The sequence below is a fragment of the Lathamus discolor genome, chromosome 4 (assembly GCF_037157495.1).
Source record: "Lathamus discolor isolate bLatDis1 chromosome 4, bLatDis1.hap1, whole genome shotgun sequence".
In the NCBI taxonomy this organism is placed as follows: domain Eukaryota; kingdom Metazoa; phylum Chordata; class Aves; order Psittaciformes; family Psittacidae; genus Lathamus; species Lathamus discolor.
In genome coordinates this window covers 50,740,506-51,317,221 of record NC_088887.1, presented here as the reverse complement: position 1 = coordinate 51,317,221, position 576,716 = coordinate 50,740,506, and the positions used below count along the sequence as shown (strand labels likewise).

The 576,716-nt window shown below is 39.7% G+C and overlaps 4 protein-coding genes, 3 long non-coding RNA genes and 1 other non-coding gene across 10 annotated transcripts; 6 read left to right on the top strand and 2 right to left on the bottom strand.

The window, feature by feature from the left end:
- Nucleotides 1-14,285: 14,285 nt before the first annotated feature.
- LOC136012661 (uncharacterized) lies at nucleotides 14,286-16,999 on the bottom strand. Its single transcript, XR_010611879.1, has 3 exons — nucleotides 16,960-16,999; nucleotides 14,766-14,836; nucleotides 14,286-14,378 (listed from the first exon to the last, which is right to left on the bottom strand). It is a non-coding gene; the product is annotated as an uncharacterized LOC136012661 (long non-coding RNA).
- Nucleotides 17,000-99,402: 82,403 nt separating this feature from the next.
- Nucleotides 99,403-407,155, top strand: FRMPD4 (FERM and PDZ domain containing 4). The gene is made up of 17 exons (XM_065677447.1): nucleotides 99,403-99,519; nucleotides 291,520-291,636; nucleotides 336,257-336,417; nucleotides 337,715-337,817; nucleotides 374,659-374,704; nucleotides 383,917-384,021; nucleotides 385,231-385,338; nucleotides 388,322-388,453; nucleotides 390,607-390,726; nucleotides 391,398-391,534; nucleotides 392,723-392,849; nucleotides 395,186-395,275; nucleotides 395,893-396,075; nucleotides 400,208-400,346; nucleotides 400,935-401,996; nucleotides 402,327-403,598; nucleotides 404,813-407,155. The coding sequence occupies exons 1-17, from the start codon at nucleotides 99,479-99,481 to the stop codon at nucleotides 406,162-406,164; spliced, it is 5,295 nt and encodes a 1,764-aa protein (XP_065533519.1). The 5' UTR covers nucleotides 99,403-99,478; the 3' UTR covers nucleotides 406,165-407,155.
- Nucleotides 203,597-203,703, top strand: LOC136014189 (U6 spliceosomal RNA). The gene has a single exon (XR_010612535.1). It is a non-coding gene; the product is annotated as a U6 spliceosomal RNA (small nuclear RNA).
- A 5,317-nt stretch (nucleotides 407,156-412,472) lies between the features above and the next one.
- On the bottom strand, nucleotides 412,473-417,715 carry LOC136012660 (uncharacterized). The gene is made up of 3 exons (XR_010611878.1): nucleotides 417,561-417,715; nucleotides 414,254-414,424; nucleotides 412,473-413,368 (listed from the first exon to the last, which is right to left on the bottom strand). It is a non-coding gene; the product is annotated as an uncharacterized LOC136012660 (long non-coding RNA).
- A 23,299-nt stretch (nucleotides 417,716-441,014) lies between these two features.
- On the top strand, nucleotides 441,015-464,065 carry PRPS2 (phosphoribosyl pyrophosphate synthetase 2). Of its 2 annotated transcripts, XM_065677445.1 has the most exons (8): nucleotides 441,015-441,274; nucleotides 450,663-450,846; nucleotides 453,540-453,560; nucleotides 457,242-457,340; nucleotides 457,820-457,944; nucleotides 460,831-461,004; nucleotides 462,165-462,324; nucleotides 463,354-464,065. In XM_065677445.1, exons 1-8 carry the CDS (start codon nucleotides 441,153-441,155, stop codon nucleotides 463,444-463,446), a joined length of 978 nt encoding a protein of 325 aa, XP_065533517.1. In that variant the 5' UTR covers nucleotides 441,015-441,152; the 3' UTR covers nucleotides 463,447-464,065. The 2 variants fall into 2 exon arrangements, with proteins under 2 accessions (XP_065533517.1, XP_065533518.1); XM_065677446.1 differs by lacking the exon at nucleotides 453,540-453,560 and having other exon boundaries at nucleotides 441,016-441,274.
- Nucleotides 464,066-470,088: 6,023 nt separating this feature from the next.
- Nucleotides 470,089-478,649, top strand: TLR7 (toll like receptor 7). Of its 2 annotated transcripts, XM_065677444.1 has the most exons (3): nucleotides 470,089-470,233; nucleotides 470,324-470,369; nucleotides 475,045-478,649. In XM_065677444.1, the coding sequence occupies exons 2-3, from the start codon at nucleotides 470,367-470,369 to the stop codon at nucleotides 478,183-478,185; spliced, it is 3,144 nt and encodes a 1,047-aa protein (XP_065533516.1). In that variant the 5' UTR covers nucleotides 470,089-470,233; nucleotides 470,324-470,366; the 3' UTR covers nucleotides 478,186-478,649. The 2 variants fall into 2 exon arrangements, with proteins under 2 accessions (XP_065533516.1, XP_065533515.1); XM_065677443.1 differs by having other exon boundaries at nucleotides 470,089-470,369.
- A 19,737-nt stretch (nucleotides 478,650-498,386) lies between these two features.
- Nucleotides 498,387-500,882, top strand: LOC136012658 (uncharacterized). The gene is made up of 3 exons (XR_010611877.1): nucleotides 498,387-498,671; nucleotides 499,002-499,047; nucleotides 499,801-500,882. It is a non-coding gene; the product is annotated as an uncharacterized LOC136012658 (long non-coding RNA).
- Nucleotides 500,883-536,655: 35,773 nt separating this feature from the next.
- On the top strand, nucleotides 536,656-538,231 carry TMSB4X (thymosin beta 4 X-linked). The gene is made up of 3 exons (XM_065677442.1): nucleotides 536,656-536,763; nucleotides 537,344-537,457; nucleotides 537,762-538,231. Exons 2-3 carry the CDS (start codon nucleotides 537,358-537,360, stop codon nucleotides 537,794-537,796), a joined length of 135 nt encoding a protein of 44 aa, XP_065533514.1. The 5' UTR covers nucleotides 536,656-536,763; nucleotides 537,344-537,357; the 3' UTR covers nucleotides 537,797-538,231.
- Nucleotides 538,232-576,716: the final 38,485 nt, after the last annotated feature.

Sequence of the window (576,716 nt, the reverse complement as noted above, 5' to 3'; positions counted from 1 at the left end):
ATTTTATTTAAGGAGGTTGAATATGCATTCCTGAACCCACCAGTAGTAATTAGCTACTTTGCAGCTGGCTTGAAGCAGTTTTACCTGTCTTATTGCATAAGGCCCTTGAGTTAAGTGGCAGTGCCTAGTGCTGGTGGGCAGCATGAGGTTGAGAAAGCATGGAGGGAGAGAGGGAGGTTTGGGGTGAGGTGGCTTGTGCCCTGCAAGGGGCTGTGGGGCTGTTTCTGCAGTGGCCAAAGGCCAGGCTCAGGTGAGAGAAATTTTGGCTCAGCTGCGGCTGGGTCTCGAGGCAAGAAGGCTGAGCGGCAGTATGGAGCATTCGACGTGTTGATGCACAGTACGTTGCTCTGTAATTTCTGCTATTCTAAAGCTGAAGGTCACCTTAGATTCATTGCTTTAGATTTGGGTCAATACAGGAATTGTCTCATCTTTCCTTAGAGCACTGGTGGTTACATTAACCAGCTGGGGTTTTATCTGAGAGGCTGCATTTTTCTTCAAGCCCCAGTTTGTTCCGCAGAGATATTGAGCTTGGTCTGGAAGCCACAGGAATGATGGTTACTCAGAAACCTGTGGCATTTGGGATTCTGGTACCACAGTTACTGTGCTGATGCCCACTTCAGTCCCATGCAGTAATATCTTCTTTTTTAATGGAGAGAGTGCTTGTGAGTTTATGTGGGAAGATGGCAGAAACAGGACCTGCCAGCCAGGTAGGTTGCTGTAGTGTTTAGGACTAAAATGAAACAGAGAAGGAGGAGCAGCTTTAAGGCTGCAAACTTTTATTGTTTAAAATCAGTTTAATAGCAAACCTAACTGTACACAAGCGCTGGTATTCATGACTGATTAGTTTTTACTACTGGATATTATTAGCTTTTCAGAAGACAAATGCCTGAGATGTCTCCTGGTAGCTTCTTCACAAATGTGTTTGAGCAAGAGAGTGTTTTACTCTTTTAGCAGAAGAAAAAAAAATCTAATTAATTTTACCTTTTAGCAAGCCAACTGTTAGTTCAGAATCCACTGAGAAGCTTTTGATTAACTAAAAATTGTCCTTTTGTTAAGCAAATTAAAGCCATTCAGGCAGCACAAGACATTTGTAAAGCCACTGTTAGAAGTAACTTACTGAATGATTTTACAATAAGAAGTTGATTTGCCAGGAAGAGGAGACCATTTTAGTTCGAGTAGGGCTGGGCATAGTCAGAGGTGTAGCATCACAATGTACAGTGAAGCTAAACAGCTGCATTGCTCAGGATGCTCCTAGTTATTTGTTTCCTGTATGAAAAAGCTGCTTCTTGTACATTAACACTCTGCAATGTTAAAATATGAGTTAAGAATAAATAAGATGAGCTGCATTTAGTCACTGTGCCAGCACTCTCAATAAGAGTTGACCTTAACTCAATTAAACAGAAATTATTTTCAAAGTGATATAAACTAAGTGGTGTAGTAGAGGCAGAAAGCTATTAGACTGCAAATTATTATGTATGAGGGATATGCTGTAATTGGCAGTGACTCTTAATATATAGCAAATGTGAATTCATTCAAGCTAGAGTGGTTCTAGGGCAACACTGATGCTTACGTAGGAGCTGGCATGCAATAACATGTTACCTCAAAACTTGCAGTCCAAGCACTAAATCACTCTAAGACCTTTTTAATTCTATATGGGAACATCTGCAAGATAATTTAATGAAGTTTACCTGCACTACCTTAAAAATGGATTTGGATCAACTCTGACGGCTGCTGTGCATAACCAGGCTGTAGCTAGTGGTATGAGTATGGAAGCAGCCAAGGGAGGGCTGATATCTGTTCTGCCAGTTGGCTTAGGGATGTGCTGCGGCACTAGGGATTACAGGTCCCCTAGGGAATTGAGCTGCAGATGTGACTGAGGAGGGAGCACCTTCCAGATAAAGAAATGGCACCATGATATGCCTCTACTGTTGAACTTGTGTGTGTGTGAGGGAGCTGGGGACTGCCATCACTGGTGCAAGCTGGCAGCTTGTAACATGTGTCGGTGCAAATTCTCAACACCCAAATCAGGCTCCAAATGTCTCCATTCCACATGTCATTGTAGTAGACAGTGCCACCATGTCCAGCTCCAGACCTAATCTGACAGCGCAGCTTTAACTTGTGTATTACATTTTCTGTGAGTAATGCAGAGGGCCTGGAAAACTTGTCTGAATCTCCCACTGACTCCTTGGTCTGTTTCCCACTTTCTCTGTCTAATTTGGCATTTCTGTGCTCGCTCATAATGAGCATTCACAGAACAACAATAAGGAGGAAATTTGGTGAAGAATAAAGGTAAATTTATTAAAGCTAGCAAGTGTGGAGAAAGCTGATGTGTGTTGTGTTTATAATTTTGCCAATACTGTGACAGAAATAGCAGTTTAGGGTTTGCATTCAGCTTATGCATCTGCATTTCTTCTCTGTTGCTTTGCAATCAGACTACCAGCCACTGTGGAGACCATCAATGACAGCGATTACATTATGACCTTTTAAAGCTTACTTTCAGAGTAAAGATTTTTATCCCATATTACCAATAATTGCTGACTGAGTTTAATACAATCCTCCCAGTGCACTGGAACTGCAGGGCTTGTGATTTCCATGATTTAATGATTTAATAGATCAGGTGTCTGGGCTGGGGGGAGACAAACTGTTGTAACAGGATCTTCGCTTACTGATGTGGTCCATATTTGCTGGATGCCTCTGCTGCCCCAGTCTTGCAAATGATATCCTGCTGTACAATATAGCCACATAAAGGGTGCAGTCAGAGCCAAATTTCAAGGGTTTTTCAAATCTTTGCACTAATGAGACTCTAATTTAGTTTTATCTCTAACCAATCCATGGGAGCGGAGAGCAAAAGGAGGTATGTTAATCCCATCTTTCAGCCCTCCGTGGCATGCCTTTTCCCAACAGGTGTATATTCCATGCAATGGAGGGGGAGGACACCTGTAAAAGCCATGATGCAGTGATCTGTGTCTCAGCAAAGATGCTTTTGTGTCTACCTTGACCAGTCTTGTGCCTGACTTCAGTCAGGTAGTGTGTTAGTTTAGAAATGTGATCCATGTATATGCCAGACAAAATATGTTGGGCACAAAATAAAAGCAGAATCTGGTAATCAACAATTAAGTCTCTAGAGAGACAGAATTGAGATGTAGACCTGTTTCTTCTATGTTTCTTAATTCTTATTATAAGGGACACTATTGTTAATACAGTCTTAAGAAACAATTTGCTTATAAACAATGACAGATGCCACAGCAACAGCTGGACCATTTTCCTTGGGGAAATCCTGCCAACTGGAGAAACACTTGGCAAGGCAGGCCCTCTACAGTCCCTCAAACATTTTGTGGCTACTACACTGGAGAAATGGACATTATGGCTCCTTCAGCAACGTTTTCTCCAAGGCTGCAGCTTAAACAATGTCTTCCAACATGTGCGCACATACATATGTGTGCATGCACAGGGTGTGCACATGTACCCCATTACACTTCCCCCTATCTCAGCCAGCTCTCCTTTTGTGACAGAGCAAAACTGGAGTATGATGGAGTGGTCATTCCTGGTCCATATGCCAGGGACAGGATGCCTTTGCCTGTACCATGTGCTGACACAGAGTAGGGCAGGGAGCAGACAAAGCCACTTGGAAAAGATGCTGTGGTCTTGCTAAGGCCTTGAGGACCCAGCATGAGCCAGTTTGTGTGAATTACAAAACAGACCTTCAGTGAAGACAAAGGATGACCCCAGTGATTTTGAAATTCAGGTAAAATTTGGAAAACTTGGTTTTGTTGCTTGAACACAGGCCAAGATGGGCTGACTGGAAATGACTGGTCTGCAACACCAATGCAGGGCGACTTTGAGTGCTCAGTGCACCAAAGACTTCTCTGAACCCTCGTCATGCTGTTTATCTTTTGGATAAAGCTGTCCATACTCACCTTATGGTTGATGGCAGTTTATTTCTACCATGAAGCAATTAGCATACAAAACCTTTGCCAGAATTACCACTTCTAGGGGGCCTGTGAGGATGAGGTTTTTCACCTACTTAGTTCTTGGTCTTGGTCGATGGGACAGCTGACACTTCGCCAATCATGCCAGTGGTTTACAGAGTGAGAACAGGTTCACTGGGCTCTGGATGAGACTCCTGAGCTGAACCACAGGGTCACTAATAGTAACAGCTCTTCACTGTAATTTCTGCTCTCGGCATCAGAGAAATAGCTCTGTATTAAGAACCTGAAAGAAAAAGCCTTTCGGCCTGAAAGAGAGCCCATTCATTCCTTACCAGTTTGCCAAACTAACCAGTTTCCTCAATGGTATTAATACCTGTACAATGTAATTTCCTCATTAAACAGAGAACCAAATATTTTTCCACACCTCCACTTGATAGAATCCTGTATAAACAACCTGGGAAGTCTCACCTCTTCAATTTTCGAATGCAAGAAACTTCTGTCACCTTCTGAAATGCTGAAACTGGGCTCTGACCATTAGCTAGAACAATTTGAATGCTTATATTGCACAGCTCTGGCATCCACCCCTTCCATGTATTGTCTAAAAGAGCATTAACTAGATGCATGGGAGTTATGAAACCAGTCAGCTAACATTCGAAGCAAACATTTCAGCAGCACACCCCCAGAGTTTTCAGAGACTGAACTTTTGTTTCAGCTGTGATGTTATACAATCCTATTTCCATGGCAAACTTACAGATACACACTTGTCAAAATTCATGGTTTATTTAGCAAAACTGTCGAGGCACATATGTGCCATATGCATTCTCTCATTCTTTACTGATATGCTTTTTAGAACAGTGATTTCCTGCTGCAATTAAGTCTGTTGCTTGGACTTCAATAGATGTATTTGGCATTGAAAGGGAATCTGGCTTCGATCCCTATCACAAAAAAGAGCACTGGTCAAAAAACCACACATGTTCTTTTACTGTTCCATCTCCTGCCTATTACAGCCTTTTAAACATCCTCTGTTTTCTTTGATATTTCTTTTTCCCATCCCAGTATTTACCATATATCGAGAAGGCACTCTTTCACTGAAGAAAAGTGTATCTAGTACTTGCATACACCTTAATATCAAGTATTTGAGCGCTGTCTGCCTGTGAGTCTCAAAGTTCTGTGTCTGTTAGCTGTCATGGCATCTCCTTCATATGATACAGCATAAGGACACGGGAAGTCTGAGGATGAATCAAAGGACATACCTGCTTCTTCCAGAACAGATGTGTTGCAAGCAGGCAGTGAGAGATGAGATTTTGTGGCCCCTGACCCTACCTCGCAAACAGACATGCTACCTCCTTGCTTGGTCTGGAGCAGTGAAAAACAGCAATAGGCAATAGAAACCATATGCTCAGGCCTTGGACTCCAGATAAGTAGGATCTGGGAATCTGGTCAGAACAGAAAACTTCATGGGACACTGATTTCTTTTTTTAATGATTTGTGTGTGTGTGTGTTTGTTAAACTATATATAGCTTGGAAATGTTTACAGTGTGAAGAAAAATCCCCCGTCTGCTTTTGTGTCACTCCTGCTTCTTTCCTCATCCCCAACAACCACAGCTAGCTCCTGGCTCTTTGCCCTGGTCTCACTTTCCTTGCCCAGCTAGGAGGCATCCCACTCCACCCCCTGTGCCCTGATCCCAGTGCACACCTTTGCTTTCAGTTGGCTGTCACACTGATGTCCCCCTACCACTGTGGTGCCATCCTTGTCCCTTACCCCTCTCCCATTCTGCTGTCCCAGCTCCTGACCTAGTACAAACCTCTCCTCATCCCATCTCGGTACATCTGCCCCTTTTTCTCCCAGGCTCCTCACACTCTTCACTACTAATTATATTTGCAACTGTCCCTGACCTCCAAGTTCAAATGTGTTTTGCTTCCTTTGCACATGGTGCCCTGAGACAAGCTGGTAGTTGACAAAATATGGCAAATGTAGGCAAAGCTCTGTGCTTCACGCTCATGTATCATCCTGTATCCATGGCACAAGGCAACTGTGCCATGGAGCCCCCAGAAGGCGTCCTTCACACTTATGCTGGGGTTTAGGTGCCTAGAAAGACAGCAGTGAGACAGTGCAAATAGAAACTAGGCTCTACCAAGAGAAAGCACATTCTTGTGAAGGATGATGTAAGAGTGCTATTTGGAGGATTATTATCAGACCTGCTTGTAACAAGAAAGCAAAAGCAACAAACAAGCAAAAAAGCAAGGCACAGAACTAAGGAGCCCCAGCAATAATTTTCCTTACTCTGATCACTAGGCTGACATAATCCTGTCTGATTGTGTAAAATGTCTTTAAGAATGAGCGGTGAGTCTTTTCTTTCTGTGCTGATTGCTCCTCCACCCCCATCATTAATGTGAAGCACTCTATCAAGTCATGACTTAACTCTGAGCCAGCTCAAAGCACAGCCACAGCAGAGCTGAAACGAATTTCCACACCCAAAGAACAGAAGCAAAATCTCTTCTCTGTCCTTGTCCATGGTGTGGGCAGGCAGTTTTGAACAGTGTCAAAGCCATTCCAGCTGGGAGAGGAACGGGAGAGAAGTAACATGAGGAGGGGGTTGTGCAGAAGGGCTTACTGGACAGAGCTGGGGGATGGCAGCTGAGAGCTTGCAGGGGGATGCGTAGCTCACTTGTTTGTTTCCCACCAAATCACCCTAGCACATCCTTCCCCTTCCCTTCTTCAACTTACTCAGTTGCCTCTCACTGGTGGTGAACTGCCTGTCTTCACAAGAAGTCCCTCTCTGTACAACAAGGACCACTCAGTCCTTCAGCTTTCCAATTTTGCCACGTGAGGGACACCTGAGATGGCATAGTGGAAGCAGAACAGGACTTCGATTATCTTTTTAAAGAAGGAATAAATATTAGCTACAGTGAGAATGTGCAGAAAACCACGTTAGGAAAGAATCCCCAGAGGGAGCATTTGAAGCCCTAGTGGATCAGCCCACATTATTCAACATAAACACCCCACCACATGTTGAAGCAATAAGTGACTTTGGGTATCACCAGACTGCTAGCTCAGGGTACTGAGGTTAGACTTCTGCACTAGGAAGCAAGAGAGAAGATGCTTAATTTGCTGGACTGATATACAAGAAATGAAAAGACCTACCTGAACTAGACAGATTGCAGCTTTTTGCTGCACTACAGGAAACAATCAAGGTAGGAGATATTTCAAAATAGTATATTTTAGGGCCAGCATTTCTGTCTGTAGTATCTTTGAACCTTCCATATGCCATTAGTAGCAATATACATAGCAACCTTCAAGCAATCTTAGTTTCACATCCTTTTCAAAGCTGTTTTTTTTGGTTTTTTTTTTCTAGTTAGTTTGTGCCGCTTTGTTTTTTGGAGAGAGTGGAGAGAAGGAAAGGAACCAAATGTTAGTAAGATCATTTGGAAGTGAAAGAAATGTGCAATTGCGAGAGCTGCTGGTGACAGAAAGTCTTCCTGAAAGGGCAAGCTGTTGTAGCACTTCAGTAATATGCCTGTTACATCAGGTTGTTAAATAACCAAATCCTTCAGCTGAAATTGCTCTGTCCCCAACTCTTCTGTTCCACCGTGCAAGGTAAATGTAGCTGTTGTGATAATTGGTAAATGAAGTTTCTTATTTGACACAGCTAGAGCTTGATCCACTTACTAGTCATAAATACTGAAGGATAAGTAGAAGCAATGTTGGATAGAAACCAGCAGTATTTGCCAAGTACAGTTCCTTAGTTTGTCCCAGAATAAATCAAAGGGCCTTCTGAGGTAGCTGTCAAAGGTTCAGAATTAGACCTATCCTTTCAGTGAAATGAACATAGATTGTTCCACAGCTTTCCCCTGGCTTTAGAAGGTACGATACCAGCACTGAGGACCCACGGGTGGTAACGATAGTCCCATTCTCCCATCACTGTTCTCGAGGGGAACAGGCAGGCACATTTATTATTCCATTTACACCTGTACCAGCACCCTCATATTTCATCCTCTTCCCTTGTTTCTGGAAGAGTTGTGTTGCCTATAGAAGTATATAACTCAAGCAAAGTGTCATCTCTCTGACTTGTTTTCTGCTTTGCCTGCCTACTTTTAAATGTCCAGAAATTTAGAGCTACATTAGTACCTAACAAGGCTTAGGCAGAATTTGCTTGAATTATTCATGCAAAATACTGTCTAATTCCTACTTGAATTGATTTAATTTATTCCTCCCCTTGCTAAATGTAGAAAAAATACATGTATTCTACAGCCACTATTATTAAGTAGCTCAAGCTATTCCCTCTAATTGTGATTGCTTGAATATCAGACTTATTTCTTTGGGAATTAGTAGTAAGTTACATGTATTTGGCCTGAGCATTCATTGCTCTGCTCTACACGCAGGACAAACAGCTACATGTAGAGATAATGGCCATATTTCCTGCTGTTTTAAGCACATGTGTGAATCCAGTCCCTGGAAGCATACTCTCAATTTGTGAGCAATCTGTTCATCCATTCTTTCAAATACAGTACTTTTCTTCCAATGCCAAAATCTGAAATAATAGAATTGTCGCCTCTGCCTCTTTTCTTACTCTTTTGTGCATGCAGCCACCTATGCAATTATTTCATTAATGAAACCCTCTTTCCAGATAATGCATTGTTCCTTTTCACCTAAAAATTACTTGGAATTTCCTTTATCCCTGTCACATGGACAGTAACTGGAAATGCAATCGTAAGTTTTAGCACTGAAATATGTACATGGGCAAGTTTTAATAGTCCTTCTCATGCTAAAGTTGTTGTGAGTGACCAACCTCCTCTGCTGCAGGGATTGGCAGATTTATGCGTGTGTTATGACAGATTTACAGTTTCTTTGCCAAATGAGCCCTTATACCTTACACGTCATCAAAACACCAGCAATCACTTTGTTAGTCATAAAAGACTCCATGAGTGCTTGCCATTTGCATACCCGAGACTAGGACAAAGAACTGTGACACAGTATGAGAGGTGAAGCCAGATTTGTTGCACGACTAAATACATATGAAACAATAACTGAATGCATGCTGAAATGAAAGCAGCTAACCTGCACAATAAACATGTGCCTTACCCTTTTTCTTTCCTTTTTGTCTCCTTTTTTCAAAGCAGCCATTATTTGTGTTAGAAGGACACAAGTATGTAGGTAAAGAAATGATGGAACTGTTGAAAATATATGATAGCATTTATAAAACCATGTAGCAAAAAATATCAGGATGCTGAAACAAATACGGATAACAGAGTTAATAGTTACCAACAGTTGCCATGGGTAGCTTTTGTATATATATATTTAACTAGTGTATATCTAACAATAAGTAAAATTGCTTATAAAATAAGAGGTTGAAGTAACTATTGCTCTAGAAACCGTAGGTAACATAGAATCACAGATTCTCAGAATGGTTTGTGTTGGAAGGAACCTCAAAGATTATCCAGTTCCAACCCCCCTGCCATGGGCGAGGACATCTTCCACTAGACCAGGTTGCTCAAAGCCCCATCCAGCCTGGCCTTGGACACTGCCAGGGATGGGGCAGCCGCTTCTCTGGGCAACCTGATTCAACTCCCCACCACCCTCACAGTAAAGAACATCTTCCTAATGTCTAATCTAAATCTACCCTCTTCCAGTTTAAAGCCATAAAACACCAGTGAGTCTTTTAACTAGAAGCCATTTAACATCAGTGAGTATTTTACAGTAATGCTGAATGTTTAAACATATGCAGTGATCAGTTTAATATTATCATACTCATGTAACCCTGCATACAATTAGCTTAAGATTTGTGGGGTTTTATTAGATGAATTTAGCAGAAATATTTATTTGATGCTCTTTTGTTTTCGTAGGTAAACTGGCTTTTTTATTTTTTGGTTCATTTTCCCTACCGCATGAATATTTCTTTTCCCAGAAAGCATTTTGGGAAAATGGGTTTCCTTTGTCTGCTATAGATATAAGAAATGCTTAAGTGCTTCTCAGGAAGTTTTTGCATTCTTCAAGGTAAGAAAGTCAGAGGAAAGAGTTAAAAAAACAGATGTGCCGTAAGCAGAAATAGATTTTACAACCCATCTACTGGAACACAATATCATCCCAGTGGAAGTCATTAGGAGTTTTTTCTCCATATATTATGAAGGACTGCAGTGACTCATTCCTGAATTGTAAATGAATTTTAAAAACCTTTCAGAGCCATGGTCAAGGACATCATAAAATCCAACATCTTGGGATATCATGCCAACCAGTAATTCCATAGCAAGGAGATCATACAAGTCAGCTGCTGAGTAAACCCTGTTTATGATCATTGAATTTTAGGTCAAATGTATTGCTAGGAAATTAATTTTCACTGGAAATGTAAGTGCTGATGAAGAAAAATAAAAAGCAATTATGACCAATTATACCTGTATAAAGCTAAACATGGTTTTTTTGTTTGTTTGTTTTTGACTAGAAATCATTGGCAATAAGTCAACAAAATAATTTCCACAAGTTTCTTGTCAAAGTGCCTGTTATCTCTCTTTTGCTCTCAACTCTGTTGGATGGAAAATGACACCATGTCAGTTTTTCTCACATAATTACATTACTGTATTATTGTCTTGCTAGAAGTGATAATAATCTTGTTTATAGACTATTGTCAAATATTGTCCTTTCTAGCCTATTCTCACTTAGCTTCTACCTTTCAAAGCAAATGTTACTTTTAATGAGATTTTATTACTTTTTTCCCATCATCTGGTCTGATAATGGCTTGGTAAACTGGAGAACAGTAGGCAGAAGACTGTCAGCTAAAGCATGGTATCACCTTCCCTGCATCCTGCCATAGCTTGATCTTTGTGTGTATGGTTCACAGGGATGTATCTCACCAGTGGCCTGAAATGTAGGTATTGCTTCTGAGAGGCGGGTGTCCTTTCTGTGGCTCTTGGAAAGTTACTTCAACATTGTACGCCTTAGTTTCTGCATCTGTAACAAGCACATGGCTTCTGATCTCACAGAACTGCTAAAACTTAGTTCATCAATAGCTGTAAAGAACCCTGTGCTCCCCAGATAGAAAATACAGATGCTTTAGAAGATTAAATTGAAATACTCATAGAACCCTTCAGAGATTTCAAATCCTCTACTGCATCCGTTCAGAACATCTACTCTAACCTGCACAAAACAGTCCCTAAAACACTACTCTGTCTTTTCGTGAAAACCGGGAGTTCAAGCACCTTAGATACCCTGTTCAGAAAATATTCAGTGTGAAATACTATCCTAGGGTTTTGTTTCCCATTTAGATTCCGAGTCTCCAGGCAATAGAACACAGCTCATGTCCTTCAGGAGCATAATCCAATGGCTTATTGCCCTCACAGCTAAAAGTCTTCAGTCTGGAAATGGCATTTCCCAGAGGAGTCTGCCCATCCTGAGATTTAAAGCCATCTCGTCTGCTTTGTAATTGAATACTAAATGTATTCAGAAATACATTTAATAACATCTTGTGGCTGTTGGTCTTTGCAAAAACAGTAACATAACTATTTTCTAATAATCTGAAAGCATATTGCCTTTCCAAACATCTCAGTTTTTACACAGGAAAGAGCTCAAAGTGATGGGGAAAAAAAAGGCCATTCTCATTCAAAGAACTATAAAATTGGTTTTCAAAGGCTGGTACTGAGAAAGTAAAGGCAATGGAAAAATAGAAAGTGTTTATTAGGGGGATATATATCCCTTCTGTGCAATATAATTCTTGAGTAGAAGAAAGTACACGGCTAATGTTTCACTCTTATTAGAAGAAAATGAAGTCTGGATGCATGCTTTTACTTCCAATAAGATAATACTGACCTTAGGTCAGCAAGGACTATAGGAATATAATTTTTTTCCCTTCCATACAATTGGATGTGATTTTAGCCATGGGGTGCGTGGAGGCAGGAGAAAGAAAGAAATCTTATGACACTTCAGACATTATCAGTTTCATCTCCTCAAATGATCCTGGATTTTAGTGACAACTGGTGATTGATGTTACAATGTTTTAGTTAAATGCCTGGGTTATTATGCTGAGAGAAGTCTGATCAGCCATAGCTGCAATGCTGCAGTAAGCAGAGCCTCATTCAATCTCTTTCCGCATTAACAAACTAAGCTAGATCAACGTATGTCTCCATGCAGTAGAAGTGAGCTTACAACAATAACATGGCACTAAAATCTGCTTTAAACCATTAAAATTCTACCCCAACCAGTCGGAGTGCTAGGTCAGATTTTCAGAGGATGTTGCTTCCTTTCATTGCTCTGTTGCATCTTTGGTGTATGAGCCACTTGTTTTTATCTTTTCAGAATGGGATGGAGTAGTGAACTTCTGCTCCTTAAAGAAGCAGAAAGGAAATTAGAGCTAGTAGTGCTTACATTGTGCAGGATGAAGACTGCCTAGAGTAACTTCCTTGTTAATCATGCAGCCTACGAATGAGGTTCTGAGGAACGAGGCTAGCAGCTAGTGAAAAAAGTCCAAGAAGTTTTGTGGCTTGCCTCAGGCCCAGAAGAGCAAAGTACGGGATAGATGGCTTGTCCTCATGGGGAGAAGGAAGCTTATGGTAAATGCAGAAAGGATGTCGCTCATGCCACTGAGAGGCAGTCTCAACAGGAAACCTCATCAGCTCTCATTTCTCTGCCTGCATCCCTGAGGCATTCTCAGGCCAAACTCTCCAAGTCATGTTTCATAGCTCAGTACAACTGTTCAAGTTGGTACAGTTTCATGTTTGATGATTTTCGTTTAACAGAAGTCAGGAAACATTAAATCTCTGGTTACAGTGGTGTACCCTGAAGAACTGAAAATAGCATGGACAATTTAGTTCAGCAAACCCTAAAACTTGCTGGATCCAGATGGCTCTTACTGGTATATTTTAAATCATTCAGCAGAAAATGCAGTCCTCATGACTAAATGCATGTCTCAGCCCCTTCACATCCAGTAATAGGTCTCAAAAAAGTTTTGCTGATGCTGATTTTGAAGCTGAGTGTGACTCTACCTCCTGCCCCAAATTGTCAGCCAGTTTCTTTAATAATTCAAAATCCCTGCTAAAATCCTGACCTTGGAGATTAATAAAATGATCCTTTATAGCTTTCCAAGTCAGGCCGATTAAACACACATTTGGCACAGACAACCTGAGAAACTTCGGTAACGTTATCCATTTAGCTAACAGAGTTACCTCCCCTGCTGACGCACTCCCAATTAATGCCAAGAAAGGCATCAGATCCGGCAGAAAGGAACGCTCATTCTGTGCTCTCTGTTGCCTTGGATTAGGTCCCAATTTAATGATAACATCACTGGTTTTTCTTGAGAATTTTAGTTATTTTATGGAAGCGGGAAGCAGTCTATCCAGCCCACAAGGCTTCCCTGGGCCCCAGACAACAGCAGGTGTTTTGGAGAAAGATGTTTGTTTGCTGCATTGAGAGCACCTGAAGGAAGAGAAGGCTTCTTTGGTACAGCAGCAGGTGATTGGTTTGTACCCTGCCGCAGGAAGATACCTGGGCTGAAGTATTTTATAATTACAGCTGAAGGTCTCACTCATATCAGCACATCAGCTTTTCCAGTCCTAGGCTCTTCTGCAACCAAGCAGAGCCAGCTTAGCTTAAATCTGCCTGCAAGCCGCTCTGGTTAAACTGATGTAACCATACACAAGGCAACAGATTTAAAATTAGTTTTTTGTTACGCTAGTGTTTATGAATGCCAGCTGAGTCACTGCAAGCTGAATTTAAAGCAGTTTACTTGAGTTCATACCTGAAATTCATGGGGTTTAGCCAAACTGGCTCAAAACTTTGCCATGAGGGCAACACCAGCTGAACGAGTCATGCTGAGAGGCCGCACCTGGGGCAAGGGGACACCTCTGGTGATGACCAGGCCACCTCTGCCCAGCTGCCCATTGCCTCCAACATGTCCCCAGGGGCAGAAATGGTGATGGCTGCGCCTGCTGCTGGGCAGGGGATGCAGGAGAAGAAAAGCAGGTGATCTAATCCCAGGGGATGGTGAAGGAGGGGTTGGAGGGGACCTGAGCTGAGCCCCAGGGGATGGCTGAGGCAGAGGCTGTGGGGCTTGCAACGGTTCCCTTTGCAGAGACGGCAGGAGGCTTCTGACTGCTGGCAATGTCAGGCAGTGTCCGGCAATGTCCTTCCACCCGCAGGCCTGCAAGGCTTTCGCAACCACAGAACCCACTTTTAGAAAAAAGGATAGCTTTGGGAGCACCTGAGCACCACCTGCCAGTACCTACAGGGAGGTCATAGAAGAGATGGTGTCAGGCCTCTCACAGCATTGCAGGGCAAGAGGCAGTGGGTACAAGCTGAATTGAGCTGAATATAGTTCCTGCCTATACCTGGTCTGAAACTCTCCCAGTTCTCAACTTCCGATGAGGGAGGCAGTGGAGCAGGTCACCTCCTGAGGCTGTGCCATCTTCATCCTTGGAGGGTTTCAAGTGTCTACTGAGCAGCCTGGTCTGTCCCCAGAGCTGCCCCTGTTTTGGGCAAGGAGGTCACTGGAGGTCTCCTGAGATCCCTCCAAGCCTGAATTATCCCATCTTCCTATGATAATCACCAAGTGTTTTCAAACCAACACAACTTTGCACATACAGCATGCTCTACTTGACCCTTGGGTTTTGTGGCAGCAAATTACAAAGATTAATCAGTGAACCATCATTTCAGTCAGCCTTATTGTCACTAACTTTGATTTAAGGAAACAAGATAGTTTCATCTTTGCACTCCCATGCACTTAAGGCAAACTTTCCAACAAGCATGCTTTAAGTAACCTCTTTCTAAAAGTGATGGGTTCTCATCAGCTGTCTCTTGAAGGGAAATTATTGCCAGCTGAGCACCTTGGAAAACTTGATCTTTTGTTTACTCACCTAAATAAGGCTTTTGGACCTTAATTTTTGGCATCTCTTCAGTGTCTTGGCCACAGCAGCTTCTACATGTTCTGAAAAGGCAAATGACTTCATTACAAGAAAGATGCATTATTATATTTATAGTGTTATCCCCCAAGATCAAAGAGAGTAGCTGGCCTATTAGAAGTCTGACAGTGAGTGGAAATTTTTACTTGCGAGCACGACCACTAGTCTGCTAACCATAGACCTCATTAGCAGAAGAGCCAAGGTCTGCCATCCTTATCTAATCAGGTATCAGTTTTGTTAAGATGTAAGGGAATATTGCATCTTAAATATAAGCCTTACTATGTTTATCTAAAATATTAAATTTTGCGTATGCTTTATTTTTAGTCATATGCTATCTGTAAAAGAAAAGATTTTTTTTCTTTTTCAACTCTCATTTATATGTCTGTTTTCTTATATTTTGCAGTAAATTAGTCACTAATTTAATCATCTTAAAGATCCATATGCTCGCCCACACCATCTTTCATATAAGTACAATGAGATAAAGGTTATTATTTGCTGAACTGGGCTATAATTAAACATTCTGAATTTCAATTATTTCAATTTATTACAGTGAGAGATCACATGGTCTCCTGCAATTCAGGGAGATCATTTTTTAATTTTAAGTGTTTCAGAATTTTCTACACCTGTCTTTTAATTTAACTTCCAGCCTTTGATAACAGGGCTTACATCAAACCAGTAATACATGCTGCTGAAATGCTGCTGAAATTGTTTCTTTTGTTTCTTTTTTTTAACTCCTATGGCCATATTGGCAACTTTCACAGCTGAGCAGTATGACAAATACCATATGTTCACCTTCAGGCCACTATGTTATTTGCTGGTAACTGCATTTCCTGCTGCTGTAGCTGCTCTGCAAAATTAAGAGTGACTATGACGCTTTTATTAATTTGTGTCTTCTTATGTATACAGGTAATATTCTAGAGTCACTGCTTCATGAAATGGATAAAAATGTGTGTAGGTTCATATTTTGGATTGGTAAAACACAAGCAGCATTTGAGTTCTTAACAGAAATGAAAAACATTCCAATCTGAAAGTTGCCTGCAAAAAATTCCATACCTTTCTGCCTTTATTCATTTATTTCAGCTTATATTGGTTATCAATCTAATGAAATGCTAAGCTAGAACTCCATTTCAGCATGAAATTACTCTAGAGAATAGAGTAAATGTCCAATTTCATGAACAATATATGACAAAACTACAGAGCAAGTCCTTTGATTAGCTTACCCAGTGGCTTGTAACCTCACTTCTGAATAAACAGGTTGTCAGGCTGAGGTAGCAGAAGAGTTTGCTATGAATATTCATGCAAACATGCCTGTCCTCAGTCTAGCACAATTTGATGAAGCTTTTACTCTGCCTTGCTTTAATTGACTTTCTTAATGAGTTTTTGCTCTTTTTTGTTTAAAGTTTCCAAGTAAGAAGACATGGAACAACTGACCAAATCCTCATTTCCTACAGACCAAAATAACTGTCAGCAGGAGCTTAGAGCTAAACAGAAAGGCAGGATTGAGCCTTATATTTGCTAGTCTTTTTGAGTCTTGCATTCCTCAAGACTGCAGAAGAAGGGCTAAGTAAAAATTGCACATTTTAAAGGATCCTTGCTACTTCAAATCTTTTAACAAGTGGTACAGTCCAGCCAAAATGAACTTTCTCTTACTTCTAGGCTAGCCCTCAGCCAAAGGGTTTCCTTCTTTGTTCCACAGCCGCTAGAGAAACTCCTCTTTCTCCTCCTGTGATTGGGAAATCTTCCTCTATACTTTAGGCTAGCTCTTCCTTCTCATGCTTATATCCTTCACCACCTGCAGCCACTCTCTGGGGTGCTCGCCTGTGGACATGAAGCAGCTTTTTAGTTAGCAGCTGCACTGGAAGTTTACAAATTTGACTTATTAGTCATGCACTCTTCCAAGTTAGCAGCAGATACAATGCTGCGAGGTGAAGGAAGAGGAAAAAAGGCCAGAAAATCAATTGCCAAGTTAACAAAGGTGTTATTGCCTTAAGCAAATAATAAGCAGGTTTAGTGTGGGGTCTTGTCAGGACTTTGCAGAAGTGAGGGGAGAGAGCTAAAGATACATAAATGGATATAGTTGGTATGCTTGAAGGTCTTTTCCAACCTAGTTGATTCTATAATAGTAATAAATAGTTCAGTCTGCACTCACAGGGAGTATTTACAGGGTGTTCTTCCACCCCATAGGAGTTTCTTTTAGAAGGTATGTCTGCTCTTCCTACAATGTGCGAGGAGATTTAACACCAGAAGAGAACCTGTAAAGGCCAAAACAAAAGCTGTTTAGGTAGCAACTAGCAATAGAGACACAGAGCTTTAGATCTGCTCCCCTCCAGTCAGTGTTATTTTGAGCTAAATAGAGATGCCTTCACACCTGTGAGTCCCCTCATGGAGCAAGCTTTGAGAGAAATCAGGACAACTCTTTCTCAAAAGAACGAGTAGGTGTTCTTTTGTGGAAATGTCCAAGAACAAAAATCGGTCACTCAGGAGTACTGGTGGCACCAACTGTTCCTTGGCTTTGTTTGCTTCTTCAGGTACTCCAGTTTCCAGTGAGATGCAGGATAATTGCAGATAGAGAGATTTCAGTTTTAGTGCAGATTTTGATGAAATTTAGTTATCTAAATTCACAGCTGTGGTCCTGAAAACCTCTGGTTTATCTGCTACATAGTAAGTAGAAAACTTTGTCAGAGGCCATGTATTGGGTCAGGAACTGTTACAAATCTGTCTATTTAAATGTGTAAGACTGCCTCAGTTTTAACAGAACCATCCTGGGCCCCCGATTCTGTTGCCAGACTCAGAAGCAATTTTCAGTGCTTGGTTACATGTGTTTGGTTACATAAAAATGTGCCTGAAGGAACAGGAGTGCTTATCCAGAGCGGGAAAATTGTGTTTGGTCCCTCTTTTGCCTCTCCATCTGCTCCACTCCCCAAGCTGCTTTTTTAAGTCTGAGGACCCTCAAGCCTACATCTCTCAGGAAAGCATCTTGATGAGAGCCTGAAGGTTACTCTAAAATAGGAGTATTTTTAGTTGTCAAGGAAAGTAATTAGCATTTAAGTATATAGAAATGAAGAAAATTAATAAGGGCTTGTCTGCATGCAGCGTTCTACAATGAGGATAATTAACATGTGTTAATTTTATTATGTGATGTTGTCAAAATCCAAAGACACTGCTTGATTTCTGCGCCTTGTGACCATCTGGTCCTTGGATCAAGGGCACAAATCAGGGATTTGAACCTATGCTTCTCCCTTTCCTCTCTCCTAGGCATGCCTATGAGTATTGGGTTAGGATCATACTTTCTCATGCTGCCTCTCTCATTCATGTGCCTTTAAAGTTGTAAAGGATGTAGGTGAAGTCTCCAAATGGAATTATTTTCTTGTGTGCATTTTTACGACATAAAACATTGGAAACCACTGTTTTCCAGATAACAAAACTGAAACTTTGTGAGACTGAGGTGTCAAAAGGAGATGTTAGAACAAGCTGCTATATTAGACAGTGGCGTATTTAAAAGAAAACTTGCCTGCTGCTCCACCAAGAATTCTGTGGAAAGACAAGAAGAAAATGGTTGTGTTAACACAAAGTTATTTCAACAGCAGACCTTAGGGTAGCAAATTTCAGTCTAACAAAGGCTCTGTGATAACTGTGGAGATTATAAGCAAGTTTATCTAGCATCAGTATTGAGTGAGAGGAAGAAACAATAATTAAAGGAAGTCATTAGAAATCAACAGGAAGATGGAAACGCAGATCAACATGGATGCTGCAAAAGAAAGTGGTCTTTTCAATCTACTGACAGTTTATTGTACATGCTAGCATAGTAATGTTGAAAGTAAAATAATTGGAAATAATTTATTTGGACTTAAAAACCCTATTTTTGCCAAATTTGTGAAGTGGAGGCTGTTAAGGAAATTCATTAATCATGAGGAAGTATGATTATAGAGTTGCAAGCTATAAAAAAGCAAGGAACAGAAGTAAATAGCTAGGTGCCAAGCTGGCAAAAGGCCAGCCAACCAATGATTGCAGAGCTGCACTATGAATGCTGTCAAATACATTTCAGATGACAGAAGAGCTCACCTGAAGTGCAACAGAGTGTGAAAAACCTAACAAAGGGACCTAACAAAGCCAGGTAAACTGTCAGTGAGGTGACAGATGGAATACATCAACAAAACAGTATCATGGACAATATTGCTGGTTTTAAAATGGAAAGAAAACACTTGTGGGTGGGAAGGACCTTTAAAAAAAAAAATCACCAATGTTCTGTACCTGCAGGGATGGTCCAAGTGTGACTGGATGTCTAAATGAGACGATAAGTAGTAATAAAAATAGTACTACATTGTATACATAACATATTTTATTAGACATGTACAAGATATCTTCAGACACAATGTGGGTGCATGGGTGAGAGTGTGTAAGTCCATCTGTGCACGTATATGTACTGACATAAAATATTCACCTACCTACAGTGCTGAATTTGTACAAGCGCTAATATTTAATCAGATAATAGTCCTATGATTCAAATGTTCTGTGCAGTGTTGTGATGTTGTACCTCTGAAATGCTGATACTTCAGATATTCTGCACGTTCACACAGAAACACATGCATGCATATTTCTGCTATACATAAAAAAAAATATTTTCCCCTATTTCACTGCCTTTTATAACATTTTACCTGTTTATGGACTCCTTACAAAAATTATTTGAAGCAATGAAAGCTTTCCATAGGAATATAAACTGAATTGACAGGGACACATTGTTTCAGAGAGATGTAGAAGGGTATGAAAGATGTGTGAAATCATGGTACAGAGGAAGGCAATCAGATTGTGTGTTTAAGGAGATATTTGATGCAGCTGAAATACAAAAACCCTGAAACATACAGAGGTACTCTTCCATTTAGCACTGAATTACCAACCCATAGAATCTAATACCATGGGATAACCAGTGAGCCTAGGAGTTTAGCAAGATACTCCAAGCAGCTAAACAGTTATATCAATAACAAAGGCATTGAACTATACATCAAGTAAAAAAGAATTTAGTAAGCAGATGGGGAAAATGAGGCTTAAAACTATGTTCCCTGTAGCAGCAGGGCTTTCTACAGTGTTTCTTGAGTGTTTTGAGGCACCTGAAAATACATCTGGTAAGCATGGGCTTGATAGGTAATGGTGTCAAGGCAGTGCCGCAGATCCCAATTTCTTATGTTCCTATAACTAAAGGCGAGCTGAGTAACTTTGATGACTGCATTTTCACTGCTCTTTGAGAGCAGCAGGATATGTTATGCTCCAAAGAGTGATCCTTTAGACTTCAGTAAACCTCAAAACCTATCGATCCAATAAAAATCAAAGTTTTTCAGTGTCCTGCGATAGCTGAGCTCTGTGCAGGATAGTGTTGTACATGACAGGTATCAGTTGGAAATGATGAACTAAATTCAGGGTAGGTATGAATCTCAAGTACTCTTTCCATTGGCTTAAAAATGAAAATCATTCAATTTGATGAAAGATAGGTTGCATTCTGGATTCCTGACATAGGTGTTGAGTTATATGATTTCTTTCAATGCAATTTTTTTATTTAGCATATCTGTTGTTTAGGCTCAATTTTAACAACATAAAAAATAAAATCATACGTTCTGAAGTGCAGAGGTGGTGAGGCTTTGGAATGGGTTGCCCAAGGAAGTTGTGAATGCTCCATCCCTGGCAGTGTTCAAGGCCAGATTGGGCAGAGCTTTGGATGACATGGTTTAGTGTGAGGCGTCCCTGCCCATGGCAGGGCTTTTGGAACTAGATGATCTTAAGGTCCTTTCCAACCCTAACTATTCTATGATTCTATGATTCTAAGTGTAATATTAAGTATAGACTGTTAGATTGGCACAAATCTACGAAGGTCATTTAAGTGTTGTATTTGCTGGTGATCCTATACCAGGCACAGATTTTTCCCCCCTAAATAAATAGAAAAATAATTTCTTTATTGTGACACATATTCTTTTGTCAAAATGCTTTTCAACACAATTGCATGTTTGCAAATGTTCAAAGTGGGCACTCACAAGCAGATGATCTTCACTTGAGTATGGAAATAAATCTCTTAGAGTCTAACATGCTTAGGAACTGATGCTGCAAAAACAGAGGAAAGGTCTACTCTGGCAGGACAGGCCTGTGTAAGCAATATTTTTTTTTTTGTCTGATTTTGCATGGTTAAACTGTAAGTGTAGCTGGCTGACCTAGGGATGCCTCCCTCTGCTCAGTGTGTCTTATTAAGTAACTAGATGCTCCTTTGGCTTGTCAGTATGGAGACTGACAGTGCCTGCTTTCTCCTATGCAGACAGTCCTTAGGATCGTACTTTCTCATGCTGCCTCTCTCATTCATGTGCCTTTAAAGATGTAAAGGATGTAGGTGAAGTCTCTAAATGAAATTATTTTCTTGGGTGCATTTTTACTACAAAAAACATTGGAAACCGCTGTTTTCCAGATAATAAAGCTGAAACGTTGTGAGACAGGATCAGTTACGTCTGCCAGTGATAGCTTTCATTCTGGTACCATGGGCTGGTGAGTAAAGTGCTTTGAAGAGGACTGGTGGCTTTGGCAATCCCATGGCCTATGTTTGTGTGTTGGGGATATCGGCTTTTCCTTTGCCTTCTGCTGTTGAATTTGCTGGGCAGTTCTGGCTGTAGCTGCCTAAAGGGATGAGCCCTGCAGCTGGTGAAAATCAGTAACCTGTTAGAAGAGAAAGAGCTTGCAAGAATCCTCATCTAACAACAACAAAAGAAAAAAGCCTGTAGTGTTTCTGGTTTTGGCTTTGTTTTCTGTTTTGGTAGGAAATAGGCAATCTGCTCAGGGAAAACTGAAATTGGAGCTTAAGTTTAGACACCAAAGTCATTTAACTACACATCATGGATCTGCAAGAAACTGGGCTGCATTTGTTCACTGATCATGGGACTGGTTTTTTTTCCTCTTAATTTTTCAATCCATGGCTTGAATAAAAGAGGCTAAAAGCAGCTTTATCTGATTCTACTCCAAACATTTTGAATAGATTGTTAGGAATGGGAGTCAGAATAACTTTATTTTCTCTGCACCCAGTTCCTTGGTGGGGTTTGTTTTTCCTTTTTTCCAACTGAAGTGAAGTATTTGTTATCAGGGGCACCCTCTCTACCAGCATCCTTGCCTTCCTCCTTCTGCTCCAATTACCCTACCCCTACCAGACGCTGCTGCCTTCTCAGGCTGCTGCCAAGAGCCAGAAGAGAAGCTCTGAAATGTCTTGGGCACATTTGTTTCCATTCAGTAGCATGTTCACCTACCTCCTCCCTACATCTCTGCTCAAGTTCCCTTTACAAATGACCCCATAAGAGTAACTGAGTAAATCCCACAGTGATCAAATGATTTGAGGCCGAGTTCTTGCAACCACAAGTGCTGACATATGCAAGGCTGGATTCAGGAGATCCTCACCTCCCACCTGTGTCCTCCTGGCCACAACAAGCAGAGCTGTTCCTGTGAACAGCTCCTGATTTTAAGAACTGGAATAGATGAGATCCTAATAGCAACCGTGAGGATCCTTCACACAATGTTTGGTTTTCTTTCTTAGCTGAAACAAAGCTGCTTCTGCATAGTGCAGGGTTTCCTTGTAAAACATTAATGTAATTCCTGAACTGTAGTTCCCAACATGTTCTGGAGCAGCTTTGCTGTGACTACTGGAGACTGCCCCAGAGGAGGAGCAGGATAAGCTCAGCCAGTGTGGTACATAGAAAACAGCACATTGATTTCTGCTTGTTCTTTTTGCCTTACTTATTTTGGGCCAGAACAGTAAGATCCAAGATCTTCAAAAACATGCCTGTAAAACCTGTTGTCAGATAAATTAAATCAACCACTCAATGGCTGCTCTATAAAGGTACATTATGGCACTGAAGTGGGAACCATGTTAATTTGCTCTCTATTTCTGTGAGGACTGCTTTATGTTCACTAGGGGATCCTTAATGTTGTGTTATTTTAGCTCTCTGCATTTGAAAGTACATCTTAATATTGCCTTAGAATTTTGTTCCTAATTCTGAAAGTGTGCTAATTGATATGCTACTTGCCTTTTTGGTGACTTATTATTATGAAGAATCAGCAATAGATGTCTATATTTACATATATATTTACATATATATTTTAGGTTGAAAGGGAGTTATAACTCTCTTTTTTACTGTAATTTTTTTTGCTTTTTTCTTTTCTCCCAGCAGCAGTAAGCTCATGAAAATGGCCCTTGTTGTTCGCCATCAAAATAACACACTGCTTACATTGGAGTTATTCATCAAAAGCTATCCCTTAAAATATTACCTGGAAGGTGAGCCAGGTCGTTTTATTTCATGTAGGTGTTCAGGTTTTTCCCTCTTGTATAAGTAAATACTCAGGTTCAGGAAAATGCTCTGGATTGTTAATTTCTGGTGCCAGTCTTAGAGAAGCTTTAGCAGCTTCTGAGTCGAGCAAGCGAGAGGTTGCTCTCCTCTTGGATCAGAATCCATTCCTAAAGGAACATGGCTCTCTGGCAGCCTGGTGTGTGTGCCCCTGGAGAGCTCTCCAGAGCATTTGACCTTTTTTTGAAAGTATGCTTATGGGCAAACAAATCAAGGGCCGTTTGTAATATCTGCAGATCTAGTGACACTGATTTCTTCTTCAGCTCTGCTGCAGTTGATACCTGGGGTTGCTACCATGCTGGTGTTAGTACTGGAAGCAAGGGTTATAGTGCCATAAGCCGAAAGGTAAAGAGACTGATTCTGGCTAATTTGGGTCTGTAAATGATCCAATTTGTTCCCTTCTTGCAACTTTGCCCAGTCTTTCTTAATGTGTGTGGTAATTACTGATGTATACCGAAGTATATATTATCTACTCTTCTTTCTCTCAGGGAGATTTGTAATTCGCAGAGGGTTGGGAACAGCAAGGCAGTGATCCTGAAATTTTCTGGGACTAAAGTCAATGATATTTTTATAGTCACCTAAGTTTCCTGGGAGTATTTTGTGTTACATTAAGTGGTTGTTATGCACTGATGAGCATGTCTAATGGTCATGGCTCCTTCCCTCTGACAAATTACGGGAACAAATTTGAATGCTCATTAACACATATAAATTAACCTTGTGTGAACATTGTAAAGAGTTCTAAATGGTACAAAAGTATCACTGTGGCTTACCCTCCTGTTTGGATCTGGGTTTATTTCTTGTCAGAAGGAGACCAGTATAAATGAAATTAAGTAAATAACTTATTTCTAATAAGGTAAACTGTATTAATATAAACTGATTCAAATGCCCATGCCCACGGGCAGTTTCTTTCCTGTCAGTAATACCATTGAGAAGATATGGAGAGAAATACCTGCATGAATCAGTATACTAGTGAGAAGAGAGGTCCCTCTGTGCCAGCAGCAAACTGAACCAAGTAGAAATGTCACCTTTCTTCATTTCAGAGGAGGCTCTGGTCCTTGGGAATGGCAAGCTGCTCCTGGCCTTTGTAAGGCCACTCCTTGTGTTTGCTTCTTTAATATAAACCCATTTTTCTATAGTGATCTGAACATTACACTATTGTAATATTCATTGTTGACAGAAAATGAGGTACAGTCTGTTCTGGGAAAATAATATTTTTCTTCTAGGAAAATTGGCAACTAAGAGTTTTTAAAACAAAATATGGAAAACAAGGCAAAAAAGATTAGTTTAGAAAGTAGCTTTGGATCCAGTTGGTTTGGTTCGCAGTAGGTTTGATCATATAACTGGTGGCATTAATTGGTACTTGGTGTAGGAAGAGATGCTAAATATCCCTGCCTGTCAATTCAGCCAGATGTACAGAATAATCCAAAAAGCACATGCAACAACTGACAGCAATGAATTCTGAAACAGCTGACAATCCTGAATAATGCAGTGGGGTAAAAAAAAAAAAACATCATGGTTGAGAGGTTGCTCACAGGTTGTTCTGTTGGAACATTCTTTAAAAGTAAAGTGTTACTCATAAATGGAACTTTTCATCTAAGTTTCACTAAATTAGACAGTAAACTACCAAGGTAAGCTTACAAAGCAGCAGTTTCACATCTGAAGCCTTTAAATACAAAAAACTGGGTCCTAGGAAGGAAGCTCTACCTAAATGGGATGTCTGTATTTGAAAAACAGGCATTATTCTTTTGCTGACTCTATGTATAATGGAGACAGATTTCCACAGATTGTGAAGTATTAAAAAAGATGCTCCTGCGCAGATGACTTTGATGCAAAACCAACTGAGGTCCAGTAGAGTGGGTACAAATGATTTTGATGGAAGTGGGTACAAATGACTTTGATGGATTCTCATTTAGGAATATTTTCTCATTCTCTATTTTAAGCATGTAATTTGGTAATTTAGGCAATGCCAGTATTCCCTTATACTTGATTATTCTCTCTTGTTTTGTTGTAGTTTTGGTAGAATTACTGCCTGCATACATTTCCTTTTCACCTTTGTCAGCTTAATGTAAGACTGTAAGAATAGCAGTACTGGCTGTTACCAAACCAAATGTTCTTCAACAATAACCAGAAGCAGAAAAATAAGGGTAGAAGGGTATTTCAAGCATCTTGTGCTATTTCCCCAGGGTAGTCTCTTAGCCTTTGACAATTTACAGCTCAGAGGCAGAACTCAGAGATGGTGGTCCTATATTCAGTTACACAAACTGGGTCTTTTCCATAACTTACCCACTTGTGCCAGGAATCCCTGCCACGCCTTGTCAGAATGATCCCCAGAGCTGACTGTGAAAACTGTCTTTTTATGTCTTTTTACCTCTACACTTTCGACTTGTTTTATTATCCTTTTTCCCTAATCCACATGGAGACTTTTCTTATCCTGTGGTTGCTTAGTTTTCCTTAGAACTGTCAATGACCGAGCTTGTCAGGAGCTGGTTGAAAGCCTAGTGACCTCTACTGAGTTGCTTTCTGTCTCTTTCAGCCATTTGTGAGGCAAGACTTGTTCACAAAGTCCATACCGACTCTTCCCTGATGCCTCAAAATTATGCACACTTCTTCTGTTCTTTATTATATATAGAATGTAAGTAGTTTCACAGTTTCACCATAAAAAGACTTTGGTTTTTTGCTCTGGGTGCCTTGGCCTCCTCCAGAATTGTTTTGGTTGGTTTGTTTGTCTAAATAGATGATACTTTTGCTACCCTCCGCTCCAGAAGATTATCAGGGAACTATGCTGGACTGTCACATAATACAATAGGCATTTCCCAGAATGTTGTCTTCACTGTATTAGAAAAGGAGAAGAAATGTCAGAATGCATGTCCCACCTGATACAGGAAGAAGGTGAATATGTTGATCAACTTTTAAAAAAGAAAGATAAGCCCACAGAAAAGTGAACTGAGCATAGTAGCATGGACCAAGGCACAATGATGCAGCAGCATTCATAAAGAGCAGCCCTCAGGAATGAGCCACCTTGGGTTTGATTTTTACTTGCACAAGCTGTGCTTAGAATCCTTGCACTGATTTCCAGAGCTATGTCTACCCTGCCAAATAAAAGAAGACCTGGTTTTCAAACCCAGTCCAAGCAACAGGGACACTGTTTGCATGTCTGCTGTGAAGCAACAACCTCTTGCAGATCATGGCTGGCTTGCAGAGAGCTGTTTGGAGGAATCCAGACTAGAGCAGGGAGCTCAGAAGACAGTTAAGCTCTGTGGACAATCATTAATCAAACTTGCTCTCTGGCCTTGTTTTACTTAGAAGTATAGAGGCACTCAGAGTGATCCTTCTAACAGCCACAAACAGCTCGTAAAAGGATAAGATGAAACAGAATGATTTCTGAGTAAATAATCCGATCTAGGGAATGATGTAAACCCCTAGCAGAGGCACTTTCATGCAGCATGAAATCATTAACCTTATGTAAGGGCTGAAAACATTCACGAAAGGCTTGTGTGCTTGTACTGGGATATGGATCATGCTCTTACTGACATTTAGCACCCTTTTACTCCTGGAGATGGGGCCACTTGAGAGCCTCCATGTAAGTAAATTGTATTTGGCTGTAATATTTTGATGTTAACTGAGCTGAAAAGGTCTCTCCTGATGAGCTCCTTAATGAAAAAGCAGACAAATCTTAATTGTGAAAGGAATGACTGCACATATTTTTTTGACCTGACTTCATGTCATGGAGTTAGATCTGAAATATGACCTAAGCAAAAGTAAAATGAGGATGGATGGGAATGTTTTTACTTAATCCACTGGTCTAAAAACCAGACCTTGCTTTTGGTGGATAAGAGCTGCAACCATGAGTGGTGCAGAGGAGGAAGCGGGTAGTGGTGTGAGTGCCCTTGAGGCCAACATTCCAGATGCTGAAATAAGATATAGTTAATGTTCACTGCTTTTCAGCCTGAGGTTTCTTTCCGCAGGTTTGTTTCCTGAAGGTTAATTAACAGAGATGTTCTCCTAATACAGTTCCTATTTCCTGATACAAAATCTTCACTGTTCCTGGTCTAAATGGTAAGCATTAGCTACTTAATACCAGCAAATTTGCCCATGAATTATATCTTTCAAAACCATACTAGACAAGCCTCGGTAACCAAATGAAGTATTTCCCAGAGATATAAAAGCACAAGATTGACACATAGCATGCAGTCAAGGGAAATATTATTCTGCAAAGCTTTCAGCAATGTGAAACCAAATGATGAACTGTGCGAAGTTCAGGTAACAGAAATAATGGGCTTCATTAGAAGAATCCAGAGTACACTGATCTGTCACTGATAAAAACCCAGCTCAAGGCTAGCTAGAACAAATGGTGGTTATTTTGTTTCTTTCCTAGTACCAAAGCATTTTGTCTTTTAAGCATAAGAGTACAGTCTCCACAACATGAGACAAATAAGGTGTCAGCTTGAAAATGCTGGGGTTTGCATCGCCACAGAAATTGATGTTGGATCTTGCCATCCCTTACAATCCTCGCAACAGACCTTTTCTCCATGCCACACTCCTGGTGCCCAGTGGCACTGTCACCCAGCAGGACACAGCCCATCATCCTGCAGCAGAAGAGCTGGGTAGGGAACTGAGCTAGAGAAAGATGCTGCCGACTCGACTAGAAATTAACACCCTTTTGATAGTGGTAGTCAGTATCATTATTTGTGCGCAGTTTTAATTTCTCCAGCATCTTGGTAACTGTGCACGTTATCCATATGTCCTTCAATTTATATATATATATATATATATATTTTTTTTTTTAGACCCCTAAGTCATAGAATCATAGGATCATTTAGGTTGGGAAAGACTTTTAAAATCATTGGGTCCAACCAAGCCTGAGAGTGGCAAGGATTTTTTTAATACACACTTGCAGTCCTTTCTGAACATACCTGAGTGAAAGCTGTGTAAGCCAAAACAGAATGCAGCCTGATAGGATATGTAGGGCAGTGTTTATCTCAATGTAATTTTCAATCAATGGAAATTACACTTTCATTTCAGGGAGACAGAGAAGCTGTTATTATAGATTGCAACAAATTTAGGCAAATAGAAACTGCAAATGCTCTTCTGCAGATTCAGACATCCTCAAGAGACCGGCTAAGATTTTTTTACATGAATATTATTCCCTTTTAAATCAGTTGCAGTGGTTTGCTGCAAAGTACCTCTTGGGTACTTTGATGTCATTTGTTTCAGAAGACAAATCAGGTATATTTAGTTAATACTCTAAAATTCAGCTGTATTATCTTCTTTCATTAGCCTCCCTAAAATGCATTTTTACTGTTCTATTTTAATGAGGATTAATCTTTCCTAATATAAATCACAACAGTCTCTTTAGTTACAGTACATCTTAAGGTTTTCACAGTTTAAACTATTTAAATGCTGATTTATGTTTATGCTGCATTATTCTATTAGAGCTGTTGAGAGAGTAAGACCAACATTAGGATTATTTTACTCCCTGATGTGCCGGATACAGATCTCGTTGAAGACCTAGTTCTTTCTCAATTATTGTCCAACATCTCAACCAGTCCTTATCTTTTTCTTAAAAGTTTGAGAACAGCTAGTGAAGGATGTAAAATAATAGGAAATCATTAAGTTGCTACAAAAATTAATTTGATAAAAACCCCCAGTAGGTGGGCTCTCTGTCACTGATACTTGGAAATGCTAGCAAGTCCTATTCTGCCATCTAAGAACATGAGCATGAGCTGTCACTCATGCGTATCTGAAATCCTCAGATTTCTTTCTTCCATGCTGATGTTCTGCTGCAGACATTCATTTACTATTTTTTCTCACCTGATCTGAAATAAATGGAACACTCTCACTTCCAGAAGCTGCCCTCTTCTGTGAAACTCTCAGCAGAGGTGTTCACTCTTTCACATGTGCCCTGTTTACTCTGAATCACAGCTTCCACTCTGAGGCTTGGCTTGGCTTTGGCAGAAAACAAGGAGACCAGTAAGCCAGTGTTGCTTGGGGCAAACTGAGGACATGCATGTTTTTCTTCGGATGGAGATTTTAAAGTCATTGCAAGTGGCTTATGTATAATTCCTTGGATTTATTAAGAGTCGGTTTTAATAGATGGGTGGGTTACTGCAAGAATGATGGAATCTAGTCACAGTTTAGCCACTGATTTTCTGGATGATGTCTTATAACTTATGTGCCAGGACTTTCAGAAAGGGCCAGGAATTTGGGGTTTCCCAGTTTAGTGTCCCACTCCTGATCTCCACTTATTTATCTATTTATTTATTGATTTACTTTTTATTTATTTAGGAGCAACATTTAAAAACACTGCCTGTGTATTTTAGTTGGAAACACAAACTGGTTCCTCTGAAACAAGTCAAGCACATCTTAGCCCTGGCTGTTGGTGTAAGAAGGTATTTTTAGAAATTTCCTTTTTGTTGTTTACTTGTCAGTACCACGGACACAGCAATGCTAATCATGTAAAGCTCTCGCGTCTCCTTTAATGACATCTAGCTCTGCTGCATCTGAAATTTCTATAAGGCTGTGAAAGCTGGAAATCAGGTGTTTCTATCTTTTGAGCCTACAGTCAAGTGTTTGTGCATCAGTTTGCATGTTGAACCCATGCATGTTGCAAACTTGGTTCACAGTGTACTGACAGTCGAGGCAGATATGGGAGGTATCTTAAGGACAGCTTCTCATTGTGCCATTTGGGTGCTTTTCCAATGCAGTTGCTCATGAGTACTCACTTGACTGCACTTTGCTGGCAGGAGCAAGAGAAAGGAAGAGCATCATAAACCTTCATCTCACGTACTAGGGCTGAGCATCCACAGACATGAATACAAAGGAGAGAAAGGGGTATGTAATCATTACACCTGTGACCCTCTGCCAGCTTCCCAATCCTACTGGCTCTCCAACGGAAATGATTCACTTCTGAACATGTTAGCACAGCTGGATCAGGGCCATATGACAGTAATACCTGAGGGCATGCCCCTTGAACCTCAGCAAATGGAAAACTTCAGTTTCATTGACCTTCTGGGTACATCCTGATCTTTATTAAAGAAACTGTGGTAGAGAGCTAAATCAAACAGGCAGTGGCTATATTTTTTTAAGCTGCAATGGAGAAAGGGAGAGCACCACTTCACCTAGATCTTCATGTAGGATTATTTATTGTAGCCGGCTTACCTATGAATTATACAAATAACCTCCTTGTGAATAATTGTATTCTAAGGAGGGGGGGGGGCTTCAGCATTTCAGAATGGGTGTGTTAATTCCCAGATTCAGAGAGCCTTTAGGTGGAGGTGTTTTGGGGAGGTGGGGAGCTGTTTTGGCGAGGAAGGACTTAACCTGCAAGGCCTGTGAAGGCAGTTAAGAAACAATGAAAGTGGAAACCTAAGACTGGGATTTGAGGTTTGAAGTAAAATTCAGAAAGTACCAAGGACTGTAAGCTATTTAGGATCCTTGTGGGATGTGGCTGAGGAAGACAGAGGCACATGAGGGCAAATGCAGGAAACACAAGTGGCCTGACAGATACGTAACTGTCCATGATAGGTGCTTTACACTTCCTTGTAATGTCTCCTACTACTTCCCATCAAAGAGGTGCTCCAGATTAACTGCCTATCTGCGAGCCAGCTCTGATGACTAGACAAGCAAATCTGCCCTGTCTCTAAGACTTTCTAGCAGTCCTTTCAGTAGATCTGATTTTGTGTAATTCAGGTTCTAGTTTAATGCAATTCATGTGTGAATATGTTTGTGTGGGGATGTAAAATCAGACACAAATTAGAGTTCTCTTGGTTTCCACCATAGAATCATAGAATAGTTAGGGTTGCAAAGGACCTCAAGATCATCTAGTTCCAACCCCCCTGCCATGGACAGGGACACCTCACACTAAACCATCCCACACAAGGCTTCATCCAACCTGGCCTTGAACACCGCCAGTGATGGAGCACTCACAACCTCCCTGGGCAACCTATTCCAGTGCCTCACCACCCTAACAGGAAAGAACTTCTTCCTTATATCCAATCTAAACTTCCCCTGTTTAAGTTTTAACCCGTTACCCCTTGTCCTGTCACTACAGTCCCTGACGAAGAGTCCCTCCCCAGCATCCCTATAGGCCCCCTTCAGGTACTGGAAGGTTGCTATTAGGTCCCCATGCAGCCTTCTCTTCTCCAGGCTGAACCGCCCCAACTTCCTCAGCCTATCTTCATACGGTAGGTGGTCCAGTCCCCTGATCATCCTCGTGGCCCTCCTCTGGACTTGTTCCAGCAGTTCCATGTCCTTTTCATGTTGAGGACACCAGAACTGCACACAATACTCCAGGTGAGGTCTCACAAGAGCAGAGTAGAGGGGCAGACACTTGAAAAGGCATGAGAAAAAGGAGCTGTATTTAGAGTACAGCACTACATCAATATATAGTCATTAATTAGAACAATTATGTTTTTTATATGACAAGCAGAAAACAAAAGAGAGGCGATGTGAGTTAACTGAATTAAAATCATATAATTGTAGAATCCTAGAATTTGGGTTTGGACAGGACCTTAAGGATAATCTAGTTCCAACCCCGTGCCATAGATAGGGACACTTTCCACTAAAACATGTTGCTCAAAGCCACATCCAACCTGACCTATATGAAATAGATCTTAAAAAGTCAATAGCAACCTATTTAAGTGTTACTGTAACTCTTGGTATTTAAACATGATCCTTATTGGACAGCTTTGTTCAGCCTTTAAGCAAACCAGAATTTTGTTTTAATGACAATTATAAAATGAAATGCTTATTTCACAGTTTGTTTTGTTGTTTTTTTGTGGGGTTTTTTCTTTGGTTTTAGGTTTTTTCTTTTTTTTTTTTTTTCTATATTAACAGTATGGCTTTATTTAGTTTATAAAAATTATAGGGCCACTCTTCGTCAGGGACTGCAGTGACAGGACAAGGGGTAACGGGTTAAAACTTAAACAGGGGAAGTTTAAATTGGGTATAAGGAGGAAGTTCTTTACTGTTAGGGTGGTGAGGCACTGGAATGGGTTGCCCAGGGAGGCTGTGAGTGCTCCATCCCTGGCAGTGTTCAAGGCCAGGTTGGATGAAGCCTTGTGTGGGATGGTTTAGTGTGAGGTGTCCCTGCCCATGGCAGGGGGGTTGGAACTAGATGATCTTGAGGTCCTTTCCAACCCTAACTATTCTATGATTCTACGATTCTATGTATCTTACGACAAGCAGGAATTACATCCATCTGAAAAATGTCTTTGTTTTCTTCTGCCCTTCCAGCATAAATGTATTTATTCAAATATTGATTAAACTGCCTGTTGTCTGAATGACAGCAAGATAAGTATTCCCATAAGGGCAATGAAGCTGTCACCCCCTTTCCAAGTAGGCAGCTATAAGCTGTTCACTTCATGTTCTTAAATCCATGCCATTTCTTCACTGAGGTGTGGAATACCACCAGGACCAACTCTTTATGCCTGCTTAACAAGCGAGGAGTCTGGACCTTGATGCCATCTCCCATCATGAACTTTCAGTGTATCCCTTGGAAAATCTAACATCACTGCAGTGCATTCCCTGTATTCCTGTTAACTCCTTTAGTTAGTTTTCTCCCATAACCTGTCTGTCATGGTTAATGATGTAGTAGATGTCAGGGAAAATGGATGTCTGTTCTCAGAAGACCATCAGTAATCCACTGAAGCATCTCTCCGTTCTGTGCTGAATCTATACTACACCAGGCTCAGGAAATGTATTGCAGCTGGGTAAACATGAAAATAGATTTTTCCTAGATTTTTGTCATTTCACTCAAAATTTTGTCCTTTTTTTTTTTTTTTATGTCATAATTTCGAGTTTAAGGAAAAGTGGAGGCAGGAAAAGGGGGCTGTGGATTTTCTTGGTGTGTGTTTTAGTAGAAATATTTTCAGCCCAGAAAGATCAGTGGATCACATTACTCTGTAAACAATCAAAATGGCCAAGGAGTAAAGTCTAGGACACCACTGTCAGAGCAGTTGTTATTTCCCAAAACCTTACTAGGTGTGAGTGAGAGGCGAAGCAGTTGTGTGTGTTGATTGGATCTGGAGGAATTCTTTACAATGAAGGTAAGTGTCACAGTAGGTTAAGTACAAGGAAATGTCATGACACATTCCCTTGCTCTTAATAAATAATCATTAATAACTGACTAGTTAATTCACATGTTATTATAGGAGTTAAGATGGTTCAGGCTAGTTATCATAAGTAGCAACAATTAATTTGCCATTATTTTTGCTACTTTGCATGCAGTCCACACATTTTTTAATTCCAGGTCATTAAAAGTGAAACATTTAACAGGAATGCCTTTACTGAACAAAGGTTTCAACATTTGATCTTTTGAGGCACCCTAAAATAGTTATTTCAGGGTTTGCAAATTTATTCCTTCCTCCCTCTCCCCCCCACTGTTGGATCACTTTTAGGCCTTCTATTTATTCTTACAGATTAGAAAATGATGCAAAGTTCAAGTGAAGATGTTAAGTGTTATGTTGCACTTGTTAAAATCTGCTGGATTTTGAGGAAAACAGAAATAATGAAAAGGCTGCTTTAGGCTTCTGCATCTTGTTTTTTTTTTTTAATCTTTTACAAAGAGTTTCAATTGGCTGACATTATTGCAGAGGGCTTTATTTATGAAATTTATTTATGACATATTTATTTATGACATTTATTTATGACATTATTTATGACATATTTATTTATGACATTATTGCTTTAGAGGGCTTATAGAGAACAGTGATGTTTCACAAGTTCTGACTGAAAATAATACAGGGTTTCACTTGTCTACTATTTTGTATCCTTGGCTTTTCTTGTTCTTCTCATAATTTGCACAGCATGGTAGGTTTTGGGAATTCAATTACGACACCAATTCTAGTAACAGCTTTCTTTCCTTGACTGGACATAATGATGGAAAAAGAGAAACATATTTTCCTTTTAACCTCAAGAAAATTAAGTTTCCTCTTTTTAGAAAGACATTAAATATACACGATGTATGTTTATGATTGAGAAAAAGACATACCTCAGCCCCATGCAATATTTAGGTGTTTGCATGTATTGCGATTTAAATAGGCAAATATTTGTGTATTATGTTAATAAGGAGAAGGCATCATTCCCCTGGATTATCTATCTAGTCTCAATAATGGAAGCCGTAGCACAGAAGTAAACATGTGCATGAAACAACTTCAAAGAAAACAGCTTTTTTTTTTTCACTTTTATCCCTACCAACCCTTCCTTTTATTTTTATTTTTCCTTTTTTAATATTGCTGCTGTATTTCAGTGAGCCCAGGGAAAGAGTTAATAGAAATTATTCAAAGAAAGCAGGCATAACCCTCCCTTTCCTCTGGAAACACAGAGCAAATCCAAAGCAATTATCCCAAACAAAGCATTGCTATTTAGCTTAATTTGTTCCTTTTCTGGTGGGATGTGGAAATTGAAGATTTCAGTTGGGTACAAGGTGGCCTCTTTGCGTTGAAGAGAGTTGCTGATCTGTCATTTTATAAATGTCAAAGAGGTCCTTTTAACATTTCACATGCATCTCTGTGTTGTCCAGTTAAAGCACAAAAAATAAAGATGTGGGTGCCAATGGCAGTAAGTCATAGGCGGTCTTCAGTTCCTCACTCCTGTTACAGTGGTTGTCCCAGAGGTGGTTATTTGCAGTAGAGGAAATTGTTGCAAACCCTGAAGCTGTGCTGACTCTTGTCACCCATGACAAGCTGTTATTGAATGGCAGGGGAACTTCAGACTCTAAGGTCCACACACTGTAAATTCAGCATCAGTTTAGATTTAAGACAGGACAGTTGTAACAAGTTGTCTTGTAATAAGTCCTTTCATACACAGCACTATGCTTGAGTAAGGATAAAAATTATAGTCAGCATTTATGAAGTACAGGTGAAAATTCAAGATGCCATGATAATTTCTGGCACTTCTTGTCACCTTAATGAAAAGATTGAACTCCACCCAACCTGTGAAGCTGGCTTTATTATCTTTTCTTGGTTAGAGCCAATATTTCTTTTCTATGCTTTTAGGAAATAAAACAATTAAGACTTCCTTCTGGCAGTTGTTGGCAATACGAAGCAACATCACCAGTGTTCCTTGAAAGCCATGCCTGAGGCTGCTCATTGGGGAGTGCCATCTACTGGCGCTTTGTCCTCCCAATTATACCAATAATGAATGCCCTGCAAGAGACAATATCATGGCAATTCTTAATCCTCACATTTCTAAAACACAGTTACAACAAGTCTGTCTGACCCTATTGTTCACATATAAAGCACTATTCTTTTTTTCATCTCTTCTTTAGACCTTTTGACCTATCTCTCCTGCAGGAAATTTTATAATCACCTTTTTAATATGCATAACAAATCTGTTATTAAATAGGCAATTATCAAATTGCAAATTATAAAATGATCATATTATGTTCTATTAGCAGTTACTAATGGAAATAAAAGCTACAACATAAAGCCAATGAAGGTCAGTTAGCACACCGAGTATGACAATTAAAACCATAATCAATCAGCAGCTCTTACAATTTGCAGTTTGCAGTTCCATTGTGATTAGCCCTACCTATTTATGCAATATTCTGGATTTATTTTTCCCGTTTTCACACCAAATAGGTCAGTAGAATATTTTAGTTTCTGGTTTCTGCTACCAGTCCAATTGTGTTTTTAATAAAACATTTAATGTTTTATGGAATCTGTAAGACCTCTTTGTTCTATAACTTTTCAGTTCCTAGTATTCATTTGCTTTGCAACAGAGTGATGATCTACTTTGTACTGAGTGCAAATGAAATGCTTGAGGAAATGGATGCCATCCAGTAGCATCTTGAAAGGCTTGACGAGTAGGCCTATTTGAACTTCATGAAGATCAAAAGGGCCAAGTGCAAAATCCTACACCTGTGTCAGGGCAATTCCTGGTATCAAAACAGGCTGGGAAATGAATGGATTGAGATGAGCCCTGAAGAGAAGGACTTGATGATACTGGTGAATAAGAAGCTGGACACGACACAGCAATGTGCGCTTGAAGCCCAAAAAGCCAACCAGATCCTGGACTTCGAAAGAAGTGTGACCAGCAGGTGGATGGAGGTGATTCTCCCACTGTACTCTGCTTTTGTGAGACCCCAGCTGGAGTACTGTGTTCAGGGCCAAAATGATCAGAGAGCTGGAACACTTCCGCTGTAAAGAAAGGCTGAAAGAATTGGGTTTGTTCAACATGGAGAAGGAAGGCTTCGTTCCAGCCTTCAATATATAAAGGGGTCTTATAAGAAAGATTGAGAGAGACTTTTTACTAGGGCCTGTAGTGACATGATAAGGTGCAATGGATTTAAACTAAGAAGATGGTAAGTTTAGATTGGACATAAGGAATATGTTTTTATGATGAAGGTGATGAGACACTGGAACAAGTTGCCCAGAGAAGCTGTGCATGCCCTGGAAGTGTTCTAGGCCAGGTCGAATGGTGCTTTGTGCAACCTGGTCTAGTGGGAGGTGTCATCTGCCCAGGATATGGGGTTGGAACTTGATGTTCATTAAGGTCCTTTCCAACCCAAACCACTGTATGTTTCTATGATTCTACACTTATCACTAAGGAGTATGTATCATTGTGATATTAAGGCAGCTGAATCAAAGGTATTCTGGGGCTGTGGTATAGCAATAAAAGCTATCTTAACAATATAGGCCTCTTTTATTTCCATGAAGGTTGAATGCTAGAGTAGTAAGGAAGACAGCTAAAAACTTTAAAGTTTAAAGGATGCATAAGATAACCGTGCCATTATTAAAGAAATGTATTCTCATTGATATTAGAAAAAATGTTGATTAAGCTAAAAGACAAAATATTTTTTCAAAACTTGGAAAGCCTTTCTCAGCTATGTTTGCTGACAGAGCATTACTCTGTGACTGCATGCCAGCAACACGATTAAGATTTATTCTTCCAGATGTAATGAAGCGGAATGAGTTTATTTTACTGTGTAGACAGCTTCAAAACTTCCAGGTTCAATGAACTTTGAATATTTCATGCTGCTGCATAAAAGCATGCCAAACTGCTACATATACGCTTCGTAAGTAAACTTGATGTGGCTTACAAAAGCCGTACAGAAACCCTGTATTTTGACATTGACAGCTCAATCCTTGGTCCTGAAAGTGTATCACATAGCCATCTGTACAGCACAGGTAGATGCTTCTGCGAGGCTTTCAGTGCCTCTGGGATGGTCATAAAGAGTAAATTCACTGAGAGAGTGATGGTCATAAGTTTACATAAGTAAACTTGATGTGGCTTACAAAAGCCGTACAGAAACCCTGTATTTTGACACTGACAGCTCAATCCTTGGTCCTGAAAGTGTATCACATAGCCATCTGCACAGCACAGGTAGATGCTTCTGCGAGGCTTTCAGTGCCTCTGGGATGGTCATAAAGAGTAATTCACTGAGAGAGTGAATTAATGATGTAAGAGCAAAGGTTATGTTTGAACCTGAGATCTAAAAGTAATGTAGATTGTGTCTAAAAAAGTGTACACAGAAAATAATCACTTCAGCTCAGTGCATCTTTACAACAAATACTTCTTGGGTTTTAGTTAAGTATGTATGATTTTTTGCATCACAAAGATATTTTCCATCCTAGAGGATATTTAGGATAGTTTGATCTAAGACAAACAGAGGATTATGGTGATCTACAATCTTGCTGTAAAATGATCAAAGAGAAGTTGCAAGCTGCTATAACTTGCTCTACTTGAGGAGAGACTGGCTTAACAGAAAATGTGTCTCAAGTGGAAGAAAGCATAAAAATACAGGCATGGAATAAATGTATAGGTTACTCGTTTGGGTTCTTTGTAGAGCTCTGTTAACAACTTTTAATAATAGCCACCTGCACATGTAAACTCTAGTGTTTGGAATGAACTTGTGTGAAAAGGCTTCACTTTCTTTCAGATAGAATTGTTCAGTGCTATTTGCACTTTCTCATGTCTAAAGATGTTTGCAGTTGAAGGTTTACAAAACTCCATGAAGCCTGAGGGTTTTTTTTGTTGTTTTTGTAGAACTTCTGAAACCACTATGCTACATGTGCAAAGGTACAACCAGCTGGTTCCCAGTGCTGGGCAGATATGAAGATAGCCCTACAAATGATTCTGCAGAGGCACTTGCAGCACTGTGCTTAGAAGTGATAAACTTGAAGGGCTGGAGGTTTCCATCAGGATTCAGTGTTGCTTGCTGTTCTGAAGCCTTATGGTGTCTTATTAATCTGTTAGCCTCAGGACGGCACAGTTAACCATACATAATTTCACTTACCTGTAGTTTGGGGAGGGATTAGAGCAGTGTCATTTGCTATGGGACCTCTCTGCAGAAGTCCTCAGTGTTGTATGCTGCACCTGTCCTGTCTGGCCATTCAGAGGTCCTGTTGAATGCCATCAATGTTGAATGTCATCCGCACCCTACATGTGAAATGCACGCTTACATGCTTTTTATGAGCAGGGATCTAGATGAGGCCTTTGTACACCTGCTTTTTAAGCAAGAAATGAAGCAGTGGGAGGATCTGTGCTGCAGCACACTGTGGCTGTAGCTACCTTCTATTTCTGAAGAAAGCAGAAAAAAAAACCCCAACAAAAGAAAGGTAGTGATTAATTATCTGTTGGCGGGTCTTTGTGAGGGTTTGGCGTGGGAGAGTATTCTGGGCACAAATGCATAAGGACAATCACATTGTTTTGGCCAAAATTTGTCCCCGTGGTTTCAGTCAGAATTTATATTGTTTGCTTTGAAATTGCTTTTTGCTGCTGTTGATGTGCACAGCTGAGCAGCTGCTCACTCTCAAGACAAAGCAGACTGCACTTCAGGACATGTTGAAGTGATTTCTGATTATAACGTATTTTGGGGTCCTTCAGACTAAAAGGCATTTTTACCACTTCTGCAGCTACTAATGTAAAGGGAACAGACAAAAAGTTCCCTCTAGCTGGTACAGATGAAACTTGACTTGAACTTCAGTAGTTCTAGAGAGTTTCCATTCTTCTTCTGTTTAATCTGTAGGCTGTAATGGCTGGGGTTTATACATAATTCTCTTTAGGGCATGATTCTAGTGTAATTAGAGACAAAACCTGACTTTCATTAATGAGTAGGATAAGGCTTTAAAGATGGTCATGCAACAAAACTCAGCCTAATAAACTGATTTCCACTGAATTGGCTATAAATATAATTAAGAATAAATTGGTTCATTGTAAGGATTCCAGTAGACACTAAAAATGGGCAGATATTACTTTTTTTTTGCCTCAGAGGCAAGCATGAATGGTTGTTTCCTCAGTCAGTTCTTTAATGATGTAGACAGAATTTGTAATTAGCAAAGTAGCAGGGTCTTGTACAGAAATAACTGAGTGATTTGTAGCTGTGATGCCTCCAGGTCCAGTTAAAGCAAAAAGCCTGCAAATGGAGCACCTGGTCATTCATCCCACAGAGGTAACAGCTGAAGAGTCCTAAAACTTTCTTTCAGGCACCATCTATTTAATCTTCCTGAAAATGATTACTGCATAGATAAGGGACAGGTAAATGATAAAAAGGTCATAAAAAGTAGCAGCAATATTAACAAAGCATAATGACAAAAATTAACATGATCGTAAGGCTGGAGCTGGCCACAGGCAGGTTAATTTCAAAGTTCCCATTTGCCCTGTGGACTTCACTTCTCCACAGTGGGAAAAGGGTTTCTGAAACACTACACTGTCACAAGTGGCGTACCCCTTTGAGAACTCAACATTCCTAATGCAGTGCTCATTCTTTACAGACTGTGATTTTTCATTCCTTATTTTTCTTACTTTATAGACTAGGTTCTTTCTAATCACATTTAGAAGTCTGTAGAAGATGTCTCCATTCACATCCAGACTTCTAATTAGGAACAGAAGAGATCCCAAAACAAGTGGATAGGAAAAATCAAAATTACCATAAACAGTATGCGAGCAATGCTTATTCAATGTGTATTCTCTTCCTAATGAGCTATGTTTGGAGAGCTTAAATCTTGAGAAGTTCAGAAGACTGAAGCTTCTCATTCTTAACATGGAGACAACAGAAACTTTATGTCTTGCATAGCTCAAGGAATGTTACAGATGAGAAGGATTCATGCAAGTCACTCTTATGAACTTTGTTTTCCAGATTAAGTGCAAACCAAAGTCACTTTACATATGTGCTGGCATACAGGTATTTGTATGTAAACTTATTTTTACAGGTATCAACAGCTAGTGTTGTGCTATCACACTGGAATGCACCCATTGCCACAGCAGTGTTCTCTTGCTTTGTTAGAAGTCTCAAAACAAATGCACTTAGACCTGCATATCTGCATTCTTGCTAACAAAATCTACCTTTTAAAGCCCAGATACAGTTTCTTATGTGGAAAAGGAGCAATTCTCTGAACTGCAGAAAAAATCACAATACCAGTGAATTCCACTGCATATGGTAAGTGACTAACATTCATGAAAATCAGGCCACTTTCATTCAGATGTTTGAAAAACAACCTAAATATCTACTATCTAAGCATGCTTGTTCCAAAATGTTGGTCATTTAAATGTGTCTCTTTATAGGCATTTCAAAAAAAGAAATGTGTGTTTATTTTTTCAAACATGGCTTTCATCTGAACCTACCTAAGCTGAACCTGCAGTTCTGCTCCAGAAAGAAAACACACAAAGACTTAGCACAGGTGAAAAACTATGCCTTCAAATATGAAGGTCCAGTTAAATTCCCTGGGTTCCAGTCACTATTAGCAATTGAAAATAATAAGGAAGAAAAATAGGTTAATTTTCGTGTATTTACTCAGATTTAGGGAAAAAATATAGACATCCATTCAAGGTTCTATGTTTCTATTATCATTAATCACATAATTAATATATTCTCACAACACTAAATACTCACTTTAGCAGGAACTAAGCCAACCAGCCAGCTACTAACAGGAAGTCCTGGGGGACAGATGAAGAAGTAAAATAAGTAAAACAAGTACCTGTGAATATTCTGGAAAACAGTAAATGTCCACATTCTAGTAGCACAGCACTCCCGTATCTAGCCAACATGAAGGGCAAAATGCTCAGCCAATTGCAAACTCATTTTGATACAAGATTGAAAATTACCTGTCCTGATTATTTTGTTATGGGCTATTTTGTTATGCTGTTAAGTGGCCAGCATTATTTTGGGTGGAAAAGAGAACCTTCTGCTTTGGAGGGAAGAATTGATCCTAGCTGACCATGCTAGCAGCGTCTGACTGAAGGTGAGGGATGTGCAGACTAACTTAGCAGTTTACTGTGGAAGTAAACCAGCATGAAGAAGAAAAGAGATTTAGTGGAGATCTGCTTCCAGACCTAAGAAGAGGATGTACACAAGTAATGGGTTGCATTTTTAATGTACTTTTTGCTTATGTGCATAGATTTTCAGGTATTACATCATGTACTGAATGCATTCATAATACCACACAAAACAATGCAAATGAAATATTTACCTTACCAAAACATACTAATGACCTACTGGTACAATATCATGTATCTAGAAATAATTAGTGCTGAATGCTGCAGCAGGAAGATATAAATGCCATGCACAGTCAGCTATACAACACTAAATATACACTGTGGGGGAAAACTCCACCTGACCCCAGAGAGTGATCAATACATGTCCAAAGCAGTAAGACTGATAATGTCTTGTACAGCTACATAACACATCCTCACATTCTTCAGCTGTTTTCCTACCAAGTTTAGCGTGCTGAGGTGTGTAGTTTCAGGGAAATGCACCCTCACTCTTCTGTGCAACAAAACCACAAATATACAGATTTGCTTTTTCTTTCTGGTCATGATATTTAAAAGTTGAAGTTATTTACAAATAAACCTCTTACTTTGGAAAGGAAATAGATGCAGCTATGAAATAATTACTACAGCTATAGTAAGAATTCTGAACCTTGTGGAGGAATTCTTCAAAGGTACTATAATAGCAAAAGAAAAAGAAATCTTTTCATATATTTCTCTTTGCTTTTGTAAGTTTTAGGAGAAGCTGATAGGGCTTCATTATGGGAAGCAGGTTTTGGATGTTAATTCTCTGTTCATCTGTCCCTCCAAGCCCCTCAGACATTAATTAAACTTTTGTAGCTATTCAAACTAACATCTAAACATTCCAATTCAGAACGGCTTAAGTACAGCCTCAGGCAGTATCTGGCCCAAATCCACCAGAATGGCTCTATGCCTAATCCTCTGTTCCAGCTATTGACTGTTCTTGACCCCTTTTTCTTTTACTTTTATCATCTATTACCTTAAGTGGGTTTATTCTTCCCTTGCCCAATTTTGTCCACTAGCATAACAAATTCTTACATTTTCTGTACTGCATGGTCCCGTGTCCAGCTAGTATTCTTCCCAGTAATACTTTCAGAGACTTGAAATATCTTAACATTTTGACTTCATGAAAGTTACACAACGGGTGATGGTAGCTATTTGAGCTTGTGCTTCCAGATGGCATGGGATCAATAGATGGGATGTGACTCACAGCTAGTAGATATTTGGCCTTTGAAGAGCTATGTTGCAGCTCCTTAGTAAGTGTTTCAAAGCCTTATTATTTTGAAGGGATCTGCATGCTAATATTTGTTGATGGAGGGATGCAAACCATCAAAGCTGAAGAACATTTGGGCTGAGGTCTGCTGTTTGAGTCTCAAGTTTGTCACTATCTCTCACTATGTTTTACACTACCAGTATCTAGATGTGCTATGACATATACACATGTCTCAGCTCCCATTAGTGTCAGTGACGTTTTAGAGAGTGATTCAGTGACTTCTGGGTAATACAAACAGTTATTCAGATACCACTGACCATGGGAACTACACCACCATTGCATATGTTTAGAACTTAGACAACCAACATGTACGTGGGTACACCTATATTGCAGATAGGTAAAATTAAGTCAGCTCTTTTGTACACAGGTAAAAAAAATCTACCTGCAGATGACAGCTGCATGAAAAATATTCTTTAATGGAGAATTGAGAAAATACTTTCCAGCACAGGGGGGATCCCTCAACTGTTTGGGTAATGGTGTTTAGACATATGGTTAGCGCTCATTTTTTTTGTCAGTTAAACATTATGGAGTTTTTCAGATGTAGTACCTCATTCACAAAAATATGAAGCAAGAAAATAATAGTAGTTTCTGGGACAAAGCCCTGTTTTAAGAGTAAGTCATTCAGGTTTGTGATAGCATACTGCTTCATGCGAAAAGAAGATGCCATCTCTGGCCACCAGTGGATTCCAAAAGGGATAGTTAGAGGGCATTAGTCTGAGAGCATTTTGGATTTTGGCAAGTATTAATGAAAGGATTTTCCCATTCACATTTCTTTATTTCTTTCTAATTTTCTAAATCATGTTTCCATGTGTGGCAGAAATATCCCTTGCTTATACTCTCCTCTTTTTTAAAAACCCCGACCCTCTGTTTCCCTTACTTGTCCAAGTGTTTCTTAAACTGTGAAGTAATAGATAACAGTATCCATGATGCTGCATTTCTGAGGAGGACATAAGCTTTTAGCAGTATTTAGCAGTCAGTGTTGGCAGTGGGACTTCAGGCAGCTGTACTACAAGGTCTGGCATCCCCAGACACTGGGATGAGGCCAGGCCAGTGAGAGGGAAGCCAAAGAAAGAATGAGTCCCTGTGCCTGTCATGGTCCATCTGCCTTAACTTCAACAGGAGAACAAGTTAAGATCTCACCTTGCATTGTAAAAATTATGTTTAAATAAATAATAATGATTGTATCATTAAATCATTTTAAGCAAAGTCTTAGATACTCAGCACTTCAGCAGAATTGAGAATTCTGACTGAAAATTTGAAAACAAAATTCAAATGTCTCAAATGGCATTTTAAATCAGCTAAAACACAGGCCAGCAGTTAACAAATACCTGGTACTCCATACTGCAGGAATGAAACTCTGTTATAGTTAACAATAGTAATAATGATTGCTCTTCCGGTGTATAACTATGCAATCATTACACTTCATTAATCACATTCAATAAGGAGGTAGTGCTATTTACTAGTACAGGCTGGGAAACCTTAACAGCTCTACTCTTCAGAGAATATTCGTGTCCCCAAAAGCACTATTACTCTTTTTACTCCGGGCTCTTAACAAAGCAGGAAACTTCAGGTTTAATGTTTTGTAGTTACGTTACCGATTACTAGATATGTCAAGCAAGTGCCCCAGTATTTTTTTAGTACCCAATATTGCAAACTGTTTATAAGTAAAGCTAATAGTTATGATTATGGTCATTGCTCATTCTACATTCAGCAAAAATCACAGAAATGAGGGGAGAATGACTTTGTATGAAACCCACAGGCCAAAAGCTAGAGGCAGCTCTATTTAAAAAGCTTGTTACCAAGTCCTATTTTCTAATCAAGAACAGGACATTAAATTTGCACAGTAAATGTACTGAAGCATAAAGAACTGATTATTTAGATCAGTCTTCTGTTTAGGAGGGGAGGGAAGTCAAAAGGTGTGTATCTATAAAATGTAATTTTTATAAGGGTTGAGCATTAATCCTGGATCCTGACACTTTGCAGTTTTGATATACTAAAAAGGCTGTTAGATAAGTCTGGCAGTTGCCAAAGCAAATTAATTTATAAAGGAAACTATAACATTTTGCTTGCTTCTGGTAAAATAGCATGAAGTTATAAAGGGAATGCTGAAAGAATTTCCCCTCCCTCCTAACCCTTATTCATTTTTGTCAAGATTAATGATGAAAGATCTAACAGAGCCTCATTAGGTGGCAAAAGAAATGGCATACATGTTAACATCCCTCTAGAAGCCATGGCTATGACTCCAGGAGATTAATTTATAATTCATTCTAATATGGCCGACTTCTTAGTTTTCCTTCCTGGATGCCACAAGACAGGCTCTAACTATCAGAACTTGCAAAAATTATACAATAAATAAGATCAAGCTGTTCCTTGCACCAGAGAACTAGTATAGAAGCTGGGGTTTTTATTCTGCTTTCTTCTGTCATCTTCATCTTGCTTAAAATACACAGTAAAAGCTCTGCCAATTGGGATGTAAAATGCCTTCTTGATTGTAGCATATAATTAAAACTTCCCTTTCTGCTTTTTTTCCACATAAAGGATCTACTTGAATTTGAGGAAAAAAAAAGAAAAAAAGACATCTGGCTTCATGTCTTTGTGTGGGCTGCTGCTAGTTATATTCCTTTTTTTAATATATATTTGTACTGAGTCAAGCCTAAAATAATGAACACTCCTTACTCACTAGAATACAGTCCTTCATGCTGAGAGGTGAAATAAATTCTGTCATGATCATGCAAACCATGCCAGAACCATTATTACACATTGTCCGTTACTGGAAAAATTATAGACTCACCCCACCCCCCCACCCCCCCCCCCCCGATTTTCAATATGAAAAAAAATAGAACCACCCCAAACCCTTTTTATTTTGTGGCTTTAATTAGAAAAATAAACCAGGTTACTACTACTGCTACTACTACAGCATGTTGTATGAGAGAGAGTTTGAAATAAGCCCCTGCCTGTTTTCCTAGAGCATGCCAGAACTACAGGTTTTAAAAGTGCTGAAAGCGTTTTTGCTGGATTAACATCATCACAACCATGCATTTATACAGTGTCTTTGCTAAGAGTCACAAGGGTGCTTTACAATGAGGCTCATTAAAAGTGATCAATATTTAAGAACTGTTAAAAGCAGCAGCAAGCATCTTTCGTTGGTGTAGTTTTTGATGCTGGAAGAGACCAGGCAATTTTAAACTGGTGTTGGAAAGTTTAAAAATCAAACGGTACAATTATTAAAATGCATGAGTTCCTAGTGTCTTAAGGTCATAAAGAGCCCAAACAAAGCAGCTGTCTGATCCTGGTGCAAAAGAAAGCCTTAAAATATGGAGGGATGGTGAGAGCTCACAAGGTAAACTGGTCACACAGCACACAGAGTATTTGTGAGAGATCTGGTGTATTGTAAATCCATCTCCCAGAGGAAAATAGAAGGAAATGAGAAGGCTTTGCAGACTGTTTCCAAGATGGTTGTGCGTTAAGTCTGTCAAGCATGGGACTGGACTGGGTGAATTTTGTTGCTTGGTAAAACCTGGATGTTTTGCCAAGTGATAAACTGGATCTTTCAACAGCCTTTCTAAACTGTTAGGATTCGGATTACAATATCTTAAAATATAAGGCTGGCTCCTCTGCCCCAACTGTGCTGTACCCACCTCCTCTGACACCTCTATGTTGCAGCAGCAGTTTATTCTGTACAGGAGTGGTTGGGGTTGAGACCCCCAAGGATTCAATCAAGAGTACCTTGTAGCTGTGAGAAAAGGCTTTGAGCTGCTTTTGAAAAAGAAACAGAAGAAAGGTCTATTGGGCAACATCACGTACAGCTCTCAAAGGAGGAACATGTCAGACCCTGAATGAGCTCTGAAAATGGCCAGGATGGGACACAGGCAGCACTACAGCACACAGCAGCTGCCAGTGGTCCTTAAGGGAGCATACACCCCAGAATGGGCTCAGGAGCTTCCCTGACACCCCACTGGCGCTGCAGCAGTAGCAGGGGAGAGGTTTAGGAGCCTGTTAATGAACCCATACACACCCCAGCAGCTCCCTTTTCACTGAGAGAAACTGCTTTTTTTAGAGAAAGGGTAACATTTCTGTTCCTTTGCCAACTTTATACACTTATGTAGAGTTGTTGGTAACAGCAGTGTTTCTAATTACTAAATGAGCACATGTATAACAGCCAGATTAATACTCACTTAAACTGGAGCGCTTGCAACAGCTACATGGTGTTGCCAGGCAGCTGCTGCGTGCCGGGCCATTCAAGGACATCAACCGCTAACGAGCAAAGTGATTTCACTTCTACCCTGTGCATTTTGTTCCCTGGCAATGCCAGATGACAACCCCGCTATGTAGGGAGCTTAGCCCCCTCAGTGGCAGAGCTTTCCCAGCTTTGGGACAAGCAGAGCTCGAGTCGCTTCTGCAGCTCCAGCCCCAGGGGAACAGGCATTCCTTTAGTGTCACAAAATGAAATGACAGTTAAAAGAAAAATTAGTTTGACATGTGGAGAGGCAAGGAATAAAGGATGAAGAGAGAGAAAAAGCTTACTCTTTTTCCCAAGCAGTAATGTAAGATAAATGACAGTAGATGTATCTCCCCAGAGTAGGGCCACTTGGAAGAGATTGCAGCTAGACTTCCCCGTTGTGGCATGCCATGCTGTGCAACGCCATTCCTCCTTTGGCCACACAGCAGGCAAGCTGCAACATGTGTTTCTGGGCCCCACGGCCAGATTTCCCTTGGACAGGAAGGGGATAAGTCTTAGGACTTCAGGGATAGGACCTTCCAAGATGTGGAGTTAGGTGATGGCCAGAGCATTTTGTAGGAAAGTCTCCCTGACTGACAGCACAAATACAGCAAATTAATCCCAGTGCATAGGGGACTGAGGTAACAACAAACACACCAGTCTTTATTTCAATCTGTGCGAGGAGGAGAGGTACATAAGTTATACTGCATGATTATCATTTTAAGCACCTCCTGAATTTTTTAGAACTCTGTCTTCTATCTTGAGGGACACGTTAAGTGGAGAGCTCTTCTGAGCTCTGTATAGATTGCCATATACTGTAGACCATGAAATAACCAAGCGTCTCAAGCACATGGAATATTTTTTTGAAAGGCTGTATTTTACAGAGTCTTGGGCCTTTCCCAAAGGTATTCCTCTGTCAGGTTGGGGGCCGTTTATTGAAGCTTTTAATAAAAAAGGTTTGAAGTGACAGTTTTTTTGCATGCCCATTATCCAAGAGGTCTGACTGCTCTCTCCTGTGGTGAGACTGACAGACTGCGTATGGCAGGGAGGAGAAAGAGCAGGGGAAGCTCACAAGAGCTTTATTACCTGTTCCTTTCTATGTGTACATACCTGTCTTTCCTCTGCAAAAAAATAGGGATGATTTCATTTTAATCTATCGCCACATTTTCAAAGGGTTTCTTTTCTACTCGAAATGTGACTGAAGAAAAATGTCAACTTTTGCTGAACAAATTCATTCCCTGTGTGGATCCAGTCGCATCTGCTAACCACAGTGATGAAGCATTAGCTAGTTCTCAGCTGAAATGTTCTGGCCTTCATCCAAAGTATTTTGGTTTTCTGCCTAAAAACAATAATGTTCAGTTCTAGTATGTAGTTTTGAAATAAAAAAGAAGACATCCCCTCCCCCCCCCCCCCTTTCTTTTTGGTAACCAAAGCAAACGGTTTTGGCCCTCCAGTTTTGTTCAGTAACAGGCACTGCTTTCTGTCAGATGGTGGGGTTTTTTAGGAAATGTTACCAAGCTTATCAAGTATCAGCTCCACTTACAGCCAGCAAAGCAGTGCAGGCTATTAAAGCTATTAAAAGGAATTTTTTTTTTGGCTGTTGGGAATTTTGGCATTAGTTACTGCTGCATGTAAGTAGTCTTTAGCTGAATAGCATGAGGTATGGGAGGAAGTGTTAGAGGCTGAGAGGAAGAGTTGGCACATATCTCAAGGAAGAGCTCTACTAGGGGATTGCCATCTTAGGCACCAGGATGATCATGTGAGGAGGCAGCATTTGTATTGCAGAAGCTGTTGCATGGCTGGCTACTTATCCAACAGAAATTCAGGCCTAGGGGGAATGGGAAAAGGGACGTTCAACAGCTAGTGTCTCTTTATTGTCCACCTGTCTGTCCACCTGTCTTTTAGAGTGTTACTGCCAATAATCAGTTGTTTCTGCACATTCATCCCATCTTGGGCAGCAAGGTTTTCCTGTAGGAATGATAAGGAGCCTTGAATGTTTCCCATAAAATTCACAATTTCAACCTTGGCATTTCAATATGCCTAAGAAGATTTTTCTCATCAACTCGGATGAGCATAAATTGGAGAGTTAACATTTTCCTTGGACACAGACACATCTCCTAATTGCCATAGTACTTGAAGAGCCTGAGGCAAGCAGAAGAGTTCCTCACATGACAACAGATCTTGGCACTGATGCTTAGAGGAAAATTTATATGTCTTCATGATACCTTTTAACAGCCTGCAGATTTGAAGAAGAGGAATAGAGGAGAGGACAGTGTCTTTTGTAGAGAAAGGAATATCTTCCTTGTGGCAGAATGATCTTGCGAACAACAGCCAACATAGCACGTTCTGCTTCAAATTCATATCTTATCAGCTTGGCAGATGCAGATTGCCCTCAGATACCCTGTCTGGACACACTAGAGAACATGGTAGTTGTCATATTGCATTCAAGCATGCAGCATCATGAAGTATGTGGCTCTGACCATACTGGGGATCGGGCTTAGAGGCTTGATGGCTGAACAGCAGGTAAGCTGAACAGCTCTATGACTGCCATATATGCACAGTGTGGGTGCACCCATTATTGCAAATTAGGAGATCCTGCATTCTCGCACTGAATCTTGGGAGGGCTAACAGGTATAGCTGCCATTTTTGGAAGGCACAAAACTCAGATAAAATGGCACCAAAAATACAGAAAAGATAACCAGTGAGAAGAAATTGATGTCAATCATTATGTTTTGGTTTCAATCATCAATTGGTTCTTTATTGTGAGAGTGGTAAGGCCCCGGAGCAGGCTGCCCAAAGAAGTTGTGAATGCTCCATCCCTGGCAGTGCTCAAGGCCAGGTTGGACAGGGCTTTGAGCAACCTGGTCTAGTGGAAGGTGTCCTTGCCCATGGCAGAGGGCTGGAACTAGATGATCTCTAAGGTCCTTTCCAGCCCTAACAATTCTATGATTCTATGAATATGAAATAAGGAACACAGGCAAATGAAATGCTATCTTGAAAACGAGATTTAGGCATCTTGGGGTTAGGCAAAAAAGACTGGTAGAGTCTGTAGGAGTTAATTTAGAGATACACTACATTGGACTCTACTTTTCTGCAGCAAGTTCTGGTTCTGTAACAAGTAGCAATTCCAGGAGGAAGAGAGTTCAGACACACCCTTTTTCAGATGGTGCCCTTGTGGGGCTCATGGCATTAGCACCCTGCCTCATGAAGAAACCTGGATCATGGCAGTACATGGGAGATAACAGATCTGGCTTTTGGGCACACTTCCTTTTCAAATCCTCTTTGGAAAGCTAAGGAAAAGTAGATTGGAACATCTGAAAAAAATGTTTCTAGTACAGCTTAACAATTTGAAGTTTTAAGACCACTGATGATGCAGACATAAAGTTTTATAAGCAATTCTCTGACATTTTTTTAAGCAATTTCATGTCATTGGAATAATACACTAGTAATTTATATAGTTTCCTCTAGCAAATCAGGCTCAAGAAAGGATTCCACAGGCTGATTTGTAAAATTGTCATTATGAAAATTGAGAACATTTTCATTCTTCTATCTAACATTTATTTCACACCATAAAAGTAGCTTATGTTCTTGTGATGTGTTTTGCATACTAGAGACATCATATTGCACGTGGATACTTTCTTAAAAATATGGATATAGCTCTAACTTCTGAAGTATTCTCAGCTCTGGGATACAAGCTTCCATCAAATTTCTAGCCATCTAGCAGTTTTGATTGGTTGTGTTCACAACCGAATGGGACCACAGATTTGTCACTGGTGTGAGCAGGAACATGGTCAGTCAGACGCTGGATTAACACAGAACAGAATGCTTATTTGTAAACCTATGCAGACCGACTTTGATTTCACTTTGGATCAGACCTCTGTGGAAAAATATATTCAGCGAGTAAAAGAAAACATTATAGTAAAATCGTTTGCTCACCAGCTGTTAAATAGCTATACAAATGATGTGCTATAAACTAAGACTACCCTTATGCATAAGAATGTGTCTCTTTCTTCGACAGTTTCTCTTTTTATCATGATAAGGTGGTGACTGTGCATGTCCTTAGGAAGGCCTTATCATTGCAGGTGACATTCATTAATTGTGCTTTTACGTGACACTACTGCCACCCAAAATGCTTTCAGGTCTTCAGTAAAGGGTAACTGTCATTCTTCTTCTAATACTTCTCCCAACTAGAACAAGTGGCAAGTAGTTGCCTCAGCACTCCCACCACCTCCCCGGGGAACAAAGAAGTTTATCACTGAGGCAGCAGTCACATTCCATGTGAAGCACACAAAACCTAATTGAAAATGTGAAATAAGCTGAATGACATGTAAGTGAAAAGGTACATTGTCTTATTTTGATGTGGAGAATTTTAAATAAGATTAAAATCATGGTCCTGACCACTTTTGTCTTTTGACAAAATTCCGTGAAAGAAGTCCTCATATATTTTACATTTGTAAGATATGACACGTAAGCATGTGTTTCCATTTTGTGAAGAAACAGACTGAAGTTGGGAGTTATTCAGCTATGTACTGAAGCAGAAGTGTGACTAAGGCAAGACTCCCTTTGCTCTGATTCAGTAAGCACTCTTCTCCTTCATCTCACCCAGTTTCCAGTAAGAAGTTGTTCAGTAAAATGACTTACAGAGCCTTCTGTTTGCTTTATTTGATAGTCATCTTTAAGGTGTGATATATAACTCTTCATGATTTTTATTCATATGCAAAATATAAAGTAGCACAGCTGAAAAAGAGAAATTTTAAAATAAAAACATCCCACTTGGTAATATTGATTTTTTTTCGTTAAATCTTTGACTGCAAAAAGTTTTCTATGTCAAGAGATGAAGGAAGATAGACAAGGAGGAATTCATCACTGAGCTTCATATACAGACCTGAATTTCAGAAAGATCCTTGATAAATGCTACTTGCAGGTTTCTGCCTATCTTACCATGTGTGCTAGGAGAAATGCAGAGCAACAAATTAAGTAGGAAGATGAACAATGTAGTGAATTGGAAGCATCCATATGAGAAGCTGTGTCATACTGTATAGAAATATTAAGTGGAATCCCACAAATTGCTGGTCAACCCTAGTACCTCTGAAACACACACTAGATAAGAGTGATCCCAGGGAAGAATGAACTGCTTCATCCTGAAAACAGCATAAACCCCAGAAAATTAATGAGCTTCAGGTGAAATGTGAAGGGATTTCGATCAGATGTGTAACTGGTTTGACATGACTACTGTCATTTCACTCTGTCAGATTGGAAGCAATAAAAAATTACTAGTGCAACATAAAAGGAGTTAAAATAGAAGCAGAACTCTTTGTGAAAAGCCCAGAAACAGAGTATGTACTTGGGGAAAAAACAAAGAAACTCAGATTTCTTCTCGCACTAGTTATTTGTGAAGCCAAAACAGAGAATCTTGGCTTCACAGCATTTGAGCTGATGCCAGGCTGTAATGATCTATGTTTACTGTATGTACATGCAGCATTAAGAGAAGGCAATGTTATTCAAATGAGCCTGTGGTTTACTAGATGAATTTAATTATTTCTGGTTTGGTTTTGCCCTTAGGGGCTAGTTTTTAATGGAAGAAATTCAATATTAGTACTTAGATGACTTGCAGTATACAAGCAACACTGCTGAGAGCATACCAAAAGCCATGTTCAATTATAGCTCAGTGAAGTCAGTAAGGACAATGAGGTTACATCTGTTATTCACAACCTTCAGTGGAGAAAACTAGGTTGCGCATAAAATGAATATGTAGGAAAAAAAGAAGATGCTGAGATCAAGAATGGGTACAATTTTCAGTGCAGACCTACAGTCTCAGAGTAGTTTTCCCCCAAAGTAATCCACAATGATTTAACACAATAATAATAAAGAGAGAAAGTTCACAATCTGAGCAGTCTGTAATTCCAAACTTCTCACCTATAAGGTGCCCACAGCTGGCTGTTTCAGTGGGAATGATTTTTGGAAGAAACCACTGCAAAAGCTTTGGAAAGGAGACTTCTCTCCTGCATCCCAGATGAAAGCTCCTCAAATTGCTAACTGCTTTTGAAAATCAACCATAACAGAGAAACCAGAGGGAGATACTTCATGGTTTAACAGAGTGATAGGCAGTGATTCAAAGATAAGTAACCGTTGTGAACTCAGGAATCCAAGGTCAAAAAAAAGTTAAAACATTTTCATGGTTAGTGGAAGGAAAAAACATTATTTATATAGGTGAGGTCTGGCAAATGAGCTCTACTTAGGCTAAAGAGTATTGAGGTCAGTGCTCACGTAGATCTATCTGTAGTGGTACACTCAGTTGTTTGTAATTGAAAAAAAGATTACATTTCAGCTGCTGCTTTGCCTGAATAGCTTCCCAAGCAAGCTTAGGAATGGTGGGAGAAGGAGGTGTGCAGCAGAGAGCTTTTAGTTTTGGGGGGAGGTGGCCTAGCTAGATGCAAGTGCACTTGTGCTGTTACCTAGAATAGTAACCCACCCAACTGAGCTAATGCAAAAATGCTTTACCGAAGGGTTAGATTGTTAGAGAGGAGAAACGTACAAAACCAGTCCCCTCCTTCTTCCACAGAAGGGGCTGCCACATACAGATGTGAGAAGGAAAATGCTGATGATGTCTCTCAGTTGCTGTGGGGTAGGAAAGAGATGAAGGAGATACAGTGAGAAACATATCTCTTATCCTCCACTGTGTTCTGTTATAATGGTGAATCTTCACTTTTGGAGGAGCTGTTGTGACTAAGGCGCTGATCAAAAAGCCACATGGAAGAAGAAGCATTGGCCAGTGAAGACCAGCTTGGGGCCAGTATGCATCCCCTGAGCCATGAGGTCACTGGGCACCTGTGTGTCCTGATGAAGAGAAGTGCTCTCTCAGACCTTGTAGATTGGTCTGAGAATGGTCATTGAGCCAGCCATCCATACCTAATATCACCTTCCTCATGAAAATGGGGTAGCATTTTCTGACATTGCCTTTATACTAAACCAAACATATTGCATATGAACAAGCAAAAAATGGTATTAAAATGAAAGACATGACAAATTAGCCATTCCATTAAAAGGCAGATACAGAGAAGTTAAATACTTGTCTAAGATGTATTTTGCTGCCGATGATTTCTGTCTAACTTTGTAGTGTTTTCTAGCTAGTAGATTGACCTATCAAACTGACTGCCACAATACCCTGCACAGCCTTCCAGCATGGGAAGCATCTCCATTCACAAATCTATCCTGAAATTAGCTTTTCCTGGAATGAAGACTGACTTGAAAGTGAAGTTTCTCCTTCACTTTACTCAGTTTTTGGTTACAAGTTTATTGATCTATGGGACTTTTCGCAAACCCTTATAAGTAATTTAATTAGTGTTATTGTTCAGCTCATCACTACCTTTTCTCATCTTTGTCTTTGTCTAATATGGTTTCCTTTTTGCTACTTAATGATGCTTTTGGAATCTCCCATCTAGCTGGGAGGACATCATTTGTGTATTTTAGTTGCTAGAAACCCCATCATACTTGCAAAACAGAAATATGCCTTTTCCTGGCAGACATCTGGACAGTGCTGAGTTACATCACCCTGAATATGCATGAGTTTGGGAACATAATTTTTAATGCCATATAGCTTCCACAGTAGTCATTATTCTGACATCTGATGAATATGGCTCATTGGAAGACCTTGATAGAAATTAGGTACAATCGTAAATAAATAAACTCAGGGTATTGCTCTGTCTGGATGTTTAATTATGGCTGTTAGGTTATTGAAACCCCAAAGAATAATTTCTGTGTCCATCACCTTTAGCCTGATTACTGTTGGTAAGAAGTGTTTGCAATCTGACTGGCTTGTTCATTAGCCATTTTCAAAAGAGGAATGTTGCTTATCGCCACTGATGTAACATTTCCGTGCTTGGGCTCCATGCACAACAGTCAGCAAGGTGTGAGCTTGTGCAGTGGTCCTGTAGCAAATGAGAACTGGGCATTTGCCCCTCAGTGTCACGGCTCTGGATACATATTTCAGGTGCCACAGCAGCTCAGTCAAAGGAAGGGGTTAGAAGCCACTGAAAAGCACAGTGACAGGCCCCCAGCTTTATTTTTTGAACAGATCTGCCTTGTCAGTCATGGGAAAACCATCTGTGAGCTGCTTAACCTTGATCATATTCTGCTTCTTCTGGTTGCTGAGGCAACTTTGTGCCAAAATGTGTTGAGGTGGATATAAATCTTTTGGTGGGACGCGACTTCTTGGGTCACAGTCCCAGCTTGCTTACAGTAGGGTGTCAGTTTCTGTTTGCTCAAGGCAGTAAGGAATGTGTCTAAGTTAATTATTACTTGGGATTTCTGTACATCTAAATGTCTGAAACAGAAAAACATTGTTAAGCACTTCCGGCAGCACTGGAAGAGTTTAACAATTTTCTTTTACATATCCCAGGTTGATTCTGCCATCCATATTCACAATGAGATATACCCAATTCTGTGCATGGGATTATATGTGCATGGGATCTTCTTTGGCAGGTGCAAGGTTGGAAAAATACAATTTAAATTTTCCTTCTGGTTTACATTTCCCAGTAACTAAGGAATGTGTATAGCAATAACACTTGTTGCAGCTCCATAGTGCACCTGAAAATCAGTTTGTTTGCTTGTTTTACTGATCTATTTACTGTTTTTAAGATAATAAATAACAGCATATGAAGAATTTTCATGAGGATGTCAAATGCTTTTTATAGCTTTGTTGATAAAATGTTAGTGCAGAAAAAAACTTGATTTAATGCAAACATCAACAAATACAAGTCAAACATAAGCTCAGTGTTAAACAAACACACTGTTATTCTGAACGATTCATAGATATGAGATGAGCTCCAACACTGCTCTCCTCCATCTCTGCCCACTCTTTTCAGTGAGCCTGGGACATGTCCGCAACACCAGCACTGTCAGTCTGCCTACAGTTACTCATCACTGTCTTTTCCACATCTCAGTTCCTTTCATGAATGGCCAGGGCAAGAGATGAGCTTGGAAGGAGAAGAACCCACTTTAAAACTGAGAAACACTGCATGAAAAGTTTTGATGGGAGCTGCAAATATGATAAGCAACTGCAAGAGGACTCTTGCTGAACACAAATCAACATTACTCTCTATGTGAAATATCAGATTATGTTCAAACTCAGTACACTGGTCTTAATGCATTGGGCTTAAAAAAAAAAACAACAAAACAACAGCAACAAAACAACAACAAAAAAACCCCCAGAAATTCTATTATCCTATTGTCAGAGCAGTTTTTTCACACAGTTGGTGGTAAGGCTATACTTTCTGACACGGGAAAGACTTTCATCAAAAGCCTCTTTCCAAACCTCTGAAAAGCCATTCAGTCACACTGGCAAGTGTAACTTTATGGAGTGCTGCACCAAGACAGCAAGCCTTGGTACTGAGAGTTCAGTAGACAAGTGCAACTCCAAAGACCAGTTTATATCTTCCTTTCGTGGAGTTTTAATATAGAGCCTCAGGGGAGGCTTTGAGACACAAACCTTTACTTGAGGTATGAAATTCAGAGTTCCTCCTCCAGCTCTGGCTCTACTGTACGCAAAGCGTTGCCATCTGCAGGACCATACACTGAATAGCTCAGATGATAGGTAGAAAATGGTAAAGACACCATATTGGGGTCCACTTGATTCAGTGCAGAAATCTGACTCCCAGCTTGTCACTGTGAGTTCATTCTGTAGTCATACAGAGAAATGGACACTTCTAGGTGTCATTCATCTTATCTGTAAAGCAGCCGGCTGAATTAGGTCAGGTGAATCACATCCTAGGAGCTGCTGTGGAAGCAAGTGGTGGGTGATTAGCATAGACATCTGATGTTAGCTGAGATGAGTCTTGTTTATGAGGATTGTTGCCAAGATCAAATGAAGCAATAGATCAAGAGCATGTCTAGGTTAGCTATTGTGTAGAGAAATGCACCCATTTCTTACCCTTAAATAGGGTTCTCAATATTTTTTTATTTATTTATTTTTTCCAAACTGAATTTGCCTTTCATGCTACTTATTAATTGTTTCATGGTATTGTCACCATACATGACCTACTGATTACTGAAATAGAAGCTTCTATGTATAGAAATGCCATCAGACCTGAGTCACTGGCACAACATGAAAAATCTCACATTTTAATAATTCCCATATAGCAGTAGTTAACCTTCTTTCTATCAGAACAGTCAAGTTGGCAACTTATCAGCAATAATCTATGCATTCATTTACTTAGTAAGCGTGCCTTTGGCTTTACAAAATGGTATTGACACCTTATCCTTAGTAACCATGTTGCAGCCAGTGGACTGATACTGATGCAGACCCTACTGCAATGTAACCAAGCCATAGGAACTGGGATGAGGCTTTACCTTGCCTCAGTTAAGATGGTTATCCTTACTCTTATGATGAGATTCACTGGACCCAAAATGTATCTCTATGAAGATGAGATGCATTACATCCTATAGGTGTATTATTCTGTTCTTTGATGATTTCAGAGCTCTGAGTGAGGGGGTTAAAAGTCTGCACTTGGTAAGATGGGTCCTATTCTTCCACTTTAAATGGAAAAATGTTGGACATGATGGTCAGGGAGGAATTAATTTTGTTGTGAGTTCTAAGAACACCGTTACTGTGGCTTTAGTTGAATTTGTCCTGGTTTTCCTTTGGTTTGTTGGGGTTTTTTTTTGTGGTTTTTTTTTTTTTTTTTTTTTCAAAATAGCATGGCATCTTTTCCAAGGTTAAGGTTCTAGACATGTTCATCTTGACAAAGTCAATCGTATTAAAAACAAATCCTGTACTGGAATTACCAGTTACATAACCTATGAAACACTTTATTAAGGACCAGTTGTTGTAACTTCTAGCGTATATAAATCATTGTTGCTCTACTGGTTTCAATGTGTGTGCATCAGTTTATGCCAGATGAGCATCTGGCCCCAAATGTTCAGTACATGCTTCTCAAGATGCTATTAAGAGTGTAGTGAGAGGAAAGGATTAAGAAAGGATTATGTTAAATGCTGATTTATTTCTGTATTGGTTCATTCACAAGAGAAGCACTCAGAAAAGCAAATAAATCAACATATGTCCTTTTATTTTTATTTTATTTTTCTCTTACTAGTTCTTCCAGTGTTCCTCTTGCTGGGATTTTAGAACAGGAAGTCCGGAATGGGGAAACTGCTTGTGTTGAAAGTTGGCTTCTGGGACTGTGGGATCTATCTCATTTTGTATCATGTTATTTCTAAAAGGATCTACTGAATTCCCTGAGTGATGGGTTTGAACTCAGTGTCTAATGGTACATTAATAACTTTAGCCACATGCCTTACATAGCGCGGAAGAATAAATAGCAAGGCTGATATGAAGAATAGTAGAGAATCTGAAATATGTGTAAGGAAAAGTTCCAGTAAAACCACAAGAAATGGGGAGAAAACATGAAAGTGTAAGAGATCAGATTATACAGCTTAGTTGCAGGTGTGAGGAGACCATATGGGGTAAACTAACATGTGAAAACTAACATCGCCTAAATAGCTGCTCTAAAACCTGTCAAATTAGTGGAAAAATCTCAAAAAAGCACTCACTGAGTTTGAGATGAAAACTTGTATTCTCAAAAGTGGCTGCTGATTACAGAAGCCTAATTAATGATAGCTTGTACCTGAGCTTTAGAGAAAATGGTCATTTGTAGCTAACCCTTCAGGACAATGCTCACTTTGAAAATACAGCCCTGCATGTCTAAGGCCTGTATATCAGTAGCTATGTTTGTCTCCCCAACATGTGCTATCAATTTGCCCATCACCAGAAATCAAATTAGTTCTGACTCTAGGATCTGAATTCAGGAAAGTTGCCCAACTCCATATTTATACCATACTGCACCTGGAGTTTTTTACTACCCTGGAATTTTTTGTTCATTTTTTTTGTTTAGCTGTTTGGTTTTTTTCTTCTCTTAGATCATTCATTCAAATCAACCTTGTGAAAATGGTAATTACGCTTGTGATAGGTCTGCTTATCCTTAGGAAACCTTACCTTAGGAAAAAGTCCTGTCTTTACACAAGTGGACATGTTCACCTCTCTTATGATCCCAAGAGAAAGGCCAATATATAAATTTGCAGATAGGCCATTGTATCCTGTTGGTGTGTAACAGGCTTTGCAGACACTGGCATTTCAACAAGGCTGGTGGTGGGTTGTGCTCAGCCTCTCTTGTGAAGGTTAAGACTGTGGGCTCTCCATTGGCAGTTTTCCATGGAAATATTCAGAATGGTCTCCATTTCTTTTCTTTACTGTATGAAAATATGGCTTGGGCAACACAGTAAGAAAACAGTAAGTTGTCAGCTTTGCATTCACAGTAAGGAACTGCAGTCCTGGCATGGGTTTTACAGGTGTGCCTTCCATCCACTGCAGCCACTGTGCAACTTTCTCTCTTCCAATGTCTTGGTCTTGGGCTGACATCACTGGTACTCAGCTCAATGACCAAATCTACCACTTTTCCCTCTTGTTTTGCCTGTTTTAATCTACTTGGACATAGTGGTTCCTGGACTGGACTGTTCCTTGGACAGAGATTCCTGGGCAGTTCAGTACTGGAAGGAGGAAGGAGAGGGAGTCTTTCTCACCACAGTTATGTTTAAAGTGCAGCGCAGACTGGTGATGAAATTGTCTCTTTACATAAAAAAATTATGTTTCTTACAGGTGTTTGAAAGATGCTTAAGTTTTGGAGGTGTAAGATCTTTAGAAAGACCTGCTTTCCAAAACCTGGAGCATCCTCCTCTGAAAATCAGAGAAAAATTGAGGCACTGAAAGTAATTAAACTATTGCTTTTGAACACCTCGTTGGATTCAGTGGACTGGTTTGCACTATTCATCCTGTGATATTTAGTTAACAGAGTCTTTTTCTTTCTGTCACTTATTTTTGCATAAGTAGAAAAAACCCTTTCTTTCATTACAAACCCAGAACTCATATTCAATAATATGAATACTAATGGAAGCAAAGGCAAAGGCAACGAAGCACAACTCTGCCAATCCCTTCTTACACCAGAAGACACTGACACATCATTAACATTAGGCTGAAAATTGTTATATTTTACAATTGGCTGCATAAAAATACTTTTTTGTATTTGTTAAAGTTAATCTCAAGGCTTGTTTCAAGGTGAAGCTACACAACAGTTTTAAATAGTGTTGTTAAATCATTACAGCCCAGGCCATGGGACTGCAATTTTCACATTGATCTTCCTGTCAGTGGCATTGACATGGGCTGACGTGTGACCATCACAGCAGCAAACCCCCCCCCCCCAGTTCCACCAGCTGCTGGCCAGTGCCTCTGGTAGCTCTTAACCAACAGCAGCATCAGTGGTTTAATAGTTGATTTGATGTGGAGAGTTGCACTAGTTGGAGCTGAGCAAGACATACAGAGGAGGGCTGTATGTCTGCATGTATGTGAAGGGCAGAGTGAGAGAAGAGCACAGATTCGCTGACCAAGACTGCTGAGTCCCAGGAGCAGTTCTCTTTGCCCACTGCTTCCATCAACTTTAAATACAATGGACATTTATGATAACCCATTGGGAATCTTTACTGTGATTCAGTGAGTAGTGTAATACATCTGTACTTCATATTTTAAGTTAATGGGAATATAAATATTTAAATATATGCATACTTTGCAAGGGCAATATGGTTTTAAATAGTCACACTTCTGTGCCCTTAATGATAAGACATGTTTTGAAATTACTTAGTTAAACATTGAAAATAGTTTGACCTTTGAATTAAACTAATCTAAGTAGCATTTCAACAAACGGTAACACAGACATCTTAGATAATTTATTGAAAATGCCATAGAACTGCAGTGAACTTCAGAAAGTGAAGAAAGGAATCAGGCATTTTCTTTCTCCAAAGAATGCTGACCCTTTGAGAAGTTTTAAGAATCCTTAGCTGTTTTAGCAAGCTTGTATTTATTTCTCAAATGCATTTGGAAGGTCCTGAAAGTTATGAAGCTAATTTCCCATTACACTGCATGGTATGCTTGTCTTTAAAGAATGAGTTCATATCTGAGATAAATTATTCAAGATTTCACTGTCTTGTATGTGTGTTGGGTCATAGCATAGGAAATGTTTGTTTAATGTGTGTCTCACTGCATTTATTTGCCAAAAGAGGCTGTCCAAAACTTAGGAGGGCTGGGAGTCGGTGTGCCTAGATTCTGCTTCCAGTTCCACCAAAGGCAGCTCTTCAGCCAAATACACATTAGGCAATTATTTTTTGAGTCTGTGTTTTTTCATCTTAAAATGAGTGTAAAACTACAACTTAGTCAATAATCCAGATCTTCAAGAATTGTAAAGCTTTGGACTCAGTTGATTCCAATCTACTTGAACAGAAGTGCTTCTCCCGTGGAACTGGACTGCAGCTGCAACAATTTTCTCTGGGTCTTTCAGTAATGTTTGTTTTTGTTTTGGGTTTTTTTTTCTGTGAATTATTTAACTTCCTTACCTTTATTTAATGTTCTACAAATGAGACAACATAAGATAAGCCCGAAGATATCTGTATGTTTTCATTAACCATATGATCATAAGGTTTGCATGTCTTTTCCTTCTGAATTGTTTCCTTTTCATTACTCTGTCATCTTCATTTATCAAGGTAAGTTTTAAATCTATGCTAGAAATCCTTTTGAATAGGGACCTTGTCTCTGCAGGTCTCCATTGAAAAGGCTACTCTGTTCTGGAGTGCATTAAAAGCAATGCCAGAATTCTGGATAGTTTCTTTATCTACATAAAGTCCATCCTTCCTCCTCTCCTTGCACTCAAAGGCAGATGGGGCACTGCTGTGGGGTCAGCTTACCCTCTCATTTTGGATACTGCAGGTGAATACAGGAACTGAAAAAAGAACAGAAACAGAGGCACAAAAAGGATAGCAAATACACAAACATATTTATAAATATTTCCCTTCCGCTACCTTTCCCTCTCCAAAGGCAAGAAGACTAGAACTGAGGCTGGGATAGAGAATGCAGCTGGAATCCAAATAAGCACATTTCCAGGAGAAGCAAAGGGGCAGCCCCTTCAGCTCTGTGGGGATCTGCTTGGTGTCCTGCTCTTGTCCTTGGTCTCTCTGAGGCTCTGAATACTTTGCCTTTGAGGCTTGTTGAGCTGCTATGTAAAGCAGGACAACTGCTGCCAGTTTAATGGGCCATACAAACTGAACCCCTGCAGGATGATTTTCCAAATAAATTGATGGAAAGACAGGACCATCTTACTATATGAGCCTTCACATCTCACCAGGGCTGAAGCGTGTTTGCAAATTCTTGGGTTTTTTTCAGTAAGGTCTAAGGGCACCATAGCCATAAAGACTGTGTACAATGGGTACAGTTATTAAGGTTCATATGCACCAGGGTTATGCTCAGCAGGCTTAGAACTGCTCATTAGATGGTTTTTTTTTCAAGTGCAATTCTTTGAGCGCATTACATCAGAATGAAAGATACTTGGAATGAGTGGGCAGTGTTTGTGCAGGCTCTACAACAGAGCCATGAGTAAGGGGGAGAACTCTATTATGCACAGTCTCCTTAAAACGTCAAGAAAGCAGGCAAGTCCTGGACAAGCATAAGTAATACTGATGAGGAATTTGGAAGCTTAAAAGGAAAAGATATATTCAGACACAAGTCATTACAGTCTTAGTTCTTTGATTATCTGGATGAGGAGTGCCAGGAATAAAAAAGAAGATACACAGTGAATTAAATGAGGACTCCTGTATAGTCATCAAACCCCTGCATTATTTGTTGCAGAACCAGAATTCAGTCCTTAGAGGGGTAGGCTGAGTTTTTTCTAGAGAACCCAGATATCCCCCTGGAAGCCTATAGCTCTCCAGCTGCTTGTGTAAAACCCGCGAAGCTTGATTAGGCATATGCTCCTTGATATAAATGCCTGAGTCTTCATCTCTGTGAAAGCCATTTGTCTTGATAAACAACTTTGCTTTGTTGTGTTCAGAATGGAGACAAGCATCCTGTCCCCAGCCTCCTCAAAAACCCAAACAAAAAACTGTCAAAGAGAGGAGTATATCATCTTCCTCACAACATTTGAGCAGTGAGGGTCATAGGTGTACCTTGGGGTGTTTTTCTGATTCTGTTTCTGTTTCTGACACACTCTGAATGCCTACCAAGCTGACTATGAAGTGAGCTTGCAGGAGTTTAAACAGAGGAGTCAGCTTTTTGGAAAACAGTGCTTGTGATTTGGCAGCAATAAACATCTCCCAGATGCAGCTGCACAGTGCTGTCCCCAGAGAACCATTCCTGACTCATGAAGCATCATAAGAACAGGTGTCCCTCCATGGACATGCTTGGAAGATGACAATCTCTGGCAGTGACAACCTGAGCCAAATATGCTTTAGGAGCCAGTTAGTATCAAAGTGTGACAGAAAAGGCTCACAGTGTTAAAGGACTTCAAAATCAGTGATTTGTACTACTCATTTTCAAACTTTCAAATTACAGAAAGGCAGGTATTTCCTAATTTGAATCTCTTTGAAAGACTTAACTATGTAACAGAAAATCAGGCTGTAGTTGTACCTTTTCCAGTAGAGAAGGGAAAAAATTCATTATCAGTCATAGTGGTTCGTCAAATTTAGCAGTCCTGTGTTTAACCTTGTATGAGACAGTGAGAACAGTGAATGATGCTTTCATTAACTCTACAGTCACAATCTTTTCTTATACAAAGGATTTCCCAGGACCAAGACCACTCCTAAGAGATCCAAAGACCTGTTTGCATTAGCAGTTTAGTTCAGATCAGGAGTGCACTTGGGAAGCAAGGGTCCTGTCTCATTTACTGTCCTTGCATTCTCAGTGTAGTCTTGGAGCATGGAAGCTGGATTCCCCTCTGATGAAACCAGGAGATGGGGTCCAGCAAGGCACCTGCTATACCACCAACCACTAGGCATTCTGTGTGGGGCCCAAACAAGAGCTAGTGTGAAGTAACATCCTTAAAAGTGCGGAGGGTGGTCCTCAGCTCTGCTGCACCCATTGTTTAGCTGTATAGATCCACTTCAATTATGCTGTGCTACTTGCTAATGCAGAGATGCCCTAGACTTCTAAAGGGGACAGTCAAAATGAGGCTGGCATTGAGCCAGATGAGCTATTAGCTTGCCAGCTTTTGCAGTAGTTTGCATTGAGATTATGGAGAGGTGCCATATGCCTATGGAGAAGAGCAGGAAATCTATGACTGCAGTGTGGGTGGTGTTTAAAGTAGTTTTTAGCTGTAGGTTAGATGAGAGTTTCCAAAACAGTGGTCTTAGTGACTTTCTTTGCTGCTAGATGTGTTCTCTTTCTTTTTGTTTTTAGACCGCGCTCATCATCGTTATGTGGAAGGTTGTGCCAGGATAAAGCAAAAAAAAAAAAAAAGAGTAAAAACCACTTGTACAAGCCATCCACCTTGAAACAAAGGCAAGGTAGAGCAAGTGTGGCAAAAGCTGTTAGAGAGATCATCTGTGTGATGTAACTGGATCTGTGACCTTCCTTAACCCACAGGGGATCTTTTCTGCTCAATAGGGCCCTGGAATAGCTGACTTCTGGCTAGATTTAAATAAGCCACTTGTAAATAATTTTGTCATGTGTACTGGGAGGGAAAAATTCTGGCTGCAATTGATTTTGTTCCTGTACTTTCACAGTATTTTGCCACAGGCCCTCAGTATTGACAGTCTTCCCAGACCTACAGTGAATTCACAGTGCCCTAAAAGTCTCATGTTTTCTCTTTTCATACATGTTCATGTTGAATAAACATTGAAACTATTTATGTCCCTGAAATACTTGCATACTGTGGTAAAGTGTCTGAAAAGGCAAAGAGATAAGATTGTTCTGTGATCAACTCTGTAAAAACCACTTTACTCAGAAGGTGCAGTTGGAAACAAAAACCAGCTCACTGTTAATCTGAGGTATGCTATGTTTGTATCTACTAGAAAGCTTATACTCATTTTAGATGAGACTATGGAATCTTTTGCTTCAGTCAGCAAAGGAAGGATTGAGTGACCTCAGACATAGGCCGCTGGACTCATTGGATAGGAACACAGTGGGAGTCTTTGGTGACCTACAACTGAAAGCCAAATAAGTCATGATGGCAAGTGCTACTTCTCTCATAAAAGGCCAAAGACTTTTGAAGAAGGCTACCTGGCAAGGTGTTCAGTGCTGCTCCTACTTTGAGCAGAAGGTTGGATGAGAAACCTTCTGAAATCCCTTCCACTCCAAATGACTTTGTGATGATATTGACAGGACAGCTGAGAGGATATATGCTAGAAGTAGCTTATGGAAAATGAGTTTATGTCCCTCTCAGAAGTCTTAGATGTGTCATTTAAATGTAAGCTAAATACTGGTTTATGATGTTGATGAAATCAAGAGAGCTGCAGGCAATTAGAGTACAAGCATGAAAGATTGTATTAGTACATCAGATAGATACATGATCGAACTGGCAATAACACATTTTGGCCCCTTCCTCTGTGCTGTCCTTACTTCCACCTTAATACCCAATACTTAACAATGGCAGAGTATGTAATGGCAACTTCAGTCTAGACAAAGCTGGTAAATAGAAAAGGCATTTTTCATTTCATATTGAAAGTGGCTGGCTATTTGTTTGTCCTTCAAATTAGGAGACCCAACTGAAACACAGCTTTTCAGTGCTTCTGAGTGTTTCAACCTGCTTAGTTGGCACAGCTGCAGAAGAATATCCTCAGATAGTTCAGCTTCAGTTTGTAATAAAATCTCAGTATGAAAGCTTGCCCCAAACAAGACCACTCTGGATGTGTCAGAATGGAGCTTAGAGTGGGCTGAGACATACTTGTCTTCTGTCTGCAATCCACTGTGTAAACATATTCTTGCTCCCCTTCAGGTCAATAGCATATATTTGTTTTGGTTTTCTTTTTAAAGAGTTGTCTGGCACCTACCTCCATCATGAGTCATCTTTGATAATGTGCCTCTTTGAGCCTAGTTTTTGGAGGTATTGATCACTTGTGTTTCCACTGACAGCGAGTCTGGAATGGAGGGCTCTTTTCTGCAGCTACGCAAACTGAGCATCAGACATTTCTAGTGTTTAACAGTAGAATCAGTGGTCATTTGAAACGGTTCTTGCATATACTTCTGTGATTTGATCATGGTTTTACTGCAGAGTTGCTGAGAAAGGAAAAGCATAGGCAAGCAGCCAGCTCTGTGTTATTACAATATCTGATCTCTGTAAGGCAACCGTCATTCTGAAAGCAGCTAATGCTTCTGTCTATTCAGTTCTGATTCACAGTTCAGCACTTTCTTCACTCAAACACCCTGGGGAAAATTGTTAACTGCATTTTTCTCTTCGTCTTTTATCCTTTTTTTCCTGGATTAAATGAAGAAATTATTGGTTCATATTACAGTGCTTTTTTCCCTTTGCAGTAAATCTTCTGCAATATTTTTTGCTATTGGTATGCTGCATGTCACGTATACCCCTGCTAATTTCAGGCTGAATTTGTGAATGGTTTGCATGAAGAACATTCACATTGCATGGTCTGAATTGTTTGGTACATGTTGTTAACTGATGCATATGTGTACATACCTTTAAAGGCATTAGAATGTGCTTTTCATCAAAACCAAAGAATTGCTCTAAAAATTGCATAACAAATGCACTTGATTTATTTTTTCCTTCTGTTTATGGACACACATTGTAATAGTTAATATAGTCATTAGTAGAATTTCAGGAGTAAATTTGTATCTGCTGTTCACTTGCTGCCTGTGCATCACAAACTATAAAAATCGAGATGGGTCACAAGTTGTGGTTTGTTCTTTCTGAAAAGATCTGAGTGACATTAAAAGGGGCTTTTTTCTGTGAATACATACTTGAAAGTTATTTTTCTATAAGTATCATGCAAAACACAATTCATATTTATCACTTGTATTCCTGCCAGGAAATCTAATTGCTGTTTAGAGAACACGTCTGGAGAAGCAATTTTATTTAAATATTTGAACTTTTTTAGTATATGGAGAGGAAAAAAAAACCCCATTAAAACTCTCATAATTGAAAGAAACTTTGCATTTATCAGCAGAAAGGCTAGTTATGTCTTTCTCATCAGCCAGCTTGCGTATGCTTTCTTTTAACACAGCAGGTACCTTCTACACCTGTAGTGTCCATATGGACCCCTTGCCTTTCCAGATGAACAGGCACAGGAGCTAATTACTCTTGCTATGATCCTCCAGGTAAAGTCCAGGGAGCATTTTGGATGCACAGCACAAGCCTCTCACTGCTGAACCAATATGCTTAGCATGCTGAAATGCTGAATAAATAACTTCCCTCCAAAATCAATGCATTTTATATATTACACCTGTACTTAAATAACATCCTGTTTACCTCAGACCTCCAGGGTTAGAGCTGTGTAATGTGAAGGCAAGTTATCCCTGTGTGGTTTTTCCCTGCTTCATCTGTAGCCCAGCTAGGGCAGCACAAGCTATTCAGCAATCTTTATCATCTCCTAAACACTTTGGCTTGGTCTCACTGTGGCTTTACTGGCAAATTCACTCCATTGTGAGTGACATTCCACAGCAACACCAGGTAGGAAACTCAAGGCCCTACTGGCCAGTTCTACCTTCTAAGTGGTTGTCAAAGCCCTTACAGCTGATCTAGAACTTTTCTACTGCAACCACCTCATGGAGCTACTGAAGTACAACCATGCTCAGGCTGGGGAGGATGAGGTTAAGGAAGTTCTGATCTCCTGGTTTGGGGCTGCTGCTGCAGATGTGGCTGCGCAAGCAAAGGCATGCGAATGTGTGCGTGGGTTTGTCTGTTCTCATCCCACCCTCAGTCATAGCTTTCAGCACTGCTGGAGGGGGCTTGTGCCTCACAAGCTCAGCTTCCCATGCTAGGAATTGCCAGATTAGAAGTTCAACAGTTGTCCTACAGTGGTACAGCAAGAGCCTTTTGCAGGAGGGACAGACACTTCTAAATACCCATGTTCCCACAGATATATTTTAGCAGGCATTTCAGAATTGCACAGCTTGCTAGGGTCTTACTAAAATTCTACCGTCAGTCCCTCCTATCCGGAGTGAGAGCAACAGGCTGCAGTTCGTTACGTTTGTATATCAAATGAGTTTTAGGTTTCTTTCACAGCAAAAATCCAGCATTAATATTTGTTAACGTCAATACATTGAAGCTGGAACAGCACAACTTAATGGATGCTAATGACCTTTATATAAGTGGAAAATATATATGGATGCTTGCCTGGTTTCAAACTTGCCCAGCTGCACCTGGTAGCATAAGGGAGCTATGCTTGTGGGATACAAACAAGTAGCATCATCCCTCTCCAGAAAAAGTGTTCAACATCCGTGCTTATACCGACACAGGAAAGCATCTCTCCAGCTGTCAATCCTTCAGCCTCCTACAAGAGGAAAAAAATGCTGCAGTTTATTGTGACTACATATCAGTTTAACTGGTGTTTATAACCAAGTATTTTACCCACATAGAAAATAAGTATCAACAGTCAAATTCAACATTGAATTGAACAAATACAAATGGCACTAGGAAAATTGTATCCTTTCCTGTGAAAAAGCAGCAGCAGCAGCAGGGAGAAAAACGCCTTATGTAATTTTTTATACTCAAAGTTGCTATTTACTTATGTCTAAACAGTTATGCTTTCTTTGAAAGGATACATTAAAACATGAGTAAGGAATGTATTCTTCTGCATGGAGACCTCCTAGCAGCCTTCCAGTATCTGAAAGGTGCCTACAAGGATGCTGGAAAGGTACTCTTCATCAGGGACTGAAGTGACAGGACAAGGGGTAACAGGTTCAAACTTAAACAAGGGAGGTTTACATGAGAGTGGTGAGATACTGAAACAGGCTGCCCAAAGAAGTTGTGAATGCTCCATCCCTGGCAGTGTTCAAGGCCAGGTTGGACACGGCTTTGAAGAACCTTGTCTAGTGGAAGGTGTCCCTGCCCGTGGTGGTTGGTGGTCCTTTCCAACCATAACCATTCTATGAGTCTGTGATTCTGTGATTCCTTTCAAGACTCACAGTTTCATTCCTTGCTGAAGGTCACAAATTTTGGCTCTACAGCTCATTGACCTTGTCAGGAAGAGACTTAAAACCAAACTAAAACAAAAGCAGTACTGAGCAGTCAGTGTATTCCTGAGCATCTGTATAGGAGGGAAGGTTTCTTAAAAATTAATTTCCCTTGTCTCTAAGAAGCTTTCTTTCTGATTCATATGGGTCAAAAAAGGTCCTTTCATGAAAACAATTTAGGAAATTCAAAGGTAATCCAATTCTGGGCTCTCTGCCATCCAGGTGCTTGTACCCAGCAGGAAAAATAACATCTCCTTAATCCTTTTTTGTTTGTATAATTACTTGTTTTTCTGCTTCCCAGCAGTTCTTCTGTTCAGTACAAAAGTTGCCATATCCAATTACATATATTTGTCCTTGCCTTTAAAATCTTCACATCTCCTCAGTTATCTATTAACACAAGATTAATCACTTGATTAATCTCAGAATTCTTTCTCATCTTACACAGTGACAGCCATCAGCCATTTAGTGGCATGTTCTTAGACATTTGTGCAGCCAATCTATATGGTGGGTAAGCTAGGGAGAAAGAAAGCAAAAATGAGAACGTTAGTATCACATGAGGCATGGTAAATGCTTTGGCATTTTGGAGACCAGCTTCCACGTGTGATCATCTAATACCTTCTGCTCTACATTGCTGTGTATTTCACTTTTATGTAACAGAGGCTGACAGGAAGGGCACTTCTTGGCAGTTAATGATCACTGTCATTGACCCAGCCAATCCGTCAGTAACTAGAAATATCTGACCTTTATGTCTTCCTTCCTTTGATGACTCTCTTTAATCGTGTATTTTTTTAACCTTTTCCATTGGATCTAAACCAATTTGCTTTGATAGTAATGCAATGTGCCACACCACAATGAAGAGATTTAGTCTTTTTTTCCCCAGACTGTTCCTGACAGTTACTGTAACCAAAAGGAAAAAAACAAAATAAAACAAGATTTAATTCTGAAAGCTCTGTCATATTTATACCACCTTCTAATGGTTTCTCTTTCACTCTCTTTCCTTTACTGGAGCTGCTATCATTTTGTACTGTCCACAGCATCTAATCTTCAGAGTTCAGTTCAGAAGAACTCCTGAATTTGTCAATAATTGTTTGCTTAGGTTCTGCTATGATATGGGTATTTTAATTTAGGAGATTTAAAGGTGTCCAAAATTGTCTTTCTCTAACAAAAACCAACCAATCAAGCAAAAAAAGCTGGTTGATGAATACTGTATCCTTTCATCAGGAAAAAAATATTAACAAAATTCTAGTTTTCAGATTATTTGGGTTTTATTTTTTAAAGCCATTATGATTTCAAATGTTGGCATGAGCAGAAATTGATTTACCAGAATGCATCCTATGGTGATGTTCATAAAAGAACTTTACTTTTTAATCCATTTTTTTAACAGTTGTATTTATTAGAGTAAATATACACTTCTGGTCAGGGAGAAATGTTCTGGTCTTTTTTAGGCACATATAAATACAAAATGGAATCTGAAATTTGCAAAGTGTGTTATCATCTAATCATTTTCTTAAAAATCATATCCGTATGTACAAATCAGTACAGTGGTGAAGGCCGTGCTTAACTTGGTAGCCCTCAGTACTGAAACACAGAGTTCAAGTCAAGCATGGGTGCTACTTCTCCAACCTGCCAGAGCCTCAAGAGCAGCAGCTGTGGTCCCCATGACAGAGGCTTGGAAACACATTAGCTATTCAGTCAAGCTCAGCAGACACAGGGCAAGTTCAGCTCAGTGACCAATTGATTTCCATGGTTATATTTTGTTTTCCCTTCTGGTTAAGCCTGTAATTCTATTTCATATGTAGTATAACATACAGTGCAATCCACAAGTAAAAACAGTCCAGTCCAAGGGCACTGCAACACACCCTTTGGAAATGAGAAGTAGCACAAGTTCAATGATTTTAACGGCCAGCAGCATCTGGTATTCCCATTAACAAAAGATGCAGGAAGGTTAATGTTTGTTAACATATTCTGGTCTTTTTTTGATGAAATAATAGAGAGCTATCCTTCTCAGCATGGAATCTCTGGGATTTGACTCAATCATTTCAGAAAATGTTAGAGTTGTTTATGAACTATACCTATAAGCATAGAATTTATGCATTTCAGCATTCAGGCAGGTTTGGACAATATTTCTAGTGTGATACAAAATTTAATTCTTGGTGCCTTTTGAATTATCGTCTGTGAAGTGCTGGTTGAAATTACTATGATTCAGCAAATCAGTGAAAAATCACCTTTCACTGACACACCTGAACACCTGAGATACTACAGTAGCTACAGAAAACAATATAATATTGGCATAGCACTCCACAAGCATTGTGCTTGATTATCTACAATAACATTTTGCCCTCTCCAAAGCATCACTAAGTCTGGCCATTAGCATTATGAAAAGAATGATTAACTCATTTGCATGACTTTTATTATTAATCTCTTCCCTCCTACGAAAAACTTTGCTAACAAACTCTACTTAATAAAATAGTCAAAAAAGCATCTGAAGTTGTATAATTCATATTTATTAAAGCTTATTATATTTTAATCTTATTTTCTGTTGTTGGCATTAGAGATCTGACTACCTATCATATTGGTTTCTGTGCTAGCCTATTTTTCCAGCTTTCTGATAAGTCGAGACCTCCTTGAGCACCATATCAAAATTTTGGATGTATTTTATATCTTGACACAAACAATTATCCAAGTATAGTAACACTAACTACTGCTTACATACAAAATCAGAACAGGAGTGAGAATTATATTCATGTATATGAAACCACATTTTTTGGAATGAATTAGGCAACAATATGCTGCCTAATTTATTGAAGAGTTTTGGTTTTTTTAACACTAACACTGGCTTTTTTATTTTCTTTTCTTTTTTTCCTACCTTGTTAGTTTTCTATAAATGAAACAGCATTTTTATTTTTTTTTTTTACCTCACACTTAACCAGCTGCTTGAGATTCTCCTGAAGTACTCACACTTAGACTGTGGTCATTGTCACTGTCTGTTATATAGATGACACCAGCAAATAAACTACTATCACAGCTGTGTTAATGCAGTATGCACTTACGTTTTATTGTCTAAGAAAGATATTCATTAATACCTGTACTCTATCAATATCATTATCTTTAATAAATATGTACTGCAGGCTGTACATCAGTACATTTAGAAAAAGAGGATTAAAATATATGGGGCAAATAAATATTACAATAGGCCTGCTTATATTCATACCACAATGCTGAAGTTATACCTGCTTTCTGGAAAGGTTGCCTCAGCCAGGCTTCCTCAAAGGTAACTCAGTTTAGAGAGGGAGACCATAGAATTTTTAGAGTGGGAGAAGATGGATAACTGAGAACAAGGATTTGCCGGGGGAGGATCATACCTGACATATAGAGTCTCTAAAGAATGATAGCACAGTAAACCAAAACCAAATGCAATTTACTGGAAATAAAGGTGGTGTATGAGAGGACTGTGTGGCTAGGAAACTCATGGTGGTTGTTTCTATATAACCTTTCAAGCTGAACTCAGCTTTGCACTGAGTACAATTCATGTATGCAAGGTGAGTTGGCCAGCCTGAGCTTTGCTCACTGTGTGGTGTTCTGACGGACCCTGGAAAGGCTCGCCCAGCACATCAGGCAGACATCTGAAGGAAGATGGTTCTCTGCTTCTTCCCTGCAGACCTTACTCAGATAAAACTCACTACAGAACAAAACCAGGCTTTCCAGACTAATTGATCCCGATGATAGTCGACCATTTTCTGCTTCTGTGCTAACAGTGGTGGGGAAAAATCCATAGGCACCCCAGAGAACATTTGGCTGGTGGGTTACATGACAGCTCGCTCTTCTTTCTGGCACCAAGCACTGAGCAAAATGAATTGATATTCCAAATGCCCTGCCTCCTCTCACCTCTACAAAATCCATGCGGTGAACAGAGCCTTGCTTTGATTTCCTTGGTAGTCTAAAGGAAGATGCCTATCCATCCCCTTGTCTTCTCTGGTGAAAATTACAACAATCAAATCATAGAATCATAGAATAGTTAGGGTTGCAAAGGACCTCAAGATCATCTAGTTCCAACCCCCCTGCCATGGGCAAGGACCCCTCACACTAAACCATCTCACCCAAGGCTCTGTTCAACCCAGCCTTGAACACTGCCCGGGTTGGAGCATTCACAACTTCCTTGGGCAACCCATTCCAGTACCTCACCACCCTCACAGTAAAGAACTTCCTCCTTATATCGAGGTTAAACTTCCCCTGTTTAAGTTTGAACCCGTTACCCCTTGTCCTGTCACTACAGTCCCTGACGAAGAGTCACTCTCCAGCATCCCTGTAGCCTCCCTTCAGATCCTGGAAGGCTGCTATGAGGTCTCCACGCAGCCTTCTCTTCTCCAGGCTAAACAGCCCCAACTTTCTCAGCCTGTCTTCATATGGGAGGTGCTCCAGTCCCCTGATCATCCTCGTGGCCCTCCTCTGGACTTGTTCCAACAGTTCCATGTCCTTTTTATGTTGAGGACACGAGAACTGCACACAATACTCCAGGTGAGGTCTCACGAGAGCAGAGTAGAGGGGCAGGATCACCTCCTTCGACCTGCTGGTCACGCTCCTTTTGATGCAGCCCAGGATACGGTTGGCTTTCTGGGCTGCGAGCGCACACTGAAGCTGGCTCATGTTCATTTTCTCATTGACCAACACCCCCAAGTCCTTTTCCACAGGGCTGCTCTGAATCTCTTCTCTGCCCAACCTGTAGCTGTGCCTGGAATTGCTCTGACCCAGGTGTAGGACCTTGCACTTGTCGTGGTTGAACTTCATAAGGTTGGCATCAGCCCACCTTACAAGCGTGTCAAGGTCCCTCTGGATGGCATCCCTTCCCTCCAGCATATCAACCAGACCACACAGCTTGGTGTCATCGGCAAACTTGCTGAGGGCGCACTCAATCCCACTGTCCATGTCACTGAAAAGATGTTGAACAAGATCGGTCCCAACACCGATCCCTGAGGGACACCACTCGTTTCTGGTCTCCAGCTGGACACTGAGCCATTGATCACAACTCTTTGGGTGAGGCCATCCAGCCAGTTCTTTATCCACTGAGTGGTCCATCTATCAAATTGATGTCTCTCCAATTTAGAGACAAGGATGGCGTTTGGGACAATGTCGAATGCTTTGCACAAGTCCAGGTAGATGACATCAACTGCTCTACCCTTGTCCATCAGTTCCGTATCCCCATCGTAGAAGGCCACCAAATGGGTCAGGCAGGATTTCCCCTTAGTGAAGCCATGCTGGCTGTCACCAAGCACCTTGCTGTTTTTCATGTGCCTTAGCATGCCTTCTAGGAGAATCTGCTCCAAGATTTTGCCAGTCACAGAGGTGAGACTGACTGGTCTGTAGTTCCCTGGATCATCCATTTTCCCCTTCTTGGAAATGGAGGTTATGGGGGACAATAACATCATGAAGTGCCTTGAGGCCGGCTGGTGAAAAATTCTACCCCTGAGCTGCCTCTAAATAACCACACCAAGGCCTGCCTCTCCACTTGTGCAGGAGAGCAATCCATGCTGCGTCTGGTTAAGGGGACACTGGGGAGTGGGCTCCAGTTGGCAACTCAGCTAATTAAACATTAACAAAATCCTTTCCAAAAGAGGGAGGTTTGCTTCACACTTTCCCATTTCAATCCAGTCTCTAAATGTTTGTTTTCCCCATTTTAGTTCTTTAATTTATTCCTCAATTTCCCAGCCTTCGAAATGATAATAAAAGGTACTAGATTTGAAATAGAAGTCTCCAAACAGTATTTTGGCAATCTGTTAGGAGTTGCAATACCTATGGATTACCCTGTAAATCTAAATTATTGGCACTCATGAGAGATTATTTCATTTTGTTTTGTTTTATTGTGTAATATTTTGCAGCTATAGCTACAATGCTCTTATTAACTTGTGATAGCTCTAAACCCTGGTAGATGATTAAATCATTTACTATGTAAAATTCCGGCCTCTGAAGGAAGATGGTGCTAAGCAGTGAAGCCATACTAGTCCTATCTGCTCATCCTCTCCAAGGATTTGACCCTTAGCTTATCAGATAAATCTCAGCAGATTTTAGTTTGCTACTGGAAAAAGTTGCTAGAATTTATTTTTTTCCTGATGAGCTCTAACAGAGATAAGGCACAGAAAGCATTGCCACAGCACAGGATGATTTCAATATATATAAAGAAGTTAATGACAGGAAAACAGTCATTCCAGTTACAAATATAGTTTACTCACTGTAAACATGCTTTCAATCATTTGGAATGAAAGTATTTTTCTCTGTTGAAGTTAATTAATTTTCATGTTATCATGAATCAACTATGCACCTTAAAAATAAGATACCTCTCTATATGAAAATGAAAACTGGTAATGGTGAAGGATAATCCTGCAACTCAGGCATTCAGGAGATAGATAGGGTCTTACCAGAAACTCACTGCTGATCCTCGGGCAATTCAGTGTATTACATTTCTCGCCTGTAAAATAAGTCATCCTTCATAGCTGAGGTAGGATTTTTCTTCCTTTTTTTTTTTTTCTTCTCTCTACACATTCTTGTGCATTAGATGGATTTTAACTTCTTCACTTAGTAAAAAAATTAAAACAATGTATTTGCTCACAAGGCAAAAGACTTCTTAATCCAAAAATCTTGAGAACTACAAAGTCCAGCACCAGTTTCTACAGGGAGGAGGAGAAGAGGACATAAAAACTCAGCCACCTGCTGCGGTTATGAAGATTATGGGAAAGGGCAGCTGGAACATGGCTGACATATGTCTTTCTAAGCCCATCTGCAGACACCACTAATGCAACTAGCACTTGCTGTTTGGAAAGCTTCAGTTGGTAGTAGCTTGAATTATAGATTCTTGTCTGTAAAGAGTTTTACAAATGCAGATTGCCTCTGTAACTACATGGACAATCAACACCAGCTTCTGCAGTTAATCCAGTGACAAAGATGGAAGAAGACCCCAGAATTGCTGGTTCTAAGTCCAGCATTTAACAGTTGATAAAACCTCTTCCCCTAGACACTCACAATATTTGATTAAAAAGTATAAAAATATATTACTCCTGCTGTGTTATGTCTATTTGGGGATCATTTAATGCATTTTTACTGTTGTAGCCCAATTGATCCAGAGATAACTGAAATAAAAAAGTTATATCAAGAAGTGGATAAATGCTGTGTAAAACCAGAAGCATGCCATTAAGAATTTCAGTTCCTACTACGTTACACAGAAATGCTGGAAGGAGTGTTCAGGGTTTTTTCGCCAGACTATAATTTCTGATTTCAGTTTCTGACCAGAAGTCAATGACAGTAGTTCATTCAAATAACAATCTGAAAAGAAATTTAGAGGAGATTATATTTTAACTCTTCACCACCCATAAATCTTATGCTGGCAGAATGTGCAATTGGAGGACCTTCTATCTTCAAGCAGCAAGTACTTTTATTTGGTGGATATGCTTACAGATTGATTTCAGTGGTTATCTCAGTATCTTTTTTTTCCACTGTTAAACTAAAACAATAAATAAAAGTGCCTATATGCTATACACATACTATTGCTGTGCTAGGAGCTGGAGAATAGAAACCAGTACAATGGCAAATAGAACAGCCTCAGGTTATCTCTCAGGTTATCGCAAGAAGAAGCGCAGGAGATCCCCATTTTCTTAATCACCATAAGAAATATCATGCAAACTCACAAGTGTAGATTTTGTACAATGCTTTTCTTTTTTTCTTTTTTTCAAACTTGCACCTCGTCAAGTAAAGTTTTGAGGATCTTTCAAAAACAAGTTTAAAAAGTCGCTCTTCCTATGTTTCTGTGAATTATCTCCAGTAATAACTAAAGGCACACCACTTAATAGCAGAATAAAAGCACAGTCTTCTTTTTTATTATTTAACACCCCTCCCTGCTTTTTGTCTTCTGAAAGCTGCCGCTGTAGAACATCTGCCTTGCTAAGTAACACTGTTTTCTTTAAATAGAAAACTATATAAATACAGTTAATTTCTGTCACCAGATTCACTGGTAGCAGTCAAATATTTCTAAAGTAAGTGATCATAGAGCTTAGTTTTCTGTATTTTAAGGAAGACAATTTAAGCTATGTTAAAATAAGGAATGTAACTTGAGGAGTTCAGCAAAAGATCCTTAAACCAGTACTCCTCTTGGAAACCTCATCTGATCTTTTGCGCCTTCTACATTTTAATGACCACTTGGCAGAAATTTAGACGATTGTCCCCCTCACTAGCTTTATGGCTTATTAAGAACTTTTTCATTCTTGTTTTAGTAGGGCAGTGAGGTTACTGGTCATCTATGTGAACACTCAATTTACCTACATACCCCATGATGGCTAACTATATGCAACTACCCTCACCAGGATTATCTCAAGGCTTTTAGGTCATCTGTGTAAATGAATGTCCTGAGGGAGCCAATGTCATCAAACGTTGACAGAGAAAAGCAACAGTAAGCATGAAAGAGACCCCTGGCGAAGTGACATTTCAGCTTCTGCTGCCACCAGAAGGGAAATGTGGGAAAACCAATTTGGGCTATTGAAGCTTCTGTTTTTTGTCCCCTCACAGTATCTGTAAGTCCACATGCCCTTTGCTGCCTTTGACAATCCTATGTTTTGCCTTGACCTACAGCTAGCATCACTCTTCAGACTTCTTTTAGAGACTGAATGTGTGAAGAAGTGTTTGTCTCTAAACCTCAGTTTTCCTTTTTCTATTAAGGAAGTCTTTGATACGAGTAGGTGTTCAGGAATAGATGAGAGGCAGGTTGTTAAAAATATTTATGGCTGGAGACATCGTGATTTATAAGCTATATGGCTAAAGGACTCTCTTCTTTGCATTCCTTTTTCATCTTGATAATGACCTTTGAATACATCCTATCCAGAAGGTCTATATCCTTTCTGCTGTTACTTGGGTGTCTGATCTACAGTCCCTGTTCTGCCCAAATTCACCAAATCAGGTCATGAGAGCAGTTGTTGCAGGGCCTTGAAACAGAACTTTCTGTATACTTGGACATGACATTGTCATTGATTTTTCTGTGTTAAAGAGAGAATCTTCTGGAACTATCATTTGGAAGTTTTTATTTGCCCAATAAAAAACACGTTTTCTCTTTGATTTCTCTAATATAGTGTCCTGCTAAACCCAGGACATATAGCAACACAGACTCAAGTATCTTGGAATTACTGTATTTTAATTTTTTTTCCAATGAGGGCTCTGGTTATGTTTCTCATTGGTTTTATTATTCAAATGAGTAATTTAAAGAAGTTTATTTCTGTATCACATGATGTGGTCTAACCATATCACTGGGCATATTGGGTTAAAAAAAGTTAAAATATCCAAAGAGCTAATTTCTCATTATGGGAAATTCACACCTTTATAAGAAAAAAGAGGAATATATGAAGAATATAACATGAATTGCAGCAGAAGAGTAACAGACCTTATAAAAATACAGGAGGTCAGCACGGAGACATACTTAGAGCAACAAAGCATTATGTCTGCTCTTCAAAATAAAATTCATATGATCAGACATCCATGCACATTATGGTAAGTGTCATTTGCATACTTCTGGCAGTCTCATCAACTGAGTAGCTTGCTCAATAAAGACCGATCAAAAAAGAAGAAAAAGAAAATTTCCTTGTGTTTCTGATAAGGGTGTTACATTACCAACATTTGCACCAGGTTGAGATCTCAACAGAGCTCACAAAACCAGCTGAGCCAGGTCTTATTGGCAGGGAGATGGCAAGCTTCCAGCAGCTCCCAGGTGCTGCAGAGTTCAGCAGTGATTAAAGATGTGCCACTCTACCCCTCCAAGACAAAGCCCCAGAACTAGGCTAGCAATAAAATGTCAGCTTTTGGACACATCATAAAACTGAAGTTCTGGCTACATGTGGTCATTAAAAGTCCTTCAAGCCCTTGAAGACAAAGTCTGATAACTCCTTTATCCTGGAAAGATGCCACTTTACTCCCTCATCTGAGAGCCGCTGTTTCCTCCTTAGCCTCCAGTGAGTGTGCTGGTCTGGTTTTGTGTACAGAGCTATCCTCTGCGTGCCCAGTGTAACTGTGTGTTCTTCAGCTTTCAGGCTTGCTAGAGAATCCCAGCAATGAGAGCATGTGGTGATAGTTTAACAAGGAAAACAGAAAAGCTCATTACTTGAGAAGCAGAGTCACACAGCTCTTTTGTGGATTATCCTAAACTTTTGCATACGAAACCTGTTTATTATTCCACTCACCCATTTCAGTACTGAATACCTCTTACAGTTAACTCTTCGTTTTGTTTCAGAGATTTTTTTAATAATATGTGAGGTTAGCTGTCCTATGAGCATGCTAAAGTTCCTGGACTTATATCAGTGCAAATCAAATGGCAGAAGGCCACACAGAGCTTGCATTGTTGTAAATAACTACTTGGTCTTAACAGTCATAGAAATGAAGTATTTTTTATCTCCTGACTACCAAATTATTCACTGAACAGCAGTACCTCGATCATTTCCTTTTCTCTGTACCACTCCTTTGTTGTGACCCTTTCTGACAGGGATATTAGTTTTAAAGCCAGCATGAGATTAACTACATAATGCTTCCCTTTCAAGCCTGCCTTCTCTATATCTCTATCCAGCCAAGCTCAACACCAGGATGTACCAAGTCTCCCCCAGGGACGACAGTGACTCCCAGTAACTTGTTTGCATATAGCTCACTTCTCTTACATGGCCACAGTAAGAAGAGGGGCCACATTGTTTCCAGAAATAAAACAGATTACTTTAATCCTAAACCTACTGCAGTGCCAGCATAATTCCCTTTTTTACAACATGTTTAACCATTTCTGAGGAGGCTAAAGTAGCTAAACATTTCTTTCTATGCTATTACTCTTTGAAGAACAGTTCTCAGCTGGGTTTATTAAGGGTTTGGATTCCCACCCCTCCAGTTTTAAAAAATGCATTAAAAGAAAAACACAACCAGAAATCAGAAGGCTACACAGCTATTCGCTCCGCCAAACACCCATGTTTAGTTTTCTTTTGGTCTGCCCACTGGTTCTCTAGACAACCATTACTCAAATGTATGTTCACCTCCTTTCAAGTAACTGCTATTGCTACATTTTCCCATGAAAGCCTACATCTGCTCTCTTTTGTGATTAACCAGCTAATTGACACCTTCTATGAGAAGACTTTTTTCCATTTTTTTCACTGTTTTTTACTCCCTGCGCAATACGTTGATTTACTCTTATTTCCACTATCCAATTCAGTTCTGATTTCTTTCCTTCAAGCTACACTGTAATAAACCAGGATAAATGCTGCAGTATTGTCTCCTTAAAACAGAATAAGACGAGTGTCATTTACAAATCAAATTCACTTCTCTTACCTTTTGGCCTATGCAAACTAAGTCTTTACTAAATGAAGTCTCTGTAAACTAATAATTTACATTTTCTATAGTCAACAGGAATAGGAATTTTTAGAGGGTAATGTATGTCCTGCTAAGACGGGTGCTTAAGGCAGGAACCTGCAGAAGATACTTGTTCTACCTCATTTACTGAGTAAATGCAGAACTTGATGAACTGGCTTAAACTTGACATTTAAGATTCAGCAGGTTCAAGTTGTAGGAGATGAGATTTACGCAGTGTCTGAATACTGTTAAGAACCTCTGGTCTCAAAAAAAAAAAAAAAAACCACCCAGCTGTTTTCAGATAATCTGAAAACATCTTCAAGTGAAATGAGGAGTGCTAGATCATTTATCACATTTTAAAATGAAAATGAAAGCAATCACTGAGGAATGAGTTTCCAGTGATTTCAGAATTTTGCTTCCATTTCTGTGTCCTTTTGGAAAGATAATTGCTCAGGCATTGGAACAATGATTTAGTCCTAGCTTCGATCGTGCTTCACTCAACAATACCCTGCTTATACACTCAAGAAATACATATTTTTATTATGGTGATGAGGAGTTGCTAAGTACTGCTCACACTTCATGTCTTGCTGAGGAGGAAGAAAAGAAGAAAAGGACAAGTAGTTTTATCTCACTCTTAAATCTATTTCTGTATAGAAATTTTACCCTTTCTTGTGTAAATGTCAACTTTCCTGAAGTTTTGCACTGCAAGCATTCTAAAGCAAAATTTCATACGATATATGTAGAGCTATCAAAATTAGTGATAAATATTGATTCACCTAAATATAGCATCCTGCTGAAGCATTAATGTAGCTATGTTGAACAAGAAAGTATCAGTAGATTTGGGAATTAAAACTCTGAATTAATTCCATAAGCCTGTTCTAAACATAAGCTTATTTGTACTTTTGCATAGTAACATAAACTTGTGCAGATGAGAAGTATGTGATGTGAGTTGAGTGATTTTTATTTGCCATATACATATACTGCACCAGATTTTCTTGATGGCTTCCTCCCTCTTCCTCTCACTCTAGACCTAGAGCAGGTGCTGTCAACCTAAATGCCTCCCAAACCAAAATTACTTTAATACTGGAGTCCCACTTTTGGCCTACACTTCCCATGCCTGCCTATGATGTTGGAACATTTCCTTATTTCCATCCCTGTTGCCTTTTGACACGTATGCAATACCAGAGCTGAGAGAAGGAAAATATCTTCTAAGTAATATTAGCATGTGTAAATTTTGGACCATTTGACCAAAGGAATATTCTTACTTTCAAGTTAGAAAGCAGAGAATATAGTGCTGCTAGGATGTAGTTTTCAAAATTCAACTCTTGCACTTGGCAATTGAAGTACACCATGGAAACACTGAGGGAGGTCTTGCTCCTTTAATGAAATATGCTGTGGCTCATGCCAGTGATTTGTATATAGAGTATAACATGAGACAAACTATTTTGGAATTAATCTGGTATTATAAGAGGAACCATCCAGGACTAAACAGGACAACAGGTGCTTCCAGTTATGTCCCCAAAATGGCTTCTGCATTTTTAACTAATTGTGAGCTCTTTTTTCAAGTACTTTTTCCCCAGGAAACCTGATTTCTGATGAACCAACCTAATATCATGAAGTCTCAGACCACTGTAACCGTGTTTATATCCATGAGTAGCAACTTAGGCTTTCTGCTACTCAGAGATAGAAGAGCATTTTTATCAGCTTGTGTGCAGAATTTGTGAAGCATAAGGGAAAAGTCCCGAGTCACAGCATTATTTAGTTAGTATTGCAAGTGGAGTTCCTGCTAGCAAAAAAGAACTGTGATATGACATGTTCCTAATATTCCTCTGTTCCCATCCTTGTTATGTCCCCTGCAGCACTGTGGGGGAAGCTGGAGTGTTGCAGTGAATGGATACAACCTTTTTGGAAAGGATGGTGACAAGGGTGAATTATGTTGTATGTGAGAGAGCAGCACAGATGCATGGAGCCATGCTGGATGGGTGACAAGATAGCTGAGAGCCTGTGGGTCAGGATCAGGGGGCAAACCCTGATGGGTGTCTGCTACAGGCTTCCTGGTCAGGAAGAAGTAGATGAGGCCTTCTTCAGGCAACTGGAAAAAGCTTCAGATTTACTAGCCCTGGTCCTCACAGAGGACTCGAGCCACTGTGATACCCTCTGGAGCTCCACAGTTGATTGAGAAACTGATAATTGGAGGTGCTTTTCTCATGTCATACTTACAAACAAAAAAGACCTACCTGGCAATGTGAAGGCTGGGAGCAACCTTGGCTGCAGCAGCTATGACACCCAGAGTTCAGGAGCTTGAGAGAAGGGAACAAGGCAAAATCCAGGAATAAAACCCCAGACTTGAGCAGAGCAGGCTTTGTCCTTTTCCAGAGATCTGCTTGAAGGAATGCCATGCAATATGTCCCTGGAGAGAAGAGAGGTCAAGGAGAATTAATTCTCAAGGATCACCCTCTCCATCCTCGAGTGGTCTGTACTTATAAGCAAGAGATCAAGCAAACGTAGTAGGAGGCCTGCATGGATAAATAAGGAGTTCCTGACTCAACTCAGACATAAAAAAGAAATGTACAGGAGGAAGAAGCAGGATCAGGTGACCCAGAGCATGCAGGGATGCAGGGATGCAGGGTTGTAGGGCTGAGGTTAGGAAAGCCAGGGCCCACCCGCTGTTGAATTTGGTAAGCGATGTAAAGAGCAACAGGAAAGGCTTCTACAAGTCCACTGGAAAAAAAAAAAAGGAAAATAAGCAAAAATGTGGTCCCACTACTGAACAGTGGCAGGGACATGGTGACAAAGAGGGTGGAAATGGCCAAGTCAGCCACTGCCTTCTTCCCTTTTGGGCACAAACTGAAACACAGGAAACTCTGGTTAAACATAGAAAAACACTTTTTTACCATGAGGATGGTCAAACACCAAGTCAGACAAGTTTTGGGAAGATACAGGTGCAGGTCAAGCTGAGGTTAAAACAGACTTCAATGACAATTAAAACTAAAACAAGTATCAACAATCCTTTAGAAAGCCTGGTGGGTGACAGGGGAAGGCATTTTAACTAAAGAGGGTAGAAAAACCCAAAAGCATCTATGCACTTCATGTGGCATTACCTATAGATCTGAAGAGGTTTCAGAGGGTATCATTCACAGAATAAGAGACTTGCCATCCATCGAGGCAGAAAGTCATCCATGTTGTTGGCATTTCAGATGATGTCTCATAATTTTCCCCAGGGCCTCTATATGGATATTGAAAATAAAGAGTAATTGATGTCAAATGTGGAGGGTCTTCATATCTTTTGGCAAATAAGACAAAGCAGGCCATCAGTCCTCTGATTGCATTTTGTACAGTGAATGTTTTCCAACTCAGTGCTTAACCATTAACTTCCTCAAGGTAAAATAACTACTCAGTGTGGTGAATATATTGAACGTTGTAGAAAGGCAGAGGAATCTGAGTGGGCAAGAGTAGACCATCCATCACTGCAGCCAATGAGTGATTTCTGGCCTGAAATGTGACTGGAAGGAGTCCACAAGCCAGGTGGTGAATAAGTTGGCTGTGTGCAAACACAAATCAAAAGTGGTGGGAGTGCAGAGGTGATAGAAAAATGGTAAATAGCATCTAAAAAAGATTTAAAAATTTGCATTACTATGTCTGCATTCTCAAAGTGCTCTTTTTTTCACCCAACTTTTTTTTATGAAGAATGTAATGTCTGCTACTGAACTGATGCCTGGGGCCAGCTAACAATGGAGAGAATCTGGCACTCAAAATATGAAAACTATATCTCCATTTTGCAAAGTTTCTGACTAGATAGAGTAGAAAGTAGAAAATATATTCAATAAAAAATACATATACTTTAGCACTTCCTTGACCTTCAAGGAAAAATCATGCGCTATACTATGAAAAGATAGTGTAGAAGACTTTCTTGGTTGATAAACTTTAAAAAGAAGATTATTATATGTTTAGTAGAGAGATAAACATTTCTATTTTATGTATATCCTCACATACATGCATACACACACACACCCCCACATGGTGTATGAAGGTGATATTATGGTTAGGTGATATTACAGTAAGGACCAATCATCTATGCACCACAAAGACATAAAAGTATTCATTAATGTTTTGGGTTTTTTTAAATTGCTTGAAAAGAAACAGAAATTATAATATTAGCCAAATTAATCAAAACATGAAATAAAAATAATAGTAATGAAAGTCAAAGTTTTGAAAAAAGAACATTACAGAGCTCTGGGACTCTCAAGGCCTCAACTGACTCTTGGGATGTTATCAGAAAGGACCACTCTTAGCCGTATTTGAGTATGCAAATGAATAAGCTAGCTTTGTTTCCTACATCCACAATGTTTTTTAAGGTCAGAATATGTTTTTTAGAGAATCAGAAAAAGTGAGGGGAGCAAAGAAACATACCCTCCAAAAGAAACTTAAGTGTATCCAGTTTTCAAAACTGTTATCAGCAGCTACATTCATCATGCTACAGATCACAATTACAACCACTGTATTCCTTCCTCTATGACTTACTGTGGCCAGAACTGGTAGGTAAATTAATCTCACAGCCATAGATATGTAGAGTTCCTGAAACTAATAAACTGATCTCCGTAGTATACATCTGATACACCGAATGCTCTTATCAGTTTTTTCAGCAGAAAATTCACATAATGCATCAACACCTTTCATACACTGTGATTAATTTCACACTACTATTAGATTATTAAATCTATAGAGTTTAACATCTGATACAAAATTAATTCCAGAGCTTACCAAAGGATAAACCAATGAAGGAACTAACTGAAATTGCTGGAGTAGCTACTTTGTTGTCTCCACACTAAAATTAATCCGAACCATAGCTCAAACCCATGACCTTAGGATAAAATGAAACAGTTGTATAGTGAATGCACTCTTATTCCTGTTACAGCAGCCTTATTACAGTGCTCCTTTAGGTGGCATTTTTTTAAATTATTTGACAGTAAATATAAAGAGGGATAATGGGTAGAAAGAATTCACAAAGTATTTTCTCATAATATTACTCTCTTTTGATGGCTGTCTTTGGTGAGTTTAGAATTTCACTTTAAATATTAACTAATTTAGAGAAAGCTTTTTGGTCTACTATAATATAGTTAAAATTCTCTCAATGTTACAATACTAAACTTAATTCTAAAGGGTATCATAGTTTCAGTGTTTTTAAATCACATTGGTCTAAAACATATCTGCAATGAAACATCTGTCTAATCATGCTCTTATAGCTACAGAGAGAAAATCCCCATGGCTCCAATTGGTTTTCTAACAGACTATCCTATACTTGAAAACGAATAATGAAACTTTACAGAGAGATAGCTTTAACAGGATTCTGAAAATTTTGATGTTCTTATTAAGACAATTGACTATCAAAGCCAACTACTGAAACTGCGCATTGTTCAGTAAATGTGTATTTTATTTACAATAGGATGGTGTGAAAAATAGCAGCCATGGAAAAAAACAGTCAATCTACAGAGATCTTATTATAATGTCAAAACAAAGCATCTTTCATGTAAATTATGCTAGCATCAAAATGTAAATTATGCTAGCATCAAAATGTAAATTATGACACAGGAGTGAATGGAGAAACTCTTTATCAACTGATATAGAAATCTGTATTTCTTTGTCTCTGTACTAGTGATATATAGCTTTAATAATAGCTACCTCTATCCTTAAATTGGTATGTAATTACCAGTTCACTGCTTCTGGAACCTGTGTTGTTTGAAATCCAGGCTGGGTGTTTCAGGATGCAAACTGATTTGGATCCTTCAGCTCAAAAGTGTTATTTTTATTCTTTCAAGTTACAGAGCAATTCAATAATCAGGGTGATAAAAGGAGGGAATTCTCATTTTCCTGAATGCTTTTACTTTTCTTATCTCACAAAGAAGGTGTATTTTGAAGTTAAATTGCAAATTGGAAGGTTTATATATAGATGCTAAGGGTGTCTGCATAGAACAATGGCAGCATATGTTCCTGTTGATGAACTCTGTATGCATCAGAAATGCAATTAATTTATACTGTGTATAAGTTCATAAAATCTGCAGACTGAATTACTGGAGTCCCAAAATAAATTATGGAATAATAGCATAATTTTTCTCTTTTTTTTTTTAAACTATACTGGATCACCTATACCCTTCCCATTGTGTTGAGATAGGTCTTACACTACAACATTCTCAGTACCTCAAAGACTACCATAACTAATAAAACAAATATGGGAATATGTTTCTTATTGCTTCCTTGAATTGCTGATTTTCTGTCCACCTCAGTTGCCTAAAATTTCTGACAGATTCCAAACCCTGCATAGTGATTGCTTATGAATCGATATGAATAATTTAGAATTAGAAACAGATACTGTATCTCAAATAGGGTGTAAATTTGTGTAAATTGTTTGTGTCTCGTTCCAGTAAATTGCGAGATATCAGACTACATGCCTGCATTACCCTGATTTTGGAGGTCTTTACACTTGTACAAATACTATTTTGTTTTCCCTGCCAAGGACTCTGTTGTAGCTAGGCAACCATGCTATAGAGAGCAGCATTATAGTATATATTTTTTAAAATTCTCTAAAAATATTATACATCTTTTCTCCACATTGTTCTCTGAATTTCTCGAAAATGCTGCATAAACAACAAAACTCCGTTATTTGTGCATTTGGATCACATTGTATTGACTGTATCTATCTGTATCATGGTTGAAATTCATACCTTACTTCTGCCTTAAATCCTTGTTAGCAAATACTAGTCATTCATTTTTCCACTTTGTGGGAGTAGATCCAAACCAAAAATATGATCAGTTGTTCTTCTGCCCCAGTGATTCTTTCTTGTAGGACACTGTGGAGCTCAGCTTGGTCATTACTCCTTTTCACCTAAGAGGTCATGAGTGTTTTGAGCTGTATTGGCACCACTGCCAATAATGATGAAGGGTTAATGACTCTTATATGAATGGTATTAAAGTCTTTCGTTTTTCCTACTGAGTGGGCCAAAATTGGGATTGCAGTGAGAATTTATGTATGCGTGTACCACATTTATTGCAAAAGATAGAGAAAAGATATTGGCAGGCTGCTAATAATAGAATTTGTATCTGTTTCTCTACCTTATGAATTTCATTATCCAGCAGTCAAACAAAAATTGCAGAAGATCAATCAGTAGCAGAGGATAGCAGAGTTTTGTAGATGACGTCTCAAGTGGATCTGGGTGTACAGCATGAAGTTGGATGTATGAAGTGAACATGGTATAAGTTCCTGTGTGATGTATTGTAGGTTACCCTGCTCTTGCAGGGGGGTTGGACTAGATGATCTTTTTAGGTCCCTTCCAACCCTTGGGATTCTGTGATTCTATGGTATGAAAGTAACATTAAAATTACCCCAGCTTTATTACCTCTTCATCAGATTAGACCAATATAAACATCTCACAGCTATTACTCTTGTTTACTACCTAGAAGCCTCCACTCAGGAAACAAGGTTATCCTCTTCTTTCTGTAGATGGACTTCGGTAGAGTGTGACTCCACCTTTGCATGTAAAAGTCTGTCCCTAAATTCAAAGTGTTATTTTTGACATAAAAAAAAAATTTAATGAACAATCCTTGCTGCCATTGATTCTTGTAATTAAAAGAGAACCAAGATTATACAGAATTACAATTAAATCCAATACATAATTGGCAATGGATATTAAGCCTTTTGCTTTAAGTTGTACAGGTACAGGGATGAGACTTGAATAAATGCTTTTTTTGTGTGTGTGCACAGACTATCTCCCACTTGTTGTTACGGTATTCCTTTGAAATGTAACATTAGAATGCCAGAGAGAGGAAACTGGATCTGTAGTCTGATCCAGCACACCAATTGCTAATTGGCCAGGGTCCCCCAGTTTCTCTGCTTTTGAAGTAGAGGTATTAGCAGTGCTACTACAAGAGTCTTCACTCCCTCCTCTCCCCCCACTCCCTGTTTCCTGATAAGATCAATGTAATGTGGTGATGAAATTTCTATTAGCGGCTTAAGATTAGTGCCTGATAAGCTTCTGCTGCTATTTCTATGGAGGAACTTTCTCACTTGTAGCACTGACAAAATATTAGTTTGCATAGAAGTATTGAATGGACAGTGCTTTAACCAACATGCAGTAGTAACATAATGAAGTAATGAAAGGACAGTTGTCCAAGAAGCCAATTTACTGTAGTAAAAAGAGATAGATGAGTGCACAGAAATTTGTACTAGATGCATAAGGTGCATTTAGTCGAGTTCATAATAGATATTTAAGCAATAAGTTATTTACTTCCTCACATTTTCTATGTATTCATCTAGAAGACTAGCTGGTAGATATTAGAAAACTAACCCACTTTGTTTCCTAAGTACTTAAAGGGAATAAGAGCAGTATTTCTTGAAACTGAAAGCGTTCTGAGAGTTATCATACATTTATAAAGTTGTTTAAAATACAGTTTCCCAAATTACTGTAACCAAGGCTGCCAGCTTTCTTGTTTATTTTTTATCTCATAATATTTTGTGGGTTTTTTTTCATTACAACTTTAGCTTCTTGATTAATGTAGTTGCCTAAAAGCTCTGGTATTACTAAATGTAAGTGTAGTGCCTTCAGCCTTGCAGATGAAACCCTGAAAGCATTAACTGAGGGCTCTCTAGTAGCTTAGAGACCAGAAGGGAAATAAATTAGAATGTACAACTTTTAAACCCTTTGTTTTAAAGTCGGTCTCATGATGTTTTTGGCTCTGATTCATCATTTCTGAAAGTTTGAACTGATAAGATCTGCATGCTGCGATGTACAGACAAAAATAATGCGAGTTAATGGTTTGTGCCTAGGTTTCCTTTATTGCAAGTTTTCAATCACACACATTTCTTATTTGATTTTGCTGGATATTTTGCCTGAGTCAGACCACTGGATCAGAAATTCTTCAAGTCAGAGATCTTGGCAATCTCTGCAGTCTTTTGACCACATACTCCTTCTATGCTCCGTAAGTTACAGTGTAATAACCTTAATAAACTTGCAGGAACTCCTTAGGAGCTCTTTCATCTGTATTTAGCTTTCAGTTTAAAACTTTATCTCCATTCAAACAAGGCAAGACACTTGGACTGGAATTCAGTGACAAGCATTCTATATCTAGACATCAAATGACTGCAGTCTTATTACTGCTGTACACTTTATCTCCTTTGCAAACCGGGTTGCAAATATTTTAATACTAAAAAGAAAGAATTAAGAAATGAAGGAAAATGCATCAATCCAAAGAGAACTGGACCCAAATGGATACAACATTGACAGAGGAAGCCAGAACAAAGTCCAATATTGAGCAAGTACCAAGAGATTTGGAATCAATCTGTACTGAGGAATGAGGGTAAAATTGCACAAGATGGCGTGCACCAACAGCTGAGTAGGAATTCAGCTGTGGAAGCGCCTGCATTTGGTATAACAGTACTTCTCTTAATACAGCTTAGAAGACCGCAGTCCTCTGTTCCTCAGCTTTTACTCTTCAGCTAACTCTTGCTGTCAGACTGATGAATGGTGCAAGCTTACCTGACCATAGACACTGCCTGAGATGCCCAACTTAGGAGCACTACCAGTGCTGAAGAGATGAAGGCCCGTAACTGTTCCACTCCCTTTCAAAATACCCCAACAACCCAAAACAACAAAACAACCCAAGCAAACAACCTCAACCCAAACAACCAGTCAGGCCTTAGATGAACAGAATTGACCTCAGGAAATGCTTGCAGTCTCCACTGAATTTGTAGGGACCTGGAGAGAACTATAGTTGTAAGGTGACTTTCAGGTAAGTAGAGTTTGTTCTGCACAAATAGGTGGCAAACATCTTAGGCAGGAAGTTGATGTGGGTTATGAGCCCTACTGTGTGATTCTAATACATCTTCACACTGCAATGGCTTTTTGACAATTTGGCCATTCATCTGGCAGAGACATAAGAGAAATGGGGCCTGATGGCCAGCAATACTGAGCTGGCATGACAGATAACCAGAATAATTACTCAAGTGGATGGTTCAATACAACTAAATATATCTTTTTAATTTTTGCATGTTTTAAACCCCCCAATCTTTGAACACATTTTCAAACTATACTATACCAAGTTAATCATGAGGCAGTGTTAAGCCAGGGGTTGCACATCTTTCTCATAGATGTGTTTCTTTAGGCAGTCTTAAACTATGACACTGGGTACTCAAAGCCTGTGGTAGACTTAGCATGGAATTTCACAGGCATCTGATTTATTTCTCCCAAGCATGTGTTGTGCTCTTTATAAGAAAAAGGACCTCTTGGAGGAAGGGGAGATGTTCACTTCCTTAGGGGTAAAATAGAAGGCTTGGGAGACAGCAGGATGGAATGAGCAAGAAAGTTATAGCAGGGGGCTGGAGCTCATGCATGGTTTGAAAGATTACAGTGAGGACGAGAGAGCAGCCCAGCAGGCTTTGGAGGTAAAGGGAACTCTCCCCTTCTAGTTCCTGAGAACTAGAGCAGACAAAGCAGAATTTGCTGCTATTCAGCAAGCTGTTAAGTTAGCTGCAATTAGGGACTACCCTTCAAAACACACCAGACTTGGAAGAACTCTGTAGAAAATTTAATTTCTCTTTATGTCTTCTTTTGTCTCCCTTTTAAAAACCAAAGTTTTTAGGCTTTAGTTTCCATTCAGGCAAAACTTTTGTTTCTGAGCCTAGTGCAGACATGCACTGACCTAACTTTGAAAGACTCATCCAGGAAATAAAAAAAAAAAAAAAAGCTGTATTGTATTGTAAACATATAGTTGCAATGATCTCAGCAGAAAAACACAAGAAGCCTTTAATAGGACATTTATGTAATCTTAAAACACTCATTGGATTGATTCAAAACTACAGCCACATGTATTTCAGGGAAAATAAAGTTAGCAGCCTCTTTCCGCACCTCCTTCTTTATGGCTCCTCTGCAAGAAAAAGGAAAAATCTCATTTAGATCTGTGTTCCTTGCTGCATGAAGCAGCAAGCTTCTTGGCAGTTTCACTGATACTTTTCTGACTGCTAAGCTTCAAAACAGTTCTGAACCTCAGCCATTTTATGAGGCCAGCAGTGATTTGAAAATACCAGTCCTTGCCATTTACACGGAGCACGTCCTGATGTCTTGGACCCTACTGAAAACCCATTCACCTGTTAACTACTGAAAATAAGGAGATAAGGCAGGCAGGGGGAACGTGTATTGATGTACTAGCATTTTTCCGTAGCTTTGTGGAACCTGTGCTAGGTTTCTTTTTGAAAGAGCAAGGAATATCTGGTAAGTATGTCACTGCTATTTCATGAAACAGAATAACTTTTAATTCCGTTATTACTGCATTCGGATGTAAAATGCTTATCAGTAGAAGATCTGTGTGCACATCACAAAATATAGATTAGAATTAGGCAACCATTTCTGTGACAACCCCCACATAGCACCAAAATAGCTACTCTGAAAAGGAGTGATATGAGGCGGATGATTAAATGTCAGTGGATTCTAAAGACTGTTTCTACTAGGGAGCACAAAGAAAGTGATCTTGCATTGTGCTCTAGCATGCCTCTACCCTGTAAGCTGATCTGCACAGGCTGATGATTCTTATGCTGTGCATTGGCTCTTCGACTCCCTTTTGACTCCAGAAGGTGTGCATGTCCACTTGTGTGATTAAAGTGCATGATGTAGACTGAAATGTCCTTCTCAGGGGAATGTTCTGCAGCTGACCTCCTTGCTTCCAGCTTCAGGATGCGGTGTGCTGCAAAGGGGTAAGGGCAAGACAGGTCTGAGATAATGAGCATGAAGACAACACAGGTCCTTAAATTTCATTTAGATTGGAACTGGCAGCTGAAGAAGAGAGTACAGGTGTGAAACACTCTAGTCAATGTGTCTTAATGATCCAGGCAAACTGATTCTGTTAACAGAAAACATGGCATAATCTTCACATGCAGGTTACTCAGCCATGCAGTAGGCCACTTGCCTTCATGGGTATTAAAAGACTAGTTTTCTGTTTCCTCCTAACCAAAAGCATTAGGCTTGTACCATGCGGACATAAATAGTTTCCTAATTGCATTGTGTGTACAGAATACCTCTTATTGACTGCAGTGTGTTTCTAAAAATTGCACGCACTTTCCTATGAAAATTCTGTGAACTTTATGGCATCTTACTGTCCCTTTCAGCTTTGCAGCTCCCACCGGTCTTCCCATATACCAGATGCCCATGATAATTCTTTTCCAGTATTTATTGTCAAGCCACATCATGAACGTATTTCTGTTCTAGAAACACTACATGGCCTGAACAAAATCAAGCCCCCCAAAGATTGTCACCAGTGGTCACTTGAATAAACAGAAGTGCCTTGAGCATGCAAGACTTCTTATCATGTTACTCAGTATGCTCAACAAGTAACTACCTTACTATATTTTACTCTACATACAGATTTGCCATCTTTTCTTCTATCTGGAATGAAACAGCATTCTTAATGCAAGCCATGTGATGTACTTGCCTGTACACACCCTGAATGCACAGTTACACCGGGAGCAAACCCTGATCCACACAGACAGGAAGTTCTGTTGGCACTATGGTCAAGAATAGCTGCTTCGGAGAGCTATAACCCACCTAAACTAGCAGTAATTAGTGCTTGAAACCTCACATAAAATTCACGAGCCTAGATTTATTAAGCTTGCAATTAAGATCAAAAGAACACATTTTAGTGGATAAAATATGGTGTGATCTTTAAAAACACAGGCTGAAAATTTCAAAACTAAGTACTGAAATTTGTCTTTCAGGATACTCAGGCAACTTTGTATAAGCTGCTTGTTTTTTAGAAGTAACTAGCAATTCCTTTTTCATTTGTGAATGTTTAGTGTTACTGAGAAGTAGGCCACCTATCTGCAAATGCCTAAATATGGACTGAGAAAACTAGGTTTTGACACCCAGATAAAAACACTGTGTCTGTGAAGTTTCTAGTCATTGTGAAAATTTGCCTTTTTTTCCTCCTCTGAGTGTAAGCTATTTTGCTCTTATGAAGTTTCTTTTTTTTCCCCATCAGCTCAGATGGTTGCAGATATTTCCCAGGAAAATTCATGCAGAACAAAAGATTACAATGTTTCTTGAGTTTCACAGTAATGTCCTATGTTGACAGGGGGAAAAAAAAGAAATACTTTGTGTTCTTAGCCAGACACGCTGGCAAATTTACAAGCTATAGCTGAAATCATACTCTGGTACTGGCAAATAATAATAATTAAAACAAATTTATGTAGATTTTAAACTTCACACTACAAATGGAAATAAAAGCTTTCCATCCCAGTATGTTTCTCATATATCCATAATGTCCTTGGTTTGTTTCAATTGTGTTTTAATAAAAATAGATCATGCTTCTGATTTTTCAGATTCACCACAAATCTGATCATTATAATCACAACTGAGTAACACAGTACGTAATAGTTGGAAGACTTCAGCATTAGTCCTGAGGGTTTTGTATTTTATTAATTTTAGAATGCATACTTTGGCAATTTTCTTTAAATTTGCTACTAAATTTTCAATCTGCAGACTATTTCAGTTGAAGTAAAAAAAAAAAAAAAAAAAGACAATGGCACAATTTATATTTGCCTTGAGAAAGAATGGATGAGGTTTTATTTTTTCTTCATTTTTTTCTTTACTGTAAATAAATTTCAAGTACACTTACTTGCATGCTACCATTTCACTTTTTTTATTGATCCTTATATCTTTTCTTATGATTTGGGAAATCATATTTATTCAAACAACACTTAAACACATACTTAACTTTGCAGTTGTCTCAAGTTACATTTTAGACCAAGTGGTGCCATGAATAGGGCTGCTCTTATAAACATGTTTTAAAGATTTTATTGAATTGGGTCTTTTGCCATTAAAAGAGACACTGTAGATAATTCTGCTCTTTCCATATATTGCTTTGAATATTTTATACATATCCATTATAGAAAAGTGAATCCTTTTTTATAAAGACCAGTTTATTTTAAAATAAATAATGTGTTAGTATTGTCTTATTCATCGAAGCAGAAAATGATGTCTTTATGCTGCCTAAGGTCCTGTTCCTTACTTTGACTTCATCTGCGTACTGCAACATACGTAAACATTCTTTTTAATGCTTTTTAATGTTGGAGGTTTAATGTGCTGCAAGGCTTCAGTTCGTTATAGCAAGCAGTAGTTTTTGTTAACTGTCTTTAACCAACCTGCTTGTACAGGTTTGACTGTATGTCTGGCTTCAGCAGAATTGTTGTGTCAGTTGTAATATCCTTGTTTATTCTGTTCCATGCAATTCAGAAGCCTTTAGGCCTCTAGATTTATTTGTTTCTTAACTGGCAAGAAATCTGATCTGCTATTTAAATTTTCAACCATCTACGATTTAATTTTGCATTTGTATGTGACATATCATATCTATCCCACTAAATTATACAGGAAAAATGAAAACATTGAGTGTTTAACAGTCTGCATGGGTCAACAAAAAAAAATTATGACTGATAAAACAATTTGATAAAAGCGCCAAAAATGAGGTGTAGAAGCTTGTGTGTAGATTCAAAGTAAGCAGAGGGATTTCTTGAGAATGCTATAAATGTGGACATAGAGTAAATCTGTAATGGCGACAATGCTCATATATGGACTTGTATATGGGTAGTAAGCACCAAAGAAATGGATTCTAGAAAATGTGTTTTTTGAAGCTTCAAGGCTGAAAAAGGAATGCAACAGTTCAAAATACAAGTAGCCCAGAGTACTACAGAACTAACCACATGACTTAGGCATAACTATCTTTAGAAACAGCATTCAGTAACCTTTGAAACTTCACATCACCAGTTACGCATTAACACCTCATTACTGAATGGATTTTATTATCACATTCCTGTAAACATTGTTGCCATTTGGATATGAGTAATATTATCAAGCACTGCAGAAAAATCATGGTACCTTCAGCTATTTTATTGGGAGGTGAATTCAAAACCATTTTGAAAGTGAGATCTTTTAAGTATCTTTTTAAGATCCTAAATCATTAAATCAATTGACCAGCCTTAAAAAAAAAAAAAAAAAAGCGTATAGAGATGGGTTTAAAACTTATGTTGAGAGGAAAATTTGTGAGACCTCCAAATGTATTAAAATGAAAACCTTGGCCATTTCCAGGGGTTTCACGTTATGTCTTTGGTTTAGGATTCTACCTGTCCTCATTTAAATTATCTAGGGTCATATCCTACTCATCTTGTAAGTGACAAAACAGATATTATACTGGTTGAAGTAAAAGTTTGTACTGTGTGGTCTCCAGGAAACCCCAAAGCATATTCTTCCAGTGAGTATTTGGAGACTTAGAAGGAAAAATGAAAGACCCTAAAACCCAGGAATAAAAATAAGTGTTTCTTCATTCATAAATATATTTAAATTGCATCTTCACAGCAGTTTTCCTGGGACCAAAACAATTAGGGTATTCAAAAAATTAAGTCCTTACAGTGACTTAATTGTTTTTAAAATTAAGATGGCATAACATTCCTACATGCATTCCATATGTGCCATTTCCTTTAGAACAAGGAGCGTCACAAAACAAGACAAAGATTCCCTTCTCCATAAATGCATATGAAACTGCCATACTATATGAAATTAAGGCTTTTACTGTCACACAGTCTACGCTAGGATATCTATGATTGCATGAAACATTAGTATTAAGTGTTGTAATTGGATTACTTTGGACAAAATATAACAGTACATGGTAACAAAGCATCCTCAAAAAGCTGTATTTACCATGCCATTCTAAAAAAACAACCAGCAAAGAATTCAGCCAGGAATTGATGTCAGATTCCTGCTTTAAGATTAAGAACTACATGTTCAATTATTGTTTGTTACTGAGATACTAAATACATGTTGTTTTCCTGTCTTTGGCTGTCTGACCTTATTCAGCATTTACATGTACCTTTGTCACCTTCAAACGGGCTTTCTTTCACCTAACTTTAGACATCTGGAAGACAGTTCTCTAGTGAAAGGCAGGCATCTGGGCTTCCTCTCAACTAGGATGGACAGAGAAAATAAAGCACCTGCAGAAGGCAAGTTACGTCACTTTTTCTAGGAGGACGTATTTTGAAGCGGTAAGTGCCTGTCCACCACAAACTTAGGGTATGACTAGCTGAGGCTGGATCCCTAACTTTTGCTAATTAGTGAGAAGAATTCACTGTAGTAACTAAAAGGTATAAATGTATGCGCAAGAGTTCAGTCATGACACTGTATAGTTGATGCTCCTGCAAATGAAAATATAATACCAAAATATGATTTTAGAGTGTAGGTGACAGATTCAAAGCCAGTCCTAACTATGCATATCAACATTTACTCTTGAAATAGAGCAATGCCTACTGCCTTGCTGCTTTGGGTAGGCAAATCTTAATCTTCTCCTATGGCCCTGGTGTAGTTTTATATCCAGTTGCTATGACACCAAAACCCAGAGAACCATGAACTGATAGCACTCAGTCTCATACCCCAGTCTCCTCCCCATAGCAGAGCTGCAAAATGATATCAGGACTCAGCACAGTTGGAAGAAGCACACTTGTCCAGGTTCTCTGTCCATGTCTGCACATCTGGAAATACGACTACCGTGATACTAATGTTAACGGACCTACAAGATGTCAGCTATTCCAACAGTGTCTTCACAGTCTTTCTGGAAAATATGTACTGTTGCAATAGCTTTTGCCTAGGAAAACAAAAATACAAAAGTAGCTATAGATATAGCAATGCTACATGTACCTGTTTGGAATGTCAAAAAAAGAGAAGATAATTTAATCTTCATTTCAAATTTTAAAGACTTTCCGTAAAGCCTTAACATTTTGGATACACCCTGTGTTTACCATAATGATGTATTTAAAAACAGTCTTTTTTACCTCTTAGTCTTTGTTTTGCTAGCGAGAACAAATCGCCACTCATAAGATCAGCTCTTCATTACCTTTAATACTCTTTCAGCATCCTCCTGCACCTGCTCTCCTTTTTCTCAAATGTACTTTTTGAACAAGCTGAGTACGGCACTTCTGATCAGATCTTATGCTTTCTGCTTTTCTACCTGTCTCTATTGGAAATGCTCCAGTCAATGTACCACAGGATCCCATTTGCTTTTCCACCTAAAGACCCTGAAACCAGAGAAATTCTAGTGACCCCTCAGAACTTCTTCACTTCTCTGCCTCTCCCCACTTTAAGGTACCTTGATGTGACAAGCCTTGGAGCATGAAGTGCTCAAGACAGGAACTTCATTTGATACAGAGCATATGTGTTTTATAGACGGTATATCATTCCATCAGCTTCACTTAGCTTTGTAGGATCTTGGCCTATCTCCTCAGTCGCTAAATAAATAATGACAGTTTTATAAATAAATCAGTTTCTAACCAGCTGAAACTGTGTTATCTTTGTAACTTTTACCAATCAATAGAGCAGCGTGAATGACAGGCACAGGTTCTGACTTTTACGAAAATCTGGTATAACAATAAATAAATATAGTTACATGGGAGAACCACACAAGTATTTTTGATGCACTAGCATAAAATACTTCATATAACATTTCAGAATATGCCCAAACCAGTTACTTCCATTGTGTGCCAGCAAGTGTTTTTTAGTTGGCAGTTCAATGTTCTTCCAGTGTAAATAGATGATCAATCATTTTCCGTTGTTATTGTTTTAAAGAATAGTTTGAAACCCAATTCACAGTGGCTGTTCATACTGTCTGCTCTTTTTGTTCTCTTATCAACACAAGTTTTAATATTAAAAATGTACATTGTTTTCATCTGGCTGCTGGAACCCGCATGTTGGGCTCTACTGTAACTTCTGAAGTTCTTGGTTGGTAGGAGAGTGCAGGTGCAAGCTTGCAGAAGAGGCCAAAACTCTGTAAAGGCAGGAAGTAAAGAGTGTACCAGTCTATTCAGGGAACAAATGTAAACAATGAAGTGAAGAAAAGCCATTCCCATGCTGAGAATTATTGTATTGCAATGTAGAGCTTGTGGGAAGATGTATTTGAATTTTACTTACCTTTCTCACTTACAGGAAGCTCACAGAGAGCTAAACTCCAGTGTCTTTTTTGAAGCCTAATGCAGGGCAAAAGGATAAGACAGCGTGTGTCTACTGTTCTTGCATCAAGACATCCGGACGTGTCATTTTCCTACAAGACGTGATATGAACAATGCTTGATTTTAACTGGTTGCCACAAACCAGCCTTACCATGTTTCCATCACAAAGAGGGGTCCGCTCCTCCAAGTCTTTTTTCTGGCGCAGGTAGAGAGGTCCCAGGGTGGACTCGAGCTCTGTCCATCAGCTGCCCACCGTTGGTGAGTGGTGAGCACACAGGGCAAGGCCTGAAGGCCAACGTCCCCTTCCCACCCGGGAGGGAAGCACGGCCAAGTGCGATCGTGGAAGGGAGACCACCGACAGCGGTGCGAAGAGGCCTTTGCTTTCTCCAGTTTTGCTTCGGAGGACCCTGGGCTGCAGTCTTCCTGCAATGCCCAGGGGGCTGCTCCCCTGCTGGGGAGTAGCCGCGTCTCCCTCATCTGGGCTGCCCGTCCCCTCTCCCAGCCGTGCCTCTCCCTGCCCGGCAAGCCAGGAGAGGGCACCCCCTCAGTGCCCGACCCCCTGCCCTCTGCTCCCGGCGCCTCCGCTGCGGAGGCCCTGCGGAGAGTCCCGCAACGGCGGGAGGGCAGCCAGACCCTTTGGGCCCCCCGACCCGCTCTTTGCGGTCTCGGGCTGGATCCAGCGGGCGGCGCTCGCCAGGTCCGCCGCCGCCTGCGCCCTGCGCTCCCCCTCAGGAGGGGGAGACATTGCCGGCGAGAGGAGAAACTCTCCCTGCTGCACCCTCCGCCTTCCTCAGCACCCCCATCCCCGCCGCCTTCCTTCTCTGGGGATACTGCAACGAGGCAGCGGGCGGCGGAGCGCTGCCGCCTCCCGCTCAGCAGCTTCCCGGAGCGCGGCGGGCCCCGGGCGGAGAGCAGCCCTCCTGACCGGCAGCCTCCCTCGCCCTCCTGGCTCCTTGAGTTACACCAGGGAGGGGGCAAGGCTGCGGAGAGCGGGGCGGCAGGGAGGGGGGAGCAGAGGGGGAGGGCTGCGCGCTGATGAGTGCTGCTCCTGCGAGATGCTGCACGCCCAGCTCCCAGCCGGAGGGGGGTAGCAGCCTCTGCCTCCGCTGGCTCCTGTCGTTGCAAGGGCTGTTGCTGCCGCTGGACGCAGCCTTCTCCCGGCATGGAACTGCTTCTGTCGTCGCCGCTGCTGGAGTGAGTGTGACGGGCAGAGCTAGCCGGCTGCATGGATGGATGTGTTTAGCTTTGTGAAGATTGGGAAGCTCTCCGGGTAGGTGCTTGCCGCCGCCGCTGCTGCTGCTGCTGCTGCTGCTGCTCCGCGGCCGGCGGGCGTCCCGCGGCTCCGGGCGCTGCCCCTGCCCGGCGGGAAGGGGGTGGGTTGCCCGGTGTGGGGAGCGACCGAACCGCGCTCAACTTCATGGGCAACGGGGCTCGGGCTTGGGGTGGGGCACCGGGATCTCGCTGCCCTGGTACCGCCGGGGCCGTGCTGAGTGGTTGCTTGCCCTCTCCCTTCCTATCGGATAAACGTGCGGGTCCCGCGGCCGTCGCTTCTTGCCGCGGTGCGGCCGCAGTTGGGTGAGAGCCGTGCCCGCCTTGAAACAAGGGCGTAAAGGGGTGACGGGAGCGGTTCTGCGAGTGCAAAAGAGGCAACGGGAGCAGGAACCGGGGCGGCATGGGGGGAATGGTGGTGATTTGAAGTGGGGTGGTAGCGTCGCCTCCGCCGGTGCGGAGCGGATAACTGTCATTTGCCGGGGAGGGGGGTCGAACTTCTGAGGCACCGGCTGACAGCGCCTTGCCGCTGGTGAAGGGGCTCGTCCGCCCCCTCCGCTTCCCTGCCGAGGTACGCGCTGCCTCGGACGGTGGAATCGTACCCATAATCTGAGCGGTGCCCCTCTGCCGTTCCACGCAGTGATGGGCGCTGGGGCGCGAGTGTATTTGGCTTCCCTTATGCCCTGCTTGTAAGGCATGTACTTCTCGTTGTGTAAATGAGCGGTTGGTTAGGATTGCTTCTGCTTTCCGAATGAATATTCCCTTTAATGGTCTCGGAGTTGAGGTCTCTATCCGTAGACTGTTGCATTTGCAGCTGGTGGCCAGGCCTGAAGCTGCATAGATGGATCAAGAGGCACAGTAGCCCTCGTTTAACGTGTGCTCACCATAGTTAAATACGACCGGAGGAAGCCCCTCTCAGTAATGGGGAAATCGTGCTTTATCTCGAAGGTGTGCAGTATAAAAGTATTCGAGTCTCAGGATTTTTTTTCAGGGTTCTGGTGCGGGTAATCTTCCTAAAGGATTTAGCTTTGATCACAGTAACTAGGAGTGTTTCAAATTCTTATGATTCAGTGGTTCCTACACCATAGTTACCATATCCTTTTCTGTTCACGAAGCAGATATGAATCTCAAATTGGGTGCTGTACATAAGGGAGAGAGGCCTTGTTAAGGAAATACAAAAGCTGGCTTGCTCCAGTGGTGCTCAGGTAGGGAGCTTGTCAAAATGACAGATGATGTTTAAAAAACAAATACAGCATTTGTTACAGAACTTACAGAGCGCCACAGGTGCAGGCGTGGCCTTTATCCCCGCAAATTCCCACCATTGCACCTGGCTGTGATTACAGCTCTGCTCATGGCGATGCCAGTGCAGAACAGCTGCTATCATTCAAGCACATCATTGTCTCATCCTGCTCACAGCAATTTTACACCATGTGACAGCTACAACACTAGCAGCTTGCTTGGTTTCCTTGGGTCGTCTTACCGGCCGATACCACTAGAGCTGCAGCAGCAGTAGTAAGTACAGGGGAAACTTTGACAAGAAGGAAAATACGCTCATACAGATAAGGAATGGGTCATGTAGAATGATACTTATTTCCAGGTAACTGAATTGCTTGGCTTCTTCTATTTGTTTGGAAACAGTGTTTTAGGGAAGGTCCCAGATCTTTGTGTCTTCTTTGAGCTAGACTCAAAGGTAGAGAAAGGGATGTGATGCTTAGAAATGTTACTATGTAAGGTACATGGCAGTTTTTACACACATGTATATATTGTAAGTTTTGGTCTTTGTTAGTGTGTATAAATTCTGTAGCTTTCTGCATACTTGAAGACACTGTTGTTGCCAATGATGAGATTTCTACTTAACTAGAGGCAGATCATAGTATTTCTCCAGACGAACCTGGAAGTTCTTTCTGAAATCTCAAGTTTCAAAGCTTGTATTTGGCTTTACTTGATTAAAGGATGTGAAGTACTTAGGGACCGAGTTTGTCTTGTAGATGGCAGTAAATAATTTCTGTACTGAACCCTCTTTTTGTTCCTAATTTTCTGGTTAAAAGACCTAATAGTTTACACAGGACTTTACTTGCTGTTTCCTTGGTAACAGCCAGGTATCTGTTCCAATTTTGAGAGCTTCATGGAGCAGGCAGGTTCCAATGTATGTCCCATTTTCAATCACTATGTGTTTGGGTTGAAAACTAGTTTGTCTGAAAATGCCGGTTCCTTCTCTGCTGTCAGAAAGAAGGCCTTCCTGAAAGAAAGGAGCGAGGTGGTAAGCAGTATTTAAGTGGGAGTGTGATCTCACAGGCACGTTATCTACAGAAAGATGTTTTGAACTTGGCTGGTGCTGAACTTTTTATGACTTTTTGTTATGTTTTTCCTTTCTTTTTTTTTTTTTTTTCTTCTAATTTTACTTTGCTGTGCATTCAGATCTCATTTTAGGTTGCAAGTTGCTATTACATTTGTAGTCTGCAGCCTTGATTCTGCAGGCAGTGGCACAGATAAACTCTGTTATGCATGGCTACTTAAAAGGATACTTCTTAAAGTCACTGTATCATTTTAACTGATATGGTGCAAATTTAAATTTTGCCTTGATCAATTGATGTATAAGAGCTTTTATCTAGGATAAACTTAAAATGCGGTATAAACTTTCAGAAGGTGGCTACTGGATATAAAATTCTACATAGCATATGTAAAATATTCTTATGCTTTAATTATCTGTGCAGCTTCTTCATGTGATCCCTGTGTGTAGGGTCTTTTAGAGACTCATTTATGCAGCAGTTTTCCACAGTTGCTGGGTGAGCGAGGAATATGGGCATAATCTGGAAACGGGATGTGTGCAGAAATGAGAGAAAACACTATACTAGTTTTGTGACAGATGTGATCTCTGGTAATCTTTTTCTTTCTTTGCCTTTGTAGGTCACTATGCATCAGATATAAATGCTTCATGGTAAGGGTTCTGTTGATTTCTAAAGATGGGAGATACCCTTCTGACACTGAAAACAAAAATATTGTATAGTAATACAGGTTGCACTTTCACTGGTGTAGCCTCTGTCCCAACCCCCTTTTGGAAATTCACCAACCTAGTAATGGTCTGGTATAATTCTTTTGGTATAAATATTGTGGCCTCATTCTTTGGGGAAGTTAAAAACAACAAACAACCCTTTTCTTGTAGTGAATTTCCAAGTATAGGAATGATTGTCAAGCCATGCTTAACCAACCAGTACTCCGATGTGAAGCTGTAAAAGGCAGGTGAATATTTTTGTAGTGTGGGCTGCATAAGCATGTGTGGCATGTGGTAGTGTCTGTAATTTGGAAGGGAGGATTAGTACGATAGATAAGGTGCACATGAAGCCTGCCAGATTAGGTTGGATCAGAAGTCTCTCTTGCCTGATATTCTCTCTTAACTGCTTTTAGCAGCTGCTTGGAAAAAAAGTAGAACGAGCACAGGTATGAAGTGGTGATATGAGCATAGATATCGAGAGTGGAGGAAGTGCTGAATATGAGATGGAGTGTTTTCAGATCAAGGTAAATCTGTGTAAAGGGCACAGTGCCAAGTTTCTAGGCTGTACTGGACAGATGAACTATGAAACAGTAGGTCAGAATAAAGAATGGAGGTTAGCAAGAGTTTAAGCCTGTTTTCATAGAATATATCTTTAGTTAGAAAATCTGTTTATTGGGAATGACTGTTCTCATGATTTCTGTAGATGTCAGTCCTATTTCAAAGCTTTCATAGCAGGATATAAAACTTTAATATGGAAAGATGCTTTGTCTAGATACCACCTGAATGTGACTGAGTAGGGTAGCGACCCTTCAGAGTTGGGATGCTGCCGTAACTGTGCCAAATAACGTTAGATAGAAAATAACATGACTGTCCACATGAGTGGCCATCAGTCTGTAAGCTGCAGCAATACTGGTAAAGGTAGGTTGGACATCTCTGTCATGCAGTTAACTTTGCGGGAGAAGTTCTGAGTTCATGCAAACCATTTGGCATCACAAAGGAATCCTACCCAAAACCAGGGCTGCAGTATGGTGTTGGAAAGTAGAAATCTGCACTACCTCGTTGCAATTAATGGAGAGTTAGCCCTGTATAACAAACAGAAGGATACCAGCAGGACTTGGACCTGTCCTTATCAATGATGCTAATTTGTGGAATGTGGTAGGTAAATTTCTCATACCTGGATTATACCTTTACTTTTCTGCTTGTGTTTTGCTTTGCCATCATTATTGTTGTTTTTCAAATGTATTCCTTTAAAAACTGGATGTGAATAGCCGTATCTGTACCTTTTGGAATTAGCTTTAAAATAACAACAGAACAATTCCATAATCCTGCAAGCTCTTCTATTCAGAGAGCATTAAAATATGTTTGTTTGTTTTTTTCCTGTGATTATGCTAAATCTGAGGCTGAGTTTCTCACTGAGGAGGAACCTCTTGCAAAGTTCTTTTTCATTGGACTGGATAAATCTTCCATTTTCACCTCTTATCTTTCCATAGCTGGACATCTCTAATCTGGTAGATTGACTTGATACCTGCAGAAACATTCGGGCTTTTGGGTTCTTACTGCTTATTAAAGTGAAGCATGTCTAAACAGACTCCAAATCTTGAAGTCTTGTTGTGTTTTTCAGCCTTTGTAGCCCTGTACTCATCTTGTTCTCTCCAGATACTCTTTACGTGTCCTGCCAAACTGGTGTGAAAGGTTCTCTCCTAGATCTGTCTTCAAATCTAACAAACCAGAAGCTGTGTTTGTAGATTCTGAATATTTGGTTATGCTTTTTGCAGGAAATAAGGTTGTTTGGCTCCATGGTTTAGTTATTTTTATGTGGCCAAGCAGATGCACATTTCCAGATTTAAGGTTCTGAGATTAGTCAATCAGTCTGTTTGATTTTTTTGGGGTTTTTTTTGTTTGTTTGTTTCTTTTTTTAGGACTTTGAGAACATTTTGGGATGCTTATCTCTCTTTAGTTTATCAGGATAGCATCTTTCTTTCCCTGCGATCTTCCTTGTCATGTTTTTATTTCACTGTGATGTTTAAGAAGCCACCCTAATGCAGAGACAATAAAAAATGTGCTGAAGTTACTGATGCTATTTTACATATGACTTTTAGAACAATTTTTATGACTACCCTTTGAAATGACAATATCATAGTTGGTAAGACATTTTCAGTATTTACAAAAGACTGTGTCAGTAAGAAAGCCTATGATTATCCTTTTTTATGCCTAGAGGAGGTAATTTAATTCTAAAAAGGATTTTATTACACTGGATGATAATTCAAATAACCATGAATTAAATTCACCTTTTTTTTTTTTTCTTGAGGACTGCATTACATTTAGTGAAATATTTGTCTATTCACATTAATATGAGATTTACCTTGTATTATTTGTCTGTTAGCTGGCACGTAGCACAATAGACACGTGCTTTAACGTCTGTAATGTTAGTAATGTTGTATGTCATAACACAGCAGTTTAGAGATTTATTAAAAGGACTCCTTATATTATGAACTATTCTAAACTTGTCAAGTGGCCAGTGAATGATGATGCAACTCTGCTAAATATGTATGTTCTCTAAATACTGTCTGCCTAGTGATACAGTGCTTGAAAGATGTAACCAGAAATAACCTTGTCTCTGGAAATTTTTGAGAAAGTATGAAAAACGATTCCACAATTAACGCTTTTCTTTCTCCCTCTTGTATTAATTCCAAAGATGGAATGCAGACTTTAAGAATGGGTGCTCTGATTTAAGAACAATCATAACGTGCAGGTTCAGTATAATAGTTTCATTTCTAGAAGGATTGGTCTTTGACTTGCTTTTGTTTTCAGTCTGTAATGTCAAATCCCTGGTGATATGGCTGTATCAAGAATCTTGGTGTAGTTTCTTTTTTCATCGCAGCTTGCATCAGTGTTCTTGTCTGTTCACATTTAAGTCAATCTGTTAATATTCTCATATGGTTCGAGACAATAGATAGAAAAGGTGGGATTTCTTTCTGTCTTCTATATTTGCAGGTACCAGGAAGAGCCTGAGGTGTTTTATAGTTTTTCTTTAGAGTGGTTTTTTTTTTTTGGGGGGGGGCTTGTTTGTGGTTTTTTTTGGTGGGTTGGTTATGGTTTCTTTAAGAAGCCTGCCTATCTTTTCAGTCTGAAGATTCATGTGCAAAATTTCAGTTAAATTGAAAAAAATTCCTTAACCATAAAAGTAATACAAAATGAGGGTGTGTTTCCATATTTTACAACATTCTAGGTCATTATGGAAGTGGACCAAGCTGTTCATAGAAACTACAAACTGTAACCTGAAGTAATGAGTGGATAGTGCTCTTAGCTCTTCTGGTAATGTGGCAGAGAAGGGGTATTTTACTGCTCTTGACTGCTTTTTCAAGTAGTTATGTCACTATGAAAACTTAGTATCTGTCTGATGTGATGAAGAACTGAGTAAAGTCATCTAAAAGCTACCATCTCTTGTAAAATGAGCCATCATCTGGGAAGGATCTGTAACAGCTGAAGACAAATAATGCAAAAAATCAAATGTGAGGAAGGGAAAAGTAATTCTGGTTTCCATTCCTACGTACTGTGTCATGTACAAGTAGCTCTATTAAACCAGATGAGACCATCCAAGTACAAGAATTACTCATTTTCAAGAATGTTTGCACATAGCCTATTTAGGTCTACTACATTATGGAAAATTTAGTGCTGATAAGGTATCTGTTTAAATATTGTAAGGACATGCCTTGAACAGGAAGGGACTTCTGATAATAAGAAATTGCACTTAAAGCTGCTTTTTATATTCATGAGTTATTGTGATAAAAGTTTTCCGAAGTACCTTGAAGAAAGTTGTGAACTCAAAAGGTTGTATGTTTATTGATGTCACGTTTGAAGACTTTTAAAAGACTCTGTGAGACCCAGTTTCTGATAATTATTCTATTGGCTAGAAATGAAACAAATAACAATGCCAATAGTATAAATTTCAGCATTTAATTGCATGTTAAGATTCTAGGAAATTCAACACTACTTAAAATCTAAAGATGTGAAAGTACATTGGAACTAGGAATGTGAAGTACTCCAGGACTCCTTTCCGACCTAAATCAGGACCTGGTGTTGTGGAAGTCTCTACGGTTATTCCTGTAGTGCAGTCTATAGAAACTATAGAACCAGGAATTTATTTTCAGTATTTTAAATTTCTGGTGTTATAGAAATTATTTTCATTGGTTTTAATGGCCAATGAAGAAGAACTTAAAGATGTTTTGAGTGACTAAGAACACCCTGAAGAAGTAGAATGAGTCTGGTAGTGGGTAATGCCAGGCTGCATCCTATTAAATATTTTCACTGATGAGTTAAAATAGGAAAAGGATGTGATTAAAAAGGTGATTAGTATATTTGAAGTGAAGTCCTTTGTGAGATTTATTGCTTGGGCAAAAATAACTTCCTTTGATGTTAAGGAAAACAGTGATTGACTTGGGTGTTTTCACAACTGGTTTGAGAGTTAATAGCATGTTGTGGTTTAACCCCAGCCAGCAGCTAAGCACCACACAGGCTCTTGCTCACTCACTCCCTAGCGGGATGTGGGAAAGAGAACTGGAAGCGTAAAAGTAAGGAAATTTGTGTATTAAGAGCAGTTTAATAATTGAAATAGAAGAATAATAGCAACAATAATAGTAACAATTTGTAATGAAAAGGAAAGAGTAACAGAGAGAGAAATAACACCCAAGAAAGGCAAGTGATGCTTACTATGACTGACTGATGCCCAGCCGGTCCCCAAGGAAGAGCCTCCAGGCCCACCTTCCCCCCAGCTTTATATGCTGACCATGATGCCATATGATGTGGAATATCCCTCTGGTCAGCTGGGGTCAGCTGTTTTGGCTGTGCCCCCTCCCAGCTCCTTGTGCACCCACAGCCTCCTTGCTGGTGGGGTGGGGTGAGGAGCAGAAAAGGCCTTGGCTCTGTGTAAACACTGCTCAACAAAAGCTAAAACATCCCTGTGTTATCAACACAGTGTTTCCAGCAGAAATCCAAAACACATCTCCATACTGGCTACAATCCCAGCACGTAGCTTTAGATGAAACACTTGAAATTGTCAGTGGGGATTGAATGCAAGCCTTTTCATTTTAATTATTATAAAGCTAGTGAGGGGAGTTGCTGGGTATCAGTTTTAGCAATGAGAATTTGTAGAGATAAGGTTCTGGAGAACAGATGGATAGCTTGCAAGATTTTGAGAACCATTGGTAAGAAGATTTGCATGGAGAATAAAAGTAAGATGGCAAAGACAAAGAAGGACTATCTGTATGCTAAACTCAAGTATTGGGAATGAATCCTTTTATGATCTGGTTGTTAAAATCCATTTTTGGATTCTGCTTGAGATTTTTGAAGCTTTAAGGGAAAGAGACTTGGGATATTGGAATGTATTATGACTTTTTTTTTTAAGATACAGAAAGTGTGTATGTGTGCATTGGTGAAAATTACTTCAGTGATTTACATGAACAATCAAAAAGGCTAATAAAGTGTCCCTTCTGTTCTTCAGAATTTATTTCCGTATGTTGTTCTTTTTTGTTTGTTTCGGCGAAGTGGGGGAGAGAAGACATAGTTCTTGAAAATAACTTTATTTAGGAAGAAAATGTCAGATTAGTATTTATAAAATTTTGTAGTACTGATTGTATCCTATTTAGGATGAAGATTTTCCGGAGGTTTTTGCATGACTTAGTTTTTATCATTCAGTTGAACTGTCAGCCTTTCCTGTGTAAGTGTTTATACATTTATATAAAATACTCTTCTGGCGTTACGCAGCCTGTAAGTTTTTGCTTACCTTGCCTATAGATTTTGCAGTTTCACTGTTTGTTTTTAATCTTGAATTTGTGGTTTTATTGTTCTTGATTTGGCAGTACTCATAGGTTTAGAGAGCAAAATGCCCATTATTCTATGGCAGTAAATGCTACCAGAAGCACTAACAGTTGCATCAGCTGTGTAGAACAAGCTAGACATGTGTTACATGTCCGAGCTGCATGCATTCCACTTGTGTGGAGTATTTGACTGAAATAGAGCAGTAGAGAACTGGAGAAATAGTCCCTATCTAAGATTAATAGTGCCAGGGTGCTTCATATCAAGAACCTGAATCCCTCAACAATGTCACTGACTTTGGCTTGCTTTTCATGCAGCTATCACAAGTCTGATTTCTTGAAGCATCAATAAAAGGAACATAAGAGAGCGGAGATTGCGGATGCACAAAACAGCTCACCCCAATGATGCTAAAGTTAAAGTTTTTCTTTGCTTATGACGTTAGGCCTTTATCCCACAGAGAATGGATAGTTACTCTAGCATTAGCTTTAAGGCCTTGACTACTCTAGAAAGAAGTAGGCTGTTTATTTGACTGCAATACATAAAAGTTGCACAACTTCAGCACAGAAAAGACAAGTGTCACTTGTTCTGACTGTACGATGTGACTAATCAAGTAAAACTGTGGCTTATGTTCAGGTAGAAATGATAAAAATTCTTTTTGTTTTTTTTTTTTTTTACTGCTGGTAGCCTGTGGATCGTATGAAAATTGTAATTTCAAAGCATCTGCTTTTCTTTATTTTTTACTTGTTGAAACCTCAGATGTTGTTAACCAAAATGTTAATTTTTATGTTTGCAGAAAAATTATTTTTTTCCGTGGAGAGAGGCATATAGCTTTCTCATGAAGTTGGCTGCCTGCCTAGGTTTTTACTTTGCATTATGTATTGTAGGTTACCTGTCATGTTTTACAAGGACTGCATTCTCTTCTGCCAGGGCATACAGAAGAGGGACAGAGAAGAACTGGGGATGGGTAACAATCTGTACTTAAGTATTCTGCTGTGAGGGCAGGGTGAATAGGGGCTACAGCATGTAACAGGGGAAGCGGGGCAGAGGTAGGAAGAGAGAAGAAACTGAAAAAGAAAGTTAATGAATGTCCTGTTTAATGAGGGCTTGTTTACTTTGAGTGAATTGAAGTAATTGTTCAAGATTAGCTGATCTTTATGTGAGGTTGAACTTGCATTGTTGCCTGGGTAGGAGTTTATTTGCTTCATAAAGCTGGTTGAATTAATTGGTTAGATGTGCTGTAATTTGAAAAATAAAAATAAAAAAAAAATGAAGGAATCACTCCAGCATTGCGATAGGAAAACTATCTTTTTTTTTTCTTTTTTTTTCTTTAAGCTCTTGAGTTTGTTATTGAGACTTTCTTTCTCCAAGAGGTTTCTGGGCTGAGCTTGCCCAAGCTCAACACAAGAAGTAAGGTGGTCCTTGTTTCCCTGTCTATCTGGTGCTTGAGAAACACTGTGATTAGGATGGTGGGTTTTTTCAGAGTGAAGCTCATCCCTTGCACTTGATGATTGGTGAGCCCTGTTTCCCCCCCCCCCCCCCCCCCCCTTAAATGCAAATAGCTTCAAAATCTATAGTAATTTGGGAGTGTGCTTATATTTTATGATGTCATAAAAATACCCCCCCAAACCAGAAACAATTCAGTTTGTGTGGGTTTTTTTCCTTTTCCTATTGGTATGGGAAAGAATTAGGAGTGGGCCCTGGCACTCTGAAGCACTTGAATGGGACACTGCTGTACTATGGTTGACTTCATGTAACTGTTGATGGCTGGAGGCCTCATGAGACTGTGGGGTCTGATCTCTGCTTTCTTCTGTCTTTTTCCCCCTCATCTTGTTCCCTGCAGGTTTTTATGTACATCTTACACCATGGTGAGTTACTTCAGGGACTAAAACACTATAAAACTGGTTTTGGTATGTTTCTTTTTTGCTGATATAGATATCTAAACTGGTCTGGCAGAAGCAATTGAAGCATTTTGTCTTGGGCAGCAAGGTGGAAAGGGAGGAAGGAAAGTGGGGCTTCTGGCATCTGAGCAGCTCAGATACATTGCACCATGTTTGGTGGTGCGAAGCTGTGCCTAGAGACTTCCAATCTGGGAACCGAGAAGTGGGGAGGCTATGTTAGAACCCCACAGCCAAGTGAATCTGGGGAGAGAGGGGTATCCTGGAAATGATCCATTGGAATGGGGATAAAGTGCTTCAGCCACTCTGAAATTTCTCAAGTCTTTCATGGCTCCTCTGGCTTCCCTATCTCTACCTTCTCCTGCCTTTCGATCCTGGTCTGCTGACTTCAAATGGCTTGGTTTTGCCTGGGCACCTGTGAAAAGTGCAGGTTCTGCATGGTAAATGCAGCTTTCATGTATCATTCACATGCTGGTGTATCAAGGAATTCTACCCCTGCTCCTATGCCTTACAGTCTAAAGAAACTGTCTTCTTATTAGCATGAATAATTTTAAAAAAACAGATTTCTTTTCCTATCTTTACCTTACTAGGAAGGAGAAAAGAGCAGTTGTCCAAGGGATTGATTTTCCTACATTGCTGCAGGTGAACTGTCCAGGGCAAAGGGAAGGTTGTTTATTTTGTTTTATTTTGTTTTGTTTTGCTTTGTTTTATTTTGTTTCTTCATAGCAGTAAGTTTTTGGTTATATCTTTTCCATGTACATGTTTTCCAGATTCTGGAAGCTGTCTGAAGAGATAAAAGGTTTCTTTTCAAATGCTCTATTTCTGAATTTTGAAAGAACATCTTACAGAAACTAGTGTAGTGTGTACGTCTTTGCTGCTTCTGGAACCACAAAAAAACAACTGGAGACTATTAATGGCTTGCTTTTCAAATGCTCTTAATTTCTAAGCTGGAAATAGAAGTTTTATAGATGCATTAATTAACCCAATTCAAACAATATGGCTTTCTTTTTTAAACACAGGAGTAAACTTTGAGTTTTCACAGAGCGATTTTTCAGTTCCTGCTTTATCTTCTGTCATTCCTTATGCATATAGGGCACTTTAGTAGAGCCTTCTTTGTCTGTCATTTTCAAGCTTTGAGGTGTTTGCCTATCAACTCTATCACATCGTTGAAAATGTGGGCTAAGGAAGGTAGTGGTTATGGTGATCTTGAAGGCTACATCTAGAGGATCACTCTAAAAACTCCCCAACTAATTATTCCATTGGAAAATTTGAATTAAGAGCTACTCAATTTCTTTTGGCTTATTTTTTTAATTATTTACCAGTGCAGAGTATTGAAGGAAGTACCGTCAGGATGCACAGTTATAAATACTGTAGGGTTTTTTTTTTGTTTTTTTGTTTTTTTCTGGATGTCTAATATGATGAATCTGGGTAACTAATATTTAGTATGTCTTAAAGATGATCACTTTAATGTTCTTGGAAAATGAACAGTGGAATACAAGCTTGTTTTGTCTTTGTTGACATGCTTAGATAAAAAACTTCCTGTATCTTTATTTTCCATGCTGAATATATTGCATATTTGTTTATTGAAAATAAAGTAGATTTGTTTTTGTTTGTTTGTTTGGTTTTTTTTTTTCCCCAAAGAAAAACATTCATTATTATTCTTCTCTTTTGATACCTTTAGCAGGTATTAAGCACCTTAATATCTACAGGTATCATTGAGATCTTGTGCAGGCCTTGTTGAGAAGGGGATATTCCAAAAAGGAAGTGGCAGTGGCAGTGTGGGAAGTTGGCAGATGCTTTGCCCCTGAAAATTGTTACCACACGTGTCCTGTTGGATTCATGATGTCCATGGGTCCTGGATGTGCTGCCTGTCATGGTGATTGTTTGATAGGTTTAATAGTAGATGGCTATTTAAGGGAGAAACCTTCACTCTTCCAGTTGTCAGTGCAAGCTTTCTGCTTCATCTCAACAGAAGTACCTTGTATTTATATAATGGTAGAATGTTCATCTGCTTTTTGTTGTGTTTTCTAAAGCTTATTTCCACCTATTGTGTTCTGTGGCCTTGAAATGAATAGGCAAGTGTATGCTTGTGGAAGTGTTTCCCTTTCATTTGTGTTCATCAGCCATTAATGTCAAAGCTTATCCCATTTTCTCATGTTAGGTGCTGCTTCTCAAAAAGAGAAATTCTGTTTTCAGGCAAAATGTGTTTCTTTCATAGGACAAGATAAAGCAGTGTTAGTTGATTTTTTTATTTTTTTACAAATGGTTCCTAGTTCAGTGCTGCAATAAAGCAGCTTTCTAATTAGAGGACATAATACCTGTCCTACTGGCCATTATCTCAAAATGGCTGAAATTTATTTTAGCTGCATAAAATATTATTGGATCAACATGTGTTTGTCAAGCTATAATGATAACAACTGACATTTATGCTCTCCAGTGTTCGAAATACTCATTTTGCATCTCTAAATGTGGTGGTTAACAGAAACCAGTTTGTCTCTTAAGTTCTGTGATATGATATGCTGCTTTATTTCCTTTCCCCCTTCCTCTCATTCCTCTCTAATCAGTTTTCCACTTGAGCAGCTTTCTTATGCTAGAACCTCTGCTTTCACAATGGGTTCTTAATGGTGCCTCACAACTTGTCGTGATTGCTTGGCAGTATTGGCAGGGATGGAGGGGAGTGTGTGTGTGTGTGTGTGTGTGTTACTTTGACCACAAGAAGATACCTTCTTGCATCAGATTTCTTGGTATTATTTAGTTCAGTATTCTGGCTCTTAAGGGTGTTATGACGGGTTATAGGTAGTTTCTACTTTCCTTTATACTTTGCTTAAAGTTTGTGTAGTGTTATGGTAAATGATAAAAGGAAACTTCAGGATTTGTGTGATCTTTGCAAAAGTTTGGTAGAGTTTGGTAGAGTAAGGAGAGCATGGCTGTTTTGTTTTTCAAATACATACAGTCATTTTATTCCCTTTTCACTTGCTCATTTTTTACTTTTTGAATAGAACAATACAGCCCTTATAACTAAAATGTGTTTTGTTTTTTTTTCCCCCTTCCAGTCAAACTGCATAGGCCAAAAAACCCCGTGTATAGTGTCTCTTTACTAAGTAAATAACAATGAAGCTTGAATCGCAGCCAAAACTTTCTTTGTAACCTTAACTGTTGCTCTGATTTCATCTGGTAGGACCTGATTGTCCCAGATGCTGGTTCTTTTTGACTAGTCAACCACAACTGCCCCACATGCCCTGACTGGAATTAATGAAGCACCTTCAACACAGTGCTGCAGTAGCTACAGCTGTCAGGTTGGTTGAGGGAAGGAAACCTGCTATACATTATTAAGGTCTACTTCCCTATGCTGATGAAGTGCTTCTGAATGTGACAGTTCCCAGACTTGGGAGATTCTTCAGCTGGGATGAAAAGTTTGCATTACCTTTTCTGGGTGACATGATCTATTCTCCAAACTGGCAAGCTCGGTCCAGCAACTGTTTTGAATAATTTGCTGAGTAACTGGCATTAATAATGACAAAAGAGTTGCATGTGTGGGGATATAAGGGTGTGTAAATGCACCAGTGCTCATACATGCCCACTCGGGTTACAGTACAGTTCCTAGAAAATGTGTACTGAAAGTCTTTGCTATATAAGTGTTAGAGTCATTTGGGAGGCAAAGACCATGACTTTCCACCCTAAAGTTAGACTTCCACAACTCCTACCTATTGAGTTGAAAGTTATGGTGGTTTCACAGTAGAAGAAAAAAGTACTACATCTCTGCAGGAAGGTGTTTTTACAGTTTAGTGCATGGTGACTTGTTTAGTATTCTTTGACATTTATTAACACATACAGAAAATGCAAATACTCAAACAGTGATAATGATGGTGGTCAACTGGATGGAAAACTCTAATCATTAGGCACTGACTGTGCCTGGGCTTGATGTAAAGGTCAAATCACAGAATTAATCTGCCACCTGGTAAAATATGGGAGAGAACTGTTATTCCAGAAGAAACCACTGATTCTGATTACCTAATTGTGTATTTCTTTTGATGTCCTGATTATGGGGAGGGAAAAAAAACCCAAACAATTTTTTCTTTATTTTTTCCTCTTAGAAAGAACTTCTTGTTGATTCTCTATGAGCTAATGAAAGCTGACTTCCAAATGAGGATGCCAAATCATCAGCAATTTTTTGAAATTTAAGACTGCCTTTGGCATTACTTTCTATCAGTTAGGTATTGGGCCTTATTTAAGAATGTTCTAAAGGACACCCTATTTCAATGTGGAATTGTCTTAAAACATGCTTTTTCTTGGTTTTTTTTTTCTTTTTTTTTTTTTTTTTTTTTACCAAAAGCTATAAAGTATGTCTGCTTTCTTCTGCTTTCCTCTGTCCCATGTCCCTGTAGTGATTCTGAGTGATTACAGTGGCACTTGGTGGTGACAGAAGAATGGATCACCTGCAGTCTGCTCAGCTTGCTTCTGGATTTAGCCAAGAGTCTGGTCTGAGATGTGAACTGCATAAGCACTGCTGATACCTTCTCTCCCCCCACCCCTCCTTCCATCATTTTTATCTTAGATCAGAAAATCTGGGGAAATGCTTTTACTGAGAATGTTTAGTGTGACCCTGTCTGTTAGCAATTTGGAACTTTTTATGCATTTTGCTAGGTTATGACTTCTTAACCATTTGCAAAATAAACCCGTGTATTTTCCTGTGTTACTTGTGGAAAAACCCGTCAGCATTCAATGGCAAGATCTAAAAAACAGAGTGTTCTGTTCATTGACTAGGTAGGAAATGGACTTGGCAGCATTTTTTAAAGAACTGCTTTGTTTCTATTGTTATGGGGAGTATATTGTAAGATCCAGTGAGATAATCCACTCTCACCTGGAACATTGTGCTTAGTTTCAGGTGCTGTTCACAGAATCACAGAATCACAGAATCCCAAGGGTTGGAAGGGACCTAAAAAGATCATCTAGTCCAACCCCCCTGCAAGAGCAGGGTAACCTACAGTACATCACACAGGAACTTGTCCAGGCGGGCCTTGAATATGTTCTTAAAAAAACAAAACTGGAGGGCAGGAAGAATTTCCACATGCTGGTGAAGTATAGTATTTGGGGACTGATGAAAAGAAGGGTGTTTTCTTAAGTATATACAAACCTAAAATTTTAGGTGAGGTAAAGTGTGGAATTTGATTTTTATCGTTTTTCTATCAAAATCTTTGGACCTCCAGAGCACTTAAAAATAAGCAAAAGATAAAACAGACTTAAGAAGGAGAAGTTATCTGCCGTTTATGTGCGTTATCCTTGGGTCCTGAAGGAGCTGCAAATGAATTTGCTAAGCCACTGTCCATCATATTTGAAAAATCGTGGCAGTCAGGTGAAGTTTCTGATGACTGGAAAAAGGGAACTATAACCCCCATTTTCAAGAAGGAGAAAATGGAAGACCCAGGGAACTACAGACCAGTCAGTCTCACCTCTGTGCCTGGTAAAATCTTGGAGCACATTCTCCTGGAGGGCATGCATCCTGGCACATGAAAAACAACAAGGTGCTTGGTGACAGCCAGCATGGCTTCACTAAGGGGAAATCCTGCCTGACCCATTTGGTGGCCTTCTATGACGGGGCTATGCAAATGATGGAGAGGGGCAAAGCAGCAGACATCATCTACTTGGACTTGTGCAAAGCGTTCGACACTGTCCCACACAACATCCTTCTCTCTAAATTGGAGAGACATCAGTTTGATAGGTGGACCACTCAGTGGATAAAGAACTGGCTGGATGGCCTTGCCCAAAGTGTTGTGATCAACAGCTCAATGTCCAGCTGGAGACCAGTAGCGAGTGGTGTCCCTCAGGGATCGGTGTTGGGACCGATCTTGTTCAACATCTTTGTCGGTGACATGGACAGTGGGATTGAGTGCGCCCTTAGCAAGTTTGCCGATGACACCAAGCTGTGTGGTCCGGTTGATACGCTGGAGGGAAGGAATGCCATCCAGAAGGACCTTGACATGCTTGTGAGGTGGGCTGATACCAACCTTATGAAGTTTAACCATGCCAAGTGCAAGGTCCTACACCCGGGCTGGAGCAATTCCAGGCACAGCTACAGGTTGGGCAGAGAAGAAATTCAGAGCAGCCCTGTGGAGGACTTGGGGGTGTTGGCTGATGAGAAAATGAACATGAGCGCACAGTGAAGCTGGCTTGCAGCCCAGAAAGCCAACCGTATCCTGGGCCGCATCAAAAGAAGCGAGACCAGCAGGTCGAAGGAGGTGATCCTGCTTCTCTCTTCTGCTCTTGTGAGACCTCACTTGGAGTATTGTGTGCAGTTCTGGTGTCCTCAACATAAAAAGGACATGGAAGTGTTGGAACAAGTCCAGAGGAGGGCCACGAGGATGATCAGGGGACTGGAGCACCTCCCGTATGAAGACAGGCTGAGAAAGTTGGGGCTGTTTCAGCCAGGAGAAGAGAAGTCTGTGTGGAGACTCCATGTCAGCCTTCCAGTATCTGAAGGGGGGCTATTGGGATGCTGGAGAGGGACTCTTCATCAGGGACTGTAGTGATAGGACAAGGGGTAACGGGTTAAAACTTAAACAGGGGAAGTTTAGTTTGGATATAAGGAAGAAGTTCTTTCCTGTTAGGGTGGTAAGGCACTGGAATGGGTTGCCCAAGGAACTTATGAATGCTCCATTCCTGGCAGTGTTCAAGGCCAGGTTGGACAGAGCCTTGGGTGAGATGGTTTGGTGTGAAGTGTCCTTGCCTATGGTAGGGGTGTTGGAACTAGATGATCTTAAGGTCCTTTCCAACCCTAACTATTCTATGATTCTAAGTTTTATAGAACAATGTATGCATCATAAATGAACCCTGGTTAAGTAGTTGTGCTCCTTTAAAGCTTTAGATATAATCAGGAGTCAAATCCTTCTGGAACTTGATAGTCTGATCTAGCATAAAATGTATTAGAATAGCCATTTTTGTGGCTTGATGAAACTGGGCGAAATGTTTGAGAAGTTAGTCTACTACAGATTTCAGCCATGTTTGGCCTTAGTATGCATGTGTGGAAGAAGGGACATGAGGAAAATATTTAAAACGCTTGCATTTTTTTCAAGCATTCTGTTCTGTTTGGGAATGCAACGTTATTAGAAAGAAAACGTAAGCCTTACAGATTTCATATGCTTCACTGGGAAAAGTATCTTCCCATCCATTTTCCACAGACTGCAGCGCATAACAATTGTTAATAGAAACTGTAATTTAGAAGGGTATACCGACTGCAGCAGTCTGTATATGTTGGTAAAAACAAAATTGAATTTTATCACCATTTTTCCATTCAGAGAAGATAAACAGTAAATAAAGTGCTGAGAATCTGGAAGACATGCTGTTGGTCATCTGATAAATATTTCTTGGTAAATTGTATTATGATGACTTACATTTAGATTTCTCCAGGATTTTTTCAGCAGTTTAAATGTTTGTTTATCTATGTGAACTGCAGAATAAACCAAAAAGCATGGAGGGCAAGAGGTAAGCCGCCTACTCTGGAGTGTCCCTACATTTGCTATTCGGTATATGAAAAGAGAGCTGCTCTTAACCTAGTGTCATGTATGTTAACTTGCCTTCTGTGCAAGTTTATAAGCACCACTTCTGGAGTTGTCAACAGACCATGAAGAATTGTCTGCTTTTGAACAAGTCTTTCCATAAATTAAAACGGCTGTATGCCAATTAAGATTTTATAGGTGGTAAGGCAAGCTTGTAGGTGAACTCTAGATCACAAGTCATTGCAGATGGGCTATCTTGTAAAATTTAAGTGACCTCTCAAGCTTCAGAAGAGTCAAGTAACTTTGTTACCACAAGAAAACCCCAACCAAACCCCCATCTTTAATTATGAGAATTTACACCTTGTTCCTGAGGCTATTGAGTGTTCCAGACCAGTTCATGTTGGCTAATGCAGAATACCAGATGTCCCTGATAAGCAGATCTGGGAAACCGTTTGGCAGTAGCTAGTAGAAAATATCAGGCACAATGGTGTTGTAGAATTTCTGCCCTTCTTTGGAGCTTGCGTATTTCACATCCCTTCTGAAAGCTGGAGGTCTGGGCCAACATCTGTCGCTCCTGACTACCAGGCATTTGGGTATTTCAGGGAAAAAGAATTTAGTCACAAATACAAAAATGAAATTGGAGCTGTGAAGAATATAATGTCTGATTGTTGAGTAGTTTTAATTAGCTGGGGCATCTGCCTACGAAAGGGAATCCTTGGTTTCCAGCCCCTTTTCCTACATTTAGCCATGGCTTTTATTCTGTGACATTCTAACACAGTCATGCACAGCAGAGCCAAGGCTTAGGGCTCCCAACAGCCAGCAGCGTCTGCAGCTTCTCTCTAACATTGCCTCGTTCTGTTAACAATTTCCAAGTCATTCTTACGGACAAAGGCGCCTAAATTATGCTCCTCCCTCACTTTCTCAGCTTCTGCCTCTTTCTAATCTCATTTTTTTTAGCATATACCCCACCTGTTCCAAAGAAAAACAGGCGAATTTATTTGCTCTTTTCCAACCAAGATTTAAGGTTTTCCCAAATACTTTTAATAGAGGATAGTCACAAATTTCCATTTTGTGTAAAATAAAGCCAAATAAAGTGTTCCAAATCCAGCAAGGCTCCAAAAAAAAACATATATTTTGACATCTTCTATCAAAATAACTTAAGAAGGCTATGCTACTGTCAACTGTAGCTTTCTCAAAATAGACGTTCTCTGCAATACAACATTACGCTAGAAAAGTAAGCTACTGTGCAGTTGGCTTTTTCCCCCCTTCCTTTTTCTCTTATTCTTTGATGCCAAAGTCAATACAGGTAAATAACCTAAATTCTTGCTTTTATTATAAAAATAAATATAAAAATGATTAAAATGCATTCTAAGCTTGAAAATGAATACCTCTTGTGCGAGACTTCTGCAAATATGAACCCTTAATGTTACTCCTTTTTTCCCTTACTGAAGGTGCTGGGCTATTTGTTCTGTTACACGTGATGGTTTTCCAGAGCTAAAATTAACATTAGGATGGGCTTAAAAAATTAGCTGGAAGCTATATTTGGACCGTCCTTGGAAACTGAGTACTTGGTCTTTTGTGTTGAGCAATGAAATAAGATAAATCACTCTCATGAATACTGATCTGGGTTATTTCTATAGCGTGTTTCACCAGAGCGAGCAATAATGTTCAGGTTGCAAATGCTTTCTTTACAGCTCTGTGTAGTTTTTTGGGAAGGGGAGGCTGCAAACAGTGCTTGGGTGGTTGAGTTTGGGTGGTCTTCATGTCACCCTACTGTGGTTGTACTATATGCTCATAAAGCCAGAAGAGGGAGCAGAAATGAAGACCTTTTTTTCTAAGGTGCAAGTAAATCCATGAGGCTGATCTGGAGACATGGAAATACTGAGGTTGCATGTGTTAAGTCAGGGTGCCTTACTCTTTAGACAGGTATGCATGAAGAAATAACAAGCCTGCTGTTGAGAAGAGAGGAAAGGGGTGCAGTGGAAGAAGCAAAAAGGCTAGGAAAACCAGGTCGGCATAAGGACTTCTAAAGTAAAACCGAATTATTATGTCTTAAATGGTTTACTAAGCCTGTTATTTGAAGTTAAATTTAGTGTATTTGGTTTGTAAGATCAGCAGTGCTTCACATGAATAAAGAAAAATTTTCACGTCATTGTGCAGACCAGATACATTGGACATGCAAGACCTTTATACTTGCTAGGGCTTATTCAAATGTGGTTTATTAATGTGGTTGGGTCTTATTGGAGGTCTTACAGCATGTTTGTAAGGCCTTTTTTTGGTTTTTATAAGCATGCTGATTTTTAGAGTTGCTAGTTTTGGCTTTTTTTAATATATCTACTTTTAAAAACTATTATTTTCTTACAATAAGATGCAAACATTGTGTGGGGATCATAGTATTGAAACTAATCATTAATGACAAATATGTGAGGACACTGAGCTATTGATTAAACTTTGTAAATTGATCTCGATGTAGGCAGTTGGTATTTTGGTAGCAAAGACCCATTGGCGGGTGCACAAACTGCTTCCTAATCAAATTAGGAGACTGTTAAAGAGTATAATCTTCTCCTGAATGTTTTCTGAAGCTTTTAACTTTGGCTGCATTAGCTTATTCAAGGAGTCTAATACAGCTGATTAATATTTTGAAAAGAATAATTATAAAAGCAAAGCTGCAATCTTATTAGCCCTTTTCATTCTTTGGGTTTTTTTGTTTTGTTTTGCTGTTTATCATTGGGATAGAACTCCAAATCTCGTGTCTGCAGCTATTTGCTTTATTACCTTAGATGTGCCATTTCCAATGTTATGCTCGTAGACTTAACAAGCTAATCCAGGAGACTAAATCAGAACTGTCATTTTGAAGCCACTTGGCTGAAGGCTCTTTGAAATCAGTTTAGAAAGCTCAAAGACTATTTTTGTTCGCCTTTTAATTTTTAGAGATGTGTTGATGTGTTATGCTGTTAGTGGTCCCTGGAAGGGATTATGGAAAGGTTGCCTTTCTCAAGTCCATTGGAGGATAGACAGCAAATGGACATGATTTATATTTAGGAACTGTGCCAGTCTGAAGGCAGACTGGGAATGACTTAAGGATGTCCCTTTTCCTGGCACAAATTTTTCTTAAACTGTACAATACTAAATTTGGTGAAAGTATGTTTTAGTGCTTAAATGAGGAAAGATGATCCTTTAGAATGCAATCCATGCTGACTTTGCATAATATAACATAAAGGCACCATTAAATTAGGAGTGCTAGAATAATTCTTGTCTCTTCATACAGTTTGCTTACTGTCACTCACAGAAGCTCTCAGGACTGTGGAGTATTTACATGTGCTGTGCTCTAGAAAAGCTGCGTTCCTACAGTGTAACTATCCCTGTCTACTTGGGTTGCTCTGTTAGAGATTAAGGAGGAGGTGATTGAAGCATAAGTGTGAAACCATTTCTGCTTGTTTGTTTTCCCCTTTTCCCTTGATGAGGACTGAGGCTATGAAAGATCTATGGTGAGCTGCCAAGTGATGTATCAGTGGCCCAAGGAGGTATGAGATTTTCCCTCAGTATTCCTATATCCCATGGCCCTCATCCCATAAGAACTTTGAGGTCATATGTCAGGAAGGGTTTGATCATCCATATATCAAGGTAGTGTTGGGCTAATGACAGCAAATGGTGGTGACACAGGTTAATTTCACAGTCTTTAACAAGCAAATGAAATAAGTTATAAACCAGATTATTGCCACACTGGCTGCGCTCATGTTATATGTTATGTTTTAGAATCATAGAATTACAGAATAGTTTGGGTTAGAAGGGACCTTTAAAGGTCATTTAGTCCAACCCCCCTGCAGTGAGTGGGGATATCTTCAACCAGACCAGGTTTCTTAGAACCCCGTCCAGCCTGACCTTGAATGTTTCCTTGAATTTTGTCTTAGAAGATCCAGAAGACAGCTTTCAAGTTTGCGCAACATGATACCTTCAAAGTACTAACTTACAAGTAACTGTAGTTAGTTCATAAAATGTTTGGTTAATGGGAATCTATAGCTGTCAAGGTTGATTGGATTAGAAAGGGTAAATGATGGGTTGCCAGCTTTAGAGCGAGCTTTGGCTCCTATCAAGCCACAATGCAGTTGCAATTCCAAGTGCTTCTTGAGAGATCTTGGAGAAAAATCCTGGGGTTTCTCAAGACAAAAGGTACGAATGATGCATGACAGAGGGATTAGATCTTCCACACTCTTTTCCCTTGTTTTCCCCAGCATTTTCTGAGAGAAGAGAGTTACCAGTCATGTTGTTCTTGAAGTATCTGAGTGAGGATTCTCTGAGGAGTAGTAGGTTGTGTGGAAAATGCAGCTCTGTTGTCTCTGCTGGAATATATATTGATTTGAAGCAGTGTGGAAGATGACTAAACCGTAAACAGGGAATGCACTACCTGAGCAGGAAAAAAGGTGTGCAGTTTAATATCTGAGTAATGTGTTCATGCTTTCTTGTCTTGATTTAGAATCACAGAATCATAGAATAGTTAGGGTTGGAAAGGACCTCAAGATCATCTAGTTCCAACCCCCCTGCCATGGGCAGGGACACCTCTGACTAAACCATCCAACACAAGGCTTCATCCAACCTGGCCTTGAACACCGCCAGGGACGGAGCACTCACAACCTCCCTGGGCAACCGATTCCAGTGTCTCACCACCCTAACAGGAAAGAATTTCCTCCTTATATCCAATCTAAACTTCCCCTGTTTAAGTTTTAACCTGTTTCCCCTTGTCCTGTCACTACAGTCCCTGACGAAGAGTCCCTCCCCAGCATCCCTTTAGGCACCCTTCAGATACTGGAAGGCTGCTATGAGGTCTGCACTCAGACTTCTCTTCTCCTGGCTGAACAGCCCCAACTTCCTCAGCCTGTCTTCATACGGGAGGTGCTCCAGTCCCCTGATCATCCTCGTGGCCCTCCTCTGGACTTGTTCCAGCAGTTCCATGTCCTTTTTATGTTGAGGACACCAGAACTGCACACAATACTCCAAGTGAGGTCTCACGAGAGCAGAGGAGAGGGGCAGGATCACCTCCTTCGACCTGCTGGTCACGCTCCTTTTGATGCAGCCCAGGATACGGTTGGCTTTCTGGGCTGCGAGCGCACACTGAAGCCGGCTCATGTTCATTTTCTCATCGACCAGCACCCCCAAGTCCTTCTCTGCAGGGCTGCTCTGAATTTCTTCTTTGCCCAACCTGTAGCTGTGCCTGGGATTGCTCCGACTCAGGTGCAGGACCTTGCACTTGTCGTGGTTGAACTTCATAGGGTTGGCATCAGCCCACCTCACAAGCGTGTCAAGGTCCCTCTGGATGGCAATTTTATTCTGTTAGTCTGCTGGCAACCTTGTACCTTTTTGTTTCGATGGACTTTATTGATCACCTCACTTTTTTAAATGGCAGGTTTTTGAATTTTGTAAAGGTCAGCATGTAGGTAAGTTCAGCTCTTCTGGAGTTACTGCTTTTATGTTATGCTGTATATTCAATAAAAGAGGGTGATATGTTCTTGGAGCAAGTTAACACAAAGTTGTTAAGTGGTTGCTGAACACCATCTTCCAGTTGCAGCTGAAACCACTGATGCTTGTATGGCCCCAAAGTGCTCGAGCCTGCCCTCTGTAGGTCAAAATGACCTGGGTCATTTTACACCATTTCAAAGTAAGTCTTACTTAATTACCAACAGTGAACCAGCAGACTTGAAGGGATTTTCTAGAGAATTAGGATGCAGAAAGATGTGGTAAGATTTCCTGTAGATCTCTTTTGCAGAGGCAGATCTGATAGGATCTTGCCGGGAAGGAATAAGCGGCTTTCCTCCTCATCTGGTGCAACTTGAATCTGAAGAAAAGTTTTTATCTGCAGTCCTGCTGTAGGCTAGTAAAGCAGCACTGTTATTTTAATAAAATGTTTGCCTGAGAATTTCCAGCATTGCTTTACTTTCATTCTCATCTTCACACAAGAATAGCCAAGATTATGTGCTCTCCATTTAAATTCTGTGTTTTCTTCGGCTCTGAGTTGGAAGTAGAATGTGCGCTTTAAGCATCCATTCGTTGCTTCTCAATCTTTTTTTTTTTTTTTTTTTTCAGAATTAATACCACTCAGTTAAAAATATTTCAGACCATACCTGGAAAAATAGCTTTATGTTCTGAAAAAGGCCAGGAGTCTGCTGGAGTCCTCGATGAAAGAGCAATAGGGAAAGAGTACTGAAGACAATAGGAAAGGTATTAATTTTATGCACACAGAAAATCCTGGGGTTTATATGGATTAGTATTCAAGGCACAACTTGCAGTGTCTTTTTTTTTTTATTTTTTTATCCTGAATACTTAGTAGCAACATCAGCTATAAGCAGGTAGAAATTGGAATTTAAGACTGAATTAGTAAGATAGCTTAGAAGGAAATGGCAAAGCAAGTGGAGATGATGAGGAGATAGAGGAAAATGACCAGTGGGAAGAAAAATGTAATCAGTTATCCTTAGAGTACACCTGTTCTTGTCCTGCTTGTACTCACTGGTAGCAGCCTTTTAAAAGTAACTGCTATAAATCACCTGAACTACAATAGGTTATGCTAAATTGTTCCAGCTTTTACAAACCTTTCTTGCAGGATCTTGCCTCAGAAGCCTTCCTAGGCAGAGTGCTGGTGAGATGTGCTTGTTTGTACACATTTTTACTACCACTTTAAAAAGAAATGTTGGCAAGCCCTGAAAGAAGACTAATTACAGCTTTGCAGTGGAGATCTTATTACGATTGTAGATGACATTGCCTTTTGTTTTTGGAGTAAAAAATAGAAATTAGTGGGGAACTGTTAAGTAGGAAGCAGGGACTGCATTGTGACAATGGCTCTTAAATTATTACTTCAAGAATGTCACTTGCTGGTGATTCAGGGTAGTGATGACAGGGGAGGGTTATTCCAGATGGATGCAAAAGATTAAACAGCATGCAGAAGAAATGAGAGAAATAAATGCATGTTGGGGAGAGAAATAGCATGGACAGAATGAGAGTTTAAAGAGAATGAGATAAAAATCAACCCATTTCTTAGTACTGAGGCCAAGTTGGCACCCTCTTGACTCATTAAACTGTTCTTTTGAATCCAGAAATTGGCTCTATAAAGTGTCACATCATCAAACAGCAAAAGGACCTTAAGACAGGGGGTCAAGGCTAACAAATTATAAGCAAAAGCTCTAGCTATTTTAGTTCTGCGCATTCAGTATAGCTCTAAGTTGGAAACTTAATTAACCATCTTTCTGTTTTGCTGATGTTTGTATATATGCTGTATTTCCATTCTTATGTGGCATCAAGCAGGATGATTGTTTAATCTTAATGTATACAGAATCACAGAATGGTTGAGGTTGGAAGGGTATTTGTGGAGTTCATGAAGTCCAACCCCTTTCTCAGAGAGAGGTGAGCACACGGTTCCTCACGACCATGTCCAGTTGGGATTAAAATGCCTCTAGGGGTAGACTCCACCACATTTGTGGGCAACCTGTGTCAGTGTTCAACCAACCTCATTGCAAGAAAATATTTTTCTCAAGTGAAATTTGCTGTATCTAAATTTGTGTCCATTGCCCCTTGTCCTCTAACTGGGTGCCACTGAGGAGAGTCTGGCTCTGTCATCTTTACTCTCCCCATCAGGTATTTATATACATGGATACACTACTTTAAGCCTTCTCCTCACCAGACTGAGCAGTCCCAGCTCTGTTAGCTTCTCCTTGTTTCTCAGATGTGCTTAATCATCTTTGTGACCCTTTGCTGGACTTGCTCCAGTATCCCTATATCTTCCTTGTGTTGGGGAGTCAAGACACTTGACCTAGCACTCCAGGTGTGTCTCACCAGGGCCAAATGTTGCAGCAGGATCTGCTGCCTTGACCTGCTGGTGTCACTATTCCTAATTTAGCTTGAATGTAGACATGTCTGTAAACTGAAGCACTTCAGTGCTTCTTGAGAACTTTCACCTCAGGGCGGTTATGCCATAAACCAGGCAGTGCTGTGTGAGCTGGTAGTTTTCCCGCTGCTTACATGCCATGTGTTGACTCTTCAGGTATCTGAAAGAAAGAGGCAAATTGTGGTTTCAGCTTCTGCATGTGCTCAGCTTCCTACACAGAAACTTAAGTACCTGGATCTGTTCAGAACAGATCTGGGTACCAAAGAGCGTGAAGTGTCAGGATGTCAGGGATTGGGGGAGGAGAAGCATGGCCACAGCTCCACACAGGTGACAGTGCTGTAGAAGGAAGGGTTTTCCTGACATTAACATTTAAAATTCTAATGGCCTGTGAACTTATACTGAGCAGTGCTGACCAGCCCGTGAGCAATTTTTTCCTTATCTTGAAGTTCTCAAAGGAAAAAGACGTGGAAAATGCTTATTCATTTGGGATTTACTGCAGTATTGAGGCTTGCATCCTAAGAGTGTCCCTCTGGTCCAGATCAGTCCATTAGCTCATAGTACATTTCCTATGAGCTTCTGTATTACCTTTTTAAATTTTTATTTATTATTATTTTTATCTTTTTAATATCTTTTTAATGTTATTTTTTATTTTTATTCATAGCTGGTATGCCTTCTCTTTTAACTTCCATTTTCATTGGGATTTAACAATATATTCTTGTCTTTTTTTTTATGTTTCTTTTTATCAATTGGAGTTCTATTCCTTTGCTTTAAGTCCATCCCAGCAAAAAAATCCCCCATGGAAATAGCTGAGGGATTTACAGAACTTATTACTCAGGTTTGCTTTGAACTGGGAGTTGGGTAAGAAATTTGTTCAAAGCCTTTGTTTTTACATCTGAAAGAGAAAGATGCTTCTGTCACTCTCTTCCTGGTTTTCTGAAGGATCTGTGTGTTTGATAGCTGCCAAATGCTTAGATTATAATGTTGGTGATATACAACAGGGGAAAAAATATTATTATTACTGAATTAACAAAGATTAATATTGGAAGGAAGAGGTGGATTATTATTATTTTTTTTTTTAACCTGTATAAATTCTGTAGGAACTAATAAACTTGTAAAATGTTGGCTCACTAACTTTTTGATACCACCCTTCAAATGATGCTAGCTAGGAATTCCAACATATTTTGGTGGAAATTTAAGAAAAAAAAGTTTATTGAGGTACGTGATAAATAGACCTTACTTTTCTGACTGTAGTCTGTCTCTGTTTTTCTTACACTGGTATTGGCAATTTGAGAACTAACTAGGAGTTTCTGCAGAAAGACTGTGATATTTAAGATCCATCATATAGTACTTAAAAAACAGTGCCAGGCTGAATGAATCAGTTGTAGGATTTGTTCTCTGGCTCACAGCTAAAATGAGTTATCAAAATATGAATATTTTGTTTTGCTGTTGTTGAGGTTCTTGTAAATTATATCAGCATCTTAAAGCATTACTGTTGGTTTTACAACTAAAATGAAGGTGTCACCTTAGCATAATAAAACCCTGACAGAAAACTTGTTAAAGTGGCATGAGATCTAATAGCCTTGTTGGAGGTCGGTAGAAAACTGCAGGTTTGTCTGCGTTAACCAAGTCTTGGTTGAAATGAACACAAATGCATTACGAATATGATATGATAAACCATTTCTGCAAAAGGAACTGTCTTATAATGTTAACAACACTTGTATTTAGCACAAGAAACCCAAACTGATGGAAAATACTGGTACCTAATGAAGCCTTAACCTCTTCTTTTATCCAAAGATAGGAAGCAATTGGCGAAGGAGTTTAAAATACTTAACACTTTTAATTTCACTTTGTTATGTCCTCACATCTTCGCTTTTAGACTCCTTAAGTTTGAAATAGTACGTTGGGTTTTTTTAAACTTCTTAAATATTATTTGTTTTTCAATAGCAAAAAAAAAAAAAAAAAAGATTAAAAAGATTTGTTGGGGTAACCTGGAAGTGCTGTATGATAAGAATGTCCAATTTTTTTTTCTGTTAAGAACATTTTCTGCATTGCTCAGTGAAAATAAATTACTCCAAGCAATTTCTGCTTATGTTATGTCAAAACTAGTGAATCGCAATACAGAACAAAATGTTGACAGAGCATCTTTGTCTTTATGTGCACAGTCATTTTTTTTCATGGCATTCCTGTATTTCTGTCTGTGCGGGTGGGATAGTTCTCCGACAAAGATTAGCTGCTCAGTATTGCATTTTGCCCACACCACCTCTGCTTCAGATTACCTGTGTCCATATTCTGCAGTGTGTGCAGAATTGCTTGTTTCCTCAAAGCTGCTCTGGGGCGCTCCTATCATTGTATCTGCATACTTAAAACTATAATGAATTTATTCTACACTGCTGCTGTAAGATTAGACAGCTTTTTATTGTCTGCTTACAGAAGGAGAATTGAGGTATGGAATGATTAAGGCTAAGTCTGTTGAACTTCCAGGTCTTTGTGTGCACTGTGGAACACATAGACCTGATTTTTCATGGCACTTGATATTTTTGTAGCCCTCTCCAAATAATGAGGACAAACTTGGTAGTTGTTGTGTCATTTCCTATACCCCCCTTCAAGTCTGGTCTAAAATATGTTTTTAAAATACTTATTTTCCATTATCTTAGGCAAATGCCAGAATCCTTTCTGCCAAGAGAAGCCTTTGTGCCAATGCTTGGCCATCTTTCTTTTATATGATAAGTGTTGTTACCTCTGTGGGAGTTGCAACTGCTTAGCACTTCTGCAAGAAAAAGCCTCCATTCAGCATCTGCCAAGGACAAGCCCCACGGCTGTAGTTTGTAGACACTTTGGCTCAAATGATATGGGAGATCCTGTATAATTGTCCTGATTATTCTGTGGACACAGATTTACCTGCTTTCTGTCCATCCTTCCTTCTGTGAATTCTTCTGACCTTTTATTAAATACATCATCCACTGTATCTTTTTATTAATAATTTCTTAACCTTTATAACTTATCATTAATAATTATTGCTATAATTTATTATCCTTTTATTAAACATTTCATCCAGTAATCTTTTCATATGTCATATATTGAATCTTAAGATCCAAAATTTGAGTAGTTGACTGTTACCTTCTATGTTTGTGATGGAGATAGAAAATGTAGGAACCTTTTAGACTTCACAACTGTTCACAATTGCATCTTTTGACTCCAGGCTACTTCCCACTTTCTTTTTTTTCCAGCTTCTAGCACTACTAGAGATCGCAGGTAAGGGAACAGCAAGATACAAAGTATTGACAGGTACCTGATGTCAGAAGATACCTGTTTCCTTGGCACTTCCATACTACTTTTCTCTAACCCTCATTTGTGTCTGCTGCCTCTGCCACCTTGTCTCATCCCTGCATGCCAGTGAGTCGCTGTTGCAGCACTGTGTGCACAGTTCTTGTGCCATTTGCTGCAATGGCTCCTGGTCAAGAGGATGAGCAACCATTAAGTGAAATCCAGCTCAGCTGCTCCAGCTTAGAAGTGGAACACCCTCGGTGGCTTCCTGGGACTAGTGTATGCCTTATTCAAAGGATGTGTGGATGGCAGGTAAAGAAGTGTATGATAGTCTTCTTCATTTGCAGTCAGAAGAAAAGAGTGCTTCAAGCCTCCCCAAAAGGATGTCCATCAGTAAGATTCTCTCCTGCCACCTATTCTTCCATTTAAAAAAGGCTGCTAACTTAATTTCATTTTCAGGACAATAGCAGCCATGCTGCTTCAGATCAAGGAGTCTGGTTAGCCTAGTTAGCAAAACTGTATTTACCTTGCATAGAATTAAGTCTATAAGCTGTGTGCAGTGAAATGCTGAAGTACTTAATGGGAAGGGGGAGGAATATGGAAAAAGCACAAAAATATTTCTTGCTTCCAGAAATCAACCCTGGGAGAAGGGATATGATAAGGATGGAGAAAAGCCCGTTATATTTTGATGTATGTATGATGAAACTGTGCAATAAAATACAGACTGTGTTACGTATAAAAAAAGCTGTGTGGACCCTCCCTGCTTGCATTGTTGGTTTTTGTGTGATCCTTTCTGAGGAACAAATATTTTAATATTGCTGGGGGGTGGCAGTTACTGGCTCAACCATAGTGATATGGCTAATGACAGAAGTAAGATTATTCTGCTGCACTTTCAATCCATATCTTGTTTTCTGTTTCCATGGATATCTCAGATTCAGGAAGAAGGCTAATGTAGAATTAGCATTTCCCAATGTATAAATAACTTTACAAGAGAATTTCTGTTGGGCTTAATAACTGATTCCTCCTTTTCAAATAATCTGCATTTGTAGCTTCAATACTATATTATTAGAGGTATGATGATAGTGATTTATTATCACTAATATTTTTGTGGTGTAAAGTAATATGATTTAATAGCACAATATTCTGAATTACCTGGAGCTATAAATCCAATACAAAAGCTACGAGCAAAACTTACTGAAGGCGTTTGGCTTTGAGTTCAGTTGGTCACTGTACTTAATTGTGGCTATCACTGTACTCCCTCTCACTGGAGCAGAAAAACTTTACCATTATTGAAAAAACATTGCAGTACACAGAATAATTATTCTGGTGTTACACATGTTTAAAAATCTTGTTGAAATAAAGTACTATAATTATTCAGTTTTATTCACAGAAGCAGGTTTTATCTTCTATTACATAAGTACCCGCAGATCTCGGAGTTTGTTCTGTGACCTTATGGGGTTATTTATTTTGTTTCTTGTATGCACTAGAGCTTGTGTCCTTTAATCTGTATTTGCTGAGAAGCTGCCAAATTGCCTCTTCTATGCCAAACTTTCTTTTTTTTTGGTGTGTAATCCATGTTCTGATTGATGTATTAAAGGTTTTGTAGAAAAAAAATTAAGCCATCTCTATCAGTATTTGCTTATGAATCATATTTTATGCTATAGTCATTAAATATGTGTTACAGCCTTATAAACATTCAGCTGCTGTATGTAAGAACATATACTTAACTGAGTGTTTAAATGTGTTTTAGCATGTTAGGATGGGCTAAATGAGATGCTTTTTTCATCTATGTCTTTCCTCTGTTGAACTGAGGCTTTGAGATCCAGCTACGTAAAGCATTGACAAATTGATGGAGATTAAGTAAATCTGATTTATTTAATTTTCTTGTGTGTGTAAGTAGGTCTGAAGGACTGAGAACAAGGAAGCTGCTTACAATACAGAAAGTCTTCTGAAACACTGCAATAACTGTTGCTGATATGTGATCTGATTCTGCACCAGAGGATTGATTAAAAAAATTGACTTCAGCATCACTAGAGCTTGCGTGAATGAAGTCAGTGCTAAGCCTTGATGACAGAAGAATGCACCTAAATTGCCCTTTTAGATCTTAAGTGCTAATGTAAAACTAGAGGTTCACAATTTAAAAATTCAATGGGAGACAGACTTCTTTCCACAATTAACGTTGGTAACTGTTTTGAAACTGCTTTGCTGCTTAAGGTTGCACTCTCTCCTGTCTCTCTCATGAGAACATTAGTGACAAAAATAGGCAATTTTATCCTGAGTTTGTAAAATATTTGCTTAGGCAAATTTGAGGCCAGTATTGCTGGAATATAACTGTCTAAGTCCGGAAGGAAAGATGCCAAAACAGACCAAGTGGAAGACATCACGTAGAGGAATGATACATTAGATTACACTGAAGTATTTCAAAGTACAGTCTGGTTATTCATTAAGACTTTGCTTCAAACTTTTCTAAGAGGCAAAATGTTTTATTCTTTGTTAAAATATCAGGAAAAATATATGTTTTAAGAAGTCTTGAAATTAGCCAAATATTTGCTGTGCATGTACACATATGTATATGATTTCCACTTTCTTCCTTATTTATAATGGATTTATGGAGTCTTCCTTATTGCTGTAATTTGTTATGCTATAAGCCTCAGGTAGAATCACAACCCCCTTTTTATTATGTTGTCTAAATAAATTAATATTTACAAGGAGTCAAAAGTAACTCTGTAGACTAAAACATTGATATAGAATCCTTCATGTAGTTGAGAACCATATTACTTTTTCCCTAAAATCTTGGTATTGCTGATCTCGTGTAATGTGCTCCCTTTTCTGTTTCACACTGCTTTCTCAGCCTCTGATTTTGTGCAGGTTGAGTGAGGATGTACTCCGGATAAGTGCATTCTGTTCATGAAAATATGACAGTGTTGCAGCCCCATATACTGCTGTGGGCAAGGCACTGGGATTCAAGAAAGATGTAGACCAAGAAAGATGGTTTAGAGAAAAGAAACAGATAACAAGACATCTAAGAATAATGATCTTCTGAGAAGTCTGAACAAATTGTGCTTATTTATCGATTGGCGGCAGATGACAGGAGAGAGGCAATAATGTGCTTCCTGTTCATAGTGCACAGGATAGTAAGCTCAAAATGCAACTAAAAGAATGTGGGTCAGATATTAAACAAAAAAAGGTGTGTGGGGGGCAAACAGGAAATAAACAAAGGCAGAGGACTTCCACGAGGTAGTAATAGCGAGTGCTGAAATAGATTGCCTGAAGACTGAGGAATAGATTGGAAAAGTCTCTGTCTGGATCGCCTTGGAACAGGGCTTGAGTTACCCCACCTCTTCACATCCTTCTCTGTGCCTTTATTTTATTTTTATCTTTTATACTTTTCAGATTAGTACTTGCATTCCTGAAGAATCCATACCTTCTGTAAGTCCAAATTTTATATGAATATATGGTACTCTGAAGTTCCCAGTTCTTTATTTGCATTAAAATTTTGCAGGCTAGTGAGTCCCACTGTCTGATTCTTGTTTGTATTTTGGCATTGATGCTCTCCAAACTGAGATAATTTTTGTGCTGTTTCTACTTCTGTGTGCTGGAGGAGCAGCTCTTTACCTAATGGTTTGGTTCCTACAAAGCAACCAAGAAACAATTCTATTTCAGATGTCCGTTCTCTTTCTTCACTTAATCTCTTTCCAGATGAACCCTTGAAGGACAGGTGGTGTTAAGGAGGAGATGAATGGCTGGAAAATGCTAATTTAGGGGCATAAGATGCATTTACATTCAGACTGGGAATATACTTGCCGCCCGTGAGTCAGCAGTGTCTACTATGCAGGAGAAGAGAAAATGATAAAAAAAAAGGGGGGCAGAAATGACAAAATGAGTGCAAATTATGTAATCAATGTTTCTTCTTTTATCAAGATAGTTATTTCAAACCTTTAATGAGCTTTGCCAGCCAGAAGTAACATTTTGAAGTATTTATAATAATGAGCATTCATTGATTTTTTTTTTTTTTTTTTTTTTTTTTTTTAGTTTTAATATAGCATTAATTTTCGGTAATGCTGTATTAATGTCTAGATGACATTTGTCAAAGCTACGAAGTAGTAGAAGTACTGAAAAAGGTTAAATATGCCTTTTAAGATACACGTGAAAAGAAAAGCCTTTTATGTTATGCAAAATCAGGTCATATCAGGGAAATACAGTGTTGTTAAAAGATGGAGATCCCTTGGTCCTGTGTAGAAAGGCTGGGTGACTTACCGAAAATGGGGTATCTGTTTGTAATTGAGCTCTATGATCCAATGTGATTTATTACTGCTAATTTATTTATCTTGGCGTTGATTCATATGCCCTAGCAATTTTAAGGTCTTGCAGGACCATTACATCATATGGGTTAAACTCTAATAACTAAACTATCTAACCCATAATATAGGATTTTTCTGACTTTATGCAGCTACCTTTGTATTAAGCTAGTACTTGCCATAGAGTGCAGCTTCTAGAAGTGTTTGGTCTTCATTGCAAACGTGGAAGGACAAAGAAGCTACATTTCACTCTTAACTTCATCAGTAGTTAATGACCCTCATTGCTGAAAAATGTAATTAAGCTCTATTTCTAATATGAATTTGTCTGGCTTCAGTTTCCAGGCATTGCTTCTGGTTTCTGCTTCAGAGCTCCGATACTTTATTCTTAGTGAGGTGTTTATACTCTCTAATGAAGTCACCTTTCAATTCTCTTGTTCTAAACTAATCAGGCAGCTCTTTAACTCTTGCTGTAAGGCATATTCTCTAGCCCTTTGTTATTACTGTATCTATATGGATTGTTTTGGTGGTATTTTTATAAAAAGGCTTAAAAGAAGAACTGTACATGCACTGTTAACATCCACCTCCCCAGTGCAATGCAACATACTAAAATCAATACTCTCGCTGTTTTCGTGTTGATTTAACAAAGGATTGCTTTATGCTTTTTCATTTCTGTGTCATCATCCTAGGAGCTCAGATTCGCGTGCTAGCTCACTAGGAATTTTTTGGAGATGTTCCTTTTCAGGACATGAGTAGAGTTCTACAGAATAGGTTAGAATATTTTATGTCCAGCTATAAACTTTGTATTATTTCCCTGGTCCCTCTGCCAGCTGTGGCTTGTATCAGCAGCAACTGTTTGTCTTCTGGGTCACTGTTATACTGCTAAATGGAAAAGGGCCAAGAACTGTCCTCAGTGGGTCCTTCTTAGTTGCTATTTTATGTTAAATAAAGTTGGTGTTTTTTGGTAATAATTTTATTATATTTTTAAATGATTTTTTTAAAAATTAAAATAATGAGAAGATAAATCATTTGTCTTTGAAAATGCCAGATATATTGTGTCAACTTTCATCTTGCATTTTGTATTACATTCTTCTTTTTTAGCTGTGGATTTCCTGTATACGTACATACATTTAATGCTGCCAGTCGTATATTTGGATTTATTAACGTAAATAATTATTTTAAAATTTAATAATATCTGAAACAACTGTCCCTAAACTAAGATTAATGAGGAAATCCTCATTCCAGTGATGCTCAGAGCAAAATTCCCATTGACTTCTCTGGGGCCTGTATTTTACAGACCTTGGTCTATGTATGTGAAGCCTCCATATCCAGAGACTTTAACTAGCATATATATGTAGTTTTGATTCCATACTTAATAATTTAATGTATTTAACAATTTAATATTAATGTAGGAAAACAATAGGTCTCTGCTTTTCATGCTGGCCAATTAACAAATAATGTCTTAAGAAATATCTTGCTTTCTTAAGTATTTGAGTGTATCTGAAATTGGGAGACTTGGGGAAAAATATTTGCCTTTCCTTTCTGTGCTGAAAATTACCTTATCACTCCTCTTGTGGTTGCAGAGCACAAGCATGTAAGTGCAGATGAGCAAAGTGGGATGTTTAACAGCCCACAAGTGTTTAACCCCACTTAAGTGGGGTCTGTAACTTACTTTCAGTGCCTAATTGGGTGTTACAGTCCCTAAGAAGTTGGACTTGGCAGGCTGATTCAGGGCAAAGCTGTGCCAGTATGACCACTGGGGTTCAGTACTTGTGAAGGGTAGTCTGATGTTCCCAGGGGAGCTGCCTGGAGCTGTTAGGAAGATCGGTGATGCCAGGGATGTGTTTGCTGCCCGCCCGTCACGGCAGGTGGATGGAGGAGGAACTATGCTTGATGTAGCTGTAAAAAGTGGGGGGCCAACACCTTGATGGGCAGTTAGTTATTGGAGACCTTTTCTTGGAGGTGAGTACATCGGTTGTGTGGTGGTTTGGTCTTTTAAAGAAGTGTGAAGGATGGTTTTCTGTAATTGCATGACAGTGAGCAAATTGAGACGCCAGGGTTTCAGCTCTCCTCCAGCACAAATGGATTCAAACCCACATATCCTTATCGCAGGGGAGACCCTGCTGTTGTTTAAGGGCAGATGGAGGAGGGAGAGAGGGAAGCAGGGAAGGAGGAAGGGAAGAAGGATGCCTTCTGTTCTTTCCTTTAACTGTTAAATCACTTGAGGTTTTCATTGTGTTGTAGAGTTCTGCTTTATTGCAGTAGTTGCTATTTGACAATTTCTTGTAAAAGCATTTCCCTGTTTTACAGCATTTTATCATGGTCCTGCTTTTTTTTTTTTTTTTGCCTCATGTGTGAGTAGAATGCTTTCTAGATTTTAGAGTTATTTTCGTCTTTTCATTCAGCATCCCTGTGGATAATCATCACTCTTAGGATACAGAATTATATTAAATCCAGAATACTGTTTCTTCCTATGCTTTTTAAAAAAGAATTTAGAAATGTTTATAGTAATTCCTATAGATTTGTTACTGATACAATTCATCACTTTTTTGTAATTGCTAGTTTGTAAGTTACTGCCATTAATTTTCTAGTTATGTTTGAAAAAATCTTACCTTCTTACACTTAAAGCAATAGATACAAAATGACTGAAGAAGTTTCACATGCCTTTTGCTTCTCACATATTTTTTTTTTACTTGCTTTACAGTTTACTTATAATTATACTCCACATTCATACTTCACTACTAATTGCTTTAGTAGTGGGAGTCAGGTGCTTTCATTTGGATCGATGTTGCCTGCTGCAATGGGTTTATTGTACAGGAAGTAGATGTTTAAGTTGTGCCACTCTCCCTTAAGTGCCCCTGCCTGCAGGAAAGAGGTACAATAGGAAAACACATTTCATTCAATTAAACCTCATTTTTTTTCCCCTTGGCATAGTGAATTTGGCCATACCTGTCTTCGGGATGCTGTCGGTTTCATTTGCACCTACAGCTCAGCTTGCATACTCGTGTACTTTGTGCTCTTCCCTAACATTTGGAATGTTAAGGATGTAATCCATTATCAACATGCAGCAGCACATGATTAAGAAGAAGCTGAAAGCATGAGTGAATGTTAGTGTAAAATGAAAGCCATAAGAAACATTTGGCTTGCTAGTTTTCATTTTCTTTATTTTTTTTTTCACTTGGCCCCATCATTAAGCATATTGAAATGTGTTACCAAATTTAGCATTTGATTTATGTGAAAGACTGCCTCAGGATTCAGCTGCAGCTTGCAGAGATGTAGGCTCTAGATTTGGGTCATAAGTACACTGGAAAAGCCCAGGGAATGAGAAAAGTTTGCTGTTGTCTCAGAATGATTTTTACTCCATAGGTCCTCCTCCCACCCTATGGTTAGTACGAATGTTTCTGTCACCCTGTGGGGTATTTTTTGTTGCTGTTGTGGTGGTGGTGGTGGTGTGGGTTTCTTTTTGGCTTTGTTGTTGTTTTGTTTTAAACTTTTGTGCTATCATACCTGGTGGATGAAAAAATCCCTTCCATTTAGGAGCAAGAAGTCCTGATGCATGCAATGAGATATAATTCATAAACGTTCTTTTAGCCAACTGTTTATAAATTCTAGTCTTAGAATTGTGTTTAAAGGAACAGTGTTTAAATTCTTGTTTCTCAGGTACTAGACATACTTCTAACGCTTAGGCTTTATGTATAATACGCACACAGTATTAGAACATAATATTTATTACGTTTTTGTAGGTCCAGAGGGGGAAGAAAGGTGCCAAATATATGCAGTGAAGGCTGTCTTAAATTAATTCAGTTGTGGAGGGGTGAGGGAACATTTTCATCTTAGACCTGTGGGTTGAGTTTGTGAGGAATGTTTCTGGGAGGAGAGTAAGTACAGACTGAAATGCATAGTGGCTCAAAGTTTGTTAGTAAAAGCCATGTGGAGAAATTGCTAATTTGGGTCTGATAGGTCAGCTCTGGCAGTTCTTTACAACCTGACAAACTTGTTTCCTGGTAATTGTACATGTTCCAATTATGTTGGAGGAAAATTTAATTGGAATCATTCTAGAAGTTGCATCCAGTAAGGAAGAGTTAGGGAATACAGAGCTTTAAAATTTGTGTATAGCAGCAAAAGATAAAGCAGGGAATGTGACTCTGGGGCAATTTTAAGTGATATGCCAAGGTGGGTAATCCAGGCATGGGCATGGTGACTTCTCTCTAGGGTCTGCTGGACTTCTGTAAACTTCATGTATTATTTCTGGGTGTCAGGAAAGTTGTGCGTGTGGTTTTGTTTGTCTGTTTGTCTTTCCCCAATTTGCAAATCCTTCCTGAGTTGTTCTGACAAAATTGGTTATGCTGCCACAGTGCAGGAAGGCTCGCAGGGTTATACAGGTATAGATGAGGCTGTGTTTTGCCTTGCAGTTCTAGGGGGAAGGAGAGGAGCCAGGCTGACTTTCTTATTACTTATGTGTTTGTGGGAGGAAATTTTTAGAGGAAAGAAGATATTATTTGCAGCAAGTCTCTTTATGAACTTTGGGTTAGTGAGGCAGAAGAGCCTGCAATACCATTAAATCTTCTAAAAAAAATTTATCAGAAAGACAATTGTCTTTCTATCTCTTATGGTTTCAGTGGTCTTGGCGCTAAAAAACAGCTTTGTAGATGTGTGATAGAGGTGCAGGATACCAATCCTATTCTAAGTAGATGATGATTTAATTTTATTAATGTAAGGGAAAGCATTTTTAAACATACCATTTGAATTCTTTGTCTTGGTTTTTGATTTTTATAGGTGTGGTTAAAAATTGACAGTAGATAACTCAAGCTCTTTTCAGTTAAAGGCTTTCTCAGAAATTATCACACATTAGCTAAGGAGACATAGGAGTGTGACCATGCTTACCTACTATGGTGCTGAAGATGAGCTCACTTAAATCAAAGGTGAGCAACCTAAGTGCTATGATAAACTGGCTCTTGGTGTAGGAGTTTGTGTGCCCCTACAGGGCAGCGAGAGGGTGGTTCTTCAGTCTGGGCAGTGATGCATTTTGGAGAAGGCAAGTGTCACCAGCGGGCTCATCTGTACACCTCACAAACTCTAGGAAACTGGTAGCAGGTTGCTCTCAAGCTATGGTTCAGTTTTTCCCTCTGAATGGCAGCCGGTGGGGACTGGAAACAGTTTATTACAATATGCTGTTTGGAATACATGTTTGAAATTACTGAACCATAATTTAAATCTCCCTGAAGCCAAGTGCAGGAATTCATAGTTATGCAATTTTCTCTTTATGTAAGTTCTTTGGTTTATCCTTTCCCCATCTTCCTTACAAACAGAACAGAGAATAATGAACACAATGGAAAGAAATGTGCTTTCAGAAATGGAAAAGCAGGAGAAGTAGAGAGGAACCTGTTTAAAAAAAATAAAAATCAGTGTTACAACTGAAACATTGGAAGGAAATGTTAAAACATTGTCTTAAAGTTGGCCGCTTCTCCAAGAACAGAATAAGGAACTAACATTTTTAGACATTAAGTCATCTGATAAGACAGATTTATATGATGTACTGCTTTTAACTGATAAATTGAATAATTAGTTGTAGTTTATCTCAAGATTTAAATAAGATTTATATTGCATATGTTATCACTAGCATAAACACAATGAGACATTTGTTTTGATGCTATGTAACGCAGTGATATTCATGGTATGCTTCCTCTATCAAGGCTTCTTTTACCCATTCTTTTACTGAGTTACAATCCATCAGGTTTTGCTACTTCTATTTATTCAGGATCATGAAACTCATTAAAAAATATAGGTGTATACATCACAGTTAAGAGTGGAGGCTCATATACTTGTATTCCTTATACCATTTTTGTCTTATGATTTGAAGGAACAAGCAGGAGAAAAAAGATGAAATTTGGAAAGCAATCAGCTAAAATTCTTTTAATGAGAAACTTTGAATTAAGAAATATACAGTTTAACTGAATTTCTTGCTTAACACCAATCTCTAAATGCAGTTAAAATGTTAAGAATATGTTAAAAATCGAAAAGGGAGTGTTTCATAGATGTTGATGAGAATATAGTGAATATATTAAGTGTGGAAAAGATAAATGAAAATTTAATATTTTTTTTGTACAAGAAAACTCAAGTAAATATTTGAAGCAAATAATAAAATTTGAACTCTAAAAGAAAAAAGGAACAGTTCAACTGCTGGAAGTCTTTGAGTGTAAGAGCACTAATATACTCAAGGGAAGGCAAAACAGGAGAGGCCATTTAAAAGAAATGAATTACTAAACTAATGTTGATTCAGATATATGTGATGATGGGAGTGTAACAACAGAAGTTAACACTAGAAAGCTTGTTTGCTAGAGAAAGTCTTCACTACTGAAGGCAGTAACAAGGAGAACTTGAGAAAGTACATTAAAGATGAGATAGAGAATGTCCAAATCAAGCCAGTTGCATCTCAATGCAAGGACTGTGTAAAGAAGATACCTTTGTCTCTTAGCTGAGGGGAACCAAATCTTTACCTCAAAATGCTCTTGCAAAGCTGATAGTATTTTTTTTCCTTCCTTCTCATTTCACTTGCAGCCAATGTCAGTACTTGGAGCATTTTACTGTAAGCAAGATATTCTTAACTTTTTACCACCTTCTATTCTAAAACTTAAATTTTGTGCACGTTTTAGCTCTACTTGGTGCAGCTGCATTTTATGGTAAGTAATACATTCAAGAGCTTTGAAAGCTTGGCCCTAGCAAATTTGTTCTTGTCTTTGACAAGCTTAGAAGTTTGAATGCCTTACCTGTTTGTGGTTGAGGTGTGTTAGGTGTTTCTTGTATATTCATCTGTGTGCAGCTGTGAATTCTTTGACCTCAGTAATGCTCTCCTGCTAACTGGCTGCCCATTAAATTACAGAAGGCTGTGTGGCATGTTTCTCTGAGGAAATGCATCACCTCACTTCTGACTGTATTGATTCTTTTTTTATATGAATAACACCAGAAGTTTAGTAATAAATAGCCAATTTAATTTTCTCATTGATGCACCTCTAGACAGATGGCATTGCTCTTCTTACAGTTCCTGTAATGTATTGGTCAAAAGACATAGTGATTAATTTACTATGAGAAGAAATTTAGTCTGGTTATCTAGAGATAAATCCTGAAATATTTGGCCTCTGCATGTGAACTTTCTTCCTGGTACTTACATTATGTTGTGGCAGTGGTGGATATTTTTTCTTGTGCCGAAGTAGCTTTCTGTCTTGACTCCTGTTTGATAATAGATATTTGGATCTATTTTGTATTTTTTTTTTTTCAGCTATTCAAACTGTTGCCAAGATACTAATTATATGTACCTGATACTTCTGAGTAGCTTTGTTTCTGTAGTGTTGGGAACATAATTAAAAAAGTCTCATATAGTGGGGCTTTTGTTGTGCTCCTATGCTGTCATGTTTCTAAATGAATAGTGAACTTAGAGAATTTATTAAAAAAATTGTTCTACATTTCTATAAAAAAGAAAAAAAAGGCCAACATGAAGTTTATCGACACTGATTATTGCAAGATGACAGTGACTGATCAGCTTTTGTTGTGTTTTTCCTTAGTATAAATGAAAAATTAGATGTCTTAATTTTGCAAGGGAATGCTAACAGTATTATAATCCCCAGTAAGTACTGGTGCAAAACCATAGGAAAAGGAAAATCCTGGTTCACGCAGCTAATGTAGGTAGATTGGTAGAAATTATTGTCTTCTATGGCATGTGTGCATGAAATAAAAAATAAATCATTCTGTCTTATGTGAAGTATTACATAGAATTAGAGATTAGAATCATAGAACAGTTTGTGTTGGAAGGTACCTTCAAAAGTCATTTACTTCAACCCCTCTGCAATGAGCAGGGACATCTTCAACTAGACCAGATTGCTCAGAGCCACATCCAGCCTGGCCTTGAATGTCTCCAGGGATGGTGCATCCACCGTCTCTCTGGACAGCCTGTGCCAGTATTTTACCACCCTCATTGTAAAGAAGTTTTTCTTCACGTGCAGACTGAATCTCCCCTCTTTTAGTTTAAAACCACTACCTCTCATCCCATCACAACAGGACCTGCTATAAAGTCTCTCCCCATCTTTCTTATAGACCCCTTTTAAGTACTGTTACGTCTTAAGTTGGAGGAATAAGGAGACGAGTGCATTCACTGACAGAAGTGAGCTATATAAATGGCAGATCACTAATGCTTTTATTAAAGATAACATAAGGCTGTCGTGACAGTTTTTGTCTTGTTACTTCCTGTATATTCCCAAATACAAAAGTGAAGTATGATTTTGTTTTGCTCCTATAAGCTTGTGTAAGCTATATCAGGAGAAATATTTCAGATAAGTTGTTACTGGTTTTGTTTGCATGAAGTTAATATTTACAGATGTTGCCTTAATTGCTTTAGAAATGTGTATCAGAAATAGGGCCGTAAACTTCTTTTGATATATAAATACATGTAAATTATCTATGTACAATTTCACAGAAAATCAAAGTAGAATTTGCTGAGCTGAGATAAAGTTTCAAGTATTTTTAATAATGCAGTTACTAAGCATTTTGCAAAACTAGATGGAATTTAGATATCAATTGCCAGAAGATGACCAGACCATGAAGTTGCCAGATGTTATGGGGAATTAGAATAAAATAAACCTTCCGTACCTGCCAAGCAGTCAGACCATCTTGACATACGGATGCAGTTATCTTTAGGAGATAGTTGCATTGACTTATGCTGGGTTACTGGGCTTGAAAGGAAGAGTATTGGGTAGAACCCTGCACCTTGTCTTGTTTCAGATCAGAAGAGCTCTCTGCCATTGTCTACCTTTTTTTTTTTAAATTTTATTTTTCCCCTACCATTTCACATCTACTGAAATCTCCCCTTGCTTCTAAAATAAAGATTCTAAACTGACTGGAGAATTTTGAGTGCCCAACTTGCATTAAGATCTGATTTTCGAGAGGGAGCAGCTGCTCCTTATTTTCTGAAAATTTATCTTGTTTAAAGTGATGTAAGTTCAGTACTTGGAATTATTTCTTTTTTTACAAGTCTTTTGCCTTGACCATCCACATATAGAAACCCCCCCAAACATCTGTATACCAAGATTTAGTCCTTCCAAATAAATAAATTTCTTATAAAGGGCAAGCCAGGTATTCTTACTGTCTGTTCAGGAGTGGATGAATTGTGAAGGAAATGTGAGCAAGGTCATCATAAAGTAAGCACTCAGGCATGTTCAGCGTGAACAGTTCTCCTTACTCAGTTGTGCTTGGAGTGTGGACATGCAGGTGTATGTGTGACAGTGCCCTTCGCTCTGTGGTCTGATTGCCTGGTGAAGAGCAAAACCACCTTGTTTCATCTCTAACAACGCTCAGCATAGCACCAATTGTGTGAGAACAAGGCGTATACCATTCAGTTTGCCTATACCTGTGAGTGCTTCCTCAGCCCAAAAGAATGTTGTGTTGCTGTGTGAGCCTCTTGCCTTGGAGTCAGAGCAGCCCTGCAGAGAAGGACTTGGGGGTGCTGGTCGATGAGAAAATGAACATGAGCGGGCTTCAGTGTGCGCTTGCAGCCCAGAAAGCCATCCGTATCCTGGGCTGCATCAAAAGGAGCGTGACCAGCAGGTCGAAGGAGGTGATCCTGCCCCTCTACTCTGCTCTCATGAGACCTCACCTGGAGTATTGTGTGCAGTTCTGGTGTCCTCAACATAAAAAGGACATGGAACTGCTGGAACAAGTCCAGAGGAGGGCCACGAGGATGATCAGGGGACTGGAGCACCTCCCGTATGAAGACAGGCTGAGGAAGTTGGGGCTGTTCAGCCTGGAGAAGAGAAGGCTGCGTGGGGACCTCATAGCAGCCTTCCAGTATCTGAAGGGGGCCTATAGGGATGCTGTGGAGGGACTCTTCGTCAGGGACTGTAGTGACAGGACAAGGGGTAATGGGTTAAAACTTAAACAGGGGAAGTTTAGATTGGATATACGGAGGAAATTCTTTCCTGTGAGGGTGGTGAGGCACTGGAATGGGTTGCCCAGGGAGGTTGTGAGTGCTCCATCCCTGGCGGTGTTCAAGGCCAGGTTGGATGAAGCCTTGTGAGGGATAGTTTAGTGTGAGGTGTCCCTGTCCATGGCAGGGGGGTTGGAACTAGATGATCTTGAGGTCCTTTCCAACCCTAACTATTCTATGATTCATTAGGCATCTCAAGAGCCAGACTGGGACAGTGTTTAGGAACTCTTTTAAAAACCATAAAGAAAGTCCAGAAGTCATCTGGAAACATGTAGTCCTAGCCCTTATGTAACAGATACTGTCCTGACTTGTGCCATTTGAGGGCTTTTGAAAGCCCTGGAGAGTAAGAGATTGTTGATAGCCTTTCAGCGGAAAAATAGCGTGGACCTTTGGTCAGCGTAATTGCATCTGCTTAGCAAAACATTAAATACTGAGTGAAGGCCAGCTCTGTAGTGTTCTCTTCCCCCATCCATGTATTTTGGTGGCAGACTCAAGGAGGTGTCAGGGACATGGGGATGAGCTGGTTTAGGGAGAGGGTCATGCTGCCAAATCACACCTCGCTCATCAGTCGGAGGTAGTCGGTCTTTTGCTGCCCAGAGCTGTTGTGTGAAGTTGTTCTGCTGTCTCTGTCCCAGCTCTCCTACCCTCACCACATCAGCTTCCTATGGCAAGAGGTCCAATACAGGCAGCCAACATCCCTCACAGGGTCTGGAGGCTTGGGGAAGAAAGCAGAGACAGGCATGGGAACAAACCACAGCTCGTGTTTTGGGAGCTGATGTCAGTGGCAGTTACCAGCCTTTCCTGTTACCTGCCTTCTCCAGGAACCTGCCTGCAACTGCCTCTTCTTCCTCTGCAGCTTTCTGTGCCTATGCCATGCCTTACCAACACACAGCCCAAGTGTGATCCTGCACAACTTAAAAAATGTGCATGGGTTGTTGTGGGCTGACTTTGCCAGGTAGGTAACTTAATAGAGATGCTAATTCCCATTCACCATTAGATGGAGCAAAAAGTTGTTCTCCCCCTCTAAACTGAAGAGCTGAGAGGTCTTTGCTTAAGCCCCTCTTGGGAATGAATGAAGCCTCATGACTTCCAAGTACTGCGTGTTTATTTCAGCTCAGAAAAATAGAGTGCTCAGTGCACAATCCCAGCATGTTTTACCACCTACTTAAAGTTGCAAAACTATGTGGTAAATGAATATCATCTCTAGTGAAACAGCTTTTATGCATAAGCTCAATCTTTCATGCATGGTTTCAACTTTAACCCTCTCAACTTGCCTGAAGAATTCAGTCAAAATGATCATAGGGATAAATAATTAAATACTTCTTTTTAAGAAGTGGCTTGTTGCCATCAGGAGGTGAGTAGAACTGGTGCCCAATATTTAAGCCTACTACATTGAGAAATGTAGTTCTTGTGATTTGCAAATAATTTTCCATTGGAGCACCTTTACGTGCTGCGAAGCTTTCTTTGATATCTTGTTTTGTGTGATAGCTGCTTTTAGAAATGTACTTATTTTTTCCGTTAAATCTTGCTATTCTTCATCTGGGTGTTTGTAAAGGGGGAGAGAAATGAACATGGAAAGGATCAGGATGTGCCTGGCTTGTGGTTGATTTAGTCTGTTTTTCCGTATGTGTATACATGTCTCAGTGCATTGTATTAATTTTGCAAGGATTGAAATAGTATTTTTACTTGATCAAAATAGTATTTCTTTCTGGATATTCTTGCCCCCGCCCCCGATGTTTGAGTTGCATCTGGTAGGCACAGAGTTGTTCGTGCTTTTGGTTTGGGACTGAGAGCCAAGTTTGGGACCTGGCTCCTGGATGAGCTTTTCCACTCTTGCTACATGTCAGTGTGCAGTTCTTTCCAGTGCTTATTTTTTATCTTAGCGTGTTTATTGGGGTTTGGTTTCGGTTTTGTTGTTTGAGGTTTTTTTTCCATCTTTTCCTCCCCACATCCACTTCTCTGAGCAAGTCATTGAATATTTGATGCTGCAAAAAATATTTGATGATGCAAAAATACAGTGAATATTTGATGCTGCAGTTATTCATTTGCAAAGCCACTGGAGCCTCAGACCTACAGCACATCCTTGCAGAAGGCGATTGCTGTAAAACTGACTTGAGGTATTCAGTGTATGAATAATGGTTGAAAGTAAATCTTGCTGCATTCAACTTGTCATACCTTAGATACAGCTGCATAGTTGCACTCTATTGTAACAATTTGCTAGCGTATTTTTTTTATTCAAATTATGCAGGATTTATTGAGATGGTATTACGTCGGGTGTTTTATATTTTTTTATGATGTAAAAGGGTTATGCATTTTAACAAGGCCTTAGATACAATTTTAAGATGACCTGCATTAATTTATAAGTCCCTGTTCTTGGCTATCTAGTTAATTCAGTAAAAAGCGCATAATTACTCAGATTTTTGTTTGAGTGGAAAGGATGAGTTGTCTGTTCTTTGTAGCCTTAATGGTGGTTTGGCCTCTTTAAGGTTGTCAGATGTCTGTGGTAAGGTGAGATTTTACTCTGTGGAGGAGACAGAGCTGCTCGATGAGCTTGTCACTAATGTACAAAGTTCTGCAAATTTGTACAAAGCAATTGCAGGAGAAAGGTTTTTTTTGAGAATGAAACGAAGATACGGTTAGATTTTGTGCGTAGTTCAGTGCTTGGACATAATCTAGTTCATTAATGTATTGACTAAGAACTGTAGAAAGATGATTTCAGCCCTCCAAAATTAATGTGATCTGTGGATAGCTCTTTAAAAAAGGGGCTTCCATTGCAAACTCTGGTTTTAAGTTATTTATCCTCCTGCTGAGATTATTAGAGCTGCAACTCTTACAGCTTTTAACAGTACCAAGCATTTAAAGAACATTCAGGTTATTTGCTTATTCATAGGAAAGAGTCAGTTGCCTATGATTCACTGTAGTGAGTATTCAGTCTAGTCTTTCGCTCTCTTTCTTTGCCTTCTCTTGTAGTCTGTGTGGTTTATTTAATTTCTAAGTCTTTGTGGATGACCTCTAGATGCGTAGCTGGCATCTCATAAGTAGCACAAACACCTACTTGCAAACAGGTTATGGTACAGTTATGTTATGTGAAACAGATAATAGAAAATTACTGAATGTGTTTTTGATCTTGTTTTTTAGAAAGAGAAAGTATTATCCACAGCTAAAACCTGAAAGAAATAAAATGTTAGATTAGCTAACACCAGTAATGCAGTGAACTTTCCCTAGTAAGAGCTGTGCAGGAATTCTTTTGGTTTGGCAGGTGAACTGAAAAATCTGATCTTTATGCAGTTTAAAGACAGGTTTTTATTATTTTTTTTTTAAATACTATAGACTGTGAATATTTCAGGCATTTCATGCTGTGGAAACAATGGAACCTTCTTCCAGGCACAGTATAGTGCTGTGGCCAAGGCACTCATTTAATAGCTCCAAATGCACATCTGTTCTCTAACATATTTTGAGCAGAAATTCAATAAATAGTTATCTGTTTGTTTTTTTGGGTTACTCCACCCTCATTCCCCTTTTTGTTTGGGTTTTGTTTTGTTTGGTTTTGGGATTATGCTTTGGTGGGGGAGGGGAGGAGGAGGAGGAGCAACAGAGGAAGGGAATAATGATGAAGGCCTTTAGACAACTTGATTTGGATTCATGGAAGTTTTTAGAGTAACTGAAACTGCGTATTTCTTACAATGCATTTTTCAAGTAATAAAACAACCTTTCTATCATTAAAAGTATTTATTCACTATGAGGGTTGTGAGACACTGAACATGTTGTCCAGGGAGGCTATGGCTACTCCATCCCTGGAAGTGTTCAAGGTGAAGTTGGATGGGGCTTTGAGCAACCTGTTCTAGTGGAAGATGTCCTTGCTGTGGAAAGGGATTTGAACTAGATGATCGTTAAGGTCCCTTCCAACCCAAACCATTCTCGGATTCTATAAAAAATAACTATGTTCCCAAGATAGGTGGTAACTCTTTACCCTATGGGAATAAGCTCGAGAATGCCAAAATGACTTGGCAAAGTATCTGCATTTAAAATACAAGCAGTCTTTTTAAAACATGTGCGTTTTACTTACAGAGGCATTCCATTAATATTTTTGTTTATATGTCATTATTTATATAATATGTAATAAAAGCAATACTATTTCCACAACTTGTCTATGCTGTTGAACTGAAAGAAGCAGAAGTTTTAAAGACTTAGACACTTACGGCAGTGTAACGGGACTCTTATGAAAGGAATAACCTGCTATGAAAGATTATTAGACCATTTGTGATAATTGATGGTGGGCCGGGGAGCTGTGTTACTGTGGAAGGAAAGGCTTCTGACATGCTGGTTTTTTTTGCTGAAGGCTCCCAGCAGCCACTGGCCTCGTGTGGTCTGTGGAGTCAGGATTGCCAGTGAGTACGAGCACATGGTCCCTGGGAGGAAGCATTGTCTTCAGTAAAGCAAAATCATCTTCATTTAATCCAGAGGAGATGTTCAGATGGCAGAGAACGGTTTTTGAACAGTCAGAGGGCAAGCAGTGGATTTCTATTACAAAAATAACAAAGTAAGGAATTCATGATATTGGTTAAATGTATGAGCTTTTGTGTACATGTTTCAGCAAGGATATCCACAGGGCAAATGGCCTTTATCCACAAGTAGTAGAACTGTTGGGTGCTTGTGTTTTTAATAAAATGGCCCTCTGGGCTGTTGCTTATGGTTTTAGTGTAAGGTAGGTTTTAACATCAAGAGCCTCAACATGTCCCTTCTGTCTTCAGACAGCTGTATGAGTGACAGGAAGCAGGAGCTATTCTTTCGTGCTGTTATTGGAATGAATTAATCTGAAGTGTGCTCTACAAGTAAAATTATGTTATCTTGCCTCTGTGGGTATTTTATATAAAAAACTGTTGCCTATAGCTGGGCAGAGAGGTGCAAAGGAAGGAGAAAGAATACTGATGCAACAGGAAGAGATTTACTCTGCATTTGACCTGAATTCTAACAAGTTTTCCGAGTGTCCTTGTCCTCTCACCCCTATTCCTAGTGACACTGGGACAATTGCATGGGTTCTCTTCAGAGAAGGTGTTGGCTCCTAAGTAACTGTAAATAGAGAGCAGCCTCTTGGATTATAGCATGGCTGGACTAGCTGTGGAGTATTTAGGAACTGCAAAACCAGGATTTTTTTTTTTTTTATATTGTTCAAGAAGCAAAAGGTTTTTTGTTTGTTGGTGGTTTTTTTTTTAATTAAAAAAGTTTGAATGTCATCATGGAGAGAGGGCAAAAATTCTGCTAAGCATCTGGCATTGATAGTATGTGCCATTTGTCAGCTTGCTCATTAATGCTCAGGAGAAAGACTGAGCTTTTAGGTCGGGGGTAGAGGGAAGGCCTTGACACAAAAATTGGAAAAGCCATTAATGTGACATAAGTGACCGGCAGTGTACTCCTTTCATGATAGCTTTCATACCTAAGAACTGTAGTCAATGAAAGAAGCACTAGGTTTCTAATATGACCGAATATAGCCACCCACTATAGATCTAAAAGCCTGTAGGAGATTTTTATTGCTGGCCCCCAAAGAAAGTCCTGGAGCACTACCACAAATATTTTTACATGTTTATCTATTTTGTGCTTGTTTTTCATCAGGTATCTCTTCTGTTACTTGATCTTATATCTTCTGTTACTTGATCTTACATGTTTTAGCCTTCAACATCAAGAATCAAGAGTGTGGCTTTTTCTAATTGTCCTTTTAAAAGAAAACAAAAAAAAGTTGGTTATGGGCAAGACAAGGAAGATCTTGATCCTAGGTGAAGAACATTCTAAGGTGAAGAACAGTGAAACTAGTATTTATGCCAGAAGTAGTGTACATGAACCTGGCGTGGCTGTAGTGAAGAATAGAGGCCAGTCCTCTATGATCAGCTGTCCGGGTAGCTCTGACAGTAATTCAGCTTTCTGATTATTTTTTTTTTTAAGGGCATTACTGTCTAAGAAACATCAATATTTGGTCTTTCTTTGCATTTTTCATAGTTTTGTGTGATGAATCTCAAGAATCTTAGGTCACTGAACATGCAGAAACTGAATTTTTGGTTCTTAAATCTAGCAGTTGTCAGTCTAGATTTGTCTGCAAATTGTGATCATGATTGAAGTTAACTTCTGTCAATGTAATGAAACAGAGTAAAATCTAGATTAAGGTAGAAGTAATGAACTGAACAGCAGATCTTGTCATCTAGAAACAGTGATTTGGGTAAGGCCTGTATAGGTTGGAGAGGAAAATGCTGCAGTATTTCTTAAAATTTCCTGATCTCCAATTCCTAAATCTTCTCAAGAAACTGATTTTTTTTTTTCTTTTTTTCTTTCTTGATAACATAGTTACCTTCTGATAGGGAAGCAAAAATTGTAGCATGTGGTCTGCATGATCAAGCCTAATCACTGTATGTTCCAGAAATGGGAAATAACTGTGTTTTCATGAGCTTAGAATCATAGAATCGTAGAATAGTTAGGGTTGGAAAGGACCTTAAGATCATCTAATTCCAACCCCTCTGCCATGGGCAGGGGCACAGCTTGCTCCTATCTCACACATTAAATACATTTTGCACTTTCGCATTCCCCATAATAAGACTTGGGAAATCTAAAAAAAGAACAAACCAAAACCAACCCCCCCTAAAAAAAGCCAACCCAAAACCAAACCAAAAACCAACAAACCTGAGCAACATGTAAGAGGCCATGACAAAATTTTTTTTTTTTTTTTTTTAAGTCCAGGATCTTAAACTTCCAAGATGCCAAATTACCAGATCTGTGATAATGCTGCAACAACTCTGAATTGAAAATACTTTTGATTCATAATTTCTATTGTTATTTACACCAAATTGCTTGGGGTTTTTTTTTTGCATTACAAAAAAATGGCTTTTATTGTCTTCTTTTCATTTGCTGTATCCCTATGGTACTCCTTTGGTTCATTATAAATGCACTCAACTGCAGAATCATAGGAGAAATATCTAAGCTGAGATTTAAAAACACAGTTTTTTTCTCACGTATGGAAAAATTAAAAGCTACGTTTCTTATTTACTCTTTGTCTGAGACTTGCCAGATGTCGTGCAGAGCTTAGGAAAAATATGCAGAGAATAAATGCATACTGATATACCTGGGGAATAAATAATTGCTTCCTGTTGTTATGGCTATTTACTTAATATTTTTGTCTCAGTGATTTTCTTGATATTACTTTGATGGATGCTCACTAGATGCAAATAACTGCCAGCAGGTATTTTTCCCAGAACTGACCAGCTGAAGAGCTCTTCTTTGGTAAGGAATAAAAAAATGAAAATCAAGTAATTGACTCCAGCCAGTGCCAGTTGGCTTCATCAAAGACTCTTAATCAAAGTGACAAATTTAGTTCTCTGCCATTGTTGTGAGCTATAGCTTTTGTACAGCAGATTTCATCCTAACTGTCCCAATCAAAGTCTGAGTCACTGATAGTCACTATTAAATGAAAAAGTTTGCTGTAATCCTGATTATTTATTTTCTTCAGTATAGTAGTTTGTGGTGCAGTTAAATAGGCACAATAAATTCATCGAATAATCATTTTTTCCTGGATACCCTCTTGTAAGGCATCTGTGCAGAGGAATGTTTTGTTTTGTTTAGGGAGAAAGTTTGCATGCACACAGAATCCTAAATACAGGTTTGAAGAAAAGTCTCATGTGCCTAGTATGACTCAGACTGCCATTAAGTGTGTAAAAACTTCTTTCATAATCTCAATCTCTGTTTAGGTATGACATTTGTTTACAGTTATCTCCCCTCCCTTCTCTTCTTCCTCCCCACCCCCAATAAAAGCAGGTATGCTAGACAATGTACTTTTATTTCTCTGAGTTACTCTTTATGATCAACAGTCTTCTCTTAGGAAAGCAGATTGTATAGAAATGAGTCCTCTTCAGGAATGCATTTTAATATTCTGTTAATGAATGCTTTTATATAGAAGCTTAGAAATAGAAATTTGTTAGTTTCTTACTCTGATAATTATGGAGAGAGATCCTCCTAATCCAGTATACTGTTACATGAATATAATACCTTCACCATTTTCTCCGGAAATCATTACTGTTTAAATGACTCTTCTAATATATCACAGTTATATATAGACATTTTATTTCACATTATACTCATCCTCTTTAGAATGATGGTTATTGTTCATATCTAGAGAATTTATGCGGGTGCAGAAGTGCTGTCATTAAGTAGAAATCAAACTTGTGTGTTTTTTCATGAGTTGTGCACATGCAAACAACATGTCAGGTTTTCTTGTTCCATTTTCAGGCTTAGTGTACAGGGTTGCATGTTTTGTGGTATTTTGATGTATTGCACAAAGGATGGTTAAAATACAGAAAAGTATTTTCAAAGCGTAATTGTTTTAAACCCCATGTTTGTATTATAAAGCCTGAGAACTATGTGACATTTTCAAGAAAAGTAAGTGTGCTTAAACCAATATAAAGCAAAAGTTGAGGGATGCCAAGGAAAACATCTTAAACAGTGCAGGACCATGGAAAATAAAGGTATAAAAGCATTTACAAAATTACCAAGGTTCAGATAGTGGTATTTAAGGAAACATAGTTAATTAAAAATCCCTCTTTTTACATTAAATGGGTGACCTCAAGACAATTGAAGTGATAAAACTATATGCGTACTAAATTACTTGCTACTTGCTTTTACCATTCATGTGAGGTAGGGTCTTGTGAGATATGAAGTGTTAGGTTCAAGTTTTGCTGTCTACTAAAACAGGTGGCAAATCCCAAGTGATGGGACACCAGTCACTTTTGGTACAAGGGCAGAGCAGAAAGCTGCTGGTGTTTTGGAATGCAAAGGCATTACCCAAATGATGTTCCCATCATATAAACATGCTTGCTTTCTTTTGGAGGTCCGAAGAGCTTTGCTTAACAAAGAATGTCAAGCAAAGAAAAAGGATTCTTCACTGTTTAAAGTATTTAGTAACTTTATTTTTCAGTCTTCCTTTCTAGCTGTTTGCACAGATTGATCATCTTGAGTCCCTAACCATTCCTCTCCCAGTCTTCAAGTAAGTACAATAATGCAGTTAACTGCACTGCTTCCCAGGTAGTGAATTAATTTTCTGTCCTTGGCTTTTTATTTTTAATGCTGCTAGCTAGCCTGTGTGAGGTCATGTATGTGCTTTTCTTGCCCATCCTAGCCTCCTATGCTGTAGATTGGTCTCTTCTGTTTCCCCCAGTTGTCACTTGTGTCATCTACATCATAGGTTTTCATGGGTAGAGGAAGGGACAAAGCAGGATTCCATAATACAATGGGAAATTAGAATATTCTTTATGCTTAATAAAAAGCAAACATCCTAGGAGCAGGGGGTTGTAACAAAATGACTGTTTTATACAGTTTGTGAGAGTAGTTTGATTTATGCCTTCAACCACAGCAAAAAACTAAGTGAATGTATCAGCAGAAGAATATTACTGATTTGCAGCTGTCTTTTGCATACTATGTTGTTCCTCAAATATGTATGAGAAATTAAGCTATTAAATACTGGCAATGAAGTATGTCTGCATAAATACTTGATCATATGTGCTAACAGTCTTTGGTCTAAAATATTCCAAATGAAAAGGTTTGGAAACTGCCAAGCTTCATATGAACAGTCAGGACTTGGGGAAAGATGAGAGGGAAGGTAATAAGAAAATGGAAGGAAGAATATATTTTTATAATAGCAGGCTAAGCTTATTTGCAGTTCTGTTTAGTGAACTACATATACCATGGTTGATACTTTTTAATGACAAGATGGAACAGGAATGAAGACCTGATGAGGCGAGAATGCCTGTATTACATTGTGCTACTGCTGTTTATATGGGGAGGCTAAAACTGGGATAGGATAATAGAAGTGTATTTGCACCGAGTTTAAGACTGTAGCATAACTTCTTCAGGTGATCAGAATGTATTTTTACATTTTCCATAAAATATTTTAATTCTAGCTATGCTTCCAGAAGGTGAGTTACTTCATAAGGTATAGGGTGAGATGTCAAAAGACAGAAGTTAACATTAAGTACCAGTTTCCGTTGTGATTGCTGAGATGCTCAACCATTTGGGCTTACTCTCTCTTTCTATAAAAGAAAAAATAAGCCAAGATATTTGATTGTCTTATAGTATGATGATAGGTAAAATACTGTAAAATGAAAAAAATGTTGGAGAGAAAGAATGTGTGCTTTAATGGGAGCATTTTGAACATATTGGTAACATAATGTGGAAAATCTTACAGTTTTCTAAGTGCCAGCTAGTTATCAGTGAAGAAGAATCCTTTTTCTTGCCTTAAATTGCTTTGTTAAGTAAAATTCTTGAGACCTCTAAAAGAAAGCAAGTGTGTTCATGTGATGGGAACAGCATTTAGATAATACAATTACACCATCCTCCTGGAAATCCTGAATGTTTATTTTATGCTTTTTTATTTTCTTTTTAAAGACATTAGTTCTTCATATGTTAAAAAATAACAAAAATATTTAATATTTATACTTATGCATATATATCGCAATTGTCCATAAGGCACCAATGAACAGTTAAAGCAGTGTTTGAGACCTAGTCAGTGGTGCTTCTTTTTCTGCCAGAAGTCAGACCCACTCCTAGACCTTGAATCCACCTATAAGTTGATCTGGGGCTCCTTGGAGGTTTTTTGTGTCAGTTCAGGGTGAAAAGGTTTTCAGATCCTTTCTTTTAATCTGCTTTGTTTTTGTGCAGCACTGGTGTCTTACAGATTGCTTGGCAATGACTTTTTTATGTATTTATTTTTCTTTTTTTTTTTTCAGTTGTGGGACAGCTGCAATATGTAATTCCCACCATCCTTCAAAGAAACCAGAAGTCTGAAAAATATTACTGTATTCATTGTGCTATGTCCCACTATCTTAAGTAATTTCCTAACGCAAATTCAATATTATGTATTATAGACTATAGAATGTTTTTTGTAACTTGTAGGGAAGACTTAAGCTTCAACTCCTTGTTGTCATTATCTCATCTTTGTAGAGGAAGAAGCACACAGTGTTTGCTTGCTTGTAGTAATAGAGGTGTGCACTTAGCAGCCATACTGGAAGAAGGAGCAAGGAACACTACTTGAGCTTTTTCTCCTAGTTTCTAAGAAGATCCAAAAGAGAGGAGTAACACCAAGGTGATGTGAGGTCCTTACTAGGAATGAGGGATTTAACTATTGATTTCACTATTACACTTTTTTGGTTGAAGGAACTAGGAGACACCAGCTTTACTACTATTGACAGAATGTTCTTTGAACTCTGAATGCTGTTATGAAACTTAGATCTTATTAAAAGATTGTAGGGTTTTGGGGCCAAAGCTAAACCAACTTGTGGTAAGCCTGGTGCAGCTGGTGCTGTATCCTTTGTTCTCTAAGCCTATTTTGTTGCAAAAGCACAGAGTGGCCTCCAAACACCGTGATGCAATTGGATGTTGTTGCCTTGCTTGACTCCATCACTGAGTTTGTTTCCCTGAAGTCTTTGCAGTTTTCTGTGTTTTCTGGCAAGTCTGTGTCTCCAGACTGTGCTGTGTCCTTGTAAAATAATTAGTCTTTGAAAATAAAGTGCACATATAAGCATAAGAAACATCAAAGAATAAAGTAATGCTTTCTGTCCTAGCAGAGATTGTGCTTTACCTGTGTTGCCCAATGGTATCAGAGACTATCCAGATTATGTCATTTCCCTTACTCAAAACTGGTCTCACAAATCAGGAAGTCAGTGAAGATAATGATAATGCAATCTGCTTTTAACTTTATAAATGCAGATTTGTGGCTAGATGACATCTCGTATTGTGGAAAGCTGAATTAGCTATGCCCCTCAAACATCCTTTGTTTCCCAAATGTAAATGTTTTGGTGTTTGTTCCTTTTTTATCAGTGCCAAAGTTCATCCTCAGACTTCAGTGCTATCATTTTCGCTTACCCCAATAAGATGAAGTATCAACAGAGAATGTAGGCATCCAGGTATGACCAATCTTCCTTTGCAGATAAAAAATAATCTTCATACAATAGGAGCCATGAAGTGCATCACGTAGTAAGAAGCTCAGGAACTGGGACTTTTGTAAAAGGCTATGTCTGTCACACAGTCTCCCCTAGCTGGTGGGCTGGGAAGGAGCTGAGTTCCAGGGGCATGGAATGCTGTATCACTTGCAGCTTCTCTTCCTTGCTTCCTGAAGTGGGAGTCCTCAGTTGCATCTGCATGGCAGGTTTCAGGCAGCTTTCAACAGCTGATGACCACTTCTAAGAGTATGTTTATATGTTTATTATTCACAGGATGTTGCATTTCAAAAAGTGAATCTGTGTAACAGGTAATAACTCACAGCTGAAAACATGTATAAAATTAAATGTGACTGTCAAAAAACGTCTGTCTTGCAGTTCTAGGTTCTGCAGGAAACTTGTATGACTTGGCTGTTAACTATACAGCACACTAATGTAACAGAATTAGACCTGAGCAAAATAGTGGAGTTGGATATACAAGAGGAAAATCACTTTCAGTAGCACTGCAGTGAAGATGATAGTTTTTCTTGAAATGTAAGTGCAGAGGCTGTGTGGAGATAATCATGTATTGTCTACTTTACTATACAGTCACCTGTTGTTTATTGTTGTTGTGGTCTTTTTTTCCTATGACTTTGTATTTATTGCTCCTCTTCATACTTTTGCTAACTTGTAATTTTTGAAGGCATTTAGCAGCTTCACCCCGACATAGTGTGATTGAAAGAAGTTTGTTGAGATGCTTAGGTTGTTAACCCCAATTTGATACAATATGAAAGACAGTAACCTTTAGAGTTGTAAATAGTCCAGAGAGATTATGTTCAGAGACTTCATTTTTTTGCTTACATGTAAGAAGTGTTTCCAGGGAAACATTTTGTGAGGCTATTCAGATAATTATTTTTGAAGTAGTAAGTTAGAACAAAACCAAATCCTTACTTACTTTTTTTTTGTTTTTTTTGTTATGTAAGCAAGGTCAAGGCTTACCTAATGCTTATTTTTTTATACACTTTTTGAAGTGAGCTGTTGAAAAGTGCAAGGACAAAATAAAAAAATCCTGACATAACTGTTCTGATACTTTGATCACTTTTCAATGAAGTCTGTGTTCAGTTGTCCTTGCAGAAGCATTACTGTCACTTCGTATGACAGACTGAAAACATTAAAAATATATCAAGTTTGAAGTAATACTGAATGGATGAGAGGCAGTTTGTACTGTGGCAAATTCCTACCAATTCAGAGGAAAATCTGGCCAGTGATTCCAGAACTTTTCACTTTATGAAATCGCTTTTCCTGGAGAGGTGGGAAGAATAAAAACCTGGGAACTGTATAGTCCACACAAAGCAAATGAATTTAATTATTTTTTTTTATTATTTTTTTTTTTTCTGGAAAGCATCATTCAGATAGTAGGAGTAAGAGGTATAAAAAGCCTTTGTACCTGGCAACCATTTGATGATCAGGCTATCATTATTTCTGTTAAACTCTTGCAAATCTGCTGCTGGAATCTGAATGTATAATTTTCAGCCTTTGGCAAGAGTAGGTGGCAGTATCCCTTCTGCTTCTGAATTCAAACAATGAATGCAGGCATTTGGAAAGTTTTGCTGTATTACGTCAGTGCTGTGTTACACTTTCCATACAGACTCACTGTCCTTTCAAATTAGTTGAAAAAATACTGGCATCACCTATTTAAAACAAAAAGCAAACAAAAGACAAAAAACAACAAAAAAGTTAAAAAACCCAACAAAACAACCACCAAACCCCATAACCCAAACCAAACAAAAAGACGTACCCAGAAACCAAAACAGATGTATTCATACATGCAAATGGTGAGACATGGACTACCTGGTTTTTCTTCTCATGTTAATGGTTTCTGTATTCATATTTGAGGCAAGCTTTAAAACTATTATCAACCTATGTGCAGTGATCAAGTTTGAACTTGCACCTCCTTGCATAGCAGAAAGCCTTGGTGTAGGCTAGGCTGAAGATACCTGTTGTTTCGGGATGACTTTTTTAGGGTTTTGGCAGTTTTTTTGTTTCTTGTTTTTAGGCATGTTTCCTACATGGGGTGGTACTCCCATATTCTTTTTTTCTTTACACCTCTGTGTATCTGTGTACCTCAGGTATTTTCCTACTGTACTACGTGTTCTGAACCAAAAAAGTTGAACATATTCAGTAGAAAAATTTGCACGCTACTAAAGACTGCTAAACTGAAACTTGTGTTGCAGGTACAGCAGGGAGACCCTTTGCGTGTGTGGCATGTATGATGTAAACGTAACGTAAATAATTGAGTCACATATAAATGTGGAGGCCAGTTTGTCTTTCAGTGTTATACCTGCTTTCTACCCCCTAAAATCAGGTGGCTGAAAGTCCAGTGACTGGTCACTATTTCAGGTCACAAAAGGAGATTCTCTAAATTGGGAATTTAGGGTTATAAACAGTGGTTTAAAAACTTGCATCCTTAAATTCTATTGAAGAGTTATATTCTTTCTATCACTCTTGTGATGAGATCTGAAAATCTCATTTCTTAAATTCAGTCAGCAATACTGTAGGTTCTGCACACTGTTTCGAGTAGTCGCTGTTCTACATTCAGCCTAGCTTTGTAGACTTGGTCAGAAAACATGATATTTGAGGTTACCCTGCTCTTGCAGGGGGGTTGGACTAGATGATCTTTTGAGGTCCCTTCCAACCCTTGGGATTCTGTGATTCTGTGATAATAGGGTTGCCTGTATGCTGAAGATTGGCCTTTTTCTTATCAGAGGAAGTGTCCCCAACTGGTTTAATTCCTCCCTTCAGTTCTAACAATGCACACAGTCATTACCTGAAATTTGGTTGAACAGTGACAAAGATGCGTTGGTGTTGACATCCATTTCCACGGTTGTCAGCACTAAGATCTCTGTTGTATTCTAATGAATCTTTTTTTGAAGGTTTCCTTTAGATGTCCTAAATGATTGTTCATTTGTAGTTGAACATTTATCATGATGAGATTGCAATTGCTTAAAAAAGCTTTAAGAAACCTTTTTTCCCCATCTATCCTGAATATTGCTGTAGAATGTTACCTTAGTAAACGTGTTTTGCAGAAGTTTTGATCAGAGGCTTTCTTTTTGTCCTGCAGTTGCTCACTGTGGTTTGGAAATCTCTCACTTCTGTGCTTTTTAATTTTGAAAACTAGAAATAAAGGCCATTTAAATTCCAATAGAAGTGTCCTATTTTGCTCTCCATTTCCCTTAGCGGGATCTGCCACCCCCTGGGTGCTGCTGCAGAGGAGGAGGAGCAGTGCAAGGGTAGAGGGTGTGGCAAGCCCTGAACTGGCCTGTTTTGGTCCCTTTTGGGAGATTGTTGGTAAGCTGTGTGGAAGAAGTCCAGCCTGGCTTCCCAGTACCACTCAGCATCTGTGGTGGGGCTAGATAGGAAAAGCCCCTTTCGGTGTTTTAAGTTAGTCAGAATGCTTGGTGAAGTTAGGCAGGTGAGACCTGGGACACTGCTGGTTACCTGGTGAGGCAAGCTGGTTGTTCTCAGCTGCCTTCTGCTCCAGGAATCAATGATGTGGATCTTACACTGCCAGCCTTCTTTTGTTAACACCTTTTTATTAGGACTGTAGTGTATCGCTAGATGCATTTGTAATTCAGAAAATGGAACATTTACATAAACTTTGTGTGCTCACACATGATTTAGGAGCAATGTGGACTGCTTTTGTAGTGAAATAGTTTTGTATCTTGTTTGTTTTTCTTCTAGGATGTTTGTGAGAAATAACATCTCTTTAGTTCACTTGGATGTGAATTACTTTGGAAGAAAAAGAGTAACAACAACCTGAGATTGCTGAAGAAAAAGGAAAAATTGTTAAAGAAAAATGATTTTAAGATAAATTGGGGTTGTTTAATACAAAGAAAAATGATTTTAAGATAAATTGGGGTTGTTTAATACATTTCTCTAAAAATAGGTTAGATAAAATATGTCATTCTGCTCTATTTGAGTCACATCAATTTGTTTCATAGATTTGTTTTTAGTCTAGGTTCCTTTAGGCAGAGAAATTTTAGAAACATGAGATCATTGCATCTTTGAAGGTAAGCTACCAGGAGACTTAGAGCCTTGCAAACTCAGTTACCATGTCTGTATCATCCAAAGGAAAACTGGGTGGTTGAACTATAACGGCCTCTGATGTGTGATGTCGTTTTTGACTCTTGTAGGAAGTTAAATTGAAGGCGGAAAGAGTGCCATGGGTCAGTGGATTAAAACTTAAACTTGCCAAAGAAAGTTTAGAACAGCTGCCTAAATCAATCCTGCATAAATCAATATTCTCTTGGGATGTTTATACTCTTGGGAAGGATGTGTGTGAGGAGGGATAGGTAGAATAAAGCTAAAGTACCTGTAAAACTTTTTGATTTCATAAATTACAGTAATAGAATCATAAAACAGACAAGGCTGGAAGGACCTTGAAAGATCATGTGGTCCAAAATTACATGGGAATGGAAGCTAATCTCATTTATAGTGTCTAGCACCCTGTCTAATTGCATCTTGAAAACCTCCAGTGATGGGGACTCTACCACATCCTTTGGGAGGTTGTTCCAGTGAATGATAATTGTATCTTATTTTGAGATGAAACTTCCCCTGCTGCAACTTGAACCTATTGCCCATGTCTTCTCCATGTGTCTCCTTGGGAAGAGAAAACCTCTGTCCTCTTTGTTGCCACTCTTTAAGTGCTGTAATACTGTCATGATGTCTTCCCTGAGCCTCATCTAGGCACAAAAGGTCTAATTCAGTCTTGCCTTACACCAGATTCGCTAGACTTTTAGTCATCTTTGTGCCCATATATCCTTTGGACCCTCTCCAGTTTGTGCACATCTTTCTTGAACTGTGGGGACCAGAACTGGACACAGTACCCAGTGGCCTGAGAAGTGCTGGGTGGGATCATCACACTCCCTATCTCCACTAGTAATGTCCCTGTGGATGCAGCCCATAATCCAATTTACCTTTTGTTGCTGCAGTGGCACACTGCTGATTCATGTACGGCTTGTTGTCCATCAGGACTTCTCAGGTCCCTTTGAACAAGGCTGCTCCCCAGCCACACAGATCCTAGTCTGTACTGAGCAATTTGGTTATATTGTCGCAGATACAGGACCTTACATTTGCCTGTCAAACTTCACACTGTTCTGGCTAGTCTGCTCTTCCAGCCTGTCCATGTCTTTCTGTAAGATGTCGCCCTTTCCTGATGTGTTGTCAGAAAACTTGGTGAAGGTGCTTTCAATCCCATCATAAAGATCATTTATGAAGAAGTTGAACCAGCATGTGGCCCTGTATTGATTCCTGGGCACAAGTTTTGACAGGCAGCCAGCCTGAGTAAAACCCGCAGATCACCAGTCTCTAAGTCTGACTTGTGATCCTATTTCCTACCCATCTTGCAGACTGCCCACCCGGTCTGTATTTTGCCAGTTGGCCAGAAGAAGGCAATGGGAAACAGCATTGAATGCTTTGCTAAAGTCCAGGTAAACAACATCCACTGTTTTCCCTGTGTCGACAGAAGAGGCTATTTTGTTGTAGATCGTGATCAGGTTCCTTGGCATGATCTGCCCTTGGGAAATTTGTTCTGGCTTCTCCCAATCACCTGCTTCATTTGGTTCATTACATCTGGTTGTTTTGCGGGCAAGCTGAAAGCCCTCAGGTTGCACAATTTTAACGGTTAAGGGGATTAAGAAAGGTTACCTTGGGAATTATACTGTGAAAGTTAGAACGGTTCAGTGACGGTAAGGCTCTTTAACCTTCCCTCCAGTTCTTTTTTTCTTTCTGAAATCTCCTTTCTAAAAACTAAAAGAAGCTTTCCGGTCTGTGCTTGATACATCAAATAGACTGGCTAACCATGGAGTAATGCTGTGTGGCACCTGCTGAGTAGGAAGTAATTATGTTTTAACATATCACAGGAAAAATACCTAGATGTTAGAAGCAGAATATATGACACCTGTGCAGTAAACAAAAGATACAGTTATGATATTTTAGAAAAATATGAAGCTTGTAACCAAGAAATATTTTTATTATAAAAAGCAGTTGTCTGGCACAGAAGGTAATTTGGCATTCAAATCAGAGTACTTTTAGGAGAAGCACATACATAGGAAATAGCAGGATATTTTTTAAATCTCTAAAGGCTAAGAGAAACTACTTAAAGATGAAAGCATGAACCAAAGTAACTGTCCATAGTGGATATAAGATTTTCTGCCTTTTCTTCTTATGTGTTTTTATCTCACAGAAATGAAATCCTTTTAACAGTTACTGTGCTTTACTGTAAATACAGTGATATATTCAAGTTTATTACTCATTATATCTCTGGTTTTGTTCTTTATTCTGTCTCAGGGTGCTAGCAAGAGTAGTTTTTACTGGGTAGATGAGGGACTAGATGACACAGACTATGGGTTTTTTTGGTTTTAATTTTTTGTTTTGTTGTTGTTTTTTGTTTGGTTTCGGGGATTTTTTGGGGGGGTTTCTTTGGCTTGTTTTGCTGTTTTGTGTGTTTTTTTTTTTTTTTTTTTTTTTTAGCAAGCTGATTTTCTTGCAGACTCACTAGATTCCATACGAAACAAACCTTATTGTTTTCCATTTGGTTGCAACATAATTCTTGGTCGAAAATTGGTAACTTTTGAATGAAAGTCTTTTGCAGAGGAGTTCATTTTGCAGGCAGAGGAAAATGCAAATCCCATTTCCAAGTATCAGATGAGCTCAAGAAGTTGACCAGTTTTCTTTAACTTCTAAAGTGAACCGTGTGCACGCACCCTAGGTACATAGTTATGAGGAAGTTTTTACAACCAGCTATGTTGAAAATTGGTCTGGTGCCATGAGACCCTATTCTGATTTTTCTGGGGGAGGTAACGAATTCTGTCCACACCCATTTTCCACATGGGCTTATGTTCCATTGGAGATTTTAGTATATTTTTCTTTGTATGAAGAAATAAAATTGTGTAGTTGAAAATGTGACACTGATGACATTTTGGATTTTGTTTCCTCTGTTCAGAAAGTCCTTACAAAAAATTTTTCTCAGCCTTGTGCTTATTCCGTCTAGGTGAGCGAGAAAAATTCTTTTTGCTTCATAAGCCTTCATTAATCAGATAGACAAAATACTTAGTATTCTGCTGCACCTCTTCCCAGAGACTTTCTCTAGTGAGAAACTGGACTAGTAAGTGAAGCAACTGGGACTGGAAGATAAGAAATCCGAAAAATGGGTTAAATTGAGTCCTGCACTAGTGACTTTTTTTTTTCCTACCTGAAATGTTGTGGTTTTAAAAATCCGCTGAAGAATTGTCCCTGAAGACATAAAAATGACAGAATATTCTCAGTCTTTGAACTCTGAGAGACATCTCTTGGAGGGGGGCAATACTGTCATTGCTAATGCTTCTCTGGAAGCCTGCAAGAGCAAGGCTAATTTTCCTGTGATTTTCAACAAGATTTTGTAGTTACCTTTTTCTCGTGGGAATGATCCCCAGGCCACAGCAAGTTAAGTTTCTAGTCCATGTAGAAATTACTTCTGTGCTCTTGAACATTACTTCAAAAAAATCTCTTTGCTAACATAAAAAAAAAAAATCTACATCTGTTTATTTCCATATGCATGTATTTCCAGTTGTTGTAATGTTTTATGCTTTATGACTAATATTGTGTTAGAAATTGTGTGTTTCCTAGAGCCTGATGTGAGCGACTCCTGATTTCCCTCCAAGATTCTGAAAAGGTCTTCAGTGACTTCTTCCTGTGACAAAATTAATAATGGTCCTGCAAATTCAACTAAGATGTAAAGTAATCTGAGCTAAAATGATACATGGAATCAGATTTTAGCCCCCCTCCCCACTTTGGTCCATATTATTGCAAGCATTTTGCAAATAATTTGGTCCAATATGCAAATATTTTAGTGCATATATTTCTGGGCAGTTAATGATATCAAGCATACAAATCTTGATGTTCTGTTGGTTGCTTCCTTGAAAAGGTGAGGTGTATGAAACCAAAGACTGTTGTATATTGCAGAGAAAAAAAAAAATGTGTTTCTGTTCTTTGAACTGATGAGGAACTCTATATAAATTCAGTCTTATTGTCATTTTTATTGAGCTTCATTTGATGGATTGCCCCCTGCTTGAATATGAAAGGTGGTTTTGTTTTACGTGGTCCCTGTTGTGGCAGGTTCCTGTTAGATGCTATGAAACACATGGATTATAATTGATTATAATTTATGGCACAGTATTTTGGTGTATGCCAAAGTCCTGCACTGCTGGGTTATGTTTTGAGAAAATACCTGATGTTGCTTTAAGATTACTACTATTGGAATTGTGAAGTGCTTTGTCTTTTAAATAGTACTGCTTATTTGCTCTTACAATTCTCTTTCTCTCTCTCTCTCATCATGTGCATGTGCTCTTCCAAATTAACTCAAGGGTACTTATGAGAACTTAATTATGAGATGAATAAACTCTAAAGCATAGACTTCACTAGTGGAGTTGTCAGTTGTTAATAACATTGCAGCACACCTCTCCAGGACTGTCCGACCAGTACTTCCCTGCAAGCACTGAGCCTCATGACCATATCAGGGTTGCTGCATTTCCTTGTCTTTAGGTGGACTCTAGCACTCTTCCAAATGCTTCCGATATCTCTAGGTCTCTGTTCCCATCTACTGACATAAGGTCTTGCAGTGTAGATAGTCAAGAAGACTTTTCTCACCTTTGCCCAGCTATTCAGACTCTCCTCATGCCGAAGCACATCCTTACCTCAAGCATTTTAGAAACTGAGAACTGGCACGAAATTAGCATCTAGTCTGAGGTAGTTTGGCTAGTTTTGTGTAGTTGAATAAGGTTTATCAAAGGTTGCTTTTTCTACGTCCAATGCCCGTTTCTGTCTCTTCCTTTATTTTAAAATGGAGTGCAAGCAGTTAGGTTAGGCAAAGTAAATCCCAACCCCTTTGCTCATAATTCTGTGCAATTTCAGGCATGTGTGTTACCTTCCAGAAACAGTCAGTCATACTTTCATTGATGTCAGAGAAATACAGGTGCAGGTTCAGTTATAAAATAAGAATGGGTATAGGACAAGGGGAAGTCTGAATTTGTAATTTGGCACACACAGAAGATCCTTTCAGTGGTTTGCAGAAAAATTACTTCTGCCTCAAAGAGGGATGACACAAAACTTAGTTAAATTAATTGGGTTCACCAATTCTGTCTGGGCTCATTCTTTGCTAGCTTTTGGACCAACCAAACAGTTCCTAATCTGACTTTTGTCTTTCTTTTAAGACTGAAATCTTATCATGTAGCTGGGGCTGTAGTTTTTGCTGTTGTTTGTTGTTTTAAAATCTTTTGTTTATAACAAACCCTTTAATAATCCTAAAGATGGCAGTTATCTAGAGCTGGATTTCGGTGTTGGATACTCATGAAGGGAAAACAGGAGCAATATTATATTTAGAGTGTGATTTTCTGTTGATCCAGTGAAATAAAAGATGAGAAGAAAAAAAATCTATATAAAAAGTGTGGAGGGGACATGGGGAGTGTGGAAGGGGAGGAGAAATAAAAGGAAACCTGGTGAAACAGCATGGCCCTCAAGAAAACAATTACAATTTCTTGCTGTTCAGGCTTTCTGCTCTGTAAGGCCATGGGAACTGTCAGAGCAGCTGCTTGGCAGTCTGTGGGGCATGAGACTGGGTGGCAGTTCTGTGCAGAAATAGAAGGGTGTTGTTGATGCTTTCCACTTTGGCAATGTGCTCTGTGAAACTGCTCTCCAGCAAAAGTTCTAAAAGAAGACAAATATGTCATGTGTTGCTGGAAGCGACAGTATGCTTTTAGCAGGAGCTGCAAAAGTTGTTATCTGAGGAAAAGAAATTTGCCAAGGTACCTGGCCTTTCTACTGCAGTTATTTTATGTATTAGATATTATGAACTGTTATTATGGAAGAAGAGTCAGCAGAGTCCGGGTTGGTGTTGACTGAAATGAGCAGTCATAGAGTCATTCAGGGTGGAGAGGGAACTAAGGAGGACTTAAACTGTTTATCAAAGGAAGGTCAGCACTGAATTTGAGATGCTCCGGGCTCTGCTCCAATTTAGGTCTTTGGGCAGCCTATTCCAATTCTTAACCACCCATGTAATGAATTTTTATTTATTTTTTTATGGTGGCTAGAAGGAACGATGCTGTGGTGTACCCGCAGATGTTAGCAGTAGTAGGCAGTCCACAGTGATAGCAGAAGAGCTTATGCAACTCCTGTAGCTCTGACTGTGAGAACTAGGAAGAGACTGACGTGACAGATAGCAAGATTCCCTCCGAGATCATGTTATAGAGCAGTCTCACAAACTAAAGTTCAGTGTCTGTACAGCTCTGAAGTACTAAGCTTCTCTCTGTGTATACAGACTTCATGTCCATAAACGCTATGAAGTAACAGTGTCCTAGTAGAAATGTCTCAAAAAATCTGTATGGACTGATGTGGGTGCCACCACTTGGCTGGGCTTGTGGGCTGTAGTTCAGCGCTGACTGCCTGGCAAGGAGCAGGGTGAGGCAGAGCACCTTCAGTGCTGGGCGCTGATTTGGGACAGAAACCAACATCTGGAAAAGTGATAGCATCTGCTGGGGTTTGGTTTTTTTTCTAAATAATCTTCAGGACAAAAAATATAAGCATTCATTTAAATGTGCATCCCAAAGGATTGTGTAGAGAACCACACAGCTAGCCTAATGCCTTCAGAAAAAAAGTGTATTGCCATTGGTTTCTGTAAATTCGTATTTTAGCTGACTATTTTTTATTTTAATTTTTTTTTAAAGGCCTTGGTATGCAACTGGTTGTGTAAATACTGTTTGAAATGTTGCTGTCATCAGTATATTTGCATATCATCTTTATTTATACTATGTGATTGCTGACAGCTCTGGTTTTTCTTCTGATAACTCCAGTGGATTAAGTAAGGCATCTTCGTGTAACAAAGCTTTTCTTCTGTTTGATCAAGCTGTCATCTTAGCTCTTCTGGTCAGCTGTAGCGCAGAACAGGCAGGCAGAGAAGTCTGTGTTAGTGCTCTTCCCATTCTGTTTGTTATTTCATGTTCTGAATATTTCTCTTGAAAAAAGCAATGATGCCTTTAGCCTTTGTTTTTCCTCTTCTAAGTATGTCCAAATCATAGTGAGCTTCACAGCTTTTTCTTTTTTCCTTTTTTTTTCTCTTTTTTTGGTTACCTGTACAGTGACCTTTTCAAGTCTGAGACAGTGCGGCTACAAGTCTTGATTTAGAGAGCTCTTTATTCTCATCTTGTATTAACTTGCCTCTTAGCCTTTTCTCTGATGAGCTAACAAGCTTATATATTTTGGTGTGCTCTTCATAAAACATGATTTTCAGTCCCTCCCATCATTGCCATGGCTCTTTTCTGAATCCTCTTCAATATGTGGGCACCCAAATTGGATATTAGTCTCTGATATGGTCTTAGGAGAGCTGCCACAACAGCAGAGGTCATACGGTTGCTTTATTATGCCAGTGTATAGATTCAAGGTTAATGTCATTAATTTCCCTGAAGTTTTTCAAAGGAGGTTTGCTTAGTTGGTTAGCTCTTACGATCCCTAAATCTTGTTTAGAGGTTTTTCAGACTGATTTTCATCAGTCTTGAGGTGCAGCCTTTTTATTTATTTATTTGGGCAAATCTGTGGCTCTTTACTTGAGCCTTATTGTTTATTGAAGTAAATTTACTTTCTTCGGTGATCCACACCACTGTGTTTTTTTTTGTTTTGGTGTTAGTTTTTGTTTTTTGCCAAGTTATTTGGCAAAAGTTATTTGATGATTTTGCATCATCAGATGTTAAGTGGTCTCTTTTTTTTTCTTTGTAGTGATTTAGTGAAAACACTGGAGATCATAGGCAAGCTGGTAATCACCAGATTACTAATCTTGTAAAAAAATTGGTTGGAATTGGGTTGACAGTTAATTTTTTTCTCTATATCCATACTGTATGAACTATATTCTTCTTGGATAGCTTTTAAAAAACTCTGCGATGATAGTTGCTTTAGCTACTAATTTAAATATATTAATACTGTGATTTCAAAGTGTAAAATAATAGGGCACCTAAACGTAGGAAAGTACTACTTTTAGGTTTGTATTTTCTGTGTTGTTATTGTAGCTACATCACTTATTAGTGAATTGGAATATAAGTATTGGGTTTTGTAAAAAACACAGCCTTTGTCCCTATGTTTTTAGCCGTAGGTTTTTCTTTCGGCCTCTTGAACACTTTAGAACTTAAACGATTTTACATAACAGAAGAGCACGTTGATGAGGAATCTGTTTATAGATGTCATGCTTGACTGAGCACATGATTATTTTAAGTTTAGCAAAATTGGTAGTTTTTAAAGGATGAAGAAAATCTCTTGTTTTTTTTTATTTTACTTTCTTTCCCCCAATTTGAATTCTAGTACAAATCCCTTTTAAAACATTTTGCCTTACTTTTTTTTTTTTTTTAATGCTATACTTGATGAGTTAAACTTTTTATTTTTCCTTTTTAAAAATGGCCTCATCGGTATTAGAATACAAGTTGCTGTCCTTAAGTCCTCCCACTTTCAATACCCAAAGGTGCTGTAACTTTGAAGAAGAATAATGATTAAATTGCTCTGTCATTTAGTGTAGTTTTTGTTGTTTGCAATAAATGCAAGGTACTCTTACTTTGTAAGCAGTGCAGGTAACTCATTTCAGGGTTGTTAATTACTGGGGAAAAGACAATGATAGTCTGGCAAAGTTCCCTACCTCTTGGGCATGGCTGAGCCTTCATAATTAGGCTGTGGGGATTGACGTCAATTTCCAAACATGAATCTTCTTTCGAAAATTTGAACTAAACCCCACCTAATTCCAATTCAACTTATGCAACATGCAGCCCCTCAGCATAGGCTTTTATGTAATAATTCCTTCATCAATCCTGTGAATGCCTTTAATGGTATTTTCTCTTCTTGATGAGAGTAATAGAGTTCATGTCTGGGTAGGCTTTTCCTTGTAGCATCTGCTTTTTACCTTCCTCCTTTGGCTTACAGTACGAAATGCATTTCAAAGAGCGTGAAATGGATTTCAGACTGGCACAGTTGGAGTGTTAGGTTGTTTGTTGTTGGTTTGGTTTTGGGTTTTTTTTCCCATTCAGGAGTGTTTTGATATTGCTGTGAGGCATATGATAGGCTGTGCAGTTAGAATCCAGAAAGTCAGCCACTGAGAGGTGAACTGACTTTGCTGTTTCTTGGGTTTTAGCTGCAAGAAAGAAATAAGGTCCCAGGGTTAGATTAAGTTTCAGAATCTGAAGGACTTTGAGGTGATGCTCTGGTTAGCGCATTGTCTACTCTGTAGCTGGAGTTGGGGTCTGGCTCCTCAGTGAGGTATTTCTTCATGTTTTGAGGGCATCTGCTGCCTCTTACATCTTTGTGGATCGGTCGCACAAAGTGCAAAAATGTTTTCTTTATGGATCTGTTTTGTGGAGACGAGGAATTCCATCTTATAGGCATGTAGAAAAATAGCATTTTCTTAATGTGAGTAGTATCATTTGTTATCTAGCTACAAGAAAGTGAGTAGAATAGAAAATGTCTGTTGAATTATCTTTGGTTAATGTTTTAATTTTGGTCTCCTGACCTTTTGGCTTAATTTCATTTTGTGTCAGTGATGATCAGGAAAAATGCACTGAATGTACTGAATGGCTGAATTCAGTTGCCCTTCCTATGTCATTTTTCCATATTAAAAATCTATTTTTAGTCTCTTCATCAACAGGTATTGAATGTGGGGTTTGTGGGTGTTTTTGGAGTTTCAATAATGAATTAATACTTTCTGAATCCTCAGAGGGTAAAATTCTATCTTATTGAGGTAAGTGTGAGTTTTATATTGAGCGTGTCACCTCTGAGCGGTATGCATCATCATAACTTGGCTGTATGTAGTACATGAAGGCAGCAAGCATGTTACCTCTTTTCCAATCATGACTCAAACAGGAGGTGGTTTGCTGTTGGACAAGAGGGAAAACAGCCCACAGGTTCTCTGCTCAGCCATGTTCACTAACTTTGTGGAGAGCAATTCCATAACAAGTGGCAAAGAGGCAATTTGACAAGAGGTAAATAAGTGCTTTCCTGTATTGTTAGGATTTTCAGCATTAAGGTCTCAGTTGCTACAGTTATGATGCATTTAGCAAAACCAGAATTTTTAGCCAAACAATGGCTAAAATAGCAAGACCAAAAATCAGTAGAAAGCAACCTTGCACATGAAGCACTAAAAGTATAGATGCTCTGATGCTGACATAACCAGAGGAATGGCAGGTAAGCTTATAGATTTTTAAAATCCTGCTCATTCATTTTATCTGCAGCCATCTTGGCATACCTTGAAGCTATGGTAGATCTGGTTAGATTTATTCATGATTCTTGTACAAATATATTATTCAGACTTGCTTTCTGAAGATCCTTTAAAGTAGGGGCAAGCATGACTGTGAGGGAATGATGTTGGTGACTGTTGCAGCTAAATTTCAATTTTTTTCTGAAGAACTGAATGGTGTAATAGATACTGCAGGTAATATACTGAGCTATTTTTCAATTTATTGTATTTAAATAATTACTTAAGTAGGTACACAAGTCCATGGGATCTGATAAGATGCATCCAAAGGTCCTTATGGAACTGACAGATGAAGTTGCTAAGCCACTGTCCATCATATTTGAGAAGTTGTGACATTTTGAGCAGTTGTGGCATTTTGATGAAATTCTCACTGACTGGAAAAGGGGAAACGTAAGCCCCATTTTTATAAAGGGGAGAAAAGGAAAACCCAGGGAGCTACAGACTGGTCATTCTCACCTCATTGCCCAGCAAGGTCGTGGAGCAGATCCTCTTGAAAACTCTACTAGAGCATATGGACAATAAGGGGCTGTTTGGTGACAGGCAACTAAGGCTTCACTAAGGACAGATCATACCTCACAAATCTGGTGGCATTCTACAATAGGATTACAGTGGATAAAGGAAGAGCAACTGATGTCATCTGCCTGGACTTGTGCAAGGCATTTGACACTGTCTCACATGACTTTCTTCTCTCTAAACTGGAGAGGCATGTGTTTGATGGATGGACCACTCTGTGGATAAGGATTTGGCTGGATGTTTGTACTCAAATAGTTGCTGTCAGTGGCTCAATGTCCACATGGAGACTAGTGATGAGGGGTGCTCCTTAGGAGTCAGTGTTGGGACTGGTGCTGTTTAATGTCTTTGTACATGGACAGTGGGATTGAGGGCACCCTCAACAAGCTTGCTGACAACACCAAGCTGTGTGATGCAGTTGACGCGCTGGAGGGAAGGGATGCCATCCAGAAAGACCTGAAAAAACTGGAGAGGTGAGCCAGTGAAACCTCATGAAATTCAGCAAGGGCAAATGCAAGGTCCTGCAACTGAGTTGGGGCACAAATATAGGTTGGGCAGAGAAGGGATTGATAGCAGACCTGAAGAGAAGGGCTTGGGGATGTTAATTGACAAGAAGCTCAACATGGCCCAGCAGTGTGTGCTCGCAGCCCAGACAGCCAACCGTATCTTGGGCTGCATCAAAAGGAGCATGGCCAGCAGGTTGAAGGAAGTGATCCTGCCCCTCTGCTCTGCTCTCATGAGATCTCACTTGGAGTACTGTGTCCAGCTCTTGAGGCTCCCAGCATAAGAAAGACATGGACCTGCTGGAGTGAATCCACAGGCAGCCACTTGGCAGGACAGAGACTGGGAGGTGGATAGCTTGTGTGTGGGAATGGAGCAGGTGTGGAAAAGTAGGTGGCACAAGACATGGCATAACAGGATGAAGGACTAAGGCAAGACCCTGATTTGGAAAAATAGAGGAAATTAGAGTATGGTGGAAGTAATGGAAATAAAGTACTAATGTATTAGTGCACTAATTAGAAATTATTTAAAAGAGGAGGTAAGAGAGGAGGTGACAAGTGCAGCTCTTCTGATAGAAGGAGCAAGGTGGAAAGAGCAAGGCTACCTAGACAATGAGACTGGGATGTGAGGGGCCTGACAGTGGGGAGCTACTATTTGCATGCTGGTGAGAGTGTGAGTGGATATGCAGCTTGCTCCTGCAGAAGTAATATTGGGCCAGTACATACACATTTGCTGAAACTTTTAACAGATTCTCCCACAAAATTGTTCATACCTAATCTCATAGAGGCATTTGATCAGATTGGAATAGGTGATTAGTTGTCTTGTTGGCAGGTCTATGAAAATATGTATACGCTTTACTTTGATTTTTACTTTTGTATTATTCTCTCAGATTACCTGAAACTACTCTGAGCCTTTTCTAACATGCAGTGACTGAGATGCATAAAATGGTTTGGGGAAGGAAGGCTACAAAAACCAGATCTGTAACAGGCGTTTGTAGTTTAATATCTCTGTTCATCTGTCTTTTCCCTTTAAGAGAAAAATATACCAGCATTCCCCAAACAACAAATGCTCAAAAGAGAATTGTTTCTGGAATGGATATTTTATGAGGAGAATAAAGAACAAGCAGAGGAAAGTTTAGAAGAGTTGTAATGCAGACATTTATATTCTTAATCTTCATGAATGAAGGGGGAGTTTCTTGGTAACTTCTAACATTGTTTTATAACTAATGAAGACTATATTCTCAGATCATGAGGAAAAGGGTTAGTGAAAATCTCAAAAGGTTGAAGTGTTCTGTCCTCATGTCAGAAGGCATAACATTTTGAAAGACCTACCTGGCAGTAATTTTGTGAGAAAAAATACCATACTTTCCTCAGCCTTGGTTTCTGGAAATTAGTTATTCTAGATCAAGGTCTCTGGAAAACTTCGGTTGAGGGAAAGACTGGATTTAATAGTAAATCCTAGTCTTGGCTGTGTGATATTACCAAAGCTAAGCAATTGGAGAGGGCCGCTATGGTAAGCACTGAGGATCCCTGGCAGGCGCAGAGCCTGTGGGATTTCAGTAAACAATTGCTTAGTAGAGATAGCAGGCAAAGTGAAGGTAGTGTCAGCGAGGTCTTGGGCTTCACTTTCCGGTGGTGTGTGAAATATTCCTCATTCAGTTCAATGGAAACAGGAGCTCCTTGCAGGTAGGTAGTCTCCTCCTCCTGTTGTGATTATGCTGCTGTTCTTTCTCCTGGCAGAATTGCTCCTTCAACAGTTACTCCATTGCACAGCTGAGTATGGTGATACAAAGAATAATGAAAAGGACAGGCAGTGTAACTTGCTTATGAGTTCTAATAGATAACTAACCTTCAATTAATCATTTATCACATCTTTGGGAAATGAGGGTAAAACAGAATTAATAACTTTTTTTTTTTCTTTTTCAACCTTGAAAAAAAAGAATCCACGTTGTTGAAACTTCCATAAGTTTTGGTGTAAAGCCCTCATTGGGAATGATGGTCATTTATTGGACAACCTGGCAATATAGATATTAAAAAAAAAAAACAAACCCTCAATGATGAATTTCTAAGATGCATATTTAATAGTATAATTGTTTAGAATAATGTATTTTTAAAATTTTATTATATTTCTTTTTATTTTGTAATGCCTAGAGCACAATTTTATGGCCAGCTATGATCCATTCCAGCTTTTATATGATTTCTCTTTCTTCTCTTACTTAAGTCAGTCTGGGAGCTCTATGTTTGTATATGAATGCTTTAGATCACTGACGTTGTTTACCTGGGGTTTGTTGCTATTTAGCAATGAAAACATTCCATTTTATTTTCGAGTCAGAAGATATTTTGACTAACATTCCCATTGTGTCTTTTTTTTATCTATATGATACACAGAAGTATACAAAAAGTGTAAAACTGAAAAACTGTCCTTAAAATCATTAAGAATTAGTTGAGATGCTCACAATCATAGAATCATAAAGTCATTTAGGTTCATAGAATCACAGTATGGTTAGGGTTGGAAAGAACCTTAAGATAATCTAGTTTGCACCTCCCTGCCATGCACAGGGATGCCTCACCCTAGACCATATTGCCCAATGCTCTGTTCAGTCTGGGCTTGAACACTGCCAGGGATGGAGCATTCGCAGCTTCCTGGGCAACCCATTCCAGTGCCCCACCACCCTCACAGTAAAGAATTTCTTCCTTATATCTAACTTAACTTCCTCTGTTTAAGTTTTAACCTGTTACCCCTTGTCCTATCGCTATAGGCCCTGATGAACAGTCCCTCTCCAGCATCCTTGTAGGCCCCCTTCAGATACTGGAAGGCTGCTATGAGGTCTCCACGCAGCCTTCTCTTCTCCAGGGTGAACAGCCCCAACTTTTTCAGCCTGTCTTCATACAGGAGGTGCTCCAGTCTCCTGATCATCCTTGTGGCCCTCCTCTGGTCTTGTTCCAACAGTTCCGTGTCCTTTTTATGTTGAGGACACCAGAACTGCACACAATACTCCAGGTGAGGTCTCACAAGAGCAGAGTAGAGGGGCAGGATCACCTCCTTCGACCTGCTGGTCACGCTCCTTTTGATGCAGTCCAGGATACGGTTGGCTTTCTGGGCTGCGAGCGCACACTGAAGCCGGCTCATGTTCATTTTCTCATCAACCAACACCCCCAAGTCCTTCTCCGCAGGGCTGCTCTGAATCTCTTCTTTGCCCAACCTGTAGCTGTGCCTGGAATTGCTCTGACCCAGGTGCAGGACCTTGCACTTGGCATGGTTAAACTTCATAAGGTTGGCATCCGTCCACCCCACAAGCATGTGAAGGTCCCTCTGGATGGCATCCCTTCCCTCCAGCATATCAACTGAACCACACAGCTTGGTGTCATCGGCAAACTTGCCGAGGGCGCACTCAATCCCACTGTCCATGTCAGTGACAAAGATGTTGAACAAGACCGGTCCCAACAGTGACTCCTGAGGGACACCAGTTGTTACAGATCTCCAGCTGGACATTGAGCCATTGACTGCAGCTCTTTGCGTGTGGCCATCCAGCCAGTTCTTTATCCACCGAGTGGTCCATCCATCAAATTGATGTCTCCAATTTAGAGACAAGGTTGTCATATGGGCCAGTGTTGAATGCTTTGCTTGTTCTTTGATCTTCCTTTCATGCTTTCGGTCTCCAATGCACTGACTACCATTGTCTGATAATGATGATTTCACCCCAATACAAAGGCGGGATGCTAACATTTACTGTAAGTTGCATATTGTAGTTTACTTGTGGCAAGTAACTTTGTTTGAAATGCAGTTTCATTTTGCTTTTCACTGTGTGTTTCCATGGGCCCATGCAGGGCTATGCCTAAGCACAGGAGTAGTAGTAGTGCTGCTTAAAAAAGGACAAATATCTTTCAAATAAAAGGTGTAATTGTAGAAGTTCAACCTCACTTAAGAAAAAGGGAGGAAGTAAAATGATGAACCTAAGAATAGAGAATTAAATGGAGAGTGTTGACTTGATGATTAGTATGCATCTGCCTCCAAATTTCAATAAGCAACACTTAAAATTACTATAATAGTACAAAATTGGAGGAAGATAATGCTTCTATCTTGATTCATTTATATTCTGCTTTTGCAGCACTTTGGATATAGCCATCCTGTCCTTTTATATGCAGCCAGTTTGTCTGTAATTGTTTCTGTGAGATTTATTTTTTGTCTTGTGAAAAAGCAGGGCATAATGTTTTTTGAGGAGAGAGGGAATACATATTTTTTTCAACCACCATAAATCATCAGGGGACTTAGGGGTGTTTGGTACCTTGAAGTTGTTTATGAATTGCTATCTTTCAAAATGGATAGGTTTTGAGGGCACACTACAATGGTCCGAAGCATCCTTTTTACTGAAAACAGAGCAGGTGAAGCAGAATGTGGCAAATTGAAACCCTAAATTTTGTGGAGCTGCTAACGACTGCATAGTTGAAATCTCCTTTTGCTTTCTTGTACAGCTGGGTCTACAAAAGCTGCAGGGCCGAAGGCTGCAGGTGATGTGAACCAAATTGATCTCACCAGCTGAAGCAGTTCACAGAAATTCATCTGGATTTTATCTTTAGGAACAGTGGTTTGCATGAGCAGGATGGATTGAAACTACACAGGTTTTGAATGGACTTTGTTAGAGTATATGTTTAAGGTAATAAGTGCTGTTATTTGTCATATATTAGACAAGGAAGAAGAATACTCTAAATGAAACTTTTAAGTTAGTGTTAGTAATACTAAATAAATAAATTAATATGGCCTCTTACTTTCTGGGGGTTCTGATCAGCTATAATATGTGGTGTATGTGTGCTGGTTTTTACATTTTTACAGATTGAACACCTGTGTTCTGTGTTAAATTTTGTGTACGTGTTTCTGCCCTTTTAACCTGCACTCACCTGGTTTCTTTTATTAAAGAACAAAATAAACCTTGCTTAAAACTTATGTCTGCTAAAAGATTTTCTTAAGGTGTCACCTTAAGAAAGTGCACAAAAATCAGGGAAAGCTGAAACATTAAACTGCTGGAACAGACTTGGCTGAAACCAAAGGGTTTTTTTTCTAGTAAGATATTTTTTAACTTCAGATTAAATAAAATGGGCAGGAATATAACCAGAAAAGTTTGGAAGCTCTCTCTCTAATAGAAATGAATCTTTATGTTTTTCTAACAACATAAGATATGATGATGGTACACATTTTTCCTGGAATTTTAGTTGCATATTCATCAAATAACTGATTTGAAGGAGCACTTAAGCTTAATTATAAGCTTGTGAATAGACAAATTGTCATTAGTTTTGTTATGTATTATGTATTTGTTATGCTCAGTATTTTTGTTGCTTTTGAGGCATGAAACAAACCAGACTTTTGTCTGTTTCCTTTTTTGTTTTTTTGTTGTTTTTTTTTTTGACTAATTTTTTGTGGATTCTCCCGACATGTTTGTTTTTCAGTTTTTCCATAACAGAGTGCCACTGAGTTGGTGAGGGTTGTGGAGGGGACGGATGCTGCCCTCCTGAGCAAACAGGACATTTTTAAAAGCTAAATTTGCTGCTTTGATGCTACTCTTTTAGAGTTAAAGGCAATTTATCAAGATCTGATAAGCAATTCTGTTGTAGGATAGATTTTCAATTGCAAACACTTTGCCTCTAAGTTACCAACAGGTATTTTTGGTGCACTTTGATTTTATATATATATATATATATATATATATATATATATATATATATATATATATATATATATATATTATTATTTTTTAACAAGCTAACTTTAGTCACCTTAAATGAACCTTGGACAAGGGGCACTGTTTTCAAGAAGCAGTAAAGACTAGGTAGTCTGAAGCCAGTCCATGTCTCTGCTATTCTCAGCTGAAGAACAAAAATGTTTGGTAAATCAAATATGTCTTCAGAGTTGAAATGAAGTTTTAGTTCTGAATTAATCTGGGCTACAGAGAGGTTTGGCTTTTGATCTTCCTATGGGACCTCTTCAGAAGGATGAGAGCTTTGAATTCTGATGGGTGACTGGCAGTGAAGAAGATATATGATGAAGCTTATGTTCTAGAGAAACCTGGTGACCTGAAAGGTCAGTTGAACTGAGGGTGGGAATAAACATTTTCCTCCTAATGCAGTTTTGAAACGTAAGGGCCATCATCAAACAGTGCTGGAGAAATGGATTATAGATGTCTTGAGTTGACTCATGAGTCATTATCTGATGGCTCTTTTGAAGATAAAGGCAGGAAAAAGAAATGATACTGCTTGCAGTGTTCTAAAATTCAGAAGATTAGACAATGCCAGGGAAATGGGGTAAACACTGATTGCAGCAAAATGTGTTTCTGTCTCTTTCCTTTAGATAACTGGAAATATTGCTTGAGAAGTTTTGGCCCATTTGTTGTCAGAGATACTCTTGAAATGATGAGCTTACCAGTGCTGTGTGACAGGGTGCTAGCAGGTGAACCACAACACCTAGATATTTGGGATGCAAAGTTTTGTGTAGCATCTAGAACAGTGATTCTTATCTCCCTTCCCACCATCTGCAAATATTTTAGGATGTCAGGTAATCCAGCCTGTCATATGCCCTCATGAGTCTTTTATGTCACTTCTGCATCTGAATTGATTTCAACATATGGTAGAACAAATACTCTATTATAAGGAGTTTCAATTGTAAAACTTTGACATAAAATGTTTAGAGAGTATTATAAATGTAGTCCAGTGCAAAATGTTCCTGGGGATGAGAGCAAATTCTGTTTTCCACCTGGAGCACTCAGATTTGAGAGGTTAAGCAAGTTGGCCAGTGTGATGCCTATGTGAAAAACAGGATAAAATAAGAAAAGACTGTATCTCCAATTTCATGTAGAAATCTTTCATATAAAACAGAGCATGATTTAGTTTTGCAGATAACAGTTCATAGCCTGTATCACTTCTTTATCGCGCACATTCCTATACTTCCATTTATATTATTCCAACTATCTGTGTAGGCTGAAGAAAAGGATTTTCCTTCTGTCATCGATGCTTTCAAATTTGGCATCAGTTTGTTGTGATTATTACACTCAAGTAGCTTTGATTGTTGTGCAGCTTCCTGTTTTGGCTATTTTTAAAGCCCAATACCTTGTTCTTTTTGCAGGCTTCATGACTACCCAGCTTTACACAAAAGAAACTGTGTTTCTTTGTGATGCTGCTGCTGATCCCTGACAGATTGTGTGTGTGTTCGTGGCCAAGTTTAGCTGAGTGAAAACCTGGCCTACTTTCTAAAGATTTCTTTTTTCTTTTTTTTTTTTTTTTTAATTTCCAGGCTGTAATGAATGTACCAAATTTGGAAGCAGGAGAAGATTGCTCAGGATGCCTTATTTGCATGCCAATACTTAAGAGTGCATTCACAGATCATTAGTGCTTCTTAGCACAGTACAGGTGGCTTTGGTGCTGTACCTGAGTATACTTCTTCAGCCTCACCTGCTGCTCTGTGGGAGTGGGTGTCATAAGGGAACTGTGAACGCTTTTCATTTAACTCTTCACACTGCAAAAACTGATAAATCATTGGTTTTTACCATACTTCATCACAGGGGAAAAAAATTGAATGTATACCCTTTTGTTCATAGATTTTTAAAGTATTTTTGCCAAACATTTATTCTGCTCAAAAACCCATAAATAATTGGTTTGTCTTAAAGCCATTCAGAAACAGATCAGATGCTTTGAAGGCAAGAAGTCATAGGCCAGATCCCTAATTTGTGTAAGTTATCACAGTTTGAATAAAGTAAATGGAGTGCTAATAGATTAGACTGACTGAGAAACTGAATTACTCTATACTCTGTATGGTTTTTGTTTAGTTACAGAAAATCTAACAAGTCTGTTTATTCCATTACCACTCTCAACATGAAAGGATGAATTAAATCTTTTATAAGAAAGGATTTTTCTCATGTCAAAAGCTTTCTGGCTTCATCTGTGGTAGCTAGTGTTATCTGAAATACCTTTTCCTGTAATGCCAAATTGCACATTTAAATACTAACTCTGCAGTCCTGCCCTTTTAAGGAAATAGAACAGACCTACTTTCTCTTCTTAAATGGTGCTGAAAGGCTTCCAAAGGTTCTTCACAGGAATTTTGGAATTTTCAGGTACAGATAGTTTTAAAATACTGCTTGCTAAAAAAAGATATGTATGTTTCACCTCTATGATGTGTATCTAATGCACCTTGTGAAAAAGATATGATCTACCCAGAAACAGCATACAGCTTTTATAAGCTTGATTGCATCATAGATTTGATGTTGATTGTTAATATGATTCTCAAGCTGCATTGTAACTTCTCTGCACTTCTTTCTTTCAGGGTTGAATATTTTACTGCATTAATCCTTAATTTAGGATTTTCCTCTTTAATTATTTCTTTTTCTGCTTGAAAAAGATTTTCATATCAGGTACATTGCATTCATTGTGTCAAACCATCTGGTAAAATAACAGTGCCACGTCACAATAAATAATGAGTTTTAGTAGAAATACGTACGATAATAAAAATGCGCCTTCAACTCGTTTTATAGGTAAGGGTAGGTGGACAGGTCATATTGGCAGTGTTGATAAGTGACTGTAGGTGTCAGCATGTAAAATATGCTAGAGGGGATAGCTGTCTGTGTCCCGAGTCTATGGTTGCCATCTGGTAGGTATTCTCCTTTGTCGTTTCTCCCTACAGCTTCATCCTGTGCTATGCAGCGCCACAGCAGCAGACTCAGCTCCTTGTGACATGCTTTTCTGCAACAATACAAAGTCGCAAGAGCATGCCACTGGGCCTCAAAATTACTTTGAATTTAGTTAAAGAAGTAAGCATTCTAACACGGTGTTTTCTGTGCTCAGGCATGAGAGGTAGTGCACGTTAGAAATTAATTGTTTTCCCAAGTTTTGTAGATCTTGTATGGAACACTAATTCAATAAAGTATATAGCTTAGTGTAGCTTTTATTTGTATTAATATATACCTCAAAAGGCTGAAATTACTAATAAGGTCCATCTTCACATTGTAGTTATTTCTGCCTTCAGATTTCTCAGGAGGCTGCATAACAGGATGATCGGTGTACCAGATGGGGAACTTTTCATGGCTGGCATTGCTGCACTGACTGGATGTATTGACTGCAGTGGGAAGGAGGCTGACCTTCAGACAGCATGAGCTCTTAGAACAGTGTCTGACAGATGTGTAAAGTATGCTGATTTATATGGAGCAGAGCGTGCCAGGCTGCTGCTTGACTGGGAGCTGTCTGAACTATGGCTAGTTCATAAGGCTATTGTGCAACACGCGAAGTCAGTCTAACACAGAAAATGTGTTTTGATAATCTGACTATAAATAAGAGTGCTCATATATGTTTATAAGGATTTCTGAAAAATTTACCTTACTTACTAGTGTGTTGAAAAAAAAAAACTTTTAAAATGAACGAAAAAATTCCCACAAAAATATCTCTTGTATACCAGTTGTCAGACCATTGCATCTGGTTCTTGGTTTTCTTTTCCTTGAAGTATGTGCTGTTTTTCCTAAAGAAGAGCTTTGGTGGCAGCAGTTTTGGGGATTTTGGAGAAAGATTGGAGAACCTTGGTGTGTAAATAGTGTGCTTTTCCACTACTTGGACATGGGTTTGATAGTTCTGATCTTACTGCTATGTTCTTAATTTGTGGAAGCTTCGATAGCATTTCTATATGTTTCATCATGCCCTGACATGCAGCGTGCTGGTGTTGGCTGGCAGATCAGCTGATAAAAAAAAAAAAAAAAAAAAGAATTCATGAAATGGCTGAGTTGCAAAGTCCTTTTTTGGAGTCTCCTACACTGGAGATATTCAAGGCCCGCCTGGACAAGTTCCTGTGTGATGTACTGTAGGTTACCCTGCTCTTGCAGGGGGGTTGGACTAGATGATCTTTTTAGGTCCCTTCCAACCCTTGGGATTCTGTGATTCTGTGATTCCTCTACATTTTTACCATTTGGGGATGTCTTTCTCATAAGTAGTATTCACTATTGTTTAATGCCTGATATTTGTGCCTTTGTTAATAACAAGATCTTTTAATAACATGTATGTTTCTTATCATGATCCAGGTGAGTTTTAATCTTTGGCATTTCTTTATTATATTGCTGCTGCAGAGCAGTCCAGAACACTGGGTCTTTTTGCGGCTCATTCTTTCTTTCAGGAGAGAGAAGTATGAAGGCTCTAGTATACTGTTGATTTGAAATCTGTATAAAAATACAGCTTTGAAGCAATAACTTCCTTGAATAGACTGCCCACCTGGCAATATAGGATGAACCTATCCTTTAATACTATTAAATCGCACGAAACATTACTTAGTTGAGAAACTAGAACACTAACTGTAGTCCTTCTTCAAAACTCAAAAGGACTTCACAATGATTACTTATTTTCTTGTTGTGAGCCCACCAGTGAGCACTTACTTTAATTGTAAATGTTAGGATTAAAAAACACCACAAATCTTGCTCTCACTGGATCCGTCATGGAAACTCTATATTCTTAACATTGGAAAACAATATCCTTGCAGGCTCTGTGCAGATTTACACAGGATTTTGCAAGTGATTGCAGGCTATGCAGAAAACAAGTTAGCTTGGGAAAGTGTTGGTCCCATGTGGGAAGTCCCTTGTGTGACAGAATCCAGTATCTTTAAATGCAGTTCCAGAAAGAAGGTATAGTGTTCTTATTTCAATAAATAAAAATTCTCAGTCTAAAACTGTTTCTTTCTCGAATATCCTTAGACTGAGTTACTGCTCAATTGTAATTGCAAGTGGACGCAGTAGATTACTACCTCTTTAATATATGTTAGCACTGTTATAAAGAATCGTGGTAAACTGAATATATATGGACTGCATGAAAATGAATAGTAGAAGATACCTCATTTTACCTGAACTAATGATAAGGCTGACTTTTCATAGTTTGAAAGTGCTGGAAATTACGTATGATGGCATCACTTCGTAGAATCATAGAATAGTTCCCTATTTAATTTTTTTCCTGTTTCTGATATCACATACAACATTACTATAATCTCTTCACAACTTCTTAGAGTGGCAGGGGGAAGTCAAATGCTGCATGTATTTGGTTGTAGCTTCTTGAGACTAAGGAGATTCCAGATTCAGGTAATTGCTGTTTCTGTCTTGTCTTTAGGATGGGTTATTCATTATCTTATGTGTGAGCATTGCCAGTCTTCCTAATTAATACTGCTCTGTTTTACAATGTGGTGACTTAACATTTTATTTAGAAAGCAGGTTAAAATTGTTCTGAAAATGAGGGAGAAAAGGCATTTTCAGATTCTTTTTTTTTTTTATGAAACCCTTTTTTATCCAGTTCTTTTATATTCTATTTATATGTGCCTATCAGTGAAATTAGAATCTCTAATTATTGCTGATATTTTTGCCTGGAGATGGTGCTTTTTAATTTTTTTCTGAAGGTACTGGATGAAAATTTAATATTTCAGAAAATGCTTCAATTTTGCATTATTCTTTTTATTGTAATCAACTCGTTTCCAGCACTGGCTGAGGAGAATGCCCTTCTGGGGATTCCAAGGTTTCTGTGGTTATAGTGGTATTTTTCTTACAAATTTAAATCTCAGGAGCTAGACAATTATAATGGTGGACTTCAGAGTGAAAGCCAGGCAGAAAAGAAGACTCTTGAGAAAGAACATTGGCTTAATATGCGGACAATGCACAGGGAGGTCTTTGATCCCAAACATCTGGAAAGAAGAAACATCTGGCAGTCATGATGATTGAATATAACCTCTTGGGAATAAATTCTGAAGGCGTAACAATTTGTGCCTGTCTACTGACTTCTGTGGAAAATACTTAAATGTAGTTGGATCTTTTGTTATTTTAGATAATTCTAAAATATTTACTGTAGATATTTCCTAAATACATATGGATTCCATACCCCAATGTTTTTTGTACTGAAGCTCTTTTTTGTAGTCCTCAACAGTGGAAATGAAGGACTACTTACTGTTGTATGTTTTTCAGAAACAGAAGGGTTTCTTCTAGCAAGCTATTACTCATTAAATTGTACCTAGTCCATATTCACTAATCTGTTAAATATCTTTGAATTAACTTCTAACTCTCAGAAATGAAAAAAAAATGTGGCCTTTGTTCAGAAACACTGCTGTTTTGAATGGCCCAAAAGCTGGAGCAGGGATTACTCAAAATTAAAGAAGAAAAGACTGGGCAAAATGAATCAAAGTTTTTGTTGCACTAAGCCCAGAGAAAGTCCACAAAGCTGGAATTTAAAGCTCAAAGTTTAATACTTTTGTTGGTAGGCAAACGGAAATACACAACTGGTGTATTTTCATTGTAAAAACAAAGGAAAGTGCAGTTTCTGGGTGTTTTGGGGAATACACTCAACTGCAATTCATCTTTCTTCTCCAAACCTTAAGCAGTAAAAGCACTGCAAATTGTACAGTCTTTCAGTGGACTTAAGAGCACAAAGATGAGCAGTTGTATATGCAGACTAGAAAGCTTATGTTTAATGTATCTTTAAGAAACTGGGATTTTGGCTTTTCTTGCTCATCTTGTAGCAGACAATAGGTTATTATGACTATTAGAAAATGCTGTGTAACAAAGCTTATGATTGCGTACTGTCTACAGTATTTTTCAGTAATGTAGAAAGAATTGCTGACCTTCACAGTGACAAATGCCTTACATTAGTACAATGATGCCTAGGCCCTCCCTCTTCTTGCAAAACCTGCAAATACTCCAGTGGGTGTTAAGTATGGCAGAATACTCTGGAAGTGAAGAAGTCATTACTGCTTCTGTCAGTCTTGTGGCTTTCTTTTAAAGCTTCTTAAAATGCATAAGATTAAAAATCTTTGAGAAAAGGTACAAGCACTGCTTTTGTATGCAGAACTAGAGGAAGTAAAATCGATGTGATAAAAGATGCGCTGCATAAGAAATGCTTCAGTGTGGATCATTTCAGGATGTATGACAAAGGAAGATGCAGGAGTAGATGATAGCATAGGTCATAAAAGCAAGTGAAGGGATGTCATTTACAGAAGGTGACGCAAAGCCAGCTGGCACATCTGCGGAGAGCATCACCTAAGAAATGTTTTCCATCACTGTTAGCCATACTCACAGAGGATACTGACAATACTTAGCAGGTAGGTAACTGAAAATACCAAATTGTATGTAATGGCTGGCAGTTTGAGGCAGGTTCTCATGGTGGTTCATGTGTAGTGGCAGCTCTTGTAAGGGGAGCGTTAGCTCTGGGGGATAACACAGCTTTTTGAAATTTCTCATTTCATTAAGTCCCTTAAGGGGATCAAAGAAGGTTTGGTGAGGGCCGAGGGAAGTGGACAAAGAACATTCTTATGTCTCTCTGCCTATGTTCTCTCCTTTGTTTTCTTTCCTTAGTTTGTTGTTTTTTTCTCCCTTTAAGGGAGAGTGCAGGCTGAGGGAGCAGTAGACTGGTTGGCTAGACTTCCTTCAAGAAAAATACTAGAGCAAAACAGTTACAGTGTTTGAAGGCTTCTGGAAGAAAAGAGTTTGATCAAGAATAAAGCACATTAAAACAAGTCTGTTGCTGTATCTCAGAAGAAAATTTGATTCAGTAGATGTTTCCTCTCAAGTCCTGGTATGACTTTTGATATAATGTAATAAATGTAGCAGGGAAACTTGGAATAGGGGACACAGAGTAAAGCAGAATACATCTGGAAAACTATCCTCCAGCTGTCACCAGCTCATTTGCAAATGTGCGGTTTGGCAGAGGTCTGATGTTGCTCTGCATTTCTGTAAGCAGGCAGAGTGATGTTGTATAGAATATGTGTACTCTGTTCAAGTTTCCGGGTGACATTTCCTCCTTAAGCGCCTTTAAAGATAGGCTAGACAATTGTCAGAATGATGTAGGTAGAGCTGATCCTGCCTTGAGGAAATAGATGCAGTCAGTAACCTTTTCCAGTTCTAGCCTATTTACCCATTGCTGTAGGGCACCTGCCAGTTTTCTGGCAGCTTAGGGGTGGTAAAGGGCTTTATTTGCTTGCTCTCTTTTTTTTTTAATGTGTCAACATTTCCAGAGCAGAGGAAAATTCTTTTCCTATGTTTTTGCTTTTAAGCAGAAGAAGGCATCATTACACTAACCAGGGCCTGTTGCAACCTTGCTAGAAGGATGTTAACTCAGTCCTTCCCTTTCATCCAAGGTGGAATTTTGCTTTTGGAAAGGCTTCCTCTCTGCATTTGTGTTCTAACACTGAAGACAATTGCAGCAGTTTTGTGTAACTTGTAGTACTGGATAGCTGTGCTAGAATGTTCATTTTTGCATACATGCACCATAAAAACGACTGTTGTGGTTTGGGCTAGAGGGTGCTGCAGAAATATGATTAGAAAGTGTAGTTTTCATTGTCATTTGAACGTGCTAAGACTTGCATAGGTCTGTTTTCTAAAGTCACTTCAAGAAGTATGGTGTTTCAGCTCTGAGTTTGTTCCCTCCAACAGTCAATTCTGGCTTCTATTGTATAAAACTCCCATTAAACTCATGGACATTGTCTTTCTAAATGCCTAAAGCATGATTTGTAGTTCTTTATATCTACAAATATGTTGGTGATACTTGTCTGAAGTACAATGGCAGCTCTTAACAGGCCTAGTGAACAATGTGCATTCCTTAATTATCCATTTTTCCCAAAATATATGCAAGCATCTAACTGTTACTCTTCATAAGATGCATGGTCCAGTTTTACTGATACCATTGGGTCATATCAACCTGGATTACAAGGTAAAAATGTCCTTTCTCCAGCTCTAACTAGGTAAGGTTGGTGGCTTCCCACTGTCTTGGAACCCTTCTTCTTAACATGCCATTCTGGTCCAAGCCAGAAGTGGACTGGTGTTTTATTTATTGTTGTATTGGAAGTGCAGAAACAATCTTAAGTCATTGTGCCTTTCTTCTGAGTAATACTGAAGTATTGCCGTCAAATAAAAGAAATAAGATATAATTGCATATTCATTTAAATACTAGTGAAATGTTGCTTATTCCTAAGTACAGCTCTGCGCTTTCTTCCTCTTTGAGTTTCCAGACTCCATTGGAAGGCCACATGGTATAAATAGGCATAAATTATTTGCTCTCAGGCTTATAACAATCTTATTAGAATCCTAGTGTATCTCCTCTTTCCTTCTAAACCATCCCATCGTATGGGAAAAGCATAACTCTTGTATTTTTATGAGGAAAATTACTTATGAGAAAATTAGTACAAATTATTCCTTTTTCACTATGCCAGTCTTTGTTATATATGCCAGAACATCTGTTCATTTTCTCACTTCAGAATTCAGGAAAAAACAATTAAAAAGCCGATTCCAGCATTGCTCAGCAGAAGTGCAGTGGTTGATGCTATGATGCAGGTTTGTATTTTTTGAAAAGGTTGTAATTTAGAGAGTATAATAATTATAGTTGTGTTACAGCTGTCAACACAAATGAGCAAAGTACACTTGGCAGATAAGAATCCTTTTATGCTATTTGTTCTGGAACTTATTCGTAATATTGTTAATTCAGTGTTGGTCGTACTTGCATGGATTGAATTAATGAGAGTCCATTGTAGTGTATTTCTCAATCAAAAGCTGATGAGATGGTGTGCCTCTTTCTCTGTCATCCTGTGCTCTGACACATTATCCACTAATACTACAGCTGAGTATGGCAAAATACAGACAAACATAAAATCTACAGTCACAGAGTATGGTTGAGCAAATTGTAATGTTTGATGTAGATTTCAGCTTGGAACCTTGTTAAACTTAAACCTATGATTTTCTGGCTTGCTGTTGAGAGCCAAAGCAGAATATTTGTACAGGTTCTTGGATGCTTTTAGCTGAAGTTGAGGCCAGCCCTCATTATTAGGTAAATTATACCCTTAAAAACATACAAGCTGTTGAAAACCAGAGGAAAAAAAAAATAAATTAATAAATTATGGAAAATAGGGAAAAATGCAGGCTGCAGCAGCAGGAACGTAGGAAACAGAGACAAGAGGAGTGAGACACAAAAACCAGGCAAAGCAAGAGAGGAGCCTGCCTGCAGAATGTGATGGGATTTGGATGAAACTGTAGTGAGAAGCAGCAACAGTGTTTTCCTCCATTGTGTTGTTAGTGTGGCTTTTTATTTTTAAAGAGGCAGTGGCAGGTAGCCATGGTTTTAGCTTGTTTTGAGATGATGCCAGGAGACTGATAGTTCCCTGGCTGCCTCTTCATTCTCTTGCAAGTGTTGAGCAGCCAAGTACTTTCTGCACTCATGTTCTGCAGTTAGGAGGATCTTACAGGTGGATATGATCAACTTTGCTGAAGATATGTTTCCATTTGTTATTTCTGATGTGGGAATGTATTGAAAGGAAACTATGAAACTATGAAAGCCTACCTGAAAGCAGGACTATGATTCAGTAGTATCTCCCACCCCTTCTCCACCCCCACCCCCCAATCATTAGATAATAATCTAAAGGATTGAAAACTACATCTGCCTTTCCCCTTGTCCCTTAAGTGCTGGTTCCTCACCTTGTTCTTGGTGACAAATTAATTGGTCTGGGCTGTCACATAGTGCTGCTGAGGTGAGCAAAACCAGTGCAAATGGCATGTAACAGAAAAATGTTCCAATACCTGTGTTTCACGTTTCTTTTTCTCCGGAGAGCAATGGAACATGCTAGGGTAAAGGAAACATGCTGTGAAGGAAAATGCCTGAAAAATGTCTTTCTACTTACACTCATTTCACTTCATTTGTGTGTTTTTAGCCCAGAAACTGTGTAAACATGTCACAGGTATTAGTAGTTGAAAAGCTAAGTGAGAATTACTTACAGAAAAATCTGGTGCAGGTCTTCAAGTGCTGCACTGAAGCAGACTGTCCGTGGTGGTGTACTTGTAGGGGCTTCCATTCTAGGGTTTCCACTGGAGCCTGTTAGAGATTGCATATTACAAGGGATTGAGTGACACTGTTTGTCTGGACAAATGAAGAACCCCAGATTACTCTTTTCCTTCTTGTTTGTAAAAGCCTTTCAAAAAATCTAACCATTTTAATAAAAGTAAGTAATTAAATGCAATTAGTTGTAGAAGAATATTAATGGCAACCATAAAGGCACTCACAGAATCACAGAATCACAGAATCCCAAGGGTTGGAAGGGACCTAAAAAGATCATCTAGTCCAACCCCCCTGCAAGAGCAGGGTAACCTACAGTACATCACACAGGAACTTGTCCAGGCGGGCCTTGAATATCTCCAGTGTAGGAGACTCCACAACCCCCCTGGGCAGCCTGTTCCAGTGCTCTGTCACTCTTACAGTAAAGAAGTTCTTCCTGATGTTAACGTGGAACTTCCTATGCTCTAGTTTACACCCATTGCCCCTTGTCCTATCACTGGATATCACTGAAAAAAGTCTAGCTCCATCATCCTGACACCTACCCTTCACATATTTGTAAACATTGATGAGGTCACCCCTCAGTCTCCTCTTTTGCAAGCTAAAGAGACCCAGCTCCCTCAGCCTCTCCTCATAAGGGAGATGTTCCACTCCCTTAATCATCTTTGTGGCTCTGCGCTGGACTCCTTCAAGCAATTCCCTGTCCTTCTTGAACAGAGGGGCCCAGAACTGGACGCAATATTCCAGATGCGGCCTCACCAAGGCTGAGTAGAGGGGGAGGAGAACCTCTCTTGACCTACTAACCACTCCCTTTCTAATGCACCCTAAGATGCCATTTGCCTTCTTGGCCACAAGAGCACATTGCTGGCTCATGGTCATCCTCCTATCCACCAGGACCCCCAGGTCCCTTTCCCCTTCACTACTTTCCAGCAGGTCAACCCCCAACCTGTACTGGTACATGGGGTTGTTCTTCCCCAGATGCAAGACTCTACACTTGCCCTTGTTAAATTTCATCAAGTTTCTCCCTGCCCAACTCTCCAGCCTGTCCAGGTCTCGCTGAATGGCAGCACAGTCCTCTGGTGTGTCAGCCACTCCTCCCAGTTTTGTGTCATCAGCAAACTTGCTGAGGGTGCACTCAGTTCCCTCATCCAGGTCATTGATGAAAATATTAAACAGCACCGGTCCCAGCACCAACCCCTGAGGAACTCCACTAGTCACAGACCTCCAGCTAGATTCTGCGCCATTGACCACAACTCTCTGCCTTCTTCCTTTCAACCAGTTCTCGATCCACCTCACTACTTGATCGTCAAGCCCACACTTCCTCAGCTTATCTATGAGGATGCTGTGGGAGACAGTATCAAATGCCTTACTGAAATCAAGAAAAACCACATCTACCGCTCTACCATCATCCCTCCACCTAGTCACTTCCTCATAGAAGGCTATAAGGTTGGTCATACATGACTTCCCCCTCATAAAACCATGTTGGCTGTTCTTAATGACCCCCTCATCCTTGATATGCCTAGTGATGGAGTCAAGAATAAGTTGTTCCATCATCTTTCCAGGGATGGAGGTAAGGCTGACCGGTCTATAATTACCCGGGTCCTCCTTCTTGCCCTTCTTATAGATTGGTGTGACCTTTGCCATCCGCCAATCCTCAGGCACCTCGCCCATTTCCCACGACTTACCAAAGATGATGGAAAGTGGCCTAGCAATGACCTCCGCCAGCTCCCTCAGCACCCGTGGGTGCATTCCATCCGGACCCATCGATTTACAGATGTCCAGATTGCATAGCTGATCCCTAACCCAATCCTCATCTACCAAAGCAAACTCCTCCTTTGTCCTGACTCCTTCTGGGGCTATAGAAATCCGGGGCCCTCGGGGAGAGTCTGCAGGAGTAAAGACAGAGGCAAAGAAGGCATTCAGCACCTCTGCCTTCTTTATATCCTCTGTCTCCAGGGTACCCACTTCGTTCAGCAGTGGGCCTATGACAGTTCCTGTTAAGATCATTTTTTTGTGGGCTCAGATTTAGATTGAAGTTTAGGTTGCTGATGCCTGAGCAAACTTATGTATACTAAATATTCGTAAAATAATGTATGTTGTAAGAATAGTCTGGGAGGACAAGGTCTCTGTTGTTGTGCAGGATGGTGCTCATCAGCTGTACCCAGAAGCGTAAGGGTTTGAACCATCAAATCCAGCTGAGAGAATGGGAAATGTTAGAGTTGAAGCCTGGATTGGAAAAGGACATTTCAGGCTTGGTACTGGGAAAGAAATTCTCAGCACTCCTTTTAAGTTATCACAACCTATTGTTCTTATTTTTATCGTGTGGGCTTGACTATGTGCTGTGCTGAATTACTGGTTGAACATTGCTTCAGCATTGCTGGCTTCTGTTGCAAGAGTAATTGTATCTCTGCATGGAGACAGGAGCCACCAGGGTTTGGGCTATTTCTTCAGACAGGGAAAAACATGGTCGCTGGTTTGTTTTCAGAGGCTGAAGTACTTGGAGTTGTTTATGTGGTGGGGAACGTAACATTTTAAAGAAATAAGTAGATGAGGTTCTGCACAGATGCTTAGGATCTAATCTGGTTCATTCTGAGATACACACACCACATGGTAATGGATATACATACACATGCATTGCTTTGCAAATCTGATGTATTTTTTTCCCGTTTTACAATCTCATGCTAAAATAAAATAGGTATCTTTAAAAAGTGTTGCTGTATTTGGATATGATAGATTATATCATGCATAACTGGTTTTCTGAGACATAGATGAAGGGTATCTGCCATCTCTTTTACTACTGCTGCAAGAAACATAATGCAGTATCTACTTCTTTTAGTTGTGATTTTGATTAAATTTTCTGCTTTTACAATGTATACATGCCTGTGTGGATGAACTGCTGCATTTCCAGGTAACATATCTTCTGAAATAATAGGATCCTCTCTCATTGTACTGTCTGTCGTATATCTGAGGGTGACAATTGTTTAATCACTTTACAGTTTCTTTTGATTGCTGCTTAGTAGTAACTTCTTACTTGCACATGATCTCTTTCCTGGGCAAGGAACTCCATTTTAGTACCATCTGTACAATGTCCGAAAGAAAAGTTCCTTGGTCAGTTAAACCATTCAGGAGCTAGTTTGTGTTTAATAGATCACAACTACATTATTAGTTAATGTAACATGTGCCCTTAAAGCTATGAAAAGAGGTAAGCTATATTTATTAAGCTGCTTTAATTAAAAACTATGAATTGCTGAGAGTGTTTCAAACTTGGACTTAATAAAATGAGAATCCATTTGACAAATTTTGAAGTTCAGTTTCAAAAAGCCACTTGTCCTCAGTAAACCTGCAAAAGAAATACTTACTGATTACATAAGTAGTCATTTTTCTAAATTTACTAACTTTCTTTCAGAGATCTGAATATAGATGAGCATGATAAAATATTACCACTTTTCTCCTAATCCACATTGTAATTTTGCATATTACCATACTTTATAACGGTTTTACTGTTACCATTGTTGAACTGAGTGGGGTTGTTAGCTGAGTCATGAGCCACCATGTGATTGTGGTATCTGTATTTCGAGCCCAAACTCAGCTGTTCCTTCTATGAGAACAGTACTGTTTCCTTAAAAATGAAGCAAAAGTAGCAGTGCAGCAACTTGATTTCTTAAGTTATCCATTGTCATTTGCTTCAGGCAGAAACTTTATTTCACTTCTAACCCCTTTTCTCCCTCCTAAGCAGTATTTCTACCTTTTATTTCTCGTTAAGTAGTCTTTAAAAGAACTGGGGCTTTGTTTTATGACCATGCTAACGTGATCCAAGTTTCAGATGTGTTATTTTCTTACTGTTCAGATCCTTGTCTCTTCTACCAAAACAGTTTCTTTGCAATTTTGAATAAAAATGGCTTTTAGCCACATAAGTGAGCTAAAACGTAAACACCATGGACAGGCTTTTTCTGATTTGAGTCTTTATCCATTCACTCTTTTATGCATAGTTTCATGTGGAAGGCAATTTGCCATCCTGACAGCAAAGCTAGAAGGCAGCAGGATTGGCCAGGTGGCTTCAAAGGCCGGGCCACAGCACGCAAAGAGGTGATCGCATGGAGTGGTTCTGTCCCCTGTCAGTGCCAGGGCTAAATTGGGCTGGGGCAGGAAGCCCTTCTTTTATTTTAGATATTTGGATACATTTGTTTGTTTAATGTTTGGTGAAAGTTGCAAAGCAAACTACCCTCAAGTAGTTAGTGCTCAGTTTTGTGTAAATTCCTGTGTAATACATGATTCTTTCAGACAAATGGAAGGCGATCAGTATCTAGACAACTAACTTCTGTAATGCTTTCAAAATCCTGAACCTTGCTCATGAATCTCATACCTCCTGTGACAGCAGTTCTTCTCTGATGTGCAAGAATGAGTTTTTCTTATTCCTTTTAATTTATCTAATTCTTGTTTCCCTTTTTAAAGAGCAGCAGTTGAAACATATCTTACGCTTTATTTTCTTCAATGCTTAGATCCTAGGTGTGGTTGGGGGTTTATCACATTATTTTGCATAGGCAGTAGGTTTAGATAAGTGTTCCAAAAAGCAATTAGAAAGCAAATACTTAATGGGATATTGAGCAGAGAAAGCTGTAATCTGCAAAATATTTACCGTATGGAAGAGTGTATCCATCAGTTATATTTTTCTGTAGGAAGGCTAGCTAAGGTTGTTGAATTCAGAACATAGAGATGGTCTTTATGAATAATATTTTGCTATAAAATCATATTTTATTAGAGACAGTGTCATAAATATCAATATGTTTCATAACATTTTATGAATAATTTTTAGAGAATATATTTTTATGAAATATATTTGTGGCAGTCTTTTACAAGAGCTAAGTCATTGAATGTTACACTGTTTTTAGTCTTATTTCCATAAATGTACCTTCTTCTGTGTTAAAGAATGTATCTCAAAGAGTTCAAAAATTATTTTCCTAAAAACAATATTTAAAAACTTTGAGTATTTTCTGAGGTCACAGCTATGCTGGTGAAGAATGAGTGGTGATCTGTCTCTGTGAAGGCTGTATTAAAACTGCAGGAGTTTCCAGAACTTTTCCTTCTTATATTTTAAAAATGGCTTCAGAGATGATTTATCACTAAAGCAGAGACAATTTTGCTGGTGCTGAGTGAAGGTGTATGATCTGTCGATGACGGTGTTTGGTGTTCCATAGTAACCTGCATGTTGATGTGAAGAAGCAACTGAAAAATTGCAAAGGCTATCTCATCTTTACAGGAAGTGGAGAATAATTTTGTCTGCTGAAATAACTGGTGAAAAGACAATTTTTAACCCACAAAGCAGTGTTTGGGTTTTTTGGCCATAATGCCAAATAATTGTCCTTGGTGATAAGGAATTTCTTTAAACCAAATTAAAAACCGAAATATAGTGTTTAACTTGTAATTGCAGTATACATTTTGCATACAAAGGAGGTATCACTTGCTTTGAATTTATTCAGATAAATGGAGTATAGCTCTTATGTGATCACGGAATTAACTTATCATGATAATAAATAAATAAAAATGTGTAGTCAAGTTGGGTTTTTAACAGTTGGCTACTTGCTTGCATTAGTGTGCCAGCTATATTATTGGGAGGGGCTAACACTCCAAGGCTTTTAACATATGAATATTTCCAAATGCGAGTGTATCTTGATTATGATTCAGTTAGTCTTCTGTGAGTATAATTTATCAGCCTTTCAAGGGACAGGTGCTGGAAACTTCTAGTAACAAAGATATTAATAAATGTATTGATATTCCAGACTTCCAAGGCCAGAGCGCTGTGCCAGAACATGGGTTAGCTCAGTGCGTTTATAAAGATGATGCGCAGCCCCTCTCACAGCTCTGGTGGGGTTTGCCTCTTTCTCCTTACCTGCTGGGTGGTGGTGGTGTCTTTCCACATTCCTTCGTTTTTGGAGGTATTAAGTGTTTTTCCAGTAAAATGAGGTGAAAACTACAGACAGATGTGTGATACAGAAATTCTGCAAAGGTTTGGGGGACAGGTGTCAAACCAGGAACTGGGCTTTGCCTGCAGTGAAAAGAAGTTGTTCTCATGCACATGGAAGACTTGTTCCCTCTAGCTGTTTGTGCCCTTCCCCTTTTTCTCTAGCAGGGAATTGGGTTCATGAAATCAGCTGGAAAACTTTCGTTTAACAAGATGAAAGTGCCCAGTGATTTCATGCTGAATTCTCACAACCTAAGTAAAAGAGCTGCTAATTAAAATATGCTATGAAAATAAGATCTAATGTAATAGAAGACTATCCCACAGTCCTTAAAGATACAGAACTTAGTCTTATGTCACACAGTACTTGATACAGCAGTAAAATAACTGATAAAGTAATAGGATATTACTTAGAAATATCATTATAATAAAATAGTGGGCACTGACAAGCAAGTTTTCTGGAGGACTACTCTGTTCCATGTCGTTATCTATAGGAGTCTTAAGTATGTTTAAATCATTTCAGGGGAGATAGCAAAATCAGAAATTATTGTGGAATAGAAAACAAAAATGAGTGTTTTAAGATGATGTGGATACAAGCTGGGGTTCTGTAAAAGGAAGGTAACAAGTGCATGAGGGATTGGCAGTGAATTATAAATTTATGCAAGAATGGCCTAATGCAGGATTTGTTTGTTTTTTTTTTTTTTATATAAATCTGAGAATTAAAGATTAGATACGTAAGCATTTTCTGCTGAACTTTTATTTAAAGCAAACCGTTTGGAATTCACAGTTCTATAGGTTTTTATGTGAAATCTTAATTTGGATTTGGAAGGTGTACTGCTGGATTTGGATTTGGCATGGATTTAGGATGAAATGAATGGGTGAAATAAGTCCACCTCAAGAAATATGAACACCTGTGTCCTTCTGACATGAAACTATTGTAGCTTGGCGGCTTGACTGTGGCTGATTTGGTCTGTTCTGCTTAGAAAAGTAGATGAGAAGATGTTCTAGAAAATAAAGCATTGGACCAATTGGAATATTTGTTCTCCATTTATTGTAGACTTTGTAAAATTAATTCTTTCAATGTTCTAGAATTAGGCTCCTGGAAGCTTTATAGAGATTTTGCTCCTATATGAAGAAAACGCTGCATTTTCCTCTGTGAAAATTTCAGCCTGGCAGGATATTGCCAAATGATGGGGAGGCATAATATGATGCTTCCCCAGTCCCTATACATGTTGTGTAAAGGGGAAGGTGGGACATCCTGAATGCTTGTTTCTTTTTGGCATTTTCTGCATCCATAATCTTTGTGGACATTTTTAGGTGATGAAATTAATTGTCAAAATCAGAAGCACAGATTGCGATGTATTCTGTCCTTGCAGTGCTCCAGTATGTGCTGTCTTGAATTCAGTATTGTGCGAGCAGATGGTTACAAGTTACCTTTCTGGTGCTGTCTTAATAGTACAAAATTCTTGTATTATAAAAAATAAAAAAAGCAGTAGTATTTGATACATTTGGCTCAGCTGAGCTGCCCCAGCTGTTTCCATTCATGAGCTGGATTAGTGGGAAGAAGTAGCAGGGGGAGATAGTTTTCTCTGTGAAGCAGACTGCAGGCTGAGGAGCAACACAGGGCCAGCGTGGTGCTCGTGTGCACAATTCCTCTTGACATTAATGGCCATTATGAATATAAAGTGAGGCTAGCATGCAGTGATTATACATGAAGAGCCAAATTATTATTGTTAATGATGATGTGTATACATTTCAACGAAGGCTGGATTGCTTCTAATGGGTTTTTTTTCCAATTCCTTTATTTAATGTGAGGTACTTCTGGCTCCTGAGTTCCTGTTTTAAATAGGATTCCCATCTTCTGCTGTCTGTGAAACATTATTCCTGGTTTGTTTTTTTTTTTTTTTTTTTTCTTTTGTAGGCATTGATTTATACATTTTTATTTCTCCTGGTTTTGGGGTTTTTGTTTGGTTTTGGATTGGGTTTTTTTTTGTTTGCTTGTTTTTTTCTGGGGGGGGTGGGGAGTGGTTTTCGTTGTTGTTTATGTGTTGATTTTTTTCCTTCACCTGTGAAAATGGCATCATATTTTCACATATATAACTTGAACCATATGTAAACTATGAATAAAGGCAATACATTGAAGGAGCAACTGGCAAGTAATGGTGGATTGAAAACAAGGGAACTGGGATTTTGGAGGAGGGAGGGAAGAGGAGAAAAAACATTCCTGCTTCTGGGGCTATTCACACCCAGGCGGTTGGGGAGGTGTGACCGTGAGGAAAGGACCACACTGGGAGGGGTGTAACTGAGAGAAAAGATTCTGAGCTCTTCTTCAGGTAATAATGTTGTGGATGGCATGCAGACTTGTATTGGATTCCTCAGGTGTAGCAAAGGAAAATCCGTTAGGAATGGTGAGAGACTGTTCCGCCACTTCTGTTTTGCTGATATACCATGTGGTTTCATTATACATATGATATAGTTTAGGTGTGTATGGCTGACAAGAGAAATGGCCTAGGTATTTCTCCTCCTCCATAGCCCCTGGCTGTGTTTCCTTGGACCAGTTTCCTGATTCAGAAAAAAGCTACTCTATCTCCCCTGGCCTCCCCTCCCGCACCATGTGTTGACCCCCTGAGCCCCCTTCATTCACTTATGGCATGGCTGCACAATTACAAAATGCTGCACAAGGGAGGGCTGCCCAAAGGGTCTGTCCCTTTTGGTGGCTTTCTGAGTTGGGTAGAATTAAACACAAGCTTGAGCCCTCAGCCTCTGGCTCAGGTGGAGCACATTGCTGTGTCTGAGTTCATTGCAAGGAGGGCACGCGGGGGTTGGACAGGATCTCAGATAGGAAGCGGAAGTTTGCCTGATGTCTGTCAAGAAGGTTTGTGAAGTGGGTATAATCATCACTGTCCCTCTATACCTAGGAAAGCTACACAGGGCATTCAGAAAAACCGTAGCAAGTCTGATTCATTGATGGATGACAGGCTGCATTTATGCTCTTCCTACCCTTCTGTTCCTGAGTTTCTGTATTTGGCAACCCAACCTGAGATACCCTCTGGGATGCTTCCTACCCCGCCTTCTAATGATGCTAATGGTGGAACTGCTTGACAGGTGATGTTTGGATGTTAGCTTGCTCATGGCAAAGAAATGAGTATAAGCAGCCAAGCTTAAAACACCTGCCATTTAAAAAAGAAGAAGAAAATCTGTTTCATCTGGAAACAAAGATTTAGCTTTTCATGAAGAGTCTTCATTTACTGCAGAAAACTAAAACTAAGGGGGTAAAAAAACCAAACAAACATCTTGGTGGTTTTGGTCAGTCTTTCAGAGAAGGATAGAGCCCCAGTATTCTAATTACCATGGAAATTAAATTTACTAGAAGTGCTGTTGGTAAATCTGAATGGTGGGTATCATTCAACTTGTTAAATGGAATTTTCAAAGAAGAAAAACAGGATAGTTACTTAGAAGGAAAAGCTAATATGAAACTAGTTGTACATCCTAGGGAGCCTTCAAAAAGGATACCCTTTTTTCCCAAGTAAGAGAAATAGGAGATGGGCATTTTGAACAGAAGTGGCATTTTAACACTCAAGCCGTGTTGTGAGTTCAAATGAAAACTGAATTTCAAGATCAGACATATGAATGAACCCAGAGGGATTTGCTCCCTGAGACATTTCAGAGGAACTCCATTGAATTAATTTCATTTCCACTTTTTCAGTGCTTTATTTAGAAACTGAGGTTTAACTCTAGTTTTGTGTAGTCATCACTGGTTTAGAAAGTGTGGAGAGTACTTTCCAAAGCATTTTAATGACAGCTTTAATAAATAATTTCAAGCTATGTTCTTCTTTTCTTTATTGTCTCAAGATTGAGAGGCTTCTAGTGGCCTTCAAGCGACTGCTCAGTTTACCTAATGCATGTCATGGTATTGAAAAAGTGATCTCCATCTCTGTGAAAGAGGAGGTATAGGTTAAAGGCTAAAAGTAGGTGGTGTAGCATTCCAGTCTATGGAGTCAGTAGAGCAGTTGGTTTGTGCTGATACTTAATTTTGACAAACACGAGCTTTCTGACAACATTTAGTATTTGCAGCTATTCTTAATAAGACATTAGCTTATATGCCTTCAGTAAAGATTTCCTTTCTTTAGTCACAGTAAAAGGAGAGAAATGTTACATTGCTTTGTTCTTTCAGTTATTTCTTCATTGTGCTAAAAGATGCACAGGCAGTGCAGGGCAAAATGATACTGGGAAAAAAACTGCAGGAAAGGCTGGAGGCTGCACAACTCAGGGAAGAGCATCCAGATTTGATCTGTGGGGCAGAGGGAGACAATTATGGCAGGAAGAGAGAGGTGCGAGACAGTGAAAGTATGATGGATTAGGACCTCTTCTGAGGAAAGAAGAAGCAGGAGGTAGCATGCATCTGCTCATGATGCATATAGTTTAGCTTTTACCCATGTATCTTAAAGGGTTTTTTTTTTTTGATAAAGAATTGGATTCACTTTCCAAATGCTAAGTAACTTTAAAAACAACCCACCCTTTTCTTTTCCTTCTGAAAAGCACTTTTCAACTCTTGAGTTTCTTCTAGGTATACTGTTGGCAGAATGTGAATCCTGGTCCTTTAAATCTGCAGTGCAGGCCTCTTACAGCTTGAGGAAAAGAGGCATCTTGGGGAGACAAGCACTAGAAAGAAGCTTGATATATTGTTTCTTTGTATCAAAACTGTTTGGTAGGCAACAGCACAATAACAGAGACCAGGAGCCCAGTCTGAGCTTCAGGTCTGGGAGGAGAGCCCTGTCTGGAGGCTGGTGATAAAACAGCCAGAAGAGAATTACCTTGCATGATGAGTCCAAGAGTCTGTTAATTTATTGGCTTGGCAACAGTTGCATAGAGCTGAAACATGGGTGGGATAAAATTGCTTTACTTTAGAAGGAAGGGTAGGAAATCTTTGTTGTAAATAAAAGGCAAAGGGAAACTAGAAACGTGGTTAAAGCTCTGTTAAAAAGAGGTAGAAGCATAGATTTTCTGCCATGCATCCAAAAGAAAGATGAGGTGAGATCTACTTGGAGTGATGACATTTAATTAAAATTGAACATTCATGAGAAGCAAAGGTATGATTTTGTTGGGTTTTTTTTTCCTTGTAGATTTTCAGGTAGCAGCATACATATGGTCATTGAAGCCTTCTTGTGAAGCTTTCCGCTATTTGGATTTAAATTAGTGCTGATTGCAGCTCTCACAATTTTCTGTCAGAAGGTACAAAAATGACACTCATAATTAAAAGAAAGCAGAAAACAGATAATATCACACAGTTATGCAGCAAAGGTGGCACTTGGGTTTTTTGTTGTTTTTTTTTTTTGTGTGTGTGTTTTTGTGTTGTTTTTTTTTTTTTTTTTCATTTTGCTGCCTTCCTCCTTCCCCCCCAGTTGCTTCAATAATTTATTCAGTGAGTGCTATGGGTCTGGTATTGATTAACAAAATATTGGCAACTACAGAGCTTGGTCCCACTTCTGAATCCCTCTGTCTCAGGAATGAGTACTTGTTTTTGTTCTCAAGTGACCATTTGGCACACCAAGTTAACATCTCTTACCTGCTGTAATTGCAAGAATGCCCTAAGGAAATGACACTATACTTTTCCTGAACAATAACAGACTTAGCATATGGTATGTGAATAAGATACTTTTAAGTCCACCCATACTCACAATATTAAAATGTCAAGCCAGATTTGGACTTAAGTACTTGGTCTAATTTTTTTATCTTAGTTGCATAGTTTTGGTCTTAGAGAGTTAGTAAAGTTGATGAAAAAAACAACCCAAACTGTTGTATTTCAGAAATGATGCTTTACTAATCTAAATCCAGTGTTAATATGCAGGCAAGAGGCAAATGCTGGTCCACTCATCTCATAAGCTGAGATTGTAATGAGTCAAAAGGTACTTCCTCCACACAGCCTAAGTCCCCCTGTCCTGAGTCTTCTTGCTGAATTCTCTTTTGAAGATCAGATTCAATTGCCTTTTTATTGGCAAAGATTAGTTTAAGAAGCTTCTTGTCCAAGCAAAGTTTGGCATGTCATGAAGAGATTGTTGCATCAGAGAGGATCCTCCAGATGCAATCAGATGTGTCACTGTTCCTGTATCTTGGTCACAGGGAACACTTATGTCTTCAGTTAGTGTTGGGTTGGGATAGCTGCTGAAATCAGGCTAGGCGAAGTTTTCTACTCTGTTTTACATGCCTGCAAGTTATAGGGAGTTTGCTTCTGGTTGCGTGAATTTCAAGTCCTGAATGTTTTATTTTCTGTATTTTTGCTTGAATGGTAACACTGAGATTGAAACTTTCTGTTACTACTAACTAAAATTATAATTAATATAGGGCTAATGCATTGGCAGGGAAAAAAATCCCCAAACCAGATGCTGGTGTTAATTGGACACTGAATTGCTTCAAATCATTCAAGAGCCTGTAGTTATACTGTTCCCAATCACCTGCAGTTTCATTTCAGTCAGAAAGTGATAATATAATCTCTTTTTTAATTAAGGTGTTGTTATAAATTAACCTGTCGATAAATGGCATTAACTTTTTCAGCAGTGCAGTTACAAGTGGATGAATTTGTAGCACCGTTCTTTAGCCAAAAGAGAAATATCGGATTCAGTGCTGAGCTGTTAAACACTAATGAATAATTTATTTAATGAATTCTGTCTTTTTCTGTTCACAATGTGACTGACAAAGCACCAGCTTTCTCCAAATGTTCCATTCTTCAAAATTACTCTGATTTTTGGGGCCTTACAGCTTCGACTTTGCTACTCAGGATGCTAACTCCTCTGCCTTATTCTGGACTAGATAAATACATTGCCTGTTAACTTCCCTGATCTGGTTAAGAACCATTTTTGTATTACAGGTTTTGGTGGGAATGCATATTGTTAATTAGTTTTTAAATTCAGTTTCTGTGGAGGCTTAGCATGTATGTTCTGCTGTAAACCTAATTGTGTAAATGATCATGAAAGGAATGTGTGGTTGCTCAGACATCAAAGTGAAATAAAAGTATGTTGAACTGCAGAAATACTTTATATCTGGTCAGATTCAGGTTATTATTCCCATTTAGAAGATCAATAGGGCTTTTGGAAGATAAGTGAATTTCCTCCAAAAGTGTTACTGGAAGAAAATTGGCTTACAGTACACATCTAGTGTGAGGAAATCTGTAATAAAGTTCTTTCCAGGATTCATAAATGCTTGTACTAGAGGAGTCATGGGTCCGGCTGTTTATTACTGAACTGTTGATTGCTGAAGCAGCTTTCTTTAAATGATGTTCTCTGTGTGTAGTATCTTTATGCTATATTTTAAAACAAAACAAATGCTGTGAAGTAATCCTGGTGTCCTGTGCTGCAGTGAAAGTGAAATTCCAAGTCCCTGAAAGGGCGGCTGTATCAGGGCCAGGGGCTGTATTGGGATGGGGCTTATTCTGGAAGTGTTGCTGTGATCTGAAGAGGTAATCCTGAGGCGTATGTGGAGTTGGTGAGCGTCGTTGCTGCTCTTGCTTATGAGCTGCTTCTGCTGCATTTCAAGGTTATATGCTTCTTCTGCTGGCTTGCCCCATACCCTGCAGTAGTCTGGTTTGCAGGAAGATACTTGCCATTTTAAGAATGTGTTTTGTGTTCATTTTTCTCTTTGTCATCTTCTGACATCTGCACATGATTTAAAATAGCACTGTCCTCACTACCTTGCCTGCTTCTTGAAAACCACCAAATCCGCTTCTGTTGGAAGATATTTTGTTGTGTCTTTTTCTTCCTATCTTCTAGCAGACAGTTAAGTTTGGAGGTTATAACTGAGGTCTGAGGAGACATTTTTCCTTTCTAAGTGTGAAAGAGAGGAGCACATGCAGGAGCTCATGCGTAGTCCTGAACAGAGGTAGGAGAAAAAAGCCTTTGGTATTAGTTGCTGGACCTCTGCTGGGAGCAGTTGTAGGGCAAAGGTCAAAACATTTCAAGTGCAAATACAGTTTGCTTAGTCCCTGAACGAGATTGTTTGGTTTACCTAGTCTGTCACAGACAATAGCTTTTAACTGGTCTTCAAAATCAATTGGTGTGATAATGTTTATGGCACACTGGCTTTTACTGAAAGTCTCTGTCCTGTAGGAAATCAGGACTCAGGTCCTGAGTACACGTGCTTTGAGCAGTAGTCAATTATTTGATATCTGGCTTTTTTCCTGCTATTTCCATGACGTTATATGTGGCGTTACCCACAGGCATATTGGGATGCTGAAGTGGAATTTTTTTTAACTACTATTTTTGATTGATTTGAGAGGGCAAGGGGGGGTGGGGGTGGGGGTGAGATTCTACTAGTGAAGGTAAAAAAAACTGCAACAAACCAAAACCAAAAAAACCCAAGCCGTAAGGCACTGAACAGTGTGATTTAGTTACATTTATTCTGCCTCTGCAAAATATAATAATTACTTTTTAATTCTTATTTCCTGTCTGAATTAATTGCATTTTGTACTTGAATGTGTGTTCTTCCAAATTATTCTCCTGCTAATTGACTTCCTGCTTAACAGCATTTTTTCTTCTGTGCCCTTCATAGTGATGTAATATATCTCCTGTTCCCTGCTTTTTGTATATTCCCCCACACTTCATATGTTTCAGCAGTGCTTTGAGCTCCTTGAGTTCTTTACAGGTACCAAAAGCTGTTGGTTTTCTGTCAGTTGGCAGTTTCACCTGTTTTAAGGAAGACTAGGCAAATTCTACGTTATTGCATGCAGTGAGGGTAGGAGAAGAACTAATGCTGCTCAGGGGCTTCTGAAGGGTCTGTACTCTGGAGGAAAGTGTGGAGAAAATGTAGATTAAATATTTATGTTTTTACCTCTGTAGCAGTGCTGTGACTCACCAGGAGGCAAAAAAAAAGTTGATTTTCCTTCAGCCTCTTGCAGAGGCTGTCTATACATTTTGCTTAGGTTGTTCGATGGTAAGTAATAAATTAAAGGTTGGTTGTTGTCGGGTTTCATCCTAAGTGGAGGAAGCTGCTTTCAGCTCAAAAAAGCAGAGAGCAGGCTATCTTCTCAAGGAGGTACAGGGGAGATTCTTTTCTAGATTTTGTGCTCAGAAGGGAGCAAACCTGATTGCCCAGTGCTGGTGTAGTCCGAACATTAGAAAGTACTTCACTTGAGACAGTGGTCTTCTGTCCCTCTGTGAGCAGAAGATAGTACAATTTTAGCATCAGAAAGGAAAATGAGGTAATGCTTGGTTTTGGCACTTGCAAATATGAATGCAGAACTGTTCCTTAGCAGGCACAGTTTTCCATGCTTTGTGGAGTTAGCTGTGTGTTGGTCTGCCATCAGCCCCTTACTCATCTGTCTGTTGCTGCTGACAGGCCAATTGTAGGATTCTCCACTTCTGATTTTCATTTTCAGATGTTTAGCTTGTCTACAGATTTTAATCTTGAAAACCAAAATCTGTTCAGCAGGAGTGCTTGGATGTTCTTTGAACTGCATATGTCTCAATAAAGGTCTGTGGGTTTGGTGGATAGATATGTTTTGGCCATTCATGACTGATAAACCTGCCAGCCTGGAGTTAACTAAATGAATAGAAATTCTCTAAGAGACAGAGACAACAGGCAAGTGCCTATTCTGAGCTTGCTCATTATGCCAGACAACAAAAATGTTGTGAAGCTACATCACACTTCCATTGTGATTAGTTTTATCACTTGTTCATGTTCTGCAAAATAAACACATTTAGATGGCTGACCATGACAAGCATTTCAAGAAGCGATGGTCTTTAAACGTCAGCAAAGATGTAATTAAGCTGAATATTGAAAAGAGCTTCACAGCTGTGAGTACAGTTAATCAATGAAATGGGGTCTCAAAAAACGTCAGTGATGTTCCACATCAGCTTTCAGTCCTATATTTTTGGGTCCAAGAATAATAGAATTAATGCCATGCTGAAGGTGGCGGAGACCAGCCTTCAAAATCTCAATGTGGACAGTAACCGTTCATTAACCCCACTGCCTCTAAAGCCTTTTGGGGAGCTGCTGTGCTGTAATCCTGCTGGGAACAGGGAAAAGCGGTTTAATTCACAAGATGAGATGCTTCTGTGTCATTTATAGGAAGAAGGATTGCTAATAGGGAGTTGGTGATGGTGTGTTCATAATTAACATAGTGCACAGTGGCATGGCAGTCACGGTACAAATCCTTGGGCTCTTCCTTAGTAAGAAGAAATGCAGTTTTCCACAGGAAAAAGTTCTATGCTACAGTTTCAGCTAGAAATCCATTGGTTTTCAAAGACTTCACCGTGAGCCTATAGTGAATGTTTTAGCCATAGTTATGCACCCTAATTCCTTGATATCCTGGTTTTACAAACGCTGGTTTTGTGGCAGCAAATTGATCAAACTCTGAGGCTTCACTTTCTGCATGGTTGTTAAGCTGACAGGGCGAGCCAACAGCATCTGAGCCGGTCTGCTAATTTGGGGTTGTTGGAAAGGGACAGGAGACATCCAACAGACATCCAGTTGTGCTCAGTTTGGCAGCACATACACTAAAATTGGAATGATAAAGAGATAATTAGCATGGGCTCTGTTCAAGGATGACTCACAAGTCTGTGAAGTATTCCTTATTTTAAGGAAATGATCACAGCACCAAGCCTGTCATAGTTCAAGGGTGACACTCTTAAGTCACATGGTTTAGTGTTAGGTAGTCCTGCAAGGAACAGGGAGTTGGAGTCAATGATCCTTATGGGTCCCTTCCAACTTGAGATATTCTATGATTCTGGTTCTTAGGAACAGCAGGAAAATGGAATGAGAAAAAAGTCATGTTGGCAAAGCAAGGTATAAGGAAGCTGCAAAGTAAAATGGAAAAGAAGGAATCACATAGCAAAAGTAGAGGGGGGTTGTGGAGTCTCCTACACTGGAGATATTCAAGGCCCGCCTGGACAAGTTCCTGTGTGATGTACTGTAGGTTACCCTGCTCTTGCAGGGGGGTTGGACTAGATGATCTTTTTAGGTCCCTTTCAACCCTTGGGATTCTGTGATTCTGTGATTCTGTGATTCTGTGAAATGGTAGATAAAGACATTAAATAAAGAAGGAAATGAAAGGTGAAGAGGAATGTAAGTGAAAATCAGAGTACCAAATTTGGAGAGGAGGAGGGGGAGGATGCAGTGATTTCATAGTAGTATGCTTTATTAAGAAAAAAAAAAATAGCAGTGATAAAGAGCATCCATCTATAACAGCTGTGAAAACATGCAAAACCCACTATTGAGAAAATTCATACGATGCATATTGGCAGATGCTTCACTTGGAGTGCTTTATGTAAGCTACAGGCCTAGTGTGTCTCACTGGCCCTTCCTTTTTAAAGATAGCTGGGGTCAGTGAGGATGATGGACTTGGAAATCCTCTCTCCCACTCTATATTGCTATTAATGCATAGGAAAACTTGTAGCGTAGAGTGGTAAGAAACCCTTAATATTAGATGCAAGACGGATGCTAATTACATCTCTGTGTGTAAATTTCTTTGAGTGGCTTCACACCCCTACTCCTCCCAGGCGTGACTTCTATAAACATTTTTGGTTTGGTAGATATGGCTGTTATTTTGATTTCTCAGACTCCAAAGCTGTTAGGCTTTTCTCCAGAAAGATGACCAGAAAAACCTGAGTTACAAATAAAAGTTATATTTTGCTATTTAAACCATGTATGCAATTAAAAAATATAATAAAAAATGTGGCCAGAGAAGAGCCATGTTTCTGGGTACTCACAGTAAAGTGGAAAATCCTAACTTGTGTGAGATGTAGCTCCACTGCTGGCATCTTTATGAATCAGGACACAGGAAACGTGTGTTGTATCTTCAACTTTTCAGTTGATATGTAACTACTTAGACCCAGCTTCTCACCTCTGTTGGACTCTTACCTTGAGTAAAAGGAAGAAATAGAGTGATTGTATTATTGTCTTGAGGAATTATGATACTTCCAAAGAAGCGTTTGATTTGGAAGGCATGCAGTGCTACAGTAACATTCTCTCTGACGAGTCCTATTTATTGCCAGGGAAAGCACTTGAAAGTTAAAATATGTGGTGTTTCAGAGAGTAAGATGTCTTTGTGCTGTTTGAAATTCAGTGCATTTTGGTGACTAAGTTAGCTTGTGAAATTTCTGACCCTTAGACTCGGACAAAGCTGTAAATGTCCGCTACCAATTCTTTGTTTTGCTTTGGTTTGTGTTGTCACCCAGCCTCCTTTTCATGTTTTTGAACAATCATCCTATACTGAATCAGACCTAAATATCCCTAGATAGATTACGTCTATCAGCTGCATTAGAATTAATGCAGACTAACATAGATTAGCAAAAGGGTGAGTTTATTTTTCTCTGCTAATTTTGGTTATACTTTGTATTGCCTTTGTATTGCAATACTTTTTATTGCTTTCCAAAGTCACCTCTTTGGAGAAGTCTTTGTGTCAGCTCTTTCTGTTTAAATTTGGTAGAATGGTCACTCAGTTACGTGATAATTTAGTAATTTTCTAGTAACAAATTTCTGTGTGTACAATTAATAGTTTGTGGTATTACTCTGCAGCATGAGAATTGGTTGATTGGTTCTTCCCTCTCCCCCTCCCACTAGGTACACATTTTGTCAAGGTTTCTTCTGATCCATCAATATATTTATTCCTGAAGGTTAGTCTGTTTTCTTGTGAACTGGATGGTGACTAGAGGCAGTCAACATAGTCTTTTCAGCATGCAGCTACTGCTGTGTTGGGCACAATCCTTGGTAGGTACATATAGGAAAATGCAATCTTATGCACTTATTTGTTGGTGCAGAGGATGGTATGCAACCTGGAATGAAACTGGGCCATGGCTGGGGGGGCCATCTGCAGAGAAAATGTACAGGAGCATGACAGAGATCGAAAGTGCTGGAGTGGTTTAGTCCCTGTTTTGTTTCCATTTGAGAGTTAATAGCAGAAAAGAGGACTTACAGGTTTTAACTCAGTTGGTTCAAGAAGGGTAAATGGAGCTTAGCATAATAGAACAACTGCTAGATTGTACACACAGGTGGTGCTTCAAGTTGTGGGTCTCTGAATACTGCTTCATTATTGCACCTCTCTGCTCATTATAACTCAAGGTAAAACAGTTGAAAAGAGAAGTTTCCTTGGTAGGAAACACAGAAAAGTCTTGATCTGAATACAAAACATCTATGACTTTTCCTGGAATTATTCAGTGAGGGATATCCTAGAAAGAGGATAGCTCAGAATAAAAATGAACAAATCAAATTTTAACTACCTGGTAGTTGATATTCTTTCAGCTCTTAGACTTTTCCCTTCTACACATCTTCTATCTATAGAATCATAGAATGGTTATGGTTGGAAAGGACCTTAAGATCATCTAGTTCCAACCTCCTTTCCCATGGTGGGCAGGAACACCTCACGCTAGGTCATGTTGCTCAAGGCTCTGTCCAACCTGGCCTTGAACACTGCCAGGGGTGGAGCATTTACTACTTCTCTGGGCAGCCTGTTCCAGTGCATCACCATCTTCACAGTAAAGAACTTCCTCCTTATGTCTAACCCTGTTTAAGTTTAAACCCATTACCCCTTTTCCTGTTGCTACAGTCCCTGGTGAAGAGTCCCTCCTCAGCATCCTTGTAGGCCCCCTTCAGATACTGGAAGGCTGCTATGAGGTCCCCACGCAGCCTTCTCTTCTCCAGGCTGAACAGCCCCAACTTTCTCAGCCTGTCTTCACACGGGAGGTGCTTCAGCCCCCTGATCAACCTTGTGGCCCTCCTCTGGATTTGCTCCAACAGTTCCATGTCCTTGATGTTAATTAAGTGGTATAGCAATCTGCAGTCTAATTTCTAATTTCCATCAGATTGAATGTATATTCTTCAATCTACCTGTCTTCTACTTCAGATAGGAAGAAGGGAATATTTTGATTGTCTGGGGGTTTTGTTTTGTTTCATTTTTGTTTTGTTTTCCTTCTTTTTTTTTTTTTTTTCCTGGTTTCTTGGTGTTTTTTTGTATGATTTTTCCTCCTGTTGATTTGTGAGGGGAGGGGTGTTTGATAAATGGATACCTTAAGCTTTCATCTAAACTCCATATCAAAACCCCACAACCCCCGCCCATATTTGAAGAGGACATAATTAACTTGCAGCAGTCTGTTTTGATAGGAGCAAATAGGGAACTGGCTGGTACTGAAAATCACTAATAGGTGATTAAACATTGAATGAGCAAAAATCTGAAAATTGGTCTCCTACCTAGAAAGGCCTTGATGCATTGTTTCACATCCAGATTGGCATTTCCTTAAAACAGTCTGGAGGTACAGTGCACATGGAATCAGCAGCTCTGCCTGTACAGGAAGAAGATATCTTAATTCTTTGTTTGAGGACTGGTTCAGAAACACATATGCACGTGACTGTCTTAGGTGTAACTAATTAACCTTATCAGCCTTTGGCAACATCAGCATGTGTTGCACAAATACCTCAGGTTGAAAAGGTAGAAAAATTAAATCTTGGTTTGTGAAGGAATAGCGGATAGTTTATTACTCTGGCTTTCAATTTGAAGATACTATATTTATGTTTATAATTTATAATTAATATAGTTCTCTGGTGAGCTTTACTTTGTTATAGTTTCCAAAATTATGTCCTTAAATTTGCAGTTTTTCTATAATACCATTGCTGTCTCTTTGTCTTCCTTTGGAGATGCTGTTATTGCAGATTCCACTAAGGATTAAACAGAAAGAAATGAGGTTCCTTGTCTGTTTTTCCAGAAAAGGTGGATTGCCATTATTATATGATGTTTTCTCTTTTCCACTAAAAAGATAAGTAGATAATGGAATGGCATCAATAATAGCAGGTAGAATAGAAAGACTGGAAAAAAATTCCATAACATTTTCTTTAAAATATCTTAGTCCCCTGCTGAATGTTTTCAAAAACAAAGCTGGTTGGAGCTGTGTGTGTTCCAACTCTTTCTAAATTACCAACATTCTTGCTTGATAAACTTTAAGGATCACCAAGAATTTAAGCAGAACAATTTTGTCACACTGGGGATGCTGACAGATTGGCATATCAGCTCTAAAAGTCCCTGATTACTTCATGGTACTCCTTAACACAACATGCCCTGTTCTGTTGTATCTATAAGAAAATCTTCTTTCCAGCAGCGTGAGGCCTTTCTGAAACTCCTGCTGTGCTTCATGTATTTACATTGGGGGCATCACTTCTCTGGGGTGCTGAGTTACCAGGGAGATTGATCCAGAACTGTCTGTGGGGATGTGTGCTGTATACCCACCCCTCTGAACCAACTGATCAAACACTCCAGAAAATTCCTGGGGTCAATCCTGCAGTGTAAGTGATGATACTGAGATGGTGTTTTAGTATGGGCATTGTGATAGGAGAAACAGTGTTGAGAGGAGTGAATATCAGGTATATAGTGCAAAGAATAAAGAGAAACAAATAAAGAAAAAGCAGGGAAGATACAGAAGCTGTAAAAATTAACTATAATTTTAGGTCTTTATCTTGCTGAACCTTTATTAATAAAGATGATAGTGAAAGGTATCGCCATAGACAGCACTTTTCTCAAACATAGTATTTCGAAGAGATTTTAATTTAGAATGGCAGCGTCTCTATTCCATAACTTTTAAGATATATTTTTATTATGACTAGGAAACTGTATTTTTAAAAGAGGACCTTTTTCCTTCTTTGCTGTCTTGGAATGGAAGATCTTTGCAACAGAGACTTCTTTCCTACCAGTGTAGAATGCAAGTATTGCTTGGAGAATGCTCCTCAAACATAAATAATGTATCAATAGGAACTGTAGAACCAAGTAGGTGGGGGACTAGAAAAACCGAATGTTTGCCAGGCTCTTTTATTATTTATCAAGGCTGGTGAAATCTAGTTGTCACATCCTAAGATCCTGACAGATCTCAGTAAAAGACATTCTTTTTGTAAGTCATACTTCTTTAACCACAAATTAGAGTTTCACTAGTAATGATCTTTCCAGGGCTGCAGGCTGTAGGAAGTTGGTTATAGTTTTGGACTTTGTTTTTGGTTTTCTGGTTGTTTTTTTGTGGGTTTTGTTTTTTTTTTTAAAGATTTTCACCCATAAATTTTTGCTGAGAAGTTAAGAAATTATATATTTTTGTCATATGGATCTCTGATACAATAGATAAAATAACTGTTCTTAATTAAGAACTTGTTTGTATTCTTAATTAAACTACCAGGTATTCCTCTGAGGATGCTAGTTTTTAAAGTGGACTTACCTTTGGGCATATTTGAAAATCCAAACTCTTAATGCTTTTGGAAGCTGAAATAGTTTTTAAATCTAGCTGTTAATAGCCAGAAAGTTAGCTGTATGCAACATTAGCAGAATGTTTTTTATGTCAGTATCACATATGAGTGCTTCGAGTAGCAGAGTGGATTATTTTTTAAATAGCCTCAACTGTCTTATAATGCATGTGTGATATATAGTGAGTGTGTGTATACCAAATGTAAATACAAGCGTATGGGTAGTGTCTGGCCATAAAAAGAAGTAGAATGGTTGCAGGCATGCTGACACACGCCAGTGAGAAGAAAAAGAGCCCTGTAATAAAATCTCATTGAGGATGCAGAGAGTATGTTTCAGCGTAAGGCATTCTCCTCATGTTTCACATAAAGGCACCCTCCTCTCATGAGAGGATGAACAACGCATTCGCACCAGCTTATTCAAATTGAATGTTGGTAAAAGAAGAGTCTTCAGCAAACACTGAACCATCTGGCATTTTTTAAAGACAGGACAAAGGTTAAGCTGCCTGCTGTTTAAATCGCTGCTTATTGGATATTTATTTGCTGACCGTGTGTATTGAAGTTGATGTTGAAAGCATCATTGGCAAGATTTCGGATGGCTGCATAGCACAGGTCAGGCTGTTGTTATAATAAAGTTTAGATCTTCATGAAAGACTTAGTATTGTTGGTTTTATATCTGAAGATAGATAGTATTTTGTTATGAGATAAAAGAGTAGAATGTGCCTTCTCCGTATCCGTTGCCTTTACCTCTCTGACAGTGCTGCAGCTTTAACTTTGCTTAGAGCTATAGTAAATTAGAAACTTCATTAGCTACAGCATTTGCTAATCAGAACATTTATTAAAAATAATTAAAGATGGTCCTCAGTATGAACGTTTTGTTTCTGTTTGGTTTTGGGGCTTTTTTGGTGTTTCAAAAGAAAGTAGAGCTCGCTGAACCCAAACATTCTCATTTTCTCCTTAAACGCATGGAGTGGCTGCTTAGAGGAGAGCCACAGTCACTCTTCTGGGTGAAGCACAGCATCATCTTGCAGTGTCTTGGGCATATTTTAAAAGCACCAGTAGTTAATTATAGGGGAAAAAAAAAAAAAAAAGGTAAAGCTACACCTGCACACTAGATTTAATCTTGCATTGCTCTCACAGTGAAGAGATTTATAAGAAACAAGGAATTTTAATGTTATTCTAAGTTGTTTGCCTGTTTAACTCTGTCACCCTGCAGTAGACACAACACTGATCACCACCTGTATGCATAGCTGGACATCAGAAATAAATGCCTTTGCTATTTCAGCAGGACATCTGTTTAATGGCTTCTTAAAGGGAAATCTTGTGTTACAGATGCTCCTGAAGTCTTTTTCTTCTCTTTCTCTGCATGCATGCTTGCTCTCTGCTTTTTTTTTATTTTTTTTATTTTTTATTTTAAAGGTACCCTTTCCAGGGCTTTAATAATGATTTATTATTCTTATTGTTTACTTATTTATTTTTCCCTGTCTTTCCCAGAGATAGGGTAGTGTCTTGCAAGACAACTGCTGCAGTGTTTCTAGATGTGAAGTCTTCCTTGTTTAGTGAAAGCAGACTGCAATGTACACTCAAGGGAGCTGTCACTCCAAGAAAATGTTCAAAATAAGAGTGAATTACATAAAAATGTGTGTATGTGTATTTCATTTATGTATGTAAATATATGCTACACACAGGGTCTCTAGATCTGGTTTTGAATTATCTATGCAAAGTATGTATATCTGTAGTAGTTGTGTAAGTGGTGTTGTCTTCAGATGGCTTAGATGTTCTTCCATGACCTTTCTGTATCAGAGCTTCCTACAGGAATAACCTGAACTCACATACAGCTAATCTCAGGGTTGACTGGGTCTGTTTGGATGAATTACTGTAGAGGTACTGTAAGCAGTGCCATGTTCTGTATGTGTTTCCTTGGGCAGTTTGATTGTATTAGAGGTGTCACGTGAATGGCAGGAAACAAGTAGTCCTGTCATTACTGATAGTACACTACACATTGTTAAATAAGCTTATAAAGTCTATACAGCTTTTCAGTAGTGAATGTAGTTTTGGTTTGGGACTTTTTCTTTTTTTTTTTTTTTTTTTTATTAATAGGGAAAAGAGCTTGCAGTGGTACTGTATGTGACACTGGAAATTCCAGTAAGTGTGGAATCGTAAGACTGTAAAATATGCTCCATAGCTAGATAAATGCTTTTGTGAGTTTCTCAGGTACCTGTCAGATACGTTTTGAGAAGGCATGGTTTGACTATATGTTTGCATGAAAGTATTCTGTGAGCATCATATAACTTCTTCAGTCCCACAAACACTTGTTTGACTACTCTTCACTACCACATCTGTTGCAGCAGCATTTCCACTGAAAGAAGCTGCCATGGGAAAAGGCAGGACACAAACCCTACCAAGTTATTATGGTTCAAGGGATGGTTTTGTTGCCCCTATAATTGTCAGGTGCTCTGGATTTGACTGTATTTAGAATCATAGAATAGTTAGGGTTGGAAAGAAGCTTAAGATTTTCGAGTTCCAACCCCTCTGCCATGGGCAGGGACACCTCACACTAAACCGTGTCACCCAAGTCTCTGTCCAACCTGGCCTTGAACACCGCCAGGGATGGAGCATTCACAACCTCCCTGGGCAACCGATTCCAGTGCCTCACCACCCTCACAGTAAAGAACTTCTTCCTTTTATCCAATCTAAGCTTCCCCTGTTTAAGTTTTAACCCATTACCCCTTGTCCTGTCACCACAGTCCCTAATGAATAGTCCATCCCCAACATCCCAATAGCCCCCCTTCAGATACTGGAAGGCTGACATGGAGTCTCCATGTAGCCGCCTTTTCTCCAGGCTGAACAGCCCCAACTTTCTCAGCCTGTCTACATATGGGAGGTGCTCCAGTCCCCTGATCATCCTCGTGGCCCTCCTCTGGACTTGTTCCAACAGTTTCATGTCCTTTTTATGTTGAGGACACCAGAACTGCACACAATACTCCAGGTGAGGTCTCACAAGAGCAGAGTAGAGGGGCAGGATCACCTCCTTCGACCTGCTGGTCACGCTCCTTTTGATGCAGCCCAGGATATGTTTGGCTTTCTGGGCTGCGAGTGCACACTGAAGCTGGCTCATGTTCATTTTCTCATCAACCAACACCCCCAAGTCCTTTTCCACAGGGCTGCTCTGAATCTCTTCTCTGCCCAACCTGTAGCTGTGCCTGGGATTGCTCCAACCCAGGTGTAGGACCTTGCACTTGGCATGGTTGAACTTCATAAGGTTGGCATCAGCCCACCTTACAAGCGTGTCAAGGTCCCTCTGGATGGCATCCCTTCCCTCCAGCGTATCAACTGAATTACACAGCTTGGTGTCATCAGCAAACTTGCCAAGGGCGCACTCAATCCCACTGTCCATGTCACCGACAAAGATGTTAAACAAGATCAGTGACAACACCAATCCCTGAGGGACACCACTCATTACTGGTCTCCAGCCAGACATTGAGCCACTGACCACAACTCTTTGCGTGTGGCCATCCAGCCAGTTCTTTATCCACTGAGTGGTCCATCTATCAAATTGATGTCTCTCCAATTTAGAGATAAGGATGTCGTATGGGACAGTGTCTAACGCTTTGCACAAGTCCAGGTAGATGACATCAACTGCTCTACCCTTGTCCATCAGTTCTGTAGCCCCATCATAGAAGGCCACCAAATTGGTCAGGCAGGATTTCCCCTTAGTGAAGCCATGCTGGCTGTCACCAAGCACCTTGTTTTTCATGTGCCTTAGCATGCCTTCCAGGAGAGTCTGCTCCAAGATTTTGCCAGTCACAGAGGTGAGACTGACTGGTCTGTAGTTCCCTGGATCATCCATTTTTCCTTTCTTGAAAATGGGGGTTATATTTCCCTTTTCCCAGTTGTCGGGAAGTTCACCTGACTGCCATAATTTTTCAAATATGATGGATGTATTTGTTGCTTGGTGCAGTGGGGAAGGTCAGGCAACTATGTAACGTGCCAGTGTTTGGGACAGCATGGTGGAAGCAAAGCAAATTGAGACTTCATAGCACTTTCAGTACTGGTAGAAAGGCTGAAAGACATTTACCTTTCCTATGGCTGGACAGCCCTTTTCCTATGCTATACACACAGTGAGTTTTTATTCCACTCAATTTCACAGAATCACAGAAAGGTTTGTGTTGGAAGGGACCTTAAAGATCATCCAGTTCCAGCCTCTTGCCACTTGCAGGGACACCTCCCACTAGACCAGGGGAGGTGGTTTCAAAGCCCCATAAAAATTGGCCTTGATCACTGTCAGCGATAGGGCAGCCTCAGCTTCTCTGGGCAACCTGTGCCAGTGCTCAACACCCTCATAGTGAATATTTTTTCCTAATGTCTAATCTGAATCAACCTTCTTTCAGTTTAAAGCTGTTTCATACTGTGAAATTCATGTCAGTTTTGGGGGGATGTGTGGTGGTTTGGTTTTGTTTGTGTGTTTTGGTGTTGTTGGGGTTTTATTGTGTGGGGGTTTTTTTGTTTGCTTGGTTGTTTGGTTGTTGTTTTTTTTATGTCAACCCATTCTCTACACTTTTTTAAAAAATAGGGGTAGAATCCCAGTATTATCTTAAACATTAATTAACTTTCAATACCAGAAGACAGCTTCTTGCTCTTCTGAAATCTGATGATTAATGCTTTTGTTTACTTCTGAGCAATACGTTATTCATCATGTCACTGCTGAAGTCCCTCTCCTTTTCTAAAATGGTGTTCTTGGCTTTGCACAGGCAAATGTTTCCTTTTTGGTTTGCAGAACTGCCTTAGCTTCTTGTCCAGAATCCAAATAGACAATGGAGTTTAAAATTCAAGTTAACTTTAGAACAGTATTTAGCAATCAAATACTAACAGCGAGTTTCAATAAGTTAGGGTTATTCCTTTCTTCTGACTGCCTCTAAAGAAAGATGAAGGTGGTGGCAGCCCATTTTCTTGCATATAAACAGGGGTACTTTCTACAGTGCTAATTAGCTCATCCTTCTTAGAAGCCCCAAGGTCTCTAATTCTGAAATAATATAAAACTAACCAGTTAGCAGCTTTGCATGTTAATCTTTCACTGTTGAAAGTCATCTGTATTACAGAATCACAGAATCACAGAATCCCAAGGGTTGGAAGGGACCTAAAAGATCATCTAGTCCAACCCCCCTGCAAGAGCAGGGTAACCTACAGTACATCACACAGGAACTTGTCCAGGCGGGCCTTGAATATCTCCAGTGTAGGAGACTCCACAACCCCCCTGGGCAACCTGTTCCAGTGCTCTGTCACTCTTACAGTAAAGAAGTTCTTCCTGATGTTAACGTGGAACTTCCTATGCTCCAGTTTACACCCATTGCCCCTTGTCCTATCACTGGATATCACTGAAAAAAGCCTAGCTCCATCATCCTGACACCCACCCTTTACATATTTGTAAACATTGATGAGGTCACCCCTCAGTCTCCTCTTCTCCAAGCTAAAGAGACCCAGCTCCCTCAGCCTCTCCTCATAAGGGAGATGTTCCACTCCCTTCATCATCTTTGTGGCTCTGCGCTGGACTCCTTCAAGCAATTCCCTGTCCTTCTTGAACAGAGGGGCCCAGAACTGGACGCAATATTCCAGATGCGGCCTCACCAAGGCTGAGTAGAGGGGGAGGAGAACCTCTCTTGACCTACTAACCACTCCCTTTCTAATGCACCCTAAGATGCCATTTGCCTTCTTGGCCACAAGAGCACGTTGCTGGCTCATGGTCATCCTCCTATCCACCAGGACCTCCAGGTCCCTTTCCCCTTCACTACTTTCCAGCAGGTCAACCCCCAACCTGTACTGGTACATGGGGTTGTTCTTCCCCAGATGCAAGACTCTACACTTGCCCTTGTTAAATTTCATCAAGTTTCTCCCCGCCCAACTCTCCAGCCTGTCCAGGTCTCGCTGAATGGCAGCACAGTCCTCTGGTGTGTCAGCCACTCCTCCCAGTTTTGTGTCATCAGCAAACTTGCTGAGGGTGCACTCAGTTCCCTCATCCAGGTCATTGATGAAAATATTAAACAGCACCGGTCCCAGCACCGACCCCTGAGGAACTCCACTAGTCACAGACCTCCAGCTAGATTCTGCGCCATTGACCACAACTCTCTGCCTTCTTCCTTTCAACCAGTTCTCGATCCACCTCACTACTTGATCGTCAAGCCCACACTTCCTTAGCTTATCTATGAGGATGCTGTGGGAGACAGTATCAAATGCCTTACTGAAATCAAGAAAAACTACATCTACCGCTCTACCATCATCCCTCCACCTAGTCACTTCCTCATAGAAGGCTATAAGGTTGGTCATACATGACTTCCCCCTCATAAAACCATGTTGGCTGTTCTTAATGACCCCCTCATCCTTGATATGCCTAGTGATGGAGTCAAGAATAAGTTGTTCCATCATCTTTCCAGGGATGGAGGTAAGGCTGACCGGTCTATAATTACCCGGGTCCTCCTTCTTGCCCTTCTTATAGATTGGTGTGACCTTTGCCATCCGCCAATCCTCAGGCACCTCGCCCGTTTCCCACGACTTACCAAAGATGATGGAAAGTGGCCTAGCAATGACCTCCGCCAGCTCCCTCAGCACCCGTGGGTGCATTCCATCCGGACCCATCGATTTACAGATGTCCAGTTTGCATAGTATTCTAGGAGAGTTGTCAGCCAGCTTATGTCAAGCAATATTTTCAGTATTCAACTTTGTCAAAGAACATAAAGAATATCTCTGGGTGTATCATAATGTACATGCCACCTGTGAGTGAGTACAGCCTCTCAGTCCTTGGTAGAGAAATGTCAAAGCGGCTGCATCGTTATCCTGTGTAGTTTCATGATGAATCACTGAATCAGAGAATGGTTTCTATTGGAAGGGACCTTAAAAGTCATCCAGTTCCAACCCCCCTGCCATGGGCAGGGAAATCTTCCACTAGACCATGTCTCCCAAGGGTCTCTCCAACCTGGTCTTGAACACTGGCAGAGTTAGGGCATCCACAGCTTCGCTGGGCAACCTGTTTCAGTGTCTCACCACCCTCATAATGAAGATTCTTTTCCTAATGTCTAATCTAAATCTCCCCTCTTTCAGCTTAAGGCCATTCCCACTTGTCCTGTCACTACATGCCCTTGTAAAAAGTCCACCTCAAGATTTCTTGTAGGCCTTCTTTAGGTGCTGTAAGGCTGCTATAAGGTCTTCCCTGAATCTTCTCTTCAACAAGCTAAACAGGCCTAACTCTCTCAACCTGTTAATGGCAATAGAAGAGTTAGGCATTTATAGAAGATATATGTCCGAGCTGCTTCAGAGACCTAAATTGGTACATTAGAAGAGATGGAAATAAAATCCAGGTTAACATTGTTTTGGGAAGGACTCATCATTACTTCTGGAAAGGGTAACTTTTCTGCTGATGCCCACTAAATTGTCAATTTTTAGTACTGTGCTTTCACAGCGAGTTTATATGTTGGTGTGTGTGTGCTTACATGGTAAATGTTAGTACCATGACTGCTTCTGATGGATGTCCACTGAATGCAGAGGCAGAGTCTGAGGACAAGAGTGCTTTTACACTAAATTCAATTGGCTGCTTACTCATTTTACATGGGAAAATAATTTCTCTTACTGGGATGTTGAGGATAGCTAGCAAGTCGGGTTTCAGAAGCTTTAATTCAGGAAAGATACAGATGCGTCCATGAAAATAACAGGAAGTGGTCATTTACAGAATATTCTTAATGTACACTTCTTTTTCCTGATTAGAATTTAATTCAAGAGGGAAAATATTCTGAACTGAGGTAATAAATGTGGTACTTGAAGTTGTTCTGTCAGTTTAAGCTGTAGTAATTTGGGAAGGTTTTGGTCATTTTCCCACCCACCTCACAGCAGCATAGAGCGGACAGGCTCAACACTGGGCTTGTCCTCTGAGGAGAAGCAAGCTCAGCCCTGACTGGTGGCTGGTCAGTCAGCTCAGAGATGGCCATGAGCTGCCTTTTTGCCCAGCTGTTCTCATGGGAACATTCTCTCTTGAGGTTTTTCTAGGGAAAGAGAAGTAGTGAGGTAGCTTCATGTCTGGGGACAGCTGCTTCTGTGGAAGAGCCTTGGTGCTTGGTGAAGAGTCTTCCTTTCAGATCCTAAAAAACAATTTTGGATTGTAATTTCCTTTAGATTTAGAATGTTACTATTAATCTGTGGAGATGTGAGTTGATACTAAAGTACTTGTTGAATGTATGCAATGTGCATTGGCCAAATTTCATTGAGTGGGATGCTGCAGCTGTTGGAAAATGCTGTGAATCAAATTAAAGGGTAATTATAACTCAGCTTTTTTACATGGAGTTTCTAATAAATTGAAAAGTTGTTTTCCAGCGAAAACAGTTCAAAGCTGGAATCCATGCTTTATAAATATCAAAGGGATAAGGCTATAGGTGTTGTGCAAAGTAGCAATAGCACAACAAAGTCCTTGAATCAAATTTTTCTTGGTCTTTGAAAATCCTTCTGAAGTCAAGTTTTTTATCATTTTTTTGTTAGGCTTTTTCCCACTCAACATTTAAGATGCAGCAAATGTAAATGTCAGTTCCATATTAAGGATTAGCTTGGGGCTTAGAGAAGAAAGCACGAAGTTAATTGAAAGGTCATAAATAAATTAGTGTTTTCCTTGTGTGTGTGAATACACTTTTAAAAGTCTGTTTGTAAAGAAATGAATCTGTAGTTTCTAGCGATCTGGATTAACTTACTATGCTTGTTCACCATCTTAGCTGCAGCTTCTAGGATTCTCCAGTTCTCAATTACTTGAGAAAACTTACACAATTTCAGGAGCTGGCTGGAGCATTTCTGAAAAAAATTTAAAAAAGAGATGCCATATTCAGTGCTAAGCTGAGAAGAAATTTGTAATGATTTTAGCACGTTATCAAATACTTAAAGGAAAAGGAGAGCAAGAGAAAGAAATGTTTATTACAAGAGGGACAGCATTTAATGAAAAGTTTGTGTCTGCTTATGGTGTCATATCTTGGAACAAGCTTGATTTCTCAGTTCCAGTGAGGCTCTTTAACATAAAATTCTTACCCTGTGAAAAGAGGAGTTTGTTCAAGCCCAGAAATGTGTTACAAAATAGGGTTTTTTTTGTTGGTTTTTGATTGTTTGTTTGTTTGTTTTGTTTTTTTGTTTGTTTTTGTTTTTTTTTCTTGTTGCAATTTTTGATCCTCTGGCACTATGGTTTTCCTGTTTCAAACAAATGAAGCAAAACCCCCAAACACATGAAAGGGAAAGATATTGAACAATCCAAGAATTGTAACTTGAACGGTGCATCAAAAGCTTGAAAAGTTTGCAGCATGATACTTTTGGTGTTGGCTGCACTTAAATGTGTGTAAATGCTGCTAAACCATACAGTTAGGTCTGTGCAGTGGAAAGGATTGCAGAAGTCCTGGCTTAACTGCCTGAAATGCCAGAAATTATGTGCAAGAGCCCTCTGGAAGAATGTGCAGTGGGAGCTCTGCATTCAAACAGTTGCTGTTCAGACCCATCAAAACTCAAGGATTTATAGTAGCAGCCTGTACTGTACTTAATGTAAGCTGGTGTCATAAATACTGTTGTGCTTTTGAACGAAGATTTGCATACAGAAATTAGCCAAGTGATGATATTTAAGCTACAAAAATATATATGCTGTGTTTACAGAAGTAAGCTAACACAAAAACATATTTTTAACAATCAAAGAGATATTTTTCTTCAAAATCATAAATGTGAATTTCAGAAATATTTCCATTCTGGTGTGTGAGTGAATATAATCTTAGGAGCACAATAATTAATACACATCTGTAGTTTTAGAAAGATTTCCAAGAGAAGTTTTTAGAATGTATTTGCTGTTAATTAAATGTCAAAACTTCAAACACTTACTACAGTTCAGCTGCCTCAGTAGTGGTGAACAAGTGGTGATGTGAGAGTCCTGTGAGAGCACTGTGCAACCTTGGACTCCACATGAGTGTGGAACAGCAATGTCGAGTAGCCCTTCTGCTTCAAAACCCAAGGACACAGCAGCTGGCCAGAAGCAGAGAACCCCTTTCTGGCCGGGGCAATGTGGTTATCAGTATAGTTCATGGGAGCAGCTGGCACTTCCACTGAGGAGGGAGAAAGGGAGGATCCAGCCATGGTGTAGGGTCAATAAAATAATCTGGTATCACTTACTTCAGTCCCCTGGGTCTACAGTGATCTGAACTGCAATACTTCTAGTTATGGGTAGTTGTTAGAGCATCCCTTTGGATTCAGTGAGTTGTTACCATTAGAGCTAGTATTTCAAATTTCATAAAGGAGCAGGCAATGAGGAGGTAATGTGAGGGAGCATTGAGCTAGTGTGAAAGGTCTTTGGAAAAGAAAGCTGCAAGGTATTGTGGGGTGAGGATATTTTAGATTTTGAAAAGTATTTTACATATGTGCTCTAGATTAGCTGTATTTTAAAAGCATAATACGAGGTTAAGGAGTGAAAATTTAAAGTACCTTAGTTATCTGCCTTCTCACGTTTTTTTCAGAGCTTTTTCATATGCTGTTTCCAGGTGGTCTTTTTCCACAGTTGCATAGGTTGTTAGTGGTAGGTGGAAATTTTCCTCTGAGAAATCTCATCTTGCTCCTGTTTTAATGATTATAGAAAGAAGAAGAAAAAAAGTTATAGAAAAGGACATAGTGGTGGGTTCTTTTCTTCTTCTTTCTTGGTAACTATGAAATTAATACTGAGTGAGTGCTGAGCTTAGAAGACAAATGTTGAGCATAAATCTACTTTGAATTAAAGTGGCACCATACCAGTGTGTCTACCATTATTGATACTCTCTTGGGCCTTGAGAAGCACATATATCAACATTCTGGACTGCAAACCTACAAGGAAACAGTAATTGGTAATATATGAAAATGATGAAGTAGAAACTGGCTTTTCTTAGTCTTGTAGCCATGCCTATTATAAATAGGTAGCTATTATACCAAAGAAATCACTGTTCTGCAAAGTTAAATTCATGAAAGCTTCAAGACATTTTCTCTTTGCTAAAAATCTTGTTAAACCAATTATTTGAGCAAGTCTGCGCAACTATTAGTAACTCATCCAAAGTTATGGATGTCCAACTGATTTCTGAATTGCCCTTGTCATAAGCTTTTCTTTCATCTGGGAACCCACTATATATGGTGAGATTGTGGCTTACTGCCTCCTTTAAAGGATGGACTAAAGCCATGATGATGGCTTTGCTGCAAAAACAACAGCAAGCCATTTTGTTCTGCTCTGCTTTTCCAATGATTTCATGTCGGATTAAATTGCAGATGATGAGGATAATGGATTCAAGGAAAAGGAGTGGGGGGACTTCTTTATGTATTAGAGCTGAGAGATGACAGAGATAGCAAATGTAAAATAAGAAACAAGGCAATGAATCGAAAGAAAACTTTCTCTCCAAAGGCTGGTGGCATAACCAGATGAAGCGAATAACATTTGTGGCTGAAACTTGTGTGTTGTGCATGGGTTGTGTTTTGTCTGTCTTCTGGTGTATTTCCACTTCAGATGGAGAAAAAAATGTTCTATCTTTCCATGGGGGTACTTGGTGAAAAAAAAAAATAGATCAGCTTCTTCAGAAAGGAATTAGTATCAAGGGATCACTTTTATGTATTTACATATATATCTGTATATGTATATGTACATATATATAAACACACACCCACACGTGTCTCGTTGGTGGGACTAGGAATCATTTTTGGCCCTCTTAAGTTTTAAATACTTAATCTGTGAACGAAAGTCTTCTCTAGAGCCAAGTTTGGGGATTTTTATATTGATGGGCTGCACCTCATAAGTGTCTGGCAGAGCTAAAGTGCATTTGTTTACATCTCTGTGCTTGTATTTCATTTCTGCTCTGAGCCAAAGTGCTGAACCATAACAAAACTACAAGGCAGAACATTTCTTTATCAAGATTGAGCACGGTAATTTTGCAAACTGGAATATAGTTTATTTAACAAAGTGCTGGGGAAAAAAATACCAAATCTATCAGCCCAGGCCCTTTATTCCCATCCCACTTCAGGGTGATGTTTTCAGCCTAGGCAGAGTGGCATCCTAGCTCCCCACTTGAGGAGCATGAATTTTACTGGGGGGGGGGCGTAAAGGTTGTGCGTTGTTGTATTAAGTTTGAACAGGCATCTCTTGTTGTAGGCAATGACCACTGACAATGACAGTTTTCCTTCTGTGAACCTGATGCATTGTGTAGACTTCTAAAAGCTGTACTGACAAACATATAGGCAAGATAATTAGCCTCCAGAGGCTTCACTGGGAGACATGCAAAAGAAGCTGCCTGGTATTGTAAGGACATAGACTCCTTTGCAGCAGCAGCAGTGGAGGGCTGAAGGTCAATTCCTGTGACATATGCATTTAGTTGTATTTTACCAACTGTTTGCTGGTGGCAGTGTGAATATTTGATAGACTCTGCAGAGCATGAGGGAAGAAGACTTTCCTGGTAGTGGAAACAGCAATATTTGCTGAGGCATCTTTTTGTTAGCTCTGAGCCGTTAATAATGGTGAGTCATATTGAGAAACATGAGCAAAAGATGTTTTTGGTTGGGGAGGGTTTGGTGGGAGCGAGGAAAAGAAGAAAACATTTTTCTGTGTGCTGTTGTATCTCCTGAAGAAGGGCAGGATCTGTCTGTGACGTGAAAATAGGACTAGCATGAAACACAGCAAAATTGGGCTTCCAGCTTTTTTGTCTAGATTATTTTTCAGTGTACAGAGTCTGAGATGGCTTGTTCTTGTCCATCCATGCACATGAATGTCTCTTTATAAAATAACAGAATACCCCTGTCAGAAGCTGGAATGTTCCAGGGGTCCTGTTTCAGCAATGCCATCAAGAAATAATTGCTTGAGAAAATATGGGAGTGAAGCCAGCTCATCCATAGCTTTACCTGTGAGTGGGATCACACCTTTTCATTACATTATGGGTTTTTTCTTAATTATTTTTGGTTGAAAGCTTAGGACACTTGTGATATTTATGCTGGTTGTAACTTCTTTCTGGAAACTTTTTGTTTCTATTCTAAGGTATTTCGTACTGAGACATGAAAATTGAAAGGAAAAACTTGCAGAAAACGTAGATAGCTGAACAAGAGTTTGACTAGTCAGCTTGTTTGAAATGTTGAAAAAATGGAAGTGAAGATCTTAAAGCTGATTCTAGAACCTTCCATCTTGGTTTCACTGTTTATTCTGGTTTGGTTTTAATATTTAATGGAATTATTGCTGTTTGCTATAATTATTATTTAAGAGTAAATATTCTAAAATGTTACAGAATGGGGCAGCCAAAAAAAAAAGTTCCACAGCAATTTGTAGGAGAACGTTAATTTGAATAATAATTTTAATAGTGTATCATTGAATTTACCCATAACTGAGACTGCATCAATTTTTAACTCTGAACAAGTTTCACTTTGGACTCATGCCTGTTACATTTTCTAAGTGCAGAGAATGAGAATATGTGACAAGAATCTGAGTACAGGAGAGCAGCATATCTCTGGTTTGGAAGGAACAGTTGTCTTCTACAGTATGCAGTTTCTTAAATTAAATTGGAAATTAAAACTTGAGCATTGCATTCCAGTACTGAGCTTTCTTGTTTTCTGAAAAGTGTTCTGATTTTTCTTTTCTTATGCTTTGAGCTTGCAAACAAAAGAGGAGCTGCCGCCTGCCTCTGAGAAGTAGATGAGAAACTTTATTTGTTCATTTACCAAAAAATATATGAATAAAGTTCTGTCAAAAGCCAAGTAAGAAGCTGGAAAACAAAAGCCTTCTTTCCTCATCTTTTTTGCTTTGCTTCAGGAGCCATATTTCTTTTGTGTTACATGTGCTTGCCCAGGTTCTACAGTCCTTGCTTGTAAACACAAAGTAGAAATTGTAGACCATCATATGTATATATGCATGCATGTACACTGTCTTTTAATATAGAAACTAAACTTAGACCTTTCTTCCAATGTGTTGCCTTGCTTACCGGCAGCCCTTGGGTGATTAGGATAAGATGGGGCCATTGATGTCAGTAAGCAATGTGGAGCCAGGCTGGCAGCAGTTTAGGGTAATGAAATAAATAGCTATGGTTTGTTCCTGGGAATTTTATGATTTCAGAAAAAGTTACAGGGTGACACGCTATTTACTTATCTATTTATTATTTTATTTATTTGATTTAAACTTGGTACTGTTATTTCAGTAAGTGCCTGGAAGAATCCTAACTGGAAGACCCAGTAGTCTTGAATATTGTTTTATTTCTTGGAAGCAGCAATAGCAGTGTCCTCCCTGAACGACATTCCTTCTGTATTAAAACTAGTTTAGACCTCATTAGATGGCTTCAGGCAGCCGAGCTATGTGGCGCAGGAAGCCTGTCTTTGGTGTTCGGTACCCTTATAAGTGTGTGTACTTTGCCCCTGGAAATGTGAATGTTCAGCCTTGGTGAGGGCTAAAATCCCAGCATTTATGCTTTTATTACTCCTGTGATTGACTGGTGCTGCCCTGCTTTATTTGCTGTAGCAAACCCTAAGCTTACTCCTTGCACAAGTGAAATTATGTCTTGGTATGGAAGGTGTGTTAACTTACAACTGCAACTGGGCTCTTCAGACATGAGGCTTGGGTCTGCTTGTGTTATGTCCCTACAAATGAAAAGAGAAAGTAAAATCAGGTCACACATTGTGCTTTTTCCCCTTGTATGAACAGCCCTTGGCAGTGAAGAGACTGTCCTGGTTGCGGGCAAGCAGTTTTCCCTTGCAAAGCAGGTCCAGATGTGTGTTTTTATTAGCCTGACTTCCTGAATCTGGCAACTTTTTCTATAGCTATTGATACAAAGCCAAGGATCTTAAGTGGCAGCAGCCTCTTCTTTATAGAAACATATTAGAACAAAATCACAACCTTGTTAAATCCAAGTTCTGAAGTCCATGGTTGCAGTAATGGTTCAATAGCATGAATGCCTCTTACAACGTTTGCAGTTTCTGTTTGGAAACAGAGGGATATCTGACTCTTTACTCTAGCCATGAAGTGTATAGCTGTAAAAATGCATTAAAGGTATTCAGAATGTGATTGTGACTGGAGAGAAGGGAAGTGCAATATTTACTCTTAATCTTATTTTTTCTTTTATGAACAAAGTTTATTATTTTAGTTAATCTTCTAGGTTATGTGAGTTAAGTACATAAAGTGTTATGCTGGTTTAACAAAGGCAGCTAAGGTGTTGTCTTGCACAAAGCAGGTTTAAATATCTCCTTTGCCAGCATCCTGGGTTCAGGCTGTCTTTTCTCCAGAGCTTCACTTCTGTCACGTACTACGTTGCTTGAATTGTAATGATCTAAAGGGATAAGGGATAGTAGGAGTAGTGAGGGGCTGCATTGTGCTTGATGCTGGCAGTGGAATGACAACCAGACTGCGGTATTCCCTTTGCTGTTTAAAGATCAGCAATTTCCTTTATATCCTCCCTGGTTTAAACTCTTTATCAGTAGCATTCATTGCCATTGGTATATTTTGGTAGTCCATGTAAAGTTTTCAAAACTCATTCCTAGCTAGATATTAATGTTCTTTGTCTTCCTTCTCTTCAGAGAGAATTGAAGACAACTTCTGTAAATTGTTTATTGGTCCTACTAGAAAAAAAGGAACTGGATGAACCTTTTTTTTATTGTGCTATTGAAAATGTGGAAGCTGGGTGGAAGTGTGGCTCATGCATAGGCATCACATTTGAACACTTTCCCCTTTGAGAATGGTTGGAACTTTTTAAAGAAGTTCTTTGCTTAGACGTTTGTTATTTCTTGTATTATGGAAAGCAGAGGCACAGACATTCCTACTATGAGTTGGAAAGTGAAATCTGTTGGTAAAAGAAGTGGTGTAAGCTGGTTTTACTCAGATGGCTAACTCAGTCTAGAAAGAAGTTCTCGTGGAAGGTTATCACTGGAGGAGGATGACAGAAGGAGGATCTCCAGATCTCTTCGGGTATCTCAGAAAAAAAATTAAAATAAATTATTCATTTCCTCTCTCAAAGAGCAGAGCTCAGTAAAGTTCCACAGTTCGCTGCTTTCGGGAGTGAAATCTCACCTTTACACCAGGGGTAGTAGAGGAGCATTGTTCAGAGTGCTGTGCAAGGAAGATAGTATCACAGCATAGGATAATACAGGTCTGCCCATTTATAATTGGGGTTTGTCACCCTTTTCAAAATGTATCATACAACTAAATGAAGAAACTTCAGAATATCAGGTCCAACAGCGCTTCTTTTGTAAACTGTGTATTATTGTTCTTACTGCCATCAGTCCTTGTGGTGCTGTCATGTAGATCAGCAGCTAACTGTTCTTTCTCATTTGTATCACTTGCAGCAATTCATTAGCTCAGTCTTAGCCAAAGGGCTTTTATTTTTGGCTTTGCAGTCCTTTAATGTGTTTCTTTCTGGCACTAACCCATGACTCTGGGTCTGCCTCTCAGATCCAGCGTGAAAATGTGTATTCCTTCAGGGTACAAATACAGTGGAAATGCAACCACTTTGTCCAGGGACTTGTATCCAAGACTTGGTGACATGTCCAGAGAACCCAGATTTCTTTAGTGAAACTCTGCAGTATGGGAATGGGTGTTAATGACTTTAGAGACAGAATAGACTTTGACAGTAGATTTAGACATACTCCTCTTACTGGCTAGTAAGTGCATTACGTAAGTTAAAAAGCATGCTGTAGTACACTGGGGTGTGGGCATCTCGCTAACAAGAGCTTCCAAGCTTCTGCATAGAGCCTCCATATAAAACGCTCACCGACAGACAGTCACAAACTTCTCTTGATTTATTTTATGTTTACGTGTCTCCAAAGTGGCCTTATCTTTCTGTTAGTAGCAAGCTATCCATTTATAGCAGACTTTCACGTGGCACTGATGAGTAAGTATCACTTAGGTAAACTAAATATATTTAGAGGCACCTCTCACAGTTGTTAACATGATAGATTTAGAGAGCAGGAGCTGAGTGATGGATTTAGGTAGGGAGGTGTAGGAGAGTATGCCTGGATATTTAAGTGAGGAGTCAGCTGCAGCAGTAGATAGGAAGGGTCTTCAGTAATGCTAATGCACAGAAAGGCCTCCAGTGACTCTTCTCCATCCACATCCCATAGTTACAAGAGGGAAAATGGCTCTTTGAAAAAGGAGTTCACTGCCCAAGCCAGACAACAGCTGCTGTATCCCACTCCTTGGAAGAGCCTCTTTTTCTTTGTCAGCGATAGATCAAGCTAAAGAGGACAAGCATCACTAAACCAAAGGTTGGTTTTCTGAATACCTCCCACAGGCTCTCTGAGTGCAGTGTTCAAGTGAAATATGTAAGAAGCATTTAAGATTTCTAAGAGACATTGAGAGCTGTCTGCTCTGTCTGGGTTTGCTTGGATTTCAGAAGAAGGAAGAAATAGTGCAGGGAAGATGTGCAGATATGAGATCAAGTGGGAAAAAAATGGAATAAAAAATTCATTACTTCTCCTGAGACTGGCTGTTTTGTCTGTAACATCCTTCTCCATGCTACAAACGTGTCTGAAAGAGCATGTTCAAAAGCATTGAAAACCTGGGTTATTAAAAAACAAAAAAATCTGCTCTAAAGAGTTTAAAATTCCTCGTCTTTTAAAAATGCAAAAGTAGAGGGAAGGAAAAGCGGAATAGTGGTGGTTGTGAGGTGTGTTAGAAGTAGGGTTGCAGAAAGGGCATCTCTGAATTTGAGGCTCCTGAAAAGGCACCTTGGCTGAGGTGAGTGGTAGCTGGTATAGATGGACATTTGCTAAGAAAAATTGTATTGTGAGGGGTGGAGTTACATTTACTTGGCTGGATAAACGCTGCAGCATGACTTTGGTTTCCTCTCTTTCCACACAAACTTTTAGTGCTACTTCACATTAGTTGTGATCGTTGGTTGCCTCTTCAGTAAATGAAGTGCATCTTATCTTTATGCTCCTCTTGCTGCAGACAAATAATTTTCTAGAGTTTTCATTCTGAGACTGGGTCATTTCACATTCAGCTGTGTTCATATTTCCCATGCAGTTGGAGTCATTGGCAGGAAGCTTAATTAGGTAATATTTTTGTCCAAATTGATTTGGTGTTCAGTTTCAAAGAGATACCAAAGCAACCATGGTAAAGAAGCCCTTCAGAATCATGTTGGATTTCTTAAGGATGGAATGTCTCTGCAATCTGTTCTTACATGATAACTTGGATCTTATGAAACATGTTTTGGACACACTTATGTTATCTTTTTTATTTAATTTAGTTTTTATTTTAAATGTATGGCTTTGTCTTCAGTTACAGAGCATCTAGCACATTCTTGAAATTGCTGTACCCCAGCCAGTATCGTCTGTCTCATGGTAGATCAGAGTCAGAGATACAAATGGCTTTTATCCAGTAACCTGCTTTTTGCCCAAACATGGGAACAGCTGCTCAGGCACTGAACCTCCCTGCCAAAAGTAAGATTTCAACCCCCTCGAAGTGGTTTGACAGGGATTTGGCAGGTGCTGCCATTAAGGGGACTTACAGGTTAGGTAAGAGGCAAGGGGGATGAGAAGCATTGCTTCCTGGTCTGCAGGGACATGAAGAGCAGGGTGTGTAGGAAGGGGTGAGATGCCTGGCGCCTGCTGGGGGACTGTGGGGAAGATACTGTACGCTGGGATGTGCTTCATGCACTGCTAAAATTGTGAGTGTCCAGACCTGAAAAGGGGAAAAAAATATAATAAAAAATTCCCAAATCCTGTTAACAGGAAAAGGTAAGTGTAGTGTCACACTGTGGAGAGCCCTGTATCTCTTGTTCTTTCAGCGTAACTAGTGTTTTCATTCTCTGCATCATGTGGCATGCCTGGGGCTCATGGCCATGTGTTTTTGAAATTTAAGACAAGATTTCTGTGAGATTTCTGTCTTCCTACCATGGTGGTACTATCGCAAAGCAGTTGTTCCTTCTGACATCTGGCTTGTCCTTTTAATTCCCACTCTGCTCACAATCTTCTTCCAGCTGGTATCCTGACTCTGGAGGTGTTCAGAGGATGAGGCTAATGTGCAGGGTGCGACTTGAATGGATATCTTACTGAATGTCTCCTGGACAAAAAAAAAAAAAAAGCTGGAGATGGTCTTTGATGCAAACAGCTGTATTGTTTTGCAACAGAGGCAGTTGTGGGTGGAAGTGGTGGCTGCGGTGATGAGGAGAGGCTAGGTAATCTGTTTAATGATTTCTCATCAAAAATTCAAAATCAGTAAATTGCTGACCATATGAATGCTTGGAACAAAGAAGTATTATAGGCTGCAAATCCAAATATACTGATGGACCAAATGGTCCTTTCTCTTTAGAAAACAAAAAAGTAGGAAAAAACAAACAAACTAAGAAGTAAAATGGAAATTTGATGTTGTTGGAAAACATCATATCTCTGTCACTACAAGGTGTATGTGTGAGGAAAATAGATAGAGGAATTTACTCTCTTCATCATTCCAGTCCAAAGCGCTGTTAATTTTCCGTAGCCTTCATAGGAGTAATATTTCATCATTTCTGATGTCCTTTTTCTTGCTCATCATATGCCATCCACTGTCAGATTTACAATCTAGTATTGCCACTGCAAGTGACTACGTACTGTTGCTTCTCAGTTCCTTCCAAAGCATATATCCTAAATTTGCCTCCTGAAAAACCTTGATGCCACAACTAAGTGCTTTGAAACAGTGGATGGGAAAGGAACACTATATACTCAGAGAGAACCACTGTGCACACGCATTTATTTGGGAATTATGCTCTGTAGTATTACCTAGCTGAAGCTGGCAGACATTTAGCATGTGTTCCACATTTTGGTGTGTAAATTGTTCCTCAGGCACGAGGAGAAAAACAGGTTTGGTATAATCCCATGTACCTGATGGATTTTGTTTGGTTGGTTGTTTCTTTGCCAAAAACACACGGACAACTTGAGCAAGACATATCTGGGGACAGGTGGTTTCCATGCTATATCATAATGATTCTGTAGCTTGAGTAAAGGTGTCATCTGAGAAAACCAGACACGGAGATATCTGCTTGCAGTAAATCAGCATTTTGCATGTGCAGCATTTGTTCAAAGATCACTTTTTACACTTACCATTAATTTCAAAACTGATCATAAGGATACAATCCATCAGGTTAAGCCTTTGTTATATGAACAAGCAAAAATAAAAATGTCCTTATTTTTGCCTGCGGGATGTTTTATGGGTAGAAATGAAAGTAGGAACCAGCAGTGTCTTCAGGAGCCATGAGCCTGAGCTCAGGCATTTGATCAGTGCGAAGAGGAATTCGTGGATGTTAAACTTTCAGGCATCCCTTTACGCCATGTTTAATTTCTCTGAGTTTCTATCACTGAATTTATCAAAGTAGATAGTTTCATTTGACCAGAAGAAAAAAAAAAAAAAAGAGGGTTAGAGTTTCTAGGAGGCTATTGTGTAATACTGGTGACTTACATTATGTGGTGACAGATTTTCACTACCGTGAAAAGCACTGCATCAGGTTGCAGGGCTGCCAGAGATTTTTTGAGACAGTGTGCACCAAGCTCAAAAGGAAAAAGAATGCAATGAGAGAAGAATTGACTAGTTTCTTGCTTGAAATCTATGTCCTTTTCTTCAAAAGAAAAGAAATTGTCTTCTGTATTACTGCTAACCCTAGTGTTTGAAATACTGTTGAAGTGTAGCTGTTATTTGGCAGCTTGGCTTGTTCTCACATTACAAGAATGATGCTAATAATTCCTATTGACTGCTGTGACCTCTGCTGGAGGGAAAAGTCTCCATTTTCTTGTAGCCCTTCCTCTCAGAGCCTGGCAACATATTCTCTATTTATTTATTACTTGTTTGTTCCCTGCAGCAAATTTCCCTTCCTGCCAGGTGGCTGAAGTGATTTGCATACTTGGTCATTTATCTCATGTCATAAATCCAGTTCAAAAACAAATATCTGATGAAATTTTAATCCTCGTAAGCTTTCAGTTCTATGGATGTATGGCTTGTACACATCATGTGGCGTAATTAATCTTTGCATATGAATGAATGTCTTAATGTTTAAGTCCACAGCTCCATTTCTGTTTGCACTTTTGCTTCACACTGCATTAAGATTGAGTTTGTACGTGTCATGCTTTGAGTGTCTCAGGGATGTTGATGTGTAAGTCTAGATTGTACCGTCCTTCTGAGTGCATACACTGAGACTGCAGTCAGAGATACTTAGTCTGAAGTCTGTTGCAGTTCCGTGTTGGTTTAGTTGGAAACCATTGACAGTAAAGTCATTTCACAATAACAATTCTTTGGCTTCAGACTGTGAGAATAGCTGCTAATTAAATGTTTCTTGTTCTTAAAGACTGCAAACCGTGGCTTACATTTTGACTGTGTGCAGCAGTTTACTAATGAGCTTTCTCTTTAAGGAGAAGGTTGTTAATGTTTCATAGTTTTGGAAACTTTCATAGTTTTGTGGGTTTGGGGTTTTTTTGGGTGTGTTTTTTTTGGGGGGGGGTTGTTGTTGTTTTGGGGTGTGGGTTTTTTGTTATTGTTGTTGTTTGGGGTTTTTTTTTAACATGAAGGGCTTCTTGCTGAATCTAAACCAGGCCTGTCATGGCTTCAGATCAACAACCACCTTGGCTACTATGGCTCTGCCCCAGAACTGTTGCAGTGCGGAGCAGCAGTGAGCACACCTGCGCCTTGTTTTCGCAGGGACTGCAAGCAGTACATTGTAGCCCTGTTGTGCCAAACAAACATTTTGAGCTCTGACCCAAAAAGCGTGACTCAACGTTACTTTTGATATATTGCTCTCATCAGCTCAGGAAGAGCTTACTAGCAATGCACGCAGGCCCATGTGGTGTTTGTTCTCCACACATTTGTGGGCAGTGTTGTTGTGTTTCGGTTGTAAAAGAAGCCACCTCAGATGGAGAAGAGGGTCAGCAGAGCATTTGGTTTTGAGTACAAGTGGGAGGCTCTTGAGGAGGAATGAGAGATGGAGTTAGTTGCTTCTCTGTGCAGCCTTTGAGTTTCTTTGCATGCTCCTCTCTTCTGGTGAGATGGCATCTTTCTGTGCCATCCTGGCTGCCTGTGGTGAAACAAGCATACAGACTAGGTGTTGGAGACACTGCTGGACACTTGACAGAAGAGAAAAATAGCTGGGATGGACAAGCAATAGGATCTGCTTGAAAAACTGGGTTTGTATGTGTATGAATGAGGGAGCTCAGGGTTTGCTGTTTTTGTTGTGGCTCTGGGGGTTGGATTGGCACCAAAAGTTGACGCAGAATGAAGCGTGAGGAGAAGAATCCTAAAGAGGGAAGGTCTAGGAAATGGGAAGGCATCTACAGAGCATGAAGAAATCTGGGAGGAATAACAAATGAAAAAGTCTGGATAAGCATGATTTTTTTTTCCTCCTCACTTTAACCTGTATTTTAGCAAACATCACAGAGGAATTAAAACCCTCCTTATTTCAGAAGGTTAAAATCTAGACTCTGTACTGGGCAAAACGAGGATGGTTCTTGAAGTGTTGAAAGGCTGTTTGTCCCTTATTGTTTGATTATTTAAAGCTGGATGTCCTCATCCTATAGTATCTTACTGGACTTCTACTGTTCAGAAGAGCTGTATCTGTGTCTCCAGCTTCTCTTGCTGTTTGCTAGAAGTCCTGGCCAAGGCTTGCAGGTAGCTTTTACCAGGCTAGCTCCTTCATGTCTAAAGCTTTGCAGCCTAGTGAAGAAAAGCCACTTGAACTCTTGGAGACCACCATGACCATGGTGTTGCACTTGAAGAGGAATCTATAAACCCAGAGACTTTTCTGAAGACTTTTCATCTTTATTGGTAGACAATAATTAATTATAAAAGAAATTTTATGCTATTGAAATTAAAGTTATAAAAGCAATCTCCAAAATTGGAAGCAAATGTAACAGTATAAAACTAAGAGATTCAGAAAAATAAGTAAGTCTTACAAATCCAACCCTTAGAATCTTTTTTTTTTTTACCTTACTTCTATAAAACCTTTATTCTTATTCCAGGGAACAGTCATATTTGAACATGGTGGTATTTACATAGTAAAGAGGCAGATACTTCCTTTTCCTACAAGATTGATTTAACTAACATTTCTATTGTCTGGCAAAACCCAGTCTCCCTGCCTGCTTGACATCTCTTCTTAAAAGCTTCTGAAGACCCTGTGACAAAAGGCGGTCTTTTAAGAATCATAATTACCATTTACAGGTTGTAAGATTCATTCTACTGTGAACTTCAGTAGAACAGAAGGAATACAATGCTTACTGAAATTAGAGTGGTGATGCTTAAAATACATCACCTCCACCTCTTTTTCTGAGAGGGGGGGCTCTTCCTGTATGCCCATCTCCAACATTCATACCAAGACAGTACTCACCTGTGGAAAGTACTTAGATATTCTTTCATACTGACAGAAGTACTTCCCGTTATGCAGAAATCTGAAATGCCAACGAGTGAAGTCCTTAGACCATCCATAGGAACAGGCTGTGGTAGCATTTCTTTTACTGGTGAACACTGAAATGGGGCAGATGCGGAAAAAGAAGAATTTGGATCACCCATACTTAGTGTGATGCTAAAATAATCTAGATGGCAGCCAGTGAGAGTTTAGTAGTTCCAGCAGTGCAACTTTAAAGCATCTTTTAAGAGCAAAGATATATTTTGTATTTTTTTTTTCAATGATTTTCAGTGTTTTCTGTTGGTGTGTTGTGACATTACAGACCTAAGTATGCAGTCGTTGAGACTGCTAATGCTGCCTGCTTTTCTCCAGACTACACCTTTACAGGAATACTCCCAGAAAGATAAAAAGAGGACTCTTTTCTTGATGAGGAAGGACTGAGCTTCTGCTTAATCACTACAATAGTCCTTAGTTTGTGTTGTAGTTCAAAGAAATATTTCTATAGGTCCCCTCTCACACCAAGCAGTCATGGGCATCTTGACTTCCAGAGAGGGTTGTGTACTTGCAGAATAAAGGGGTGACATTTCTCATGTTTAGTTGTACAGTTTGTATAGGTTGGTTTGTGGTCTACAAATGCAAATCTGCATTGAAGAGCCTGTGCTAAAATAGAGTTGGAAAAAGTACAGCCTGATTTGCTTTGGTTCACCTGCAAAAAATGTTTCTATTGAAGGCTTTCTCCACTAGAGCCTAGAGGAAAGTTTGGTGATAAACCCTGGTTGTTTAGTAATTTTCTGCCTATTAGTTCATAGAAGTCAATTCCCTTTTTAGAGAAACAGCAGTAGTCTATTTCATTATTTTTAAAATAGTTTCTTTTGAGGATAACATCACTTTTCCCATTCCTTCTTAAAATGCCTACCTTCCTGCAGTCTAGATAATGTAGTTTAATGCTTACATCTCAAGTATTGTTATGGCTTTGGATAAACTGATACTGGACTTGGAGTTTCCCTTTGCATCTAGCTGGTTACCATTGCTTAGGGAAGGCAATCTGGCCTCTTCCAAAGCTGTTTTATGTCCAGCTTCTTAGACAATGACAGTTGGCTTATGTTTTCCCCCTCACCCTATAGTGCATTAAGTAATGTTGTAGTATTACCTTCCATTCCTCATAAGATTATTTTCTGGCTTCAGCAGCACAAAGGCTTTTTGTGGTGACTTTTAAGAGTGCCTGATTGAAACTAGTTAGATTTGTGGCATCTGTTAAAACTAAGTCTCAGTCATTGAGGGTGAAGGGATATATAAGAAGACTCTGCAGGTTAATGTATGGCTACGTGACTGGTGCCAAAGGCAGGGGTTTGGGTTTTTCAGTCACGGGTTGCTGTATGGGACACCTGGTTTGCTGGTGACAGGCGGGATACACCAGTCCCAGAGAAAAAAAAGGGTTTTGGGGCAGGAGTTAGCAGGGCTTATTGACAGGGCTTTAAACTAGTTAGGAAGGGGGGAGGGGATTTAACTGGGCCTGTTGGGGACAAGCCCAAGAGGAACATGCTAGGGATTGAAGGGTGGCGGGCTAAGGAGGACTATCAATCTCTTGTTTCACTTGTGGGAAAGGATAGCTCTTTAGACCCTGTCCCGCAGGGGAAAAAGAGTACTAGGACTGGCTCCCTGAAATGCCTGTACACCAATGCACGCAGCATGGGGAATAAACAGGAGGAGTTAGAAGTCTGTGTGCGGGCTAAAGGTTATGATCTAGTGGCGATTACAGAGACATGGTGGGACAGTTCACATGACTGGAATGTGGTCATGGATGGCTATGTCCTTTTTAGGAAAGATAGGTCAGCAAAGCGAGGTGGTGGAGTTGCTCTTTACGTGAGAGAGCAACTAGAATGTATTGAGTTCTGTCCGGGGTCGGATGAGGAGCAAGTGGAATGTCTGTGGGTACGAATCAAGGGGCTGACTGGCACGGGTGATACAGTTGTGGGGGTCTATTACAGACCTCCTGATCAGCACGAAGGAGTTGATGAGGCTTTCTACAGGCAACTGGAAGTAGCCTCGCGACTACATGCCTTAGTCGTCGTGGGGGACTTTAATTACCCCGATATTTGCTGGAAGACTCACACAGCCAGTCATTCACAGTCTAGGAGGTTCCTCGAGTGCATTGATGATAATTTCTTAATGCAAATGGTGGACGTACCAACTAGGGGAGCAGCGCTGCTAGATTTAGTACTCGCCAACAAGGAGGGTTTGGTCGAAGTGGTGACGGTCAATGGCAGCCTTGGCTGCAGTGACCATGAGATGGTGGAGTTTAGGATCCTGTGTGGGAGGAATAGAATACCTAGCAAAGCCACAGTTCTGGATTTCCGAAGGGCCAACTTTGGCCTCTTCAGTCAACTGCTAAGGGAAGTCTCATGGGAAAGTGTACTAGGCGGTAAAGGGGCTCAAGATAGTTGGTTAGCATTCAAGGACCGCTTCTTCCAAGCTCAGGATCGGAGCGTCCCAATGAGTAGGAAGTCAAGTAAGGGATCTAGGAGACCGGCGTGGTTAAACAAGGAGCTGCTGGGCAAACTCAAGTGGAAAAGGAGAATCTATGGATTATGGAAGGAGGGGCTGGCCGCTTGGGAGGAATATAGGACAGTTGTTAGAGGATGTAGGGAGGCAATTAGGACAGCTAAGGCCTCCTTGGAACTCAATCTTGCTAGTCGGGTTAAAGACAATAGAAAGGGCTTCTTCAAATACATAGCAAATAAAACTAAAACAAGAGGCAATATAGGCCCACTGCTGAACGAAGTGGGTACCCTGGAGACAGAGGATATAAAGAAGGCAGAGGTGCTGAATGCCTTCTTTGCCTCTGTCTTTACTCCTGCAGACTCTCCCCGAGGGCCCCGGATTTCTATAGCCCCAGAAGGAGTCAGGACAAAGGAGGAGTTTGCTTTGGTAGATGAGGATTGGGTTAGGGATCAGCTATGCAAACTGGACATCTGTAAATCGATGGGTCCGGATGGAATGCACCCACGGGTGCTGAGGGAGCTGGCGGAGGTCATTGCTAGGCCACTTTCCATCATCTTTGGTAAGTCGTGGGAAATGGGCGAGGTGCCTGAGGATTGGCGGATGGCAAAGGTCACACCAATCTATAAGAAGGGCAAGAAGGAGGACCCGGGTAATTATAGACCGGTCAGCCTTACCTCCATCCCTGGAAAGATGATGGAACAACTTATTCTTGACTCCATCACTAGGCATATCAAGGATGAGGGGGTCATTAAGAACAGCCAACATGGTTTTATGAGGGGGAAGTCATGTATGACCAACCTTATAGCCTTCTATGAGGAAGTGACTAGGTGGAGGGATGATGGTAGAGCGGTAGATGTAGTTTTTCTTGATTTCAGTAAGGCATTTGATACTGTTTCCCACAGCATCCTCATAGATAAGCTGAGGAAGTGTGGGCTTGACGATCAAGTAGTGAGGTGGATCGAGAACTGGTTGAAAGGAAGAAGGCAGAGAGTTGTGGTCAATGGCGCAGAATCTAGCTGGAGGTCTGTGACTAGTGGAGTTCCTCAGGGGTCGGTGCTGGGACCGGTGCTGTTTAATATTTTCATCAATGACCTGGATGAGGGAACTGAGTGCACCCTCAGCAAGTTTGCTGACGACACAAAACTGGGAGGAGTGGCTGACACACCAGAGGACTGTGCTGCCATTCAGCGAGACCTGGACAGGCTGGAGAGTTGGGCGGGGAGAAACTTGATGAAATTTAACAAGGGCAAGTGTAGAGTCTTGCATCTGGGGAAGAACAACCCCATGTACCAGTACAGGTTGGGGGGTGACCTGCTGGAAAGTAGTGAAGGGGAAAGGGACCTGGGGGTCCTGGTGGATAGGAGGATGACCATGAGCCAGCAATGTGCTCTTGTGGCCAAGAAGGCAAATGGCATCTTAGGGTGCATTAGAAAGGGAGTGGTTAGTAGGTCAAGAGAGGTTCTCCTCCCCCTCTACTCAGCCTTGGTGAGGCCGCATCTGGAATATTGCGTCCAGTTCTGGGCCCCTCTGTTCAAGAAGGACAGGGAATTGCTTGAAGGAGTCCAGCGCAGAGCCACAAAGATGATTAAGGGAGTGGAACATCTCCCTTATGAGGAGAGGCTGAGGGAGCTGGGTCTCTTTAGCTTGCAAAAGAGGAGACTGAGGGGTGACCTCATCAATGTTTACAAATATGTGAAGGGTAGGTGTCAGGATGATGGAGCTAGGCTTTTTTCAGTGATATCCAGTGATAGGACAAGGGGCAATGGGTGTAAACTGGAGCATAGGAAGTTCCACGTTAACATCAGGAAGAACTTCTTTACTGTAAGAGTGACAGAGCACTGGAACAGGCTGCCCAGGGGGGTTGTGGAGTCTCCTACACTGGAGATATTCAAGGCCCGCCTGGACAAGTTCCTGTGTGATGTACTGTAGGTTACCCTGCTCTTGCAGGGGGGTTGGACTAGATGATCTTTTTAGGTCCCTTCCAACCCTTGGGATTCTGTGTGTGATTCTGTGTGTGTGATTGGCTAGCAATACCCAACGTGTGAGAAATTGTGACCCTGAACCTTCAGCTGTTAGCTGGGACTTCAGCAAGCATTACGTATGTGATAATGAGTACTGAAGGAAAAAGAAATTAGTTTTTCTTGAATTTTATTTATGAAAAGGACTGCGTGGAGCAACCTGATTTGAACCTGCAAGCTTTCATTTCTGTTTTTCTTAATGCTTTTCTTTTAATTATCTAAATCACAGCTGTTGAGGTGGAAAAAAATCAATATAATTTGCTTGTATTGCATCAGTTGCCTAGATCCCAGGAAGGTCTACATTAGATTTGTTTTCTTTTATGTTACAGCTAAAATGCCAATCAGTAGATTTGACTCAAGCTTTTCTATATTTCATTTTCATTCTTCATTTTTCTGTAAATTATATTTGGATTAAATCCACTTTCAGGAATGTGGAAAATGTTAATTTCCCAAATAATGGGGCTGTTGAATCATTTGGGCATGGTAATGGATATTATTAAATTAATTTTTGTAATATTTCTAATGTGGTAAAATATGCTACATTCAGTAAGGCTTCATTTTCAACTTTATGGTAGCAAATCTGTAATAAGTTTTAATGCTGTTCGGACATTTAGATTATCTCTTGATGGAACTGACTAATAGATAAAACTGTCCATCAGGAAGACTTGAATTTTTAGCACTTGCTCCATCTTCTATGTTTAAGCATAAAACAAATTCTGATTTTTTTGTACCAGCATGTTGGAAGAAGGGGGTTAGAAAAAATAATATAATGCAGAGATATCCTGTACCTTTCCTACATTGTATGGAAATAAAAAGAGCATGTTCTGACTATACGGTCTCAATAGTGCCAAGCATGGTTCAGAAGAGGAAGGAATGGAGAAGAAAATCAGGATGATCAGGGGACTGGAGCACCTCCCTTATGAAGACAGGCTGAGAAAGTTGGGGCTGTTCAGCCTGGAGAAGAGAAGGCTGCGTGGAGACCTCATAGCAGCTTTCCAGTACCTGAAGGGGGGCTACAGGGATGCTGGGGAGGGACTCTTCATCAGGGACTGTAGCAATAGGACAAAGGGGTAATGGGTTTAAACTTCAACAGGTGAGATTTAGGTTAGATTCAAGGAAGAAATTTTTTACTGTGAGAGTGATGAGTCACTGGAACAGGTTGCCCAAGGAAGTTGTGAATGCTCCACACTTGGCAGTGTTCAAGTCTAGGCTGAACGGGGCTTTGAGCAACCTGGCCTAGTGGAAGTTGTCCTTACACATGGCAGGGGGGTTTGGAACTAGATGATCTTAAGGTCCTTTCAAACCCTAGCTATTCTATAATTCTGTGATATTCATGTTCACTGAGTGAAATAAATACATGCTAACAGTTGAACTGGGATTTAGCAAAACTAGATTTCTGGTCTGGAGGATGTATGCATGTGTAGGGGTGACGACTTAGCCTGGTTTCCAAAGGAAAAAAGCTTACATAACTTTGCTGCTTGTTCCTGTGCCTGTCACACATCTTAACTCATTGTCGAATATGTTTCAAGCTGGCCAGATGGGTGGTGATCTCAGTGGTCCTAAAATAGTCTACCACAGCCTTCAGCCGAGAGGACCTGTGCTCTCTTTGCTGCCTTTTGTCTTTGACCCACTGGGATAGCAGAGGGGCAGAGGCACTTGCCCGTGGCCCCGGGCAGCTGCCATGTGGCTGGCCAGCTGGTATCCATGCGGGGCTGGATTAGCCCCAGGATGCAGTGCTCACTCTCTCCCCCAGCTATCAGGTCAAATTAACCTTGATAGGCATCCCCTGCCAGCTTTTAAGTGTTGGGCTAGGTAGGGGGAAGTTGGCAGATGCACACACAGAAGGCTCTGTCTATGATTGTGGCTGTTTGCCTGGGCTTCATCGTCAGAGGAGTGTGGATGACTGCTGCTTGGCAGGGGGACTCTAGGCTGGACACCAAATTCAGACCCATCCTATGAGGATGCCATGACAAGCTTTAGTGGTTTGTGACTTCACTCTCTACAGGACAGAGCATCCTGTTTGCCATCCAGATCAGTCACCCGGGAAGGGCTGCTGCTTGCCTAGAGCCTGGATCCATGGTGTTGCAGAGAGGCTGCCATGGCTTATCTGGCTTTCTGACTACTTCCTTGGCAGCTCATCTAGGCAGACAGCAGTGAAACAGCCAGGAAAAGCCTCCAGCAGATTGAAGATGACTGCAGGGCTCTGGGGGTAGAGGTGAGAAGGACGGTGCCTGAGTGCAGACTCAGTCCTCCCACGTAAGGTTTGATTTTAATGAAAACTTATTGAGAGCTGAGGGAAAAAGCTAATTCTACTGTGCAGGAAGACTGGGGAGTTTTAAAGAAGACTCACTTGACTAAGCAAGGAACTACTTTGGGAACTGCAGCTTAGAAAGGCAGCATGCAAAACGTGGAACATACAAAACCAGGGAGAGATAATGGAGCAGGAATACTAAAGCATAACTTGGTCACATAGGAATTAAATCTTGAAAGAAGAAAAAAAAAAAAAAAGGACCGGGTAGAGTGAAAACTATCTAAAGCAACAAGATTCTTTAAGGGATTCTTAAAGTAGACTGATAGCAAGGAGAAGTTAGGTAAAGCTCTAAATTCATCAATGAGTAGGAGAGTCAAGCTAGAATATGATGGTGCAGAGAGACTGAAGCACTGAATGCTTTATTTGCCTCAGGGAAAAGACACTTTGCCTGCCTCTGTTTATGCCAGCATTTTTTTTGAGAAGGGCACAGCCAAGAGCTGGAGAGTGGTAGGTCAGGGGCCAATTGGAGAAGCTGGATGTATTCAGGTTAGTGGGACTGGATGGGAGCTGCTGCGGGTGCTGAAAGGTTGGCAGATGTGAGACCACTAGGGAAGAACTGTGCTGCTGGGGGAGCTCCCTGGTGACGGAGGAGAGGCTAATGTTTTAACCGTCTCTAAGAAGGAGCCCCTAACTATAGGCCACTCAGCTTCCCCTCATGTCCTAGAAAGATCATGGAGTATATTCTCATTTCCAAACACCCAAAGAACAAGAAGACAGAAACAGTCAGCCTGGATTTAGCAAGGGCAAATTGTACTTGTGTTATTGCTGCCTTGGATTAAACTACTTGCTGTAGGGGTGAGGGAGAGCAGTAAATGACTTGAATTCAGAGGGCTTTTTTCACTGTTTCCCATAGAGGTTTGATTTGGAAGCTGAAGAAGTATGGGCTAGGCAAATGGAATTTTAGATGGGTTGAAAATAAGCTGCTGAAAGGTTAGTGATGCTCCACATCCAGCTGGTGGCCCTTAACAAGCAGGGCGCTTTAGGGGATAATACTGAGGCTGACACTGTTAGGGCTTTCATCAACAGCCTTGGTCATGAAGCAAGATGCAGTCTGTGCAAATTTGCAGATGCTAAATTGCATTGATAGACATGCTGGATGATAGAACTTCAACCCAGAGAGAGCTCAGAAACCTCTGAGGACTGGGGCAGCAGAAGCCACTTGGAGTTGACTTAGAGAAATACAAAGTTCAGTACATGGTGCAAATTAACCCCATGTGTCAGGCTGAATTGACCATGAGCTATAAATATGCTCTCATTGCAAATAAGGCAAATCAGGCAACGGGGTTACAATAGAAGCAAGAAGTGCTTCAAGGAAAGTTTTTATTCCCTCTGCCTAGTGTTTGTGAGACTGCTTCTGTTCAGTTTTTTGAGCCCTTTTGGGGGTTTCCATCTGTAGGGGCAGAACAGCAGTGGAAGATGTTGCCTACAGAACTGGTTTTAGTCCCCATCCTCAGAGGATTTTGAGACTCATTTGGACAGAGACGTGGCTGAATTGATCTGCTGTTAGCAGCAGTTCCCACTTGGGCAGTGGATAGAGTAAAAATTTCTCCCAACTAGCGTTTATTTGATTCTGTGAAGTCTGAGAGACACAGGGTATCTAGAGTCAGTTTGGTTTCAGGTACGATGCAAAAAGCTGTCAGAGACCAGTTTTCATTCAGCAGAATTATTTAATGGACCACTTGTTGGGGTTTTTTTTGTATGGTGTCATCACCCCAGATTTCACAGATGACTGGAAAAAGAACTTCTTCACTCCGGATCTTTTAAAATGCTTCAAGATTATGTACAAATGGATGCTTACTCTGTAAGTATCAATATGCACCCCCTGTAGGAGTGTATTTTTTGCCTTAGAAAGCTAAGCTTTGCACGTGGATCTCTAGTCACTGTTATCATTTTAACTGAAATAAAGTAACTCAGTAATTTTAGACCTGAGCTATAATTTGAAAAGTTTACAATCCCTGTTGGAAACATAGGTAGTTTTAGCACAGGCAGTTTGAAAGGCTGCAAGTGTTGCTCATGTGTTCTGAGCTCATCTTTTCTGTCAGCATAGATCAGATAAAGGTCTAAAGTACTGAAAGAGTGTCCTATTTGATAAGTACTGCCAGGATTCAAGGAATCTGGTGAAAACACATGTAATTCCAACCTTGACTGAATTTGCTGTGCTGCTGCTTAGTCTCACAATTTGCTGTGAAGAGAGCATTTTGGTTCCATTGAATGATGGTCAATAGCAGTTTTTTTATATACTTTATTTTGGGAAACTAAGGAGATAGTCTGAAAGTAAATGTATCACCGTCTTTTCATCTGTGCAGAATGCACTCTGTGTGTGTGCTTGCATGCTTATAATCACATTTTTAGTGCCCTGCTTATTTTTCTTTCTAAGTCCTGCTCATATCTTCACAAAATCCTCTTTGTGCACATGAAATGATTGTATATACCAGTACAATGTGAACGTAATAAAAAGAGATTTTCAGGATTTCTTTAAAAGACTAAACAAACTGTAGAACTTGTTATCAGTTCATCAGACTTAATCTCATCACAATGCATGGAACCTATTTACTGCTGTAACTTTCATTACTGTTTATGCAAATTTGTATTAAATCCTATCAATAATAATCTAGTTTTTATTAACTAGGCAGTTAACATTGCTTGGAATTTTCTGAAGCCATTTTTAATGGCTGAGGAGTACGGAGTATCTGAAATACTCATTTTAGGGTATGCCTAAACTGTAGTTGCATCTTTTTTGAATGTCATGGAATTACTTAGCTTGGTTACCCGTAATAGAATCATAGCATGGTTTGAGTTGGAAGGACCTTAAAGATCATCCAGTTCAGCCCCCCTGCCATGGGCAGGAACACCTTCCGCTAGACCAGGTTGCTCAAAGCCATATATAGCCTGGCCTTGAACACTTGCAGGGGTGGGGCAGCCACAGCTTCTCTGAACAACCTATTCCAGTGCCCCACCATGCTCACAGTAGAGAGCTTCTTTCTAACACCTAACCTAAATCTCCCCTCTGTCAGCTTAAAGACATTCCTCCTTGTCCTGTCACTATATGCCCTTGTTAAAAGTCCTTCTCCAGGTTTCTTGTAGGCCTCTTTAGGTATTGTAAGACTCTCATAAGGTGTCCCCTGAACCTTCTGTTAGTACAGTTTGTTGCAGAATCATATGCTGTCACCATATATGTAGTTAATGTTACAGGTATGGAGTTACCATAGGGGCTAAAGGAGCATATGAGTGGTATATCAAGAAGCCTAAATGTGCAGGGATGTGGTGGTTGCACAAGATCTTCATGTGCAGTTTATGTACCTGGATTGGAAGGGTGTGATGCATATGCATGGAGCAGATACACTATATTTCTTCATGGTTAACCTGGGGTGTTGGGAAGAGTTTTCTTCTCTTGGTCTTTGCTTCTACAACACTGAAGGGGAATGTGAAATGGCATATACGGCTTGCAGATGGTTTTACTGTACATCCTTGCACCGTGGGACCAAAGCTGTGCCTGTCTGGGAAGTGTTTCTATCTTGAGTGTATCTGCATGAAGCATAATTATCCTTTTGAATGCAGGATTGATATTCCTAAAGTAGACTCAGGATCTGACCTGAAAGTTAACTGGAAATTATAAATGTATGTGTTCAGATGTATTATTGATGCATGATGACTGAAGTCCAAAACAGCTGCAAAACATGATGTTTTAAATTGTCTCTGTTTATTTTTTGAGCTGTACGCCTAATGGGAGAATTTCTAATGCTGACACTGCAGCTCAGAGGGTGTGTTACTAATATTCTTGATCACTCCCCTCCTATGGCCAAGAAAACTGATGGCTTGTACCAATTTCAGCGGTGATTTGTGTAATTTTGGTGTAATTTATTTTATGAATTGACCTATTTTTGCAAAGCTAAAAATTGTCAGATAAGAATTTTGTGTGGTTGCTTTTTAATTTCTATGCTTTCTTGTGTAGCAAGCTGAGAGCACTGTCAAGTCTGAAAATTAGGGTCATCAATCTGATTTTGTAGAGGTCCTTTCTGAAAGCCTGATTTTATTTTGCAGTTACTCATATTTCAGGTGTAAACAAAAATTAAAACATTATATTCTGCAGTACCAAACCAGAATTTATTGTATAAATATTGGTATTTGAATGCTGGCTCATTTTACTGGGCAGAGGATGATCTTTATGCTGGGGTAGCCACTGGGTGCCTTCTGCCCTGATTTTCTCATATTTTGCTGAATGGAAAGCACAGCTGTAAGAAGCAACAGTCTTTGAAAGTTACTTCAACAACATCTGGAGGATAAGAATGCAGAGCTGAAAAGAGCAGTTTTTTAAGCACGTATGAAGAATTGGGCTGCTGCATAATGACTTCTACAAACCAGCAATAAAAAACCACGTATTTGTGCTCTCCTGTCTCCTTCAGTTACACACATCAGCATTGAGTTAGCAGCTTATAGTAATGCCACTTATTACATTTTAAAGAGATATGACATTGAGTGCATGTGTAGATAGGCTGATGTAGCTTATAAGCCTGTAGTAATACTAAACACTTTAGAAAATAGTGGTTTGGTTTTGGGTTTGTTTTGTTGGGTTTTTTTCCTCCTGCAAGGTGCAGAAGATCTTTTGTCTAGTCTAGTTGAGATATTTTACCTTCCTTTCTGTCATTAATCGATGAGTATGGAAAAAACCTAATTATTTCAGTGAGCAAGTCCTGACTAAATCCTGTGATGCAGAACAGCATGTGAAGCTGCTTGTGCCCATCCATTACCCAGGCCTGAAAGAGGAAAGGAGAACAAAAAAAAAAAAGGCTATATATCATGGATTATATTTTGCTTCAGGCATTCTCTGACCTACTGTATTATGATTTGGCAGCTACATAAAAAAATTAAAAGCTTTTTGGGTTCTTACCAAATATATTATATAAAAATAGAAAATACCAGTAATTCAGGCTGTGTGGAATAGTTTTAGATGGATGATTATTCTGAAGATTTTAATAGTCCAATAAGAACCTAATCTAATTGCATGTTGAAATGAAGTTAAATATTTTCCAAATAGATTAGAGAAAGGGAATTGCATTTTGGCAAGTGTGGTACAACACCCTTCTTTCTCATTGAGCACACATATTTAAAACCTATATAATTTTGACTAAACAAATGCTTCCCAAAGGAAATAAATATAACCAAATGATGATGATGATCCATATTGCCCACTTAGCGAGAGGATTACAGACTATAATGTACAGTCTCAAACTAGTCACAAGAGTCAGCTACCTCTTTGTTTCCCTGATGCAGGCTCTGTAGGACATCTGATGGGTAAAGGCAAGTCCTTATCAAAGTTTAAGGAGGGCCTAGCTATAACAAGGGCTGGGGAGTGCATTTAGGACAGTTATACAAACACTGGCTGTTCTCTGCACAACCATCAGTACAAGGCTGGAGTCAGTAAGGACAGTCTCTTGAGTCTCTTTTGCTAGTTGATGGAGCCTCCAAAGCAATTTGGTGCCTGTGAAGCAGATCCTGATGGACAGAGAGCTTCAAGGGCTGTCAGGGATTAATCCTGGCCTCCCTTCAGACCATAAATGAGGAAGACTGGAAGCAGCAGTTCAGGTCGAAGCTTTTTGGTGACAAGAAAAGACTCAGATATAGCATTTGACTTCCAGATAGATAGGATCTCTTGAGCTTGTCGCTTCCTTGGCAATTCCAGTACCTGAAGCTCACACTTTTCACCTGTGGGAGTGAGGCACACCCCACATGGGGTGTGCACATGTGCTGGCCATCTAGCTTGTCATTAAATTAGACAAGTGACTCAACAACTAAAAGGGGGCAAAACAAGATTCTCCAAGGTAGTACACAGAATTAGATGCTTTACAGCTCTCAAGTGTGTTGCCCTCTCCACCTCTCTCCAAGTACAACTGTAAAATAAACATGTGCTTGTCTGGATGGTTGACTGACTGCTGCAAGATTTCATTTTGAACAGGGTAAAACTAAGCCTTTCTCTTATCCGAGTATGGAGTACAAGCTAGGATGCGGCTGGGGGAGAAGCTACAGCAAGAGTGATTGCAACCTTCGCCCTGCTTTTGAATGACACTCTCCTGATCCTTTGCGTCTGATTTATTTTTATGTTACCTTCACTTTGCATAAGAATGTTGTAGTTTACACAACAGGCATAGAAAGTTGTGTTTTGTTCTCTGCCTGAAATGGCCCAGGGGTATGCTCTGACAAGATGCTGAGAGGAGCTAATCCACATGGAGGGGCTGCAGGAACAGTCTCCTCCATGGTCAGTGAAGCTTTCATGCTAGGCACTGGCTGAGCTCCCAAAGTGCCATGAACACTGTAGGACTTCTGATGAGTGAATTTGTGAACCCCTCTAACATCAGTTTTCTGAAGGTAGCATGAGAAGAGTTGCTGAAATGGAGCACGAACATTTCAGGCAGGGAGATGTGAGCAGGAAGGGTGATGGAATAATTGCCTTCAGATGCCGAATTTTTGCATTAAAAACTTGGTAAAAGATCTACAACCTCAAGGGACTGGTTAAATGGGCTGTATTACTGCGCTTTTTAAATACAAAGATAAAAAATAGTCTTTTCTCTATGCTTTATGCTAAGTGTTACTTTCATAGAGGAAGGGTGGAGGGTGAAGAAAAAGATGTAGAATGAGAAGTTAAAAAAAAGGAGTCTTGAAAGTGTTGCATCTTTTTTTTCCTAAATGATGGGATGGTTTCTTTGTGAATAGTTCCTTTAAACACTTGGTTATTGTAGTTTTACACATAGATTAATTAAAAGAAGCAAAAAGAAACCCAAAGAATGAAAACAAAACTTCTAACAACTTAGGATGTATTTGTGAGGAATAGTGAACTTTGGAAGAATGATTCCTGGGAAAAGAATCATATCAATTCTATTACTATATTAATAATAGCAGCAGTAACTGATGCTAGTTTCTCTAGAGTTAAGTGTGTTTTTATTTTTACATATGCTGGTAATCTTAAAAATTAAAAGGCATTTTTTTTACCTTCCAGGAAGTTTGGTAGCTTAGAAAAGTCTTTGCATTGACTACAAACTACAGATTTCAAAAGGGATTCTTTCTTGCCTATCTCATCTTTCTGTTGTCGTCATGACCTCACTGGCTAAATAAAAAAAAAAACAAAAAAAAAAAACAAACCCATGTGCTTCATGTTTAGTGGTTAATAGAAGCTGCCAACACAAGCTGCTTTTGATTACTTCAAGGTTAAAAAATAAGTTTGGCTAATTTTCATAGGTGCCCCATCTTCTCCCTGCCTAATTTTGCCAAAAAAGTCAAACATGCAGAAATCAAAATTACTCTTAAGTTCAGTATTAAAAATCAGGTCAAAGTGATTTGATTTTTTTTTTTCTATTTCAAATGGACTCTTTTTAGTTTTTTTTCAAGATGTTGCTTGGAGAAACATGTTTTTCTGAAACTTCATTTTTTTTATTGTTTGGTTTTTATTTGTTGTTGTTTTGTTTTTTCTTTTGTGTTTATCTTACCTCTATGCTGGAAAATAAAATGCAATAAATAACATGATTAACTTCCTTTTAATTTTTTCTTTTCCATTTTACCAATATTCTAAGCTTCTAGCTATTGAAGTAGTATCTGTTGCCCAAAAACAAGGAAAAAAAAAAAAGAAGAATAAAATGGTGGGGAGAAGAAGGATGAAACCTTTCTTTGCTTTACATGACCAAAGGAAAAATTGCAACTTTCTTCTTTTTAGTGGTTAGCTAGAAGCTATTCTGAAATCTGCTTATGTAGGATCTACTTTTTTTTCTTTTTCTTTTTTTTTTTTTTTTTTTGAAGTTACTAAAAATTTCAGATGAGGGAATGAGAAGAAAGATTCCAAGAGGATCTTTTAGACTGCAATTTTATGCCGTAACTGAATTCTGAGTTATGTATTTGTAAGTTTTATATTGCTAAGTGGCTTTTATGTTTGTTTCAGTGATGTCCTTTGTAAAAAACAGTAAAATAGATGCATTTTCTTGAATTAGTAGTATTTCTATATGCATGCAGTGTAGATGACACCATGAGGGTATGTTTTACTGCTGAACTATAAAAAATAAGAAAACCGTTACCTTCAATGTGTTCAACTGGTGCGCCTACTGAAATGCTTCTGTTCAGCATATACCAAAGGTATTTCAATGAGTTTATTAATATAGCAGAATAATTTTATTAATACTAATTTAAAAAACTTGTTTTCATACTAGTTGTCAGTAAGTGTCATTAATCTCAGTATCTAAATATTCAAGTGTCTGTGTTAATTATTCGTCTGTTCTCATGTTTAGATTTACTTCTGTTGAAGGATTAGTAATTAAAGCTAATACCTTTTATTAAGTACTAAGGAGTCAGGGTATGTCACTGTAAAGTAAAGCTGCATGGAGTAGAGGAATTATCAAAGTATTGATTGGCATCTGTTATTTTATTTTAGCCATATTTATGTTCTGCAACTTCTGTGGTTTCAAGTATTTTTTTAAGAAACAGTATACCACAGTTAAACTACCTGCATCTAAAATGTGTGTTCTCAAAACTGCTTTTATTTGATTCTTTTCCCATGGTTTCATGAAGAATGAACTCATTTGGCTAAGATGTAAATTGTGTGGTAATTTTTCACTTCAGGCTAGGTCTTTATTTTTTTTTTAATGCAACATTTAATCTGCAACATTACTCTTGTGTTAGAAATTTGCTAACTCCCCACTGCTGCAGGTGACTCAGTTTTATTTCAGAATTCAATAGTATGCATTTCTGCCCAGTTTTAGTAATACTCTCAGTGATTGGTTGGATGTATATTCTGCCATAGGAGACCCATCTGAGGAGATTTGTTTTCCTTTGTTTAAGGGAGGACTTCACACACAGCCACAGCGTGTAAAACCATAGATGGCAAAGTGGCTGAAGAGTGCCCCTGCTCTCCAGAGTTAGCTCCAGCTTTTTGGAGGAGATTTTAGGAAGATATTTCTTCTTGAAGAGAGACAAGGGGGAAAAATGGCTGGAAGATTATGTTTGATATTCTTTCTGAGTCTCTTATGACAAACAGTGTTCCTGCTGTCACTGGTGGCCAAGTATTTAGCAGAATTTCTGACTGCAGGCTCAAGAAACATCTTCCAAAACATCCACTGAGATCTTTTAAAATTCGCTGGTGAGAGGAAGTATAGCAGCAAAAGTTCAGATAAAAAACAAAGATACAATTAATTCTAGTCTGAATCCACCGTGAATGCAAAAGGAAAAAAAAAAAAAAAAAGAAGCAAACAAAAATCAAACATATTTCTGTGGAACTGGAAACGGTGAGGGATGAGCAAGATTTTACGTTCCATGAGGTTTACCTTCTGTTCTTACATTCTATAGAAAAAAGCTCTCTAGCCCATAACTGAAGGCCAAGCAGGACTTTGAATACTATGAGAAGTCCTCAGTAACTTCTGTACTAATGCAGACAGCCTGTGAACTGATGTGTATGGTATACCCATAGTAGTGCAGACATGGGTTGTAGATTCCCACGTGTTATTATATAATGAAAAATGCATCAAATGTAAATACTTAGATTTTTAAAGAAATAAGATACTTTTATTTTTACTTATAAACAGAAGTGGTAACCAAACCCATTACCTAGGCTACATGCACAGTAAAACCACACTTTGTTATCAAGAGATTACTGTGTTAAATTAGAAGTATGTTGTGTGCAATTAGTATTTTTTTGTGTCATTCTTGAAGAGTGACTAATTGAATAAGAAATGCCTGACCCTGCGCGATATGCAAAGTATCTCATGAACTCTGGCACTTAGCGCTTCAAGGGACAGCTATATGCTGTAGGAAGGAAAAGTTAATGCGTTTAGACATGCTTGATTATTGGTTTTGTTTAATGATTTTCACATATATGTGAGTATAAAATAAGAAGCAAAATGCCTGTACTTGTGAATACTTTAAAAGATTTCTACTTTAAAAAGTTGCCATTTGAAATTTTTTGATGTTACAACCTTATGTTGAGCATTTGGACCCAAACTTCTGCCTCCTTGGAAAAACACCTTTTTATATTGTTAAAAAGAAGAAAGAAGAAAAGTGAAAAAAAAAAAAAAATAGAAAACCTACAGAATACAACCCCCCCTATATAGACTAAATTAATAGTTCTCTTCAAATGAGTTCAGGTTTTTTATATATTTAGGTTAATAAAAAATTCCATGAAAAATATTCAAGAATCCCCAAATGACCTGTTGGTTTAAGTGCTGTCGTGGTCTTGCCTTCTGACATTTGAGTCGCCTTTTATGGGGGCCATGAATATTGAATGTTTTCCTTTAACTTCCTTGTAAGAAAGTAGAGAGGAGTGTCTTGAAGGCTAGCATGCTTGAGAGCGCTGTGGAGCAGTTGTGGAGCAGCAATCAATCTTGCATATTGCAGTATCTAAGTGGGTAATAGCGATTAAGTTCAATGGGATGCTGTGTGCTATAGAAATTATGCCACTTCTCTTCAATCTGTATGCAGATAGAGTCCCATGAAACTTGTGAGAAAATCAGGACAATTTGTTTTGGCACAGCCTTGTTAACACCACGATTTCTTATGTGCGGATTGTGTGCTGCTCGCATGCTTTGTGGTGTGTTTTTTTGGGGTTTTTTTTTCAGTATGGAGTGGAGGGAGCTGGAAAACTGCTACTGCTCCGTGGTTTAATTTCCAAGCAAAATATAACTTGGTCACATTTAAAGATGATGATTTGAAAGGAGGGAAAGATGAACTGTATGGATGGTCTACTGGTTAGTATTTTTTTTAAACATACCTGTATGCATATGGTGCTCTCTAGTATAATGCAAGGAAGTAATTTTTTACAGTGGGGGTGGTAAAATACTGGTACAGGTTGCCCAGGAAGGTGGATGTGCCATCCCTGGAGGCATTCAAGGCCAGGCTGGATGTGGTTCTGAGCAGCCTGATCTAGATGTCCCTGCTCATTGTAGTGGGGTTGGTTTAGATGACCTTTGAATGTGCCTTCCAACACAGACTATTTTGTGATTCTATATTATGCAATTGCCACAGCTTGGAGCAATTCAGCAAAGACAGCTTAGTTGTTGGTAAAGCTTTAGTCTCCCAAGATATATGTTGTTAGGTAGTCTTTGCTGAGGGCAGCTTGTTATCACTGGTGTTGCAGAACATGAAAAGTCCCTGATGGGAGTTGATTAGCTGTCATTGTGCTGTCTAGGGCAGGCTGTTGGACCTGGTGGTCTTGGCATCTCATCACTTTGATTGCAATCAGACCTGTGCTTTTGCACAGCAGACACAATTATCCCTGTTTACGTATGAAACAGGTTGAGCACTCATTTCATAAGCAATATGAGGCCCGAAGGGACCTTTAGACCTTATGTTTTGATCTCCTGCTTTCTGCAGGATGTTTAAACAGGCTATTGCCTGATTTCAACGCCTGACATGTATGACTGCAACCCCTCTGTTGAAGAAGTATATTTGTCATCCACATCCTTGGGAGATGCCACAGTTCTTCCTCTGCTTTCATTATTCAGATGAATGTGAATACTTTCTTGCCTTCCTTTATATGAATTTGTTTGACTTCAGTGATGACTTGGCTCTTGTTGTCTTGCACTGTGAGATTGAAGTGTCCTTTCAATACCTGGTATTACCATTTGAGTCACATACCACTGCCTTTTGTTGTTGAATCCAGTTACAGTGCCAAAGTCTCATGGACCAGCTTCATACCTCTTTTCTCTGGTTTGTGGCTCTCTGCTGTGTCCATTGGGATATGCAGACACAAACTAAGCCCTGTGTTTCACCACTGACCTGTACGATTCTCCCTGCAGCTCTCTCTTCCCTATCTGTGTACCTGGGCCTTGCAGTTGGTGCTCATGGGCTCATTTTGTGGGAAGGCTCCTGTTCGGCTTCTGTGCTGCTGCCATTGGTGTCCACAGAAGGCTTTTTTTTCCAGAACTGTCCCATATGTTAGACTTTATTTCCCCATCCCCAGATGTGTTGGCTTGTGTACATAACCCGAGAGTTCTGTCAACTGTTTAAAAAGCTATGTTTGAATGGCCAAAATCCCTAAGCAATGCAGATTTCTTGGTATGACTTCTTTGTCCTTCTCATTTTTGCTACTCCATCCATTGCTTTCTCATCCAAAATTTTCATTGAACATTTGTACCTTTAGAACTGCGAGATACCTGTGCTTGAAACACATTATGATATAAAATAGCGATTGAAACAGTTCTGTTATTTTTTTGTTCCCATGGAACCCAGTCAGTGTTACAGGAGTGAGATGGTGGTTCAGTGATTAATTTGACTTTATTTTTCTTAGTGAACTCCTAAGTGAAACCAACCTGGGGGTCACTACCTTTCGGCAAAGAAGCATAAAGCAGAAAGAGAATTCTCTTGTATACGCACATTTATGCATGCACTATTAGAGTTTTGCACAGATTTCTATGGTAATTTTTAGCCAGAGTTTTCAGAGCTTTAAAATTTTAGATTTTTTGTAAATAAAACCTACATGCTATCAAATAAATGAGGATTTTCCAAAGTAACTCAACTTTTTGCCTGATAGGCATATGAAAATGGAAAATTGTTCCAGGCTTACGTTAATGGGAACAATATCATTAAAAATAAATGAACCTATTCTTTTTTTATTAGTTCAACGTGGCATATTTTTAGTTTCCTGTATTTCTTTTAAATACTTCAGTGTTTCTCTCTGTGGAAAATGTCAACAGCACACTAATTAATTGTTCTACTGAGTAAAGAAGGGTAGGCTTTTTATATATGAGCAGCACCAAACTGCTACTATATATATTTGCAGAAAATCAATGAGAAAAATTTAGCTAGAACCTTGTCACTTCCCAAACTTAGTCAAATTTAATTTTCACCAGTCAAAATGCCAACTTGATGACTATATGTAAGCCTAGGTATGTCAGCCCACAGAGTTAATTATATTAATGTAAATCACAGAGTAATAATTATGTTAATTATATAAAATGCCTAATAAAATAAGTTTGTCAGACTTTTTCTGTTTTTTGTTTTGTTTTTGTTTTTTTTTTTTGGGGGGGGGATTTGTTTGTTTTTAATAGTAATCTGTATAATTTGGCTTTATTTGAAAAGGTGATGACTTCCAATAACTCTTCACTTTTAAAATCATACTTACCTTTCGGTGTTCTCAAAGTGCACTGGAGAGTCTCAACTTAAGTATTTGTCTGTTCTGGGTCAGCATCTCCTTTTCAGTAAGTGAAATCTTAATGCCCTTCTAGATACATCTGTGTAAAGAGCACTCATACTGTGACTGTTAGGCTTTGTCCTTTTGTAGCTTAAATTGTCAATGTGGTTTTATTTTGGTTTTGTTTTTCTCCAGAACTTGTGCAGTATACAGAAAGCATACATTTTGTCACTGAAAGCCTTTTAGTTCACAGTGCAGTACATTTCCTTCTCACATGCATCTTTCCATTTCTGAAGACTGAAAAGTTTTGTCCTAGAGGGTGGGTGCCCTGGGCTCATCACCCAAAATTAGCAGAGGCAGGAACTCGCTGCAGCTGACACAACCATCCATGTTGCCCTGTCCAAGCAACAGTGCTTTGGCCAGCACAGCTTCTGAATTTCTCTCATCTCCTTTATGACCAGAGACATCCTGGCTGGGATGGAACATGGGCCTCTCTCCTCCCAAAGCAGGACCAGCTCTGATATCAGACCAGGCTGCCCAGGGCTTGGACCAGTTGAAGCTTGAAACCTTCCAAGAATGGAGGTGGCACAGCCTCTTGGAGTGACCTGCTCCACTGCCTCACTTGTATTACAGGGCAACAGTTTCTTCCCTGTACTGGGGTCCAGAACTGGATGCAGCATCTAGATGTGGTCTGGTGTGGGCCACAGAGAGGGGGACAATCCATTTTCTTGCTCTCCAGGCTATGCTCCTGTTCATACCTCTCAGGAGCTGCAGGCTGCCTTTGCTACCAAGGCAAAAAGTGCACACCATCACCTCCTCCAGGTCATTGCTGAAGATGTTAAAGTGGACAGGTCTCAGGACAGATCGCTGCAGTTCTCCACTTGGTGGTTGTCTTTGGGTAGGCTACAATGCACTGTGAGCCTGACCATTCAACCATCTTCTTACCCGGTGTGCACCAGTCTTCTCTCTTTCTCTGCCCTCCCTCTGGACATTGTGTATGCTGTTAGTAGTAATTATAGTTGTACTGCTTCCCCCCACGCAGACTTCTTTTCTAATAGAGACCCTCTACACGCAAGGCAGACAGAATAGAAGTGAGACAGTAACCCAGCAACGTTATCTGAGGTCTGCAGTCTATACCCTTTGAAAAGGCCAGTTCCTCCAAAACTTTTTGTCATCTTTTTCTCCCATGTTTAGTAAATGCCATTTTCTACCAAAGTGGGTGTAATTCGGTTCTGATTTTTAATGCATTAAAAAATAAAAATGAACCTCAGGTCAGAATTTGATTCTGCTTCACCAAAGAGTTGTGTTAGTTCAGCTGAAACCCATCTGGTGCCAGATTAAAATTTGGGTTTGTCATGGTTTATCCATGAGTTCTCAAAGAAGTTAGACCTGTATGTGATTAGTGGTCAGTGGAGCAAGCCAGTGGCTGGGCGGGCAGAGCAGGACAGCAGTGTCATGTTGGGCCTTTCCTGAAAATGTAGCAAGAAAAACTTGCAGTTTGGGTCTTTTAGTGTGGCTGAGAAGCTAATGTAGGAGGGCACATGGGACAGTCTGAGCAGGAAAGAGAGAGATGATGAGACATTTGGGGGTTGGAAGCTCAGAGGGAAGTGCTCAGGGGCTGGGGGATATGTTAGGAGCAGTAGGTAGCAGAGGACACCTGGGAGGAGTGGCTCTGGAGCAGGATGGATTGAGGAAAAGAAAGGCAGAGGCACTGAGGGAGGAGAGGGCTCTGAACCACGGAACTGGGACACTGGGTGTGCATTTCTTCAGCATCTCTGGAGAGGGTGTGATGTATAAGCAGAAAATGCTACTCCTTCCTCCCCACATTTTGCCCCTTTAAGAAAAGAATATATATATTATTTGTTTTTACTTGAGATACTTTAGATAGAAGGGTGCAAGCCTTAAAGACAGGAAGTCCTGCAACATTAAGTAACTTAACACCAACAACTTCAAACAAGCTTTACAGCTAACTACATTAGGATTTAATTAAACTGAGAGAATTTGTGGAAGCGAATTATGCTGAGACCTGTGGCTGCTCAATATTGACACTGATTTACTTTCGTAGACATAAAATTGTTACATAATGATTAGCCTCAGTGTATAATATATAGCAAAACTATTATAAGGGATAATATTATAAGGGATAATTCCATACTGAATGCTGCAGCAGTTTGTTTTCTTCTCAGCTGGTATAAATTGCTGTAAATTTAGAATTAATTTTGTATGCTTTTTTTGCATTGGTTTTACACTGAGTGCATCTCTTTCTTCGTATTAACCATGTCACAAGTTACTTTTTCACTTCTTTCTTGGGCTTCCTTTGTTGTTAATTTTAAGTACATCTTTGAGCTCAATTGCTCCTGCCAGTCTTTCTGTTTAATTTTTCCCTTTTTACTATTCTTCCTGGTGTCTAGAGCTATGATGGTAGAAGGAATTTGGGTGAGTTTGGCGTCATCCAGAACAAAGAATTTGACAACAGAAAACAGACCTCAGATGCCCTCATTGTCTGTGAAACTTGTGATTCTTAGGACATGTATTGTAAAGTTATGGATGTGTTGTTATTATTACTATTCTTAATAATACATTCTTCTACTGATTTTCTGGTATAAAACAGGCTTCCTTAGCTCTTTTTGTATAAACTTCTCATGCTGCATTCCATGTTGCAAGAGCCACTTTCTTCTTCTTTACAGCTAATGATACCTGCTTTGGTTCAGATGCTTAAAGAAAACAGTCTTTTCCATCAGTCGTGCCCGTTAATTTGATTCCAAAATTACACACCTCTTCAAAATAAAGCATAACTTATCCACTTAATGCACATGCTTAGTGAATTATAGTACTTCTATCTTGATTTGAGGGAATAATCCTGTAATTTGACATTTTACAAATTTGGGTCCTTGAAACACTTCTGTCTTGCAGAGCTGGATGTTTATAGATTGAAGGAGTTAGGGATGGTAGAAAAAGAATGTTTCAGGAGAAATAGCATGATTAGGACCCAGTGTTAACCCTGCTTAGGTGAGGACACTTGGCCTGAATTATGGTTTCCTTGTTTGTGTTGCAACCAGCCTGTGTCCTCAGCCTGATTTTTTTCAGGTAATGTCTTCACCCTGCTGACTTTTGAAGAACGCCCTGAATTGAGTGGGGTCAGGATCTGCAAGGAGGGCCTCCTTAGTTGTGCCATTGCAGGTGATCAGCAGCGCTTTATTTGACAGGGGGCCAAATGTGCAAGCAGTTAATAGTGAAATAGGTTTGCATTTGCATGTGCTCTCAAAACACCAGACTGCTTTAAACTGATGCTAGATCTGAGAAATTTTAGCTTCCCCATAATGTGAAGCATTTCAAAACGGGGAATGAGGCCTTTGCAATCTGGTTAGGAGCACTATGGTGCTGTCTTCATACTATTGTTTTGATTTTATGAGTACGTAGGGTTTTCTTTGGCCTATGGGTGGACATATTTCCTTTGAACTATGTAAAAGCTTACTCCATGGCTTCTAGTTAAAAGATTACCAGCTGCCTGTTCAGATTTTATCTTTTTTTCCCATAGCTATGTGAATTGCTTTGAGGAAAATATAAATGAGCTTTGAATAAATTAGAGTTATCATTCTGGCTTAAGGAAATACAGAAACATAGCTCGTAATTATAAAGCATTTGCAGGTCATGGAGGAGCTTGTTCTGATCATCAAGTATTCTTGCCCAACATAGATACAAATGTCTCATTACTCCCAAAGTAATATAGAAATTAATTTTTAAAACATTGCAAGACTGAGAATTCCTGTTTCATCTGATTATTGCTATATTCCAGCTCTACATCTTACATATTTTTTTTTAATATGTTAATTCCTTCTCTATAAAATCTTGCCTTGTGGCAGAGGGTTTTGTGTTATGACAGTTGTCCTGCTAGTGGCTTGACGTGTCCTCTACCAGCCTCTACTCACCTTTCTGTCCTCACCTTTCTGTCCTCACCTTTCCAAAGGAAACCAGTGAACTTGCTTTTATTTTGAGCTTTTCCATTATTCTTGATGGGATGTGGTGTAGCATCAAGAAAAAAAGTTTTTGAATTGCCACTGGTAAGAAGAAAAATTAGTAATTCTAAGAAGGAACTGCTTTGAGACCTTCCTGTAGATCCTTCAGTATCATACAGATAAAGCTGGCATTGACACAGACTTTCTGGTCAAACTACAATAGATTCCATGATTGCAGCTGTCCTGGAAATAGGTGTTTAGTCTGTGTAAACGCAATTATGGATACTTCGGATTGTGAAGGCAGATCAATGGATGGAGGAAAATAATTGCATAATATGACTCTTTCTTTTTATTATTTTTTAAGTATCTTTGCTTGTGGGGTTGGGATTTGTCACATTAACTGCTTCATGCAGCAGTAAGCACGGCTTTAATTGATGTTCACAAAGTATATCCAAATATTTTGAAAATTGCCAAGCATTCTCTCATTAAGAGTTACTGGGTTTTATTTTTAAACTAACTAAAACTTGAAGCAACTTTACCAAATACTTTATGGCATTTGCTTTTTGAATTTTTATCCTTAAGTCTAAGATTGGATTTTCAGTCTTCTGAGCTTGGTCATAATTAAGAAGAGAGGTTCTTTTTCCCCACTTGCAGAAAGTAAATGCCTACCTTTTTTTTTTTTTTGGATGCTTATTCACAGGCCTCATGCTGAATTTGTAGTAATCGGTCTCATCTGATGAAGCTTTCTGAACACTATTTCATAGATGTGTAATAGTAATGACATGATGCTTCTAGGTTTGAGTCCCAGCTCATTAAATGGATGCCTTGGAATTCTAGCTGGGCTATTAATTTTTCATGTATTTGTACAGAAATAAATGATTAATGTGTGTTCCTGCACTAGAGTCTCAAGATTTTGAAAGAGGGAATGACAGATGACACAGCATGCTTTCAACTGTGAAAATGTCTCTAGAGGGATCACTGAAACCTGAAAAAGAGTGAGCAGACCAAAACTGAAGAGTTAAATTAAAGAAAATGCTCTAGGTTCTTGTCACTTGAAAACAGATAGCAAATATTTTAACTTCCCAAGAACATCATATTGTCACCTACAGATGCAGGAAAACCTAGGTATTTAGTGTTATGTCAGATAAAATACTTAAAAAACCTTAAGAAAAAAATAGGGGAGGTTATTTTTTCATTTATTTCATCTTTGCATCCAAATGCCTGTCAATGAGAATTTATTCAGTTGATATCAGGGGAGTTATTTTACCAGTAGTTCCCTGCTGGGAGTTATTGTAGCAGTAGTTCTCTGCTCCCATCATCTTTGTGGAGATACCTTTAGGTATCTACCAGTTCAGGTGGTGCAGGGAAGCAGCAGTAAGAGCTGTGTCTGTTCTACCTCTGCCTGGCTTGGACACTTCTGAGGCCTGGACTATGAAATACAGGCACATACAGGGCCAGAAGCCAAAGACTGGAAATAAAAGAGATAGCAAAGAGCCGGGATGCGCTAGGAGGTGGTTTGTGCCCTTGTACCATTTTCTACTGCTGATGGCAGTTTAAAGTCAGTCAGCTCAGATGTATGTGAAGTGTGTGACTAATGCAAAGGGTGCAGTATAAAACAAGAACAGCTTTGTTTAAAAATTCCATTACAATAAATGGCCTTAGTCCTTCACTGTTGTTTAAGATGCTTATGTTTTTACAAATCACAGCATGAATTGTACAAGTTGTGAGGTCTTTCTGCACTGTACCTCCTGTGAAAGACTTGTTAGATGATATGTGCTGAAGTACCATTGACACTAGGTAATACCAGCCCTCAAATTAATCCTTGCACGTTATTGGAAGTAAATCAGCTCCTGATTTAGAAACTGTTTTTATTAACAACAGTTTATTTGGTTGCATTATTTCTGTGGACAGTATGTGGTCTGGTTTTACCATGTTTGTTTGTAGAACACTTTTACTTTTTCAGGTTTCCTTGGTTCTAATATAACAAAATTTGGACTGTTGTTTAAAAAATTAGAAACTCTTATGGACACTTAGAACAATACTGTTCCTGACTGGTCTCCTGACTTTCTTATCACCTAAGTTCTCTGAGACATCTCTCAATGTTGGTTAAACTGAGTAGCTTCCTCAGCCACTTGCTTCTTGTGGAATGCTGCCTTGTAGAGAGGAGCCTCTTTGAAGCTTCCTTTGCTTGTTAGAACAAAGTGAGCAACTCAGTAGCATGCTACCTCCTAAAACTGAGTTATGAAGATAGCATACAACCTTGCTTTCTCTCATCAAGACTTCCTTCTTCTGAGGGGCTCTCTGGAGATGCAGCTTCCCTCTTCTGCTCAGGTGTAATCCCTTTCCTGCTTCTGTCTTCAGTGCACTTTCTGGGAGTCCCTGAATTGTAGCTGTAGCACTAGTAGTTTCAAGCACACACATGCACACAAATTTGTTTTATGCTACTTTTGTACTTAATATGTCTTCTCTAAATATATACCAAATATGTATCTGTTACCTTCTTGTATTTCATAGGGTTGAACTTCAGAATCACAGCATGGTTGAGGTTGGAAAAGACCTCTGGAGGTCATCTTGACGAACCCCCGCTCAGGCAGGGCCACCTAGAGCTGGTTGCACTCGTTGCGTCCAGTCAGGTTTTGAGTATCTGCAAGGATGCAGATTCCATCATCTCTTCATGTGAATGAAATCTAATTTGTTCTTTTAGGGTACTTCAGAACTAGTGGAGTATTTAGAGTACATCTAGATCAGTAAAGGTTTCTTTTGATATTCACGGTACATCCCAAATTTGATGCATTATGAGACTGCTATGCTATTTTATACATAAATGATACCGGCATTTACTGAATATAAGCTGTTTAACTCTGCTTAGCTGCTGTGGCAGAGGGTTTGCTGAATGGTTAGGGTGACACAGTGATGGGGTGTGGGAAGGGCTCAGCATCTGTGCGGAGGCTGCAAGAGAGGTGAGGAAGCTGAATAAAGGGAATGCAGGTCTCTCCCTTCTTTCTCCATCTCTGGAATTGCATTATTCTCTCCCTTTCCCCAATTCTCTCTCTCAAGACTCACAGCCTTCCAGTGCCATCCACCAACTTGTGCAGATGTAGCCGATGGATGCTATTGCCAGGTGCAATACCCACAGCAGGCTGCAGGCTTGGGGCAGCCCTTGAGCAGCTCTGCTCTATCCACAGGGTACTAAACCCCTGATAGACCCTCACTGCGTACTCAGTACTGGGGTACTGAGAGCATAGCCCACAGACTTGGAAAGCTTCCGAGTATATTTTCTCCTCCTCTTCCTTTCTCTCCCAGTCTTGGCCAGATCTGTGGGCTTAAGCCATGAAAAGAAGTTGTAGAAATAATTGGGTTTTGCTTATCTACTTAAGCAAGGCCCTCAGAAGAAAATTCAGCTGGAGACACCTTAGTGTGGTTCACAGGGTTGTCCTTTGGAAATAAGGGATGTGGGGAGCTGTTGCAGGATGCAGCTTCTGGCTGGAACAGAAAGCTTCCGGGGCATCTTGCCACTTAATTTCTTCAAGCTGCAGTTATCCCACCTCTCAAGCAGGTGTGGACAAACTTGCATGAGCAAGGATTTTATGAGGTTGGATTTTTTAGGGTTGCTAAGATGTTTTGAATCCTCAAAGTGAGATTACGGTATAAAGGACAAACAAATAATTAGCATTTGACCACTTTGTTTTCCACGGCAGCTTAGTTTTAAGCTAAATAAACTTCAAAGCTGATGCGTCCCTAGGAAATAAGAAATGGCTGAAAGCTAAAGAGGTTATTGAGACAAGCTGTGATGAATTAAATGAATTAGTGTGAAGTAATGGCAAAATGTCACCAAATTTGTAATTACTTCTTTGCAAAAATGAGAGATTGTGAAATTAATGTCAAAGGTAGGATTTTTGCCAAAGAATCCCTCTGCACTGCTCACATTTCTTTACAGGAAAATAGCAAGTGCCCCAAAATGTGACGAAAATGTAATATCAATGTGTAAAATACCACAAAATGAAATTGGGTAAAAATGTTAATGTGAAGGGTTTATTCTTTCATATTCAGACCCTTTCCTTTTATAAACAGAATAAAAATAGAGATTTACTTATCATGCCTACTTCTGTAGTGAAAAGTTCAGCCTTTTTGAGGATTTTTGAGGTTTAGGCTCCAAGTTATTAATCAGATGTTGCCTTAGTGATACGCAGGTATATATTGGCTGAATGTTTCACTGGAATTGCCTTTGGTAGAAAATGAAAGATGAATAAGTAAATACTCCAGTGTAAAGAATAATACCATTGCAAAAAATTCTAGAGGAAGTCAAGGACCTGACTTTTCCTGGAAAATAATGTAGGGTTTCTGGCAGTGGAAAATTTCCTACCAAACCCATAATTTGACCTATCAGTATATACGATTAGTCTGTTCGAGGCAGGTGATTAAGTCTGCGATTTTATTTCAGTTAGGAGAAGAAAAAGGCTATGCAGCAGAGCTCGAGGAACCATCTTCTGGTGCGTTGTGCATGATCATTGTTTTTCAATCAGCTTTTTAGCTGCAGAGTGTGCCCCTGCTTCTTCTTCAATGTGCTGGAGGAAAACTGGGTGCGCTGTGTACAAGGAACATAGCAGCTTTTGTTGGGCTTTTGTTAATGCTTTGAGGTTTTTTTCAGCTGCAGTCTGAGTAAATACAAGCTTCTGGTACAAGCTTTTGGTAAGAATAGCAATCAGATGAAGGCTACAGTATATATTCTTTTCTGTCTGACAACTAGTGCAAGAATGAGAAGCAAGGTGTTGATATCGGCATGTCAGCTTAATATTCAGGGGGGAAGAAGTGTGTAGAGTCTGCAAGAACTGGCTGCTGGGCACAACACATCTGTCTTCTGATATTACTGTAGATGTCATTTTGAGCTATTGCTTAACAGAATTTTTCATGGAGATGGCTATATCTGCGAAAGAGAATGAAAATACTAACAGTCACTGAGGGTTATTGATTACTTTTTGTGTGGAGGTAGTATTGAATACTATATGATTGGCCAATTTCAAAACTAAATGGATAGCTTCAAGAAGAAATTAAGTGGTGCACACAGCAAGGGAATAGTTGTTAATCTCTCACTGTAGATAAGCTTTAAAAAGCCACTACTCTTAATATTTGCTCATTATATCTTAGTGCTAGACAAATGTATTTGCTATTTCTCCATTATTATGTGATTATACAAAAAGCTGTCTGGATTTTCCAGCCTCTGACTTTGCTGCCAGCTCTCTTTTAATTAATTCTGTCATCTCTGTCTTACATTGGTTGAGTAGGGGATGCTCAAGAAGTTGATATTTTGGTGTCTCAGGACTATTGCTTGCTGCCCTCTCCTGCTGTCCCCTACAGATGATAGTAAGCTGTAAGAAGTTTTCAGGGTTATTTTTCCTAAGGCAGAGCTTTTCTTCTAATAATTCTTCACATAGACAGAGCTAGAACTTTAGTGTTAGTTTCGCCTCTTAACCTCTATGGATAGGGCTTATATCTGTCTGATAAATTAACTCCCAGAGCTGATTAAACCTCATGAAATATGTTTCTCAAGTCTGGTAAAACTACTGCAAGTGAAGATGGAATTGCATGAACTGAGTCTGTGAGCATGCTGTCTTTTGTGGCTTGGGAGCAGATTTATTCCTATTTTTCAGAAAAGGAGCTGTAAGAAAGCGCTATGCATTTGGTGAGTAATGCTTACTCCTTGAGGTGTTGAGGTGGCAGTGGATGATGACAAAGATTATTCAAGTGTGGGTCAGAGTCAGTGTCTGAAATCTGCTAGAGGTCTGGAAAACAGCTCTATCAGAAGATTCTCTTCCCATTTGATTCCTGTGCCTTTCCCTTTTCCAAACAGGCCAGTTCAGAGGATAAATGTTAAAGCTTTCATTCTCATGGTGACAGCCTTTTGCAGCATAACGTTATTTTTGAAAAGTATACAGGTAACTCTCAGCAGACAGGCAGTTGGTAATACTTGCAGACTAATGTCTTAAAAAAAAAAAAGGCTTCACATCATCCGTGAAGAACACTAGTAATTCCTTTAGTCAAAACCTCAATGCACATGATCCTTCAAAACTGTCCAATGACTCAAGGGTGCCTTGCAATTTCAACTGGGTTTTTTTTTTTTTTTCCTCTTAACCAGAGAAGGATCTTAGATAATATGTTAGTCTTGAATAGTTGCTTTTTCTCAAGAAAAATATTTCTGGAAGATGTTGTTTTCTTTTGTTACTTCTGCTTCAATGTAAAGCTATTCTGCTGCTATATAGAAAGTAATATAGATTATTTTCTCTTCTGAGAGTCAAAATACACAAGTTTGTTTAGACTAAAGAAAAACCTTATTTGCTGATTCTGAGAAGGTATAACTAATTTCAGATGTTGATGCATTCTTCCCTCAAACATTCTTGCATTCAGTCAAAACTAAATATATTTTTAGATAAGACCTGCGTGATCTGCTGTTCTTGATTTCAGACTGCAAGCAACAGTGCTGAGCAGCCTCAGTTCATCTCTCTAATGAGCATCTCTTTATGAACGCACTTTGCTTTATTCTGTTCTCCAAGCAAGAAGGTTTAAAATCACTTTGTCTTTGAAGAATCTCACTTAACACTGGTTTTGATTCCTGTTTGCTTTGGTATAAGGTAGCATTAACTTTCATATTTGAACTACAGAGGTCTAGAGTTGCTAATTAGAAACGAGACAAAGAGCCCTATTCCCATGATGAATTTTAACCCTTGGAGTCTGGCATTTGTAGAGTCCTTCCATAATGAGTGGAGAGAAGGTGGTAGCTGCTTTTGAAAATAACATTCCACCTTCATCTGCTGGCTTTCTACTGGGAAAAAACTTCAGTCTCTGTCCATTGAGAGTAGAGGAAATCTCATGAGATGACTGTCCTAAGTCTAGTTCTTTTGGATACTTAAAACAGATGTAAGAGAATACTTAGAATAGCATGACACCAAATCAATATGACAGATATGTACCTGCATGCTGATTGTTGTATTGTAAACGCAACATATTCCAAAAGAAATTTCTGTGCATTAACATTATTACTGCAATTTAGAGAAACATAATAAATGAACAGCCAATCTATCATTTCTTATACAGGTCTCAACTAAGATTAAAAAAGAAAAAAAAATCACTATAGACTACATTTCATCAAAAGCAAAAAGGGTAATAATGTTTTTCAGTTCTATAAAATACCTTCACAATACTATAACCAGTGTTAATATGTGGAATTTATATCCAAAACTTGCATATTAACAGAAGAACATGCAAATCTATGCTGCAAAAATTTCTGAGGCTTTTTTGCTCTTTAATTGGAAAAAAACCCAAGAAGAAATGGAAAAAGAAAACCAATATGGTAGTTTAATAGGAGCTGAATTATCCATATAGTTGTATTAAACTGTGGAGACTATTGCTTTCTCATCATACAATTTTAAGAATTACTGGGGGTTTGTGGGGTTTTTTTGTTGTTTTGTGGGGTTTTTTTAAGCTATGCCTTATAGCCCAGAGTTATGATTTTTTTTCCCTTTATTTGCTCTCAAACATAATATTGCTAATGTATTCCAGGTTCTGCATTTCAAGCAAAAAGGAAGTTGAGGTTTCTATGTATTACTAGGTGGTTTTATATAGCATTTCACTAATAAGGAAAGAGAATATATAATGACATATTGCATTAATTTGGTATAATTGCATTACTCAATGGTGATGCACCTGGAGATCATCTAAGACATACATTAATGAAAGCTTCATAACTCTAGAAATTAGGAAGTTGTTGGCTTTCTAGAACTGGTATTAGAACCAGGAAAAAAGAAAAGTAAACTCTCAAAATAAATTTGAACTTGATGACACAAGACAGTAGCATCAAACAAGCACATGGAGAGAAGGGTTCCCAGGGAAAAATATTCTCATTCATATTCTTTTAATTTTAGGTGTTTGAAAGCCCTGAACTTCTTGAAGTAGTCTTGCCATGAAAAGTTAGTTGACAGAGTATAGACAGTGTAATCAATGTCCTTACTAAATGGTTTGTAGCATGTCTGTTGCTTTTTATCATGAAAATGGTAATGTATATGTCATGGAGAAGTTTATTAATATGCATTAGTAAGTTTGGATTATGAATGCATCATGCCATGATTGAAGAGACATACAAATTTTCTCTGTACAAGTGAGTTTCTTTCAGGCAGATATTTTTCCCTTGTCCCACTGCAATGCCATTTTCTCAATACTTTTTCGCATAGATAAAGGAGAGTTGAGGTGGTATAATATTGTAAATAAGCATTTGTAAGAAATCAATTTTAATGCAGTTTTTGTAAGATGATGGATGGAAGGCAAGAAAGTATTATATTTCTTCTTTTTTTCACAAAATCTAATGTGTAAAAATTTAGTCTTTTACAGTTGGGGTAACAGCCAAAGTTGTGTATTGTGCACTCCATACCTAATTTCAAATCTCTCTCTGCTTTGAGCTGTATAATGAACAATGTATTCTGCATCGCTATAGTTGCTGGATATGCTGTGGATTAATGTCTAGCTATAAGTACCTGTATTTCATTTAGTACTAATATGCCAGCTTTCAAACTCTGAAATGACAGGTGCCTTAATGTTTGATGGGGTGGGTATTTTTTGTTGTTGTTCTGGTCTCAGATGGAAATGAAGCAAAATGGATTTGTCTTCTCTGCTCTCAACCAGCAGGAAGGTTCATTCACTTGACCATAGTGGAAGTTGTAGCTCTCCATCAGCCTCAGTTCCTCTTGGTCTGACTTGGCTCGGGCTCCTTGTAGCAGCAGCAGCGTATGATAGACAGTCTCTAGGCATAAGACTGTGCTTTTGTTTGTGCTTTGTATTCCATATTTGTAATATTTTATTGAAAATATTTAGTATGAAATGATAGTATTTTACTTGGAACATTTTTTGCCTTTTTTTTTTGTTGAGCGGCTTCAATATGGCAAAAATGCGATAATGGTACATTTGAGTAAAAGAGGTAAGTAGGGCATGTCAGAATAAAGAGTATTTTTGATAAAAGAAGAAATGTAAAAATGCTTGGCATTCAGCTAAAGGATGCTGCACTATCTCAACACAATGCTTGGTTTATTTTCATGCAACCTTATATTGATCTGTTCAAATTTAGTGAAAAAAAGGAAAGAATAAGTGCAGACTGAACCATAAGGTCTGTTACATTATCATATGAATTTTAACAGTAATTTTACAGCATTAAGGGATAGCTAATGCAGGAACACTATGAAAGCTTTCCAATGAGTTGACAAATACTGTTTCTGCAAAATAAGTAAACTTACACTTGTTATGCGGATGTGCTAGCACTGTCAATACCATATTCTTTGAAAATACTGTTGTGCTTAGAATATAAGATGAGTTTAGAAGAAATGACAGGAAACTCGTAAGCTCATATGTGTTTCTCTGTAAGGTTCGTGTGTTCATATTAGGGGCTCAGTTATGCTATATAACCAAATTCAAAGTAACTCAGCTTCCAACTGATAGAGTTTAATCCGATGGACTTGTCTGATTCCCAGGCAGACAGTAATTTGGAAATGTTTGGGTTTGCATGGCAGGTCTGAAGTGCTTGGCAAAAGTCTGATGTGAATGTCTGGATGATTATTTTCAGGTGGCCTCAGAAGGGCACTGGCAAGGGCTATTCTGTCCTTTGAATAGAACAGGCTATTGGTAACCTTGGATAAGCTTTAGCAATTGTGAGGACAAGCAATATTGGGATTCTTCACTGCAGCCTCTGAAATCAGGTCAGAGATTGTATGGAGAGAAAAATTTAGTCTTTGAGTAGGGTGTTTATATGTGCAGCCATTCTACAGCTCTGTGCCTAGAAGGAAGAGGAGTCTGAACTGAAATGTTGGTAGTGTTGCTTATCAGGACTTATGATAAATAAATATTTTTGAGATAGGAAAGCCATCCACCATCATATCCTCTCTGTGACTTCCTTCTCAAAGTGTTTGTTTAACAAAGACTAGTCAAGCCTGTTTCTTTTCAGCGGCTTAGGGTAACTTGAATTTTTCTTCCATTTTTCTGCTTTATTCCCTTTTGCCTAGTCCACATTCTAATTGGGAAAACACCTTCCTTCCTTCTCCTCACTGTTTTTCTCCATGCTTCCCCCGGAGCCACCTACTAATTCTGGGAGCTGTACAATTTTTCAGATATGCAGTTGTTAAATTTTAACTCAGATTAGATCTGAAGCATAGGCTGGCATGTTTCCCACAGACTCATGCTGACCTACCTTAAGAATGTCTTAAATGATCTTATCTTCATTTTGTTTAAGCCATCACGGGTCACCTGATTAAATTTGTGAATCAATTTGCTCTTTTGATTTGACTTCTTGGGCAGAAATCCTCACAGATTTCTTCATTGAGCCTGTATTTTCTGTTTTACCTATGTTTTTTTAATGACCTCTAGGTTTGATTTTTTATGTCTTGAAGTGGTTCCCTTGACTAATTATGTGGTTTATAATGATAAAAATAGGGGATGCATTTTTTCATTCTAATTCATCTAGCTATAATTTCCAGCTACTGACTCTCAGGCTGTTTTCTGAGTAGGTACCTGCCATCAGAAGTTTCTTCGGGAATGCATTTGTACTTTGAATTAAAAAAGAAGCTGGGAGAGAAAAACTGTGATGTCTGCTACTGCTTTATCTCTGCTTAAATCTTTCTCCCTTTGGTTTTCATTTTAAACATAGAAAGATATCTGGTAGGATGTGAACTAATAAGGTGCCTTAGAACTTCTGCAGTACTTTTAAGTGATTATTTCGTTATCATTTATTTATTTTCTCTGAGGTGCCTCTACCTGCTGAAGGTCATGGCACCTGCCATCCTAAACACCCTATGGCAGGTGTCAGGGGTGCACTATAAGTCAGATTATTTTATTATGCAGAAGGGTTCTGCAATCTCTCTTCCACTGTGTACCTCTCCTTTCTGTCACTGATGCCACTATAACAGTTTTAGTCCCAGCTAAACCAAATAAATACTGCTGTCTGATAAAAAGAGAAATGAGGAATGCAGTGCCTGAAGGAATATTTCAGCTTGTCATTCCTTTCCAAGGAAAAATGTCTCCTTGCTTTACTGCTTCTCCAAGGAAAAGGAAGATTACAGAATGCCCAAGATTAGTATCTTTTCTGGTGCATCATTCAACCATTTCCCTTAAGTGAGAAATAAAAATTTGGCTGATGGTATTTCACATTTGCACTGCTGCTTTTCTGTGCAGCATCTCTGCATGACTTCATGCAACTCGGGAGAGCAGCTAAATATGAGGCTGCGGGCTGGCGGCAGGGTGGAGTTTGATGCATTTTAGATATCATTTGCGGTATTATTTTCAGATGAAAGATTAGATTTGGAAGAGAAGGTTTAAAAATGTCAATTAAGAAAGTATATATCTATTTAAAGAAAAACAAAGACTCTCCAAAGTGCTTTTATAATAAAGCAGCCATCTTTTGTGAGTAATCAATAGAGAATTGATTCAAGGGCTTCAAGCATGTACCATTTTGGAAAATAATACAAGTGATGTTGCTGTATTTGATATAGCTTGGTACCATTACAACTGGACTTCTAATCTTCTACCCAGCAAATTGAGATATAAAATACCTATCTGGAAATACAAATGTTTCATCCAGTATGAGATTAATTATCCTTATCTTAAGGCAGACTCTTGGAGAGAAAATAACAAGTGCAGCACTGTACTTCAGTGCCCTTGTATTTGGGAAAGCATCTCTGCGGGCCCTCAGGGAAGACTAGGTCTGTGCTCTATGGGATGTGTTTGGGGTGGTTTTGTTGTATTGTGTGTGTGTGTGTGTGTGTGTGTGTGTGTGTGTGTGTGTGTGTGTGTGAGTTTTAATGAAGAATTTAAACCTTTGCACCTATTTACTTTTTGCCCCTACAGAGAAAATGCCCAGGCCATGCCGCATCCCCTGTTGTGTTCCCCACACCACTCATGACTTACCAGAGGCCATGGGTGTGTGACAACCATGAAGGGAGGTCACTGCAGTGCCTGTCTGCTATCACCAGGGCCTGTGCCAGCCCTTCTTGCTAGATATAAATAATGTGTGCTTTTCAGCTTCAAGGAGCTTTCAAAACTACATGACTAGGTGTCACAAAAATATCACTGAGTGGCCTCTATAAAGACTTTGTCCTTGTGAGATTCAAGTTGCATTTGTTGCTCCTTATTGCCAAGCAAGATTGAAAACTGGATAATTCATCTGTTCTGTTATAGCGCACAGTTTCAGGTTATGAAGAAAATGACTCCTGAAAGAATGACACTTAACAGCAGCTGAAATAAATACTAAAAGGTTCTTTCCTGATGCTCTTAAAATCAGCATCTTCAGGCTTTTTCTTAAGGATCCTCTGAACCCAAGCAGTGATCCTTGATCCCACAGCATGGGGCTTGCTGGCATTCATGCTCGAAGTACAGCCAGTGGCACCTTGCCATGGGGACTGGTTCACCTGCCACCTCGTGGCCTGGCTGGTCAGCCCCTGCTCCCAAGATTTTGCTGGACTGTCGGGTTTGGGAGTGAAATTATAACCCTCAAGATAATGCCTTGAAAAATGGACACAAACTATTAAACATGTCTTTTCATAACAGGGACCCTGGCTGAGTTGGGGGTTTCCCAGATTTTGGATTAGTTTTCATGAATTTCACTTTACGTTTATTCCTGTACAAATGGAGGAATGAAAGGATGCACCTGTTTATCCACACACACCCCTCTTTCTTTATCTTGCATTCGCTTTGGTCCAGTGACTTTAAACTAATTTAAACATATGAGTTAATGCTGAGGAAGCAGGAAGACATTTCTTATGCATCAAATTCATTGAAGATACAGACTGAATATTTTTCTGGCAAAAGCTGTTTTCCTGCTTTTTCATATGCTTATACGGGGTTTAGTTTCTCTCCTCAGCCCAGTGCTTCCGGCTAAATAAGTTTAAAACATCTTAACTGGGCTGGCCTTGGTGTAGGTGCAATATGCACTCAGAAATCTCAACAGCTGAGCTGACAATACTAATTTTTTTTCTTAAGAATATATGGCATAAAGTGTGGCCCGGTATTACAACAGGTGTACGTAGGGTAAGTATTGGGATTTCACTCCACTAACATTCTGGGGACTCAAGCTAGTTGTTCTGTTCCCAAAGCAGTGCATTTTCATTCTGGTATTTGCTTTACTTACACATCTTGCATGTTTTCTTACAAGGTAAAAAAACCCTACCGGACTCAATGTGTTACAATAAAAAGCGAGCACTGTTAGCCTTGTTAACTGGCTCCTTTGCACTATTTTTTGCCCTGTTCTACTTGTTTCTCAACTACAGATTGAACTGATACCCTGTCTTTGCTTCCTTGAAGAGTACTTAGACTAAATAAGCAGTAGCATTTTCCAGCTGAATATAACTAAGAAGTGAGAGGGGTCCAGTGTGCAAATGAATTGGGAGTGGAGAAGGATGATGAACAGTGTCCATGAGATTCAACCCAGGCAAGGAGAGCATGGTGAAACAAATGTGTGCTTGGTTCCTGCTATGTGGGGAGTCAGTGGAAGAGGAGATGAAGAGTCAAATATGATTAATGTGGTAAGAGGGGAGAAGTCAGTTTAAATAAAACCAATTATCAAAGAAGCCAAAATTGCAGTAGAAAAGAAGAGCTTCATAAAGCACATAAACTGAGCAATACTGTGCCTGCACGCCTGTGCTTGTATTTAGTGGAAGTGTTTAGCTTCAGTGCCTTGGGCGGTTAGGGGAAGAGTAGTGCTTGGAACTAATGTGCCTTTTCCCAGCTCATCCCCCTTTGCTGCTGCCTCTCGAGGGAAGGGACTTAGGTCTCTCACAGTGAGAAGGGTGATGTGGAAGTTGCCCCGCTTTGCAGCTCTCCAGGCTGGCTGCAGTAAGGGGGCAAGGAGCACTGAGCTCTCCAGTTCCTCAGAGTTCGTGGTAGTCAGGCTACTTGTTGGAGGAGGGAAAAGGAAGGTGGTTGAGGGAGCCAAGAAATATACTCAAGGATCATTGCTTTATGCATCTGTGTGACTGCAAATCGTTTTGTGCACTGAGCGAGTAACAGAAGACGTAGGGGAGTGGCAAGGGAAATTTGGTGTCAGATGAAGTTTACATTGTTTGAATAAGAAAGACAGTGTTTTATGACTTTGTGTGCAGCGAAGCACATGAGGTAAATATGCCAGTAAATCGAGAAGCGCTTTTCTCCTCAACAGACAGTAAATATTAATGAAGATACAGGTGGTGCGCATAAAGATGCACACAGAGAACAAAATATGAAAGGAAGTAGAGCAGTTATAAAAAGCAAACCTTGGAAGAGTGTGATGGCTGCCTTCCCAGAGGTTTTTAGTGGGGGGAAGGTGGAGGAAAATGCAACAGCAGCAACAACAAAAGAAAAAACAGAAGAGTTTTATAAAATCCTGTGGAACTGGGAGATGAGACTGAAGGGAAGTTGGCATCATCCTCTTTTTAAGAGATAAAAGCGAGTGTGCGGTCGAAAGCAATATGGAGTTTTGATCTCTTAGCTGGTGACATTTTTCATGATTGATTTAGGGCAGTCCCTATGTGGAAGCTGTAACAGGCTGTGCCAGGTCTAACTGCGGCATCTTATGTCTGCTCTAGGGAGGCAGCCCCCAAGGGCTGGCAGCAAGGGAACAACTTTTGCTGCAGTAAAGACAGTTCAAAACTTACTAATGGGGCTCAGGGCTAGATGGTAAAGACAACCAACATTTCAGTTCAGTGGCTGCCCCTGTGTTTAAGGACAAATGCCCAACCCACACGTCCCTAACAGAGCATGGTGACCCAGAGACCAGAGCTGGGGAGGGGAGGGAGGGTGTATTTTAGTGTCATTTATACCCAGTGCTGTTGAACACAAACTCACATTTGGCTTTTGGATGGAGGAAAGTTCAGGTCACTTAAGTGAAGCTCTAGCACTTTCAGAGCAAGGCTGAAGCTTCCCACTTGTGCCCCACACCACTTCTTTTCCACTCTCAGCCCGTGCCTCCCATGGCTGTTCTCACCTTGTAGGGCTTGTGACAGGGGAGCTTTTGCTCAGTCCTGTTGGAGAAGGAGGGAGGAGGTTTGGAGGACCATCATGGTTTGCCCTCCCTGGAGACAGGCTGTTGGGAGTTGGACTTTCTCCTGGCTACATCAGAAGAATGGAACTGAAGGAAGGCTATTGCCAGCTTTGCCGTGTTTCATGGCAGGCGGTGGTCGGGGTGCAGAGAAATGACTGCAGAGAAACTGTGGAGCTCTGCAGCCATGCAAAACCAGAAGTGCAAAGTGTGAGTGTGTTCCGAGGACTGAGTTTCTTCTTAAAGGCATGGTCGCAAAGGTTACCTATTCCTGAAGGGTGGTGTTTTGTTCGTCGGGACTCTTTGAGTCACCTTTGCCTCTTGATATGGCAATGGGATGCTAAACAGGGCCCAATTACAAAATGTCGTTGTTTCTACTTAATAAAATCCTTAATAAAGTACTCTCATGTCCCTTGCATTAGCTATTTTGTTGTACACTCATTACAAACAGGCATTAGCAGTGAGACTTACTGGGAAAAGTTCTGAGGGAAATGAATCAGAAGTCAAATTTTGAGGTATAGATTTTTAAACTATGTCTGGGAGAGGATCACATCAGCATGACACTGTCCCACACTGCAAGGCTGATCAGAGTTACTTTTTGAATCCTGTCTTGTGTAGTTAAAGAAGAAACTTGGAAGTCTGTGCCATGGCATCTGAAAAGAAATCAAGGTGTTGTTTTGAATAGGAACCAAAGGGAGCAGCTGTAAGAAGTCTGCTACAGGGAAATGAAGGAGAGTCCATGGAGATTTACTAAAGAAGTAGGCACAGATAGTTTCTTTTAAAAGTTACACTTTAAAGGGTAAGATACAGAAAAGTTGTTACTTAAGAAGGGCAGAGATCTTGCTTGTATTTCAAGGTAGCTTGTATTTTGTGCCCATGTGGTAGAGAAAACTGATGTATACCTTGATTTCAGTAAGGCTTTCAGCACTATCTCCCATGACATCCTCATAGGTAAACAGGGGAAGTATGGGCTAGACAAGTGGATGATGAGGTGGTGTCCTGGCTTCAGCAGTAGCAGTCGTTTTTCTCCTTCTTAGTAGCTGGTGCAGTGCTGTGGTTTTGACTTTCAGCCTGGGAACAGCACTGATAACACCGATGTTTTTAGTTGTTGCTCAGTAATGTTTACTCCGACCAAGGACTTTCTGAGTCTCATGCTCTGCCAGGGAGGAGGGGAAGCTGGAAGGAAGCAGAGACAGGATTGAGGACTGGCTGAATGGCAGGTCTCAGAGGGCTGTGATCAGTGGCATAGATGGAGACCTGTAACTAGTGGTGTCTGGCAAGGGTCAGTACTGGGCCCAGTGCTCATCAGTGGCTTGGATGAAGGGATAGAGTGCCTCCTCAGCAAGTTTGCTGATCATACAAAACTGGGAGATGTGTCTGATCCCCCACAGTGCTGTGCTGTGCACAGATTCAGAAGGATCTAGGCAGGCTGGAAGGATGGTCAAAGAAGAACCTTTTGAAATTCAGCAAAGGCAAGTGCAAGGTCCTTCACCTGGGGAGGAATAACCACAGGGACCAGCACAGGCTGGGGGCTGACCTGCTGGAAATAGCTCTGTGGAGAGGGACCTGGGGGTCCTGGTGGACAGCTTGTTCATGAGTCAACATGGTGCCCTTGTGGCCAAGAAACCCGCTGGTATCATGGGCTGCATTAGGAAGAGCTAAAATTGTTGCTAGATCACTTGCAGCTTTTAGGAAAATGAACAGCATGTTTCATTTTCTGACTATTAGTAAATGAAATTTGGAAGGAATATTTTTAATTTTTTTTTTTTTTTAAGCTTGTGATTCTGGGCAGTAGATATAGTTTTGGTTTTGTTTTGTTTTTAATGTGGCTAAAAATTAATATGGCAAGGCAATTAAAAGTTTGTCAGATCTGTCATTAATAGCACTGGTTTAAAAGTTACTATGCAAGTCCTCTTCTGCCATGGCATTTCATAGTTAAAAAGTTTCCTTTGCTTTGAGGCCAGAAAACTTTTTACATCAGAATAGAAGCTATCATAAAAAAGGAAGATTCCAGGAAGCCTAACTGAAAGACAAAATTGTAATAAAATCATAAGTTTTAGCTTTAAAATAATAAAATTGGGAAGAATGTTGGTAGCGGAAAGCTACAAACATACATATAGATGAAGTGAGGTGGGAAAGCAAAGTACTTTGCAAGATGAGTATTTGGAATACTTCATGCATGTATACTTCAGGCATGTATGTATAGATTTGCATGTCTTCCTTTCCTGCTTTTTACATACAGCTGGATATGCGTATACGTCAGTTGGTCATTAAATGATTAAAGAGTTTAAAATTATTCTGCAAATACAGTATTTGACAGAAAAAGAGGTAAATAAATGATGTTTACATATTTTGGCAGGAGTGTAAGCCCAATCTCATACAGTGCTTCTGTAAATTTGTAGGCATCAAAATGTTCCTATTAATGCCACTGTAGATCACAAAGACCAGTTTGAAAAACATTGCTTGCTGCCTTTTTGGATTTCAGAAATGCCTACGTGTCTGCCTGCCCTGACAGAGCTGATGAAAGGAAAAATTGCCTTGGGATGACTTAGGAAAACAAGTTTATTTTCTGAACTTTCTCTTAAATATTTACTTTTGGGGAGGTGGAATGAGAAAGAAAAAGTATATCCTTACAGATAAGTCTTTTTAACTGCATAAGAATGAACATCCTTTTTATACATGAAGCAAATCAACTTCATGGCTTCAGGTCTCTGAATCAACTATGTTTAACCCAGCAGTAGACTTAATGCTGTTGCAATCCAACTTGACAGTCTGTAAATATTTACCATTCAAACCACCCTCTATTGTTTCTTTGTGCTGTCAATTCTGTGGAGCTAATTTTACGCTGAGTGAGGTTACAATGTAGACAGAAACATTTCTGGGTATGTGCTGCACTCCAGAGCCTGCTGTCTCAGCACATACCTGTCCTGAGCTTCAGAAGCCTTCCTGCTGGGGAAGACGAGAAGACCGGTTGTGGAGAGGAGTTCAGTAGCTGCACAGAGTTAGGTAGTAGAGTTTGTCATCGACCATACTCCAGGGATGAAAACCTGACCCCACTGAAGTCAACAGCAAGATTTCCACCACCCTGTATGGGTTTAGAATCTCCCTATATCTTCAGTAATAGTGTTGTGAAGCTGTAGTTCTTATTATGAGTATTGTCCTATGACGTGAACTTTAAAAAAAAAAAAAATCCTGTCATTTGAGAGCAGAATATAATCCTCTTATTTAAACTATAAATTAGAATGGCAACTTTAATTTTTTTAAGCTAGGTATATAGAAATTTATTCTTCTGTTGGGATTGGTGCTAAATTGAAGATTTGAATGTGTTAAGGTAAAACCTTTAAAATAAAATTAAAGAATTTGACAGTAGTGTATTTGTTGACATACTAATTTGTTTTAAAAATATCAAACCTGGTCTCAAGTTACTAAAACTTAGCAACATGGTTATAAAAACTGGACTTAGGTTGTTTTAAACTTTTATTTATCTTTCTAAATTATTGCAAACAGGTTTTTAAAGATACTGAGGCATCTAATGGTTTAGGTGGTCTTCAATAAGAATGTAAAAAATGCCACAGTGAATAACTCATGCTACCAGGCTCTTTTTTTTGCCTGTTTTATAAATAACTAGGCCCTTGTGAATGCATGTAACATTTCTGATGTCTTTACAGTAAGTAAGCTGTCAAGTTCTGGCTCTGTGCTTCAGAAAATGGGTGGGAGAATTAATACATTGAAGAAATAAAAATAGCTCTGTGAAGCCGATGACACCAAGCTGTGTGGTTCGGTTGATACGCTGGAGGGAAGGGATGCCATCCAGAGGGATCTTGACACACTTGTGAGGTGGGCAGATGCCAACCTTAGGAAGTTCAACCATGCCAAGTGCAAGGTCCTACACCTGGGTCTGAGCAATCCCAGGCACAGCTACAGGTTGGGCAGAGAAGAGATTCAGAGCAGCCCTGCGGAGAAGGACTTGGGGGCGTTGGTCGATGAGAAAATGAATATGAGTCGGCTTCAGTGTGCCCTTGCAGCCCAGAAAGCCAACCGTATCCTGGGCTGCATCAAAAGGAGCATGACCAGCAGGTCAAAGGAGGTGATCCTGCCCCTCTGCTCTGCTCTCGTGAGACCTCGCCTGGAGTATTGTGTGCAGTTCTGGTGTCCTCAACATAAAAAGGACATGGAACTGCTGGAACAAGTCCAGAGGAGGGCCACGAGGATGATCAGGGGACTGGAGCACCTCCCGTATGAAGACAGGCTGAGGAAGTTGGGGCTGTTCAGCCTGGAGAAGAGAAGTCTGCGTGGACACCTCATAGCAGCCTTCCAGTATCTGAAGGGGGCCTACAAGGATGCTGGAGAGAGACTCTTCATTAGGGACTGTAGCGACAGGACAAGGGGTAATGGGTTAATACTTAAACAGGGGAAGTTTAGGTTGGATATAAGGAGGAAATTCTTTACTGTGAGGGTGGTGAGGCACTGGAACAGGTTGCCCAAAGAAGTGGTAAATGCTCCATTCCTGGTGGTGTTCAAAGCCAGGTTGGACAGAGACTTGGGCAACATGGTTTAGTGTGAGGTGTCCCTGCCTATGGCAAGGGGGCTTGGAACTAGATGATCTTAAGGTTCTTTCTAAACCTGACCATCCTTTGATTTTATAATTCTAAGTATAATAGAGTTGTGAGTGACAAAATCAGCCTGCTGACCTCCTGCTTGGGCTAATGCTTGCCAGCAAAGGCTGCTCTGCATGAAATGATAGTGTTTGGTATGCATCCCACTCATCCATGGCTCTGCCATGCCTCTGGACTGCCCCATGGGACATGGGACTCCTGTGGCTTGCCAGGTGGCTGAAAACTGGGGGGATTGCTACTGCAGGAATCCAGTAGTGCATACCCATGGCCAAAGCAGCACAGAACTCAGTTTCTTCCAGGCTGCTTGAAATTGGTCTTACTGCAATACAAGACTTTAGGCTAGCATGAGAGGTTTACTTTATTCTGACAGGGAAGGAATCTAGATGGGTTTGCATCAGTGGATACAGGAGTGCAAAAGGGTAAGAATTGCTGCCTGTGTGACTCGAATCAAACTTGGTAAGGGTTTTCTCAGTTGCTTCTCTCTGGAGTCTCAAGTAAGATATGTTTGTGCAAGAAAAAAGCAAAAGGATGATCTGTTATCTACAGCTTCTGTGAAAGAAGACATCAACTAATTTAATAACCACAGCTGGGGGAAAAACTGATTTGAAACGATAGTTACTTCTTCAGAAGATTTGCTGCTGCCACCTATAATGGACATGATGATAAGGTTTGGTTCAAGCCAACCTGGGTCTGACTGTCAGTGTCCATTTTTTTTTCTTCTTCACTGGCTAAAATGGGCTCCTGCGGCATGTGCACCCCAAGCCTCCTCTAGCCTGGCATGGGTCATCCCTTCTGTAGCCCTTCTTCTGTCAGGGCTTCATCCTTTGCTCTATTGCACAGGGCAGCAGGAGAAGAGCAATTTTGTTTGCCCTCTTCCCAAAGGTTCCTGGGTTTTGTATTCATCATCTTTTTTAATTTTCCTCCATTTTATCTTTTTTTTCCCCTTCTCTTTCCTTCTTGCAACTCGAGATGATGACACATTGTTTTATTTTACAAATCACATCTTCTCACTGAATAATCTTTAAACCTATAGCTGACTAGTTCCAGAATATCTTCTGTGCTGAGAACATGTCAGAAAGTCTGAAACGATACAGCTGATGCTGAGGTTTTGACCAATTCAACTGAACCGTGTCCCTGGCATACCCAAGGCCAGTTTGTAGACTATGTTGTGAAGTTATTGGGAGACAATACAATAATTGATGGAACAATGCATATATCACATTATAAATGGGATTAAACCTACATGTGTGGCACTCTTTTAACAGCAAAAGGGAAATGCAGTAAAGGGTAGAGCTGGCTAGGTGACTCATTCCTGTTAGCAATGCAGTTATTGGCAAGCTCTAAGAACTGCAAATTTAGATAATGCATCATTTCAAAGAGCTGAGTTGCATCAAAATATGTGTGTAGGTGCACTCCTAGGTTGGAACATGCAGTTAAAATCTGCAAAAAGATTAATCTTTATTACTATAGGAAAACATTGAGAAACCCTACAACCTTATGTCACAGAACAGTATTAAACCCTTGTCAAGTCCCAGAGTCCCTCTTATTTTCTGACTGCAGGGAAACTTTCATTTTTCTGCTGCAAGATCTTTAGGAAGCTGCTTGTCAGCAGCTGTAAGTAGGTTAGCTGAACCTGCTGTACTTGTGTTTGTATCGTTTTCTTTAGCTATCACTTGTGGATAGCTGAGAGTCTTTTTGGGACTTTCTAGTAGCTGTCACAGTGTCAATGCTGTTGCAGCTTTCTGGGAAGTATGCAAGTGTATGTACCCATACTCCTACCATAGTATATAACCAAGGACTGATGTACATTGAAGGAGGAAAGATTTAGGATATGAGATTTCTGTGTTGCTTAATTTTTAAGAACCTATTATTACATAAAATTTGTGAGTCCATTTATCCAATAGCTTATGGTATTAACCAGGTAGCTTAATAGCACTAGGGATTTAGATGGCTGGAACCTTAGTATCCCAAGAGCTTCTTATGCAAGAAGATCTCACGCTTATGTTTTCTCTTCTAGTTCTAAAAGTACTATCTAACTTAAGAATGTTTTTCATGCAATAAATCAAATTAAAGAAGTTAAATACATTTAACATTACAAGGTTTTGTTTCACTGATTTTATCTTTAAAAATCACTGAGTCAGGAAATACTGATACGCAAAGAACAAGGGTACTGGCCAAAGAATGGCGAAGAATAGAATAAGAACTTTTCTCTATGTCTTTTGTTTAATAATTAATAGAGTAATACAGTTCAAGTATATAAAATTAACTCTAGGAAACTTAGTTTGCAGTATAATTCCTATTTTTCATATTGTTTTATGTGAAGTGTGCTGAAATGCTTCGTGCAGGAGGTTGGAGCAGATAACCTCCTGAGGTCCCTTCCAAATGGAGTTGTCCTGTGATCCTGTGACACATGCAGGTTGGTAGCCTGCTGATGGAGCATGAGCACTGCTGCCTTAGTGCTCAGCAAGCGCTTTTGCTGTTGATCGTGTAAGATGAAAATGGGCCCATTGGTTCTGGGCAGCTGATATTAGAAGTGACATTCAGGTTAAACTCTAAGCCTTGCTGCTAATGTTAAAGGCAAACAAAAGGAAATGATGCAGCCATGTGAATTGACTTAAAGATACACCTTTTTTGTTTCTCTTTAGTTTAAACAGCCATTCAAAAGCATCACTGAAAAGTGTGTGACCTCACTGTATTGTAAACCATAAAAACTGGGGGGAAAAGTGATTCTAAGATGATGGAGAAGGTTAGTGTTACTGCTGCACCTTGTGGTTAGCACATGGGGTTCTTGCCAAGTGTTAAAGCTTTCCCTGGTTTTGTTTTTCTTTTTTGAAGACCAGTTGTTACCAAGAAATTTCTTCCTTTTCTTCCTGTCCTTCCTTTGCAATTTTCCCCTTTTCCCATGGAAATCAGTGATTTCATTGGAATTTTGGGAAACTACATCACCAATTGGCATTGGTGTTACGCAGTGGAGAATGCAGGAAAGAAAGACTTTGAAATTAATTCCCGAGCTTTTGTGTAGATCAAATGGCATGGGAAACTAGGTCTGTCACTTATGGATTGATGTTTTATCCACCTCATTCTAAGCTCCTCTGTGGTATGGCCTGGGATGTGTTGAAGGGGCTAGTGCTCTGAAATTACTTCTCTACATTTTTGACCTGCATCTGCATAGCTTCCGTTCACATGTTCAGTAAGTTACAAAACCTAGTTTTTAAGGCACTTTTTTTCCTTACATTCTGTTGGTACGCATAGTTAAATAGAGCACTTGGCCCTTAAGTAAGTATGGAAGTCCTTAAAGTACATCTGAAACATAACATTTTTGTTCAGTTTTGTCAGCTCACACTTCAAGGAGTCTTTAAGGCTAAGGAAGAAGTTGAAAAAAATAAAATTGTTCTTTCTCATTTGTTAAGGTTTTACATGTGCCTTGATGTGACAGAACGTGCAAAGTGTTGGTGGTTTCCTAAGAATGGAACTGCTTCAAATTTCCTTGGTTTCATAAGTGAGTTTATGTTCAGAGTGCTTAAAATAACTTCAAATCTGGATGAAGGCTTCTTACCACTGGTGAAAACTTCTGACTGTTACACAAAAAGCCCTTTACTTACATTATTTCTTAGTAGGTTACTATATAAACCATAATTTCCTTAATGGAAAATTACAAAGGAACTCAAAAGAAAAGAAGGAAAAACTTTAAACCCAACCTTTTAGCATGATAACAGTAGAAACACAGGCTTTTCTGCAGATGTTTGAAGAACATAAAGATATTGCCTAGCACAGGTTTTATGTAGTACTTTTCTGAAGTTTTTGTAACTGTGAGTGAAGTGTAGAAAACTACACGGTATGGTTAAGCTTTCAATTGGGGGGATGAATATTTGTCCATATATTCCCAGTTTTGAGAATTTTGACTTAAAGCCAAGTACAGTATTGAGACATATTCTTCTAGAAAGCAGAACAAAGTACCTTGAACTACAATTATGTGCTTATATACAGTATTTGAAATAAACTTAAATCTAGCAGACTGTTTACTTTGGTATAGAAATTTCTGATTAATGGACTTGTTAAAGGCTAATTCCTGTATTGGTTGATTAATATCTTATTGTTTTATTCTGAAAAGATTTATATAATTTTTCTAAATATTGCTTTTAAAGGCTTGTGGAAAACGAATCTAGAGAGTGATCACTGGCTTCATCTCATTTCAAGGTCACCAAATGTATCTTGTAAGAAGAAGACTCTTGAGCTTTTGGAGCAGTTTTTAAAATCACTGGGCAATGTTGCTTCATGTTATTTACTAACTTCTGAGTAGGGAAAATAAATAGGGTTTTTTTTTTTCCTCCAAAATTAAGAGGATAGAATTAATTTTATTTCAGTTACAAAATAGGTTTAAAATAGGCAACCGTTATGTAATTTTTTGTCCATTTCTTTTTATTTCCCCAAAAATTCAAAGGGAGAAGAGGACAATAATTTGTAGTTGAGATTAGAAGAACTGGTAAATATATGGCAGTGTTTTCTCTCAGCAGTACTCCTATTTTAATTAAGATTTGGTCAGATTTTTTTTATTCTACTATTTTGTTGATGGATTTCATCTTGAGACCTAGTAAGTATTGCTACCAGAATCAAGCAGTAGGAATTTAGGCTTTAATTCAGCTTCAGAAAAGCAATTTTATTTCCTTTTTGGCAATTTAGTCCTCATTCACTGCATCCTTCTGATGCAGCTTCCCTCTCCTACAGGCTAAAATGGCACCATACAGCAAGAGCACGCTGTGAAGAATTTTTGAGTGACTGCAGACCTGAAATGTGGGTGATATCTTTATAGAAATAGGAAGTTCCCATAGAAATCATAACTCAAGAAGTGCTTGAAAATTTTCTGAGCTACTTTTTCATGTGTGATTATACAGGATTTGTCAGCTCACAGCAGGCAGGTTGTATTCATACCAGGCTACTGAAAAAATACAAAATTTGTTGTGTACGAAAGTGAGATTTCCTTTTGCTTTTCCAAATGCAGTGTGCACAGTTGAATTTTAATGAATACCTGCACCTCAAATTTCTATGGCATAAAACAAACAGCTGTTTAATAGGTAGCAAGGAAGTATATGATGAATTGTTACTTTTATCTAAAACATGATTAAGCTTTACAGCATTGTGTTTCCAGTACTCTATACTGCCATCAAATATTATTATTAGTAGCAGTGCAGTCAATGAGCTAGACAACATATCTACTGCAGGTATTATGGGACTCTTTTTCCATATGGCAGAAATGGCAAGACTTCTGTACTACTCACTGGAACTCAACAATGAATCATGGCTGCACTTTACTGGAAAACTGGTAAGAGGACAAATATTCAAAGAATATAGAGGTAACAACACTTTAAAGCAAAACCAGCCAACCAAACATTAAAATCTTATGTAGGGTAAAATTCAGCATCAGATAATAGTTATGATTTTTGTCAGAAATAGATCCTGAATGTTGCATTGTATGAAAAATTAGTTTGGTGCCTGTTGTAGGGGGATGCTAGCTATGATATGGTAAACTTTTCTAACATGTACTAGTCTGAGAGAAAACAAACCCCTTTTAAAAAGGTTTCTAGATAATTCAGAAAGAAATGCTAATAATCCATTTAATAAATAAGAGAGACTAATATGCTTCATATACTTGTTTTGGTTTGGGCTTTTTTGATCTTGAAATACTGAGTAAACCTGAGAAAGCATAAGTCCAAAAGCCCCATTAAAACAGAAATAAACCATCTTGAACACATCGGTTTTTAGAGACACTTTCAGTGCACACCAGCATAAAGCTGAAGCATCATATAAAACAGAAAGCCTTTTACAGTCATCCAAGGAAAAAAAGCCTTTTACAGTCATCCAAGTCCCAAACATTATTTGCTGGTTTGGGTATTTTCTGGCTTTTGCAATACAAGATTCTGAAGGGGAAAGTAATTCCTTCAGGACTTTGAATCTCTAATGGGGTCAGTGTGCTTTAAATGAAAAGTCCTGGCAGTCTAAAAGGAAATATAATGGAGACTTTTGTTTTCTATGAAATGGGGGCACATCTTTAATACTAATGAAAATGTAACAGAGGCAGAGGAAGAGAGGGAAATGGAAGATGTGACCTGTATCAGATATTAAAAAAAAAACCAACAACCACAAAACCAACCAACCAACCAATACCATCAACAACAGAAAAATGCCGTAACAAAACAAACAACAGATGTGAAAGTGCATTTACTGGACAGCAGTGATGAGTTTAAAACTGATTGTGGAATAGGAGACCAGAAAGGGAGCATCCCAGGATAGGAAGGGTGCCTCAGGAAATTACCAGACCTTCGCCTTGTCCCTTTACCAAGCCACACAGAGGTTGTTAGCACTTGGAGCAAACCAGCATTGCCACACATGATTTGTTCATCCCTCGTTCCAGTGTGCTGTCTGTACTTTTGTTACCTTGTACTGTAAGGTTTTTTTAGATCTGAGACCATAGTAGACAATGGTGGCAACCTGGGGAGCCACCACTCAAAGCTGAGGGGCTGTTTGCCTAGCTGAAGGCAAAACCAGGAGCCATAGGTACTTGTTGGGTACTCCCATCTTTGGTCACATGAAGTGGAACAGTGGGAGAAAAGCAAAAGAGCAATTGTGGAACATACATGGTCAAAAATGGTCTACGTGTATACCATTAGTACAAAACGTGATAAAGTAACATGTTGTAATTTGAGATTAAAAGGAGCCATTACTTATATAGCAAGTGATGTAGTGGATACAGCATACATTTTGAACAGCCAGTGGTTTTGTTCTGGCCTGTGATACGGAGTGTGGAATTGATGCTGAAGTGGTGGGAGCCAGCGAAGGGACTTTTTTGGTCATGTGGAATTGCCCCTTTTCCCTGTGCCAAGCAATAGGCAGCTGTCAGCTGTATTCCCCTTCTTGTCTGTCAAGGGAGCACTATCAGGGTCTTCCTCGTGGCAGCTGGGGGATTACTGGTAAAAGCAATCCCCTACCTTTCAGACCTGTTACGTAGCCATGGGCTGTCATTATCTCCTAACTGGCAGCAGCAGCAATGACTGGTGGAGGAGGAATTCATTGGAGTGTCTCCTATTCTCAACCCAGGCATAGGCTGCCATTTAGAAATCTCAGTTTCAGCCACTGAGGAAATGGAAGCTAATGTAATCTGCGATAAAAATAGGCTGACAGGATTTATAGAAATCCATCTCTACTGTATTGTAAACTGGCTTGGAGGAGTTCAGTATGAAGTTTTGAGTTGTACTTGGTTTTTTGTTGTGTTTGTTCTTTTGTTTGTTTGTTTTTTCACTGCTTCACTGAAGGATTTAAAGGTTGGGTGGAGCTATTAGCATCATTGTTGGTTTGGAATAAGAATAAATCATAGAGCCATTTAGGTTGGAAAAGACCTTTCAGATCATCGAGTCCAGCTGTTATTCTAGTACTGCCACATCCACTACTAAGTCATGTCTCTAAGCACCACATCTACATGTCTTTTAAATTCCTCCAGGGATGGTGACTCAACCTGGTAGCCTGTTCCAATGCTCAACATCCCTTTTTGGTGAATATTTTTTTCCTAATGTCCAATCTAAACCTCCCCTGACACAACTTGAGGAGTGGTACTTTGTGAAATTGTGAATAATTGAGAGCATCTGTGGTGGAAGATAATGGGGAAGGGGGGGAAGTGTGGAGCTATTTGCTCCAGCCAGAGTCTGGGGAGCAGTTACTACCTAAGAAAGTGAAACTGTCAGCTAGAGACAGTTTCTGAACAACTGTCACAAGGCAGCCTGGGTTTATTCATAGGCCTTACTAGGAAAAGAGGAAAAGCTAATGGAATGTATTGGAAAGGGTTTTTTTGTTGTTGTTGTTGTTTTTTGAATAGAATTTGTGTTTCCTGATGATGCATGATCCAGGGAGAAAATTCAAGACAAGCCTGAAAGGTAGTGCAACATTAATCTACCTTTGCCTAGAGCATGGCTGTGTTGCAAGATTATTGTGATGGACAGGTGTCTGACTCCACAGCTATCTGAAGTCATTAGGCTTCTATCCTGTACTTTAGCATTAAGAGACACAGTATAGGAGGCCCAGTGAATTATTCTTTTGTTTTAGTACGATGAGGTATGTCTTGGGCCATTTATTTTCTTATTTTGTGCTTCTGATACAACTACTTCTGCAGGGGTTTATAGGACTCATCTGTGCAGAGACAACAGGCCTTTCAGTGTCCTTGATCTTGGATCCTGAAATTACTGTCCGTCATGTCTGTCCTGTTTTACAGTGCCTCTCAGGAGAGTTTCAGTAGCAGGGTATGATGATTGATCTTGATAGTATAGCTACACAGTCTTTAAAACTTTCTCATTTTTTCAAGTTAAAATGCTAGGATGGAGATAAGCTTAGTGTGGTAGTCTTCTGGGACAGGAGAGGGTGAGAACTGGATAGAGAAAGCAGGTTTCTATTCCTGAGGCAGTGGAAGATTAAATGTCATAGAGAGACTGTTACTGAACTCCGCTTATGTCATGAGCATGTCTGTTACTCCCAGGTAGACATACCCTGCAGATACTTGAAGTGTGGTGTTCTTACTTTTACAAACTAACACTACAAAATGTTACGCCTCTGGTGTTCCTCTGGGTACCTCCTAGGGATTGTTGTGTCTACACTTCTCCCAGGGGCTGCTGTGGAGCCCAGTTCCCTTCGTGATCAACTTTTGGGAGTGTAACGTGGCCTTTGTTCAGAACGTCTTCCTTTTATGATGTGTTGGAGATGGACTATTTATTGTATGGGGAATAAATAAGATGATAAAAAATACTAATTTTATTACAGTATACAGCAATTTAAAGATAAGGGCTCACTATTTGTTGCAAAGGGTTCTTATGCGGGTGATGTAGGATTCATCTCCAGATTAGTGTGCTTGAAATGCGAATTTTGGTGTCTACATGGAATGAGATGTCAAAGCTCCAAATTGCACTTGGTGGACAGGTAGTTAATATGGGTAGAAAGCTTGCTGAATCAGATCTCTACTTAAGAACAGAGCTGAATCTCTAGCTCTTCACCAAGACCCTGCATGCCAGAGAATGTTTTCAACTACATGTTCTGATATCTTCTGGATTTCTACGAAAGAGGCAGCCCATTGGTATAAGTGGTAACGTGAGTGCAAGCCCAAACTCCTGTCTCGACAGAGATACAGAACTGGATCAATATCAGAGAAAGACATTAAGAACAATCAAATCTGTGAAATCCTTTGTACAGGAAAGAGCTGTTTAGGTCAGGACTCCTTAGTCTGCCATGGAGACTATTGGGGTTGATGGTGAGATATGTTAGAGAGCTACTGAATTATAAATGGTATGGAGAAAGTAAAACAGGAAAAATTGTCCACCAGTGTGAGAGTGAGAGGCATCAAACACAAAGTGACAGGCAGCCGTGAGAATGCAAATGAATGCCTTTGTTATGCCAGTGTCAATCAGGGAATGAGATAACCATGGAATGAGAGCTACCAAAAACCAAACACAAAAATTAATTGTCTTCCCTTCCCACCTAGTAAAGCATTGAAGAAAGAAGGAATGAAGGTTGTTATGAACAAGACTAACCAGATTTCTTCCTTCTTCAAATTATTTGGGAAAAAAAGAATTGGAGGGTTTCAAGTTTGCTACTACTTTTTTATTGCTGTTTTAAATCTGTCAGCAAAGTGCAGGCTGGGGGTCTTGGGCAAGGGGTTAAAGACTGCCCCAGTGGTATGGCAGATCTCCCAGGTTTGTGTCCAACATAATTTCTAAGGAAACAAGGACTTTGGCATCCCTTGTCTATGGAGAAGGATAAATGTAAACGTGATGTTCATCTTTGGGCTGGGCATACTAATCCTGTATACTGAGTGTTATGCCCGAGTAGACACTAAATATGCTAAATACAGTTGGGGCTTTCCAATGTAGTCTAGGGCTTTCTGTCTTGCCTTTGCTGAGGACTATCTGAAGCAAGCAGGTTTTGTCTTGCCCTTCGTTTTTGCTGCCATGTGGCCATCTGTGAGGCCACGGAGTAGGCAGAGATTAATCTGAATGATAAAAACAGGCACTAGTTTTAAGGTGAACTGTGGGGAATGTTGCACAAGCTGAGCCAGCAGACCTGGATGAGAGCACAAACATCCTGACCCTCATCAGCTGCAGACCATGGGAGTCAAGAGAACACCGAGATAATCTCCGAGAACTGTAGATACTGAAACAAGCAGTTACTGAAGACAAAGATGAGATGTTGTACCCAGGACTTTCCCAAGAGCTAATGAAAGTCTCCAGTGTGGAGTGAGGGGACAAAAGAATGTGTGTTCAAGGAAAATGGAAAGTAATAATGTAGCAGAAAGTGGTAGCAGAAAAATGTGCTTATACATCTGGGTACAATTAAGTTGTTCAAACAAAGGCGTGTGGACAATAATGTGATTGGTTGAAAAGGCTCATGATCAGTAATATCACTGGCTGGGAAAAGCATGATGTTGCAAAAAGTACTGAAAAGAAAATAACTGATACTAACAATTACTAACTACTAGGCAGGGGTCTATAAAAAGCCTGTAAACTTGCTCAATAAATGATTTCGGTTGCACCACAACTGGAGTCCCTGCCTCCATTGCCACAGTGAACCAGTTTACTTCCATTGGCACAAGAGCAACAAAGATGTTGCTTAAGTAGGACTGTCTGATACTGGGAGGATGGAAATGATGCTTTTATGTCAGTGCCAGTTTATGCTGGTTTAAAATTACAGCCTGAGAACTTCTTTTCTACCAGTTCATTTATAATAAAATTTACAGGCTTGGGCTGTAGAGGTAGTACAATTAATAAGTCTATCAAGATTTCTATAGCAAAGACCTGTTGAGAGGATTCTGTAGTCTCTGGTTAAAAAGATAAGATTTGGACAATGTTGCATGCTTATTTTCTGACTCTGTAGATACTGTTTTATTTTTTTTAAACTGAATTTACAAAAAAAATTTAAATGTTTGATTTTTTTTGTATTTTTAAAAAAGAATAGTGCTGTTTTCTGCTTTCAACTTTAGCACTATCTAAAGTGCTCTGGACATTAGGCTCTAACAGTATGCTTTAAAAAATTCAAACTGTTCTACTTTTGATCTTTGAAAAAGAGGTGGATACTATTACATACTTTCACTTCTTGTTTGTACCATGGTTTATGCTGAGTATGTTCTGCATATCACGTAAGTGACATACTGCTGATACAGTACAGGAGTCTTTATGTGTGAATTCCTGTTGCAGTCATGCCTCAAGCACAGGGCAGAAAAAAGACTGACCTGACGATGTTCACTGTTGTGCAGCTGTTGCATTCTCAGTCAGAAGGTAGGGCACACTGGGTCCTTTCACACCACTTTGGTGATTTAATGAACTGATTGTTCAACGTGAAGCAATTGAGGACAGGCTTTATGCTTCTGCATCAAGAATATCAAAAGCAGGCTGATGGAATATTGTAGGTAATGCTGCCATGTTTTCAGACATCTGCTGGCACGATGCTAGTCTAGGCTTTCACGATGACGTTTACCACCTCAAAGCTGTGCTGTGACAGGCACTCCAGCAGCAGGTCTGATTGCTGTGAGCTAGCAGGGCGGTGATGGACAGCAAGCAGTGAGTTACAGCATTGCCAGTGCTTCCTCCGCAAGCAGACTTGCTGAGGTTGAAAGTCCGTTTTCTGCATCTTTCTGTCTCTGGAAGTGTGTAAGTCTTCCAGAAACCTAGGCAGTCTTTGTGTGCTCATCTTCCTTTGCCTGTGAGGGAAGGAAAAGTCAAATGGTGATCAGCAAGCTGAGAGATTTATCCAAGATTATCTTCAGGGAGGTAGGATTTGGACTGGAATCTTCTATGGCCTGATGATCTTCCTCACAAATGCATCCTCTTAACTTAAAGCCTGCCAAGATGGCTTTGTGTTTTCCCCCAGGTGAAATGCCTGGCCTGTTTATGGTTTCTTCTTCAGCCTTTTATATTCTTTCTGGTATTTATTTAATCTTTGCCATGCTTTGCCCTTTGTGAAGTGGCCATTTAACAGAATCCTTGCAGACAAGCAGAATAGTATTTAACAGATGGATGGAGGTGAAAAGAAATAATGCAGTTCATTTGCTCCTTTTTTCAGACTTTGCAGGCAGCTGGGAATCACCAGCACTAATCACCTTTGAGTGTATAAACCTTGTTTTGTTGTTATGACATGAGTGTTTATTTTTGAATTGTACAACTATAGGAAACTTTCTGTATTTGCTTTTTCCCATGGAGCCACATAACTGAATTTGCGCACAGCTAATGTAGCTGTATACAGTGTCTCAAGTGCTAATTCCTCTCCCACTGATCATAAAGTCTGGAAGACCTGATCAGATATAGACATACCTGTAGTTAAGTAGGACAGTTATTACCCATTCATATATGATAAGATTCTGACACCATTAATGTTTTAAGGGCTCACAAACAGCTTTCAGGGCAGTTAAATTTAACTTAAAATCCACTAATGTTATAATCCATACAAAGATGAGCGCTTAGTTTGAATGCAGAGAGGGATAGCATTGATCATCATCACTGACCTGTGCTCCTACAAATTATCTGATAATAGAAGTTTGATGTGCTTTATCAAAGAAGGTAATCCTGCCCCTCTACTCTGCTCTCACCTGGAGTGAGATACAAAGCATACAAAGGACGTGGAACTGTTGGAACAAGTCCAGAGGAGGGCCACGAGGATGATCAGGGGACTGGAGCACCTCCCGTATGAAGACAGGCTGAGGAAGTTGGGGCTGTTCAGCCAGAAGAGAAGGCTGCGTGGAGACCTCATAGCAGCCTTCCAGTGTCTGAAGGGGCCTATAAGAATGCTGGGGAGGGACTCTTCATTAGGGACTGTAGTGATAGGACAAGGGGTAATGGGCTAAAACTTAAACAAGTTCAAATTGGATATAAGGAGGAAGTTTTTTACTGTTAGGTTGGTGAGGCACTGGAATAGGTTGCCCAGGGAGGTTGTGAATGCTCCATCCCTGGCAGTGTTCAAGGCCAGGTTGGACAGAGCCTTGGGTGACATGGTTTAGTGTGAGGTGTCCCTGCCCATGGCAGGGGGGTTGGAACTAGATGATCTTAAGGTCCTTTCCAACCCTAACTACTCTGTGATTCTATGTGGGAATTTAAATGTCACTGTACCTATTTTATAGGCAGAGGAGCTATAGCACACAGCTTGTGAAACACTTTTAAAGTGAAAAGTGTTAAATGCACTGGTATGCCTTTATAATCCGGATAAAATAGATTACTTTCTACTTTATTTAGTTAACTGCAGTGTTTAGCATCCCAAATACTCTAAAATGTAATTTGAATTCTTTAGATGTGGTTAAGCTGTCCTTAGATTGTAGGACGGTTCCCATCTAAAAGAAGGTACCACCCTTTCTCCGTCTGTCAAACATATGGAGAAACAGGAATGCTTAAGCTCAACTTTACATGAAACAGCATGAGAGAGTGTTTAAAGTATTTGTTTTCTTTGCTCAGATGCCTGTTTTTTAACTCATTCCTTTGATCAGGAATGGGTTTGTTGTGTTTATCTGGAGTAATGTAGCAGGTCTGACATTTATTTGTTTCATTAGCCATGAGTAACTGTAATTTTATTGAGATTTCTAGCATGCTCAAATATTAGATTTAAGCCCTGTCTTATGGAAAATACTGGTATTTGAATATGCTAACAGAAATGTTTTTCTACTCCTTGAAGATACAAGTACTTAATGTAATTGGTAAATTAGATGATATCTAGCACTCCATTGTAAAGCTCTACTTTACATGTAAATTGTATTTTTAAGCACCATATCTTGTCTCATTAGTGATTAATCCTTGAAATAAAGGGGGAGGGGAAAGCAACTAGTTTGTTTTTAATGATGCATTCCCTCTTTTGGGAAAGATTTATTGTGTACAACTTTGTTGAGTTTAGTAATTTGCAATGAATTGTTGAGTTGTCCGTGGAGACCAATTCTATTTCTTCAGAAGAGTTTTTGTCAGGTTACATTGTGCTCTGTTTCTCTAAAGGAACAAGTTCCTTCATCTCTATCTAAGACAAAAGTAAGTTTCTTGCTAGCATTTGAACTTAAATAAAACTAGCAAGTAAAATAAGCTTGAAACGTTTGGTGGGCTGAGAAAAGGCAGAGAGGAAGAAGGCAACTAGCTCAAAACATGCTCTTCTTTTGTGTGGTTTTGGTTTGCATGTCTAAGTTTCAGATTGTATTCAGTGTTGTGTACTAATTCATCTTTGCCTGTCTGTGATGCACTCTCAGCTGGTCTTTAGCATCTTTGGTTGCCCTGCCTCCTTTTCCTGCTCTGTCTTTTTCGGATTGTATATAGACTAAATGACGTGATTAACTTTGCTGAAAGACTTATCATTTTCCTTCTCTACCTTTAAGTCCCACAGCAGGAAGTGGGAATGTCCAGTAATATCTAGCTTCATTCCTGCAAGTGAGGGGTAAAATATCAGTGCAAAAGTTGGGGTTTCCTACAGGAAACTTTGGGGGATTCTTTCTAACTGTATCCTTTTTGTGTATGGGGTCAGTAGATGGCACCTCACAACATGTTTCAGACCTAATGGAGAAATAGTGTCCCTTGGTAGTGCTGCTGGCTCTCTCTCTCCTAGTTCCATGATCTGTGTATGCTACTCTATTATTCAAGATGGTATGACTTGGCTCTTGCTTGGAGTTTGGGAATATTAGCAGAAGCATGCTCAAGCAGTGGTGTATGCGTGCAACAGTGTGCGAGCTCAGAGATACTGCAGCTTTATTAAAAGTTATTTGGAGAAAGAGCTTAATGAATATTGATCAAGTGCAACAACATCTACATATGGAATCAATTTAGCATCCATATGCAGAAGTGCGCCTCTCAGAATTGTGAGTGGGTGTTGATGTTCCTTCTTGTGTTGTACACCATGTGTGTGATCTGCAGCCATGTACTGTGTTGTTTGGTTTGGTTTGGTTTAGTTTCTTGGAATTTTTTGCTAAAATTGTACTGACAGCTGGCACTTGAGCAGGGGGTGGTGATGAATGAAAATGCTCCCTGTCCCTTGTACTAAAAACTATTGAAAATTAGTATTTTGGATGTAGGACTGATGGAGTATGACAGATTTACCAGGCAAAGGCTTGAACTCAAGACTGTTAGAAATGACAGTTTATCTTTCCACTGACTGGACAAATATTACAAATGTAAGCAGACCTGCTAACCTGTTTTCTCTTGCCTGGGTTTTGACTGTATGTTTGACAACTGTGTAAGTATTTGGATGCCAAATGAATGATGTGAAACAAATAAATTGGAAGAATAAATACCACAGACCCTCACTTTATTTTTTTTTTCCTCTCTTCCCCCCAAAAACTACAGCCACAGGAACAAGTCTTCGGCGTGGCCTCACTCTTCAGGGACCTGGAGCTTGAACCAGGGGACACCTTATGGATGGGAGATGACGGCAAACAGAGATGGAAGAGACTACTTCATCAAGTAAGTGGGCAGTGTGAGCTTGCAGTCTACAGCACAGCACTGCAGCTCTGCTCTTGACTCAGTGTTCCTCTATGGAATCCTAATTCATGTTTCAGCCCTACAGAGTTCAACTATTTTGATTTATCACCCATAGAGAGCTCTGACTGTACTTTACTGCGCCTTGTTTTGGTACTTGGTCATTTCATTTCTCCAAGAAAGCGCTGATAATATAAGGACCTGTAATTCATCAAGGAATTACAACAAATGTCATTAATAAAAAAATAAAACCAAAAATGCCATGTTTAAAGAACGAGGCACAAGGTCAATTCTGACTGAGACCAACAATTCTCCTCCATCTCTGCCAAAGCTCTTTTAGTTTGTCTAATATATTCATTATACTGCTAATGAGAAAGTGTATATATTCATCTTGTATGGTAAATATTCCAATTCTTATATTTCCCATAGTCCTTTAGCTCTGAATATAAAGGTTTGCAAAATAAATGTCAATGTGGATGATGTGATTGCAAACAAAATTACCTTTTCTTTCCCCAGTGAAAACTGTGCATAATTATTCTTTAAAATGCCTTCAAGTGGCTTTGATAAAATACAACTTGCTGTGTTAACAGATATACTCTTACATGGCTTTGGAACGTCTTCACTAAAAAAGGGTAATGGTGGTGAGTCAGCAGAACCATTGGCTGATTTTGCAGCATTAGATGCTTTAGCTTACATCCCATTTTTAAGGCGAACATTTTGATTCTGCTCATATGAAAGGCTGGATTTTATTTAATTTTTTTTCTTCATTTTTATGTTTTTCAGTCTGCTTAGAAATTTGCAGGTGCTTAAAAAAGTTCTGGGTGAGAATTACAATTCTTTCTTTTAACACAGTGTGGAAGGATCAGACTTATTTTAACTTGACCATCAAAAGCCTCTAAGTCAGTCAAGATTCTTAATCTGGAAAAACAAAATTGTGCAACATAAGAAGGAGGATCACTGTTACTCTGCTTTATTTTCCTCCCCATTTTGCCCATGGTGTGTACTTTGGCTTTCTAGGAGACATTTGCTTTTAGAGCCAAAGGAACATTTGTAGCAGCTTAGTGTTCTGCCGGCTTTCAAAATCTAGAGTGATTTCAGACCTGTCCAAATTGGAGCAAGTTGTTTGGGTTAACAAGGGCTCAAAAGCTGACACTGAAATGTCGTTTTCTTCCTAGAACAAGTATTTTTCATGCTTTGCATGTCTGCAAGACAATGGGTGCAGCACTGGACAATGTGAAGCTGACTACCAAGGCACAATATAGTTGGATGAGCATAAGTTGTCTGCCTGAACTAATTAAGTTTTTCAAGAAGTATAGATGAGTCTCCAAAGTACTGTGCAGATGTGACTCTGCTGCTTCTGTTACCCCAGTTAGTGAAGGGACCTGCACACCTTGGGTGTCCATTTTTTCTGCAGACTGTTGGTATGCCAAAAGAAGTGGTAAATGTTCCATCCCTGTTGGTGTTCAAGGCCAGGTTGGACAGAGCCTTGAACGGCATGGTCTGGCGTGAGGCATCCCTGTCTATAGCAGGGGGTTGGAACTAGATGATCTTAAGGTGCTTTCCAACCCAAGCCATTCTATGATTCTGTTTTCTCCTCTGTGTGACTGAGATTCATTTAAAAAAATTAATATCCTGCTTCTGAGGACAGGCACCACATTTGATTTCTCCTTTTCTCACTGGTCACATAATGGGATGCAGCACTTGTTGTGTAGCTATAAACAGCTGTGGCTTACAAAATGCAGTGAATTAGTACTCATTAATTTTGCAATTTGAGAGTGTTTTCTAACTCTCAGTAGCTAATGATTATTTTGTTTATTTTTTGGATTGCCTTTTAGTATCTTAAAGTGCCATATCCCTCTCTTAAATGCAGAGAACTGCATCTCTCAGGAACATAAATCCATACCAGGCACTGCCAAATTATACATGAAGTAATGTTAGGCTTCTTGTTGTTGTTGTTCTGTTGTTGTGGTGGCTGTGGTTTTTTCCTGTGCTTTAATAAGGTGCTTGCTTTCTATTATGTTTGTGGCCCTCGTCTTTCTTTCATTTTTCTCTGCATGTGGATTGTAGACTATGGGGGGAAAAAATAGGCTGCTTTAAGTGTAAAGAGAACGAGACCTCTGAGGAAGCTGATCTGCAGAAGCCTTTGATATTTTGTGCCAGACTTACCCACTGATATTCTGAGCAGTCTTAGGTGTTGAACAATGAAGTTGAACGATGTACATACACATTGTGTGAGTTATAGTACATATTCTAATATCAGATGTTTCAAGGCAACAGCATTGGCTGTAACACATGCAGCAGCAATGTCTCCACAGTAGTAATGCATCTTGCATTAAATGACAGTGTTCTGGGATGCAGTAAAAGCCAGTACCTTCAGAAACTGAACAAAATTGGGCAACCATTTTTGGACCCATGTGCTGCTGCACCAAATCACCAATAATCCACCGTTACTAGTGAACTAGCCCCAGTAGCTACTACAGTGTGAATGGATACTTATATGATATGTATCTTTGTTTCAGAAAAATGACCAAAGACCAAATATTCCTAGTGATTTTTTCAGTGATTTCTCTATAGAGCTGTATAGTACCTGTCCTTACGGTGCCTCTTCCTTGGCCAATGAGAAGCCCTCTCTGGCTTTTGAAAAGACTGCTTTTGCAAATACTGCATGAAACTACACAAATTAAAACAGAGTTTAATTTTCTTTCCTTCATTTTTCACTCCTGGATTTTAGGAATGAAATAACGAGAAGATTGTTGACAGTTATGTCAATAAAGACGTGAGAGGGATCAGCAAGATAACATTTCATATTGTCTCCAAGGCTTTTTATAACCATACAGATTAACAAATTGCATCACACTGAAGGAGAAAAAGCAATTCAAATCCTTCACTTGGTTTTGATTAAAGATGTATAAACCAGGTATTATCACAATGAAATGTGCATATGAGTTCTGTACAAGCAAATAACATAATTCATAGCAACATTAACTGCTTTTTAGTTAAATAATTTACTTAGTGCCATATGTACATAACCATTCAACTGCAAGCAGACATATTGTAATTTTGAAATTGTGGGAGGAATAGAGAATCCAGGAGAATCTTTTAGTGAAATGACAAGTAATTATATGGTGTCGGTGCAAATGCTTTAAGGCGTGAATGGGAAGAGATGTTTATTCTTTCTGCTGAAGCAAATTTGGTTTCTTTCAAATCTCTCAAAGCCCTATGGCCTGAGTTAATCAGGGGCAGCTTCCACTGCTAGGCAGCGCTTTTGTAAAAGTGCGAGAAGAGCCTTTTATCAAAATATTTTCAGATGTTGCCATCAATTCATTATCTCTTCTATACAGATGGCACAACTGGGGTCACTTTGCAGACATCTACAGTACATTTTCATAAGTTTAGGCCATGGTAAATTAAAGTTTAAGAACTTCACCCAGTCCCTTTTAATTTGCCACTTTTAGTTGAAATAGCCTTAGAAGTAATAGATTTCAGTATGGGAGGACAGCAGTCATCTAGTATTCTTCCAGTGTGTTTCTGTACTGCACAAGCTGTATTAAGCTGGACCTCAATATGAAATAGTTTGCAGTGTATCTATAATAATTTTAGAAGCCTATTTTCTTTGCATTTATTATATACACTGTGTATTATATGATTATGAGAAATATCTGTAATGCTAATTTGAATACAAACATGACACTTACTAGAAATGTATTTGGTGTGTGAATATGGGGTTTCAGGAAGGTAGCATGGGGAGCAGAAAGGTTTTGGCTGACTTTGTCCACAAAGGGTTTAGCCTCATAGCAATTTCAGCTCCAAAGTTGCTACTGCTATGATCTTACTGATTTTTGGACCTGTACATTTTTGCCCTTTCGCTTGTGTCAGTCTTGCTGCTTGTCAGAGTTGGAGGGAAGTTGACAGAGGGAAATAAACTGGCAAAAGCTAGTGAAAAATCAGTCCTACAGAGAAAGCAATGAATTTTATGTCAGTTCAGCTCCCTGAGCCAGTTCTCTGCAAGGTCTGATAATGTTGCAGAACAGTTTTGCATGGAAAAAACTTCTATAGGTCAGCTGAACCAGCCTTCTTCTTGGAGCACGGCTAATGCCAGGTGATGAGCAGCATTGCTGACACACTGAAATATCTGACTAGTGTGGGGACAGGGTTGCAATACACTTGTGTTGTCTTAAGCTGCCCTATAACTGCACTCAAAGATGCAAGTTGAAGTAACATTGCTGCCAGGAAAAGTCATACCCCTTTGATTCACATTCTTAATTTAATTCCTAAGGCATGAGGTACTTTGGTATTTTTGTAGATGTGGCTTCTGTCATACAGGCTGGGCAGAAAATGGGTTGAGAGCAGCTCTGAGGAGAAAGACTTGAGAGCATTGGTTGATGAGAAGCTTGACATGACCCAGCAGTGTGCGATTGCAGGCCAAAAAGCCAGCTGTGTCCTGGGCTGCATCAAAAAGAGCGTGACCATCAGGCTGAGGGGGATGATTTTCCTCATCACCTCTGCTCTCCTGAGACCCCACCTGGAGTACTGCATCCAGTGCTGGGGCCCCCAACACAAGAAGGACATGGAACTGTTGGAGCAAGTCCAGAGGAAGGCCAAGAAGATGATCAGAGGGCTGGAGCACCTCTCCTATGGAGACAGGCTGAGACAGTTGGGATTGTTCAGTCTGGAGAAGAGAAGGCTCTCGGAGAGCATAGGGCAGCTTCCAGTACCTAAAGGAGGTCTACAAGAAGGGCATGTAGTGATAGGACAAGGGGAAATGGCTTTAAACTGGAAGAGAGTAGATTTAGATTATATATTAGGAAGAAATTCTTTACTATGAGGGTGGTAAGACACTGGAACAAGCTCCCCAGAGATGTGGTAGATGCCCCATCACTGGAAATGTTCAAGGCCGGGTTGGATGGGGCTTTGAGCAACCTGGTCTAATGGAAGATGTCCCTGCCTGTGGCAGAGGGGTTCAAATTAGATGTTCTTTAAGGTCCCTTCCAACCCAAACCATTCTGATTCTATGATTTGAATAAAGACCAAAGAATGTGAAGTCAGATTGACTGAAAGCAAATGTAGGCCTTCCCATGTGGACTCAAAGCAACATTGGTCCCAGTAAGGTGAGTTAATTATCACAGTATTACTATTTCAGAGGAGTCTGTTAGGTCGGCTTATTGCTATACCCTTGTTTTCAAGACATGCTATTGGCTGTGTTTACTTTTAACTCTTGCTATTTGTTGCCTCAGAGAGGATGACAAGGTTGGTCCTTGTTACCAGTCTGGTTGGCTTCCACTTTCACTCCAAGGACTCTGACCATCTGCATGTACTTCATGCATATTTGCTTGCTTCTGCTTTGCAGTCTGGAACAAACTGAGCAAACAGCTGGGATTCCAGACAAGAAATAAAAAGAAGCGTACCCAAAGTTCAAAGCCTGCAGCATTCCTGCTTGGCTTGAAACCACAGGTCAGTCTTCAGTGTGCACAGCAGAGCTGGGAGAGACCTACTTGTCAGAAGTCTTTCTGAATCTTGTTATGTTAGTATGGTGTGTTTGGTACACCAGTGGAAACATGTAATAAAAAATTTCGATCTCTTGAGAGCCTGCTGTTGTTTTTCACTGGTGCTTTTGTGTTCAGTAACACTAAATTCTTCCAGACTTCTTCCAGGTGTAACTTGCAAACTTAATTATTTTTCCCTCTCAGGTATATTGTACTGCATATAGTACCAGCTCCATGTTTTTTGGCTTGTGAAATCATTACATTTTGGTTGTCCTTGCTTGGCTTAGTAGCTATGCTATTTGTGAAACGTGGAATTCTTGAATGTCACCTTTTGACCCATACATAAAACAGAGGTAACATTTGTGTTCTTTGGTAGCTAGCACAACTCACAACATCCTAAATTCTCAAAGCGTACACCGTACAATGTTTCTTTATAATATAGCAATGTCACCAATACCATGTTATTCATCTGTACTCAAATACTTACCTACATTTTCTTTAGTAGTCTTCATCTTATTCTTTGTTTGCTGTGCCTTGAAGGGGAAACTCATTCATGTTTTCTGAAAGGTGGAGTGCCTCTGTGCGTGGTGTTTGCATCCTGTCTGGTCTGCGTGGTCCTCCTTGTACACCCAGCTCTCACAGGTAGCCAGCAATGTGGAATGACGGAACACAGTCATTGATGATATTAATGGCCTATCAATCAAGCATGCTGTTTATTAAGGGACACTAATTTATACCAGATGCTAAACTGAGGCTCACAACCTGCTAATCAGTTTACTTCAAAATAAATTAGCACAGAAGAGGATCGGACCATTCAGGCTTTTTTAATTTATTATTTATTTTCTCTTGGTATGTCTAGCCCTACCTCAGCCTTCCTATCCATGTATTCTGTAGGTTGTACATGCCTATTGGTAGCTTAGTCCTTTTGTTCTGTCAGAAAGTTCTGAAAACAGCCAAAGGATGTAGAATATAGTGGAAGCCTCAATTGTTGCTGTGTTGTTCATCTTCCTGGGTTTTGAAAAAGCTGCTGTTATTTGTACCTTAAGACTACCTTAGTACATAAGGCGGTAATGAAATTTTGAAGCCACAGGAGCCTTCTTCTGCCCTGTAGGTATGATGTTATATAGCACTTTACTGAATGCATTACATTCCTTCATCTCTAAGTACAGAAGCAGTGTTGACTAGAGTCACCGGAGCATTTATGTGTCATTTGCAAAAACGCAAGCAACATGGCTGCTGCTGCTCCGTCCTCCATGAGAGCACTTGTGCTTATGCAGGGTGTTGAAAAGAGGGTTCATTTCCTTCTCCTTCTGATTCAGGTTAGGAATGTGAATGAAGGCCATCTGTATACCAGGATAATGCCTTAAGCCAAAGTCTGGCTGCGTTGTGCCTCTTCAGGTGTCTCTGCTCCCAGGTGAGGCACCGAGGGAAGAGGCACTGGAATCATGCTCTCTGGCCCACTTATTCCCACGTCCCTAAAAGGGACATCCAATGAGATTGAATAGCAGGCAGTTGAACAGTGACAAAAATAGTACAACCTATATAATTAGCAAATATAACTCTCAGCTACAGGTTACAGGAAAGCCTAAAATGCTTCATAGAATCCAAATGTACATTTGCAATGTACATTTGTAATGAGACTTCACTATTAAATTACATAGGATTAAAAAAATTAGAGCAGATATAAAATCTTACATTTCAGACAAGCGGGTGAGTCAGCTGCTGACTGCCTAGGGCTAGGACGAAACTTCCTGTATTAATCAGGTTATTCTATAATTACAAGCTTTTTTGCACCTTCCTCTGAAGCGGGTACTGAGTGCTGTCAGAGAAAGGATACTGGACCAGGCGGACAACAGGTCTGATTGGTATGGCGATTCTTTTTTTTTCTATTCTTTTTTTTTAATTCCCTTGTCACTAATGCAGATTGTTGATATGAATAGTATGCTATTAGAGTGCTACTATGATCATTTCAGACTGCATACAAATTTGCTTTCTGTTGCTAAGGGTTTGACCTGCTCAAGGACAGGATTGTTTGGTGGAAGGGGGAGTGGGGCTAGAAGAGATGAGCAGCAGCAGGGACATACAAATACAAGTGACTGTTTAAAGCAAACGTGAATAATTAGAGAAGGAAAATTATATAGCAACCTGTTTATGTCTGTGGTCTGCCTAGAGACAACTCAGGCATATGGTGAAAAAGAAAGTTTTGCTAAATAAGCTCAACCTCCTCAAAAGAGAGAATGATTTAGCAATTGCCCTTCCTTCACAGAGAACTGTTGCTCTAGCCATAAATATGGCAGGCATAAATATGACAGACAAAATTATGTTAATATTGACTGGGATAAATCATTGTTACAATGAAAGGAATAATAGCAAAGAGATGCTGATTTATGGGGCTATTTTATTTTAACTAGAGCGTGGAAAAACTTGAGGGTTCATTGCATTGTAAGGCAGCTGTACCTAAGCTAGTTAGTATGCAGTAATTCAGCAGCTAGCCACAGCAGTGTAGCTCCTTCCCTATCTCCTGCCTTGCCCTTTCCAAGTCCTCTCTGCACGAATGTGCAACCATCACTTGCCAAACCAGGAAGATTAATTCCTCACACTGGAAAGGTGAGGGAAGTTCTACAAGAAGGTATGAATGTGGGCGAGACTACTCAGAAGAGAAGAAGCTTTTGCTCAGTCATTAGCCTTGGGTTAATTGTACTTAGGTGGAATACAAGGAATCATGTACTGTTTGGGCCTTTTAGGACCTCTCCTACAGTAACTTCAGCGTTTTGATCTAGTCCTCAGTGTTTTCTCCAAACACAAACCGAATGGGGACTCCATAAAATTCAGAGAAGTATTGCACCCTGAAAGCTGTGATTCTTGTGTGTGTGCATGTGGGTTAGGAAGCAAAATAAAACTTCTGAAGCACACCCTGTAAAAAAATAAAATAAAATAATCAAGGCATCCTAACCCATTGTCACAATATACAGAGCTGAGAAAATGGAATTATTACTCTTACACGCTTCTGGGTACATGTTTCACATGGCATATCAGTATCTCTTCTTTCCATTACAGCATGTAAATGCATCTGTAGAAGCATTGCTTCAGTACAGCAAGGTGCTTCTCCTGGGAGTGTAAAACAAATGAATTCTTATAAACAGTTTGTGTGAGAACGATAGCCCCAGTCAGAGCCTGCTTTTTCAGACATTTCTCTTGTAAAACAGTGTGGTCCCTGCAGAATCGGGATTAAAACTGTCAGGTGCTGCAAAGCCATGCAGATGGTTGGGAGAGTGGTAGTAGTTTGTAAGAAGCTCCAACTCTTCTCTTCTCACACGCTGATATCCCAAATGGTGCAGAGGGGCTCTGCTTATAAAATAGAACCAGGCTAGTTGATGCTCCTTAAAATTAAAGAGGGTAAAAGAGCCCCTGAAACACCAAAAAGGTAGAGCAATCCTGTAGGCTGTATTCTGGGGCCCTAATGGCCACAAGCTTGAAAAAAGAGTAAGACAAAGGTATCTGATACTCGGTGATGGAACTGGGACCTTTCACAGCAAAGGCTAGGTGAAAACTTCCCCCAGAGCTTCCGCTGGGGCATTAAGAAAAAATGTGCTGGAGCTGGGTTGTAGAGCAACAAAAAGGGATGAGAATTAGCACGATGTGTTAATGCTGTTTAAATAACACAATTGAAGCACACCAGGTCACCATAGTTTATGTAAAGAATTTAAAACAAGTTATCTAATATATTAATGCTGTGCCAGGAAATGCCATATTGATAATGCCTTTCCAGCAGTCATTTATATACTAAGGAACTGCATGCTGAGGTACACAAAAGCCAGTGCTGAAGAAGCTGTATTTGTCCTTTTGGCTTTATTTCTGTCATATAAATACATTCATGGTTTTCTATAAAGAAAATCAAGTATAAGCCCATTGTAAATGGTTCTTGTCTGGATTGTTTTTGTGGAACAGCAAGGTAATTTGTTTTAGAAAGACAAGATGATACTACCAACAAAAGCCTACTGAATTTTAATTTTCACTTAGGTTTTAATTGCCCTTCTTACAATAATATGCTGCTTAATTATACTCAAAATGCTTAGCTCCCAAGTATAATGCTAAAAATCCTCATATTATGCATGTTGTCATATATGTATGAGCTTAAAGAGAAGAAATAGTTTAACTGAACTCAAATTAATCTAGTCATTGACAACAATATGACTCACTGCAGTATTTTGAAAGCCATTTGTCTAGTGTTCGCTAGGATCCTGTGCTGTTCCGCAGAAAAACTTCAATTTAAAATAAACCAATCAAACTCTGTGGCTGTGCAATTAAATATCACCATGGTAACGGGGATTAAGCACACAAGGTAAAGACCTGCTGACAATGCAGAGATTATTTCAAGTTTCTTACTTTTACAGCAGTAGCCAAATGAATTTACATTTTCTTGTATCAAACATTGGGAGATGTAAAATGAAAGAGGTTGAGGTACTTGTATGGCATCCTGTGACTTTAGAGAATATTTTACTGACAGGGGAAGTAATTAGCTGGAATTACAAATAGGAACTCAGCAGACAGATAATAATAAGTGTATGCTCATGGGATTTATTTAGAGTTTTGTAATTAAAACCTGGAGAGGCATATTATTTAGAATATAAATAGCATGGAAAAACTTTCCCATAGTTTAAGTGATCGAACAGAATGATAATGCCATTTTTCTTTTAATATTTAAGTTAACTTAGGTTCACTTAGGCAAGATGGTTATTTGCAGCTTTGCTATAAAATAGCATTTCTTAATATGTAATATACATATAAAGTTACAGTGTTAAGAGATGAATTCATATTTACTTCAGACATAGGATGATGCTTTAATCAATCTTAGTGTATTTCTGCTTATCTCTTGCTCTATTCCTAGCTTTTTCTTGTGTATTTATGAAAAATATTGAGATGCAGATCTGCTGACGTGTGGAGTTTTCAACTTTTTTAGGGTTGGTTTGTTTTTCTTTTTTCAGAGTGGCTTTTGATTTTGTTGCAGTAGAGCTATTCTGGTAACAGCGGTATGGTCTCTTACTGTTGCAGACAGTTGAAACACCTGGTTTAAACTGGGAGCCTTATTCCCTACCTTTGGTGTATCAATGAATGTGTAGTGTAACCGGAGGATGTTGTAGTAATGGGCTCTTCTATCCAAGAAATGCCTAATGATGGCTTTGGGCTCTGCTTTTTTTCTCCATGGGATCAAATTTATGAGCATGTCTTGTGTCACTCTTTTCTGTCAACCTGCAAGAAGTGGACATGAGCTGCCATCAATGTGCAAACAATTTGCAGCTGTTCATCCTGTATTAGGCAGATAGTCTCTGTAGTACCTCTGCTTTCCGAATATTTGGTCAATATTTCAAGCTCATAAGATATTAAGATCAAGGTGTATGCTTCCCACCAGTGCTTACTGGTTGGTCTTTGGATCACGCTGTTCTCATTCTTTGTGGCAGGATGGACTTTCCACCCTTGTAGAGCAGATCTGTTACTTGGAAAATGTTTTAAGAAGTGTAGTGTTATGTGGGTCCGTAACTGCACCTTTTCTGTGGAAATAAGAGCATGCCAAACCTGAGTCCATTTTGGTGTCTGGTTTTGATTATGGGAGTCTATACAGTCTTTGATGCTTTTGAGTCCATCTTCATTTCAAGCATAAGCTTAGATCTCTCTGTGTAAACAGACAGGTTTCTTAACTCTGTTCTTACAAAAATCCATTGCTTCAATTTTACTAGCTCTCTGACATCCAGTTTTGTCAGCTTTAAGTTAAAATGCCTTCCTTGCACGCTGAGAAGCAATTCATTTTTTCGCATCTTCAAATGAAAAGTCTTTGTTAACGATTCATGATAAATACTGCAGTTATAGCCAAAAATCATTGCATTTGGCGAGTTCCTAAAGAAGGAGATGAATACTGAGCACATTTTGTAGGAATGAGTGTAGAAAGTATCTGTTTATGGTGGCACTCTTTCATCATATAAAAATACAGAATTTAACAAGATAAGTTAAAGTTATCTCCTGGCATAAGCATCCAGCAAAGGTAGAAGGAAGAAGCAAAGAAATATTGATGAAACATAAGTCAGGGATATATGGGAGAAGTTTCTTACAAAACAGCTTGTGAGAGGCAAGAGGCATTTTCTTAGGCTGTATTAGACAGTGCTGTCCTTGGGCTTGATAAGGTGGGAACCACATTTTACCTGTAGTCTAAAGAGGTACTTCGTGTTTCTTTCCCCTTTTGTACGGCATTTATAATCCCTTTTGTACAGCGTTTTTGTTTTCTGCTGGTTTTATTGTTCTTGTTTAATCCAGTTAGTGCCTTGAGCTGGACAGCAGAGGCTTGGCCAAAAGCCACGCTGATAAAACACATTTTGTTCTGGGCCACAAGGGGCTGATTCTGGCAGCTCATAGTAATGACATTTAGAGATTTCGTTGGATGATTCCTTTGCTAGCATCCTATTAAAATGCAGTTCCACCATTTTAACAGCATACTAGGGAATATGAGCTAATGGTCTACTTTAGAAAAAGAAACCGTAAAAAGATTAGCTCAACATCAGCGTTGCACTGAAAAGTCACAACTTTCCAGTTGGGAATTTTTTTAGTTAAAAATAAAAAATAGGGGTTTCTGTACCTTCAGATATGAGACGGAATTGTGGCTAGGTCTTGAGAAGTACTTGGCTCCCCAGAGCATCACGTAGTGAATAGCCCGAAGTTTCCAAACGCATTGAACAATGCCTGGTCAGAGGAACCCAACCTTCAGTATCCTCAAACTCTGCTAAAACCAGTTGTGTTAGTTTCCCCAACTATAATTAATTAAAGCAAGTGCAAGCTAATGGGCGGATCATAGGACCAGCTGTTTTCGTGGCATGAGCCTTCAGGCGTACAGTTCCTGAAGGAGGAACCTTATCACCTGAACATAATGTGTAATTGCTGCACAGCTGCTTTTTCAGCCACGGCTGTGTGACTTGCATAGGCAATTGAGCCCTGCACCGAAAGCCTGGGCATCATTAGGAAGAGTGAGAGGACAAGGCTTTCTGTAAAGCTGCTTAGTTGGGTTGGCTTGTTTCTTTTCCATAAGCTGCTTCTCCTGCAAGCTATACTCAGAATCAGCTGGTGTTTTCCTGACATCCTTAAAAACAAAGGATATCGCAAGTCCACACACTCAGGAACTGGCAGCTTAAAACAAGTTAGCCAGGCAGTGCTTATCTTACTCTTACTTTATTTGATTCTGTGCTCAAATTTAAAGAATTGACCAGCTGAACCTCTAGACAAGTTTGCTCAAAAAAAAAATCATGGGTTTGGTAGCTGGTTTTTTTTTGTTGTTTCTTTGGGTTTATGCTACAGGAGCACATGAAGTCTGCCACATAAAATTAGGGTCCTCATGTGCTTGGTGATTATATTTTAATTGGCAGAGGCTAGAAAGCCATTCTCTCACTTTATTCTCATTTGTAATTGAAATGAGGAAGTATAGTAACATTAAGAGAATTTTTCAAGGAAGGATTTACTGCACCCTCTCATCCCCAGATCTGCAGCTAAACAGAAGAATGGCATGTGTTTGTTTTTTTTTTTCAGTTCCATGAAAAATCAAAAAGCTAACCAATCCAGGTGTTGCCAGGATTAGTGTTGTGCTATCTTTGAAAGTCATAATGATGTTTTCATGTAAATATTGATGTTAGAAAGGGATTTTCTGTAGTCTCCAGCTAGATTTACATAGAATGCAGCACAGATGCTTCTGCTGTGTGGAAGAGAAACCTAATATATGCTTGCACTGGCCAACCAGTGTAATATTCCCTACGGAGCTTCTAAGTAACTTGGACTGCCTGCCATTCTCAGGGTATCATAAAGCTCAGTATGGACTATCTGAAAATTTATTGGGCTTCTCAAGCAAGTTTAACAGCTCAAACTGATCTCCCTGGCTGCTACTGGCACCTGATTTCACTGCTTTAAAATTACCTTGGTATATCTGTTCAAGACAGCGGTGGTCTAATGGCTGCATGATACCACTTTCAATAAATCTGACAATCATTTTTACTGTAGAGCTAAGTGTGGAGGTATATGAAACTAAGGGAGATTCTTAGCAGAGAAACTCGGAGGGGAGAGGGAGGCAGAGAAAGCCAGGTGTGTTTCATTCCTTATGAAAGTACCAGCTTCATGATTCAGCATGATGGTATAGAGTTGTGTGAGTTGTGTGTGCACACATATATGTACATATATACATGGATATATATCTCCTTCATTTGTACAATGGTTCTTGCTGATAATAAGAAAAGAATTGTAAAAAGTGTGTTACATTTTTAAAGAAGGTATGTTTATTCATCTGGGTTTATATTCTAGTTTATAAAGTCTCAAATCTTACAGTGATGTTGCATGTACCTTAAAACCGGGCAAAAATGAGTTGAATAACTGCACCAGTAAAGACATTACAAAAAAGCAACAAACGTGAAAAGACTGACCGATGTAGGAAGCTTTTTGAAAATCAGAAGCTAGAATGCTGAAGTGAGATTTGCATAAATTCAGCACAAGTTAGCTCTTACAAGAAAATTGTTAGCACACGTTGCAAGTGGCTCTTTGTCCATATAAAGGAAGAATGGGAACCTCTGTGTAAAGAGCATATATCAACACAGTAATATTCAAAGATGCGATTGGAGATTACTAACAAAATCTCCCCAATGTTCTAGAAGTATGTGTTCAGAATCACTGAGGAGAGGAATCTTGATTTATTAGCTGAATGTCTGAGAGACATCCATGTGTTGTCATTTGGGCATGTCACTGGCAAATGCCATTGTGGAGATAGGGAAGTATTATTAATTGTGGCTAAATGTGTTTCGGGGCAGGGGGTAATTCAATAACAAATGTAGAAAATACTGTTAGGCTGATTATGGGAGGGAAAAATCATCATAAGAGGGGAAACTAGAAGGCATAAATTTTTCTAATCCAGCAAAACTAAGATTAAGAGGGAATAAACACTAAAAAGAAATGAGCAGTATTTAAATCAAAATATATTTTGTGGCAAACAACTAAAGGGAGTATATGATTAGGTTTCAAGGGACAAGACCCTTAAAGTAATGGAGTTTGTTTCCAAGCTTTCAGTAATGGAGCTGGATTGAATAATCAAAAATGAGTTTACATTGGTCATTGGTAAATATTTAAGGGAGTTTATATGATACAGTGTAAAATAGCAAGGGTTTGGAGATGATTGCAAACTGGATCCTTTCTATTCCTATTTTCCTCAGAGTCAAGTGACACTTTACTTGTTTCTTTAGCATGTAGATCATGAAATCTGAGCAACACGTTTGCAAACCAGACTTTAGTCCACTCTACACCCTTGGAACCTCTTGTAGATATTAATGAAACACATTTAATTATCACTTTTAGACAGATTACTCAAGGCAATTTAGATTAACACATAAAAAGTGGAATAAAGATCAGGTTTTAGAAAGCATATGGATAATAAAAGTACTTAAATGAGGTGGTATTCAGGGAGATGATATGATTTGACCAGGCTTTTAGATAACTCTATAAACATTCTTTTCTAAATGCTGTCACAGAATGATGAATTATAACTCTATTAAAAAAAAAATGCTTTCATTGAAAGATAGGAGAGGAAATGTTATTTTCCTTAAGTGTTTATACATGATATCAACAAAATGCTTTTCTTTTTCTGGAAACCAGATATTATCGTCAATCTTATTAAAATGAAAACCACTGAAGTGGGCTGCAAATATAAGGACAAGTTAAATGAATATTTCTTTCTGGCAGTTTTGAGTTTTGTACTGTTGTGTGATAACAACTAGGATGAGTTATTAATTTCGTCTGGATATACTGGCTGTCCTTTTATGCCCACCTGTATCAAAAAGTAATTGCTACTGATACCATTTTTTCTTGAAGCACCATTTAGGGAATGCAGTTGCTCATGTGAACTTCAGCGCAACTATAGTAAATATGTTAAACGATGTAAGGGCTGTGACATTTTTGAGTGAGTAAACTTACTGCCAATAATATAAATGGTAGTGCTTTGGAAATGTGCTAGTTTGACAGCTCTTCAGAGACTCAGAAAACAACAATTTGAATTCATTTGGCGTGCATACAGCACAAGATGCCAAAGCCTCCATAGTTTAGGTATCTTGTGTAATAATAAAGATCTTTCACCTAATGTTGCTTTCACACAGGTTGTTGGGTTTGCAGTTTGGTGGGTTTCTTTGTTTTAAAATCTGAATTTTATTTTCAGTGTTCTGTATCAATAGCATACATTTCTTGGCAGTTAGAGACAATGGTTTCCATGACCAGGCTCACCCACAACTTGTGATGTTGCAGCAGAGGCCCTACAGTACCTACTACAAGTACCAAGGAAGAGCTGCTCTAAGAGCATATTTCAGGGAAGTGTAGATGTAAAGTAGTGTCAATCAAGTGATGGTATTGGAGCAAGATAAGCTATGTATGGTCAGCATGTTCTGGTGTATGTTTTACATGCTGCACCAAACCAACTGAGCCAATGTCTTCTTTAACTCCTTATCCTAATGTATAGAATACTAATACTCTTTATGAGTTCTTAGACATTTTCATTCTTACCCCATACACTTTATATGTTACTGTTTCAATTAAAGTAGCACAACTGAAATAATGCTAGTCAAATGTAGAAGATGCTTTAAGAGAGGATAAGTCGGAGGCCACGTAGCTCAGCAGAGATCCCTCCCATGCTGGTCCCGGGCTGCTGCAGCTCCTGATCCACAGGTCCAGCTCCCAGTGAAGCTGAGCATGCAATCCCCATGCATGCACACACACATGCTCTGTACAGACACAGGCAACCACAAGAGTCACACATACCTGCAACCAGTGCCTTGACAGGTACCACATCAACACAAACAGCACACACATAAACAAGACCAGTACAAATAACTTGATCATGTTCTTATGCATAAGCAGATCAGGGTGCTTACTGTAGGGTCATGCATATGCATGCACACACAACCTTCCCAGATATGTGTGGAAATCATACAATGGTTAGGGTTGGGAAGGACCTTAAGATCATCCAGTTCCAACCCCTCTTGCCATGGCAGGAACACCTTACACTAGACCAGGTTGCACAAAGCCCCATCAAACCTGGCCTTGAATGCTTCCAGGGGTGGAGCAGCCACAGCTCCTTTGGGCAACCTGTTCCAGTGTCTCACCACCCTCACAGTAAAGAATTCATTCCTAATGCCTGACCTAAATCTCCCCTGTGTAAGTTTAAACCCATTACCCCTTGTCCTATCACTACAGTTCCTGATGAAGAGTCCCTCTCTGGCATCCTTGTAGCCCCCCTTCAGATACTGGGACCTCTGAGGTCTCCACGCAGCCTTCTTTTCTCCAGGGTGAACAGCCCCAACTTTCTCAGCCTGTCTTCATAAGGGAGGTGCTCCAGCCCTCTGTTCATCCTCATGGCCCTCCTCTGGACTTGCTCCAGCAGTTCCATGTTGTCTTATGTTGAGGACACCAGAACTGCACACAGTACTCCAGGTGGCGTCTCATGAGAGCAGAGTAGAGGGGCAGGATCACCTCCCTCAACCTGCTGGTCACACTTCTTTTGATGCAGACCAGCATATGGTTGGCTCTCTGAATGGTTCCCTTTAGTAGCTGATCCACATCTATGGTCTTCCCCACATCAGACTCTTGGCCCCAATTTCTCCAGTGTTGCAGTCCTGATTACTTTTCCGCAATGATTTCACTTCCATGACATTTGCAGCTAAATTGGTGTTGGTGCCACCATCACCTAGACTGTGTTAGGCCTTATATGTAAGACTGATACAATCCCCTTGGCACAGTTGGCCTTGTGAGTTCAGTTCCCCAACGGTAGCAGGGCTCTCCTCCAACGTGGTTATCTTTCTCATGGCTCCCCTCACCTGCCCATGAAACCCAGCTAGCCCCTACCATACTCTCCGTAACTTCTGGCACTTCTCACTCTGCTGTGTCAGAAACAGCGAGCTGTTTCTCTTGACATGCCCAGTGGTTATTCATGGTCAATTAGCTGAACAACAATCTCTTTGCCCATTAAAAAAAGAAACAAAAAATGACCCATTATGAAAACTGAAGTTAATGTGTTTACCATGTAGCCCCAGGAGGTGTCAATTCCAAATTCTGGGAATAAAAGATGTCACAAAATATCATAAGTTAGAACAAAAGTTTTGTTCTCCTTTTTTCAGTGAGGTTTGAATTCTGATTTTGCATTATAACTATTGTATTTGAATCCTTTCTAACAGTACTTCAGGAATTCTAATATTTTTATTTATAATAAAAAAAATTATAATAAAAAATTTTTATTTAAAAATTTAAAATTTAAAAATATTTATAATAAAAAAATTATTTATAATAACAATATTGTATTTTTATTATTTTATTATATATAACCCAGCAAATGAAGATGGCTTTCAAAGCCAGATTAGAAAATGTAGATTTCTGAGAAAATATACCGCTTTATGCGTGTTACAATATCTCAGAAAAAGTACAATGAAATTACCAGTCTCTGCTTTGTCTCATTCCCTTTACAAGGGCTGTTTAATACCTTGCAGCTACAGACCCTTTTTAGTTATTTGTAATTTTACCATGCTGTCTTTGAGCTGAAATTTTTTGTTCCCCTTGCTTTTCTGAGACCTAAGTGGTATTTTGAAAAATGTCATCTCTTTCTTGGGTGAATAGAAGCTGTTTTGCCAAAGTTCGTTACAAGGCTTGGTTCCCAGTCTTTGAGACAGATGTTTTTAAGATGGCCCGCACATCACCTTTCAGCTAGGGAAGTAATTTCTGATGTTGCAGCGAAGTTCCCCAGTGTTAAGAGCCTTCTGAAAATTTTAGAAATTGCCATGCTGAGTAGAATGCAGAAACTAAAATCTCCAAAAGAGCATCCATGCAGTGCGCCCAAAAAATTACATGGCTACAAAGGAGTGCACTGATAATAACTGCTAGGCATCAGAATGGAAAACTGCCAAGGAAGCTAAGAAAGAGTAGGGACAAAACAATTTGAGGAGGAACTAGTGTAAATGGCAACACTTGGGTTACCTGAGTACAAGACAGTCACTAGAAAACAAGAGAGGAGGAGGATTAGGTGGAAAAGAATTGATCTGACAAAGACTTGGGATGTGGAAAGGTGGAGGACAGAGTAAGTAACAACTGACATCTGTAATTTTTTTGCAGCAGAGTGGTGTTGACTCATGGTTCGGTTATGACCTGTAATCCTTACTATGGTTCTGCAGAATTTCTTTCCTTAAATCTTGGTCTGGATGCTGTCTGGTTTTATTACACATTCTTTGCTTGTATGTTTTCTGTATTTATGCTTGTCAGATGGGTAAGAGCATTAGGTCTGCAACATAGGCATTAATATTTTACATTGTCAAATATCCAAAACACATACCATGTGCTATAAACAGATATATAGTCTACATTATTAAAACATTAGGAGAGTTCAGGAGCGTCATGAGTTAAATTTTGCAACTCTTGATAACTGAATCAAGATCTGTCTTATAAAATTATAGTATTTTGTTGTCCTGAAAGGTGGGTGCTGCTAGTTAGCTCCAAAGTATTCATTTCATGCTGTGTTGCTACCTTCTACAGAGAAGTTATTAATATTGTAATTATCTATACCAATGCCACTGGCACTATGAGGCCACAAGATAAATACAAGAGTACAGCTCTGCTGCACAGACTACATTTGTGTTGTATGTTATTATAGACCTTTAATTGCATAAAATCTGTTGTGGAATTTAGACATTAGTCTTCATCATAGCAAATAAAGAGCCAGATTCTGTGCTATAAGTCAGTTTAGGTTCATTAATGTCAGTATAGTCCTGCTGATTTACACCGACAGAGATGACACAAAAACACTTGTTTTACTTTATTGCCTCTCCCATGAGTTGCATTATTGCAGTGTTTCATGAGTCCTAGAACAGCTGATTTTTTTTAACTTCTCTTTTCCTCTGTGTGCTTTCATTGTTTCATTAGCCACTTGAGCTTGAAAATACCCTTGGCTACCTAGTTTTAGTAAGTGTAGAAAAGGGCTTGATGCTGTGGTGTTTGTCCATAGCTATCACAAAAGCATTTTGATTTTTACTTTTTAATCAGAGATAATAGTCAAAGTGTGTTTTGGGTTTTTGTGAATGGTAAACTGGCTGCCTGAATCCTTTCTGGTTTTGTTCTTCAATCAACCACATCTAAATGTTTATGGATGTGAATGGGTGTCCTGTCAGCCCCATAGTAGAAGCCAAACTACAAATAATTGAGCACCTACTTTGCTTAATTAGGCCTGCTGAATTCCTTATGGGGATCTTCATGCATTTCTCTTAGCTATGTGTGTTATGGGGTCATTTTGCTGGATCAAGGTCACAGTTGTGACTCAGGAAGAAAAAAAAACCTAGTCAAAAACCAGGGATCTTCCTGCGCTGCTGTCACAACAATAGTTGCTGTAAATCCTGTGGTCAGTGTATCCCAGTCAGCTTAAATGAACTGGTTCAGGTACCAGGACAAATACTGCTATGGCAGCACCAAGTTTAGGCCGATGTGAAGCTGGGCAGATTAAATTTGTGCTGTGCTGTGCCCTGCAATGCAGCAGCTGGACTTCCCCTGGCACCCAGGCTCACTGGCTGGAAACCAGTTTCAAGCTTCTCACAGCTCAGTACCCAAGCGCTTACTTTTATAGATAGTTCTTCATGATGGACTCAGATTTTTCGCCTGACCTGCCTTCTGGTGGGAATACTCTCTAGCAATGTAGTGGTCTTTTCTGCATGGTAGAGTCTCATATATTTTGTTACAGTTAAGAGGCTTCACCTTGTACTCTTGGCCTGTATCAGAAGTAGTGTGGCCAGCAGGACTAGGGAAGGGGTCATCTGCCTGTACTCACACTGATGAGGGCACACCTCGAATCTTGTGTTCAGTCCTGGGACACTCACTGTAAGAGAGATACTGATGTCTTGGAGCGGGTCCAGAGAAGGGCAATGAAGCTGGGGAAGGGTCTAGAGCACAAGTGTAATGAGGAATGGCTGAGGGAAATGGGATCGTTTAGCCTGGAGAAAAGGAGGCTGAGGGGGGACCTTACTGCTCTCTACAACTGCCTGAAAGGAAGATGAAGCAAGCTGGGTGTTGGTCTCTTCTGCAAAGTAACAAGTGACAGGACAAGAGGAAAAGGCCTCAAGTTGTGCCAGGGGCAGTTTAGATTGGATATTAGGAAACATTTAATCATTGAAAGAGTTGCCAAGCATTGGAACAGCCTACCTAGGGAGTGGTTGAGTCACCATCCATGGAGGTATTTAGAAGACATGTAGATGTGATGCTTAGGGATGTGGTTTAGTGGTGGTATTGGCAGTATTAGGTTAACAGTTGTACAGGATAATCTTAAAGGTCTTCTCCAACCTAAATGATCCTATGATTCTATGAGAACTTGCAGCTATATTGTGTGAATAATTGGTTTTTCAGCTTGGTTCTATTTTGGATTAAATAAAATATAATGTGTGTTACTGTTTCTTCTTTTCCTGATTGTTTCCTGACAGGAATAAATACTCAAAAATTTGCTTTCTTCTAGACAAAATAGCCCATTCAGAGCTAAATTGACAAAACTGCCTGAATATTGGAAATTGTGTTTGCTTTTCAAGGTGATTCATGCCTTCATGTTGGCCAGTTTTGTTTTCTGCCTGATGAGGTAAGCCCATGATTCCTGTTCCCTGTGCAAGGTCACCCAGCACTTGGCATTCCAGGTCAGGATGGTACAGCTTCCTGTTGCGTAAGCAGGAATGAAATGCTTGCTAAAGCAGAGGTGGAACCAAGCATGACACTCTTCAGTGTCAGATTAGTCATTTGGCCTTGCTTCAGCTTGCTTGTGGGTAATGTTTTGGTGAGACTTAAGGATGGACTTTACAATGCAGCCTTATGCTAAGCATGTAACAGTCCGTCTTCCTCTACTACTGTGAGAGGTTGCTTGGTGCCCAGACCCTGGGAAGCTCAAAAAAATCTGTTTTTTTCCAGTCCTGAGACTGCTGCTCCTGAGCAGGAGTGAGTCCAGTCTGAGTCCTAGATACTTTTCTCCTCTGATGATGTTGTGTTTTTAGCTCCTCTCCTGTTGATCCCCAGGGCAACACTTTAGCAAGATCAAAATCTGTACCAAACTTAACAGCAGTTAAAGTGGGACTGGCTCATTGCTTTCCAGGACTTTGGTTTTATGGAGGAACTGAGGGATTGCATCTTGGTAATCCTCTATTTTGTACTCTTCCATGGGGAATATGAGGAAGTAGACAGCAGCTGTGTCACTCTTTATGGATACTGATAAATCAAGAAAAAACAGTGTTGTGCACATGTAGCAAATGTGAAAATGGAGTAAGATCTGTTCTGACCTCTAGAGAAACCTTCTGTGCTACAGAATAAGCACTTGGCCTTCATATTTATTTGAAAGCTCTTTTTGGAGATTAAATAATAATTTCTCAATTCAGTGAAGTGTAACAAACCCCCACCGTTTAGACTGAAGAGAGGAGTCTGAAATGATTAAAATGAAGTTATAAAAATTAACTACCTTGCAACACACCATAGTTTATTTTAATAAACCTTCTACTGAGTTTCATGAAAAGATCTTGTTTTTAATTTCTCATGCAAAATTGCTTCTAGCTCAATTATTTTGACCACTTATACCCCCAAAACATTTTTTAAAATTAATGTTGCATAAGTTTTACCCCAAACACTTTATTATGTCATAATTTTTCACATTTAATAAGAGGGGCTTTTTTAAAGTAACCACAAATTTTGCATGTCCTATAAAGCCTCGAACAGGGTGGTTCAGAGCTTGTGAAAGTGTTAAGTGTTTAGTGTTTGTCCTGAGAAAAGAAGCACCCAGCCCTAGGCGTTTGAAAAATCTTGACCTGTGGTTGAGCAAATCTTAATTGAGGTAAACACGAATAATAGTGATAATAGATATTATTTTTTTCTATTCTGGATCCAAGTATATAGCTAATGGCTTACACACACCATTAGTTTTTGTTGCCAGCATCATGTCTTTCCTTTATGGATATAGTGTTTGGGAAATGAAGTCTTATATCCCATATTTGACTCATAGTCATACATATATATATTTATGTGTGTATATATATATATATATATACACACACAGAAAGCCTGGCTTTTCTTTGAGGGAGTTAACTATACAACTAACTTATTACAAATCATTGCTTGGCATAAAATGAGCAGTTTATTTTATAAAAGTACTTCAGGCTGTGTTATTTGGCATATTCAGAGTAATACAAGCTATTTTTGAAATGTGTGTCTAAGGTTAGAGATGAAAATGTTGTAATATACTAATGCTTTGCATTTGTAGCAAGGCTGTGTTTAGAAATAATAAGTAAATATTTTTTATTTAACCTCAGTGCTTTTATTACGCGACACCTGTGAGCAGAAGCATGAAATCTCTGTTTCCATTATAGATTGCCCAAAGGCATTTAATAGAACAGCAGAGAGCATTCTTTATCTGCTTGCTCCTGTGTTTAGCATATACATAATAAAGCTGTATAGGAAAAAGTGATGAATCAGTGTTATAAATTAGTCAGTTTTTCATTGGTATGAGAGGGATGTATGCAATATAAGCTTTAGGTTTTGCCTCAGGAAAAAAAAAAAAATCTTTATTATGCTTACCTGTGCACTGAAGTGAGACCATAAACACAACTTTGCTGGCTCAGATCAGAAGTCTGTCCGGGCTGTATTCTTGCTTCTAATACTGGACAGTATCTAGAACCAGATGCTTAGGGAAAGAGTCAAAGAAAACTTGACTGGTCAGCCTGGTAAGAAAACTTTAAAGGAGAAAAGATAGGGGAGATTCCTCAACAGCTGAAGTAGTGGATGTGGCAGGCATGTCAGGGGCCCAGGGTGATGAGAACAGAAGGGCCATGGCAATCAGCAACACGAGGTTTAAGTAGAATCACCTGAAGTGCGTACGAGTGTAAAAAAAATAGTGCCTGCAGGACAGCCCATGTGTGGAAAGTTCTTATGCCCTTTCTGGGGTAAAGCACACTTGGGTGCCTCTTTGAAATGCGCCCACACTAATTCCAACAGCAGGGGAAACAAACAGGAGGAATGTAAGTGTGTATCCTGTGTGCAGTACAGGAGTATAACCTCACTGGGGTGATGGAGATATGTTGGGATAGCTGACGCACCTGGAGTGCTGCAGTGGAGGAATATAAGCTCTTTGGGAAGGGCAGGTTGGGAAGGCAAGGAAGAGGGGTCTTCCTTTATGTGGAGCAGCAGCTAGGAAGCTCTGCTGTGGGGACTGGGGGGCAGGGAGCCAGCTTAGAGCTTGTAGGTTAGGACTGGCAGGTAAACCAACATGGGTGATGCTGTAGTAAGTCTACTATAGGCCACCTGATCAGAAAGAAGTAGATGAGACAACTGTAAATAGCCTCACATTCACACACATTGAACCACCCTGATACTTGCTGGTGTGCAAAACAAAGCAAAGGTTTTATGGCACAGGTGATGAACGAGCTACCAAGAGGAGATGCTTTTATGGGTGTGGGAAAAAAACAAGTATGACTCCTGTCTTCCAGCAGAGCAAGAAGGAGGATCTGGGAAACTCCAGGCTGGTCAGCCTTACTTTGATCACTTGGAAGGTGGTGGAGCAACTACTCATGGAAATTATTTTTGTACACACAAAAGAGAAGACGGTGATGCAGCATCAGTTGCATGGGCTTATAGGGAGAAATCGTGCTATGCAACAGGACAGCATTCTAAAACTATGTGAGCCTGGCTTGATGGATGAAGGGAGAGCAGTGGATGTTGTTGACATCAACTTCAGTGAGCCTTTTGACAGTCTCCCATAACATCCTTATAGACAAGAAAATGAAGTAAGAGTTAGACAAGTGAAGTGGATGGAAAAATGGCTGAATCCAGATGGCTGTGATCAGTGACACAAAGTCCAGTCACTACTGAGTTGGCAGCCTCTGTAAATTAAGCAGTGTCACATGACGTTTCCAGGGAAGAGAACTTGACAGGGCCATAGAGCTAAATTAGTAGAATGTTCTTCAACATGCTCATGCATGTGTCACTTAACACTTCCCAAATAAATTCTGGTCATAGGCTGGGATTTGGCGTATGCTGTTGTCTCTCCCCACCAGGCTTTTGGCCATGGTACCTTGTGTTGTGGATGTTAAGAGAACTACAGTGCAATAATGATGTTGGCACAGGCTGTTCTCTGCCACTTGTTCTTGGTGCCAGGAAACAGCCTCTGTCATAATTAATGTATTAGTATTGCTATAGTGACAGAAATGTTCTAGGCCAATATTGCTTGCATATTATTTGGAAATACGTAACAGGGATGTGAGGGATACTGGAAGTCTTTTAGTCTATTTCCAGAAGAAGACTGGTTATCTGTTGAGAAATACCTGAGGAATGAAAAATGAGGGAGCGCATGGAGAACACTTCTGTCTTAGTGTAACTCCATTTTCAGTTTTCACTATATATCAATATCCATTTTTGTCAGTAATCCAGCTGGCTGACGCTATTTTTTGCCAAAGGAGAGGTTCTGTTTCCTAGAGAACCCATCTTAAAGAAATTATTTGCTTTCAAGGCTTGATAAAGGATACTTTAAACACATGCTGTGTAAACTGGTAAAGGTGCGCTATGTTGTCATTGAATTCTCCAAAATGTATGATGTGTAGCGTTATTACAAAGCTGCTTGAGGCTTTGCATTCATTAAAAATTGCATGGCAGCCCACAGCTGCTGTGGCCAGCCACAGAGGTGATGCCTGTCAATGGAAAGCTTCGCAGGTAAGAGCAACAGTGCTCACAGGGGAAGGTATACTTAAAGGAGAGATTTATCTTCTGAACAGGAAAGAGAGAGCGAATAGGCTTGTTCTCGAGCTTTATTTATGTGACACTGTATCCTTCTTGGCACCTTATTGTTATAATGAATTATTGCTTTGAAGCTGCTTAGAAGCCTCTTAGAAATTCCACTAAGATACACAGGCATGTGTTTGCTCTGCATTTAGTCTTGTGATGAGTTAATTATACCATGCTTCTGATAAAGATGAACAGATCAGAAGGACTTTTCTGTGGCAGTTAACCCTTGTCACTGAGGCAGAAAATGCCTTCTGGTTATGTATCAGTCGTATTAAAGAGGAGATCCAAAATATGGCTGTCTGCTTGTGATTATTTTGAGCAAGGTTGTGGCGTTTTTCACTTTTGATATGCGAAAATAAGGAAATAATTTGTAGTACTGTGGTGTGCAGAGCAAAGGGGTGTAGAATCTTTATCCACCCAAAAGCTTTCAGAGGGGTGTATCGAAAGCTCCATCTTCTTTCCATGTATGATTTATCAAGAATCTGTAGCTGACTTGCTGAACAGAGCAGCAAAGCAATACTTTCCAGCTGATAGGTTCCAATATTTGTGGCTTAATCTGATCTAAGATAAGGGAGGATAAGCTTATATCCAGTATATTATTCAGTATCCAGCACATTAAAAACAATGAGTCAGAAAAGCCCTCCCTGAGAAGCAGTGAATAAATTTGTGCTGGTAGTGTTTTTGCAACTGTGATGGGTCTAGAAATAGAAGTGAAGCAGTGCTTGTTAGCAGAGATAGTATCTTATACTGGCATAACAGAGGTAGTTTGGGAAAAAATCCAAAATAACAAAAAAGAAAAAAAAAAAAGTGCTTTTGGGCAACAAGATTTTCTGGTTAAAAGCTTGCCTGTTTTTCTAGCTAAATAAACTGTTCTAATGAGTTATCATTAGGTGAACTGATATTCAAAGTATTTTGTAATGCCAATAAGCTAATCTTTTCATTTACTGCTATTCTTACAAAAGAAATATTTTGCCTAAATAAATAGGTGCAGTGCAGCCTTGCTGTAGTGCAGCATGCCTTTCAGTATACCTACAGCTTGATTAGAGGGTAGTGATCTTGGTATAGGCAACGTTGTTCTTTATAGAGCATCCATATAAAGGTTTGTTCATAAGGATCTGGGCACTCCCCAGAAGCGCACTGGGCAATTGCTGTTTGACTTAAGTCTGGTTTCCTATGTGCTGTCTCAGGAAACAGGCAGCTGAGCTTGGCTTCTGGAGCTGGCTAGACAAGGAATCTGTTTTTCTGGGCTATATTCAGGTAGATACAAAAATAATTTTAGAGGTTTCCACTAGTAGAATACAGAGGCAAGTCAGAAGGTGCTTGTCTTATAGTTTTGACTTGGTGGATGTGATTCCCCACAACTTGAGGACCTAGCTCCCAGTCAGTAATATCTCAACCCTGATTTGAAAAGACTCTGAACGCTTGCTGCTAGAGCCACGGACATCAAATACCTGCCACACCAGACTTACTGCTTAGGCTTGGATGACAGCTTGCGCTGTGAGTTCAAACTAGACTCTCTACATGCAGTCTGTGCTGTGCTGTACCCAGACCTTGAAACTGATGAAGGCAAGACTCAACAGAGTTGTCTACTTTGTCATCTCTGGACAGCTGAATTTAAACACTGGTATGGTGCTCTGAGCTCATCATCGTGAGTTCACTTCGTCCTCAGGACCACTGCAATACAGTCCATCTAATCATGGCATAATTGAGAAATTGGGAAGTTTGTATGGAGCAGGTGGTGATGAGAACAGCATGTTGGATCTTCACTTGCTGTGTATGGCCTTTGTGGATACCATGAAATAAATCTTGTCTGTATTCTCTTAAGACTATAAATAATTTGGGATAGAGGTAATTTTCTTTCCTCGGTCATTTATCTGTGATTTCACTCTTTTCTGGCACAGAAAAGTGTATTGCAACACTTAGCACTTAGTGATATCAAAGTTGAGCTTTCAGAGCCTGATCCAGAATTAAGAAGGACAAAGTACTGCATCAAACCTTGCTGGTTTTCTGTCCAAGCACAGAGTGTACTTACACAAAGTTATTAGTATGCAAAACCCCCAAATATTACTTTTTTTTTTTTTACACTATAGAATGATATTTGGTGAAAGAAAGCACTTTTTATTTAGTAAATACTGCCCAGGTTGCTTTGAGCTCAACTCACCAGCATCATCCTTATGATACAACAATTATATAAGATAAGCTTTATAAACAAATTCAGATTTATATGATGGATTTCCTTGCTTTTTAGACTTTTCTGCTTTGCAGTTTCTTCTGACAAGTCATTAGCTATTTGCGTATCTGTACCTACTGAAGAATTCTGGTTTTGTCTTTTAAAGGACATGTCTTTCTGGCTTAAAATGCAGCCATTTTATTTCTTTAGTTTCACAGTTTTTATAGTACAGTCTGCTGTCCAATTTAATATTTATCAGTAGTAATAACTGACTGCTAGGGTATTTTCAACATTAATTCCGCATGTCTGTGCACTGGATAGTCCTGCATTCAGAATTACTAAGCAGACCGTGCAGGCAGACACTTTGGCTGTAACTTGTTTGTTCATTTATATACAGAAGAATGGAGATGAATAGCTAATTTTGCTGCAGAGAGTTGTCTGCTCTGAATCCCAAATGCTCCATATTTTGCAACTCCAAGAGCCTGGTCAAACCAGTGTAGCAGCCTATCACTAGTAGAAGGAATTAATTCTTCCATACTTCCTTTCCTTTCTGCCCCCTTGCACCTTTCAGTAAAAGAGAACCTGAATCATCATTTAGAGAACAAATTAAATACTTCCACCAAGACTGATCTAAAATTCTCTTAAGGATTACACTGGAAGTGTAGTCTTGTCTGAAGATCCAGAAAGAAAAGAAGATGCAAACGCGGAGCAAGCCCCAGCAGAGGATCTGGATGTGCAGATTTTCCCAACCGGATTGTTTTGGTGTAAGGGATTGATCTGACCCTAACAGTACAAAATGCAGGTTTATACCCAGCTGTTCAATATGGAAGCTACACTGCAGTTTCACAAGAGCTATGCAAAATGGGAATGAATACCCAGTCTTCTGTTTGCCCTTCGTTGCAGCTATGAAGAGATCTAAGAGAAGAGACAGGTTTTGTTTTTTCAAAAACCTTCTATTTTATATTCATATTTTATTTTGTTTCATCTAGCAACATGTGCACAGCTTTAGGGTTTGATTAGTGATGGCTTCTCCTCCAAGAATTTAGGCTCTACTCTTTCCCAAGCAGTGTAGCCATTATAACTGTGAGAAAAGGGCATGCCAGTGGCTGTACACTGGGGTCTGTACACAGTGGCTGTATCTGGGCTTGTGTGTGCAGGAGTAATTAGAATCATGTAAATTTAGAAGGTACTTTGGTCTCCTTACTGTGGGTTTACAGTACCTCATCTACGTTTTAGGCCTTTCAGTGTGACCAGAAGTACAGGGAATGGAGGTACAGCAGTGTTTGATATACAGTGAGATAATACCAGTTGCCAAGGCCTCCTGATGTTTTTCTGCTTCCCACAAACACCACCTTTTGTCTTGCCTGGGCTGAGTTTCACACATGTGTTGCCATAAATCAGGATGCCAGTGGACTCAGAAAGGGATTAAATGTTGATTGATGTTTGCACGAAGCTGCACGAAAGCGTCCTGGTAGGAGAAGAGCAAGTTGGGTTTTTGTCAGTGTCCAGGAGGAGGCTGGAAGGAGGTTATGGAGGTTTCTGATTTTTTCCTTGTAATTTCTCCTGTACTGAGAGTTAGTAATGTCATGGGTATAGTGTACCCAGTAGATCAGAAGTTTGACTGTGAATTTCCTCTTGGCAGTAGTGACACTGTTCCCACGCCATACACAATTAGAAGGAATTGAGAGGTTTTGTTGATGAGTGGCTGCTTCTCTGATTTCATCTCCACCAACTCTCCTTTCCTTCCCATTCCTTCTTCTGTTGCATGGTTTGACTGTTAAAAAGTCACCCTGGATATGATGTGCTCATTTTCCTTGTCTTGTTTTCTTTTTTTTTTTAACTCTCCCATCGTTCTTCAAAGATTGTATATATGGCCTGTGCTTCGGTTGGTGGTTAGGTTTTCATTGTTTGTTTTTCCCCAGGATGGTACTAGTGTATTATCTTATAAGGATGGGATTCTTTCACACCTGGGTACTCTAAATTGTTGCCAGGCATCTACCTGTATTTTAAAGAGAGAAATTTGCAGTTTATTTTTAAAGTGGTTTACTTTTTCCTATCATTTTCCCTTAAGAGAACAGAAGAGGAGAAATTTCATTGAAGAAGAATAACAGAAAGATTTATTGCAGAACACATTCTATTTTTCTTCTGCAGTTGACATTTTTTTTCTGTTTTGTGGTTTTTATTTTGCTTTTTAATGCTTTATGTAATTGAATCGAGACAAAATCAGGATGTAGAAATACATACTTCCTACAACTGGCAATAGAATAACCTACATACCTCTGCAGAAAATGGGTATAGAAGCTTAAATGAAACTTCTTCTAAAGCACAGAATTACCTTCTTTCCCTACTATTTCACCTAAAGCAAAGCTATAATGGTCAGACGTAACATTCCCTGAATTGCTGATCAGAGAAACAACTAGGTTGGAAAAGACCTTTAGGATCATCAAGTTCAACCATTACCCCAGGACTGCAAAGTTCACCGCTAAACCATGTCACTAAGGGCCTTATCTACACAGTTTTTGAACTGTTCCAGGGACTATGACTTCCCTGGGCAGCCTGTTCCAGTGCCTGACCACCCTTTCAGTGAAGAAATTTTTTCTACAGGATATGAATCTGATTAAAAATGTTAGATTTTTTTCAACTTGAGTTCCTTATGTGTAGGGAGATTTTGATACAACAATGAGCAGGTTACCTGTTCCTCACTGGAAAAGACTTGTTATTTTCTCCTGTCAGATATTTTAATTAACTTTAGAAATCAGTACAGTGAGCTTTGCCTTTTTTAGTTCCAGTTGTTTTAAACCAACTGTAAGAATGTATGACTCCTATTTCAAAACAGAGCTTAAAGAGTAATTTTATTTCCAGATATGATAGATGTTTTCTCTCCTGACACCAAATGTGAATCATATAGTTTTTGAAGTTAAACAGCTTGTCAGAACTGAGTAAAACATCTCTAATTAATCTTTCTGAGTTCATGATTTCTGGAATAATAACAGTTTGATTTGCATATTTTGTTAAATAAAGTTGCTATATGAATAAATTATGACAATTTATTCCATTTATAGAGTTTATGTGATCTGAAAATGTAAAGGTTGGTTGTCTGAGTAACTAAAGATGTGAATGAGTGAAGCTTCCTACTTGACCTCTTATTCTATTAAAAATCAGTCCACTAAATGTTCTTTCACCTTGTAGGCTATCACATGACCAAGTGCATAATTTCTGATGTCAGCAAAGATATATGTGAGTGTGTATATGTATGTATGTTTATATATATGTACATTGCCAGCTTTGTGGTGTAAAACATACCACAGCTGAAGGAGGCAGTGACCACCATGAAGTCCATGTGGTTTGGTGGGAAGGTTTGGCCAGTGGTCACTGCTGGCAGAGGTCACTGGGCGCAGGAGGCTTGGTAAGTCCCCACACATACCCCAAGTTTTAGGGCACAGAGTGGTCTGAAAGCATGGTGACCTCAGGCTGGTCACTGAAAATAGGGCATGGAGGTGGAATTTTTACAAAGGAATGTATGACAAGACGAGGGGGAATGGCTTTAAACTGTCACAGGGAAGATTTAGATTAGATGTTAGGAAAAAATTCTTCACTAAAAAGGTGTTGAGGCGCTGGCACAGGTTGCCCAGAGAAGCTGTGTCTGCCCCATCCCTGGCAGTGTTCAAGGCCAAGTTTGATGGAGCTTTCAACAACCTGGTCTAGTGGGAGATGTCCCTGCCTGTGGTGGTGGTGGTGGTGTGAAACTGGATGATCTTTAAGGTTACTTCCATCCCAAACCATTGTATGATTCTATGTCGTAGTCTGGAGTCAGCTTTGCCCTGGAGTTGCTGGTCATACAGATGCTTTAATGCAAAGTCCATCAGAGACTGCAGGCTCAGAGCAGTTCTGTTTACGCATGATTTAAACAGCTGCTTGGAAATACCAAGAGCCTGGCTTCCGTTTCAGCCAAAGTGTTAGGCTGCTCTGATATCAGTTTACACACTCTGTAAATGAACATACAGGGCTCTGCTCCCCATGGAGCACCAGACTCAGACCTAAGTCACCAGGTTTGGCTCGGCTTTTCGTTCGTTGGTGGAACTGCAGACATTTAAAACCAGAGTTCATTATGTTTTGTGTGACACTAAAATGAGGCCAAAATACATTTTGCAAAGAGTTGAGGGTTTAACTGATATAATTTTGCAGAGGTTTCCCTCTTTTTTTATCCATGTGCTATGCCATGCAGTTTAAATTCTGCCCTATGTTTTAAAGGCCACTATGTTTCAGTGATGTCATATGAAAATTAAAGTGCTTTGGGCCAGGGAGTATAAAAATGTTATTATAGAACAGCTAGCTTAATTGAGACATAATAAATTGGGGACTTCTTCACTGGAACTTTTCTTAAAATATTGATTTATCTTGATGACAGGCACTGCAGCTTAATGGGGGGGATACTATTTACTTAAATTTAGCTACTGCTATGTAGGCAGATCATGTCACGAATGATGTTTAAAGTGTGTGTTTCAGAACTCTGTTATTTTCTGTTTCTTATGGGTTTGGGTTTGTTGTCTGTTGGTTTTGGTTTTGTTTTTTTTTTGGGGGGGGGGGGGGGGGCAGCGGGCAAGGAAGGTGTGTTGCAAAAAAGATGCCTTGAGGAATATAGTACAGCTACCAAATAGCACTCCTTCATTTTAGCCCTAACTCCTAGCAGCCTGAGCCGGAAGGTAACACAGGTGAAACCAATTTACATTTGCTGCTTATATCTCAAAATCCATCCTTGTTCTTAAAAAGATAAGTAAGAAATGAGCGTATTTCAGAACATTAGAACTTTCTTTAAGTTTAGTTTGTTCTGTGAATATGACCAGTATATGCACACAAAAATGACAGTTTCTATCTTGTATTACAGTAGGCTGAATATATATGTGTGGTGTCAGTGACCAAGGTTTTGTTGTAATTGTACTTGGTTTTCTGAAAGTCTGAGTCTCTAAAGTCTTTGTTTCAGCACTGAATTTAATGTTAGAAATGCACCAGTGCTGTTTATAATTAAAAAAAAAATCAATCTTCCAAAGTTATTTTGGTACTTTTTCAGTTCTGAAACTTAATTGTATTTTTCATGAGAATGGTCTTTGCAGGGTTTATCAGCTTGTAGATTTCAGAAGAGAGTGATATGTTTGTGGCTTAAGCAAAAAGCAAATTATCTGTGGAACTGTTCTGAACTCCAGAATAAGGACCATTTAGCTTGGAATTAGCTGAAAGCTGTAAATCTGGTAGAAGTTAAGGATAAATAATAGACGTTAATGACGAATTCTCCCTGGTATACAGGAGGGGGAGCTCTTCTAGACCACTGGAGCTGTTGCAGGTGTCAGTAGCACTGGCTATGGTTGTATTCTGTGTGTATGTGACAATAACTCTGTTTCGGTGCCCTCGATGAAAATGAAAGCAAACAATGAATTCTAAAAACCTTGCAGCACATTATCTTTATAAATGTTTCTAAGATGTTGATCAAGATTCAGAGGTGAAGCTTGTAGAATTAAGTTTTAGCAAGTTCTGACATTAAGCATATTTATGCCACTTAACTGTCTCGCATTCTTTGTTAGGAGTTTATTACATGTATAAAGACTGCATTTTTCATAAGATTATGCCAATTTTTATGCGATGATAATTAAACTTGAGGTTTATGTGCTCTTTTTAAAATGCAAAAATGTTGTACTAGAATTTTCATATTTCTGCCTCATCAAAATTAAATGCCTATTTAGGAACCTTATAAAGCTCTACTCTGTATTATTTACAATAGGAAAAAGATAAAATCATGAAGCAATGTGTTCTGCATATATTGCAGAAAACATTTAATTCCTTAATTCTTTCATTTGTTACATTTTTCTCAAAATTGTACATTTGTCTTAAAAATTAAATAGATATTTGTGATAGATGAAGAATAGTAGAAGAGAAACATGCAGTATAAAAAGAAAAAAAGGTCTCCAAATACCTTTTTTCTCTGCTTTTATCATTTTGCACTGCTGATGAGGCACTGGTCTGTAACTGTCGCTGTGTAGATAAGAGATACACAGCTCACTCTGCCTATTCATTTCTCATTTTATTTTAGAAGTTGTAAAGGTTTGTTCTTCTCTATGGGAAAAGAGCACAGTCGCAGTGTCTTAAATTTCACAGGAACTTCACCTAAAAGTATCATCTATTATTCATCTAAAGTGAACAAAATTTTGGCTATGTTGACAACTTACATACTAAATATTATGGACCTCTTGGAGTTGGTCCAGAGGAAGACCATGCAGGTGATCAGAGGGCTAGAGCACCTCTCCTATGAAGACAGGCTGAGAGAGTTGGGGTTGTTCAGCCTGGAGAAGAGAAGGCTCTGAGGACACCTTAGAGGAACCTTCTGGTACCTAAAAGGGCCGACAAGAAATCTGGAGAAGGACTTTTTCCAAGGACATGTAGTAACAGGGCAAGGGGAAATGGCTTTAAACTGACAGAGGGAAGGTTTTGATTAGACATTAGGAAAAAATTCTTCACTATAAAGGTGTTGAGTCACTGGCACTGGTTGTCCAGAAAAGCTTCCCCATCACTGGAAATGTTCAAGGCCAAGTTTCATAAGGCTTTGAGCAACCTGGTCTAGTGGAAGGTGTCCCTACCTGTGGCATGGGGATTAGAAGTAGGTGATCTTTAAGGTTCCTTCCAAGCCAAACCACCCTGTGGTTCTGTAATTCTATTATTTATATTAAAATGTATCAAGAGTCTTGTAAATATTTGGTACATTTTAATATTATTACTAAAGTTCTGTTAGGCGTTGGCTGATTATTAACTGGCTCAATAAATTCCTCTGTTTTGCATGTAGGATTTTATGATCAGTGTTCAGTATTCTGTTGTACTGACTCAGCCACTGGCCTGGCGCAAAGCATCCCAGCTTCACCTGGATGTACATCCTTTTCCTTTTTGAGTTGCTAACACAGCATTTTCTTTCACTTTCTTTCTCTTTAAGATCAGTATTTCACTAAAATCTATGACCTTCATTCCACGGTGTGTGTTCTAGAACATTTAGTTTGCTTGCCTTATTAAGAGCTTCTGTTCTCTGTTTACAGTGAATTGGGCTTTCTCGAGATGAACAGGGGAAATTTTTTCTGTTGATCAGCCTGGCTACAACTTCCATTATAATTTCATTCCTTTTTTTTTTTTTTTTTTTTTTTTGAATGCATGCAGGCAAAGCTAAACAAGGAATTCATTCACTGTTTCCCATGAGCAGGCAGGTGTTCAGTCATCTCCAGTAAAGCAGGGCTCCATCATGCATAATGGTGACTTGGGAAGCCAAACACCATCACTCTGAACATCCCCCTTTCCTTCCTCCCTCAGCTTTGTATACTGAGTATGATATTGTAGGATATGGGATATCCCTTGTGTCAGTTGGGGGCAGCTGTCCCGGCTGTGTCCCATCCAAACTCCTTTCCTACTTGCTGGTGGGGTGGTGTGAGGAGCAGAAAAAGCCTCGGCTCTGTGTAAGCATTGCTCAGCAATAGCCAAAATCATCCCTGAATTATCAATGCTGTTTTCAGCCCAAATCCAAAACATAACCCCATACTCACTACTATGAAGGAAATTAACTCTATCCAGCCCAAACAAGCACAATAGGGAAATAGAAATTACCCACAGGCTTTAGCAAAAGCTTCTTGGATATAATGAAGCTGAAGCATGATTAGCTAAATGCTTTATTTTTAAGGCATATAAAATGCCCTGTGGTTACTAGAAGTGCTGTCACTTAGAAAGGTTATCAGCTTCCTTTGAAATGAAAAAGTAGGCCCAGAAAAATGGTTCAACCATCTTGTGCTGAAGTATAGCAAATAATCTATCAGGAAAAATAAATTTAAAAAATTATCAAACACACCTGATTTTTTTTCTCCTTCCTATAGGCCAAGTTTAATTTTCCCATGACAGCTCTATCTGGCAGCCTCACTTCCCATCAGTGCAATCTGTCATTCTAGATTATTTCAATTAAGTTCTCTCTCTTGTTTTGCTTTTGCTGAAGAGTCATTATGGCACACTCCCAAATCAGCAGTCAAGAAAAGTAATCCTCTCTATTTGTGCATTGTTAGAAGAAAGGGGAAAGAAAGAGATGGTTTCTCTTTTTCCTGTCTGTCCTAGAGGCCTTCTCCAAAGGTGTTACAGAATTAGATTTACTTTGAAGACTGACTGTGAAGACTTAGTTACAGAATGTGAAGGCTTGAGTTTGGGGCTTTTACGAGTCAATATGAAAATATTTTAAATTCATTCGATACACCTTTGCTGCTTGGAGATCCTTTTCACCTTATAAAAATTCACTTCTGTCTTGTAGCTGGAGAATGAAAAGCCTTTCCTTGCACTCACTGCTTCCGTGCAGAAGTTGGACTTTGTTATAAAAGCACAACAACTTTATAAGATTCCTTGTGCTTGAGTTTCCAGGGAAGAGAATCCATGCTGAGCATGGGAAACTGGAGAGAGCTTATTGTAATGACATAGACATTGTTTCTCCGTGTGCCCCTGAACTCAGAGAAACTCACATTTCTAATGGGGTGGCCATGTTGCCCTTTGCTGAAGTCAGCTCTCCAACCTGCTTCCAAGCGCAGAGAGCTGTAGCCACCACAACGATATTATAGTTTATATCCCTGAACCTTTAAATATATGATTGTACATGAACTAAACAGCTGCAGTGTTGAGTACCCACTTTGTATCTACTAACCTGTATGTTGCTACTTTCACTTGATTGCTACTTCCAGCTGATGTTTAGTTTCCACCTGAGTAAGGCTATGTTTTGCTGAAGAGGCAGTGAATGGGGTACCACCAGAAAGGCTGCTTTGGTTCAGGAGCCCTCCAGTGTAAACCGTGAAAAGGAAGGAAATGAGTAGATAACTCAAAGCCCTTTCTGTGACCTGCTCATCCATTTGGTTGCTGAAGGAATGAGGAAGATTACATTCAAAGAAGAAATTAATAGGTTTTGCTTCTGTTGAAAGTGCTTATGTCCATATGCTCATAACTATACTGAGCTACCAGGAGGTAGGCAGGTACAAAGATGCTGAAGCAGGGGCTTTGGTATTCCAGTTGTTTGTTCTTGCCAAGCCCAGCTGTACTGGTGGGTTACAATGGGCACATTAAATCTGGATTCTGTCCTCTTACAACATTATGTTACACACTTGGTGTTTACGAAGAGTGACAAATACATGTTGGAGCAAGCCTCCAGCATTGCACCAGACCAGCTTTTTTTAATCAGGAGCTTTCCTAATCTATTCAGCACCTTAAAAACCTATTTCCATGATGCTTCTCCTCCCCGTTTCTTTATTTAATGTTTCAGTTGGACAAGTAGTTCATGTTGAGTTGGAGATGGCAGCTCCTTTTCATTGCTAGATGGGAAACACTGGTAGCCCTCAATGTAGCTCACCTGTGATTTGCTGCAGATCTCAGCTGGGCAGGAGCTGACAGATTGCTGTTGATGGGGGTTAGCACGAAACTTCTCAAAAGCCGGGTGGATAGGATTTATTTGTTCTGTTTTCCAGAGTTCACTTTCAGCTCAAATGAATTTATTGTGTATTTGGAGTTCAGTAAATCTTCATATTTTTTTCCCTCCTTTGTTATATCTTTACTTGCAACAGGATTTATTGATGCATGAAGATAATGAAAAGCTACATTTCAGCTCATCTTTAAAGACCTCATTGTAGTTTGCTATCCTAAATGGAGCTGCTCAGATCACATAAAGAAAATGCCTTTTGTGGAGAAAAAAGCAAAGTATACTTCAGTAAATGTACGGCATTTGTGCCTTGGAGGAGAGCCAGTCATTCTGATTTCTAACAAAAACGTATCACACAGTTTTCCTCTTGAAAGACCTGGGCCAGGCAGGTGGCCAAACTTCTTGCGTCCCTGAGCTGCACGACCAGCCCTTGCTGCATATGTGAAAACCGACTTGACGAAAGCCTTCTTCAAGGAAGGAAATGCCAATGGGGTCCTAAATCTCTGTTCCAGGAAAAAGCAAGGCCCAGTTGGTGGTGCATTTGGGGCCCTTGGCATAACCAGCTAATGTGAGCCCCAGCGATTTCTGCTGCCTTGCTCTCTCCCACATTGCCTGCCGTGGAATTGCTTGTGGGACACAGGTTGTTCTCCATCCAGTCTTGTACACATGAATAATTTGTGAGCTTCTTTGGCTATATTCAAGCCTACAGAGTGGGCTTCTGAATCTCATTCCACTTTGAATCTCATTTCAGCCTTTGAAACCAGAAGCATAGCTGCTAAAGCTAGTGCCAGTCTGGTGGGAAAAAACTGCTGGGACAAAAACTGGATGCAGAAATGCCATTCAGTGTGGTATGTAGCAGCATAATTACACATTAAGAGGGAGGGCTGTCAGCGTGCATTATATGCCATATGTTTATGGGTACAATTTAGACATACTCATCATTGGCGCTCCAATGTTGGCTGTGTATTTCAGTCAGTAAAGGAGGCTGAGGCTGGCATCAGGCCCTGCTTACAGGGGAGGAAATCCCAGCATTCAGGTGGCCAGTGTTGCTGGGAGCTCTCATTGTCTTCTTCTGGGAGATGTTCTCCTTTGAGATTTTTTTTTCTCAAGTGTTAAAGTGTCAAGTGCTACAGTGTTTATTTTATATACTATTATATACTATACTATATGCTATATACTGTTTATATACTATCTCAAGTTTTTCTCGAGATATTTAAGTGTTGAAAACAGTATTTGTTTTAATTTTTGTCCTTTATTTTGTTCTGTAAGTCATCTTATGATATTCATAAATCCTCTCTGCAGGGTTCCTCTGTATCTTTCCTTCCTCTGTGACCTGTTCTTTGCCGTGGCAAATTTTCACCGAGAAGTTTCTGTGCAATTTCTGCTATTTGGCTGGTGCCTGAAAAGTCCCATCCCAATATAGCCATCAAGAAACTCAATGTTCTTCATGAACAGAGGTCTAGAAATGCTTGTGGCCATCCTGAGAGAAGGAAAATAAATGGGAACTTCTCTGGCAATCTGTAGACACGAACCTTGGAACAAACAACTGCTAGTCTGCAGCTGGGGCTTGAGGCTTATTTCCATGTCTTTGTGGGATTCAAGTACTGAAGTTTGTTTTCTTTCAAATATATAGCATTCATATATAGGATATGCAGAATGCAGAAGCATTCACATATTACACATGTAATATTGTCAATATGAGTGGTAATTGTCATTGTAAAATACATTTTTGGCATATTTTTCCCAGTGTCTGCCTGAAGTCGGGCATGAATCTTTTTGTCCCTCTAAATTTGTATTCATGTCAGTTTTATTCACTGTGATTTTGCCTCACTTTGTCTTGCTTAGATTGCACATCATGCCTACCAGTGAGTCGATTTTGAAATTTTTTTACGTGTCAGATTTCCCTGTATCCAATTTTATCAAAAAAGCTGTCACCAACTTCTGAAACCAGCAAACCTTTTTTCCTTCTAATTACATTTTTACCATATGCTCATCCAGATGGCATATGCCAAACATTTTCTAGGGTGCTATAAAATGACCTGACTTTAGAGGTTTTAACTGCTGAAGAAGCTAATGAAAAAAATAGAATTGACACTGGGGCAGAAAAATAGTCCTAGAAAGAATGAAGGGGGCAGGGGGGTGGGGGGGAGAGGTGAAGTGATACATCCTCCCAGCTGTATTTTGTGCTTATGATACTGAATTCTCTGTATACTTACCTGCATGAGAACAGTGAAAATGCAGGGAATGTTTTACTGAAGTGTTAAAAGTTGACTCCTCTTTGAACAGCTGAAAATAAAACTTTTGTCTGTTGAATATGCCCAAAAAAGTATTCTGAAGCTATAAGCACCTCTCCAGTTTGCTGCAAAATAGAGCAAAAACAGTTTGTCAAGCCACCAGATTCTCTGTAGGAGCAGCAATTTTACTTAGCAATGTAATAACTATTTGGGCACTTCTTCCCTGAAATGTCATTTTCAAGTAGAAGAAAGATACAGTTGATGCATGATTTTGACACTTGTGTCCTAGTTCTTAATAATTCTTGTGGGATTTCTTGGAGAAAATAAATTAACTTGAGGTATACTGAGAGGTGCCGGAAAGGGAAGGGAAGGAATTACTTTTCATATTTAGCTACTAGCTAAGATAAATAAATGAAGATCAGTTTTTCATGTTCTGCAGAGTTTGTGTATTTGTTCTCACCTGTAACAGTTTCCTGTCGTCATTTTGATAGTTCTTCCAGATTATCAAGGGGAAAACTATAAAATTCCCTTATGTTATTATCAGTTTCTGTAATATTGTCTCAAGTCATTTTACTTAACGCTAATTCCTGAAGACAGGTGATTGAGCTGGAATCAAATTTACTTTCTTTTGTTGCTGCAGTAGCTTTTATGACTCCCAGTTGCAAAGGAAATTTTGAGCACACAACCTGAGGCTCTGAATAGAGTACGAACAAAGAGAGTGGATCGGCAGAGGCTCATGGTCTCAGGGATTCAGCTGGACAATTATACATGAAGTTTTGTTTGACATCCTTAACTTGCATAGGTCTTTTTGAAAATCTCAACTGCAATCAACAAAGCAGATCCTCCACCTCCTCTGAATTAACAAGACAGGATTTTGACAGTACTCAGTGATTTGAAGTGGTTTTATTATTTCTGAACTAAATCTGTGATAAAAAGTCCCTATCCCCATCCTCCTTGGCCACTTCCACTCATCAACCCGTGAGTGGTTTGACATTTCCACAGACTATTTTCCATCATTGATCAGGATTACACCTGCTGTGTCTCAAGTCAAAACAGAGTTTATTTTGTGGTTAAATCAATCTGTAGAGCAGAGGCATTGTAACTATTTAAAAGCTAAGGAATAAAACCCTCAAAATTGAGAATTGGTATTAACCTTTGAAGTAATAGAAACAAATGGGAATACTTAATGAAACACTAAAGTGCAGCCAGTCTTCACACTTGTCATGATACAATGCAGGACCCATTTAATTACGGTTATGTAGCTTTTGTGTGCATGGGTGTGCAGCTGTGTTAAACTAACTTTGAGGTATCACCTTTTCTGTTTCCTTTTTTTTTTATTATTTTTTTGATGTCTTTGTAGAATGCAGCTGAAGTTGTTGGGTGCCTTTGTTAAGTTTTTCCAAAATAATGTTTACCATAACCAGAGTCACTGGATTCATGCAGTAGGTTCCAGTTTCTTAGAAGAATTAGACCCCTAAGCATTTTCCTGTGGAAATGCAAACTCCTGCATAACAAATTTCGGCCTGCTGAGGACAGGCTTTTCTTAGCTGCCATAGACAATACTGTCAGAATTAACCCACTAATCCCTAAGTGCCAGGGAATGATGTCAAAATCCGAAGGCTGAAAAAGCATTGTACTGAGATACTTTGCTATCAGCTACTAATAGGCATTATTAAATCAAGCTCTCATTTTAATTAGTCTTTGTTTAGATATTGCGTGAGTTATTCAGTGTGTAATTTGGATGAGGAAAATGCTAAGAAGGTTTCCTTAGAAAGCGCTACAAGGTTAATCATTATGAATCTAATGATGTGAAGATTCAAAGTGCCAGCCTTAAATCATACCTCTGACTTCCCTGAGCATGAATTCAGGTAGTCAGTTGCTACATTAGGCTTCCCATAATATCCTGGGTAGCTGAATTGTGCTTGCAGGTGCTGGCTGTCTTGTCACAGCTCAGCAGTGATCCCCAAGGTGTCTTTCTTTCCTAATTTTCTTCCTCCTTCACTTGCCATAGGCCCGTTAGTGGATGACTGTGCACATGAATTTTATGCCACCCTGCAGTGCGTCCATTCTGCTCTGTTTGTCAGTGCGTGTACACTCACATGCCTACTTTAGTTTCCCGTTACCTACTCTTTTGAGTATAGTTGCCACAGAGAGCTTTCGAGAATCAGTACTTTGAATTAAACTTCTCCTATGATTTTCTGTAGCTGATAGTTTATCTCTCAGAGGAGGCTGGTGTATAAAATCTCTGTTCAAGAAATTCTCTATGAATTACTCTCTTTAATAACGGCAGCTGTCGTCCACTGCTAACAATAAGAGTACATCAGAGAAGACAGCCTTTTGTGAAGCAGGGACTCAGGTCAGTTGTTGAAAATGGTGAGAATCTGTCTTTGAAAAGGCAATCTAAGGGCATCTTGCATTTGTGTATATGGAAAGAACAGCTGATGCTTAAAATCAGCCTTTTTCCCTTTTCTTCCATTTTTCCTTCAGAAAAGTAAATCTTTAGTACCGTATGATTTTTTTTAGATGATACTGTGCTTAGTATGATCTAAGCATAGCACCATCTAAACACATTTTTACTGTGTTTGAAGGAAATGAGAAATTTGCAGTGTTGCAGTTATTCTTTTAAGAATGTTTCACTGTTAAAGTGATGCTCCGTGTGAGGTTTTGAGTCCAAATTCATTAGGTTCTGCTTTAGAACTCTTAGCATAGCTATTCTTCAGGAATCAATAGTTCCGTAGCTGAGATGGAGATCAAATACCTCCGATTAATGCAAAATTCAAATTTGTCTTGAACTATGCTGCTACAACTGGCATCTCAATAATGAACTATCCACAGGAGGAAACAGGTTTGTCAAAGTACCATCATACAAAGCTTTGAGTATTCATGTAATCTCTTCTGGGATCATATTCATATGTCTTGCAGCTCTCTTGAAATACACTTCCAACATACTGAATGATAGAAGAATATCTGATGTAGCAAGCTGTGGAAGCGTGAGATGCAGAGTCTTTTTAGTTGATGTATTTGAAGGTGGATAACCTTAAAAATCAATAAAACCTGCTGTGCCTCTCAGAATCATGATGGACGGTTCCTCGCTGATCCTCTTCCTTAGGCTTTGTATAACTGATGCTGTGCTGCTGCTTAGTACAAGCCAATGCAATGGCTGGAGTTGAGGCATCCAGTAGCAGAGCTGCTCTTTTGAGCAAATCTCTGAGTCCTCTCTTGGATTTTATTGTTGGAAGTATTGTTGGTTTGTCAGGGGTTGTTTTGTTGGGTTTTTTCCTGCATGATTTAGCTTTCAAACCAGACTACACAAAGTGCTTGAAGAGAGCAGGAAGATAGTGTTCAAAGGCAAAAGCTGTATTTTCAAGTTGCTTGTAAATATGGGATTTCCTCTTAGGGGACAGTGTCAGCTTGAAGTGCCCCGGTTACAAAAATGGGAACACCTATTAGGAAGACATGATTGAACAGAATATTTTAACTTTGTGAAAATTTTAGTAAGGCTGTCACCTAAAAGAGGTGACAACTGCAGAGTTTCATATTCTCTACCAAAGTGAAATTCACTTGTTGAAATAGATACATAGTTTTTTGAATACCAGTGGCACCTCAGAAAGTAGCCCATTTGAAAGACAAATCATAAATAGGAATTGATGGGAAAAAGGGTGTCTGGGAGGTCTTGAAGATAGATTTCATAAAGAGTCTGCATAAAACTCTCTAGATTTTCTGAAAGTTCTTTTGAATAAATGTAATAGAAAGTTACCTAAATTAACTGACAAGAACTGGAGGAACAGGAGGAGGAGGAAAATGAAGGATCAGATGTGAAGTTCTACCTAGTAAAAGACAATAAATTTTCTTTGCTGTCTTCACCTAATACAGGTGCTAGGAGCACAGAGAATATCTTGATATCTTAATTTTCCCTTATTTTTTAAGGAGGTAGCTTCTGCTGTCTCTGATCATATGCATAAAAAGGCAGCATGTTACTCTTAGGGAGACAGAGTCTAGGGGTAGGGATAGTTTCTTTGAAGAAAAACTCAAGAAAAATCCTGTCTCAGCTCCTGCTGAGAGTTTACTGAGATTTTACTGCTTTTCTGTGTATCAGTAATAGAAGCAGACCATGGAGAGAATGTAAACTGATGTCATGCCCAAGGCATATGTGCTGGGGAAAGACCAGAGAATTTTTTGCATGTCATTGATGCTGAAAAGAGATCTCTGAATGGTGCCTTTTTCCTTATGGACAGCCTGTCTGGAGTTCTTCAGGGGATTGTATTTGAAGGTGGAAGAGAGACAGGAGGTGAGAGCAATAATTCTGGTTGCATGGGATGTCCCTTAACTCTTGTTATATGTAAGATTATAAAGCACCTTCCTGCTCAAAACCCCATCCAACCTGGCCTTGAACACTGCCAGGGATGGGGCAGCCACAGCTTCTCTGGGCAACCTGACATGAGTTCAATTAATGGCATTTGGAATGGTATGACACTGGAGTGCTCTGTTTTTCTGTATAATCAGTACTGAGAAATGGTAGCCGTGATTCAGTGAGGAGTTCCAGTCATCAGGTGGGAAACACAAAGAATATTCCAGTTCAGTCAGCATGCAGCATCAGTCACATTTCTATGTTTATTAATGTTAATTTAAAAGTCTCTGTGTTTTTAAACCATGACCTCTTTCATTGATATGTGATGCTGAATAATTTTCATCCTTTTTTATTTTCTGCTTGAAAAATCAAGATCTTTCCCTCCAGCCATGAGAAATTTTACTTCTAGGTACAATAAGCATCATCACAGCACTGTAGCTGAAAGTATTTTAGTAGTTGCTGGTGAATATATTTTCTTAATGTCTTTTCTTTTTCTTCTTCTTTTTTTTTTTCTCCCCTGGAACAGTTTCCAGTGACTTCAGAGTTTACACAAGTAGTAACTATAGAGCTGTTACCTGTGCCTTTGGTAGTCTGTTTGAGAGAACTCAGCTCAGAAACTTGCTTAACATCTTAGAAAACCAAATTTAAATGTGTGTCCTCTCTTCTTACGAAAGGCTGGCAGACTCTAATTGTTATGTTTTACATTATGAGTAGATCACTTTATTATTTTTCCCTTCCAAAAAATGAAGGATGAAAACCTCAAGTACGTATGACAAAGGCTTTATTGTTGGCTTATTTTTCTTTCATATATGGGTTATGATTAAATATATGCTGTCAAAGACAGACTTCTTTATAGGCTGGTACTATTGATTAGTATTTGAGACCTGCCAGGAGCATTATTAATTCATGTATAAAAAAATCTTATAGAAAATTACTAAGTTGATGGTTTAGTTCCTGTAGTGAGAACATTTCAGGTATTCATCTCATATCTTTGCAGAAATTGCTTGGCTCAAGTAGATACCACAAAATCATGTTTTAATGATTTTTTTCCTTTTTCCATCTTTTTTTTTTTTTTTTTCACAGTCACATGACACAATCAGCCACATTTGAAGACCCTCGAATAGAGAGCTGCCAAATAACCCCTCCAGCCCCTCGGAAAGTGGAAATGAGGAGGGATCCTGTGCTAGGATTTGGGTTTGTGGCTGGTAGTGAAAAGCCAGTTGTTGTACGCTCAGTAACACCAGGTATGTTTTCCCCACCTGACCACAGAAGCAAACTCAGACTTAATCTACTGAGATGAAATACAGTTGCATATTTGAGTACTGCTAAAATATTCAGGCAGACAAAGTAGTTACGAATACTAGGTAGTTTTTTGAGTCTTGTATTACCCAGTAGTTTCCCTCCTTGCACTCAGTTTTGAACGTTATGTAAATGTGTTAACAAAAAGCCAGTTTTAGGTTATTACTCTGAGCCATTGCTGTTGCTTGCCTGAAAAGAGTTGACCCACTTCATTCAAGGAAAGAAGGTCTTCCCGCTGCTACATTTATATTGGTTTGATGTCACCTTCATTGCCATTGAATCAGTGTTTTCAAGAGGTATGTTGAGTTGCGAGATTGAATCTTACATAGTTTGCATTCTTTTTATCATCAGCTTCACAAGGAGAACTAGGTTTCCAAGTGTAATATTTGGTTCTAACTGCAGTATTCTTTTCTGAAGAAGAGGACGTTATTGCTGGCTTTTGTGTTTGGGATTTTTTTAATTATTATTTTATTTAATGGATACTTCTGTATAACTATGTGACAAAAAGCCAGGTCAAAATAGATCCCTAACTGCCTTACATGGAGTGAAAATTATTGATGTTCATGGTATTTTTGAACTTGTGGGGGACAAAGTGGTAGGAATCCAGAGGAAGAGACTCAGAGGCTAGAGGTATAGAAACTTACTGTCTTCAGATTAAAGAAAACAGGTTTGTTTTGCCCAGAGCAGGGCAGTCAAAGGAGAGACTGCAAATGACTTTCAAATATGTAAGTATGTTTCGTAGGAAAGAGGTGTAAGATATTCTCCAGTGTTACTTTGCCTGGGACAGGAAACTGTGTTGCAGCAGGGAAGATCTGATGTAGACACCAGAGAAAAAGACTTCCTGGTCTTAACAGTAGTTAAACAGAATCATTTCTTTATGGGAAAAGGAGTCATCCTTAGGGTGGTCTTACTCATGTATCAGACAAACATTGAGAAAGGTGTGATTGATCACACTTGAAAGGGTGAATTAGGCCACCTCTCATGGGTCCTTCTGGCCATCCAGAAAATCAAGCCGTTATTTTTAGGTGGCTATATGCGAGTTTGCAACTTAACTTGAGGAACTTCAATAAAAACACTCACTAGCTTTCAAGATTGTCCTGGTGAAGAAATACTGGTAATGCCAGAAATATGTTAGTATTAAATATGCCGTTATTTGAAGAAAAAAAAGACTCATAGTATGCGAACAACAGAGTGCATTTACAATGGTCTGCTAACCTGTGCTTTTTTTTCTCATGTCTCCAGGCGGCCCCTCTGAAGGAAAGCTTATACCAGGGGATCAGATCATAATGATTAATGATGAGCCAGTCAGCACTGCTCCAAGGGAGAGAGTCATCGACCTTGTCAGGTAGTTGACGTCCTGTCACTTAAACCATGAACCCAGTGCCTTATTGTCTGTGCAGTTATTTGATAATACAGCAAGTCTTGGCTTCTCATGGCTGAGGAAAGAGAAAATAATGTTTAGTCATAATAAAGAATGGTGAACTATTTTAGTATTTAAATGAAGTGCCCTTTTATATATTCTCTGGGTAGCTGAAAAAATATAAAAAGATACTGGAACAGCTCCAAAATACTTGGGTATCAAAAGAGGAATAGTATTCTCCTGGTATTTATTTTTTGTATGAATTGTTGAAAAGATAATTCCTGGAGCAAGGCAGCTCGAGTCACTATTGCTCTATTGCTTTTTTTACATGAAGAAAGTTGAGGCAGGTCTGTCATATGTAAAAAGGAAAGAAAATGTGGTGGGGTGATTTTCAAGAGCAGATGAGTGCATGTAAATGGGAATATGTAGGGAAGCTCAAAGAACTTGTGGTGGATTTCAGATAGATCAGTTTGTGTGAAAAGAGTAGGTAGGGATGTGTACATAGGAGGCAGAAAAGAAGACAGAAAACTGATTGCGGAGAGTGCAGGAAAGGTGAAATGTCAGTATTTGTAACAGGATGTAGAAGGAAAGAAAGAACAGGGACTGAAAAATGTTCAGGATGTAGAAAAAGATGTGGTGTGGTTCATGTAATAAGCTTTGCATTTGTAGTAAAAAGGGCTAGTGCATTGCATAGAAAAATGCTTAGTAATAAAAAAAATTACACATAAAAATCTTTGGTTTAAATTCCAGTAGCCTGGTTGCTGCACACCAGTTTTATTTCTGTATTTTCCTTCTCTTTGGTGTAATCTCTGAATTGGCGGGTCTCAATGACTCCTGGGAGATACTCAGGTTTTAACTGTGCAGGCACCTCTCCTCACAACTGGTAGTTGTCACTGTTGTCAGTGTTACACATGTAATTATGGAAAGTCACACTTGCTTCAAGAAATTTGGGCAGGAGGTGCCATGACAATTGTACTCCTCTTGCAGATCACAATTTGAGCAAATGTGTGCTCATTTGCTGGGGATCAAGGAAATCTAAGCAAAATTCAAAAGGAGAAACAGAAATGGCATAAAGATGCCAGCAACACTGATGCCTTTATCTAGGTTAGGCAGGTTTGGGGAAAATAAAATGCATTTTCAGATTTAGGAAAAAAAAAAAAAAAAGGAGTGTTAACCTGTAAGTCTTCTAAGAGAAACACAGAATATTAAGAGCGGACTTCAGCACTTCATTTTGTGACAATGACCAAACAAACTGCATGAACTGTCCTGTTCCTAATAAGTTTCTGTCCTACGATCTGTATTGGCCACCAGCACAAGCTTCACAAATAGGCCTTAAATTCATTTTTGATGTCTTTGATTCTTCATAAAGTAATCATATTTCAGTCATTTTTTTTTCTATTTAAGTAATTAGAATTAGGATCTCTTTCTGATTTCTTTACTGCCAGTAATATGTAGTAATAACAACAAGGTAAATAGACTGATTAGGCCAGAAACTAACTGAATTTACTGTGTGGCTGATTCTCTGTCAGCCTTCAAATGAGAAACTGAGTAAGAATGTCACACTTCCCAATTATGTTGCCTCTGTAGGTAGTGTCTAAAATTAAGTGGTGTTGCATTCCAGGGGAAGATTTTGGTGACACTTTTCGTACAATACAATTCTACTTCTGCTTTCAAAATCTATCTGCCATTGGGATTTTGACAGAGACTCATTCTTTGATGGGACCTAGAGTGAAATATATTGGGATTGTATATTACAGCATTTGAAATGAAGAGCTTTCTCTTCATGCCAGTGGGGACACCTGGAATGATTAGACACTGTCACTGTACAATCCTGACACTATAGCAGAGGAAGTTCTTTACACCAATGAAATAATTAATCTCTTCCATATAATAAAAGGTTTTCATACGCACACATCTGCAACTTTGAAAATGCTTGCTTTCAGTTTTCAGTGTGCATGGAAGCTATTTTGAAATCTTGTTTTCCAGCTGGGAGCAGTGTATCTGTAGTCAGGAATGAATATGTTTTAGATGCAAGAGTTAGGCGATAGGCATAATGACAAAATGATAGAATTGAGATGGGATTTCTGGAGGTCATTCAGTCTAACCTCTTGCTCAAAGCAAGCTAGTGTCAAAGTTAGATGTGGCTGCTCAGCACTTGTCAAATCAAGTTTTTAGTGTCTCCAAAGATGGAGATTTCACAATCACACTGGGCAGATGTTTCAGTTCTCATCTTTCAAAGATGATAGAGGACAGCTTTTACAAGACATGAGCCAACTCCCGTGGCTGCCTTAGATGCATACCATCTTGGCCCATGGACTTAGCCCTCTTGCCTAAGCAATCACTAATTGAGTCTTTGCTTACTATTGGGACTACTTTGACTGTTCACTGAATGCTGCCACTAAACTCAGCAACCAGGGTGGCAGATCTTGCCACTAAAGGCCAAAGCCAAGAAAGCAGCACATTGGGGTACTTAAGGCCTTTTCAGTGCCCTTCATTAGGTTGCCCACCCCTTTTAACAGTGAATTCATATTTCCCTTGGCTTTCACCTCTGATGCAGTTGTAGAGGCCTTTCTTGTTACCCTTTGCATCCTGTACCAGCTTCAGTGCCAGGTGAACTTTGCAAACCCCATGCCTGCCTGGCCAGGTAGGGATTCTTTTTATTTCCTGGGTAAACGCTCTCTGTTTCCATGTCTGGTTGGCTTCTGTTTTACACTGGGTCTTGGTCAGGTTTTCCTTATGGAGTCATGCTGCTATTCTCCTGTGCCTGCCTGCTTCATTGAGGATTGGAATAGGCTGTTCTGGCGTTTGGAAGAGGCTCTCCATGAAGATCACTCAACTCTGCTGGGCTCTGGCTTTTCAGAGCAGTATCCCACAGGAACCTGGCTGCCAGTGCCCTGGACAAGATGAAGTCTTCTCTTTAGCTTGGACTCCTCTTCCTCCTGTCCATCAGGATCTTACACTGTACCATCTTGTGGTCACTGCAGCACATTAAGGAAAATTGATATTCCGACACCACATTTTTTCTGTGACTGCATGGTCTCATACTGATTAGGAATTATAAGGTACATTTTATATTAGTGATGTGAAATTCAGTAACTATTTTTATGCATCTTTCCCTCAAAGCTTTTTCTAAAGTTAAGAAATTATTTGTCTGTAATTGCAGAGTGTGGAAAAAAATAATCCTCTTTCAAAATAAAGACATAAAGATCACAGTATGCTGAACAGAAAAACACAAACTGCATGAGGGAAAAAAAGTAGATTTCATAACCAGATGAGCATCATGTTTTAACAAGCTTAGCAAGACTCAAAACTTCCAAGCAAAAGTGTACACAAACATTAGATGTTAGGTCAACCTTGAATGTTAAACAGCATTTTCAGTGTAATGAAATATTTGATTGCTTTCCAAGAAAATATTGTCAGGACATTTATTGATGAAAAGAGTTATGCTATTGAAGGAAAAGAACATGGGAAAAAGAATTTCTGCAATGATCTATATTAAATCCAAAGAATGAAAAAAAGATTCAGAATGTCCACCAAGAAGAGTATCTGAAATACGTCAATTAAATCTTTTTTCATTAGGAAAAAGCGTATGCCTAAGCAGTAAATCTGTTTTATTTCTAAATTTTCCACATATTAAGTTGATGCAGTTTATTTCAGATCACTTGTTTTTCTTCAGCCCTTTTACTGTCAGCCCCAAATTCATTATGTACCTTCTATTCCTATAGGATTAGAAATAAATAGACCAGTATTTTAAGAAAGTCCCTTTTGTGTAACAGTTTTACTAGAGGAAAAAGCAAGAAGATAAAAAGAGCACATAATACAGAAATTTTCACATTGTCTCTGTTGCATTTTAATATTTTAATTATGTATCTGCTTTCTAAATATTCATTACTGAAAATAAGCTTCCTTAAATAGAAAATTGTATTAAAGCCACCTCTACTGACTCCAGGGGGGAATGAGCAGGAACCTGGTGAAAACTTCTGGTTTGTTTTTGAGAATTCAGGGATACTGTTGTATCCTAGGAGGTCTCAGGTCTGGAGATTATTGGGGATATTCATTATAAATATCCCCTGCAGGCCATTCTCATCCACCTAATTCTTTTGCCTCCGATTTATTGGCAACATTCAGTTAGTGTTCAAGTTGTCCTTTGAAAGCCAAGGTTGCGGAAACATGAATATGGTATGATTTGCAGACAAAATACACAAGGACTCATTATTTCCAGGTAATGTTCAATGGCTTTTACACCATATTATGTTCTTCTGGGCTATTTTCAAGCAGAAACCCAGAAGTCATGTTTATGGTTTCCCATACAAAGAGAGGTCACCTTTATGAGCATCACTTAGGTCTGCAGTCTAGATGTGTTCCATTCAAGACATAAGGTTATTGAGTTTTGAAAAAGAGGAAGAAACAAGCCCAGTTTTCTAAATGTATGGTTACAGTCTGGGCAAGGAACAAGTGAACAGAATGCTAAAGAAGGAAGGTGTATTTGAAGTGCAGTCAGTCCAAAATTATAGCAGGAACTACTTATGTTGGTTTTATTTTATTGCTGATACAGGTTCTATAACTTGAAGCTTTTCACATATACTTAACAATAAGTACTTTGAGATAACATTGAAGTCATTGCACAGTGTAGCAATTTTTGCATATTTAAGGTGAGCAACAATGCAAAACTAATATATTAGAGGGTGTATTAATGTACTGTAACAATTAACTGGTTGTTTAAAGGTGCCTTTCATGATCATTGGTTAATCATCAATTTGTATCTTTTTAAGAATCAGTTTAATGCACCAAACCATCTTTTAAAACGATGCAATATATCTAATAAATAATTTGCATTATGATATATTTATAGATAATTCCTACAGCATGAATGGCTGACTTGATTATCTTAGATTGTACTGAGTATGCATTAGTCTACAAGCATCCCAACATAAATGAAATGTCTTTTTATTTAGTAAGATACTTGAGTGAAATTGCCACTTATGTGGTAAGATGTGCTGCTTGCCACATAATGCAGACTCTGAGTAGGGAACAGTAGTGGTATTTTTTTCGTACTTCAGGTAAATGGTTATGCAGGCAGCCTGTGAAGAGAGAAGGGCACCTGAAGAGGGTGATCCACCCAAGATACTTGTTGTGGAATAAACTAGCCTGTTGCAGAAAGCTTATTTATGCGTTAACTAAAGAAGGAGCACATAAAGCTCTCTTAGAATAGAAAGCTGACTTCTAGGTTGCTAAATTAAGCTAGATTAGTTCATTCCTTGAAACTGTAACAGCAGTAAATTACTATTTGATGTCCTGTGGAATTCCACTAAAAGACTTTAATTGCAAAGCGAGAAATGAAGAAGGTGAAATTCATTAAGGGCTTTTCTTTGTTGTTGGCTCAGCTTTATTTTCTATTTAAGAAAAATTACTCAAATACCTTTCTGAAATAACTCTTGCTTTGGCAAGTTAGTGTCACAGCATGTTTTCATCAAGAGGATCTGGAGGATTCTTTCAATTCTGCAGTAGAATTTCTGTTTAAATTTTGTATTACCATAAGACTGGAGAGAAGAAACTCTCCAGGATTTCAGGCTGAGTGTTGCATTTTAAGTACTAACATGCATTTAATCAATACTGACCTTTCTCACCATCGTCTTGTAGGGGATGAGAATTCTGTCACTGCCATTTGGCTCCATGTGTTTCAGGGACCAGGTTGCCTTCTTCTGCATCATAGCTAAATACAGGTGCAAAAGGGAGCTCAGTGGCAGTGCCTATCATCTTCTCACAGTAGCTTAAAATACCATTTTTTAAGTGTAATTTCTGTCTCCTGTCTTAGACAGTTCATACATTAGATCAAGCAATTTTGGTGGACTTAAAGATATTCTTTCTTCTTCAACATCATAGAGAAAAAATCAAGCATATTAAGCTATTAGTTATGATACTGTTTGGCAACCAAGAATCTTGAAATGTGCTTTTCCTGAAAAAGCAGTTATGTAGACCTTTTAATCTGAAGATACTCCATTATACTCCCAGTTCAGTATATAAATCCAGAGGCTATACCCATCTTGTTTCAAACTTTGATCTATGAATTACTAGTGCTTGGGGTTTTAGATACATAATACTGAATAGGGGGACAAAATGTTGAACCAAATTATCCATAGGAGTTTTAGAAGTGACATTAATGGAGATAAGCTTTCTGTCAGGGCATTTAATTAGCTACTTCTAATCAGCTGGCCCAACCACAGAGCTGGGAATGAGGGTATGAGAACTTCCTGTCTGACTTGAGGGATGCTGTTAGATGTATATCTTCTACCTTTTGAGATGTTTCTGCAATATAGTACAGAGATAACTTAAATACTTTAAATCAGCTGCTGCAAACTGAGAGCACAGATTTAAGTATTGTCTTCTTTGCCTTTGTTTCTTGGCTGCTGTATTGAGCTGCTTCTGGTACTTGAGCTAATATATTCAGAGCTAATTTTAATTATTAATTGTAATATGTTTTCACAAAAGCTTGCCCATCTCTTTGAAGACTTTTAAGAGTTAAGCAGAGTTGAAAGCTGTATAGAGGAATTACTTGTTATTGTAAGATGAATACCAACTATGGAAATTATTCACTTTTGAATCTGTTATATCTGTGAGAGCATGCAGTCTCATATCTTTGCTTTGTTCTTAGAAGAAAGTTGGCTGATATAGTTTAGACAGGTTTGAGCTCAATAATTCAAATATTTGGAATGCTGAGAACTGAATTGGTGAGTATCTTTTCACGTTCATCATGGTGCGTGCCCCCTAGAGTTAGCAAGTCTAGGGTCTTTTTGAAATTCCATAGCTTAATGTATTATCTGGTTGAAACATTGTGTCATCATCTTACTCTGTTACCCTCTAGGAAAAGGAGGCAGCTGTGATGAATTTCAGGTCAGCGCTTCTGTGACAAGTTGCTTTATGACAACTGAATGCAAGAGTATGGACAGGCATGTGCAACAGCTGTGCCCAAAACACAAGCAACTGCACCTTCAGTAGGTACAGTTCTTCAGATAATAGCAGACATTGCTCTAATTAGCTTGTTCTGACAAGCAGACTTCCTGCTTCTCATACATCTAAACAAAAGCATTGGCTTGTCTGCATGGAGGCTTTATTTTGAAGCCAAATGCACTGATGTGAATGTTTCAAAATATTGTTTCCATGTAAAGTCGTACAAATAAACACCCAGCTTTGAGTTTATTGTGAATTAACCCTTCCAGGTGATGCATTTCTTCTATACTGCATGATCAGCAGTATAGCCTTCTATATCTATAATACCTATCTACTATTATCTATGCTACCTATCTACTATATCTATACTACCTATACTATCTACTGCACGATCAGACGTTTATCCTTCGTGCAGTTGCTGCAAGTCCCGTGAATCAAAGGGTAACTTCCTGTTGGAATATGTAGCAGGACGTATCTAAAAATCTCATGTTCTGTATTTGGGGTGGGGAGCATTAGAGAAGAGGTGTCAAACTTCAGAAAACTTACGGTTTCTCTCTCTTGACAGCATTATCTGTCTCTTTGGGATGACATTTCCAAATCATAAAAGATACGTTGGACAAGCCAGCCCTCCCCATTGTGCTGTTGGTACTTGAATATCCTGTGGCTTGTGTGAATGCCTTGAGGACATTGTTACAGGACAGCTACAGTTATACAAGATAAACATTGTGATATGGAACAGATTGATCAGCAGAAAGCAGAGAACAGGGAGGAAGCCAAAACAGAGACAGGTTCAGGAGCTTGCTAGGAAAGCGCCAGTCTGTGCAGAATAGTTTCTCTTGGAGAAGCAGTATGAGCTGACAGGAGGGGAGTGTGCTGTGCATTTGGGGCTGCCAGTAAGGAATGACTGTGAAGTATGACAGGGATGCCTTCACCACTGCATGCACAGAACTCACAAAGCAGCTCTGTCCTTCCAGAAGTGTGTGGTTGCCCTCACGAGGAAATTTACAACTTCCTCATCCTGCCAGTCAGCTGCTGACTGATACAGCACGTACACATCGGCTTACGGAGCTACTGTAATGGAGAACATAGCCATTTTTGAGATGTGTAGTTGCATGGTGTAAGGTCTATGATACTTCTTGAAGACTTGTGTTACAAACAGCATGGACAGTGATAACATCAGCATTCCCTTTTATCTTGAGGCAGTGCTGGACATTTGGACCACAGAAATTAACTGGTTTTTATCTGCTGCTTAAATAGCTTCAGGATGACAGAGAAATATTTCTTTAAAAGACTAAAAGGTAGATGGCAGTATCAAGAAAAAGGCTGGTAGTTGCTATGAATTATAACTAAATGCTGTATTTTGATAGACAGCAAAGATGATGTCAAGAGCTGGAAGGCAAGCATATTTTTATGGTTTTGTAAGTTTACCCTTGGAGAATTACATCTGCTACAGGCACCTTGTGTCAGGGAAAGGCAAAAACTTTTTAATCTGTTTTTAAGGAATGATGTTTTGAGGGTGGCAGTTTTATATGCACCAGTGCTCATAGGAAATATAAAAGGTAATTTAAACTGTTGAGAGAGAAGAGTGAAAAACCTGTGTCCAATTTGCAATGTCTTGTATAGTTTCATGAATTTGAAATACTTTTAGTTTTAAGCTGTTAGTTCTGCAGAAGCTCCTGGCAGTGTCTATATATGAAGGGGTTTGTGCATTTAAAAAAATGTCAAATTGGAGAGCATAAAGCTAGCGTAACTGTGTGTTGGCTGTGTATTTTTTTTTTTTTTTTTTTTTTGAGTAGCACAGTGAAAATGGAGGGTTTAAAAACTCAGAAGTGAATAGCTTTTAAAAAATCTTGAACCGTGTAATTGGAAAATATGAATAAATTGAGATCTTAAGTCCTTCTCACTGGGCTTTTTCAATAGTGAGTACAGCTGTGTCCTGGGTTCAGCAGTAGCAGTCATTTTTCTCCTTCTTAGTAGCTGGTGCAGTGGTGCCGTTTTGACTTTCAGCCTGGGAACAGCACTGATAACACCGATGTTTTCAGTTGCTGCTCAGTAACGTTTACTCTGAGCAAGGACTTTCTGAGTCTCATGCTCTGCCAGGGAGGAGGGGAAGCTGGGAGGAAGCAGAGACAGGACACCTGACCCAAACTAACCAAAGAGGTATTCCATACCACAGCACATCATGCCCACTATATAAACTGGGGGCAGTTACCCGGAAGGGTTAGATCACTGCTCAGTCGGGCTGGGTATTGGTCAGTGGGTGATGAGCGGCTGTATTCTCTTCCCTTGCTATTTCCCTTATCATTGTTATTATTGGTGGTAGCAGCATTGATTTGTGTTATACTTTAGTTACTGGGCTGTTCTTATCTCAACCCGTGGGAGTTACATTCTTTTGATTCTCCTCCCCATCCCTCCGTGAGCGGGGCGGGGGTGGGGGTGGGGGGTGGGAAGGGGGAGTGAGTGAGCAGCTGCGTGGTTCTGGGTTGCTGGCTGAGCTTAAACCACGACAAGCTGGCATGTCAAGTGATGGTATAGTACTGTTCCTGTAGTTAAGGGAGCACTTTTTCTCTAGATCAAGATGAAAGCAGCTCTCGCTGGGGTGAGAAGGAGATAAGGAGAGTGACTGGGTAAAACCCTACTCAGAGCAAAGTGTCATGTAGAGGTCTTGGTACCTTATGATCCATTGGTATAATGGTATAATTTTATTGAATTGTATAATGGAAAGCTGACTCAGGAGTTCCTGAAAATGGGAAAACCTTTCTCTGGCTCTTTGGTATGTTGATATAGTGCCTTCCTGATTCTCAGAGCTAGGTTTCAGTATCATAATCCCATTTACTTCCAAGACTATCTTTATACTTCCGTACTTCATTGCTCTGACAGCAGTGTTGCCTGTCAGTCAGCCAAAGAGATATGGGGGTGACAGTACTTGATACCAGTAACTTGTAGTTTGTCTGTGGAGATGGAAAATCACACAAATAGTTCAAATGAGAAGTAGCTGGCTGAATACTAGTATGATAAAACTCTCTCGTTCCAAACTTCTTTTTGATTCAGAGATATTTAGACTTAATTGTGTTGTAAGAAAATTGGATTTGGCTCTTGGTGCAGTTGACTTTAAATTTTTATGTCTCTCTCTTTGTGTTGGCAAGGCCTAATTTTTTTTTTGGAAGCTTTTTCAAAAATATTGAGAAATAAAATCAAAAGGCTTAAGACTGTCATTAGCAAGTCCTTTCTCTTTCCTGCTTCCCTCCAATAAGAATAATTGTGTGACTCATAGTCTCTCTTAGCGGTTGATAGTATAATGTAATTGGAATAGAAATGTTCGAGGGACTTCTGTGTTGGCTGATGGTCTAGAAAACAGAATTAGATCATATTTTTAATTTAGAGATAGTACACCCAAGAAGGACTCCCAAAATTGATGAGAGATTGAGTATCTATGTCTAACTTGATCTGATATGCCCAATCAGAAGGTTAGTTAAAAGGGAAGCAGAACAGTTTTACATATTCTGACTCATCAATCTCCAAAGTGAGATTCTTCAGTCAAATATTACCACTGATTATGATGGCTCTGGGTTATAGTGGAAGGTCAAAGAACAAAACCAGTTTCTCATTAAACAATGGATCTGAGACAGAAACTAGTAGAAAATAAGAGTGGCTAAAAATAAATTCACCTTTAAAAAATACTGAATGCTTGAAAAGGCAGCTTGATGCAGTAGATTTTTGTGGGATTTATTAGTCAGCTCTTCATGGTTTGATTTTTGATGCAACAATTGATCATCTGTAGTTTATTACAAGTAACACATGAAAAATAGTGTAATTGAGAATTTTAGCTTCCACTTTACGTTTTATTAGGCTTTTCCCCAAAGATACCATTCTCAGTTTGCCTTTTTGCATGGCTTGAAACATTCAAGTCTTCACAGACTTCCTGGAAGTAGCAACAGCAATAAGGGAAAGATGGATCACGTGTATTTCGCAGCAGGTGACTTCCAAAGTATGTTGGTCTTAGTCGTACTTTGTCTTCATCTGAGAAACCAAGAGAAACTGGTTCTGGGAAACCAAGAAGTAAGAAATCTCAAAACAGAGACTGCAAATACCAAAACAGATTTTACAGAGATAAACCCGGATTGCCATCAATCTCCACAACCCTAAAGGCATATTTCTTACACAGTGTGTGCTGAAATGTTAATTGTTCTGTTAGCTCTTATGCCTTTTCATGCAGACTAAAACTTAATGTATTTTACTTACTACACAAAGCAAAATCCCTGCAGCCCACTGTCTATATTGTTAAACAAAGTAAAATTCAGCTTGGTTGGAGGCTTAGTTAAAACCAAATTTGTTCAGCTTATGATTCAAACAAGACTCCAGGAGAGGCAAAGGTCTTATCATATCATAGAACTTACCAATTTTCTGATGATCACTTCAGCTTTTCAGCAGGTCTGTTCCTCAGAAAGCAATACGCAAAAAGGCAGTTCTTCTTCTACAGAAGAAAATTGGTTGCTATAGCAGTTTAAAATCCTTGAGGTCATCTGTATTTCATAAAATCTGCAGGAGTCATGAGGTTTAATCGTTGCACTGAAATCTTTGTTCCATACATTGTGTTTCTGCGCAGTATTCTTTTCTATGCATCATTGCAGTGTGCCTGAGAGTTAAAAGGAAAATATCATCTGCCTAAGAGTTATCAAGAATAAAGCTGCAACTCTCAGTTTTGGAAGACAGCAAAAAAATTGAACTATTCATTAATTGAGTTTGCAGTGCAGTTTCTTTTTAATTCTTTATCTTGTGTCATTCTCCTTACTGCTCAATTTTACATGGAAATTATACTTTTGTGACCAGAAATATGCCTTTGTTCTGCATTTTATCTGAAATTCTGTTTGTATTCAAAGCCTTTAATTAAATATTAGCACAAGTGCTTTAGTAAAGATAGCACTTTCTTCTCTTTTAAAAGTATTGAAACAATTTCTTAGTGTTCTACACCAATTATAGTCATGTTACAGTGTCCAGCAGGCTTGCTGAGTTAGTTAATAATTCACAAAAACTGCTGTGGGTTTAAGGAAGGAACTATACCACATATTGATATGTGAGAGTGAAAGCAAATTTAACAGTCTTTTGCAACCATTTTTTTTTTTGTTGTTGTTGGAGAAAGAGGTGGTTGTATTATTTATGCTCTGAGGTATATAAAATGAGGATACAATTTGCTAATGTAGGCCCTAGGGCTGTTTCTTTGCAGAAATAGCATGCCATATGCATGCAGTATGTCTTCTACATTTGTATGTATGCATTTGCATGTGTTTGTATGTATATGCAAAAAGAAAGAAGAATGTGATTCATAAAGCTTTATTATCATGGATTGGGATGTGTGCATTACTTAGCAATGAAAACCTGAGGTTCTGCAGCTCATTTAAACCAAAACCTTATCATTACATTATATACGGTTTGTACAGTTGATCTGTTATGAGTTGTGTTAGTTTTAAAATATTACTTGAAATATTTCCTATATCTCTACCTGAAAGCAATAAATTAATAGCGCTAATTCTGGTATGTCATTGTGATTCTCTCCAGTATTAGAAAGTCATGTTTCTTTTCTGTTTTACTAGGACATGTTAAAATAGCAAATTATGTCAGTATAGGGTCTTTTTAATAACCCTTATTCTATGAGTATTGTTAGTTTTGTAGTGGGGGGAGGTTTAGAATACCAGTGTTCGTAGCATACACAGGTTAGCTATGGATATATGTATATGTGCTGCATACATTTTTCTAAAGATACCTAATACAGTTAATATAATCACTCTGGGGATTGTCTCACTCAAAGGAGAGGCTGTGGGTGGCATAAAGCTTTTGTAAGTCAGGCAACAACAGCAGGAGATAATGCTCCTGTGAGATGCTGAAGAGTTCAGGAGGACAGAGCTGGAGGTCAGCATGATCCAAGGCAAAGCTGGCACTTCAGGCTGACAAACCAAGCTTTTTTTTTATAGTAGAATCATAGAATGGTTTGGTTTGGGAAGGACACTTAAAGGTTATCTAGTCCAACCCCTCTGCAATGATCAGGGGCATCTTCAAGTACCTCAGGTTACTCACAGCCCCATCCAACCTGACCTTGAGTGTTCCCAGGAATGAGGCATCTACCACCACTCTGGGCAACTTGTTCCAGTGTCTCACCACTTTCATTGTAAAAAATTTCATCCTTATATGTAGTTTAAATCTCCCCTCTTTTAGTTTAAAACTATTACTGTTGTCCTATTACAACAGGCCCTGCTAAAAGGTTTGTCCCCATCTTTGTTATAAGCTCTTACAAGGTACTAGAAGGCTGCAACAAGGTCTTCCTGCAGCCTTCTCAAGGCTGAACAACCTCAATTGTCTCAGCCTTTCCTCATAAGGGAGGCATTCCATCTGTCATAACATTTTTATGGTCCTCCTCTGGATCCACTCCAACAGGTCCATGTCATTCCTGTGCTGAGGACCCCAGAGCTGAAGGCAGTACTTCAGGTGGGGTCTCATAAATTGGAGGGGCAGGGTCACCTTTGACCTGCTGGTCATGCTCCTTTTGATGCAGCCCAGGATAGAGTTGGCTTTCTCTGCTGCAAGCACACACTGCTGGCTCTTATCCAGCTTTTCATCCACCACAATTCCCAAGTCCTTCTCCGCATGGCTGCTCTCAATCCCTTCATCCCACAGCCTGTATTGACACTGTGTGTTGCCCTGACACAGCTGCAGTACCTTGCAGTTGGCCTTGTTGAACCGCAGGTGTGTCAACTACACCACTGAGCTCAGTGTCATCTACAAACTTGCTGAGGTTGCTCTCTACCCCACTGCCTATGTCACTAGTGAAGATATTAAACAATACTGGTCCCAGTACGGACCCCTGGGGGACACCACTTGTCACTGATCTCCTTCTGGACAGAAGTCCAGATAGACAACATGCATAGCTTTTCCATTGTCCACTGATGTAGTCACTCCATCATAGAAGGCTATGGCTACTAGGTTGGTCAGGCAGGACTTTCCCTTGGTGAATCCATGCTGTCAGTCTTGAATCACCTCCCTGTCCCCTATGTGCCGTAAGGCACATTGTTCCATTGTTCTAGATGGAGTTAAAGTACTGCTTGGAATACTGAGCTGCCCTCAATTTCCTGAAGCAAAGCCTCTCAGATTCTGTACTTACAGTGCTGTCCACATGGACACATTGAACTCTTGTACTTCCAGGAGTTTACAAGGGAAGAATTTTGGGGCCTGTATCATCAGAAAACTTCTGCTGGTGGGTTATGAAGCCCAGGTGTCCACTCACTGGGGCTGTGGAGCAAATGTTGCATCTGCCCTCTGATACGGTCCACGTAGTGATCCTTGTCTCACTCCACTCCATGGCACTGCACACGTGGAAAGATGTCCTGGCCAAGATAGTGGTGGAACCCAGGACCTGCAAGATCACACTTTCTAACACCTGTGCTGAGAGGCTGCATGGGCAGTGTGCAGAGGGGCCTTTGGGGAATGAGACTGTAAGATCAAGGAAGAAAGACCATCGGTGAGAAAGGGGAGGTGATTGAGTGATCATGGGAGAAAGTTACATATAGGGCATGAAGGTTCACGTGCATGGTGCCTGCCTCTCAAAGGAGTTCTGCTGTCTGTTGTGCATTTTGGCTGCGGGATGGCAGTCCTTCACAGTCCAGTCTTTGTGGTGTGACTTCCTCGCAAGCTGTTGATGACCCATAGTGTTTGGAAGAGCAGCCTCAAGGAAACCCTGTGGTGCCTGCCATCTTCTAAGTAACTGTGCAGCATGGTGTTGCAGTAACTTCATGCTGGGTCTTACCACCTGATGGCACTGCTGTCATGTGTCAATAGTTGGCCAAATTCCGGAAGTTCAGAAATTCAGTGAAAGGAGCTTTGAAAGTCGTGCACTGCCATTGCAAGGCAGGAGATATTTCCCAGTGCAGTGTGTTGCATATGGCCTCTGGTAGTTAAAGCTTTGTTTCAGAAGAAGCTTCCCCAAGGTGAAACACAGAGTGGATGTGCCTGTTGCTTGAAGCAAGTGAATTAAAGCTGTTGTTGTGAGCATTTCTGTCTTGGTCACCTTGGATCACAGAGCTAAAGCTCAGCCTATGGGAAAACTACCAGAGGCTGTTGAGCAGCAACATTTTGTGCCTCAGCTTGCTATTGCATTAAGTAATTCATTGAATCTGACCTTTCAAAGCAGTACATTGTAACTAACAGAATGAATATAAAAAGGATATAAAAAGGAGAAGAATATAAAGTGGGAGCAGAGAGGCAATATAAACTTTATAGATAACCATAGAAAGTTTGCAGTGCTGTCCGCTCCTGAAAGGGTGCCAGTAATTTGATGTAGTTTGGAAAGAACAGCAAAAATGAGCCAGATGTTGTCCCTTTTATGAAAAGCATAAGAAGCTCATCCTAGTTAGGTTATGGCAGGAGAGATGAAGATGACTTTATCTGAATGTGGACATCTGAACAAGGAAGAACTTGTATAGTGGGCACCTCTTCAGCTTGATAGAAAAGTGAAGTCCCACCTTAACAAACTACAGCTGGACACCTAGAGAGATGAGAGAGCAAGAGCCCTGTCATTCTCTGTCATTTCAAGTCTTTAAATGAGAATCTTGTATGTGTTTATCTGTTTGGAAAGATGTGCTCAAGCAGAAGTTAAGAATGTTTCCAGGAATGGAGCATCTACCACTTCTGTGGGCAATCTGTTCCAGTGTCTCACCACCCTCATCGTAAAAAAATTCTTCTTTGCATCTAGTCTGAATCTACCTTCTTTCAGTCTAAAACCATTACCTCTTGTCCTATCTCAACAGGCCTTGTGGTCTTAGGATCTTTGAATGCATAGAAATAATGAAACTGCCGTATCTCATACCTGAATTCTGACTATAAGCAGCTCAAAAACCTATGCTCAGTCCCTGTGATATTACCAGCCTTTACTGAGAAGGTGTGACTTTTAGGGAAGATGGCAAAGAAGCAAAAACTGTATCTTATGGCTGTAACTTTCTCTTCTTGAGCTCTTGCTCACTCTCACCCATGCCCATTTTCTGTGGGCCTGCACTTACCATCACTTACAGTGTCTTTCAAAGGCTTACCCACAGCTGGATGTATTCTCCTGCCTTGCAGCCTCACCAGATATTTAAGCTACGCAGCATGATAAGCAGTTACTTTTCTGGTCCACAGTCCTGAACATACACAGTTTACAGTGTGTTTCCTTAAGCTTTTAGTACTATTTTTTTCTGCATTGAATGCTTGGAGAAGTTTTGTTTTGGCAATTATAGCTCTGTATGTCAGATACAGAAGGAAGAAGTAATAATTTGGTTTGGTTTTACTGTGGTGAAGATTATGGCGTAAGTGCCTTAATCTAATAGGATTTACTGATTTAAGACATAGTTTTTATTTGAGCAACTGTTTATTTACATTAGGGATTAATTACTCCTAATGCCTTCGTAAGAAAGACAACATTTTACCAAAGAGCAATGTGCAGTAGCTACTTTAGTTAGTAGGGATAGTTACTTTACTGCTATATGAATACAGGCTTTTTTAACATATTCATATGTTACACATCATATATTTCACAGAAATCATAGTCTATCGATTAAATAACAAACTTTAGAAAAATATTTCAATATGTTCTTGTGTGTTTGATAGATGATTCTGAACAGTTAAATAATCTCAAGGAAAAAGTATTGGGATTTTGAATTGTCTGCTGTCTTCATAGTACTTAATTTCCTGCACAACATCGTTGTCTCTAAATTGGAGAGACATCAATTTGATAGATGGACCACTCAGTAGATAAAGAACTGGCTGGATGTCTGCATGCAAAGAGCTGTGGACAATGGCTAAATGTCCAATTGGAGATCAGTAATGACTGATGTCCCTCAGGGACTGGTGTTGGGACCGGTCTTGTTCAACATCTGTGTAGGTGACATGGACAGTGGGATTGAGTGCACCCTCAGCAAGTTTGCCGATGACACCAAGCTGTGTGGTTCAGTTGATATGCTGGAGGGACAGGATGCCATCCAGAGGGACCTTGACACACTTGTGAGGTTGGCCAGTGGCAACCTCAAGAAGTTCAACCATGACAAGTGCAAGGTCCTACACCTGGGTCAGAGCAATCCCAGGCACAGCTACAGATTGGGCAGAGAAGAGATTCAGAGCGGCCCTGTGGAAAAGGACTTGGTGGTGCTGGTCGATGAGAAAATGAACATGAGCCGGCTTCAGTGTGCGCTCGCAGCCCAGAAAGCCAACCATATCCTGGGCTGCATCAAAAGGAGCGTGACCAGCAGGTCGGAGGAGGTGATCCTGCCCCTCTGCTCTGCTCTTGTGAGACCTCACCTGGAGTATTGTGTGCAGTTCTGGTGTCCTCAACATAAAAAGGACATGGAACTGCTGGAACAAGTCCAGAGGAGGGCCACGAGGATGATCAGGGGACTGGAGCACCTCCCGTATGAAGACAGGCTGAGAAAGTTGGGGCTGTTCAGCCTGGAGAAGAGAAGGCTGCGTGGAGACCTCATAGCAGCCTTCCAGTACCTGAAGGGGGCCTATAGGGATGCTGGGGAGGGAGTCTTGATTAGGGACTGTAGTGACAGGACAAGGAGTAATGGGTTTAAACTTAAACAGGGGAAGTTTAGATTGGATATAAGGAGGAAATTCTTTACTGTGAGGGTGGTGAGGCTCTGGAATGAGTTGCCCAGGGAAGCTGTGAGTGCTCCATCCCTGGCAGTGTTCAAGGCCAGCTTGGACAGAGCCTTGGGTGACGCAGTTTAGTGTGAGGTGTCCCTGCCCATGGCAGGGGGTTTGGAACTAGATGATCTTGAGGTCCTTTCTAACCCTAACTATTCTATGGTTCTACTCTCTTCATGACAGATTACCAATATATCCATGAGAGTTTTTCCTTCAGCTACTGCTTTAGAATAATTACAGTGCTTTTGCATATGTGTCATTAACAATGAGGGATAAAAAAAGCTCTTGTCAAGGCTGTTCATTTAGATATCTGAAGCATGAGGAGGGATAAGATGAATTTCCCAGCAGGATACCAATTGCTGCTCATGGTGCACCACCAATGCACTGTTTTGTTATTTCAAAGAAGGTAATATCATTATAAACATGGCTTTTTATGTCTAGCTTAATTTATAAAGACAAACATCAGTGGTTCGTCGGTCAACAATTCATTTGTTAAGATAGCTTTGTAACAACACTGTTATTATTGTAAATAGAGCAACAAAATGGCATTTTACCATTATTAAACATGATACAGTAGTAATGCTAGTGCTCTTTCCCCATATTCTGCCAGTGCCAGATCTATTAAAACTTCTGATTATTAAACAGTCAAGTGCAAATAAAGCAACTCTATGGCTTTGTAAATTAATAATTTTTTTATTTCCCTGAAATAGATGATGGGTTTGTTTTTGCAGGCACAGAGATTACTGCTGTTTATTTTTTGTTTAGGGACAGCTCTGAACATGATTAATATTTGGTGTGTTGAATCTGTAAATGCAAACATAACTATAAATGCTGAAATGTGTACTGCCTGTATCTAGAAATACTTATCTTTTGCTTTCTGGGAAGAAGTGCTTGTTCGTTTAATGCTTTGTTAAGGGGAAAATTTGGCAAAGTCTTGTAAAAGCAACAGAAAAGGTGTTGCTTTGCCACCTGTGTTTTCTTGAGAGCAATAAAGCATTCATTCTCCAGCAAAATGGGTCTGATGCAAAGCCTGCTGAAATGGTGGAAATCTTTTGGTAGATTTCTGGGGAATTTGGATCGGGCTGTTTATAGATTACCCCAGGGATTACTTGTAGTGGCTCTACTTGTAGCCTGACAGTTTATTTAAGATATGGCTGTCAAATGGTAGAATGACAAGATTTAAGAAAACATTTGCCTATTTTCTGTATGGTAATTAGAGGAGTATTTTTGTGACATGCCATTCCCAATGGCTACTTATGCCAGCCACTCCAGACCCCTTTCCTATCACTCTCCCTAATTCTCTCCCTTCACAATACCATCACTGTCCCTTTTCTGAAACTGAGTGCCTACCAAGGGCTTCAGAAAACACACAGTGAAAATTAGGTATTTCAAGTAGGCAAACCCATTTTTAAGGTAATGTTATATATTGCAAATCGAACCCATAGAGGATCAAGGCACTGGAGGAGTTTTTAGTGTGTTAGGTTTTATGTCTGTACAAATGACAATAGATGACAGTTGTAAATAAGTGAAAACGTGTAGTGGTTTAAAATTTCTGTGGCTGTTTTGTGACTCAGTAGGATGGTCTGTGCGCTAGCTTTACTACCATTTTGTCAGTGCATCACCCTCTGCAGCAATTTCAAATCAGCATCTCTAGGACAGGGTGCAGAGGCACATGGGGCAGAGTGGAGGGCTATCATAGCTTGCAGTGGCAACCTTCAGCTTTGCTTTCTAGCTACAAAAGAAAACAGTGGATATTTTTTGCATGGTTACTGAGCAGAGCAGGCAGTTGGAAATTCTTTCCCAATATTTTTCTTGTAAGTCTGAATTAATCCATTAGGTAATTTTGTTATCAATTGTGGCACTCAAGTGAATGGGTGAAAATCTAAGTGTTGTGTAAGTAGAAGAGTCCAGTACTGTTGACTGCAGAAAGAGCATAAAATCATGAGCTCTGAAAGACCAAAATGGAAAAAAAAAAAAAAAAAAAAAGAAAAGACAAGTTTATCATAGCTCGTGTCATGGCTTTTAAGTCTTCATAGGCTTTGATACACCATTACTTAATGCATGAGTTTGACAACACTGAGATAAAGTTTCTGATATAAACCGGTTAATCTTTTTCCTGAGGCTGTTTTACTATGAAAAGTGGTTACAGGTGGAAGAAGGGGCGACCATACCCCTTTGTCACATCTCCTCTGCTAGTTCTGTCTTCATCCTCTTCCTTCTTGTTAGGTGTAGTTTAACCATTATCTGATGGATTGAAGAAGTACCTGTATGTGTATCATCACTACCATCTTTTCAGTAATAATAATAATAAATAATAATAATAATGAGAAAGTTTTTGAAATCAGATTCCATTGCTTTTCATATTTCTGTTCTAACTCCCCTTAAATAAGTTAGTTTAATTTTCAAGTCCTCAGTACAGTGTTAAGAGATGAAAATTCAAAGCAGGCTGAATCAGAAATGTGTCCCTGTTTCAAATACTGAACTATTAATATAGAGCTTAAACAAGTAAAACAAAGTATGTGCTTAATAGATAGCACCCTCTTTTACAACATATATTGTGATGTGGTTTTCAGTGAAATCATCTGCCTTCCTGAGCTAAATATTTTGTGCAGAGAAAATTCATTAGATTCTGGACTTACAGTAACATTGCATGTAGCAAACACTTTGCTGGTGATTGCTGAAGTTCAGCAGAACTTTGGTGAGAAGCAAATGTCAACCAAAAATGTTAGTACTGTGTGCACTGAGTCATTTCTGAATGTGAGCATTATCACAAGCTTTTATGAGACAAATTAACCACCTAGAATGGTAATACAACAAATTAGGAACCACCAGTCATAATCAGATCCAAAGGCCATTTATTCCAGCATTTTGTATCTCATAGGGCTGGTTCCAGTTCTTTCAGAGAAAGGTCAGGGAGATCACACAATGACTTGTTTACAGAATATTCTCTCTTGGGGAATATTTATTTTTACAACCCTTTTAATTAGAAAAAACATAAGCATTTTTATTTCCTCCATTTATTTTTCGACACATCTCCTATCAGTCCTGAATATTCTTGGTATTTTTGATCTTTCTCCACACATCCTAATCAACCAGGAACCTAGAGGTTTCTGTTCTTCTCTCTTCCCTCCAACACAAGTGTAACCTACGTTAACTTCCCTTCATTGGCTGCACATGTAATCAAAGACCTCCTTTATGAATATATGGATTCTTCAAGTGAAAGCCGTAGACTTATCATTGTCTTCTGTTTTCCCTTCCACCCTGCCTGCTGTAGTGAGTGGAGATGACTGTGTGCAGATCTCACCCTTATTCTATAGACAGAAAGGACTCATATGTTTCCAGAGTAGTATAATTTTCCAAATTACTTCTTAGTAATTTGTAGACCAAGAGGCAGTAGGTGGCATCTGAAGGAGTTGGAATATTTCCCAGCCTAAGGCATAGGAATGAATAAAAGATCACAGGTTTGAGAGACGGCGTCCTTTCTGCCCTTGCTCTTATGGAGAACTCTGGGGACAACTGAGGTAGCCTTTCATCTCCCTCCCCAAGAGCCAGCCATTTGGGATAAAACGAGTGGCACATCTAAAGTCAACATAACATAGCTGTAGGGATCCATAAGCATCTCCAGTGCCTGGCTTTGTGTAACCAATTAATTTGTTGTGCACGCCACCAAAAATTACATGTCCTTTGGGACATCTGGAATGTTTCGCCCATGGCCAGAAAGGCCTCTGCTCTGATCAGGACACTGCCCCAGCGTGCAGCACCACTGTGAGTGAAGTACGAAGTCACCAACACAGTTTGCAAAATTTTGAGGTGCATCAGGGTGCAGAAATAGGTTCAGCAGCATGCAGAACAGCAAAGCAAAAGTTAGATATTTGGTCTCACAGGGTGAATCCAAGAACTAGGAGAGTGGGTTGTTTCTAATTGCCTTTAAAATGCTGGCAGGATGTTTGAATGCTGAACTTCTGGATTTTGAGGGGCAAACATCCCCTTCATAGGTGACCTGAAAACTTCCCTTCTAGAGACTGGATCTTCAGAAGAGCCATATGGAAGGTGTGAACTTTGAACGTTTCTTAGGAAGCTGCAACTGGGGAAAGGGTAGAGAGAGGGAAGCAAACAAAATAGATCCTCTCAAAGCTCTCTAATCTCCCTTCCACTGCTTTTTAATGAATAGCTTTGAGAATCTGGTTCTGTAAGGATACTTCTCACCCCTGCCTCTTTTCTTTGTATGATTTTGTGGCTGTTGATCTTTTGTAGTCTAAGAGTTTATGCCCTGAGATTGTCTTTTAGCATCACTGAAACATAAAAAATCAGGATAGGATAAAATAAGGGCATGAAAAATACCTTGGGAGGTGGGGAAGGGAAAAAAAATTGCAAGTTTTTAATGCTTTTAATGGTCGGATCATTTTCTACAGAATCACAGATTAATGATTTTGAACTCTTTATTCTTGTCTTGCTATACAGGACATGAGGAATCAGTGAAATGCACCTGGCCAGTTTTGTATCTAGTTTGGGTTGCAGGTGATAAAAATGCATTATCAGTGTTCTATGGGTGTCTGTTTAGATCTTGTTCTCGTCTCATCCACTTTTTTGCTGACAGATTCAACCTAAAAGCCAAAACTGTGCTTGAGGATGGATTCTCTTATCCTTGCGTACACATATGTGAAAAACTACTGACCTCTAGATGTGAAGAAGCTGCCAGCCAACACTCATAATCTAGCACTTTGCATCAGCAGTAAATGTGATTTTAAAATAATGGTTTAATTTGCTTCTTTAAAATTACATTTGCAGTCTCATTAGACTCCAGAGAAGTCTCCGGCTTGCCCAGAAAAATTACTGACTACATAATGAATATTATGTCCATTGGAACATAGGAGATGCTACAGTGATTTCTGTCAGACTCAATTTTGACAAGTCTATTTTTAATCTTGCCGTTTGACATAAAGCCCTTAAAAAACATGTATCTTTTATATGCTAAATCCTCTGTTATGTCCCCTTTGAGAACTGAATTTTAATTCACATCTTTGGAACAAGGAATTTTTTTCTTGCATAGATAGATCATTGTCAGTGTGTACAAATGACAAAGATAAGACTTTTGAATCTTTTTTTTTATGTTTATCTCACGATTGCTAATAACTTCATCAGCCAGTTTTAAATAAAAGTCCTTAACATACTAATGATAAAACAGAATTATAAGCTGTTTAAGAGAAGAATGGGATGTTCAGCCAAGAGAATAAAACTGCAAACCCCTATTGTTCTTCATAGGAGTTATTTTGTAGAAGGGAAATCTTAATTTTGCATACTTTATGTTCGCTTATATGGGAGACATCTTTATGCAGCATACTTGGAGCTACAGGAGCCAGCCCTGCAGTGTCCAAAGCCAGGTGGTGGAGCTGAGGTGTGTGAAACCCTGTGTGCAGCCCACAGAGCAACCTGCTAGTCTGTTTGTGCATGTGACAAGCCAGGGTCATTTTTGAGCAGTAAAGCTGCTCTCATAGCTGATTAAAAATTCACCTCTCAGTGCTCCAGCTGCTAAAAGTTGGGCCTTTAGCCCAAACTAGTCACCAGTGGCCATACTGGGATGAAGATGGGAGAAGCTATTTAAAATACTGGAACAGGTTCCCCAGAGAGGTGGTGGATGCACCATCCTTGGGGACATTCAAAGTCAGGCTGGACAGGGCTCTGAGCAACCTGATCTAGTGGAAGATGTCCCGGCACATTGCAGGGGAGCTGGACTACATGACCTTTGAAAGTCCCTTCCAACCCAAACTGTTCTATGATTCTATTTGCAGCTGTCTGCTTACAGGAAGCATCTAGAGAAGTACTTTAAGCTGCCATGAGGCAGCTCGAGCTGAATCTCACCACCAAAGTCCAGTTAGGATAGGTGCTGGAGATGATTGTCTGGGCTAAGCTTCACAGCTGCAGTCCCTCACCTTGGCCCATTTGCAGTTCACAGGCAAGTGCCTCTGTGCTCCATCCCACAAACCTGCCGGCAGTGAGGGCAGCCTGCACTGGCAGCACTGCCTTCTGCCCAGGGGAGATTGTGATTGACAAGTTGATGTGGAGCTGCAGGCAGAAACAGCAACAGCAGTGTGCCCTCACCCCTTTGATGTAATGGCTTGTGCTTACAAAGCACTTGAGTGACACAGGTCTGCTTCCTTATGTGTTTCATGTCAAAAGAGCTGCTCGACACCCTAGAGCAGCTGTGCCAGGAGCAGAGGCTGTTACCTTCCCAGGGCATGGTGTGCTCTTTTCCCAGCACTGTCTGTCTTTAAGGCCCATTGTGCAAGGTGGCATAGCTCCAGCACATCCCGTTGTATGCGGTGGGGCTCAGCACTCTCCAGGGAAACAAGGCACAAGGGATGTAAATCCAGCTGAAAAAATATACAAGTGTACTGGATAAATTAATTAGAAAATACCTATAAAATTAATTTAGCAAGTCACATGAAGTCAACCCTCTCGTAATTTTTCCTCTATACCAGTACCCATTTTCCCTCCTACTGCCTTCTGGCTGCAGCTATATGTTGAGTTTATATATTTGCCTCCTCCATGAACAGCTTCCCTCCTCCCCCTCACCATTTTTGTAAAGAGCAGAGAGACATTTTGCTGTCCTTCTCTTCAGTCCTGACTGTTGCCCACAGCTTCTAAGGAGCAGGAGAGGACAGTGATAAAACTGGTTACTTTTCATCCCCTTTTTTTCTTTCTTGCTGCAGCACAGAGCGTGGCAGTGCTGCAGAAGCAGTGGGCTGGAGCTGGCCTCAGTGCAGCGCATGTGCAAATCATATCCTCGAGTGAACTTTAATCTGGCTGATACAGATAACGAAGCACCGGCTTGGCTCTGCAAGTGTGGGTTGTCTTTTTGGGGGGTATAACTGATAATGAGGAGAGAAGCATTGTATTTTTATGACTATTGTTACCCATCATATCTAGGCTAAAGCTCACACTGGTGCATCCAACTGTGCTGCAATTAATGTCTTCTTTTTCTGTGTAGATGTGGATGCAGCCATTCAGCATTTCATGCTTGGTTTGTATCCACAGGGTGATTTTCTTCTCCCCTTTTCAAATATTCCTTTGCCCTTTATATTTTGCAATAATTTTGTATTTATCAAGGCAGGATTTCTTTGTAAGTGTAATTTAAGCTTTTTCTTAAGGACCGCATTTATGTTCGGCGTACATTTGCATTCTAACTTTTCAGTGAGATGTGTATTAGTGATTCTTTTTCTCACAGAAAATGTAAAACAAATTATGTAGTTGTACTAATAAAAAGGGGGAAAAATAAAGCATATAACAGCGTAAATGCATCATTCAGTTAACCAGCATAAATAGTCAGATGTATCAGATGAAAATTAAAAATACGATTTTGAAAGATTGCACAGAGCTTTAAATAGCATAGATTTTTAAAGACATGCCTTATTGATTTTAGCACAATAAATAAAAATCCTTAGAAAAAGAGGAAAAAGAAATATTAAAAAAGGGTGTGAACCTTTAGATTTTTAATGTTCTGGATATATGGTACATCTTCATGGCATGACTTTTTAATAACTTATACAACTTAAATGAAGTAAGTGCTTAACTGGCTGGCAACAATTCCGACTCAATTTCTCTTCATATCAGTCTGCATCTTAAATATATTAAATGATGTTTTGGGATACAGATATGGATAAACACTTTGAACATCAGGACTGCTGCTATCTGAATTATTGTGCCACAGGCATGGTAGCTTAAGAAGAGTAGCCTTTTTGGCAGCCCAGCCAAATCACATTTGCCATCACTTATACTGCTTCTGTGACACATGGATATGTCTTTGGCATACAATCAATCAACTTTCTATTCCAGACTCAGTAAGCAAAAATCATTCTGCATTAGTATCTGCAACTCAGTATCCATGAACCGTCTAACCTTGCAGAAATAATAATAGAAATAATAATAATAATAAACCCACAAAACTCAAGACACTGACCACTGAAACTTCTCTTAGTGAGAAATTGAATGAATCTTTTGTTGGAACATTTATTTCTTAAAACTATTTCTGTCAATCTTTAATTATTTAAAACATAGTAATAACAATGTGTTCCATAACAAAGACTAGACATGCTTTTAGATTGGATCATATAGTCCGGTTCCAAAAAAGCACATAAGTTTTAAAAGCAATAATAAGAGTGTTCAGGCATCTGAAAGAAAAGTACCACTTACTTTTGAATGACTGTTTTTCTTAAGGAACAATAATAAAACCAGTAATACTGAACTGAGAACAATATGTAACATAGTGCTTGAAAATATTATATTCTTCAGAATTCAAGAGCTTTATCTCATTTATGAATACATCTTCCCCTTCTTAATTTCTTTTCCTTTATTGGCTGTATTACTTAGAGCTAAGATAAATTCTGTGAAGGGGTTTGACTTCTGACATAAAATAGTCTTATGTGAATGTTATGCATTATTAATAAAACTCAGATAACTCTAAAACAAGATGATCCAAAAGCATTGAACGTTTAATCAGCAAGTTTTATCTGATGTTCTGCTTTTTGAAAAGCACTAAGGAAAAGAAAAAATTGAATAGCTGCAGAAATGAGGGATGCATGTGAACGCCTGACTTTTCATTACTACATACACAATGCCCTAACCTGAAAGTGGAAATGTCAGTTCTGTATAGATTACGAATAGCAGCTGTAATGATTCCAAATGCTTCAGTCAAATGAAAATGAAGCTCTGATCATAAAAGATTATGGCTAATTTGTCACATAATAAAAATATGTTTAATATTTTCTCACCTTTAGTGATCTTTCATCCTCTTTAATATGTAACTCCCATAGATCTCTTTTGCAATCTTACTGATATAGGCATCGCTCCTCTACATTTCTTATATCTTAAGCTTTTATTTCAGTTCCTTGTTTTTAAAGGTGAGGAATAACAAGTTTATACTGGTGATTATTTTAATTCATTGCCATAATTATTTATTCAAAGTGTTTGGCATTAGATAATGCATTTGATTGACTTGCTGGATCTCTTAACTGCCATACTATCGAGATGATTGATCAAACTTCACTGCAAGGTACTGCACCAGCATATGCAGTAAATCTGCTCTCTGTCCAATGTATGTCCATCTATGACCAAAATCGGGTAGGGGGAGACTGTTGAAAGATTAGAAGAACTAACAAAGTAATATTTACATTATATTAATATCAGTATATCTACTGCCTGATTTTTATCAAGAGTTGATAGGCAAAGACCTCCACTAGAGGCAGGGTTTCATTGTGGAAGGCGGCAGTGTTGCCTTGTCTGCTGCCAGAAGATGCTGTAACCATCACAGCAAGTGCATTTCTCTTCACATTCTTTCATGTCATTGTTAAGCAGTTACTAGTCAGTCCAGCTTCCATTTTGTGGTTTGTGGTAACAGAGCTGCATCTTGCTTGTTCGATCACCAGTGCGGTTTAACCTGGGCATGGAGTTAAATTTCTGTGAAATTCACCATTATATGTGTCATGAAGCTTTTGTAGATTCTTGTGATAACTTTATGACATTTGCTGAAGAAAGACAATAGCTGATCATGTATAAAATCTGTTTTATTGAAGTTTCTGAGCACTCTGGTACTGGTAAACACTATTCATACACTGCTCCAGAGCTGTGCAGCTCATGTCTCTAGATTTTTCAGTCTGAGAGAACCTACAACAGCTTGGGTTGTAAGGGACCTTCAAAGACCACTTAGTCCAAACCCTCTGCAATGAGCCAGGACATCTTCAACTAGATCAGGTTGCTCAGAACCACATCCAGCCTGGATTGAAAGCCTCTGTGTACTGGAAGCCTGATTTAGTGTATTGTAAAACCATCACAGTAGCTGTTGGCCTTTTGCCACTGAATTTTTGCCTGATATGTGTGACTATTCAAAGAATTATTATTTGCCTTTTATTCTTTTTTTCCCCCATTGTCCAAATGTCCTCACCAAGAGCATGCTGTTCTGGCACTTAAAACAAAGAGAAGTAGCTCAGTATAGATGAAATTAAAACTTCCCCTTCCCATGGGGTATGAGAGTTCTGCAGCCAGACTAGAGGGAAAAAAATTAAGTAAAGGATAACTGACACTTTCTAGGATAGTATCACCAAAACAATACATTAAAAATAAACCAGTAGAAGAAGGAATTTCTTTCTTAAGCAAAAATTTATATGGTGTCTCTTTGGAAGAAAAATAAAAAAGAAACCAGCAAGGCTTGATTATGTGAATATTGGAGTTACATTTGCTCTCTGAAACATACCTCAATTACTAGATCATAATTTCAATCTCTCTTTTGCACTGAGATTAGCGAATAGAATAACACAAATTTTCAGGGTTTGGAAAGCTACCTTATTTTATTCAGTCATCTAAGCTTCGTTATTTTGTCTGTTTCCACTACTGAAGTAAAAACTCAAGTGGCTATGTGACTGCATCAAGATGTCTAAGCAACTGCTGGAGATTCAGTAATGCACAAGAAAGCCTCTCTTAATCTAATTCAGATAATGTAATGGAACATGTGGGACCTGTACAGAAATGCACTCTAGGTGTTGTAGTCCTTTTCTTTCCCTCTCCTAGGTAGATGAAACCAGTTTGAACATCCAGATGTATTTACAGAAAATTAGAAAATAAGAAGCCTTTCTTAAATTAGATTTTGCTGTGACCATGAATGCCACTGTAACTGAGCCATGGTGGCTCAGTTTTTGAGGGTTAAAGTTAAGAAATGATGGAGTAATCAAAGTAGATGTCATAATCATTGCTAGGTCTTTGGTAGCTGTACCAGAAAATTGGTTCATGCCTCTATTTCAAAGCATAATCTTTCATGTCAGCACTCGGTTGGATTTTGTGGAAAGGTTAGAATCTACCATGTTGTCCATTTTGTTCTGCAACCTTGATGTTTCAGTACTGTCCAAGTTCCTGGAAGTCCTCAGGAAGTACATTAGTGCAAAAGATAAGTGATCTCAACTTAAATGCATAGGTTTAACTTACCTGAGTCATGGTCACAGTTGCAGGCCATTGCATGCCAGCTTCTGCATGTGGACAGTGCAGAATGTGAAAACAGCATTGCACTTAGCTCACCCTGTCTAAAAGGGCTGGCTCAAAATGCTTAGAAGTCACTTCAGTCTGATGGAAACAACGTAGTCTGACAAATAAAGAAGAAAATTTTCAAGAGAATAGAACTCTTCTTTTCATGGTAAGACCACCCTATTCTGTAAATAATTTACTTTGTTAGTATTATATAGCAGATCCATAGCACCATTCCTGAAGATGTCTCATCAATAGACATCTTGGGGCTGGCTTATATTATACTTTGTTCAGTAGACTCTGAGAATTAACTTCTCCTCAGAGCTTCTGAGGCTTTGGCAGTTCGTAATAGGAAAACTAGCAATGAAACGTTGGCCTGGATGAGTGACCTGAGAGACCAGTATTATCCCGCTTTATCTGTCTTTGAACCTTTAAAACTAATGTGCAGAAAGACTAATTAGAAGAGGACAGCTGAACAATTAATTTGTAGGGGAGTAAGTGCTACACTTTTCTCCTTGGCAGTATGGCATCTTCATGCAGCATGAAGTAATTTATGCTGTGATCGTGTCGCAGTAGCATGCTAACAGTTGGACTTGGTGAAAGTTTCAGTCTATCAGATATACACGCATGCCCATCTGGCTCTCCATTTTCACACTGGCCAAAATGAGCACATACTGATTCTGTTGGAGTAGACAACTCTGTGTTAGTAACTCCTGGTTCGTCCTCTACTCTGTTTTGAGGTTTAACCCCTCTCAGGGGCTGAGGGACACCATTAAGCAGGAAAATGGTTGCCTAAGGAAGGTGGCCCAGTCAATGAAGAGTTTTCTGCATATTGCTGATATTAACAGTTGCACTCCAGAATTAATTGAGGGGCAAATGTAGTAAGAAGGAGCTGGTAAGACACTGTCTCGCAGAGGACTGCAAGTAATACTGCTCAGCAGTTAGATGTGTAATGCTGCTGTTGATATTCAAGCAGCCTTACCAATGCACTCTTTTACAGCATGCACAGGTATTTACTGTTTGACTACCATTTCGGTGACTCAGTTGCAAGGATAATAGCCTTAAAGTTGAGAATATAAGCAACTGGAAAACTTTCGGTGTTTGTGCAGAGGAGGATTATTTTGGCTAGAGGTAAATATAAGTCTTCATAAAGCACTGAAAATCAAGAACAGCTTCTTTATAGGGCTCACCTTGCCACAGTGCTGATAAAGGAGAAAACAGGGAATTTGGTATATATGAAAGCTTGACAGATGGGCATCTTTATAGAATGGGAGGCTTTTTTATTTTCAAAGACTTTACCTCAGAGGTATCTGAAATGGCATCTCCTGTGTGAAAGCCCAGCAGTGTGTCACAGCCATGATATGAAGGGACCACTTCTATAGGAGGCAGCAAGCATAATTCAGCCTGCAGACGCGCTTGCTCCTGGGCCCCTTATGGAGACTGCCAACAAGGGTTCCAATTAGTACCAGCTGCAGGCTGTGACAGTTTTAAAGATTGACTTTCACACCATGCCAGACCTTTAAAAAAGCGAACATTTATATAAAGCGCTATTTGCTTTGACAGTAATTTTCTGTATGCTATTATTGAAGTTATTTATGTTCAAATCAGAGTATCTTTTCTCTCAGCTCTGTTTCGGCTACTGTTTGATCCTGCAGTGCAGTAATAATCTTGTGCTTATATGTTTTATATTTTATGTGGCAGTGGTCATTTCAAGCATCCATTACTTGCGGAGCTTTTAGAGCTTAGACGTTTGAACAGTAATGCTATAAAATTCCCAGATTCTTGTGCAGATTGCTTCTGCCACAGCAAGTCCTCTCATATTTAATGGCAGACTTAAATTTTAAGGACCTCATGAAGCAGCAGAGCTATGCAAATGAAACTGTAGGGTTCAGAAGTTCACAAGTTGAAGTTGCTTTGATGTCAAGAGTATTTCACTGCATTGATAGTGAGGCCAAGGGCAGGTAATACTGTTAACAGCAGAAGAAGCATCCACCATATTTCCAGATATAATCCCTCTGCCTTCTGATGCCAGGGATTTCAGTACATCTTCCCTTGTCTCCAAAAATAAGACCTGAATGCCATGGGCTTTGTCTCCTATGCTCTGTCATCCCCAGAAAAAAAAGGATCTAACCTGGTGTTCCCATTTTCCTCTTAGGTTGTTCCTCCTGTTTCTGCCCCCAAAATCAAGGCCTTGGCCTCATGTCCCATCTTCTCTATCTATATACCATGCAATGTTACCCTTCCTCCCCAAACTGGGATCTCACACTTCAGCCTTGTAGTAGTATACCTTATTTCATTAGCCTCTTGCTACATTTCTTGCCTGTTGCACTCCTGCAACTGTTTTTTTGAGATGGAGTTTGGGATGTAATGCCACATGTGGAATACCCTGCCTTCTCTGTGTGGCATGATGGCAAGAATGTCCATCTCTAGTTGTGTACAGGATCTTCAGAGAGACTTCCAGATGTCAGTGCAGCCAGCTGGACCGGCAGAGACTGAAATCGCACTGCCACCCTTCAAAGCAGTTCTTGCACCATTTATTGACAATCTCTCAAGAAAGTATAATTTTCTGCAACTGGAAAATATCCTCCTAGGCTTGGGGAGGTCAGATTCTTCACCTGCTGCTAAGACAAAATTCATCTATGGGGAGATGCAATCAAGAGGCCAAAGTGATCTGCCTGCAGTAGCATGGCTTCCAGCCTGGTTTAATCTGTTGTACTTCTCAGTTAGAAACTACTGAGTCATGGAAATGTTGCCTGTAGTTTGTGTGCTGCAGTGTTACCTTTGGAAACAGAAAGGGAAGAGCCCCACATGCCATGGCTCCTGCTAGGGGAATTTTAGCATGTGTGTATGTGTGTTTGCACAACACTGCTTCTCCTTTGCTAAAATAGCCTTGTGGAAAGGCACAGTCTTCTTAAAAGCTCTCTCACACCATCCCTCTGTATTGTTTCATAGGTGTCCGTCTGCTAGCTTATTAAAGTTCCCCTAGTTCACTCACACCGGTTTACATCACTGGAAGACCCAGAGGCACACTGGTGGAGGGGGCTATGTGATAACCACAGAGGATGTGGTAATGCTGGGTTAAGATGGGTATACTCTGTCCCACCAAGGTCCTTCCAAGATGTCTCCAGCACTGGATATAAATCTAGGTGGATCTCTGGGGCAAACTGTTCTCTTCCACAAGAACCACGCCAAACGCAAGGTCCTACACCTGGGTCAGAGCAATCCCAGGCACAGCTACAGGTTGGGCAGAGAAGAGATTCAGAGCAGCCCTGTGGAAAAGGACTTGGGGTGTTGGTCAATGAGAAAATGAACATGAGCCAGCTTCAGTGTGCGCCTGCAGCCCAGAAAGCCAACCGTATCCTGGGCTGCATCAAAAGAAGTGTGACCAGCAGGTCGAAGGAGGTGATCCTGCCCCTCTACTCTGCTCTCGTGAGACCTCACCTGGAGTATTGTGTGCAGTTCTGGTGTCCTCAACATAAAAAGGACATGGAAGTGTTGGAACAAGTCCAGAGGAGGGCCACGAGGGTGATCGGGGGACTGGAGCGCCTCCTGTATGAAGATAGGCTGAGAAAGTTGGGGCTGTTCCACCTGGAGAAGAGAAGGCTGAGTGCAGACCTCATAGCAGCCTTCCAGTACCTGAAGGGGGGCTATAGGGATGCTGGAGAGGGACTGTTCATCAGGGACTACAGTGATAGAACACGGGGTAATGTGTTAAAACTTAAACAGGGGAAGTTTAAATTGGATATAAGGAGGAAGTTCTTTCCTGTGAGGGTGGTGAGGCACTGGAATGGGTTGTCCAGGGAGGTTGTGAATGCTCCATCCCTGGTGGATGGGATGGACAGAGCTGGGTTGGACAGAGCCTTGGGTGTGAGGTGTCCCTGCCCATGGCAGGGGGGTTTGGAACTAGATGATCTTGAGGTCCTTTCCAACCCTAACTATTCTATGATTCTATGATTCTATAACTGTTGTTCATGACAAAAGTCTGGAGAAGCGAAATTTGGAGTTTCCCTAGGTGAAGATAACTTCTGTAAAACAGATTTTATGAAAAACGTATATACAGCTCAAATCAAAATGATCCTTTTGAAATTATTTTTGATGTACTACAATAAGGTGACTTTGCGCACTCTTTGTTCATTATTGCTGTCTTAATTGTCATAATATTGAAAGACATTCAAATGCTGAATTGTTTTTCTCTAGCCTAGATGCTAGAATTTGAAGATTAACTCCACTTTCCTTTGAATAGAGCATTTGAAGTAACCTGCTACATTTTGTAGTTAGGTTTTGACCCACTGATTTTTGTTTCCTTGCTTCAAAAATGCAGTGTGAAGCATACTGCAAATCATGGTATCACACTCCATAATTTGGAAGTTCAGACCTTTGTCATCAATAGCAAGACCCAAAGGGAAACAGAGGATCCTGAAACAGCAATGAACAAAGCATTTCAAAACAAGAGTCTCAGAATTTGATTTTTGGTATGAGTCAAACAGGGATGTTGTGGTTAAGAGAAAGATTTTTCTTAATTATATTCCCTGTAAATTATAGTATTTGTTGTATGTCAATTCTAATTTGTTCATCTTCACTGATACAGAAACAAAGTACTCCTCTAGTATGTAAAATTGCTAAAAGATATTAAATTAGGGTATACAATAATTTTCCAGTCTCAGTTCTTGAGTACAGGTAACGTATTTTCTCTTTGTTCATATGCTATATTTGCTGTAGGATGCATATTAAGAATAGAGCCACTTTTTCTATATGGTTTATATATTGGGAGTCCCCCCTATGGCCTTGTCTGCCTTCACATGCAGTTAGAAAGAATTAGGAGACAGAGATTTCCAACTGTAAGTTCACAGATAAAGTCAATAGCTGGCATTGTAGCTGAATGATAATGCCTCATGTAGCCTGATGTGTGATACTTAGTAATACAACTTTAACCTTTGTAATGCACCTTAATTTGATTCTCAAACTATCTGTATTCTCTCGTTACAGCTTAAGTAGCTGGGAGAACAGATACAAGCATGGCATGGGGCACAGGGAAGGACAGAGAGATAAACTGCTGAAACTCCCACTGGAGTTTTCAAATTTAAGCCTTGTCCTCACCATTTGCTTCAAATGTCAGGAAGTGAAAGAAACATCATGATATTTTATTGTGGTGTTGGTGTTAGCTGGTCAGATGGCAGAGCACTCAGAAGGTCTGCAGCTGTTGTCCAAGCCTGCAGTTCCGTATGTTCTGTCTTGAGTAATTAAAAATATTTATAGATTTGAAAGGAAATAATTAGGTTGTAGTTAAGTGAGTATGAAAGGTAATAAAATATCTGTAATATATACTCTTTTATATTTATTTTTATTTTTGTCACATTCTTAAAGGCAGAAAGACATACCAGGGGGAAAGTAAGACTGCGACTGGGTTTTTTTAGAAGTGGTTTAAAAGAAATAGCTCACATTGAAGTGTGCTGATATACCTAGTTTGTGTAACTAATCTAAACTGCTTACATGTTCTACTGGCACACATAAACATACATATTTATGCATACATTTAAGCTATAAAACTTCGAGTTCACAGTACATGGTCAGGTGATTCCATTTTTTTCCCCATTATGAGGATATACATAATTATGATGATAATATATATACAAGTAATCATAAATAGTATGATTGACAGTCTCCAGTACTGTGCAAGGGTTGTTATTTAGATACATAGGATTTGCTAACCATATTGGAAGCAGAAAGTAATGTGCTGTGGTATAGAGTTTTGTCATCATGAGTTGAAAAGGTTTTAAAATAAGCAGTGGAGTGGTGATTGAGCACTGCAGATCAAAAAGCTGCTGATTAAATGTTTATTTCTCCTGTAACTGTGCTGTGTTTTGTATATAGCATGTGTTTTACAGAAAATGTTTTCACTTATAAGGGGACTGTATGTGTGTTTGATACTGGCTTTGTGTATGTGTAACACGCTTGGATCCAGATACTTCAAATGGCGTTTTTATAGTCTCAAGTGTTGAGTGAATGGTCCAGGGTCTAGCATCCTTCCAATGAAAGTGATTATCCTCTAAGAAAGTCCTGTCCCCAAAATAAAACTTTTGACTTTTTGGTGTATGAAAGCTCTTGTTAGTCTAGAATGAATCTTGCCTACATTGACACCCAGACAATTTTAATACAAGGAAGAGCTGAAAACCATTTTCAGGAGAAGCTGATTTTCTCTTTTAAAGGAGCATCTCTTAAGGCATCCAGAGCACAGGAGGGCAGGGGTGATGGTAATCTCATGTTTCACAAGAAACTTAAATTAGTGGGTTGAAAGTTATTGAAGAAGTCAGTTGGGCATGGAGTAGTTATCCCAGAGCTGCAGTTAATACCATAGCTAACAACCATGGACTTTTCTGTCTACTTGTATGCCTAGATTAATATCAAGGTGACAAATTAGATAGATGTGGATAGCATGTGACTGTGAGATTCCTGAAATGAATGTTTCTTATCATGCATTTCTGATTCCCAAAAATGTGATAGGTAGAATAGAAAAAATGTAAAAGAAATCCTGTTGTTAGCCAAAATAGACTGTATTTTTTTACAAAACTGTAAGTTATAAACTCTTCAAGAATAACAGTCGAGAATAATAAATAAAGAATAATTGTGGAGATTTCCAAAACTGTATCTTACAGACCTTAAAAACAACCTGTAAATTATCAGAACTGTAAGCAATATGGATAAAGGCTGTTACATGATTGAATAAATAATTTCTGGAGTTTAACTTTGGAACGTGTTTTATTGAAATGAAAAGTAATAGTGGGAAATTCCTTAAAGTAGCTATAATGATATCTAAAGGCGATAAAATTACACTGGTTTGTGGCAGAATTTTTAATTTTCACCACATGTAGTGCCTCTTTGGTTTTTTTTAACTTTCAAACTTAATTTTGTGTCTGTTGTTCTGAGCACAGCCGAGCAACCGAAGCCTTCAATCCCTCCTTTTGAAAACTCTTTTAATTTATTTTTTATTTTGAATATTTTTGAATACTCTTTTAGTGTAATGATGTAAGTATTTAATAACAGGAGTAAAAATTGAAGCTTAACAAATTCTTTTTTAGTTAGGGGATATTTGGTCACACCTTGCCCCTTGCATGATTCATGGCTTTATCAGTGGTGTGAACATGCGTATAAGGTGACAGTATATGAGACCAGTACAGTGTAATTTAGTTAGTTCTGCTGAACAGGTCAGGCATGTCAAATCAGTTGCACTTCACCTAGCCAAGCAATAAAACACATCAATAAGCAATTAATTGGGTTTGAAAGTAGTAAAACCAACAGAAAATCAACTCCATCTCAACAAAATGGCAACTGGCCTTTTCTTAGCTAATATTGCCCTCAACAGCCATCTGACCAACAATGTAATAACAGATATTGACTCTGGCTTTTCTTCCTTCTTCTGCTACTTCAGCCTAAGTTTTCCCCAGTTATCCACCACTGCAAACTGCCCACCAGTAGTCAAAATAATATACATTTGTTATTTGTCTAGGCAACTTGATCATATCAAGATTCCTAATAATTTTTTTCTCCTTATCCTGTAAATCAGTTGGGGATTTTTAGAGCTGCTTATAGGTTTGCCATTTACTAGTTCTATCCTGAAGAAGAGCTGTTCAATTTAAAAACAAAATCTTTCATTAGCTGTCTTGTAAAAACAAAAATTCCGATGGGTGTATTCACCAAATATTAAACTTTAATGAAGGTGTACTAGAGAAGAAATGGGGGCTAAATTTTGTCCTCATTTTCATTCTGAGAACACTGCTATCTTGATATAAATTTGGCATTAAGTGTACTAATGCTAAATGGTATAAAATTTGTCTTGCATTTGTAAAGTAGGTGAAAGAAGTTTGTACTCTATAGATGTTGAACTGATAGGACTAATCAAATGTTATTCCATTCTTGCTGGAGAAAACCATTATTTCAGCATAGCATTCTCACTAATGAAGCAAATATTTCATAACATAATCTGTAAAGCTAAGTCAATTCAATGTTTCAGAATGTGAAAAACTTGGGTTTTAACGTTCATTTTTATTTTGGCATATTGTTAATCTCTGCAATTCTGTGCTATGTCAATGTAATAAACGTTTTTCCATATTACTGCAGTTTTCTCCATGAAAAAGAAAAGCTGGTTATCTGTAGCGAATAAAAGTATGAATTTTTACTTGATTTTACTTTTTTTTTCTTCTTTTTACAGAAGCTGCAAAGAATCAATTCTCCTTACAGTTGTTCAACCTTACCCTGTAAGTATCGTCTGTGTTTTCTGAATTAGTTTCCTAGCAACATAGCAGCTTTTTTTCTTTCCTGCCTATATTCTGTCCATGTCTCTATATTATCTGTGCAATAAAAAGAAATAAGTGAGATAAGGGCTGTGTCTCTTAAAGGTGATGGTTAGGACTGCATTACGGAGTCCTGTGCACAAACCTGCATTAGCAAGTTAAGTAATAACCATATCTTTAAGCTCATACCTGGAAGATAGGTAGAGCAGGACTCTCAGTTCTCCTTCAGTTTCTGTCCTGTTGCAGCTCCTGGCTTTTTCTTGATTCTGCCTCAGTCCCACAGAGTTATGTGCCGTATCAAAGCAGCTGTACCTTAGGCAAAGGAGAGCTCTATCTGCACCTGTAGTGCAGAGTGTGTGGAGGTGGGGAGAGAGAAGATACAGGCAGGCAATTGCGTGAGGTGGGCATGAAGAGACTGGGAGAACTGCAGCTCGTCTCGGAGCTTGCTGATGTGACATGCCTTTGCACCTCACTCAGTGGTATGCAGGAGTGGGTTCCTGAACTGTCAGCTCAAACCCATCCCCATTGAAAAAGGAGGCAAGCCAAGCTGGGGGCAAAAGCACCTCTCCCCCTTCCCATACACATTCCCATTCACAGTCATGCATACTTTGCAGTCTGCTGAGGGCCCTCAGCCATGCATCAGAAGTCATTTCAGATTCAACAAGTCCATTCAGCACCCTGTTGGTTAGCCTGACAATCAACAGTTTTGATAAACAAGGGATACTTGCATTCTCTTCACCCAAGAAGTAAGATGGATTTGACACAAAGATGTGAAAACTCGTCTATCTGATGAAGCTACCAAAATACACATCTTGCAAATGCAACGTGGCCAGTGCTGTGTGGCTTAGCCTTTCTGCCTAGTTTAGAGGTGACCATAGTTGTACTGGTTCTGTACCTTTTCTAAAAGCACAGCAACTAAATCATAAGGGAAAAGCACATATTCTGCAGCAAAATCAGGCAGGAGCTGCCATGCTGCATTAAGACCATAAGCAAGAAGGTGGGCTGGGATCTGATCAACCACCTTAAATGAAAATGCAGGCATTGTCTGACAAAGCAAAGAAACGTAACTGCCTTTAAAGCTTGCTGGATTACAGGAGTGGTTTTGATCACAGAGAATATATATAATATTAAGGAAAAGAAATTCTAGCACACTTGCTTTTTTTATGCTGATTGCCTTATTTCAGCTGTTGATAGGCTTCATTCTTTAAATGTCAGGTGAAGAAAGGGTACATGCATTAGTATAGGTGTGTGTAGCCCTTAAAAGTGTACAGAAGGGTGTAGCACTACCTGTCTGTGTTGCTCACTGTACTGCTAGCATAGGAGCAAGCCTGTATGTACTGAATATAAAGGAAGCTGAAACCCAGATGAACTGTACTCTCCATGTTCAATGGGAGACCTTACAGCACAGGTGTGGTCCTCTTCCAGCCTTTGACCTGGAGAAGAAGGAAAGTCATAACTTGGTATCTTCTCAACTCTTTGGGCCTAAGCCCTGTTTGTTGGCTGACAAGGCAGAAACTGCTCCTCTCATTATGTAGCAGCAAAACCTTGTACCAAAACTGACATACCTCTACATGTCACTGAGATAGGTATGGCAATGAAACACTGCTGTCGTGTCAGGCATTTGGGCTAATGTGTTTATTATATACATGTACTTGTGTTGCCCCATTCTGGCATGTTGGTCAGAGACCCCTGCTCTACCGTGAGGGTGATGGACATTTTATCTCCCCATAAGCATGAAGATTGCCCAGGAATGTCCACAGAGCAGTCAAAATATGTGATCGATGTATTCATATGAGTGCTAGCTTTAATTTAGCCATTTTTATTCTGAAGTCACGGATGAGCTGAGTTAGGTGAGCCTCAACTTCAAGACTGTTGCACCCTGTAGATCTCCTCTGGTTTGTGCACTATTATTGTCCCTACCTGTCCAGACCAGGGTCTTGCAGTTTCATGGCATCCTTCCCTTGTCACTTTCAAGCCCAAGTTTTCCTGCAGTGGAAGTGAAGGCATATATAGGGATGGGGAGCAGTTGGGATCCTGCCAGGATGTGTGATCGAGTTGGAGCCCTGAAGCATTGTAGGGTCCCCCAGTTTATGCAAACCCTGGGCTGTGAAGTTTCCTGGATTCTCCTGAGTTGCCTTGAGCATCTGGCCCATGCTGGCCTGCATACTGCCACAATCTTACTGTCAGTAGTGCCTGAGCCTGTTAGGTGACATCCTACTCAGCTCTGCCATTCTCTATGTTGCTGCACATCGGCTATGTATCTGTCCTTGTCTTCTGGCAAATACATTTTGTCTTATACTTTGGAAGCAATGTTTATCTCTTCAAAGATTATGATGCACATGCGGTCTCTCCTTTTCTTTAATTTTGCATCCTCCATTTTTCCTGTTACTATTTTGCCAATAAAACTGGGAAGATGAGGTAGAAACCAGATGATGGAACAGTAAGAGCTTTTAAGCAGAATGAACTTCTTCCCCATTCTTGGCAGAAATACATCTTTACAAATAGTTCATTGATCCCTTTTCTTGATGGTGAAACTTTTCGTTCTGTTGTTGCATAAAAAGTATCTGCCAAGATGGATTACAAGAATGTTGTTTCTTAATTGTTTTTATTTGTGCTTTGTTTTCAAGCTTTCAAGTAACCATGTTTTATGAGTGCAGGTGAATGTATGCATAATCTAAATTTATACTACTCTGTAGTTCACTTAGTACTACTTGAAAGCTTTGTGGATCAGTTTTGCTTAAGTGCATTCAGTTTTGTTTAATGCTTAAACTCATTAAAATTTAATTTTACTTAGGACCAAACCAAAGCATTAGGCTATTTTTTTCTTTCTATCAATCTACAAATCTCTGCTAGGTTCATATCACCACTGCTCATAAGGAGGTCACTGAGCAGCTAGAGTAGTTCAAGCAGTTCAGAGTTTTGATTTCTGGAAATAGAGCATTTGGTTATCATTTCTGACTATTTTGTTCTGTAAATGGACTATTATTCTGATTATTACCTTATTAAGTTTTAAGCATTACTCAAATCAAATAACTTGCTTGGTTTTATATCTGTTCAGATTTTATGTGTAGAGATCATTTGATAGGTTGCTTTCACAATTAATCTATTAAGCTCCTTGGGTATACTCCAGACCCAACTGAGATCTATGTCAATTTAGCTGTGCATAAGTTCTGCAATGGAAAAAGGATAAGATCTTTTTCTGTTTTGAAAGAGATGCTTCTTGTTAGAACAGTTATATAGAGTCATAGAATCATAGAATATTTAGGGTTGGAAAGGACCTCAAGATCATCTAGTTCCAACCCCCCTGCCATGGACAGGGACACCTCACACTAAACCATCCCACACAAGGCATAATCCAACCTGGCCTTGAACACTGCCAGGGATGGAGCACTCACAACCTCCCTGGGCAACCCATTCCAGTGTCTCACCACCCTAACAGGAAAGAATTTCCTCCTTATATCCAATCTAAACTTCCCCTGTTTAAGTTTTAACCCGTTACCCCTTATCCTGTCACTGCAGAAAAACTACAATAAATAACACTTATTTATGGATTGTAATGATTGTGGCAACAATCTTACTGAGAGTCTCACAGTATTTTCCATGCTGCTTTGCCTTCTGAAGTCGTGTAATAGCAGCAACTACCATATCTAGACTTGTGGTTGTAAAGAAGGATATAAAAAGGAAAGAGGGCTGTCACAAAGACTTCAAAATCTAAAGTGAAAAAGACTACAACGTGTAGTTTAAGAAATCATTTGGAAGTCAGACACGAGAATTTTGAACCAGATTATTTTTGATTGCTTGAAGATCTGAAGTTTGTGTAGAAATTACAGCTTTTTTCTTTGGACGTGTATGTTTTTTACAGTCATCCTGAGGACCTTTTCCACAGCTTTTTTCTTTGGACGTGTATGTTTTTTACAGTCATCCTGAGGACCTTTTCCACTGTGTAACTTCCACATCAGCTTTTTGGCATGGTCAGTTCTGTACATAGCTTTAATCCTACACAGGATATGATCACAGTGTGATTAATGACAAACTTGCCATCACTGGGTTGCTTTCTGAAAGTGCTGGCTTGTCCCTGGCCACTATTCAACTCATCTTTGCTGTTTGAAGCAGACTCTTCTCATGTCAGACCTGTGCTGTGCATCCTTTCTTCTTCAATTTGTGTGCGGTGCAAATCCCAGTGAGCACTGCTGCTCCTGAGCTTTCTTCCTGGAGGCCTAAGAGGGCTGTATGCATTTTTCAACAGAAAGACTGTGAGAAAATTCAGCATGAACTTCCATGTTAATTGTTTCAGTAAAGTGGAAAAGAGCCCCTCTGCCCTTCACCCTGTCCACCATTTTCTCCTTATAGTTCTCCCTTTCCTCCCCTCCTCTTCAGGGACCATTAGATCTCTTTTCCTTCTTCATTAGCCCTTTATCCCTTCTCAGGTACATTATCATTCACATAGTCCTTCATGGCACTACCAGCCTGGGTTTGTACGGTGTGAAGATTCCCAAAGGTCCTCATCCTTGCAGAGCTGTAGGGCTAGAAATAGTATGGCATGTCTGATCTCTGGTACTTTTCTGCACTTGATTAAGAGCAGTAACCTGTGTATGAGAGGTAATCATGAATGTAAAGGAGTAATCCGTGAGATTCTGAAGAAGCAGAATCCCAAAAGGCTAGTGGAGGTGGTTTTATGGAGCACCTCTACGTTTAATAAGCAGATAGCCCAGGCCCATCTAGTCACAAGATGAGCTGCAATGGCTGCATGTTCCGTAGTGTCTGAAGCTGACTTGTGGTTTAATTTACGGTTTTGAGGCAAGCACAGTAAACCAGGTTGTCATTGACTATAGTTGAAATGGATTGGATTTTCTCAGTGCCTACATTAAAGTGAGGTTTTGCAGTTCCCCATCTTACAGGTACATGCTATGCACATATGTAACCAATCATCAGACTGTGCTAACCATTTAAAAATAGTAACATATAAATAATGTAAGTAGTAGAATATAATTGTCTATGATGTCATCAACTTTTAAGAGAGAACTCAAATCTGATCGCTATTTCAGCAATGAAATTTGTGCCAAGAATTTAACAAAGAAATACTCCTGATGATGACCTGTCAGTGCCCTATGGTTATTATAAGTTACTGCACAGTAAAACTTCTCCATATTATTTCTTCTGTGTCCCTACTTGCTCTTCTACAATGCTCTTGTGAGCCAGTGTAGTTGTTTCAGCCTCTCTCACACCTATGAATGGCAGTATTTAGTTTGCCTTTGGGCATTATGTACTGTTACACTTAATAAATTTAATTCTTCCTTTGATTCATGTTTTATTTGCTTGCTAAATTTTGTCTCATGTAATTGCCTTCAGGGATGGACCAAAAAGTGAACACATTTTTGCATTCGTGCAATTTTTCCCTTATTTCCTAATATAATATTTCATATAAAACTGATGACTGATTTTAAGTAACGGCTTAAAATTGATGGCATATGTACAGTCTGTGATTATTTAAGACTGCAGTATATCTATCTGATTTTTACACTTATTGTCACAGAGGAGGTTTTCTTTTCACCTTATGATTGTGCCACACTGCTGTCTCATTTAATTTCTTTATAGTAGCTCAGTACTACACTAATGCTCTTCTAAATGCTGAATCCTTCTTTTTCTTGAGCATGAGTAAAGGTTTTGTTGTCGCAGCGCCTCTGCCGGCGAGAGCACTCAGAGGGGCTTTTACCTATTCTGTCAAAATGTAGTATATTGTTTCTAAGATCTATCAAAAAATGACCTGCTGTAATGCTGCTGACAAAAGTGGGATCTAATTTTGAAAAGTCCAGAAAATGAGAAAAATAGAGCATTTCTCGTGTTTTGACCCTGCTGATGGGATGCCCATTGATTGCAGTCCCTAGTAAGCAGGGTTCAAAAGACAGTTTCAGTCTTCACTATCATTTTCTCCAAGCAAACATCTATGCAATATTTCATTTCTCTTGTTAGCAGTTTCTTCAGGTAGTGTTAAAATTATCAAATGCATTTTTACTGAATTCTCTATAAACAAGTAAATATTAGTAAAGAACCTGATAAATTTCAACTTTTAACAGGAAACAGGGCTTAAGTCACACAGGGTGAAGTTTATGGGTTTTTTAAATAATTCTACTCCTTTTTAAAATGCGTCTCCTCATTTTGCAACAGTCACTCTAATTAAGCTGTTTTTATCTGTGACAACGCAAATACTTTACTTGCAGTAAAAAATGTTCTACATCAGTGTAAACACCTCCTGCTTAAGGTCATTAACTGAGGCTTCCATTTGGCTGAAAGAGTACCAGAAACAAATGAATCTGGCACTCTGAGGATTGTTAATTGCTAGTATTTTTTGCCTACAAACCTGAAGACATTAAAATAGAATAGAGCAGCATATCGTCTTGCTGATGCTTTGTTAGTAAAGCAAGTTTAAACATTCAAACCTAACTGGTTTTCCTAAGTATTTTCCACACTCTTTTGAAACACTACCTTTCTTAATGAGAAAATGTCAAGCACCAAGTTGATGCAGAGGTAGGAGCAATGATACTGTGCAGTTAAATGCAAAAGCTGTGCCACTACTCAAACATTTAACCAGTAGAGAATGTTCCCCCAAATACCTGGCACAGCTGTTCCACTTTTTCTTACACCCCTGCTTCATAGTTTGAAGCTTTTTAGAATGCAGTCTGCTTCCAGGCTCATCCAGGGTCAGAGTCCTAATCACACTGCCACAGCAGGCATGGGAAGGGAGGGAAGCCGCATGTTTTGTGGCAGATCATGGTGTGCTTCCTTGGCTATGCAATATGTACATTAAACCCCATGTCCCGGTGGGATTCTTGGGAACTCATGTATATTCAAATTGTTCAGTTGTGTTGGGCTCTGCTATCACATTTTTGCAATAACATAATTTAAATGTTTATGCCCTCCACAGGTGACCTTTGAGGCGCAGAAAGGAAAAGACAGAGTTTATAGAGAGGTTTTAGAGCACAACAGAGCCATGCAGCAGTTTGCTAGATTTGCTGTATGGGAAGAACCTTGTCAGAATCTGGAAAAAAATTTGGCATTCTGCCTGTAAAGAGAGGCCAGACTGGTGACTCATTGGCAATCATAAAATAGGAGCAAACTGTAAAAAGCCTCTTCCAGCAGGAAGAGTAAGTGAAAGCCACCCTTTTCCCCTTTCTCCTTGAAAGGGAGAGGCAGTAGCCTACTGCTATAGCTGTGCTGCGCTGTGGCAGTGGGAATCAACAAGTTGCAAGATCACATTATTTGCATGCCATATAGACTATCCCCTTTACACACAGCAGAAAGGGACTATGTAGGGAGGGATATTAGAAAAGGCATTTGTAGAATTGTCATATTAATCATACTAGTATGGTATACTGTGCCCTTCTAGGCATTCATCTTTAGAGTACAATATGTAAGCATGCTTCTTCAGTGTTTCCATGTTGTCTCTTCTTGCTGAAGAAGCATTTTGGGTCCCCCATCCTGAGACATCAACTTTTTTTTTTTAATCATTTTTTCTTTCTTTTCGGTGTTTCTTTCAAATCTGCATTTTTCAGCACTGGCTTTGGAAGCTGAGCTTGGTTTGATCATGGTATTGAATTTTCTGTCATTTACTGTTACTGATTAAAAAGATGTATGGTCATAGCTGCTAGAGAAGAGGTAAGAATGAATGAACTGTAAAAGTGAAGAAGCATTTATTTTTATTTCTTGGTTCTATTTTGTGCTCCAGGAATTATCGGATGGCTCTGATATTTCCTGGGAGAATGTGGCATCTTTCATTCCCTGTTCACTGGTTGATACTGAGCCTATGGTAACAGTTACCATGTTTTCGATGTGATAATAAATCAGTGGCATACAGAAATAAGCTAGAGACTTCTTCCTGCTAGTTGCTAGAAAAAGGCTTTTTCATTAAAAAAAAACAAAACTTTAAGGCAGTTTCAGAAATGACAGGAGCACGTGGCTTTGGGCTACTCCATCACTCCTGCAGATTGTTAGTTGAATCAAAATTTGAGCGACAGTGACAAGAGTTTCTGTGTTTACAAGCTGTCATGCTGCATTGCTAATAGGAAATTATTCCTGGATCATCATAAGTGATGTCTACACTTATTTCTCCGTGACAAACCAGCATGCATTAGTCTTTTCAGTATCCAAAACTGGTAAGGCCACTTCTCAAGAGTTAGAATATGATTCTGAAGATCTTAAGTCACATTATACCAAAACAATGGACCAAAACCTGGCCCGAAGAAGCCCACTGATTTTCAGCCACAGACAGAATTTCTTCTATTGCCCATTATCCTGATTATGGAGTTAGGCAATGCCAGAAGAACCATGTTTGTAACTGACTTGAAAATAAAACTGCCTTGCTTCTGCTGCTGAAAATGGAAATCCCACTGATGGTGAATATTGAATTTGTTACTAAAAAGAGGTTGTTAGTCAAACTCCTCAAACAGAGAATTTTTTTCCAGCGGCTGAACACTTGATCACAGGTGAGTCCATTGAATAATGTAGTAGGCAAAAGTCAATTGGGTCCCAGAAGAAAACTAGGAACATTTATACACTTCTAATTCATGAAGTCCCACAGAGTGTCTAATCTATTGAAGGCAAGCCTTGCAGAGGGTTTATGAAGGGGGTATGTTCAGCAGAAACTTGCTGGCATGGTGCACATGCCTTCTGGTGCTTCTAACCTGTGGCCTGAAGTGAGTTAAAATAGTGAGAATGCCACTGCACTTGGAGAACTCTCAGACACTTCTTTGGCAAAAGCTGAGTGGGTGTCTATATCTAGTGGATTATGGATTATTCAAGAATTATTTATTCAGTGTTTGAAGGGTCACTGGCTGGTCACTGGTCGTTGTCTGTTCATGCAAATAGTTTGGTTGACAGCAGTCATTGGGGAAGCACTGCAAGGACTTTGTATGTACACTGGGAGCCCTTCTCCTCACTCCAGTCTGACAGTGGAGTAACTTTCAGTATGTGCAGTATGCGTCAGTGATTCCTTCTATGTATATACATATGTATTGTCTCTGGAAGCATTATGGTTTGATTGTATTTCCATTCTTCAGTATGCAGTGCTGCTGTGTACATGGAGCTGCCGGTGTGTGAGAAAGAGGGGAATAAATGAAAAAGGAAAGAAAGATTTGAACTTGAAAGTATGTGATATGTTTTGTCATCATTTTTCCTTCCAGTCTCCTAAATCAGCTTTTATTAGTGCTGCAAAAAAGGCAAGATTGAAGTCCAATCCTGTCAAAGTGCGCTTCTCAGAAGAAGTAATTATCAATGGCCAGGTGTCGGTGAGTATTCAACTATTTAAACTGAGGAAGGACTGAGCATTTCATCCAAAGGTACACCTCAAGACTATAAAGAGAGGGAATTATATGGTAGGACCAGTGGCTGTAGGCTTGCAAAGGGAAGGAGTTTTCTGTTTCAGAAGTTTCCATAAGATGTGTTTTTAAAGTCCACTGAGCTCATAATATTGTGAAGAAAAATTGTCCCTTCTTAAAATAAAATTAAAATGCTAGTGAATGTATTTTGTGGTGGTAGCACATGTATGGCTGTCTTTATAGTCTTGGTAACACTTGCTTGGGTGTTTTTGGTTTTTTTTTTTTATAGTAATTTTGTAGTGGGAAAATCCATAAACTCAAAAAGAAGTAGCATATCAGGAAAACAGACTAACATTATCTTACAGACCTATTTAAAATTTCTTTTTATCTACTTGAACTTGCTGTTTCCAGCCCTCAGGCAAACTCAGCCTTCCTCTGAGAGGGACTGAACTCCTGGCTCATTTTCATAATTTGCCAGAACACTATTCCACACCGATGTCTTTATCCAACTCTCTTCAAAACATAAATTGATATTGCATTTTGTTTAAAGCAATAAAGCAATTCCTGCTTTAAAGAAACAAAACAAAACAAACCCCAAAAAAACCAACAAAGAAAACAAGCAAGAAAGCTTTATTTTCCTTCCTTTTACTGATTTATTTTACTATCCTTGTTATGAATTGTCACAATTAAGTACAATGTTATATATTACTCTTCTTAAATGATGACAGATATTAGCATTTAATATCCAGCCGTAAAGAGAATGTAAAATATTTTGATTGTAATTCTTAATAATGGATCTGCAGTTCCTGTTTTGTAGATTGATGACACTAAATTGCTCACAATATTCAGAGAAGCAGTAATCTGTTTTTCTGTTTTATTTTAAATGCTTTAGAGGTAGCATTTATTGTTAATGAGCTAGAACTTAGGGAAAGAAAATAATCAAAAGCAGACATAAAATGTATGTGAATAGCTATACTTTTTTCAGGGAAAGAGACCTATAGAGTACAGCTGTAATGAGCATAGGTAGACACTTGCAGGGCAGTGATAACTGCTTTCAGTTTGAGCCAACAAACACTTTTTCAGTTGTTACCTATCCATCTGAATTGTTATTTTTTATAGAGCAACATTTAGATTTCCCTTGTTACGTGTTGTAATCTGATTCACTGATTTGCTTGGCAGGAAACAGTTAAGGACAATTCACTTCTTTTCATGCCAAATGTTCTGAAGGTGTACCTTGAAAATGGACAAACCAAATCTTTTCGTTTTGACTGCAGCACTTCCATAAAGGTAGGCTAGATATACCTTGGTGTGCAATGCCAAGAATATCAGTTAACTCTTCTCAAGACCTTCAGTAATTGTAATTTACTTGGAATGCTTTAAGAACAACATTATTAGTGTGTTCATGGGGCTGGACTCATAGTTCAGAAATAATGAGGGTTTGGTCCATTTCTCTGCTCCTAAAAACATTGTATTGTCAATGAAGAAGTAGAAGTGATCATTTTAATGTGCCTGGAATACAATTAAAATTGTGTGGTTCTATCGTTTTGATATGCTGCCAAGTACTAGCAAAATTTGTCAGAGAAAGTCAGGAACTAAGAAGATTAAGATGTTGGTTGCTAATTGAATATCATCTGGCTCGTCATCCAGTGAACTCGGGATGGGATATTACAGGGTTATGCTGGTGATAAATTGCTAGTCTCAGTGTAATGCCCTCTGTGCTTTCCTTAGCACATTTCACATACAAAAATAAAGAGGCTAAGGCCTGGCACACGACTGAGGCTGCTAGGGAGTGTCTGTGGTGCAATTCCTTGTAGTTTCCTAAACTAGAGACTTTACTGTTGTCTGTATGTGCCTTGGAGCATTAACCAGCATAAGAAGCGCTGTTAGGCATGCTGCTAGTCTCTCAAGCATTTTTGTTTGGGTGAGGTACCTTTAACAAAAATTGGTTATCAAATCTAGTTCACTGCCCAGTAGCAGGCATGCTTGGGACACTGAGACAAGAGAGGTGCATGCATGGGAATGATCAGTGAAAGCTAGGGATGCAATTTCGAGCTGGACTGCCAGCTTTTGCTCTTTTTAGGGGATTGCAAAGCTATAAATATTTGAAGAAAGGCTGATTTTGTGCTCACTGTGGTTCAGCAGTATGCTCAATCAGTTACAATAGCAAGCAGAGTGGTTTAGTACGTTAAACAAGAGGAAATTTATTTCAGTCTCAAGGCAAAACAGATATTGAAGTTACATTTAAAAATGGGCTGCAATATCTTTTTATAATTTATATATATGGCTTAAGCATAAGTAGAGTGCAGGCAATGGATATAGGCTTCCATTCTACAGCCATGGGATACTGAATTCTTGAAGTCCATTTGATGATTTGGTTGGGTGAAGAAACAGGAGACATGATTCATGTGGATAGTGAGGTCTCCACACCCTTCTGAGGCCAATAAGCTCACTTTCCACTATTTTCTTTAATGAGCATAAAAACAACCAACCTGTCCCAGGACACTTTGCCTCCAAAGGGCAATCACTGGCCATTACATTACCTTAGTTTTCAGTAGTTCTGTCATGGATGTGTTAGGTACTGTAAGACCATGTATCTTTGAAGTCATTTGCACAGATGCCCATTATATACAAGGCAATTATATATCCTGTAGCCTGCACAGCTGTATATTACATATTCTTGCATGTTTGTGTGTGTATATTCCTCACTGTGGATGGGCAGGTGTGGGAAGGTGTGCCTTTCTTAAACTGAGGTGAAGCAGCAGCTGAGTCAAGGCAAATGCAGATATTTTCCATCCCTAGCAGTCCCGCAACTCACCACTTAACAAGGGTGCAACCAGTGCCTTACGTGCAGTCCTTGCTTTCCTTGTTGCTGGGAGGTGGCACCAGGGCTGACTGAGTTATTGAACAAGAGTATAGGCTAGCAAAAAACACGGCAGCTAACCAAAAACGGTGCCATCATTGGCCCTTCTTAAAAACTTACATGTAATATTATGCCTCTTCATGTTACTGTTATGCTTCTTGTCTTTGAGCATAGAGCATAAATAAAAGTAGATTTAATGTGTAAACAATACATTCACCATTATTCAGAATACTGTAATATTAACCTCCATTATTCAGAGTGGTTTCTTGCAATACATTAGTCTTAAATTCTTTACGTTGTACAGAGTTGTTCCCATCCTCCTCCATATATTTTTCATCCTTCCACCAATCTGGTACTGGTTTTCCATAAACAAACTGTAATTGATCAGTCAATCTTCCTAAATGATATTAAAACACTTGGATTACTATTCATTATGATCTTTTAGTAAGTCCTATCCATCTGGATACTTATGTATACCTAGAAATCTTTTGGATGGGTAGAAATGCTTCAATCTTTTCACCAGCATACCGTGAAACTATTTTTAACTGATGGGTGATTATATATTTCATTTTCCTGCTACATTCACTGAACCAAAAGATACTTTGCCAGACTATATTGTCTCTGCATGTATTTAATTTACAGAACTTTATATGAAAGTAGCATGGGGAGTGGTTGGGTGGTTTTGTGAGACAGTTTGTTTAGCTGTTATTTTAGAAACAATTGTTCTTAAATTTTCAGTTATTATTAAACATAATCCAATGTGAAAAAAAAAAAAAGTAATTAAAAGTCTCTGAAAATGGGGTTTATACTATAAATTAACATGGTCCCTGAATTTAGAGCTTTGTTCTGCACAGTCATCATCGTCATTGACTTTTCTGTCAACATTTAAAATGCAAAAAGTGGACTTCGAGAAAAACCCTTGCCATAGAACAAACAAAGGACATTCTGGGTTGGTTTGTTTTTTTGTTGGATGTACACATTTTATTTGTACTGCTTGTTAGTCCTGCCCCAACTGAAGGTGAAGAGATTAGTGGCAAGACTGTCTCTCCTTTGCTGATGAAAAGGTTTTATTGCCAAGGAGACAGAGAGATATGATTTAAGGCTACCCAAGTATAATTTGCAGGTTAAACTGCACAGGAAGTTGTCCATGCACAGCAACTCCATGTATATACTTCTCATGTGTATATCTTATACCATCTCAGGGGTGTCTGAATATAAAGTCACTGAGTTTTCACTGGGTGAATGTGTGTGATGTCCTGTGTATTTGTGCAGAGCATGCAAAATGTGACTGTCTTCCCCTTTAACATCTGGGCTTCCACCCTGTGCTGAGTACATGCAGGGTGCATAGCAGTAAAGAACTGGGTCCCAAGCACTTCATGAATTTAAGCACATTAATCCTTTGTTAATTAGGATGTCATCTTAACACTCCAAGAAAAGCTTTCCATCAAATGTATTGAACATTTTTCCCTGATGCTGGAGCAGAGGATTGAAGGATCTGGGACGAAACTCCTTTTGCTACATGAACAGGAGACTCTAACTCAGGTTTGTACAATGACATGTGAAAGCAGATGTTAATGAAATGTGTGGATCAGTATATTATCATAGAATCATAGACTCATAGAATAGTTAGGGTTGGAAAGGACCTTAAGCTCATCTAGTTCTAACCCCCCTGCCATGGGCAGGGACACCTCACACTAAACTATCTCACCCAAGGCTTCATCCAACCTGGCCTTGAAAAATTATACATCTTTTTCATTACTCAAGTGAGTTAACCGGAAGATTTATAGTTTGATGCAGTCTGCCAAATAAGAATGGTATTCAGATGTAGTTGTAAGAATCAGGTTCTCACAGAAAACAATTATTTTTCTATTATATAGGCATCGTATTTCATTGCTTCATTTGGCCATTGAAAAGTTTATAAAAGATCAGAAAGAAAGCTAAAAAAGAGTTATCAAGCCTTTCTCATATTGTATGTGGCCCAGCTAGTAAACATTCTCAACAGCTAGAAAACCCATCATAACAACTCTGAGAAAACCACAGTCTGACCAAATTCCATTAAAAAACTTATTTTGATCTTTGCTTCCTATCTGATTATGTAGATATATATCTGGGTGATAATACTTCTGTGTATCGGGAGTGTATCTGATGTGTATCAGGGTGTAATATTCCTGATTAAACCAAGTTTGGCTTGCTTATACAGTGATACAATATGTCACTTCAGTGATGATGAATTGTGACCCACAAAATGCTGGTGTGACTTTATTCCTTCTTCCTTAGATCAGGGAGGTGTGACTAGAGGTAAAGTTGCTTTGAGGTTCCCAGAAGAGGACCCTGATTTTAGCCGCATTGCATTTTGCCAAACTGTTTAGCCTAAATTTTTCCATGATATTTTTATGTTTCAGTAGAACACTAGTATTTTTAAAATTTCACCTAAATTAAAAAAAAAAAAAAAAAAAAAAAAAAAGAGAAATGGATTCTTAGAGGGGGAAAAAATTTTAATATAAACAATAGGATTCCCTTGATCATCAGTCTTTCTAGCATTTTCTAACCTTTAAGCACTTGACTTTGCCATCTTAACATTCTTTTCTTGTGGATATACCTAGTGGTAATATCCAGAGTACTCAATACTAGCTCTCCTGGCCCAGCTGTCTCTCTTTGAAGTGATTGGTAAAATTCTCATTGAAATCAGAAGGATCAGAATAAACCAACACAGTGAGCTTTTGGAAATCCCATCTGGAGCTTTTCTTTATGCATACAGAGTATGCCTAGATACTTAGAAATAAGGTCAGAGACAGTATGAGATAAATATGCTTTTAAAAATTGTTAAGGTAAGACAGAGACTTCATTGGAGATTTTTAAAAGTAAAATTTTATCAATTAAATATGTTGATTATAAAGTATGCTAAAAAGTCCTTTAAAATCAGTAGTACTTTAATTTTCCATTATAATATTGCTGCTGACCATGACTTACAATGGTGCTATTGGATTGTTACCCTTCCATATGATAATTCATTAGCTGTGTAGCGGTCTCCTGTTAACATACCCAGATTACCGTTTTAAATATTTGACAAAGTTTTGCTGACTAACAGGCAAAGCAGTCTTTTTAAACTTTTAATGTATTGGGAGAGATTTGTCTTGGTCAGAAGTCATGGGATAGATTTCTTGATCCAGAACAACCCAGGAAAAAGACCTGATTTCTCTCAAATTCCCTGGTGGATTAAAACAAGAGAGAGAAAATGAGAATAATAACGGCCAAGCTGTGCTTCACCTGTATTATCAGTCACTCTGAGAAGTAAAATGTGGCCTCTCCCTAGAAAATTTGGAGCCCTTCTTATTTATGGGTATTTTGGTCCTGCTGAAGCACAACTCAGTTTGTGTTTCACTTGGTTGATTTTCATTAAGGTCTGTTTTCTCTGTCCTTTCACTCTGGTTTTGAATGAGTGAATTGTGTTCCTTTGAGGATGAGTTATATTGGGCAGTCATGCCTATGTGACTCTAAAAGTTTTCACGTAAGATTACATATATGATGTTCTTACATAAAGAACTTAATAAGGAGCCTATGGCAAAGCTCTTTGTTGGATAGAATTATTTTTCTTGCTACTTCATAGCTCTGGAGCAGGGTCACATTACCTGAGACTACTGACTGTGTTGCTCAGCCAGGCTTGCGAAGCTCTAATGATTATTGCATTGTCCTAGGTGACCCAGAGGCCAAGCTCACATAAGATGAGATGTCTTTTCAGGATTAGTTTTGTCCCAAAGGACCCCATTGATCTTTTAAGAAGAGATCCAGTTGCTTTTGAATATCTCTATGTACAGGTAAGTGAAAGCATGGCCATCGTAAGTGTAAAGGCGAATAAAAAGGTAGTTACAATCAGTGTATATATAGATTTATATCTTCACATAGAAAAGCGTGGCTGGAGTAAATCCTTGGTTTTATTTCCACTGCATAAAGCCAATGAGTGCAGCTGGGAAATGTGCAAATCTTTATCATCTACAAAGTCCTTTTTCTTCATAAGTCTTTCCAAATAGTAATGCTTTGATATCTTTCCAAAATATATTTGGCTTTAGAAAAGAGTGAGGCTGAACTAATTGCTAATACTTATTTCTGGTACTGTAATATCAGACAGAAATGATGTCTGAAAAGGAACTTCCAGTAAAATGGATGAGAAAACTGATGAACAAGCAATGTGGTTCTCCTGGGTATCTCACCAGGTAGAATCCTGAGCTCAGATACACTGATACCCTCCCAGCCCTCTTTCTGAAAGAGGATTACTGTTCTCCCCAGGAAGGATGAAGAGAGCTTAAATCAAAATGCTCATGCCTTCTGCTCCTTGGCAGGAGTATCTGTTCTTCAGAAGTATCCATATCCTGAGAGCAACAGTCTTACCTTCAGGATGGTCCTGCTTCTGAGTTTGGGGCTACTCTCCGTGCAATGTTAATTAAAAGATTTTTTAAGTTGATGCTCCCTCTACTGGTGTTCTTTGCAGAGCTGTAATGACGTGGTTCAGGAAAGATTTGGACCAGAACTGAAATATGACATTGCCCTGCGGCTGGCTGCATTACAAATGTATATTGCAACTGTGACCACCAAGCAAACTCAGAAAATCTCTCTCAAATACATAGAGTAAGTTGAGAATTCGATGTGTTCCTTGACAATGAAATATTAGGAGTAGCTCATATCCTTTAAGGTTGTTTCTTTAATAAGTCTATATGCATTCGCCAATTTTAGGTTCAATCTTAATTACTGGAATTGATTCAGGTGTGTTAAGAGATGTGTGGATCTTTTGGTCCATTTATCTTTTGGTCATCTGTTTAGGCACATGAAATAGTCTGTAAATGTAAATAAGATTAGCTTTCAATGATTTAATGATCAAATCTAAGTTTATGTAGTCTGAATCCATTTTATAGCAAGATTTATATGATTTCTTGGTTCAGATGACTGTGGGGTCTTAGATTCCATTTATAAGATTTCTTAAATGTGGAAGTATATGGAAGGTAGGCACCCGTTTTATGTTAGACAAAGTGTATATGTCATTACAAAGTAAAGCAAATTTCCAAAAAGCAACTGTGTGTACATCTGCTTGGATTAAAAATTAAAAAAAAATAAACCAAACCAAAAAACAATGAAAGAAACAAACCCCAACCCCCCGAACTTTTATTTTTGTTACTTGGTTTACTTGCATAATCGGAGCAAATGTTGCACACTCAATCTTGTAGAGTTTACCCACCTTACTGAAAATGATGTTATATTATACACTATGAATGAATCAGCAGAAATAATTACTTACGGGTAAAGAGTCCTCTATCACAAGGGTGCCTCAAGCAGAAAAGAAAATTTGGTAAAATGGGAGGGACTGGTTGTTTCTGAGGAGAAAAATCCCCACAAACTGTAAGTGACAAAGACAATGGTTGGCTTATTTGCACGTTTTAAAATAAAGCCTAGAAAATAAAATTAAATCTGACATTATGTTGTTAAATCTTCTGTGATTCTAATTCAGTGATGGTACTTGCCTGTGTAATTAAGTGGTGTTTAAAACAGCATAGACTTTAAACATTAAAACTTAAAGCTTCTTCTCTGAATGGCACAAGGGAAGAAATGCAACGGACAGAAGAGATTATACATAATTTTTAAATATTTTTCATAAGTAATACACAGTTTGAATATAGAAAATAATGTGTTCTTACTAAACTGGACTTGATTAACTCTACTTCTGTTTTCAGGTGTGTTCATTCACTTGGCATCATAGTCACCAGTCTTTAGACAAATAATCATCACAGGAATGTGAAATTAAATATATGCCTTTTATTGCAGAAAAGAATGGGGATTAGAGACTTTTCTTCCATCTGCTGTGCTACAAAGCATGAAGGAAAAGAACATAAAGAAAGCACTTTCACACCTTGTCAAAGCAAATCAAAACCTAGTTCCTCCGGGTAAAAAGGTATTAAATTTGCATCTTAATGGAGAATATGTTTTAAAGAACAGAAAGGGTGGCGTGTATGGGAAACATTTAAAATGAATCCTTCGAAGAAACACCTAGCCATTATATTTTCAGAGATGTAACTTTTTGTGCTCGGTACAACATGTCCAAGAACAATTAAAAATAATTAATTATACCCTAACTAAACTATCTTCTTATCTTGAGAATGCCAGAAAACCGGTTATTAATACTTCATGTATGCAAAGGATACATACTCTTTAATTTATTTAGTGCTTCCTATTAATGGCAGACTTGTTAGAAAAGTTATTGCTCTCTCTCTGATGCTCTCATGTGAACCACATTAACCTATGGGCCTGACATGCTGTTTTTCAGGGTTGTTTTCCATAATGCTGTAGATACAGACTTTTCAGTGGCCAAGATCTGACTGGTTAGATGATGGTCCTTACAGTAACTGACCCTCCTTGCTGTTTTAAAATGCTTTTCTTAGCATTAAGCTTTCACTTCAGCTGGAAAAAAACGTGGAGAAGACAATGCCTCTGAGAAATGCTTTTTTTACATGCATACAGCTGAAGCTGGTTTTAGACACCATAATGAGATTTCTGTATTCAAGTAATTTAGTCTCTATGCAGTCAATTGAGAGAAACAGGCACTTCTAGGGAGCGATTCATCCCATCCCACATTAGGAACCAAAAATAGGTCAAATGGCTTGTGTCCTAGAAATGCTGATTTCTCCCTATGGACTACAAAAAGAACCTGAGAGTGACTAGTTGAGACATAAAATGCTTCATGACACTTTGTTTCTGAGCGGAAAAAACCCACAAAACCTGGTGGCTGAGCTAAGGTTCACTGTGATCAGCAGAAATCCTGCTTGGAGGTTTCAGATCACATCATGACTGTTAACGTGATTTTATGTGTTTGACCTGCAGTGGTCAAGGAGAAAGGCCACTTTTTTGACTGAAGCACTGCATGTCTCCTGTACTGCTGAAGCTAAAGCTACATAATGCCAATTGCTTATTGCTTGTTTTGGTAGTGTAAATTTGGGGTTATTTTTGAAGCCATCACTGCTGCAGGCCTTGCAGGTGTTGACAGTGGCACACAGTACCAGTTCTCGGTTAGAAAAGAGGTTGGAACAGTCCCTTCCTGCAGCAAGCAGACTTTGTTGGTATTGCTTCATTCTTTTTGATTTGAGCCCTGGAAACATGTTGTACACCCACCTGCTATTTTAGCAAGCAGGTCTCAGAAACAAAGCGTCTCAGCTCACCATCATCTTCTGTCTCACTTGGAGGTACTAATGCAGGAACTGATTTCTTTCTGGGGTCTTCTCATCCTCCACATGAAGGGATTCTCCCTTTTTTCACAACCCCTGTGTATTTCTGCACCAACTCAACACCTGGTGAAAGGAAAAGGAAAGCCTTACCACTAGTTGCTCTGCTTTAGATCCATTTCCTCCTTGGCATCTAGAAAAACTTTAGGATAGAGGCTCTTAAAATGCTGTTCAAGGTCAAAAAACATTTTGAATTTGAAATCTAGTGGCTGAAATGAGAATAGCAAATGAGATGAGCTTGTCTTAACTTACCTTTTAAAAGTCTCAACACAAGGATTCACACCAGGGAGGTAAAATGTTTGAGTCTGGACTATTTGGGTGAACTGTTTCTTTTTCCCGTTGTCTCATGAGATATTTCCAAGTTGTTTCTTTTTAGGTAGGTAGTTTAAGCTCAGAGGAGAAAAGAAGATAAATTGTGACATGTATTGCATGGTGTGATTGTATGTATTGATGTACTGTATTTAGCTTTCAGATTTATTCCTTACTAAATACAGTGAAAGGTATTTATTTTAAAAAATAAGAAATGCGATAATGAGGTGGAATAATATGCCATATGCCACAAGTGCCTAGCAAAATGTAATACACACAGCTGACAAAAGCAAATTAGCAAATTCTTTGCTCTCTTTCTCTGTATAGGTACATAAATGTTTAAGAACTAATGGTGATTATGAATGGAAAACTGCTGTCTAGCCTTGAAATGCCTGAATGAACAGATGTTTAATCTGAGTAGTTTAATATTTTCCCTTAGTTAGAGCAGTTACAATGCTTTTGCAGTGCTTTAATCCACCCATAACCAAGTCCTCAGTGCATTTTAACTAAACAAGCAAGATCTGTAAGAATGAAACTGTCTGTCCTCATTTGAAACTCAAGCATCTAATGATTTAGTTTCAGGCTCTGAAGAGCTGTTACTGAAGTCCAATCTCCTTAGACTACACAAATACATTTTTCTCTCTGGATTTGGTAATGTGTTGATTTCTGTCACTGCCTCTTACCCTTGTTTCTCCTTCCTCAGCTATCTGCTCTGCAAGCCAAGGTGCATTATCTAAAGTTCCTCAGTGATCTGCGGTTATATGGAGGCCGTGTTTTCAAGGCAACATTAGTGGTAATATCTCTCTTGAAATAGCCTCTCTGTTCTCTTGGGTTTTGTGTTGGTTTTTTTTTTAATCCAGATGCCTTTTTGCAGAAACTGGAATATATCAGTTTCTTTAGAAGTTTGGGCTGTATTAATACACTTAAAAAAACATTGTTAATTGAGCCAAATCACTTTTATTTTTTATTCCCTTTTCATCCTGAAAATAACATTCCTGCTATAATTTCAACTTTGCTGGGGATTTAGAGATAGGTAGCACCCTTTTGGCAAATAGCACCATCCAGTTAACTATAGTATACTAAAAGTATTAGTCTGGAAAATCTTAATGACAAAGATTTTCTTTTACGAGAAGCAGGTTCCATCCATCCATCTGTTTCTCCATCCAACTATCCATCTAAAAATTAGAGTGTAGTCAATATCCAGCAGCAGATTCCTTTACTTTTTGTTTCTAATTATGAGTCAAGTATGTTCTTGTGTATTATGTCTTCTTAGAAAGACTGAATAATCTTTAATGTAGAAATGCATGCAAAAGTAGCTCCATGAAAATGAAAGAAGGTGGTGGAAATTTCTGCCACTATGCAGTACCTATCATGTTTTTTACTTTTATTTTTCTTCTTTTTTTGCTAAAGCAGGGAGAAAAGCGTTCAGAAGTGACTCTGTTAGTAGGGCCACGGTATGGAATCAGTCATGTGATAAACACCAAAACAAACTTGGTGGCTCTCCTGGCAGACTTCAGCCACGTGAACAGGATTGAGATGTTTACAGAAGACGAAAGCAATGTTAGAGTTGAGCTGCACGTCTTAGATGTAAAAGTAAGTTTGTGGTTGATTTATATTGGTATAACATCTTTAAATAATGCTTTTGCCTTTGCGTATTTGATCAAGCTATATTGTTTTGAACATTTTCATGCTAATAATGTTCGGAGGATGTGTTTTATTTCTTTTTTGTTCAGACTGCCCGTATAGTATGACTTGGGAATTTGAGAGGCCTACGGTGTACCAGACTGGTGCCTTGCAGCACTCATATTCTGTTCTGATTTTTCTCTTGGCTGACCTCAGGCAACTCACTTTGTTGTTGTCTTCCTTGATTTCCTTGGTGAGAAGAGGTTATGATGAAGTTGACCTTCTTTTGAAGTTCATTGAGCCCCTAGAAGCTCGTTCTAGAATAACAGACTATATTATTACCATTAGAGAATCACCAGCTTCATAAGATCAATGTCCCCTGTAATTCAGTGTTTTACCTGCAAAGTTCACTGCAAGTAACCACATAGCAGTTACCAATGAAATAAGCTGTAAAAAGGCAAATTTCTTTTCTTAGACCATATAATTCCAGTTCAGTGCTTTCCCCTACATCATGTATTCACAGATGCTCTTCATCTACCTATAGTAATTTAATTTTTCTTAAATCCCACTTAACACTTTGCATCTGTGGCATCTAGTGGCATAATGAGTGGAGTTTTATATGTGTTATTTTCCTGGTTCCTCTTGGTGTGGTTTCTATTTGGTTTTGAAGTAAAAGGCTTCATGGATTGTCTACAGAATTAATCAGGATAATCAGAGATTGAAGAGAGAGTCCTGATTATACTAGACACCTAAGCATTCTATTAAAATGAATAGAGCCTAACAGTTCTTTTTGTTTACCCAGCTATATGCAAAAACACACGAGGAATATTTTACTAAGCTTTTGCTTTGAATGCTTTAGGTTTATTGACCTGGAAGAGTTTCCCTGTATTAATTAGGAGGGAAGGGATGCCATCCAGAGGGACCTTGACACACTTGTGAGGTGGGCTGATGCCAACCTTATGAAGTTCAACCACGACAAGTGCAAGGTCCTACACCTGGGTTGGAGCAATCCCAGGCACAGCTACAGACTGGGCAAAGAAGAGATTCAGAGCAGCCCTGCAGAGAAGGACTTGGGGGTGCTGGTCGATGAGAAAATGAACATGAGCCAGCTTCAGTGTGCGCTCGCAGCCCAGAAAGCCAACCGTATCCTGGGCTGCATCAAAAAGAGCGTGACCAGCAGGTTGAAAGAGGTGATCCTGCCCCTCTACTCTGCTCTCGTGAGACCTCACCTGGAGTATTGTGTGTGGTTCTGGTGTCCTCAACATAAAAAGGACACGGAACTGTTGGAACAAGTCCAGAGGAGGGCCACGAGGATGATCAGGGGACTGAAGCACCTCCCGTATGAAGACAGGCTGAGGAAGTTGGGGCTTTTCAGCCTGGAGAAGAGAAGGCTGCGTGGAGACCTAGTAGCAGCCTTCCAGTACCTGAAGGGGGCCTATAGGGATGCTGGGGAGGGACTCTTTGTCAGGGACTGTAGTGACAGGACGAGGGGTAATGGGTTAAAACTTAAACAGGGGAAGTTTAAATTGGATATAAGGAGGAAATTCTTTCCTGTTAGGGTGGTGCGGCACTGGAATCGGTTGCCCAGGGAGGTTGTGAGTGCTCCATCCCTGGCAGTGTTCAAGGCCAGGTTGGATGAAGCCTTGAGTGGGATGGTTTAGTGAGAGGTGTCCCTGTCCATGGCAGGGGGGTTGGAACTAGATGATCTTGAGGTCCTTTCCAACCCTAACTATTCTATGATTCTATGATTCTAATTAAAAAAAATTGTTGTAAATTAATCTAGATGCTCTTTGACAGTAACTTAAGAGAAATATAGGGGTTGGTGAACACAGCATCTCTTTCACCTTACTTAGCAGAGATCTGTGGATCTCTCAGGCTACTTTAGCTGTGTTACTGTGCTAAACTCATAGCCCTCTTATCAGAAAGCTGTTATCACCTTCTTACATATGGAGAAGGTAGTATAGAAACTAAATCTTTCACATCTGCTTGTATGTAAAATGCAGCACTGTATGCCATGATGTTACATATTGCCATGGTATTATGTAATTTTACATTATAATACTGTTACTGTCTTACCACAAACCATGTACATCCCGTCTCCTTGCATTTCAACACGTCATCTTAAACCCAGGGAGACTGGCTTTTCAGTTCCAAAATTTAGTAGGCTCTGGACGGAATTTAGCAAAAAATTGCCTCTCTGTGGGGCACAAGTAAGAGTTGTTACTGTGTCCTGTTGCGGAGATGCAAACACATACAGGTAGGTGTTCTCATCTGATGCTTTCATCTCTTCGGTTACCCTAAGGAAGCAGGTTGATATATGCAGATTCTGGATATGCCAATATCTTAATAATGAATAAATGAATAAACAGTTAGGATTTTTATTTTATTTTTGGTTCTTTTTAATGTATTCTCAAGCATGTATCACTTGGCAGAAGCAGGCAATAATAGTTTAGCTGTCATGGGACTGTATAAGAGATTAACAATAGCTCACAGCACTGTTTTCAGCAATCTGAGATTTCTACGAAGATCATCCATTTCTGTCCATCACTGCAGAAAATTTGAGATTAGCATTTTAAGTGTAATTTTTTAGTAGTCACTTGGAAGAACAGAGGTTAGTAAGTCCATTTCAGGTTTAATAATTTATAGTTAACTGTCACAACTATGATTGAGTGCTTTAAAAGCAGCACGTACTGAAAGAAGCTCAAATTGTAGCACAAAAAACTTCAAAGAAAAAAAAAAAAAAGCATAATTTTTACCCTGATGCTGAAAACTCTTCATACAGTATTCAGGGCACCTGGAGTATTTTGGACTAAGATACTATAGCACCGGCATTTTAAAAAAAATTGTCAGACCTATCATGGGTTTGGTAGTAAGCTATGATCATCAGTTATGTTTTGGCCACAGCCTCCATCAGAATCAGTTGTCTTTTAACTAGTAAGGGGTTGATTAAGTTGGATAGCTGTCCTTGTTGCATGTAACATTCCTGCCATAACAAATTATGCAGGTCCCTGCATCTGTCTTTTGACAGTGGGCTCTGCATGCTAAATTATTATAAATTGTCACAAATATCCACACAGCTATGACTATAAACTGTGACTGGTAAGAAGGGCTGTCTACAGTGTAATTTCTGTCTATATATCTTGGTATGGGCTTCATTTTTATTCCCTCTCTAGGAGCTGTAGAGGCTAGCCACCTTCAAATAAATTTGAGAGGAGCAGCTTCTGGTGTTAAAAGCTACAGAGACATGAACAAAAGCTTTAGGCAAATAATTTTATATGTTGTGGCAAAAGAAAAGGGAATTAAAGGAAGTAAGTTTCATATGGATGTCTTAGGTTTGATGCTTGCTAGCCTGGCAGCCACAGTTTTTCAAAGCTCTGGGGTCTCTCATTTTTGTTAGGTCTGACTTTTTTTATGAATGCTTTGAGTTTGTTTTCTTTGCTCATTTCCCTTCTGGGGATCTTTCTCCATTCTTTTTGTCTCTGTTTATCTGCATATTTTTTCATCACATCTTTTCAGTAATGCCAGGCCACAAACAAATCTTTTAAGCTGTCATTGCAGTATTCACTATCACTGCTATGTAATAATAGCTTTATCTAATTATTTAGACATTAATTTAGTTATTATCTAAATAATTAGATTTTTGCTTCCTGTATCTTGCTTCTTTACATGTACTTAGGGCACCTCATCTCATTTTCTGAGAGGTTGCAGATTCCCATACTACTGCCAGACTCCGGTGCTTAATGAACCAGGTTCTTAGCCCTTGGCAGTTACTGTAAAGTATCAGTAAACTGTGCTTTGGTGAGAATATATCTATGCAAGAACATGATGCAGCAAGAATCTTAAAATGGTTAGCTTCATTCAGAAAGAGAGCAAAATCAGCTGTTAGAACATCCAGTTGGACTTCTATCTTACTGCAACTCCAGTCTTTTCTAAAAGTTTGATGCTGTTTGATATTGGTAATGAGGAAAATGAGTTCTCATGTGTATTTTTGCATGTGGTGTTTGTGCTGTAATTCATTTTGCTTCCATGTAGTAGTATTGTCAGCAGATAAACGGATTGAGGAGGAACAGCCTTAACCAAGACTTGGTTGTATTCTTCTTAGCCTATTACTCTACTGATGGAGTCATCAGATGCAATGAATCTTGCTTGCCTAACAGCTGGATACTACAGACTGCTGGTTGACTCAAGGCGCTCAATATTCAACATGGCCAACAAGAAAAATACAGGGAGCCGAGAAACAGGTATTCATTGTCCAGTATGTTGATGATGGTCCAGTGTATAAACCTGAAGCCAGCTTAAGTCAGTGCACCTCCAGATAAATACAAGTCTATGCCAAATGAGATCTGATTGCTGGCTCAGACCTAGCACCACAGCATGTAATTTCAGCTTCATCATGTTCTAATATTCAGCCTATTATAGCACATTAATGGTAAAATAAATCAGGTGATGAATTTCTTCCATACTGTGGTGAAACAGATGCATGCTCCCTATGAATGTTATTATTTCATACGCATATATCTTTTGTAAGAATACCTATGATGTTGGAGAAACCAGAATTTGATTTGGATTTGTGTTACTCTTTCTGGAATAGCATTTGTACCTAGCTGAGGTTTAGTTCTGTGCTAAAGTTCAAATGTACCAGTTAAACTTTAGGTCATTAAATCAACAAGTATTTAACTTAGAAGTGAGTTTGAAACTGCTTTTGAAGTGTTTGATGGCTCAGCTGTCCTATTCATAGTATTTATTGCTCAGAATTAACAAGTTGTTTAAAAATAATGTGACTTTGCTCTTCAGTTTCATAATGTTGATTTTATTTCACCATGCTGTAGGAAGTGAAAATAGAGGGAAGCATAATCTCCTTGCTTCTGAGTGGAATTGTATACCAAAAACTACCACTTTCCTGACTGAAGGAGATCAGGAGACACAAATGTCCTTTGCTGATCCAAAACAGAAGACTGTAGATGTTTCTGAAAGTCTGTTATGTCAAAAAGAACACAGACATCTGTACATAGAAAATACATACAATTCAAGTGGATTTGATCAGCATCTGGCCAAGCAAAGTGACCCCACTGAAGCAGAAGAAAGCAGAAACTTTAATCAGCCCTCACTGCTGTCACTCTCAGGTCTGGAACCAAGCAAGAAAACACAGGATTCCCCCAGGGGAGCAAAAGTTTCCTTTATATTTGGAGATCACAACTTGGATGGTATCAGTCCCCAGACTCTTGGCTATGAAAGGCTTTTGGATGAAAGTCCAGAAGTATTAGAAAAACAAAGAGCCATTTATATTAGTAATGCCAATGACATTAAAGGCCTGGAGCTGTCACCAGATGCTGAAAGCATTCAGTTTGCTACAAATGCTGTTTACGCAACTATAAATGATGGTAAAATATTTGGAGCTGCGGAGGGGATAGAAGAGCCTTTGCTGCATGATATTTGTTATGCAGAAAACACAGATGATGCTGAAGATGAAGATGAAGTAAGCTGTGAGGAAGACATTATGGTAGGAGAAATCAATAGGCCTGCTCTTCTCAGCCTTTCTGGTTCTAGTGATGACATTATTGATTTGACTTCACTTCCACCTCCTGAAGGTGATGATAATGAAGATGATTTCCTATTGCATACCTTAAACATGGCCATTGCTGCTCCTCCACCTGGCTTCAGGGACAGTTCAGATGAGGAAGACTCTCAGAATCAAGCAACACAGCCTAGAGACAACAAGGAGCAAGCCAATAATCTAGGCAGTGATGACATTCCAGTGTCGCTTATCGATGCTGTCCCTACTAATACAGAGGGGAAGTGTGAGAAGGGGCTAGATGATGCTGTAGTCTCTACACTTCAAGCACTAGAAGCTTTGGCTGCTTCAGAGGAACAGCAGACGAATGACAATTCAGGTTCTTTCACCATAGTTACGTTTATTCATTGAAAATCATTTCATCTCATCCATTTAGCTTTGGAAATGCTTCATTTCATGAGGGTTGGTTGGTTTTTTTTCTTTGGTTTTCCTTTTTTTTTTCCCCATCATTTTCCATACATCATATTCCATAATATTTAATGGAACTACCATTACGTTATTAAACTACCTGTCCCGGGAACTGTGCAATAAAGTCAGAGTATTCTTACAAAGCATATTTTTGTCTCTAACACACCCCCTTTGCTTGTCACTTATCCAGGTGCTTCAGCTGCTGCCATTTAATTGACTCTTTATTTTTTGTGGCTTGCAGGTGTAGCTATCCTGCGAGCATATAGTCCTGAGTCATCTTCCGATTCTGGCAATGAAACAAATTCCTCTGAAATGACTGAAAGCTCTGAACTAGCCGCAGCACAGAAACAGTCAGAAAATACTGCACGTATGTTTTTGACCACAAGTGAAGGCTACCAACCCCTTGTGGAAGAGCAGACTGAATTTACCATGGCTAAAAACCAGGCTGGAGGGCCAGGCATGAAGCCCTCACAGCCTTTGGCTGGTCGTCAGGCTGCAGAGCTACAGTCAAAAGTTGTGCCTTCAAAGCAGATTCTTCATTCAGATAACATGGAAATGGAGCCAGAGACCATGGAAACAAAATCTGTCACTGATTACTTTAGCAAATTGCACATGGGGTCCTTGGTATATTCTTGCACTAGTAAAAGGAAAAATAAGATGACAGACAGCGAAGTAAAAGCATCCTCTGATGGCAATGCTACTGTGAAAAAGCCACAAGGAACTAAAAAAGCAGAGACTGATGAAGATCTAAAAGCTAAATTTGGAACTCTTTCAGCAAGAGACAGTCAACATCTAAGCACTTTTAATGTGGAAAGAACTGCCTTTCGCCAAAGATGGTACGCTGATGATGATGGGGCAGCAGATAAGCCAGGCTCAGAAACAGTGAACGGGAAGACATTTCCAAGAGTTCCTGGCCTCGGTAAAACAGAAACTGACTGCAAGGATGAAGTGGATCCTGAGGTGGATCAGGATGATACCTCGGGGCTTAGCCAAGGTGAAAACTTTCTGTCAGATATAACTCCTGTGTCTTCAGCCAAAGACCTAAATGATGCAGAAGATATTGATTTATCTGCAGATGACCATCCTTCAAAGCTTCCAGAAGCTGAGCAGAGCGTGGCTAGGCTTTGTGAATATCACTTAGCTAAGCGCATGTCATCTCTGCAAAGTGAAGGCCATTTCTCACTGCAAAGCTCTCAGTGCTCTTCAGTGGATGCAGGATGCAGCACAGGCAGTAGCACATGTGCTACCCCTGTTGAATCTCCTCTTTGTACTTCTGATGTTAAGCACATTATCTCTGACCCATCAATGAAGGGCATTGCCTATATTTCAGCAGATGAAAGAGCTGCCATTCTTCCAAAACATGGAACGACATACAAGGACCTGCATCAGCAGCCCGAAGCGGTGTGTCACAGAATGACAGTGCCTGTTGTGCATTCAGCAATAAATGCTGAACCACTGTTTGGCACTTTGAGAGAAGGATGTCATCGGATCCCCAAGATAAAAGAAACCACAGGTACAGCAGTAATAAAGTGTTTCTTACATTTGTTTTTAAAGCTACGTGTTAATGTTGAGGACCAGGTGAGACATTTGTATTATCTTTACCTCAAACTACTACATCAAACTCTAGCAGCCAGTGGGATTAGACCTTCAGTGTATCTATTCATTTTACTTGTACACGTTGAGATATTCTTATGAGCTGCTTACAAGGATCAATTTTTTAAAACCCCTCTCATTACAGTTAAAACTTTCAAGAGGGATGCTCTCTTCCACTCTTTGGAAGCCTCTTCAAAATCCATTGTTACTTGAATTCTTTTTAGATTACAAAATGACTATGCAACATATATTAACGTAGGAGAGAAAAAACTGTGATTCATTTATTATATCTTAGATGCTTTTTTAGCAGATTGTCAAAAACATGCCAATATGAATAAAAAAGCTGTAAATGTAAGGATGAGAAAATGTCACTACCTTATTAAGCATGTATTTGCTTCACCATCTGACAGTAGGTGTTTCCTTAAAGAATAATTTACATATAGAACCATTACCGTATTTTTAAGTTCCAATTTCAAGAGATTTTGTGAACTTACCAAAAAAGAAAAAAAAAAAAAAAAAAACCAAAAAACCCCGCAAAGTTTTGCAGAGATAGCATTGGAAATTCTTTCAATTGGGTTTTAAATATTTCTCTCTTCCTGGGCTGCAACCTACATGTAGCAGTAATGTGTGAATGCATGAAAATCCAAAAGTGGAACAGACTAGGAGCTAGAATGAAAAGTGTTATTTCTCTGCCAAAAAAGCCCACATAACCAAACCAGAATTACCATGAATGCATCTTTTCATACCCTCTCAGGTGCAGTTAAAGAAAGTATTTTAATCTGAAAATATTTATCTAATTAGTTAATAGATAACATGCAATCGATATATTGGGGAAGATACAGGATGTTTTCTAAGTTATTTTTTATTCCTTTTTAAAAACAAAGTCTGTTGTAGTGGAATGAACAAGTAATTATTCATAATTTGTTGATAGATTTTAAGAGGCATCTTAGTGAACTACAAATGACATGAACTAGCAATGAGTTCTTTGTGAAATATTCTGAGGAATGGAGACCACTGGGAAATAGCAGGAATCCATTTGTCTTGACTATTGAAGATATTTAAAAGCTCAGTTTCTGAATATTGTCAGGATGATGCTTAATTATTCTGTCTGCTCTTCTACTACCCCTAGTGTAGCTTTGACAGAGCCTGAGAAGGGAAGACAAGGAGGCATGCCTACAGCTTTTCCTAGACAGCCTCTAGCTGACTCCATCATGCTATCATCCATGCTATCAGAATCAAAGGTGCCAAGTCAAAATCAAGACTCTTGTGACATTCCCAAAGTAAATCAGGCTTGTGGAGCAACAGTTAGTTTACGGCCATATGACATGATAGGAGGAAGCCTCAGGATGCCGCACAACAGGAAAGTGCTGAGACGCAGCAGCAGCATCATTGGAGCATCTGCAAGTGTTGAGATGCTGTTTGAAAAGAAGGCAGCCGCAGACAGCTTGAAATGCCTGGACACCACCCGAAGGGACGAATCTAAATTGGGGAGAAGTGTGGAACTCTCCCTGGGCAAAAAGCTGTCAAAAAGTTATTCCCAGAGTTGTGTATATGTCAGCACTGATAGGAAGGACAGTAAGAGGTGCTCGGGCACAGGCACCAGTCAGAAGGACTCTAAGCAGTGTCGAACGTTACCCTTGCGGAAGCTGGACACCAGTGCCTGGAGGTGTCGTGGCCCCTTTAGCTATTGTTTCCTAAGCAGAGGAAACGATGACAACGATGATGATGATGACCAAGACAGCCAACAGCTCTCATGTCTCTTTGAACAGCAGATCCCGTGTGAGCTCACAGAGCCAGTTGGTCAGTCATTTTCCAGAGAAAATGACCAAAAAGCCTTGGAGTCCCCGCAGGCTGCTGAGCCCCCACAAAATGTGTCAGTCAATGCACATGAGGAGAGCAGTGCTGACATCCAAGGTGGCCAAATTGATGTGAATCTCAATGATGTGGCCTTCGATGCACGAATCACACGAATAAATGTGATGAAAGACAAGACGTATGCAATGCCTGATGGATTTATTGCAGCACAAAAGGATGCCAATGAGCTACTCTCATTGGTCCGAGCAAGTATGGGCAAGAGGGAAGATTTACATCCAGAAACATATGACCTTAAACTTTCTAAGTACAAACAACTGTTATCTATGGAATCGAGACAGTTGGGAAGTGCCTGCAGGAAAATGGCCATGGCTGATAAAAGCCCTGAGGAAATGCTTTTAGCTATGACTTCCAGCTTTCAAGTACTCTGTTGCTTAACAGAAGCCTGCATGCGTTTAGTTAAAGTCATGAACTCTGAAACACAGCAGCAGGAAATTATAGCTAAGATAGATGAGGTTGTAATAAACTACATTTGTCTTTTAAAGGCTGCAGAAGCAGTGTCAGGCAAGAACTCCAGTGATCCTAGCATTAAACTCTTGGCTCGACATTCGACTACCATGGCCGCTATTGTAAGCACACTAACACGTTCTCTTAAGATGCTTTTAAACAAATAAATACAAAAGTCACTTCATAATCTACCTTTGCAAAGCCATACATAAAAAACTTTTATTTACTGTATGTGTATGAACTAATGTAACAAACTCAGCTTTCTCTGTATATTTTGTTATTTTATATAAAATAGATATGAGATTTAAAAAAAGTTAAAATACTGAACACTGACAAAAGTAATGACCAGATCTGTCCTTCCGTTTATACAAAAACAAAAGCCAAAAAACCCTCTCCCCAAGACCAGAAAAACAAGCAGAAAAAATCCCACACAGGAGCAAATTGATGTTTGGCTATTTTTCATATAGTCAAATTCATGGTTGTATGAATTGAACTTTTAAAGCCTGTGATGTCAATGAAGTTGTTTTCTGTTTCATCCAAGTTTTCACTTGGAGAATGCTCCATGTTTAGAAATGAGAAATTAAATCATAATGTATATAACACAATATTTAATGTTTTAAAATTATAATTTTTAAGCATTGAAAATAGCAAAAAGACACTTAAAATCCAAGAGACTATTATAACTTACTAGAGAATATATATATAATAAATGACTCTTTTGTTCATATGGCCTGAATTACCTGATTCTTCTTTTCTAGGAAATTCTGTATTAAAAAAAAAAAAAAAGAAGTATAGAAAATACCAACTTCAGAGGGTATCTGGTGTATTTAACATTAGTACTGGCATTTTAGATAGTGAGGGTAACTGTGGAAGTATGAGGATATGAGGACACAGAAACCAGAGCAGTGGTGGTGTTCTCTCTGAACTGATTGATGCCATACTGGCCAGACCGAAATATATAGGGCAGGTCTGCAAACTCCTTTCCCTGCTAAATGAGAGAGAGGAACATCAGGAGATTACTGTGCTGTTTACTGTTTCATCATATATCTATGGTGCATCTGAACAACATGAACTGCATCTATTTTGTTAAATATTTTATACTTCATATTTTATGATTCTGAATGTTTAACTGTAAATAAGTTAGAAATAAAATGAAGTTTTCAGAATACAATCAATATCTCTGAAATATTTCCAGCTAGAGACAGTTCTTCTCTGAGTGATGGCAAAGGCAATTTGTGAATAATCTTTCCCATCTGAACCTTTCTGGATAACATTTAGTAGTCTTGTGTTTGGGAGACAGCCAAAGCAGTAGCTCTCTGTTTTACCTGGCAGACAGGCTCTCACAAGAGCATCTAAACTTTTCAGTCACCAAGGAGCAGCAGCCCTTGTGGAAAGCGCAGAATACCCTCCTGCAAACTGATGTAGGTAATTTTTATCAGTTTCTCATAATGTCACATACAAAGAGTGTAACTGCTCTGTTTTGAGAACTTACCCATTCAGTTGAAGCAGGTGTGACGCTTCCTGTGCTGAACCAGAAAGACCAAACAAACAAAATTAAGTTTTTGCCACAAAATATTTTCTTGCGTAGAGTGAAGCCTTTCACTATGAAAACAAGTTGTGCTCTTTCCTCCAACTTCAGAGAAACATCTTCAGAAACAGCATCAGAAGCTTAATCCGTTGTTTGTAGGAGAAAAATCTGGTTTCCCATTTGGCTAGCATGTGGATCCACTCTTGAGGGCAGCTCCAAGGTAGGCTGCAGGCTGAATTACTCTGGTGGTGGGTGACAACAGCCCATCCCCATGTGGTGCTCACACTCAGTGCTGTCATTCCAGCAGCCCAGAGTGGGGTTGTGTGTGCTGCTCTTTTGCTGCAAGTACCAGTGAAATTCTTGCTGTGGTTTTCATACTGGGGAAGGAACAAGCTGAACTGTTGTACTGGTATGTATTCCTTGACTGTTTTGTGAGTTTATGTTAAAATGTTGTCAGTGATTTGGAAATACCAAGTTTCAGAAGTAGGAATGCTACAACTAAACATCAACATAGATCATATGGATGTGACACTTTCAGGGTTGCTAGTCCAGTCCTTTTCATTCCACTCCATTTCAAAAACTGATCTAGTTTTATTTCAAAGGTAAGTGTACTTTTGTTGTCCTTACTGTTTAAGAACTTTTCTGACTGTAAACCTGCACATTTTGCTTCCTAACGTTAACTATGGTCTGGTTTTGTGGCAGTATTTTTTAGGTTTAACTAATGGGTTTTTTTTCCTCTGCTTTTTGATGCATTTTTATGGAATCATGGAATAATTTGGGTTGTAAAGAGTTCATGTAGTCTAACCCTTGCTCAAAGCAGATCTATTCCGATCAGGTTGATGAGGGCTGTTTCAAGTTGTCTTGAGCATCCTCCAAGGATGGAGGTCCCACAACCTTTCTTGGCACAAATATGTTACAATATTTGAAAATTATGGTTAAAAAATAAAAATTCTTTATGTCTGTAATCAGAATTTTTGATTTTCCAGCAACACCCATTTCCTTTCATCATATCTCTCTGCACTCTTTATAAGAGTCGGGCTCTGTTTTCTCTGGTATCCTCCACCAGGTAAAATACCAGGTACTGCAATAACATCTCCTCTGAGCCTTCTCTCCTCCAGGCTGAGTAAAACCAGTTTCTTCAGACTTTCCTTGTCTGTCATGAGATCCAGCCCTGGACCAGTATGGTGACCCTCCACTGGACTCACCAGTGTGACTTCATAAGCCAGCTCCATGTTCCTGTCTCAGTTTTGATTAATAGGATCATCTAGCCAAGCTCTCCAAGTCACCACTTAGAAGGCAACTTCTCTTTACCCCCAGGATTTCAGATATACGCATCCAGTACCATATGAATGTCTTCTTATGTAATCTTTACACACACAATTATATGCAAGCTTTTAAATGCTGCCTTCTGAGGACTTTGTACAATGGCACAGTTGCTGGAAATTAGAATCACATGTATTCACAGGTATATTATGTAGGTGTCTCACAATCATTATTTGTCAGTAAGTATTTTCATCTTTCTTGTGGGCTCCAAGGAGACCTTTATTGCAGCCTTTCAGTAGTTGAAGGGAGCTTATAAGAAGGCTGGGGACAGACATTTTAGCAGGTCCTGTCATGATAGGTAATGGGTTTAAACTGAAAGAGGGTAGAGTAAGACTAGATACAAGGAAGAAATTTTTTAAAATGAAGGTACTGAAACACTGACACAGGTTGCCCAGAGAGGTGGGGGATGCTTCATCCCTGGAAACATTCAAGGCCAGGCTGGATGTGGCTCTGAAAAACCTGATCTAGTTGAAGATGTCCCTGCTCATTGCAGGGAGGTTGGATTAGATGACCTTTAAAGGTCTCTTCCAAGCCAAATGATTCTATAATTCTATGATTCTGCTTGTCCTGCCCAGCTAAGGAGATCCCTAGATGATAATAGAGATAACTGTTCATAATTCTGAAGCGTATGACCTTGCACATCATTTGCTACTGAATTGTAACCTATTTCTATTAATCTTCAGCATTAAGGTGTCATTGTCTTCCTATGTGGAATTCTAATTTATTCCTGCATTAATTGTATGCCTCAGCTTTGTGTCCTCAGGAAATGTCATCACTATGTCCCTCCTTCTTGCACTACATCAGTAAAGAAACACTAAAAAAGATACTGTCATGTGAAATATACTATACTTTTAAACATCTTTTTTAACTCAATAGAATGACAGGCATCTTCATCTTTTAAGTCCCTGAGTTCAGGCCATTTTCTAAAATAACATTTTGAAATTCAGAAACAAAGTCGCACACCTATATTTATTTTCCTTCTATTTAACTGCAACTCCAATAATTCATGATAACTGGAAGATCCAGAATGCTCTGCGATGTCGTCACTGCTCACCAGAGATGTAGTATTCACACTAACATTCTATTTGAGGCTGAAAAATGGGCTCCTGATTAACTCTGTCACTTACATTTTTATCTGAGAGACCCTATGACTTCATTGAAACCCAATTAAAGCTAGTGGTATTTAGAGTTGAATTATATCTTGTCACGTGTATAAGAGATGCCTTTACTGCTTCAGAATAAGGCATGCTCCTGTGCGATCCCTTTGACATACTTTTAGAAGTTAAATAGGAGGGCATCAGGAGCTTGGATAGTAGCTTAAGAAGCCACGAAAGCCTCTTCTCATCTGCTGGGGCCAAACCCACAAAATGCTAGTACTGGCCAAGTTGGAATTCTAATGCAACCAGAAATGGTTTTCCTAAGACTTTTGTTCTTCTCCCTACCCTTCTATTATGACAAGATGAAGGCAGGACCTCTCAATCTAAGTGATCAAAGGATTACTGCTTAGATAAAGTCCCTAAATCAGCACTGCTGTTCCTTAAGTATGAGAACTTTTTTGTGGTGGCAGCATCAAGGCAATTTCCACCGGGGAATAATACTTATTTTCTCTACCTTTCTAAAAAGTAGCATTAGATTTGTTCCCTCTGGGTTTGACTGTCCATTTGGGCAACAGGATCAAATAGTGACTGGGCAAAGGACTGAGAGCTTCACATCAGTATCATGGAGTTCCATGTCATCTGAACTGCATGCAAGGGTTTCCGTCACATCTGAAGGTGTTTACTCAAGTGAGGACTTCACCACTCAACTATCCTTTTTTAAACCTGTTGACCTGGAAAAGATGTGAATGGTTTTTCTTTCTCTCTTCCAGAATGTGATTAGCCCTTAACAGAGGGTCACAGAGAACTACACTCATTTCTTTGTAGTCCACCTGCCAGGCCCTGCCCAATTTTCTCAAAAAGTTTGTCTGAGTCCTGCCAGTGGATGCGTCCTGGTTTCAGCTGGGATAGGGCTAATTTCCTTCTGAGTCTCCTCCCCATCCCATGGGGGAAGGGTGTGAGCAAGTGACTGCCTCTTATTTAGTTGCTGGCTGGGGTTAAAACCACGACAGTCTATCAGGAATACACTGATAAATCAGTTGAGAAACAGTCTGTCCCACACAGAACTAATTTCATTCTTTCTTGTACACTTATTCATGTGTCTTCAACACTTTCATAGAGGAGTTTAGCAATCTGCCTGTTGGACAACTCCCTGATAGTGTGGTTAAAGGTTATTCTCTAGGCCCTGTGTCCTCTTTTTCAACCAAGGCAAGGCAGGATGAAAGATGCGCATCTGCAATGGTGGGGCATACTTTTATTATCAGGGCCTCTTCCCTTTCTCAGAGACTTCTGCTGTACTTGTTATTGCAGAATGTGGGCCAGAATGCGGATCATCTCTGTGTCTTGAAATGCTTTTCTCCATTCTGCAGATGCAGGAAGGCTCACTCTTTCGGCACTCCTTTCTCTCTCTTTTCAGAGACAGCCTTACAAGTAATGGCAGTGAATGCATGTTATTAGCTAGGTTAGACTTTTGGGTTGATGTGTTTGTTGGTCTTCCTCCCATTCCTGTCTATTCAGACTGTTCTGTGTTACCTGCTCAAAATGAAGCAATCTGGTCCTTCATTCTAAGTCTCTTACCCTTACTGAAGTCTAATATCCATCTCAGCCAACTCGACCTTGAGTCTAATATTATCAAAATCTTTCCCTCAACCAGGCAAATGAGTTATGGGAATCTGAATTTGGTGTTCCACGTTCTCATGGATGGGTTCTCCTTCTTCAAAAAAGGTGTCTCTCTTTGTTGTCTTCTTTATTAGAAAAATGAGAAAAATTCATACCCCTGTAATTCCTTCTTTGACCTTAATCTTCAAAGACAGACCATCTCTTAAGATGCAGCCATCATTTTTGCTGAAGGTGGTATCTTAACGTGGCTTTGATTTGTTTGTTTTTCTTCATATTCCTTGTGCTTCTAAGAAACATGCCTTATTTTGTATCTTTAATAGCAAAACAGCTCCCTTTACATTTGTAGTCTAGACTTTCTCAGAACATATAGACTGTGTATATCTGTGACAGATCCAGTGGTTATCTAGATGGATGGTTCATGTTTCAGTATTTGCTATAAAACTTAGGCATTGATAACTTCCAACTGAGTGTACAGCTTCTGTGGGACTGTTGAGTGAACTGCTATTTATCTACTACTCTTTCCCCAAGCATTGCGCTGTCCTTGATGAGCTATCTCAAGAGCTGCCACAGCACTTGCTAGAGTCATCTAGAAGTGCTGTTTGCATGAGAGACATCAAGAACCTCTGCTAGATAGTTTATGACAGGTAGTTGTGTAAAGTCACACCATGTGAACAAACATGTGGATATTAATTTGAGAATGAAAAAAAGAAGACATCCTGAGCTATATTAGCAGGGTTTCCTTCAGTGTTTTAGATGGTGTCTCTCTGGCTGAGAAATAATTAAAATGTTTTATGGCATGCTGTGTTTTTTATGCCTTTGTGCCAAAGGTGATGACAACAGTGTGAATACATCCTTCATGATAACCGCAAAAGGAAAATCTCTGCATGCTGGAGTGATAAGGTGTAGGACAGATTTATTTATAGACCATGCTTTCTAAAGAAGACTAATTACTGGTAAGTTATGTTTCTTTCTGAATGGCCAATCTCTGTTTTACCCGTGAACTACCATTGAAGGATAATGGGACAGCAATCTGTATCAACAAAGATGGAATTGAACAAAGGGCCAAAATAAGATAGTTGCTTCTAATACAGAATTTGCAGAGAATAACAATAAACAATAAATATAAAAAACATTTTTTATCATGATTTGATATACAGGAGACACTTGACATGTTACACAATGTGTTTTACAGTATTTTTTAAGTAACTCTTTGGAGACAAAAGATGTCTTCTAAAACCTTTTTGGCAGTGTATTGCAAGATTACTCCATATTGACAGTGCCTTTAAACTGACAACATGGGGTGACAGTAAATGTCATCAATAGCTTTATCCTTGAAACAGTTCTTTTTCCTGTGCTAAACCGTAAGTTTGTTTGTAGGATAGGTTTGAAAGTGGTGTATTGAGATGTTAATGGTGACAACCTGAAGACTTCAGCCAGCCAGCACTCCAGGCTTTGCTTTCAGTAGAACTGTTGAGTTCCTTAGTATATATTAGGAAGTCTCCCAGTGTGCATGGAAGGACATGATCTTAGCACTGCCTCATGGGAATCCCATTTTCCAGATGGCCAGGACTGGTTTTCTGAAAGAGATGCCAAAGAATATAGTTGTACTTTGTTTTTTTCATTGCCTGTGAAGTGGCCACAGGTGCAGCTGAGGATCTGTTCTGCCCCTGAGTCAGCAATGCAGAGATCATGGATGCCTGAAGAATTTTCCAGTCTGAAGTTTTGCTGTGACTGATCATCTTGTCATCCTTTCTGCAATATCTGGTACCTCTTGAATCCTCATGGACAGCCCAGAGAACCAACAGCCTTCAGAAAGAACAGCCCAACATCAAACTTCTCTTAGTACCTAGACACATGCATACTTCTCCAGCTTATCTTCAACTGCTTTCTGCAGTAAGAGCAGAACTGCTTGTGCTCTTTCTGAGTTCTAGCCCAAAATCAGCATGTTTCAGTGGAAAGCTTTAAAGCTTTCCAGTCCCATCAATACTTATTTTAGGTCTTCCGCTACAGGTAATTTCTACAAGCAAAGAAATTATAGGCACAAATGTTGTACAGCTGACATTCTCCTTAATAATGCTGAACCGTCACTGCCTGAGGCAGCCAGATGTACCTTGTAACTTACTTCAGTTTCAACAAATGCAATGTCTACCAACATAGCTACCTATGGAGGACACTACTTGGGTTAGACACTTAATTACAAGCTATTTATCATACTAAATTATGGCTTTTTATAACTGATTTCAATTTTCTTTCATACATTGAAGATATTTATATTTAATACTTCTTGGTTTACAGTTTTTTACCCACCAGACTTTGCTATTTCCTATTTTATTCCTCCTCCCTTTAATTGTTAACTTTTTTACACTTGAAAGCCATGCCTTAAAAAGAGACGCATTGGGTATGTTTCTCATCAAGGATGCTTCACAGGGTTTGCTTTTAGAAGTAGTTCCTGCCTTCTAAAAAGGAAAATGTTTACTGCAGCATCTTCTCTTTAAATCACTGAGTCAGAATCTTAAAGAGAAAATCTTTAAATGTATGGAAGAACTACAAGAGTAAGGCAGCAAAGTATTCCTTGAGGAGTCAGGAAGGATAAGTGTTCACCAGAACAAACTAGGGCATGCCTTTCAGCTGCTTCACTTGTACACTGGTTGAAATTCAGGTAAAATATGGAGTCTGAGAAAAAAACCCAACCTTTGCCTTGGAGATACTTCTGCAGAGATTCGTGCCAGCATTCCCTCCAGAAGGAGAAAGCTGCATCTGGTGGAAAGGTTCAGGGACCTCCACTGAAACTCAAGAATCTCGTGAGGAGCCTTGGACAAGGGAAGTGTCTCTGTGGAGGCAGCCTGCTCAGCCCATGTGGATCTGCTTGTGGCATAAAGGTGAGATTACAAATTAAATCCTTTTTCACATTTTATAAAGTCATTTCAAATGGTGCTGTTCTTCCTCCTGACTGAATTTCTTCTGCCAGCCTTACTGATTTCAAACAAACAGAAAATTTGATATTTTCTCTCTTTTCTCTTGCTGTTTGAAAGACCACATAAATGAGTAAATTAACTACTGCATGATAAAAAAATAAACCTGATTCTACACAAAGGCTTGTCTTGCATGTAAAATAATGCATCTGTACAGTCAGTGTAGGTTTGAGGGCTCCTTTAACAATTGTAGTATTATGAGTAAAAATTGTCGAAACAAACTTAATTTTGTGTAACTGACTTACTTACATCAGAGTATCTGAAGATACTCTGGTCTATGGTTTGGTGCTGTTTTGTTGGGGTTTTTTTTATTTCCTAATTTTTTATTTCTCCTTCCCTGCTTTTGAAATTCATGAAAATGCCATTTTATTTGCAAAGCTTGTTGAAAAAGAATCTCATTTCAAATTACATTATTCTCCCTGAATGTCCTTATTTGTACTTCACAAGTTAATCACGAACACATTGGGAGTCTTTTTCCTTGAAGAATACTTTGCACTGTTTATATCTCTGATGTCCACAGGACCTCTGGATTGAAATCTGCCTTCTTCTCACTGAGTCTAGTTGTTTCTTCTCAATGCAGACAGGCAGAATCAAGACTCCTCCTGAAAGCACCTGTGGTTTTGATAGTCATTTTTTTTTTGTAGACAGCTGTTCCAGAACATCAGTGATGTAAGGTTTTGGGAGCTGGCTTTAATTTCTAACCAAAGCCTAGGATAAAAGGCCAGTTGTAATACTACTTTTTTATTTAAATAGTTCTTTTTTTGTCGTTGATGCTTGTACATCAGATTCCAGATGAGATCTGACCCATCTTTATATAGTGGCATTATTACTTCTCTATCTGTGGAAACTTTCTTATCTGACATATCAGAGGATCCCATTTGTCTTTCATGCCTGAAGCATGCTGGTGGCTTAGAGTCGTTCTGTGAATTACTAGTATGCTCAGTTCTTTCTCCTCAGTCAATTAAAACTGATGAACTCCTAAGTTACAGTGGACCTTTTTTCTGTCCCCAGGGTAGAATTCATCTTGTTTGACTTTAGTTGTCTAAATGCTGGGTGTCAGGTATAAATCACCTAAACACTCTCTACAGTCAATGCAGGAAGAGAAAGAGGCATCTCAAAAGGCACATTCAATTATATCTGAGATAAATCACCTCCTGGGTGTGCCTTTTATTCTCTATTGACAATATAGAGAGCCTAGACAGCCAGCTCAGTCTCAGTGGTGAATATAAGGAGATTAAGATTTCCTTCTTTACCCCCCGCCATTATCTTCACACTGTGTGGTTTTGAATTTTAATTCACATTGATTAGTATTTATCAAGGTCATCTATTCTACACTTTTGTTAGCGACATCTGATGATGATGCCTCCCATCTCTGAGTCAACAAAGCTCTTTAAAAGGCATGAAGCACACTGGTTCTCCAGAAGAAATTCGTTCTTAATGTGCAGCTATTTCCAGTATCTGTTTGAGAATGTTTTTTTTAGCAAGTTAGACCACATATCCCAGCTTTTTAGACTTTTTCCTTGTCTAATTGTTTGCCTTATTTCTACTCACATTTCTTAATGTTTTGCTTACAAAGTTTTAATACACTGTGAGAATTTATGAGAACATTTTGCAAAAGTTGCTGTGACTGGAGAAATTTCTGTGGTCACTTTTCATATATTTCATGCCAAGTAATTCTGAACTTTGTTTCTTTTGTGTGATCTTTCTGCTGATTTAAGATTAAACAGAATATTAATTCCACCAAAGGTACTTTGGAATGAAGCTACAGCTCAATTTAGCAGCAAACAGTATGGAACAGTTCCTTAACTGTAATATGAAGAACTAGTAATATTAAAAGTTTACTTTGATGATACTCCACAACTTGATGTTGATTTTATTTTGGCACCATCATGCCTGTACTGATTTGAGTCAGGATGTACCAACCTTTTCAGTCATTCTGAGTGAGTTCCAATACTGTCTGCCAGAGCTCCTAGTACATGTATGACACACTGCCTCTCTAAGCACTGCATACCATCAGTGTTGGAGGTAAAGCACTGAGGTTTGGTAGCTAAAAAAGGAGTGTTTAGGTTCTGTGTAAATCTCAGTATTCCATTTAGCATCAAACTTGAGTAGGAACAATTAACAGCACTTCATAATTGTTTCCAGTTTAACAATAGAGCTTTCTGAATCCTTGTTAGTATTTGTATAGAAATTACATAAATTGTATTTTGCGAAATTTAGAGTGGGCAGGATTCCTAACTGCATCTTCTCCTATTTCTAAATCCTGGGTCAAGTAAATTGCAAATCAGTATTAGTAAATAATACCAGTAATAAATAGTAGAAAAAAAGGCAGATGGAGAATGTGAAGCATTGTTTCAGGAATAATGCTGTAGTTTTAAATGAGAAGTCAAAAGACTATTTCACTTTTCTTAGGCAAATGCCATGTTTTTTCTTAGAACATATGTTGATAATTTGGCAGAGGTTCATAAACCCCTTGCATAGTTCTTACATTCTGATTCAGAGGCTGAGTTCTTTTACAAATGAATCTCACAATCGCAGATGGGCCATTTTATGGGATTCTAACAGCTGTTTGTTTACAATTATTGGTCAGGATACACGTCAATTTCCATGAAACAATTCATTATGCATATTCACAGCTTTCTTTAAATGTCTTTCTCAGTTCAAAATGGCCAAATACAGTGTCTACCTGGAGGTTAAACTCTTTTAAAAGATGTGAGTTTGTTGACAAAGAGCAAAGTACATTTTGATGGGTTTAAAATATTCTGCCAGCAGTTCAGAAAAGAACTACATCAGAAGCAGTCCAGACACATTCACTCTTTACTTTGAATGTGCATCATCAGTGATGTCAGTGGGACTCTAGTAAAACAGTTGTTAATTAACTTATGTCCCTTCTTTTGGCACTGCAGAATAAAAGCACAAAATGTTGTAGAAGCAACCTGAAGAGCAAACATTAGTTTGTTTGTTTCTTTATTAATAATTTATCTTGAAATGTTAACGATATTTTAAAGTTATCGAAATCTCCCTACCTGTGGCAACATTTCTAGGACTGGACCCCAATAATCTTGCTCCATCTGGATCATTGTGATACAAGAATTAATGTAAGACTTGCTCCTGCGAACATTCCTGACATAGCACACATTCAGTTGTGGCTGGCAGCTTAGGTTGACGGTGTCTTTTTCAATTATACCTTTGAAAACAGAAATGAAAGAAGCTGCAAACCTAAAATTACATTAATTTTAATTAATTCTCATTGAAGATGTTTTATGAGCTCTCTTGCATGCAAATAGACAATCAGAAGATAGCGCTGGGTCATATATAAAGATCAGAAAGTAAAATAGACACCTGAAACCCCCCTAAATCCCCTTATATCAAATCTGTTAGAAGCCTGTATGGCACAAACATTGAAAAACAGATATCATTTTAACATCCTTAATTTAGTAAGGTCAGTTGCTTTATAAGTCAATAATTGTTTCTTTAATTTAAAACAAAGGCCACCACTTGCCTGTTTAGATTTCAGTTAGTGAAAGATGGTGTAATGTCAGCACAGAGATTTGTTTTACATCAGTAGAAAGCAGAAGCTTTTTCTTGTGTTCTTCAAAGGGAGAACTATAGAGAGCGCTGTGAGCCATCCTAGAAACAGCAACGTGTCAAACTCCTTTGACAGAGAACAGAGTAGGATCCCATTCTGTACAGCCATATCTGGTTACTTGGTTACTATCTTCCTCATGTAGCTTTTCTTTCTACATGTCCAGCTTCACACACCACTGACATCCCAGTGCCTGTGTGTTGAGCAAGAGTGCTGGGGAAATTACGCATATGGGAAAGGGCAATATAAATTTTGCAGAGGCAGGCAGGTTTGATTTTGAAATGTCCTAGCATTGACAGCTTGACTAAGGACCTTCCCTGAGCTGTTTTAGTTAATTTTTAAAGTGATCTTCTAGAGTTAACAAACCCCAATAAATCTCTTTACATGTGGTATTGATATTCACACAGGTTTTGTATGTGCTCCTCCTGGATAGCTGTTCTGCAACCTCACTCCTTCCAAAGCTACAAACTTCATTGTTATTTCCAGATTAAAATTATACTCATCTTTGTTGCAAATGGGGCCTTTTAAACAGTTCTCTTCCAACTTCTGATAGCATCTTTCCACTTCACGTAGAATCAGGTTCCCTCTGTTTTTGTTTTTTTATCTAAATTCAACAATCTCCTTTACCATTTTGATGTAGATTCTTATGAATATATTTAATAAAGCCATTGATAATCATCCGTTTCTACCAACAGTACCTCATATGTGCATAATATGATCTCATTTACATTTTTCATTATCAGTGTATCAGTAGCTCCTAATCATCCTGACATTGATTAGTGCCAGCAGTTACGGTTTTAACCATTACCTTTTGACAATGCACGTTTATCTCACTGCTGTTACTTCTAATCCTTAAGCACATCTGACTTTCTAAATTTCAGTCTAATATTCCTGTCTAAAAAAACAAACTAAGCCAAACAAACAAACAAGGCAGAAAAACACCCACCCATCCCCAAACACTCCAGGAAAAAAAATACCCAATAAAATAAAACTGAAGTTATGGAATCCATATTAAAGCACCTCAGAAGTGAGTTCACTTCAAGAAATGAGGAGTTAAAATTTCATTTAAGGTGAAGTTTGGAAGAGTTACAACTGAGATCCGTGTTTCTCAGCATGGGTGTATAATTGAATGGACTTTTTTTTTTTTTTTCATTCAGCTGACCAAGATATTTTTAGCGTTTTCTAAACTATTTTTGGAAACACAGAAGACTTGTAGTAGAATAAAGGACATAAAAGACATGGAAAAGTAACAACCAGTGTAATTTTATACTGTGAAAATGAGGCACAGAATTCCCATGTTGAAAGCAATGCTCATAAAAAGCAATGGATGTCACAGGGTGTTCTTTCCTAGTCATATCAGGTCATCACTTGAAATATATATGCTACAGACTAACAGGTATAGTGCCTTCTAAATCCCTTGGAGAGCAATACAGGAGCTCACCATAGGGCCTTACTTCTGCAGTATCTGAGATGCACAGTCACAGCATCATTTGAGACAGAAAGCTAGGTTGCTCTGGCACCAGCTGATTTTTTAGTATGAAGGATGAAGATTTCTCAGCATTTCTGGGCAACTTATTTTCAATTTATTATTTAATGAAAGTGAAACTTCTTTTGCTGTCTCCAATCAAAATTCCCCACCTTCCAGCTTATATCCGTTACCTCTCAATCCTATTAATACAGTCCTATTATTGTGCACCTTTGAAAGGGCTCCACCATCTCTGTAACCTCCCAGTAGTTACCAGGTAGTTGGAGACAGGAGGGATGTCCCTCTCAGTCTTCTCCAGTTTGAACCAGCCCAGTTCTCTCAGCCTCTCTCCTTCTACCATGTGTGCTATCACTCTCACCATCCTGGCGGCTCTCTGCTGGATGCACTCAAGCTTGTCAGTTGCTTTCTTGTCCTCAAGAGTGCAAAGCTCTGCATGGTACTGGGAAAGGGTTTCAGAAGTGCTGAGCAGAGGGGGAGGGAAACATTTCCCTTGGCTTGCTGGCCACACTCCTGCTAATGCAGCCCAGGACGCTGTTCACATTCAACTTGTTGCCTATCAGCACCCTTTTTTCTACAGAGCTATCTTCCATCCAGTTGTTCCCTGGCCTGTACCAGTACCCGGGATTATTCCTTCCCAGATGCAGGGCTTTGCCTCTGTACAGGATCCGAATACACAGACCAAATGAATCTGATGCTCTTAGCCCAGAGATACTATTGACCCAAAATCCCAACTCTTTCATGTATCCTTGTAGAACAGTTCAGAGAGTATGTGAGCAGTTTCAGTGAACAGATGGTTAGCATTTGTAGCCAGTTTATAGTTACATTCTTAACTTTTTGCATAATTTTTCAGTTTTGACTTGGAAGGTTTTATCTGGATGATTTTATTTAAGACTGGGTCTTAAATTAAAACTGGGCTGAACTTCCAGAATGTCTCATTGGACTGCAAAAAGATCTTATTATAAGGGACAGGCATCTGGAGCTGTGTGGAGAAAGAGCAGATGCCTTGCAATTATCTTAAATTCTGTGTGCCTTTAACAACAAGCATGCCAAACAGCTGTGCTAGGTCAAATAAGAAACCCACATAACCATAGATTAAATTTGTCATGAGAATAATACTGATAGTATTTTTAAGCTGGGGACATTTCTCTTTTACCAATGACAAAGAAACAGAACAATGAAACCCATAAACTAAAACCCCATCAGACATACATTAATAACTTTCAGGCTACTTCAGCATATCAAAGGAAACAAAGGTACAGAGTTTAGGAAGTTCTCAAAGAACTGGACTTTGCCTGAAATGTATGAAAGCTCAGTTGAGCAAGCAGGGCTGGGTGGGGAATGGTGACATAGATTAGAAGATACCTGAAATCCCAAAGAGAGAGTTCCCAGAGGAAGTGGAAAAAGAAGACTGTCATTGTAATAACAAAGAAAACTATTGTCACCTTTCATTTTTAAAAATAGCACATACTAGGAGCCTCAGTAAGCATGCCAGTCCTGGCAAAACAAAAGTATTAAATACAACAACTACTTTTTTAAAGTAAATGAAACAGAGAGCTTGAAGGTGGGAAAAAAACAAAACCAGTAGGATAACAGGTTCAGATATGAGAATGAGGACTCAGTGCCATTAAAACCTCTTTGCAGAATTGAATCGTATAACCCATGCATGCCCATTTTCCAAGCAGGATGGGAAAGAAAGTGACTAGAAATTATTAAAGTACTACATAAGAACTCGTGCTATATTTTCATGCAAAGGTGTGAACTAAGGCTAAAGGATGGGTAGAGGCAGGGACAGCCAATGTGTTCAGATTGAAGGGTCTGGGGACCTTCAAGGTCTCTGCTGTTACAGCAGTGTCAGCAGTAAGCATGGGCTGCTGGATGGTGATTCTCAAAATAAAAAGTATCTTTGGTGAGATGCAATACTTTTTTTTTTTTTCTTTCTTCTCATTAAAAGTTTTCTGATTTCACCAGGAGAAGTCAAGTTATTTTACAGTTATACTGAGTCTTTTATTTGATTTTCATGGCCAAACTCTTAGCTTTAGCTCCCTTTTTCATTAAATAGCGGTTGAGGTGGAACTGGGCAGAGACTGAATGTGACATTTCTACACAAGAAAATAAAACTTTTTTACAGTCTTGCATTCAGGCAAGGCATGTGTTGAAGCGTTAAATGAAAAAAATGGTTTTCTTTTTATCTGCTAGATTGGGTAATATGAAAGTTACATAGCTTCTTACTACAGTCAGTCTACCATCTTTAGATTTCAACTTTGGCAGGGGGAGAGAAACAGCGCAGTTGTTGAAAAATGTTTTCAATATGACCTCAAGTCTTCTAGAAGTGAAAGCAACAATCTGAGTGGAATCAAATATTTGAGTACAGACATTTTTATCTTTTCTGCACTTTTATTTAGAGCAAGAGAAGAAATAAATGGATATGGGAACAAGGAATGAAAGATAATACAAAGTATAAAATGAACAACAGAAAAAATAGTAAGAAATAAATTGTCTTTTATCCAACTTGAAATATTCTATACTCTTTACCGTAAAAATTAATAGATGTTTGCATGGATTTCCAAAGTGCCGTGTGTGTGTGCATATAGTAACAAATAAGGTTTTCAAAGGCTCTGATTTCAGAGTCTATTGTGCTATTCTCCAGACTCAGTAAGTGTATAGGTCCATTAGGTCCATTAGGCTAAAGAGGCGAGGGAGAAAGAAAAGTTAAAAAATCCCACTTTAATGGGAAGTAAAAAGAAAAGTTGATTCTTCATGATTCTTCACTTAGATATTTCTTTCACTGCTGCCATGCTAGATTAGACCTACCTGGCTCACAGCAAAGGAAACCGTTTCAGTTTTATTAACAGTTCTCTCTCTACGCAGCTCACCCTAATGGATTGCTGCAATATCGTTTGACCTCAAAATATAAAACCCCATCAGATCAGTAGAACTTTTTAAGTCACAGTACATGACAATGAAATAGCCACAGATGAAAAATTTGCAAGTATGATTTGTCAAGAGTTTTTATTACAGAAGGAAAAAAAGATCACTCAAGCTGGCAAATACATCTTATCTCTGACATTTTCAGGTTTGATACTTAAATCACAATATGTCTTTTAACAAAAGCACATAGAAACTAAGAAAAGTATTTTTTATTGGTTTTGCTTTAGTTATGTAAAAAACTTCTATCTTATAATCTTCTTGATAGAAGATTGTAAAATAGAGATTATGTTCTTTAAGAATCTTTAATCTTTTAAAGATTCAAAAATTGATAGTTAAATTGTGGTGCCACCTTCAATTGGCTTTTCTCATTCCACATTGTCTAAAGCTACTCAGGAAAAGCAGATGCTGCCCAAGTTGAATAGGTTATCACATAAGCAGCAGCATCTGTACCTGTTAGATGTATTTTTGGCTTTATTGAGATCTCCTGAGTATGTACAAATTGCGAAGGGAGAACAACCGACCTTTCTGGAACATGTCCTTATTAATTTTGAAACAAATATTCACTTCTGTTTCTTTTGTGCAAACAATCAATATTTGATAGCTGTATTGACAGCCTGGTATTTTTAGTGGCTTGATTACTTTTGAGTAGTTTTGTCTCAGTCTGTCACCTTAAGTTTTTCAATTATTTTCCGAGTCTCAGATAAGCTTTACTGTAAGACTTAATATTTTCATTCCTGTTTTCATTAAAGGTAGCATCAAAATCAGTCCTTCATTAAGACCTGTTGAACAAGGCTGCTAGAAAAATGTAATGCTATATCTCAATCCAGTATGAATCAAATGCTTAATGGAACTATCTTCTGACTACTAATGTCTCCTTATTAACAAATGTATGAAAGGAAAATTAATCTTAGTAGACGCTTATCCGTTTAAAGACAATCAAGAAAAAAAAAGCACAGAAATCACTTAAGCAAAACCCTAGAAATAATACTGTACATGCAAATTATGAGAGTGAAGGGCAGATTTGAACTTTCTCAAAGCTTATAGCTGTTCAGAAACAGATTTTAGCATCTGTTTCATATCAGCCTAAATGGAGGTGAAGTGGGAAGCAATTATTTAGTATGGGCCTCTGGATCCCACAATAAAATACAAGAGTTTGGTACAGATAATTTTAACTGAATTTACCTTTGAAAATGTGGGATAAACAGACTCTGATTATTCATTTTGTTACTTACTCTACTGCCACTTCTGGACCAAAAAAGCCTAAATTCATGGATGAATCTTCTGGCACAATGAAGGAAAAGTTGGTTGTTGCATCTGTTTATTTTCAGACAATGATGATATTTTTGCATTAAAACTTAGGATGGCATTTATCAGACAAATACTGATCATTCCACCTTCACTTTATAGGCAACAGTAAAACAAGGGGCAACTCTGCAACAGAATTCCTCTTGTCCTAATGATGTATGTAAAAGAAGCCAGATTATTTGTACCCAAGAAATGCTGGGTTTTTTCTCCACTGATTCTAAATGAAGCTGTTTACGGTGTCAGGGAGGTTACTGCAGTTACAGAAGTCTAGTTTGTAAATGCGTAATGAGATGAATCCTATCACTAACTGCAGTTTGATCTTCATTTGCAGGAATTTCTTTGCTTTATAGCCCAGCTTTATTTGAATGGGCACATCCTGAAATCTTTGACTGCAAGCTCAGGTTTTGGAGAATTTTCAGATCTAGGAAGACAGGCAAAAATTTTACACTACATGTAACGAAGAAATTTTATTGTATCACTTTAAAAGGAGAGGAAGCATAAAAATCAAAACAAAACAAAAAAGCAGAATTCATGTGTAAAGTTTCTGTGTTGTTACAGGCCATTATATAGGTGCATCCTGTGTTCAGCTTATATTACATATTTGAGGTTAAGTCCTGAAGTTATGCAGACATAAACGTAGTTAGATGAAACCTTTGAATACTTCTACTGACTTGAAGAATTCAATGTAATCCTCTGATTTCAGTGCCTCACCTCCTTCAGTTCTCATTCTTCTAGCAGCATTTCTGCTCCTGTTTTTAAGAGCCCTGTCATAAGTTCATAAGTCCCATTTCAGTAGAAAATCACTAAGTACCACTCTTTAACATTTTAGTCAGAAGTGGCATCTGTTATTAGCTGTGCTAACCATCTCATCGCAGGTCTTTATTAGAGAAAGTTCTGACAAAAATAAAAGCACTCTTGGCTTCCAGCCATTACTTATCAATAGCTTTCCCCCTCTGTGAGAGAAAGTCTAGTATTGTCCATCTTCACTCACTGCCAGCAGGCTCATGGAAGCATTTCTTATCAGTGCTGGTAATATCTTGCTCACCAAACATGATTTAGTATGAACAGCAGCAGCTTCATAACGCAACAGCTTGCCCCCACCAAGCCCAGCTCTACCACACTTGTTTTCCCTGCATGTTCATCTTCTTCGGTTCAGTTAGGTGAAGGGCATTTGTCTATGTCCAGACTTTTCAGGTGGAGGAGTCTTGCTGCTCTCATTAGTTCAGTTCTTTAGATGTATCTAACACTGGAAAATTATTTCTGTCTGCTCCATGTTTGGGGCTGCTATTCGCGAGCTGATTCTTTGCGTGACCTCAGCCAGTTTATGCTTTGACAGATGTGAAAATAGGGAACCTAATCAAGAATAAAAGTGATAGTATGTTCTCATCCCTAAGGAAAGAAAAAAAAAAAAAAAACAAAAAACCTAGCAGCAAAAGAACTTTGTAAATTCCCACTTAAATGAAAGCCCAGAGAAACATCATCTTCAGGGTATGCCCTGAAAGTTCTAAGTAATAGGAATAATAATTTAAAAAATGGCATTTGAGAATGCATTCCAGAGAGAGAAGATATCTCCTCTTTTGACAAACAGAAGCTGAACACCTTTGCTAAATTGACTGGCATTGAAAAGGACAGACACGCATGGTCAAAAAAATGGCCCTAAATGCATTTCTAGGTCAAGAGCAACATCCTAAATTCTGTTTGCAAAGTCCTGGGTAGCCAAGGAAAACTATGGAGCACAGATGTCATCAAGACAGTTACCTAATGCACCCTAATTAGGAGAATGTCACAGTTTGTATCAGCTCCCTTGACCCATGATTTTGAGGAACACCCTGAATAAGAACAGTCTAGAGACTGTTTGCATACAGAAGTGTTGAAACCACCTGATTAGTAAAGGCAATTGTCCTGGTTACTATTGCTACCCTCTGTATTTCGTAACTGCTGAAGGTCACCAACTAGGAACTGAATTAGCAAGAAAAAGAAAATCAACCAGATAATTCTGCAAAAAGGAGAATTTTACTCTTGTCATATTCCTCTGGTTGCTAGCCTGGTTAGGCGGGACAGGCCTGTCTTGGTAAATTTGTTCATACCCTCATATAAGATAACATGCACAGAAAATCATTGCAAGGCACAAGAGATTTGGGACAGGGATCATTAGCACCATGTCCTGTGTTCTCATTGTTTTCATGAGGTCTTTCTAGTGGTTGATCTGGGAGTAAGAAACAACTGTCCTTTGGAAACACTCAACAAGAAAAACTTTCACCGTGGTGTATCCCTCTGCCACAGCTGCAGGCAAGTTACCACCAACTCACCCATGTTACTGAAAGTAGGGCATGCGTTTTACAACATCAACAGAAGCGTAACACACAGCACCCTTCAGAAACTCCCATTATTGATACAGATGTGCAGAACTTCACCTTTATCTGCTTTTAAGCATGTCTTCAGCAATGGATGTGCTGTATCACATCTGAAGTTTAAAAAGCTGCTGCGAATCCTGGTATGTGGTTTTCACAAACTCATTTGAAATTAAAATTTCAGTTGAATAACCGATTTAGAAAAAAATCTATTATTCCGCAGTGCATTATGTGGCAATAACTGAGTGACAAATTTCAAGTTACAAAGCATAAACATTTTTGCCTGAGAACTCTGAGGAAGTCCTCATATTGTGTAACTTTGAAAGTGTTTCCTTTACCACTGACTTGGAAGCAGTTAATGGAATTTCTTCAAAATATTGCGGGAGAAGTTGGATCTGAGCAGACACCAAAGTCTAAAAGTGCATTCCTCATAACCCAGAGGTAGTCCTGAAATAGGTTCCTTAACAACCTGCCATTCAGCTTTCTCTAACCAGATCAAGTGTTCTTTATTTCAAAGCTGTGCAGTGGCACACAAGTGAAGAGAGTGAGTGTGCACATGTCACGAGCTCGTTGTATGAGATACTAGCATAGGAAGCCAAACCCTGAAATACTGTTGGTGTCCACGCCTGGATTTGCCATTGACTGATTGTGTGATATTGAATAGTTAATTTAGACATAAAAATTAAAAGGAGTTAAGGATTTTAAGGGTTGATAGGTAAAAGCTTTTAATAATCCTTTGAAGGAGATTTTCAGACAGTGCATACACATCCAGACGGAAGTCTTATCAGGGATTTGGCAACGCCAGATGCATGTGAAAGAAAGCAATGCTAAATAAGTAGTTCTGCAACCAATCCACAATCAGTTGTGCTGGATTATTTCCTCATTCGAGAAGCCAACCCTTTATTACAAAAGTACAACCTATAAGTGATGTCATTTTATTTCCTGGAAATTCCCTTCAAATTCCAAAAAAAGAAAAATCATTTGTGTAGTGAAAATAGATGTGGGAAAAATACTTTATTCTGGAGAGACATTTTGAGCAATGGGAAAGAAAAATGAAAGAAAGATTTTGTTCTAGTTGCACTTAATTTCCCACAGAATACTTTGTAGACAAAATGACTGGGGCGATAACCTCAATTGTTCAAACCTATTAAGCAAATTAATCTGTGAATTTATTTAGAAGTACACCAGGTTCTCTCTTGCAGTACTGGGCTTTGAAAGTTCACAATAGGTTTCACATGAGAAGCATGAGACTGATGCTGGCAGTCACTTTATTTGTTTAGGTTGGGACAGGAGCAAGAAGAGAAACACTTCAAATGTTTACCCTGCATAAAATAATTTAATCACATCCATTAAGTCTGTGAGACTGAATCAAATCACAGAAGCCTGTAGCATTGGTGAACTGATATTCTCTGCAGTATTATGAGAAACATTAATGACTAACATTTGATTAATGCTGTTAATTTAATGATTAAAAAACCCCATAAAGATCAATAAGAATTACTGCCTATAACACCTAGAGGGAAATTAGATTGAAATTGTTTGCATGATTCATGATTTTTTCATTGAAGTTCTCAATCTACTGTAAAATCTGTACAGGTGTAAAAGCTGTGGTGATCATTTAATACACCAGCAGGGCATCTCAGATAGGAATTTATACAGTAAAATGATCTTAGCATGCATTCTCTGAGAGATTGCACTGCCCTCTAAGCCTGGGAAGTGCAGACAGTTCAGTCGGTAGCCCCACACCTGGCCAAGAAAGGAGCTTTAGAGGCAAATCCATGTCCTTCACCATTTCATCTTTTAGAACTGACAGTTCCATTATGCTGATCTTTTCTGCTGTTAAAATATCATTCTTTAAAATACTGTTTTGTGAAAATTGTTTAATTTTGACCTTTGAAAGCACACATCCTCCCCCTCCTGAGATTCTGGGGCTTTTTGTTTTCTTTTTCTTTGGTGTAATTATGACCAGAATTACATTAATACAAGGAAGAAAATCAAACAAAAAAACAAAAAAACCCCACCAAAACCCCACAACAAAGAAAGAACATTACAGACAGACATCTTTCCTTCCACCCCCTCATAGTTTTTTCTTTGGAGGAATAGAATGAATAAGAGATACATTTCTCTATGGAGATGGGAGGGTGTGAATGTTTGTTTTCTGATTTTGAAATTCAAAGAAGTATACATGGTTTTTTTTTTCTCTAACAATAAAAACAAGCAGAGGTATGTGTCAGTATGTATAAGACTCAGTATTTGCAAGAAGTAGTAAAATCACTGTCTGCACCATCTTAAAACAATTTGTGAATACGGGTCAAATTCTCTAAATAATTGTTTTAAGGAAAGTGTTCAGGTTTAGAATCATCAAGCGCCACTGACTGGGAAGAAAGCAGGCTTATCTTTATATTTTGTAGTCCAGTCATTGGAGATATCATGAGGTGAAATTCAGATTGTTTCTTGTGTTTTTCATGGCTTCAAGCCCCTTTTGGGTATAATCACGGTATGAGTCCCACCTTTGCTTCTGTGACAGCAGTTTTATTCTACACTGCATGCTTGAACAGGAATCTCTAGCATAGTGAATGCGACATTAGACAAGCTCCATCCACATGTGACAACTTCATTTACAAAATAAATATATTCTGTTTGCATGTAATTTTCCCCCTCCTGTAACATAGGATATGCCCTTTGAACAAAATACCTTGGATGAATATCACTCTGGAATACTTGTGTTCTTCTCTCAATCAGTGACTCATAAAGCTGACTGGGTCATCTGAAAACTTTTTGCGTGTAGACAAGGGCATAGATGAGGGCTTCTGAAGCAGTATTAGAGGGCTAGAAAAAAACTAATTTAGTTTTCAGAGCTCAGTTGCAATTTGTTGGATCTGAAGTTAATAAAAGTATGGAAACTTGTGAGACAGTCAAGCTAGATTTTTATTAGCATGCTGTAACCTCCGAGGAGAGATCTGAGTTCCACAGAGGAGCTCTGGGCATTCTGCATTTGTGTCTCACTGAGTCCATTACAAAAATCATGGGTTATAAGTAAAATTTGCATTCTGTTTTTCTGCTTATCTGGCAACTTGAGACAAAGTAGCTAACTTTTGTTACAATAAATAAGCTTGTTACCAATTTTTGGCTCTCAGAAGCAAGCATTTGACCTGCTGAATCTCTGTGACTGGAGAAGATAAATAATACATGCATGTTTAAATGGCTTAGTCATGTAGGGTTTTCTGCTACATTGCGATCCAAGCAAGCTGTCTGCAAGTCATTGTTGAGAATATGAGATAATATTTTTTTTCTTGAAAGCTAGGAAGGAAGGTTTCAGCGGTGTTTCCATTTTTGGTTCCCTTTTTCTCTTCACATATTAAAAGGACAAAAGTCCATTTTCCTTTCCTTTTTGTTTTCATTCCCTCCTCAGTTTCTATACTGTGCTTCAAGGGTAACAGAATTACTTTAACATTGCTCTTTTTTTGTTAAACATGATGTGAACAGAGTACTACCTGAATCTGAAATGACCTTTGAAGAATAACAAGCCGGTAGGTATGAAACAGGCCTAAAAAGATCCTCTTGGAGATAGTCCAGTTTTTATCACCTGAATCTTAAATACTGCTTCTTTTACAGTATCACAAACTGTAGTTTGTGCCAGAACATCATAGAACGACAATGAGGTAAAAAGTAGTAAGGCCATTCTAATCTGACTGTGGTATAATAATATATGAAAAAAAAAAAAAGTAAATATTTACATAAAACGAAAATAGGTAAGACAATACAGTGCCTGAAACTGCCTTTGGAAAAAATACTGAAGAATGTCTCTGTGTTCCCAACAAACTAAATTAAGCTACTCCCAGCAATAAAATTGGATTGACATTTTTATCTTAGTTTGAGGCTACTTTCAGGTACAAGCCTTAGGCCTGCCTGCAAAAATAGCAAAAAGCAGTAATATTTTGTAAGAGCCTATTTCAGAGGCTTTTGAAGGCCTTATAAATGTAAATTTATTAATACTAGAAAGTTTTTGCACAGGGTAGAAATAAAAATTGCATTACTTTCTTGGTAGGTCCCTCACCCACATCTCACAGTTCATGCCTAGTCTCTCTGTAGTTCATCTCTATAGAGGTGGGACAAATTTAAAATAGCCACTCCACCAGTAGCTTCTTCTAGTTTGTTTCTTGGGAGGAGGGGTGGGGGCTGTGGAGTTGGGGCAAGGATGGGACAAGGGAGATCTCATCACTGTAAGAAGTTCCTGGAACGACTGTGCCTGTACTAGAGATTTTACCATTCCTGAGACTACTGCTGACCTTTAGAGCATGATGCTTTGCACTAACAAACTGTTAAACTGTGCCCTAGAGTGAGCTTGGCCCCTCCAGCTAGTGCTTTCTCAAATACTTCCGGTGGAGGAGCTGGGGTTCATCATCTGGGGTCATTACCAATAGGCAGTTTGTATGCAGATACTGATCTTTAAGCAAAGATATTTTACTTATTTATGTGCTACTTTGCCTCGGTACAATGGAAAATGCTTGAATGTGCTTTGTTTACTGATATATAAGATTGCTGTGTCCTGTATATTTGCCTTTCCAGTAGGCTTGATGACTCCACATATCATTAGTCTTTTGAGGCTTCTGCTGACAGTTTGAAAAATCCCTTCTCCTCCTTCTGATTAACACTTTGCAGATTTTTGTGGTAAACAAGCCTGCATCTCATTTCTTCTTGAGCTTCACAGACAGCATATACATTGTTGACATGAACCTTAACAGTATTTCCACTGTCTCACATTTTCGCTCCTTAGTCAACAGGACACATCTATACCTTTCCCAGGCAAAAGGACCTTGTAGCCATTACAGCTCTGTCTTCTGCCTTTACCTCTTTCTAGGGCTAATCATGGCCATGATTTGACCAGGCTTAATGAATTTTATCTCTTCCTGCCCACAGCTAAGAAGCCTTAGTTAACCAATGATCAGAACAAGTTCCAAGACACAATGATGGATATAATACTGGTGTCTCAAAGAGGGACTGAAAGACCACAACACATCAGAGCTAAGCTGAACAGCACTTGATTAACGTTTAATGGTTCCAGTATATGAAATTAAGCATTCTATGCAGTTTTAAATATTGATCTGGTTGACTTTTTACTGGGAAAAGAAGTTTTTGAAAATTGTACTTTTAAATGTCATAGTATTTCAGACGCGATAAATCTGTGAACTGAGTTCTACGGAGAGACATGTCAGATTAAACAGATGCAACTGAACTTTATCGCCAAATAAAGATCTTCTTCAAACTTTGGCACAGAAGGATTTTATAATACCTAGTGTACATGTACTGAGCATGGGTCTTATTGCTCTGTATAGCAAGTCAGATCAAGAGCTGGCTCATGGTTTCTTTCACAGCAAGTCAGTGAAATGCAGTGTTGAGAGAGCTGGCAGAAAGGGTTTGGAGTGCTAAAAGAAAGCATAAGGGGAAGGCTGGCAAATGTCAGTGATGCTCTGGAGTCTGGGAAATCTGGTCAGGCTGTGGGATTTAGGAAGTTTTGGGGTGTTAATGCATTGAGGAACGGGCAGAGGAGAAGATTATGTGAATATAAGTGGGATGTCAGAATGAGAGACTTGAGAAAACCCATCGAGAAGCAGGGGGAAGAAACCCTTTCTCTCCCCCTAACCCTACCTTTAGTTGTCCCCTTGCTCTTGTGACCCTTTTCTTCTTTCTCAGGTCCTTGTTATACAAGATTCGTCAGCACAATCGGAATAGCAGAGGAAACAGAGGGCTGCGCAAGCAGGAGGTGAGGATTGAGGCTATATATGCTGCTGTAACAGCTGTCTGTTCTATACAATTGTACGTTTTAAGCAGCAAATGCCTTTTTTGCTTTTCTAAAAAAGCTAAATATTATACCTAAATATTATACTATATAATAGTATATTGCTACTAGATTACCAAAGGTACTGATACAGAATATTTGCTTGTGGAAATCATTTCAATTTCACCTCTCCTACTGGAGAGAAACCTTGCTGCTTTTTTAGCACTGGAGTACCCACTGGCAAAGCTGTGCTGAGACTGTGTCCACGGATATAATGATAGAATTTATGAAGATCCATGGAGGTTCCAAAATAGCTACTCAAGAGAAATTTGGGAACAAGACAGATAAATGAGCAGAGCGTGAATATATTACTATTTTACTTCTTGAAGAACCCAGGAGATCTCTCTGTTACTGTCACTTTTGTCTTGGCAAAAAATGGCTTGAGATTTTTCGTTCTTTTCTTTTTAACTATATATGTACCTTATTTTCCTTTTAATTTGGAAGATATTCCATAAGGATGAGCAGGAAACAGGAAACAAGCTTACAGAACTTGCAGAGGGAAAAATCAGAAGATTTTGAGATTTTCAAGTTTTAAAGACTTCGAAAAAAACAGGGTCCTATTTTGATATAAATAATACATGTATTATCTATGTCTTTAGTATGACTTGATGAAAATGAACCTTGAACACAGGGCAACAGTATATACACACATACATAGCTTTAACCTTCATCCAAATCATAAAGCTCCTCAACTGTTGCATTATTATGTATTGTATTAATGAGTAATTTTATTTGTTTCTATGCTTCCTAGAATATTAGAGCAGAACTTCATGAGTAATTTGAAGTCAGGATACAAGATCAGAAAACAAACCTGTATAGTACTTTAAGGATCTGTTATTATTATATCATTATATTGAAACAAAACTGATGCAAAATTTATAATGTTTTAAAATAATTTCAGAAAGAAACATGCACTGATATTGTACTTCTTCAATATTTATTCCTTTCTGCTAAGCCTCAGAACAGAAGAGAACATTAATGTGTGGATGGTTTGAAGCATATTTGTATACATCTACTTCATATGCTTTTTTCCCACTTATAACTCTTTCTTTTCTCCTAAAAGCTCCAGATTTTTTAGCATCTTCAAGTATCTAAAGCCTTTGCAAGACCTCATTGATGTAGAAATGGTTTTTGGACTGTATGACCAAACTTACATATTACAAAGTTATATAAACCTGAAAGTTTCTAGTTCCTTCTAATCTTGGTGGAAACCTTTAGAGCGTGAAGCAATTGTACTCAGCTGTACAGTTGCCAAGCTGTGTGGGAACAGCCACTGTATTTTTAAGTCTGTTTTAATAACTTTTTTTGATCAGGTATTAATTTTTTTAAAACAACCGATGTCTCATAGCAATTGCGATACAACATTCCACACTTAAGTAGGTCTACTTTAAAACAGAAATGTTTTCTATATTTGTTTCCTCCTTACAGTTTGATGGTCCTTTCACTGATGAGGTTAGCCATCCAATTGGCAGTCTCAGTGAGCCCATGACAGCTGCTATTTTCCACAACTTGGGAATGCAAGCATCACAGCAGTCAGTGTTTCTGTATTGATCTGTCTTTCTCCTTCATTCCACTTCATGATAAGTCTGCACCTGATCATGGGGGATGAAAAAAATTACTTTTAATGAGAATGAAGCTAATAAACACAAGCCACTGTCTCCCTGGAGTAAGAATGAAGTAAAATCCTCAGTGCCCTACACTGAACATAACTAACGAAGCTATCATTGAAATCAGCCTGAAATAATCAAAAATAACTAAATATTAGTGATGTAGCTTTCATTTGTTTTGTTTTGCATATGAAGACAGGCAACATGAAGAAATATTTTGAAGGTGGAGTGACTTATGGTGGATTAGGGTTACCATATACTATATTTCAGGTGATTTTTATTTCTTTGTGCTTCTTATGCCAGTGCTACTGAAACTTGATTTGTATGCCTGTCTTTATCTAGTGAAGAAAGTACTCTACACACCAGTTTTGAATAAAGCACACAACTTGTAGACCTGTCTCAAATAATAATACTATGGTGGAGTTGATTCAGCCTGCTTCAAAATATTTATGGAAAAAACATTTTTCCACTCTTTGCCAAATCATTAATTAGAATTTCAATAATAATTCTAAATACTTATCAATTGGAAAGCACACACAGGCAGGTAGAAAGTATTTTCTGGGTTTCTTTTCCCCCAAAGTATTACAAAAAGCTGTAAAGAATCTTCAATAGAGAATGTTTTTGAATATGAAAGAAAATCACTTAATTTGAGTATGGTGTATCTCTATTATTTGTGTGTGTGTGTGTGTGTGTGATTATAGCAATGTTAAACGGCTAGTCAAAAACTTCAGGTTAGCAAAAAAGTAGTTTTCTTATTTTTGTTTCTGCTCTACTTTGTTAATTTTCTTATATTTTGGTCAGATGTCATATGAAGATTGTATGTCAATTTCTTAAATAACTAGCAGCATTTATAGCTGTTACACTGTGGGAACAGGAAGAGGAAGGGAAGTTTTGACTTGGTAGCAGATGGGCTATTTTTCAGTCCTGGTTTGTTTTTAAAGTGTATTTCAGATCTCTTCCTTTCAGCGTGTCTGTTTTTTTTATCAAAAGGTGGTTGATGGTCCACTTAGAGATTTGTCCTGACGTGGGATATTCACTCAGAAGTGAAAGCAAGGAAGTCTTCTTGGGTCTCACTGCATAAGCACAGCCAGAGAAACTACAAGACAGCTCCCTAAAGCTTCCCTTAGCAAGTTTTACCCAGAGCTGATGAAGAAGTCTATGTAATCCAAATACATGATCATGCCTTTGAAGCAGAAGTAGTATGGTAATATTAGTAGAATGAGCAGAAGAGACATCGTAGCAATATACCCTACGACTTTCAAAACAGACTAGGGGCCGTCTGCTTTCAGGGAGACTTTTCTTTAGTTTGATTTGGCACTCTGGATTTCTATCCTGTCAGAAGATGGGAGCATAACAACATGAGAAAGGCTATACCGGGTCAGACCAAATCTGACAGAGATGTCTGATATTCTGCCTCTACAGCCAAAAGCAAATGCCTGCGGCTGGGAAAGTACGATGTGAAAGAGTGCAGTCTCAGATCTTGAACTCTTTTCTTGTTTGCTTCTCTTTCCTTACCCTTTGCCAGTCAAAAATGTCCACGCAGGATGGTTTTCTTCTGGAAAATGTGATTTGACAGAATTGAGACACAGCATGGTGATGTGTTGATTTAGTAGAAGATTAGAGTGGAGAATAATCAGACAGGCTTGCAGGCTAGGCTTGAATCCCGTGGCTGTCCAGACTTAGAACCAAGATGCATAAAAGACAATCTGAAACTTTCTAAATTAGCCTGAAGCAAAATGCACATGCTTTAGTCTTGCAGAAGAAACTAAAACCTTTGATACTTATCTTGAACTAGGCTGTTTTTAAATGGGATGAAAACAATTTTCTGGACAGACTTAATCTTTTGCCTCTGATATGTGAAAGGATGATACATATTGATTATGTCTCCTTCCCCTTTAGCTTGGCACTGATACACCTGTTTCTCCAGTGGTGCAGTCTCTAAAGCTTGTGTTCCGTGAAGCAAGAGCAATCCTGTTTATATACAGACTTACAACAAATATTTAATTCCAAGATTAGTCTGCTGTCCTGCCTTTATTTACTCATGTAAGCAGTACTGCAGATATTGAAGACTGGCAGTTGACTAACTGGGGGAACCAGAAGTAAAAACCCTGGTAGTAGAGGTGAGGTGAAGTTTTCAAGGACAAATATTATGAGCTAATGTTCCTTTGGGCTTCAAGTGGGCAAAATCATGCCAGAAAGAAAAAAACAGGAAAAGAATTAAGAAATAGGTATTACAAATACTGGGAGTTCTGTAAAGACTTGAAAAAAAGAAAGGAATTAAAACAGCATATGATTGTTTTCCTAGAAGTTGAGAAATTTCTAGTAGTAGGACCGAAACCTTTGTGCAAAAATGAAAATAGTTCATGATTCACTGGAAAACTCAAATTGAAGAATCCCAGTCTAAACTGTTAGGACAAAACAAGAGGAATCAGATTGCTTCCTGTTCAGTAAATTACTTCCTTCAGCTTGGAGCTTCCTAACTGCGATAAACTGTAATAGAATCTTAAGGATCTGAGACCTCATCTTGAGAAGGAATCGTATGTGTAACGAAGCCGGTTGAACAAGATTTTACTACGTGACAGTTCCTGACAGTTTAGAATTTTATTTCTCCATGAGAAGCCATTGCTGGTTTCCCATGAGAAACCACTTCAACAGTCAGTCCAAGTCAGTTTATCATTTACTACAGAAGACAAAAAAGCAAATGAAAAAGGATGTTTTCACTTACCTAGTCTTCAAAACACTTCCATAATGGACATAAATGCTAGTACTTATAGTCAAAGAGAAGTGCTGACATATGAACACCAAGTCATGACTGTACGATGACTTAATGTGGAAAAAGTCTAAATGATGAAGCATTATATTATTGTGAAACCCATAAGAAATTTCTGGCAGTGACAAAATCTAGAATAACAGTAGCATTATGGAATATAAGATTTATAAAGGATCTTAAGAAATTACCTAGTCTGGCCCTTTACTCCACAGCAATACCTATGCTACCTACAAAAATACTTTCAGATGACCATTTTTCCTCGTCTTACATCACAGGAAATTCATGCTCAGGACAAACCTGAGTATGTACTGAGTACCTGAGTACCCCAAATAGTACCTTTCTAGATACAAATATCCTGAAATGTATTTTGTAAGCTGTCTGAGAAAACTGAAGCATTAGGAGGTGACATATACACTGAAATTTGGTAACCTGTAATAACTACAAGAATAACAAAATGATTGTTTACTGCAGTTGAAACATAGATATCAAAGATCAGACTGGAAAAACAGTGATGAGTTTTCCAGGTTTCTCAGCACCAAAAGACATTTTCTGTTGCTCAAGTAAAGGTAGTTTAAGAGAAAATCTGTTAAAGAAGCAGAGAACATCATTATGGAGATAAGTAGGGGGCTAAAAACAGTCTAGATCATTGATGTGAAAATGTCCTGATACAAAGCATACAGTGAACAGTTTAGTTTCTATAACTTGCAGTTTGAAAATTCTTTTCTCTCTGTTGATCGTGCATTGTGTAAGGTGCCACTTGTTAGATGATGACTATTGCTGAGAAAGGCGTGTTATGATGTGCATTAGGAGAAATTTACAAAAGCTTTTTGGCTTATCATCTTCCTTCAGATAAAATGTAAGCAGGGCAATAAGCTTTCTTACAGAATAAAGTAGTTGAGGTAGTAGGAATTGTATCTGCTGACAAAGAAAAGTAGAGCTAAGTGATCAAAGAGATTTCAATAGCAGCTGAATAGTGTATCGTAAAGCTGTGGATCTGAAAGAGGAGCGGCAGCTGAAATATTCAGTATTTAGAAAACATAGAGGCAGTATTAGAAACAATCACAGAAACTGGAAGCCATAGAGCAAAGCAGGAAAGCAATGGGGATCTGGAAGACAGCTGGGAGGGAGATGGCTGGAGCTATGTGGAAGATGGGAACATTGAGGGCAATTTGGGAGAAATGGGTGGTCAAGATGATGAAGAACACGCTAATTTATTGGGTAGTAAGAAGAACTGCAGGGGTCTAATGACAAAACTTTATCCTTTCTCAGTAGTGTTATTAATTTAAAAACTTTTAATGTCTTTATACTTGCAGGATAGAACAAGATCTGGAAGAACTGGATCAGCATTTGGAGAAAATAGAATCACAAGTCTCACAATGCAAAGACGTGACAGATGTGACTGTAAGACTCTAATGCTGTCAGCTGCTGCTACATATCAAGGCCTCCAATATTTGCTGTTTATTCTTCAAGCCAAAGCCCTTGGAGACAAGTGATTAGATGCAAATATTAACTTCCCCTTTCTTAAGGGAGATTCTGAGAAAGTATTGAAATCACAACCCAACAGTTGAAAATACATACAACAAATAAAAATAGCCTGCAACTCTTTATTTTAAATCTCAGATATTTCATGACAAACTCTTTTGAGGACAGAGCCATGATTTGCTAACACTTGACAATTAAATGTTGTGACTGAGGGCAGAAATTGGCCAATGGATTCATCTGCAAATTATGTCTGTTAAAAGAAGGAATGAAATTGCTTGATGTTTAGATTGTATTTCCAGAGACCCAACACAGATTTTGTCAGTTCTTTTAAAAGGATGATCTTTCTTTTCCCTCACCAACAGATGGTTCCCCATGACAGTATTTTGTAATTTGGAAGGAAAAAAAAAAGTGGTCAGAAGTCTTTGTGATGCAAAAACTACAAAAGCCCTGGGTTACTTTGGGTGACTTTTTTTCAGGAAGTAACAATTTTTAGTATGGGAACTGTAAGGAGACTCACGGAGTGAGCTATATTGTAAGATCTGCAAAACTGTTCACTGGAATGAAATCACAATGGGCAAAAAGTTTTGAGGTGTATGTAAATCAGAGTCTCTTGATAGTCCAATTTCTGCTTCTGATATTTTAAAGTCTCTTATTTTTCCTTTGCTCTCATACCTTTGCTGGAAGGGCTTTCTGTTGCAGGAGCAGAATTATGGATGCTTTCCCAGGTCCAGCTGACTAGTAATTGTTGCAGTCTTTGCCCTGGCTAAACTGACCAATGCTTACTGACATTTAGTTACCACGAAACAGCATTTCCTTGTTCTTTGCTGATTATTACATCCTACATCAGGCAAGACCATTTCTACCCACAATGTGATGATAAAAGGAAGAGAGCAATTTCCTGTTTGAAGTTTCACTTTCTGCTGTTCGGCAGATAGTTTCCTTATTGTTCCCATTTAATCAAAAAGAGAAAGAGGGGAAACAGCAAATTTATTTATTTTTTTTCTCCAGAAAAGAGTGAAGCTTCAAGGGGTGCTGATGCAAATGCTTGAATTCTGATCCACGACATTAGTCTATCACAACCAAAGGAAAGACAATCATACTCTGCATGTCAATCAGCACTATTTCTTTTGTACGTCAGCCTCCACAACTGCTTTTAATGACTGCAGTTTCTATATTGTAGCTACAGGATAAACACTAATTTGCTATTGGGCACGAAAGTTTTAGTGGGCTGAAAAGAACTGTCTGGGTATCCTGCTAAGCCAGCAAATAGAGGAACATATACTACACTGCATGTGAGGGCAAGAGTTTTAACTGAGAAAAAAAAAGACGGGTCAAGACATTCCCCAAGTGAGTGACCTAGTTCACTGCAGGGTTCACTGCTGCCAAACATATATAAAAGAAACTCTTGGCAGCACAAATTGGTTTATTGTTTTCTGCAGACCATTTTAAAAGTTCTGGTATTGTTTTGAGCCTACAGTGAAATATGGGTTTCCCTTATTACATTATTTTGAAGCTAAATTACCCCTTTCTGTCTAGCAGTGCTTTTAGCTGAGGTCATATCAGCAAGTTTTCTTTTTCACAGATTTGAACCCTGCAGTCTTAATGGAAGCTGAGATCTCTTGTTACAGAAGCTAAAGATTTCAGACTAACCAGTATTAAAAATTACAACAAAATCAGGACAGGTGTCAAAACTCAGAGTTATAAGCAACTGAACAAAATGTAGCCTACAAAATTAGTGGTTGAAGAAGATGTAGGAACTGGAAGAAACACAGGCTCGACTTACAGATGCTATTACAAGTCTACAGTGCTGACAGTTAAACCCATTTCTTTTTCATTGCATAAGGAGAAAACACAAAGAAGGAAAAAGTGTGATTGGGCCATAAACCAGTCCTCATGTGCTGAGGTACCGACAAGGTATCAAACACTGGAATATATTCTGAAATTATTCTATGGTGAGTCACAATACTTACTGCTCCTATTCTTGTGCATAAGCTGTGTCCCCCCTTTATATTGCCTCTGCAAGGATGCAGTACTTAGCAAGAAGAGTCTGTGATTTGTAGAAATATCAGAATGGGAATGCTAGCAACCCAGACTATTAACCCCCAACTTCCCAACTCAAACAACTTAGTACTCAGCTGTTGATGAAAACATTCAGTTTGGAGCACACGCTCATTTTTTTCTGGGTTTATTATATTTTTCTAGGAGAAAGCTCCTTACAGGAATGAACTTCTACTGGAAGAATTTCTTTGTAGAAATTAGGTTTCATTGAAAATCCAGTATTCAGCTGAAAAACTAATTCGATAGGATTTTTTGAACAGCTCTAAAACTGCCTGTAGGGGTGAACTATGCAACACTAGTCGTGAATTATCCCACTGATAGAGTGTTATTAAACATATGTCCAAGAACTTGCTCTTGGAAGCAAAGGTTTGCTTGAGGCAGGAAAACTGATGTGGTTCTGAAGTCACTTACTCCATTCAATTTATTTATTGTTATGAGCTTAAATAACTGTAGCTGAGAGCTACGAACTTTCTGTCTTTGTTCGGTTTTCTGACAGTAGCTTGCACGTGAGCCTATTTCTAAGCAACAATCAAGAAAAACAAATGTGCTAATGGAAAACGAATGGTGTATATACAGAATCGGCTGCAGGTTATTTAAGGACAGCTCTGGTAGCAAAAACTAGTTAGGTACCTACCTAAGTAAACATATACCTAGCTGTAGCTGTAATTGGCGATTGCTTTCTGAGGTGACAGTGTCATCTGAACCATACATACGCCACTGCACAGGTAGCCAAACACTTCCTAACACCTTCCGTCCGTCCTTCCATCCGTCCCTTCCTCGAAATACGAAAGTGAAGCGAAGGCAGACCTCTGCCTAAGGTAAATTGCGACCTAACCCTGTTAAAGAGGCAGGACGGTAGCTCGCTGCCCGGGAAGGGGCACGGACTGCGCTTGGGTAAGGGGGCTTGGAGAAAGAAGAGGAGGAGAAGAGGAGGAAAGGAGGAGGAAGAGGAGGCCGGCTTTGCCCGACTGAGCACCACCTGCCCGTCCCCCTTAACGCCGGAGCTCAGCCCGCTACCGGCCGCCGCCGCTACCTGTGCCCCGCGGCGCCCCCGGCTGGCACCGCCCTCCCGGGCCCGCCCGCCCCGCTCCGCCGCGGCGGCGGGGCAGGGGCGGTCCCGCGGCGCGGGTTATTTGGCTCCGCACCGTGGTCTCTCCGTTCTCTTTCTCGTCCCCGCCGCGGACCCGCCCGCTCTTGCTCTCCACCATGCCGAACATCGTGCTGTTCAGCGGCAGCTCCCACCACGACCTGTCCCGGCGGGTGGCGGACCGCCTCGGGCTGGAGCTGGGCAAGGTGGTCACCAAGAAGTTCAGCAACCAGGAGACCAGGTGCGTGAGGACGGGAGCGGTGGGGAGCGGGCCTCTTTCCCCAGCCGCCGCCCCGTCACCTGCTGCTGCGGTCGAGCCGGTGCACAAGCCTATGGGCTGGCCCTCGCCAGGAGCGGGCGCGGCCGCAGGGGTCCGGCGTGGTTAGGTGAGGCCCGTCCTGTCCTGGCTGACCCGTTCTCCGTCCCGTGGCAGGCAGAAGGGCCTTGAGGAGCACAGCTACTGCACCGGAGCTGTTCCCGCTCGCCTGGGCTCCCTCCGGGAGCTGCTGGGCCGGGAGGAGGCGGTCCGGCCAGTGCCAGGTGAAGAGCATCCTCCTGTGGGGTGAGGACGGTGTGTGCTGCAGGCAGCCCGTCTGCAGCGTGAGCTTCTGCCCGCTGTTTGCAGATAGCTAGTTAACCGCTGATCGGCTCTGTCTCCATAAATATAAAACCATCTCGAGTTTATGAATTATGGTATATTATGCCACTTCCTAAGTAGGCTTGTATGCAAGCAGATATACGAGCAGGATGGTGATGGCTAGACACTTGAGAAAGAGCCTGGGTCAAATCACCCCTCAGGATTTGTTCAACTGGTCTTTACATTGTATGTATCAGTGTGGTGGTGCAGCTGCAGCTCTGATATGTTTCACCTCCTTAGTTCAAGACTGTTGGTCCTGTATGAGGATAATAGAGTTGTTACTATGGCTTTGGCTCACTCCTGAAAGCGCAGGTGTATTGGGTTCCTGGCCAGTCAAATGCAGGAAGTGACTCCTATTACAGGAAAAATCCTGTGTGAAGCCATGAGGACAGCTTAGTCTGACTCTCGGAGAATGTGCTTGCCAGTGCTTTTTCTACCAGTATTGCTATTCTTCATTAGTCATCTTGGCTTTCTGACCCACCTATTTTATTTACTCATTTTTAATGAAGAATTTTAAAGTGAGGGGACAGCTGTATGCTCATCCCATGAACTGGTAAGACAGTGCAGCTGCTTTTCTGTAAAGGTGATTGAGACTAGGCTGCCGGTTGATTCTGAAACACAAGTTCCCAACTGTAAGTAGCTGGCTAGTCTCTGAGGTTATCATATGTTGACTTTTATCTGTTCTTGTTCTAAATCTCCCAGACAAACACGTTTTCATTGTTCCCTTTGAAAGATTAACATGATGTATTCTAAAATTGCTCTCACAAAGCTTGTCCTTCCATTCTGTCTACGTGTTTGCATTCTCAGTTTAATTGCTCTTGTTCTGGTTATGCTCACTGGCATTACTATAAACCCTCTTCCATTGGCGTTTATGCAACCTAATGTTTGCACACTCTAACTCTTCTATTCATTCCTGATTGAATGTTTAAATCTTCTTTCAAGTCTTTCCAGCCCCATACTCACTTTATTGCTCTTTGATCTCTTTTCTGCATGGTAAAACTTGTGTATTTGGTTGCATGACTTCTTTGCTAATTTATGTCTAATTTTTTTTTTGCATTTGTTCTCCAGAAACATTCAGTTCTGCTGTTTGCTGTGTTTTAAGCAGAGATTAATTGATTTAAATTTTATCCAAGGTAGAAATTTATCTCCAAATTTTACATATTTATGAGGCAAGTTAATTAAATTCTATGCTTCAGGGTACAATAATCTCTAGTCTGTCATTGCACCTGTTTTTCTAGGTGTGCAATACTGACCTCTGCCATTAAACAAATAGGTAGTGGTGACTGTATGGTGTCAGTGGTTTGGCCAATCTAGTAAAGCCAATTTATTTTCTCAGGCAACTAGGGATGTAGTATAGTATAGATATGAGGAGCGTATCGAGTCTAAACATTATTTCTGGTTGCTTCTGTTGCACCACTGACATGGTGTTTTTTTTCTATTTTTTTTTTTTCTTAACTTAAAATGCCTTAACACTTTAAATCATTAAGTGTTTGGGGTTTTTTTGTTTTTTGTTTTTGTTTTTTTTTTACCACTTCACACTTTTGCATTCTAAAATGAAGCTCTTGTTTCCCATTCAGCAGGTGCAGTTGCACCCGCTATATATATATAATGTTTTAAGTGGGTAATCTTTTCAATATCCTTAGGAATTATTTCAGAGCGTTGGCCTTCCAGTTTTGTAGACTGATGTTCTTAATTATTAAAAACAGGCAATAGTAATAAGGGAATTCATCAACAGTGTATTTGAAATCATACTACAGCTAAAGTTGGTAAGATATTTGTGCTGAAGCATTTCGATTTTTCAGTCTGCAGGGCAAAGTTTTGTTGTGCACATATGTAAGCCAAAATCTATTTCTTGCTATATAATCCAGTCTTCCCCCCCCCCTTTTTTTTTTTTGCATTTTTTAATTTATAAACAAATGTATTGGCATTATGAAATACATTTGCAGTATTGCAGAATACTAGAACCTGATAGTTAAAGTGCTCAAAGAACCTCAAACCTTCCCAATGGCACTCGGTCAAACCCCTGTGCAAACAGATAAGCCTGGGCCTGACGGTCAACAAACTCTTGCCTTGTCAGATCTGTTCAGTTAGCAAGTTGCAGAGAAGATTCACCTTTTGTTAAAAATTCTGCCTTGCTGTTTGCTGCATTCTCTTAAATGTAAATTATGTGCAAATGGATAAATCTGTGCAGCCCCAGGGCTAAATCCTTGTCAGAGTTCTGTCTGGAAACACTTCATTTGAGAACTGCAGTTAGCCTGGCTTGCAGAACAGAGTTGGGAGAAGAGCTGTTAAGTGTTTTGCATTATATTTCAACTCAAATGGGCTTAAGGACTCAGTCCTGATACTTAGTAGACATGTGTTTGAGGAACTGAAGCTGTGTACCCTGAGGTTAGACAGGCATAGGGCCACCACTGACAAGCACTGTAGCTAAATGGACAGGTGTATTCCCAACTCCAGAACAAGTAAAATGGGAAAGACTTGTCTTTTTAATTTATGCTGAGACTGGCATATCCAGCAATATCCTGGTTGTCTTCTGATCTAGGCATTCTGTATTCTTACAGGTCTGTAACAGAGAAGTGCAATCTCTATGCTAGACAAAGTGAGGAAAATTGCTGGGAGGCTCAATCGCTGGTCCATTTTTTTTTTTTTTTTTTTTTTACGTCTTCCATCAAAACTGTATTGAAACACTTTTGTTCAACTGACTGTTAAAGTCAAGCAACCTTAACTAAAGCAGTGAGAGAGCCCCTCAATAATATCTGGTTGTGGAAGATAACTCTGGTATTCAAAGCTTGTGTGTCAATTAAGTGCCAGGCAGTGTAATGGTAGGGTGGCACCACCTTTTCACTTATCTGGTAAAATGGCAGGGCTGCTCAATCAATTTATCTTCTTCAAAACCCACAAGCAACTGTCGGCAGTTTGGCAGGCTGGAGGAAGAGGAAAGGAATGGAAGTCCTTAAACAGGCATGTAAAAGGCTGTTGCAGCCTCAGCATCATGAAGCTCTGTTTGACAGACATGTAACAGAAGCATATAAATGCTCTGAAGTTCTTCACAGAATTATCTCCAAATAATTTGAGATGGCATTTAATTTCAGTTAATACACAATTAATCCCAATGCAGGCATTTTGACAAGTCAGCTGATATAAAAAAAAAGTCATTGAATGTACATGTCTAATTTTAAAAAGATTTCTTGCAGTATATGGTGTGCTTGCTTCTTTAAAGACTATTTAATCTCTTCTTGTTATTTTCAACATGGAGAAACTAAAGTCATAGACGGTATCCTCTTACACACATAGTGCTCCTACCCATTCTTGTGAGCTTCTTGTCAGATTCACTGACTGAAGTGAGTCTTTTTGCAGATTTTCTTGACAGAGCCATGAGGAAGGGAATTAAAGTCCTGCCTTGCACGTGTGAATTGGGACGCTGCCTACCGGCAGCCTTATTTAGCTGCTGAGGCTGAGTTGTTTCAGGAACATTGACTTAAGTGTATGCAGTTCAGCTTTTGGAGGAAAATATGGGTTGACTACAAAAGGACACTGTTTGCTCTATGGGAAGAGCTGTGTTGCTGATATGAGGGCCATTTGTTTGGAAGTAAATAAAACTGGTTTCTTGGACTGAAATTTAATCTTGGAAGACAGAAAAAAATGTCTGATGTTTCCTTGGAGAAAGCTTACAGGGATGGACATGAGCCTATATTTCACACAAAGTTGGATAATGAAAATGGTTTGTTCTATGGAGTAAATAACTGGGGGGGGGGGGGACGGGACGGGGGACGGGACAGCAACAAATCTGGAAACATTGGTATCAGTGCTGTATATCACTGATGCACAGTTCAGCACCTGGCTGTAACATTTCTCTCCCATCTCCCGGTCATCATACTCCAACTTTTCTACTGTGGTTGTCTTGAAAGAAACATGACCTCCCTATGTATCCTGTACCCTGGTTCCTTTGGGTTCAGCTGCTGTAAGTGTTATAAGCTGTATCACCCTCACTGGAGTATATGGTTATGGTGTTGGCAGACCTCTAATTGTGGAGTAAGCAAGCTCAGTTCATAAACTGCTGTTAAGTCAGCTGAAGCTGGTAGGGGTTAGGCATGTTTTGGGTGTGAAGTGTCTCCATACTACCCAGCCACTAAGCGACTCACAAGTGAGGTTGTGCTCTTGCCCTGTGGCACTGGAGGCAGCTGTTTCCCTTAGTCACTGCTTGCTTACACTGTCATGAGCAATGGGATGCTGGGGAAACAGATACCAGCTTGCCTGAGTAAGATAAAAATTGCTTCTGGATTGCAGCATGCACTTTGTTTATATAGGGAATTGAAGATGCAGCAAATATGACCATTTATCACACTGTTCATAGCTCTCAATCAGAAAAGGCCTAAAACTGCTTCAAAGCCTTTGGTTTGAGACCTTCACTTTGTTGACCTGTGCACTTCTTATCTTTAAGTAAATGCTAAATGCTTGAAATGTAAAAACAAAAAATGACCCACGTGAGTAATGCTGACATGTCCCACATATCCTTAGCTGCACAGTTTGGTACTCAGCCTTTGAAGACTCTGTGCATGTCTTCAGACTTGTTAGACCTTTGCTTCAAAATTTTCTGAGGGTTCCTTTCAGACTGCATGTAGCTCAACCCAGAGGTGTTTGAGTGAAAGTGTTTCCCTGTTGTGGTGGCAAGCTGTGTGCCAAAGTGGAGGGTAAGGTGACATTTCCCATCTTGTAGTACTTACCATGCCAGTGCCCACCATTAGAATGGGGCAGTTGTCAGTGGAGATCTAAATGGGAGTTGGTCTTGGAACTATTAAAATGGAACTGTGAGGAGACGATGGGTGCTGGGATGTTCGGGATTCCTACAGACTTAAAACCAGTTCTGGCATTTTCGTTTGTTGTTTTTGGCTTTGCTGGTACCCACTTTATTATATATATTTATTTGCCCACTAAGTTGGAGGTCTTGTGCTAAAAGACTTGACTCTGCAAAATGCATTCCCAAAGGTAAGGGGTCAAGCACACACCATTGCTTAGTGCTTTCCATTGGCTGGGTTTCAATTAATTGCAAATTCAGCATGTGGATTTTTTTATCACTTTTGAGATACTGATACTTTTTTGCTCACAGTATAAGGACTCTCAACTTTAAATTCTGGCCTCTTGTCTCATTATTAAAAGTGCCTGAAGTACACATCTACTTTATTGGCACCTAAATTGCTTGAGAAATCCTGCTTTTTGTAACCGGCTAAAAGCTTAATCTGTTGCAATTATTTTAAGAGGTACCTAGAGCCTTTTTAAATACATGATTTGACCAGGATTATACTTATGGTATTACATTATTCATCATTTTAGTCTGGCTCCGCGTACTTATTCCCCTGCTTCCCCACAACCAGTTTTTGTTTTTAAAATTCCCATTGCTGTAAGCAATGTACACTCTGTTGGGAGTGTGCTATAAATCTGGCTTAGAAGGAGCTCAGCCTGCTGTTACTTGGGATTTTAAATTTTTCTTTATGGATGCATCAGCTCCTTAGATATGTTTGTAACATGAGTGGGTTTTGAGCCTTATCCTTAGTTTCATGGCAATTAATCCAAGTTTCTACTTGTTAAATTGAACTCTCAAATCAGCCTTTGCAAGATGAAGGCAGACACCAACACTGAATCTTGGTTTTTATCATGTCCTGTCTTGTGTGTATCTTTCCTAGCTAGAACCTTGTACTTGTGGATTCCAAGCAACTGGCTCAAATAAAATTAATTACTTCTTTGGGCTATTGATTTCTGTAATTTTTACTTTAAAGCACAACTGTGTGGTGTCAGGGCTTTAAATGTGCGGGTTCTATTTACTCTTCTTGAATGAGAAGTTTATTTAAACTGAGTGTTACCAAATAGCTGAATTTGATTAAATTGCATAAAACAAACAGAGCTTGTAATCTTGAGGCAACAGTTTGTTCTTGTGTCCGTCTTTTGTGTCCTCAATATGTGAAATTGTTTAAATAACCCCCTCAAACAGCTAATTTGGCCATGATATTGATGTTCCAAATGGAATTTAGTGGTAACGTTAATAACTGTCAAACAGTTTGACTGCTGCTAGGTTAGTGTGCTCTAATAGTTATTTGAGGCACAGTACTTCAGATAACTGATAGTGTAGTTTATAGTCCTTCAGTGGTTGTCTGTTTATAGCTGAATGTATGGATGCAAAACAGGGGGGATGACAAAGCTCCAAACCATCCTTTTGCAAAACAAAACAAAAGACAACCCAACAACAACAACAAAACATCCAAAAACGTCCCAGTGTGCTTAGTATGGGCTATGTCGGATGGAATACATGACAACATGTCATGTATAACATGGCAACATGACTTGTTACCTTTTATTGTGTAGCTTGATGAAGGTAAAATAAGCAGCTCTGTGTCATTGGTTGAGTCTACATAGTACCTCTCAGTACCAATCTTTGAGAAGGCTGACAATTAGAGATACTGATCTGTTGCACAGCTGTCTCTAGTTGACTGGGAGAAGATCTTTTTGCAATAATTACATTATGCTATTCTCTGGCACCTTTAGCTGGGCTATTCCTCAGTGCTATGCAAGTATTAATTTAAGAGTAATTTATTTTATTCTGCATATGACTTCTGTGTGCGCTAGAAAAGGTATTTATATATACATATATACATACATTCACAATTCTGTGTGCCAAATAAGTATGTTGTTCTGGCCTGTAAATGCATAACCAAATTTTTTTCAAATGCACCAAGAGAGAAAGTAAAAGCATTTCTATTTTCAAAGTTCTTTACAAGATGAAAAAGTTACTGCTAGCCCAAGGTCACTGAAAAGATAGTAGTTAATGGCAATAGAAAAAGCATCCTTTCAGGTCTATTGCATTAACCAGATCTATATTTATCTCAAAGTATATTCCCTGACCTTCTAAATACCTGGTATTTCTTAGCAGCGTGCTTAGAAATGACTGGGTTTCTAAAGGAGCAAAACAACTCTGAGTGTTATAATTTAGTGTTCTTTGTGTATGTAACAATCAGTAAGAACATGTATTTTCGTCATTCAGCAAAGTTTTCCTGCTACATGTGTCTATGAAAATAATGGTTAGGTTGGTTTCTTTTCCTGTAAATACTAAAATCTTGTTCTGCCCTTCTTTGTCACTCCAGTAAAATGAATTTGGGTTTTTTTTCTTAGTCTTTTTCTATTTTCTCTTCTTTGTAATGAACTTAATGAACTTAAGTTATGTTGACTAAAACTTTTTCAGCTTCACTAAGGAAAGCAAACGAAGACTATATTTCGATAGAAATGGTTTTCTCTGAACAGCCCTATTCTGTTGATCAAAAAATTGAACAGGGAAGTAACAGTTCTATAACAAAAAAAAAGTCTTTGCCAAGACGGAAACCTCCAAAAGGTTTCCTGGATTAACACTGACATATCTGTAGATGACACTGTCCCTGACCACTTCTGTCCTTCCTGGTGTTTGCTAGTTTGCTTTATTTTGGCCTTAAGAAAACCTACTAGTAGCACTGTTAGGCAAAAAATGTGTACAATTAGGGACAAAAAATAAGACAGGATCTTTTTATAGCTTGTTTTGGAGTGCAGAGGAGTCAAATAAGGGGGATGGGAGCATGGACTCAACTATCTTGAAGGTAATAAATCAAATGTTTGCATATCATTAAGATGTTTTTAAGCAGTAAATTCCTTTCTGTTTTCTAGTTTAGTGTTTTTGAAAGTTAATGAGTCTTACACAGCACCCTGAAAGCTGGTAAACAAAAGTTGTTCAGATTGTCTTTGACTAGAACAGGCCTCAGCACTGAAGGACTGTGAATAATCGGAGAAATTACTCTACCCACATCTGGGCTGTTTGGATAGTTTCCAGCTAGAAGCTTTTGCTTATTTGTGTCTTGGGTAAATATACAACCTTTTAAATAAGGGCCCAAGATATTTTCGTGTTTAATTAAGACTAACTTAGTAGAGCATGGATTTGAAAGGCCTGATTATCTCATTACTTGGGGAGTGTCTGTTTCTTGTACATTGTGCATGGATTCAGGGAAAAGTGAAGATTAGTCTGCTGGGTTTGTGTAACTTCTGGAGTAACAGGTATGAAAAGTTAGTGTGGTTCAGTAGTTGATTTATCTTGCTTGGGTCTAGTATTGAGAAAGAATCCATATTCAACAGATTTGTTTTAATTTTCCTGTTTATTTATGAGGTCTATTCAATTTTTTGTTTCTGTGGTGAGAGCAGTGAACTGTGCCAGAATTTGCCTTGAAGTCTGTAGAACAAAGTAACTCTTAGATACTATCATAAGGAACCATAGAATGCAAGCACAGTTAGAGCAAATAGAACAACTGATGCAAGTAACAGTTGAGTCATGGTGAGCTGTTGATGAGCAGATCTCTTCATTTTTCTCCAAATTCTTTTTATTTTTTATTTTTTTTTAAAGTAATTTACTTGGACATCATGGTATACATTTTAACTAAATTTCTGGTTTTGAGGCGTAGTTGTACTTCTCTCTTGTAAAATGCAGTCGTTTCTTGAATTTAGTAACATCTTAATTATAATAGAAAAATAATTTCCCTTTTTAAGGAGACGTTTTGATGCAGGCAGCACTTAATACTTCAAAACTGGCCCTGTTTCTGTACTTTCTAGGTTATTCTTTGAATAGTCATCTTCTTGGGAGATGGCAAGCACACAGAACGTACAGACAAAACAAAACAAAAAGGCAGTATCAAACTTAATAAGAATGTGAGCTGCATCAGTACTATAGCCATAAATTACATGTTGGTTGGTGTGGACCTTATGAAGACCATATTTAGGCTGAAGTAAATTTTAGACTGGCTTATACTGAAATAAACATTGTAACAAGAAGAGAGTTATCCAAATTGCTGTAAAAAAAAAAAAAAAGTTACACTAAATGGGGATAAACCTATAGAAGTTTGTTGAAATAAAACTTTTTTTTTCCTGTTCTTTAATAATATTTTTCCAGTAATTCAAGAGTCTTAATGCTCATCTCCTGCTCTTTCAGTGTAGAGATTGGTGAAAGTGTGAGAGGAGAAGATGTGTATATCATCCAGAGCGGCTGTGGAGAAATAAATGACAACTTAATGGAACTGCTTATCATGATCAATGCTTGCAAGATTGCATCATCCTCCAGAGTGACTGCTGTAATTCCATGTTTTCCATATGCCAGGCAAGATAAGAAAGATAAGGTAGGCAAGAACTGTGTCATTTTGGAATGCTTTTCTTCAGCTTGTTCACTTGAAATTTTTTTTGGAGATGAAACCTATTTTCATAAATATTTAAGTGATTTGAAAGATTTATTTGGCTTTTTCATCCTTTTTGGTAAAATGTTAAATTATTTCATATATAGGTGAATGAACTGAGACATTAATTTTTTCTTTTTTTTTTTTTTCGCTTGTGTTTTGATAATTGGTATGGCTTCAGTTTGAAAAAGTAGTTACATCCTATGTGTGGTATATTGCAGAGTACTCTGCTAGCAAAACTCACCTTATGTAATTGCTTTTCTTGCTTTTCCTAGTTTGTTTTTGGGCTTTTTTAACCTTTATATATGAAAAGAGCACACCCTTTTAAACATTTTAAATGCATGGAATTAAATCCTTAATTTGAAGTGCTATTATAATTATCTAGATGGGGTTTATGCTATATGGTTAAACAGAAAGCCAAATGGAACGAACTGATTAAATCTGCAATGCATAACAGTAATTAATAAAAACTTTTTGCTGCAAGGCAGATAATTTTTTTTTTTGTTTTTTAATTTTTATTGATGCAGACCACAAATGGTATGTAAACCCCATAAATATCCATCTGATCTTGGTGTCTTTTTCCTGAATTTGGTCTGCCAGGGCAGATGACTATACCAGTTCAGCCAAGTTGGTAACGCAGTAACAAACTCTGTGGCAAGATAGTTTGGTTTTTAAAAAATAAGGAGCTAAGCATTTTTATCTCTGAAATCTATCTATATATATCTGTATATATATGTACACAGAGAAAACCTGCAATATGTTACGTGAATGTTCTTTTGCGTAATCTCGCTTGAAAATACTTAAAAGAATAAAAGTGAATTTGGCTTTTAAGATAGGATTGCAATGGTTTTTCTTTTCGGAAAATTGCACCTCTCCTATACTTCTTGTAAACAGCCCTCTCCTTTTCACTTTGGACATCAAGCAAAGCATCCTGAAAGCTTTCTCTTGTTCTTTATACTGTTTTCTATAAATACATAACAATATTGAAAAGTAATGCTGGAGCTAAATATAATAGCAGATATTACAATAGATGTAGTGCTCAGCTGGTGATGTCTGACAACAAAACTAAACAGAGAAAAATTACTTTCTGATACACTCATTCTTTAAGTGCAGGCTCTATAATACCATACTAATATTATCAAGACTTCCTCTCTATACTTCCAAAAGCAGAATTCAGGAGTTAGACAGTAGCTCCCTATTCTTTGCTTACATCTTTGAGAACTTCATTTTTACTGTGTTTTGCATTTAATAATGCTCTCCCTTGATCAGGAGAGCTGAAATACTACTTTTTATCAGAAGAGCTTGAAAAGGAAGAAATAAACCTTTTGTTGAAAGGGAAGGAGAACACATCACCATGCTTTGATTTTCAAATTAATATTGGAAGATTCTGCTGGCCCATCCTATAAGTTCTTGGTGTGGGAAAAAGCTGATTATGTTCCAAGATTTCTGTGCACCTAGGTTATGCCTTGTCAAGGTTACCCCAAATCCATGTAGCAAACTTCCAAGAGACACTTAAAACCTACAGTGTGATAGCCAAGCATGCCACCCAGGAGCATTTTGTCTTTTGGAAATGCCATCAGAAGATGGATAGCTGATGAAAGTGATTTTTTTTGATTAACAAAATTTGAACATTGTACCAGACTCTTCTCTGGGTGTCACTGTGTTCTCCTGCAATTCTAGGTATGTAATTTCTTTTTTTCTCTTTTTTTTTTTTTTATTTTTTATTTTTTTTTAACCTCTGTTTTGCAATTGAAAAAATGTTTGCCATCTTTGGAAATTAACCTTGGTACTTGACCTCCATGTTGCAAAATAAGCTATAATATATCTGTCAACATTGGGCAGCTTATTGACAGGGCAATCTTTCTTCCTGCTCGCTGTTGGATTGCATCACATCATTTGGTCTTTGACCTATGTTGAGTGCAAAAGTTGTATGCTGCCTGAAATACCAGTGAAGTGCCAGCCATTTTCTTGCTATGGTTGTGCACAGTTTTTCTTCCCTCAGGTGAAAGATATTGCTGTAGTCTGCTTGACTATGAAGTGAAGCAGTATAATCTTCACTAAACTGGTTGCTGTTTTCTGCTTTGAATTTAAGTTGTTGAGTTTAATCCAGAAAGAACTAAATAGGCTGAGTCCTTGCTGCTTGCAATAACCCTTTATTATGCATCCCTCTGTTGCAGCTATCATTGCTGAGAACAATGAAAAAGCTCTTTGTTTATCTAAGGAAAGGGCCTTGCAGTAAAAAATCATGTTCTGCACAAAACCTGTGTAATCTACTCTGGAAATTTTAGCATTAAACCTGAACTAACTTTAAATGAAAATGGAGGTTAAAAACAAACAAAAAAAAAAAGCTTACTGAAAATCATAGAAAAGTTGGTAAATTACTTTGGATGAAATCAAGTACTGCTGTAAACTAGAATACTTCTGAGACACAAGCTAGCTAATTTAACAATAGCTCAGGTGTATCTGTGCTTTGGCCATAGCTGCATTTATGCCCCCTCTAATTATGCTAACCTTCCAAGCCATGGGCAGGACACACTTATGTAGGATGCTGCAGAGATGCCTTTGACTTAGTTAGGAGTAGAGTGACAGGCGAGTTTGGTGTTCTACAGCTCATGTAACTTTGTTTTTTTGATTTGTAGAAGGGGTCCGTGGAGCGTTGGGTAGGTATCCTTTTTTTTTTTTTTTTTTGTTTTATCTAACACTACGTATTTCCATTAATATGGCCTTAAACCGGGTGAAACTTCCTAGTTATACATAATGTAAATAGTAACATTTTCGGTTGCACTTCTTGATTTCAGCTGTGTTTCACCTAGGCCATGACAGTAATCCTGTGGAATAGTTTGCTACTGGAAAACTCCTGGCTTCTACTTAAAAAATTATCTGGGCATTCAAGATAATGGCTGTCAACTTCTGAAGCATCAACGTATATCTCATTTTTTAAACAATAAATTTTGGCAATACATTAGTGAACATTCAGTATCCATACACTTCACAACTGACTTTCCTGGAAGTGAAAGTTCCAGTTATAAATCTTTGGGATTCATGGATTTTTTTTTTTTTTTTTTTTTTTTAATTTGGTTGGTTGGTTGGGTTTTGTTTTGTTTTTCTTCAGGATGGATGTGATCCATTTTGAGCAAGACAATTTAATAAGATGTTTAAAGGCAAGAGAGCTTTAATCTTGATGAGCAATTTTTACTTTCAGCTATATGTCCTTTGCATGGTTACTCTTGTGAAGCTGTTCGTATTAGCTTTGTAGATTCTCCCCCACCCCTGGTAATTATAAGAATCACAAATTTCTAACGCATCACTAAGGGAGAAATCATTTATATAACTTGTTAAACTTAAGTGGGGAGTTTCCTTAGAAACCAAAAACTCAGTGATTTTTTTACAATTTAGCTTCTGTACATAATGTAATGTTGTGTTTCACACTAATTATTCTGAAACTAATCTTAACTTGTGACAAAGAATGGAACAATGAACACTTAATTTCTGTGTCCTTGCCTCTTTGATCAGAAGCAAACTTTACAAACTCAAGATAAAGAAAATCTTGAGTTCTTATATACCTTTGGCATCTAAGTTTGAATAACAAGGATAGGTTATCTGAGGTTCCCATGAATATAGTGCCTTTGATTTTAAAATCTACAATTTGGGTCATACTGTAGGACAAAATTTATTTTCCATGCAAGTAATCAAATCTGAAATCCTTTTGAACATGTTGTGTGTTTTTTCTTTTAATGCACAATTTTGTGTAAAAGAAACTGTCAGATAGCTGCAAACTTCACTTGTCTTAATCTCCTATTAGCCATTCTTGAGAAACAGGTGTTGGTGTCTGGCTATCTTTCCTTTCAAGACCCTCTGTCCACCAACACATAGGCAATCTGTGACGTGTGCATATCTGCTAAAACCAGTTACCTAGTGGTAAAACCTTCAAGTTCTTCCTTCTGGGAAGGCAGCCTGCAAGGCCAGCAACTGAAAGAAGTAACAACTGGTAATGTATTCACTAGTATTTGATGGAGGAAAGTATTTTGTTTTGGGTTTTGTTGTTTTGGGGTTTTTTTGCATTGGTGATATTCATGATATTGATGCTTAGGACAAACTAAGTGATATTCACATTGAAAAGAAATAGGAAAAAAAAAATAAAGCAAAATTCAGTGTGCTGGATGGGAAGGAAATGGCAAACTACATTCTGGGAAGAAGGTAATCTGCCTTTAGCAGCAGGCCTGACTTAGTTACTTGTTTCTGCTGGAGGGGATAGTTCTGGTTTGCTTGTCATCTTTTCCCTTCCATTTGAGCTGGCTCACCTGGCTGCTGTGGGTTCAGACAAGTCCCAGTGCGCAGCACAAGGGAAATGGTAGAAGTATATAGCCTTGGAAGAAGGGATGGGGAAAGCAGGGGAGCCAGCCTGTGGTTTCAGCATTACCAGTTGGTCCAGTTTAGCTCTGACATCAAAACAGATCTTCGCAAAAAGCTAATAAGAGAACGCTGATAGAATCAAAAAAGCAGAAACTAAACCTTTGTTTTATTAGATGTTGCCAGCAATTTGAGAAGATTTTAAAGCCCAGCTTAAAAATGTCCATTTGCACTGCTAAGACAAGCTCAAATGATCAAGAATTTGAGTGGTGTGAACCAAGTATTTACTACTAATAATAGAAATATCCAGAAAGCTTTGGCCAACCTGGACCTTACAGAACTGAATTTAAATGCGGGGCAGCATAGTCTTTAGTAACTGGAAAATAGTCCATGCTGAAGATAGCAAGCTCTTATGGAAGCTATATGCATCTGAACTGCAGACATCTAGAGAAGTGCTGGTTGTTGCATATCTTCTGTGCATCTTAAACAGACCAAATGATGGTGATGTTCTGTGAAACACAAAAACTAAAAAGGATGGTTTTCAAAGGGAAGAATTTCTGTCCTGATGGTGATAAACTTGATCCAGCCATAAGAAAGACTGTAATATCTCACTTCCTTTTCTGAAAGTATGTTGGCAATCTGCAGGTTGAAATGGAAATGCTGACTTTCCACCTAAGCTAACAAAAGTTTTGAGGAAAATACTGGCTCTGATATGACATGGGGAGAAAAGCATGCAGGTTAAATTGGCAGTGGTTCAGCTTATTTTAGGTTATGCCCTTGAGCATCAGTGGAAGGACAGCAGAGATAGCCTGCAATTGTGTGTATGGAGTGGAGGCAAAAAAGGTTCCTAGGAGGCTAAATGAGGCTACTTGATAAAGAGATGTAGCAGGAGAGAATACTATGCCAGCAGAAAACAAAGTCTGACAATGAGATGGAACCTCTGAATTGGAGTTCGGCCTTCATGCTAATGTTACTGCCAGCTATTAGCCTTACTTAAAGATTAGCAAGAAGAGAACAGGAGGTTTTGTCTAGTACTTCTGCTAGAGAAAACTGTTAAACATAGGGACACACAGTTGTTTTTAGAGCTTAAAAGAAAAAATCTGAGAAAGCTTTATAGTTGCTAAAAAAAAAGTGAAGTATCTTCCAGTCACAATTTTCCATTTTCTCTCTTCTTTTTTTAATTTTTTTTATGCTGCTCTTTGTTCTGCATCCTTGTCACTTCTAAAAAAGCTCTTGCCATTGGCATTAACATTGCTAAATATATTTTTGTTGGTGTTCTTTCTGCTTTTCTGTTTTGTTTAGTTTGTTGGGCTTTGTTTGTTTTGGTTTACTTGGTTGTTATGGGGGTTTTTTCATCTCCTTGCCCCCTGTCCCTTTTGGGAATTCTAGACTCATAATTGCATCCAACATTTAAGCCTGAATTAGCAGAAAAATAATAAATAAATTGGCTGGGGTAGAAGACCCCTGCCACCATGGGTCTATTAGAAGGTTTACTGTATCATGAAGAAATGCTTGATTCTCTTTTAAAGCAGTATTTTCAAAACTTGGGTTCACTCTGCCTTCACTCTTTGGGTTTGGCAATGTTTTTAAGCAGTTATAGTTGCTCAAGAATTGGGTGTTAATGTAGGGTAGTAATTTAGAAATGGAGATTACACCACTTTCTGCTATAGGAAAGCTACCTGAAAGTTTTAAATAGAAGAAATTTGAAACTATATCTCCAATTTATCTGCTTGTCAGTCTAATTACTAAAAAGCATTATGAGGCAGACAGTGTAAACTGATTTAGGTATTCTGAAATGTTCTAGTGAGTTTTGAAACCCCGGTAGCAAAATTAGCTATTGACAGACTAGTTGGGCTAAAGTTCTGGAGCTCTCCAGATCTAGATTCCATATATTCTAAAGGAGAAAAATCAGTAAAAGTAGCTAAATTTCTGGCTCCTTTCATCTAGTTGAATTAGTGTTTAAATTTAAACATTTGTGCTTTATTTCCCAGAGTCGTGCTCCAATCTCTGCAAAACTTGTTGCTAACATGCTGTCAGTTGCAGGGGCTGATCACATCATCACCATGGACTTGCATGCTTCTCAGATCCAGGTACCTATCAGTTCTTCATAACTGTGGCTAGGGGCTCTACTGAATTAATGTGTGAAAGGTTAATGTAGGAGATTCCATTTTTGCTGTTCAAGTAAGGCTAACTTGCCCATACTGAAATACCACTGTGACTGTCAAGCTGTTTAAATTTATGGAAGTTAAATATTACTCACTGAATTTTTTGAGAGCTTTTCGTAACTTGAACTTGGCCACCTTCAGGCACTCATCTTTTCTGATTTTTATATTATTTGAGAACAGCTGTTCTTTATTTCACTACTGTTGGGTGAGATTTTTAGAGGCCTTAATATCTGTCTAACTTCTGCTGCATTTGATAGTAATATAGTGCAGAATTAGACCAGTATAAAATAATAGTTAAAGCTCTACTATACATGAAAGGCAAGGGTTTGATTCTTTCCCTGTATCTTTATTCCAGATAAGACGTAAAAATGTATTCATTAAATTCTCTTTCTCTTTTTGACTAGGGTTTCTTTGACATTCCAGTAGACAACCTGTATGCAGAACCTGCAGTGCTGCAATGGATTAAAGAGAACATTTTGGAGTGGAGAAATTGTATCATAGTTTCACCTGATGCAGGTGGTGCAAAAAGGTACTATACAAGACTGAAAGTACTAGTTTTCCATGTAGCTAGCAGTTAATGAAGTAGTTTGTCTTCCTTTCTTTATCAGCTATGCAAGATAGATGATACATCACTGATTAATCCAAACTGCATTGTAAAAACAACAAAGCTAGTTCTTCCAATGTTGTTCATGCTTAAAATCATCCAGGAGCTTTCTATACTCTAAAGAAAATCTTTTTCTCTTTCCCTGGCTATGGCCTCATTAGCTGAATCCCTCCACAGGAGGGAAGAGATTTTTCCTGCTGCTTGCTTCTTTAGTCCAGTTGCTGCACCTCTTCCTGCTTCGCTCTGGAATTGCCTAAGCTTCTCTTCTCTGTCAGAGCATATGGCTTATCCCCACTGTACCTGCTGGCATTTAGGTAAGAGCTTGCTTCAGTTGTGTTTGGGTTTGTTTTTTTTTTTGTTACTGCATTCCAGCTGTAAACCTATTGACCCCAAGTTGTGCACTATGAATACTAGAAAAAGGAAGTGAAGTTTTGAGTGGCAAAAGGTGAAACTATAAAGAGTAATTAATTGGTGTGTTTCTCCATTTGCAGCATGCATTTCTTATTTAGCAGATTCCCTTTTATTTGGTAATCTAATGAGTATAAACTAATGGAGAACCAGGCTGGCTGGTGAGGTGCTGAAGCATGGCACTAAGGCAAAATGCTTATTCTCAAGTTTTATTGGTCACGCTCCTTCTACAAACAAAAGACAAATGAAGTAAGAATCCTGTAACCCCATAGTAGTTTAAGCATTTGGATGTAGCCTGTAACCCCATAGTAGTTTAAGCGTTTGGATGTAGCATGGGGAAAAATGTGGAACAATCTCATAATTTGATTTTAGTTGAAGTCTTTTGGTCTGTTTTCCGTGTTCACAGAATAGTTCAGGTTGGAAGGGACCTTCAAATGTCATCTAGTCCAACCCCTCTGCAATGAGCAGGGACACCTTCAACTAGATCAGGTTGCCCAGAAACACATCCAGCCTGGCCTTGAATGTCTCCAGGGATGATGCATCCACCTCCTCTCTGGGCAACCTTTTTACCACCTTCAATGTAAAAAAAATTTCTTCCTCACATCGAGCTTGAATCTCCCTTCTTTTAGTTTAAAATCATTTCCCCTCATCCTATTGTATCAGGCCCTGCTAAAAAGTGTCTCCCCATTTCATGCTGCAATAATTCATAGGGAAGTAGGACTGCTTAGAATTCCGTAACTGTTCCCGTTTAGATGAATCAAGTTAAAGATGTGAAGAATAGAAACCATAGAAAACATTCTAAAACCCAGAGAGCTCAGCCAATTAAATTTCTTTGTTCATTCCTATCTGGATACTGTAGTTTTCTTTTTGGTTTTTTTTGGTTTGGGATTTTGTTGGGTTGTCGTCTTGTTTTGTTTTTTTTTTTTGGTTTTTGTAACTAAATACAGCCTTTGCTTAGAATTCAAATCAGAAGATAGCAATTTTTTTCCTCTAATATTTGTGTATTACCAGTTTGACAATAAGACTTTATTTTTCGAGGACCACTTTCACTGTATTTAACATAGTCTATCTTTGGTACCTTTCTGTTGTAACACGACCAATCAGTTTTTGAAGTGGGAAAAGATGTTGCTTTCAGTAACTTCACAACTGCTTCTTCACTTCCATTAATGTAATGTAAGCAAAATGGTTTGGCCTTTCCATTTAAAACATGCCAACCTTCAAAATAATATTTGCGTTAATGAAAAGTGAATAAAATGTGAATAAAATTTGTCTTAAAATTTAAATCTGTAAGAATTAAAGAAACTTTAAAAAATGTTCTTTCAGTAATTTAAAATATCTGGCTTTGTTTTTTTTTTTTTTTTACGGTTTGCTTGTTTTTCTAGCTTATTAAATTTTGTGACTGAAATAAGGGATGCAAATTCTGTTAATTTCACTGAAGCCTTGCTATGAAATTACACAATTACTCAGAAAAAATGCCAAAAACTTGGGGCTTTTATTTATCACTCAGTTGTTGAAATACTGTAACAGCACCTTTTGTATTTAAGTCGTAAGGAAGTAAAACTATTCTCTATTAGCTGTGTATGTTAATAACCTTGTTGATAACATTCTAAACATCTTTTTAAAAAACAGCCATCTAAACATCTTTTAAAAGACAAGGTTGCACCAACATAGAAAAAACACAATATTGTTTACCCCTGTGTCTTTGTACCCACCAGCTCTGGTATATTAAAAAAACCTAAAAAAAGCAATCAGAAGTTTGTAACAAATTATTGGTTATTGGAGGTTTGTCTGGCCACCAGAGGTCACCCTGAATAGTTTTAACAGATCTTTGTCAAGCAGATGTCTGGTGAGGGAATTACTAATGAAGTAAGGTAGTAGATTACTATCAAGTACTGCTAAAAGGAATACTAATCACTATTAAATTCTTTGGCTTTTTTCCCCTTTGGTTTGTTTTCATATTCCTGCAATGGGATTTTTAGCTAGAGAATGCTACAGTGCATACTGGTGTAGCTTTAGAATTGAGGCTACTTCTACTTTAAATAAAGTGTCCGTCACTAGGTTTCCCTAGTGGGGAAACCCCACTAGGGTTTTTTTCCCCTTTGGTTTGTTTTCACATTTCTGCAACGGTATTTTCAGTTAGAGAATGCTACAGTGCATACTGGTGTAGGTTTAGAATTGAGGCTACCTCCACTTTAAGTAAGTGTCCATCACTAGGTATTGCAGCAGTTTAATAAAAGCTTGTATGTAGCTGAAATGTGTTCAAATCCAGGCACTTAGCTTTTGCTGCAGTAATTTCAAAGCCAGAAAACATAAAACTGTGGCTTATGACAAATGCACCCTATGGCTCTGCTTTTTCTTTTAAAATAATCTTCTGAATGTGCTGTATTTCTTCCCGTAACTTAGGGTTACTTCAATTGCTGACAGACTGAATGTGGAATTTGCTCTCATTCATAAGGAAAGAAAAAAGGCAAATGAAGTGGACAGAATGGTCTTGGTTGGTGATGTGAAAGACCGAGTAGCAATTCTAGTTGATGATATGGCTGACACATGTGGCACAATATGTCATGCAGCAGACAAGTAAGTGTTATGAACTGGCCCGCTGTCCTGCTATACTGTAACTTGCAGATAGCTGATGAATGTGGTGGCTGTGTCCTGCATGCTTATAACCCCACCTGACCTTTGTAGTGTGAAGTAATTGTGATCCTGGAGTCTATAGGTTGTAGTCCTGTGATCAAGCAGTGTCCCACTTTAGAATGTGGAACTGAAAATATATCTACAGAAATATAGTATCTGTATTTAGAAAGAGGACAGAATAAAGAACAAGACATTTAACTTTGTACACACTCACCCTGTCACAGTGCATCCTTGTAGGTTGCAGCTACTAAATCTATTGCTGAGAATGACCAGAAAACTTTGATTCTGTTGAGTCATTCCAAATGAAATAATGTTTCTGTGGTTTTTGTCATGGATGTTTGTTTGTTTGTTTGTTTTGGGTTGTGTGCGTTCTGTTTGGGTTGAGGTTTGTTTTTTTTTTTTTTCCCCTATCTTACTGTGCTTATGCTGTGGTCTTATAAAATACCACTCCTTGAGGTCTCCATTTGCAAGACTAGAAAAGCACCTAGGACATAGCTGAGCATCTGGAGGCAGAGAGCTCAGTCAAAACCAAGTTAAGAGACTGATTCCTCAACAAAGTGTTCTGGTTCTTGGATTTAGACTCCTTTTTTATTCCTGTGCTGCATTTCACTGTGTTTGGATGAACAGCATGTTTTTCCACAACCCTGCAGTAAGCTAGGCTTTTAATTATTAACATTTCTTCTTCCTCAAACTCTTTCCAAGCAGAATCGTTTGAATTGCAAATGAAAACAAAGGTGGACAAAAAGGCAGGCACAGCAGACTTGTGAATACTTCCATCAAACCTATTTTATTTTTGCCTGATTAAGATAGAAAACTTGTCCCAGTATTCAGTTGTGTCCTGTATTAATATGTACAGCATTTTAGACTAGTATCACTGCTACTGGAAAGAGCTGTTTAATTAGCAGGTTTTTTGATGAGCCTTATATGAGTGGAAAGTTTTAAGTTCTTTGAATTAATTTGTAGATATTTGTATATTCCTATAGTTTCCAGGAGGAATTTGTGTGTAAAATGTATTTTGCGGAGATGGAGATTTGTATCTGGCTTCATCTGTAGTCATGTATGTAAACAGGCATGACAGCAGACTTTTCCTTCATGTTCTACAGGTTGGTATCTGCTGGAGCTACTAAAGTTTATGCCATTCTTACACATGGCATCTTTTCTGGTCCTGCTATTTCTCGGATTAATAATGCAGCATTTGAGGCTGTTGTGGTAACTAACACAATCCCCCAAGAAGAGAAAATGAAACACTGCCCAAAAATTCAGGTACCATAGTGTCTGTCATCTGTTTAAACTCTGGATTTGTGTTTTACTGTTCACTGATGCTAGAATTTGTGCCATGAGAGCAAAATAATATTCTAAAAGATAATGTTTGCAGAACATCTTGCTAAAACATGCCTACGAACTGTTTTAAGGGGATTTTTTTGGTGCAATAGAATATTGAAAATATTTGGTATGTGTAGCTAATAGTGTATGTGTATCTGTGAAAAAGTGGCAAATGTAAAACTGGCTGGGTCTTTAGTTTGTTCAGGTTTTTTGTTTTGTTGGGGTTTTTTTATCAGTATTAATCATACAATATTTGTATGTAGGAGCTCAAGTTAGCTACATTATTGTGGATGCCACAGAAACCTTCATATTGTTTTTATTTTTTTTTAAATACGCTGAAGAAAATGCCAAGATAACAATGTCATATGTTTCTTTTTAAAAACCAAATGAAAGTACAACGTTCACTTAAGTTAGTAGATTTTGCACATGGTTGTTCTGGGAAGTCATGTGTCCCCTTTGGAGTCTTTCTGTACTACAGAGTGGAGGAAAGCATAAAAGATTGTTGGGTTTTGTGGGTTGTTTTTTTTTTTTTTGTGTGTTTTTTTTTTTGGGGGGGGGGGAAGGTGTTGGGATTTATTCTTTTTTTCAGGCAACACTTTTTTTTTTTTATGTTAAGATTTATTTGGTATTTATTGAGACCATAAAAGGTATACTTCCCTTAAATTATATTTGTGTCCAGTGGACACTGCCATCTGATGGCTGGAATAGTTTTTTTGACAGCATGCCCTGTGCCAGAAGTCTCAGCAGTATGCCTGTGCAGCAACCTTATTCAATGCTCCCTTACCCAGTTTTTGAGTTTCTATTAATGCAGTTCTTAAGTATTTGTTATGTAGTTAATGCTTTAATGTTTATTTAATTGCTAGAAGAGGGACAAGAGCGCAATGATAAATTGAGTGTTTGTTCATATGCTTCTAAATGTTTATTGCTCTCGGCATGCTATAAAAGTTATCATCTTCATTTTTCTTTCAGTTTATTGACATTTCCATGATTCTGGCTGAGGCAATTAGAAGAACACATAACGGAGAATCTGTGTCTTACCTGTTCAGTCACGTCCCCTTGTAACTGTAGGAGGTTACATTGCATTGTTGCAAAGGTCCCTTCAGCTAGCACTGTTTTTAACAATGCATCTCAACCACAAGAAATTAGTATCTTTGTACAATTCCAGAGCTTTTAGGTTTAATTATTTTATTTGTCTTGTAATTACCATTTGTTCTTTGTAAATGGGCAATAAATCTCAGTCGTGCAGAAACTTCATCAATTCCCTGGAGAGTCTGGAAGTCGTGTTGTATAAGTTTTTTGTGTCTGCCCTTGCTTTCTGCTAAGCTGCTGCTTCAGATCCATTTTTCTAGGCAGAACTCTACAAACTGTTCGTAAAACTTGATGAGATGTATGCATGTAAGATCATGTTCTGTGTTAAGCTAAATGCTGCAGGCTTGGGTATCTTGTATCTATTCATCTGTCAAACAAGCAGCTGTTGTTTTTTGTTACATTTAACTACCATGAGTAGCGTTTTGTAAGCCCTAACAGAATGTAAACTTGATGTTAATTTTAAGAAGCTGTTGACACATCCATAGTATTAACTGTTTCATATGCTTCAAGTTCTTGTTTTCCACAAGATGTATGTAGCTGCTGTTTTCTTTTGTAAAGCTCTCATTACATTAAATTGTTTGCTTAACACCTATTCTGTGAAGTTACTGTCTTCAGTTTAAGATTAATGTGATAAGAATAAGGTATTCCCAGGATGATCCATTTCATGTGTTTCAGTATTAAGAGCCAGTCTTCAATCATCAACAATGTGTTTAAATTTTGCCTTTTTCCTTTAGTTTTTGACACTACTTGATTGATCATACGAATCATTAAATAGCATTTTTCCTGATAATATTGTAAAGCTTCACTATGCAAAGTCCAAACAGCAAATTTACAGTCTTCCTGCTACATAGGAAGAGTCTGTGCATATTAAGATTGTGTTCCTGCACCTAGATCATGGGAAAGCTCAGTTTGCTACCTGAAATCATAGTTGTTACATACAAAAGCATTTGCCATGCTTCAGAAATGCTTCTTTACTGTGGAGCTGCATAAAGAACAGCCTGTTTCATCCTACCTTGCTTATTCTGGGGTATACTTACAATGATAAAATACTGTATTATAAAACAGGTTTTTCCCTTCCATTTAAGACAGTCATGAAACAGACTAATTTTTTTTTTGTCTCTCTGAGAATGAATCTATTTTTTCTTTACAGTTCTCCAGTAATATTTTTTCTTGTATGTTTTTTTTTTTTCCAATGTGAAAATGCAGAAAACAAAATTTCATCTGTACTGCTTTCTGTGATGAATACAGAAATAGGGTATATAAGATGAGAGTTAAGTTCAGCCACTAATTCTTGGAAATGCCTCATCTACAGCTGAATTTTCAAAAATATGTTGTAATACAACATAAAATGAACTTACATAGTTTTATTTGGTAAAGCAATTTTTAAATGTAAGATTATTTAACCTATATTCCTGAAAATATTACTTTGCAGTTAAGTTGTTAACCCCCAGTCTGTGACCACATAATTATACCAAAGTTCAGAGCTTGCTACTATGCAAAAGGTATACAATACTTTTAATGCATGGTATCAATTCAGTTGCTTTATAGATCACAACTTTATTACCAAAAAAAAAAATGCTGAATTGTTTGCTTATACACAAGTTGTATAAATAAATCTTGCAGATTACTTCTGACAAGAGTTTGCTTGGGGTTTTATCAGTCTGATTTTTTTTTTTTTTTTTTTTTTTTTGAGAACATACCCTCCACAAGTCATATAGGGAAGGATGCGGGCATTGATTCTTGTGCGAGCCTTCCTCGTAAATCATGTTCCAGCTGTCTTGGACATAAGGATGAACTGTAAATCACACCAGATTGGTACACATCATGTTATGATAGAAGGGACACAATGTTGAAATTTCAATGGAAGTTTGAGTTAACACTTCATGAAGAGCTCTTACTTTGTAGATTGATGTAAGCAAGCCACTCAACTATTTAACAGCCTGAGGTGGGGAAAAGAGCAGAAGGAATATATAGAATTAAGCTTATGGTGTCCACTGCATTTTGTGCATTTAGAGGTGAATTCAGAGGGCTCTCTGTCTCTGCCCTGGGCACCTTCCACTCAACCAGATTGATCAAAGCCCCATCCAACCTGGCCTTGAACACTGCCAGGGCTGGGACAGCCACAACTTCTCTGGGCAACCTGTTTCACTGTCTTGCTCAGTCACAGTCAAGAACTTCCTAATGTCTAATCTAAACCATCAGGAACAGCCCACACAAGCAGTCGTGCCAAGGTGAGAGACCAGCCACTTGTAACAAAACCAGCAAGTTCTGGTTGTTGAGAATTCCTTCCTGTGTGGAACAAAAGTCCTCCCTCTTGAAAAAGAGGGCCAGACCCTCTTTTCAGGGACCCAAATTAGGGATGGCACTGCAAGTCTGAAGAACATATTTCAGCCTTTAGACTACTATACATTTCTGCTCTTTCACATAGGTACAAATAATGTTGAAACAAAAACTCCAAAGTCCATCAAAAGAGACCAGAGCCCTGGAAAGAATGCTAAAAAATTCAGGAGCACATGTACTATTTTCCTCAATCCTCTCAGTAATGGACAGAGACCTCAGAAGAAACAGGTGAGCCTAGGATACTTGGCTTCAGGACTGGTGTCTCCACCAAAACTTTGGGGTTTTGACATGGAAGAGCCTGTGAGAGACAAGGTATGTTGGGGCCTGACAAGATCCACCTGTACTGATGGGGCAAACAGGGTTTTAGGCATAAACTGTCAGGTCTGATCAAGAACTAGGATTTATGGGGGAAGCAGATGCCAACAGGGCTGCAGTAGGTAAACTGAGAGTTGTCATGGTATCGCCACAGGGTGGCAATCCCAGTGGGACTATTTATACCGCTCCTGGGAGTGCAGAAAGCTCAGAAGCATATCTGAACTACTTGAACAACGATGCACACAGTATGAGAAAAAACAGGATGAATAGAAGTGCTGGTGTTGTGGTGTAAGCCTAGGCATCAACTAAGTACCACACAGCCACTTGCTAATACCTCTCCACCCCCAAGTAGGATGGGAAGAAGAATCAGAAAATATTATAACCATTGGGTTAAGAACAGTTTAATAATTGAAATAAATTAAAATATAATAACAGTAGTAGTAATAATAGTAGTAGAAATACTAAGATGAAAAACAGACAAAACCCCAGAAAAACAAGTGATACACAATACAATTGCTCATCATCTGCAGCCCATTCCCAAGCAGTGATCAGTGGCTCCCAGCCAACTCCCCCCAGTTTATATATGGGGCATGATGTGCCGTGGTAGGGAATACCCCTTTGGATAGTTTGGGTCAGGTGTCCTGTCTCTGCTCCCTCCCAGCTTCTTTTGCCCCTCCTCACTGGCAGAGCATGAGAGACTGAAATCTCCTTGATCAGGGTAAGCATTACTTAGCAACAACTAAAACATCAGTGTGTTATCAGCATTGTTCTCAGGCTAAAGCTGAAACACAGCATTGCACCATGTACTAGGAAAAAAATTAACTCCGTCACAGTCAGAAGCAGTTGGTCAGCTGCCAGAGATACAATTTCATTGGTATTAGTGAGACTTGGTGGAAAGAGTTCCTTCCAACTGAAACACTATTCTGATCTTTGAAAGCCAGATGCCTTTGCTCTCAGCAAATAGTTTTAACCTGTTGTAAACACCAAACGGTCAGTCTTGGCACTTTCAGAAATGGGAAAGTCTTTCTGTGATGCTAGTGGGTCCTTCAGCCATATGTCAGTGCAGTGGGTGGTTGGCTAAACTTAGCACAGATCTTTGAGGGTCTCCTCCCTCATCAGAGCTCTGAGAGCCTTCTCTGCCCTTGTAGGCCAATTTTCTCTACTGTTGTATTCTGTTTATTGTTTTAGTTATTTTTAGTGCCTGCAAACACATTTCTGCAACTGCTGTCAGCAGGGATCCTGCATTTTTATGCCCCTTAAGGCTTTTGTAAGTGATTTTCTTATCGTTTCCTCAATTTTGCTATCCGTTTCTCTCTGATTCTTTTTGTACATCTGTCTAAATCAGTTTTGCAGAGTCAAATTATGTATTTCAAAAATTGAGCAACTCAATTTGTGTCTGATAATTTCCTGGGTAAATTATGCAGTGTTACACTAACTGTCATATTAATCATGAATATCTGGGGTGCTATCATAATTATTGTTATGAGGGTTAACATATTAGAGAACAGACATTGCTGCAAGACTTTAAGACTTTAGGTAAACTACCCAGCTGTAAGATAAACACAATAGAATCCTGATTTTGATAAATAAATACATCTTCTGTAAGTTTTCATTTGGAATAAAAAAAAAACACAAAACCCCCAAAAAACAAAGAAAGAAAACACAGTGTTCACCAGCCCAGTTTCCATCTAACTGAAATCCTAACCTGTAGATGACAGATTAAGGAGAGTAGATAGAATAGAGACTCTTGCTCTAGTTTAGATTATATTCTTCGTTCACAGAGGTGGCAAAATATATGCATTGTTACCAGTGGGTCCTCCCCTAGCACATGGCACAGCAGGAAGTACTTTTCTGCTTTCAGTTACTCTGTGTTTCACAGGAGGTGAAAGAGATTTTGCACAACATCTGAAGGAAACCAGAACTTTTATTAGTAAATCAGTGACTCTCTGTACCTCTAAAAATCAAATTATAGTTGTGAAGTTCCGGACTGCTGAGCTCCCCTGAATTTACCCCCTCCTTCTGAAGGGAAATATTGCTGTATTTTGCTTCCCACACTTCTTACATTTAAAAAAAAACTGAAAAAGGAAAAAAAAGAAAAATGGCAAAAAGCCCTCTATGTTTCTATTAGTGTTCAGCTAAAGTTGCAGTTTCACTCTTCATGGAATTGAAACTCGCATGCTCTTGGCTGTGTGACAGCAAGCCTTCCTAATATGAATTAAAAGAAACCAAACCAGCCTTAGCCCAAAAGAAAAGGCAAAGTGTCGTTACAGCTATTAGAATTTCCAAAGTTTGTAGGTATAGACTGCAAGGAAGATCTCCAAAGGCACCGAGCACCTGTCAAGAATTACAGTGTAGGGTGATGGGACACTGTGCTTTAGAAAACCTACTTACAATCTAAGTGAGTGGCCATTAAGGATCTCATGTTCAAGCATCATGTATCACAGATGTGGTTAGGTGCTTGAAGAAATCAACTTTCAAAATCCAGTGTGGGCCAAGTCATTCTCTTATTCACAATCACTTAAGCACATTTGTTTTTTAATAAGGTGAATCACTATAAATGAATAGAAGCTAAATTTCTCTTCTGGTGGTACACAATCTGTGAAATCTTCAGGGTGGAATAGCTAGCATAGGGTGTTTGCAATGAAGGTTTTCCTCCTACCAGAAATGCATTGAATGGCCTTGTAGAAGGCAGTAGGATTTTAGTGAGATGTCTGCTTTAGTTATGATAACCCACAATGAAAATCTCAGTGCCTCTTGTGTGAAAAGTAAATTCCAGTTACCAATAAATAGCAGAGGAATTGTACTTTATTTGGGTGCTTTTAGTAAACAGGCACAAAGGTGAGCAATATAGTCCTGAGCCTATAATGAATTAACGAGCCCTTTCCTAGGCTTTAATTAAAATGGTAATGATGCTGTACACTTTCTTGGTTTCCTTTATGTCTGTATGATTCTGCCACAAAAACCAGTGAATTTTTAAGTATGATTGCAAATTCTTTCTGTGTTCATTTTTCAGGTTCCAGTCTTCCAAAATGACCAGTCTTCCTTGGCTCCATCACAGACAGAGAAATTATGATCTGCTATTTAAAATATAAATACAAAAGGAAAGAAGATATAAAAATCTCCAACCACCCCATCTAATAAATATCATAACCATTCAACTACTCTGTCCTGCTAAGCATAAAAACTTCTAAGAAAGAAGCTCTCAGACACCGCGTTCCATGAAAAGCTGGACTGTCACCATCTGAAGCCTATCAGTGTCATTATTAACTTGGTCCCTTCTATGCTCTCCCACAAAGTTTTCATTTCTTTTGTATACTGTTTCCTATGCCCTTACCACTACCCTTTTTTTCCTGGTTTATTTTGGTTCCCTTCCCCTAGAGTCCCTTTCACTTAACAGACATTTATTCCGCTGAGTATTCAGCTTAAGAGATTTGTTCTTGAAGTTACAGCAGAAATGAACACCAAATTATATTTATAAAAATCACCAAATTTTCAAATTTGAAGCACTGTTAGTATAAATTAGTAATTTCTGTCTCTCTGTGCAGCTTACACTAAAAAAAAAGGGGGGGAGGGGGGTAGGAAAGAAGGAACTTGAGATTCTGCAAATCTTAGCTGTCTGAAGTGAATGTTACCCTTACATAGCACACTAGTGTCCTAGCTGACTGATCTCACGCTGTGTCCCCAAATATTTTGCAATTGCCCTCCTTTGGGGCTTCCTGTGGCTTGGATGTTCATCTTTCTGGAGCAGATTTTATTATAGTTCTTTATGGTATGACACTGTAGGTAGGTAAAATACACAGTTTGAAATTAAAACCTTGTTCAACTGTAGCAAAGAAGAGAGCAAATTGCAACATGAGACCAAAAAAGCACATGGATGCATGAGTCATGTGAGAAGTTGTAGAAAAAGGCCAAAAAAAAAAAAAAAAAAAAAAAAAGTACTCATTTTTATGGGGCATGGAGAATAAATGAGGTACTGTTGTTTTAATTTGAAGTACAAATGTTTGAGGAAGTAGGTTGCAGCAGTTGTTTCACATTTAATTGTTTTTTCAAGTTGCAGTCCAGCTGGAGAGTAGTGACAAAGTAGTGATTACGGCTGTTGTCTTGAGTGAGTTATGTCAGGTTATACTCTTCTCTGCACCTGAGCTGAACCAGTGGGGACCTCCTTTATGCTGTTTTTTTCTGCTCTGATTTACAGTCTCCTCCAGTGACAAATCTGCCAGATCTGAAGCACACACAAAATGGTAGGTTAAACTTTCACTTTAAATTTGTTTTTAAACCTTTATGACTGGAACTGTTGTGGGAAGCTTAGAAGATCATATTCTGCTTTTCTGCTTTCTAAATATCCCACTTTACTATTGTAGCTAGAAGCTGTAATACATAATGCAAGGAAAGGAAAACATTTATTTGAGCCTAAATGGCTACTATTTAATTGTACTGCTGTGCTACAGAATGAGTATAATAATGTCTTTTCTAACTGTTACATTTTCTGAGGTGTTCTTTTTTCTCAAGCCTTTTCCTCTGTCATCATTTAAAATACATATGGAACACCTACAGAAAAAAAAAAAAACAATCCTTCAGAAACACCTAACTGTATTATTTTTGAATATTTGATTACCCTAAATCAGTACGGGTTAATGAATATGCTGGTTAATATCAAAAGATTAGTGCTTGGTTTACATCTTGCAAAGCCAGACGTTCATGTCAATACTCTAGCTGAGCTTTCAAACTAACAAAGACATTGCACAAGTCAGCGTTTCTTGTTTCTTCTAATTAAAACAATCTTTTTTATTTGTTCTTGTACTGTAACAGACTACACATGCAGATAGACAGACACAGCACCAGAATTTAGCAGTTTACAGTTAAGACAGCTAATGCATTAAAAAGGTATCAGGAAACAAAGTTATACAAAGAAATGAAGCACAAAGATGGTAGGAGATAGGCTGTCTCTGCAACAACACTTCAGTTCTTAAAAATTCTGCAATATGTAAGAGCTCAAAATGAGAGCATTGCGAACATGTCAAAAGGCATTTTTTTTGATTTCTTAAGAAACACACAAATATATTCATGTAGACATTTAAGGCCCAGATTCATTGCAGTTAATTTTAGGTACTTAAACCTGCAGTGGTAGTTTTTGTTCGGTGTGCAGTCGGGTAGACCTCCATCTTCAGAGCTGAGCAGTGCCTGCAGGGCCTCCCTTGCATCTCTTCTGCTCTCTCTTGAATGTCAGTACAGCCCAGATTGATGGCAATGAATTGAGGAACTTGGGTAAGTGCCTAAAATTATATGCCTGAGTGCAGTGGCCAGTATGAGTATGTAAAAAGTTCGTGTCAATCTCACCTTGTCCAGCTCCTACTCTAGGGCTTGGACAGAGGGTCTTAATTTGGTTTAGAGAATCTTTAAAGGTCGATGCTAATTAACTTTTCCTCAAGAGCAGCAAATCTGTGGTTTGACCCCCAGTTAGCAGAAGATGTTCTCCTTTCTTTTTTTAAAGGAAGATAGGCTGCTGGAGTTTGAACTGTGGTGGTTGTCAGTATCTTCTTTCATGGCTGCATGTACCGTGTTCATGGCTGGTGAGGGTCAGCACTTTATGGTCTGCTGTGGCATGCATGGATGGATAAAAATAAATGGCATCCACGAGATAGAGCAACATACCCTTCAGTGCAGATCTCTGCGGTTTCCTTGCCACCTCTCTGCTGTGCTCCATGGGCACCTGCCTTGTCCAATCACCTTGGCTCCTGGAGTACACTGGTCTGGTAAAGCAAGAGATGGAAGTAGGCAAAAGCCAGGGTACCAAGGGCCATTCAGCTAGGATAAGCGCTCTTCAGTTTTCATCAGTCTAATAAAGTCTTTTACATGCATTATATAGTGTGTCCTTTGGAAAAGAAGAAAGGCAAAATATTTACAAGAACATACCCAGATTTTTCTTCAGCAATGTTCAAAGAAAGGCCTTCAGTTTTCCATTCTAACTGATACCAATGGTAGAGGCCTTCCTTCTCCCTCCCATATGCCTGCCCATATAATATGGGTAAAAACCAGAGTTCTAAGAAAAAAAGCTAGAGTGGTGGGAGAAAATGAATGTCCTTTACCTTCTCCAAATTGGCTCACCACTTTATCCTTATTCACCATTTTCATCCAAGTGCTTGTCAATACTGGGAAATCAGAAAAGTTCATCATCCTCTAAACCTGATTGATCAGACCATGTTGAAGACACTGGTGAACTGTCTTACCCAGTAACCTCTGTCTGGGTGGGTTTCCAAAGTGAATTGCTGTAAACCCAGAGAAGGTTATTTTTATTCTTAACAAATGAGTTCACAAGAGCTGAAAACAATTACATATGAATTTACAGTCATGGCCAGGTTATTCCAGGTCAGCTTTCCTTGGAATGATAGTCATGGCTACCAGCTGGGACATTTACCTACATTGCTTTTTTTCATGAAAGTCAGCTGAAAAGAAGAAAGCACCATAGCACTTCCTGGCAATGGGAAACCATGGTAGAAGAAAGGCTGTGGTGTAGCACAGTACCAGGTTACACTGAATTTGAGGTCTGCAGTGGATTTTTACTTTTTTCCTTCTGCAATTCAAAAGCTGACTGAACAAATCCCCAGGGTGACTCCTCTTGGCTGTTAAATACAGATAGCAGAAGTCGGGTGCTGTGTGAGACTTGATCCGGGTTCTCTACCATCTACTGCCCTGCTAGTCATAGAATCATAGAATAGTTAGGGTTGAAAAGGACCTCAAGATCATCTAGTTCCAACCCCCCTGCCATGGGCAGGGACACCTCACACTAAACCATCCCACACAAGGCTTCATCCAACCTGGCCTTGAACACCGCCAGGGATGGAGCACTCACAACCTCCCTGGGCAACCCATTCCAGCGTCTCACCACCCTAACAGGAAAGAATTTCCTCCTCATATCCAATTTAAACTTCCCCTGTTTAAGTTTGAACCCGTTACCCCTTGTCCTGTCACTACAGTCCCTGACGAAGAGTCCCTCCCCAGCATCCCTATAGGCCCCCTTTAGATACTGGAAGGCTGCTATGAGGTCTCCACGCAGCCTTCCCTTCTCCAGGCTGAACAGCCCCAACTTCCTCAGCCTGTCTTCATACGGGAGGTGCTCCAGTCCCCTGATCATCCTCGTGGCCCTCCTCTGGACTTGTTCCAGCAGTTCCATGTTCTTTTCATGTTGAGGACACCAGAACTGCACACAATACTCCAGGTGAGGTCTCACAAGAGCAGAGCAGAGGGGCAGGATCACCTCCTTCAACCTGCTGGTCACGCTCCTTTTGATGCAGCCCAGGCTGCGAGTGCACACTGAAGCCGGCTCATATTCATTTTCTTATCGACCAGCACCCCCAAGTCCTTCTCTGCAGGGCTGCTCTGAATCTCTTCTTTGCCCAGTCTGTAGCTGTGCCTGGGATTGCTCCGACCCAGGTGTAGGACCTTGCACTTGTCGTGGTTGAACTTCATAAGGTTGGCATCAGCCCACCTCACAAGCATGTCAAGGTCCCCAGAGTACTCCTTCAGATACACAGATACATAGGTAGATTTAGTATAGTAATCTCAGGTAATGAATGCAACAGAAGCCCAATTAATTTCTGAGTCTGTGTCACTTGTAAGGCACGTCTTAGACAAAACTCGCCAGGGTTTTCACATGCTGTTTGAGAGAGTCTTTATATATTCTTGTGTCCCAGCTAAATAGAAAAAAAACCTTTTCACGTGTCTTGAACACTTTGCCTAATCATCTGATTTTCAGCTGCTTAACTGGGTATTTACATTTAGTCGATATTATTACAAGCATAACTAATCCTGGTTGTTTAAGAGCGCTCTGTGTACCATGCATCTTCCAAGCCTTCTACACTGAGTTTTCCAGGGGGAAAACATGATCTTCATTATTGTGGGCTTTTTGTCTTTAAGTCTCTGGACCAGCACCAGACACAGGCAGTTAAGGCTGTGCAACATAGAAAAATGGTCATGGCCCCTTTGCCTATGCTAGACAAGCCATGGCAGGAAGCCTGCTTGCCTGGCTGGCTGCCTCTGGCCAGAGGGATGGGCTTTCTTTGACACTGACTGTTACTGAGGAAGTAACTATTAAGTTGTGAAATATCAAAAGCTTACTGCTCTTCCCCTAAAGACAGAAATCTATAGAAGAGGCAAGACCACAAAGACTTGACAGATAGAGGGCCCATTTTGGAAGGTTCTTTAAATGCCTGTAGGATTTTGCCTCTACTTGTTTACTGCTTATTACTCTTTTATGGGACATAATCAATCTTAAGTCCATGAAAATCTGACGTTCATTTCTACATTTGCATTGCTACAGTGCTCTCTTGGAGCTCTGTCCTTATTGGACCATGAAAATGTAAACAGGTATTAAACCATATAGAAGTATATCCAATGACTGGCTTAAATTGACCATATATCCATTCTACTACATATTAGAGGAAGAATCCCTATGATAATGTGAAATTTTAAATAAGACACACACCTGTTAGTATGGTTTTACGTGACTACAGATTTTCACATGCTTCAAAAACCTAACTTTGCTTGGTTACGCTATTATACAATGGCAAATTGATGAATGTTTAACACCTTAAAAGAAGAAAGTTCACAGAGACATAGCCTTTAATCACCTGCCTTGTCATTTTTTCAGTAATTTTTTTTTATGATTCATTATTTAAAGAGTGATAGTTATCTTAACACTCCGATACTCAGTGATAAGAAAATAAAAAAAGGATTTGAGGAAATACTAACATACGCCTCCCGCAAACTTGTAATCCTCCCTATACATCCAATTCTTGCCAGTGTGAGAGACAGGACCACAGGCTAGCAGTGTATTTTGTCTGACCAAGCATGTGCTTGACCTAATGTCCTATGACATGCTCTCATCACATTAATTCTTCCCTATTTCCTTATTTTTAGGTACCTCATGCAAAGATGTCAAATGCGCTGCCATTTGTCTTGCTCTTCCCATTTCCGATGCTGCTGTCAGGAACTTGGTTTCCCAAAAGTTTACCCTGTGATGTTAATACCTTCGAAAATACTGTGACAGTGGACTGCACCAATCGGCGTCTCCTGGAAGTCCCCAGAGGGATCCCTGAAAATGCTACCAACCTTACCTTAAGTATTAACCACATCCCCCATATCAATCCAGCATCCTTTGCCCATCTTGTAAACCTTGTGGAGATTGACTTCAGATGCAACTGTGTGCCTGTCAGAATGGGGCCCAAAGACCATGTGTGCACCACACAACCGAAGATCGAGAATGGCAGTTTTGCTGCCCTGACCAGATTGAAGTCATTGTATTTGGATGCAAACCAGCTGTGGGAAATACCCTGGGGTCTTCCTACTACTTTAAGTCTGCTGAGCCTGGAAGCAAACCATATCTTTTCTATCCAAAAAGCCAATTTGTCAGAGCTAGGAAACATAGAAGTATTGTATCTGGGACAGAACTGTTACTACCGTAATCCATGCCATGTTTCATTTGAAATTGAAAAAACAGCCTTTCTGGAGCTGAAAAAATTAACAATACTATCCCTGAAGTCTAACAACTTAACTCATATTCCACCCAATTTGTCATCTACATTAAAGGAATTATATATTTACAATAACAAGATTCAAGTGATTCAAGAACATGACTTGAGTACCCTTCACAACCTAGAAATTCTTGATTTAAGTGGTAACTGCCCACGCTGCTATAATGCCCCATATCCTTGTATTCCCTGCCCCAAGAGCACAATTGAGATACATTCAAAGGCTTTTAATTCCTTGAAAAATTTAAGAATTTTGCGACTTCACAGTAACTCTATTCAGAGCATACCCAGCAGCTGGTTTAAAAACTTAAGGAATCTCAAACAGCTTGACCTCTCCCAAAATTTCCTCGTAAAGGAGATTGGAGATGCTCAGTTTCTGAAGTTTATCCCCAGCCTTGTAGAGCTTGACCTGTCCTTTAATTTTGAACTGAAGATGTATTCTCCAACCTTGAATTTGTCTAAATCTTTTTCTTCCCTCTCTAACCTGGAAACTCTGAGGCTCAGGGGTTATGTCTTCAAAGAACTGAGAGAAGGAAATCTAGATCCATTGCTCAGTCTTAGAAATCTAACAGTTTTGGATCTTGGGACTAATTTTATTAAAGTTGCTGACATGAGTGTGTTCAAAAAACTCCCATCTCTTAAACTCATAGACCTCTCAGTGAATAAAATTTCTCCTTCTTCAGATGAAAGCAACTTTTATGGGGTTTGCTCTAATCCTAGGATTTCAGTAGAGCAATACAACAGGCAAGTATTAGAGGAAATGCATTATTTCAAGTATGATGAGTATGGGCGAAGTTGCAGGTCCAAAGACAAAGAGGCTGCTTCCTATGAATCTTCAGTCAAAAAAGACTGTCTGGAATATGGAGAAACTCTGGATTTAAGCAGAAACAACATATTTTTTATTAACCCCTCAGACTTCCAGGGACTTAGTTACCTCCGATGCCTCAACTTGTCAGGTAATGCAATAAGTCAGACTTTAAATGGAAGTGAATTCTCCTACTTGTCTGGATTAAAATACCTGGATTTTTCTAACAACAGGATTGACTTGCTATACTCAACTGCTTTCAGTGAGTTAAAATTTCTAGAAATTCTAGACCTAAGCAATAACAAACATTATTTTCTGGCAGAAGGTGTCACTCACATGCTTAGTTTTATGAAAAACTTGGCCCATCTGAAGAAGCTGATGATGAATGAGAATGAAATTTCTACCTCTACTAACACAGGAATGGAAAGTCAGTCTCTTCAAATTCTAGAATTCAGAGGAAATCGTTTAGATGTTTTATGGATGGATGGGAATGCTAGATACTTGTCATTCTTCAAGAACCTGACTGGCCTGGAAGAACTGGATATTTCCTTCAACTCTCTTAGTTTTTTGCCTTACGGTGTTTTTGAAGCTATGCCTCCAGAACTCAAAATCCTCAACTTAACTAACAACCGGATGAAGAGTTTCAAATGGGAAAACCTGTACCATCTGAAAAAACTAGAAACTCTGGACCTCAGTAATAACCTTCTGGCTACTGTTCCCCAAGAACTGTCCAATTGCTCTTCAACAGTCCAAAACCTGATTCTCCGAAACAATCACATTCAACGGCTGAGCAAACATTTTCTCAGAGGTGCTTTTAAACTGAAATACTTGGACCTCAGCTCAAACAGGATCCAAATAATTAAGAAATCTAGCTTCCCTGAAAATGTCATTAACAACCTGAAGATGCTGCTCTTGCATGGCAATCCTTTCAAGTGTAACTGTGATGCTGTGTGGTTTGTTTGGTGGATCAATCAGACTCATGTGACTATTCCTCTTCTGGCCACAGATGTGACCTGTGCTGGCCCAGGAGCACATAAAGGAAAGAGTGTGGTTTTCTTGGATCTGTATACCTGTGAGCTGGACACCTCATATTTGATCCTGTATGCTCTGTCAGCTTCAACTGTCCTAGGCCTTATGGTGTTCACAGTGATAAGCCATCTCTATTTCTGGGATGTGTGGTATAGTTATCATTACTGCACTGCCAAGTGGAAGGGCTATCGGCATTTACCTTCACCAGATGCTTGCTATGATGCCTTTATTGCTTATGACAATGAAGATCCAGCTGTGAATGAATGGGTGATGGAAGAACTGGTTGAAAGGCTGGAAGATCAAAGAGCCAGACAGTTCAACTTATGCCTAGAAGGAAGGGACTGGCTCCCAGGACAACCAGTCTTTGACAACCTTTCCCAGAGCATTCAGCTGAGCAAAAAGACCATATTTGTACTGACCAACAAGTATATTAAAAGCGGCAGCTTCAAGACAACATTTTACATGGCCCACCAGCGGCTTCTAGACGAAAAAACAGATGTCATTATCTTGATATTTCTTGAGAAGGTTTTGCAGAAGTCCCGATATGTTCAGCTGAGGAAGAGGCTGTGCAGAAGTTCTGTCCTGGAATGGCCAACTAACCCTAGATCTCAGCCCTACTTCTGGCAGTGCCTGAAAAATGCAATAGCTATGAACAATACCCTGGCTTACAACAAGCTCCTCCAGGAAACCGTTTAGCTCTGCCCTTCTCTGTAAATATTATTATGATGCATGGTGAGAAAAATATCCTAAACTTCATTTGGAGAAGCTGTCAAAGTGTAGAGGATAAATGTTAATTGTGATATTGTACCCCAAAAAGAAACGCACAATTAGTCCCAAATGATAGTTCACTTGTTTTGCTATGACAAGACAGAACAGAACTGTTGCCAGCATGGATGTTTAGCTGATATTCACCCTGCTTGGTACTGATTGCTGCACAACAACAGAAGATGCACTACCTACTGGAAGTCCCTGGTTAGAACAGAATCACCACTTCCAAATTTCAGTTCAGTGGAGGCCTCCAGCACCACCTGTGGTTGGGTCAGGTGTGGGTGAGACACTTGCTCAGCTTATCCTACACAGATTGCCAGGAGGAGTTTGGCTGTGCCTGAAGTTGCTGCTGTTCAGATCTCTGCTGGAGTAAATGTAGTTTTAACAGAAAACTATAGTTTCTGTATTTGGTGTATTTATGAAAAACAAGAAAAGTATCTGCTGACACATTTGTCTCAGAAAATACCTTAAGCAGAGCTCATGCTTTAATTTTAGGAGTTGGGAAAATCTAAGAATGATTATCTTTTCATTTCAGGCTTACAGCTGCCGAGCCTACTGCTTCTGAGTGGACAGCAGCCCTAATCACTGGGGAGAGGAAGTTCAGGTGGGACTGCTGTCAGAGGCTTGGGTTGTGGTATGGGAGCTCTCACTCTGTTGTGTTGTCCAAAAGCTCACGAGCCTAAAGAAACTCTGAAGAACATGTATGAGCTAAAATGGGAAGCTATGTGACAAACAAGTTCAGAAGGGTTTGCACGCTGTAGGTTGGAAGGAGTTACAAGGTAAACGGAGCCGTTGTGCATGGGGCTGCTGTGTGGGAGCAAGAAGGGGGAGCAAGACAGCAGCGGCTAAAGGACAGGCACAAGGCAGGTGAAAAGTATCAAGTAAAACAAAGAGGAAGTGGTAAGTGACAAAGGTAAAGAGAGAAAAGAGAAAGAAGATGTGGAGATAATGGAAGAAAACACAGCTAAACTAGGGCAGAAGTTAAATTAAGCATTTACTACTGATTTCCAAGTAATCTCTTCATTCTGCCTTTCACCTGCTTCCTTGGCTGCTGGCTGAGCTAGCTCCTCCCTGAGGACTAAGGTCTCCTCTCACATGTTGTTCTATCAGCTTTAGGAGCTTGGCTTCCCTGTTTCTACCCAGGTCCTGTGTTACAACCCCTTGTATATTAACTGGGATGGTGCCTGCAGGTCCAGCCAGGGCTGAGGCCTGGAGCCACGCTAAAGTGGCTGGCTCCCTTCCACCTGTTCAGACCTTCTCCAGAACAAAACACAGTCACTCGAAGTGCAAAACATGTACAAGGAAATCACCCATTCCACTGTTTGTTTGTGCTATGATGCTTCAGAGCAGCCTCAGGCCCTCCTTCACCCCCTTGTTCCCTAGGCAGGCCCCTCTCCCTCAGCGGCATCTGGGGCACCACTAAAAACCTGAGCTGGGAATGGGTCTGACTTTAGAGATGTATTCTGAAAAAGGGAAGAAACACTGCTCAGAAATACAACCACTTGGGCCTGTTCCCCACCCCGGTTCACAGCAGAACCTCATCAGACATATGACAGTAGTACTTCAGTTGAAGCCTACATCTCTGTGCATGGCACAGGCAGGTTCTCAGCTTGCTGTGATGATTGTTCTCTGTTTCAGAAGGGCAGCATGCTCTGACCTTGCTGGGTGCTCCTGTCCACAGCAAAGTCTAGGCAGCTTGCCCCCTCTCTCAAAGCATTTTTTCTTTTCTCTTCTCACAACCAGTCTTGGTGACAGTTCTAACTCTTAACTGCTTTGAACTTGCTTATTTCAGCTGCCTCCTGTGTCTCCTCACGTACCTGTTCTGCCTGGTCCTTTCTTTAAATATTCCCTTTTTTATTTAACAGTAGGCAACCAGACAGACAAGAACACAAAGAGAAAACCAAACTTCACATAATATTATTACAGATAACAAGTTTTCTTTCCTCTAAAATTGTCACAGCATTTTTATTGATTAAATAAGAAGTAGGTAAAATTGGAGGGCCTGCTCAAAAAAACAGGAGGTTTATGGAAATATTTTAATAATATACATTTTTATAATGCATCTTTCTGATGGTTCTGCTAGTAAGCCTAAATAATCTGTATCTCTAAGTACGATAACATGAGCTATGATTCTCTTCATAAGGTAATGTTTGAAACAAGAACCTCTGCTCGTCAGCTACTCCTACACCATCTCCCCCTGCCTCCCCACACCATGTATACCCAGACCACATCCTCTTTCTCAGCCTAGCTGATTAGGGCAGGGAGACAATGTCATCTGGGCTTTCCAAGCTTGAAGGGAGAAGTACTTTCTCCTCTTCCATTGAGAAGCTTCCAAAGGACGGGAATGGCATTACTAGCAATGCACACATACATATACATATACAAAAGTCCGAGCTTACAGTAGGGAGAGTGGCTTATGCGTGCTGCAGCACATGACTGCAGAGAGGCCAGGTATGCTGCACCAACACTTTCAAAGATAGACACCGAATGATGCTGGGGTCTGCAGTGGGAAACGAGCGATCTGCTGGCATGGCACTGCCCACTGCAGAGGCCAACACTCTTCGCCAGCACCTGAGTCAGCAGGAAAAGAGCCCATGGCTGTTTTCATGTGATAAAATCCTTCCTGATATCTGCACCCTTGCCTTGCTTAAACACGGACAGAGGAATAAGGAGAGATGAAGGAAGACTGAAACACCAGGTTTTCTTTTTTTAGCTAGAGAAGACAATTCCCACCTACTGGTCACCCTGTTTTTGTGTCCTGTGACACCCCCGAGTAGTTACCATGCTGGAGGGAGGAGGCATCAACCCAACTAGCTGAGGCATGTCTACATGCTTCTCTCTGAAATGCTCCAGGGTATGGTAGAAGGGGGGTTCACTCTATCCTGGACCGTGTGTGTTTTGCAGATCAAAGATTATCTTTATACCCATAGAACAAGAGGCCCTGGGGCTTTTTTTTTTTTTTTTTTTTTTTTTTGATGGTTTCATAGACTCACAGAATAGTTAGGGTTGGAAAGGACCTTAAGATCATTTAGCTCCAACCCCCCTGCCACGTGCAGGGACACCTTGCACTAAACCATGCCACCCAAGACATGGCACCATGTGCGTTTCCTTGTTAGCCCCTGCAGAACTGCGAAGTGGTTCTGGGTTGGGGACGTCAGATTTTGAAGGAAGCCCCTTGCTTTTGACTGTCTCCTTTTTTTTAGTTTGTTTTTGTTACCAGCTCCCAGCTCCCTGGATTACTGCCCTCCTCCTTTTCTGTATGCGCTATGAGGGACGCTTAAGGCCCCTGCCCAGTCTGGGCCTGGAGCAAGCAATCCAGCTCCCTCTCAGCTTTCCTGACACCTTGCAGCTACTGACAGCGTCCCGCAGCTCAGCCCCTGCTGCAGGAGGACCCCCACCAGGGAGCACCGAGCGCAGCCCTGCCCATGGCGCACCCCCCCCACAAGCCCAGCGCAGGCACTCCCTACACCCGAGCTCTGAGCTGCAGCCTCCCCTCCCATGGGCTCTGCCTAGTGCCGACGCTGCCACCAGGCCGGCAGCCAGCGCAGGGCTCCCAGGCTGGGTCCTGCCTTTGGGCCGACCGCCCCCCTGCCCTCTCGCTCCCCGCGAGCGTCGCCAGCGCCACCCGCCGCCCCACGCTCGGCTCCCGCGCTCCCTGGGGCGGGGCCGTCCCTGCGGGCCCCGCCCCCTGTGAGCCCCTGCCCGCCTCAGCGGAGCTGCCGGCTCCTGGGCAAGGCCTGGCGGGGGCTCGGGGCTCCCTCGGTGGCTCTCGCCGCTCGGGGCTGAGGCTCCTGGACGCGGGGTTTCCCCTCGCCGCGGGGCTGGGGGCTCCTCGCTGGAGCTGCTCAGCTCGGCCAGTGAGGAGGTTCATACATAATAACGGTGACCACCTCGTTGCTGGGCACAAGCTCAATCTAAGTCTTTCCTGAATGATACGAATTTAGATGAGTTGGGTTTATAGACATGAAATGCCTTAAATGGGCACGCCCTCCATTCGTCATGGCATCTTTTGTTATAGTTAACACTATCAAAAACGAGTTATTTGACAGATTCAAACCAATAATTTGTTGCTTTAACTGTATGCCGATTTTAACTTTGGCGGTAGCTTGCCTGGTTGGTGTGGCAGTGTCTGAATTTACAAAACAATGAAGAATCATGAGGTTTCTACACCTCAGGGTTTCACAATGGCATAGCTTATGATCAGGTGTCTACCTAAAAGCAGATATCTACAGCTGTATTAATAGGTCTGTGCATCATTCTCCCTTCAGAGGTGAGATGATAGAGACATTTTGTGAATATCAGTATCCTAACACTTGAGATTTTTAGATGGGTCAGAGTAATTGCAACCCAAAAGTGGGATTTCTTCCCGTTTGTCCCCATGGTGACCAGCTCAGATGTAGGTGTCTGCACTCGAATACTTTTGGTTGGGTGAGGTGACAGTCAGGAGCAACTTGGTTTTAAATAACCATGTCATGTTTACATCAAAATGACTAAAGGGCTACAACACCAAAGCACTGTAAGACCAACGCTGTTCTTCATCAGTTGCTGTTTCTTTACAGAAATTGTACCAAATGTACAATGGCTAAACTTGCTATTTAGTCTGTGTGACCTGGAAAGACCACACATGGAGTGAAAGAAGGAGAAAGACTAGAAAAGAACAGGAATACTGGTGAATGTATCAAGTTTTGACAGTTCTCGTGGAATCGGCAGGAAATCGTGTTGTTTACATTACTATCATTATTGTGCCACAAGAAGAATAATCAATTAAAACTGGCAAGAAACATTATTACTTATAACAGAGGTTTATCTGAATATAAAGTCTTCTTTTGTCTCTTTCATCCCCCTATTTCTAAGAACTGACATATAAGGAACTTGCAGGTGTTTCCTTGTGAAAATAATTTATGTTAGAAGGGACCTCTGGAGGTCAGAGCAGGTCTAATTTCAACATAACCTTAGCTTGCTTAAGTTCATGTTCTGCAAAAAAAAAATGGTGTGCTATGTAGCAAACATGATATCCTGTGAAGGAACTCCATGACAGCATCTTCAAAAAAACTGTGAAGATCACAAGCCCTCAGTCTGTAGTAGATCACATCTCAGGGCAACAGGCCTTTTCGTTTTCTCAGTTTTGTTCTGAAAGTATCTGCCTACAAAAATAAACTCTGTGATAGGCTGTTTGTCTGAAAAAACCAGCCACAGGCCAAGTTTCTCCATTTACTCTGAATGAGATATTCAGGTCAATTTAGGTTATAACTCTCCTCAGTTGCCTATGGAGGAGCTCAACTTCATTGAGTATGTATGTAAGTTAGCCTCCTAATTTGAGAATATAAATTGTGTGTCTAAATGCAAATGGCATAGACATCAATCCACCAATATCACCAGGAGTAAAAGTGGAGAAAAATAAAGCACAGAAAAGTCAAATTCTTTCTACATCTGCTGCTAATGAAACTGAATAGGGAATCTGCACATCCAACTTATAAAAGCAACCTGCATCCATTCAGCAGTTAATGAACACTTAGAGGTTATTATACATGGTATTATTTAATTAGAAAAATAGCCAAAATTGGGGTCAAATATGTACCTGGTATACATTTTGGTGTGCAAAGCGCAAGACAGTAGGAAGCCGTACTAAGTTTGTGAAACTGGGGTGTTGGGTTGATTTGGTTTTGGTGGGGGAGTATCTTTGTTCAACATAATACAGTCTTGAGCCAAAAGAGTGATATCAGAATGGCCACTGATCTAAATCCATGGCCTTATCTCTCTGCCTTTTGCTTTCCTTCCTTTACTGCTGTCGAGACATACTGTTAATGGGAAAATTCTGAGGAAAAGCAGATCCAGTAAACTGAGCTTTTTTAAAGAGAAACACCAACAAAATCAAAACCATCTTTTCCAGTGCAAATTCAGAAACATTTGAGGAAATAACGTTTCAGTCATTTTCTAGTGATGGCATTATTGAAGGACTGACAACAGAATTTACATAGATTTGAAAAAGCTGGCAAGCTTGTAAAATGGAAGGTTTCCACTTTTGGTTTCTAAATCTTTTTCTGAATCTTTTCTTTCCTTTCCTTTCTTTTTACAAGCTAAGTTACAGTCTTATTGTCTTAGCTGTTGGGTTTATCTATGTCATACTCCACATAGTAACAACTGCAACTCTGGCATAATGTATTTCATCAATATTTTATTAAGATTCCACAAGAGTGAGAGGTTCTGAAAGTATGTGTTACTTAAAAACAGACTTGCCTAGTATCGTATTTTCGTACAGATGTAATACTTCTCAGTTACAGACAGGAACTGTCAATGAGATCTTCTTTGTGACTATATCTTCTTTTCTTGCCCTATTTTTTGGTTTTTTTATGCTTTTATTTTGCTAACTGAAGAAATCAATTGAAATCTGATTTTTAATCAACATGCCTCGGTGGCAAATTGCTCTCAGTATACAAGAACAAAGGGAAGATTCCTGAAACATAAAACAAGAGAGGTTTTATGTTATATTCTTGTTTCCTTGATTCTTCTCCATCATTTACCCAGAATATTTGAGATCCACAAGTCTCAGTTCATATAAGATTATTATGATCAGAATGCCTCATTCATCTGCAGTGTTAAAGAGCATAAAGTGTCTTAAGGTAATTACCTAATTACCTTGGACTATGAGTAAGACTTACCTTATTTTTAGTTCTGGTATTAACCTAGGAGAAACTCAGTCACTAAGCTGTGCTCTTGTTTATCTATCCTGAATTCCCATTCATGATGCCAAAGCAATGACTTCCAAAAATGAATTGTATTGACCATTGCTCCTTTGGGAAAACAAATCTCAAAGCCCTTCCATAATTTTCTGTGGTTTCCCACCTCACATATTCCTCTCAGCTCTTCCCCAGCATCATTGTAACAGAAGCTGTTGTGTCCTAAAGTCCACATCATACAGCAGTGGCATCAGATCATCATTCCAGACCATAGTGTAGAGCTAGACTATTCATCTTTGAAAGCCAGCCATCAACTGGGGCTGCTGCAAGAAGAGGAAGGAGAAGTGTTGTATACCCTATACTTTAACTCCTGTTTGCTCCTCAGATGCACCTGGAAAGGGAGAGGGAAGTGTGAGCCAGTGGGCTGTAGGTGGGCATGTCATCTCACCTCAGTAGTGGCTGGGAGAGGGACATGCTGCACTTTGAAGGATAGCTTTAAGTTTTGTAAACATTGCAAAACATGTCCCGGCATAAGCGATGCACATAAAGCATGTCATGACATGACTTCAGTTGTCTAATATTCATTCTTTATCCTACACATCTTATTTTCTCACTTGTACTAGTTAAGAAAAGGAATAATCCTACAAGCATGGGCAGTGCTTCCTAAACACATTCTGAAAGACCAGGGACAATGTCTGTAAGATGCTTCTCAGCCACAGTTGCCACATGCATTCAAGGAGTAAATCAAAGACAACAGATTTCCTCTTAATATTGCTCCTTCCAAGACACTCTACTTCAGCTTCCCATGGCTGGCTGTAAACAAAACCCTGCTTTGACGTGAGATGCAGTCACAGAAAGGCAGAAGAGCTAATCTTCTGGACTACAGATATTTTTGGTGTTGAATTTCCTTGAGACTGACATGGTTGTATGTGTGCATATACATAGGCTGTGAGGGGCGATGTGCACCCTCTCTGGCTCTAGCCTTGATCCCAGAGCATCTGCCAGCAGGGGGGCAGTTCTGCAGGTGACAAAGAAGAGCGACCTCCTCTGCAAAAAGTAGCTGTGGCGGAGCTCATCTCTGTGGCAGCTAAGACCTTCTGTGACTCTGCCCTTTAATCAAAGACACTAATCTCTGAGTATTTTTTAATATATATATGTATGTATCTATATGTGTATATCCAGAAAACTTCAGCTGCCTTTTTTTTTAAGAGTAATTTTTAATGTCATGTATCACAGCAAGGATTCTTCAAACAACCCCAGTTTCATTTACTTCTGTCAACAGCATACCAAAATCAGTTAATAAATCTCATGGATCTCATGGAAAGAATGTGGTTTACATATTGAAAGTTAGAAAAACCCAAAACCTCAAGAAACGGAACTTTTAAGGCAAGCTAAATATATAATGAGCTCTAAAGAAAGAGGAACTTAAAAGCACAAAAGAAACAGTTTCTGAAAGTAGATTCTGTTCTCAGGAACAAAAAAAAAAATAACCAACAGTCTAAGTTCTGGTATCTTTTGCAGGTATTTTCTTATATGAGTAATTTCACATGCAGTGAGCAACTTACTAGTGCATATTAAGAAAGTAGTTGCTTCTCTTGGATAAGTAAGTTCTTTTTGAAAAGAAGTCTCTCACAGCAAGGCGCTTCACACTAGCATGGGTGATACTATGTGTGGAGGAGCAGCAAGGGGAAAGGGCAGATGCTCCATTTGTCTCTTCTGTGGGCAGCTGGTCTGCATGCCAAAATTAAGAGGGAGCAAGCAGCTCAGGGTGCCCAAATGCAAGTCCTTCCCCAAGCAGCGCCCTCCAGGAGGAGCCAGGTGGAGACACCTTCTTCCTGTAGGATCCTGTACTTGGGTGCTAAAAAGGGGTAGTGCGAATACCCCTCCCCTTCCTCCCTCAAACTCTGCAGTCTGGACTACTCTTTCATAAGTCAACTTGCTGCAGACTCGCAAGTGCTCTCTAATGTTGTTTCATTTGGAAAAATAAAGCTCAGTTTTGAACACCAGGCTCAACCCTTTTTTCATACCCATCTACACAGAATTCTGATGTTGCCACAGGGCAGAGGGCTTAGCAAGTTTAAAGGAAAACTTGAGCCTAAACCTCTTCGGGAGTCCTCCAAGTTAGTCCTTTTTCGCTGGACATAAGGTTGCTATTTCACTGAGCGTAAACTTGAGAACAATGAGCAGAGCCAAGGGATTGAAGACAAGGGAAGTTCTGCAGACCCAAAGACTACCTAACTTAAAGATGACCTATGATGCAAAGACCACTTAATACCTCATTGCCTTGTAATTTATTAGGTTCTTTTCCTCTCATTTCCAAGCCTTCCTTTATGTGTCCTTAACTGTGATTTGGTTTATACTGCATAATATACTGGAGAAAAAAAAAAAAAAAAGTCTAAAATTGTATTAACTCCTGCTCATAAATTCTTCATAACTATAATAATTGCTGATAACTTCTCTCTCCTTCTTTCCCTCTCTCTCTGTATCTATCTTGTTTTCTCTCTCTCTCTCTCAATATGTTGCCAAGCCTACAGTAGAGCATAGTAGCTGTTGTGCTTAGTAATACGATGCAGTTGTTTATCATGGACAGAATTGGAAGTTTTCTTGTAGTATAGTATAATGGAAAATGCATGTTGGCAAAATGAAACAATGCAACTGGAGCATGACGAGAACCTGAGTTTGATATACTTCTGTTCTTTAGGAAGAATATTTTTGAGACAGTTAGTTTTTAATGAGTCCTCACATTCCTCTGTGAGAGATTATTGATCTCCTCCCTTATCTCACTTTCACTTCCTGTTGTACAGGGGCTTTTTCTGCAGAGCAAACAAATTGACGCAACATTAATCTCAAATGTCTATACTCTCTTCACTCATGTTTTGTCCTCATTTTAGAGGACAAAATAGCTCATGCTAACTATTCAGTTTGAGATATTTTATATGCATCCATATGCATATGCATTACATAAAAGCATACCCCGGGAATAGCTTCATGTCATTTTACAAAGATGCAGAAGACATGCCTATATTGCATATCCAGACACATTCTTTCATCACACTGCAGTAAAAACACTGCATTAGTTGCCAGCATCTGTTTGTAATTTATAGAAGTAAATGATTATCTCCTTCAGCATAAATCCATATTTAATGTTTTCTTGTTAATTATGGAAGTGGTTTGGGTTATTTTTAATTTGTGTGATTGATTGTGTGTGACAGTGTTGTGTAGGAATAGCTATGCTAGGGAATTGCATTAGGTTTCGGGTTGGCTGCTACATGTGATCCAGATGCTAATGCAGACAATTTTTGAATTGTCACTGTGGAGGACTTCATAACATTTTTCTTCGCTAAAGCTTTTCCTTCATGCTAATTCTTACTTTGTTGGAGACGCTTTGAAGGTTTGCAATAGCTAATGCCAGTTCTTCCTACATGTATTATTCATGTGAAAGTGTTGGCTTGCCCTCATGTCAATGACCAGAGTGCAATCTAACTTCACCTTGGTCACTTTAATGCAGGCTATAAGCGTGCTGCTTGGTCTGTACTACAGGATTAATACCTTATATTGCTATGTGAAAAGTGGCATCATCAAGCTGTGAGTTTAAGTGAAGCCTGGGAGAATCAGAGAAACAATACATCCTAAAACCACAACATATTGAGTGTATTGAAGAGATTTCTCAAGAAGATTTTGGAAGTTTTAGGAACCTTCAGATTTTGATACTGGACTGGAATTGGCACATTAAGCCCACGGAATCTAGCCAGGGGAGGTCTCCAGACTTTGTATAGATTAAATGTAATTTTCTGAAGTTTAAAAAAGTAAGGGAATTGCATCTTAATGATTACTCAAGACAGTCCCCAGAGGCCTTCCACTTCCTGTTGCCTGGCTAAGGCTCATGTCTGCCAGCATCTTCTCCATTTTACAACACATTCTCAGCACTACAATCTGGAAGGAAATTGGTGGGGATTAGAACTGGTGTTTTAGTGACCCCCTACGAAAAATCTCTTCTTGTGGAACTTAGGGCTGTCCCACTCTCACCAACTTGACTGTGTTGTCACTGTCCCACAGTAACCTGATCTGGTTACTGCCTGCCCATAACTCTACAGCGCCTCGACCTGACTCGTAGTGCCTCAATGACACTTCTGCGTTTGAACCTTTCTCTGGAAACCCTCTTGTTCCTTAATGAAGCAGACTTTAATTCTGACTCCAAAAAATACTTGCTGTCTTCTTTCAGAAACTTCCATAGCTGCAAGTGCATCCCTTTGTAATCTGATTTCTTCACACAGGTGATACACTCTAGAGAGCTTGTACAGAGTTCATCTGCTCTGGAGGAGCATCATTTATCTTTCAATTACCAGAAGCAAATCTACTCACGTATCAAAACCTCTCTCAACACTCATCATCTCTAAAATCGTTGCAGTTAGGCAAAGATATCATTGAAGTCATTATATGTTAAAGGCTATTATCAAAAGAGCAAAACAAAGCACACACGAACTGTTTACCCTTAAAAAGCTAAATGTCTTTGGCCTTAGTCCAGACTTTATTAGAAAAGCTGACATGTTGTGGTTTAAACCCAACCACACAGCCCATCCACTCATTCCCCCCCCCCCCCCTTGCCCTCCCCCTGCTTCTGGAGGGATGGGAAGGAGAATCGAAAGAATGCTACTCCCACAGGCTTAGATAAGAACAGCTTAGTAACTAAGGTATAACACAAACCACTACTGCTATCACCAACAATAATAATGCTAAAGGAAATAACAAGAGGAAAGAATATAACAGCTCAACACCAGCCGACCGATAACTCGCCCCACTCCCCCCAGCTGAGCACCGACCGATACCTTGTCCAACCCTCCAGTCAACTAGCCCTTCCAGGTAACTCTCTGTTACATCCTGGGCATGACGTGCTGCGGTATGGAATACCTCTTTGGCTAGCTTGGGTCAGGTGCCCTGTCTCTGCTTCCTCCTGGCCTCCCCTCCTCCCTGGCAGAGCATGAGGCTCAGAAAGTCCTTGGTCAGACCAAACATTTGAGCAGCAACTAAAAACATCGGCGTTATCAGCAGTGTTTCCAGGCCAAAAAAAACAAAACACAGCACTGCACTAGGTACTAAGAAGGAGAAAAATAACTGCTACTGCTGAACCCAAGACACATGTGTTCAAGGAATTTAGAATCTCACAGCTATATCCATGAAAGGAAATAAAATGTTCCCACAAATAAAGGAAACTGTATTTTTCTTGAATATATGAGAAAAAAGGCAACTTGACAGATTAACTTGACAGAGATGGAAGTAAAAAAACAAGAAACATGCATCACTAGCCTAGTGAAAAAGAGCAAATGTACTATTCAGAAAATCAGCATTGTAAATCATCTAGTAAAGTCTTAAATTTGGGTCTAAAATATATTTTCTTCATTTGTGCAAATCAGTTTAAAGACCTTAAGGGTACAGCTTGTTCAAATTTGTCTTCAAATGTCCTTGGTAATGCTCTCAATGACAATGAATTTCTCTTTTGACTTAGTCTATAGTACTGTCCTGGGTTCAGCAGTAGCAGCCATTTTTCTCCTTCTTAGTAGCTGGTGCAGTGCTGTGGTTTTGACTTTCAGCCTGGGAACAGCACTGATAACACTGATGTTTTTAGTTGTTGCTCAGTAATGTTTACTCTGACCGAGGACTTTCTGAGCCTCATGCTCTGCCAGGGAGGAGGGGAAGCCGGGAGGAAGCAAAGACAGGACACCTGACCCAAACTAACCAAAGAGCTATTCCATACCACAGCACGTCATGCCCACTATATAAACTGGGGGCAGTTACCTGGAAGGGCTAGATCACTGCTCGGCTTGGGCTGGGTATCAGTTGGCGGGTGGTGAGCAGCTGTGTACTCTTCCCTTGTTGTTTCCCTTATCATTATTATTATTGGTGGTAGCAGTAGTGATTTGTGTTATACCTTAGTTATTGGACTGTTCTTATCTCGACCCGTGGGAGTTACATTCTTTTGATTCTCCTCCCCATCCCTCTGGGAGTGTGTGTGTTTGGGGGGGGGAGGTTGTGTGTGTAAGGAAGGGGGGTGGGGAGTGAGAGAGCAGCTGTGTGGCTGACTTGCTGACTGGGCTTAAACCACGACAAGTATTTACATATCCCTTACAAAACTGGATTTCACCAGTTATTTTGCATTTCAAGAATTACATAACCTTGAGGTATTAGACCTCAGGTATAACAAGCAATGCTTTTGGGAGGCATGTTTGAAACAAAACCTTGTATTTATTGAAAATATTCCTGTCATAAAGATTTTAAACTTAAACTTGAATGGGATTTATCCATCAGTAGCATCTGAACTAAGAAGTTCTTCCCTTCAGAAGTTAGGCAACATCATTATGGTATGTGGAAATGGGAACATGTATTATGTAGGATTGCTTAAGCATCTCAAATATCTGACACATTTTAACTTTTCTTAAGATGGACTTTTTTCTATCCGTCTGACGGCATTTGAAAATCTGCCAAGAAGCTTAAGTGAACACTATCTCAACAAGTCAGTACACACTCTCATCTGGGTAAAACAGGTGCTTTAAATCCGTGAAGCTGTTTGATTTTAGTCAGAACCAATTACAGATGGCTATACAGTTAAAAACTACTATGCAGTTACACACAGATGCTTCACACTTTGATTCAGAGACATAGCAACATTGCTAAAATTTCTATTGAGTTAGCTAACAGACTTGCAGTCCACTATATCTAGAGTTGATCTGTAACTAACTGCAAGCCTTAGACAAGACAATATTCCTATTAGGAAATACTACAGTTCACTTAAATCAAAAGGGAACTGTTTTTATTACACCTGTTCATTCCAGAAAATCAAAATTCTTATCTTATAATTGCACCTTTTGCATGAATTCAGTCAACCAAGCACACACATTGTGTTGGACACTCAGGAGGCAGCAGTGACCACTGAGCTTTGGTCTGGCCTGGAGTAAAAGGGGAGAAGTGTGTCCTTTGCTCAGACAGAAGAGTCTGGGATCTTTGTATGGTCTTGGCAAGCAGCTGGGCACAGCATATCTGGGTGGCAGAAAGGCAGTGTTTGCACTCACCAGAAACATGTGAAAGGTGCTGTGGCCATGGCCCTGTGGCAGCTGCTGGAGGCACTCCTGGCCAGGAGGGAGTTATTAAAACATTTTTAATTGGCCACTCTAAATCCTATAGACTGCTACTTTAAAATTGATTCAAAATAAAATAATCCCAGAAATTGCATAAATTTCCGTTTTAAGTTTTATGTTTTCATTTTTGCACAAGTATCTGTTGGCTGCTGTATGCAGCATAGCCACTGTAATCACCTTATCTTGTCTCAGCACTTGCTTTAGAAGGACAAGCCTTATCTTCTGGAAGTTCTGGTTTATCTCCATCAGTTGCAAAGGGACTTGTGAAAAGGTCAAATGTAAATATCTGTGGTTTATCAGTCCTACATCAGTAGTACACTTTGTCTCTTACGTGGATACCTAAGGCTAATTGCTGAGCTTGTTCACAGCCCACAGCTGGTGAACATCTTTAATGTAAATCTTCAACTAAGCCAAGGGACTATGAGCAACCTGGTCTACTGGAAAGGTGTTCCTGCCTGTGGCAGGGGGTTTGGAACTATATAAACTTTAAGGTCTCTTCCAGTTCTAGCCATTCTGTGATTCTGTGCCTCTGAACTATACAGAGCCTTGTGATGAAGATCTCAAACATACAAGCACGTGTACCATCTGCCTAATACTACTGGGGTGGGTCAGGCTTACTGGTCATGGGCTGATCAACTATTGAGGTTTTTTGCAGGAAATGTGATGTTTTCCAGTGATGTCAGAGCTGTTGCAGTTGTCACATGCATGCTGTACATGTGTGCCATAGATTTGGCTGGTTGCCCTGCACCACTTCATATGTGCATCCGAGACTCACTGGCTAGGGATAGTGCACATCCAGAACACTGCTATAGAAAATTTTTGGTGTCCATATATTTAAAACTGAGGAGGTAGACCAAAAAGAACAAGCCTATCTGACTGACAACCCTTTCTTTCCAGTAATGAGATCCCTTCACTTCTTACGCCCAGCCTCTACCTTCCTCACCCTGTGCTGGGACATTCTCTCAAGCATGTTGTCCTTCCTGAGATCAGCCTTTCTGTGGTCAGTTCCTCCCCACTGTCTGCAAGTAGAGATGATGCTGAAAATTGCTCCTCAGTCAGGCTAGTCACTCTGTGGGTAAGAACCAGTAGCAATGAACCTGGGAGAAAAGAGAGCAAAGAGCAGTTCTGCATGCAGTATTCCTCTTCAACAATCATGGATTTAAGCTCTTTTAAATTCAGAATTCTCTCTTCAAGTCTCTCTCTTACAGACCAGTCATGTACCACAGCACTAGTTTTCAATGTCTCTTCCTTCTCCTCTCGCCAATGAAACAAAATTGTAAAATAGCTGGTTCCTGTTTCTTAGTTGTTGATTCCATCTGCCCTTTAATCTTTCTTTCACTTCCCAATTAAGTCAGTATCCAATCACATACTCTCATAAAAAAAAAAAAAACCAACCCAAACCTGTCCCCTTCTACAGGTAGTTTGATAGTGTCGCGTTTTAATTAATGTATTTGGTTTGGTGCCTAGGACAGCTAGAGAAAGAGATTTTGACATTGACTGCTTGTCATCAGACATTTTGATATATTGGGAAAGATTTACTGAAGGCAGATACTGTATATTCTACAGTGATGCAGAAATCAAATTCTTGCACATGGCTTCCATTGACATGTTTACTGCGGGAACACGGGATAATTTTTCAGTCAGCCTACCCCAATTCTTTGCAAGTTAAGTAGCATACACATTTATTCCTATTCAAACAAGTCGGAATATTACAATTTTGGTTTAGATTTATTTTTTTTAAAGACAGTGATCTTTTAAAGATATGAACAGAGCAATTCAATTGAGGTTTAAATATAATATTTTTCTTTTTGTATTTAATAGATACTGTCAAAACCAAGAGGACTTGTATGCAACGGCCCGTGCATTGCTGCTAACATTTCCATCCTTTTTTTTGTAATGCCATGAGGGAACAATTCAAGTCACAGGAACAGAGACAGCAAAGGGCAGCAAAGGAGTGTGTAGCATTAATCTAAACTGAACCCTAATGAAGTCAATGCTAATTTCTCCATGACTACAAGGGCTTAAAATCAGGTCCTGAGGGGCAGCTTTGTAAAATAATTTAGGTGCCAGCATTTTTGCAAATCCCACTTGATGCCTCTCTGCATGTTTGTATAGCTAAGTAGTAGTGAATTTCTGCACTATCAGATATCCTTATATCTCAGACAAGGTCAGATGCATCTGCTACTGCAGTCTGTGTTACACCTTGTTGAAGCTGCTGAGCATCGCCACTTAATTCAAAGCGATTATGAGAAGTCATTAAACTCTTCTCTGAAAGGCAGCTGGTAAGTAGTAGTCTCCAACCACCCATCAATGAGTTCTATAAGAAAAGCAAAAGCTCAGGAATTTCAAACCACCTGGAAAATAGACGCTTTGATGAATATAGTCCTGAGCAGGTTGGTGTCTCCATATGCCTGATGGGGAGAGGGGGAGATGAACAGTGTGAGACAGCTCTTAGGAGAAGCCTGCAGAGGCAGCAAGGGCAGCATTGTGGGATGGGGAAGGAGCCAGCAAGAGTCTTTGCAGTTCCTGGCTGACAGAACCTTTGTGTTGAGATAAGGAAAATATCTGCAGTGGCTGGGACCCTCTTCGTAGCATCCTTATGAATAAAAGCTTGCAGAACAATCAGAATAACAAAATCCCTGACTCAAACGTTAGGTTCTCCTGTTATCTGGAGTAATCTACAGAACTTAAATTTCTGGGTAGTTGTTCGGATTAAGAGGAATTGCATGCATTTTACCATTGTAGTGTCTAGTAAAGGGCCTGTTTTTTCAGTCAGTTCCTTTTCTAGCAGCTGCTGTGCCTTCATCTGCAGTACAATTACAGAACACTTCCTTTTCCTTCCTTCCTTCTTTTGTATTTTCTGAACAGCTTTGGAGATCAGTTGTTGCTATCACTTTTGAGTCTTGATGTCCTTTACGCAGTTAGTCTGTCTAATTTCCAGGTCTTTTCTGAAGCATTTGTGAGAAAGGGAAAGAGCAAGAGGAAAATTAAAATTTAAAAGAAAAGAAAAAAAAGAAGAAAAAAAAAAAGAAAGAAAAAGGAAAGGAAAAGGAGAGGGAGAGGGAGAGAAAGAGAGAAACAGAAAAAAAACCCAAGTGATGCATAATGCTATTTCTCACTACCTGACGATCGATGCCCAGCCCATCCCCAAGCAGTGATCAGCTGGCCAACCACCCCAGTTTCTGTACTGGGCATGATGTGCTGTGGCATGGAATACCCCTTTGACTAATTTAGGTCAGGTCTCCTGTCTCTGCTTCCTCCCATCTTCTTGCTGGCAGAGCATGAGACTGAAAAGCCCTTGATCAGCGTAAGCATTACTTAGCCACAACTAAAACATCGGTGTGTTATCAGCGTCGTTCTCAGACTAAAGCCAAAACACAGCACTGCACCAGCTACTAGGAAGAAAAATAACTCCATCCCTGGTAAAATCAGTGCACACACTATGATGAACACCTGCCCCTGGCTGTGGGTAGGGGCAACCTGAGACACATACGGTTTAGATTATTGGTGACGAAAACTTGTTTAAGCTGCTGAAGGCCAGACACAGCTTTGGTACTTGATGACATTCTTTTCTTCATTGTGGCTGCCCCTGGTTGGCATCCTCTGGGTTAGAGCTGACTCACCTCTTGCATGGCATTGCCTCTTACTGAAACAGAGTGGGAGCAGCTCAGTTTCTTAGTAGGTTCGTTTCTGGAGGACATTTTACCCTTGTTGATTGGTATCTTCATCTGTTTTGTTTTTTTTTTTTTGTGGGGAGGGACTTTTGTCTGTACTTAAAATTTAGAAGGTTTGAGCTGGCAGTATCATTTTAATATTCTGGTGCAGTGCTTTTCTGCTTTGCCATGCCTGCTTCACATCATTTCAACCTTCTTTTTCCTTCAATAAAGCCAATATCTGACAAAGGTATTTTGAATGAATGAGTCTGTGTTTGACAGGCAAGTTTGATTAACCCATTTACACAAGTTCCCATTTACCTTAACTGTTCAAGCAGAACCTTGGCATAAAACTTTGATGAGGTTCATGATTTTTGTTGGCATGCAGTAGACCTTCAAGATGTTCCACAGTGAATTGCACTGGCAGCTGTCAAGTGCTTCCATAAGCCCAGATAAATTTAAATACTTTTTGAAATCTGCCTCTAATTGAACTGGGCTCCACAATTTCTGGATTTAAAACCTGCCCTATTTAAGAGCATATGATGGCTGCACTGGTTGGACCATCTTTTGAAGTTTTATCCCATAGCACATGTCCATGAAACCCAGCATCATCTATAAATTGTGATGTGTGGATCACATGAAATCAGGCATTTCCTGCTTTAGACTGCACATATCTTTCCCAATCTAACTGACGAGTACTTACCAGCATAGGAATAGAAGACAACCTCAGAAATATTATTTAATGACATCTTACATTGTAGCAGGATTTGAAACTAACACCAAACCAGGAAAAAAAAATCAGTCAATCAAACAAAAAACCACACATGCAAAAGATAAAAATATCCTACATTCGTTTTTATTTTCTGCTTGGCTAAAGCTCTGCTGCTGAGACATTCTTGTTTCCATAAACCTTTCCCTCACACCGTGAGCAAACACTGAAAAGCAACTTTTTACCCCATATTCATCAAACCATACCTCATGTTCAGTCCTGTGCAATGACATCAGCAACACAGAATATCTTTCAATAGTATGAAAATACTATCTTCCATCCACAGTAAGTAGGTGCTAGCACTCCTCCCATCAGAATACAAATTCAGTGAGCTGCTTTGAGTGTCTGCTCCAGTTTATAATCAGAACAGTGACTTCCTTAATGTTGTCTGAACTGAAAACATACAGGAGTGAGCCTGGTTACTATAGCAGCTGAACATTCGGTTATGTATTCAGAATACCTGTCTGCACATCACGCTTATGAACCTTATTGTGTAAGCTAGAAGATATTGGGATAAAAATTTAAATGAGTGAAAATGTTTTGTTGTGACAATCTTGAAATGAAATATCCTAACTTTTCAAGATTTTCATCTTGAAAATGTCTGTACAGAATGGGAAAGTAAACAACCCCCAAACTGCTATTACTGTTCCAGTAAATATATGTCATATTAGATTACTTAGTGCAAAGGGGAACGGAAGTAGCTATTCAGCAACAATTCTTAATATCCTGTACACTTCGCTTCTTAGTGTGTGGATGTACACATGTGCAGAGGAAGAAACTGAATCCCAATCACCACAACTCAACTATCCTATTGGCTCCGTTACTGACTTCAAACACTGAGCCTGGGGCACAAATAAGGGGAAGTGAGTCTTTTTCTCTCTTCCCTAAACCAAGTGGCAAAATTGGATCAGCCGGAATGCCTTTTTGGCAAAAAAAAAACAAACAACTGCTCCAATAGTTAAGCCTGCCCTTCTACATGAAAATTTGAATAGCTTCATTTGTGTTAATGAACTTTCAAGGCATCTATTTTTCTTCTTTTAAGAAGAAGAGTGTATCATGCCACAAATAACAGTGCTCCTCACTCTTTGCCATCAACATGGAGGTTGAATCACCAAGCGACGCTTACAAACCACCCCAGGAAGTATTTGCACGCACCACCACTTCCTCCTTATGCTAGGTCTGCAGCTGTCAGACAGGAAGGATGCTGCTGCTGGAAATAAAGAAGGCTACCACTTCACTACTCTCCTAAAATGCAGTCAAAGTGCACCAAGCAAATAGAAGCAAAGAGACCAAAATGTGACACTGCTGAACTTCTGCCTGCCCGGTAGCCTCAGAGAGGGGTCTGGCACAGAGATGGGCTGTCTAGACAAGGCGATGTGCCTCAGTGTTCAAGGTTTCTCTCATTCAAAACTGGAGATGTGAGAGCTGCATTTGGGAGTGGGAAGACATTATTTTTGATCTCTCTCCTGAATTTTGTGTTTGCATCAGAGCTAGCACCCAAGAACTAGATCTTGGATTTCACTCAGTATGCTGTTCCCTCTGAAATGTCAGTTCAAGGACAATACTTTTAAGGATGTGAGCCCAAAGAGTGCTCCTTTAAACCACCTCAGATTCCTCTGCTTTAGGAGCGAGCTGGTAAAGCCATCCACATATGCAACAAAGTCCTATGTATGTGGCTATCAAATAACAAGCACAGTGACTTGTACTGTCTAAGCTTATGCAACCTTTTTATGCTATGGGCATCAAGTGTGGTGGAAGATGTGCTGAGGAGTACATCACAATTTTTTTTGTGAGTGATAAAATTGTCTGCCTTTGCAATGGTTTATGATGCATCTTCAGTAGTTTACCAGAATACTCATCTCTGCCAGGACCTTCCCCAGTTTAGAGCCTACTTGCCTCTTGTGACAAGTCAATAAAGGCATGGTCGATGTGTCACCCTATGCAGGTGACACTAAACCATGGGCAGATGCTTCTAGCTGTGCCAGCTGCCTCTCTTATCCCCATGGGCTGCCTGTGGGCAGGCTGCCTGTGCCTCTGCCCCTCCTTTCAAAACACTGCCTGGGGAAGGACACCACCAGCTGCAGTGGCTTAAAGGATCTGCATGCTCAGTGACACCAGGAATTCAAGACATTGCTGAGCCCAACAGTGACCACAACTATGGTGAATTCATGAATTTTACTGCTGGGTAAGTGGCATCATCAGCAGCCCTGAGGATATATTTAGAAAAGCCTTCCTCTTAATGAGCAAACTGTTGAGAACAACTTCTGCTGCTGAGTCCTGAGTAAGCCTAGGTTAAGAAGCCAGCTAGATAATTTGGTCATCGTGAAAAGAGTAAGAATTGCTTGTATGTGTTTTTTAATGGCTTGATTAGACAACTTTGCACTCAGATTGAATGCTGATCTTCCTTTTTCCAAGATTTATATATGTCACATATCCTATAGACCATTCTGTAAACAGAACACTTCTACTCATCTCTTTTGCTCCATTAAATGCACTTTTTTGCTATATCTTACAGGATTTTGAGTGGAGATAATGTTATTCCACTAGTTCATTCTTGCTATGTAAGTATATAGAACACTTTTGCTTACCACTTCTTTGGCTTCCCTTCTCTCTCTCTCCTCTTTCTTCTATTTATCGATATTAATTTATTTCCCAACTTTTACTGTCAGCATTTTAAGAGTTTTCAGAGTCTAGGAGTTCATGTACTCCCATCCTTTTTCCTATGCTTTTTGAAATCACCTAAAGGAATTAAATTCTGTGTCTCTTCTGATAACTTTTAAATCTGATCCTTGGAAGCTGCTTTAATAAATACGTCACATGCTCATTAATACTAAACCACCTCCCTTTTTAGAGTAAATCTAAAAAGAATTACAGGTGACTGAAAAGTATGACTCTAAAAACATCTAAGTGTATAATTTATTTTTTTTACATGAAGATATCCTCTGCTTACAAAGACTAATATTTTTTGAATTGCTACTCGGTTCACCTATGTATTAATGGAAAGAAATGCAGTTTATATTCCGAAAAGTTCTAAACAAAGTTCAGGTCTCTATCTGTTTAACAAGATTAAAATACTTGATTTTTAATGTTTTTGCTGAAGATGGGAGGTTATCTATATTCAGTTAAGTCCATCACTAAGTCTTTTTAAACTTTTGACTTCAGTGTGGACAATCCCAGTATTTCAGGGACTTCTAACTACAGTGTGAACAAATATCACAGAGTAATTTCACTCTGTTCCCAATGAAGCAGGTAACACAATGTGGAAGTCCCTTGGTGCATGTAGTTTCAGAGGACTTTGCATTTTTTTTAAACAGGCTTTGGAGAAAGTCCTAACAAGCTGTAGCTGGCTAGTGTCCAGCACAGCTAACTGCTGCGCCATGTCCTTGAAAACAAGATAAAGTCAGCTGAAGATACTCTTCTGGAGAAGACATCTACATTACTTCTCTGCTTCAGCAATTCATGTCCAGCAGATTGACTTCATTCCTCAGATTAGACATGATACATGCAGCTGAACATTTTTAGGGCAGGAAGCCACAAATATGCCCGTTTCTTGTCACAGACTGTATCTACAGCAGCATATTTGTTTAGACATGGAGTGAATGCATTTGGAAGCAGCTCTCCCACTTGTTTATCCTTGCTGTGCTTTGGTTCACCAAGTGGAACAGTCTTGAAACACATCCTCTGGTTTCCTCACAACCGAAACAAAGCTGGATGATATTATGCAGAAGCAGAGCTAGTCGGCACTCAATCTAAGGACTAGACTACAGCATCTCTCTAAAATAAACCTCCCTAAAATGCATATAATTGCATTGGTGGGTTCTCACCACCAACAACTGTTTTGTTCTCCAAATTATTCCTGATGTGCCATACTATGTGCTGATGTGACCAATCAGTCAATATAAGCAATGTTAAATACTGCCCACAAAAACAGCCCAAGATAATATTCAATCCTTTAATGTAATCTTTTTAACCTTGGGAGGGAAAAGCTATTAAACCCATAAACAACTAGAATCCGCAATACTTATAAATAGCTAACAATTTTTCTTATAACCTTTTTATAAATGCGTGCTTGTGTAATTAAAAATGGTCTAGAATGTGATTATTAGAACTATAGGAGAGAATTCTCATAATTACTATTTTTATTAATAGACAATTCATCCATCTGTTCTCTCTTGAGAAAACATGTTCAGACTGGTTTTCCCTTGAAATAAAATGGCTGTATCCAATACTATCTGTTTTGCTCGCTCTTCATTATCCTTACGAACCAGAAATCCTCTGTTGCCCCCCAGAACTACCATGTATTATAGAAGGAGAAATCATCAGTTCCTTTGTAGTCTTTCACTGAAGCTTGAAGGTTTTAATAATAAATGAAAATAAATGATAATGCTGTCACTTTGATACTTGTCTATATTAATATCAAAGCAGTTTCTGATGACATCTTTCAGAAGTTCACAGATCTTAAAGAATAACCTTAACCATAAAGTGTCAGATCATTCCTATCCCATTCCCCTTTTTTTCTTTTCTTTTTTTTTTTTTTTTCCGACTTAATGGCATTAGAGAAGTTATGTCTCAGTAGCAATCTGCACAAAGCAGCCAAGGGTTTTTCATCCCCCATTGCTGCACTAGGACTAAATGTCAGCAGTGTTGTTTGAACTGCCAGAGTTTGCTCTAGCAATTCTATTTACAGGAGCTTTGTATGAGCATGAACTGCTACTACAGCAATCCCCATGGAAAAAAAGTTTGATTCAGAAGATGAGGCTTTTTCATGTCTCACTGATTCAACCACTCTTTGTTCTTCAGCAGTTTTACCAGAGCACCTCTACATGGCTCTCCTCAGGAATACAACTTTACTCTTGCTTAACTAAATAAAGAGCATTCGTAGATGGGGTTTAAATTTACTGTTTAATATGGAAACTGTAGATATAAGCAGATATTATCTGAGGTGCTATAATGATAATTTTGTATGTGAGTCCTGTGTGGGTAACACTTCCATCCAAATACTTGCTGGCTTTGCACAACATTTAAGGAATAAAACACTTTCATTCTTACTAGCCCTTCTCTAACTGTTGTACCTATATGAAGCTGTATCTGGCTTCATAGCATGCCCTAGCAAACTGTTTTGCACCTTACACTTAATTATTTTAGGGATGAAATAGCTTTTGAATAATTTTTGCTGAGTGTGACCTTTCTGGATGAAGTTATATTTAAATTTTGAGGAAAAAAGTAACTGACGTTATCTAAACCTCACACAGTCTTACTTCTCTAGTGTCTTCAAAATTATGAAATCTTCCATGTTATGTTTTTTGAGACTCATCTGAACATCACTCAGAAACTCTGCTTCCCTAAAAAAGTCAGGCTTTTTTATCTAGGATCAACATAATGAAACAACCCAACTGCATTGCCTTCCAAAGTGTTAATAGTCTCACAGAAATGAATTTGCAAGATGTCGCCTTTAGGACAAGATAAGCTTAGTCTCTTAGAATCTGTTAAGGGAAAATTCCATTTAACTTTGTGAAAAGATGACTAGTTGAGCTTTTCATGCACTTACTGGAGCAAAAACATGAACAATTTATTTTATCTGTGTTCAGACCACAGAATACCTGACCTTGCAAAGCACTGGATCTGAGTTTCAAAAGCCTCACATTCATTAACTCAGATCAGTTTAAACTTATATCAGTCAATAAGCTTAGGGGAAATTACCTGATTGAATTTGTCTACAAATTGCAGTAGTTAGGCTTTGAATTACACTGAATTTAATCTATGTGATTTCAAATATTTAAATCTATCAAACAGTATATTGGATTTTACTTGTAGTTTTGTATTACAAGAAATTAGAAATCTAGAAGTATTAGACTTGAGCCACAATAAGCAGGACTCACATCTCACATTTACAGAAAATCCCCTTTGACTGAAGGTTTTTAGGTTTTGTTGGAACACATTTTCTACATGTAGAGACAACCATCTAAGTAGCAATCCTCCTGAGGAATCACCATTCAAAGGAAACCACTTGAAAGTGTTATAGGGCAACAGATAAATATGGGAAAGATACACATTTTTTAAGCATGTCAGTAACCTAGCACATCTTGGTATATCCCACATTAAGACGTAACAATCCCCACTGAAGAGTACTTACTATGCTAGCTGTGAAAAACAATAGTGAAAATCTTTGACTTATGCTTTAGTGCATTTACTCATGTGAAGCCCAATGAGCAGAGTTTGGGCCTTATCATGGCCACTGATGCAGGAGACTTCTGGCTCACTCAGCTGATAAGGCTTAACAGAATTTCAAAGATTTTTGCAGGACGTGCTCTTGAAAAGTGTCTTTGGTACTTTCACGTGAGTTGCAGCACGCTAAGGGAGCCAGTCAACCTGCAAGGCTGAAAGGATGTACAGCAAAAAGGCAAACAGACAAAATAATGACTTCATCAGCATAGCCTGTAAACACCTTTATGCCACAGGCAGCAACAACAGACCATTGTGCAACCATGTAAACATTAAACCTGCAGGGGTCCTATCTGGCTGACCATTGCACATGGAAGAGATAGAGATCCACATTGGTGTTGTCCTGAGATCTCAGGCCTCTGCTGTGCTATACCATGCTCTGCTACACATGTGACTTGGCCTCAAGGACTGTGCCATGCCACCACAACCCTTGCTGTAGAAGGGTTCTTGTACAGCAGCTGGCTTCTTGTAATCAAAGACCCCATAGACAGCACCTGCTTGTCACCAGCAGTGATGCCAGGAGCATGTCCCTAACTTTACCTTGAAGAGAAGCAGAATGTTTCACTATAAACATTCTTTTGCACCCAGTAAAAATGATGAATAGTTGCTTTGCTTTCAAGAAAATCCATAAAAACTCTGAAGATGACAGTGCTAGTGGACCTCATCACTGATGAGAAGTCTGTGCAGCACACCATGCCATAGCCAGAGGTCTATCTTATGTTGTATCATTTTGGGGTTCCCAGCATCAGAGGGGGCATAAGATATTATAAATTATTATCATCTTTTGTAGCACATTTATAACATGGCTAACTTTCCTGATAGTGTTTTGCCTTTCTTTCTGGGATCCAAAAAGAACCAGGAAGCAACAGCTCCTGGTGACAACAGACACTATCTATGCTGGTCTGCAGAGATTCATATGATTTCCTATTTGCTGTTATTAGCATCACTATGACAGTAATCACAAAATATCTATCCTACTGGGATGCCCATTACACCTACTGCTCCTGTCAGCAAAGCGGATGGCTGTATGTCCATGGCCACTCAAGACACTCCTGTCAACATGCATATTGTGTAGGACATCCAAGAGGCAGCAGTGACTATCCAGAAAGCAGCAAGCTTCACTTATCTTCGATCTGGCCTGGAGGAAATGGGGAGAAGCAGGTTCTGCTGTGCCCACAGGGAAGGTCCTGTGAGCTGGATGCTGCTGGACAGCAGCTGGGCTCAGTATGTCCAGATGGAAGAATGCTTGCCCCCATGTTTGGGACAACACACCCAGATGCTACTTATAATATATGCAGAAAAAGGCATTGCCTTAAGGTTCAAAGAAATTTCTGTTTTTAAGAGATTTTCATGCTTATGTGTAGGACATTTGTTTGCTCATTCTGAGCAACCCAGGAGTACTCTCTAAGCCTCTCTATCCTTTCCTTTAATCATCTGTGCAATGCAGATAATGAGAATTGCTTTGCAAATCATTTTGCATCTGTAAAAGAAGTGCTTTGAGATAACGAGATGAAAGACACAGGGAGCCTCATCTTGCCAGGGGGAGATCTGTTGGGATCTCCCCAAACTGTTCCCAGTCAATATTCAAGCTACTAAAATTATTGATGATGTATTGCTGTCGATCATTTCAGGTGATTCTGCCCTTCTCACATCAGTTGCAAGCAATTATTAGGACCATATTCCCAGTTTTGCTCTCACCGTGGGCCTTGGTATTCAGCCATGTCAGTTATGGCTTTGACTGTCTCTCTTCCCTACATGAAGTTGATCAGATAATCAGGCACAATAAAATTAATTACTTCCAGCCCAGCTGGAAGGGGAATGCTCAAAGGTACCTAGGCGTAAAGGCCCAAAAGAAAATGATCTTGAAGAAGACAGCCAACTACAGAAGATTAATTCAGTCTTCAGGCAGTTTTCACCTACAGGGCATTGGACAGAGAAAGGCACTTTAAGGTGTAGTTCAAACAGGCAGCACATTTTATGAAGGCATCCTTATGCCAAGCAGTAGATGTGCCTTGGGAGAGAGGCATGCTAACAGTTCTGTCCGCTCCTGCGATTTGTTCATCTAACCACCAGTCTGAGCAGATGTTGGTGTGTTTATGTCTGCTCAGCTGAATACAAGAGGGCCAGGATTGATCCCTGTCCTCATCAGTGGCAAAAACAATGAATTATTTCTTTTTTTGCTCCTTCTCTGATTAGAGGGTGGGATTATGCATGGTTAGTGAATTGCAGTTAATCACTTCAGAATTATTAACTCTGATATTTAATTTAATCCTTAGTTCTTGGTCTTCTTTCCCTACTCAGAGTGTGTTGCCAATCTTATGACTTGTGAATTAGTCCTTAATTTAACAGTTGTGTCTGGCAGAGTGGAAGAGACACTTGGAGGTCTCATTCAAATTCATGCTGAAATCTGGGTGCAGTAGGAACAGCTTGCCTCACAGAGAAGCCAATCATTGTCATATTATCAGGAAGGGAAGGAAAAGGATATTCACCTTCCTTTGGTAACAGAAAAATTTACACACACCCTGCTGTATTGCATTCACCCTTTGGATGTGAGGTGTTTAAACCTCTGGAGGTTGGCCAGAATTCAAAGACTTGTACTTTCCAGAGTGAGCTGAATGCACTCACATGATGCAGATTCTCTATCTTCCTCCTGAAAGCTAGAGTCTGCTTTCCTCTTAGTGGTCTCCTGGGTCCAGTGTTGATTAAGCATTTCCATTCTTTGAATCCCACTGAAGCTTGTGGCCTTACCAGCTCTGCAAGAAACATGCCACAATCCTAGCAATGATGGGAACATCCCACTCTTTTCAGTAAAAGGCAAAACAAAAAATAGTATATATCACCAGAAATCATCCAGCTCTGAGAAGGTGAGCTCCCTCTTTCTTGTTCTTCCTCCATGATGTGTCAGTTAGTCTGTTATTGCTCAAGAAAGTAGACAGAAAGCTCCTGGATTGCCCTGTCTGGCACCTCAGAGCTAAGCAGTCAGCTTCTCGTGCTCTAAAAGCCTTCCTGCTGCTCACGTCTCTATCTTCTATAAGGCTTTTATAAACATCTCACTGAGCTGCATCCTCACTGATAGACTCACTACTGATACAGCCGTTTTCAGAACAAATGCTGTGAAAATAACTTCATAACATCAAACATAATCACAAGCAGTATAATTTCCCAAATGCCACCAAAACTGAGACTGGAACAAATTTCAGCCATTTAAGCATCTGGGCACTTTCTTTCTCTAAATAGCTTGTCCAAGGGAAAGAAAAGAAAAGAAAAAGAGAGCTGTTAAAGCTCTCTGAGGCTGGTGGAAATAAATTATGCAGCTGTAATTAGGTACAAAGCTACAGGCTTTGTACATAAAATAAAATTTATTTATACTTATATTTATAATATTTAGTATGGGCCTTTCATAGTCATTCTTGTCTTATTTGCTAGCTCTTCGCTGGAAAATTGTCAGCATTACCCTGAGGAATAATATTTTAAACAATGAATTTTCTAGAGGTCCCCATTGTGTACTCTATTTTTAAGACCTATGAGAGCAACAGACTTAAAACTACACTTACATGAGGAAACCTTGGGGCTGGAGTTCGTTGGGTCATATATATTTATGTACATAAATACAATGCACAAAGCAGAGAAGCATGGAGTTGTGTGGGCCCAGTGCTCAGATCATTTCCTCTCCTTTGTGCTTTACCTCCTGGATGGGTCACCAGCTTTGTGATCTTTCCTGTCATAACAGCTCATTGTGCTACTATGTCTCACTTGGACATATTTTGTCATTGGAACTTGCATTTCTTACCAGGAAGGTATAGAAATTACTCTATTAAAGTCAGTGTGACTTCAAATTACTCCAGGACAAACACCAGGGGTCAGTTCTGTCTACATGCTAGCCCCTCTGGGTCAGCCGATCAGTAGATGACAGTTTCAGTTTTGCCATTATGATACATAGATCTCTAGCTAACTTTTATTGGGATGACTTCTTTTATGGCAGAGAGATGAGGGGGGTGAGTATTTACGTTTTTTGAAGCACAAGCAATGCTGCGAGGAGTTTGAGAAAACAGAGGCTGAGTCTGGCCTTCCTTAACACCGATATTTATTCACACGTAGCTTTGTGTGTGCGTTGTTGGAATCAATCTCACAGCTCCTGACTGGAAAATCATTATGCTTCTGGAAAAATATATTTTATGAAAACGGATGCTTTTTAATATTACACAAACTGGGATTGCCTTATGAAGTCTCCCAGGTAATCCTGTCATAGTGAAAAACATAAGAACTTTCCAATATTTCCTAAAAATGTATTTGTTTTGATAACAGTGTGTATTAATCAAATGCCAAGTGCTGCCATTGAAGCACAGTAATCTTGCTTTATGGATATTTTTAATCTTTGTTTCTGACTATTTTAAATTCAAATGCTTTCATTGATTAAATGTTTTTATATATTTGGTTGTTCTTGATATTTTAAAATCTACTTTTATTGTATTTTATTGCATTCAAGTTAAAGAGCATAATCTTCTCTGTAACTCAGACCAATATGATAGCTATCATATTACCACTTATTCACAATTTTAATGACTATCTTTGGATGATAGTATTTCATCTCTTTCATCTCACATTTTTTGCCATTTTTTATTCCTCTTTGTATGTTTCCCTATCTGAATCTTCTCTGCAACATTTTAATAGCTTCTTTCTAACCACATGCATGTACTATTTTGTATAATAATGTTCTTGCACATTTCCTAACTATTTTTTTTTGTTTTGTTTGTCCTCATAAATATTATCATGCTTCAAAAATATTACTGTAGTTTTGAGACTGCTACATGTCTCTTTCTATGATACTTAATCTTCAATCCAAAAGAAGGAACGGAACAAAGCGGACCAGGAAAATAAAGATGCTTAAATGCTGGTGCTACAAGCCTGATCTCGCACATTCAATTAGAGCCTTTTTCCTGTCTTCAACTGGATTTGGGGCATTACAATATCAATGCAAATACACTCCCATATGCAAACATATAGGAGTAACAAAAATCAGATCAGCCTGTCAGAGAGAATAAAGATTTCTAGCATTTTCATCTTCCATTAGCAATAAATTCTATTCTGTTAAGTAGTCTCCATTGTTTATGATGTTGGTATTTATTTAGAGAGGCATCTAATTTCTCTACAGTAGCAGTGAAAAGCCAGATCAATCTTTGTTCTTCAAAGACGCTCCATGAATTCAATTGCTGGCCTCTCTGCTTAAATTGTTTTCATGGAATAGCAAAACTGAGGTGTACAAATGTCTTAGAATCTCAGTCCAGGAATATGTGTATTCATGATATGACTTTTCTGAAGCTAGTGCTAAGTACCTGTTAGCAGAAAAATCAAATTCTCTTTTTTTAAAGAAAACTTGATTGCCTCAGTCACAAGTCTGTTATGAATTGTACTTTGATATTTCCAAAATTCTGGCTGAGCCCAGGTATCCAGAATGCAACCACTTAACATTGTAATGAACAATTCCTCTATCATTCTTGGCTGTGGTATGCATCACCTGAAAGGAGGGCATGGAGATGTTCCTGAACTGAAACTCTCAGATAACACAAGAAGAAAGTTTAAAAATACTCTTTTCAGGACCTGAACAAGCTGATGAAAATAAATCTACACAGGAACCACTCTCTAAAGGCAATTGAAATGCCTCATGATTTATGCAAGAAAATTGTGGAAAGCGAAGATGAATCTTTTGCTAACTTAGCAAATTCTAGGGAATTGCTGGCTGATGAAAGCCATTTATGTAAAATACCATCTGGGCTTTCATTTCCTTCAACTGCTCTGAATTTGAGAAATAATTGCACATTTGCCATCAGCAACATTTCTTTCAGCTCTTGCACAGTGGCAAAACTATTTGTAGGAGAATCAGCTTTACAATAATCCCTGAAGGAAAAAAAAAAAAAAAAAGAAACAACAAACCTCAAAGCACTCCAAAATAAACAATCTCCTCTAAAATCCCAGCCCTTCCCTCACACAGCTTGCTTCTTCCATGCCTTGCAACCATACCTCTGCATGAAGAGCCTCCTTGGAGGCTCTTCAGGAGAACATGGGCCTGGGGTACGATGGTGGGGTGATGCTGGGAGCTCTTCAAGGTGCTCCCCAGCACCCAGGACACAGGTGGCATTGTAGCCTCTGTCCAACTACGCTCCCAGCTGGCTTTATGTCTAAAACCTACTCCTCTTGAATTCAGCTGCTCAACAAAAGATACAGCCTGGTGTGAGATTTTACTGTTTCATGGATAGCTTCTTTGACTCATCACAGAAGAAATATGTGGTCCCAGGTGTATCACAGAATCACAGAATGGTTTGGGTTGAAAGGGACCTTAAAGATCATCCAATTCCAACCCTCCTGCCATGGGCAGGGACACATTCCACTAGACCAGGTTGCTTAAGGGCCTGTCCAACCTGGTCTTAAACAGCACAAGTTACTCCTGTAACCAGCTTCCCTCCAGTAACTGTATTTAAGAGATTTTATATTCAAGGACTTTATAATGAACAGCTAAATCCCTTCAGAAATCTTAAAAATCTTCCTACCAGCAGTTTTGGAGTCCTATTTATCAACCATGTTGATGTGGGTATTTCACTAAGCTAAGTACAATTTCTTTGTCTGGCAGCAGAATATCACCTTTATCAAAGGATAGCAACAACGGTGCTGCTAGTAGGAAATCAGACAAAAACAGATACAGACCTGGAGTAAATAATATGCACTTACCAGAAGATAAACCCAGCAATGATATATCTTTGCTGAAAACTCAATGCTACATCTTTGATAAAACCTTCAAAGTTCAAACAGTGCTTTTCTTCATTGACAAACAGAAATTTGAAGGTGTTTAGAGGATATTATGTTTGAATTTGCATTTTAATACCCTTAGCCAAGTTCTGGATAGTACCAATTTTATCTTTCCACCTAATGTGAAATATTTAGATTTCTCCAGTCATAAACTGAAGTTTCTCACTATGCTCTTCATGAGCTACCTGGTTTACAGGTGCTGGATTTTGGTGAAAAAAAGCAGTATTTTACTGTGACAGGGATAATGCATGAGTTTTCTCCCTCTGTTTTTTTTTTTTAAGACTTTGAAAGCAACAAAACAAGATTTAAGGAGGTCTACCTCAGGTGTATGCACATGATTAAGGAAGTGCCAAGAGGACAGAATGATGGCAGAAGCTCTCACACCATTCTGGAACTCACATGTGGATGCCTTTCTGAAGTGCTGTACAGTAATGCCCAAAGCATGAGGAACAAAAGGAGGAATTAGAGCTCTGTGTGCAGTTGCAGGGCTACAGCCTCATCAGGATCATAAAGATGTGAGAAGGGGGTCAACTGATACAAATAGAATGCTGTGATCTGCAATACAGGCTTTTTTTGGGAGGACAGGCCAGGATGATGACGAGGTGGTGGAGTTATTCTGTGTATAAGAAAACTTGATCAGCCAGCTGAGACCTGGCAGATCAACCTGAGTGACAGCATTGCGGGTTCCTTCTACAGACCATTTGATCAAAAAGCAGAACTAGATGCGGGCTTCTTCAGACAACTGGAAGGTGTCTCACATTTGCACATCCTGGTCCTCACTGGGGACTTTAACCACCCTGACACATGCTGTGGGGCACAAGCAATCCAGGTTGTTTCTGGAGTTCACTGATGACAACTTCCTAACACAGGTGATTGAGGAGCTGACAAGGGGAGACACTTTCTAGACCCCATACAAACAAGGAAGAACTGGTCAAGGAAGTAAAGGTCAGAGGCAACCTTGACTGCAGTGACCATGAGATGGTGGATATCAGGATCCTGAGTGGAAGGAACAAATCAAAAAGCAGGACCACAACTTTTGTCTTCAGAAGAAAACAAACAAACAAACAAAAAAAAACAAAAAAACAAAACAAAACAAAAAAAAAAAAACAAAAAAGAAGGTGAAACAGGTTGTGTAATATCTATTTTTGGAGATATTCAAAGCCCAACTGGACACAACCCTGAGCAACTTGCCATAGCTGATACTGTGCTGAGTATAGGGGATTGGACTAGACAATCGCAGTGGTTCCATCCATCCCCAGCTACTCTTCAAGTTTCTTGGCATTTTATACTCCCAGAGACTATTTTAGTCAATAACTCTCTAGAAAAGCTAATGTTTGATGGAAACCATCTCAGCTATTTGTGAAAAGATTGAGATAACAGTTAAGTAGATAGATTGATTAAAAAAAGTCTTTGTAGTCTAACGTATCTTGGCAAATCCCACAATAAACTTCATAATATTCCCACCAAAAATTCCTGGATGGTCCACAGCATTTATCCAAACCACTTACAAACTACAGTGCTTTTTGAGTGGAGAGCACAGTCTTAAACCTTCAAATAATGCTTCTAAGCTGAAAATCAAAATTTTAGGTGTAATAAATAATAAATGTCATATAATGATAGTAATAAGAATGTATATTATTACTATATATATATTGTAATCTTGCCAACAGCATTCTCTCCTTTCAGATACTTTTGTTCACGTAACAAGTTATCCCAGCATCCTGAAGGACTTTTTAGTGAGGCCAGCAGTGAACTTATCTCTGTTTTTACAGCCACCTTCATCACTTAAAGCAAGCAACCTTCCAGCCTAATAACTTAAATTATTCAGTGCAACTGAGCTTCAAAGGGAATGCTTCTGAATGTGCCTGTGCAATTCCTGATTTCTTATAAGCATCCCATGACTGACAACTGATCTCATCTATGCAATACCACAACATTAACGAGGTTAGAGCATAGTGAATGCAGACCTGCATGCCTGGGTGAGGTTTCAACAATATGTTCCATTTTCCCTTTTAATATTTCAACATTTATAATACCCCTGCCTGGCACAGTCTCTGGTTCTGCATTCATGGCCACACAAAACACTCCCTACATCATACACTCTGCATAGGACACCAAGAGCCAGAGGTGACCAACAGGGAAAGCACTGAGCTTCACTTTAGCCTGGAAGAAAAGGTGTCCTGCTGTGCCTGGTGGAAAGGGCCTGGGAGGTGGGTGAGAGAAAGGACCTTTTCTGGCAAAGTCTAGTAACAGCAGGGCTCACAGAAAATAGAAGCTAGTACAGCATATTTTATACAAACTTCGTTCAGTGATGGAAGAGGAAAATCAACCTTCTCCTTAGAAACTGCTTTATTAGCATGCAGAAATTACCTGAATAGTGAAAGTAGCTGCAATTTCACTGGAAAGTAGTTTTTGTATTGAAAAGACTGAAGAAGCTTGGAAGAGTCAGAAACTATAAAGCTTTGGCCTGATTTTTATGAGAAGTGTGATAATTTTATATCAAATATTTCCCTGTCCAACAAAGTACTCTACCACCTGCTTGTCCTTCAGTAGGTTTTCCTGTCTAATGGAAACCGGATTTATATTTTCTTCTATTTAATTCCCTGAAGGCACAAAAGCAGTGGTTGAAGTCCAGACTTTTCATTGCTCATATTACCAGCTATGCATCATTTATTTAAAGTGATTGAAATAGAGCTATTTAATAATAGACAAGAAACACAGAGGAAGCACACAAGGAAGCACTTAGGGGCTTCATCAACAGACACAGGTTTGCTCCTTAGAATGTTAATTGTGTTAGAGGAATGCATTTCTCTCATAAGGGAGACATTTCTATCTTCCCCAAAGAAGTAATTAATATTCCTTAAAATAATCTTTCTCCTTTCTTGATGATAACCTTATGGACTTCAAAGCCGAATTTAAGAAAAGAAAAAATAATTTCCATACAAAATCAACTTCTTTGTGCTTGTCTTCTTTGAACTTAGTGAAAAGCAGCAGCACAACTAGATTAGCTGAGATAAAGTTATGGGTATGTGCTTTCAGAAACTATTGGAATAAAATAATCCATATAACATAGACTGCTGCTAAACTATTACACTTCAAGGGGTGCTTTAGTTTTGTGCTAATTAGAATAATTAGCTTATTAATCTCTTTTCACAAGCAGAAAATGTTCTCATGTGGGACTGTAAATGCTTAAAAACACAAACAATGCAATGTTGGCTACATTGGCTCCTTTGCAGTCAGAAAGCGACAAGGTTTAGGCCCTGATGTTTGGGAACATGACCATCTCTATTGACAAAAAGGGGAGCCTGAGAATTTGGTCAGCTACCCTTGATCTTAAAACCAGTGAGTGTGAATATTCCTGTGGCTACCTCGCTACCTGCTTCGGATCCCTATATTACATAGGGTATTCTCCTTCCATTTCCATCATCTGTGGTTCATTCGCAGACTATTCATAAGGAAAGAGATTTTTGAAGTTTCCTACTTCCCAAAAGCTTCCTGGAAAATCTGAATGAGATTGCACCAAGAAAATTAAATTGAGATTAGAAAAGAAACGATAATTTAGAAAGTATTTCAAGAGTGATGAAATAAGGCACTAAATCCACACTTCTCTCAGCCATGTATAATTAAAGTCATGCAACTGGGACTTGAATTTATCCAACACCTGAAAATTTGTTAAAAGAGTTAATAAAGTGATTTTACTGCAGTTTTGCTCCTTGTAGCTTGAACAGTGTGGAAACAGGCTTCTACTTTGCAAAAAAAAAAAATATCTGACACATTAAGCAATTATTCCTTAACAAATACAGAAAAATTGTCAAATCTTGACATTTTTTATAAATTGAAAAATGGGGGGGGAAAACCACAAATTTTAATTAAATAATTTATCATTTAACTGCTTAATTAGAAATCCAACCTTTACAAAACTTTTAGCAACAAAATTGAGGAATGATTTTAATATAAAATTTCAGTTTGATGAGAGACTGTGAGATAATTTAGTTTTTAAAATTTCACGTCACATCTACATCGAGACTTTTTTCTAAACATTGTCAGTAGAAGGATTTGTCAGCATTGTCACTACCTATTTTCACCATCCATTTAAGTTTAACAAAAAGCCTGTTTCAACAACACAACTAAATCTTTCAGATTCAGGGAGCCTGCACAAGTATTTCATGAAAATTTCATTTTCATTTCCTTGCTATTAAAGAGGTGGTAAAAATTGGTAATACAATTATTTACATACTCTTTCTATCTTTAGTTCTGGTGATGCTTAATGAAAGCTTGAGAAATCAGAAACTTTCTGATGAAAGTTTGCTGTGAGGTTTCACTACTGGTACCTGGTAGAAAGAGAATATTCCCCAGCAGTTATCACTACATTTGCAAGCTGCAAAGAGAACCCATTTTTATTTCCTTCAGTGTTTTTATGTTGGCAGCCAAATGAGTTAAAATTAACACACTATGTATCTTTGTTTAACTATTGGCCAGAATGGACCATTGGATTGGAGATCTTTGAACAGGATCTTCTCTGTGATGCTATTAGTTACAGTAGCTTACACACCGGTAATATGTTTACTTCAAAGTAGTTCATTCCCTTTTCAGTGGAGATGTTGTCTCTCTGGGAGATTTTCTGGAGCAAGACATTTCTACAGGCTTCTGTCACAAAATCCACACTCATGTGACTGGCAGAAAGTTCTTATGATGGATTCTTTCATGTCTTCTTTTTAATTATGGTTATAGGGCAGTTCAATAATGTATGCTACTTAATGTCATCCCGTGACACTAAAAAATGTAAAATCTATTTCTATAAGCATCACTGATAGCAACCAGGTAATGAAAGAGGTAATGGAAAGTTCTATGCAGAGAAAGCCATTTTCTGGACACACCAGTACTGTCATGTTAGCCCTAAAAAACCCCAAGGTCTGCTGCATATTCTTCAGTACCCTCTACTGGTACAGTGTCATAACTTGCAGTTTTCTTATAAACATTTCTGTTAAAACGGCAAATGGAATTTTGATTTTGTATTTTAACAGACTTTTTATTAATAACTTGGGAAAAAATATAAGTTTGAAACATGCAGAAGGAGTTCTCATGTACAAAACTGTGAGTTCATGATTTCTGGGCCTTAATATATTTCTATTGCCATGTAAATAAATGTCTTGTTTCTAAGCTGCATTTACTGTCTTCTCATGCTTTTAAAGACAGTGAGATTCACAGGGACATCACTCTTGGTCCAGGCAATTTAAAAGAAACAGCTCCACATCTCAGAAAAGAAAGTAAAATACCAGTTTAGCAAACATCACTACTTCTGACTTGCCTGCCTTGTGCTTTACTTGCCCCAGAATTAGGGCTTTGCCCTCTTTGAAGGACTGCTTTGACTATCTATTCATCTGCTCTGTGAATTCCGGTCGCTCCCTCAGTAGAAGAAAAGGATGTCATATTAAGGGCCACCCTAACCCAGAAGTACTCCACAACAAGACTGCCAAGTTTTCAGATTCCAACATATATCCTCTATCAGTGGCAAAATCCAGAAGTATGCAAAATACATCAATATCTTATAATAGTGATTTCCCTCAAATATGCTAGCAACTGATCAAATAACATTAATTTTACTCATGTTTTAACGTGACAAACTCCCATAAGAAGAAATCATAAAGTCAGTCAGGGGAAATTCCCTCTAGAAATAGTATAAAAGCTGACTCATCTCCTCATGGTATGGGCCTAAAAATACACACCTAAAAGTATGACAAAGAAACAAAATTAGAAGGTAGAGGTTAAGCCTTCAAGATTTTGAAAATGCCAAAATTAGAAATGACCTTGCAGTTGCAGCTTTGCTCCTTGTGCCTGGTGACATTGCTGCTAAGCCACAACGCACCATTGCCCTTCCATGCCTCAAACATCGCATTTCACCAAACACCATCACACCTCCCAGGAGCAGATTACTTTCCTTCCCCCAGCCTCACCTGAACCATGTAGCTCAACCCTTTGGTGGGCAGGTTACACCATGCAGCTCCAGCCTTCTTTCATAAGAAGGAGAAACGTACATATTGGAACCACACCAGTATTGAAATCCAGGCAACAAAGCTAGGAGACAGTGAAAGGCTATCAGTAATTCCCAGTTCAGGCAAAATAACAGAGCAAAAAGCTTTTCTGAGATGACTGACCCTGCATTATAGACAACTAGTTGTGCCATGTTGGGGCCACAAGAGCAAGACACGGGCACAACATACTCCTGTAGAGAATCTAACTGGACACAAGTGGAAGATTTTTCACAAGTCATTGCAAGAATCTCCTCAGGGAAGTGATGGATTCTCCAAAATGGACACTTAAGAGTCAGCTGGACAGGATGCTTGAGAAACAAAGGTAATAGATATTTATGATGGGGTTATAAAAGTGCTTTTCAGCTTGTTGCCACAAGGAACATACATACCTGATCAAAAGCTATTCAGCCTGCTTTGGAGCCCCTTAAGGAGAATGTGTAGCCAGACTTAACCCTCTGGAGCCACTGGTGTTTCTGACAGAGCATGGATGATGCTGTGGTGGACTTGGCAGTGTCCAGTTTACAGCTGGACTTGATCTTAAAGGCCTTTTCCAATTCAAATGATTCTATGGCTCTAAAGGTATAAGCGTGCTCCTCTTCATGATGATGTGCTCCTGGAAAGGGCTGTGAGCTGATCGCTGATTGATAGATTTTAACACTGGCAAATGCCATCTACAGGACAGGCCCCAGAGGCTCTGCTTTTAAATGACAGGTATTCCCATGACTGATAACCCCAACAGGGGTTATCCTGCCCTCCCGCTGCCACCTATACGTTGGGGCCCAGCAGCTGGGTTGGCAGAAGCAATTCCTTTCTCCCATGCTAATCACTTCAAGGTTTAACAACCAGCGTCTGCGTAACTACTGCTGCTATAAATGAGAAAGAGAAGAAAACCTTCCCTTAGGACCCCGGCACACAAGCATGCTGGCCGTGAGAAGAAACGGAACACAGGAAGCAGATGATGGTCACGATTGCCATCTAATGGTCAGAAATCAGAAAACAGAGACTAGAGACGACACGCTTGCAAGGCAGTGATGAGGGAGCGTGAAAAGACAAGGGTCTCACTTTAGGAGTGAAGACCTGGAGCTGAGCCGTACCGACTGCTGCTGTTTCTAACCGGAAATTCAGTCTGTGGAATTAGCACCAGGAAATGGCAAAGGGCGTTTAGATTTGACATGGAATTTCTGTTTAGCTCTGCAGCTTATGTGAATAGCCAGCCTGTGCTTTTTGTATAGTTTCATAGTCTTTACTGCAGGAAATGCTGCAGAACATCTACGTACTTTTGGTTATTCTCTGGGAAGTTAGAAGTGGAGAACGACGGAGAGGGGAGAGGGGAGGGGAGGGGTGGGGAGAGGGCTGGGGAGAGGAGAGTGGAGAAAAGGAAAGGAAAAGGGGAAGGGAAAAGGAAAAGGAAAAGGAAAGGGGAAAGGGAAGGGAAGGGAAGGGAAGGGAAGGGAAGGGAAGGGAAGGGAAGGGAAGGGAAGGGAAGGGAAGGGAAGGGAAGGGAAGGGAAAGGAAAGGGAAAGGGAAAGGGAAAGGGAAAGGAGGAAAGGAAAGGACTTTTTCCTGTTTATAAGGATGCTGCAGATAATGCACTTCCTTGGTTAAACAGCATTAACTGCTCACCACAAAGAATCTGTTTCTCTCCAAAGACCTTCGCAGGGTGTTACAAGACTGGGGAAGAGTTTTCACCTGCAGAGTGCGGTGTTTCCCTAAAAATACAGTAGCCTAAGTGATCATCAACCCTGTAAAAGGCACTCTCTCTATGCAAAAGCTGGTTTTTACTAAAGACAGCCCGTAAAAAAACAATTATACTCTCTGAAAGAAGATGCCCTTAATAATGATCATGCTAATCAGCGAAATTATGCTCCAAGTTTCATATATGCATTGCTGTAACAATCTAATTACAGTGACACTTTCTGGCAGCATATCTATGTTTAACAAAGTGCTTAATTATTACATTTAGCATGTGAATAGACAGTGAGACTAATCATGTACTGAAAGTCAAGCAAATTGTTAAGTTCTTTCACAGATCATCGTCATACTTAATCTCCAAATTACTGCCAGGATTATTTCCTAAAAAAAAATAAAAAAAAAATCTTTTAAAAAAAAAAATCCCAAACCCTAACAATTTTGAAACATGTGTCTGCATTGCTGGAGAAGTTTTATTTCACTGGTTTTAACCTCGAGCAGCTGCAGATTACTGCTACAGGTTTCTCAAAAATCTAATGTTGAGATTAATCTTTTTTCTTTTTTCTTTTTTGTTTTTTTTTTTTTTTTTTTTTTTTTTAGTTGGAGGGGAAGAAAAACGCCAAAAAAAATTCATTTTGAAAATTATGGCATCTGTTCAACAAACACAGTGTATAGTTCAAATATGTAGCCTAAAAGCCCTGGGAGCAATCTTTCAGGCAAATGGAATGAGTAAATACAGTCAAGCAAATGGAAGCAAAACACCATTGGCAATGATTCCACATCCACTTAACCTGTCATGATGTAATTTAGTAAGAATTCTGTTTGGACCACATTTGTACTTTTGCACCTTGCAAATGCACATATAGGGCTCTGCTTAAGAAATTAAGGCACGGAGAACGTTGGCCACACTGGTCAAAAGATCAACCATTTTATTTCTAGTAGCCCCTCACCCGCATTAGAGAGGGACTACGTTTATCCCTTATGTATCAAGTGGGGGATGCTCCTCCCTTAATTTCAATGAATAAATTGGGTTCCAATTATAGTAACCAGTGAGAAAGATACTTCCACAGAGGATTTATCTGAGCAGCTGTAGACAGTTACCTTAATCTTAGGGTCTTTGGCCTTTGGAGGTGCATATTTCCCTTTATGGCTGCACAGAGGAACCCTGGAGTGACTAACTTTAGATGACTGTTTAAACAACTGGCTTAAACAAAATAAATCCCAACCCTATCTTTAACGGCTTTTATTTCAGGAACTATTTGGCTCAGTATGCATGACATTCTTAAAGGGAAGGGGGGGGAGTTCTTCTCTGCTCTCTATTTCCATTTCAGTTTCTTTCTCAAAACGGATGTGGGGAGTGGTAAATGGCAGCTCACACAGCCTTGCTCAAAGCTCAGTGTGACAAGGTCATGCAGAGGTGGTGAATGAATGTACAAAGAATTCAGCAGAGTACTGCTGGCTACTGCAGTTCTGAAGGGGGCATGCAAGCAGAGGAAGTGGAGGGAAGCAACGCTTTTTGCTTAGAAATTGAAAGAAATGAAAGTATTTGTGTTTGGTATTTCATACCTTGGTATTTTTAAGTTTGTTACTGTTTTTAAGCATTGCTTTACTTTCAAATCCAGTCTGGTATTATTGTTAGAAAACTAAGAAGCAAGTGAGAACAGCTGCGCTGGCAACTATATAAACACAGTGACAGACATGCCAGAGATTTTTCTGTGGGCAGAGAAAGAATCTGACAGGTATGCAGAAAAATGGGACAGTTAGGAATGTGTGGGAAGGCTTGGAGAAGAAGGGGGATCAGGCAAAGAGTGGCATCCATGAGAAAGATAAACTGTGTTTTGTTTTACTTTGTACTAAAACACACATATATACATACGCACATGAACACGCATACATACACTGATAAAGCTGCACGGTATGGTGGTAGTATGCTATACTGAAACTTCTGGCTTTTCTTGGCCTGGAAAAGATATATTGTGACCTCTAAAGTAAATGCAGGATTTGCTTTATATCTCATGGAATGACGAGATGTAAAGAAGGTCCTTTCAGGAGAAGTAAGTATCTATTGATCCTACAATAATTGTACAAAACAGGAATGAACACAGCATTTTGCTTAAAAGAGAGTTCTGAGGTTCACAGTGCCTTAAAAAGCATAACCTAAGATCCAAACACGGGTGAGTGGACTAGGGTAAGATGATGCACTCCATACCCTGCCCTGGGAATCAAGCTGACATTTTCCCTGGTAGGAATTAACACCATTTTCCAACATATTAATCTGTTGTGGTTTTTCATGCAGCAGGAACTGCCTGGATAACACTGTGGTGCAGCTGTTCTAATTTTAACTGCAACTTTCATCGGGAAGCGGAGCTGTTCAAGGATCTCACTGGCAGCAGGCTGTCTGCCTGAGAGAGAGATTTCCCCTTACAGCTGGATAGAAAACATACAGGAATATGTTTAGGCATTTACCTTCATATTCTACCAGCACAGGGGGGTTAAGTATTTTGTAATGGAACAACTCATTTCCTCTTTCTTTCAAACACCTCATTCCCCATGCTGCCAAATACACAGGAGACAGCCTATTGTCCTCTGAGAGGCTGTGAGTAAGCTTTAAAACATGGCTTAAGGAAGAAAAGATGTAAGTAAATATCTGTTGCTTCATCTGCCTTAACTATTGGCATCTGTTAATAAGATCCTTATTCAGATTGTATACATTTTTGATTGTTCCCTTATATATATGATGAGTACAATACAAAGTAAATAGCTTTATATGCTGGAGCATTTTGAGCCAGTCTTTCTCAGCAGCAGCTGCTCCTGTGGTTATTCAGTGCTTATTGGTTATTGTGATTATTCAGGTTATTCAGTGGTTGCTTCATGACAATGGCAGACGCCTCTGTGCTGCCTCGGTCGGGGGGGTTTGGTGCCTTCAGCTGAGGAGCAGAGCCGTGACAAACACCACAGAGAGTTTTCCCTTGCAAAAAGAGGGAAGAAATTTTGTCCCACCTTTGGACATCGGTGGTGCAATCTGTTTCCTGGTCTTGGTGATCCTTGTCACACACTGTGATTTTAGTCTCCATCCAAACAGAGAGGAGAAGCCAGTCCTTTGACCCAGCTCAGAGAGGTGCTTATGCCTAAAATCACAGTCATCACCAGCAGTCCTAAGACTTGTCCTTTGTCTTTGCTGAAAGACCTGCTGGTCTCAGGATGACGTTGTGGTTGGACACAAGCCCCTTGCTATGGCAAACTGCTGTGAGTGGACTAAGGAGTGACTGATGGCTGTGGTCACAGAGGTGCACAGGCTCAGAGAGTCAAGGGCAGGTGGGGGGTATGGCTGTGCACTGGGCTCAGCTGTGCTGCCAACCAGCAGGAAGCATAGATTCGTGGAATCATAGAATCATTTAGGCTAGAAAAGGTCTTTAATATCACCAAATCCAATCTGCAAAGCCCACCACTAAACCATGTCCCTAAGCATCACATCTACATGTCTTTTAAATAACCACAGGGATGGTGACTCAACCACTTCACTGGGCAGCCTGTTCCAATGCTTGACATCCTTTTCAGTGAAGAAATTTTTCCTAATATCCAATTTAAAACTCCCTGGTGCAACTTTAGGTCATTTCCTCTTGTCCTATCACTTGTTACTCAGGAGAAGAGACCAGCTACCTCTTTGCAACCTCACTTCAGCTAGTTGTATAGAGCGATAAGGTCCCCCCTGCGCATTCTCTTCTCCAGACTAGACAACCACAGATCCCTCAGCTGTTCCTCATAGGACTTGTGATCTCAAGCCTTCACCAGCTTTATCGCCCTTCTTTGTACATGCTTCAGCACCTCAATGTGTGTCCCATAGGGGCCAAAAGCTGTATTTATTTCAAAGCCATAGTAAATGAACACAAGATCCAACTCCACTGCTGTGAGTACTGCAGGTTTACACTAGATTGGCCTCAGAGATGAAATGTGACAGAAAAGTTGTTTTGTTGTTATTTTTTTTAAACAAAACACTTAAAAAATGGAACAGAGCTTGCACTGAAAGGCTGCAAGAAAAATCCTGTGGAGTAGCACAGGTCTCTCCTGGCTCTTAATGCAGAAAGGTCTGCACTTCCTCTTCTTTTCATTCTAAAAGGAGAATTATCTTTATAACTCTTCAATGGCAGAATTATCAGCATAGCCACTACCCCTACTGAATGTCTGCAAAGGACCAGGTATAAGGCATTAAGAAGTATTTCTACTCAAGTATTGTTTCCATTAAGATACAACGTGAGGCTCTTCATTTCACAAGCAAGGCTTCCATTAGCATCATTGTGGCCTACATGGGAAGAGGATGTTTGGGGTAGGAAATCAGCATTAGCTCCATTGATTTGTTTGTGCAACATGTACTCTTTTCCACTCTAATACTGCACAGACTATGACCCAGGTTTACACCCTAAGTTTCATACTTCTTTATGACAGTCTAATAACTAAAACTATCACATGATAACATGATCCTGCCTCCCTACCATATCCAGAGTCCTCAGTGAGCCCAGTGTTTACCTGCAAGATGCAGGAACAGGCAAGAGTCTTAAGATCCCTGTATTCTATGTAGGAGTTGCCTCACCCAATCAACAGACACCAGGTCAAATTATCAGATCTGCTTAGTGGCTACTTTAAAGGGAATTAAGTACCCAAACATCTCTGAGAATTAGGGAATTAAGTGGGTACTAAAGATGGGGTTCATGTCACCTAATATTAGCTATTTGAAAGGTAAGCAGCTATTGTGAGGTAGTCTTTTTATACTATTCTACAATCAATGGGATGGCAAGGAGAGGAAACTCTGGGGAGTGATTCACTTCCCTTATCCTCAGTCTCTGTCCTGAGATGGCATGAATCACCCAAACCTTTGCGCTGATCTTGAGAAAGGCCTGGCCTACAGCTGCAGATGGACTTTAGGTGGGATGACTCACACCTGCAGCAGTTAGGGAAATCAAGGAGCTTCCATTATTTCTGCAAGCAAGACTAAGGTTTCCAAGCCACTCCTGTTTTTTTGGCAAAGACTCTGTCCTCCAAGCTGCTAATGAAAGTCCGCCTCTTAAAACAACTCTCACCTCAGCAGAGAAATTGCCGAATCTTACTTTTAGTGGACATATTTCATATGGGTTTCCCATCCTGGCTGTATTTCCTCAATTTTCTTACGAGAACATGCCACAGGAGTGATCTCAGGGCCCCTAGTGGAGTCAGGATACTTCACATTTTTGCTTCCCCCTTGTCCAAAGGAAGAAATTGGCTTGGCTTGAATCATTATTGGCAGTTATTTATCATAACATTATCTTCTGGGTATTTAATTCTTCTGAGGTTTGAGGCTGTCAAGTCTATAATCCAGCGGGTTTTTTGTATTCCACCATTTAAAAATGGGTATGGTCTTTGAACTTTACTGCTTTTCAGAGACCTCTCTCATCTTTTCCACATTTCTTTGAAGAAACTCCTATGCCCAAGTTATTGTTTTGATTTGCTTCATAAATATTTTAAGCCAAATTTCATCTGAATGATTCAGCTTGAATACAATCTTCCCTTAGCCTGAACTCCAATCCTATCTTCATCTGCCTAAATTAATGTGATTAAATCCTTGGCGCAGTTTACCTTTTGGCATCCAAAGGCATAAGGTGTTTTCTTATTTAACTTAAAATTTCTTAAGAGGGGCTTAAGTCTTCACCACTCACATTTGCTCAGAAGTTTTTGTTTCATGAATGTGGGTACTTATTACATGGCTCTGTCACACCCCATATCAAGGCAGACAGGCCTCACCAACTAAGTGAACGAGTGGCAGGGAATAAGACCAACAACCTCATGAGAAAATACCGTAGGAGGTACAGCAATTACCTGGGAAATCGGAGAACCTGTGGTTTCAAGCAAGGCCCCTTCTTGCCCCTTGTCCTAACACCTGTTTGCGCAATGTGTGCAATGTCCCACCATGGTGTGGGTGAGGTTTAAGTACTACTGGGAGTCTAGAGTAAAGTTTTAACCCCACAGGGGCTGAATAAGTCCATCCACCATCCATTCCAAAGAGGTTGCCACATCTTTGGAAACCACAGTGCAAAGAGGACATACTGCATCTCTGCCCTGCAAAGGGCCAGGGGACACAGCAAGTGGGGGACAGGGGTGCTGAGCATCCCCCTGAGCACCAGCGGAAGGGGTAGGGAAGGGACCACCTATGGGAAATGTCTCAGGTCCCTCCATAGTCAAAACCAGGAAACACTTCCCCTGCAGGCTTCCTGAGCTTCCCATCACAGGCAGTGACAGTGCAAGTGTGGAAGTGACATCAAAGCAAACTCGTTTTTTAACCCTGCTCTCTGGGCTGCATACTCAAATGCTCAGGGAAGCATTGCCTATGTTGGGCATCTGAATTACAGCAGGCTGGATTTCATCTATCTAATGCTGCTGATGTATTTGTAAAATCTCAGAGGAATACTGGTATTAAGCAACCACAGGAGTACTTTAATACATAATTTGAAAAGTGGCAGATTTATATAAATTATTAAAATACTGAAAGAAAAAATATCCCAAATATCCATTTATACCAAGTCATTTTACGGCGTCTCTTGAATTCTTGCCCCAAAAAAGGCTTGGGGCAAAAATTTGTGTCAGAAAATAACTAGTCCATTCTCTGAGGAAGGCTGATCTGTCTCTCTTTATACTCATTCTTTCTCCATTACCATCACCTCCTTTAATTTCTTTCCTTTGTCCTTTAGTTGAAAACATACAGTATCTTTCCCCAAGACAGTTTTGACTAGAAGTATCAAAAGTAGTGTCTGATCCCCCCCATTTCAAGTGATATCAAACCCTCCTCAGCCCTCCTTATAGTCTGGTAGTAGTAGGGACATGGCCACAAAATTGACCTATTCAGGCGCTAAACTACAGGACAAAGGTGAATGCTAATGGAATACTAATTTAGATATAAAGAAATAATGGATACTTTTAGAGTATTAAATTCAAGGTGAGTTAGTATGGATGCTGGGTGTAGATGGGCAATTACCCACATTAATAAGAATAAATGACCTCTTATGCTGGCTGACTTTTCATGTTATCTTTCCCTGGTTTCAAAAGAGGCTTTGGATGTCAGAAAGAAGACTCACAGATTCAGCGGCTGAAATAAAAACAGCAGTCACACATGTGACTTCTTTGTCTGTGTCTAGTTCCAGATATAAAAGGAAAAGGCTAATCAAACTGCTGAGCTCAAAAAAACCAGCAAAATGGTTACCCCTGCAAATACCCACTTACCCACTCTCTGTTTCATGGTATTTCTTTTCTCCCTAATGGCATTTTGTTTGCTAGTCATTACCATTAAAAACATGATTTTAGGGCAAGTAAAAAGCAAATACATGCAATGAGGGAGGACTGGTTTCAACTGTTCCTCCACTTCAGTAGTGGAAGATAGGAAAGGTGAAGCAAGGTGAGGTGAGGAAAGGAGACATGGGGGTTTGGACAGTCTGCAGCAAAAAAAAGACCACTTGCTGCCTTTTCCCATCTCATTCAGGAGCTCTGCTCAGAAAAGGAAAACAATACACAGGAGCATATGAACAATACAATAGCAAGCAATAAATCTGAAAACTTCATCATGCCATTAAATGAATGACTAGCTTGCTCTCATCTCAGACAACTGCCTAAGCATTCAATAGCATTAATATCACTGTGACTACACAAGTAAGTCCTAGATGACAGTGCAGGTGTGACTGAAGAGTGGTCACCATGCTTCACTCCCTTAGAAACTTATAATAGTTTGGGTTGGAAGGGACTTTCAAAAGTCATCTAGTCCAAGCACCCTGCAGCGAGCAGGGATAACTTCAACTAAATCAGTTTTCCCAGAACCACATCCAGCCTGCCTTGAATCTGCCCGCTTTTAGTTTAAAACCATTACACCTTGTCCTGTCACAACAGGCCGTGATAAAAACACTCTCCCAATCTTTCATATAGGCCTATTTTAAGTACTGAAAGGCCACAATAAGGTCTTCTCTGCCTAGAAAATACAACAACCATACAGAAAGAGAGGCAGTTTTGAAAGCCACAACACACATTTGTCTGAAGGGAAACTGACTGGGATGCACATTGTTGCTCTCAGAAGAGGATAAGAAAAAGCATCCTAGTGAAGATGTACTAAAGGAAATGAATGAAAGAGAGGGGAAAAAGAGTAACTGGGGATATTTGTTTATCGCTTGCCCTCATGCAATGAAAGTGAATCTCCTGTGAGAGTGGAGTGCCATGCATCTGCAGTTGGCAAAAAGATTTCTTACATACACAAAAATTCACTTCAGGAGTTTTTGTCACAAGGTATCAAGGAGAAAAGCTTAGTAAGATTCACAAAAAAAAAGGTTATGAAGCAAATACAGTTATGTTATTCTGTTCTCCTGAAGGAATATGAAACCTCATACTTCACTCCAAAGGACGCTGGGGTTCCCACATCAATAATAGATGTGGAAGCATTCATACAGCAGCCTTTGTATGAATCCTTGCAATTCTCCCACGTTGATCACTTACTGTACTCAGACCCAAATATTTACCTCCTACCTGTTTTTCTACTGTTTCTAATCTATGGCACTATTTTTGCCACACTATCTGAGTTCAGAGTCTCCCACAGTTGTTTTTTAAATAGTTACTGATTCTTTTATCCTCTCCTCTACCAGCCCTCGTATGCTAAAGTGTTAGAAAGAAACATCTTAATATTTTTCAGAAGCAATACTAACACATTATAGAATATTTTTGAGCATATGTTAAAACTCCAATTATAATTCAGCTAATGAACACATACAAACCTTCAATTAAATAAAACGTATGTAGCGCTATCTACCCACAAACGTACTGGCCCAGCAGTCGACTGTAATGAGATTATGTGGATTCCTAGCAGATCTGCTTCTTCAAAACTTATTGACTTGAAATATTGCAAATTAAATTGGTAACAAGTGAGTGCCCTTCCTCTGACTGCAGGCTCTCCACTGTAGAGTCCCTCAGTCTCACCAAAAACAGGAAACTGAAAAGCCTCAGCATTTCCCTTTGACTGATTCCCATCACAATCCTTGCTCGCTCGCTCGCTCTCTCAATAGGTAGGGAAAACAAGAAAAGAAAAGAGGGGATTGTCTTTGGATTTGTTGGGGTTTATTTTTTAAAATGGACAAAACTAGCCTTCAAAATATTTGTTTCACCTTCAAAATAAGTTATCTTATTTTCCAAGTATCTCTAAACAGCAGCTGTCAGCAAAGTAAGCAACTCCAAAGAAAGTTATTTAGGAGCACATATAGTACAGATGGTATAGCAATTGTGAAGCAACTGTGCCCAGTAGTATGGGCTGAAGAAAGACATTTTACCAAACACCAACTGAAGCTTTTATTTCTTGTTGAAATGTTCTATAGATTCATTCGGACAGCCACCAGAATATCCTCCTGCTGCTATTAACAGACTTACACTCTTACGTTTCTGATAACTTCGTATTACTCTGTCAGAGGATATATAATTTCAGATTCCTCATGTTCATGAATTTCAGAAAAGGAGCATACTACCCAGCTATTAGCAGTACTCCCTTAATGCTCAGAGGCTTCCTCATGGCAGTGTGTTGGAGTCAGAAACACAGAACAAAGTGATGGGTTTAGACTCACTGGACAAATTGGAGCAGCTGTTTTGCTCACCAACAAGTGATAAATGCATCTCTTGCCAGGGCTCTGCCCAAGCATCAGCAGGAGTCTCTTTACACCAATGTAAAGTACTATTCATTCAACAAGAAAAACACTCCACATTTACAGAGTCCTAGTCCCTTACTCCCTTGAAGGATTTTAAGCACATTTGAGATTTTTCAGCTTTGTAGCAAAGATGCCAATAGTATTAAATTGTACGTGAACATTGAGTTTATGCATGAACCCACTGTGTGGTCTATGTTTTAATTCAGTATCATCATTTAATGGGTGCAAATCTGTGGTGGGGTGGATGCTCCTGGGATGCAGATAGGAGAGCTGAGCACACTGGGGACTTCACCTCTGTCATGCAAATGGCAGCACATACCACAGGTCTCAGTGCTCAGGAGGGATGCAGTGCAGGATGATGAATCTTGTCAGGAAATCCACTTTGGCTGAGGAGCCTGAATTTTTCCTCTTAAATAATTTTGCCCATGTCAGTAATCTGTCCAAACAGGAACAATTTGCCACTGCCCTGCTGCTTTGTTTTCTTTTTAGTGATGTGTAACCTGGATATACTACATTAACTATTACTGCCTGGGTAGGATATTTTATTGCAGGGTAAAAGATGTTATTCTGAATCATCTTCTGCTAAGAAATGTAAGTAAAACCATGAGGTCAATATAACTAGGGTAATACAGTATTATATACACTATAGTGTTATAACATTATATTACATTATAAAATGTAACCTTATGCTATGCTGCATGTTTATGTTGTATACCATATATACTACATAATATGTCTTATCTATACTATACATTACAGATTATACACTATGTATATGTACAATATGTAGTACATAATATATAGGGAATAATATATGTAACATGTATTGTATATCATATATTTTATATCATATATTTTATATTGTATATCCTAGTTTATTATACATTATAAATTATGCAAAATATAACACATAACATGTAACATACCTATATAATATATAATGTATAGTAACATATACTATATAATATATAATATGTAAAACATATAATGTATAGTATATTATGTATTATGTTAGATGTCATTTATTATACGTTGTATATTTAGATTGTAGATATTTATGTATTCATATGTATGTATGTTGCAAGCACATATACATTTATGTAAGGATTATTAGCACCACAATCTCTGGCCACATTTTCATATAAATGGTGGAAACAATCATATTTTTGAGGAGTCAGCCCTCCTAATGTGTGTTAGCCACACTAGGCTAACTTCTAATCTAACTAGATAACTAGGTCTGACCAGGCACTAAGGGATTCTGAAGCGATGTAATTTCTAGATCTTTGCTAAACTTATTCAAGAGTAGACACTGGGTGCTCAAAGATGCTGCAGCTTATGTGTCTGTTTTGGAACATGTACGTATCTTTTCTACTGAAGCCGCCCTTCAGTATCTAAAGCTTGTGTTTCCTTGAATACTGATGTTTGAGCTGTGCAAAACCATGGCAATCACCAGTAAAAATTTGATTCCTACAGCTTACACATACACACTCATATTTCTGCCAAATAAACCACTGTGGGAAGACTAATAGCAGATGTGAAGTTTACTGGGAGAAAATTGCCCCTTACCGAATTTGTGAGTGTTTCTAAATGAAGAGGGTAGCATCTACACTCAGCGTGTACTGCAGAGACAGACATGAATGTTTTATCTAGTACGTAGCTCCCTCCAACTGTCCTGTGCAGGAGTGCCTTCATTTTAGACCTGGAGTCTTGGAATATTTTGGCTATTATTACAAGTATTGCAGATGTGTAGCATTGGAAGTGCGTGTCGATACAAACCGCAGCCCACTGGTGGCAGCAGTTCGTTACTAGTGGACAACTCTGCTTGAACAGCACGGGGTCTGCACACCGACGTGATTTATGGGCAGACACAACTAACTCTCACATCTAGTTCAATCTACAGGGCTGCTTCTCTTTCTCATCCCATAATTCTCATTTTAACAAGATGGCAGCTGTGAAATAAAATTACAAGTGTAGGACACTAACCAGCAGAAGATAAAGAGGCTACGCATTTAAGTACAAATGTGTTCCCTTTGGGAAGTTTGAAACCATCCCCAGTTTCATACCCATTCTGTTTAAGGCACACTAAATAACTGCAATAAATGGAAGTTGGATTCAATCCCATCTGTATTAATATCAGTAGCAAAACACACATGGGCTCAAAAATTGGAGCTTACATGGTTTTGCTCTTTCTCCTGTGTGATAGTTCGCATTCAGGTGCAAAGTAGCTGTACACCTCTGCCTGCAGTGACATGTTTTGGCAATAAGCCCACTACGTCAATATACATTAGTGTTACTGTTGTTGTTTTTCCTGTGCACGTGTGCAGTAACTTCCTACCAAACTTAAAACATGCCAGGGAATGCTTTTGTTTCTGCTAGACATAAACAAACTTGTACCTAGTTGACAATGAGTAACAGAGGTGACACTTGACTGAGCAGATGCCACAGACCCTGCTACCACCAGAAATGATGAGTAACTCTGAGGGGTCCTCTTCCTATGAGGGAAAACTTACCCGGCTCCACTATTTCTTACTGACAGCAACACTGTGGGTGCATTTCTCTAAGCCTGATACTCTAAACACAAAAAAACACAAGTTTTATCAATCTTTCACCTCTAGCACTGGTCCATACCCTTCTGCATGCAACAACCTGAACACTTCCATGGGCAAAGTGATGCCTTTCTGACCCCCCCTTCTAGCACTGGTCCATACCCTTCTGTATGCAATAACCTGAACACTTCCATGGGCAAAGTGATGCCTTCCCGAATCCCCTGCCCACCTAATGCCTTAATTGCCCCCATAGTAATACTACTCAAGGTGAGACTGAAAGTGAGACACAGACAAGCCTGGGAAAATCGAAAATGCCTAGGAAGCACAGGGTTCTCTTCAACCCACACGTCCTGTGCATGTGACCTTGTTTCAGCAGATGTCCCTCCCAGTCCCCGCCTCTGTTTGCATTCAGATACCGTAACTCTCCTCTGTCTTGAAAGAAAATTGTGAGGGCAAAAGACTCGGAAGTTTCCGGCGCTGTTTGGGTGCCAGGACAACCTTTTCTGTTACACACGTTTGTAGGGTGATGAAGCCTCCACACTTCAACTGTGCCTTTCACCCTCAGGAAGGCAACCCCCACCCGGACACACACACACTCCTAGTCCCTGCCACCACACACCAGAGGCAACTAACATCCACGGCGGTGGCAGTCACAAGAAGCACTTCTTTTCCCTTGCTCTTTACAAACTGGCAGCAAACCACAAACTGGAAGAAAGCATCAAGTCAGTAAAGTTTAAATGACTGTCTTTCTTTACCCCCATCACTCCATCACTCCTTACCCTTGTGAAAGCTTGAATACCAAGGAGGTGAGTCAGGTTTTGAGCAAACCTCCTAGCCCTTTCTGCATCTGCTTGGGTGACAAGCTTAGTTTTTTGGGTTTTTTTTTTTTTTCCCTTTTTTTTTTTTTTTCTTTTTGGCTTGGTTGGTTGGTTGTTTTTCTTTTCCCCTAAAAATAAATTGAATTAAGAAGGGAGTAGTGGAGAAAAACGAATAGCTAGATTAGACAGATAACCCACACATAAACTTTGAAAAATCCTGCCTGCCTACAATCTTACAAGAGACAAAAGGTTGTTGCACTTGTGTGGGCTTGGGGAGCCGCAAACACAAAGAAACTTGATAGCTAAATATGCTTAAGACGGTTTTAAAATGAATGCCTCAGATAGGGCTAGCAGCACAAATGGTAAAATCCACCCAGGAAAATCAACACAAAGCAATAAACCTGGGGTGAGTTCTCAGTTGCCACTAGTTCAAAGCTAGCTCAAAGATAGCAATTTACAGAGCACATAGCAGAGGTGTGGTCTCAAGGGTAGTGCTATTTTCCAAGGTAAATAAATTAATCCTGCTGTATACTCACGCATACTGACTTATGCTACTCTTCTGCGTTGTGTCAAGTTACGTCAAGCTTTGAAGGGAAGGATCCACCCCATTGGAATAATAATGTACCTAGTTAATGGCATCAGGTACATTTTGTTGCTTTGCAACTCATCCATGAGTACAGTGTGCAGTATGGGCATCCTGGGGACATACTCAGATGGGTATTTCCCTCTGTCTGTGATCTCTCTTATGATCAAGTGGATTAGCAATCCCCAAAGGGACTGCCAAAACCCATACAATAGCCTAGGCAGTTTGATGCTATTAGTCATTGTTTCATTCTGCATGTTTACTTTGGTCATCCCTTTTTCAATGGAATTCCGATAAGAATAGTTGCTTTGTCTTTTGTACATATGAACTTGTTTGTATGTTGAACAGCGACCATAGTATTTTGAATGTATACCTTGCTTTATCTTTGCATTGAAAGAAACTCATATCCAATGGTGACATAAAAATCCAGCCTCTCCATGTGCCTGAGATGTCTGTTTGCAATCTCTGCTGCCATATAATTATCAGTTTTACTTAGGAGAAGTCTAATATTGGAAGATCAAGAGGTTGCTGAGTTGCAGTAGGAGGAATGTTTCATCATGCATTTGTGATGCATTATGTTGATGTTGTCACTTACACACTTTCAAAGTTAGTTTTTGCTCACATAAACAAAAGTCAGAAGGTGATGACAAGCAATTGTGAAATTTGGCAGAGAGATGCCTTCTTCAGGCAGGACATGTGCTAGGGTATTCTTTTTGACTCCCTCAAGGTACTTTGCATATTAACCGCTGTTTCTAGAGTTAACTTTTAAACACAGTGTTTGCACTTGTATTTGGCAGCAAGGATCTCTAGCCAAAACAGATAATTCAGGCACTTACAGTTCATTTTCCAGTTCGCTTTGTGAAATATCCCCTGCATGAAACACACAAAGCAAGTAACTAGAAGCTTGGTGGTTCTCTGCAAAGATAAAGAAATCCTTCTTACAGTTGGAAACATACTTCTCTTGCTTCTTCTCCATTTATTAAAAATTACAGAACATGATGACTATAAATTCTTAGCATTCCTCAAAAGCTGGAAACTACAGCTGAAGGTCTTCTCATCTTGTTTGCTTTGTTACTGACTGTAAGCAGGCAGCCTTCCATTTGCAGTATCAAATAGACTGGCTTCCAAACTGTTGCTTTGCCACAGCTTTCCAAATACATTGACAAAAAAGGCTCAGCACTCTTGACTGTTTACAGGTAGGGGGAAGGCAGGGAAAGCAGAGTCAGGCAGACTGCTGTAGGAAAGAAGCATTTACTACTCGACAGTATTTAGCTTCCTGTGCAGCAATCTGAGCTTCCCAAGCTGGTTTCTCCTCTCCCACAAGCACTACGTTCTAAGTCATGACCTGCTGCAAAGTATCGTTTGTCAAGCACAGTTAAAAAGGAAACGCTGTTACTTGTAAAGCCAATTTGTGCCAGTATTTGCCCAGCTAAAACAGGCATTTTGCAATCCTCTTCTGAAATTAAGCAGAGGGGAAATGGGAAGGCTCTCTTCTTAAACCTGTTGTTCCATTAATTAATTAACCCTTTCTTAATTGTCGATAGCATTCAGTGGTATGTGACACACCACAAATATTGTGCTCTGGCGTTTCAACAACAGAACACCCAAACCCTGATGTTACCATCACACCCTTCTGCTGCTGGCAGGGAGGCAGTGCAGCAAGGAGCTACCCAAAGGGATTATCTCCTCAGGATCACTGCCAGCTCCTGTTTCCTCTAGCAGTATACAGAGTGAGAGAAAGCATTCTCTCTCACAGTCAAGCATGTGAAAAGAAGATTTCGCATGTGAAACTGAGACCTGGAAAACAATCACTTGGCTTCTCTTCCTTTAATTTATTTTCCATATGATGGAGAAATTTACATACAGAGTTTATTTTTATCTTGCTAGTCATCTGATGTGCCCGGGATCCCATTATGAATAATAAGCTGAGATGGGAATTAATCCTGGGTGTTTTATCACACAGACATTTAATGTTCCCCTAATTGTTTGGGTTGTTTTGATTTATAATTAATGCATAGACTCTGTGGCAGAATTAACATAAGGTTACAAGATTTTTGCTCCTGATCATGTTTCAAAACATTCGTCAAACAGAGTTCAAGGAAAAGCCCACTGAAGTCAATTTGAGATACAGACATTTCCCCTGACATCTGTTAATCCCTGATTAAGCCCTTGTTGCATGGCCTTGAGCAAGTCTTCTATTGCCACATTTTCACAAATGGGAGCAGTACATACTTACCTGGAAAAGGAGCGTTTGTGTTTTTTACAAGGCTTGAAACATGGACATATAAATGAGATGCAAGAACCATGGTTTACCATTTACTACCTTTCCTACTACATGAATTTCCTAGAAGGCAAGAAAGAACTTGCAGCCTTGCTCTAATTCAAACTCTCAAAGGTGTTAGCTTCAAAGAGGGGCCAATTTCCTTCTTGCAAATGGGATCAGCAATGTGCTGAAAAGTGCTCTTTAACATGCAAATGGCTGAGAGAGTGCATGTCTAGCGGTACTACACCACTAAATATTCGTTAACTGATTTTTTTTAAAAATAATCACGATAAGAAACTGCTGACACAAACCCCATTAAAGCAATAAACTAGAAGAAAAAAAAAAGGGGGGGGGGGGAAGAAGGAGCATCTCATCAATATCCAAAATAAGAATTCCTAAGCTAGCTATCAACACACACCATGTGACCTAGGACATTTATTGAGGATGCCAGCTCTGCCCTATCAAAGTGTGCTTTGGAATTTATTATAGAAACATAGAATCACAGAATGGTTTGTGTTGGAAGGGACCTTAAAGATCATTCAGATCCAACCCCTCTGCCATGGGCAGGGCCACTTTCCACTAGGCCAGGTTGCTCAAAGCCCTGTCCAGCCCCCAGGGATGGGGCAGCCACAGTTTCTCTGGGCAACCTGTTCTGTTCCTCACCATCCTCACAATAAAGAACTTCTTTCCTATATCTAATCTAACCCTAACTCTCTAGTTAGCCCCAGAGGTTATTTGACATGGGGCAGTCTTGTATGAACACGTACCTTTATTGCATTCTCCAAATAGCAACAAACAGAAACAAACATAAAAAGACAGGGAGATAAGCAATTTCTGTAGCTATGCCACTAATACAAAATGCTATAAAGTGGATTTACTTTCACAGAAATTAGCCTATGTCCTGCCACCAAAATGCAACACCCTCATTTTGCTTCAACAGAACAACACTGTCTTCATATACGTAGCAAAGTACATATGACATTTCTAAGGGACTGTGACTATCTTGATATTAATCCACCAGAGAGGAGATACAAGAAGGCAGAGAAGCAGCAAACTGTAAATCTTTTATTTGCCTCTGTCCCTCAGAACTGTAATTGAATCTAAACTCAGCAGAGAGCCTGGTTTGCAGATAGTGGCAAAGCTCCATCTAAGGCTGTGTGTTAAGGCTGATTTAAGGGACCTGCCGCTCTATCCCAGAATGAGCAGAAGCAAAAGAAGGCAGTGCTGCTACTGAACAAGCGCCTTCAGAAAAATCAGACCCCAGTCTCACAAGCATTCACTGTTTTTTTTAATTTCAGAAATGCATTTCCTGCACTGAGGTCAGGGGAATACTGATTTGCTCAGACACACAGGTGAGCAACTGCAGAGAACAATACTAAAGAATATTTGTAGTAAAATTGCACTCACTTAAAAGGCAAAAAAATCTTTGTCAAAACTGGAAAGTTCAAGGTTTTAATGTCATTGGGGACACTGATGATCCGATCATCAGAGAAATTTCACAATTACTAGTCATGAGGTTCAATGTTTAAGAGCATCAAATCAGTACAAGGCTATAAACCCATTTTACAGAATTCCTCAAAAGCTAACAGAGTCAGATCCCTTGCGAACGCTTCTAATGCCATTATGATGGAAATTTGTAAACATTATGAAACGATATTGTATATTCCTTGCCATTTCTTCCCTAAGTGATTCCTTCGGCCTTCAGCCTCACACAGTCCCTAGCTCATGGTTATGCTTTTTAGTGCACACTATCACTCTCAGTGATTAATACTCTGTTCATCTCCATTTTGGAGGTGCTTGTGAACTAGAAGAAACCAGACTTTGCACACCACACCTCTAAACGTGAAGGGTCTCAGCTTCAGAAAGACTCTGGGCTGCCTGGAAATCCTGGTTCACTACAACATGTATTACAGGGATTGCCATGGGGACGAGATTTTATCCTTTTGAAATTACATCTCTGGAAGTGCTGTGAAAAATGGCCAGCGAAGGGGGAGAGGACAGCCATGAAGCAGAGCAAGCAGCATCCCCAGGGATTTACTGATGTATTTACAGTTCTCCTTGCATGTATTAATACTGTTTGACTCAGGGCTTTTAATTCATCAGCAATCACCCTCGCAGCAGATACTCCTCCGGAGGGCAGGAAACAAGGGGCAATACACTGCATGGTTTCCTTACAGATGTCCCAGAAAGCAGCCGAAATTAATTCTCATGCTCCGGCTCCTGTCCACCTCACACCTTGGAAGCACGCATGCCTCCGTTCCTCCCCAGAGCTGCTGCCAGACAAAGGCGCAGAGATTTCCCCAGCTCCTTCTCATTCAGCCACACGCACAGATACAGCCCCCCGCGTCTTTCACTTCGCTCACGTGAATAATTCAGCTTACTACCCAATACTATAAACGCACTCACAGGAGTTCCCCGTGCCATAGCCCCTTTTCTGGCCTCCCTACCCAACAGAAAATGCCCATCTAGACAAAATGTACTGCTTTTAGGACCGACTGTTGCACGGTGCTGCCGTTCGACCTCCCCGAAGGGCTGCAGGGGGAGAACATCCGGAGGCCAGCGGCGCTGGGGTGCGGCTTGTCCGGCTCTGCCCGCAACCCCCGGCCCTCCTCCCGCCGCCACAGGCGGCTGGGGCCGGCCGGGCGGTGCCTCGCCGGGGTGGACCCGCCGCTGGGGAGCGGGGCCGGGCGGTAGGCGGACGGAGGAGCCATTGTCTGTCTGTCTGTCTGCTGGGCCGGCACCAAGGCGCGGCCCGGCCCGGCGCTACGGGGAGTACAATGGTGGCGGTGGGGGATGGTCCCCCTTTCCTCTGCAGGAGGGTTGCGCGGATAGCAATGGGGCTTTACCCTTTCCTTGCAGCGGGGCTGGAAGGACGGCAACGGCATTTTTCCTTCCCTGCAGCCCGGCTGCAAAGGCAGCAAGGAAAGGGGAGGGAGAAGACGGGGGGGGGGGGGGGGGGGGGCAGACGAGCAGGTCCCGAAGCTCTGAGGGGACGAGGGTTTCGTCTTTTCCGTCTAAATGCGGAAATCCGAATAAGAGCATCAGCGAGCAGATCCCGCTCAGCCGGGGGAGAGGCACGCTGAAGCCAAACCACCGCACTGCTCCCGCCGAGCACAGCCCGCCGCCGCCGCCGCCGCCGCTGCGGAAGCTGCCGGGGGCTGCGTCTGTCCCCCTGCCCTCTCACCGGCCCAGGAGCCGCGGGGACCAGGGAGCCAGGGACAGCGCCAGGTCCCGTGCGGCTCCCCCCCTCCCCGCCACCGGACTGTCCCGGGGGTGCCTCCCGCGGGCCGGGCCCGGAACCGGAGCCGGAGCCTGCCCGGTGACCGCGGCGATTTTCGGCTTTTCGGCTGTATGTGTCGGTGTGTGCGCGTAGCGGCGTGTGCGTGTGCGCTGGGGGGAAGAGGGCTGGGGCGGGGGGGTGGAGGGAGGGGAAGGAAGCAAGGCGGGGAGGAGGGGGTTGGAGAGTGAGAGAAAAAGGCGGAAAGCGGCAAAATGGTTAGCGGGTGACATCACTGTCATTTGCATAGGCGCGGGGATAAAACCGCCCCGCCAGCGAGCGCCCTTTATACCGGCGTGCGGAGCGGCGGCAGCAGCGAGTGGCGGGGCTGAGCATCACCGCGCGGCGACACCGGTGGGTCCCGCGCCCCCCCCTTCCCACCCTCCCCTTCCCGCAGCCCCCCCTTCCACCCTGTTACTCCCCCCCCCCCCCCCCCCCCGGACCCCCAGCGCGGGCAGCGCGGTGCCCTGCCCGGTATCCTTGAAGGGGGGGGGGACCGCGGGCAGGGCAGGGTGTGGGGGCTATTGTTGGTGTGGAGGGGGGGAAGAGCTATTGTCTGGGGCGGCAGGAGTAGTCGGTAGCCGGGTTTATTTGCCGTCGCTGAGCTTTATTTTGTAATCAATTGTACTTTAAGGAGTTAAGCCCGCGGCGAGCGCCGGGCGCTGCCCATCTATTGTACTCGGCATCGCGCAAATACGGGGTGGTGCCGTCGGCGGCTGGCGGGCAGCTGCACGGCCTCCGATGGTGGATTAAATGAGTGCTCTGTAAAATTGCTACTGTTGTTTTTAAATATGCCGGGGAACCGGCGTGTCCTTTTCGGCGTGCGTTGAGCTCTCGGCTCCCCGCCTTGGGCGCGGCACCGGGGGGACAGAGGAGGGGTGGCACCGGGGAGCCCTCGCCGGGGGTAACGGGCTGTTTCCCCCCGTGTACGCAGGGTCACCTGCCAACATGTCCGACAAACCAGACATGGCCGAGATCGAGAAATTTGACAAGTCCAAATTGAAGAAGACAGAGACGCAAGAGAAAAACCCGCTGCCTTCAAAAGAAAGTGAGTGCGGGCAGGCTGCGGGGTAGGGCAGGAAGGGAGGCTGGGAGGCGGGAGGAGACAAAGAGGGGCGGCAGGCGGGGGGCCGGGGTGCGGCGTGGGGGGGAGATACATGGCTGTTAATGTGCCAGACAGCGAAAGCCTGAACCCACCGCCTAGTAGCGCTTAATTTACAATTATTTCTGTCCTGATTTGGTACATAGATGCATACAGATATTTTTACAAATGATAGGAATTGTCATGTGAATGCATTTCAGGTTCTGGATCTTCATTGCCTTTTCCTTTTTCTTTTTTTCCCCTTTTTTAGCAATTGAACAGGAGAAGCAAGCCGGGGAATCGTAATGAAATCTGCCCTTCCAAATTATGCACTGTACATTCCACAAGCATTGCCTTCTTATTTTACTTCTTTTAGCTGTTTAACTTTGTAAGATGCAAAGAGGTTGGATAAAGTTTAAAATGACTGTACTGCCCCTTTCACATCAAAAGAATAGAGAGAACTACTGACACTGAATGAAGGCGCTGCCTTTCCCTCTGCCTGTCTGGCTTTGGTCCTGGTGGCATGAAAGAGCTTGCATGTTGATGAAAGAAGAACTTGGGTGGGACTACAGTAAACTAGAGTAACACACGAATAAATGCAAAGCTGTACCAAGGTCCTGCGAGCTGTAAAATGCAGTTAATCGAGTGCCATTTTTTTTTTTTTTTTTTTTTTGTTCAAATGATTTTAATTATTGGAATGCACAATTTTTTTAATATGCAAATAAAATGTTTTAAAACCTGGATGGTATTTATGTCCTCTATTTGGAGAACTGTATCAAAGGATATGAAGCATAAGAGCCGGTACTGAGACACAGGATACTATAAAACCTTTGGAGATGACTCAAACCTCAATCACCAGTCTCATTTTTTTCAATACGTGCTCTCACCAGTAGATAAATTCGTGATCCTCGAAGCTAGCTTTTAGACATATTACCATTAAACAGTGCATGCCTTATAATTTGTTACCATGTGAGTATATCACTTGAAATATTTATTCTCTAATGTTTCATGTAGAGATGGATGAAGGCAAAAAATTGGGCTACGTTTGTTGCTTTGCCCCGCCCATAGCGTAGTGCTGTAGTAATAACCGTTACGTGCTGTTGCAGATTCAACCTCGGTTGTGTAAATCCATAATTGCCTTAATTAATCATTAAATCTCATTCTGCTGATACAGTATTTAAAGGAAGATGTTGCTTGATTTTTAAGTCCAAGATTGAGCATAAGCTTTTTAGTATCCTAAAGCTATTTTAGTGGTTGATGTCCCATGCAAATAAGTATCATTTTACTGAAATGTTACTCATGTTTTGAAAAGTTTTGTAATCTCAACAGCTACTTGATAGTAAGAATTGGTATCAGAGAGTAAAAAGTTATGGTTTCTTTACTAATTGAAAACTGGCCATTTGGGGGCAAAAATGTCATGGTAATTTACAAAATGAAGATGATAACAAATCCTATATGCAAATAGTGACACTACACTGGTTTACAGCAGATATTCAGGCCTGGGACACGTTTTTGTTATTTTTCCTCAAATGACAGTGTGTAAAACCTGTGATCCTGGGAGATCAGTAGGAGCTGATGTTAGTATTTGTAGGTTTTGTCCATTACTCACTCCATTTTGAAGGAAATAATTAACATTCTAGAAGAAAATGCTGTCAGCCTGTAGGAAGGTGGTGAGTATGTTTCTGCAGTGCCTTAGCTTTTATCTTCAGGGTTTGAGCCTGTGTTCATTTCGGCCAGTTGCTATAAAGTAAAATTAGTCCCTCAGGGGAAGCCTGGGTTTTGCTGAGGCTGCTGACTTGGCGGGGTCACGTAGATTTGGGGTTTTGTCCTACCACCTTTCCCTAGCAGCGTCTGACTGCTGCAACAAGCTCTGCCCTTGAGCTTACACTAGTGAGGGCAGTGGGGCTCTTCTGCTTGGAGTTTTGGTGGAGGTCCGTGCTGCTGGAAGAGGGAGCCCTGAGTACCACATGTTTGTGGCCACAGTCACCAGCCCACCAGCAGTGGAAAACTTGCAGAATCCAGTGTTCGCTGAGACCTTCTGGTTCAGGCCTGAGATGTTTTGGTACAGTCCATGGGAAAATTTGGGGAGTCCTGATGGCATAAGGACCTCCACTGTAATTTAAGCTGATGAGTTCCGGAATTAAATGAGCTATTTCTTGCGCTTGTAAACGTTTCAAGCTTTCATTTTATTCCCCATATGTAATGGGAAAGACATAGGAAAATTTTAGCTGAGTTTCTCAAAAGTCAATTAAACAATCAACTCGCAGCTACTGATCTTAATCAGGTAACACAGGATGTAGCATGACTAAATTCAGAAGCATACAGTCTGAACTGTACGTGCGCAAATGAGTAGAAGCGAGCGTTGGTTTATAGTGGATTCATCTATGGGAAGAAAATCAAAACAAGGTATATCTGAGAGAGGCAAAGCATGAGATACACGTAGCTCAGTGTAGGTCAATGAATGTGCATGCTGTAAGCCAGCGTGGTTCATCAGAACTGTAACAAAATATGAGGATTCTGACTGGAACTGCAAATCTGAAGTGACTGGAAGACCATGCTGGCCAAACAGGTACCACCGTCTGTGGTGTGCCTGGTGGTCTCAGGCACATGGTGGGAGATGGTGAGGCTGAGATCTGTTTTCAAGAGATACAGCAATAAGCTACTACTGCTACTGATAGGAGCTCTGTTTCTGGCATCAAGGACTGAATAAAATACTAAACCATCTGGAAAGTAAACCTTCCCAGTTAAATTCAGGAATTGCTGGAGCCTAGCAGCTCCTATTTCACTCCTTGTTTGGTTGTTTGTGTATATTCAAAGAAAATTGTGGCAGATCTTCACCATGCTTTGCATAGGCAATATTGAAGTGGTCACATCTGACACCTACTTTACAGCAATGCAATTAATGGCGTGAAACATGAAGGCTCAGGTGGATCAATTGTAATACTTGGGGCTGCCTCTGCTAGTTGTTGGCTGTGGCTATTAAGCGAGACCAGTCTCTTCACCGTCAGTCTAGAAACTTTCAGCAGAGCAAACTGACTAGAAAAAAAAGGAAGAAAAAAAAAAAAACCCACCAATTCAAACCACAGCTCAAAACCTGGTTTTGAAAAAGGGTCATCAGAAACAGGCACATATGGTTTTTGATCTCACACGCTGTGCAGCCACATTATCCCAGCCCTATGAGATGAAGGCTCTACGGTGATGTCTGGTGTGCTGCCTCCCCGCCCCCAGCAGAGAGGCAGCTCCACTGGGGCTACATGGTGAGTAGCTCTGCCCTCTAGTACTGAACAAAATTCTTCCTTTCTCAGTATATGATAAAAGATTTTCTCTCTCTTTCGTGCACCTCCCCAGATATCATTAACTATGTATACATTGGACGGAAAGCATATGTGAAACAATATCCAAAATAGATCTTTGTGGTATTAAAATTAATTACAGCGATGTGGAGACATTAATGCAAGCATTTTGGTCTCCTAGGCTATTTTTGTGCAATGCTGAATGTGTGATAAAACACCACTTCCCCTAGTAACCCTTTACTTCCCTAGAAACAGTGTAGAAATGAGCAGTTCCTATTGTGTATTGTAATCATATATGGCTGCCACGTACAGCTGCTGCACAACACAGTTTTATTAATAGGGAACCGTGGGCTAATCTAAGCATAATATAAAATACAGTGAGCAGATAATGCAGTGTTCAGTGCAATAATTCTATGGGGGTGATACTCAAAGGGGTGTGAAGAAATAAGGAATGCAGCTCATGCTTATTCGTCGATATACAGTAGGATGACTGTGCAAAGCAACCTATGGCAGTCTTGGCAGAGCTGCCTTCCCTGAGATCATCTGATGTGCCAGCTTTGTGCATTTTCAATTCAACAGGCAAGGCAGCCAAATTGTAAATAAAATGAGCTATTTTGTTCATTTGGAGAAAGGCAATTCCAGACAACATTTATCCAGTATTTGTACACTGTCTGACAGATTAATTTGCTATTGTCCCTGTGAACTGATGATTTTTTTAAAAAGCTTTGCTCTTTACCATACACCTGTTTCAAAATTCTGTGACTTATGACAAGAATGAGCCCTTTTTTCCCTGTTTTCAGCTGAAGTTAATGACCTGAATTCCAGTATTGCTTTTAGCAGGTTTTGAAAATGCCAGACCTCTCTCTTCTTCGTGCTTTGGGGGAAAAAAAAAAACAACCCTCAAACATGGTGGGTTCTGAGAAATGTTTAATTTTGCCTCTGGGTTAATGAGCCTTCAGCATATTGGGAGCACAGCAAAGATAATTTTTTTCCTCTTGTTTCTGCAATCATGAGGACTACTTTTTAACTTGTAATCAAAAGCTGGGGTTCTCAGGAGATTTTTCAGTCTCCTGGAGCTTGCGCTTTATGAAAACTGCCAGGCATGAGAGATTCATACAATATAATGAAAACTGGCAACTAGAAGATTCTCCAGCCACTGCTCCCTAGCATTACAAGAACACTGATGGCAAAGCAGAGTCCAATCTGTAGCATCAGTTTCAGGCCCTGATATGCAAAGAATAGCAGAAAAAGACTGTAAAGAGTAAATGTCTCTCTTTTCTTTATTCAGAATTCCTATGTACTCTGATTTTTTGATGGCTCTGGATTTATATTTTACCTAACATAGATTTTTCTTTCACCAATATTTTGCAAACGAGTCAGGGGATTTACTGTAATTTATGTCTATTTCTAGCATTTGAATAGTCCCCAGATGTTTCCAAAAGGTCCAATTAAAACATTGTCTTGAAAAAAAGAAGTTCATTATTCCACTGGCCAAAGGCTTCTTAGTGATGAAGAAACTTTTCCCCACTATTGTTATTCTAATAATTTTATCTTTAGCATGTGGTCCAGGGCTTGAAATTTGGGCCTGGAAAGAAACTCCTATGACTCTGCAGACATCACATATTCCATGAACAGACGTTTGCAGTGCCTTTTGTTTGCATAACATGGATTAATATCGAGTACACTTACAAATTGACTAGAGATGTGTTTGCAAATGGAAAAAAAAACCCAACAAAACACAACACCAAAAAAAAAGCAAAAAAACTCCCAAAAACCTAACACAAACAAGCAAGAAAAAAAAAAAAAGAGAATGCATTTGCATGTTCTATGATATTTGCCATGAATAATTTAGTTCTCCCTAGGATCTTCTAGTGGTATGAAGCTGCAGCAGCAACATTTAGGTATCTATCTAAATTAAGGCAGATGGACTAGCTGAAATCTACTTCTCTCTAGACAAAAAGGATGAAATTCAGGCTTTCAGATGGTTTCAAATATCACCTTATGTATTTTACAAATTTTCATAGATAGTAACTTTATGTTTTATTTCCTATAATGGTTTTTCCTTTCTGTCTGACGTACAACTATACGTGGTACCGTTTATATCACTCACTATAGCATTTTAAAATGTTTTGAAATGGAGAATATTTCTTCAAACCATCACTTGCAGCTTTTTTCTTTAAGGCCCTCTGCACACAGCTAGATTCTGATGGAAGGTAATTTTGGAGCTACATAATAATCTGAAAAATCACTGGCTGGATTAATTTTTCATGTATCTCGGTTCACCTCACCTGATCTATGTCATCTGGCCTGTGTAAGAAAATTGAGCCAACAGAGAGATATTCTTCATCCTTCCCTCTAGACTGGGCACTGTTTGAAATGCCACTGACCCACTGTGCAGGGTGAATAGCAGTCAATATTAATATGTCACAAGGTCTGATTGGTATGTTATTTTCTGAAGGATGGAAATTTCAGCTTTTTGGCAAAGGGCTCATAAGACTTGCTTACCACTCTGAAGGGTCCTAGTTTGGTTGGACAGCACTACAAATGAAAACTTATTTTAGGTCAAGCTTAGAGGCTTTTGCGGTCATCTCTGAGACTCTATAAACAAAATCAAAGTGTAAACCAAGTAGAGAAATAGAAACAAACCTTCTCTAAGTCATTTCAAGGATAACATGTTATTTCATTAGTTACAAAGGATCTGGTCATATAAAATTCAGAAAATAGGACACTAGTTTAGACCCTGGTGTCCAGTAAAGTTGGCCAAAGGTTCTGGTGTCCTCAACATAAGAAGGACATAGAACTGTTGGCACAAGTCCAGAGGAGGGCCACGAGGATGATCAGGGGTCTGGAGTGCCTCCTGTATGAAAATAGGCTGATAAAGTTGTAGCTCTTCAGCCTGGAGAAGAGAAGGCTGCATGGAGACCTCATAGCAGCCTTCCAGTGTCTGAAGAGGGACTATAAGGATGCTGGGGAGGGACTCTTCATTAGGGACTGTGGTGACAGGACAAGGGGTAACAGGTTCAAACTTAGACAGGGGAAGTCCAGGTTAGATATAAGGAAGCTCTTTATTGGAATGGGTTGCCCAGGGAAGCTGTGAATGCTCCATCCCTGGTGGTGTTCAAGGCCAGGTTGGATGAAGCCTTGGGTGATATGGTTTAGTGTGAAGTGTCCCTGCCCATGGCAGGGGGGTTGGAACTAGATGATTTTAAGGTCCTTTCCAACCCTAACTATTCTATGATTCTATGATTCTATAAAGGAATACCTGCTTGGAATTTATCACTTTTTTTTTTTTTTTTAAGGTATTATAGTAGCATCTTGGTGCCTGACATAAAGCTATGGGTATGAAGACGTGTGTAGTGAAAAAATCTGTTCCTGCGGGACCAGAGCTGACTCCTGGGCACAGATTTGGAAAAATCAGAAGTCTGAATGGGGACTGCCTACAGCAAGCATGGCTGAGTTGTACCTGAAGTAGACCCAAGGCTGCAACAGACTATGGTCTGCCTTCAAAATGTGACCTCCTGTTCCCCCTTCTCACCAGATGACTGACGCTGCCAGACTTCCTATATGCAGCTGCGCCTTTGCATGTAAGCGATGCCACAGTGATTCAGCATATCCTCACCATTTGATTTATTACTAAAACTTACGTTTAGTTTATAGGGTTGACATAGGCAGCTGAGCCCCCACTGAAGAAAGATCAGAGAGGAGTACCAAGAGAGATTTGCCTGAGAAAAGTTCATTCTTTGCAGCCTTTTACTTAATGTGTGAGAGCAACCAGTGGTGAGGAAAAGGAGGTCGTTTCACAGTCAAATCCCCAGGCAGAAAAGTGGATGTGGTCCTGAACATCTACGTTGTCAAAGTGGGAACATCTGCGTTGCCAAGTGGAAGCCATCTACAGCATGCTGAGTACCCTTCAGTGGGTTTGTTTGCACCATTTTGGGTTCTCGTGAGGAGGTCACCCACTGTCACCCAGTGGTGTGCACCACTGACAGTGTCACCTGATGGGCTCCTGGAGGCAGCCCCAGGACTGTCCCCAGGGCAGCTTTTTTATTTCAACACTTCCACTCAGCTTTCCCATCACCTCAGTTCCGAAGTTTCAGCCATAGAGGTAAGCAATGTAAAATGCTTAAACCCTACCTGTACTATGCAGGAATAGAGACTAGCTGGAACCTTACCAGTCCAGGCTCAGTGATGGCTTTAGGGCTGCTTTGCGTCCCAGGAATGCGGCAAACCAGCTCATATGTAAATTCATTACTTAAAGAACCTAGTTACTAGATTAAGGACATTTCACAGAATATGAAGGCTTTTCTTGTTAGGGAGCCTGATGCCTAGGTCTTCATAAAATCTTGTCCTTAGATTAGGTTAAAGGCTAGGCTAGAAGGTCCTGTGAAGAGTTATCACAGAGGGCATATTAAAATTACTTCCATGAGAAAGCAATGCACTATGAGCTTTATACAAACATTCCCATTCCCTGTCAGTAACAAATCATTGCAAGAAATTAAGTGTGTCGATGAAGGCATCCATTAGTTTGGTTCCACCGTATTGTTTCAGCATGAATTAGGAATAAGAAATCTGCTAGGGCCTGCGCTATACTCTACCATTCTGACATGTTAGGAGAGGGTAGATGGAACCCAGACAGTCTTGTCTCTGCGACTACAAAAGCAGATGATGCTTGCTTGGATCATGCAGAGAACATCACTCCCAGGAAGAACTTCACGTTTCTCTAATCTCACTTTTTTTTGAGCAACTTTAATTGCCACTCTGGGAGACACACAGAAATCTGCTGTCTGCTTTGCTCTCGGTACTTGGCTTGCCAGCACTAAGTGGAGGGGAGAAGGGGAAGCTCTGAAAATGAGTGAAGCTATAATAGGTGACACCACTTCTCAGCGTGAAGAGTTAGTGCAATGCCAAGAGGAACACGGGTGAAAAACCTTTCTGGGAGAGATGCACCATTTTATAGGGGCCCATAGGCTGTACATACCCAGGTACTGCTGTTTCCCTGGTGCTCTGCTTGTTAAAGTCATCTCTGCTGCATGTGGGAGGTGTGGGTTACACTGAGAAATGCCAGAGTAGCTCTCAAAGTCCTTGCTGCATTTTAAAGGTTAAAACTAGGAACAGTCTGGCATTCTCTGAAAGGTCTTTAAATGGAACAAAGCTGTTTAATCACATGCACTGAGCACGAGCACCGTTCTCCTCTATATCCTTTTCATCTGGACCTTGTGAAATGATAGGCACAGAGTTTGTTTTCAGCACAGGCTGTGCTGTGGCTATCTATCTACAGTTTGTGCCCTCTGAAAACCAAAACCAAAACAGCACATAATGTTTCGAAACTGGGAATGGTTTGACAGAGTTTTCATTTTGGCAGCCTGAAAGACTCCTAAATGCATATTTAGGGATTATGCTAACGGAGCAGCTGGATGCTCACAGCTTCCCGTGAAATTTCCCTCTTTGCTGAAGTAAAGGCCTTATGAAACTCCAAAGTGCTGAGCTGGTGTGGTTTCAGTGAGTTTTCTAGATGTTTAGGTCACTTGCACATTAGGCAATTTTTTATTTGAGTGCTTAATTAAGGGTAATAACATAGTTTTAGTCCCTTGTAACTCCCCCTAGTTTATATTAGCTTTCATGGGGCCTCTTAGGACTCTGTTGCAACAAGCAATTCTCAGAAGGAATGGGAGTATCCCCTCTCTTTGCAGGCCATATGAAGTGCAATTGCATATCTCAAGGTTTTCTCTTCTCACTGTCCTTTCACTTACATACACTTATTATTATAGCACCCCAATAATACCACTATTGTGTGCCCAGGAACTGTGGTATTTCTTCTCAGTCTTTGGTTGTTATACCCAAATAGTGGGTGTACCATCCCTGCCAGCAACTACTCCCTGCTTCAGATTGTCTGACTCCATTTTACAGTCTAAGAGTCTGTCAGATTGCTTGGTGTCTCCAAATCGGTCCCTCTCAGCAGGAGGCTGCTGCCAATTTTTTGACAGTGGGACTCCATCAAATATCTTCTGCCTGGGATGCCTGTGCCTTTAAAATACCACCAGTAAAAGCTTCACTCTTTCCTTTCCCCTCTTTTTGGAATGACCAAAACCGGTCCCAGCAGCAGCATGTCAGCAGACTGGAAGGGTTAGGTGCTGTGTAAAGCTGCCCATCAGGAAGAAAGTACTCTTATCTAACCTTTATGCAGTCCTTCCCCTTGTTCATCTCAGCTTCACAACAATAAGTTTTAGGGGTTTTTAGCGAGCTTGTTTATTTCTAGTGCTAACTCCTTAGACTCATCCTCTTTCACGCTGCTAGCCAGCAGTGGGAAGGTTAAAAATGCAGTCAGTTACCAGTGGCAACATACTAGTGTTGTAAATCCTGCCCACACATCTTCAGATCTACTGACATTTGAAACATCTAGGCCTTTTCTGTTCTCTATACCAGTGTAATTATGCCTCAGTATATCTTTTTTCATGCGTGTCATCCTCCAGGAGTGCTCAGACAAGTGTATATGAGGGATATATATGGAAAGAGAAAGAAAGGAGGAGGCTGAAGTTACAGAGAAAGAAAGGAAGCCATTGCAAATCGTTCACTGGGGTTTAGAAAGAGCAATATCACATATAAATAGTTGCAATCTAAGAGCAGATTATTGATCTCTTTAAATTCTTTCAGTATGCCGCCTGTGAGCTGCAGGTCAGGCTCTACCAGTAAAATCAATTACATTTTATATCAGTTCCATATGCTTATCTTGCACAGCAGGGATATGGAGGTGCTGTGCATCTTTCTTGTCAGCAGTGCCATAAGCTAACAGACTGCATGTAGTGGGGCTGGCATATATGCTAAGGCAAACACACATGAAATCTCCATGCAGAGTCCGGTGAATCATAGAATCATAGAATAGTTAGGGTTGGAAAGGACCTCAAGATCATCTAGTCCCTGCCCATGGACACCTCACACTAAACCATGTCACCCAAGGCTCTGTCCAACCCAGCCTTGAACACCGCCAGGGATGGAGCATACACAACTTCCTTGGGCAAGCCATTCCAATGCCTCACCATCCTCACAGTAAAGAATTTCTTCCTTATATCCAATCTACGTTTCCCCTGTTTAAGTTTTAACCCATTACCCCTTGTCCTGTCACCACAGTCCCTGATGAAGAGTCCCTCCCCAGCATCCCTATAGGCCCCCTTCAGATACTGGAAGGCTGCTATGAGGTCTGCACTCAGCCTTCTCTTCTCCAGGCTGAACAGCCCCAACTTCCTCAGCCTGTCTTCATACGGGAGGTGCTCCAATCCCCTGATCATCCTCGTGGCCCTCCTGTGGACTTGTTCCAGCAGTTCCATGTCCTTTTCATGTTGAGGACACCAGAACTGCACACAATACTCCAGGTGAGGTCTCACAAGAGCAGAGTAGAGGGGCAGGATCACCTCCTTCGACCTGCTGGTCACGCTCCTTTTGATGCAGCCCAGGATACGGTTGGCTTTCTGGGCTGTGAGTGCACACTGAAGCCGGCTCATGTTCAGTTTTGCATCGACCAGCACCCCCAAGTCCTTCTCTGCAGGGCTGCTCTGAATCTCTTCTCTGCCCAACCTGTAGCTGTGCCTGGGATTGCTCCAGCCCAGGTGTAGGACCTTGCACTTGGCATGGTTAAACTTCATAAGGTTGACATCAGCCCACCTCACAAGCGTGTCAGTGTCCTTGCCACTTCTTATTAGAGTCAGCAGGGACAGGAGACAGCTTTCTTGTTGGTCAGGATTTGACTGGATGCAAAAGTGGCCTGAATTAATGTGAGACCCTTTAGTTTATAACATACACAAGATACAGTTTCAAAATGGGGTGTGCTTTTAAATGTCAAGAGAAAAAGGCTTGCACTGGCTGGTCTAGTTTTCTCTGCCCTGAGCACTGCCTTGCTCAGTGGACAAGACCACTGTTGTTTCTGCAAGACTTTGTGGGAGTCCACCCCAGTACAGGTGACAAAGTGGAACCAGAGGGAATGGGAAGGGTGACCATGACTTCAGCTGGATACATCCTGGAAAGCAGCAAGCTCCAGTTACAGTCTTGCCGAAAGGAAGGCAGAGGAAAAGGGCCATTTGCTCATTCCCAGCTGTGGCAAGTCATATAGAGCAACAGATCATTTGTGTTACTTGCTGGCTTGTGTCACTTGCTCTGGCCCAGAGACTGTAAGGAGGGAACTATGTGGAGCAGTGGTTCTTCTGGGATGGAGCAGCTCGTCTTATCATCCTTCACACAAAGCTATATCCAAAGGGGCATGCAGCATTAAAAGACAGGAAACTGGAGAATGATGGTGTACTTAATGTCTGCTTCAAAATTCTCTTTTATTGATTTTTATGCAGAAGTAATATATCTTACATCAATGCTGTATTATGGGCATCTTAATCACATGTGTCTTCAGGCATAGAATGTTTCTAAAATGTTATTGGTGGTAAAAGAAAATGGCCCACTAGATAGAACAAGCTAATAAAAGCTTATGATTATGAAGAAATCATTAACAGCTTACATCTTGCCCACTCCTGTGTGGAGGGCTATTTATGTACAGGAGTGCTCCAGGCTGAGCAAAGGTGGCAGTAACTGGAGGAGCTAATCACATGAGTAAATGCTACACAGATAAACAAAGATTTGACAGGATTAAGTCCCCAGTTCTTCTTCGCTCAGATAAATCAAATTATTATGTGATTAAGTCCTGTGCTTTGGTCTTTGCAAATGTGAATTATTTAGACGACCATGCTGTGTTTCAGCCGTATACACTGAATTCTTTCAATAGATTTAATGAAGTCTGAGAAATTATCCTTTGTTTTATGTCTTCATGTTAGTGGGTTCTTACAGTTTGCTGCTTCTATAGAGGAAGGGTGTAGTTTTTTAATCTGGTAATGGACCGTCCAATGCCTTCAGCCACTACTCTTGTTTCTGACTGTAGTGGGGCTATTATTACAAATGCTGCACAATTTGTCCAGAGTTTATTGCTTACGTAGAAGGAACATATCACAGGCAGACATTCCTTCCTTATGTGCAAAACAGTATTTCCAGTGAAGTAGAGAAACATACTTGAGCCCTTATGAGCATTCAAACATTACACTACTTGATAGATGAAAAAAATCTCCATTGTAATTTTGCCTTATCTGATTTATTAGAGTGTATACTGTGATGCTTAAGGCAAATGATATACACAGAAGATGAAAACTGGCTGTTAATTTGTATATATCATTCTTGGTGATATTTTAAGAATTACTATGTATTTGACCAAGCTGACAAATATTTTTTGTGTTAAACTACACAGCAGTTTTATCTCAACAGACAAGGAAATGTTCAGCTAGCTACTGCAGATATCTCTGTTGACTTTAAAAGGGAACTTGTCTGTTGATTTTGGTCTTTCAAATTGCACAGAAGTTAGATCACCAAGCCAGCCTAAAATAGACAGTGCACATACCCTTATAACAAGAACCTGTTATTGCACCCTTTCTTTTGTGGGTTATGTTATGTTTCAAGCACTTGACTAAACTAGCAGGGGGTGGACGGCTCCATGAATGGAGATTGAAAGGACTGTGGAAACATATCCACCCTGAGTCTTGACACATCATTTACTGCCTGATATTACCAGGCTTGGTTAGGGAAAGAAAAGTGCTGTCATGGATAGCCTTTTTCACAAGCAGAAGGAAAGGAATGTTCCTTCTATGGGAGTAATCGCACCCCCCCCCCACCCCCCCCCATCACTATCCCTGTCTCTCACAGGTGAGGTGGCTGGTCCCTGCTAAAGAGCAGTCCTTCCTTTCTTCATCATCAGCAACTGGCAGCACACTCCCCAAAATAAGGTGGTAGCCTGAGGCTGCACTGTCGTTGCTTAGAGAAAAGTTGAATGCCTAGCTTAAGGTTTGTCTGGAGCTAGACAAAAGTTGCGAACTCAACACTTAGACACATAAGGTGACACCTTTTATTTCCTCTAGGTCCTACTGTGCTTGTTCTTTGCTTTTCAAACATGCAATCATACATGCATTATCCCTTAAGGTAATGATGACTTTTGAAAAAACACCCCACACTTTCAACTCAGTCATTAGTTTAATTGACAAGAATATACATACTTTACCACCTTCAGAAAGCAGACATGAATATATAAGGATTAAATTAAGTTTTGAATAGGCAGTAGTTGCATTATTTTCATCTTTGTAATACTTTTCTCAGTTGTGACCAGTGATTTTGCTTCACAGAGGAAGTCATATCTCAGCAGCAAAATAATAGGAATGGAAAGGAATAACTGCCCTTTTACCATTTCATTTTACATTTCACTTTTATCACCTGTTCTTTACTGGGTCCTCTGGTTGGTTTATCTTAACGGTAAACATTCAGTCATTTTAGAGCAGCAGTAGAGCTTGTACGACAAAAATGTACAGCTTTGTCATGCAGTATAGTCCATTGATTTATATTCTTGATATAATTTCAGCAGGCACCCCTATTAGCTAGAATTTCCATCCTTTAGAACATAAAATTTGTGACAGGACAATGCCTTGTTGTTTTCTCTTGTGAAAACTGAAATGTGTGGATGTTATTTGGTTGATTACAACCTACGACTTCAGGGTGAAAGCATAAAAACTCGGTCCACTTTAGGCAAACAGTATTAGTAAAAACATTATAAAATATGTATCTCAGAAATCTTGCATCAAATAAACCAAATATCAAGGGTCATTATTGTAACTAAAGTCTTGCTGTTCTGATTTTCTCCCAGTAACTCAACGTTAAAATGTGTTCATGGCTGATCTCCCTTGAAAGAAGATGTAACTGATGGTCTTGTTTTTTCCAGATCATGTGCAATTGTTTTAGTAAAGGTATTTCATATAGGTCTGTGTGTTGGGTGAATGCTGCATCTAGGAGTACATGTACATAAGCCTTACAGTTTGTTAAATTTAAAATTTCTAAGTATAAACCTTCATAGTTATGTGAAGCGTTTATAGGACAGCATTTACCCTTAGATACCCCATTTAGCATTTTGCCTAGTACTATTGCCACTATGAATATGGTTTTCCTCCTTCTTTGTCTTTCAGTTCTTGAGTTTATTTCCGTATGTTTCTTGATTTACAGTGCTTCATGCTCTGCTTCTTTGTGTTGGTCTGTAAGCACAGTCCCTAGAGCTCCTGTGAAAGCAAGGGGTCCCAGAGTATCCTCAGAGGTGGATTAAAGGAGGGGGGACTAGTACCTATGTCAGAATTAAAAAGTATGTTCAGATTGTTAACAATATCAACAACTGTATTTCAATTTTAATTACATTGCCACTTCTCTTATTTAGACTGCAAACTGCCCAAGTGCCTGGACTATCTTTTCCATTATGTTTACATAGGCTCTCAGAAATCAGTTAACTTGCACAGGGAGGGACAGATCTGCAAAAGTATCGAGCTCATTTGAATATCTGCATGCATGAAAACCCTGGCTTTCAGTAGGAGTTCTGGTTGTTCTGCAAAATCTTACTTACAGAACTGGGCATTTAAAAGTTGGGATCAGGACAAATTTGAAAAAGGAGACCCTATGGAGTCTACCAGCTGTTACAGTCTCTACAGGCTCTGTAGGTATTATGATGGCTTGGGAAATAAGCATCAACTCAGCTCGTCCAGTAGGTAATTCCATATAGGCTTTATTCATTGTGAACCCAGGTCAATTCATTAGAGACTCAGCTCATTTCTATATGACAGGACATTCTCATATCCATTTTTCTGTCTCTTTATTCACAGCTAACAAAATTCCCAGTTAATCTATGACATTATTGTGTTACTTCTGACAAAAACTAGTCCTGTAGTCCCATTTTAGATGAGTTTTTACCTCAAGCTTCCCTAGTAGTTTTATTGTCATTAGCTGAACCTATGGATAGGTATCTCCAAAGCAGTTGGAAATTCATTCTGTTTGATTGGATAGTTGTGTTGGATATTTTGCCCTTTATTTGATAAGAAACAAGCAGCCTTATCACACATTTTTATGAATCATTAGACATCAGGCTTTCATAATACCTCAAGTTAGCATACTGGAAAGTATTTGTGCACAAACTCTATGAAGAAAAAGAGGAAACGCAGCCAAGACCTTCAAGCTGACAGACAAAAGTTCCTTAACAAGAACTTGTTCTTGTGCTTAGCATCTCAGAGCCAGTTTTCTACCTGGAATCCTGGCTAAAAAGGTGCTTTAGAAAACCAAACATTCAAATCTGCTGTGTGGGTCTTTGTGGTTCTGCTGAAAAGGTTCAGAGGTGTGCAAATTGAAAAGTATTCAGAAGTCACTGCCTTCTTTCAAAACTCTCCCCCTGTGGCAAGTATCCCTAGCGGAGCAGCAGCGTGTAAGGAGCATGCCAATACCGGAACTGGAGCACATGCTAGCAGAAGCTGGTGTGATGCTAGAGGAAGACCAGCTACGGCTCTGGTCCCTGGGAGCAGCTTGGCAAGCAGGTTTCACCCATTCTGTGACACACTTTCACATTCAGTGACAAGTTAAGTTTAAGTAGTCCTGCCTTCTCCTCCCTCTCACTCCCAAGACCTACTAAATTACATTCTTTGTAGTGCCATTTCCTCTACTGAGCTGGCAGAGCTGTTGGTGTGGGCACAAAGTGACCCCAGCTGAGATGAAAAACTGCCACTCAAAACCATTTTCTTTTCTGGCAAGAGCATTTCCCTGCTCCAGTTCTCTGGGCAGTTGCATGAAGACATGTACCAGCTCAATAGACAGGTGTGGGAGGGAAGCTGCAAGGAGGACTGGGACCCTCCAGCAGTAACCAAGGCTGGAAGCCCAGTGAAGGCAATGCACCTGCAGTGTTACTGCAGCTTCCCACATCAGTAGAATGGGAGTTTCTGCTTTCCTCCTTATTTTGTTCTCTGAAAGTGCTAAACAGTCAGCTAGCACTCTGTCATTACTGTAATACTGAAGAATCTGGGGACTCTAATCTTTGATAAGTAATTATGCTTATGTAAATGTACTTATAATAAGTGTCTGAAAAGAGAGTTGCTGCTACTTCAGACCATGTTGTTCCTATATACTACCTGCTGGGTTCATTGTTAAATCTAATGTCCTTCTCTGAAATAGCTGAAAGAGAGCCTAAGTATGATAGATTTATTCCAAACCTCCCACCAAGATGCTAATTCCAGTTTCAGCAGCTATTTGTTCCCTTGGCTTTAGACTGTTTCTTCCTGGATTTGCCATGCCACTCCCTTCCCACGATGCAGGGCTCCATTCCACACGGAAGGAGAGGCAGCAGCCTTTGGGAAGGAGTGTAGCTGAATCCACAACATCACAGTCGAGTGTGCTTTGCACCTTCTCTGGCCTGCTAAGCATGTAATTTGCACCCTCTGAGAAGTGGATTCTCCTTGACTCCTACTCCCACGTACTCAGCAAGACTTGCTGACATGTAATCTGTGGCTGCTTGAATGGGAACCGCAGGACTCAGAATAGTCAGCTCCCTGCCAAGGGGCAAAATGAGAGGTGCGAGTTACAGAAGGTAGAAGTCAAAACTACGCAACTCATGAGAAATAGCAAGATGAGCCTGCCATAAGGCAAACAGATGGATGCAGTGCCCTTTGGTTTTCTCCAGCTACAAAAGCAACTTGTTTTTCTTGAGTCATGCCTACAATTATTTTCAGACCACCAGGACATCACTGATATAATGACTGTGTCTGTGGTACAACGGCTGGCAACTACTTGTGGCAGCAGTATGTAGCAGTGTGTTTAGCCCATTGCTTTTTTATTTATAGATGTTTTTGCAGCTCAACATTAAATTTTCTTATTGTCTAGTAAGACAATAGTACATGGCTGAGTGCCCAACTTGAGGTACATTAAAGGAGTCTGAACCTAGATAAGCACTGAAAAGCTTCTCTGTCAGAGATAACCAACTGAGAAGTCAGTGGGATACTCCAAATGCCCATTTCTTCAGTACTTTTTTCCAGACACCTGAGCGTATTTCACATATTTTGCTGTCCATGATTGTGTACTTTGTAAACATTCACTTTTTTTGGTGTGGTGTTCAAGGAGTAAGCTGGTATGAAGCTCATCAGTATTGCTGTGATAATGATTGTGCATTATTGTTGTGTACTGATTGTATTAGTATGTGTTGGCTGTGTAGTATTACTAGAAATGGGACCCTTCTATGCATCTTGAGAGACACTATTGGAAGGGCTAAGGGTGAGATCCCAGCACTTAAGTTAGCTGAGGTCAGCTGTCTAATTCTTAGGCAGAATGGTGTGTAAGTACAGTTCTGAGACTCTCTATTCAGCCAACAGTGAGAAATATTTCCCTCTATAGACGAGCCTGTTTTCCCATTATTCCAGGCATGTATATAACTGCTGCACTCTCTCCAGTCTTCCTGTACTCACCTGTGTGGGGACTACTGCTTACATCCTTACCACCCCATGAGCTTTTCTGTCTTACAAGTGGCTGGTGCCATTTCTCTGCCTCTGTGGTTTCTCATAAAGATGATTTTACTCTAGAACAAGCCATTAGGAGATGCTATGTATTCTTCTCTGAAGAAGAGAAGCCTCAGGGGGGACCTTATCCCTACCTACAACTACCTGAAAGGAGGATGAAGCAAGGAATCGTCTGGTCTCTTCTCCCAAGTAACAAGTGATAGGACAAGCCTCAAGCTGCACCAGGAGAGATTTGATTAGATATTAGGAAAAATGTCTTCACTTAAAGGGTTGTCAGGCATTGAAAGAGGCTGCCCAGGAATGTGTTGAAATCACCATCCCCAGAAGTATTCAAAAACCATGTAGATGAGGCCAACAGTGACATGGTTTAGTGGTGGACTTGGCAGTCCTTGGGTAACGGTTAGACTTGATGATCTTAAAAGTCTTTTCCAACTTAGATGATTCTATGATTCCATGGTGACTTTTATCCTTTGCTGGAAATTACTTACCTGACAGATGACCATGGAAAATGTCCATGTGCTGCAGAGATCTACAGAAAATAGAAGGCACTACAAGAGGCTCTGGTTTTGATTTCCAGGGCACTTGGTCAGGATTAAAAAGCTCTATTTTCCACTCTTTCCCTTGACACCAGTAGTCATGACATATGGTCAGCATTTGACATGGCCACAGCTGAGCAGCTCCTTATTTAGATCTGGGCTGCATCTGCCTCCAGAGACACAGGTGGAATCTGAGCCATCTGTCTAATGCTAAATGCAGAGACAACCCAGGGATTGTCCCCTTATATGACTTTTTCTTTTATTTCCTTTAAATAAATAGATTAACCATTCTCAATCTTCTTACAAATTTGAAAACAATGGAGGGTTGGAAACTGCAGCTGGCAAAATGTTTTGGGGGGCTCCTGAGTACAATAAGGTCATTGACATACTGGAACAAGTCCAATGGAGAACAGCTAGGGACTGGAGCACATGATATAAGAGGAAAGAAGGCGAGAGCAGCTGAGTTTCCCCAGCCTGGATCTAACCCAGCCTTAGTAGGATGTTACAGAGAAGATGGAGCCAGTCTTTCCACCTCCAAGTTGCAACTGGTTAGATACTAGAAAAAAGCTTATGACAATTAGGATAGCCAAACACTGGAAATGGAGAGGTTGGGGAACCTCCATTACTGGAGATCTTCAAAGCATCCTGTTTTAAATGCAAACTTGGCCCTGCTTTGAATGAGATGTTGGAGCAAATAACCTGCATAGCTCTTTGCAAGTGAAACTGTCCTGTGATTGCGTGGTAATTTAGCGCATAGCATGAGGGCAGGAAACTAGCAGCTACTAGTTATGCTACTTACTAGCATGAACATGATAGCATGAGCACTAGGCAGCAGAAGCCATAAACAGCTCATGCCATATGAACAACATGTCATGAACTATTTCCCTGCTCTTTTACCAGGTATGTTACTAGACTAGATCTATCATACCAGATCACTGATGCAGTGCCTCTTGTAATACGTGCTTGGCTACAGTTTGCAGTCATTCCTTTTCTCCAAGGAGTGAGATGAGTATTGGCAACGTGGTGACTACTCACATTATTTACACTGGGCAGGCAACACTCAGCAACAAAACTGAAGTTGTTATGTGACTGTCTTTTTATGTGTGACTGTACCCTCCTGCAGTGACTATGGGTACACCAGCCTCAAAGACAACTGTGCAGTTCTTCAACTTTCAGCATTTAAGAGACTGTGAAAGTGTTAAGGTGCACAAACGTGTTACTTGCATTTCAACATTCTCACCTGATGCATTAGTATCCTTTTTTATCTGTGCAGTCCCACAATGACCACAAATTAACTGCAACTGGCAGGGACATTCTTTTGACTGATGTTTGGAGTGGAGGAGATCCACCACAGATCTCACATACCTGAGAAGCTAACAGTACCTTCTCCTGCCTGAGGCCTCAAACCGGATTGCCTGTACCTCTATCAGCGAATGTCCTTGACCTCTATTCTGTCTTCAGATATCCTTGTCCCAGGATGCTGTGAGCTTGTAGAGTCACTTAACATTTGATCTTAATTTAAGAGATATTTGTCTGGAGTTCACTGTACCTCACAATCTCTCAAAGCTCCTTCCATTCCTATTTTCCAGAGTTACACAGAGTAAAATATAAACCAAAGATACCAGTTTAGCAAGGCTAATGTTTAAGGGTTAGATTTAGGGATTCACACATGAGGAGGTCATAAAATGATGAGGTTAGAAGCTGTGAACAGAGAATTTTGGACATGCTAGGAGGACAACGCATGTAGCCTGTTCTTTATAAACGCAGAAAATCACTACTGACTCTGTAAGCATTCAGACACCTGGAGAACTAACTACATGTGGTGCAGGGAATATTGAAATCCTTTATGATTTTGTGCAGTCAAGCTGGCATACATAATTTTATTGCACAACAAGACAACAACAAATTCAAAACCCTTGACCTGGCAGTCTAATAAAGCACAAGAACTGATACAGTATCAGACAGTATGAAAAACAATAAAAATGATAAACATGAAAGGGGCACGGCTTCACAGACAAATGAGTCACGGGTAATTTAAGGGACCCTGGAGTGGTTTCTGCCAGTTTCGTCAGGCACCTCAGTGAGCAACAACTTAAACACTGCCCCCTGCTTCAGCCAACTGGTTTGAGAGTTCTTCTGCTGCACAGGAGACAAGCAGACAAGGAAGAAATGCGCCCCACTGGCTATGTTTAATGACATTAGTCTGGCTGCACTTCTCTGGAAGCACCTCTATTTCACCCTGTTTGTTGCTTGGGGCTAGGAAGGTGGCTTTGGCCTGTGGCTATGCTGTGAGCGTGGTGATGTCTGACTGGGTAAACGACTGTGTGAGCATGGTGAGGTCCACTGGTGCTGCTTTAAAGATGACTCAGAGGCCACAGACAGCTGCTCGGTGGATGTCACAGCTTCCACCTGGCAGGGTTTTCCCTCCCATGGTCCCCTCAGTTTGCTTTGTTCCCCAAAACCATGGGCCTCTAAGTGGGCGAGCCACCATGGCACTGCCCTGTGCAGGGCACTGCCATAGAATCACCACCTGCCACGCAGAGCAACCGTCAACCCACCAGGCAATAAGCTGAGTAATATTTGATATGATAAAGTGAAGGCAAAAGCCAACACAAATAACACATGGCTGTACCTGCTGCTCTCCCTGCTCTCTAACTCTGCCAGAAAACCTCCATGGGTGTGGTGGTAGGGAGCAGCCTTTGAGCCAGCCCATAGGTGATGGTGGGACTGGGTGGTGCCACCTCCACCTCTGCAGAGTCTTTGCTTTTAACCTTTCATCCCTGAAAATGCTACTGCTCATCTTTTAGGTGCATATAGAATGCGAACAAAGATTGATGGTTAACCTCAGCTGTCTTGTGCTCATAGTAGTAAATGCCAGTGATGCTTATCAGGGGTTTTGCTCTGAAGCATGGGGAGCACTGAAGTATGAGAGGAAGTGAGGAGAAAATATGTGCAAAAACAGGAACAGGAGGGGAAACTGGGTGTGAATTTAAGAGGCAGAGGTTGCACTGGATGAGGCTAAAGACCACACAGCATCAGGGTGGAAGAGGTGAGGTGGCATGTGATGTCAGGTGAGATGCAGAGGGTAAATACAGGCAGCAGCTGGGCTGTCCTGTTGCTTCCAGAGGCACAGGTTTGCCTTCTAGCTACAGCTCAAGCAGGACTCTGGGGCTCTGCACATTTTCATATGGCCTCTGAGGAGGACCACGAGCATATGCAGAGATGGGGAACCACCAGACTTGCTCCGTGAATATAGTGGAGACATGGAGCGTTGATGTTCCTAAACCCACGTTGAATCCCATGGAATGGGGTGAATCCCAGGGATATCAATAAGCTCTAATTTTCCAGAAGCTGTTCATGTAAAAACTCAGGCAGACAATGCTAAAAGCTTTTCAGTGCAGAGAATGATGAATGCAATCCATTGTTGTTGCTGCTATTACTCTTACTACTACTAACTACTACTACTAACACTAGTAATAACTACTACTTGCTACTAAACTGCTACTGTTGTTGCTGTTACTAATCTTACTACTAATAAAGAATCACTCTTTCTTCTCAATAATTGCTTTTGAAATGTTTCCTTGCTAGAAGCTAGATAAACTTATTTCACAGAGAGAAGGAATTTTCTGACCTCCAGTGCTGTGGCATGTCAAGGTAGTGTAAAGCATGGAACCCCTGCCTGTGACCAGCAGTGGAGAGATAACTGCTTTCCAGGTAACCTGCTCCCCAGGGTTGCTCACACCAGCAAGAGATCACCACCAGCCTACAGGGGAAGACAAGAGCATAACCAGTCCTATGGAGGAGGATTTATTTAGTCTGGTATTTTGCAATGAGTAACACAGCAGGCACACCCTCCCAAGTCTTGGTCCTGTGGGAGGAAAAAACACAAAGTGCCCCAACACATGTGGGGCTGTCCTTGGGAAAGGGACGGATTTCCTTCCTGCTGCAGTTGTAAGGTTGTGCAAAGAGAGGCACCGCACAGCCCGGCACAGCAGAACAAAACTGCTGTGTGTCTTGGGCACACACCTGATAGCTGCACATTTCTATCAGGTTGGTTTTTTCTTTGTTTTTCTGCTAGGAAAAAGTGCATTGAAAGCAAACTCACTGATTTCCTGAAGATCCAGTCTTGCTGGCATCATGCTTTGCTGGAGGCATTGCTTGTGAGACAGGAGGCATGAACGGGTGGCAGGAGGCATGCAGATTTCAAGCTGGGAGACGAGGGACATGCCCTCCTGAGCAGCCTGTGGGACATACCCTACAGACCCACTTGGCACCCTTCAGCCTTACTTAGATCCCTACAATTTGGTCTGAAGCCTAATGTGGCTTACACCAATCATTCATGGTGCCAGCCAAACCCAGAGCACAAGGGTTTCAGCTCTGATTGCACTGACTGAGTCATTGCTGAGCCCTTTCTCACTGAGATGCCCAAAGATGTATGCGGTGCAGGGGCTCACACCAGCTTTGTATGCCAAACAGGCACTCAGCTCTCAGTGATGGAACTTGGACCCCTAGGTGTTTGTATGCAACTGTGTGTGCTTCTTACACCAAGAAAGTCATTAATAGGCACTCTGCTTCCATGGTGTGAGTCTAATTTGAATTCTTCAAGACACTGACCTTTTATGAGACAGGAAAAAAACGCCATAAGTAGCAGCTTTGATAGCATTTAAAACTCATTTCCAGCTAGCAGTACACATCCAGCACAGCCTGCTTGAAAATGAAAAATGACTGCATTTTAATTTCAATTTCATGTAGAGAGTGCTAAAACTACAGTTTTTTTAAAGCACTTTCACTCAGTGTTTACTGCTTTCATGCTTAATGCTTAATTTCTTTAATAGCCTCAGGTTTTTTTAATCAATTGTAGTATAACCTCACTTAAATGGGGACACATGAGGTGCTTTGGTCCTTCCACCACTTTTCTCAGTGAGTGCCCTGAAAGTGTTTGCTGAAGCTTGCACTTCATTTTAGCCAGATTCAGCTCAACCGCAGAGTCCTACTTTGTCAAATAAAACTGTAGACAAGTCTGAGGTGGCTCAGCTTTTTGTTTCCAAACAATATAACGTAAAAGTTCATGCATCTTCCTTTTCCAAAAAGTTTAAAAAGAAAAGAAAAAAAAGAAAAAAAAGAAGGCAGGAAGGCAGAAGAGATGTTTAAAATATTTTCCTGAACTGCACAATGACGAGAGCTTCCGGGTTTAATGCAATCTCTCTTGCCAAACATGGTAAGGAAGTGACTCTGTTCCCCACAGCACAAACTTGCAAATAGCTCCTTTCAGCAGCCGGAGGAAGTGAGAGACAACTGCTCTGCTTGCCTTTACTGCTACTAGCTCAAGTTCAGAGAAAGCCAGCAATCTGCGTATCAGTATTTGTATCAAATAAAGGAGGAAGTGATTAGAAGTGACTTGTACAAAGATACGGGCAACTCACTGACTTGTGCTTCATTTACCCAAATATGAAAATAAAAATGCAATCAAGTTTAGGATTTCCATAAAGAGGAGCCCCGAGCAAGGAAAGGAGCTGTGCCAGATTTGGGATCCAAAATGCCTGAGGCTGGTGGCAACACTTTGCTGTCTTAGAGTCATAGAATCACAGAATGGTTTGGGTTGGAAGAGACCTTAAAGATCATCCAGTTCCAACACTGCTTCCATGGGCAGGGACACCTCCCACTAAATATATTCTAGGCTTTCCCTCCACTCCTGATCACAGAAACACCGCACCAAAATTTTGCATAGAGCCACATCCGTCTCCGTTTCTTACCTGTGGCTCAGCAGCTGCTCTGACCCCTTTACACTAAGGCTGCACCATCTACCCTAAAACAGCCTTTCACCAGGGGAACTGAATCACAGTACCCTAACACTCCTGCGTGAGCTGGGGTGCTCTACACAGAGACCTGAGAGCAGTGTGGGGAGAAGGGTGGCTCATGTGCTTATGTGGCTTTTCCCTTCCTCCTGCCTGCAGCTCCTGCTGGCTATGTCTCTAGCAGTGCAGACAGTGGGGTGCTGCTCACAGCTGTCTTCCCCACACTTCATAGAATCACAGAATAGTTTGGGTTGGAAGGGACCTTCAAAGGTCATCTAGTCCAACACCCCTTCAATGAGCCCTGTGTCTCTGAATTTGGCCCTCTGAATCACTAACTTCAAGGGTGTTAATCTGTGAACCGTATCCTCCCCACTTTGTGAAATAACTGAATGATGCATATTTGTACTGCACGGTGTGAAAAGCTTCGCATTCACTCATTTTCACTGTGCCCACTCAATTCATGGTGAAATCTGCCCTGAGCAGAGCAAGGGCTGTGGAGCCACAGCCGTTCACAAGCACAGCAGATAGGACAGGTCTGGCTCTTGGGCAGCTGCAAGCACACTCAGGGACCCAGGAAAGTGGCACTGAGCTGGCAAAGGCAACTGGAGAGACCTACTCCTTGTAGTGGCCTACGTTAAAATCTCAACTAGCTTAAATAGATGCCAACTACCGCTGAAGTGGGGAAGGCAAAACTTCAGCTCTGGGGTGCGAGGTTTCTGTGAATGTAAGCATGTTAAGATAAAGACCTCCCTTCATCGAGTCATTGAAGGCGTCATCTTGTGCCAATAACAGAGAAGGGGGCTGTAAAAGCAGGGGAGGATAGAAAATATTAGAGGCAGTAAAATTTGTTTTGCTTGACAAAGCATTCTCTGAACCAGCACAATGTACAAATAATAAAGAACTTAAAAAGACCGACAGGGGAAACTTGTGACTGCTTGAGGGGAGGAAGGCTGCAGTCCGCTGATTCAAGCCCTGTGTTTCAGCTGGGCTCTGCTCAGAGCCTCCTGCCTGTCAGGAAAGAGCACTAAGCAATGTTTCTGAAAGATAGAGAAAGATATCTTTAGGGAAAACGAAAGGAATACCCACAGAAGTCAGCTCCCTATTTCTACTCCATACTCAGAGCTGCCAAACTTCGTATGCGATTATAAATCTATGTCTTTCTGACCTTTTTGTGTTTTAATACAAAATGATCTGAGAATTTCACTGAATGGTATTTTTAGATAATTTGAGAAAGACTGTTGATTGTAGACCTTCATAAGTGGTTTAGTAAATAGATATAAAGCTGAACAAAAGGAAGACTTGATGCTTGCAGTAGCAATTTGGCAGCAATTTTCACAGATACAATAGTGCCTCATGCAAAATATTATTTCTTTTCATATCATGGCTGGCACGAATCAGATATCTTTTTTTTCTGCAAATTCATCTCAGAAAATTTGCATTTTGAGTATTAATAATACAGTATCAGAAGGACTCATTAACTAATGCTTTTTGCTGCCATTAATAACAGCTTCTGGAGGTAACTTCTGATAACTGAATAATGCATTGATTCCTATATCAGATTCCTGCCCCAACTTTTTTAAGGGTAATTTACGACTGTAATATCCTGTGAAGATTAGATGTTTCAAAATTCTCACAGTTTACAAAACCAATTTATTTCCAAGTCTTAGAAAGAGAGTGAGAAATAGAGGAGGATAGAAGGAATTACAATAAATATCTGCTATATGACAATTTCCAAGTATTATTAAGGTAATTGACTTTCCTTTTAAGTCAAATTCAGTAGCTACACAATAGCAGAACAATCTTTTTACTAAAGTTAAACTTTTTAAAGTTATTTAATATTTTTACTCTAGTTTTTTCTTCTCATTATTTGCATATTATTTACTATTTTAATTAATGCATTTGAGACTGCATTATTCTTCTTATTCTTAAGATTATTTATATCGAGTAGAGATAGCTTGGGTTTTGTAATTTTGAAGTGCACCAGAAAACAAGCCAAATTATATTTATACCTCATAAGTTCTCATTTCGGTCTTCTGACTTTGAATTTCAAAGAACTAAAACAATAAAACTGTCTACATCAGCCTTGCCCTAGGTTGCAAGAGGTGGTCTATTTTACTGAATGCTTGTTTTCTATGCTTTCTGTGATAAGTTCATGGGCCTTGAGCATTGCTGAAATTGTAATTGCAAGCATTTATGCAATGAGGTGAGTGGTTGCTGTGCAGGAATTGGAGTGGGAAGCAATTGAGCATGTCAAGGGAAGCCAGGATGAGCGAGGTTATCAGTGGCATTCTTCAGGGACATGCTTGGAAACCAGTGCAATCCAACTCTTTCATTATCAGCCTTGGTACAAGAGCTTGGTCTAAGCTTAAGGCATTTCTCAGTAAAATGAAGTGGCACAAGGCCGCTAATACTGAAGAGGACAGGAACATCATTCAGGAGGACTGGAGGACCCTGTAAACTAGAGCAACAGCAACAGGCTGAATTGTAGAAACACAAAGTGCAAAACCATAGACATGTACTCATAAGAAGCAGGGTCCCTCTGTCAGAGGCAGCAGGGAAGACAAGGGGAATGTGGCTTAAAATCTGGGAACCATCAGTGTGATACTCCTGGGATTCAATCTCTAAACACTGTGAGGAGCACAACTGCATGCTTCGTGTAGTCCCAGGTGGTCCTTTTCCAATCCTGTGTTGCTCTACTTCTATGATGCATTGCTCCAAGCATGTTCCCCAGAAAAAAGGAAGCTTCAGTAGAACTGTGCAGGGCATGTGTATGAGAATATTAGAGTTGCTTGACATTAAAAAAAAGGAAAAGAAATTAAACTGAAATGGGTACAAAGAAAAGCTATCAAGGTGATATGGGAACTAAGACTAACTGATAAAATGAGATTACTGCATTTTAGCTATTTATCTTAGCATAAAAAAGTTAGGAAAGAGTAGGATTACTTTTCCTGAATGCGTTACTCAAAGAGTACCTACCAAAAAGGAAGACACATGACTGAAATTAGAGGATAAGGATTTCATGCAGACCTGAATTTAAAAACTGAACTTGTGACAGCCAGTTTTGGGAAGATGTCTGAGGTGATTTCTACCTTTGCCTTTAGCTTGAGAGGCTGCCCACCGTTAGAGATAAGAAGTTGGGTGGACACTGCTGGCGGCTACTTTGGCATGTCTAGCTGATATGCTCAGGGTTAAACCAATTACGTAAATTAGGGCCATAAAAGGATTTTTCCCATCACTGCGAGAGGAAAAATGCAAACTTTGCACAAGTAAAAAGGAGAAATCACTATTGGCATTTTATAAATTCACTGCTAACAAAGGTAGCATGTAATGCTTACATGCGATTTCTCATTTTCTCTGTAATCTGTAGGTCTGGCTCTTATATTTGAATTAGGAAGCTTCTAAAGGTTTGTGTGGCTTGTGGGGAAGCCAGTGACCTGTGGATTGGGCTGGATTACACCTCTCCTTACCTGTGACTACCTGTGACTATGGGCAGTAGTGGATTTAGCCTGAGGTTTTAGTGCCTTGTCCTCTGGAAGAGTTAGCACAGTTGGGATACCTTGTGCTTGGGTTTTGTGGAATGCAGGAAAGCTTGCGCATTGCCCAGGGTGAGCTGGGGGAGGGTGTACCAGGCTAGGGTAGTGATTCAGCCTGCCTGCTTGTCTGCAGGCAATTAAATCATTCAAATAGAGGGCAGTCCCATAACAAACGATGACTTATACTTTCTAGTGCTCTTGGGCTTTCCTCCAAGATATCACACAAGAACTGAACTGGCCTGGTCCTGCGTAGCTTCTGAAATAAGATGAGCTCACATGTAGTAGTTGCCAATTTACATGCAATGAAGAGGACAAGAAGGAGAGGTACTCAAGGTGTGAGCCCTTTTCAGGGCATCTACACTTCACACACAGACTAGAGAGAGAGGTTTGACAGTCTGCACTAACAGACTGGGAAAAAACTACCTCTTTTTTTTTGCTGTAAACACAAAGAGGTGGTGAGAGTAATTTCCAGCTTGAAGAGCTATTGATTATACAAATGAGCTGCAAACCAGCATACCTTAGGAGGTGACACATGAACTGTTGCCCTGGATTGCTCTGTTAACCAGCTGATTCACCACGTTGCTTGCTTTCTCTTTCAGGAGTTCAAAACCAGCTCAGTGTGTCTCCAGACAGGAGATTTCATAAAGAAAAAAAGAATCTAGAAACACAGTTTGTTCCTCTGTGAGGTGTGTCCTGTTTTACATATGTCTAGATGAATAGCTAGGTGGCTGAAAGATATTATTAGGAATAATTGCAGACTCCTTTTAAAATGTACCCTTGCATGGAAGTGATATTGGCTAGAAAACAATGGAAAAAATAATGCTTCATAGATATTTTTTATGAGTGCACTCAGCACTACTGGACAGTAAGTACCCATGTAACAAAAATGGCATTTTGCAGTAAAAACTTGTTCTTTTTTGAACCTGCAAAATATTATGCTGTATTGCAGCAACCATGTAAGTATTGCATTGACTCCGTGGGCATCACTTACATGCTAATGTTTATGTGGCTTGGGCTTAATTCATTCTATTTCAGCTTAGATTGAAAAAAAAAAAATTTCATCAGAATATCAAGCAGACAAGCTCATAGAAATATTAAAGGATATTCATGAGTGCCAAGAATTAAAAATCCCCAAACAGTGATAAATGCAGAGAAAGGGCATTTTGGAGTGACTTGCTAAAAGCAATGTCTGGATTTCTGTGAGTAGGTGTATATATCTTCTGGATGCGCAAATGGTGCCTGTTATTATTTAAAGTTCTCATATTCCAGATGCTTATATCTGCTAAAAAAATGAATTTATACACAAAGTTTACTGTTTGGTTGAAGTTTTGCAGGCAAACACCCATCTCAAGAAAGATCCATTATTTTTTAATCCAGCTGCGTTTTGCAGTGCTACTACTATTCTGTGTGAAGTTTGTTACCCTTGTTTTACATGGTGCATTCAAAGAAGCTGCGTATTAACAAGGAACACTGTGAGAATCTCAACGACCTGATGTTTTTCATTGTAAACTTGGTCATTGCACTCTACATGTCAGGTATTGTTTCTTCAAATCTGCTGGGAGAGGGAAGTCTTCCTAACTATCATAACTAGATACAAGTGGTGATAATGTGCAAAACTAGAGTCAAGTCTGAGAGTGGATTTGAAAACAAAAAAGTGGGTGTCTGTTCAAAGCACCATTTTATTTCACAGTCAGATTTTATTAAGATGTTCTGAATCATTTAGTGGGAGTACGGAGAATTTTTGATTGATAAATTCAAAGGCCAAGTTTTGTAACAAGGTCTGAAGACTCCGAATGCTTTATTTGCAACATTTTTCAATAGCCTTCTTTTCACCTGTCCTGTAAATCAGCGTCTTCCTGGGCAGGGTGAACTAACCCAGTGCATTTTTATTGAAGAGGATGAGGAGGAGCTTACATGAACCCTCTTACTATGTGTGTTGTGGAGCACAGGGAGTGATCTTCACTCTGGGGCAGGGACAGGCAGCCAAGGCAGTAACCTTTACCCTATATCCCGCTGTCCTCCCCTTTGCTTTGTTTTGCATCCTGCCTGACAAGTCTGGTAAAGCAAAAAACAACAGTCCTTGAGCCCTGTCAGTGCCAGATAATCCTGGAGCTACAGAGGTTACTTTGCACTGGGAGGCCCTGGGGGTTGTTCCATCTGGAGCAACTATGGGACCCTGAAGCAAAAGCTGAGTACCATGGATGTACATGGTGGGTACAGGGAGGTTGCTTACAACCTGCCAGCTGTCTGTGGAATGGGATCAAGTATTAATTTCCTCAGAATGCCAAGGATAATGTAAGAAGGACATCTGCTTCAGCCTGGCTCAGACATTATGGTTTTCCCATCTTTTTTCTTCAAATGATCAAATAATGCTGTACCTGCCTGCTGTGATGGGAGGCCAAGCTCAATGGCGTGTGAATGAAGGTAGGCATGCTGCTCTGGCACCATGCATGGACACTGCTGGGCTGCCAGGCTCCCTCTCCTGCCTACAGCCCTAGCCAGGTGCTTCAGCCATCACTTTTGCTGCCAGCAGCAGTGGTACTTGGCAGCTATATACCCAGGAGCCTGGTTTCTCATCCATGCACATGCGATTTATGCAGTAGCTGTCTTGCATCTTTGCCCATGCAGACAGTCAGTCATAAAGGAGAGAAAAGAAATCCAGCTTGTGGGGGTCACTGCTTTTTGTTCTGTTTGTGCAGCCTGGGAAGTTCCCACACACACTAATCTCCCCATCTGACAGAAAAGTTGTAGACTGTACTGTATTAATCTGTGTGAAAGCTAGAAGCAGCCACAAAGACTTTCCTCCACGTTCACAAATGGGAACAGGGAAGTCCAACCCCAAGAGCTGCTCTGAACTTTAACTCAGCAAGCATTTAAGCATGTGCCTGACTTTAACTGCTTAGATAATCCTGTGCTTAAACTTGGTGCTTGTGTTGTCTGATTGTGGTGAAAAGGCCCTTGGGACTCTCGATGAATGAGGACTGGGGGTATTCAGGGAGCTGAAAATAATAGGTTGGAACCTGCTTACCTAGTGCTGTCATGTTATTCCATTAATAGCTTGACTGCTCATATAAATCAAATGAATAGGATCTGACCCAGGCTTTGCACCTAGCTGGAAATAGCCCCCCTTCTGGGTTTTGAGAGCAGTTTCTCAGGCATCTTTTATTTATTCAGCCTCTAAACAGATGGATTGCTTCCAAATCCTGTAAAATTCTGATTAAACTGTTGTGCTGGAGTCAACAGGTACACATTAAATAGTCTGTGAGATTACTTCCCATTCTGTATGGCAGCACCATGTCTAATTAGAAAAAGAGGAATGAGGCTGGAGGAACAAGACACTGAGCTGCTTCAAGAGCTCAGATGGAGCCAGGGGAGTGAGTACCTAATGCAATCTGCAGACCTTTGACCAGAGGCTTCCAAGTTTCCTGAGGACTGATTAGCTTCATGGTTTTGTTTCCTTCTGCCTGTTTCTCATGCAAATTAGGCATGCTGTAGGAGCAAGCAGGTGGAGGGTCCTTATCGTGGCTCAGGCAGAAATAAGAACAAAAAAGGATTCCTTTAAATAAAAGAAACGGCTGTAAGAGGATTTCAAGCTGGAGGATAAGGAAGTTCTGAAATCTTAGAATAGGAAGGAATGCCTTTATTTTACTTGCTGCTGCTGGCTGTACTTCCTGTTGTGACCCCTCTGCAGAGTTTCATAACACCTTGGGGACTGCTAAGTCTAATGCTGCAATGAGGAACAAGGATTCCTAGTTCCTCTGTGCTATCTGCCAGAATTCAAGGTCTCTTTTGTCTGGTGATGACAGAAATTGCAATAGGAGCTGAACAGCAAAAAATAACAGCAAAATTCCCCAGTAGCTGAAGAAAATAACCACGTTTGTGTTCCCAGAGGTAGGTCTCCTGTACCTCAGTGTATGTCATGAGTAATGCTTACGTGGTTCCTGAATGGAAATGGCCATGCTAATTTTGAAAGAGCTTTGTTAAAAGTCACCTGCACAGCCAGGCTGACTGGCAGAGCAGAAAAGCAAGCACAGGATGAGAGGCTGTCAATGGGAAGGTACCTCTGAACCATTCCCAGGACTGGTGTCATCTTGTACCAGCTCCTTATGGACTGCTCTGCCAGAGCAAAGCATAGAGACTGCAATATGCTGTAGCCCTGTCTCCTACTCCTCCAATGTCCTATAGGTGACCTTTACTGTACTCTTGAGCTGTGGCTCACAGAGGTGGGGAAGGAATGGAGAAGAAAAAGAAGGGTTTTTTGGATACAGAGATAAAGATAGATCTTTGCTGATATACACCATGGTTGTGTATGCATGCATATACTCAGAATATTGGTCAAATTCCTTTTGGATGCATTGATTCAGCTTCTCAAACATATAGGGATGCCTAATTCCCTGCCCAGGCCTTTGTGCTAGCTGAGCAAGAGAAGGGCACTACAGCACTGCCAAAGACAGTCTGCAGACCTGCAGCTGCACAAGCGGCATGGGGGTAGGAACACAGTATTTACACACTGATAAGGTATAACAGCTTTCAGAATGGCTACTACAGCTTAAGCTCACAGCATTTGTAAAGTAAATCTATTTAAGCTTTGTTCACTAGCAGTACACCCACACAACAAATACTGTGGTAAGTGGCAATAAGATAAAATCTGGAAATGCAGCCATGAAGCAAAATCATGTGGGGACAGGCAGCACACAAGTCATACCAGTAGCTTTGAATCATCATGGCGGTGGAGATACATCTTGGATGGGCACGCTTTGTCCTATAACACCAGTGAAACAAACAGTTTACATAGCAAAGCTGTTAGCTAGTGTCTACTAAAGACTTAATAGGAGATGCCCAAGGAAACTGATAAGAATTTGGCAGAATAAAAAAAAAAAAAAAAGGGTACCACTTGTGATGTTTACCAACTTATTTTCTCCATTAAGAAGTTGTATTTGAACAGAGCAATGCTGTTTGTTTATGAATCTAAATTCCTAAGCAGAGCAGAACAAACTTTAATTTTCACAGCAGAGTAATTTCAAACTAAATAGGCCATGGTCTCCATTTATGAAATCTTTGCCTTTCCTTTCTCTCCTTTTTCTCTTTCTTCTGTTTCCCTTTTACTCTTTTTTTTTTTTTTTTGAATTTGCTTGTACTAGGAAATGTGAATTTCATTCCATCACTAAACCAAAGTCATGATGAGACTTCCCCCTCTGCATCTAACAGAACTTTCCAGATCAAAGCTATTCTAGACTACCAATATAATTTTGTTAGAAGAAATCCTGATCTTCTCCAGCATAAGTGCTGTGAAAAGTAATTATTGAACTTCCTGAAAGATGAAAACCATCCACTGAGAGGGTTATTAAAAACACGTCTTATACAGGCTTTCCAGGGCTATTTTACCCACCTACCTTTTCCTGACCTAGATGGACAAGCTGTCACCATCAGAACTGCCAGCAAGATTGCCAGACCCTGTTAGGTTATGGGTTTTGGCATGACACAGTAGGAAATCTTTCCATCCTGTGTCTGAAGTAGTATTTTATCCCTTCCTGGCAACTGTGGATGTATCACAGGTAGTCAGAAGGACAGAGCCATGTGGCAGAAGAACAGATAGATAAGCCTCATGACTATGCTTAGATGCAGAAGACCTTACCTCCTTCTGATGTGCTGCAGCCGTCTTAATGACACAGATGTTATTTCTGTTCCCTTGAGTGTTTGGGCAGCATGAGTAATGCCTGTATAGGTAAGATATGCTTATAAGGTGTAGATAATGTACTTCAATGGTATCTACTGGCTTTAAAGCCACAGTAAGTAAGAAGAAAAAACAATGAGTTTATAAAATCTACTGCTTTGCATGGATAAACACCAAAAGTAGGCTTTTGATCTCATCCATACCTTCCATGTAAATTTATTAGATGAATTAGAAATTTTAAAAGAAATAGTCTGAATGTGGATGACAAACCAAGATTGAAACTCACTTTCATTTCAGGTGAGGATTTGGGTGCAGAGAGCGTGATCAATTGATGTGTCTTGAAAGCAAAGCCGAAAGTAAGCTTTTACCTCACCAGAAAGAAATTCACAAATCTGCCCTTTTCTAGCATAACTTCGAGCACGTTAATTGCTTCTACTGTAAGTCTGAAGGAGAAGATTTAATGGAAGAGTTTTGAGGCTGTGAACCAGGGCCTCACTGAGAAAGTACATCTACATTTTTGAATTAGTCTCATTCACTTCATTTAGCCTGTATACCTTTCTAGTAGCAGAAAAAGTAGAGAAAGAAAAATCAAACTCTGAAAATTCAGAGAGTTAAATTTGAAAGTGGCATAAGAATGTGAAAAATAAAATTATTAGAGACTTTCTGAGATGAAAAAAATAATGGATCTAGAAAGAAATGACAGAGACTGTGATGTGAAAACAGTCCTGTTATACCTACTAGGTCTTGGAGAGTAAAATCCTTTTAAAGACAAAAGGTGATTTATTGGCTTATCTCAGCCTCTTTTTTGAATGAAATTTTACAACAATTCAGTTCCTGGCACAGACTGAATAAAGTTAAAAATTAATGACTTATGGGAAATGTACTGCTTATGGCAGAGAATGGAGCCAAGGTCAGTACTGCTACTCTACCAAAGGGCTAAGCATCACCACCTGGATTTGTCCCAGCAGTGGCTTACAGCAGCAGAAGGGTCTGAGAAACTCTACAAACCTTGCCGCACTGGGAAGCCCTGCACAGACAGATCCATTCCCCCTCCAGCTGGAGGAGTGTTCTGAGAAAAGGGGACACAGTCCAGCCAAATCGTGGTGCTTTGATTTAATGCTTCTCTTGCAACTTCTGCCATCAGGGCTTCTGTGACAGCTTAGCTGTGATTGAAGGTCTGTGAGGTGATCTGCTTGGGTGAATAAGGAGAACGCAGGCAACATCTGTGCTTCCCCAAGTGAATGCTACCAGGTAAACAGCATCTTAAGTTGGCATGGGCTTATTAAAAGCTGGCTTAAGTGCTACTATTTTGCACTGCAGTCTGCAGTTAGCCCACCGTTTAATGCTGAATCAGTCCATAAACTATGTCCAAATGCTTCCCAGCTGGGCTGTATGCAAAAAGCAATGTCCCAAAACAGATATATCAACAGGCTTGTCGTACAGATTCTTGATGGGCTGGAACTACTCTGAGATATCCTGCTACCTCAGGTAATTTTCTTAGGGGGATTACCTTCAGTGCCTGCAACGAAGGATCAGTCAGCACCCTTTATAATACATATAGAAAAGTTTTAGTTAAAACCACTGAAGCTGAAAAACAGTTTGTCAAAGTAGCTTTGAAATGTTACAGATTCACCATTTTCTTCTCCAGGTAGTTAAAATGAGTGTGATATAATTCTATTTTTTTCAGAAAACCTGAGAATGGGGGTTAGATATATGCAGTTAAAAAACCAAACAAACAAAAAAAAAAAACAACAAAAAAGCGAGACACAAAGAATGAAGTGAATGTTTCCTGGCAAAGACCAGAAGAAGGATGTAGCTACCAAAAGAAGCTGCCTTTGATTAACCTTTACATTCAGTATGCACTCGTGACTCTTTTGATTTGTGTCTCATTGCAGCAAATGCATAAAAAGGTCCTGATTAATGTGATTGCTTTAAAATAACTTTTATTTGCAATAACCTCCAAATATAAATCTGCATATTCAGGAAATATAAGGGCTGGTTATCTTCCTGTCCTTCCCGCAAGTGCCTTGTGAAGGCTGTTCTCTGAGCATGGGGAGCAGTGCGTGCCGGGCTGCTGATGGAGCAGCAATGCCTCTCCTCATTCCAGCAGCTTGGCTTTGGCAGCTGTATTTCTGACATGCCTAGCCATGATAACAAATGAGCATGTAAGAGGATAAAAGTGTGAAAGCTGAGTGATGAGAGGTGATTTACAACACCTGTCTGTCAATGTAATTCATTAAGTAAGTGTCTTGGAGTAGGGCAGAGTGCTATGAAAACAGGGCATCACCAGGAAGAAGAGAGGAGTGTGCCTGCCCTGCTCTGGGAGTTCTGCCTGGTCAGGCACCCATCCCATCATAGAATCATTTAGGTTGGAAAAGACATTGAAGACCACTGAGTTCAACTGTTAACCAAACACTACCAAGTCCACCACTAAACCATTCCTCTAAGTGCCACTTCTACACATCTTTTAAATACCTCCAGGGATGGTGACTCAACTGCTTCCCTGGGCAGCCTGTTCCAATGCCTGACAACACTTTTAGTGAAGAATTTTTTCCTACTATATAATCTAAACCTCCCCTGGTCCACTTGAGTCCATTTCCTCTTGTCCTATCACTTGTGACTTGGGAGAAGAGACCAACATCCACCTCACTATAACTACGTATCCAGTAGTTGTAGAGACCAATAAGGTCTCTCCTGAGGCTCCTTTTCTCCAGGCTAAACAATTCTAGCTCCCTCAGCCTTTCCTCATAAGACTTGTGCTCTAGGCCCTTCACCAGCTCCCTTGCCCTTCTCTGGACTGACTCTAGCACCTCAATGTCTTTCTTGTAGTTAGGGGCCCAAAACCAAGCACAGGATTTGAGGTGTGGCCTCACCAGTGCCAAGTACAGGGGATGATCTCTTCCCTGGTGCTGCTGGCCACACTAGCTCCAATAGTCTTGGTCTTCTTGGCCACCTGGGCACACTGCTGGCTAGTCTTACCTAGGCATCTCAACTTCTATGGTGAATGTGGAGAGTCTAAGGAAGGTGTCTAAGGCAGGAGGGGTGACTCTTGCTCTGAAGTTGCCTATATTTCCACTATCAAGTGACCTTAGACCATCAACTTTGACTAGATATCCAACTTTTTGATGACTAGAGATGCATAATAGAAATCTCTCTCTAGGGCATAGACATTAATGGAGGATAAATAATTCAGATGAGCGGATCATAAATAATTTACCCTCTGAGAACTCAAGTTCTATCAGTTCTTTCCACTAAGGGTCTTGGGGCATTTTATTAATTTTGCACAATAGCCACATATTATCATACCCTTCTCCTATAATTGTCTGAATAAAGTACAATTACTTCCTGATATTATCATCTAATGGAGCTATTCCTGTGCTTAATAGGTGGAGGCTTGTTTTTTGGAGCTAAAGGCTTTGTAGATAAGTCCAACTGATGGTTCATTGTATGCGTTATTGCGTGAACTCTGAATGAAGTTTCTCAACATTTGATGAGTTCGTAGCATTCCTGTCCTACAGCTCAGCAACCCAGCATGTGGGGATGTTAAAGTGCTTTACCAAGTCACTGCAGAACAGAGTGCTGGAGCCCAGACTCTGACTAGAGTAGGGGCGTTTTTTGGAGCACAAGTGACACTGCCTTCCAGAAGCAGAATTGCCATTCAGTATTTGATACCTTATAGAAAGAGCTGTGGCTGTGTCTAGCTTCTGCAGTGAGAAGCTGGCCATTTTCAGGAACACCACAACAAACTGTATTAGATTAAAGAGGAACTGGAAAATTTGGCTGGCTGGCTGCTGACAGATTGAATGGAGAATTTGTATTCCAGTCTGTGAATCCCTATAAGGCTCAGATGGCAACCTGTTCAACCAGGTTAACAGCAAGGCATTTCTAGGCTTGCTCAGAGGTGCACCTCAAGAGATCGAGAAATTTAAAACAGTAAAGCATCAGGAAAAAAAATAAAAATCCATAGGAGTCAGTGCCAGTGGGTTTTTTGGCAGTGTAATTTTGGATGTGGATACCTACATCTTCCTTAATCTTAAATGCATTTCTTCAGAGCTGGTAATTGGACAGTAAAGTGTTTTGTCCTGATGGTTGTGTTAAAAACTGTATTAAATATGTATCAGATTTGAGATCTGAAACACACTTGTGTGAGTTTCTCTTCCTAGCTCAGAGCAACTGAACTGAGATGCACCGTATCTCTAGATGTACTATTTCCCAGCAAGATGAAATAATCATGACACCAAGCCAGAACTGAGACAGTATGAGACTGAGGTCTGATGTCTTTAGTCTGCCAAGCAGCATCCCTTCCTTTTACAGCCCCTGTTCTGCTGGCAGATAGGAAGCTCTTTTTTCATAGTAACTAATGTCGAAGACATGGGACAAGTTCTGATTCAAGCCCAATGCTACAGTAAAGAGATAATCTTAGTGCTGGTGTGCATCACACAGATAAACTGCATTATTTGTCAGGAGTGTATTTCTGGAAAGTGCAACTGTTAGTGGTATGTTGGACAGAAAAGACATTTTATTATAAGATTTAGTGTAATAGAGAGAAATGCATGCAGGGACTAAGAAACACATGCAACATAAATGCACAGAGACAGTATATTCAGTGAGAATATGGCTGGAACAGGATCATTAGTAATAGGAGATGCTGTCTTTTCAGAGAAGATAACCAGTATGAAAGACTTCAGTTGCTTCATCTGTAAAACTGAAGCACCAGTACAAGTCTTTAAGCATGAGCTCTTTTGAGACCTCTATTTTAATACTTACATTTTGTTTGCATCATCATGCCTCGGGTGCATTAAGGCATTTTGAAGGTGGAGGAAGACAGCACAGTGTGATGACAGTGGCCAGCAGAGCAGGGCATTAAGTGCCTGGTGGCAGAGAACCAAAACAAGGGATGGAGAAGTGGCAGAGAACTGGATGTTACTGCCCTGGAGTTAAATGAGACACAAAAGAGATGTTCTTCTGATGAGTATGAGGACTCAGTGAAATGAAAACGAAAGCTTTGTCAGCTCTAATTTTAACCAAACTAGTTCTTTCTTCCTTGCTTTCAGAGTACAATACCCAGCATATTTAATTGTGTGGTTACATGCAAACTGTAAGCATGCTCTGCAGTTGGTTTCAGTAGAGCCCATCAAAAGTCAGATCTCCACCATGTGTACCCATGTGTGTGTATTTGTTTGTATTCCACAACTGAGGAAAGATGCCCGTTAATTGCTGTGGGCAGACTTGTGGGCAGGGATCTGCAGGCCATGGGGAGATTAACTCTCAGGCAGCTCCTCACTTTGACAATAGAGCTCAGCCTGGAGCAACTTCTTGAGCATAATCTGTTTAAAGAGACAAAAGACAGATGCCTAATTTATGTCAAGAAATTTTGTATTAAAACTACACTTTCAAGTGAGATGTGCCCTTGAGGAATCTCTCCAGTGATGTCAGGCACTCATATGCCTTGCTTCTACAGAGGTTGTGAAAATGGAGTAGAGAAAGGCAAAGGAATCAGCAGCCTTCCCCCTCACACCGCTGTAATTACTGCACAGAAAGCATTACACGTTTGCCTCCTCTCCCTAAAGCACTGCTTCATGGCACTCTTCACATGAGCAGTGAATTTCCATAAGTGAGCAGTGACCTACATTCAAGGCAGAAGCCTTGCTGCCTGCTTTTGGAGTGTGCCCTGGCTGCCTTCCAGCTCAAGCCTGAGATTCTCAGCATTTCATTTCCTGGCTCATCCCCGTCAGGTTCACCGGGGACCAGCCTCTCTGCGGAGCATCTGCATGGAAAGGTCACTGCAAAAAGAAGGGTTGGGATGAATTTTTGTGGTAGGCTTAGACACTACTCTGACATAGGTTATAAATATATAGCCTACAATGAACACAAATGAATAGGTAGTGGAGAAAGCAGCAGCCTGGTTAAAATCTGGGCCTGTAAGAATCAAGACTGATATTCAGTCATAAAGAGCTTTTTTTTAAAAACTTTGTCAAACTCTTGCCATTAAATGAGTTTTTGAACTAAAAGTTTAG

Coding starts and splice junctions, on each gene's coding strand:
- FRMPD4 (XM_065677447.1), top strand. CDS start 99,479: ATGGATGTGTTTAGCTTTGTGAAGATTGGGAAGCTCTCCGG. Junction 388,454..390,606: donor AACAGGAGACTCTAACTCAG/GTTTGTACAATG, acceptor GCATTGTCCTAG/GTGACCCAGAGGCCAAGCTC. Junction 396,076..400,207: donor TGCACGTCTTAGATGTAAAA/GTAAGTTTGTGG, acceptor TATTCTTCTTAG/CCTATTACTCTACTGATGGA.
- PRPS2 (XM_065677445.1), top strand. CDS start 441,153: ATGCCGAACATCGTGCTGTTCAGCGGCAGCTCCCACCACGACCTGTCC. Junction 453,561..457,241: donor AGGGGTCCGTGGAGCGTTGG/GTAGGTATCCTT, acceptor TTTATTTCCCAG/AGTCGTGCTCCAATCTCTGC. Junction 462,325..463,353: donor AACACTGCCCAAAAATTCAG/GTACCATAGTGT, acceptor TTTTTCTTTCAG/TTTATTGACATTTCCATGAT.
- TMSB4X (XM_065677442.1), top strand. CDS start 537,358: ATGTCCGACAAACCAGACATGGCCGAGATCGAGAAATTTGACAAGTCC. Junction 537,458..537,761: donor CCCGCTGCCTTCAAAAGAAA/GTGAGTGCGGGC, acceptor CCCCTTTTTTAG/CAATTGAACAGGAGAAGCAA.